This window comes from Lygodium microphyllum, chromosome 12 (genome assembly GCF_053477565.2).
Source record: "Lygodium microphyllum isolate KBCC chromosome 12, Lygodium_microphyllum_v1.1.10, whole genome shotgun sequence".
NCBI classification, from domain to species: domain Eukaryota; kingdom Viridiplantae; phylum Streptophyta; class Polypodiopsida; order Schizaeales; family Lygodiaceae; genus Lygodium; species Lygodium microphyllum.
In genome coordinates, this window is record NC_141146.1 from 148,023,295 (window position 1) to 148,600,010 (window position 576,716).

Genomic DNA, 576,716 nt, shown 5'->3' on the forward strand with positions numbered 1-576,716 from the left:
TGGGAGATGAGGATTCACTCTTTGAATGCTTCACGACCATAGCCCACCTGGATGAACTGAAATTGCAGAGCTTATTACACCAGGAATTAGCTAAACGTCAGATGAAGCAGTTACACGACCTTAAAGCAAAGAAGTATACCTTTAAAAAAGGGCAATTAGTTCTATATTATAATGCGTGTAGGGAGTTGTTTCCAGGGAAGCTGGAACCTAGATGGGAGGGCCCCTACAAGATTGTTAGGATAGGAAAAAATAGGTCTACGGCTCTACTAGCTGATCTGCACGGAGTAGAGTTTAAAAATAAGGTTAATCTTAATAAGATTAAACCTTACTATTTCTAAGTATGCTATACGGGAAAAATGCATTGTAGGTCCATGCTGGGGATGATTTGAGACCTGCAAAAGAGCTTACAACTGGTTGATGGGTCGGTTAATTCCTTATTTGGAGCACCCATATCTGGAGCAGAGATACCATCAGGGGAAACTTAGTGGAGCAAAGGATACAAAGTGATTGAGCAAGAAGACAGGACCTTTGTGTGGGAGATCAAACTCTTCTGCCAACACTGCTTACGACCTTTGACAAGTATCCCTATTGAGTTCAATGAAGAAGGTGGGATGGAGCCGTCAGTTCACCCTCTCAATATGTTAAATTTTGATTATCATAATTACGAATAGAGGAGTTCGTGATAGCAGGTTGTGTAAACCCATTGTGGACGTACACATTATATTTTGACGGAGCGTCCAAGGGCCCTAATAAAAAAGGGAGTGTTGGCATAGTAATCCGAGATCCGCGACGTAGAGTTACGATGAAGTTAGCTGCTTATCTCGGGGTAGGATTCACTAACAATATGGCAGAGTATAAAGCCTTGATTATGGGACTGTATATTGCCAAGCAAGGTGGTATTCAGTGGTTGTTAGTAAAAGGGGATTCCCAATTGATCTTGAATCAGCTAGATGGGACCTACACAGTGAGGAATCCCATTCTTTGTATGTATCATCGAACTGCGATGACCCTACTTGAGGAGTTTGAGAGAGTGTCTTTTCAGCTGATTCCACGTCACTGGAATCAGTTTGCGGATTCACTGGCAAATCTTGCTTATGAATAAGACCTTTTCTTCAACGGTGGTCCTAGTTTGGATATTGTTATCAATAATGAGACAGCACCTGGTCACTTGTGGGGAATGTTATCAGAGCATGCAATATATGGCAGGCGATGGTTGATATGGGTGATGCAAAGAGTAGCCGAGACCAATCTACCATTATTATCCTGGACACATAGGCTGATTAGACAACATGTTATGCGTACGCCTCTTGCTATATATGCAGGAGGGATGGGTCATAATCTTATGCATTTAGCTTAGGGCTGCGAGTCCTATTTTTCCTCCTTGGAAATGAGCATATTATGGTATATCCGTACTGTTTCAGGGAGGGATGTGCAAATGTTATTTTGTTTGATCTCATTAGGCCAAGAGGGCCGATCAGTTTTTTGTAGTGAAACAATTTATTTCATTAGGTCAAGAGGACCAGTTGTCTGTTTAGTACAGGTGCGGTTAATGGTTTCTTGTTGTAGTTCTATGCTAGACAGGTTTAAAGAAGAGCTTGGAAGGAGCTTTTATTGCGCAGAAGCTTCTTGTGGCCCTATCCAGGTGATATCTCTCCTTTTTGAGTACCGTGTTTTTATGCTATATGTGTCTGTGTACTTGTAGGGGATTTTCTTTTCTTGTTGGGGACCGGCGATCAAGGCATGAAGTCCCAGGTTTAGGTTAGGTGTGTTTGAGGGAGCAGATATTATCCTAAAAAAAGATATGGAGATTTTTATATGTCATTTTAAAAAAAAGTGATATTTTAGTTAGTTTGGAGATTTTATAAAAAGAAAAAAATAAAGAGAGGATTTGCGAAATCGCACGCGCCGTGATCACAGTACACAGGCAGTAGACAGCACTTTGAACATAGAAAATAAGGAGTGAACTAAGAGCTTTCAAACCAAGTGTCTTGAGGTTTTACCCCCCTTTCGGAGCCAATGGAACCATCAGATTTATGATCTGAGCATCAGATCACTGATCTTTCCAAGATCCCCCTCCACAAAGAGCTCCACTTCTCAACCACAAGCCCTCTTCTCTAATTCACTATAAATATGAGGCATGGGAGAGGCATATAGAAGCATAAGGAGACCCCGAGAGGCTGCAAGAGAGAGGTAGAGAGAAGAATACCCCTCCAAGAGATTGTGAGAAAGAGCTTGAAAGAGAGCTTGAGAGAGAGAGAGAGAGAGAAGAGTCACCTCGAGAGGCTGCAAGGAAGAGAATTAGCTCAATTCCCTCTATCTCGATCCTCGACTTAACCATCTTCTCTTATGCTCTCCCATCTTGAATCTATTCCACCTTCTTAATCTCTTGAGTCTAGTTGCGTACGATGGCCTCCAAGCGAAGAATGTCCCGTGCGGATGACAATCCTACAACCAGCAACAACAAGGCTTCGGGCAAAGGCATCACTGTCAATCCAACTGCGGTTCCGGTCGTAAGTAATGTATTTTCAAATTGATAGATGCTTGCTTTGATTCTTGTATGAGATACGTTAGGCCCCATACTATGATGCATGAGTATAGGTCATGGGAAAGGATAAATTTCATCTCATCTACTCGAAAGAGGGAGTTTGTGAAGTGCATATATTAAGGGAAGAGAATTGCACCTAGTTACATATGACTTATTTGCTAGTAGAGCAATTACAAGGAAGAATTAGTCAAGCGTTATGAATGGCATAGTCGTCAAAAGAAGGACATTAAAAGATTGGGCATACAAGTGCTAGATTAAAGTATAGTCAAGGGTTATAAATAGCATAATTGCTAAAAGAATATGACATTAAGAATCATGAATAGAGAAGTGCTAGTTTAAAGTTTAGATACTTCAAAAGTACTTAGCCTAAGAACCCAAATATTAAGAAAAACTAGATTCTAGCTCAATGCACAGCCTATTGGAGTCTAATTACTTGAGATCATCTCGCACTTATCTTATCAAGTATTTACACGATATGCCTATAACATGTTTGATATATGAGGATAATTTTCTAGTTGCCTCATGACTTGACTAAGAGCTAGTACAAGAAATTAATCATAAGGGTTAAAACTAAGATGTCTTGAGTTCCGTCCGATAACGATGACTTTTGTCAATCCAAATCCAGGGTTGGGTTATCAATCAAGGTAAGTGACCCATAGAACTTACATCATGAATAGTGTTTGAACCCTTAACATAAGCCCTAGCCAAAGGAAGGAAGTGTTAAGATCATGTTTGCATAGTATTGCTCTTAGATCCCAAGGGGAAGAACAAATATACAATGGAAATGTTATATCATCTATTCTTGCATTGGTAGGAAAGAATGGAATTGGTTTTGTTGATTGATCGAACAACATCCTAAATGCTTTTATATTCAACTGGTTGTTAGTTGTTGTTTGGATGATTATTCCAAGTGCTTGTGATTTATGGTAAATGCATGGCAAGGGTCTGTGATGACAAGTTGCCATGGGAATAAAGGAATGCTTTCTTGGAAAATGATGTCAAGCTGAATGCCTTTTTTGTGCTGGATTCTTAAAGGATTTAATTAAGGAAGGATATATTGTACGGGTGGATCACCTCCATGATCGCACCGCGTATTAACCCGAGAGGGCACTGCTCGATTCATGGGCCGAAGGTCGAGTGGTGAAAAGGCCAACCACGAGAATGATGTTTCGCTCCTAGACAGCTTGCGGGTCAGTTGGAGCTCTGGACACCCCTTGCTAGCTCTAGAATGGAGTTGAAGACCTCCGTGGCCCCCAACATCTGGGCATGTTGGGAGATCCTATTCTAGATAAAGGATTGAGTTTGTGGTGCCATGTGAATTGGACCAGTTACTTCTGCATGGCAGAAGGGATACTTCTCTTGGATAGAAGCGATACATAATTTCTCCTGTATGGGCGGGAGACAAAGATTAACTTGAAGATAAGTTAAGGAACTTGTTTGAACTTTTTTGTCAATAGATTGCTTTGCTCTGTTTTCGTGTATGTGCTATAAGTTATGCGAATGAACCCTGTTCTCTAGAAGGCTTAATTAATGAAGCTGACTTTAAGTGTCACACATAAATGTGGTAGGACCTAATTAGAAAACTAAAGCTATTAAGGGAAGCGGGTGGGCGAAACCCCCGACGGGTCCGTCCTACAGCAGAGTGGTCCCAGAGAACTGGGAGGCTTCTCATAAGTTTTTATCGTCATTCGACCTTTAGGTATTGTTAGGTTAGAACCTGATTCGTGCCATTTTAGGGGACAGGAATGGGACTATGCCCTATGGGCAGAGAGGTTGAGCAGCACATCCCTCTCGTTTCCCATTCTCTTTGAACCAAGTGCGGCATGGGTCTGCTTTAGATTGGGTATCTCTGCGTAAAGTAGGATATCCAAAACCCGATGCTAGAATGCTAACAGGAGACCTTGATAACTAGGAACCCGAATTTCAGGTCGATCCTAGTGGGTTCGGTCGTGAACGTTCCGTTGCGAGGCGGATTCGGGAAACCCTAGGCGACAAAACTCGGAACATTCCCTGGGAGTGCCGGGTAGCAACGCTTAGATTTGTTTCTTGATAGACCGCTAAAAGAGTGCCTGGAAAGCCGATGGGCAGGCACCTCACAAGGAGTTCTGGTCTGAATGTTCAACCTAGAAAATGGTCTAGAAATTTATAGGCAACAAAGAATTTTGGACAATAAAATGATGGCCAAGATGATACAACCCTAAGAAGAGTGAATGGAAGTTGCACTTTAAGTGAACTATCTATAATATAGCTAGCAGCAAGATGCTCAAATCCTGCCAGTTCAAGAAGTAAAACCAAGTGTGAAGATAAATCCATACTTGAGTTCAAGATGGAATCAGTGAATACAAAGAATGGCCATGGGCCTACAGACTGCAAAGTCTAAGCTACAATAGGAGAATGTTCAAGAAATACTAACCCCAAAGCAAGATAAAGTCAAGCAAGTTACAAAGGAGGATCTACAAACTAGTGGTGTCACCAAAGTTTTATCCCCAAAGGCAAGAACCCCACACATTGTGAGGATTAATCCACAATTTAAAAATCCAAAAGTCTATCCCAAAATATCACTAAACAAGCATCCATATATTCATCCTTGAATCAAGAAAGGTAAGCATCCAGAGGTTTATTCTTGTAATATAAACAAAAGAGTAATACATCGAAAATTCATCCGGATAAGGTACACAAAAAGAATCCAAAAGATATCCCAAACAAAAATATTATAAGACCCTAGAAGCTCATCCTAGAGGCATGCACCAGAAATCTAGCGGCTCTAATCCCACAAAAGCAAAAGGGGACAGGCCAAGAGTTGTGGCTATTTCGGAGTTATCTAAAAAATCAATTGAATGGGGACTAGTTAATATCACTATTAAATTGGGAGATCTTTTAAATCTTGCACTAACTTTCAAGGACCACCTACCAAAGCTTATCCAGCTAGATTTCCCAGTGTTACTAGAGCCCTAACTAGTAGCTATGACTATGACCATTGTAAAGGAGACTGTCTGGAGCCAATAATACTAGGCCCATTATCTGATTCAACAATTCCAATACTCCCTATTTGGTAAAAGGATAGAATCATCCAAAACATCCTACTCAAGAGTGGATTTGGTGTCAACATAATCACCTTGGAAACCTATTAGGAATTCAAATTGATGGATTGTGAACTAGCCCCATTTCTGGTAAGAATGGAAAATCAACAAAGGGTGAGATTGCTTGGTATTATCCACTCTATGTTTTTAGAAGTTGCTATCAAGAATCACATGGTGCGAGGACTTACTTGAGTTGTTGTGCCAAACACATACCATACATATAAGAGGAAGCTCACTCAAGAACACAAGAAGAGAGACCAAAATATTTTCTTGTTGGTTTCTTCCTTTTTTTTTCCTACACAATACAATGTACATAAAGTATAGATAAGATACAACATAAAGAATAGTGGCCTACTACGTCAAATTATACATAGTTGACTATACTAATTGGTTGATACTATAACTCTACCAATTGTAGGTAGGTGCAACAAACCAAATATAATAAGTGATAAGTTACTAGCCATGTGAGCACCATAATGATCCCACTGATGTACTAAGTGTAGATATAGATGTGTAGACCGATCTAACCAACAAGCGGTCCATCATCAATGTCCACACGTATTGAGCTTGCCATCTCAACACTCCCCCTTAAGCTCAATCATATCTCTACAACTCCAAGTAAGCTTCAAATTTTTTGGAGCTTCTCTACACTCAACACCTTTGTAAAAATGATGGCTATCTAAGTTAATCTCTCCTGCAAGTACTTTCTCTGTCACAAAGTAGTACTGCACCTCAATGTGGTTTGTCCTAACATGGAGCACTAAGTTTCTAACTAATTGTATGTTCCTCATGTTGTCACAATGAATGACCAACTTGACTATCTCCCTGTACATCCAAATCACCCAAAAAAATTTACAGTCATATCACCTCATATGCTGCCATAGTAGCATCTCTGTACTCGACCTCTGTACATGATAAAGCAACTATAGGTTGCTTTTTGTTGCTCCATGTAATTGTTGCACTACCACAGAGAAACATGAATCTACTTGGTAGATCTTTTATCAACCCAATTTGTATATGCGTATCCAAACACATATATATCCTTACCTACCTCATAAAGAATTCTCTAATGCAAAGCATCTAATTGCATCCAAATGAGGATTTCTAGGCATTTTCATAAATTGATTGACAAGGCCAATAGCACAATTCAAGTCTAACCTTGTGATAGTTATGTAAATCAGACGTCCTACTATAATCTTGAACATAGTAGGGTCTTTTATCTCATCCCCAACATCAACAACTCAACTTCACATTTTTATCCAATGCACTAAAAGAGGCTTACATGTTGTCATACCATACTTGGACAATATATCCAAGCCATATTGCCTTTGGGACAGCACATATATCATCATCACATCTGATCACCTCAATATCAAGAAATTACCTCGGCTCATGCAAATTCTTCATCTCAAACTTCTTCTTCAAAAGTTCCTTTGAACTTAAGTGATCCCACTATCACCTGTCACCTATAATAATCAAGTCATCCACATAGATGATTGATTATCATGAGAAACATAGAAGTCAATGTTGACAAGATACTCTTTGATCTTGTCAGACCATGCTCTAGGTGGTTGCTTCAATCCATAGAGCACCTTCTTTAACCTACACACATATGCAGGATGCTATAAATCCTCATAACTTAGTGGCTACTCCATATACATCTCTTCTTCCAATTCACCATGCAAGAAGGAATTGTTGACATCCAACCTTTGGTTTGCTGCCAAACCAATCACACATCTAAAAATTACCATCCTAGCAACTGGACTGAATGTCTTTTCATAATATATGCCATATATTTGAGCATAACCTTTTGTAACCAGCCTAGTCTTATACTTACTAATAGAACCATCTACCTAATGAGTAATTTTGTAGACTCACTTACAGCTAATAGATTTTTTTCCCTTGAGCAATGGTATTGGATCCCAAGTCTTAATGGCTTCTAATTCAATCATCTCATCATCCATTGTTGCATCCCAATGAGCATAACCAACAGCATTCTCAAAGCAAGTAAACTCAATATCCTCAACCACATTTACCATATGAGCATAATGGTGAGTTGCATAACCTTCAAAACCAAATCTTTTAAGAGGGTATCTAACCCTCATAGGCCTACGTACCGTTGGATCACTTAGTTCAGCCTTTACATTACCATGTGCTCTGTATATACCTGGTGTCCTGACAGAAGGAATACCAATGTCGAGACCAAAAAATGGGCCCGATATTGGCTCTAAGGCTCTAGCCCAAGCCTTTATGCTTAACCAAAGCACCCCACGGCCTCGCAGCCCAAGAGCATCTAGAGGCTACACACATCGATCTAACTTAAACATGTGTTTGTGTTGTTCATAGTCCAACGAATCCCTTCCCAACTCCAAGCAATTGGAGTTCCCAAATAGATCGATGTCTAGCACTTGATATCACATACACAGGGAGCATCCCCTAGTAGATTGCTTTGGCTCCACTATGGCTCTCCTACACCTTGGGGATTATCCCCAAGATGCATCATCCAAATATATAGCACATGCGAAACATAGTCCTCTCTTTATATTCGTTCCACGAGATAATTCAATCCTTACCAAATCAAGTCGCAAAGGGAACGAACATACTATCCTACAGTAGCATGGGACTCCTTACGCTCTCAATGAAGGTCAATGATTGTAACAATCAAGTGCAATGCATCCACGATTTGTTTTTCTAATACCATGTATATGTGATCCAATGCAAAGTTCAATGCCCTTAAGTGCACAAATATGTAAACTTATAAATCAAATAGTGTGAATTGTGCACAAACAATTCTTTTCATGACTTTACTCTAACGTAATAGTACGTCATTGTTGCTAAGACAGCACCAAAATAATTCATGCTATTTCCCTTCTTTAAAGACTTAGAACAAATGAATCTTATATGTCAAGTTATGCATAAAATTAGATTTCAATGGATTCTTAACTCCCCACAACCCTTTTCCCCTATTGTTTATGGTTTTGCATTCGTTGGTAGGTGTAAATAGTATTTTTCATGTGTTCTTTGTATAACAAAAAATAATAAATACACACTTTAACATCAAAATGGGGATAGGTTAAGGCTAAATCTCATGCCCTAGCCCCACCATACACTCACAAATACATTCGTAATTTTGTGTAATTTTCTAGTATATAAAAACTATTTTTACCCATATAAAATCCATTTTTCTTGATTTTTTTATTTATCTTATTGTTTATTGATGATTTTCTAATTTTCAGACATGTAGATCTTGCATGAACCAAGATACAACATTACACTTCATATAACCCCATGTGAACACCAAAAATGCATAAAACCCTCAATTTTTTCAAAATCCCACAATTTTTGCATTGCGAGTTTTCTCAATTTTCATTTTAATTATGTGAACAACAAGAACCAATTGAGATTTTTGATTTCTCAAGCACTAGCTATCATATTCATTCATTTGAAACCATTTTCTAAATTATGTGTGAAAGATTCATCATAAAATGACAAAAACGAGAACTTACACATTTAATTTAATACGAATCCGTATGTATTTAAAAGTTGGAAGCCGCTGATGCTCTTCCATGGTCAATGATGCATCTCTAACCTTTGATTTATGCTCCATAACACTTCAGCATCATCACGCATCCAAAATTTATCACTTCAACCCACCCCTCTCTCTCGTAGATTGAACCATAAGAACAAGGTGTAAAGAGGAGAGAGGAAGAGTGAAATCAAAGATTTTGATTCAATGCATCATTTTGCGTGTGATCTATGGCAATACAGAGCAAAAAAATTATCTATCTCAGCCCCTAGACCATTCCTCTCATCTCCAACAATTGCAAAATCGGAAAATCAATAGACTTGAGGGGGCGCAAGAAATTTCGCCCCCTCCCTTCATGTGAGAAAAAACTTTTTTTGTTAAGCCCCTAGCTTATTAAAAGTAAACCGGCCCAATTTTTCATGTTCACACTTCCCGAAAGTGGTTCTCTAGCCTAAACAGAGGACCAAATGAGCTCGGAATCGCAAAGGAATGAAAAAATGCCCAGAAATAGGCATATACTTGTCCAAAAAAGATAAAAATTTACAAGGTAACTCTCGAGTCAAAAAGGTGTCTCTGGGTAAAAAATAATCTTAAAATATTATGTGTACATCATTTTATTTTATTTTTTACTTTTACTCTTTTAAGAAGCGAGAATATAATAATGATTCTAATATATTTTAATACTGAAAAGTCATGAGGATATTAAAGAGTCATATATCAATGATTGGCTCTATTTTTAGAGAAAATAGAATTGTATTTTTTAGTTATGAGCATTTTGAGAAAAAGTGACCTTATCCTACAATTTGGGGATAAAATAATAGGTGAAATCTATTGAAAATGTAAACATAAGATTTGCTTGATTGTAGAAGATCTCTTATTATAATATTATTTTGGAATTCTTTTTTTAAAGAGAGAGAGAGAGAGAGAGAGAGAGATGAGAGAAACCCCTTGAGGGGCAAAAAAGAGATCCATATTTCTCCTAATACTTACACAATTTTTGCAGCTTCTCAAATAGTCTATCCCTGAGCTCAAAATGCATATGCCTCACTTTTTCTCGCACACAGTGGCTAAGTTTCTTCAAAGGAATGGTATGCATAGTCAGACTAGGAAAACTTATCTTTACCAAGTAATTTGATAAAGATATATGCTACCTGGTCTTCAAGTGAACCTAGCAAGTACCATCTCCCTAATAAAATGGTAATGAACTTCTATGTGTTTGGCTCTAGTATGATAGTCAGGGTTGCTAGCCAACATCACACTACTGAGATTGTCACAATGCAATGTGACTTTTCTACCTAACTATATATCCAAGTCATGTAGCAATTTCATAAGCCAATAAACTGCTTCGCATGCTGCTAAGGCTGCACCCCTATATTCTACCTTTGTACTAGATAAAGCAACAGTGGACTACTTTTTACTACTTCAGTACTGTTGCCCAAACTGAAAGCATAACCACTGGTTGACCTTCTCTCATAGACACAACCATCCCAATCAACATCTGTATAACGTGTAAAGTCAAATGAATTCCCATGCTCATAAAACAACCCATAATCAACAGTACCCTTCACATATTGCATAATCCTCCTGGTTGCATCTAAGTGTGGCTTACAAGGTTTTTGCATAAACTGGCTAATCAGCCCCACTGCATAACTCAAGTTAGGATGGGTAGTAGTAAGGCAAATTAGGCTGCCCATCATCTATCTGTACATAGTGATATTCTCGATCTCAGTCTCAAAATCAACTGCAAGTTTGACACTCTGATCCAACGGTGTTTCCGTGGCTTTACTCTCCATCATGCCATAACATGAGCATATTGTTTTTGCAACAGCCATATTCTTTGAGGTGTAAACGCAACCTCAATCCCAAGAAAGTACGTCAGCTCACCAAGATCCTTGACTTTGAATTCAACTTGTAACATTGCTTCAATTTCAACAATCCCATGATCATCATCTCCATGATGATCAAATCATCAAGATAAACCACCACAAAAACATAACCATGCTCTATCTTCTTTGTAAACAGGCTGGGATTTGCATGACCTATCTGAAAACCAGCTGCTATAAATAAGTGCTTATGCGAGCATTCCATGCTCTCGGTGCATGTTTTAGCCCATACAAGGCCTTTTTCAGCTTACACACATTTGTCCAATAGTCATGGTGTACATAACCTTTAGGAGGCTACTCCATCTACACCTCCTCAAGCAAGTCACCATTCAAGAATGCATTTTTGACATCCACCTACCATAATTTCTAGCCCTTAGAAGCCACTAATGCAATGACTGTTCTCATCATTGCCATCTTGGCAACCGGGCTGAAAGTCTCCCCATAATCTAGGTCGTACTGTTGTGCATATCCCTTTGCAACCAGCCGGGCTTCATACCTTTCCAACGAACCATCTGACTTGCATTTCACTTTATAAAACCATTTGTAGCCAATGGGTACTTTTCCTTCATGCAAATGGACCAATTCCCATGTCTTATTTTCAGCTAATGCTGCGTATTCCTCATCCATGGCAGCATACCAATTCTCACATGTAACTACCTCACTGAACTTCGTAGACTCTTTGCCTGACACTTTAGTCATATATGCATAATGTCTGGCTGAATACCCACTACTGTATGTCAGCCTATCAACTGGTTTTTTTATCCTTTCAAACCTCCTCAACTGCAATGCACTCTGGGCTTGCTTCTCATGAGGCGGCATATACCTGCTTTGCCTCGCACTAGGCATCATAATTGATGGTATGCCCAATTCACTATCAATACTATCACTGCCAAGTGACTCATATCCAGCTGTAAGCAAGCAAATCACATCTTCAAATATCTTTTATTTGCCTTTATTCAATCTTCCCCTCTTTGACATATCTGTGTCAGTGGATGCAATAGCACGACTATGGCATCCTCCTGTCCAAGGACTAATAGTAGATGAACCATCACCTATCGATCCACTCATAGACGTACTACCTGAAGGATAATTTTCAACATAAGTAGGGTTGGTTGGTTCATCAGAGACCACTGCATTCAGATTACCATACCATCATGCCAGCTCATCAAAAACTACATCCTTATTGATCAAGGTTTCTCGAGTGGACAGATCATAGCATTTATAAGCCTTTCTCTGCTATGCATAGCTAAGAAAAACACTTTTGACAGCTTTTGGGTCTAACTACTTCCTCTTTTAATCAGGCACATGTACGTAGGCAATGCAGCCAAATACTTTTAAGTGACTAATGTCGGCGGGGGGCTTGTGTCCATATAGTTTCTCATACGAAGTCAAATCATGAACCCCAGCTGTAGGTGTTCAGTTTAGCACATAAGCATTGACCTGGAAACTTCCATAAGCACTCGATTTTTTCTCTCTGCCACACCATTCTACTAAGGTATGTAACTGCATGTGAGATGCCTTTTTATGCCATATTTAGTAAGGTACCTATCAAACTCTCTAAATACATATTCTCCACCTCCATTAGATCTTAGACATGAGATATAACACCCAAGTTCATTTTTCGCATGCTTCTTAAAGTCCTTAAAGACATCGAGCACCTCATCCTTGTGCTTCAAAATTACACTCATGTGTATCGCCAATTGAAATCATCAATGAATGATACATAATACCTAGCACCACCAAAAGATGCATTATGGGCAGGACCCCATACATCCGAATATATCAACTGCAAAGGCAGAGAACTATTTCTTGCTTGTTTCCCAAACTGACAAGCAAAGCATACATGTCCAAGATCAATGTACTTGAACTTCGACAAGCCAAGTACAACCTCTTTCTGCTGCATATTTTTCATCTTCTGTACATTAACATGATCAATGCATTTGTGCCAAATTTCTACATCCCGAACTACTCCATTATCATGAACAAACATGGTTGCCTTTAATTCCGGAATAGATGCATCCAAGGTAAGCATTCTACCATCTCTCTTATGGCAATCACTTTACAGCCATTGCCATATTCTTCTATAAAACAACCATTCGTGTTGAATCTGACTTGTAGATTATGTTCTGATCGACAGTAAATTCTTGGTAATAGAAGGTACATGTAGTACATCATGTAGGCTCTTCTTTTTGCCATAAGGCATGAGTAATAAAACCACACCTGTATGTTGAATATCACGTTGTGTATCATCACCAGTACATACAAATCCATGAGACCCTACTACTAACTCATCAAATCAGTGCCTTGAGCATTTGCCATATTTGCAACTAAGGTATTCAATGCTATATACAATCTGTAAGTGCTTAACTCCCTACAGTTCATGAATAGACTTTCTGCAATTTCAGGAACAGTCTTCCTGTAGTTCAAAAACAAAATGTCTATAGTTCAAAAACAGTCTTCTTGCAGTTTAGGAACAATTTTATGTAGTTCTTCAGATACAATTTCTTGACAACCTCCTTGTTGTAAACTATATTCCAGCAATGAAAAAAATACAATCAACTGAGCATAAACCAAGCTCAAATTAGTTCAAAACATTCTATGGTAGTGGCAAAATATCCCAACAACAAAGTATGTCTATACAAGCATCAATAGATGCATAGAACTGATACTGACATTCACTAGACTTTCCATAGTTTATGATAGGCAAGCAACATAAACTCTACAATAATTAGGGTATTTTGAACTCAAAATAATCCTTAAACCACCATAGCATGTCCCAATACATTGGGGATTCAATATGTGACCAAACAATCATCAATGTTTGTATTGTATGCAAGTAGGAGTGCCAAATACTCTTCCCACAGGTTGTTTACAGCAAGACCACTGCTATAACCAGCAATGCTACTACCGTTGGCCAATGCTTTTGTCATGAAGAAGACAGAAGAGAGAGGAAGAGGAGAGAGAGGGTACAGAAGAGAGAGAAAGGCTGCAGGAAGAGAGAGAAAGAGAGTGACGAGGAGAGAGAAAGATTAGAAAAAGAGAGAGAAAGACAGAAAGAGAGAGAAAGACAGAAAGAGAGAGAAAGAAGCCATGAAAGCTTGGAGAAGGAGATGAAGATGAAAGGAGACTTGTATTATAATCTAATGGTCAAAAATCAAGTCCCTAACACCTTATATACCAATGTAGCTAGTATTTTCCCATTATTAAATCCCCCTCTCTTACATTCCATCCCCACCCGAAGGTTTTTGCCCTCAAAAACAATTTGGGCACTTATAATAACTGGGCAAGAGCATATCAGAGTACTACTCTGCTGCATTATTACAGGGATATACAAATGAATGAAGAGGTATTATTGCGTATGATGGGTCATTGGGGTATATATGTTACATGGGTCTTATTGGGGAATTATAAAAATTAATTTAAACCCAAGTATCTTGAGTAAATGTGAGTTGCAGACAGTGGACAGCAAGCTGGTTACTATAGGACCCTGCTGTAGTAAACCTATAATAACTTTTTATAGGAGACTCCAATCAGGGTGCGCCATATATCAAAACGGAGCTCTCAAGGAGTACTTTCAAACTGTGTATGGTGTCCATTACTGTCCATAGTGCAAAGTAAAATTTGCTTTGAAACAGAGAGCTGTCTGCAATTCATCTGAGAGAAAACAGGGCTATAGTTAGGTAGATTTCAGCCAAAAATACTCCTAATAGGTATGGGAACTCTTCCAAAACTGAAGCTGGCCTCCAAGAAGCTTCCTCAAGTGATAAACCTTGCCACTTAATCAAGTATTCCATGATGGAGCGAGAGCGAAGCTTCTTTTCCCTTTATCCTATGATTTGCTCAGGTATGTATTGAATGATGCATTCTTCATCTATCGGTGGTAACTCCTCAACATAATCCACTGATGATCCAATGAAGGGCTTCAATTGACTCACATTATGAATTTTCGTGGATGGGGGTAATGCTAACCGATATGCCAAGTCTCCCACTCTTTTGACAATCCGGTATGGCCCATAGAACCTGTGAGCCAACTTATTGCTGGACCCATCCTTAAGAGTGGCCTATCTGGACTTGGGCGCCTTCAAAAGCATCAAATCCCCTTCTTGGAATTCAACATCCCTTCTTTTGTCATCAACATAAAGCTTCATTTGATCATGAGCTTTCTTCAAGTTGACTTTGCACTACTGAAGTAAGGCCTGCATTTTATCAAATTCCTCCTTGCTTTGTGGGCTTATTTTATCATTGAAAATAACCGTGGGCCCAAGCATTCTACACATCATAATAGAAATGCCTCAAGTAAGTTTCCATCCACTTATTAACCCTCTTTGTCTGGCCATTAGTCTATGGATGGTAAGCAGTGGAAGGGGCTAACTGAGTGCCCATAGAGCTGAAGAGACTACCTACCAAAAGTTGCTCATGAATTTAGCATCCCGGTCATGCACAATGACCTGTGGTAAGCCATGTAATTTGAAAACATGTTCCATGAATTGGCTAGTGAGAAGCATTAGATGCTATTCCACCCCTTCTTGGTCACCGATAGGCCAGTTATGAAGTCCATAGTAATGTGTGTCCATTTGCTTTCGGGCATAGGCAATGGCTGTAGTAAACCAGCTGGTTTTAAGGTGTTGTCCTTGTTTTGTTGACATGGCAGGCAGCTCAAGATAAAATCTTTTACATCCTTCCATAGGCCCTTCCAATGAAAGCTTTTAGCAATTTTTTCATAAGTTTTAAATATGCCCAAGTGACCAGCTGTAGGTGAAGAATGCATCTCTTGCATGATCTTTTGCTTGAATGGAGAAGAGTATGGGATAGCAATCCTGCCCTGAAACCATAAGAGGCCGTTCTTAAGCTGATATGGGGAGTTTTCTTCTACATGCCCTTGCTGTAATTTCAGGAAAATATGACTGAAATCAGCATCTAACAAATAGGCCTCCTAAGGCTCTTCTATCCAATCACTATGAAGTTCCATGATGGCTGAAACTTTACAAGCCCACATTCTAGATAATGAATCAACAACTACATTGTCCTTTCCCCATGTATATGTAATGTCAAAGTCATAGTTCTGCAATGTAGCTACCCATCTGCATTGTTTGGGGGTAAGTTTAGACTGAGAGAGGAAGTATTTGAGGACCCTATGGTCACTCTTGACCCTAAATCTGATGCCATACAAGTAGTGGTGCCATTTCTTAATGGCATGAAGGATGGCCAGCATTTCTTAGTCATATACATTCATGGTCATCTCATTTTCAGCAAGTTTGTGGCTCTCAAATGCTATAACCCCATGCTCCTGTAACAATACAGTCCCTATGCCTCTGCCACTGGCATCACACTGAATAGTGAATTCTTTCAAAAAATCTGGGCAAACCAAAATGGGCGCCGAGGTAAGCCATTCTTTGAGCTGATTAAAGCTCTTATCAACTATGGCATCCCAAAAAAAAAGGCCTCTTTCTTAAGCCTATCCGTCAAGGGAGCTGCAATAGTGGCATAATGCTTAATGAATCTGCGATAGAATGATGAGAGACCAAGAAATCCTCTAAGTGAAGTGGTATTTGCAAGTGTGGGCCAGTCTTTTATACACTGCACTTTCTTAGGATCGGTCCTAATTCCATCTTCACTAACAATGTGCCCCAAGTATTCCACCTCCATCTATATGAAAGAACATTTTATCTCCTTGGCAAAGAGTCTATGCTGCCTCAATACATCAAACACCTGCCTCATGTGCCAAAGGTGATCCTTCAGTGACCTACTATAGATGAGGATGTCATCAAAGAAGACCAACACAAATCTAAAAAGAAAGGGCTGAATTATTTTGTTCATTAAGCTCTGAAAGGTGGCCGGTGCATTGCTTAACTCGAAAGGCATGACCAAGAAATGATAAAGCCCCCGATCAGTTCGAAATGTTGTTTTGACCTCATTCCCTGCCCTCATGCAAATCTGGTGATAGCCTGACCTCAAATCTATCTTCGTAAAGTACTTAGTCCCCTTGAGTTCATCCAGCAAGTCATCTGTGCGTGGAATAGGGTACCTGTTCTTCATGGTGATCTTATTAAGATCCCTGTAGTCTATGCACATCCTGAAAGATCCATCCTTCTTTTTGACCAATAACACAGGGGAAGCATATGGTGAAGAACTGGGCTCAATGAATCCCATGTCCGACTTGTTTGGCAACTTCTTCTCTTTTACACCTAGACAATCTGTAAGGTGGCTTGTTCACAAGCTTTGACTGAGGCTCCAGATCTATGGGATGATCAACCGCCCTATTAGAGGGTAGTACTGTAGGTACTTGGAAGAGGTCCTTGTACTCTTCTAAAAGAGTTTTCAATGTTGAATTCTTTACTATTTTAGTGGACTGATCTGGACCGTTTCTTGAACTCTTTCTTGAGTTGTTTGCTGGTAATGAGCTGAAATTCACTATCATTTTGAATTCCTTGCAAGTGAATGAGCTGTCCCGCCACCCACTGAAAAACTCCATGTACAGCAAGGAAAATTCCATGGTTATAGTGCCCAAAGTTTTCAGCCAATCACAACCCAAGACAACATCTATAGGCCCCATTTCCAATGCAATTAAATCCAATTGCTGTCAAAATTTTCAGCAAGCTGAATATGAACAGCAGGGCATACTTGTGTGCTAATTTGTTCATCCCCATTGGCAACTTGCACCTTCAATGGCTACTGTAAATCAGTGGGAAAACACTTCAACCTGTCCATGACTGCTCTGTTAATGAAACTATGAGTGCTACCATTGTCCACTAGTAGAAACACATCCTTCCCATGAATTTGGCCCTTAATACGCAATGTATTAGGGCTTTTGGATCATGTCCAAGCATCCATTGATATGGTATAAGCAGTGGTATCATGTATTTCAGCATGTGGTGCAATCTTTCTACCCATACCTCGTGATAAATGGCCACCGGGGTCAAAAGGAAAAGAGTCAGCAAGGTCAAAGAACTCTTCTTGACCAAACTCTTCATCAACATCATCTGTTTCAGCAGTCATCATAAAAGCATGTGTATCCTCAGGGTCCTCCTCTGAGCCCTCAAATACCAACATGCTATGAACCCGTGCCTTAGCATTTCTAAAAGCACATTTTGAGGCATGATCAGCTGTATACTTCTCGCCACACTTGAAACAAAACCCTTTTTCCTTTCTTTCTTTATACAAATCCATGGGAATGGACTTTGAACTACCAAAGGCTGAAGCATTTTTATTTCTATTGTCCCCTTGCCTATTATCCATTCTTGGGCTGTTTGTTGTCCTTAAATTGCATTGTGGTCTTGAGGCATTAAAAGTGGGGTATGTGGGGATTTTTGGAGTGTTGAATGGCATGTTACCACCACCATAACTGGCCCCAAACTACCCTGGCCTTATATCACCTCTTTGCTGTCCAAAATATGATCGCATGTGTCCTCTTTGTTGCCCAAACACTAGTTGAGATGCCCCTCTTTGCTGTCCATACTAAAATGAAACATCCCAGCAATACTTGCGAGAGTACCTCTCAGCCAATTCAATAGCTTTGAACAAATCCGATGGGTTTTGAGCTGAAACATTAGCCGAGAGTTGGGGATCCAACTCGTACACATACTTGTGTAACTTGGCATCATCACCAATCGACTCAACATACTAGTAAGGCTGAGGAACTGATTTGTGTATTCTCTAACAGCAAGACCACGCTATTCAAGGCTATAACATCGGCAGGCAAGCTTTTCTTTCTCCACCGGTGAGACAAATACTTGCACCATGAGTGCCTTGAATGCTTTCCATGAGTTCACTGCTGATTTTCTCTTTTAATGTACCTCCACCATGTATGTGCAAATCCTTCCAAGTGGATTGTTGCAAAATGGATCTTTTGGTCATCATTACGGGGCAAGATGTCAAAATAATCCTCAAGCTTGGAGAGCCACTCTTCAAGTTCAGTTGGGGATGACGACTGACCATTGAATTTTGAGAAGGTAATCTTGTCTCTCAGCTCTCTTTCATGATTAGGTGACTGTCCCACATATCGAAACTGAGGCTGATCCATGTGGCTACCCAAAAATGAACCATTGTTAGAGAAATTTCTGCCAAAAGATGGTTGAGCTCGCATAGATGGCATGGGCCCTTGTGATGACGGAAAGTTGTCTCTCATTGCATTGTTCATGGGCTCCTCCTATCTATGTGAAGGCTCTCCCTATTCAAAAGTGTTGTTAGGGATGCCCACTCTCCCCAAAATGCCTTGAGAGTTCATATTTGTTGCATTCACTGGTGGGCCCGTCACTCGTTCAGCATGCATACCTGATCTATCCTCATGTTCCTTCCCTTTCATTTGGAATTCCATCCACTAAGTGAGCTGAGCAGCAAAGGTATCCATAGTAGTCTTCATTTGACCAATGCCTTCCATCAATTCTCTATGCCTCTCAGCATGCCTTGTCTCATGCGAACTGAGGGTGTTAGTGAGTGCACTGAGGCTGTCCACGTCATGGGAATAATCTTCATCTTCCATATCATGGTTAGTTTTAGCCCTCGGGACACGTGCATCCCTTATTTGTTGCTGAAGGTCATCATTTGCCTTAGTTTTTTCCCTTATTCCCTGCCATGGTTAGTGCAGTCCCGTTAGATCGCCTGTCACTGTTTTGCCCATGATTTGAGCTAGAGAGCTCCGATTGACCTACTTTTTTGTTCAAATCGGAGCCAAGGATGCCCTCTTCAAACTGAGCATAAGCATGCACTCCCAGATTTTATACATAAAATTTTGTAACAAGAAAAGTACTATTGTACTGTGCAGTCTAGCACCCTCTCTACACCTGTAGGAGACCTATTTTGACCTGTAAGTATCTTGTGGAGTCCCAATAGAGTTCCAAAACTGATCAAACCCCTTAGTAGGACTGTGGACACTCTGTGAGACCAGCATCTCAGTTCCTGGGAGTAGGTATACCTCTATAAATGCAAGCAAATTGCTTACAACACCCTGTGAGGGTTAAGAAAGGGGTTGCAATGGATCAACTTGTCAATGCATGACTAAAGGGTCATCCCACGTGGCATAATACATTGCCCACTCATCCAATTTCACTGCACAATTCCCCATACATAGGTATTTGTCATACATCCCAAGCATTGTATTCACTGCCATTGACTGCATATGTATTCTCATGTTTGCAAATACATCCTCAATAGGAATTTCCATACATTTGCAACCAATAATACATCCATACATCAATGCCAAGTCAATATCTCAGTTCTTCAAGTGGGTACCTGCACCTGCAAGCAACTTCGGGCTCTGGATCATCAGGAGGTGGGCAAAGTTCCCCCTGGGCCGGGTTGTGCACCCCTTCAGGGTCTTTGATGGCAGGGGGGTCACCCCTCTTTTGTCTTGCCACCTCACCTGGCATCGGGCTTTTTTCTCACCCGGAGTATACATGGCAGACATTTATTAATTAAGCAATCAGCATGCTATGCAGGGTGGCTTGGAAGTAATTCTTTTCATGAGGTGCATGGAATTGAGTTGGGAATAAGGAGAGAGCTTACCAAGTAGTGGCTCACTGCTAACTCACCTCATTTACAAAGGATTTTAGAGATTAATATTTGCTCAAGTAATCATCACAAGTCAAGAGGTTAGGGTGAGGCAATCAGTAAATAATAGTGAGAATTTTCAGCATAGAATGGATCATTTTGAATGCAAGGAAGCCTAAGAAAGGACTGGAATTAAATTGGCAGCATGTGATCATTGAAATCTTAAAGAAAATGCATGATTGACTACTTGAATCTCTTCCAACAATAGGCTTTTTAGGCTCAGCAAAAAGGATGAAATTAGAAGAGAGCTCAAGAGTCAATTACCTCTCTGATTGGTGAAGACAGGCTGAGAATCAATGGCCAATGTCCCATGATTACTCTCCAATGCTCCCATTAGCTCCATGATGACAACTTCAGCCAAGAATTGAGTCTTCAAGCTTGATTCTTCAATGGGAGAATGAAGGGTTGAACTTCAGTAGTTCTCAGCATGCCTTGAAGGTCATAGAAGAAGAATGCCCCAAAATCTCACCCCATAATGCCTTCCCGTGCTCCAAAGCTCTTCCCATTAGGTAAACAAGATCCATTGATGGCAAGGAGTCCAATCTTGAAGCCCTGGGACCCAATCTTGAAGAGAACTGGAAGAAATTGAAGGTCGTGGTCTATGGCTATGGCTGCCCCAAATATCCAGCTTGCATTCTTGCCTCCATCTTCAAGTACGGGCCTCTTGATGCTTGCTTCTTCAAAGATTCCTGTAGGCACATCCTGGGATCAAGGAAGGCAAAAGCCCTCAAGAATCAGTAAATGCTGAAGGAGAATCCATGGCTGTCCATGGCATGCACCTGTTAGGGTTTCAAAGGTTGAATAAAGTCCAAGAAGATGAGAAGGTGGCCTCAGACTTGCAAGAACCAACTGTTAGATGGGGGGAAAGAAGTCCAAGATGAAGAAGAAGCTGCAAATGACCCTAGTCTAATCAGGTTGCAGCCCCTAAATCTGCACCGAAATTTACAAGTTGCTTCCTGGAGAGAAAGGGAGGGTCCAACCAGTTCATGGACAGCTTGAATTGATGGCTCGGATCCCAATGAGGCTATAGAAGAGTGATGAAGATCAGTGGGGTTGAGGTTGAGAAGATCCATGGTGTTTCTCCTCCATGGGAGCTTGAGAATGAGGAGAGAGAGGACTCCATATGAAAAGTAACCAAGATTAAACTCTTTCTAACTCCTGTGACCACTGTTTTTAGAGATTTACCTTCAAATTTGGCCTGGAATGACCCATGACCTGCTAAATGTGGTGTTCCAGCCTCCAAACTTAGTCCAAGGACTCCATTGATGCTCCTGACTACTGTCCTCTTGGTCCTTGACCTGTGGCTCTTCAGTGCTCCTCCATTTTTTGTGCATGTCACTGTGTACCTGAAGCTTCTTGGATTTTTAAACTGAAAAGGATGGTAACTGAGCATGTAAGGTAACTAAATGGATCAGAACTAGAGCTGTGATACCACTTGTCATGAAGAGGATAGAAGAGAGAGAAGAAGAGAGAGAGAGGGTGTAGAAGAGAGAGAAAGACTACAAGAAGAGAGAGAAAGAGAGTGACGAGGAGAGAGAAAGACTAGAAAAAGAGAGAGAAAGACAGAAAGAGAGAGAAAGAAGCCATGAGAGCTTGGAGAAGGACATGAAGATGAAAGGAGACTTGTATTATTATAATCTGATGGTTAAAAATCAAGTCCCTAACACCTTATATACTAGCCAGTGTAGCTAGTATTTCCCCATTATTAAATCCCCCTCTCTTACAGCTTTTCAGCATGTTCAAACCAATCATCTACCTAAGCTATTCCCAAGGGCTCAATGATATACCTAGTGCGAAGAAACTTCTTGAACTCTTTACCTACTCCTGGAGATATCTTGATCAACTACAGGAGATTCACATCAGGTGCTTTACCTTGCAAAGAGAACTTACTAAATCAAATTCATAATAATTAGCAATGATTCTCTTCTCTCGCCAAACCATTCTTTATCTTGGTCTCATTGAATAGGCTTTGTTGCCTCTTTCTTAGCTTTTACCTTCTTCCTTGGTAGTACCCTATTAGGGTCAGCTTTGTCCCATCAGCAACTTTTAGAGGATTGGCTTCCACATCAAGGTTAAGGACTTGCATCCCTTATCATCCTATTTAGGGTTTATCTCAACAGGTTTTACATTATCCATGTCACCTTTTTTAACCTTTTGTCCTCTTGTAATGACTCACAAATTGTAAGCCTCAGTGGCATTAATGCACACAACTTTGATAAGGCTAACACCACTACCACAGGGTAGCTCCTCTACTGTAGCTTTTGCTCTTTGCAATATTTATTTTGGTCCTTCATCATCCTGATGAAGGTTATTCGCTTATGCTTGATGATTTATTGGACCTAGCTGCTTACTCCCTTGCTAAAGAGAGTTAATCTTACTCTAGAAAGTACTAGCGAGATGACCGGACTTCTTACATATGGCGCATTTGACATTAGGGCAGTTTGTCGAAAAGTGTTGACTGCCACACCACTTATAGCTAAATCTTGATGGACCACCCTCTTGGGTTGTTGACTTCCTATCAAGTTTTGTTGCTTCTTTAGGAGATTAAAATCTATAAATATATGTCTATATTGCTCTGCTATCATATTGGTTTAATGCTTCATCATGCCATCGACTTCGCCAATAACATTTGATGCACTAGACTCATAGCTACGATTATCTACTTGTCGTTTAGTTGGTCTAACACTGGCTAATTAGGGATAGGTTGTGCTGATTAATTGGAATGACATTGGGGTTTGTCATTTGGCTTCCATTGCTTAGTGGAGCCATCTAGCTAGCCATCAGCATGGTCACATTGAAAGGAGCTGGCATACTCTACATTATGCTTCCTCTCCCATTCGAATTGGTCATATAATTGCCCCTTGACTTCCATTGGTCAATGCCAAAAGATTTCCAAGCCTTAGACTTGAATTTAAGTTTTCGCTAGATGCATAGGCAGCTTGTAATTGCAACTCTACCTCCTCTTCTTGTATAATAGTAGTATCCATGTTAGCAAGAGCAACACTACTCAACTGCACTTGAATATTAAAGTCCAATGCATGTAAAAAGTATTGTAGTTGAGCAGAGCTAGAATGGGAATATATGTTTGCAATTTGCGAAACACTTCTTTCAATTTCTTAGCATACACTCGAATATTCTCATGAGATTCTTGACATATTACATTAGGCATACGTAGCCAATACTACTAACCACCTCTCTCATGGGCAAACTCTCTTTGGAAGGCCGTAAAAAGTAGATCAATTGTAGCTACGGATCTAGCTTCTATGCTATGATACCATACTATGGCTCTTCCTTTCAAAGTCATATTGAAGAACATCATTAGATGTCCCTCATCGTGAATTTGAAAGTTGAACATTAATTTTTAAAACTCGCTAATATGGAGCTCCTTATCTTCCTCTACTAACCCATTAAAAATGGGTAGAGGGAATCCTAAGGCTAGTAGATCTAGCATCCATGTAGAAATTGCAATAGGTTGCACCACAATGACAACAAGATTTGCTAAGGGGGTCTGAATTGGTAGAACTACTACCCCACTCAAAGTGGGCTGACCTACTAGGAGAGGGGAAGTACTAGAGCTTCCTTCTTCTCCTAAAGAACTGCTTGTAGCACTAAGGTTACTAAGACCCCTCCCTCATGGGGATATCAGGCTGCTCCATTGAGGGGAATACCTCCTAAAATTTTCAGCCCACTATCAAGCCCTTTCCGCTCTTTCTTGCTTTTAAATCTTGACGGTGTCTATCAGGAAATGGATCTATTTTAATGCCCTTTGGCATACACTGAACAACTCATCCCTATTAACCAAGATTCGAAAGTCGCCACTTATTACTGATAAAATGCACCACTTGCTATCAAGACCAAAAAATGGGCCCAACGCTGGCTCTAAGGCTCTAGCTCGAGCCTCTATACTCAAGCAAAACACCCCACGGCCTCATAGCCAGGAGCATCTAGACACACACTAATCTAACTTAGATACGCATTTGTATTGTTCATAGTCCAACAAATCCCTTTCCAACTCCAAGAAATTGGAGTTTCCAAATAGATTAGTGTCTAGCATCTCGTATCACATACACAAGGAGCACCCCCCAGCAGATTGCTTTGGCCCCACTACACCTCTCTTATATCTCGAGGATTAGCTCCAAGATGCGCCATCCAAACATATAGCACATGCAAAACATAGTCCTCTCTTTATATTCATTCTAAGAGATAACTCAATCCTTACCAAATCAGGCTGCAAAGGAAACAAACATACTATCCTATAGCATGGGACTTATTACTCTCTCAACGCGGGTCAATGATTGTAACAATCAAGTGCAATGCATCCATGATTTGTTTTTCTAATACCATGTATATGTAATGCAATGCAAAGGTGAATGCCTTAAGTGCACAAACATATAAATTTATAGATCAAACAATGTGAATTGTGCACAAACAATTCTTTTCATAACTTCACTCTAATTTAGTGTGTCATTGCTATGGCAGCACATAACGAAGTAATTTGTGCTACTGCCCTTCTTTAAAGACTTAAAATGAATGAATCATATATCTCAAGATATGCATAAAATCATATTTCAATGGATTCTTAACTCCCCACAACCCTTCTCCCCTACCGTTTATGGTTTTGCATTCGCTGGTAGGTGTAAAGAGTATTTTTAATGTGTTCTTCATATATTAAAAAATAGTAAATGTGCACTTTAACATAAAAATGGAGAAAGAATGGGGCTAAACCTCATGGCCTAGCCCCAACATACACTCACTAATACATTCAAATTTTTTTGTAATTTTTTGGTATATAAAATCTATTTTTACCCATATAAAACTCATTTTTTCTTATTTTTCTTTATTTTTCTTATTATTTATTAATTATTTTTTCAATTTTCACACATGTAGAGCTTGCATGAACCAAGATACAACATTGCTCTTCACATGACCCCATGTGAGCACCAAAAATACCGTGAAAATGTATAAAATCCTCAATTTTCCCAAAATTTCACAATTCTCTCATTGCAATTTTTCTCGGTTTTCATTTTAATTATGCAAACAGCAAGAACCAATTGAGAATTCTGATTTTTCAAGAACTAGAAATCATATTCAATCATTTGAAACCATTTTCCAAATTATGCACGAAAGATTCATCATAAAATAATAAAAACGAGTACTTACGCATTTAATTTAATATGAATCCATACATATTTAAAAGTCCAAAGCCGCTGACGCTCTTCCATGGCTGCTAATGTATCCCCAACCTTGGATTTATGCTCCATAATACTTTAGGATCTTCACGCATCCAAAATCTATCGCTTCAGCCTCCACCCCTCTCTCTTATAGATTAAGCCATAGGAACAAGGTGCAGAGAGGAGATTGAAAGACTGAAATCAGATATTTTGATTCATTGTACCATTTTGCGCATGGTTTATTGCAATACAGAGCAAAAAAATTCTCTATCTTAGCTCCCAAACCATTCCTCTCATCTCCAATAGTTGCAAAATCAAGAAATCGATGGATTTGAGGGAGCACAAAAAATTTTCCCTCCCCCCCCTTGATCATGTGAGAAAAAATGTTTTTTGTTTAGCCCGTAGCTTATTACAAGTAAATCGATTCACTTTTTTCATGTTTGCACTTCTCAAACTTGGTTCCGGCCTTGATGGAGAACTCAATGAGCTCGGAATTGTACACAGATTGGACATTTGGCTTCGTGGTGTTGAAATCTATTAACCTGGCACACTCTTTTCGGCTCCTAGATTAGATAGGTGCTTCATAACACCAAACCTTGCGGAGATTAAATGGGGGGTCAAATGGACTTCGATCGATGAACGGAGACTGCATTGGGTTCTTACCTTCGAAACCTATATAGAAAAACTCTAGCTCATCAATCCACGCTCATTTCATTTTCCATGAAAATTTGCTCTTTTATGCCTCCCGAGTCACTTTTGTGCTAAAAAATTTAGCCTTAAAATCTAGCTCTCAGCCAAGCTCATCATCCAAACTCTCTTAACCACTACAATCTCCATCAAACCCCAAATGACTAGCAAATGCATCATTACCATTTGATACTTTCTTTTTCTTTTTATCTTTAATAAAAACGAGTACTTACGCATTTAATTTAATATGAATCCATACATATTTAAAAGTCCAAAGCCGCTGACGCTCTTCCATGGCTGCTAATGTATCCCCAACCTTGGATTTATGCTCCATAATACTTTAGGATCTTCACGCATCCAAAATCTATCGCTTCAGCCTCCACCCCTCTCTCTTATAGATTAAGCCATAGGAACAAGGTGCAGAGAGGAGATTGAAAGACTGAAATCAGATATTTTGATTCATTGTACCATTTTGCGCATGGTTTATTGCAATACAGAGCAAAAAAATTCTCTATCTTAGCTCCCAAACCATTCCTCTCATCTCCAATAGTTGCAAAATCAAGAAATCGATGGATTTGAGGGAGCACAAAAAATTTTCCCTCCCCCCCCTTGATCATGTGAGAAAAAATGTTTTTTGTTTAGCCCGTAGCTTATTACAAGTAAATCGATTCACTTTTTTCATGTTTGCACTTCTCAAACTTGGTTCCGGCCTTGATGGAGAACTCAATGAGCTCGGAATTGTACACAGATTGGACATTTGGCTTCGTGGTGTTGAAATCTATTAACCTGGCACACTCTTTTCGGCTCCTAGATCAGATAGGTGCTTCATAACACCAAACCTTGCGGAGATTAAATGGGGGGTCAAATGGACTTCGATCGATGAACGGAGACTGCATTGGGTTCTTACCTTCGAAACCTATATAGAAAAACTCTAGCTCATCAATCCACGCTCATTTCATTTTCCATGAAAATTTGCTCTTTTATGCCTCCCGAGTCACTTTTGTGCTAAAAAATTTAGCCTTAAAATCTAGCTCTCAGCCAAGCTCATCATCCAAACTCTCTTAACCACTACAATCTCCATCAAACCCCAAATGACTAGCAAATGCATCATTACCATTTGATACTTTCTTTTTCTTTTTATCTTTACTTGCAATACTAATAGATGTACCTGAAGATATGGGACTACTTCTTAGTCTCCCAAACCAAGGGCTAACTATAGATATAGTACCAAATGATATTTTTGGTCTAGTAAGACTCCGTGATTCTTACTTTTCTTTCTACACATAACTATTATGATCATCATTATCATCCCAATACATCACCACCAGATGCATACCAACTGCTCATCTCATAAAAACTAGCATCATTGCTCACTTTTAACTCACCTATGATAGGGTTATAATATCGATGCCATTTTTTTCTCTAAAGAGTCCAACAAAAATATATTTTTCAACCTTTGGATCGAGCTTCTTTCACAACTCATATAGCACATGAATGTATGCAATATAACCAAACACTTTCAAGTGTGACACATCGGGCTTCTTGTCTATAAAGAATTCTTGGAGGGTCATTCTATGAGCTGTTGCTGTGGGAGTTTTGTTCATAATATAGATAGCATTATGAACATCTTCAAACCAAAAATATTTTGAAATTTTCTTTTTAGTCATCAATGTCTATGCAACTTATGCAATATGTCTATTTTTTCTTTCTACAATCCCATTTTGTTGTGGGGTATACCTACAAGTAAACTTTCTCTTTATCTCATGAGACCTCAAGAAGTTACTGAACTCATTAGAGAGCTACTCTCCTCCTTCATCTAACCTTAAGCACTTAACTTTCAAGCATGTTTTTATTTCAATAATAGCCTTAAAATCTTTGAAGTGCTCAAACACATCACTCTTTTCCTCATGAAATATATCCACATATTTCTTGAATAATCATCAATAAAGGTGACAAAGTATTTGCTACCATCACGAGATATGTCATGTGTAGGTCCCCAAACATCTACATGCACAATATCAAGTATATTCCTACTCACATCTCTATCATGTGAAAAAGATTGTCTTGCATATTTTTACCTAATTGACATACTTCACACACTTTATGAAATTCTACAACTCTAAAAGTAGGCAACCCTGTAACTAACCCTTTGGACTGCATTAATTTTAGCCTTTGTATATTTGCATGTTTGATACATTTGTGCCATATTTAAATGTCCGCAACCACTCCTTAGCATACACAATAGCATTCCTAGCAAGAATTCCAACATCTAAGGTAAACATGCAACCAACTCTACTTCCTTTTGTAACCAACCTACATTTATCATTAAAGTCTTCTACAAAAAAACCTTTTATATTAAATAAAACCTACAATCCTTGCTCTATCGTTTGACCAACAAACACTAAATTATTTGTGATTGATGGCAAATATAATACACTTAATAGACTCTTTGTTCGACCATCATATAAGGACAAGGGAACTTCTCCAATGTGTGAAATTGGGTGGTATGAACGTTTGCACATAATCAAGATTTTGTAAATCTTGCATCTCTCTAAAACATTTAGCATGGGTAGTCATATGACTAGATGCCCATGAATCAACATACTATATATAATCATGTGTCCCCTTTCCTATAACAGCATTCATCATATGCTGCATTAAACAAATGCTCATTTCTGTCTTCATTCTGTCGTGTAGAGGATATATAATTTCCTTCCTATAATTCACCACTACAAATATCATCCTTCTTAGCATAAAATTAGGCTTTAATATGACCTATTCTATCACAGTAATGATAAAAAATACCAGAATTTCTAGAACCTCTATTCTGCCATCCACCTCTTCCTCTAGAGCGTCCCCTGCCTCTAAAGTTTCCATGGCCTCCTAAAACCTACATTCCACCAAGCTACTGATTTAACCTATTTTGCTAGTTATCACCAACATGTCCCATACCACGGCCTCTTGAGGATCATTTGCCATGTCCTCTTCCTAAACTTGAGTAAAATTATTAGACTTTTTCATCAGTTTTTTCAAATGATTCACCTTGCATGTTGATCTCTTGAGTGATCATGAGAGAGACCAATTCATCAAAAACTAGAAACGGCTTCTATACATATACAGAAGTGACAAATGATCTCTAGGCCTTATGATTAATGAGGCCTCCCAAAGTAGATGAAACCAAATCATCATCATTAGGCATTGTATCAATAGCTGCTAAGGCATTTGCAATGCTTCTCACTTTCAAAACATACTCATTTATAGACATCTTCCCTTTCTTCAAAGTATTCAATGAGTTGAATCTTCCGTGCCTTTGTATTTATTGAAAATATATTCTCAAAAGTTATCCAAGCTATATGTAAAGTTTCTACATTTATAATATATCCCAGTATAGTATTATCAATGACTTCAAATACTCAATACATCACCTTGTTATCTTTTGCATTCCATTCTTTCCACATATTTAGTTCTTCTATAGTCAGAAGATTACTTAGCTCTGGCTTCTTTTCTTCACCTAAAACAAACTCATAGAGGCCTTTTTTAATAAGAAGGTTTGTTACACAAAAATTCCATGATCGATAGGTATTCTTGTCTAGCTTCTCAATGATGGGGTTTCCACTACTCTATCATTATCAAAAAATTGATATAAAATAGCAAGCAAGTCTTCTGTAATCTTTCATAACAAGTGCATAGTAATATACCAAGCAGGCTTTTTCATTGACTGATCAACAATACATATAATCTATAACTTGTTAGCAAATAAAACTTGTGTTTGTCTCCAAACAAATACCTTAGAACTTATAGATTCAAAATCTGTAACCTTTGTGCTCACTTTTGATCAACACAACCAAAATCATAGTATACTCTAAAACTGATGTCCATTATCTTACAAATCTAAAATAAGGCCCAAAATGGCTTCAAATTTATAGAATATACAGTGCACTACTCACACACTAAATCTCACAACAATCTGAGATTTTTCTTTGCCCTACTTCCAATGCCTCCACTAGCATTGTACAAGAGAAAGAGTGGAAGAATGGGAGAGCTTCTTACCTATTGCTTTCTTGCTCGAATCCTTTCAACTTCTCCTTTACTTTAGCCTTCAAAACCAACCTCTCTTAGTGGCACTACTCTCATACCATATCAAGAATCATGTCGTGGGAGTTACCTGAGCTGTTGTGCCAAATACACACCATACACATAAGATGAAGCTCACTCAATAACACAAAAAGAGAGACAGAGGTTAAAACATTTTTCTTACTGGTTTCTTATTCTGCTTTCCTACACAATACAATGTACACAAAGTATAGGTAAGATATAACATAAAGGAAAGTAGCCTACTATGTCAAATAATGCATAACCGACTATACTAATCGACTATTGCTATCACCATGTCAATTGTAGATAGGTACAAAAAAAAAAATAATATCCACTCTTGCGGAAGGTGAGAGAGATGTGATACGTTCTAATACATTGTGTGGAAAGTGTCATCAAGCGGAACATTTAGCTACTGAACGTACTCAAAAACCAACAATTTGTGGAGCCTTCTATTCATATTGTTTGAGGAAGAACCATACAAAGGATATTTTCTCCTCTCGAAGGAGATGCATGATAGAAGAAAGAAAGATGAAGAAGCAAGATTCAACTTGCTGGAATCCAAAATGACCACTCAGGATATTGGACCAAAGCTCAGGGAGAGTTCGTCCCTAATTTCAATCCAAGTAGTCTTTCCTCTCAAAGTTATAGAGGACGATAGTCTAGCAGTGGTAAAAGATCAAAGGCAAAGTGTTATAGATGTGGAGAAAAAGTTCATATCTCATCGAACTGTCCAAACCCTAGAATGTCCATGGACTACAAGCCCTTATGCAATCAATGCAAAGAAGAAGGCTACACTACAAAAGACTGTCTAAGTCCAGCTACTACTGTGAAAGCTATTCTTGATACCCAACAAAAGACCCAATAACCTACTTCCAATTTGGTGGAATTGGAAGTTGCTCCAGTAACGCATGCAAAAAAAAGGAGAATCTGTAGTTCCAAGAGAGAACATTCCCTCCTCTAAGACCATGAAGTTCAACCTTCCTAGGGAGAAACAGAATAGTGTAGCATAGAACAATGTAGTACATAGCACTACAAAGCCACAAAGAGTCACAGAGATAGTTGCAGAGACAAGACCAGAGGTCCAGGAGATAGAGGATGCCGAAGTACCTCCTCAAGGAGAAGAAGCACAGATGTTGCCACTCCTAGGAGAAAAAGGAAAGATAAAAGTGGCCATGGTCCCATTCCCTAGCCGATTGGAGAAGCATGTGGATCCTATCAAAGAATATGACTTGGTCAAAGACCTAGACACTTTTAAACCAAACCTAACATTCCAAAAGTTGTTGATGTTGTCTCCTAGCTGTCAAAAGAAATTCAAAAGCATCCTAAGAAGAAAAAGAGGCTTAAAGATTGCTCCCGCAGCAACAACCAAGTCCAACAAAGCCCTAGAGCCTATGAAGGAAGTGGATGTGGCTAATGCCTTCCTGGATCCTGGAATCCCAGAGATTGGTGTATGGAATGAAGGATGCTTTATAACAAATGCATTGATTGATGGAGGCTCATCAATAAACATAATGACGGATGTGACATTGAAAGATCTAGGCTTGTAAGGAATGCAGCCTACATAGTGCATTATCAGATTAGTAGACCAATGCAAAATCAAGCCCTTGGGTGTTCTCCCATATGTGAAGATAACCCTCGTTGGAAGGGATTATTGGCCGACATATCTGGTAGTAAAACTAAATTCCTACGGGATCTCATACCCTCTAATATTGGGAAGACCTTGGCTCTTTGAAGCAATAGCAAGGACTAATTGGTTCAAATGAACCCTAACCCTAGGCAGAGGACCTAATAAGGTGGTGTTGAAGTTGTATGGATCACAAAAAGGCAATGGACCCACGTCCATCGAAGTCTTAATAGACTCCTCTAACAAAGTAGCAAATGGTACATCAAGAGATGAAGAAGTTGTCAAACAAATCTTTCCCAAGAAAACAGAGGCACAGTCCCTGACAGTGGGCCCTGTAAGCCAACTACCGAAGGAAGCAAAGCCTTTGCAATGGGTGAATACCTCTTGCCTGAACCTTAACTGACTTCTGAAGTCACCTCTGACAATGAGATAGAAGCATGGATGTATTGTTCTCCTTGTTATATGGCCATAGAGTAGAGCCAGAGATAGATATGGAAACAAAGACATAGACAGAGACAGAGACAGATGCAAAACATAGAGACAGAGACAAACACAAAAGAGAAGCAGAGATAGACGCAAAAATTAGTAGAAGCAGAGGACATAATAGAGAGTCTGTTCTTCTCTTATAGAGCCCTCACAGAGGCAAAAATAGAATTTGAAGAGGACGAAATTATCAGTGCTGTAGAAGAAGACTATGAAAGCAAGCTGGAAGAATTAGTTAGTGGATATGCAGTGTTTCATCAGAAGATTCCTAGAAGATGGGGATGGAGCTCCGTTGATTCTCTTAATGGACCTCCGATTAATTGGCCATTGATTCCAAGGGAGTGGATGATTGCTAGTCCAAGCATATCATAATTATCTACATTTTACGCAATAACATTCTCGATCTACAAATCCTTCAGTGAGATTGATGGCTCACTTTGCTTAGTACCTAGCGTATATGCACAAGCATTCACATAATGATCCAAAGGCCATTCCAAGGTTATGCATGAATGTAAATGTGAACATTGATTCCCAAAAACTAGATGTATTGTATTTTCATGCCCTTTGTTTGCCTAGCAAATATCTTGTCTTGCTAGAGAGGATGTGTTGTCTTCAATTTTTCCAAAATCCTCCAAAAACTTTTGCATATGAATCCTTATCCATGGATCATTTTTGCAATCACCAAGCCTTCGAGAGGGATCATCTTCATTGATACCTTTGGATGTATCTTTCATGATTCATAATGATATATCTCTCTTTTGGAGGTGCCATTCAAATGGTTGTTTTGAATTTAGTGTTTGGCTATGAGTTAATTTATATGTAATGGGTTCGTCGTCGTGGTTAGATGTTCGATTTGTTCGAGAGCTATATTTTTGGAGATTTGCAATGATGGTGATGGTGAATGGATAGCTCAAGATCCAAAGATGAAGAACCTCTTATATGCTTTACAGATTTGTCATGATTTTCTATTGTTCATAAGATGTGTTAATGGATAAAGGGTTTTCTTTTCGTTGTATTATTTATTAGATGATGTAGGTTATAAGTTAGGGTCGTGGTGGGATGGTGTTCTTGAAGATGCTAAAGAAGATCAAGTTGAACTCTTTGATAAAATTATATTCTCTTTTTCCTAGATCGCAAGGATACTCCCTTATTAAGTGAGGGGATATGTTGAATGTTGAAATGACTTGTTTTTTTGGTTGATTTTTGTTGTTTTTGTGGGCTGAATGGTTGATTTTACAAGATTATTGATTGGTTTGAAAGTGGTTTGAGAGTTGGATAGGATGGAATGGTTTTGATAATCTCATGATGTTTTTTAATAGAGATATGAGGTTATGTGATGTTCTGTCGATGTCCTGATAGTGTCTACTTGAGTCTGATAGCTTCTATTTAGCTTCTATTTTGTTCTATTTTTCTTCTGTATGGAAGGATGGAGTAATGATTGATGAAGTTTGAGGTTGTTTGATATCTAATTGAATGTTTTTTTATGATTTTGATTGGTTTTAGTTGAGCTGGATACTTTCTGTTGACCTTCTGTAACCCTATGTTGAGCTTTTGTAGAGCCTCTATTCTTGTTCTGTTCTGCTCTATATGCCTCTGTAAGTGTTCTATTGGATGAAGGTGTAGTATAGGAAAGTTTTTTAGCCTTGGAAAGAGGTAAATGCAAGTTCAAAAGAGCTCAAGAAAGTGGAAGAAGTAGTTGTTGAAGACTCAAGAGAAGACTAGAGTGAGTTGATAGTAGTGAGCTATATGAAGAGTCATTGTAGTGGCTCTGGTGACCTTTCATATCAGACACACCTCTTGGGAGGGGTATTCACGATCAAAGAAGGGTTATTGTGAGTGACTACTAAGTATTCTAGTGAGGATATGATGTTCTATTGAGAGAGAGAGAGAGAGAGAGAGAGAGAGAGAGAGAGAGAGAGAGAGAGAGAGAGAGAGAGCCAATTCTATGAAAGACAATGTATCTATTTATGAGAGACTATGAGAGAAAGCTATGGAAACTTTGAAGATAAATCGTATGTGATACCTTTACATTTAAAGTGGTGTATTATCTTGTGTTTTTGTGGTCTATCAAAGAATTCTATGAAGAATATAGAGAGCATGATGGATTTTGTTAAAGTTATAGCCATGGAAGAATTGTTTTTATGAAGCTACGTGAAGATTTCTTGTTTGCTGGTGTTCTTTTCTTTGTTGAGATCATATCAAATATGAAAAATATGGTTTTTTCTGATATAAGGTAGATTTTCTTATAGTAGAAACCCTATTTTCTTGGTGTTCCTCTTGGGGCTCCACCCAAGGTGTCTCTCAATTCACCCCAACATCCGAAATCCTCCAAATCCAAAGAGCCTTTATCACCAAAATAGAAACATGAAACACAATAATAGCAACCCCTTGTTGTGCCCAACATAAGAAAATGGATAATGCTAAACGACCAATGATTGCCATCTAAGAGATTTGTCAAAATAATATTTGAAAATTTTAAGCCCATGACTACTTCAAATCAATCTAAGGATCCTACTAAATAATCTTCTTTGATTGCTAGCATGCCAAATCCACCAAATCTATAGCTGCTACTTCCAAATCCAAAGTGAAGCTCCAATACTCAAAGCCCCTAACTATGACCACATCCACAAACTTTGCTAAGGGGCAAGAACCTAATGACATGATAAAAAGGAAAATAAAAGAAAACTCAAAATTTTAGGGCACAATTAATGCAATAGCTCTAAATATTTTTTATGTTTAACTAGACCCTTGCATAGTTTAAAACCAAAATTAACTGTAAGATCTCTTAAAGACATGGCAAAAGCTAGAGCTCAAAAGGAGAATCACTTAGTAATTGAGTGTCTCAAGCAACTTGACAGCATGATGACATCACTTACTTATGTCCCTCACCTTAGAGACTTCTATCCTCTCTCTATGAGGAGTAGTGGTGGCACTGTCAACATTAGACATGATTTCTTTTATCGATTCAATGGTAATCCCTTCACTTCACAGTAGGAGCTTTTCAACCACTCTCTTGTTCCTCTTCTTGCGATTTGATAGATCCATTAACAATGGACAACCCTAGAATACTAACACTAGCCTTCTTACTTTAAGTCCTTATGATGGCATTAATGGGTATGGGTATCATGTCCTCATCATGAATCATCTATACTCCAAAGAGCATGAGAGGCACTAATAGGACAATGGCCTTACTCATGTTGGTCTTTCTCCTAGGATAGTTAGATACATATGGGTTATTCTGCATTCAAGGAATCATTGGTCTAGTTGATTATCCTTAGAAGGCTAGGTTTTCTAGGGACATCTCGAGGAGACATGTCTTGGTTGCCTGTAGTTTTAGCACTCGATGGGATCTTTATATTGAGTTGGTCCTCTTCCTTTCCCTTTCCCTAACACTATGGCTAGTGTAGGTCAGTAATCCATAAGAATTGTGTTACCCTCCTTGTCATAAGTCACATATGAGTTTGAATATTCCCCTTCCTTTGTTGGCTCCTCGATGTAGTGGGGGAGAGCATCACTTGGAGGGTGATTGACTATAGGAGATGGGATTCTAGGTATTCTTGATGGGTTGATCTTTGCTCATTATACTGTCAAATTTTTCTCATTGGGGGCTAGCAAAGCTACTTGCTACGTCCTAGGATAATATGGTGTCCTATTCTATTATGGGTATGGATTATTATTGAATACATCTTCATAGGGTAAGCATCTAGAATCTTGGCAATAAGTTGCATCGTGTCTAATATGTCCACAATTTGTGCAAACTCATGAAGATTAAAACTACTCAAATTGGAGGTCATTGTCCATGTAATGCACACATTGACTTTTGGATGATAAGGCTACAATTGCTTCAAGGGATCCATTAGCCTCACTAGTTCAGTTTGGTGTTGCTTGAATGCATTGAGGAGGTCCTATGCCACATTCAATCTTGTGCTACTTCTTGATGATGCCACATTGCTTCCAATTCTATCCTTCTTATCTTGATTCCTTTCTCTATGCAAATCATCCATGTGCATGGCCTCCTCTTAAACAAAATCAAATTAGCCTTGTTTAAAATAAAATTACTGGCCATGGCTTGATAGATGTGTTCGTCTTGAATTTCCTTAACAAACACTTTTGAGATAACCTTGGGATTCAGCCTCTTAGCAAGAGGGATTTCTTTCTACTTCAAATCTTAGAAATTATTTGTGTGTATTTTCTTCCTCTTGTTGTTACAGGATCATCAGCCATACAATGAGGTTGTCCCCAGATTTTCTTTTGGCAAGATGAATAGGTCCTTGAGGTTGGAAAAACGTGTTTTTTTCATTAGCATATTGTCCTATGAACCACAATATACCCTTGTCACATATAAGAAGAGGCCAAAGTCTTGGGCCTTCTTATCATACACTTATCTATTTTCTTGGTGTGACTAATGGGATTTTTAATTGCCCTTTGATCCTAGTGTAGCATCAAGTCCTACCAACAATGACTTGGCCATGTGTGTTTTGATATGGAGGGCATAAAATTTATCTAACAACCTCTCCTATATTAGTTATTACACCAAATCAGTAAAGGATCCAACAACATTTGCATTGTGCATTAGTCATCTTATGTTATCTATCTCTCATTACATACTCTCTTTCTTGCAATGGGCTACCAAGGTCAGATCAAACACCTTATCTAGTGTGCCCTTGCTTTGTTTGGCCAAGGTGTTGTATTAGTCTTCTAATGCTATTAGTGGCACTTTGCTAACATCCTTATTGCTACTAATAGCTCAAAAGTTTTCAAGTGTTGCCTTCAACTCTTTGAGTACATCTCTCAACGATGCTTCTTTTTCCATCCTTTTGAATCTTAATGAGGGCTATTTGACTATGGTTCTAGCAATGTGGTTTAGAGATCTAGGTCAACTTGATCTTTGTATCAGTAGGTTGATAGCTTTTTAAGCTCCTTTCTTCATGTCTTGCCCTACAGTTTTTGCTTGATCCTTAAGTAGTGGGTTTATCTAGTCGTCAAGGATCGATTTAGATTTATTTCTCCAACTTGTAGTAGTCATATTCCATTCAAATAATAGCTTAAACCCTAGTTGTGCCTTATGCTCAACTAGGCTTTTGCTCTCATTCCAAGCAATGTGATTGATGCAATACAAGTCATTCAGTGGAATACTTGTGCTCAATCATGCTATTTGATTTCCTTTCCAAACAAGTGTGATTCTAAAAGCAAGTAGTCAAAGCTACAATTCCTTTTCACTTGCACAATCAATGGTTGTAGAGAGGACCCTTTTAAGATGATAAAATTTCCCACCCTAAGAAAGCCTTATCAAATATGCATAAACAAGTGAGACAATTTAAGAGTTAATGGGTTGATGAGTTTTTGCAAATTGGCACTCGACTTCTTGACGACAAATTGGAAGGTCTCATGGCACCACCTTGAAATGCTTAAGAGTTGTTGGAAAGACTAAGTTATGATGTTTTTCCCCAAGTTACTTTTTTGTGTCCCCCTAGGTTGATAGGATGTATTTCCCTCATGACCCACTTTTCCATAGTAGTGAGTGTTCAAGGGATGATTGAGTTGATGAGTTGATGAGATAGACTGACACATTTGCGAGTTGTCAAGATACAAGGTGAGGTAGGTGGCTCATGTCTTAAAACGATAGACAATTGAGGCTATGTGTTGAAGAACTATGAGTTTCAAGGCTTGACCAATTTATGAGTTGACAAGACATGGTCGAGTATTGATGATTTCTCACTTTGAAGGTTGGGCAAGTTCTTGTTTTGATGGCTAGACTAGTCTTGTGTAGGTGGATAGCTACATTTGAGTATTGACACTTGATAGGTTTAACCACCAATGGGTTGAGATGATGACACTTGGCAAATTGATAATTGACACATCACAAGCCAACAATGGACTATATCTCAAGTTTTCAATTGTTAAGTTGGCAAATAGAAGATTTCCTTTCTCGACGAGAGCTAGATGATTGACAAGTTTTTGATGAATTGGTGATAGACAGGTTTCAAGTTGATAAGTTTGAGTCTCAAGTTGACAACTCTGTGTTTTAGTAAGTTAATATATTGATCTCTCTTGTTGATGGGTTCATTGAAGGTTGATAGCCTAACAAATCGACAAGTTGATGAGTTGTGGTTGTTTGTATCAACCAGTTACCAAGATTCCATTGATGAGTAGTTTTCTTTGACGAGCTCAAGCTTCATTGACAAGTTTAGTTTATGTGTTGGTGAGTTGATTAGTTTTGTGTCAATGGATTGACATGTTCAAGCATAACTAATTTTATAAGTTTCCCCAGAAGTTGATAAGTTTCCTAAAGAGTTGACAAGTTTACCAACAAGTTAAAAAGTTATCCATGATGGGTTCAAGTTATGTTTGAGGGGTAAGGTTTGACCCACCGAGGTGGATGAGTTTTGATTTTTTTAGGTTGACTAGTTTACATTGATGGGTTTGTGTTGATGAGTTATGATCAACAAGTTGAGGTTGACAAGTCAGGGTTTATGTCAATGAGTTTAGTTTGACAAGTTGAGTTTGGACAATTTAAGTTGACAGGTTGAGGTTGATAGGCCTAGGTTAACAAGTTTAGTTTGATTATTTGAGATTGATGGTTTAAGGTTGACAAGTTAGATTGACGAGGTTGAGTTGACAAGTTTTAAATTGATGAGTTTGTTTTGACAAGCTGAAGCTGACTTGAATTTGACAGTATTAGGTCAATGAGTTTTGATCAACAAGTTCACATTGATGAGTTACTGTCAACAAGTTTGGGGTTGTCAAGTTTGAGTTAATAGGTTTGGTTCTTATGTTGATAGGTCTACATTGAAGAGTTTGGATCAAGAAGTTTTGAATTGAGAGGTTTGGTTTGACAATTGGGATTGACAAGTGGAAATCAACAAGTTGGGACCAATAGGTTTTGTTTAATGAGTCGATGAGTTAGAGTTGATAGATTTGGGCTGACAGGTTTAGATTGACAATTTTAGGTTGATGTGGTTGGATTGACAAGTTCAAATTGACAAATTTCGGATTGATGAGTTTAGATTGAAAAGTTTAGGTCGATGGGGCACGATGACAAGTTTTGGGTTGACAAGTTTTAGTTTGACAAGTTCATGTCAACAAGTTCTAGTTTGACAAGTTGAGACTGACAACTTACAGATTTCAATTACACAAAGTCCGCAACATTCTAATGAGACCCAAGATAACAACCCAAAATCATAATTTATGCAACCAATTTTTTACAAAACCACTTCTTGTTGTAATTAATACTTTGAATGCTCCACTACCTACCCCACTCTCTTTCTCTCTCTTTCTTCTTGAATGCACGGGTAACCAACCCAAATTAATGATGTCAACAAGAAATCATTAATGGTATACAAACTCTTGGATATAAGAGCTTGCCTCCCTAACCAATGAATGGTTGCAACTCCTCCTTTGCCTCTTCTTGTGGTGGCTTCTCCTTCCACTTGGTGGTTCCTCCTCTAACTTGGCAACTTGATGGCTGTTCTCGTGATGGCAATGGGGCAAAGAGATGGTGGCGGGGTGGTGGTTGTGGCAACGCTCTTGATGGCAAAGTGGTGGAGGGTGGAAGGATAGCGAGATGGTAGTATAGAGGGCAAGACATGATGGCTGAATGGAATTATAAGGGTGGAGGGTAAGGATTAATGGGAGGATTAGGGTTGATAAAGGGAGGATTAAGATGATCCTAGCCCCTATAGCTCATCCTGGTGCTTTCAAGGCTCCTTGCAACCTATGATCATGTCCCCTAATTGATCTATCAGGGCGATTACTGTGAAGATTCAAGCTCAATAAATGTACTGACTCTCTCCAATAGTAGGTTAGCTAGATGACACGTGTTCCATAATAATGTCGGTCAAAACTAGCCATACTAGTCAGGCAGTGACTAAGTCTCTTTCACATTGTTATGTAGACTTAGGCCTTACTTGGTTGTGTGTGTAAGTTAGAAAAGAGTGAAAAATAGAAAAGAAGACGATTGTAAAGAGGATTGGCTTTATGTGCTTCTCACATGTCTATGTCTCTCTCTCCCTCTCTCCATATCTCGAACATGGTATTAGATCCATGGGAGCCTTGACCTTGGCATTGTGGGAGTTGAAGTAAGAAGACAAAAGCTAAGTGTCATCTAAAGCCTATGAAGAAATCTACCCTACAACAGTGGCAGCCATAACCAACACTTGAAGGGTATATATCAATGAGTTTTGGAGGCTATGTTTGCAGAGCCTATTGAGGCCTTCATGAATGGTTTATTAGCTTGCATTGGAGCCTCTAAATGAGCTCATATAAATCAGCATGCACATCAAGAAGATAGCATGGATTTCTCAAATTTACGCTTGTCATTCAAGATTAGTTTGGGGAGTAGCACCAACTACTATCTATCATGGTTAATATGAGTGAGATGCTTGGCATTATGGAGTATCATGTGAAGCTTATTCTCTAGCTATTATGTCACCAATGAATGCTCAATTAATGAGCTCTTAAATAGTAGCAAAAATCAATGTGACTTGTCTAGGAATTGTGCATGTTTTCTAGAATGAAATGATAGATATACTTCAGTCATTAAATGCTTGATTAAGTACACTCAAAATTCATGAGATGTTTGACAGTGAACATAGCATTAGTATCATGCATTTGGGCATGATTAGGCAAAGCTAAAGTTTAGATCTTGAAGTGCATTCACAAGGTAAAAACTATCATGAAATATTTGACAACTACATTTGAATCTCTTGAGCATTGTGAAGGTTGTTTGGTACCTGTAGTAGATGCTTGGGCATTGTTCCATGAATGGAGGGTGTTTCTCTAGAATGCAATGAGCATTGAATGCTTAGTCCAGAACTGATGTATTGCTAGAAAAACAGTTCATTGGTTGTTCATAACTTGGGAGAAAGGTTTTTTGTCATTGGTACTAGCTGTATAATCAAGCATTAATGCCTATATGACTATTTATTGGTTCCCAGAGGTCATGACACATGTCTACTATGACTTGAGGCTATTTTGAGCTAAAAATTCTCATGTTTTAGTAGAGAATATACTGTTGGTTATTCACAGGTTGCTGGTTATAGACTGCTATTTGTCCACTATTAGATAGCTTGGTTGCATAAGGGGTATGCAGGAGATGAAGCCCACATGAATAGGCTATCATGTCTACATGTCTTGCTGCATGCTTGGAGATGTTTTTGACATGTTTGTAAGCTGAAATTTACTAGTTATTGTAAAATTATACTAGCATAAAGTTAGTAGTCTAAAATTGTCCTGCTTTAACAGTGAGCTATCTATGCATCCAGAATGAAAGGGTTGGAGCTTCCATGTCTACAATATGCTCAAATGAGTTGAACCAAACTGAAGTAATTGAAGGGTACAAATAGATTTACTTGGTTCATAGGGAGTTAGGCATTGACAATTGAGGGCTGCAGTAATACATTGAGCTATAATAATGGCAAATGTTGAAAAGACTGACAATATCACTCAGATAGTGGGTGAAAATTTGAATAATAATAATTATGCTATAATTCCATATTGAGGACTTTCTCATCGAAAAAGGCTATTGGGATCTTGTGATAGGTGACGAAGCTGAACTTAAGCTTCTAGACAAACATCCATCTCTTGAATAGTAGAAGGCACACACATGCTTAGTTTGAATGTGCTCATAGAGTCTTGCTTTGTCTCTCATTGTGCATTAGGGATGCAATGATCATGCAAATAATGAACTACAAGTCCCATAAAGATGCTTGGTACATGGCTAAACAAAAGCTACAATTACATTTGAACAAAAATTGTTGTTTTATTGAGGAATATGGCAGAGGTTACAAGCTGATTGCTTGCAAAGGGCAAAAGACATGGCAGAATGTTTACATTGGATGCAAATATTCCTGAGCTAAATGCTATAATGTTTACTTATGATGATGCGTGTCAAATACATAGATATTTGGCATAAACACATTGGACACATAAATGTTTAGAGGCTGAAAAATATACAACAAAAGGATATTGTTTTAGGGTTGCTAAAGTTTAAATATGCTTATTTAGGACACATATACTCAACTTGTCAATTCGGCAGACAAGTTCACTTTCCATTTGTTAGACATACACGGAATAGTAGTAGACCCTTAGAGCCTATTCATTTGGATGTAAGGGGACCCGCACATAATGTATCTCTTGGAGGGTCTAGGTATTATGTGACTTTTGTGATGATTTCAGCAAGTATACTTGGATATACATTCTAAAACATAAAGATGAGGTTCTGTACAACTTTATGGATTTCAAATCTCATGTAGAGAAAAAGCTCAACTATTATGTCTCATGCCTACGGTCTGATGGTGGTGGTGAATATGTGTCAAAGGAGTTTGACTAAGCATGGGATCAGGAGACAATTGACATGCATATATACTTCGTAGAAAATTGGAGTGGTTGAACAAAAAAACAAAATGATTATGGAAGCAACTAGGGCAATGCTAAATGAGAAAGATATGCCTCTTTCTTATTGGGCTGAAAAAGTTATAATTGTTGTTTATGTCATGAATTGGACACCTACATCTGGTATACATCTAAAGACACCATATAAGCAGCTTTATGGATATAAGCCTGACATTAGAAACTTGAAAGTATCTGGCAATATTGCATATGTCCATGTACCTGATGAGAAACGAAAGAAGCTTGATTCGAAAGTAATGAAGCATGTCTTTATTGATTACTCAACAGAAACAGAAGGCTTATAAGTTATATGTTCCATCTACTCACGAGTCTTTGATCGGTTGTGATGTTATATTTGATGAGCTAGCATCCTGGTATGGTGGTAAGCAAGTATCAGTTTATGAATGAATCTTCACAAAGTACATATACTAAAATGGAATGCATGATACTACTACTCCTAATGGACCTATGCATGATGTATTTGCCAATGTGAGTCCTTGGACAAGTAGATTGCACAATCATGGATCTCATTCCACTGACACAATATATGTCAATAAGGGGGAGATTTGACATGGATAAAGGCAAAGGAAAGGCACTTGATGATGTAACAAGTCCGTTGACATCAGGGTATGATTCCACTAATAGTCTAGATAGTGAGTTTGGAATACATGCAATTGTTAAACTTTGTGTTAAGTAGAGGTTTGTACTACCACATGAGAGAGTAGAATCGCATAGTGCACCTCAGCTACGAGGATTATAGAGAGAAAGAAAACATGTTGAAAGATTTACTTATAGTGGATACTCAGCTAAACACTATGCATACATGACAAAAGTAATGAAGTACAAAGAACCCACATCATTTGTAGTAGTAGTTAAGGATGAGAACCAGTGTAAAGCAATGGATGAAGAGTATGATGCTTTGCTGAAAAAGGCAAGATGCCTATTGGATGTAAGTGGGTTTACAAAGTCAAATGTAAATCAGATGGCTCACTTCCGAGATACAAAGCCAAGTTGGTTGTGAAGAGTTTTGCTCAATAGTATGGGCTGGAGTATGAAGAGACTTTTAGTCATGTTGCAAAGATGGCAATTGTACAAACTATCATTACATTAGCTACATCCAAAGATTGGAATCTATATTAGATGGACATAAAGAATGCTTTCCTGAATGGTGATTTGATGGAAAAAGTTTATATGGATCAATGTGAAGGCTACACTACATTTTGGGTTGTTTTATGAGGTATGTGAAGGCTTACTGGATACAGTGATGCAGATTCAGTTGGATGTGCATCCGACAAAAGATTGACAAGTGGGTATGCATTTGGTCTTGGCAACAACATGATTAGTTGGAGTAGTAAAAAGCAACCCACTATGGATCTCTCGAGTATTGAAGCAGAATACAGTGGTGCAACCTTAGCTGCATATAAAGTTGTTTGGTTGGTTAAGATGTTAGATGACTTGGGAGTACATGTGGATAAACTAGTCAACTTGTACTGTGATAGCATGAGCAATGTGCTTTTGGCGTTATCCTGTTTATCATGCTAGATCGAAACACATAGAAGTGCATTACCATTTCATTAGAGAAATGGTACTTGGAAATAAGATAGATCTTATCCATGTGAAGACAAAAGACTAGGTAGCGGACATCTTTACTAAATCATTTGGTAGGGATAAGTTTACTCACTTCAAGTTGCTACTTGAGATACATGTTGTGACTTGAGCTTGAGGGGGAGTGTGAAGAATCAAGCTCGATAAATGTACCAACTCTCTCTAACAATAGGTTAGCTAGATGACAAGTGTGCCGTAATAATGTCGAACATAATTAGTTGTACCAGTCAGTTAGAGACAAAGTCTCTTTCACACTATTATGTAGACTTAGGTCTTACTTGGTTGTGTGTCTAAGTTAGAAAAGAAGAAGATTCTAGAGAGGATTGGCTCTCTGTGCTTCTCACTATATGTGTCTCTCTCTCCCTCTCTCTGTATCTCGAACAACTACTCTAGTTATGGCCAAGAGCATAACCCACAAAGGGATTATCAATTGTGACTCAACGATCGATGGTTGGTGAATGATGTAGGGAGACAGTCATCGTGGCTACCAATATTGTTGAGGGTCACTTGGAGCTCTGCTGATGGCTTGATGCATAGCCAATAAGAAGATGCTTAAGCCAATTGGAAGAGGCTTGATGGCACTCTCATAATTGATGCTATGTGGGCACAATAGCATATAGCACTTGTTATGAGTTTTCAAGTTACACCTAGTTTAGGCTGACTATGCAATAACATTGATGGTGGTAGCCCTAGTTGTATATGGATAATAAGTGTGCCTTCCTAGCACGTTAGCTTCCCTAAGGCATGACCATGGACTACACCCAGGGCTTTTTGGTTAGCAATGCCAAAGCAAGCATAGAGGGTTGGGTTGTTACATGTAATTGCAAACAACATGATGTAGGTCAATAGGGGCACATTGTTACTTTTCTTTTTTTGTCTTTCTTTTTTTATCATTTTGTTTTCATTCAATTAAAGCAAATAGTTATGCACTTTCCTCTTATGGTAGCATAAGTGGTGATAAGCCCCATCACCATAAGGGGATCTCTCTCTATCCCCTTCTATTTCATAAGCATGCAAACCGGGGGTGTCTCTGTCCCAATTATTTTCCTCTCTTCTATGAGAGGGTCTTTGTAATGCATAGAGGCAAGGTGACCCCAATGTATTTCTTACTCCTAGCATTTCTTTAGAAGTTTAGATGCTGCCTTGATTTTACTTAATATGTAATACTTGCAATAGCCTATTTCTTTTGACCTTCTTCAAAACATGTATGTCAATAGGAGTAAAAAATTATTGTTAGAGTTTCCCCAAGAAATCTACCCACCATCGCCATAAATCTTTTTTAGTCCAATATTCCATGGTGATAGATGTAAATAAAACCTAATTATGAGAAAGGTAAAGGGCCTTAAGATTTTAAGCTTAACATGTAATGACTACATTGTGGAGCTCTAGGTGTAGAATTTCCTATTGATTATTTCCATAACCCATTTCACCCTTGCACCCACTCCCATTGGTAACTCCATATACCTAAAGATGGTGCCTCTATGTGCCCTTCTAGCCAATTTTATGCAAAGCCTCCTTAATACTAAAATCGAACACTTTCCATAGTTAATTTTAATCATCTTTACTTTCTTATACATGTCTAAGACCTCCATTGCCTTTTCCAAAATTTTCTTTTCAGTTAGTCATTCACAAAGCCAAGCCAAGCCAATTGCTTACCCGTATAACTTATTCATTGCAAATCACCATTTAAGTAAGATTGCCTATCAAACAAAATAGTAGATGCATGGCCAAAGCAAACAATATAGGGCTCAAGGGACACCCCTGTCTTACCGCCTTAACCCACAAAGTATTAAGAAGTGACCCATTGACAAAGAAGAAATCTTGTGCACCATTGCCTACCACAAAGGGAAGGCCAACAATTTTCGTAGTGAACCTCGTCTTCAGAAAATTACTTATTGCAAAAGTAGTGCAAATTGACTTTATCAAATGACTTCTCTATGCCTTGTATAGGTAGATAATTTGTTTCCCATAGAGGCTTGCCCATTTTGTAGCCATTATCACATTTAAGACAAAATCCATTATCAAACTCCCTTTTATAAAGCCACATTGCAATTTATTAATACATCTCTACAAAATAGGTGCTAGTCTAAGAGCGATGGCTTTAGTAATCATGCTTCTTGTCTAAGATGTAGCATTGTGCCGAGCTCGTAATACTCAATGATCATCCTTAGTACCAGTTCTTTAAGACTTAGCCAAAATTGTTGGATTATCTTCATTGTTATGCCATCATAGGCTAGAGGCTTCCTTATTTCCAAGAGTTCAAATGCTTCATTGAGCTCTTATTTTGAAAAAATTTCCTATCATTGTTGTGTTGACATGTTCCAACAATGTCTTTGCAGTATTGAGAGCATATTCTCATTCATTCTCATATACCAAGCTCTCTTTGAGCCTTGTCCGGTTTAGGCCTCTTATGAAGTCTAGGGAGATGCAATGTGGATCTCAAACTAGCCTTCTAATGAATTATAGATTAATCCTTTCTAATTTCTAGCCAAATAATTTTGTCTCACCATTTGTGCCCTTTGCATGAGCCGAGCTTCTTCCTTGTCCAACTTTTTGTCTTTGGAAAATCCTAAAAGTTGGTTGAGGGTACCATTGCATGAGCCTAGTTCACTCCTTTCCCTGTCACACAACCACATTCCTTGCAACTTCACACATTGTTGTATGGTATTTGTGAACCTTTCGTAGGGTTCATCCATCTTTGAGTTTATATCCTCCTTTCAAGCTTCTATCACCCCTTTAGCCACATATTTGATCTCTACTTGATTAAATTTCCTAGCATTTGTACTAACAACTTGTATTGGCCCTCCAATCTATGAAGCTCAAAAGAGTTGAGATTTCAACAAAATTGGAATATGATATGAGAGAAGACCACCACAATCAACTTTAACATTTATCACTAGGGGAAGCCATGTGCCATTTGTTAGTATGCTCAATGTCCCACCTCATAAGGTACCACTAGTGACCCATGGTGCTCAATGTTGTAAGTCCCTTATTATGAGGGGATGGCAAGTGTGCGACTACACATTGGTTGGGTCCTAACTTGTATGCCAAATGAGGTCTATGTGAGCATATTGCAAAAAGATGACCTTTGTGGATCTAAGGCTTTGGGTTAGATAGGGTAATTAAGCTAATAGCAACTCATGGCACACTACATCAAGTTGCGGGGTATAGAAGTTATCTAGGACCCTTATTTTGGGTCCCAAGCACAACAAATTGTCCCCTAATTGGGAGGTCTAAGGGCGGATACCACCCCCTAGTAGCAGGGCTTTAGGATTAGTGCTCCCAACCTAAGGATAAAGGGAATATTCTCCTAGCTAACTATTGAATATCAATAGGTATGTTGATTAGGCTGACTTGGCCACCTTTGTGGTCCATAAAAGTGAGACTCCCTCAAAACCATGATCATCTATCTTTTGCCTAATTAGAGTTGGCCAACTAGCCTTAAAATCTTCACCTATTTGTTAGGATAGCCATTTAAGCTTCACTATGGAAGCACATGGGTGGGCCACCTTTGTACCAATATATTTATAATTAAGGAAATCTTTACCTTTCTCCAATTTTTTGTGTACTCTCTTTTCCTTGCTTGGATTCTATATGTTGCACAATCTAGTTTTTACACCATCTCTAAGGTTGTCCTAGCAAATGGACTCTAGCTCAATAGCTAGATGGCTATGTGAGTTGAAAGTAGGGATTGACTCTTTTTTATGCATGCATGCATCAATATCAATCTTTTTTATGCATGCATTCATCAATATCAATCATGCCAAGTTGATGCAATGCTCAATCCCATGCTTCAAGCTCCTTCCCTTTTGCCTTAGAAGCTCTAGTAGAAGCATCCTAATCATTTAGAACCATGTTAAAGTCTCCTCTTAACAATCATATCTCAAAACATATATTTCCTAGCATAAATAGTTACTTTGTCCTCAATCTCACATCTTTATATCCATATACGTTGATGACATCCAACGAGGCTTCTTCCTATCCATGGGTACCTAGAAGATCATGTCATCTTGCATTAGATTTTAGTTTAGGATTTTTATAGCTTTTGAGAAGAGTGATACAATAAGATTGTTTCCTTGTACTCCTTCAACAAAGTAAATGTAATTCCTATTTGAAAATACCAAGCCACTTTGGTGATGAAGTTTATACTCCTTGATAAACACTTGTATAAAAAAGAGGTCTTGAACCTCACCATTAAATCCCTTCACATAAAAGGTTGCCAACTTATTGTGCTCTTAAACCATCTTACTTATTTAGATTTGTATTAGGCATTTTCTTAAATCATTTTTCTACATTATCTAATAGATTTTATTCTTTGCACCATGAATAATATTGAAAATGGTCTTGCATACCCACCTTTTCAGAGATGGTTTGAGTAATAAACTAGCTATGCCCTCTTATCCCATACAATTTTGTGCCATCATAACTCAATAGCATGTGCGTATTAATGCCCATCCTAGGACATTCTTGCTCAAGATGATCAAGTGGAATCCTACTAATGTTGGTGAAAGCATTCGCTTTATCTCTGTTGGCTTCAGAAATTGTGGTCGTATTCCTAAAATTCATAACTTGAGGAGGTTTCACCCAAGTGTTCTTTGGCATTGATAGTTCTTGCTTGTCATTGTGTTTAAAATTTCTAATGACTTGTCGTCACCCTCTTTCTCCCCCTTGCTTTGATTGGGGCTTTTAGTGAGATTTGCCTCTTGTTTCTAATCACTTTAGGCCATGCCAATCTTGCAAAAGAGACAAGCTCTTGCAAACTTACTCTATGCAAGTTTGAATTTGTGCTCTCCCATATATGGGACATCCACCATAGCCAAATAATTTGGTTGATTTTAGTAGTATTCCATAGCATACAAAACTCGTTTGTGAAAGGACTAGCCAAAGGAGGAATATTTACCCAACCCTTTGGCAATGTTTGGCATTATATTCCATAAATAGGTTGGAAAGTTTAGGAAGTCTTGCCAATCTCGATTGGTTGCTAGAGCAAGATATAAAGCAAACCTAGACCTTAGAAATAGATAGCTTGCTCCTAAACTTTCTTTGTAACTTCCTTCTTGTTGAACATCACTTTAGACAAGCTACTCTAAATAGTTTACCCTAGGGAGAGATGCCAATGAATAATTTGCCAAAGGAGAACCCAAGGAAAGGTGCTACATATCACACTTTCCATGCAAGGTACTAGCTACACCATATAGTTTATCCAATGTCAAGATAACAAAAAATGAGCTTGCAAAGAGGCTGAGAAAAATAGCCCACAGATTTGACTCGATAGGTAAAGTGTCATGGCAAATGAGCCATGAGATCATAGTCCCCAAATCTCAAGGCAACAAAGGTATCATGCAAGGAGCAATGCAGTCGACCACCCTTTCAAGGTGTTCTATAACATGGCAAAGTATCCACCATCGTGCATTAACCCCAATAATGCAACCACTTGATGGCACCTAAGAGGCTTCGTATGCAAAGCCAACGTTAAGCCAAGAAAGTAATTATAAATTTTGAAGCCCTAAGAGTTGAGGGTGGATTAGATGATAATGAACACCTTGTTGGTATAGTATATCTAGTCCACAACACCTTTTGATTTGAGTGTTGTATTTAAGCCAAGTTGCCACATCCATAGCCTTTAGAGTCTTGCTTGTAAATAAGGCTAGCACTACATTTGTGTTAAATTTGAGAACACTTGAACAAGCTTTGGTGGCATTGAGGACCACCTTCCTCAAAGAACCATCTCCTCTCTCCTCCATGTTACTGTGAAGTGATGCTGCCAAGAGCTTTAAGATAGCTAGGGGTTGTCTTTGACATGAGGTGCCATGTGTCATACACCCCTAATTAACTGACACCAAGTAAACTAGCATTCCGCGTGCACTTCATGCACATGGAACACTAGGCCACTTCGCTACCCCAAAGTGGCAAGCAAAGTTACCGCGCTATCGCACGGTAACTTCGCTCAACAATCCATTTCTTGTCTTTCTCTCTTCTCTTTTCCCTCTTTGTTTCTAAATTTTTTCTTCACCTCTCTCTCTCTCTCTCTCTCTCTCCTCCCCCCAATTCCCTAAGTCTAATTCTCTCTCTCTCTCTCTTTCTCTTCCCCCTTTTATTCTCCCCCCTCCCCCCTCTCTTTTCCTTCTCTCTCCCTCTCCTCTTTTTTCCTTTTTTTTCTTCTTCTCTCTCTTCATTCTCTTTTTAAATTTTTTATTCTCTCTCTCTTTCTCTTTTAAATTTTATCTTTCCTCTCTATTTTTCTCTCTCTCTATGTTTATATTCTCTCATCTTCTTCTTTTTTCCTTTTCTCTCTCTCTCTCTCTCTTTGTAAATTTTATATTTTCTCTCTCTATAATTCTCTCTCCATGTTCCCCCTATCTTTCTTTCCCCTTCTTCTTCTCCTTCTTCTTCTTCTTTCACTTTCTTTCCCCCCCTTAGTCTCTCTTAAAGTATGTAAATTTTAACTTTTCCCTATATATAATTCTATCTCTTTATGTTCATATTTTCTCTTCTTCTCCTCTCTTTCTCTATACCCCCTTTTCTTCTCCTCCCCTTCCTCCTAATTTTCATTGTTTTCTTTTCTCTCTCTCTCTCTCTCTCTCTCTCTCTCTCTTTCAAATTTTATATTTCCTCTGTCTCTCTCTCTCTCTCTCTCTTCCCCCCCTCTGTCCTCACTCCCTTCCCCTCTCTCTCAAAAAATATTTAAATTTAAAAAATACTTTTCTCTTTCCTCTTTTCTCCCATCTCTCTTCATCTTTTCATCTTTCTTCTTATTCTTCTTATTCTCTCTCTTTCTCTTTTTTCATTTTTTCTCTTCTTCTCTCTCTTCATTCTCTCTTAAATTTTTTTTCTTTTCTCTTTCTTTTAAATTTATATTTTATCTCTCTATAATTCTCTCTCCGTGTTTAGATTCTCTCTTCTTCTTTTTTCTCTCCTTGCTTTTCTTCTCTTCTCTCTTCTCTCTCCCCCCTCTTTTCCTTTTTTCTTTTCCTCTCTTTCTCTCTCTATAATTCTCTTTCTCTATGCTCCCCCTCTCTCTCCACTTCTTTCTGTTTTGCTCTCTTTGTATCTTTCTCTTAGTTTCTCTCTCTCCTTATTTTTCTTTTCCTCTCTCTTTCTCTTTCAAGTTTTTTTCTCTTAGTCTCTTCTCTCTCTCTCTCTCTCTCTCTCTCTATTTTTCTATTATCTCTCTTTCCCTTTCTCTCCCCCCATTTCCTCTCTCTTTCAAATTATATATTTCATTTTTGTCTCTCTCTCTCTCTCTAAATAAAAAATATATAAAAAAAGGTTTAATTTAAAAAAGACTATTCTCTTTTTCCTTTCCCTCCCTCTCTTTGTCTTTTTCTCTTTCTTCTTCTTCTTTTTTTAATCCTTATCCTTCTTCTTCTTCTTCTATCTCCCTCTCAAAGTATGTGAAAAACTATGCCAAAAAAATATTTAATTTAAAAAGTTTAATATGAGAGAGAGAGAGAGAGAGAGAGAGAGAGAGAGAGAGAGAGAGAGAGAGAGAGAACCTAGGCCCTACACATAAGAGAGAGAGGGGAAAGGGGGAGGAAGAAAAATGTTTAATTTAAAAAAGACTATTCTCTTTCCTCTTCTCCCCTCTCCGTCTTTTTCTCTTTCTTCTTATTCTTCTTCTTTCTCTCTCTCTCTCTCTCTCTCTCTCCTTCTTTAAATTTTAAAAGAGTTTTTAAAAATATTCAATTAAAATAAAATTTTAAATTAAAAAGTTTAACCTAACATATATATATATATATAGAGAGAGAGAGAGAGAGAGAGAACCTAGGCCCTATACATGAGAGAGAGAGAGGGGAAGAATTTAATTAAAAAGGGGAGGGGGAAAAGAAAGAGAGAGATTATACGTGAGAGAGGGGAGGGGGTTTTAATGTGAGAGAGAGAGAGAGAGAGAGAGAGAGAGAGAGAGAGAGAGAGAGAGAGAGCCTAGGCTCTACAATGAGAGAGAGAGGGGGAGGGGCTTTTAATAGAAAAAAAGAGTAGGGAGAAGATAAAGGAGTAGGTGCCACGTGTCATGTATCCCTAATTAACTCACACCAAGTAAACTAGCATTCCGCATGTGCTTCACGCACAAGGAACATTAGGCCACTTCACTACTCTAAAGTGGCAAGCAAAGTTATTGCGCTATTGCACAGTAACTTCGCTCAACAATCCATTTCTCATCTTTCTCTCTTCTCTTTTCCCTATTTGTTTCTAATTTTTTTCTTCACCCTCTCTCTCTCTCTCTCTCTCTCTCTTCTCCCCCCAATTCCCTATGTCTAATTCTCTCTCTTTCTTTCTCTCCCCCTTCTCTCCTCTCTTTTCCTTCTCTCTCCCTCTCCTCTTTTTATTCTTTTTTTTTTCTTCTCTCTCTTCATTCTCTTTTTAAATTTTTTCTTCTCTCTCTCTCTCTCTCTCTCTCTCACTCTCTTTTGAATTTTATATTTCCTCTCTATTATTCTCTCTCTATGTTTATATTCTCTCCTCCTCTTCTTCTCTCTCTTTCTCTCTCTCCTCTCTTTTCCTTCTCTCTTTAAATTTTATATTTTCTCTCCCCATGTTCCCTCTCTCTCTCTCTCTCTCTCTCCCTCCCCTTCTTTTTCTTCTTTTACTTTATTCTTAGTCTCTCTTAAAGTATGTAAATTTTAACTTTTCCTTATATATAATTCTCTCTCTTTATGTTCATATTTTCTCTTCCTCTCTCTCTCTCTCTCTCTCTCTCTCTCTCTCTCTCTATGCCCCCTTTTCTTCTCCTCCCCTTTCTCCTAATTTTCATTTTTTTATTCTATATCTCTCTCTTTTTAATTTTATATTTTCTCTCTCTTTCTCTCTCTTCCTCTCTCCCTTCCCCTCTCTCTCAAAAAATATTTAAATTTAAAAAAGATTTTTCTCATTCCTCTTTTCTCCTATCTCTCTTCGTCTTTTCCTCTTTCTTCTTATTCTTCTTATTCTCTCTTTCTCTCTCTCTTTCCACTTTTCTTCTCTCTCTTCTCCCTCTCTCCTCTCTTTCTCCTCTTTTTTCATTTTTTCTCTTCTTCTCTCTTAAATTTTTTTTCTTTTCTCTTTCTTTTAAATTTATATTTCCTCTCTTTATAATTCTCTCTCTCTTTAGATTCTCTCTCTTCTTTTTTTCTCTCCTTGCTTTTCTTCTCTCTGTCTCTCTCCCCTTTTTCTCCTCCCTCCTCTTTTCCTTTTTTCTTTTCCTCTCTTTCTCTCTCTTAAATTTTAATTTCCTCGCTCTATAATTCTCTTTCTCTATGCTCCCCCTCTCTCTCCCATTCTTTTTGTTTTGCTCTTTGTATCTTTCTCTTAGTTTCTCTCTCCTTATTTTTCTTTTCCTCTCTTTCTCTTTCAAGTTTCTCTCTCTCTCTCTCTCTCTCTATTTTTCTATTTTCTCTCTTTCCCTTTCTCTCCCCCCATTTCCTCTCTCTTTCAAATTATATATTTCCTTTTTGTCTCTCTCTCTCTCCAAGTCAAAAACTGTATTAAAAAAAGTTTAATTTTAAAAAGACTATTCTCTTTTCTCTTTTCCTCCCTCTCTTTGTCTTTTTCTCTTTCTTCTTCTTTTTTTAATCCTTATCCTTCTTCTTCTTCTTCTATCTCCCTCTCAAAGTGTGTAAAAAACTATGTCAAAAAAGTATTTAATTAAAAATGTTTAAATCAAAAAGTTTATTCTGAGAGAGAGAGAGAGAGAGAGAGAGAGAACCTAGGCCCTACACATAAGAGAGAGAGGGGGAAGGGGAAGGAAGAAAAATGTTTAATTTAAAAAAGACTATTCTCTTTCCTCTTCCCCTCTCTCCGCATTTTCCTCTTTCTTCTTCTTATTCTCTCTCTCTCTCTCTCCTTTTTTAAATTAAAAAAAGCTTTTAAAATATTTAATTAAAATAAAAGTTTAAATTAAAAAGTTTAACGAGAGAGAGAGAGAGAGAGAGTGAGAGAGAGAGAGAGAGAGAACCTAGGCCCTACACATGAGAGAGAGAGGGGAGGAATTTCATTAAAAAGGGGAGGGGGAAAAAAAAGAGAAAGATTGTAAGTGAGAGAGGGGAGGGGGTTTTAATTTAAGAGAGCCTAAGCCCTACAATAAGAGAGAGAGGGGAAATGGCTTTTAATTTAAAAAAAAAGAGCAAGGAGAAGAGAAAAGGAGAGATTACACATGAGAGAAATGAGAGGGGAGGGGGTTTAAATTAAAAAAGGAGGTTTGGAAAAGATTGTAGGTTCGAGACCCCGAGCCTTCCGAAGCTACAACCAAAATAAGATAGTAGTAAGATAAGATTTATTCGCATCTATACTATTAGTTAAGGAGAGGTGGGGGACGGGTGCCACGTGGCCGTCCCCCACCTCCCCCACAAGAAGAAAAAGAGAATACGAGGGCGGGTGCCACGCGTCCAACACCCGCCCCCGCCTGCAAAAATCGCGTCCTCCTCGAGTCTAGGCGCAAAACGCCTAGTATATAGATTAAAACCTCCACGCCCCCACTCTCACCCATACACAACTCCGTAGATCCATCCTTCCATATCTCTTCCACCATAAAATAGAAATGGGGATTAGATTAGCTTGTTAAAATCCATGAAATCAATAGTATCGCAACCTCATTGATTGAACTTTAGTATGTGTGGCCAATGTGTATTTCTTTCTTGGAAGAAAGCAAAAGGACAACAAGATATTAATCAATCTAATATTTTCCAAAATGACGTGCGCGATTGAAATTTTGACCAGTTGTACAAAAGGATGTGAAACTTTATCCTTAATGCAACGATCGGTGACGATGATGTAAAGGGGAAAGAGAGAGAATTGTGTGTACTACGGTAGAACATCTATACTACCTACACATGATCAGAAGCGATAGTTGTCTGAGAAATTGCAGTGAGAATGCACTCAATTATGCGTAGCTTTCTAACGTGGGGTCACGTACACGGTATGTATAATAACTTTTGGTTATCCTCTGGAGTCTGGGTCCTGGGATGCCTTCGGGCCCAGTGGCGCTTTCTCGGCAAAAGCATATTTGGCTTTAATGGTATTCTAGTTTTCCAGTCAAGTGTCTGTCAGTAGGCAAGACTACTCTTTCTTCAACAGCAAAAGGGGGGTTTCCTGTACTGCTCTGTGCTTGCCATGCATTGATTTGCGCATCAGAGGATCTCCATCGATCATCTGGCTTGCTGACTCTCACCAAACCTTGTGCTGCGCATGCATGGCAGTCTGTGTCAGCTCGTGCGGAGAATGGATTCAGCGCACATAACATAGTTCCTGGCAGTACAGACCATTTTGCAAATCCACGGTATCCGTTTTGCTTTGTTTTATGCAGAGGAGCTCCATCAATCATCTGGTTTCCTGCCTTCTACTAGTTCTTCTGCTGAGCATCCATTGCAGCCTTCTTCAGCTCACGTGGAGCACGGATTCCGTGCACATGTCATTGTCCTTGGTAGTACAGGCCATTGCAAATCCACAGTTTCCCTTTGCCTTGTTTTATGCACAGGAGCTCCATCAATCATCTGGTTTGCCGTCTTCCACCAGTTTTTGTGTTGAATATGCATGGCAATTTATGTGGAGACGCATGCCATCCAAATGACATAGTTCTTGGTAAGACCGGCCATCGCACATCTGGAATATCCGTTTTGAGATTGGCGCAAACCTCTATCCAGTATATGATCCGTGCAGTTTCTGATATGCCTTATAACGTTCTTGCCATGCTTCGAAGTTAAATCTGGTCTCTTCCTTTGAAAGATTGCCTTCAGCCCGTTTGCCTTCAACCTACCTGGCAATGGTAAGCACGGGAGGCTTAACTCAGCCACACCGACGGCTGAATCGATCGTACACCACCAGCTTAATCTCCTCGGATGGTTTAGACAGTGAAATTGTGCCTCCATCTGTGTCACATGTCGCAGACATACTGAGGGTTGCAAATGAGATCGAACACGACCGACCTCGTGTTGCATATTTATGTACGCAATCATTACTATTCACTTGCAGCTGTGATGATTAGTCCAAATATGCAGCACGTCTGACAAGTCAGGCCTGTCTTGATACCTTATAAATACTCTTGCAGGTCGGTTTCATGCATTTGAGAAGGCACACAGATCTGATCCTCACTCAAAGGGAAGAGGAGTTCGTCAATTCAAGACAGCATTGATTCAGAAGCTCGAAAGAGTAGACTTCTCATTTCCCTCCCTGCTTTGTTTCGTTATTAAAGGTTTTTTAAAAGAAATCAGTCTTCACTGAGGTGAGAACAGCAGTTAAACATTCTGCTTTAAGGTCTAGAAGGCTGGACCATGCATTATGTGGTGTTTTGCTGGTATGAATGAATGCGTGTCTTCTCCGTATGTACTTGTCTTGTACGAGCAGAGAAAGAATGCACAGACATATTCTGAACAAAGGTTAATGAAAATACAGTAGACAGAAGCAACTGAAAGAGTCTGATTGGTTCTTGGGGTAGGCAGGACGATGGAGCTACAGCTGAAAAACGAATGGAAACAAGTGATGCCAAGGAAATGCGCGCATTCTATCAAGATTACATCAGAGCCCTTGGTGGAGGTCAGCAGAGAGACCGGTAAGATAATGCAGCAGTCTGTCCTGAACATGTTTATGCCTTGCTTGAGTGTATATTTTGGCCCTTCTGGTGATATGTTTAGGGCATTTGGTTTGATTGGTTTATTTGTGCATATGGTTTATGTGCTCATTCAGCTCCGTTCTTAGTGTATTACTGCTATACAAATAGTGCACATTTGTATAGACTACCAAAAACCTACTCTGATGCTGTAGTCTAGAGTTATCTAGGGGATTAACTCTAATTATCTGTATATCCTGTAAAATCAGCACAAACAAGAAGAATAATAAAAGCAATTATACAAAAGAGCACATAACAGATGTGTGGACTGTTAACCACCCATCAACAGCCTCTGGACAACAAACTGCTTCCCATCATCGAGCTGCAGGCTAGTTGAATTGCTAGTGTCATGAGGTCATGACAACACAGGTGCTAGGTCTTCAGTAATTGGGCATGAATCTTAAGGTGGCTGTATAAAATCTAATTTGTGCTATAAATTAGGCCCACATTGTCCTAGTGTACATGCACGTTGGCCTATAGGCCAATAGGATCTCGAGTCTTATAAATAGGGCTTGATTGCCCTAACCTTGAAGTATCCTTATTGCATTCACATTAAGTCACTTCATAACTAGAGTGACCACTGCTACTAGTGCCCATCGAGATGTCCAAGGATGTAACAAAGAGGCCATGGAGAAGGAGCTTGAGAGCATTGAGTGGAATATAACTTGAATGTTGGTGGATCATCTAGACCACCAGAAGGTTATTGCAACTATATGGATCTTTTGAACTAAATTAAAAGCTCATGGAACCTTGGATAAATACAAAGATTGCCTTGTGGTACAAGGGTTTTGACAAAAGCAAGGCATCAACTATAGAGAAATCTTTGCTCCTACAGTGCAGTTGACATCCTTTTGTTTGTTAGTCGCTTTGGCTTCCCATCTTGCTTTGGCCTTTGTAGCCTTGGTGGGTTCTTGGGCAGCCATCATATACTCATTGATCAATGGCTTGGTTGCTTTGGGGTGGAACCTCTCGGTGTTATTTGGGGTGAACTACGCTTGCAATCCCTCCCCTCTTGGCTCCAATTTTGGGCCTGAGAGGGGGTGTTAAGCTAAAAAAGATGCATTAACACTAGTATCTTCACTATCTCATTTTAAATGGCCACAAAACTCAAAATGCTACAAAGTTCCATGTCCCATAAGCAAACCCACAAATTTTGGTTGGTTTCTCATCTATGAATAGATGGGCTGCATAATCACTTGCATCCCTCATCAGTCCATCATCACCCATTAGTTGGTGCCTATATCCCATTGCTGTCCACACTCCTCGTGGTGGATATCTTAGCCCATGGAGTGCTGTCCAACCATCCATAGCTGAGTTGCATTGTTTGCAGTTGTCGTCCATCATTCTAGCTAGGTACGAAGTCGCTATCATTATCCATATCTATTCCAGCTTGCACAATTGCCACCTAGCTTGTCCAAAGCTAACAACTAGCTATCATGCCAGCAGATTGCTTTGTTTAGAGCCTATAGTTGCCACCCATCCCTTACTCCCTCCAAGCCACCAGTTTGGTTATGTCATTGCGAAACCAGGCTTCCTTCTCAGATACAGGGTGGTAAATAACTTGATTTAATACTAATTACAACAAGTATAAAATTAACATAAATTGAAAATGCAAATATTACCACTTTAATCCTAGACATTGGACACCCTGTTGGCCCCAAAATTGGTGCCCCTTGTTGTATTTCTTTATCTTTTATTGCAAATGGATGGAATACAACTGAGATCCTCTGATCTCCTTCGCTAATCCAAGTGTCTCTCGCTGTCAATATTGACCGGCAAGCCTCCAAACCAATTTGCCCCTTGGTTTGCGTGGGGATTGGCTTTCACCCTGCTCCTCGAAAGACAAATTCAACCCCAAATTTGATATTGGCTGGCTAGTCTCTTAAATCTCCCTGGAATTTTTTAATTTCGGCTGCTGGAATTCAACTCTAGGGCCTCAATTTTGGGCACGCATCCTGAGGTGGCTGTCAAAACCCCAAATTTTGCTGTGTATTAGGGTTTATAGCAGAGATTGACTGAAATCTCTTCCTCTGATGGCTCAAATTGTAGATAACTTGAGAGATGGATGGGGGATGAGAAATAATGAGGTTGTGACTACCAAAAAGACTGCTGCCCCCTTCTGTATGTTGTCATCTGTACTAGAAGGACCTTGGGCTGCTGTCACTTGCTCTTGGAGGGCTCCGAACTGTTCTCACATGTTGTAGGACTGATCCCTAGTGGCTACAAATCACATCAACAGCCTCTCCTTGCTCTCTAATAACAATTCTCTCTCAGAATGGCTAGAATAGACTTGCACCAGCCTCTAAAAACGTTTTTTCCACTTGCATGGGCAAGTTTTGCCAAGTGGTAGCCTTCTAATACCATTTTCCAGTATTATCCAACTTACTAAATTAATTTTTAGAATGTTAGTTTTGAAAATTAATTTAATAACTATTCTAGTCTTAGAAAATTAATTTCACTAGCCTATAATTAAATTGGCTAGGCATTAATTAATTAATTAATGCCAATCTAAGGACTAATAACTACTCAAAGATACTTGGAAAACAAATTAATTAATGCCTAGTCTCTAATGTCACCATTGACATTAGCGGCCAATAAATTGGCCTAGGCCAAAATCTGATATCGGGTACCACTTAGTACCTGACAAGCATAACTTATTACGACTTTTGCCTTTGACACCTGTTGCATCCTCGGGGTCCTTGGCCTGTTACTGTGAAATAATTGCCATGTGCATCACATGTGCTAAACGACCTTGCACATTTGATTAATATTTTAATCAAATGTTATTGGCAAGATTAAAGCATCTTAAAATATCATGTTCCCATGACACACTGCCCCTCTTCACGCAACTTATGCCTTTAGTCACATATAGTCATTGGTAGTCCCCCCTCAACCATAAAGAAATACTCGAACAAAGAAGATAAACTCAAAGTGTACAATAGTAACACAATGGACACAAAAGAACTCAAAGGTGAAGAGAACTCAAAGTGAATGAAAATGAATGAATTAACAGTCCTTAAACCTTGATGTCTTGGGTGGACCAGGGAAGGAGCTAGAAGAGGACTCTTTGACAACTTTGTGAGTTTCGTCGTACCTCGAACAGATCCCAAAACGCAGCAGGCAATCTCTGAAAGTGATCAGCAATAGTAAACAAATATCAAAGTGTATAATCTGTCCAGACCAGGCTGATAGGAAGAGATGGCAGCAGGGCAGCCCACAGTACATGTTGTCAACAGCTTGGTGGTCACTAGGAATTTTTGTGCATATGATATTGTTTTGTAGAGTCTAAATTACCTGATGTGCAGATGGAGTTTTACTTGTAGCAATGCATCGTTGCACTAAGTCGAGAAGACCCCAAGAGATGATTGTAATTGTCTTTGAAAGGGTTTCATATTATGATTGGAAGGCAGGGATGATTATCATAAGCTGCTTACAAAAAAAGCCACCTGCCTTCATCATTCCCTCTTATGAGGGCAAGTGAATTTCATTGAACATAGTAGTCAGCCTTGTCAGCCTTTCTAGTATGTACTAGCTCTTTCCTGAAGTATACACAAAAACTGACCGAAATTTCTGGTTCCTGTTTCACCATCTTGGATTGAGGTTGAAACTCTGTTTCCTGGCATCAAAACCTGTTTTCTGAAAGTTTATGCAAGAATAATACATACCAGCCCTAGGCTCTAAACTGCTACACTTGTACTTGACATCTCATTGTGGAGACAATGGGTGTAATTGTTGTTCTCGATGATGTGGGCAGGATCTCTTCAGATTCAGTATTGAAAGGGATCTCTTCTTTCTCCCCATCCTTTGATAAAACGGACAATAGAATTGGCCAACTGCCTCTTTCCAAAAATGTCCTAAAAAAGAAGAGTGATGCCAAATGCAGGAAATGTGCATGTGAATGAAATGTAAAAGATAAATATAGAGGAATATCAGACTGATTGTGCTCAAGTGAATGACCTGATGCTAGATATGACTCTGAAAGGCTGTTGAGAGTATGCTTATACATAGTCTAGTAGCTGATGTAAAGCTGCATGCAGAAAAAGTGGAGTGGCAGGAGGCTGCCTTGCTAAAGACATAGTGCTGATGGCTGTATTCTGCTATGAGATGATGTGTAACAAGGCATGGTTGAGATGTTACAAAAATGCTACTTGGGGAGGATGCTGAAGTGGCAAATTACAGTGAGATTGGGTAGGGCCAGGTGAAGCAAGCAGTGGAGAAGCATTTTGAACCCACTGAATGCAACTCTTTGCTTTCTCTCTTTCATTCTCATCAGCTGCTTTTCTAGCATTTGGAAATTTATGTCCTTTGTATTCCATGCTATACTTCCTTGGTGATGTGCATATGCAGAATCAAAAATAGTAGTTGTGTTGCATTCTGTAACCTCATAGTCACCTCTGCTTGCTTGCTTGCAGAGCAGAGTTAGAAAAAGCGTATCTCACTGCAGGGGTGCTTTTTGAGGTTTTGTGCGCGGTGGATAATGATGAAGTTGGGCCAGAGGTGAATATGTTTATAAATTTTGGAAGTTTTGAAAAGTTGTGTATGGTAGTCGATCCTTTTTGCTAGGATTTAAAGTGAGGATGCTTGGTTCTTCCATTTGCAGATTTTGGCAGCTGGCAAGGACATTCAAAAAAAAAAGAAAATATATTCTGCCTATAACATTCTTCCTTTGGATGAAGGTGGTGCATCACTTGCCATAATGAATATAGAAGAGGTAAGATACTTATTTATGATATGTGCAGCTCTTTTAGTACTGTAACATGATATTTTGTGCACTTCGGTTTTATGCATTGCATATCCCTGTTGTTCTTAGAAGTGACATAAAGTTGCCCCATACCATCTCTTCACTTTCACATGTATGACCCCCATTTCGGCCACATGGTAATAAAAGAGTCTGTTCTTTAGGCTGGAGTACTCCAACATCATCACTGAAAAGCACTTATAAGCACCGTAACACTCAACAAAAGCTTCTTGAATGTTAGAAGAATGAATTTCTTGATCACAAATGCATAAATAGGAGTATAGGTGGAAGTGAAACGATAAAAAAAACGCACTACCTTGCACGAGAGAAGAAAAGTAGAAGCAAGTATGTTAATCTCAAAGTTTAGATAATGGAAACATATAACCATACCAAAGTAAAATCTGTGGCTACAGTCTGGCATACAACTATAATGTCAAAGTATTTCAAATTTTCAAATGGTTAAGATATATTGTTTTGGAATTATCTTTGTTGAGAATTGTTTACTCGAGTGAAAGTGATTTAGCAACAGATCTAGCCAGCGTGAGACATGTGAGACAAGCACAAAGAGATATTATCCACATATAATAGGTGCAAACGGAAGCAGCAATTTTAAATAGGGAAACATAGGGTGAACCGACCTTTAAACGTTCAAATGTTATTGTTGCCAAGCCACTTGTGCACACCCAACCAAGAGCCACCGTGCCACCTGCCTGCACGCCCAATTGGGCTAATAGGGCACGTGCACTTGGTCACTAGTAGCACACTCAGAGTGTGAAGTTGACAATGTGGATGCCAAGTCATAGAAAAAGTAAAAGACCACAAAATTGGAGGAAACATATTGTCCAAGGACAAACTTAGCAATGGCAAGGCATCAAGAGACACCTACTTAAATGGCTAGTCACCCTACTGCAAGAAACTTGTCATCAAGAGGCTAACAAGCATACAAAGCAAGTAAGAAACACTAGACGCATGGAAGAAAAGCAGCTATCACAAGTTGTTGACAATGCTTTATAGACATTCTGCATGCGAGCCACGTGGTAGAATGTTGTTGACTAAGCAAGAATTGGGCATATTGAAAAAAAAACAAGTTGCTATGAGTTGCCAACAATGCCTCATAAGTATCATACATGTGGGCCTTATTTGGTAGCAGATGTTGACTAGAGCAAACAATAGAACACAATCTATAGAAGCTAGTTGTCACTAGGAGGTATCTTTCCCTGCTTAGGATTAGCATGTGATTAGCTCCTAGATTTCTGGGCAAGCAAGACTATCATAAGTTGTGTGGAACATGGGCAGCGCTATCAATGGCAGGGGTTCAATAGTTGAGAGCTAGAGGTTACTTGATTATTTAATGTGCAAGTGCAGAGTGCACATTTGAATAATTGGGGCTTTTTGAACCTTAGTGCCAAAGTTTTAGTTAAAATATTAAATTTGTGCAGCAGAGCAAAGGTTTGGGCATATGCACTGAAATTTAACATTTTTGGATTAAAATATGCCTTTTCTGCAAAAGTGTCAATGAGAAAGATGAAAAAGGTAAGTCAAGTTTGAGCGCCAGTTTTGGGCAAATGGAGGTAGTTTTTGAGGCAGTCATTGCATGCAATGGAAGGTTGTGGCTGTTTTTACAGCATATTGGCAGTTTTCTCTCTCTTTCATGCTAGCTTGCATGCAAAGACAGGCTGTTCTCACAGCTCCTCCAAGTGTGCTCAAGGTGTAATAGAAGTGAGCAAGGCAGGAAGAGGTCGTGCTGTGCAGTAACAACTGTAGGCTGCTTGGGATAGTGTAGACTTGCTGTCTAGGTTTGAATGCAGGTTGGTGTGCAGCTCTTGCTTTCCTCAATGAGTACTAGCATTGCTGTTGGAAGCTTTGCTGAACTGCATGCAGGTGCTTTTTTCCTTTTTGTGTGATTTGCCGTGAGAAACAAACTGTATTCTTCCTTCTATATGCAAGGGATAGAACTGGATAGGATTATGCAAGGCTTGCTCTTCGCAAGTGTGAATTTACTAACCACACAAAACACAAATTAGGATAGCAAATGCATGCAAAACGCAATCATTGCTATACCTTCTCTTGCACCAAATATCATTGACCAACTATATTGTGGCACGAGCACAAATTAGATGCGTGATACCATCAAGATAGCATATGACTATGGAAGCTATAAAACTATACAATAAAGGATGGACATGTCACATACCTGTAATATTCCCACTCGAAATATTACCAAACTTGACTCCCTGCACGCCGTGTAAACCTTGTGCAAGGTTATCTTCCACATTGTAATTGCCGGCAGTTTAATCCGTAACCCGCACGCGTAAAAACGGGACCTCCGCATTGGCAAATCGAGCCCGGGGGTTCAAATCCGCATAACCACGGGGAAACACCCTCTTGGGAGGGGCAAAATGGATAATATTAATGCAAAAATGTTTTTATGTTTATCCCTTTTCCCCAGCCAATGCATGTCTGGAGGAGAGGGAGTGTGGGGAGGGATGGGCTAGGTGGAGTTGTGGGCTGCATGAGGAGGGGGGGAAGCCATGCAGAGGCCACGTGGGGAGCTTCTCTCCCCACCCCTTAAGCCCTATATAAACCCCCCTTAGCCTTGTGGGGGGGGGGGGGAGGAGGGAGTCGTCGTGCTGAGGGAGAGGAGAAAGAGATTGGAGGCCGCCATCGCCATCCCACGCCAGCAGGCTGCCGCACTGTCGAGAGGAGGAGGAGCGTCGCTGCTGCCATTAATCCCTCGCCACCGGGCTGAAGCCGCCATCGCAGTCGTCGCAGGCCGTGGCCCCACGTTGCCACATAAAAGTCAAGCATCTTTCCCCCAATCGACGTCATCCTTCTTCTTTCTATTACCCCTCAATCATTTCCCTTGGTCCACGTGCTTCCTAGGGGGAAGCAGAAGCTTCCTAGAGCTTCTTGGAAGCTTCCATAAGGGGGCTTCCTTAAGGGCTGTTTCCGCGTAGCCACCCCGGGTGTTTAAAAGCCCCCATTCCCAAGAACCTTTTTCGTAGGAGCCCCATTTCCACAAACCAAGCTCCAACCCCACAAGGCCTCCCATAAGCCCAAATCCCGCAAGCCCGGTATTCTCAAGGATCCGCACTTCGGAAGGGATCTCCTGCGTACGAGGGAGAAGGGCAAGATTTTGAGGCTGCTTACTAAGGTGGAGGAAATTCACCGATCGTGTAAGGGTAAGGGCAAACCGGAAGTCCATAATCACGCCTACGATGGCCCCTAAGAAGTCGCAAGGCGCGCCTGCGGGAGATTCCTCTCCTAACGTTCACGTGGACATCTCCTCGAGCCCACAAGTCCAGGTTTTTTTCGAGTTTATTCTCACATAAATAAATGATTTAGGCATGCTTAATTTCATAAGGAAGAATGCATTTTGCGCTTATCGTTAATGCATGTGGCAGCGATAAATGTACACTTGATAAATTATCTCTTTAAACGTTAGACAAGGTTGGTGCATGTTATGAAAATGGAACGTTGCATTTCTAGAATTGTCAGTCTTAGGAGATTAGCTGCATGTTGCTAATTTTGGTGCATTTCCAAAGTAATGAGTCTAAACGCCTATTACTTAGGCAAAGGAATGAAATTGTTAAGTGCATGGGCCGTAAAGGAAAGGAGTATCTTGTATTTAGTCACTAATTCCCTTCGTTATGATTCGCACGAGGAAATTGTTAACTTCCATTTCACGGCATGAAAATGAACTCCGATCTTGTAAGTTGCATGGAAAAAGGATGCTTGGAAATGGATTAAATCAATACTAGCCTTAGTGTCACATGAACTTCATTTTTTTTGTATCTAGGGTCGCATGTTACATATTCGCAAACTTCATTTCGTCAAGTTGCATTTGGAAAAGATTGCATGGTTTATTAAAGCATGAAATTCTAAAAGCTTAGAAAAAGAATTGTGGGCATGATTCTTGAATGTAAATCCTAGTAGGTCCTATATAAGTTATACTTCAATTTATTATGCGTTTTGATTTTAACAAGGAAGGATAGGGTTATTGCGAATCTAGTGGTACGTAGAAGCAATGAATCGCGTGTTTACGTGTATTATGACATGTTGCAACTAGCTTTCTCTTTTAGATCAAGTTTATCAACTCTAGGAATGGCTCGTCCTTGTCGCAAGAGAAGTAGATCGAATTATCTAAATCACCTAACTTGCAGGGGAGTCGTATAGGCATGGTTCAATCGATACGATAAATACCCCAAGTGGTAACTAGAGTTTAGCACGTTAAGGATTTGGCCTAGTTTCGCACTTGTTGCCAAGTCAAAATTCTCATACCCAAAGGTCCTACCCACATTCATGCAATGTTGGGTCAATTGGACGCTCATGCAAGTAACGATCTAGGGTTCTACCCTAAGCATTCGTTCAAATGTTAAAACTCGGTTTGAGTTTGAATCCCTAGGACCGAACGTGTCGGCCTAGTGCAATTAGGTTTGGGTTGGGTAAGAAGACACCCTAAACCCTGCTTCTTGTCTAAACATAATTCCTTGACTAGAAAAATGCCGTTCAATGGGTGAAATGATCCCATGGAATAGATGCAACACTTGTGCAACAAGTAGCAACGTCGCATGGTCTTATGGTTTGATCACAAGAGAGTTTTGCCATTCCTTGGAATGAGGTTGGCAGGTTCTTGCGCAAGTTTAACTTGCACGAGGATGAGTAGTCATCCTGTTACATCACCTTTCTTGGGGGAAAAATTGCCAAGTTAAGGGAAATTAGGTATTTGCTTGGAAGCAAAGGATCAGTCAACAATTTGGAGCGACATGGTCGCCAGGATTTATTGTTAATGTATGAAACCTAAGGTATTGGTTAAGTTGGGTTAATAGGGTATGGTCCTAACCCAAGGACAAAAGGGTGAACAAACAAATCCTTGGGGGATCTTGCCAAGTCGCAATTGATCCCGGATCGAACGTTGGATGCGTTCGGAGAGAAGGATTCACTCCTTAGCAGTTGGCTAAATAAACGACCACTGGAATTGATTGTGCTTGTAACAGTTTAGGAGCACTGTTTGCATTGTTTGCTCAAGGAACTAAAGGATGGAAATATATTTAATGCTTCAGGTTGAAGGCCTGAAGGGAGAGGCAGCTTCAGTTACCCCCGACTGTCTGCCTGACCCTAACCAAGGGGGTTGTTAGCCGTGCCGAGAACGTGGACCGAACCCGCCGCGTGAGGTCTCTCCGTTGAGCGCTACTTGGAGCAGGAGGACGCTTGGGTGCTAGGGGGGGGGACTCTGGCCGTAAATCCCTTGCCTTCCGGGCCCTGCACAAGAGGCCAACGTGACTCGGGATTGGATCTCGAGGCCCGCATACTAGTCTACGGGCGGAATCTTGGATTAGTAATCCCTGTGGATTGCTGGATAGCCTTCGGGCGGATTATGGATTAGTCTGCGGGCTGGACTTTATTGATGTATTTCAAAGATAAATAAGATAATCTGTTGAAAAGAAACTTGTTTGAGATTGTTTTTCTATGTCAAGTACTAAGATTACGTGAAGGAACCAGTGTCTAACTGGCTAATTAATGAAGCTGCTTGATGCATGTCCAACTAAATGTGATAGGTAATTAGACAACTAAAGCAACCTTGAGGAAAGTGCGGTGGATGTGGCCATGGGTCCGTCCTACGGATGGGTGGTCCTGGTTGGCCGAGAACTTTTCTCAATCGAAGTGGACAACAAGGAGCTCTTCTCAAAGGAAATGAACAGCAAGGGCGCTGACCTAGAGTTTAGGTTACAAGAATCCCGATTTATGCTGTTTAGAGGAACGGAATGAGACTATGCCTTAAGGGCAGAGAGGTTGAGCCTTGCATCCCTCTCGTTTTCCATTCTCCTTGAACCAAGTGCAGCATGAATCCGCTTCGTCCTTGGCGTTTCCGCGTAAAGTAGTTCGCCTGGGGTTCGACGCTAGCTGCCGTTTAGGAAAGCGACCATTAGGGGAAACCCTGATTCAGGTCGGTCCTAAGTGGGAACAGCAGGAATACTTCCGTTACGTGGCAGACTCGGGAAGTCCTAGATCGCAAACCCCGTAACATTCCATGGGAGTGCCGGGCGGAGCTTTCTAGACTCTCTTTTCGATGGACTGCTAAGACGTGTCCTGAAAGGGAACAGGTGGACACGTTACAATACCTCACCCCTTTATATCTACATCTACATGTATACAATCATGGAATCTGCATCCAAACCATTAAATGATGTACAAATGGAATAAAGTAGGCATAGATAATGTGCCCAAAGAATAAGCGGCAACACCAATTTCCACATTTTCTGATTGGAGGAAAGTTGAATCAAGCTTATTCTTATAATCCCCTCATGAGATAACGTGTAAGCATATAAGTTGAGAAGTTAGATAGTAGAATTTTCCTAAAAGGCATCATCCATGTCATTTTCTTTCCACTTGGTGTATTTGTGGTAATGGTATGCGAGGAGGATCAATCTATGCACTTGCATGTGGACTATCCATTGCCCTCTATAAATTGTGAAGCATAGGTGACCTCTTTTTCCAAATGCAAGACTTGTTATCCATGCTTGATGAAACCATCCTTAACACAAGTTACAACAAACAATAAACATAAACTGAAATGTATATTTTACCACTTTAATCTTCGACAATGGCTGGATTTTGTTGAGATAACTTGAGAGATCACTGTAGGATGAGAGAGTACTATAGAGAGAGAAATTTCAGAGTTTCATCGCGAGAAAGGCTGAAAAATTGTTGTTGCTATGCACAAGAACCATGGAAGGTGTCACTTGTAGCTTCAGGCCTATAGAAAGGTTGCTATTCCCTCCGGTATGCTATCACTTTCACCAGAAGAACCTTAAGCTATTGTCACTTACATTTGAAGGGATCCAAACTACTGTTGGTTGCTGTAGGATTGGTCCCTGACGGCTGCAAATAACATCAATATCTTCTTGCTCTCTGTAATAGCCTCCTCTCTCACAATGGCAAAAATAGACTTCCACCAGCATCCAAAAATGTTTTCCCACTTATATGGGCAAGTTTTGCCAAGTGGCAGTCTTCTAATCCCAATTTGTAGCATTATCAAGCTTACTAAATTGATTTTTTGAATATTAATTTTGAACATGAAGTTAATGATTATTCTAGTGCCTAGAGAAATAATTACACCAGCCAACAATTAAATTGGCTAGACCAAATTGTCTTCCAAGTGTCCCTAAGCAGTAATTAGCCCTTGGACTAGCATTAAGTAATTATTTAATGCTTAGTCTCTATTGTCACCAGTGACATTAGTGTCCAATAAGTTAGTCTAGGTCCAAATTTGACACCAAGTACCACCTAGTACGTGTCAAGCATAACTTGTTAAAATTTTTGCCTTTGGCACTCATTGATATCTCGGGGTCTAGGGTCCCATATTGTGAAGTAATTAACTTGCATATCATATTTGTAAGTCGCATTTCACTTTTGATCAAATAGTGAGTAAACTAATAGAATCTCACGGTCTCGCGATACTTGAGGTGATTTGACATTTGGTTTCTATCATTTCAAGTATTGATAATGTCATTTGGCCTCACCAAAGCTTTAGCCACTACAACTAAGAATGTTAAGAGATCTAGTCAAAAAATTTAGGATGGAGCTATGAACATTTTTGTTAATATTGAGCGTTATTTGAAGTTAGGCTCTACAAGTGTTACATGGACGGACATGAAATTTTGATGCTTTGCACATCATTTGATTAAAGAGTTAATCAAATGTGTAAATGTGACTTACACGTGAGGTGAAAGCTAAGTTATTTCACAATGTGAGACTTGGGACCCCGAAATATTAGTGAGTACCAAAGGCAAAAGTTGTAATAAGTTATATTGGATAGATACTAGGCGGTACTTAGTGTTAGAATTTGGCCTAGACCATTTAATTAGCTCTAAGTGTCAATAGTGACACTAGAGAATTGGTATTAATTAATTATTTAATGCCAGTTTTGCACTAATGAGTGCTCAGGATCACTTGGATAATCAATTGGCCTAGCCAATTAATTGTTGGCCAGTCAGATTATTTTTTTGAGCCATAAATAATTATTAAAGTTAATATTTTAAAAATTAATTTAATAAATATGGATAATGTCGAAAATTGTTACAGAAGGTTGTCACTCGGCAAAACTTGCCCGTGCAAGTGGAAAAAATGTCTTTAGAGGTTGAGAGGGTCATTCTAGCTTTGTGCGAGCTGAGAGAGATGGAGAGGAGATTTCCATTGCTGTTGCAATAGTTGATAGGCCATTTCCAGCTAGTAGGAGACCCTCCAGGAGTTGGTGACGTGCCCAAAAGAGACTATAGCAGTAGGTAACAGTAGTTTAAGGGCTGTTTGAGCTAATCAACATCATATTCGATGTATTCCATCAGTGGAGATAGCTTTAATGGTTGTCTAGACAGGGCAACCATTGATTTCATTCATTTTCTTATGATGGAAGTCTGAAATTTCTCTCATCCTCCAACCTATTCTTATCCTTTCTTAGTGATTTCTGGCAGATTTAGCCATTGTGGAAATTTTGGTGAATCTCTCCTATAAACCCCAATTTACAGCAGAAATTAGGGTTTGACAACCACCTCAAGAAGCATGGTAAAAAATTGAAGGCCTAGAAACTTGAATTTCATTCATTGAATCGGGGGAACTTCAGGAGATTTGAAGTGGCCATTTAGCCAACAAACATTTCAAGCTTTACTAGTGCAAGAAAAAGGGGAGACTCATGGAGAAAGGCCCAACTTGTGGATATAATGATGCGTAGTGCATGTAGTCTTTTCTCATTGTTGGTTAGCATTTGAGTAGGATCTTAACTCTAGATTTCTTGCAAATTGGAGGGACTCCTGGGCACATCATTGAGGAGAGTTGAACCTAGTATCGTTGCTTGGTTCATTTGGACTATGAGATGTAGCCATGGCATTGACCTTTAGGATGTCTTGATTGCAAAGACTCTCTCCAAGATTTAGATGGAGAATATTCACTCTTTTTATGAAAAATTGGAGAGACTTTAGGGTAACTTTGAGGGGGAGACATGCTTTTAGGTAGACATGGGATCGTTGTATCTTCTTTCATTTAGCACTGACATGATGTGGCATTATAGTCCACTAGAATGGTGGTTTACTCAACTTTTGTAATTATGCTATACTTAGTTGTCCTTCACATGACCTTTTGTACTTTGTTTTTTACCTCAGGTTTTTATCCGAGGTGTTATTTAAAAATTTTTCTTTTGTGGGGGAGGAAGAAAGGTAAAATGACAATATTTGGTCCATAGAAGGACACACAGGAATGAGACCGCTTGTGTATTTGTTGTTAAGAAAGCTTAGCTTGACTAGAAAGGAAAGGGCATCTTTTGAGGACTGCATTAGAGGAGCATGCGTTTTTGGAGAGTGCACAATAGAAGAAGAATACAAACATAGAGAGAGAAGGGAAGAGAGAGATTGATATAAATGTAAAAAATAGAAGGAAAGAATTGCATTGATCTTCATAGAAGACTGAATACAAAGTGGACTGATCAGTCCCTGTGTGGAGCCCGAAGTATTAGCGAGGGAACTGGATCAGGCTTTTGATGGAGAACGTACCAGATGACGGAGTGTGTCCACCAAATGTCAGAGGTGTGTTGGACTTGCAGAGGCCAAAAAAGAGAATGACACAGCCAAGTGTGAGGGGGATGTTGAGAAACCCTTCACCCTTCACCCTTCACCCGCAGTTTGCGTTTTTGCGTTTCTGCGTTTTGTGTTTAGGGTTTACGTTTAGGGTTTGCAGTCCCAAAAAGGGGCGCCATCCTAGACTAATTGTGCCTATTTATAGGCCACTCTCTCATTTATTCCTCACGGCTAATTCATTCAGTCCATCACCTCTTCTCTCCAGCCTCTCCACTACCCTCACACCCGTTTAGGAGGACATTGTGGTTCGTGGTTCGTGGCTGTCTTCATCATCTTCCTTGTGCTATGGCACCCTTGTTCCCTTGTATCACATTCACTCCATGATTCGGAACTTCATCATTCCATTCATCAGAGTTTCTTCTCTCTTCTCTTCTCTTCTCCATGTTTGCCGAGTTCACTCCGTGTTCCTCCCTGCAAACCCTACTGTCTCGCTGGTATGTCATCTTTTGACATGGTATCAGAGCTGGATCTGCTCAAATAGTGGCAAAGATCCTCCACTCCAGTGAAGGCAAAGACCGGTGGCGGGTTCGGCATCCACTTCTCTTCTTCTTCCGCTGCATCAAAATCTCGTTTTTGCAGATTTCAGGTATTTCAGCTTGCTGCCCACACCACAAACGCGGAGGACATCGCGGTCCAAGCTGGCCATTGCTGTCTAGAACAGTCTAGCGCCTATTTCCAGCCTATCACACATTGGTCGGAGCTGATTTCAGCATATTGACTGCTGCTGCTGTTTTTTTCTTGCGTTTTTAGTCTTTCTCTCTCCTGCAGGCTGTCCTGCCTATGTTTTTTAGTCTTTCTCTCACCTGCTGCCTACGTTTTTAGTCTTTCTCTCTCTTGCAGGCTGTCCTGCCTGCGTTTTTAGTCTTTCTCTCTCTTGTTGCCTGCGTTTTTAGTCTTTCTCTCTCTTTCAAGCTGTCCTCCCTGCGTTTTTAGTCTTTCTCTCTCCTGCAGGCTGTCCTGCTTGCGTTTTTAGTCTTTCTCTCTCCTCACCTGCGTTTTTCTATTGGTTGCAACCTCTTACTGCTGGCCGCATCCTCCTTCCACTGGTAGCTTACTTCCAGCCCTTCCACTACCCTTCCATCCCTTGAGGCGGACATTGCGGTTCGTGCTTCACACTGTCCTCACATCTCTTGAGGTGGACATTGCGGTTCGTGGCTCATGGTGGCTGACCTCTTCCTTCTTCAACAAGGCACACTGGTATCCATGGCTTCTTTACCAACAGATGACCATACTACTGGGTGCTCCTACTATGGTATCACCGGACACACCATTGATGCTTGCCGACTTCGACCTTTGCTCCCCACCCCCCCGGAGTATATGCGTCTTCTACCATGCACTCCTTGTGCCACCTCTTCTTTCTGGGCCACAGAGATCGTTCTACATCGGCTATTAGAGTACTACGCTCAAGGCAATAAGATGCATCCAATGCGCACTAAGTCCTTTCGAGCAAATGGAGGATTGATTGGTGCTACGACCTCTTGGAGATCATCACAATGCCAGTGGCAGTCTTCTCCCACTTATTTTCAGGTACAGTGGCTTCCACGACCTACGGATTTGCAGTCCTCTTCATCGAGAGATAGTGATTGTTTGATACTGCTCCTTGTCAGTCTTCTCCTTCGAGAAACAGTGGTTGCTCGATTCGTTCCTCTTCTTCGGCTACCCAGTCTGCTCCACTGAGAGACAACGACTGTTGCCTACCTCTTGCTCATTCTGAGCCCCACCTTTCCTCACCCTCGACTACTTAGGTTTGAGAGGCTACCTCTGGGAGTTTTTCGGTACCCCAGATACCTTTTTCGGCAGGACCGACGGCACTTCCTTTGTCATCAGACATTTCGGAGTTCGTGATCCATGAGTTTTTGGATTCCCTATCTACTTCAGAGGGGGATTCAGAGGGGGATGTTACTTCTTTGCCCTCAAAGGGGGGCATCTACTTCTTCTTCGACTTCAGCGGGGGCCCCTCCACCTCCCACCTCAGAGGGGGAACCTACTCCATGAAATTCTTCACCCATCCTCTACTTTCTTGGGGTGGCTGTCTTTGACCAGTTATCTCTTCTACTGATACCCAGGATCTTTAGGTACCACCTAGATCGAGACCTCGGAGGTTTAGCTGCGACTTGGTGATGACGCCTTCGTATTCCTTCTAGCATGGATGCACAGAGCTAGTGGCTTCTCTCCTGAGGTTGAGTTTCGGGTTCTCCAATTCACTCTATCTACTATTCTTTATTGCAGGTTATCTTTCAGGTGGAAATCTTGGATCTTCAGGATCCCCTGCATCTTCTTCCTCCTCTTTTTCTTCTTCCCTTGTCACTTGGTCAGCATGGAGCCACCTCCCGAGATCGAGTACGGGCGTATTCTTATGGTTCTCGGCACCACACAAAGTCTAACATTCCTCCTATGCATTGCATGTTTTCATCATCTTTGTACTAGGGCGCTTGGGCCCCACGAGAGACACTGTCCAAGTGGCGCTTGTTGCATGAGCATTCTTCAGCATGTAGCTTTGCATCTTCACCTCACTTTTCTGGTCCCCCCTTTTGGGCTTGAGAGGGGGTGTTGAGAAACCCTTCACCCTTCACCCGCAGTTTGCGTTTTTGCGTTTTGCGTTTAGGGTTTGCAGCCCCAAAAAGGGGCGCCATCCTAGACTGTCTGTGCCTATTTATAGGCCACTCTCTCATTCATTCCTCACGGCTGATTCATTCAGTCTGTCACTTCTTCTCTCCAACCTCTCCACTACCCTCACACCCCTTTAGGAGGACATTGCGGTTCGTGGTTCGTGGCTGTCTTCATCATCTTCCTTGTGCTATGACACCCTTGTTCCCTTGTATCACATTCACTCCATGATTCAGAACTTCATCATTCCATTCATCAGAGTTTCTTCTCTCTTCTCTTCTCTTCTCCATGTTTGCCGAGTTCACTCCGTGTTCCTCCCCGCAAACCCTACTGTCTCGTTGGTACGACATCTTTTGACAGGGGACTGCTATAAATAGATAAGCAGCCTCAAAGCTGGCTGACCAACTACAAGAGTATGCCCTAAATCTGGCTGACCAACTGCAGGAGTTTTATAGGGTGTTGACAAGAATCTGTAGGTTTATAAGAAAGGAGCTGAGCATGAAGATGAAACATTTGAATGGCCAGGAATGATTGATTTCCAGCCTTAATTAATTGGCTTAGCTAAGACCTCTATGATAAAGGGCTTCAATGGATGTGCATGGATGAGATCCGACATAAATAATGAGACACTTTCAATATGAGGAATATAAAACTAGATATTTCAAGATTTTTCATGTCTCTAAACTCATTATATGAGACATTGTATGGTTAGAGACACTTGAATCTATATACCATTCACTCACAATTAATATATTAGTAGTCACTATATATATCATATGTTGCTAAACACATGATTGTTATGCTATCTTCTCCCATTTTTATTATTTCCACCTCTTTTCTTTCTTGAATAGTTATATGTAGTATAACCTTTTTGACTATTATTATAGTATTCATGTTTTCATAATTTACCCAAGAACCAAGAGGAGCATGAGCATCACGTCAAAATAGTCTTAAATAAATTGTGTGAAGTAAGCTTGTATGTAAAGCTGGAAATGTGTTCTTTCCATCAAACTGAAGTTGAGTTTTTGGGGCATGCTATATTTGAGAAGGGAATTTTTATGGACCCTAAGAAGATACAAATTATTCTAGAACGGGAGACTCCTCCATTTATGCGAGATGTTCATTGCTTTTTAGGATTTGTAAATTTTTATATAATCTTTATCAAGGATTACTCTAATATTGCTGCCCCTATAACCAACCTAACTAGAAAGGACAAGTTTGTATGGGTTGAGAAGACTGAACAAGCATTTCAAAGATTAAAGCAAGCCTTCACCTCAGCACCCATTGAGATGTCATCCAAATAGATCACAATAAAGTCGTCCAAGTATTCTCGAAAGATATCATTCATCATATATTGAAAAATTGTTGGAGCATTTGTGAGGCCACCATGGAAGCACATTCAAAATGCCCATACCTGGTGTGAAAAGCCATCTTTCATTCATCACCTTCCTTTATCTTGACAAGATTATAAGCGCTACGAAGATCAATCTTGGTGATGACTTTGGCTTTCTCAAGTAGTTTAAGGAGTTTTGGAATTGAGGGGAGAGGGTAGCGATGCTTCATAGTAATCTTATTGGGCCCGCTATAACCCACACACATGCGGAGAGATCCATCTTTTTTCTTGATGAATAGAATTGGAGCATCCATTGGAGATTATTAATGATGTGTGAATCCCTTGGCAAGATTCACATCAATATATTTTCTAAGCTTTGCTAATTCATCTTGGGATAGCTTATAGATGGGAGCAAAAGAAGGTTGAGTTCTTTCTTGTAAATCTATTGCACAATCATAAGGTCATTGTTTCGGTAGCATATCCACATTCTTCTTTTCAAACACATCCTTAAACTTTGCGTATTGAGTTGGGAGTGTACCCAGGTTTTCGTTCTTTGTCTTCTCCATTGGAAGTGCACAAATAAAAAGGATAGATTCTTCTTTACTTAACATATGAACTGCTTTGCCCCGATATACATTGGTTGAGAATCCTTCCTTTTATTATTTTGCATTGGCCTTGGCTCAACCTTTCTAGACCTCTAACTATTGTAAGGGTTACGTAATTCTAGCCAAAGGTAGCCCAATAACAACAGGATTGTTCGGGCAATGGATGATGTTGAAGGTTATATTTGATACAAAACTTCTTAGGGTAACTTTTATGGGTTGAGTCTCATATCTGACGTCTCTTGAAGCAAGAGGTCAACCATCAATTACTTCTACACATACCGGCTTTGTTTTCCTTAGAAGCTGTATACCATGTTGCTCTACGAATTTCTCATCCATGAAGCATACTGTGGCTCCAGAGTCTAACAAATCTTATCTGTCTATTTGTCTTTCCTCCAAGTGAATCTTTATTGGTAACCTAAAGCTAAACATTGGATTTGTAGATATAAAGAGACCTTCTTTTGGGTTCCTTGAAGCTTTGTGTAGCTTTATAGTCTCCAATGAGGCTAGACGTCGATGTTTCCTAATTGTGATGGAGTAGTGGCGCCATGAATTCTCATCCTTCCTTTGTTAGGTCAATATTTAACTATGTGTCCCGACGGAACGCAATACATGGATAATCCATTAATGCGACACCTTTGTTTTTTTGAGCTGTCGATGGTTTGAATCGTGTCATATCAATTTTGTATTGGATGTGCCTCATATACTTGGTCTTCTTGGCCAGTTGGGTCTTCAAAAGTCTTCGTTGTGCTTGAATTCAAGGTGGCTCCTTGACGTCTTTCTTATCCTCTCTCAAATAGGCACTTTTCACATTCAATTGCTTGAGAGAGAAATTGACTAAATGTATGTACCTTTGGCATAGTGAGCAAAGGATCTTTAACATCATCTTTGAATCCCCAACGGAATTTACTAATAAAATAATCCTCATGCCATGTTAAATCGCATGTGAGTTGCCGAAATTCTGATGCATATCGTGAGGCGTAGGTCTTAACCCTTGGTGTAGATTTCTAATCTTTGTTTCAGGTACTCTTGGTCCAACTACTTCTCCAAATGTGGTGGAGAACTCTTGTATGAAGGCTCAAAATTATATAGCAATGGGGTTTCTTTGTCAAGCAAGCGGGAAAACGAAGAGAGAGATGTACTTGAGAGAAGAGTTCCTATGAGTTTGACCTGAGAAGCATCATTTCGATAACGATCTGATTGTATATGTATATACAATTGTACCAGCTAGAGGAAACCTTTGAATTTTGACCTTGTGTCATCAAATTTCTTTGGAAGATTGACCTTTGGTTCTTTCTTATGTTGATCATGAGGGTTGTTAGTATAGCTAATGGACCTCTGGCTTGATGTAGGCTTGTCTCTTGAATTTCTTGAAGTTATTGTTGTAGGTCTTGCATAGCTAAAGCCCAAAGCTTGTGATTGCTTTGAAGTTTGCTTGTAGCCTTGCATTACTTTCCTAAAGGTCTTGATGCTTTGTAAAGATGCAATAATACCTTCCATCACAGATTCCATTACGACTAGGTAAAGTCATGGTAGAAGATTCTTGCCAAATTGTTATGGGCATGACAAGTAATCTTCAAGAGGGAGGAGATTGCTCTCACAACTTATAAGAGAAGAACTTGAAGGAGGAATTGAACTAGTAACTCGATTGTGAGAAAACTCGATTACAAGAGAATGCTCACAAGAGCATTGCTTGAATACAAGACAAGACTTGATAGAAGACAAGACTAGAACAAGATAAGAATTGGAAGATGACTTATCTCACAAGAGCCTCACAATTGGTGTTGGTAAGACTAAAGGGCTTGTAGCCCATGACCCCTATTTATACTATAGCTTGAGGAGGTTAAGGGGAACGCATGTTATTACAAGAGGATGCTGTATGACATGACATTCACAGATGTCATAGATTGACACCCCCCTCGGCCCACTCCCACGAGACTCACTGGCTGTTGGATAGCTTTGCCCTTGAGCATATTGTACACTCTTTCATTTATTTATGACATTTATTAATTTACTTTAGAATTATCTTTCTTCTCTGTTTGTGTTTGTATTTGCGTTTTTGCATTTTGCATTTTATGTTTTTGTTGGAAATAAAGGGCCATCGTGTCTTTTATATGTGCACGGGTGTGAACACACCCTTAGCACATTTGTACTTTCATATATATATATATATATATATCTATCTATCTATCTAAAACCTAAAGAGGTACACTCGTCATTGTACCCAATAACGTCATGCTCACTCTCTACTCTGCACTCTCTCTCTCTACTCTGTGTGTGTGTGTGTGTGTTATCCATCACGTTCACTCTTAGCTCCGAGTCAGGCTCAAGCATTGCATGTCTCGGTCCTCGCGCTCTTTGTCCTAACAAATTGAGTTCCCCAAGAAGCGTGGTTGGGCAGGCCACCTTCGTATACACACTTGAAAGTGTTTGGCTGTGAAGCATTTGTGCACATACGTAAAGAAGAACGTAGCAAACTTGAGCCAAAGTCCTGTAAATGTATTTTCCTAGGATATGGTGATGAAGGTGAAATGGGTTATAGATTATGGGATCCCGAGAAAAGAAATGTTATACGCAGCAATGATGTTATCTTCCGGGAAGATCGCATGCACAAACAGCCCGAAAGAACAGAGGAAGTCCGTAGGGTTGTATTCCGGGAAGAAATACCTCTTGGACAGCAAAATGTGCCCGCTGTACAGCAGCAAATACCTACTGTAAATGAACCTGCAAATGCAAAAAATAATGTTGGAAATGATCAGCCAGCCATTTCCCATAATGATGAGCCACTGGATGTGTAGGAACAGCTAGGACAACGAGCTGAAAATGGAAATTTGCAGGCTCAACAGCGAGTAAACAATGATCATTGGGTTAGGAGATCATCTAGGGCTACTAGGCAACCTGTTAGATTCGTTCTTGGTGCAAACAATGTGGTTGATTATGTCATGTTGACAGGCTGTGGTGAACCGTCTTGCTTTAAGGAAGCAATGGATAGACAGAACAACAAGAAATGGTATAAAGCCATGTTGTCAGAGATGGAATCTCTTGAATAAAATGACACTTGGGACTTGGTGCAGTTGGCTAAAGGGCAGAAAACCCTGCCATGCAAATGGGCTTACAAGATGAAGGTCACTTCTGGTTCCTCGCCAAAGTACAAAGCAAGATTGGTTGTGAAGGGATACAAGCAGGAAGATGGAGTTGACTTGGATGAGATATTCTCTCCTGTAGTCAAGACGACTACATTGAGAACCATTTTGGGCTTGGTTGCAGCTGAAGATATGGAGCTCATACAGATGGATGTAAAGACTGCATTCTTACATGGTGATGTGCATGAAGACATATATATGCAGTAGCCTGAAGGGTTTGTGGCAAAAGGGAAAGAGAAGATGGTATGTAAACTCAAAAGGAGTTTGTATGGGCTGAAACAAGCACCAAGAGAATGGTATCATAAGTTTGATACATTTATACAGTCTCAAGGTTTTCATAGAAGTCAAGTGGATCATTGCTTATACACCAAGAAGGTAGCAGATGGTAGCCTGATTATCTTGGTTATGAATGTTGATGACATATTGATTGTTGCTGGCAGGGATACTCATGCCTTGGACTCACTGAAGCAAAGTCTTCATGGCAGCTTTGACATGAAGCATCTTGGTGATGCAAATCACATTCTTGGCATGCGAATACTCAAAGATAGGTCAAAAGAATTACTCTATCTATCTCAGCAGGAGTATATCTCCAAGGTTTTGCAGCGTTTCAATATGGAGGGGGGGAAAACAATTGGGGTTCCATTGCCTCCATATGTGAAACTCAGTGCAGAGGACAGCCCTACATCTAATGATGAGAAGGCTGAAATGGCCAAGATACCATATGCTTCAGCTATTGGCAGTTTGATGTATGCTATGGTTGCTACACGTCCTGACATTGCCTTTACAGTGGGAGTGGTTAGCAGATACATGGAAAACCCTGGTAAAAAGCATTGGGAAGCAGTGAAAGGTATTATGAGATACCTCAAAGGCACAAAGGATTTGTGTATCTGCTTTGGAAAGCAGAAGGCATCTATCGTTGGCTTTATGGATGCAGACTATGTTGGTCATGCGGACTGCAGAAAGTCCACTTTTGGGTATGTGTTTACCTTCACAGGAGGAGCAGTCTCTTGGATCTCCACGCTACAAAAGTGTGTTGCATTGTCTACTACAGAGGCAGAGTATGTGGCTGCCACTGAGGCATGCAAGGAGGCTTTATGGCTTTCACGTTTGGTGGAAGAGCTTGGCATTACAGAGTTACCTGTTCTCCATTGTGATAGTCGGAGTGCTACCATGCTAGCACAGAATCCCGTCTTTCATGCAAAGACGTATGACATACAGGTGAAGTATCACTTTATTAGAGATATACTTGACAGCAAGAGCATTGAGCTTGTCAAAGTGCATACAGATGATAATCTTGCAGATCTTCTCACGAAGGGTCTTCTAGCAGAGCGGTTTGCTCATTGCCGACAAATGATGGGAGTTGGATAGGTATATGTATTTCAGCCTTGTACATACCTAGACTTAGCTGATTCTTTTCTCCTCTAAAGGCACATTGCCTTTAGGTGGGAGGTTGTTGGGAATAAAGGGCCATCGTGCCTTTTATATGTGCACGGGTGTGAACATAGCCTTAGTACATTTGTACTTTCATATATATATATCTATCTAAAACTTGGTCATTGTACCCACTCCTCATTTGTACTTTCATATAAAGGGCCATCGTGCCTTTTATATGTGCACAGGTGTGAACATACTCATCATTGTATCCAAGAACGTTGTGCTCACTCTCTACTCTACACTCTCTCTCTCTATTGTGTGTGTGTGTGTGTGTGTGTTATCCATCACGTTCACTCTCAGCTCCGATTCAGGCTCAAGTATTGCGTGTCTCGATCCTCGTGCTCTCTGTCCTAACATTTTGCGTCTTATGTTTTGCATTTGCATTTTGTGTTTTACGTTTTGCGTTTTACGTTTTGCATTTGTGTTTGAGTTTTCTATGTTTCAATTGTGGTCGTACACTCAATGTTTTCTTTTGCAAACCGTAGCATATCTCCACATGGTATCAGAGTTGGTGCTCTTTTAAAGAGTTCCTGTGGCTATTGTGGATTTCTTGGTTTGTTCTTGATTACATTATACATCACATGCTGATTCATGATGGTTCAAACCACTCCATCTTTGGATCTCCTGATGCTTTCTTAAGCTACTCCTTCAATAGAGGCTCTATTAAGGCATTATGGTCTTGATTTGGAGGACAACTCTCTATCTACCAAACCAACGTCAGGCCCTTTCAATAGTGGTAGTGCCACACCAAGGAGGTTGATAAGGGATCTTTCCTAGGGAGATAGTGTAGTTTCTCTAGCCCCTAGTATGCATGTTCATTAGTGGCTGGACACTAGTGCAGTTAATTTTGCGTCTCCCCTTAGTCAGTGCCTTATGGTATCTTGGAGTGATTCGGTCATTATCTTCCCTTAGGCTAGTTTCTTAGGCATCCTAGGTTATCCTTAGGAACCTTAGTTCCTTGAGCTGCACATTTTCAAGTCTTTTGTTGCACACTTCCTTCTTTCATTTCCTTCTACGCATCTAACACTCATTTAGCTTTGTTTTTCATTTAACATAGCATCCAAAGCATCTAAGAATAAAACTAGTTTACTTTTAGTAATAGGTGGATTGCAAGTTTGGTGGTTGTGCCATCGTATTCTTGGCTGGCATTGGAGACATCTCTCGAGGTCGAGTTTTACGCATGTCTATGACACTTGGTTAGCATTGGAGCCCTCTCTTGAGATCACATATAGGTCCATCTCGACTGTCTTCGTGGTTGACTTTTCCTTGCTCTTCTAGTTGGGGAGGGCCAATTACTCTTTCATCCATTCTGGAATCCTTGATCTTCCTCTCTTTGTGTGCCAAAATCTGCTCTGGTACCAGTATTTCATCGAGTGCAAATTCCACAGTGTTAGATCTTTTGAGATGCTATGTTTCAGACCACAAGACACAGTGGGAACAGTATTTGCCCTTGGTTGAGTTTGCTTACAACAACACAGTGCATAGTTCTACGGGCAAAGCTCCTTTTGAGGTGGTAGAGGGTGGTAAGAAAGTACCCCCTATTTTGCACACAAAAGATAAGATCTTTGAGGTTGATCGCTATGTGGAAAGCATGGATGCAACTTATCAGAAGGTTAAGTATGCGCTTCAAAGATCATAGGATAAGCTAAAGAGAGCAGTTGATCATCATAGGCATGCTTTGCACTTTGCAGGGTGATTATGTATTGCTGCGATTTGAAAAGTCATGGCTGAAAATGATGAAGGGCAAAGAGCGATTGTATCCAAAGCTGTCTATAAGATACTATGGGCCATTTCAAGTGTTGGTGAGGACCAATGATGCATGCTATAGGCTGAAATTGCCTCCACACTAGCGGATACACAATGCCTTTCATGTGAGGTTGCTTAGACCTTTTCATGGAGATGTGCTAGAGGATGTATCTGCTGAAATTCAGACAAAGGTTAAAGAGAATCTATTTGCATGGTGGACTACCCTCTTGGCACTTTTTGACTAGCATGGATTCCTCTCTCAAGGTTGAGATTCAGGCTTGCCTATGCCACTTGGCTAGCACAAGAGCCCTCTCTTGAGATTGATTACGGGCATATTCTGTGTACCTAGATGGTTTATTCTCCTTGGCTATTTTGGCTAAGGGGTGTCAGGCCTATCTTCATCATAAGATTCATCATGGTTCTTGGCACCATACAAAGACCTACATCAGGATCCTCTTCCTCCTTTGGTATCGACATCCATGGTTGCCACCCTTCATAGGTACTCCATAGGTAATAGCATTTGTCCTTGAAACTAGCCTCCCTTACTTGTTGTACCTCCCTTTTGCATGAACAATACTCTATGCATCTCACTGTGTAGAGCACCCTTCAGGGGATCTTGAGCTATTTTCACCATTGATTATTTCATCACCTTACCATCACACCTCCATACCTCTTCATCCTTCTGTGTACTTAGATGGTTTATTCTCCTTTGGCTATTTTGGCTAAGGGGTGTTAGGCCTATCTTCATCATAAGATTCATCATGGTTCCTGGCACCATACAAAGACCAACATTAGGCTCCTCTTCCTCCTTTGGTATTGACATCCATGGTTGAGAGGGGATTCCCACCCTTCATAGGTACTCCATAGGTAATAGCATTTGTCCTTGACATCAGCCTCCCTTCCCTGTTGTACCTCCCCTTCGCATGAACAATTTTTCCATGAGGGACATTGTCCAAGTGGCACTTGTTGTATGCGCATTCTCATCATGTAGTGTTACTCTATGCATCTCACTGTGTAGAGCACCCTTGAGGGGATCTTGAGCTATTTTCTCCTTTCATTATTTCATAACCTTACCACCACACCTCCATACCTCTTCATCCTTGTACTTCTTCACCAATACCCACGGATGGTTGGGATAACTTGTTTGTTTTGTGATTTGTTGGATCTAGCCATCCCTTTTCATTCTCCCCATGGGGCACAATTACTTGAGAAACTCCAAACCATATCCTCTCCTCCCCCAAAAAAAAGGTTAAGTGTGAATCCATCCACCTTTGCATGTCCTAGTATGCCATTGGGCAGTCGATGAGCACCCTTTGTCCAGTGTCATGGCCATCTTTAGTGGTAAAAGAGGATACATGATAGCTTTTACAACTACATCGGAATGTGTATGGCTCATATGTTTGTTGGCATATCTGTGTGTGATGTAGCAGTCACCTACTCCTATCTACACTGAAATTCAGAGCTTTGTGATACGAGGTATCTAGTGTTCCGTGCTTACGTAAAGCGCATTAAGGTGCATTATCACTATGTCAAGCAAAGGTGCCAAATGTGTTTATGAAGGCTTTTTAAGAGACAAGTTTAAAGTCTTCCACAAGGCATTATGCTTATTAGAGATTGATCTGCCATCCCTTACGTCATTCACTCCAGGAGGTTTTTCCACTTACCATGTTTCTCTTGGTTGTTCTGGCGTGAATGGTCTCTTACACATGGACACTTTTATTATTTGTGCTAGAAGTGTTTTTCCTTCATGTGACCTCTCTCTTGGTGGGAGGACTTTAGCACCTGTTTGATATTGTGTGCTTGCTCCTCAACCGGTATAAAGTGATAAGTTTGAGTGCACATACACTCTCTACTATGTGTCTACTTTGTGTGTTCGTGAGCTTTGCACTCAACCCAATAGCAACCCCCCAACCCCCCCCCCCCCCCCTCAAATCCGATTGCTCTGTCTGGATTGTGGTAGTGTGTGCTATGACTGTTTGGTCTAGAGGGCTGACACTTTGCTTTGGGCAAGATCATGTGGCTCTGTTGAGGGTGTGACTACCTGCCTGTCCTACTATTGGGGCATGTGTTTGTGGGGATGATAGCTTCTTTCCGTCCCATGTGACTATATTATGTATTCAAAAGTGAAAACCCCACCCACCCCCACACACAAACAAGCAAACACACGCACGTGCACACCCCTTCCCCCCCTCGCTTGGGTCTCCCTGGGGGGGTCCCATGTTGCATTTGCATCACTTCTGATGGCGGAACTTTTGTGGCAATGTTTTGTGGCATCTAGGAGAGATATGTTGCAATAGATCTTGCTGGAGGGGTCTATTGTGAAAGATTTGGGCAAGATTGTGATCTTTTGCATGAAGGTTAGAGTGTTGGGTGCATTGTAACGATCTTGTCTAGTTCAAGCTTTCCTAGTAGTGCAGGAGGAGAATCCGACAAGATCCAGGGTTTGGGAAAATTGGTCTTCTTATGCTTTTGTGGATTCATCAGTGTGTATGCCAGATATGTTTAGATCTGCTGTTTTATGTCTTGGTTGGTGAGAGCTAGTAAGCCAGACTTTCTGAACAGTACGAGCAAATTCAGTAACAATAAAGTACGACTGCAAGGGGCATCAGGCTTTGGGGCCAATCTTTCTTTGCATTGTGGTGTGGGAGCATTCTAGCTCAACTATTCTATTCTGTTTTTATGCTGCTGAATTTCAATTTGAAGGTTAAGGGCTTGCAAGTTAAAGTCTACTGCCCTTTGGTTTACTCAGGTGACCATGTGCTTATGTTCAGTTCATGTCTTTTGGGATTTTATACTTTTTCGTTTACCCTTGAGTGATGATTATTGCTCAGGGGTCTTTTAATAGAATTGCTTTTACTTGAAAAAGGAACAGAAGTTTGTTGACATAGATAGGCTTGATTTACAAGTTCTTTCAGTTGGCACTTTTTCAAGACTTTGTAAGCACTAGTATTGGCATCCAAAAGAAGTTTTCTAACAGAGGCTTGATTTTTAAGTTCTTTCAGTTCGCACTTTTCAAGGCTTGTAATCACTAGAATTGGCATCCAAACTTCTTTCTACAATCTAAAGCTCATATTGTAGAAATGTTGGGATTGAAATGCAAACTCTACAATCTATATGGTATGCATGAGCCTTAGCTGAAATGCCCAATTGTGAAGCAATTCAAATGGCCAATGCAGTCATCTGGCCACAAGGCCCTGTTTTGCAATATTATTTAATATTCCACTTGACTTCTAGACAAAGTTGTTGATAGATAACTGATTCATTTTCATTAACCCAGTTGATAAACAAGTCAGCTGCCTGATTTGGATTGATGATGATGCCAGATTGCTGCTGCTGTGGCTGCATTACAGAACACTCATTTACTAGTATGGCCATCAACAAGCAATGAAGGAAAAGCAACTAGTCCAGATATTCTGGACTGGCTACAATACATGTTTGGATTCCAGGTACTTCCAGTATTCTGCATAAAAGATCATGTCTTTAAATTGAACATTTGTGTGGACGCTCTCATTTTACAGATACGTTGCTACTTTTACTCTCTACTTGTCACTTTACTTGGCAGTAACATAATGTCACCCAGGAAAGACGATCTCATCTTAAATCATGAATGCTCGATAGTGGCCATGTCACTAGCTTTGTTTCTGTGAATTATATCAACATATGAAAATAGCAATGTCCAGTGTGAACATAGCTGAAATTGAAAACATTGAAAAAGGGAGAGTACTGACTGACATACATTGATGTGCAGACGGACAATGTCGCAAACCAAAGAGAGCATATTATCTTGCTGCTTGCTAACTTGCAAGCATGCCTTGTTCCTGAACCTTCCTTCACTTCAAAGGTGCATAACGTGTCTTCCTCAAGGAAATTTCTTAATGCCTCATCTCAGGTTTCTGGACCATGTGATATCAATTACAATCTCTGAAACTGCAGCTTGATGACCGTGCTGTTGACAAATTACTGCATTCCCTTTTTGTAAACTACAACAGCTGGTGCAGTTTTCTCAATCGCAAAAGCAACATCTGGTATTTCAAATTTGACCATGCAACATAATGCTTTAGACAGAGCCTGGCATTGCCTTGTGTCTGATTTAAGTTGCAGAAATCTGAAGCAAGACTGCCTTTTGCTTATTTTGTGCTTTTACTTTGAACTCTGAATGCACATATTTGGAGTTTTACAGTTCTAAGGTTCCTTCAAACAAACATGAGCACCCTCAGTTTTTACAAAGCTGAATCCTACTTCTGTATTCGTGACATCAATTTCATGATCAAATGTGGTTGACGTAGATATTTGTCCTTTTATTGATTTATGCACTTATAGAGAAGAGTGGAACATGCACTCGAGCTAAAATATGCTTTACAGCTGATTAGTATTTTTAAGCAGCCCCAAAACACACACAATTAATGAAAAACACAAATTTGGTGCGTGGTTCGAGAAAGTTTCAATGGTCCCCCAAAACCTGAATTTTTTGGGGCATGCTTCAACATCTATAAACAGATAGGCTGCCAACCATTCAGCCTCATTCTTTTAGTGCGGATTTCAGCCATCAGCCTTCACCCACATACTGGTCTACCCTTCGCGACTGCTGCCACTCCTCCATCAGCCCTTCCGGCGCTTGGTGTCTTCCTCCCTGGCTATCGCCCATTGTATGGTGCCCTTTTCCCTGCTGCATTTGGACTGTTTTGCCATCGCCAGCTCACTACCTCCTCTAGCTTGCATTTGGACACTCCTCCGCCAGGCGACAGTTGGCAGTGATCTCCCACACCTTCTGGTGACCTCCTGTTGCTTGCATTTGGCCTTCAACCTACTTGGTGGTAGCTGGGATCTTCCTTCTCCTCTTGGTGGCCCTTCTACTATTGCGTTTGCAGCCATCAATTCCCTACGTTGCACCGATGTTTTTGAGCCCTTTCTTTGTTGTTTTGGCCTCTTTTTAGGCTGGTTTTCAGATCTGCCGCTTTTCTTAACCTTAAACAATTTTATTTGGCTTCTCCCTGCTCTCTAAGAAGCCCGAATCTTTCCCATGTAGCAAAGCATTTGTTGTAGTAGCAGTCTCTATGAGGTGAGACGTGCTAGGTACGGTGGATTTAATGTAAAAATCCATGATTCCTTTAGACAGTCCACAAGCATTTTTCCGCTTGCTCATGAAGGGGTACGTGGCGATAAGAAGTGACAGGTAGCAATGCATCCCAAAACTTCTTATTACGTTGCTCCAAATTCTTGCATTTCTTAGCATCCAACTTATTTCAAGTTGTTATGATGTCCGCCTCAAAGGTACTTGTCAATTGATTCGATGCAAACATTTTCTTGAGTGGTACCCACATTGACGGTGCTCTACCTTGCATCAAAAGAGTGGACCATCAATGCAATGCATTCCCCTTCAAGAAAGTGACTACTTTTCAAATCTTTGAGGACTCGGTGAAGTTCCCTCCCTGAATAGGCTGCATCAAACTGCTCAATGAAAGTCAATGCTTTTAGTCTATCTTGTGCACCATTGAAGGACTCAAACTTCATTGCTTTTAATACTAATTACAACAATTAATAACTAAGGATAAACTGAAATGCACACATTACCTTAACAATCATGGACAATAGACACCTGGTGGGTCCCAAAACTGTTGCTCCCTTTTAGTATTTCATTAACTTTGATTGCTAATGTATATTGTACAAGTTGAGATTCCACAATCTCCTTTGTTGATCCAAAAGCCCCTTTCTATATATACAATCATCAAGCAAGTTGGGCCAATTGCCCCTTGATTTCCACTTGGGAATTGCACAAAATGGATCCACCAATTGGCCAAATGCTACCCCAATTTATGTTGGATGACGTGTCATCTGAAATTCTTGTCAATTCCATAAATTTCAAGTGTTGATTTCACTACGATGCCTATTTCTATTGGCATGGGTCCCAAGGTGGCTGTTAAACTCTAATTTTTGTAGAAATTTAGGGGTTACAACAAAAATCCTCCTGCTATCCACCAAATTTGATTGAGATATGCTACAAATGACTGAGAGATGTTGAGAATGACTGAGAACAAATTAGAGAAGGTGAGAGAATGCCAAAAGAGAGAAATTTCTGATTTTCACGTAAAAAAGCGTGAAAGTTAATTGTTGTCTGTACCAGATAGCAGTTAATGCTGTCGCCAGTTGCTTAGGAGGCCCCAAATTACTTGTGCCAATCCCAATCTACTGTCGCGAGCTCCTAGAAGGGCTAGATTTGCTGTCGTCTGCTTCAATTTGGTCTTCTCTTGCCCCTAGCTACCTCAAATGGTCCTCCAATGGCTACAGATCAGACCAATAGCATCTCCTTTCTCTCTCTTATAAACTGAATAAATTGAATTTCTCTTTCCAGTCCCCAAAAACGTTTTTGAGTGTTGCATGGACATTTTTGCCTAGTGGCAACATTCTAAATCCATGTTTATGTATTGTCCAACCATTCAATTAATTTTGAGAATTAAATAATTCTAAAAATTAATTTTTGCCCTTCTGAACCTACCCAAAATTAAATGTGTCCATCTGTAATTAAATTAGCTAGGTCATTTGCAACTTGGAGTGGTCCCCAGTCTCTGTTGACCCCTAAATTGACATTAATTAATTGATTAATGCTAGTCCCTAGTGTTACCATTGGCACTTATTGGCCAAACAACTGTCCTTGGGTAAAAAATGACACCAAGTGACCACCAAAACCAAGTTGGCATAACTTATCTTAACTTTTGCCTTTGACACCCACTGTATCATTGGGGTTCTTGGCCTGTTAGCATCAAATAACTGTCATGTGTATCACATGTGCTAAACAACATTGCACATTTGATTAATAACTTAATCAAATTTTATCGAAAAAATTAAAGCATCTTAAAATTTCATGTCCCAGTGATAGACCTCCCCTTAACCAAATGTTATCGGTAAGATTAAAGCATCTTAAAATTTCACGTCCCTGTGAGTAGAGCAACTAGAGTCTCCATCAAGAACTTTATAACTAGTAGATGCATGCATTATTAACATCGGGCACTTTTTTCTTCTTTTTGTTAGTACTTGCAACACTAGTAGGTGCACCTGAAGATGTAGGATTAGTCCTTAAGTCTCCTAGACGAAGGGCTGATTGTAGATCTACTACTAGATGATGTCTCTGGCTCACTAAGAGTCTATGATTCCTACTTTTTTGTGTGTACATGACTATCATGATCATCAACATCATCCAATGCATCGCCACTAGATGCATACCAATTGCTCATCTCATAAAAAATAACATTGCTACTCACCTAAAACTTACCATTAATAGGGTTATAACAACGCTACCATTTTTGCTCGGTAGAGTATCTAGTGAAAATACATTTTCAGCCTTTGTGTGCAATCTCTTTCTTAACTTATCAGGCACATGAAGATATGCAATACAACCAAACACTTTAAGTGTGACATATTAGGTTTCTACTTGTAAAACATTCTTCAGGAGTCATACTATGAATTATAGTTGTGGGAGACTTGTTCATTGTCAGGCATTACATCAATGGCTGCTAAGGCATTTGCAATGCTTCTCACCTTCAAATCATACTCATTCAAAGACATCTTCCCTTTCTTCAAAGTGTTCAACTCTTGCTTTAGTTGAATCTTCCGTGCCTTTGTAGTTATTAAAAACATTTTCTTGAAGATTGTCCAAGCTGCATTTGAATTTTCTGCATTTCTGATGTGTCCAAGCATAGTGTTATCAATGACTAAAAACAACCAATATATTACTTTTTGTTAAGAAGTTTGCTAGGGTTTGTACTGAGGACACACAGAGTGTACGACCACAACAGAAACACAAAGACACAGACATAGACACAGAGGGCAAAACTCAAACCCTAAATGCAAAACTTAAAACTCAAACCCTAAACGCAAAACTCAAAACTCAAAACTCAAACACAAAAACTCAAACACAAACAGAAGAAGGGTGAGAGAGAACACAACTCTGAAGTGAATGGATGCTGTAAATGAATGTAAGAGTGTACGGTGTGCTCAAGGGTAGAGCATTGTCGGAGTGTGACGTCCACCGAAGACGAATCCCAAGTCTGTGACCACCAGTCGGAGTGTAGGAGTGCTGAATAGTGAATGGCAGCAGACTGGTCACCAAAACGCAGCAGTCTGGAGGCTGGAAACTGGTAAACGCAGCAGTGTACCACCGATCAGGGGTTGGAAACTATGCACAGTAGTCTGCTGTAAACAGCAGACTGAAACAGTGTCTGAGAGTGTCAGGCAATGCTGAAAACGCAGGCTGGCTGACCCTGGAGATGATGGACAGTAGGCTGAACAACAGTCTGGGACAGTTTGGAGCAGTCGCCAGCAGCTGAGAGCTGTCGCCTACAGCAATGGACAGGCTGAAGATGATGTGGCTGCAGTTGATGATGGCTGGACAGCAGATGGAGACGGGCTGTAGGCTGGAAACTGGGCGCCAACAGCAGCAGAGGGTGTGTGGGCTGGTGTAGCCTGCAAACAAGGATAATGGCTGAATGGGGGCAGTCTGTCTATTTATAGATGTGGAAGGGCGCCCCAAAAATTAGGGTTTCCACTAAACTTTCTCGAACCGCTCCCCGATTTAGGGTTTCCACTGAACTCTCTCAAACCGCTCCCCATTTTAGGGTTTTACTCTAAAAGAGCATTTTTAGTGTGTTTTGGGGCTGTTTAAGAGGCTAATCAGCAAATAATGCATATTTTAGCTCAACACCTCCTCTTAGGCCCAAAACTGAGCTGAAAGGTTAGGCTAGCCATTGTGATATTTATGTACCCCAAGGCGTCCCAACCTAAAGCAGCCAAGGCATCGGACAAAGGGCGCACGTCGGCTGCTCAGTGGCCTACCAAGACTACAGAGGCGATGGTTATCGTACAAAGGGAATCTAAGTAGTCACCCCAGAGAGGACAGGGCATTGGATAAAGGGTGCACGTCGGCTGCCCAGTGGCCTACCAAGCCCTACAAAGGCGGATGGAACTACATGGAACTTTTGTGTGTGTGTGTTTTTTTTTTTGAATAAGTGTGGTAAATTTTATGGAATGCGGCCGATTGAGGAATAATGACCCAGAAGACGGGAGTAGAGAGGGTACAGCCAACACATCACAAAACAGTACAAGCTAACCCATCCACTCAGGGTGTCGATGACGAGGAAAAGTAGGTGATGAGGTATCCATGTGATGAAGAAGGATGGTGGTGTGGTAACAACAGCCGCCGGTGGAAACAACTTAGGATCCGCTCAAGTGGTGCTCTGCACAATGAGATGTAAAGTAAGCTATTTGCTGAAGAATGCTCATGTAGCAGGTGCCACTTGGACAGTGTCCCTCATGGGGAAATTGTTCACTTACCCAAGCGCCCTAGTACAAAGATGATGAAATCATGCAATGCAAAGGGTAAGGTACAATAGGGGGGAGAAGCCGATGTCGAAGACAAAGTGCTAAAGCCTGTAGAATACCAAGAAGGGTAGGAACCCCCTCTCAACTTGGATGTAGATGTCGAAGAAGGAAGAGGAGCCTGATGTCGGTCTTCGTGTGGTGCCGAGAACCATAAGGAATGAAGAGGAGAAGGAAGCATCCCAGCTGGAAGAGCTAGGTAGAAGTCACCGTCATGATAGCATCAAGAGAGATGCTGCACGATCCACCTCGAGAGGGGAAGCCTCCATACTGGTAGAAGAGCAAAACTCCAAGGATGATGAAACCATGAAGGAACGGTGCACATCCCAAGTCTCTAGCCTAGGTAGGACTGGGCAAACCTGCATGTTAGCCCTACACTGAAAACAAAACCTGCAAAGGAGATCAAAGTCTGCAATCACAGAGGTCAGTAGTGAGATGCTCCAAAAACAAAACAAAACTAAAATAAAAAGCTAACTGAAGGAACAAGTGCAAAGATGCAAAGGTGTATGTGTGTGTGAGTAAATGCAGTGGAAGACTTAAAATGTAGAGACAAAAATCCTATGGGCCTGACTCTAAGAGTGGAAAAAATAAATGCTAGACTGATCTAGGGTATCCAAAAGGACCTAGAGACATGCTAGTCTAGGAAGGTGGCCACCATTGCGTATGTCCAGTAGTAGGGCTTTGCCAAGGGAACGCTTGACAAGGTGGGGAGGAAGGTGAGATAGATGCATGAAGTGCAACGGGATCGGAACCTGTAGACCAATCAACCAAGCCTTTAGGAGTAGAGAAGGATGGCCGCTGAGGCTGTTCAGGTGCCACATGTCCAACAGTCGTTGTGGGGGCTGGAGGAGCAGATGGGGAAGCAGCGGAAGGCGTAGCCCCACTGGACTGTGAAGTTGCAACGGTTTGCTGAGGCTTTTTAGGTGGAAGACCTTGGGCCTTGGAGCAACACTCCTCGTCCACATGGCCTGTTCTGTGGCAATGTGTGCAAAACCGGTTTTTCTTATGGAGTTGCTGCCAGATAAGTCTAGATTCTTTGGTTCCATCTGAGGAAGAGGAGTCGCCCTTAGATTGGCTTGCCTTCTCATCTTGCGAGTTCTTGCCACTAGTGGTTTTCCCTCCCGAAGAAGAAGCAACCAACCCTCTTTGCTTTGAATAAGGCTGTGATGAGGATTTCTTGTGGACTTGATCATGCAGCCTTGCGTAACACAAGAACTGGCACTCAAACTCATAGAAGGTTGGCAATCAAGGTTGGGAGATGATGTGTTGAATGAAATTGAAGTATTTTGCGGGCAACTTATTCAAGAAGAATGTAACTTGATCGTCATCTGACTTTGGAGAGCCAGTAGTGGCGAACTCGGCAAGTAACCGCCTATAGTCAACCAGTTTGACTTTTAGATCATCCCCTTTTTTAAGAGAGAACTCTTGAAGCTCAAAGTTGAGATTGATGCGCCGAGTACGATCACGAGCCACATACCAGTCGAGAAGGTGACTCCAACGCTCTGACGTGAGCGGGAAGTGTTGCAACTAAGAGTGAAACTCAGGAAGCAATCCCTGCATCAACTCAACATTGGCTGTAGCATTGCGGACTCTCCATTGACGGATGTAGTCAGGGTGAGCTAGTCGAGGGTCCGGCATAGGCTCTAGACCAATGATGAGGTCCCAAAGACCCTGAGACTCAAGCACTTGTTGCATGAAATTCGACCAAATAGTGAAATTTGACCCGTTAAAACGTGTCTTATCTGTGAAGGCATTCTTGGCCGTTGCAACAGGAGTGGTAGTGCTCGGAGATGGATAGTGTGAAAAAGTGTAGTGGGGGTAGGATGGGGGAGTGGAGTACACTTGGGAATGGGCCCCAGAGTGCCCATTAGGCATGCGGATAGTGTGCAAGGTGGATCCATAGGTAGGGATGGGCTGATTAGGCATGGGCATGGTAGCCACATGAGGAACCCAAGGAGGTGGGATGGAAACACGGGGAGTAGAAGATGGGAATCCCTGCGTAGATGTAACCCAAGTAGAGTGTGAAGACGCACCATAAGCTGAGGATGGAAACCCCTGCGTGTAAGTGGTCATGGGAGATGTGAAGCTGGGGATAGTGAGAGGGATGCCCATCACAGTAGACCCAGGAGTGATGGGTGTGCTCATTTGCTGAAAGGTGAGAGACATTGTATTAAAGGGTGCATTTCCCCTAACGAAGTTCCGTAGTGCAAAGAGGTAAAAAATGGGGTGGAAAAGGAAAAGGTGCTAGGAGCGGAGATGGTAGATCCAACCCCTAGGGTGTGTGATGCAGATGTGGAGTATAATCCAAGATTTTGGAAAGATGATGAGAGATGATCAAGGTGTGATATAGAAGAGGGTGGGATGGGAGGGAAGTGAGAAGTGTGTGTAATATGCTCAAATGAAACAGAAGCTGTAGATGTACTTGAAATTTGTCTGCTTCGTGAGCCCCCTCTATTGAAGTTTATATAGGCAAAGCCATCCGGATCCTGTACCTCAAAAGAAGAAACAGGTGAGGGTTTTGATTCATGCAACACAAAAGAATTGTACAAACCTGACATTGGACCTGGCTGAGATGATGAAGATGGATCGCCAGACGTTTCGAATGCCGTATGTCCTCCATGATCGGAGAGGTGGCCAGCCTCACCAACAATCGGTCCGAATGTGGTAGCAAAACTGGTAGGAGGGGTGTAAACATCACCGTACTTGTTGCGATAGTACTCCTCAAAGTCCTCCTCTGTCATGTTAGTGAAATCTGGTGAAGGTGGAGTGTCGTCCTCCTCACCGAGTCCATAATGCCGTCTCAGGGTCTCCAATGATGGAGAAGCATGATAAGACATCATAGGAACTGGAGAAGAAGGTGTATGGGACATTGTGATTCGGTTACGACTCGTATTGTGTGCCTTGCACAAAGACTAGCTCTCAACAATATCTGTAGGATACTCTTTACAAGAGCACCGACTCTGATACCATGTTAAGAAGACTGCTAGGGTATGCACTGAGGACACACAGAGTGTACGACCACGACAGAAACACAAAGACATAGACACAGACACAGAGGGCAAAACTCAAACCCTAAATGCAAAACTCAAAACTCAATTCCTAAACAGAAAACTCAAAACTCAAACACAAATAGAAGAAGGGAGAGAGAGAACACAACTCTGAAGTGAATGAATTCTGTAAATGAATGTAAGAGTGTATAGTGTGCTCAAGGGCAGAGCAATGTCGGAGTGTGACGTCCACCGAAGACGGATCCCAAGTCTGTGACCACTAGTCGGAGTGTAGGAGTGCTGAATAGTGAATGGTAGTAGGCTGGTCACCAAAACGCAGCAGTGTACCACCGATCAGGAGCTGGAAACTGTGCACAGTCTGTTGTAAACAGCAGGCTGAAACAGTGTCTGAGAGTGTCAGGGCCTGCAATGCTGAAAACACAGGCTTGCTGACCCTGGAGATGATGGATAGCAGGCTGAACAATCGGGGGCTGGAAACTGTGCACCGTCTGTTGTAAACAGCAGGCTGAAACAGTGTCTGAGAGTGTCAGGGCCTGCAATGCTGAAAACACAGGCTTTCTGACCCTGGAGATGATGGACAGCAGGCTGAACAACAGTCTGGGATAGTTTGGAGCAGTTGCCAGCAGCTGAGAGCTATCGCCTATAGCAATGGACAGGCTGAAGATGATGTGGCTGCAGTCGATGATGGCTGGACAGCAGATGGAGGTGGGCTACAGGCTGGAAACTGGGTGCCAACAGCAGCAAAGGGTGTGTGGGCTGGTGTAACTTGCAAACAAGGATAATGGCTGAATGGGGGCAGCCTGTCTATTTATCGATGTGGAAGGGTGCCCCAAAAATTAGGGTTTCCACTAAACTTTCTCGAACGGCTCCCTGATTTAGGGTTTCCATTGAACTCTCTCGAACCGCTCCCCGTTTTAGGGTTTTACTCTAAAAGAGCATTTTTAGTGTGTTTTGGGGCTGTTTAAGAGGCTAATCAGCAAGTAATGCATATTTTAGCTCAACACTTTTTTGTCTTTTGCATTTCATTCTTTCCATACCTTTAATTCTTTTGCAATTGCCATAGTTACTAGGAATGGGGAACGGGAACAAGACACACACGAGATATGAAGAATTGAAACACATAGAAACGACTTTAGTAATTTAATCACAAACTCACTGACTAGCCATATGGCATATACAAATAATTTATAAATTTACCTATTAACATGCTTTTTCAATATCAATCATAATTCATGAAATCAAAGACATAATAATCAACAATAATAAAGATTCAAAACAATATAATCAACAATGGATTATGGCGTATTGTAATAAACAATGTTGCATAAGTTCAATAGATGTGCATTGCAAAGCCACATAATATGTGCAAAAGTCTAAAGATGAAAGTTATAAGAGCCTCTAGTTCCAGGTCAATACTCCAAAGTTACAAGAGGCTAAGTGCTCTCATTCATGGAAGATGGCTTCCCTACGCGTGAATGCTCATCCTGTTGAACATCCTCGCCATCACCATCACCTTTACCATTGTCTTTTTTTCATCGTACAAAAGAATCCGCCTTTGCAACTCATATACAAGCTAGTAAGTGAAGATTGAAGCTTACATAAACTAGGTCATTCGTCATTGTTTCATACTCATTCCATTTGTTGATACATAACTCCTTAATCTACTCATATTTGTTAGCATTTGGCTCCAAACTCTTCATGTCATGAGGACATGTATTTTTGAAACCTCACTTAACATGTGGATTAATTTTTAATCACATGATTAGGTAAATGTTGCACATGTGAGGTGCAACTGGGGTTAAAGCACATTTACGAGCATGGGACCCGAAGAAATCACGGGATGTCAAAGGCAAAAGTTGCTATAAGTTATACCGCACATGTACTTGGTGGTAATTTGGTGCCAGTTGTTGACCTAGGTCATCCATTTGGCCATAAATGTCAGTTGGTGACACTAGAGAAGTGGCGTTTGATGGTACCTAATGCCAATTTGATGGTCAAAGATGGCGTATAGACACTCGGGAATGGAAGTTGCTTAGCCAATTGAATTATTGGCCAGTTAGATTATTTTTTAGGGGATCGAAATAATTATTAGATTAATTTTCAGTATTTAAAGACTGAAAATTAATATTTAATTATGGAAAATGCTGGAAAAACCATTTGGGAAGGTTGCCACTTGTCAAAAATGTCCATGCAAGAGTGAAAAACGTCTTTAGAGGCTGGAGAGAAGCATTTTTATAAATTCATCCTGCAAGAGAGAGGGAAGGGAGGATGCTCGTCTGATTTGCAGCCATTGGAGAACCTTCTAAGGTTGCCAAGGGCAGGAGAAGACCAATCAATAGCAGGAGACAGCATCTACAAGTTGTTGAGATAGGGCAGCAGCAGTAAATGACTGATTTTCTTTGGTTCTTTGCATCTACAAGCTGTTGTGGCAAGATAGCAGTTGCATCTGACTGATTTTCAGTCATTCTTCGCGACAAAACTTTGAATTTTCTCTCTCTACAGCTTTCCCTCTCATCTCCCAGCCATTTCACAGCCTTGCTTCGAAGATCTCAGCATTTGAACCTTGGAGGCTAAGAAATTTCAGATTTTTGTGCTGTAAACCCTAATCTGCAGGGAGAAATGAGGGTTTAGCAGCAGCCTTGGGAAGTGTGCAAGAAATTGGAAGCTCCAAGACTTGGATTCAACAGGGCTGAAGTTGTTTTTAGCCTATTCAAGTGGAGGGACCAGCAAATAATTGAATTTGGGGTATTTTTTATCTCCATCAAAGCCGGTAAAGGCCAATTGATTGCCCGAATCAAGGGACAAATCAAATTAAAGACTTGTTGATGATTTTGAATAGCAAGGGGAGTTGGAATACCCAAAGGGATTGGGAGAATCCCATTGTAAATCAACTTTGTCTTCAATGAAGCTAAAGAAATAAAGAAAGGGGCGCCAGTTCTGGGGCCAATCGGGTGTGCATTATCCAAGATCAGTAGGTAAATTTGTATTTTTAGATTTGCATTAATTGTTTGCTGCTGTAATTAAGTTGTAATCAGGGATTTGCCACCCATCCACGGAAGGAAGGTTGGTTACATGGTTCCATTGCTGGGACACCACTCAATCCCTTGATTTGGTGGGCCCGAGGCACTTGATTGCAATCCAAAGCTTTGTGCTAGTGCTGGATTTTTCTCTTAGCTGAGAAATTATAGTAATATGTCTTCATGCAGTGAGATGGGTTCAAGCAATGATGATGCCTCTCAGTACGAATGTTCACATGGGAATGAAGGAAATGCAATGGCCGACCTTGGACAAGGCTTAGACCAAGGACAACAACCTGAAAATGTTGCTGTTGGGCAAGATGCACGGCTTTCAGGGCATAAGGAGGCTGATGGCCAGCAAAGTGAAGAGAAATTTGATGACCAGTTCAAGAATCGGATGAGGACAGTAGCAAATCTCTTTTGCTGAATTAGCAAAGGATCCTCAATTTACCCGATTTTTGAATGCTCCAAAGAAGGACAACAAAGGCAAGAAGAAGAAGACACCTGCTACACCTTCGGGACAGCAAGATGCACCGAAGATAATGCCAAACCCTTCATTTAATGCTCCCAAAGATGCTAACGAAATAAAACAGTTGGTGCCTACAGGGCAAGGAATGCAAATGCAAGGCCATCATGGAAGTGCCAATCCAATGGACTTTGGATAGCCGGGTATGCATGCTATGATGGGGCAGCCATGATATTTTGGTGGAAGCACGATTTTTCATGCTATGGTTGGACAAGGACCGTATACAGGAATGCATGGCACAAATCCCTATGGTATGCAGCAACCAATGCATGATGTGCAAGGCCCAATGTATTCGCGTATGGCTGGAAATATGCAAAACCCTATGGATGGCATCATTGGCTTGATGCTTGGGGCACAAAGTAGCATGTTTGGTATTGCATCTGCATCCCCAAATGCTTATGGGGCTCAAGGAATGAATGTTGGTCATGCAAATGCTCCGTTTGGCATTGGTTTTGATGTAAATTCAGCAAATGCACCCTTTTTGCAGCAGCCAGTGTATGACAACTTGACACCCAAAGGGGCAGCAAAAGACTATGATGAGGGTGGAAAAGCAGTGAAGTTTGAGTCCTTCAGCGGTGTACAAGATAGGCTGAAAGCTTTGACTTTCATTCAACAGTTTGATGCAGTCTATTCAGGGGGAACTTCACAGAGTCCTCAAAGATTTGAAAGGCAGCCACTTTCTTGAAAGGGAATGCATTACAGTGGTGGTCCACTCTTTTGATGCAAGGTAGAACACCATCAATGTGGGTACAATTCAAGCAGATGTTTGTATCGAATTGGTTGACAAGTATCTTTGAGATGGACATCATGACAGCTTGGAATAAGCTAGATGCTAAGGAATGTAAGAATTTGAAGCAATATAATAAGAAGTTTTGGGATGCATTGCTGCCTATTACTTCTTATCGCCTCGTACCCCTTCATGAGCAAGTGGAAAAATATGTTTGTGGACTGCCCAAAGGAATCAGGGATTTTTGCATTAAGTCCACTGTATCTAGCATGTCTCAACTCATAGAGACTGCTGCTATAGCCGATGCTTTGCTGCATGGAAAAGATTCGGGCTTCCTAGAGATTGGGGAGAAGTCGAATAAAAAGTTGTTTAAGGTTGAGAGAAGGGGCAGATCTGAAAATCAGCCTGAAAAGAGACCAAAACAACAAAGGGGTTGAAAGCATTGGCACAAAGTAGGAAATCGATGGTTGCAAATAAATGTTTTATTTGTGAACAGGAGGGTCACATTGCAAGGGACTGTTCCAATAGACAGCAAGCTGGAAAATCAAAAAATCAAGGAGATTCTAAAGGAAAGAAGCCCAAAACATCAGTGGGATTGGTGCCCGATGTTAGTGATGAGCCCAATGATGATGCTACTGAGTTGTGCAGAGCATGGGGCAAAATTAGCGATCAACATGCATTGATTTTCTTTGATAATGGTGCACGATCCAACTTCATCTCTGTTGACATGGTCGCCCATCTAGGCATCAGAGAGGATGAGATGGGACCCATGAGGGAAGTTGGAATGGCATGTAAAGGCCATGCAGAGCCTGTCACACCGCTCATTGGAAAGCTTCGGTTGCACATACAAGGATATGTGGACAGCGAAGAGTTCTTCATTGCTCCACTTGAGGGTTGTGATGTGTTGCATGGTATGCCATGGTGTCATTGTATGCATGCAATGATTGATTCTCATGCAAAAAAGATCACTATTCAATATAAGAAAAAGGTACTCACACTTGATGCAAAGTTGAAAGGTGAATCTGCCCCTCTTATATGTGCAGCTGCTATGTCCAAAGTAATGAAAAATCATCTTTCAGCGTACTTGGTTTTTACTAAGGATAAAGATGATAGTGAGAATGTTGGGAACATGTCTAAGTTAGAGAAGGATCGCATGCCATTTTTAAAAATGTATGTTGATTGCTTGTGTCAGTCACTTCTAGGGCAGCTACCACCTGAAAGGCTAGAAGATCATGGCATAGATCTTATCCCTAGAAGTAGCCCACCTAATAAGCCACCCTACATAGTCGATGCAGCCCAACAGGAGGAGATTATGAGTGAGGTAAATGAGCTGTTAGAAAAAGGGTTGATTCAGCCCAGCTCATCTCCTTTTTGTTCTCTAGTGCTTTTGGTGCAGAAAAATGATGGTTCATGGCGTATGTGCATTGATTATCGTGCTCTGAACAAGATCACAATAAATAATCGCTTTCCGATTCCTCGGATTGATGATGTTATGGATAGATTGCAAGGGGCAGCCATATGTAGCCGTATAGATTTGAAAAGTGGGTATCATCAGATACGCATTAGACCATAAGATGTGTCTAAGACAGCTTTTAGAATATCTTTTGGATTGTATGAGTTTTTTGTTATGCTTTTTGGACTTACGAATGCTCTTGCCACTTTTAATCGGATGATGGATCATATCTTCAGGCCACATAGAGGATTTGTGGGAACTTTCTTTGATGACATAATTGTCTATTCAAAGAACAAGGCAAAGCATAGAAAACACTCGGATATTGTGTTTAATGAACTGTGTGACCATAGGCTGGTTATCAATGATAAGAAAAGTGAATTCTTCTTGTATGAAATCCACTTTTTGGGGCATATTGTATCGGTTGATGGTATTTGCATGGACCATGCAAAGGTTGAAGCAATACGATCATGGCCACCTTTGAGAAATGTGCATGAGATTCGTAGCTTCTTGGGTTTATGTTGTTACTACAGGAAGTATGCAAATCAAACACACGGATCTTAGAATGTAGCTACTATACACATAAGTGCAATAGTCCACACTTGGGTGATTCACTATGTATATATCCTCTATATCATGCGCATTCAAAGCGGATTTATAATTTCCCTTATTTGTGAATTTTTCTTAAAGAAAACATAACCCTTTTCTATTCAATATGTAAATAACCCATTTATATGACACCTTTCTATATGTAAAAAATGTATAAAAATGGTATTAGAAAGATGATTTATTTTGATTTCAATGGATCTACCACTTGGTCCAATTTGATGAGGCATGTCCTAGACTCCCAAAACCTATGGAATCTTGTGTAGGGTTTGGAATCCCAAATCAATCCCTTACTTGTTCCATACGAGGTCGTCCGCTCATGGAAGGCTTATAATGCCTCTGCTATAGTTGAGCTGATGCAGAGCTTACTACTCGAGTTTCATTCTCAGCTTGAGTATTTTGACTTAGTGTCAGAGCGTTGAGCGCACTTGACTGACCGCTATGCGGCTTAGGATAGGACGCGTCACATTAATCTTGACCATGAGCTTCAAATTTTCACCATTAACGATAAGGATGACCTTAATGTTAAGTTGTTTGAGTATAGGTGACTCCTTGCCAAGTTCTCTATGACAGGGGCTCCTAAGTCCCCTGATGACCAGGTCACGTTGTTCTTAAACAAGTAGTTGAAGAAATACTTTTAACTTTATGCAACAAGTCATCTTACAGTGCACGATATCCACATTCTATGAATTTGAGTGTCAGATCTTGTGTTATGCTAGGCTGTTTTTTATCAGTCTCATGGGGCATCTCTTGTAGCGGGGACCCTTATTGCCACTTCTCAGAAGGGGCAGCAAAGGAAGGGTAAGAAACCTCAATATTCCACTTAGACCTCATCTAGTGAGACTGAAGGGAACAATCAATCCTCTCTTAAACTAGGGGTGGCAGAATGTACCTAAGAAGAATAGGTAAAATCAACATTGTCAGAAGGCTGTTCACTTTGATGACGAGTGTCGATCAAAGGCAAGAGGTACACAGCCAAAATCTAAGTCTTAGACCCCCGCACCCTAGCAAGGTAACCCCCGGCAAGGAAAGCAGGGTGGTAGCAACCAATCTCAAGGGCCGTGGAAAGCTTAGTCTTACGCTACCGCTGGTCAGCCAGGGCACATTCTCAATGTTAGAGGGCTTGTCTAATTGGTATGTAGAGGCCCACGTCATCTCTTTACAGGCATTAGATGCGAGTCTTGTCCATATCTGAGCTATCTTCCGAGAAGATGGCCACAGAGGACCACTTGTCATAGTTGAGCACTTCTGCTGCTACTTGGATTGTGGAAAGTGGAGCTACATATCACATGACCCCTATATATGGCATTTTTCTCACCAGACATCTTGCAGGTGGGAGAGCTACAGTAGGAAACAACTCCTCAGTCAAGATCCAAGCTTGTGGTCGCATTAGTTTTGCCACTGATGAGGGTTCGGATCGCGCTATGTTGGACGACATTTATCATGTGCCCTAGCTTGGGGTAAACTTTTTGTCTGTTCAACAACTTTGTCAGTTGGGGCAAGCAGTCTTTTTTACATCAATCGTAATCGAAGTCATTGATGACAAGACTGGTTTAGTCATTGCTCCCGGCAAGGCACAACCTAATGGCCTTTATCACTTGATGCACTTTCTTACCGTGCTGATAGTTGAGAACTCATAGTTCCATTGCTTCTAGGCTTTAGCCGCTGCACTGGAGCCTTCGAGCACCAAGCATCTTTGGTATTACCACTTAGGACATATTGGATACGACTCTCTTAATCAATTGTTGCGTCGCCAGATGGTTGATGGCATTCCTCATCGCTATCTTGAGAGGTCTGTAAAGCATGTCAACTAGGTAAGCAACACCGTGCCCCATTTCCACAGTAGTCCACTCGTAGAGCTAAGGCTCCATTGAGATTGATTCACGTTGATCTTTGTGGCCCGACGCCCACTATTGCCTTAAATGGCGCGCTTTACTTCTTTTTGATAGTGGATGATTTCTCTCGATACATGTGGATGTACTTTCTCAAGCATAAGTTTGATGCTTTCACCTACTTCAGTGCTCGGGTGTTGTTGGTTCATAACTAGATTGGACGTTATGTAGGTACCATGAGGAGTGATAGCGGTGGCGAGTTTATCTCTCATGAGTTTTTCGAGCTTCTACAGGAGCATGGCATTTCTTGCCAGCTTATCTCTACCATACTTCCCTTCCCAGAATGGAGTTGTAGAGCATAGAAACTAGACAGTTTTGAATATGGCACGTTCTATCTAGTTCACAGTAGAGATTCCCAATCTTGTATGGATTGAGGCTGTTAGCACTGCAATGTATATCCTCACAACCGATGCCCGACCGCGGTAATCCCTCAGGGGATTCCCTATGAGGCATTCTTTGGTGAGAGGCCTATTATTTCCCACTTCAAAGTCTTCGAAAGTCGTGCATACACATACACGACTGACGTCAAGATAGGAAAGCTCACTCCCTGAGCTATTCTATTGATCTTTGTGGGTTATTCTTCTGAAAGGAAAGCCTATTGTTTGTTTGATCCCTAGGCAAACAAGGTGATCGTTAAGCGGGATGTCGTCTTTTATGAGAGGGACATAGTGCAGTCTCATGCATCAGACTTTGAGTCCCTATCTCAATCCACATCATCAAACATTGTGCCTTTTGATTTGGGTATACTGCCTACTCTTGACCTTCCTGTAGGTTCTTTCGTTCCCAAGCCCGCTCCATGAGATCTGTTGCCTCGCCCGTACTAGCAGACTATATGGGATTCGGGGATCCTTCCATCGGATTGGTCTTCTTTGGAGGGCCCTAGAAGATCTACTTGGCTTTCCCCTCAGGCTTCATATGCTTCAGTCTTTATGGCTGATTACAATGGACATTCCGAGCCAGACAATTGGCAGGAGGCTCTCCAGGACCCTCTATGGCGTGAGGCTATGGACAAGGAACTGGATAGTATTGATCGGAATGAGACTTGAACCTTGGTAGATCATCCTAGTCATAAGAACGTCATCGAGACAAGTGGATTTCAAGGACCAAGCTAAAGGCTGATGGGGCTTTAGACAAGTAGAAGGCTCACCTTGTAGTGCAAGGTTTTCGTCAGAAGCAAGGTATTGATTATGAGGAGACCTTAGCATCCATTGCTCGAATGACATCTTTCTGTTTGCTAGTTGTGCTTGCCACTCATCACGGTTAGCCACTATACTAGATGGATGTCAAGAGCGCTTTTCTGAGTAGTTTTTTGGAGAAGGAAGTCTATGTGGAGTAGCCACTCGGGTTTTCTTTTGTAGACCGTTTGGATAAGGTGTTCCATTTGCAGAAAGCTCTTTAGGGGCTGAAGCAAGCTCTGAGGTCTTGGTTCCAAAGGATGGATAAGTTCTTACAGACTCATGGATACCATTCTACCCCCTATGATCCAAATCTCTGTGTGTGCACCACATGCGCAGGGGTTAGCTATATCTTGCTATATGTCAATGACTTACTTATCACTGGTTTAGATTCTGTTGTCATAGCGGAAACTAAGGCCAAGCTTTGTTCTACCTTTGAGATGATTGATCTCGGCCTGTTATCTTATTTCTTGGGGATGAAGGTAGTTCATTCTAGGGAAAGTATTTGTGTCTCACAGTGGAAGTACGCCCTTCAGTTGCTGGTGGAACGGTATTGCATGGATCAGACAACATGACGTGTGGCTACTCCTCTTGATCCCACTGTCCTCTGTCGAAGGATATCCTAGGTTATACCCTAGGTCAGCCCTTCGATGCACACCCCTATCGATGTGTTGTAGAGAAGCTTCTCTGGTTGATTCACACTAGGCTAGATTTAGCATACTTAGTTAGTGTTCTAAGTTAGTATATTTCAGCACCTAGGATGTCACATTGGATTGCTTGTCTTCGTGTGTTGAGATATTTGCGGTGTACTTTTCATTATGAACTAACTTATGGACATGGTTTGCTTGTCTTTGTGTGTTGAGATATTTGCAGTGTACTTTTCATTATGAATTGACTTATGGACACAGTTTATGCTTGCAAGGTTACATTGATTCTGATTGGGTAGGAGATCCTGACACTCAGCATTCCCATGGCGGTTACCTTTTTACCTTGGGCACGGCTCCCATTTCTTGGTCGAGCCGTAAGCAGGAGAGGGTGGCAGCCTCCACGGGGAAGGCCAAGTATAGGGTTCTCTTTGATGGTATCACTAAGGCCATCTATCTGAGGAGCTTGTTGGCTGCGCTTCAGTTTCCATGTGTTTCTCCTACAGTTGTCTATTGCAACAACCAAAGTGTCATTGCGCTTATGGGCAACGCGATCATTATATCTCGGACACGGCATGTGGGGGTCCACTTTCACTTTACCAGAGAGAAGATTGAGTTAGACACTATTTGCCTAGAGTTTGTGCCGTTAAGCGACAATTTTGCAGACATTTTGACCAAGGCGTTCAATCGGCGGATTGTACAATACATCCTATCTCGGATTGGCTTGGGTCCACCACCCTTCTCTACTTCTTTCAATTGACGGGGAGAGGATGCTTCCCTCTTGCTTCTCCCTCTGGTTTGAGAGGGGGCGGTTTCTTCTCTTGATTAGTGACAATGATAATGTTTATAGTTTAGCTTTAGACATTTCAAACATTTATTCTTTGTATTCTACTTATGAACATTTCTAACTTCATCCACACTGTCAGGATGACATGATTGTAAAAGGACACTGGGACAAGTGAACAATTCCCCTGCGAGGGCACTGTCTAGTGGCACCCTTGTATCGCATTCTGCATGAACATAAACTCTTGCATGCCCCTTTGCATTACCCCATGCATTGGCATTCTATTCATGTAAACATGCATCTGTGCGTATTTACCCCAGTCTTTCATGAGTAATCGACTTTGGATCCATCATATTCGTGGTATTGCACATGGAAGTTTTCTCCTACATTTTCCCCATGCTTGCTTGCTTACCTTGTCTTGCTAAGCTCACCCTCATCCTTCCTATAGTAGCTAGGATATCTTTCGAATCCTCAGAACCTTCCTTTGGATTCAAATGGGGATACTCTTGCCAACACTTCTCCTTCGGATGAGTTTCTTGCCCACAGTTTGGGCACTTGGGCTTGCACTTCTTTTCATTCTTTTTCTCATTCTTATTCCGCTTCTTGTTTTTCCCAACTACACCTATGGTAAAAGCCTTGGTGGAGCTAGATCCACTGGCTTCTATTTCTTTGAGTCGCTTGTGATACTTCAAGACAAGCGGAGCTAGTTTTTCCCAAAGAAGAGTCTCATGTACTTTGGAGATAAGCAGATTGGTGTAGAAAACATCATACTTTGGAGATGATACTTGGGTAAGAAGAACAATCACCATGTCCTCTGAAGATATTGTTCGATCTAGGGATATAATCTCATTTCGTAAATCCTTCATCTTGTTGATGTGGTCCTTCATACAAGGAGAGTCATCAAGTGAGAGCATTGGGAGTTTCTTTTCTAGGGTAATATGGTGGGTAAAGATCTTCTGATGGTGGTAAAAGGAAGAGAGCTTTGTTTAACCTTCATTGTTGTTTGTGACCTGTGTACATGAAAAAGGATAGCATCTTGTAGACTCATAAAATGAAAGGACCTTATTTGTGAATTAAGCCCATCCCATAGAGCTGCTTGGTCCATCATAGAATCAATGGTAGAATCCTCCATTGGACAAGGAATAGGGGTGGTAGCAAAATCCCAAAGACCAATGGTGTTGAGTATGCACTTCACTTTGCATGACCAAAGGGAGTAATTTGATCCAACGAGATGATCTTCTTTGGGTAAGGAAGGAAGAACTAGCACCTATGTAGAGGGTGCCATCATTAGAAGGACACGTCCTATGTGAGACTTGCAAAGAAGCGGGTGGAGGAGAAGGTGACTCCGATCTGTGGTGGTATTCCTTGTCAGAACAATGCTATGATCTTCTTTCTTCATGTCGCTCTTCGTGATGTTTGGATTGATGAGAATGCCCGAATCAATAGAATCTCTGTTTGAGTCATCAAACACATTGAATAGTGGTGCTCTATCTTTGATACAGAACTGCAATCACATTAGAAAATTTGCCTTTTGGTATCGGGATTGCCAAATGCAAGGAAAATCAACTACGCCTTGCAAAAAGAAGTTGTAGATATCCCGCATAGTTCGTAGAAGGCCCAAAAAGAGCAGCAAGCTTGCATTTTTCATGACAAATCTGCTCCAAACAACCACCTAGATGTGGTCTCCTCTTGTAGAATCCTCAGTGCCCTCACTTAGGTGATGATTTTCTTGTGTGTGTGCAACAGAAAGGAAACATGAACACAAAGAGAAAAGGGAAGAGAGAGACAACAAGAGAGAAGAGAATGAGGAGAATAAATATGCATTGACTAAATGAAAAGCTGAATACAATGGTGGACCAAACAATCTCCTTGCATGTAACCCAAGGTGTTAGTGGTGGTGGCATTGGTTGTGACATGTTTGGTCCAATGATTTGGTTTCTTTGTGGTGGTATCTTTTGAGTAAGAGGGTTGTATAGAAATGCCCTAACACAGAAACTCAAATACAATTGTACGACAAAGCGCACATTGTTAATAGGACACAATCAAGGTTGGGGTAACTCAGAGACAATGAACACATGGAATAATGAACTGAATGAATGTGAATATAATTCAATTTTCATGTAGCAAACACACTATATAATGAATGAAAACTGACCCTCGAACTCCCGTCTCTCGAGAATCGGGGTAGAGAGTATGAGCTGGAGAGTGTGTCGTACTCTTGACGAATCTCGAATCATAGCAACGAAGCCTCCGAAGGTGTCTAGCAACAGCAAACACAACTCAAGTGTGGTTGGATTAGTGAATGAGACAGACGGACTAAATCAGGGAGAAAACAATGAACGAAAGTTTGGATGATGAGGTGGCAGCCTGGCAGAGTAGTACAACAGCAAAATACAAGTCTTATGGTGATCTAGAGCAGGGCAACAGCTTATTTGATATAGACAACAGTACGGAAGTGCAAAAAACAGCCAGCAATGAAGCTGCCAGCTATAGCTGACATCTGTAGGACAGTAAACACGCACATAAAATGGCCGCTAGCAACAAACACAACCTCCTAGGTCTGGTTGACAGCAGGCAACAATTGACAAGGGTAGCAGACTAGGATGGAAGGTTGGTAAACAAGTGCCAGATGGTAGAAGATGATGACAGAGAGCTGTGGCTGAGATATCCTCCATGAACGAGTTGTGGATAGCGAAGCTTCAGCACTTGTAAATTGCAAAAACGAGATTGGTTGAATGGTAAGGAATCTTGTCTATTTATAGAAAGTTTGGGGCCTCCCAAATTAGGGTTTGCATGCAGGACACAAAAACTCTCTGGTACCAGGTTTCTTTTTAAACAAAATGATTTAATTTAATAATTAATCTGAGTTTTGGGACTGTTTTAATAAACTAATTGATTTTTAGTTCAATATCCCCTATCAAGCCCAAAATTGGAATCAGAAAGGGATTGCAAACAAGCCCAATCCATTTTTCTTTTCTTTTCCCCAAGGTGTCCCACCCCAAAGCAGCCAAGGCATTGGGCAAAGGGTGCACATTGACTGCCTAGTGGCCTACCAAGACTCAGAGGTGATGGTTATCTTACCAAGGGAGACCAAGTGTTCACCTCAAAGAGGTTAGAATATTAGACAAAGGGTACACATCGGATGTTTAGTAGCATACTAAGTCTTGCAAAGGCAGATGGAAACACAATAGATTATCTTTTTTTTTTCCGATTGGTTGAAGGGCTTTTTTGTTTTTAAAAAGATTTATTATTGAGGGTTTTCAATGAGTTTTCATCCTATTGAGTAATTGTGCCCCAAAGGGAGAATGATAAGGGATGGTCAGCCTGAATACATTTAGAAAACAAACAAGCTATCCCTACCACTACTAGGTGTCGATGACGGAGGAGTGGAATGTGAGAAATATGTGGTAGAGGCCAAAAAGATAGGTGGAAACAAGCTAAACAAGCAAGAGGGAGACTACTCATTGAGACTTCCATGTACAATGGCGCAAATTTGGTGGATCATAGTTGACCACTTCAAAGAATAAAAAGGGATAAATGCACACAGATGCATGTTTACAAGAACAGAATGCTGATGCTCAGCTCTATGCGTGGATTGCTGAGGAATGGAGTACGGTGCTATTTTTCTAGATGATAGGGGCATTACAGACATCTGTAGATAGTTTCAGGTGTGGAAGGCCCTCAATCATTTGTAGGCAAGACAACTCATAAAGAGAGTTATACTACCTGAGATGCCCCAAGTGGAAATGCCAAAGATGCTCATTGTTCATATGCTCCTGTGTGGTGGCTAAAGCCTAGAAGTGGTGAATCTCTGAGCCCTCAGCTATGTTGGCATGGAAAGAAATGAGTCTTGTGGTATAGGCCACTAGGCTGTGCCTCATGGTGAGCAATTGCCAAACTATTTTGAGAGTCAAGGGCCTTGACTGTGGTTGCTATAAAGAAAAACACTCGTCCCAACCGACAAGCTACTGAATAGATAACAATTTCACCCCAAGCTTGGGGACATCGTAGACATTGTCCAGTGTAAAGAGATCGGGCGGACCATGGTTAGTGGCCAAATTGATGCTACCTTGAGCTTGAATTTTAACTGAGGAGTTATTCTTGATGCAAACACGTTTAACTCTAGGGGCTTGCGTGAGAAAAATGTCCTGGATGGGGATCATGTGATGTGTAGCTCCATCGTCCACAATCCAAATAGGAAAAGAAGTGCTCGACTACGAAGAGTGGGCCTTTGCAGTCATCTCATTGGGAGATAACTTGAAATGTGAACAAGACTCGAATCCTCTAATGTCTATAGAGAGACAATTGAACAGGAACTGAGTAGTCTACCTTTTATGATATTGAACATGAAATGCTTAAGGAATTGGCATTGGATGAACTAGCCTCAGCAGACCTACTAGACAAGCTCTTTGGTGTTGAGAACAAAGTGGACTATGATGGTTGATTGGTGGCAGTGTGGGTTTGATCACGCAACTGCCCTTGATTTTGGTTGCAACCACCTTGCCTTCCTTGTTGGGGGGTTCCTTGACTAAGAGGCAAGAGTTTGAGCCTTTGATTTTGGCTATGTGTCTCTTGCCTTTGACCGACATTGGTTGTCAAAATGGCCAGGCTTTTGACAATGTTGACAATGGTACGCCGAGTTCTATCTCAGGAGTGAAACTCAAGCAGAAGACCTTGCATCAACTTGACTATGGTGGTTAGTCAAGTGTGCCCATTGCCCAAATGGTAGGCTAAAGTGTTGTAATGGAGTGAAACTTAGGGAGAAAACCTTGCTTAAACTTGACTATGGTAGGGGCATTCCTAGTCTTCTATGAGCGGACAACCTCGTATGGAAAAAATATGGGATTGGGTTAGGGTTCCAACCTCTACATAAGATCCGATAGAGTCAAGTACATGCCTCATCAGATTTGACCAAGTTGTGTAATTAGACTTGTTGAAACGAGTCTTGTTAGTAAAAGCGCGCTTGGCTAATAAGGAAGATAAACCATGAGGTGTTGGATAAGATAGGTAAGAAGTATAAGATGGGTAAGGGGGATGGAGATTAGTAGGAATAGGATGTGGGTAGGTAGAAATAGGTTGTGAGTGTCCATATGGTAGCGATGGTGGAGGCATTGGGACATGAATGTTTCCATAAGGTACTAGTGGAGGTAAACACACTAGAACATGTAAGCCCTGTCAAAATGTTGGCTAGGGCATAATAGAGTGATGAGTAGGTCTACTAGGTAAAGCCATGTGGACAACAAACTGTGATACTGACTGATTGACACCTGGTTAAGTAGGGATAGGGATCCCATGGTGGGTGTAACCCAAAGGTGCATAGAATGGAGGCTGAGTCTCCCCCAAAGATGCATGAACACCACCTAGAACTGAGGATGAAGAGGTCCTAAAGGCTGTGCTTATGTTTGATGGACCACTGATAGCTCCTTGTCAGTGATGTCTCCAATGAAGCTAGAAGGATGCCACTCTTACTCAGTTCTTGGCATGGGCTTCTTTGGGCATTGGGTCAGTGTGGACGTGTTCGAAGTCATTTGTCCTACTGTAGTTCGTGGCTTCCGAAAAGAGCTTTCAAACTAAGGTCCAGGTTTCTTCAGAGAGATCCTAGCTCTGATACCATATAGAGAAATGCCCTAACATAGAAATTCAAATATAATCGTATGACAAAGCACAAACTGATAATAGAACACAGTTTGGATTAGGGTAACTCAGAGACACTGAACACAGAGAATAACGAATTGAATGAATCTGAATAGAATACAATGCTCACGCAGCAAATAGACTATGTACTGAATTAATACTGACCCCCAAATTCCCATGTCTGGAGGATTGGGGCAGAGAGTATGAGTTGTGTGTGTTGTACTCTTGATGGATATCGAAATGTAGCAAGGCAATCTCCAAAGGTGTCCAGCAGCAACAAACGCAGCTCATGTGGGACTGGATCAACGACATATAGGTTGAAATGGGGAGAAACCAACAAACACACGTCTCAATAATGACATCGCAGCCTGGCAGAGTGCAGCAACAGCAAAATGCAAGTTTTTTGGTGATCTAAAGCAGGGCAATAGTGCAAAAGGCAGCCAACAATGAAGTTGCCAGCTTTAGGCGACACCTCTAGGACAGCAAACATGCATAGAAGATGGCTGCCAGCAGCAAACTCAACCTTTTGGGGTTGGTTGAGAGCAAGCGATAGGTGATAAAGGTAGCAGACTACGATGGAAGGCTGGTAAATAGGTGCCAGATGGTAGAAGATGATGACAAACACCTTCGGCTGGGATATCCTCTGTGAACGGGTGTGGACAGCAAAGCTTCAGCACTTGCAAATTGCAAAAACAAGATTGGTTGAATGGGGGGGCAGCTTGTCTATTTATAGAAAGTTTGGGGTACATTTGGGACATAGAAACACTCGACAACTGCGTTTCTTTCTAATAGAAGGATTTAATTCATTTAATAATTTGAGTTTTGGGGCTGTGTTGATAAAGCTAATGGAAATTTAGCTCAACTAGGGTCGCTTAGTGGCACTAGTACCACGTACGAAAGGGTTCATACTATGTTGTCATCATATAGTTATCGTACTGTATGTACTAGCACCATAAGGTACCAATTTAATGGTTCTTTTTTGTTTTGATTCACACTTTGGGACGAGTTAAATGCTTCTTTTGCCAATATATTCTCTCATGGGGTTATGTTGTCGAGATTCAAGCAACTTCTATACCTTTTTTGTCAAAACAAATTAGGCTCTAAGTAGCTTTTAAGAGAGAGTAACATATTTCTATCGTACCATGCCTTGAGAAAAACTCAAGGTAGCATTTAACACCATATTTTATTGTGGTGTTCCATGTCGTACTTTTTCTTCTTGACAACCATGGAGGGTGAAGTAATTACTCTCTCTCCTTACAATCCCTTTTTGGCCTAAGAGGGGGCGTTGAGGCACTAAAGGTAAGGTATCCATTAATTTCAAATTTGCATACACAAATGCCTATTTAGAACAGCCCTGAAAAGCAATTAAAAACGTTTCCAATAATGAAAGGTTTTTCTTCTTTTGAATAGCAGGTCTAATGCCAAGAAACCCTCTATCAAATATTATGTTGTGTGGCCTGGGCATCACATTCATCCCACACTTTGCTTTTTCACTCTTGAGTCTGCCCACAGTGGAGAAGACTGCCACCAGCCCTTGAAGGTCTCATCACCCTTGCTACCCAGTTATCTGTTGCATTTGGAGGACATTGTCCAGTTTTGAGGAGGTTCGCTAGTGTATCGCCATCATTGCCAGGTTTCTACCATCTTCATCCAGCCAAGGGGCTGCCACCGGCCCTTCCTGGAGCTGCCTAGCTGGTCGCTAGAGTTGAACGACAGTCACTTGCCTGCTCGCCCTGCTTGCGTTATCAAAGCTTCATTCTCCTGATCTGCGTCTTGCTGCCAGGAGGACAACCATTTTTGATACCTTCATCATTGGCATCATATGTTGCTCATGAAGGTGCCGTCTAAGCTGGCAAACCTTGCGTTTTGTTGTCCGGGTTCCTAAACCACATCTTACTACCTAGAGGACTCTGTTTCGATCCCTCCATTGCTGCCTATGACATCATCGTCATCATCATCACCATCGTCAGTGGACAGTTGTTGCTGCTGCATTTTAGGATCTGTCAAGAGTTTTCTTAGTTGTTGCTGCTGCATCGTCAGTGGACAGTTGTTGCTGCTGCAATCACATTCTTATTCGCTCATGCTCATTGAGAAATCTATAGATCATTAATTGTATTGTCATACGTTCTGCGTTTCTCTATGTTTGCCATACCATCTCTATATGCCCACTGATGGCAGCACCAACAACTAAGAAAACTCCCCCTCCAGTGGTAGGCCCTCCCTTTCCCCCCTCTTTTCCAAACACCCGCGGCTGGTGGCAGGTCCCCAATCTTCCTCAACCCTTGTTGTCTCAAGTTTTTGGCTTTGTGCTGCCTAGTATCAAGTATCCAAGTAGGTGTTGTTTTGTAACATGGATTTGTGAGTAGGTTTGAAGCTATCTGCAGTTGTTGATCTCCTATGTGCTTGTGGCTCTTTATGGTTTGCTTTTCTTGTGTCTAAATTTTTTGGGTGTAAAAGTTTTGAAGCTATCCTTTGTTTGTGTGTGTGTGTGTGTAAACTTTTCAAATTTTGTCCTTTTTGGGGGGAGGGAGGAGAGAGGGGTTTGTGATTGCCCAAGTTGGTAACTTGGTAACTCTAGCTTCATGAGGTTTTTAGTAAACATTTGCAAAGCTTATTTACTACCTTACTTTTATGAAAATTTGTCTAATGCAGGCTCCCAACAACCATTGATCCTAGTCAGCAAGATGGGCAACAACGCAAATTATTGTACATTGGACTCTACCTTTTAATTTGGGGAGAAGCTGCCAATCTCCGTTTCATGCCGGAGTGCCTTTGTTACATTTTTCATAATGTGAGTTTCCATAGTCAATTCGGATGACTCAAATATTAACTATTATGTTGATCCATCTACTATTTCAATATGTTGATTGTTGACTTATGTACTAACTTTAAGCCAAGCTTTAGGCCTTGGTGATTTTCAAGGATGCTCAAGATTGTGGGCAAGATTTTTCACATTATGTGATGAATCATGAAAAAACTCTTTGTAAACTTCAATAGGATGATTGACAGGAGTTACTTTGGCTAGACTTACCTTCTATTAACATACTTATGCACTCTATTATTCTATTCTTCAACTTGAGGGTGATGGAGATGTTAGATAAAACATAGTAGATCATATAGCATCAATTGTAGACCATTAGAGGAGGTGAGGAATTCTCCTTTTGTTCACGTGGTTATGTATCTAATGAGGGTCATGTTTTTAATTTGGTAGGTGGCTCAAAGAGGGTGGATTGTTATCTTAATGGTTGGCCCAAAGTTGGTTCTCTTGGAGAGAGTCACGAGACTCAATACTAGGATTGAGACCACCTTTAGTATGATGAAGATATGACTATCCCCTTCTGTTTGGTAGGTTGCCCAAAGAGGGTGGGATCTTAATGGTTGGCCCAGAGTTGATTCTCTTGGAGAGAGTCATGACACCCACTACTAGGATTGAGACCACCTTTTGTATGATGAAGATATGAGAGAGCCCAGTATTAGAATTAGGGACATAAGGCCCTTACCAACTAGCAGGGCAGCTAGGGATTTAGGTGAGTGCCTATATGGGGGGAAAGAAAGAGTATATTAACATCTCTAAAAGGCCAATGTGGCCTATGAGACCAAAACAATGCATATAATCATGGTGTATTTCTCATCTGGAACGAGAAAATACGAAAAACATGCCTATAAGACTGAAAAGCAAAATAGTGTCCTATAAAAAGAAAACATGTCGATGATCTAAAAGTAAAAGCAGAAAAAGGAAACTCTCCATCAATGAGATGTCTGTCCTCTAAGGAGATGTATCTCTACATGGCTGAGGCGTCTCGGCATTTGTCTCCTATGGCGCTCAATGATGGCTCTAATTTGTTTGTGGTATGGATGTCTAGGCCTTTGTCCGGGTGGATGTGAGCACTTGGACTGGCTGAGTGCAACTGCTCTATCCAAAGGGACACCTAAAAAATATGAGGTCCAATGATGATGTACTCTTGTAGGCTATGGTAGTAGTAGTGGTATGTGCCTTACTGCGTCATGTAGCAGTGAAAAAGTAGTGATTGCTCTCTATCTATGTGAGGTGAGCTTTGGGGGACCTCCTACGCCATACAATAGCTGTTCTGTGCCTTTGGAGCTCCAACAGAAAAAAACCCAAGTATCTATGATCTTCAAATTGTGTGATTCATCTCAAGGGTCCAAAACCCAAGCATTTGTAATTCTCAAACTGCATGATTCATCTCAAGGGTAGCTATTCGATTTTTATAATGAAATTCTCTTGCATAATTTCTATATGTATCTTTTATCTGTTTGATCAAGTCATTTGTTGTTAGAAACGACTGTGGAGTTGGAATCCTGCCCCTAAAAAAGCGCATCGGTGTCCAAAATGTAATATATCCAAACCTCAATATAGGGAAGATGTAGTTGATACCGTCAATGGACTCGAACCCAATGAGTTGAAAAATAATTTACCTAACTCAAAAATACGAGAATCGGACATCGCAATAAGGTGCTGCTCATCAGAGGAGAGTTTTTTAGTTTGTTTTAAAGAATCGCGGACGGATTCTTGAAAATAACGGAGGCACTGCAGTAAAACCTGATCAAAAACGTATTTCATTACCCCGAAGGTACCGAGTAAGGTGGCCAGGTGGTTCATAAGATCCTCCGCTTATTAAAGCTAATCAGCTGTGTTTTCCATTGCCCTGAGTAGGCCGATATGGTAATCAATCATGCGCAGATGCAATTCGTTATCCAAACGATTTGAATAAAGCTCTAACGGTAGAACCTCAAAATTCTTTAATGATTCTTCTAATTGTCTTCTAAAAATTGACGCACTAGATAGTGACGTGAAATACAATCATGGTTTACCATCGACCAAACAGTTATCAAAAAAATAAACTAGGATTTAGGGTCCTATCTAGGATTTAGGGTCCTATCGGTGATAAGTAAGGTATTAGATAACATTTGCACAACTAGGATTTAGGGTCCTATCTAGGATTTAGGATCCTATCTAGGATTTGAGAGAGAGAGAGAGAGAGAGAGAGAGAGAGAGAGAGAGAGAGAGAGAGAGAGAGAGAGAGAGAGAGAGAGAGAGAGAGTGCAGAGTCTGATTTACAGTCATTGGGCAGGCAGGGTCAGGTTGTTCCCCGTGGCTCCATTGTCAGGCACCTTGGGTACCCGTTGGGTGTTGATGTTCGGCCAAAGCAACTACTTGAGTGGATTTCACAGAAACTGGCAGCTTTATGTATTGGAAGTCGCAAGCGTGGCCCTTCCATGTCCGCCTCAAAGTGGCTTAGAAAATTATGCTGTCAATGCTCACATATTTCTTGCCATTGCTGCCATGGACTCCTACTACTTTGAAGGCTCTCACTCGCCCCGTCGTTTCATGTTATGGAAGAAGGATTCATTGCACGCAGGTATTTCGTGGATTTCGTGGTCTCATACATGTACCCCCAAACGCCTGGGTGGTGGAGCTACTTTGGATGCCGAAACTCATATGCTGGTACTTCGTTGGTCTCTTTTTCGCGCCATGTGTGTGGATCATCACCCATGGGCCATTATAGCCCGTTATTTTCTTGAGGACAGCGGGCTTCGGCATGGTAATACACAACTTCGGAGCTCCTGGTGGCATGTCCTTAATGCAGACTCTCGGTTTTCCAGTCCCTCCTCCTCTCTGTTACTGCATTTGGTCGACTCCTGGAAAGTGGTGCTCCAAAAGGCGCGTTGGCATCCAGCGGAGGACCGCTTGGATACTAACTCCTTTCAATTGGAATTGTTGGCAGTCTCGAGATTACTTTCATGGGAAGACAAACATGAGCTCAGACCAAAATTTAACCGCATGGCCCGTTTGGGTGTGACTTCAGTTGCGGATGCCACTCTTGCCAGTCGTAATGTCTTCACATCGTTTCGTACTGCCAGGAGACTTTTCAGAATCCCGCGTGGATATCGTGATTTATGGGAACAGCTTTTGTTAGTGCTTCAGAGCAGGCAACCCTTTCCTGCCCTTGCTGTGGATCATCCTTGGCAGGACTGGGACCTTGTTGGCTGGTTGAGTCTGGAAAAGGCCTCTGCTAATCAGGTGTATCATCTTCTGATTAAAGATCATCAATGGCTGGGTGTTAAAGCTAATACTGTATGGGGATTGTGGAAATCTCAGTCATGGTGGAAGGCAACTGTGATGGAGGGCTGGTTGAATACGACATCTTTCAAATGTAAGGTCTTTCTTTGGCGGGTGATGATTGGTGGTCTTCCTCTTGCCTCGGCCCATTCCAAGCGTCGAATCTCGAACGGCAATTGTTTCTTTTGCACCACTATTGTGGAATTGGCCCGACATCGATTTATTTCTTGCCCGCTCGCTAAGAATATCTGGTCGCTCTTGTCACAGGTTTGGCGTGCGGTGGTGGGGTTCTCACTAACCCCTTTCGATTGGGTTTTTGTGCGCCCAAAATACCCTGCACCGCCACAGTTGCATATGGAGATCTTATTCCAACTTTTTAGATATTGGGGATGCTAGCACAGTTGGACCACTCGGAATGCCTTTCTTTTTGATTCCGCCTCTAATGTACCGAGACACATTGCCAAGCTTAAAGGTCTCTTGCATTGGCAGATAGATCTCATTCGGCACTCGGACTTGCTCCCTCGGGAGAACTTACTTCCCTGGCATATGGCAATTTCCTCTGGGTCTTTGCCATGACTTGTGTAACTTTTTCGTGGCTTCGTACTGGGATTTTACACACGTTGGCTTAGAGCCCTCGTGTATCTTGTAATCATGTAAACTTGTATCTTTTTTTCGTAATTAATACGATTACCTTTTACGGAGAGAGAGAGAGAGAGAGAGAGAGAGAGAGAGAGAGAGCCAAATCTGGTCGTCAGAACTCTTTTGCCGTGTTAGCTGATTTCTTGGATGAGGGTGTACTAGACATGCTCGCCAAAAAGGTCTCATCGAGGCAAGCTGTGCCTCGTATCTGATCCTCTTTTGCATCCACATGAAGATAGCTACGTGGAATGTGCGAGGAATTTGTTCTCGCCACAAGCAACATGCCATGTGGACAATATTGCATGAGAATTAGTGGGATGTCTTGTGTGCTATTGAACACAAGAGTCATAGTGAAGCGGGTAAAGTTGTGGATTGCCATGGTTTTCGTTTGTTCTATGCAGGGACACATGCCAGGCAGTATTCTGGTGTGCTTATGATTGTACATGAAAAATATCAGCCGGTTCTTATCAAGAATGATGTACATGGCCGCTTTGTGGTGATTGAAATTTTCTTCGAAGGAGAGATCTTATGGTTACTTGGCCTCTATGCTCCGAATGATCCTCTATCTCGTCGGGAGCTTTGGCATACCTTGCAGAGTTCCTTGTCCCTTGGCAGACGGGGTTTTTTGATGGGGGATTTTAATATGTGTTGATTCTTTACAGTCCACATCAGAACATTCGATCATGGATGCGCCAGAAAGACGTACGTGGCAGCAGTTGGATTTTGCCGTTCTTAAGCAAGATCTCTGGTCTTGGCTGTATCCTTCTTCTACAGGGTTTACCTTCCATTCTGCCCAGTATGCCACAACATGGTCGCGGTTAGACCGCATTTACATAATGCAGGATGATGATTTCCTTCCTGAGATGCTCGAAATGAAAGTGTTACAACAATATGCATTGTCGGATCATTTCCCTCTGCAGCTTGAGCTCCTTGCACAACCAATTGCTCCTTTCAAGCAATTTCTGGATAGACTCCCGTTGCGTTTCAACTCATCTTATTTGAAGCATGCAATCTTCCAGGGTTATATGCAGCAATTGATTGATCGGTTCTTATTGGATTTCTCATCCCAGGGCACTGCTTCCTTTCAACGATTGCTCTCCAATGTGCAGCGGGTTGCTCGCCAGTATGGGATCCATCATGCCTCTCTTTGTCGGCAGCGCCGACAAGCAGCCGAGGAACTGCTGGCTTTGGTTCGTTCTTTGCTGGTGGACACTCCCGATGACGCATTTCTGCTATCACTGGCAACACGTCTGGCTGATCTTATTAGAGAGTTTCAGTTGAAATCCTATCAGCAGGTCAAATTGCAACAGCTGACGAACACTCTGCAAGACAGTGCTTGTCAGACCCATAAGTTTTTTCGAGCTCTCCATGCCTCTCCTGCTCGAGAGAATATGATGAGGCTCCAGGATGAAGAAGGTCAAATGGTTCTTGATCCGCAGATGATTGTGAATGTGTGTAGAAATTATTTCCTCGACCTTCTTGGTTCTACTTCTCCGCCTTCAGGCCAAATTACTCATGCCCGTTTAGTTTTTTATGATCTGGTCCGCAATCAGGTTCCTCAGGACATGCAATCTACTCTGGAGGAAGATATTTGTGAGTCGGAGGTCATGGATGTTCTGCTACACTTGCCTAAGGATAAAAGTCCTGGCTGGGATGGTCTTACCAATGAGTTCTTTGAGTTTTTTGCCACCCAGCTCGCGAAACCTTTGACGGCTTTGTTTCAGCGGGTATGGGAAACGGGGATTATGCCTTCCTCTTGGAAAGACGGTCTTATTAAACTGCTTCCAAAAGTTCCTTCGCCATCCATGTTGAAACAGTGGCGCCCAATTTCTTTGATGGGTTCTATGTATAAAATCTTGTCAAAAGTTATGGCGAATCGCCTCCATAAGCATCTTCCTGCCATTGTGCATCCTCTCCAATATGGTTTTATTAAGGGCAGAAACATTTTGCACAATGTCTTAAATGCGCAACTGGCAATTGATTATGCAAGGCATTCAAATCAGGAGGTCGTATTGGTTCAATTGGACCTAGAAAAGGCTTTTGATTATCTGGACTGGTCTTTCATTGCAGAACTTATGTTTGCTATGGGCTTTGGTGCCCGGATGTCTCGTCTGATCTATACTATTAGTGTTGCAGCATCTTCGCGGGTCATGTTGAATGGAGGAGTTACCAAGCCAATTGTCCTTGCCCGCTCTGTTAGACAGGGGTGCCCTTTGAGTCCTCTCTTCTTTGCCCTTGCGACTCATCCGGTTCTTTTGATGCTATCTCATATGGCAGCTTCTACTGAGTTGGCTGGATTGTTGCTTCCCTTTGGACAGCACTTCATTGGTCAATCCTTGGCTGATGACAGTTTTATGATTCTGCGAGCGGACAAATATAATCTTCATAAAGCATTAGATGTTTGGGCTCTTTTTGGTCAGGCTTCTGGTCTGCGCATTAACGCCTTGAAATCGGCCATTCTGAGCTACACGGAGTCGGATTTGCAGTCGTTGGACTGGCAGGGCATGGTTGTCCCCCATGGCTCCATTGCCAGGCATCTTGGGTACCCTTTGGGGGTTGATGTTTCCCCAAAGCAGCTATTACAGTGGATTTCACAGAAACTGGCGGCTAAGTTTCTGTATTGGAAGTCTCAAGCCTTGCCCTTCCATGTTCGCCTCAAAGTAGCCCAGACAATAATGTTGCCAATGCTTACATATTTCTTGCCATTGCTACTCTGGACTACTACGACACTGAATGATCTTACGAAGTCTATTCGTTTCATGTTATGGAAGAAGGATTCCTTGCATACGGGTATTTCCTGGATTTCTTGGTCGCATGCATGCACCCCAAAACGCATGGGTGGAGGGGCTGTTTTGGATGCCCACACTCATATGCTGACACTCCGCTGGTCTCTTTTTCGCGCCATGTGCTCGGATTGTCATCCTTGGGTCGTCATTGCCCGTTACTTTCTTGAGGATCACGGGCTTCTGCATGGTAATACCCACATCCGCAGTTCGTGGTGGCATGTTCTTAATGCAGATTCTCGGTTCTCCAGTTCTTCCTCATCTCTGCTTGCCATTTGGTGTGTTCCTGGAAACTGGTCCTCCGGAAGTCTCAGTGGCATCCAGCGGAGGATCGTTTAGCCACTAATTCGTTTCAATTGGAACTGTTGGCAGTCTCGCGGTTAATTTCGTGGGACGGTAAACATGAGCTTCGACCACAATTCAACCGTATGGCACGTTTGGGCTTAACTTCGGTCGCGGATGCTACTCTTGCCAGTCGCAATGGGTTCATGTCGTTTCGTACAGCCAGGAGGATTTTCAGGATCCCTCGTGGATACAGGTTTTTATGGGAACAGCTTTTGAGGGTGCTTCAGAGCAGACAACCCTTTCCGGCCCTTGCTATGGATCGTCCCTGGCAGGATTGGGACTTTGCAGGTCGGCTGCATTTAGAAAAGGCTTCAGCTAACCAGGTGTATCATCTTCTGATTAAAGATCATCAATGGCTGGTTACTAAAGCTAATATTCTATGGGGATTGCATAAATCCTGGTCATGGAGGGTAACTGTGATGGAGGGCTGGTTAAATAAGACACCATTCAAATATAAGGTCTTTCTTTGGAGGGTGATGATTGGTGGTCTTCCGCTTGCTTCAGCTCTTTCAAAGCGCCGAATCTCCAATGGCAACTGTTTCTTTTGCACCACCACTGTGGAATCCGCCCGTCATCATTTTATTTCTTGCCCCCTTGCTCATAAAATCTGGTCATTCTTGTCAGCCGTCTGGCGAGCGGTGGTTGGTTTCTCGCTTCGCCCGTTTGATTGGGTTTTCGCGCAGCCCAAATATCCCACACCGACACAGCCACATATGAAGATCTTGTTTCACTTTCTTCGATATTGGGGCTGTTGGCACAATTGGACCATTCGGAATGCTTTTCTTTTTGATTCTGCTTATAATGTTCAGCGGCATATTGCTAGGCTTAAAGGTTTCTTGTATTGGCAGATAGATCTTCTCCCGCACTCTGACATCCTCTCTCGGGAGGACTTACGCCCCTGGCACATGGCAATTTCCTCCGCGTCTTTGCCATGATTTTGTAACTATTTGGCCCTCTAGTTCTTGTAAACAGTCAGTTTGTACACATGATGGGGTAGAGCCATCGTGTATCTTGTAATCATGAAAACTTTTCGTAAATTACCTTTTACGAAAAAAAAGAAGAAGAGAGAGAGCGAGAGATTTACAAAAAAGAGAGAGAGAGAGAGAGGCCTGTGCCGTTTTTGCCTTTCGTGAGCTCCTGGCTTTGCATCTGACCTGCACAAGTGGTGATACAACATGGCTGGTCTGGATATGGCCTTTATCGACCAAACGGTGGTAACCCTTAGTCCGGATTCTGATACAGAGGAACCAGAGGATATGGTTCCTTGCACAGAGGAGATGCCCCCTGGTCCCGACTTCTAGCCTACGGGCAAACGCACCAAGCATACTTCGGAAGAGACAATCGATCATCAAGAATGTTCTTATGCCCAGGTTGCTTCTGATTCTGTGGATTCTCAGGATGTTGACTGGGAGTATTTGTGGAGTTTGCCAACGCTCTGCTTGGCGATTATGTTCAACATAATCATGAAACGTTTTCTGGCTCTGGAACTGAAGATGTTCTGGAAGCCACAGTGGACCCGAAAAATGTCTTGCGCTCATTCTCAGTGTTTTATGAACGCGCTGTTATACTCTTCTTCACTGGTAGGGTTCCAGTGCTTTCCCATATTCGCCAGTGGCTGCAAAGTCTACTACAATGGGACTGTGTTGAAGAGATTTTTGTTGGGCCCCGAGGCTTTTATGAGGTGCTGTTGAAATCTGAGACGCATCGTGCTGATCTGCTGTCTAAACTGCCATTGTTCTTTGATCGCCATTTGGTCCATGTTGTGCCATGGCGCCCAATGGCAGATTTTCAGCGCCTGCTTCAAAGTGAATGCCCTGTGTGGGTTGAAGTGAAAAATTGTCCGGCTGTCTATTGGCCACTGTTAAAGGATGCCATGGCCGTGGTGGGCACTGTTCTGGTCCCCCCCGAGCCTAAGGGCCATGAATCGTAACCGTTTGTGTATGTTATGGGACTCTGCTCAGAAAAGGCCTGCTTGGTTACGTCTTAATTGCTCTGGAATGCATCCTTTGCACTTCCGTTTGAAATGGGGTAACTTTGCAGGGCATTGTTTTTCGTGTGGAAAATTGGGGCATTTTATGGCCGAATGTCCAGTGAAGCAACTGACTTTAGATGCTGAGCATGTTTTGCCGCCCAAGGAAGATATGGTGCTTGATGCTCCGTCGCAGGATGCAACCCAGCCACCTAAAGTTTTGGATAAAGGTAAACAACATGTTTCCGGTTTGGATTTCCGTGGCAATGACTGGGTAGATGTACGTGCCAAAAAAGGTAAAATGTTTGATGCTGGCATGGTGGATACTGTGCCTAATGCTTCAAAAGATTCCTTGTGTACTTATATGCGCAGGAAAGAAATGTTGTCTTCAGAGCACACTGCTCATGCTATGGTTTCTTTTGCTCCTCGTAATCAGCCTACTAGGAAAGTATATACGGATGGTCCAAAGGGCCCACATGCTAAGTTTCCGGTAAATCAATAAGATTATCTGTCATATCATCTGTCTCTTCCATTGGAGTTTCTTCTCGTTGCTCTTCTCTTGAAAATTCTTCCAATGCATAATCTTCATCATCTCTTTTCTTGAAAATCTTGATTCTTTTTCCAGCAATAGGCACTCTAAGCACTGTCCCATCCAATTCTGTCAGCTCATATGTTGCATTATCAAAGACATGTCTGACTATGTACGGCCCAAACCATCTTTTCACCATCTTCCGAAGTGCAGTATGCCAAGACAGTGGATATATCGTCTACCTCTAAATCTAGACGTCAGAACTCTTTTGCCGTGTTAGCTGATTTTTTGGATAAGGGAGTCCTTGACATTCTAGCAGAAAAGGTTAAATCGAGGCAAGCTTTGCCTCGTTCCTGATTTTCTTTTTTGAATACACATGAAGATAGCCACATGGAATGTGCGAGGTATTTGTTCTCGCAATAAGCAACATGCCATGTGGAATGTATTGTATGAGAATCAGTGGGATGTCTTGTGTGCTGTTAAGCACAAGAGTCATGGTGAAGCAGGAAAAGTTGTGGATTGCCATGGGTTTCGCTTGTTTTATGCAGGGACACATATCATGCATTATTCTGGTGTGCTTATGATTGTTCATGAGAAATATCAGCCTGTTCTTATTAAAAATGATGTACATGGTCGTTTTATGGTGATTGAAGTTTTATTTGAAGGAGAGATCTTATGGTTACTTGGCCTCTATGCTCCAAATGACCCTTTATCCTGCCGGGATCTTTGGAATACTTTGCAGACCTCCTTGTCACTTGGCAGACGGGGTTTTTTGATGGGGTATTTTAATGTGTGTTGATTCTTCACAGTCCACATCAGAGCATTCAGTGATGGACCCTTTGGAAAGCCGTGTGTGAAATGCGTTTGCTCTTGCCGTACTTAAGCAAGATCTCTGGTCATGGCTACACCCTTCTTCTACAGGGTTTACTTTCCATTCTGCGCAGTATACAACTACATGGTCGCGGTGGGACCGCATGTACATTATGCAGGATGATGATTTTCTTCCTGAGATGCTGGAAATGAAAGTGTTGCAGCAATATGCCTTGTTGGACCATTTCCCTCTACAGCTTGAGATGCTTGCACAACCCATTGCACCTTTTAAGCAATTTCTGGATAGATTCGCTTTGCGTTTCAACTCGTCTTATTTGAAGCATTCAATCTTTCGGGGCTATATGCAGCAATTGATTGATAGATTTTTATTGGAATTCTCCTCTGAGGGCAATGCTTCTTTTGAACGATTGCTCTCTAATGTACAGCGGGTTGTTCGGCAGTATGGGATCCATCATGCCTCTCTGTGTCGGCGACGTCGACAAGCAGCGGAGGATTTACTGGCTTTGCTTCGTTCTCTACTGGTGGAGACTCCAGATGATGTATTTCTGCTACCACTGGCTATGCGTTTGGCTGATCTTATTAAAGAGTTTCAGTTGAAATCTTATCAGCAGGTCAAATTGCAAAATTTGACTGAGAATTTGCAAGATAGTGCTTGTCAGACTCACAAGTTCTTTCAAGCTCTACATCCATCTCTTGCTCATGAAAATATGACTAGACTCCAGGATCTAGAAGGTCAAATGGTCATTGATCCTCAGACTATTGTGAATATGTGCAGGATATATTTTCTAGACCTTCTTGGTTCTACTCCTTCACCTTCTGACCAAGTTACTCATGCACGCTCAGTTTTCTATGTTTTGGTCCGCATTTAGGTTCCACATGACATGCAAACTACTTTGGAGACAGATATTTGTGAGGCGGAGGTTATGGATGTTTTGTTACACTTGCCCAAGGATAAAAGTCGCGGTTGGGATGGTCTCACTAATGAATTCTTTGAGGTTTTTGCTACCCAATTGGTGAAACCATTGACGGCTATGTTTCAGCAGGTTTGGGAAATGGGGTTCATGCCTTCCTCATGGAAAGAAGGTCTTATCAAATTGCTTTCAAAAGTTCCTTCGCTGTCAATGTTGAAACATTGGCGACCAATTTCTTTGATGGGTTCGATGTATAAAATCTTTTCCAAAGTGATGGCGAATCGGCTCCATAAGCATCTTCTTGCCATTGTGCATCCTCTTCAATATGGTTTCATTAAGGGCCGAAACATTCTGCATAATATCTTAAATGTGCAAATGGCTATTGACTATGCAAGGCACTCTAGTCAGGTGGTGGTATTGATTCAATTGGACCTCGAAAACGCTTTTGATTATTTAGACTGGTCTTTTATTGCAGAACTTATGTCTACTATGGGCTTTGGTACTCGGATGTCTCGTTTGATCTACACCATTAGTGCTGCGGCTTCTTCGCGAGTTATGCTAAATGGTGGTGTTACCGAGCCATTTGTCCTTGCACGCTCTGTGAGACAGGGTTGCCCTTTGAGTCCTCTCTTCTTTGCCCTTGCGACTCATCCGGTTCTTTCGATGTTATCTTATATTGCAGCTTCTACTCAGTTGGTTGGATTGTCTCTTCCTTTTGGACAGCACTTCATTAGTCAATCCTTGGCTGATGACAGCTTCATGATTTTGTGTGCGGACAAGGATAATCTTCGCAAAGCATTAGATGTTTGGACTCTCTTTGGTCATGCTTCTGGTCTTCATATCAATGCTTTGAAATCAGCCATTCTCAGTTGCACGGAGTCAGATTTACAGTCATTGGACTGGTAGGGAATGGTTGTTCCTTGTGGTTCCATTGTCAGGCATCTTGGGTACCCTTTGGGTGTTGATGTTCGGCCAAAGCAACTACTAGAGTGGATTTCACAGAAACTGGCAGCTAAGTTTTTGTATTGGAAGTTGCAGGCTTGGCCCTTCCATGTTCGCCTCAAAGTGGCTCAGACAATTATGTTGCCAATGCTCACATATTTCTTGCCATTGCTGCCTTGGACTACTACTACATTGAATGTTGTTACTCAGTTAATTTGTTTCATGTTATGGAAGGACTCCTTGCATGCGGGCATTTCATGGATTTCTTGGTCGCATCCATGTACTCCCAAACGCATGGGTGTTGGGGCTATTTTGGATGCCGAAACTCATATGCTGGCACTTCATTGGTCTCTTTTTCGTGCCATGTGCTTGGATCATCACCCGTGGGTCTTTATAGCCTGTTATTTTCTTGAGGATCATGGGCTTGTGCATGGTAATACCCAAATTCGGAGCTCCTGGTGGCACGTTCTTAATGCAGACTCTCAGTTTTCTAGTCCTTCTTCATCCCTGCTTGCTCATTTGGTATGCTCCTGGAAATTGGTTCTCCAGAAGGCTCGGTGGCATCCAGCGGAGGACTGCTTAGATACTTGGGTTTTTGTACGGCCCCCAAATATCCCACACCGGCACAGTCGCATATGAAGATCTTGTTTCACTTTCTTAGATACTGGGGCTGTTGGCACAATTGGACCATTTGGAATACTTTTCTTTTTGATTCAGCCTCTAATGTTCAGGGACATATTGCGAGGCTTAAAGGTCTCTTGCATTGGCAGATAGATCTACTCCCTCGGGAGGACTTACTTCCCTGGCATATGGCAATTTCCTCTGCGTCTTTGCCATGTCTTTTGTAACTCTTTTGTTGTTTAGTACTTTATAAATATAACATCCATTACGGAAGAAAAAAAGAGAGATAGAGAGAGTGTGTGGGTGTGTGTGAAGTGGCGATACAAATTTATTAAATTGTGGAGGTCCAAGATTCCTTATCAAGGGAAAGTTTTTATGTGGAGACTACTTATTGGAGGTCTTCCCATTGGGGATGTGCTATGTGCCCGCAAGATCTCACGTGGAGATGTATCTTTTGTACTACATGTTATAAGACTCCAGTTCATCTCTTGATCTCCTGCCCTCTAGTCAGAGAGATTTGGAGCTTTGTTTCTTGGGTGTGGACCTCGGTGCCTTGGCAGCAAATGCCCATCCGAGATCCCTTCTTCCTTCATTTTACAATTAGATCATCTTTGCCTCTTCCATTTACCCAGATGGACAGCTCTTTGGCAGATTTGGCGCACTCGTAATGCCTTGTTTTTGATTCGGCCTCGAGCATCCGTGGTCATGTGGATTGTGTTTAAGGATTACTGTTACGGCAGATCTCTTCGATTTCAGTAGACCTAGTTCTCCTTGATGTGGCTTTGCTCCTTGGCTGGATATTGTTCGCTCTACTTCTATTGTGCTGTCGGCATGATGTTTGTGTGCTAGTGTCTGGTAGTCTTTTGGCTTGACATGTGAATTGTTAGGATTTTCTGGCTGGCTAGAAGGCTTGCTTCATGTGAGTTGTTACCATTCTATTTGGTTGGCCTGAAGGCCTGATGTAAATATTTCCACACATAAATATACATGTATTTAGAGAGAGGGAGGGAGGGAGGGAGGGAGGGAGAGTGAGTGTGTGTGTGTGTCTACACGTACTGCCTCGTTACCGTTTCGTTCCCTGCCTTCCCGTCTTCTGTCTTGGCCATCCGTCGTCTGCCCAGGTTGGGATCCTGACTCCCCCTGCTGTGCGACCGTGCTCACCTGCTCTGCGCCCTGCCTGACGTCTCCCCTTAGACTCGTGCACAGCCCGTTCTGCCCTACCCTTTGCCTATTCTCTCGACCCGTGCTGCCTCCCCGCGTGCGACCTTTCTTCCCTGTTCCGCATGAGAGAGAGAGAGAGAGAGAGAGAGAGAGAGAGAGAGAGAGAGAGAGAGAGAGAGAGAGAGAGAGAGAGAGAGAGAGAGAGAGAGAGAGAGAGATTATATTACAAAATGTCTGGGAGATTTCAAAAGTCCCAGTGAAGCTAATGTTTATGCTATGTTGAACTAAATTGAGTGGGTACAAAATGATATCTAGACTGGATACAGTCTAGAGGTACTCCCATTGCAGTGTGGAACTGCTCCTGGAGTGTTCATCCTAGGATGTCCCGCATGGGTCGGTCTAATATGGAGAGACTAAAGCGGCGGGGCAGGGCCCTCCGGTGGCGGCGTAGTATCCCTTGTATCTTCGACATGTGTCTTCTGTGGGGACAGGGGCCGGTGGGGCGTGGGCGCCGGGCTTTGCCTCTCGCTGTGGCTATTTCTAAGGTGGTCCCCCGGGGTCGGGAGGCCGGTGGGGCTGGTGGGGGCTCGGTGGTGGGGAGGGTAGCTGGTATTTGGTAGAATTCGTTGAGTGTGCGTTGGTTGGTGGCTCCTTGTCTTTGCTCCCTGGTTCGTAGGAGGTGGTCTCTATGGTGTCGTATTTCCAGTAGAAAGAGCCCCAGGCATCTCTGGTCTTTGAATTCCATCACCTTGGAGAGTGGTCCGAATCCTTCGCTGAATAGGTAGTGGAAGCGTCCCCGGATTTCGTAGTACACTGGGCATCTACAAATATAGTGTTCCTCTGTCTTTGGCTTGAGATGGCAGAGCTGACAGATTCGGTCTTCTGGGGGGAGGGGGTTGGCCCCGTATCTGCCCGTTTCGACCCGTAGTTGGTGTGAGGACGTGCGGATCTGTCCGATGGCACTTCTGACCCCGTGGGACAGGTGTGTGTCCATGTAGCTTGGGCGGGTGATGAAGCCATCTGGGGAGATGTGCAGGAAGTGCTCTTGGTAGAAAGCCTTCTTGGTTCCTAGTTCCGACGTGGGGGTCACCCATGTCTTGGCTGTGTCTGTGTGGATGATATCCATTCTGATGATGCGATTCACCTCCTCTTGGTTGAGCTCCAGGTGTGGGCAGTCTAGGCTGTATTGTAGTGGGGGGAGGTGGTCCATGTGCAGGCCATGGAGCCGTAGCCAAGTCTCTGTTCGGGCATACCAGTACTCAGTGTCCCCTTGTGTTGCTAGCTGTTTGGATGACTCCAGGGCGAGTTTGGGGTACCGGTGCCGGGGCAGGTCCCATATTCGGTGCAAGAAGGTCACGGTCTGGAAGAGGGCCTCAGCCACAAGGGGTGTCGCCCCCAGCTCTGCGCGGATGATCTCGTGCGGTACGGAGGGCTTGCTTTGGATCATCCGTGAGATCATAAGTATTAAGGGTCTCTCCAGCTGCTCCCATCCCTCATAGGTGGCCTCCTCCTTAGACAGTGGCTGGTCCTGTGGGGCTCTCCGCGTGTGGTAGACTGGACCCCCATATGGGAGCCCTGTATAGGAGGGCTGGTGTGACCAAGGTGTCAAAAAGCCAGAGCTTTGTCCGGGGTTCCTGAAACTGTATGCGGGCACATTGGTTCTCCATTGACCCGAGGGCTGCATAGCCTCGGGTTAGTCTATCTTCTGTTTCTTTTCTCAGGGTAAATCTCGGTCCAGAGAATGTAGTCCCCAGATAGACGTATCTTTGGACCACGTCCACGGTCTCTCCGCCGTATGTGAAGGGGGGTACCGACCGTCGGAGCCATTGGGTTGATATGTTGAACACCATGACCTTGGTTTTCCCCAGGTTCACAGTTAGGTCTTTGTCTTGGCAGAAGGTCTGTAGTGCGTCCAGTTGGCGCTATAGCCCTTTAGGTGTGCTGGAGATGAGGACTATGTCGTCCGCATATAGTAAGATGGGTATCAGTGTCCCTCCCAGGCTTGATCCCTCCTCGCCCAATCTATCTATGTACTCTAAGATCTCATCAATGTAGAGGCCAAATAGGGTGGGTGAGAGTGGGCACCCCTGCTTGACTCCGATGGTGCTGGTTATCTCCTTTGACAGCCCTCTTGGTGCCCGAACTCGGCCCGTTACCGATTTCGGTTGGGACCTCCAGTTCCTGTAGTCTCTGCATGAGCCTCGCTCGTGGGACTGTGTCAAAGGCCTTGCGGAAGTCCACAAAGCAGCAGTACACCCGTCTTCCGTGTGCTCTGCCCTCCTCGATGATGGCTCTCAGTGTGAGGATATGGTCAAGGGTGCAGAAACCCCTCCTAAACCCTGCTTGTCCTGCCGCCCGATGTTGGTGTTGCTCTGCCCACTTGCTCAGCTCGTGGTCCAGTATGGATCCATAGAGCTTGGCTAGTACATGGCCAACCATGACTGCTTGGTAGTTCGTGGGAACCATGGGGTCTCCGGTCTTCAGGATAGGTATTATGGTGTTGGCTGACCAGCTGGCAGGGAAGCCTTCGCATAGGGCTGTGTGGAACTTGTGTGCTAGGAGAGGTGCCATTATGTCTCTGGCATGGGTCAAATGCTCTGCTACCAAGCCTTTGTGGTCTTGGGCACGGCCATTTTGGAGTCTATCAATGGCGTCCTGAACCCGCCCTGTGTTGAAGAATGTGGATTATTTGGGTCTGCTCCCTGGGGGCCGGGGTAGCTGGGGCTGCTTGGGTACTTGGTATAGTGAGGTTGCATATGCGTGCCAAGTGTCCGGGTAGGTGATGGGTGTGTGGGCTCAGGGTTCCTGAAACGCCTTCCATGCCTCTCTGCTGTCCTGTCCTAAGAATAGCTGGTAGAATTTGTGTTCCACTTTGGAGAGGTAGGCTCGTTTCTTCCGTCGCACCAAACGACGGAAGATCAAGTGTGCCTGTTTATGCGTGTGTACTCTCCGTGCTTCGTCCTGTTGAAGACGGAGCCGGGTTTCCCTGCACTGCGTCGTACCAGCTATTTTGTGGGACCTTCTTGTTCGGAGGGGTGGAGTGGGGGGATGTGTGGGGGAAGTATTCGGCAGCCGAGGTGTGTAGTGTGCCCGCCAACTGTGCTGTGACCTTCTCCAGGGGTGCGTGGGGGTCCATTTCCTGCAGGCTCCAGTAGAGATGGTCGGAGTATGCGCTCGCCGTTAGCGTGGTAAAGTGGTACCTGGGGAATCTTGGGGGGGGGGGTTGCTTGTTGGGGGGATTAGGTCATACATGCAGGTTATGTCAAATTGCAAGTAGGCATGATCGGCAGCCACTGCGAGTGGGCGAGGTGATATTTTAAAGGACTGGATGTCGGGGATAAGTGATAGAGGGCCGAGGATATAGTCCACTGTGCTTGCTCCGAGTTTATGTGTGGGTGCTCCATGTGCCCCCCGTCCAGTGCAATTGGCCGCGTGCTTGTGTGGGAAGCATGTGAGGGCCTCCGACCCGGGCCATCTGTCGAGACCGTTGAGGATGGCTAGTCCGTGTGCCCCCCCAACGCCAGTAGAGGTGTTCACCATATTCAGCGCATTCAGCTATGTCCTGTGATGCCCGGTTGAGTCCTATCTCCTCCGATGCGATCTCTTTGTACATGTGGTCTTCGCTCTCGAAGAAGGGTGTCTGCCTCTGTGCTGTGCGTGCGTGCGTTGAAGTCTCCAGCCAACATGACATCCCCCAAGTTGGAGTAGTGCATGATATCTTCGTACAGTGGTAGGTATGGTGACTCACCCTTCGGTGATGCGTATGGGGAGTGTGCTGGTGGGAAATAGCACACCGCCATGTATATGTCTCGGGGGCGATCTATGTGTATCCGGATCCACATGAACCAGGCTTCCTCATCTTTCCGCATGACTTGCACCGTGGGATGTAACTCCTCCCTGTACAACACAGCCACCCCTCCGGACCCTCGGGTCCCTCCTTTTGTTTGGGCTCTAGGGCGGCATGCCGTCTCCCATCTATATCCCCTCACTTCTGGTAAGTAGGTGCTTGGGCTTTGGTGGGTTTCTGTGTAGAGGACGATGTCCTTGCCAGTGAAGGTCTCCTGGAATAATCCTGCATCTATTTTCATAGCTCCGTTGCAGTTCCACACTGCAAACGTCAGGTGGGTCTCATAGGCCGTGCCCCGTCATTGGCGTTTATCTGTGATGATGACACGACCATCTCTGTAAACTGCCCATTTTCCCGCTTTGCGAGCCTCCAGGATCTGTGGCATGCATTCTTTACGGTGTGCCACCTGTGCGGGTGTGAGGTCATCCTCCAGGTAGACTTTTTCCCCTTTTAGAGCTGTCCTTTTGGAGAGGAAGGCTCGTCTGGATTCTAGGTTGGCAAATTTGAGGATAAGAGGCCTTCCCTTGGTGAGGTCTTTCCCTACGCGCCATGTATTCTCCACTATTTGAGAGTCCGCTACTCCCAGCTTTTCACATATCTGTTTGGCGTCTGCCAGGGGGCTATTCCCTTCCTTCCATCCGACTACCCGGATGTGGAGCGCTCTAAGCTTTCTCCTTTTCTCCTCCTCCAGTGTTGCATTCACAAACTCCTTCTTTGTTGGTGACTTCTTGGCTACCTCAATCCATTTGGAGTTCTCGGCCACTTCGGCTTGTGCTTGTTTCACTATATTCGCCCATGTGTTGAGCTCCTTTGTTACTTGTGTCTTCAGCTCGTTGATCTCGGTTTGCACCTTGGTGGGCGTTGTTTCGGTGATTTCTCCTTCCTCCTTCTTGAGTAGCTTCAGCTGGTTTCTATATTCATCGAGCTCATGCCTCAGTTCTTCGATCACCCTGTTTCTCTCCTGGAGGGACGTTTCAATGTCCATCTTCCAGGAGGTGAAGTGTGATGCGATCTCGGTGTAGATTTCGTTCTTCCAGTCTTGCACTTTCGTGCTTATTTCCTCCTTGATTTGGTGTGCAGCTTCTGCGCACATTGCTGCCATGATTTCCTTGATGTTGCTGATGTCTTGGTCATGCGCCTTGCATACATCTCGGAGGGCCTCCATGCCTTTCCTTGTGTGGTAGTCTGTCACCTTGTCAATGTTGCTCCAAATCGCTGAGTATTTCTCATTTTTCTCCCCTCTTGTGCAGTTGCCTGGTGACGAGGATGTCTTGCTCGAGCCCATCCCTTCCTCGCGGTTCCTGGGCTTGCTCAGGGGATGTGTGGTGGGAGGTGGCTGAAAATTCGGGTGGTGTGATATGGGTGCCGAGTCCGGGGCGTGAGGGAGGCCTGTAGCAGGGCGGGGGAGAGGGGGGCGGCTGCTACGAAGAGAGGAGAGATGGCGACTGCTCTTGTCGGAAGCGTAGGGAGGGCGATTGTAGGGGCGGGCTGACGTGCATGGTCTAGCGGCTCGGACGGTATGGACGGGGAGAGTGGTCACGTGGAGAGGGGGGCGTCCAATTGTGACGTGGGGAGGGGGGGGGGTCCGATTGTGGGGGGAACTCGGACGAGATTGTTTGGGGGGGGGGGGGGGAAACTCGGACGAGGGACGTCCGAATGTGGGGGGAATTCGGACGAGATTGGGGGGGGAGGAACTCGGACGAGGGACGGACGGCGAGGAGAGACGGGCGATGACGGGGCGAGAGAGAGAGAGAGAGAGAGAGAGAGAGAGAGAGAGAGAGAGAGAGAGAGAGAGAGAGAGAGAGAGAGAGGCCTGCGCCGTTTCTACCTCCCGTGAGCTCCTGCCTCGGCATTGGCACAAGTAGTGATACACCATGGCTGGTCTGGATATGGCTTTCATAGACCAAACGGTGGCAGCTCTTGGTCCGGATTCTGATACAGAGGAACCAGAGGATATGGTTCCTTGCACAGAGGAGATGCCCCCTGGTCCTGACTTCCAGCCTGCGGGCAAACGCACCAAGCATACTTCGGAAGAGACCATGGATCATCAGGAACGCTCTTATGCTCAGGTTGCCTCTGATTTTGTGGATTCTCAGGATGTTGACTGGGAGCATTTGCTGGAGTTTGCCAATACTCTGCTTGGCGATTATGTTCAACATAATCATGAGGTGTTTTCTGACTCTGCAACTGAAGATGTTGTGGAAGCCATTGTGGACCTGAAAAATGTCTTGCGCTCATTTTCAGTGTTTTATGAACGTGCTGTTATACTCTTCTTCACTGTAAGATCCGAGTGTTTTCGCATATTCGCCGGTGGCTGCACACTCTGCTACAAGGGGAGTGTGTTGAAGAGATTTTTGTTGGGCCCCGAGGCTTTTATGAGGTGCTGTTGAAATCTGAGAAGCATCGTGCTGATCTCCTGTTTAAATTGCCATTGTTCTTTGATCACCGTTTGGTCCATGTTGTGCCATGGCGCCCAATGGCAGATTTTCAGCGCTTGCTTCAAAGTGAATGCCCAGTGTGGGTTGAAGTAAAAAATTGTCCGGCTGTCTATTGATCACTGTTAAAGGATGCCATGGCCGTGGTGGGCACTGTTCTGGTCCCCCTGAACCTCAGGGCCATGAATTGTAACCGTTTGTGTATGTTATGGGACACTGCTAGGAAAAGGCCTGCTTGGTTACGTCTTAATTGCTCTGGCATGCATCCTTTGCACTTTCGCTTGAAATGGGGTAACTTTGCCGGGCATTGCTTTTCGTGTGGAAAATTGGGGCATTTTATGGCTGAATGCCCAGAGAAGAAACCGACTTCAGATGCTGAGCATGTTGTGTTGCCCATGGAAGATATGGTGCTCGATGCTCCGTCGCAGGATGCAACCCAGCCACCTAAAGTTTTGGATAAAGGTAAACCACATGTTTCGGGTTTGGATTGCCGTGGCAATGATTGGGTAGATGTACGTGCAAAAAAAGGTAAAAGGTTTGATGCTGGCATGGTGATACTGTGTCTATTGCTTCACAAGATTCCATGCGCACTTATATGCGCAGGAAAGAAATGTTGTCTTCAGAGCACACTGCTCATGCTATGGTTTCTCCTGCTCCCGTAATCATCCTACTAGGAAAGTATATACGGACGGTCCAAAGGGTCCACCTGCTAAGTTGGCTTTTGATACTAGAGGTAACGTGATTACCCCATGGGATTGTCGTCATCCCCGTTCCATCCCCAAGACAGCGGATATACCGTCTAGCTCCAAATCTGGCCGTCAGAACTCTTTTGCCGTGTTAGCTGATTTTTTGGATGAGGGAGTCCTTGACATTTTAGCAGATAAGGTTAAATCGAGGCAAGCTGTGCCTCGTACCTGATTTTCTTTTTGAATACATATGAAGATAGCCATGTGGAATGTGCGAGGCATTTGTTCTCGCAATAAGCAACATGCCATGTGGACTGTATTGCATGAGAATCAGTGGGATGTCTTGTGTGCTGTTGAGCACAAGAGTCACGGTGAAGCAGGAAAAGTCGAGGATTGCCATGGGTTTTACTTGTTTTATGCGGGGACACATGCCATGCATTATTCTCGTGTGCTTATGATTGTACATGAGAAATATCAGCCCGTTCTTCTTAAAAATGATGTACATGGCCGTTTTGTGGTGATCTTTCGATGTTATCTTCTATGGCAGCTTCGATTCAGTTGGCTGGATTGTCGCTTTCTTCTGGACAGCACTTCATTAGTCAATTTTTGGCTGATGACAGCTTTATGATTTTGCGGGCGGACAAGGATAATCTTCGCAAAGCATTAGATGTTTGGACGCTCTTTGGTTAGGCGTTTGGTCTTCATATCAATGCTTTCAAATCAGCCATTCTTAGTTGCACGGAGTCAGATTTACAGTAATTGGGCCGGCAGGGATTGGTTGTTCCCCGTGGTTCCATTGTCAGGCATCTTGGGTACCCTTTGGGTGTTGATGTTCGGCCAAAGAAACTACTAGAGTGGATTTCACAGAAACTGGCAGCTAAGTTTCTGTATTGGTAGGCGCAGGCTTGGCCCTTCCATGTTCGCCTCAAAGTGGCTCAGACAATTATGTTGCCAATGGTCACATATTTCTTGCCATTGCTGCCTTGGACTGCTACTACTTTGAATGCTCTTACTCGGTACATTCGTTTCATGTTATGGAAGAAGGAGTCCTTGCATGCAGGCATTTCATGGATTTCTTGGTTGCATGCATGTATCACCAAACGCATGGGTGGTGGGGCTATTTTAGATGCCGAAACTCATATGCTGGCTCTTCATTGGTCTCTTTTTCGTGCCATGTGCTTGGATCATCACCCGTGTGTCGTTATAGCCCGTTATTTTCTTGAGGATCACGGGCTTTTGCATGGTAATACCCAAATTTGGAGCTCCTGGTGGCATGTTCTTAATGCAGACTCTCGGTTTTCTAGTCCTTCTTCATCCCTGCTTGGTGATTTGGTATGCTCCTGGAAATTGGTCCTCCAGAAGGCTCGGTGGCATCCTGCGGAGGACCGCTTAGATATAGACTCTTTTCAACTAGAATTGTTCGCAGCCTCGCGATTACTTTCCTGGGAAGGCAAACGTGAGCTTAGACCAAAATTTAACCGCATGGCACCTTTGGGCTTGACTTCAGTTGTGGATGCCACCCTTGGTAGTCACAATTTGTTGATATCATTTCGTACAGCCAGGAGGCTTTTCAAAATCCCTCGTGGATACCGTGATTTATGGAATAGCTTTTGCTAGTGCTCCAGAGCAGGCATCCGTTTCCTGCCCTTGCTTTGGATCGTCCTTGGTAGGATTGGGACCTTGCAGGTTGCTTGAATTTGGAAAAGGCCTCAGCTAACCGGGTGTATCATCTTCTGATTAAAGATAATGAATGGATGGTTACTAAAGCTAATACTGTATGGGGATTGCGTAAATCTCAGTCATGGTGGAAGGCAACTGTGATAGAGGGCTGGTTGAACAAGACACCTTTCAAATGCAAGGACTTTCTTTGGAGGGTTATGATTGGTGGTCTTCCTCTTGCTTCCGCCCTTTCCAAGCGTCGCATCTCTAACGGCAATTGTTTCTTTTGCACCACCAGTGTGGAATCGGCCCGTCATCGATTTATTTCTTGCCCTCTTGCGAAGAATATCTTGTCACTCTTGTCAGCGATTTGGCGAGCAGTGGTTAGTTTCTCCCTAAGCCCTTTTGATAGGGTTTTTATACGGCCCAAATACCCCACACCGGCACAGTCTCATATGAAGATCTTGTTTCACTTTCTTAGATACTGGGGCTGCTGGCACAATTGGACCACTCGGAATGCCTTTCTTTTTGATTCGGCCTTTAATGTTCCGGGACATATTGCGAGGCTTAGAGGTCTCCTGCATTGGCAGTTAGATCTCATTCGGCACTCTGACTTACTCCCTCGGGAGGACTTACTTCCCTGGCATATGGCAATTTCCTCTGCGTCTTTGCCATGACTTTTGTAATTCGATGGCTTAGAGCCATCGTGTATCTTGTAATCATGTCAACTTGTACCTTTTTTTCGTAATTAATACAATTACCTTTTACGAGAGAGAGAGAGAGAGAGAGAGAGAGAGAGAGAGAGAGAGAGAGAGAGAGAGAGAGAGAGAGAGTATGATTTTGCAGGCGGACAGGGACAACATTCGCAAGGCATTAGATGTTTGGACGCTTTTTGGTCAGGCCTCTGGGCTTCGCATCAATGCCTTTAAGTCAGCCATTCTCAGTTGCACGGAGCCTGATTTACAGTCATTAGGCTGGCAAGGCCAGGTGGTTTCCCGTGGCTCTATTGTCAGGCATCTTGGATACCCATTGGGGGTGGATGTATGGCCAAAGGACCTGCTGGAGTGGATTTCACAAAAACTGGCGGCGAAGTTTATGTATTGGAAGTCGCAAGCGTGGCCCTTCCATGTCCGCCTCAAAGTGGCTCAGTCAATTATGCTCCCAATGCTAACGTATTTCCTGCCATTGTTGCCATGGACGCCTACTACTTTGAAGGCTCTCACTCATCCCATCCGTTTCATGCTATGGAAGAAGGATTCACTGCAGGCAGGCATTTCATGGATTTCTGTCGGACATGGATGAGGAAGAAATGACCCCGAATTCTGACATGGAACATGGTGAGCCCCTTGTCAAGCATCCGAAGTGTGTTGAGGTGTCCCCCGTGGAAGGGACAAATGTATTGCCTTGTGGGGAATTGCAAACATTGCCTTGTGCTTTGGAGATGGGTCACATCTTGTCCTATGCTCAAGCAAGAGTGCAGTCAAATGACTCCTAGGACTTGGATTGGGAGCATCTTTTGGAATTTGCCAACATGTTGCTTGGGGAGTATGTGCAACATAATCAGGATAATTGCAGCAACTTTGAAGAGAGTGATGCCATCGTTACTATTGTGGATAGAAAAAAGGTGTTGCATTCCTTCTTGTCCTTCCATGGGAAAGTGGTCATCTTGTTCTTTAGTACCACAATTTCTACCATATCTTCGGTATGCTCATGGATGATGGGTGTTGTGCAAGAGGATTGTGTGGAGGACATCTTTATGGCCTCAAGGGGTTTTTATGAGATACTGCTCTGATCCCCTCATCAGTGTGAGGTGCTTTTTAAGTAAGTTGCCATTGTTTTATTATTGCATGTTGTCCCATGGTGGCCCTTGGTAGACTTCATAGAATTGCTAAACCAAGAATGTCCGGTTTGGGTGGAAGTGGAGGGTTGCTTAGCTGTGTATTGGCCCTTTTTGCTTGATGCCATGTCTAGGATTGGCAAAGTGTTGGTATCCACCCAGTACTCGATCCATCTATAGAAACAAAATGTGCATATAGAATACCTCTCGCAAGTTTCCCACTTGGCTATGGGTGAATTGCCATGGTATACACACACTGCACTTTTGCCTCTAATGGGGAACCTTTGCGGGATATTGCTTCAATTGTGGAAAATTGGGTCACTTTATGACAGAATGTATTGAAGCCACATATGCATATAGATGCCCAGCCCTGCAGAGGGAAATTTGGGCAAAGGCAAACAATTGCTTTCACCCCTCACACATGGTATCCATGCCTAGCAAGAGTTGTAGTTGAAAAAGGGAAAAAATTCAAATGATGTTTAGAACATTGGATCCTTAAAGGATACATAGAATGCCCTATGCACCTATGCGCGTCATAAGGACAAGCCTTAGTCCCAAGGTGCTGGTGTTACACCTTTGACCATTAAGGAAACCTCTAATCCTAAGGCTCGACACGAGTCATTACATGCGTCCCCTAAGCATTTGGCCTTTGACAAGCAAGGTAAGCTGATTACTCTATGGGACCACAAGTACCCACATAGTAGCATAGTGGATGTGGATCAGCCCTCAAGTTCGAAAGCATGTGGTAATGGGACAAATGCCTTCACTGTGTTGGTAGATTTTTTGAATGAGGATGTTCTTGTTGTTTTGGCAAATAAAGCTGTAGCGAGGCAGTTGCAATCCCACCCTTGCTCTATGGGACCACAAGTACCCACATAGTAGCATAGTGGATGTGGATCAGCCCTCAAGTTCGAAAGCATGTGGTAATGGGACAAATGCCTTCACTGTGTTGGTAGATTTTTTGAATGAGGATGTTCTTGTTGTTTTGGCAAATAAAGCTGTAGCGAGGCAGTTGCAATCCCACCCTTGATCTCCAATCTCATCATGGAAATCGCTACATGGAATGTTCGAGGTATTTGTTTACATGGCAGGCAACGTGCATGTGGAAAACCTTGCACTCTAATGTTTGGGATGTTTTGCGTGTGACAGGGCACAAGAGTCAGAAAGAAGTAGGGAGAATCCTACACTATCATGGCTTCAAGCTTTTCTATGTTGGTGTTTCAACAAGAACGCATTCCGGTGTGTTGCTAATTGTCAGAGAGAAATTTCAACTAGTAGTGATTAAGAGAGATGTATCGGGCAGATTCATAGTTGTGAAAATTACGTATGAAGGGCGAAGTGCTATGGCTGGTGGGTCTCTATGCTCCTAATGATGTTCCTAGTCGTCACAAGTTATGGTACCAATTGAGATCTTGCCTCTCCCTTGGAAGGCCTAGATTTATCATAGGAGATTTCAATATGGGTGTTGGCCCATTGACCTACAAACATGGACTCATGGATGTCTCAGAATGCCAACATTGGAACATCCTTGCTTTAGCAGTTTTGAAACAGGATTTGTGGTCTTGGTTATCTCCTCTAAACCATGGCTACACCTTTCATTCGGCACAACACCTAGAAACTTGGAGCCGCTTGGAATTGGCTCTTCATTATGCGTGATGATTCCTTTCACTGGAGATTTTGGAAATCAAGGTTTTGCAAGGCTATCATTTCCTGTGGTTTTTGAGATGCATATGCATCATGTTGATCCTTTTGGAGCATACTTCCTTTTGGAGCACTATTAGAGGGATTGCAAGACAATAATTGTTAGTTGAACAAGTTTTATTGCGGTTTGCATACTTCCTTTGCTAAGGAAAACGTGGTCCGCTTGAGCATCTCTGACGGTGAAATGGTCACAAATCCACGATCAATTGTGCTGTGTAGAACCTGTTTCATGGATATCCAGCGAGGGAGCAACAATGTCAAGAAAAACCAGATTGTCTGAAACCATAGAGGAGATCTACCATAACACTAAACCAGGAACACGAGCCACATGACCATGGATGCACAAGGCCGAATAAAAAATAAAGGTATTCTGAGTATGCCAAATATGCCTCAACGCTGTCCACTAAGTGTCCTTTCTGTGTGATATTTGTGTGTTACAGAGTCTTGGTGATTTGTCTGCTCTATATTTCTTAGTTGACCTGATGGTTTGATGTAAATATTGCTACTTAATTCTATTATCTTCACGAAAAATAAGAGATTAATGTCTTCATAAGGCCAAATGTGCTCTATGAGACAAAATCTAGAGCACATCTATATGTAATGTCATGTCATGAGTAAGGTTAAGATCACTTTAAAATAAGTAAGTGGCCTATGAAACAAAGGCTGAGGATAATTGTATGATGGGATGATGCTAGGGTTGAACCATGCCTAGTGTTGTCTTATTGATAGAAAAGAAAAGAAAAGGAAAACGAAATGTGATAGAAACATGTATAAAAAATGCGGTGGAGACTATAGGCTATAGCTGATCTCAAGATCAGCACGTGATCTTAGCTATGATGCGGTCCCTAACTACTCCATTGATATGCCTGCTGGTGAGTCTTTGGTGTCTCGTGATAGTGGCTCTGATGTGGTTGTGGTGTGGTCTCCTTGGACCTAGTCGTGATAGATGGGGTTGTCATGCTCGATGAAGTGAAATGGCTCTATCTAATGTGACTCAATTGCATGGAATGTAAGGTGTTTGGCAGGATGGCTCTATCTCTGTTAGGCTAGTAGTGTCAATAGTGTCGGTTTTGTAGAAAAGTCTGTCATTGCTCTCTATGTAGGTCCCTTTGGGTGAGGTAGCCTCTTGTCTCACAGTAGTGCTGTGTAGTGCCTTTGTAGCTCCAAGAGGAAAAGATCTAGGCATCTATGGTCCTTGTACTCCATGACGTGACGAAGAGGTCCAAAGCCATCACGGACGAGGCAGTGGTACTGTCCTCGTATGTCATAGTATAGTGTGCATTTGCATGTATAGTGCTCCATCTCAGGCTCTCGGCCGCCACAAAGCTGTTAGGTCCTATCCTATGTTGTGGTATCCATCCATCTGCCTCTCTCCATCTGTAGCCTATGAGAGGAGTTGCAAATCTGTCCGATAGCGACCCATATGTTGTGGGAGAGATGGGTGTCCATGTATGCTAGCCGAATAGTGAAACCATCATCAGAGAGACACAAGAAGTGACTCTTGTAGAACTCCATCCTCCTTCCTAGAGGGAGTGGTGGGTGGGTCCATGCCCTTGGTGTCTCAATTCTCAAGATATCAGCTCCAATCACTTGATTTAGCTTTGGTCGACTGAGAGAAAGTGCAGGGTAGTCAAAAGGTGGAAGGCGGAAAACCACATAGGCTCATCCAAATAGTCATCTGTGAAAACCAACAGTCGTTCTCGCCTCCTATTGCTAGTTGTCTAGATGAAGTTAGTGCCAATCTTGAGTATCTATGACATGGAAGCGTCCATAATTTGTGCCAAAAGGTCACTGCCTTGAAGAGTGCCTTCATAACTATAGATGTTGCCTCTAGCTCTACTCTGACAATGGGATGTGGGGTGGAGGGTTTACTCCTAATCATACGTGCTATCATCATGGTCAATGGCCTCTCTAGGCTATCCCAACCATCATAATAATCTCTCTGTGCTCCAATATGATCAATGAGTGGGCTAAGACGCATGTGGGACAAGTTGCAACCCCATACACCTCTGCTTCATATAGTAGTCTAGGTGTGACTAGGGTGTCAAATAACTATAGTTTGGTGCGAGGCTCTTGGAACTGTATGTGAGCACATTGGCTCTTGAGTGCCCCTAGTGGTGCATATCCTCGTGCCAAATGTGTTTCTGATGCCCCTCTCAACAAAAAACATGGGCCAGAGAAGGTGACTCCTAGATAGACATATTCCCTCACATGCTTCACTGTCTCCCCAGAATGTGAATTGGTACGTAGATCTAGTCATCCATGTTGTTGAAGTATTGAAGACCATGGTTTTGATCTTCCCAAAAAAATGTGCAAATCATCTAGGTGGTGTTGCAATCCCTCAAGTGAATTTGAAATGAGAACAATATCATCTGCATACAATAATATCGGTATTAGCACCCCTGCTAGGCTGGCTTCAGCTCCTTCTCGGTCAATGTAATCAAACACTTCATCTATGTATAAACTAAACAATGTGGTTGAAAGTATATAATGTGGGACGGGGACAAGGTTGGGAATGGGGGACGACTAAAAGTAGGGAATGGGGATGGGGGGTGAGATAGGGGAGGGGATGACATACATAAATAGCATTTGAAAATGTATGCATGTGATGTGGTGGGTGAATGTGTGGGCATAGTAACAGGGGATAGCCATTTTGTAGTTTCTCGTCCCAGTCCCATCCCATCTCCATACCGTCCCAGCCCGTCCCCATGTTAGAGTCTCCTCTCATGGTAATAGGGGATGGCAATTCATTATTCTTGTCCTCATCCCTATTTCTGTCTCCAAAACCGGTCCCTTGTTACGATGTGTGTGGGTGAATGTGTACTACCAAAAAACTTATGCATGTGCATGCATGCATACATGTATTTTCCATTGTAGAAAAATTGTATGTGTAATGTGGGCTGATTTGATTCGACTTTATACAAAATATACTGATTTTATATGTGTATGTGTTACAAAAGATGAAGTCCTTGGAAGAAGTCCCACAAAAAGACCCACCAAAAAAAGGGCTGCCATTTGACACCTAGGACTATAGCGTCCAAATGCAAGCAACAGGAGGGGCTAGCAATGATGGGGATCTGGAATGCGGCCAAGTGTTAGGCACCTGATAGTGGGCGGTAGCAATGGATGAAGATCCCAGGCACTGGAGGAGTTGTGGAAGGTGTGGCAGCTATCGCAAAGGTAGGACTACCACGTGGACGAAGGTTGATGTTTGAAATCTACACAAGAGGAGTGAAGTTGAATGGTGGGCAGCTTGTCTATTTATAGATGTTGAAGGGGGCCCCAAAAATTAGGATTTTGAGGGACCATTGAAACTCTCTCAAACAGTGCACCAAATTTGTGTTTTTCATTAGTTAAGTGTGTTTTGGGGCTGTTTAAATATGCTAATCAACTGTAAAGCGTATTTTAGCTGAACAGTGCGTGACATTTGTTCATGCAATTAGCAGCATGATATGCGAGGCATCTTCCATGACAATCAGATGTGCTTTGTGTTGTTGAGCTTAAAAATAATAGTGAAGTTGGCAAAATCGTGGATTACCATGGCTTTTGGTTTTTTAATGTAGGGGGCTCAGCTTGGCACTATTCAGGTGTGCTTATGGTCGTGAATGGCAAGTTTCAGCTGACCCTTGTCAAGAACGATGTCCATGGCCATTTTCCAATGGTTGAAATTCTATTCGAAGGGGAGGTACTATGGCTAGTAGGCCTCTACACACCTAATGACTTCATCTTGACAGGATCTATGGGGTCGGCTAGCAGCTTGTTGGTCTATTGGCAACCGGGAAATAGTGGGAGATTTGAACATGTGCGTTCATCATACGTAGTCTACCTTTGAGCACTCAGTAATGGATGCACTGGAGAGCCGTGTTGTGAAGAAAACTGCTAGGGTTTGCACTGAGGACACACAGAGTGTACGACCACGACAAAAACACAAAGAGATAGACATAGACACAGACACAGACACAGACATAGACACAGAGGACAAAACTCAAACCCTAAACGCAAAACTCAAAACTCAAAACTCAAACCCTAAATGCAAAAACTCAAACACAAACAGAAGAAGGAAGAGAGAGAACACAACTCTGAAGTGAATGAATGCTGTAAATGAATGTAATAGTGTACAGTGTGCTCAAAAGGGCAGAGCAATGTCAGAGTGTGACGTCCACCGGAGACGGATTCCAAGCCTGTGACTACCAGTCAGTGTGTAGGAGTGCTGAATAGTGAATGGCAGCAGGCTGGTCACCAAAACGCAGCAGTCTAGAGGCTGGAAACTGGTAAACACAGCGGTGTACCGCCGATCAAAGGCTGGAAATTGTGCACAGTCTGCTGTAAACAGTTGGCTGAAAGTGTGTCTAATGTGGCTGGCGATGATTGGAGGATCAGATCACAGCAGATGATGATGTCGCCAGCAGCTGACGTTGGATGAAGGCGCCAACAGCAGCAGCAAACAGGCATGGAGTGGCAGCAGTCTCAAGGGCTGGACAGCCACGTGGGAGGAGGCCGATGGCTGAAATCTGCACTGGAGAGTGTGAAATCTGCGCAAATGGAATAGGGCTGAATGGGAGCAGCTTGTCTATTTATAGATGTGGAAGGGTGTCCCAAAAATTAGGGTTTCCACTAAACTCTCTCGAACCGCTTCCCGTTTTGGGGCTGTTTAAGAGGCTAATCAGCAAGTATTGCATATTTTAGCTCAACACCCCCTCTCAGCCCAAATCTGACTGAAAGGTTAGGCCAACCACTGTGATGATTATTGACCCTAAGGTATCCCACCCCAAAGCAGCTAGGGCATCGGACAAAGGGTGCAGGTCCGCTGCCCAGTGGCCTACCTAGACTACAGAGACGATGGTTATCTTACCAAGGGAATCCAAGTAGTCACCGTAGAGAGGACACGGCATCGGACAAAGGGTGCATGTCGGCTGCCCAATGGCCTACGAAGCCCTACAAAGGCGGATGGAACTACATGGAACTTTTTTTTTTTTTTTGAATAAGTGAGGTAAATTTTATGTGATGCGGCCGATTGAGTAATAGTGACCCAGAAGACGGGAGTAGAGAGGATACACCCAACACATCACAAAACAATACAAGCTAACCCATCCACTCAGGGTGTTGATGACGAGGAAAAATAGGTGATGAGGTATCCATGTGATGGAGGAGGATGGTGGTGGGGTAACAATAGCCGCAAGTGGAAACAACTTAGGATCCGCTCAAGTGGGGCTCTACATAATGAGATGCAAAGTATGCTACATGCTAAAGAATACTCATGCAGTAAGTGCCACTTGGACAGTGTCCCTCATGGGGAAATTGTTCACTTGCCCAAGCGCCCTAGTACAAAGATGATGAAATCATGCAATGCAAAGGGTAAGGTACAATAGGGGGGAGAAGCCGATATCGAATACAAAGTGTTGAAGCTTGTAGAATACCAAGAAGGATAGGAATCCCCTTAACTTGGATGTAGATGCCGAAGAAGGAAGAGGAGCTTGATGTCGGTCTTCATATGGTGCCGAGAACCATAAGAAATGAAAGAAGATGAAGTGGATGAAGCATCCCGCTAGAAGAGCAAGGTAGAAGTCACCACCATGATAGCATTGAGAGAGATGCTGCACGATCTGCCTCGGGAGAGGAAACTGCCATGTTGGAAGAAGAGCAAGAACTCCTAGGATGATGAAACCATGAAAGAAACGGTGCGCATCCCCATGTCTCTAGCCCAAGTAGGACCAAAGCAATCTACAAGTTAGCCCTACACTGAAAGATAAAACCTTGCAAAAGAGATGAGAATCTGCAAACACAGAGATTAGTGGTGATTTGCTCCAAAACAAAATAGAATAGAAAGAAAGTCTAACTCAAAATAAATGCAATGAATGTGTATGTGTGTGAATAAATGTAGTAGAAGATAAAAGAATGGAAAAGCTAAGGACAATGAATCCTATGGGCCCGACTCTAAGAGTGCAAAAAATGAATGCTAGACTGACCTAGGGTATTCGAAAGGACCTAGAGACATGCTAGTCTAAGAAGGTGGCTACCATTGCATATGTCGAGTAGCAGGGCTTCTCTAAGGGAACGCATGGTGAGGTGGGGAGGAAGGTGAGATAGATGCATAAAGTGCAACAGGATTGGAACCTGCAGACCAATCAGCCAGTCCCTTAGGGGTAGTGAAAGAGATGGGCTGCTGAGGTTGTACTCGAGCCACATGTCTAGCAGCAACGGCGGGTGCTGAAGAAGCAGATGAAGTAGCAGTGGAAGGCGTAGCCCCACTGGACTGTGCAGTTGCAGCGGTCTGCAGAGGCGTTTTAGGTGGAAGACCTTGGGCCTTGGAGCGACACTCCTTGTCCACATGGCCTGCTCTTTGGAAGTGTGTGTAAAAGTGGTTTTTCTTAGGGAGTTGCTGCCAGATAGGTCTAGATTCTTTGGTTCCATTCGAGGAAGAGGAGTCACCCTGTGAGTGGCTTGCCTTCGCATCTTTCGAGTTCTTGCCATTGGTGGTTTTCCCTCCTGAAGAAGAGGCAACCAACCCCCTTTGCTTTGAATAAGACTATGATGAGGATTTCTTGTGGACTTGAGCATGCAGCCTTGTGTAACGCAAGAATTGGCACTCAAACTCGTAGAAGGTTGGCAATCCAGGCTGGGAGATGATGTGTTGAATGAAATTAAAGTATTTTTCGGGTAACTTATTCAAGAAGAATGTAACCTGATCGTCATCTGACTTTGGAGAGCAAGTAGTGGCGAACTCGATAAGTAACTGCCTATATTCAGTCAACTTGACTTTGAGATCATCCCCTTCCTTAATAGAGAACTCTTAAAGCTCAAAGTCGAGATTGATGCGCCGAATGATCACGAGCTGCATAGCAGTCGAGAAGGTGACTCCAACACTCTGATGCGAGCGGGAAGTGCTGCAACTGAGATTGAAACTCAGGAAGCAATCCCTGCATGAGCTCAACATTGGTTGTGGCATTGCGGGCTCTCCATTGACGGATGTAATTAGGGTGAGCTAGTCGAGGGTCCGGCATAGGCTCTAGACCAATGAGAGGTCCCAAAGATCGTCAGACTTAAGCACTTGTTGCATGAAATTAGACCAAGTGTTGAAATTTGACCCGTTAAAACATGTCTTATCCATGAAGGCATTCTTGGCCGTTACAATAGGAGTGGTAGTACTTGGAGATGGATAGTGTGAAAAAGTGTAGTGTGGGTAGGATGGGGGAGTGGAGTACACTTGGGAAGGGGTCCCAGAGTGCCCACTAGGCATGCGGGTAGTGTGCAAGGTGGATCCATTGATAGGGATGGGTTGACTAGGCATGGGCATGGTAGTCACATGAAGAACCCAAGGAGGTGGGATGAGAACACGGGAAGTAGAAGAGGGGAATCCCTACGTAGGTGTAACCCAAGGAGAGTGTGAAGAGGCACCATAAGCTGAAGATGGAAACCCCTGTGTATGAGTGGTCATGGGAGATGTGAAGCTGGGGATCGTGAGGGGAATGCCCATCACAGTCGACCCGGGAGTTATGGGTGTGCTCATTTGCTGAAGCTTGCCGGGTTTTCTTTTTCTTTTTCCTTTTGGCAAGGTGAGAGGCAATGTGTTAAAGGGTGGCATTACCCCTAACGAAGTACCATGGTGCAAAGACGTAGAGAATGGGGCGGAGAAGAAAAAAGTGCTAGGAGCGGAGATGGAAGATCCAACCCCTAGGGTGTGTGATGCAGATGTGGAGTGTAATCCAAGGTTTTGGAAAGATGATGAGAGGTGATCAAGGTGTGATATAGAAGAGGGTGGGATGAGAGGGAAGTGAGAAGTGTGTGTGATATGCTCAAATGAAACAGAAGCTGTAGATATACCTGAATTTCGTCTACTTCGTGAGTCCCCCTCTATTGAAGTTCACATACGCAAAGCCTGTACCTCAAAAGAAGAAACAAGCGAGGGTTTTGATTCATGCAACACAAAAGAATTGTATAAACGTGACATTGGACCTGGCTGAGATGATGAAGATGGATCGCCAGACGTTCTGAATGCCGTATGTCCTCCATGATCGGAGAGGTGGCCAGCCTCACCAACCGGTTCGAATGTGGTAGCAAAACTGGTAGGAGGGGTGTAAACATCACCGTACTTGTTGTGATAGTACTCCTCAAAGTCCTCCTTTGTCATGTTAGTGAAATTTGGAATAGGAGTAGAAGAAGGTGAAGGTGAAAGTGGAGTGTTGTCCTCCTCACCGAGTCCATAATGCTATATCAGGGCCTCCAATGATGGAGAAGCCTGATAAGACATCATAGGAACTGGAGAAGAAGGTGTCTGGGACATTGTGATTCAGTTACGAGTCGTATTGTGTGCCTCACACAAAGACTAGCTCTCCACAATATCCGCAGTATACTCTTTACAAGAGCACCGGCTATGATACCATGTGAAGGAAATTGCTAGGGTTTGCACTAAGGACACAGAGAGTGTACGACCACGACAGAAACACAAAGAGACAGACACAGACACAGACATAGAGGGCAAAATTCAAACCGTAAACGCAAAACTCAAAACTCAAAACTTAAATAGAGAAACTCAAACACAAACAAAAGAAGGGAGAGAGAGAAGGCAACTCTGAAGTGAATGAATGCTGTAAATGAATGTAAGAGTGTACAGTGTGCTCAAGGGTAGAGCAATGTCAAAGTGTGACGTCCACCGGAGACGGATCCCAAGTATGTGACCATCAGTCGGAGTGTAGGAGTGCTGAATAGTGAATGGCAGCAGGCTGGTCACAAAAACGCAGCAGTCTGGAGGCTGGAAACTGGTAAATGCAGCAGTGTACATCTGATCAAAGGCTGTTAACTGTGCACAGTCTGCTGTAAACAGCTGGCTGAAAGTGTCTGATGTGGCTGGCGATGATTGGATGATCAGATCTTAGCAGATGATGATGTCACCAGCAGCTGACGTCAGCATGGATGAAGGCGCCAGCAGCAGCAGCAAACATGCATGGAGTGGCAGCAGTCTCGAGGGCTGGACAGCCACGTGGGAGGAGGCTGATGACTGAAATCTGCACTGGAGAGTGTGAAATCTGCACAAACAGAATAGGGATGAATGGGGGCATCTTGTCTATTTATAGATGTGGAAGGGTGCCCCAAAAATTAGGGTTTCCACTAAACTCTCTCGAACCGCTCCTTGTTTTGGGGTTTTTACTTTTAAAGAGTATTTTTTAGTGTGCTTTGGGGCTGTTTAAGAGGCTAATCAGCAAGTAATGCATATTTTAGCTCAACACGTTTGTGGCATGATTTTGAGGGTTGTTTTGAAACATTATATTTCGTCTTGGCTCCGTCCATTGGATTTGGGCTTTACTTTTCAATCAGCAGAGTACTCGGCCGCCACGCAGTCCCACTTGGAACGTGTGTATATGATATATGATGATGCTTTCCTGCCAGAGATTTTTGGTATCCAAGTGCTGCAACAATACACTTTGTTAGATCATTTTTCTTTGCAGTTTGACATGCTTGTGCACCTTGTTGCCCCTTTTGCACAATTCTTGGTAAGACTCTAATTGCATTTTATTTCATTTTATCTGAAGCACTCGGTTTTTAAGGGTTATATGGAATGGCTGATTGATAGATTTCTGACTTATTTTCTCATAGGGAGTAGTGACTCCTTTTAGCAACTACTCCGTAATGTGCAGAGGGTTGCCATGCAATATGGTATTCATCATGCTTCTCTTTGCATGCAACATCGGCATGTGGCTGAAGCAATGCTAGCATTGGTCCGCTCCTTGCTGATTGATTCCCCAGATGATCCGTTCCTACTACCACTGGCCATAAGATAGATAGATCTCATCCAACAAATCCAGTTAAGATCTTATTAGCAAGCCAAGTTGCAAAGCTTGACTAACACTGGCAAGATGCTTCGTGTCAGTTACATAAAAATTTTCAAGGTTGCACGGGCCGGAATATCTTGCACAATGTATTGAATGTTCAATTGGCCACTGACTATGCAAAGCACTCCAAGCAGGAAGTCGTGGTGATTCAATTGGACCTTGAAAAGGCTTTTGATTATTTGGATTGGTCTTTTGTGGCAGACCTCATGTATGTTATGGGTTTCAGTTCGCACATGTCCTATTTGATAGACACAATCAACATGGATGCCTCTTCGCGGGTCATGATAAATGGTGGGGTCACTGAGCCGTTTAATGTGGTGCAATTAGTCAGACATGGTTGCTCCTTGAGTTCCTTGTTCTTTGCCTTGGCAACCCATCCGGTCCTTTCTATGCTTTGTCACTTGGTGACAACGGGACAGTTGGCTTGTCTGTCTCTTCCCTTTTGGTGAACATTTTGTGGGCCAATTGCTAGTGGACGACACATTTATGATTGTCAAAGTGGAATGAGCGAATCTCCACATGGCATTGGATGTATGGAAACTTTTTGGCCAAGCCTCTCGTCTTTATATTAATGTAGCCAAATCCTTCCTCATCAGCTGTACTGAACTGGATTAGCAGTCTTTGCAATGGCAAGCGATGGTGATCACCTGTGGGAATGTCAGGCGGCATTTGGGTTACCCCTTGGATGCTGATTTTCAGCCCAAGCAATTGTTGCAATGGATTTCTTTGAACTTGGAGGCGAAGTTTCTATACTGGAAATCCCAAGCGTGGCCTTTCCATGTTCGCCTTAAAGTGGCGGAGTCCATTATGCTTCCTATGGTCACATATCTTTTGCCTCTTTTGCCTTGGACTGCCTCCACCTTGAGGGTTCTTACTAGGCACATTCGCTTTATGTGATAGAAAAGGACACTTTATGTGTAGGTATCCCTTGGATTTCTTGGAGCCATGTTTGCAACCTGAAAAGCATGGGTGGTGGGGCGATTTTGGATGTACATACCCATATGGTGGCCCTTCATTGGTTACTCTTTAGAGCAATGTGTATTGATCGTAATCCCTGGGTCTTTATAGTCCTCTTTTTTTTGGAAGACCGAGGTGGTGTAGATGGTAACACTGACATACAAGCTTCATGGTGGCACATTCTTGATTCGGATGCTCACTTTTCCACACCCTTCTCCATTTTGGTAAATCATTTGGTTTCTTGTTGTAGGCTCATTCTTCAGAAGGCCCACTAGCATCGTATAGAGGATTGTTTGGAGGCGAATTCCTTTCCGTTGGAATTGTTGATGGTGTTGCAATTGCTCTCTTGGGATGGCAAGGATAGCAATCGTATGGCACTTGCGGGTTTGTCTTTTTTTGCGCACCCCACTTTGATGAACTGTTGGGGCCTGATGTCTTTCCATACGGTGATGAGACTTTTTCGGATTCCTCATTGGATATTGCGACTAATGGGCTAGATTGAAAGTTGATGCAGCCTTTTCTTGCACTTGACTTGGATTGCCCTCGGCAAGATTGGGATCTTGCTAGTTGTCTTTGTCTTCAAAAAGCTTCCGCTACCCAAGTGTATCATCTCTTGGTTAAGGACAAGCATTGGCTGGTTACTAAAGCCAATGCGATTTGGGGCATGCATAAATCCAAGGCTTGGTGGAAAATGACAATGATGGAAGGATGGTTGAACAAGACCTCATGCATATGCAAGGTCATTTTTTGGAGAGTGATTATTGGTGGCCTTCCCCTTGCTTCAGCCCTTTGTAATAAGTGCCAAATCTCAAATGGCAACTACTTTTTTTGTGCAGCCAGCATGGAATCTTTGCATCTCATAGATTTATTTCCTACCCTTTGGCTAGGAAAATTTTGGCTCTTTTGACAAATATTTGGCTAGTGCTTTTTGGTCTATTGCTTATTTTTTCAAATTTTGGGGCTGTTGGCATAATTGGAACACCTGGGATGCTTTTGTCTTTGACTCTATCGTGGGCATCCAGGGACACATAGCCACTCAAGGGTCTTCTACACTGGTAGTTAGATCTTGTGTAGCATGTTGATCTTCTACTCAATGGTCTTCTACACTGGCAGTTAGATCTTGTGCAGCATGCTGATCTTCTCCCTGGGGAGGATCTAGCTCCTTGCCATATGGCAATCTCTGTTACTTCTTTGTGGTGACTTTTACTCCTTTAGTTATTCGATCTTCTGTACAGTGAGTTTATGCACGATGGCGTAGAGCCATCATGCATCTTGTAATCATGTAATCTTGCACTTTTTTCGTTATTAATACAATTACCTATTATGAAAAAAAAAGACATTGTGGTCAACTGTGTGCCTGTCCCCAGGGCTTCCGTCCTGACCTGTGCACCTCTGTATCCGTGTGGGCCTGGGGATTGCAGCGCTGAACATCTGACCTTCAGATTGCCTATGCTTCCTGCACCTGCAGCATGCAGGGTAGACTGTGAGAGCACAACAGTGGGACGGTGAGAGAGACAGAGAGGGAGACCCAACCTGGTTTACTGCAGCATGTGGGATTCCAGAAGTGCCGTGCAGCCACCTGCAGAAGTGCGTGAGACTCTCAGGGATGTCCTGACTCCCCGTTTTGGATACACCATTGATTGGGGAGGAGGATCTAGAGGAGCAGGATTTTAGCAATGCCAACTGCTAGTCAGCAGACAGAGTATATCATCAGCTTTCTTAACTGACTTTTGGAGGAGATTGAAATATAGCTTAAGACCATGAAAGATTACTTTTTGGGCATAGAAATTGCTGCCTGCAGGTAGCCGACAGTTCCATCCAGGTGTAATTTTGTTGCATTTTATGGGGTGCATAGAGTGTATGTGGTGAGTGTATATTTAAGTAGAGATTCTTCATATTTTATGTCATATTGCAATCTTGTCTTCGGTTGAAGACTTTGTTATCATTGAGACTAAGAAGAGCCTGAAGATATTACCATAACAACTCATTTGGTAGCATCTGTTACCATTAATGTTTATTGCAGATGGCATCAGAACTTCATGGAATGCTCGCTAGTACTGAGTCTAATAATCTGGAAAATCTTATGCCTGCTTATGGAAAAAAATTGGATGGATTTTTAGAAGAAGTTGTGACACCTATATATGGCTACATAGAGAAGGTACACTTGACTTTTGTGAATGAACACTGGGATTTTAATCAGTGCAAAAGCTTTAACTAACATAGAGTCTCACTTGAGAAGCTGTTATTTTGTTTTTCCTATTTACAGACCAATGTGTACAGGCTTTATGCATTTTTATGAATTGATATGCGTTAATGCATGAGGTTTTGTGATATGTCATGCTTTTGCGTTGATTGCAACTTAGCTTCTGTCCCGAAGCACTTGGACATGCATCATGCCTTAGCCATACATTCCATGCTTGATGTTTTACCTTTTTGATTGATTTACCCCATTTAGATTTGTGTGTGAAATAAAATTGAGGAATATTGTGATGTTTGATCAGGTATATACAGTTGTGCCTTAAAAATTTTAACATCCTTGTGAAACCTAGGCTATCTTGAATACTACATGAGATTGGAATTAGAAGGATAAGGAGAAAGATTGGATAGTTGAAATAATGAGAAGGAAGAAATAAGAGTGACCCACCTCATTTAGATGCGCGAAAAGTAACCTTTGAAGAGGCTCAAGAATGAGAAGGGATTTAGACTACGGGATTGTAGCAAGAGGAAAGACTTCCATTTTTAGTTTAAAAATATTTGTTGACAATGCAACTTTCATCCAAGAAGATAGTCAAATTATGGCCAATTTTCAAGCTCCACCACAAATTTTCCAATATTTCAATGTTAAAAGTTAGTAATGAAAAGATTGAGGTACTTAAGTTTCATTTTAAGATCATTAGACATTGGGATAGAGGCAATAAAGGTTCATGAAGCATTTCGGGAAGACGATGGAGAAAACGACAGAATGTGAAATGTGACTTGTTCTGTGAGGTTTTGAACTGTTGATAGTGACGAGCCATACTGTTTGAGTAATCATGTGGTACACCACCTGTTGTTGGGCTTTCTCCGGGACTTTTAATGATGTTGTAGAACACTGTGCACCACCTCTTGGCTTTTTCTTTAACTTTTCAACTGTGTAAAGGAACATGTCATTGAGAATTTCGTGCGGTACATCACCACTTGTTGGGCTTTCCTTTAGAACTTTTGAGGATGGGATGGAACACATTATCAAGAGTTTCATTTGATAGGGAAATGAGAGGCTTGCAAGGCCAGAACTACATGATTTATAATCAAGTTAAGCTGGTGTAGTGAATCAAACTAGTTTATGAGAACATTCTTCTGTGGTTTTCTTTGAGGGCCTTAGTCCCACTAGCCTAAAACTAGATGGACTATTGCTTAGATAAAAGCTAGGCTCAGCATAGCCTCTCAGGATAGATTGTATCATCCAGTGTTGCTGTTTCTAGCTTGTCAGTTTTTAAGGCTACGCTGTATCAGAGGATTCTTTATGTGAGGAGGAAAGGACGGGAGAGACTTTAATTTGGAACTGTATAGGCAACCTATCCTCTGGTCACATGATGGGCGCTTTACTGTACAACTTGCAGGCAAGACTCAGTTAAGGAATAGTGAACTTTTTTGAAATAGACTTTTCTCTGCAGATGTAGATTGAGAACTCATAAGACACAACGGAGCATTGGCTTAGTGGGATCAAGGAGACTACCTTGGCGATGTCTTTTGCGAAAACATAATTCCCAAAGGATGCAATATGTTTGAACTTGTCTAGGCTCCAGACCTTGTTCCCTTGTTTATCCTAATAAAATCAAAAAAATTCAAATGTTTGTCTGTGTTTAGGGATGATGGATGACTTATATGGCAGCCTTTAGTCTATATTTTTTTCAAAGAGAAGGTGAGAATCACTAGTTGTTACCACCAACTTTGGCTAATTGAAACTAGCCAGGTGTCATTATAACACAAGATTATGAAGACTTTGGTTTTGGTAGAAGAGAACATTGCTTGATATCTGTGGCACTGCTTTGTTCCACTATTCATTTGAAGTTGGGGTGTTGAGTTTCAGTGGTCCAGATTTATGATTCTTCAACATTTATATAGCTGTGGACAGACATTGGATTTTTCCTCACTTTCATTAGGTGTTGGCATAGGGTTTAGGATGCTTTGAAGCCTTAGAAGGTGACTTTCCTGTGCAACAGATGTCTAAAAGGATTGATAAGCACAATGCTACAACAACTCATCTTGCCTTGATTGTTAGATGTGGCCATTTCTTTAAGTGCAGCCAATAACAGAGTGGCCAGCTAGTTAGGAAACAAGAACTCAACTGTCCCAGGTACATTAGTATATGCCTGGGGCATATGTAGCCCATCATACAGTTCTGCTAATAGAAGGATACCTTTTCTTTCTATTGAGGAGAGAAGGCTTTGTAAAAGGGTAAGGGAGTGCAGAACAAAAAACAGATTTTGGTACTGTTTATGTAGATTGTTTCCATACAAAAGTCTACTTGAGAGAGAGGCAATTAGGAGGTTGGACAAAAAATTGTCCATTTGTTCAAGTTTGATGGATCACGTACAGCTAGCAAGACTGACTGCAGTCCTGCCCTTCGTGTTCTTCAGAGTAAGTTCAGACGGCGGGCATCCTCCTGCTCCTTTTCCCACGTTTCTAGGTTCACCCGTCTCCTCCTTCAGTTTCAGTACATACTCTTTAAGAACCGAACCCACACCCACACCCACGCACATCTTCCTCGAGCTCCTCAGGGTGGACTCGTGCTACTGCTGCATGTCCTCTACCCTGGCCATTGGTCCTCCTCCTCCTCCTCCTTAATTCATGTAAGCGTAGTTCTTGGCAACTTAGGTGGCCATTGTCACATCAGAGTTCCATTCTAGCCTATTAGTCTGACTATCTGAGTCTGAGTCTGCAACTGATTGCACTGATTCAATATTTGCCGAAGCCTGGTGGTAAATCTAGTAGACCAGATGTGCTTAGGTAGTCCATGCATATCACATCGCTAAGATGACTATCTAGTAGTTTTCTTTACTACACGTTAGTTACGACCCTACATCTAAAGAATGTAATTTGTTTCTTGCTAGCTTAAGATGAGGGTTCTAAGCATCTAGTGTGATTGAGGACCTGACACCTTGGCTTCTCTGATACCCACCTTGTTTTCCAAGGTGGGGAGAGACAATATTCTCATAGGAAGGGGGTGGCCTGAAAAGCATCAACCTATTTGTGTTAAATATTCCAGGTTGTTTAAATATTCCTAGTTGTTGAGGTCATTTAAGTCTGCGGTGCATTAAATTTTGGCTGCTTGTGAACACATCTCGATGAATAGTGCACAGTGCATAGTGCATAGTGCACAACACCTGCACACATGCACATGCATCATTAATTACATAATTTGTTTATATTTTAATCAAGTGAATATGTATTGTGACAGGAAGTAAGAAATAACAAGAATGGTACAGCACCTCACTCTGCATGGAGCAACTACGATGATTTGAATGAATTCTTTTGGTATGTTAACCTTTACCACCTTATGCTATGATCGCTTTGTATGTGTTGATGTAAAGGCAAAATTTTCTTAGACTGATTCAACCCAATCCAGAAAGTGCAAGGAGAGTGTTACTCTCTGAATATATAGAGGGAAGTTTGCACATGTCTAAAATGACTTAGAAGTGTCAGTAAAGAGAAATGATCATGCAGGTCTTCTGACTGCACAAAGAAAAAATGGCCTCCTAAAGAGGAAGTGGAGTTGTTTCAGATTCATTCTTCCAAGGTATGGTGTTTCTTCTTGAATCAGTTTTATTGTCCTATCGATTGTTATTGATATTAAGAGGAACTTTCAATTGGATCATAGTCATCTCAAGGTGCTCAAAAGATGAATTTTGTGGAGGTTCGAACCTTTTGGCATCTTTTTAGAAGTTTTGGCCGAATGTGGACTTTTTATATTCTAGCTTTGCAGGTATTGACTCTCTGGCACTTTTTTGTTGACATAATTTGTAGTACCTGTAATTTATTCTGGCAAGACATTGACACTTGGAAAACAGTAATACACAAATGTTTTGTCATTCTTGAATCCAACCTAAGCGACTTTTTGTTTTTTTTTTGTTTTTTGTTTTTTTTTTGTGGCAGGGGGGGGGGGGGGGGGTGGGGGGGTGGGGGTAGGGGTGTGTGAGTCTAATCATATTATTCAGGAGAAATTACAATGAAGTGCAAGCGCTCAACCATCTAGCTGCAGCTGAAAGCCAATCAGAACGTATAATACAAGGCCTCTCAAGGTGGCTTGGGGGGGGTAGCCATCATGAAGTGTAACACCATCGGGGTTTGCTATCCCATAGAGTGAAAAATAGGCTATGCCAACCCTAGGTGGTGAAGAAACTGCTGCTGAAGCTCCTGCTGATGCCAAGGGTCCCCTGAAGCTGCTGCCAACAGCCTCTGAGGGAGTGAATGATGGACGACTAGAACTCCGCCAGGGTGACATATACAAAAGGTTCTCTCAGCTGAAAATTGGCTGGCAGTGAGCCGTTCAAATGTGCCACCTTGTGAAGCTATTGATAATCTCTCACACCTTTGATTGCGATGCAGTAGGCTCCGATACCTGTTGGCTGGGTAAAGCCTCCAGTTCACTACTGCACACAAACTAGCGTTGATGATAAAGATCATGTTGTGCATCTCCACATCATAGAGTAGATGGTATCTGCGTCTGATTGACTGCGAGCAGCGAGCACCCTAGATGAGACACACACAAGGCTGGGCTCTGCTCAATAGAGGATGTTGCAAGCTCTTCTCCAAACCAGCTGTGCAGCCTTGCAAGGCCATAAATACTGCTTTGGTGTCTTTAGGTGCTACTATGCACAATGCTCGCATCTTCCTGCATCTGAGCCAAGGAACTGCCAATTGCTAGGCCTTCATGGGCCACTGACTAGAGGAACTATCCCATAGGTGTCTCCAGAAAGTATATTTGAAGGGGTCTGTGATGTTGTGCTCTGTCCAGTGTGCTACATATGGGAGCATGGTTGAAGATGAGGAAGAGAGAACTGGGTGCTATACAATGATACTTGGATGCTAGTTTAGAAGCCAGGATCAATTCCTCATACTAGTCCACCAGTGTAGTACGCGAGTGATGTTCACCCCTTGAACCACCGAGCATGCCTCCATCAGCCAAGCCATCACTTGAGCTTTTGTCAACATATAGTGGTGAGCTGCCTGTACAAGTGGCTAGTCAATAATGTCCAAGGGGAGGCATCACTATTTTGTGGTATCATGTATGAAGAAGAATGTGAAGGTAAGGAAACTCTACTTAAGACCTCCAGTTGATGTTCATCATACACCTTGGCCATTGCTCCGAAAGCTGCTCCAACCTAGCACCCCTAAACCAACGAGACAAGTGCTTTGTTATGTGATCATGGATGACCTTCACCATGTTCTCCTTAGACCACTCACAACAAATACCCTATAAGAGAGGAAGATGTTGAAGGACAGCTTGCTGCCCTGCTTCTTGCTGCTGATTTCAATCAAAATCAGCCCATAATCCGCACAACACACTCTTGCTATGTTCCTCCAGTGTTCTCCCAATGATAGAGGTCAAGAAACAATGAATAGATCAAGAGAAAAGCTTGATGGAAGATGATCCTGAGCAAGGACAGCTTGCTGCCCCTCTTTTCCTTGCTCTTCCCAGTTCAAAACAGTCTATAAAACCCTCCTCTCTCCTCTCACAATGCACAACTGTGACAATGGTGAAGCAGGCTATCGGGGGAGGGTCACATTGACATGTGCATAGTGCATATGGAAAACCCTCTCTACCACACAGTTGAGACATAAAGGAGCCCTGGTAAGGTTTTTGTGACTGAGTGCTAGACTAACTTGTTTAGGCTCAGATACAATGATCCACAGTCATCTTGAAAGACTGAAAGGAACAGAACAATCCTCAACTCAATACAATGGTCCTCTTTCAGCCTCTATGCCCTTTACTCAATAGTAGAGTCCCAATAGGTACATTTCTTCTATCATAAACTCTTCAATGTTGACAACGCATGAAGCAATCACACAAGGCCACAAGCATGTACCACAAGAAGGCAGCCAGGTAACCTCTCAATTTCAAGGCACAATGGTTCTTGCAGCCCTCTTGATCATAAGTCTTAATTCTTGACACAAAGGCATGCGAAAGGCTTTGCCTTCCTCTTGCAATGTTGGGTGTACATGCACAGGTCTAGTTTCGACTTCGTCTAATCACAATGAGTAACTGTAGTACTAAGAAAAAACATCTCAACCATGCATGACCCTTACATCAATGTCTAAGTGTGTTTTTTAACTAACAAAACACAAAGTGCATACAAGCTCAACTACGTTGCCAAAGTACAACACAAACTCTTAAAGCTCTAACAACCCCACACAAACAAACGATCGCTACTCAAGCAACATCATTTAACCAGCAAAAAAGCACCATGTGCATAACATTACATCAACTAAAAACTAATTCATGCTCATGACCATCTTTTCAAGAGAGAAAGAATATGCCTTAAGTGAACACATTAATGGAACCATGAACCTCTCAACTCTTTGTGCCAAGCATGAGACCTGGAGCAACTCTAGATACAGCCTATTCTTTGTTTATTCAAAGGTACATTATCATCATACAGCAGTTATACGAGCATGTGTTTTTAGCCAAATCAAAAGCTCACAAGTGACTCAGTATCTGGATGCTGAAATGCTGACCTGCTTTGTAGTGAACTTCGAGGCTCCTCCATGGAAACGCTGTTGCTTCCATGTGTCTTGCTTGCTAACTCTAGAAAAGGCTAGCCCAAACTAAGCTGCTGCCTTTCCAAAAAACATGAAGTCTTTGTTAAGCTAATAAATGCATTATTACTTAATTAGCTCTCAATTACAGCCCCAAAACTCAAAATTACCAAAGTCTTATTAAAAAGAAATGCAATCACAGAGAGTATCTGCATCCCATAGGCCGAACCCTAGTTTGAGAGGACCCATCCATCTATGAATAGACAGTTTGCCTACCACTCAGCCCTATCTCGTTTTTGAAGACTGCTGGTGCCATAACTTGCACATAGGAACTTGACTAGTTGGCACATGGCTTCATTATGGTAGGTTCCCGGTAGCTTGTGTTGGATGAAGACACATGCACTGCTTATGGGATTACCCTGAGGCCCAACAAGTGTGGAGGAGAGCCCTCAAGAGGTTCTTCCGTGGTATATCTAAGATTGACAGTGACAATAGCTGGCATTGTGGATGGGACTTGTGACTGTGAGGATTTTCATAGTCACAAGTCCTTTCTTAGTGCTGGAGAACAGTTGAGCATGATTCAGATACTAGAGTTCTCCAGGCAGAGTGGAATGGGGGACATCACACATGGGAGTTGATTGCTTGTGTTTGATTGGTAGTATAATCATTCAGCTCATTTTGATAGCACACTGTTGTCATACCATTGATCTACTGGAACACACCTTTAGTAGAGAGTCTCTCTGCAATTTGGACAAAGATTATTGATATGCTGCATAGGAGATGGTAGAGATTACATGGTTACTCTGACTGCATCGGGAGGGAAGATGCTTTTCCTTGTACTTTGGATTTCAACATCTTCTTCCATTTAGTGTCTCATCTGGTTTGGTAATACAGATCAACCGAGTAGCTATACACTCAGTCCTTGAATTGAACTTTCTTTTGTTATCATTCAATAATAGTATGGATGTGCATATTACAGGCCTTTTTTTGTTTTGAGATTATAGATATGTCTGTTTCAGCCCTTGTATTAGCTTTTCTCTGATAATTCTTTAATGTATCCTTGATGTGTCCATTATGTCTTAGTCACTTTGGTTTTAAGATTATAATATTAGGAGCTATGCTCGACAGGTTGTCTGTACATACCTGGATTGATCCATCTTGTTGCCAAGGATAGCGGTCTATTGGAGATCATGTAGTGGAAGTCACACAATGGAGACCATCACATGTCTAAGAACTAATTTGTTCATAGCGGTCTATTGGGGATCATGTAGTGGAAGTCACACAATGGAGACCATCTCATGTCTAAGAACTAATTTGTTCATAGCCAATTCTTGAGCAAGCTTTGCTTGAAGTTTTGAGAAATTGATTTTGTATGATGGGACCCCTGTTAAAGCCAGCTGAGTTCTTTGAGTCAAATTGGTCTGTCTGTCATATGTCATAACTATAAAGTGAATGAAATCTCTAATGTTATTTTCTGGAAAAACTTTGGAATTTCAAGTTAATCAATGAAGCTCCTTATCACTATGTTGAGATTTTCTGTTGATGATTTCACATTAGCCTCTTTTATTAGGCAATGATTATTATGGCGTGGAGTGGATCAGGCTCTTCATTTGATTTGCTGGATCTCTCAGTTTTGGAGAATGTACTGAGTATTTTCATAACAGCTGCATTTCTTGATCTGTTACAAGGTACCTACTATCCTTTGATACAAAAAATAAGCAGCTGTTATCTGCACAAAAATACATTGAACTGAGGGCTTTCATGTTCTTTTGGCTGCAGTTGTATTGGACATCTGCTTGAATATCAAAGTTCTAAATTACACTAGTTTTAATAACTTGCTGAGACTGTTATTAAAGCTACTTGTATCCATAGCATGGGTTATACTACTCCCAATCTTTTACGTACATTCATGGGATAATCCAAGTGGCATCCTTCAGTTCCTGAGGAACTGGTTAAAGCAGGGAGGCAATGTTCCTTCCCTGTATATAACAGCTGTTGTTGTCTACTTGTTCCCTACTTTCATTGGCACCATATTGTATCTGTTACCCTCTCTCAGAGGCTGGATTGAAAACTCAAACTGGAAGATTTTCCAACTTATGCATTGGTGGTCACAAGTGAGTACTTTTGTGATGACAACAGTTCAATGTGGGACCGGACTGTGTTAAAAAAATATAAACTGTTTTATGTACTAAGCCATGTTCTTACAGTGGGAATATCATTCTGATTTTGCAGCCATGGTTGTATGTTGGGCGTGGTATGCAAGAGAATACACTATCTTTACTCAAGTAGAGTGACTATTCAGCTGTTCAACTTCTGTTTGTTTGTTTGTTTTTTGTTGCGGAGTAGCTCTGTGTTTTATCAACTTCGACAGCCATGATTTTGTGTCTGTCTGCAATCAGGTATACTTTTTTTTGGCTTGTTCTGCTTTTTGTAAAGCTCACCTTCAGCTACTTCATTCAGGTGAGTATTAATTGTGAATATGGAAGTATTTATTCCTGTTCATGAGATGTAAAATAGAATGCTTGTGGTATCTGAAATTTATCATGAGATTTAGCAACTGAAGTTTTAGAGAATAATGACACCATTAATATGTACTATTGTCTGGATGATGCATTTCAAATTTTAACAGATCAAGCCGCTGATAAACATTACAAAAGAAATTATGAGTGTGCGCAATATACAATATGAATGGCACGAGCTTTTCCCCCATGGTACATGTCTTTTTTAATATAAGTTTCTGGATTGGACTTAAGGGGCTTTGGATGTTGGGTGATAGTCCTTGAAACTTTTGATAATGATGAATATCCAGCCAAGCATAACATTGGAGCTGTTATTTCTCTTTGGGCACCAGTGATTTTGGTAAGTTACTGGTTGCAGGAAAAATTCAGAAGGCAGTAGACGTCCATAGAAGGCTTTTATAAACATGTTGCTAATGATTTTGTAATCTTATTCAACTAACTTTTGAGTGTTCAGGTTTATCTTATGGATACTCAGATCTGGTATGTTGTCATGTGCACATTGTGGGGAGGTTTTCTGGGTGCATATCTTCGGCTGGGTGAGGTAAGATTTTTCAAGCTTTGAACCCTTTCAAAGAGTCTAGATTGCAGATAGTCCTTCATTTAGAATTCCTGAAATAGTGAAGAAATAATTGAAAATATCTGAGAAAAGCTTGTAATATTGATGGGCTGTGCACCAGTATTGGTTACTTGGCTTATCTTACATAATCATTCTTTAGAATAATTTGCGGAGTATAGTGTCCGTCCTCTCATTGATTTTTTTTTTCAAGTAGAATGTGGCTGATTATGTTACTCAAAAAACTGATTACAACGGAGTGTTCATGCTCAACAGACTAGCTGGAGCTGATGCAAAGTCAGAAATACATAATGTATACAAGGTGGTCGAGGGGGGATGGGGGCAAGAAGCCGGGGGGGGGGGGACGGGGCTGCCTGCCTGCATCACGAAAAACAGATCTTGGCCGCCCCAAGTGCGCATGAAGTGACATTGGAGCTCTTGGCGAGCCCTAGAGTCGCCCTGCACCTGATCCCATCGGCCGCGGAGGGAGTGGATGATGGAGGTCCAGAGCTCTGCTAACGTCGCCTGTGCTGAAAGTCTCTCTCCGCCGAAAGCCTCCTGACACCGCGCCTTCCAGATATGCCATCTTGTAAGACTCCCAATGATCTCCCATACCTCCGAGCGGTGTGCAATGGGCTCGAGTACCTGGCGGATGGGTAGAGCCTCCAAACCGACCACTGCGCATGACCCTGCCTCCATAATGAATATCATGTCCTGCATCCCGGCCTCATACAGAAGGTGATGGCCCTGGGGCTGACTGCCTACCAACAGAAAGCTCCCCATGAGATACATCCAAGACTGGGTGCTATACGGCTAAGGATGCGGCATGCTTCTTTCCACACGAGCTGCACCTTCTCACATGACCACATGCAGTGCTTTGGGGTTTCCAGAGGTTGCTGTGTGCAACGCTTACAACCTCCCTCCTTTTGCATCTGGGCAAGCCAACTTCCCACCGTCAAGCCTCCATGTGCCCCCAGTCATAAGAAATATGACACCCTCCTCGGCCTCCAGCTATCCCATAGGCGGTGCTAGAAGGCCCGTCGAAAAGAACTCGTCAAGAGCTAGCCTCACTCTGTCCAACATCAACTCATTGTCCTCTATGTAGAGCGCTGTATCATCTGTATACTCAGTCTAACAACTCAGTCTCCTCTCTCACTGGAAGTCGGAGGCCGCGTAATCCGCTCACATGTGACCTGAGGAAGTGAGACATCGCCTCTGCAAAGAGTAGAAACAGGTATGGGGCCAGGGGGCAGCCTTGTTGAACCGATCTCTCCAGCTGAAACTTCTCGCCTCGCCTTCCGCCTATGAGAACCCTGCTGATGGCCGATCTGTAAAGGGTGGAGACTCCGCGAATCCAAACCTGGGGGAATCCTTACCTCACCATGGTGCCTTTTAGGAAATTCCAGTCTACCCTGTCGTAAGCTCTCTCGAAATCCAAGAGTAGTATGACCAGTCTTTGCCCACTGTGCCGAGCCCACTCTGTCGCCTCAAAGAAGGTGAATACATTGTCAAGGATGCTCCTATCATGGACAAAGCCTGTTTGTGTGTCATGGACGATGTCTGGAAGCACGAGGCGTAGTCGCCTGCCAATCATCTTTGCGAGTGCGTTATAGGCCCCTGACAATAAGGTGATCAGTCTCCACTGGGAAAGCTCCAACCGGTCTTCCCCTTTGGGGAGGAGATTGATAAGGCCTGCCGAGAGACTCCTTGGCATTTGTCCTGAAGTGAAAATCTCCTGGAAGGCCATCAGTAGGGGGTCCTTCACCACTTCCCAATAGGTAGTGAAGAAGGCCTTAGAGAGGCCATCCCCCCCCCGGCATTTTTGCCCATCCTATGTATGGAAAGCCTCCTCTAGTTCCTTCTCTGTGAAGGGAGCTAGGAGGGAGCGTCCCATCTCCTCTGTGACGAGGGACGGGATGCGATCCCATACTTGCTGTCTACATCTCTGTCCTCTAGCTGAAGCTGCCTCCTGTTGGAAAAGGCGCGTGTAATAGTCGGTGGCAATCTCCATCACGTCGTCTGGGCTAGACTGAGTCCTCCCATACTGATTCCGAAGGCTGCGTATTTGTTTTCCTGCGGTTCGATGCTGGTGCACTTGGAAGAACTCCCTTCACATTGTGTCCCCCTTCCGCGCCTAGAAGGCTGCTGAGGTTTGGAAAGAGAACTTCGAGCACATGTCCTCTAGGCCAGCAATGGTTGCTCGCGCGCACACCTCTTGTGCGTGGAGGGTAGGATCCCCCAGTGCCTCCTGTAATAACCTCTGCGTGGCTGCCAGGTCCTGCCGGAGTGCTCCGTCCTTCTCCCAGCACTGCTGCCTGGCTTGTATGGCTGCCTCTTGGCAGATTTTGCTCGACTCGGCTAGGACCTTTGCAACCTCCTTTTCTATCCGGTCCCTCCTGTCCCACTCTTTGGTCCAAATCTACTCTATCTGTCTCGTCACCTCCTCCCTCCTATAGATCGAGTCAGGGATCTGATAGGATCGTGTGTCTAGGGCGGATTCTGGGGGGTTAAGTGTCACGAGAACTAGGCAATGATCGGACAAGGTGGTGCCTGCCAATTGCTCAATCTGGCCTCCACGAGAGCCTCCCCAATCTCCCACATAAAACCTGTCCAACCGCTCGAGAAGGATTGCACCTAGCTGCCTGTATCCCCAAGAGAAGTCCAACAACCTCTCCCTTTTGTGGAAGGCAGGGTCTCTCCAAGCATCGCGTGCTCCGACTACAGGCAAAAAGACCTCCCATGCCTCCTGCTCCTCCCTAGCCAATGCCTTGGTAGTTTGTGCCTCTGCCTTGCTGGTCCTCCAAAGCCTCCAGGTTATTGAAATCTCCTCCAACGATCTAGGAGTCCACCTCTAGGAGTCCATATACGATCTCCACCCAGAACCTACTGCGTGCCCTAACCTCCGTAGGGGGATAGACATTGAGGACTCCAATGCACGAGTCCCCAGTATCCAATTTGATCCATAGATCCCTGCCTGCCACTATCGTCCCGTGGTCTCATACACAGGCGGTGAGACTCGGGCCAATAGAGGTGCATAAGCCTCCACTCCTACCGTGGGCACCTATGGCATGCTCCCAGTAAGTGTGCGAGTTGCCCGGAAGTACCTTCCCAACCCGTTGGGCTTGGGTGGGGGTGAGCTTGTGCTCTTGTAGAAGCAAGATGTCGATCTGTCCGGCAAGGGCAGGCTGCAACTCCTGCCGAACAATCAACTTCCTGGAACCACGTGTCCCACTGTAGTGGAGACTATTAACATTCCAAGATGCAAGGTGTAAGCTCATGGGGAAACTTGTGACTGACCGAACAGACATCTGTTCGTTGTGGATATTGTTGATGAGGAGGAGAAACTGTGAGGCTTGCAAGTACGCTTTGCCGCTGGTCTGGACGGTGAACTCCAGTTCCCATCTGTGTAGTCGTTCACTCCCCTGAGTAAGAGGAGTGAAGAAAAAAGGCGTAGTTTGGTCCATTCGGTGGTGCTAGTAGATGGACCTTGCCCCTCTTTGACTTACGAACCACCAAGATCCACACCTCTAGAGGTAGTGGGAACTCTCCACACTCCGCAACTCTCAGGTAGGACCATGGGCCACTACGGAGGAACTCTTGTGGCAATAGTTGTGCCTGTCTTGGGAAGGTGTGATGGGTGGCAAGAGCAGATGAGCTGGTGGTTGTGTGGGAGGGGGAAGACTGCTGGTGCGCGGAGGTAGGTGTGTGTGGCTCATCACCTCCCGTGGGAGGAGGGGGGGTGGGTCTGGGGGGGATCACCTAAACCGGGTGCGGATCAGGGGGGTGCTCGGTAGGGGAGGTGGTGGGGGGGAAAGAGGATTGAGGGATGGTGGGATGGACGGAGATGCATGGCAGGTGTTTGGGGGGGGGGGGGTGAGGGGACTGTGGGAACTTAGGCGAGGCAGTGTGTGACGCAGGTGGAGGATGTGGGGGGCTGCGGTCCTGCCAGGTAGGACAGACAGGGGGGGCTGTGGAGTGCTCAGCCGAGGGGGCGTCGCTCGCCCTCCTGCACCTTGCTGACGAGGCTGGGTCTGAGGAGTTGGCTGTGCCCCCCTTGCCGTCTCTCTCTCTGTCGTCTCTGGACCCGTGTGAAGCCATCATCGTCCACCTGCGGGCCTATCGGCGGAGCCACCTTGGCTCCGGAACGCGTACAAACTGTTGCCTGATGCCCAAAGTCATAGCTGTGCAGTTACTACCCTGGTTGCCCAGTCACAATGACCTGCTGCCTTAAGGAGTGCCCGCGTGCCTCAATCTCTAGGAACTGTGGGATATTCTTAACCTCTTTCACTGCCACCTGTACTTTTGTGACTCCTGCTGCTGCTGTCACTGCATTCACGAAGGATGCGGGGAGGACAGTGTCAAAAAGCAGTCCAAAGTATTCCACCAACTGGCGATACTCAATCGCCAGGCCGGGAAAAGAAGGGTGACCGGGTGCCACCTGTACTTTTGTGACTCCTGCTGCTGCTGTCACTGCATTCACGAAGGACGCGGGAAGGGCAGTGTCAAAAAGCCGTCCAAAGTATTCCACCAACTGGCGATACTCAATCGCCAGGCCGGGAAAAGAAGGGTGACCGGGTGTCGAAGAAACCTGTTGTGAAGTGCAAACTCCTCCACAGTAAAGCCATTGCACCAAGGGACCATGTATATGACCCCCTTCGTGGACGCATATGGTGAACTTGTGAGTAACTCGCGAGCTGCGTCTGCCAAACTGAGCCGGACCATGAAGATCCCTTGGTCCAATAGGACCGCCTCCACGATCTGCGCTGTGCCGATGCGCAGCATGGAGTGAAGCCAGTCCCGAAGCCAGGCCCTGGCTGGGGAATGTCCTACTACTTGACCATAAATCGTTGTTTCCATTAGCTCCAGCTCCTTAGCTCGGACAGCTAAGAGCTGCTCCTTAGAGAGGACTACGTGCAACGTGTTTGACTGGGGGGGCACTCGTTGAGTGCGCTAGCGTCTGACCAGAGGTTTCCATTGCGCGTCCCTTGTGAGAGAACTACCAATCACGTCGCAGTGCCTTCTGAGAGAACTACCAATCACGTCCAGGTGAGGGGTAAAATGGTCAGGCGGGGCGGATAGACGGGGGAGAGGAAACGGCCCGCGATCGGGGGGGGGGGGGGGGGGGAGGGGGGGCACAATTAGGTGGAGCAAGGGGCGTGATCAAAATTGGACGGCGGGCGTGATCAGACGGAGCAGGGGGGGTAGAACCTTACGACGTGACGGTGCTGAGCGCTCGCGTCAGTTCGTCCTCTCATTGATAACTCATATCTTTGCATTATTAAACAACCTTTTTGTTGGCAATTCACTGTGGCTAGACTGAACAAGGCAGAAGCAAAATAATTTTATGTGAAGCAAGTGGGCATCAGCCCCTTCATAGGGCTGCACTGGCCAAGTTTATGATGCCAGGCAGTCTTTCATGTGCTTTGTCATGTATGGCTTTTGGTCAAATCTTATGAGTGTATTCTCATGTTGGAAATATGAAGCTGTTTGTAAGATGAATTGGAATGGTTAGAAACATTTCTGACTGCAATATTGGACTGATCTGAAAAATGAAGGACATTATAGGTTTCATCACATAACTTTATGAATAATCTGATGTGGATAATGCCTATGAGCTTGATGAAGAGTTTTGATGCTTTACAGCAGGACAAATATGCAACTCTTAAAAAAAAAAGGTTTTCTGAAATGTGACTTCTGGACTTCAATGATACAGATCCGCACACTAGATATGCTACGATCTAGGTTCGGAATGCTTCCCAATGCTTTCGTTGGACGGCTACATGCAGCTGAAACACCAGACTTTGAGGAAACTGCAGAGTCCAAGGTGCAGCAAAACACACAAGCAATGAAATACACTTTAGATATTTGCAGTTTATTGTGTAATGTAGTCTGGGAGTAGGCGGGGCACGAATATTTATATAATTTCTAGTTGCATTTATTCCTTATGATATTTCTACAGATGACTAGTAGAAGAACATATGAGAAGTTTTCCAAATTGTGGAACGAGGTGATCAAAAGTTTCCGAGACGAAGACATTATCAGCGACAAGTAAATGCTCCTAGCCTAGATGCAATAGAGCTCCTCTGTCTTTTCTGCCTTTCTTTCTACTGACTTGCTGTGCAGGCTTAATTGTTGAAAAAGCTTGGGGATTTGTATGATTTTTTGTCTTATGAGGGTGCCATTTGTTCCTCTTACAGATTCTCCTTTGAGCCTTCAAAGCCTAGGTATTGTGAAGTGTTCCATTCTTCTAGTTGGACTCTTATACCTTCCAGTTTTATACACGTGCTATCATTTTGAATCAGATATGTTTGGTATTATAGACCTCCTGAGTTATTTTTCACACACACCTTGTATAGAATTCCTCTTGTCTTGTTATCTCATGATGTATCCCTGCTGTCTTATACAGGGCTTGCATTGGTATTATTTTCACTTTCGTTTTTTAGAAGTCTCTTTCCTCTGGAGAAAATGCTGACAAATAGTTGCACATTTGCTGGCCCTTTGCAAGGTGTTGCGTGACATAAGCAGGGCGAAGTTTACTGTATGATAGAGCGTGAGGTGTTGTGTAACATAAATCTCCTATCTTTGGCTTTACCCTCCTCAATGATTGCCTTGAGTGTGAGGATATGGTCTAGTGTGGTATATCCACATCTAAAACCAGCTTGTGGCCGATGGCCCTGTAGTTACTGGGGCCCAAAGGATGGCCACTCTTTAAGAGTGGAACTATAGTATGATTTGACCATTTGACCATATTTCAGGGAATCCCTCACCTATTTCTCCATTGAACATACATGCCCATGTATCACATGCATGTGAGAAGTGCTCCATTGTTCTCATCTTGTGCCCTCCCATTCTCTTTGACTGTCTTACTAGTGAAGGAGGATCACTGTGTTGCCCTTCCGGTCCATGCAGGCTGCATGAATGTGTGTCCTGATACATCATACAACTATCACCTATATTGGAGCCAAGCATTAGGAAATGTAATTTGTATAGGAGATTGTCTCTCGTGAAACATTCTTCATGTGCTTTTGCTATCCTGTCCCAAAATAGCTGGTTTATCTTTGTCTCAAAATTTGTAACAGTCTCCCTTCTTCTTACACACAAGGTGTCTAAAGAGCCTCCTTGCTTGGCAATGTTTCCAAATGCCCGAAGCAATCTCTCTTTGTACGTGTGTGCAAGCGAGTATCCCAAAACTTATCATCAGACTAGCCATTTTGAGGGATTGTAGAGTGCAATCCCAGTGGGGCACAGAGAGAGAGAGAGAGAGAGAGAGAGAGAGAGAGAGAGAGAGAGAGAGAGAGAGAATCTATTAAGGTCTCTAGAAGGCTAGGATGGTCTATGAGACCATAACCAATACAACTGGTATCATAATCTCTCATCAGAGAAAAACAAAACTATGTCTAGATATACATGATAAATTGAATTGAGAAATGAAAAATAAGGAAAGAGTATAGAGTATCTCCCTCTCAGTCTATGGAATCCACCAAAACTCTGCCAGCTATCTCCAACTGAGTCAGCGTGGTAATCTTCGTCTGTAGCAAGCAATCATGGCACGAATGTGTTGCATATGAGCATGCCTACGTTGTTGAGCTGGTACCCTAGGGTGTCATGCTCTTCATAATGTTGTAGCTCTATCTACTGTGATGCCACCTAATGATGTCTCTTGATGGCGCTTGTCAGTAGGAGGTGTAGTGTCTAAGGTGGCAGTGGCCTGGGGGTTAGCTATACTGAAAAAGTTTGTAACTATTCTTTGGAGGGGTGGATGTGGTTTGGATTGGCTCGATCCGATAACAATGCTACTCTGCCCTGTTTGAGCTCCAATAAGAAAAGACCGAGACATCTCTGGTCCTCATAGTCCATCACCCGTTTCAATAGTCCAAAGCCCTCCTAAAGAGCCAATGGTAGCAGCCTTAGATATCATAGTATACAATACATCTACAAATGTAGTGTTCCTCCATCTCTGGCTCCCATCCGCAAAGATGGCATATTCTCTCATTTGCTGCAACATGGCTCCATCGACCTGTCTCAATCATTAGCTGATGTGATGAGGTGTGGATTTGTCTAATAGCAACTCGAAGCCCATGAGAGAGTTGAGCTTAGAGCATCCATATATCTCGGCCTCACTAAAAAACCATCATGGGAAAGCTGCAAGAAGTGACACTGGTATTGTGCCATCTTCGTGCTGCCTAATGGGAAAGGGGGACTTGGACCAAGTCCTCTCTTTCTCCACTTTAGTGATGTCTGCTCAGATCACTCTATTCAACTCTGAATGGCTGAGACTCAAAGTGGGACAATCAAAGCTGTAATTGAACAGTGGCAATCTGTCTATGTTAATGCCATGCAAGTTCAGCCACGTGCTTATATGTGCGTACCAACACTGTCTATCTCCCTCTGCTGCAAGATATCTTGAAGACTCCAAAGCTATTCTAGGGTATCGGTCTTTAGGTAGCTGCCACATCCTTTGGAGGAAAGTGATTGCTTGGAATAGTGCCTCCACTACCATGGGTGCTGCACCCAACTCTTCTCGGATGATCTCTTGTGGTACTGAGGCTTTTGCCCTCATCATACGTGCTATCATCATGACCAGCGGTCTCTCCATATGTTCCTAGCCATCATTTTGGTGTGCTTCAAGTCCGTTACAAATTACAATCCATGAGAGGCACCAGCCGTCTAGTATGATAAAGGCCTAGGCCCCAAATGGCTGCTCCGTAGAGTAGTGTGGGCATAACTAAAGTGTCAAAGAGCCACAATTTGGTACAGGGCTCCTAGAACTGTGTGTGCACACTGTCACTCTAGAGTGCCCAAAGCTACATATGCCCGTGCAAGCCTAGCCTCTGAAGTCAGTTTCCATGAAAACTGTGGCCCTTTGAAAGTGACCCCGAGGTATACATATTGTCTAACCATTTCCAAAGACTGACCATCATACATAAAGTGATACTTTGAGTGTGTCACCCAAGCTGTTGAGGTGTTAAAGACCATAATTTTTGTCTTTCCAAGATTAACCTTGAGGCCTTTCTCTTCACAAAACACATGCAATGCATCCGGATGTCGCTGAAGCCCCTCACGTGAATTTGAGGTGGGCACAATATCATCTGCATATAGCAAAATTGGTATCAATACCCTTGCCAAGTTGGCTTCCATATCACCCCATCTCTGTATATAATCTGAAATCTCCTCAATGTACAATCCAAACAGCAAAGGAGAGAGCGAACAGCCTTGCTTTACACCAACTCTACTAGACACTGAGTCTGTTGTGCCTCCACGCACTCGTACTCTACTTGTCATCACTGTCTCATACAATGTGTAAATGCACCACTACATATCCTCTGGGACCCCAATGGTTTGCAACCTCTGCATGAGTCTTGCACGTGCTACCGTATCAAAAGCTTTGTGGAAATCCACGAAACAACATAAGTTTTTTTCCCTTCGTGATTGTCCCTCCTCAATCAAGGCCCTTAGCGTGAATATATGGTCTAATATATTGTATCCTTGGTGAAAGCTAGCTTGTCTTGCAGACCGTATCCCCTTTGTTTCAGCCCACCAACTCAACTCATGCTCCACAATAGAGGCATATATCTTTGCAAGCATATGGCCAATCATAATAGTGCGGTAATTGTTAGCGACCAATGGATCTCCGGTCTTAAAATTGGTACTATTGTGTGGTCACACCAACTTGCTGGAAACCCCTCACATATAGCTCTAATGAAGATATTTGACAAGATAGGGGCAAATGCATAACATGCATGTGCAAAATGTTCTACCACAAGGCCATCTTGATCATGTGCGCTCCCATTCTTTAACCTCCAAATGGCAGATCTCACCATTTTTTTCGAAAAGAATCCACATTGTGTTGGCCTAGAGTTTGATGGACAAGGAATCTGCTCTTGTGATGGAACATCATACAATGCACTAGCATGTTCATGCCATACCGTAGGTGATGACAACTGAATTGGCGGTTGTCTACCATGAAATTTCCTCCATGTCTTCTTGCTGTCCCTGCTCAAAATGAGCTGATACATCTCAGACTCTAGTTTGGCTAGATAATCCCTCTTCTTTTTCCCCACAAGACGACGGAAGACATTCCTTGCATGCTTGTGTGTGCATCTCCCCAGTGTAACATCCCTCTGTATGGTAGGTCCTAGTCTGTCTGCAACCATCATCCTACCAAGCGTTTTTAGGGGCAGTGCATCTGCGTGGTGTAGTAGAGCGCATCTTACATGGGAATGCCTCTATAGCTGTTGTATGTAAAACCTTCGCTAGACATTTAGTGACATCCTCCAGTGGTTCATGGTGGTCTAGCCGGCTTAAGCCATCTCGTACTGCATCACTATAGATATGCGAAGTTTGCTCTAGAAACTCATAGTGCGGAAATGTGTGTACCTGTGTGCATGTTTCTTGTATTTGACCACAAGCTAGGGTGAATTTTAGGATTGCATGGTCGGCTGCTATACTGATCGGCTTGCCAGATATCTCAAAATGCTTAATTTTTGGAATTAATGCTGGCGACCCCATTACATAGTCCACAATGTTGGCTCCCTTCTTGCTGTTCCAACAAGTGAAAGCATGCGTGCTCGGCCATCTCGATAAGCCATTGAATATAGCTAATCCATGAGCACTTCCTAATGCTAGCAAATGAGATCCATATGATGCCATCTCCTTATCTTGAGATGTCCTGTCAAGTCCAATGCCATTTTCTTAAACTTCTCATATTTAGTATCATAAAAGGTTGACTGCTTACTTCCTATTCGAGCATTAAAGTCTCCCATTAGTAGTATGTCCCCAATGCTTGGATACCTCAATGTCCTCATGTAGTACTTCAAATGGTGATTCCTCCCCACAGGCAAATGTTGAATTGGCAGGTGGGAAGTAACATAGTGCAACATATAGATCCCTCGGGCACCCTATCCTCAGTCTTACCTATTGAGAGTGTAAGCATGTGAACTCTCCTTATGCTAGAGGGGATAAGGGTAGTTGAGTGTGAATGGTCCTGGGGGTAAGGGGAAACCCTAACCCTAGCTAGCTGGGGCTATATAAACAGCCCATGGGTCTACATCAACTGATGAGTGAGAGCAACCGAAGTTGTACTTTCATGAGCAATTGAATAAGCAAGACTTGTTCCTGTACTTCTGAGCTCTTCTCTCCCTCTTGTGCACACTTCAATCTTTGCTTCCACTTTGATTTTCCACATGGTATCGGAGCCATCTCTGATCCTTCAGCTTCCCTCAGCCTCTTTTCACAGCAAAGTGCACAAGAAGAACTTTTGCGCTCTCATTTACCTTCTTTTCCACCATAGCTAGCTAGACCCACCTTTGTTGGAGGACCTGGGGAGAGCATTTCAGCTCCTGATTCCTTTTGGAGATCTTCTCCCTAGCTCAGGGCGCTTTAACATGGCACGTTAAACGTCGGGATTAGGCAACATGGAGGGCAGTATTGCTCAGTTTCCAGAAATTGGCGCAATTTTGGCAGCGTGAAGTTCCAGAGGCTTTTGGAGATCTTCTCCCTAGCTCAGGGCGCTTTAGCATGGCACGTTAAAGGCCGGGATTAGGCAACGTGGAGGGCAGTATTGCTCAGTTTCCAGAAATCGGCGCAGTTTTGGCAGTGTGAAGTTCCAAAGCATGGCGTGACCTGCAGGCGGCGCAATCTTCTTGGCTATCATAGTGCTATTGTTGCCCCTATAGTGGACCATCTTCACCTAAGAGGGTTTGTCCTAATTCCTCTCCTACTGTCTGCTGTGACCAAAACCCTAACTATGGGTTTTCTGGCAACCATAGGCAAGAAGCTTCAAGCTTCCTATTTTTCACTTTTTTCAATCTGGGAATCATTAACAGTGATTTTAATCACTAAAGCACATGCTATAAAGTGTATTCCTGATTTGTGAATAGCTTTAACACTCGGAGGACATCATAAGCTCATCGAGAAGCATGCTCTCAACACCGGTAATGAGTCAAGTATCTCACCAAGCTTGACAAGGTAAATACCTAAACATCTCAATCTTGAGATGAGTGCTTCTAAGCACTGAAAAGGCATTTAGTGACATTAGTGCTATTGCCTTATGTCGAAACATGAATATTGATTTGATTGAAATCTCCTTGGACTCTTCACCAAGTGTCGAAGTCATTAATCGACCTTGCTCAACCAAATGTTCGTACACTAAACCACAAGGTGGGGAGGAGCTTGAAGTCCAATCAAAGTTTACCTCATTGAAACCTAGGAAAACAGTAAAACTTAAATCAAGGGTTGTCCAAAGGAAAGGACCGCTAAAATCTTACCTTGAGATATTACATATGTATGATTTCCAACCTTTTTCATTCTTACAGCTTTACAGTTGGTTATCATTTGTAAGGCTATCAATTCTGTTAATTGGTTCGTACTTGGCCATTTGTAAAGGACTAGACACTGCCATTGCCTAGGGTAATAGGTAAGACCTTCCTAGTATGGCCATGGCTTATGCAGATGTAACGCCTTAAATCCGCAAGTTTAATGGAAAAGATTTTCATCCCTGGCAAGTCCTGGTGAAATATAAAATGATGTTATGGGGCTACTAGCCCTTCATAAAAGGGACCAAAGTTATCGATCCATCAAATCCCCTTGATGTAGAAGACAATGAAAGAGCTCAGGCCATCATCATGCTTCATTTGGATGAATCTCTAATTCATCATATTGACCAACTCTCCACTGCCAAGGAGAAATGGGATGAGCTTGAAAGGCTCTATGGTGCTACAAGGAAGAACTCCAAGATTTTTCTAAAGATTGATTTTTTTAGCTTGAAGTATAAACACAAAAGAACACCTAAGTAAGTATATACCCCTAGCGCGGGACATCCAGGAGTTAATAAGACTTATAGTCTTATTAAAAGGCAGTTCTATTGGCCTTGAATGAATAAGGACGTCCTTGACTATGTGGTCAAATGTAATAAATGCCAGGTTAATAAAGCTGAGAGATTGAAAATGGGAGGACTTCTCCATCCACTAGAGATTCCTTCAGGAAAATGGGAGAGTATCTCCATGGATTTTATTGTTGCATTACCCAGAACACAGAGGGGGCACGACTCTGTGTGGGTGATTGTGGATAGGTTAACCAAAATGGCTAGGTTCATTCCAACTTCAACTGATGTTAAAACACCAGAATTGGCTAGATTGTTCGTAGAGAACATATACCGATTGTATGGCCTTCCGGCAATATAGTTTCTGATCGGGATAGAAAATTTGATAGTCAATTTTGGCGTGCGGTATTTAGGAAGTTGGATACTAAACTTAGCATGAGTATGGCGGATCACCCGCAAACTGATGGGCAAACTGAAAGGGTTAACCAAATCCTTGAAGATATGCTTAGGGCATATGTAAGTAAAAGGCAAACTAATTGGGAAGAGTATCTACCGATAGCAGAGTTTGCATATAATAGTGCCAAGAACTCTTCCACTGGATATAGTCCATTTATGTTAATGTATGGGTTTCAGCCTAGAGCTCCTCATGCAGTAGGACTGCATAAGGAAAAGGTTCAGGCAGCTAAGGATTTTTTGGAGGATATGAATAGTATGTTAAAATTTACTCAAGAAAATATTAAAAAAGCTCAAAATCGAGCTAGAGCATATGCAGATCCTCACTGAAGAGACATCTCCTTTGAAGAAGGAGAATTGGTCTATCTTAAGGTGCCTGAACAAACCAAAACCATGAAAACGGGACAATGTCCAAAACTTTCACCCAGGTATTGTGGTCCTTTCACAATAATTAAAAAGGTGGGAGAACTGGCTTACAAGCTCCAACTACCTGCTGGTAGTAAAATACATCCAGTTTTTCATGTAAGTAAGTTAAGGAAGAAGCTGGGTGATTTGGATAATCTAATCTTAAATGATAACATTGAGGAGCTATTAGATGACCAATCTAATCCACATGAACCAGAAAGAATATTAAATGTTCGTAACAGACGAACAAGGAATACTATTTATCAAGAATGTTTGGTTAAGTGGAAAGATTGTTCAGAAGAAAGCTCAACATGGGAGCGAGTAAGTACCCTAAGGAAAAGGTTTCCCAATTTACAGTTAGACCTTCCAAGTATCGTTTTCGAGGACGAAACCGATTCTTAAGGGGAAGGAAATGTTATATTAATAAGGTAAATTATGGGAAATAGGCACGAGGGACGACCGTCCGGGGCCTTGGGCGCTCGAATGGGGTTTAGGGGAGCCTAGAATTGAAGAGAGTCCAGGAATAGTAGGACTCACCAACAAATGACGGCTAGCAATCGGATTATGATGAGAGTTGCTAGCAATAACTAGGCAAGGCTGGGAGGAAAAAAGGATCTCGTGCCCTTTGAGTGTCAGACTGTATTCTCTTGGGTTCTCTTCATCTTTTGAGTCGCATAACAGTGGCTGAGACAATTATGTTGCCAATGCTCACATATTTCTTGCCATTGCTGCCTTGGACTTTACGCAGTATATTCGTTTCATGTTATGGAAGAAGGATTCCTTGCATGCAGGCATTTTATGGATTTCTTGGTCGCATGCATGTACCCTGAAACACATGGGTGGTGGGGCTGTCTTAGATGCCAAAACTCATATGCTGGCACTCCGTTGGTCGCTTTTTCGCACCATGTGCTTGGATCATCATCCGTGGGTTGTTATAGCCCGTTATTTTCTTAGGGATCACGGGCTTCTGCATGGTAATACCCAAATTCGGGGTTCTTGGTGGCATGTTCTTAATGCAGACGCTCCGTTCTCTAGTCCTTCATCATCTCTGCTTGCCCATTTGGTATGTTCCTGGAGACTGGTCCTCCAGAAGGCTCAGTGGCATCCAGCGGAGGACCGTTTAGCCACTAACTCCTTCCAACTGGAATTGTTGGCAGTCTCGCGGTTACTTTCTTGGGAAGGGAAACATGAGCTTAGACCAAAATTTAACCGCATGGCACGTTTGGGTTTGACTTCAGTCGCAGATACCACCCTTGGCAGTCGCAATGTCTTGATAGCGTTTCGTACAGCCAGGAGACTTTTCAGGATCCCTCGTGGATACAGGGATTTATGGGGACAGCTTTTGATGATGCTACAGAATAGACAACCCTTTCCTTCCCTTGCTTCGGATCGTCCCTGGCAGGACTGGGACCTTGCAGGCCGGCTGAATTTGGAAAAGGCTTCAGCTAACCAGGTGTATCATCTTCTGATTAAAGATCATCAATGGCTGGTTACTAAAGCTAATACTCTATGGGGATTGCGTAAATCTCGGTCATGGTGGAGGGTAATGGTGATGGAAGCCTGGTTGAACAAGACACCTTTCAAATATAAGGTCTTTCTTTGGAGGGTAATGATTGGTGGTCTTCGACTGGCTTCAGCCCTTTCCAAGCGTCGCATCTCCAATGGCAATTGTTTCTTTTGCACCACTAGTGTGGAATCGGCTCATCATCGATTTATTTCTTGCCCTCTCACTAAGAAAATATGGTCCTTCTTGTTAGCAGTTTGGCGCATGGTGGTCGGTTTCTCGCTACGCCCGTTTGATTGGGTTTTTGGGCAGCCCAAATACCCCACACCGACATAGCCACATATGAAGATCTTGTTTGACTTTCTTAGATATTGGGGCTGTTGGCATAACAGGACCATTCGGAATGCTTTTATTTTTGATTCTGCCTCTAATGTTCAGGGGCACATGGCCAGGCTTAAAGGTCTCTTACTCTGGCAGATAGATCTTATTCGGCTCTCTCACTTGCTCCCTCGGGAGGACTTACTTCCTTGGCATATGGCAATTTCCGTTGCATCTTTGCCATGACTTTCTGTAACTCTTGGGTTGTTTACTTCTTGTAGCGAGAGAGAGAGAGTTCTTGCACGTGATGGCGTAGAGCCAGCGTGTATCTTGTAATCATGTAAACTTGTACTTTTTTCGTAATTAATACAATTACCTTTTACGGAGAGAGAGAGAGAGAGAGAGAGAGAGAGAGAGAGAGAGAGAGAGAGAGAGAGAGAGAGAGAGAGAGAGAGAGAGAGAGAGAGAGAGAGAGAGAGAGAGAGAGAGAGAGAGAGAGATTTCTTGGTCCCATGCATGTATCCCCAAACGCATGGGTGGCAGGGCTATTTTGGATGCCGAAACTCATATGCTGGCACTCCGTTTGTCTCTTTTTCGTGCCATGTGCTTGGATCATCACTCGTGGGTCTTTATAGCCCGTTATTTTCTTGAGAAGCACGGGCTTGTGCATGGTAATACCCAAATTTGGAGCTCTTGGTGGCATGTTCTTAATGCAGACTGTCGGTTTTCTAGTCCTTCATTCTCCCTGCTTGCTCATGTGGTATGTTCCTGGAAATTGGCTCCAGAAGGCTCAGTGGCATCCAGAAGAGGACCGCTTAGCTACTAACTCTTTTCAACTGGAATTGTTGGCAGCCTCGCGATAACTTTCTTGGGAAGGCAAACATGAGCTCAGACGACAATTTAATTGCATGGCACGTTTGGGCTTGACTTCAGTTGCTGATGCCACCTTTGCCAGTCGCAATGTGTTGATATCGTTTCGTACAGCCAAGAGGCTTTTCAGGATCTCTTGTGGATACCGTGATTTATGGGGACAGCTTTTGATGGTGCTCCAGAGCAGACAACCCTTTTGTGCCCTTGCTTCAGATTGTCCTTGGCAGGACTGGGACCTTGCAGGCCGGCTGAATTTGGAAAAGGCCTCAGCTAACCAGGTGTATCATCTTCTAATTAAAGATCATCAATGGCTGGTTACTAAAGCGAATACTGTATGGGGATTGCGTAGATATCAGTCATGGTGGAAGGTAACTGTGATGGAGGGATGGTTGAACAATACACTTTTCAAATGCAAGGTCTTTCTTTGGAGGGTGATGATTGGTGGTCTTCCTCTTGCTTCAGCCCTTTCCAAGGGTCGAATCTCCAGCAACAATTGTTTCTTTTGCACCACCAGTGTGGAATCGGCCCGTCATTGATTTATTTCTTGCCCTCTCGCTAAGAGAATCTGGTCACTCTTGTCAGCGGTTTGGCGAGCAGTGGCCAAATTTTGGCTCTATTGGAAGACCAGTTGTTGTTACATGTGTTTTTCCATCTTTCCAAAAGACTAACATTTTCACTTCTGTTCACAGTAGGCTGTATAGTCTCACTTTTTATGTTGTTAACAGTCACACCAAATGCATCTCCTCTTGTATCCTTCTCTATACGGCCTTTGGGCTATTTTCCCACCTTTCTCTTCTGCTAGAAGGGCGACTGAACTCCTGATAGTCTTCTGGACAAAGCCGTTCCATTCCACCTCCTCCGGAACTCCTGCCGCAATGCTTTCCAGCAGTGGCATGTTGATTCTATTCATGAGTGCGTTGTATCTGTGGCCCGAGAAAAGAGCGTGGATCATCTTAGCTTGCATCCTTGTGCGGCCCAAATACCCCACACCGGCTAAGTCACATATGAAGATCTTGTTTCACTTTCTCAGATACTGGGGCTGTTGGCACAATTGGACCATTCGGAATGCTTTTCTTTTTGATTCAGCCTCTAATGTCAAGGGACATATTGCTAGGCTTAAAGGTCTCTTGCATTGACAGATATATCTCATTCGGCACTCTGACTTACTCCCTCGGGAGTACGTACTTCCCTGGTATATGGCAGTTTCCTCTGGGTCTTTGCCATGACTTTTGTAACTCTTTTGTCGTTTAGTATTTTATAAATATAACATCCATTACGAAAAAGAGAGAGAGAGAGAGAGAGAGAGAGAGAGAGAGCGGGGGGGGGGGGGGGAATGGTGGTGTTACCGAGCCATTTGTCCTTGCACGCTCTGTGAGACAGGGTTGCCCTTTGAGTCCTCTCTTATTTGCCCTTGCGACTCATGCGGTCCTTTCGATGTTATCTCATATAGCAGCTTCTACTCAGTTGGCTGGATTGTCTCTTCCTTTTGGACAGCACTTCATTAGTCAATCCTTGGCTGATGATAGCTTTATGATTTTGCGTGCGGACAAGGATAATCTTTGCAAAGCATTAGATGTTTGGACTCTCTTTGGTCATGCTTCTGGTCTTCATATCAATGCGTTGAAATCAGCCATTCTCAGTTACACGGAGTAAGATTTGCAGTCATTGGACTGGCAGGGAATGGTTGTTCCCCGTGGTTCCATTGTTAGGCATCTTGGGTACCCTTTGGGTGTTGATGTTCGGCTAAAGCAACTACTAGAGTGGATTTCACAAAAATTGGCAGCTATGTTTTTGTATTGGAAGTTGTAGGCTTGGCCCTTCCATGTTCGCCTCAAAGTGGCTCAGACAATTATGTTGCCAATGCTCACATATTTCTTGCCATTGCTGCCTTGGACTACTACTACATTGAATGCTCTTACTCAGTACATTCGTTTCATGTTATGGAAGAAGGACTCCTTGCATGCAGTCATTTCATGGATTTCTTGGTCGCATGTATATATCCCCAAACGCATGGGTGGCGGGGCTATTTTGGATGCCGAAACTTATATGCTAGCACTCTATTGGTCTCTTTTTCGTGCCATGTGCTTGGATCATCACCAATGGGTCTTTATAGGCCGTTATTTTCTTGAGAAGCACAGGCTTGTGCATGGTAATATCCAAATTCGGAGCTCCTGGTGGCATGTTCTTAATGCAGACTCTTGGTTTTCTAGTCCTTTATCCTCCCTGCTTGCTCATTTGGTATGTTCCTGGAAATTGGTTCTCCAGAAGGCTCAGTGGCATCCAGCGGAGGACCGCTTAGCTACTAACTCTTTTCAACTGGAATTGTTGGCAGCCTCGCGATTACTTTCTTGGGAAGGCTAACATGAGCTCAGACCAAAATTTAATCGCATGGCACGTTTGGGCTTGACTTCAGTTGCAGATGCCACCCTTGCTAGTTGCAATGTGTTGATATCGTTTCGTACATCCAGGAGGCTTTTCAGGATCCCTCGTGGATACCGTGATTTATGGGGACAGCTTTTGATGGTGCTCCAGAGCAGACAACCCTTTCCTGCCCTTGCTTCGGATCGTCCCTAGCAGGACTGGGACCTTGCAGGCCGGTTGAATTTGGAAAAGGCCTCAGCTAACTAGGTGTATCATCTTCTGATCAAAGATCATCAATGGCTGGTTACTAAAGCTAATACTGTATGGGGATTGCGTAAATCTCAACCATGGTGAAAGGTAACTGTGATGGAGGTCTGGTTGAACAAGACACCTTTCAAATGCAAGGTCTTTCTTTGGAGGGTGATGATTGGTGGTCTTCCTCTTGCTTCAGCCCTTTTCAAGCGTCGAATCTCCAACGGCAATTGTTTCTTTTGCACCACCAGTGTGGAATCGGCCTATCATAGATTTATTTCTTGCCCTCTCGCTAAGAAAATCTGGTCACTCTTGTCAACGGTTTGGCGAGTAGTGGTTGGTTTCTCGCTAAGCCCTTTTGATTGGGTTTTTGTGCGGCCCAAATACCCCACACCGGCTCAGTCGCATATGAAGATCTTGTTTCACTTTCTCAGATACTGGGGCTGTTGGCACAATTGGACCATTCGGAATGCTTTTCTTTTTGATTCAGCCTCTAATGTTTAGGGACATATTGCTAGGCTTAAAGGTCTCTTGCATTGGCAGATAGATCTTATATGGCACTCTGACTTACTCCCTCGGCAGGACTCACCATGAGGATTGCTGCGTAGCCAATCAATTTTCTTCAGTTAGTCAGTTTGCTTCTAGAGGAGGAGCAAACATGGAGAAATAGTGGTGTGGATGCTATAGCCTCTGAGCAGGCTTTTATGGCTAGACAGAAGGGCAAAGGTAGCCAAGTGAAGAATACTCCATAGAGTTCTGGGACTTCTGGCACATCACAGGCAAACAAAAAACAAGGGGGCACACAAGCCAAAAAGGAAAAATGCCATTATTGCAAGAAGCCAGACCACTATATCACTGAGTGCAGAAAGCGCATTTTCAAAGAGTAGAAAAAGGAGTCAAGAATGTCTATTTCTGATGCTCCTTCCACTGCTACTGAGTCCGCGTCCTTGGTTGTAGACATGGACTATTGTTTTTACACGTGCAGTTATGACACCTGTTAAGCATATCGAGCATTCAGCTCTATTGAGGATGCAAACACTTGGTTTTTTTATAGTGGTGCTTCTAGGCATATTACATATCGCAGAGATTTATTTGCATCTGTTCATGTAGCTCCAGTTGGCAAGTCTGTACAATGTGCCAACAATGCATCATACCCTATTAGAGGTATTGGGGAGATTGTGCTCACAACCATTGATGGCTCTATTCTCTGTCTACAGGATGCTTTATTTGTACCAGACATAAAGAATTTGCTCTCTATCTCTTTTTTGGCACGTTGTGGATTGCAGGTCACATTTGATGATGACCGAAGCATGGTGAGAGACAAAGAACACATGACTTTGGTTTTGACAGGCACTTTATGTCAATACGAATTGTATGCTCTTTTAGTTGATCAGTCAGCGTATTTGACATCCACTTTTACTCCTGCTATGATACAGACAGAGTTATGGCATGCTAGGATAGGGCATGTGAACTTTGGCAGCTTGATGCTCGTATAGCATATGCAGATGCTAGATGGATTACCTCTACTGGAGAGATCTTCTGAGCCCTTGTGCGAAGGATGTATTTTGGGGAAAATGCATCGTTTTTCATTTCCCTGTGATGTTGCTTTTCGAGCAATAGCCAGGTTGCAGTTAGTGCATTCAGATGTATGTGGGCCTATGCAGAAAAAGTCATTGGGAGGATGCTACTATTTTGTGACTTTTATTGATGACTTTACTTGATTTTGCTGGGTCTATACTTTAGTCAAAAAGTCAGAAGTGTATAATGTATTCTTGGCTTTTATTGCACTTGTTGAAAACCAGTCTGGTTGTAAAATTAAGACTCTCCGTTTGGACCGAGGGAGGGAATCCATGTCCTCTATGCTGAATTCCTTTTTGAAGTAGAAGGGCATTGTCCATCAGTACACTACTGCTTATACTGCATAGCAGAATGGGGTTGCAGAGAGAAAGAATCAGTCACTCATGGAGATGGCCAGATGTATGCTGAAGGCAAAGAGCTTGCCTCAGTTTTTGGATGGAAGCCGTCATGTGTGCTTGCCATGTTTTGAACAGATGCCCCACCAAAGCTTTGAAGAAAATTACACCTTTTCAGGCTTGGAACAGTCGGAAACCTTCTGTTGGGCACTTTCGTACCTTTGGATGCCTTGCATATGCACATATTCCAAAGGTACTCCGGAAAAAGTTGGATAACAAGGCTGTTAAATGCATTTTTATGGGATAGAGCAATGAGAGCAAATGCTATAGACTCTATGATCCTGCTTCTAAAAAGGTGTTTGCCAGTAGGGATGTGCTATTTGATGAAAAATCAGAATTGTCCCTGACTGGTTTAGACACACATCAGGCTACCCGTGATGTATTTGAAGGGTTGCTGCCCATTACATATGGTGATTCAGTTGGAGTTTCAGTAAGTGAACTCAATGTTCAGGCAACTACTCCTTTGGAAAATGCAGAAAATCAGCCATTGGCTGATTTGAATATTCAGCAAGAGCTTATGCACAGTCAAGAGGCAAGACAAATGCCTAGATGGTATTTACAGACTATGAAAGACAAATGCCTAGATGGTATTTACAGACTATGAAAGATAGTCATCTGGATGCACCCATGGCTGGTTGTACTAGAAGGCAAGCTCGTATGCATGATACTGCACATACCATGGAGTTTATTATGGCAGCAAGCACCCTTGATGATGAGGAGCCTGAGTGTTTTGAAGATGCACAACAGAGTGTGCATTGGATGGCAGCAATGAAAGCTGAATTGGATTCTATCACTAAGAAAGATAGTCATCTGGATGTACCCATGGCTGGTCGTACTAGAAGGCAAGCTTGTATGCATGATACTGCACATACCATGGAGTTTGTTATGGCAGCAAGCACCCTTGATGATGAGGAGCCTGAATGTTTTGAAGATGCACAACAGAGTGTGCATTGGATGGCAGCAATGAAAGCTGAATTGGATTCTATCACTAAGAATCAAACATGGGATTTGGTGTCTTTGCCATTTAGGAAGAGAGCCATTGGAACAAAATGGGTCTACAAGCTTTAGCTGAATGCAGATGGATCCATTGACAAATACAAGGCAAGGCTTGTAGCTAAAGGCTATGCACAGAAAAAAGGCATTGACTATGAGGATACATTTGCTCCTACTTCCCGTATGACGACCATTAGTTCTATGGTTGCTTTGGCTGCTCATTATGGATGGACTGTGCATCAGTTGGATATTGAAATTGCATTTTTACATGGGGAACTTCATGAGGAAGTATATGTACAACAGCCCATTGGTTTTGCAATTAAGGGCTTGGAACACTTGGTCTGCAAGCTGAAAAAAACTCTATATCGTTTGAAACAAGCTTCTAGAGCTTGGTATGCAAAGATGGATGCTTTCTTGCTTAGCCAAGGGTTCATAAACAGCTCATCTGAGTCTACCCTTTACGTATGTAAGGAGGGGGGATCCATGCTGATCATTTGTCTTTATGTTGATGATCTCTTGCTTACAAGGACACATGCTGATCAGAATTCAGCATTTAAATAAAATTTGCAGCAAACTTTTGGCATGTCAGACTTGGGGTCTTTGCATTATTACTTGGGCAGTCAATTCATACATAATGCTAGAGGTATTGGGTTATCACAGTCAAGATACATTGGTAAAGTTCTTGAGAAGTTTGGCTTACAGGATTGCAAGCCGGTTTGTATACCAGTGGAACCCGGACTTATCATGTCATTACATGATGTCAGTGATTTGTTTGATATACACACATATGCTCTAGCAGTTGGATGTCTTATTTACCTATGCAACACTAGGCAGACATACAGTTTGCAGTTTCAGCCCTGAGCAGATATATGCATCAGCCACACATGTCACATTGGCAAGCTGTCAAGCGTGTCTTCCATTATTTGCAAGGTACTAGATCTCTTGGATTGCTTTATGCCAAGGGGGGACCACTGCAGTTACATGCTTACAGTGTTTTTGATTGGACTGGTGATTATGATTTACGTCACTCCACTAGTGGCAATTGTTTCTTTCTTGGCTCTTGCATATCTTGGCCTAGCAAGAAGTAGTCCACTATTGCCACATCGTCATGTGAAGCTGAATACAAGGCAGAGTATCTGTTACGGAGCCTACTCCTTTGTTCACTAACAGTCAGAGTGCCATTGCAGTGGTACGGAACCCAGTGTTTCATGCACGCACGAAACACATTGAGATACATTATCACTTTATCAGAGAGAGGATACATGCAGGTGATATTAGCCTTGTCTATTGTCCTACCACTAGTAATGTGGTAGACATCTTCACCAAAGCTCTTCCTCGTGAAAAATTTGAAGCATTTCGCAATGCTTTAAATTTGATCTCCTTTGGTGGCGGATGATCCTTGTACTCTTGATTACTCTTCACTCCAGGGGGGTTTGTTGGGTATTTCACTCACGCCTCACTTACGCCTATGCTCAAATAGGAGTGTCGGTGATCAATAGGACATTGGGGCACTTTTTACTCTCGGTAGGAGAGGTTTTTTTCCCAAGACTTATGGTATTATTTGGTATGTACTTATGAGACACACGTACGGGCACTTACCGTGTTCGGGTGTGAACATCCCCCTACAACCCTAAGGTTTAGGGTTTGTACCTTGTACTTTCAGTTTACACTCTTTCAGTCTATCGTATTGGGTGTCGTGCTTCACTCTCTACTGTCTACTAGTTTTCTGTGCTGAGCTTTGATCCTGTCCTCCCTCACACATTGCTGTTGACTAAAATGGGTGTATATTAGTTGGTTAAGCTAAAGAGGGTGGTCACCAAAAGGTCTTTGGTTCAACTCCTACATTTTGTAGTCATTTGGTGTAGGTGTCACAAAAGGGAGAAGTGAACCTACGTTAGGGGGTTAATAAAAACAAGTGGCTTATCACTAGAGTAGCCACTTGATTATGGAAAAAGAAGAGTAATCCTTGCCTCTTTCAGTTCATGTGATGGACTGGTCTTTGCCAGAACTGATAGACTCGCAATGCTTTTATCTTTGATTCAATCTTGGGTATCCATGGTCATGTGGGTCATGCATGATGCTTGCTATCATGGCAAATTTCTTCTATGATTTTGGCTGGCTTCATAATTGGAGAGGTGGCTGCTCCATGCACGGATATTGTTTCCTCCACCCTTGTGCCCTCTTCATGATCTCCGCTTTTGTTCTTGTAGAATGGTGTTTTAATAGCCTTTTGGCTTTGTGAGTGTTTGCACGTCTATATCGGGGTGTAGGACGTACCGAGCGGCCAAGCTGGACAACTCAATCAATCAAATCCCTCGTTTGTGTAGTCTATGGTGGTGTCAAAGTCCCCCTCGATGATTGTCCATGTGTGGTTGAGACTATGATTACTCTAAGGCCTCTTGAGTCTCCGTCATGAAGAAATCTGTAAGCTACTTCTGGATAGGTCCTTGGTGCCTCAGAGATGTATTGTTGAGGAGCGTCTCATGTAGCTGTCGTATCTCAAGGAGGAAGAAGCCAAGGCATCGCTTGCCAATAAAATTCATAACTCTAGATAGTGGTCGAAGGAAAAAAGCCCAGGTTGGGATGGTCTCACTAGTGAGATCCTTGAGACCTATGCTAGTTGGCTGGCGGCACCCTTAATGCTGTGCGCTAGGAAGTTTGGGTGACTAGGATTATGCCTACCTAGTGGAAGGAGGGTGTTATCAAGTTGATTTCGAAGTTGCCTTGACCTTCAACTCTTAATTAGTGGTGACCTATTTCCTTGATGGGCAGCATGTGGAAGATTTTTGCAAAAGTTTTGGCTAATTGATTACAAGAACACCTTCCTAATATTGTGCATCCTACTCAATATGGGTTTATCAAGGGAAGGAACATTTTGCATAATATCTTAAATGTGCAACTGGGCATGGACTATGCCCACCATACAAATCAGCAAGTAGTAATGATTTAGCTTGACTTGTAGAAAGTCTTTGACTCTCTTGAATGGTCTTTTCTTGCCTAGCTTATGCAAAAGATAGGGTTCCGGTTCAGAATGTCTCATTTGATTTACACTATTAGCAAGGGTTGTTTATTGAGAATCATGCTCAATGGTGCTGTTACAAAGCCATTCTTTTCTGTCTTGATCTGTTAGATAGGGCTGCCCTTAGAGCTCTGTATCATTGTGACATTGAGGTCCATAGCCTTTCAAGACTACGAAAAGTAATCCTTTCTTGATCCATTCCTTACAAGGCTCTTTTGGAGTTCATATTTCCCTAATGGTGATCTGTGTCAATTCAAAAGCTGCTACTATGCTAGGACATCTCGTTGATTTAGAAAGTGCTTGTTGTTTTAAAGTGTTTCTCATGAACAAGGTTGTCCACGTCCGACGGACAGGTTGACCCGTCCGATCCATCATGTTTAATCTGCACCATCTGATCCCGTCCAAAGGTGTCTGATGGCTTCACTATGCTGGTCAACTGCACCCTGTCCGAGGTCTAAATAACTGTTTTGTGACCGTTTTCTCCAAAGGCTCTCTCTTCTCTACACCTAGTCTCCTCCAACAGCTCTCCTCTTCTCTCTCTCCACAAAGTCTCTTCTCCCCTCCCCCCCCTCTCTCTTTCTCTCTCATACGACACATACACAATGTGACAATGTAGCCACCTCTCTCTCAGCTTAGTCGATCTAGACGTCCTAGGCCTTGACACAGACACCGACGACACCTTCATAGGCAGATACAGGGGATTATTGCTTGGGTTAGAGCTAGGCCCTCCATACCCACATGAGATTGTATCATTTTGGAACTCATGGTTACTAGATAGAGCTCTATGTTTTACACATATCCATAGTCAGTTTCCTTTCTTATTTTGCTTGTGCTACATATTTTGCCCAGACAGTTGTACCATCATACACATGATTGTAACTCATTGTCTCATAGGTCATTTTAGCCTTTTGTAGACGTTAATATATCATTTCATTTCATTTCTCATCCACACACATACATCCAAATTTGAAAAAAAAAATAAAAAATAAAAATATATATATCTCTCTCTCTCTCTCTCTCTTTTTCATAAAAGGTAATTGTATTAATTACGAAAAAAGGTACAAGTTTACATGATTACAAGAGACACGAGGGCTCTAAGCCAACGTGTGGAAAATCCCAGTACAAAGCCAGGAAAAAGTTACACAAGTCATGGCAAAGACGCAGAGGAAATTGCCATATGCCAGGGAAGTAAGTTCTCCCGAGGGAGCAAATCCGAGTGCCGAATGAGATCTATCTGCCAATGCAAGAGACCTTTAAGCCTAGCAATGTGTCTCGGTACATTAGAGGCCGAATCAAAAAGAAAGGCATTCCGAGTGGTCCAATTGTGCCAGCATCCCCAGTATTGAAAGAAGTGGAATAAGATCTTCATATGCAACTGTGGTGGTGTGGGGTATTTTGGGCACACAAAAACCCAATCGAAAGGGGTTAGTGAGAATCCCACCACCTCGCGTCAAACCTGCGACAAGAGCGACCAGATATTCTTAGCGAGCGGGCAAGAAATAAATCGATGTCTGGCCGATTCCACAGTAGTGGTGCAGAAGAAACAATTGCCGTTTGAGATTCGACACTTGGAAAGGGCCGAGGCAAGAGGAAGACCACGAATCATCACCCGCCAAAGAAAGACCTTACATTTGAAAGGTGTCTTATTCAACCAGCCCTCCATCACAGTTGCCTTCCACCATGATTGTGATTTCCGCAATCCCCATACAGTATTAGCTTTAACACCCAGCCATTGATGATCTTTGATGAGAAGATGATACACTTGATTAGCAGAGGTCTTTTCCAGACTCAACCGACCTGCAAGGGTCCAGTCCTGCCAAGGACGATCCACAGCAAGGGCAGGAAAGGGTTGCCTGCTCTGAAGCACTAACAGAAGTTGTTCCCATAAATCACAGTATCCACGCGGGATTTTGAAAAGTCTCCTGGCAGTACGAAATGATGTGAGGACATTACGACTTGCAAGGGTGGCATCCGCAACTGAAGTCACACCCAAACGGGCCATGCGGTTGAACTTTGGTCTGAGCTCATGTTTGTCTTTCCATGAAAGTAATCTCGAGATCACCAACAATTCCAGTTGAAAAGAGTTAGTATGCAAGCGGTCCTCCGCTGGATGCCAACGCGCTTTTTGGAGCACCACTTTCCAGGAGCCAACCAAATGCAGTAACAGAGAGGACGGACCGGAAAACCGAGAGTCTGCATTAAGGACATGCCACCAGGAGCTCCGAAGTTGGGTATTGCCATGTGGAAGCTCGCTGTCCTCAAGAAAATAACGGGCTATAATGGCCCACGGGTGATGATCCACATACATGGCGCGAAAGAGAGACCAACGAAGTTCCAGCATATGAATTTCGGCATCCAAAATAGCTCCACCTCCCAGGCGTTTGGGGGTACATGTATGTGACCACGAAATCCATGAAATACGTGCGTGCAATGAATCCTTCTTCCATAACATGAAACGAATGGGGCGAGTGAGAGCCTTCAAAGTAGTAGGAGTCCATGGCAGCAATGGCAAGAAATATGTGAGCATTGGCAGCATAATTGTTTGAGGCACTTTGAGGCGGACATGGAAGGACCACGCTTGTGACTTCCAATACATAAACTTAGCTGCCAGTTTCTGTGAAATCCACTCCAGTAGCTGCTTTGGCCGAACATCAACACCCAACGGGTACCCAAGATGCCTGACAATGGAACCACGGGGAACCACCTGACCCTGCCAGCCCAATGACTGTAAATCAGACTCCGTGCAACTGAGAATGGCTGATTTGAAGGCATTGATACGAAGACCAGAAGCATGACCAAAGAGTGTCCAAACATCTAATGCCTTGCGAATGTTGTCCTTGTCCGCACGCAAAATCATAAAGCTATCATCAGCCAAAGATTGGCTAATGAAGTGCTGTCCCAAAGGAAGAGACAATCTGGCCAGCTGAGTAGAGGCTGCCATTGAAGATAACATTGAAAGAACCGGGTGGGTCGCCAGGGCAAAGAAGAGAGGACTCAAAGGGCAACCCTGTCTCACCGAACGGGCAAGGACAAATGGCTCTGTAACCCCACCATTGAGCATAACTCGCGAAGAAGCCGCAGCACTAATGGTGTAGATCAATCGGGACATCCGATTACGAAAACCCATCGCAGACATAAGTTCTACAATGAAAGACTAGTCTAAGTAGTCAAAAGCCTTTTCCAGATCCAATTGAATCAATACCACTTCCTGACTAGAGTGCTTGGCATAGTCAATAGCCATTTGCACATTTAAGATATTATGCAGAATGTTGCGGCCCTTAATGAAACCATATTGAAGAGGATACACAATAGCTAGAAGGTGCTTGTGGAGCCGATTCGCCAGCACTTTGGAAAAGATTTTATACATCGAACCCATCAAAGAAATTGGTCTCCAATGTTGCAACATTGACGGTGAAGGAACCTTTGGAAGCAGTTTGATAAGGCCTTCTTTCCATGAGGAGGGCATGACCCTTGTTTTCCAAACCCGCTGAAACATAGCCGCCAATGGCTTCACTAGTTGGGTAGCCGAGCTCTCAAAGAATTCATTGGTGAGACCATCCCAACCAGGACTTTTATCCTTAGGCAGGTGTAACAAAACATCCATAACCTCCTCCTCACAAATATCTGCCTCCAAAGTAGTTTGCATATCAAGTGGAACTTGATGGCGGACTAAATCATAGAAGACAGAGCGGGCATGCATAACCTAGTCAGAAGGCGACGAAGAAGAACCCAGAAGATCCCGAAAATAATTCCTGCACATATTGATAATGGTCTGCAGATCAGTGACCATTCGACCTTCTGAATCCTGGAGTCTAGTCATATTTTCTCGAGCCGGAGAAGCATGCAAGGCGTAAAAGAACTTATGAGTCTGACAAGCACTATCTTGCAAATTGTTAGTCAAGTTGTGCAGTTTGGCCTGTTGATAAGATTTCAACTGAAATTCTTTAATAAGACCAGCCACACGCTGCGCCAGAGATAGCAGAAATTCATCTGGGGAGACCACCAGTAGTGAACGAACCAAAGCCAGTAAATCCTCTGCTGCGTGTCGACGCCTTCGACAAAAAGAGACATGATGGATCCCATATTGCCGCGCAATGCGCTGCACATTAGAGAGCAGTCGTTCAAAGGAAGCCGAGCCCTCAGAGGCGAAGTCCACTAAAAATCTCTCAATCAATTGCTGCATATAGCCCTGAAAGATTGGATGCTTCAAATAAGACGAGTCGAAACGTAAAGGCAGTCTATCCAGCAACTGCATAAAAGGTGCAATGGGTTGTGCAAGTATCTCAAGCTCGAGAGGGAAATGGTCCGACAAGGCATATTGCGGCAAGACTTTCATTTCCAGCATCTCAGGAAGAAAATCATCCTCCTGCATGATATACATTCGGTCCAGCCTCGACCATGTAGTTGCATATTGTGCAGAATGAAAAGTAAACCCTGGAGAAGAAGGGTGGAGCCAAGACCATAGATCTTGCTTAAGTACCTCAAGAGCAAAGGCATTCCACACCCGGCTTTTCGGAGCATCCATCACCAAATGTCCAGAAGTGGACTGAGAAGAGTCAACACATATTGAAATCCCCCATCAAAAAACCCCTTCTGCCAAGTGACACGGAGCTCTGCAAAGTCTTCCAAAGATCCCGTCGAGATGAAGGGTCATTTGGAGCATAGAGGCCCAGCAACCATAAGATCTCTCCTTTAAATAAAACTTCAATTACCACAAAGCGGCCCTGTACATCATTTTTAATAAGAACAGGCTGGTATTTCTCATGGACAATCATAAGCACGCCAGAATAGTGCATAGCATGTGTTCCTGCATAAAACAAGCGAAACCCATGGCAATCCATAACTTTTCCTGCTTCACTGTGGCTCTGGTGCTCAACCGCACACAAGACATCCCACTGATTCTCATGCAAGATAGTCCACATGGCATGTTGCTTATGGCGAGAACAAATGCCTCGCACATTCCACGTGGCTATCTTCATATATCTTCAAAAAAGAAATGAAGAACGAGGCACCGCTTGCCTCGATTTAACCTTGTCTGCTAGAATGTCGAGGACACCTTTATCCAGAAAATCAGCTAACACTGCAAAAGAATTCTGACGGCCCGCTTTAGAGGTAGATGGAATATCCAGTGTCTTGGTAGTGGAACGGGGATAACGATGATCCCAGGGTGTAATCACATTGCCTCTATTATCAAATGCCAACTTAGCAGGTGGGCCCTTTGGACCATCTGTATATACTTTCCTCGTAGACTGATTACAGGGAGCAGAAGGAACCATAGTACGTGCAACATGCTGTGAAGAGACCATTTCTTTCCTGCGCATATATGTGCGCACGGAATCTTGTGAAACTTTAGGTCCAAAATCCGCCAGGCCAACATCCAACTCTTTACCTTTTTCGGGACATGCCTCTAGCCAATCATTGCTACGGGAATCCAAACCTAGGACCTGCTGTTTACCTTTATCCAAAATATTAGGTGGCTGGATGGCCTCCTGTGACGGGGCATCAAGCACCATGTCCTCCATAGGCGGCACAACATGTGCATCATCTGAAGACGGTTGCCTCTCTGGGCATTCGGCCATAAAATGCCCCAATTTTCCACACGAAAAGCAGTGTCCAGCAAAGTTGCCCCATTTCAAGCGAAAGTGCAAAGGATGCATGCAGGAGCAATTAAGGCGAAGCCACGTAGGCCTTTTCCTGGCCGTGTCCCATAACATACACAAACGGTTTCGGTTCATGGCCCTTAGGCTCGGGGGAACCAGCACCGTTTCCACAACGGCCATGACATCCTTTAACAATGGCCAATAAACAGCCGGACAATTTTCCACTTCAACCCACACCGGGCACTCACGTTGAAGCAAGCGCTGAAAATCTGCCATAGGGTGCCATGGCACAACATGGACCAAGCGGCGATCAAAGAACAAGGGCAGTTTGGACAGGAGCTCTGTCCGATGCTTCTCCGATTTTAGTAGCACCTCATAGAAGCCTCGGGGCCCAACAAAGATCTCCTCAACACTCTCCTTGTAGTAAATGGTGCAGCCACTGGCGAATATGGGAAAGCACTGGGATCCTGCCAATGAAGAAGAGTATAACCGCACGGTCATAAAACACCTAAAAAGAGCGCAAGACAGTTTTTGGGTCCACCGTGGCTTCCAGAACTTGTTCAGTTCCCGAGTCAGAAAAAGGTTCATGATTATACTGGACATAATCGCCTAGCAGAGTATTGGCAAACTCCAGCAAGTGCTCCCAGTCAATCTCCTGTGACTCCACCGAATCAGGGGCAACCTGCGCATAGGAACGTTCCTGATGAACCATTGTCTCTTCGGAAGTATGCTTGGAGCGTTTGCCCGCAGGCGGAAGGTCAGAACCAGGAGGCATTTCCTCTATGCAAGGAACCATATCCTCCGGTTCCTCTGTATGAGAATTCGGACCAAGGGCTGCCACCATCTGGTCGATAAAAGCCATATCCAGCCCAGCCATGCTTCTGTCCTCTCTCTCTGTTTCTCACTCGCTTGCTCTCTCACTGGCGCTTACTCTCTCTCTCTCTCTCTCTCTCTCTCTCTCTCTCTCTCTGTGTACAGGAGCACATCAGCTCTCTGATCTGCGCAGGGTTGCAGTCACGTGCTGCCAGGTTAGGGTTCCCTGTCTCTGTCGCGGCCCAGCATGATGCACAAGGCAGGTACCCGCAGGCAGACGTCGTGCAGATGACTGACAGGGCAGCAAACGAGAGGTACCTGTTTCTGCAAACGAAAGGCGTTCAGTCTTCAGGTGTCGACGGGGCCACAGGGCGCTGTATGCTGACGCAGTGGAAACGACCACAGGCAGCTCAGGCGGGAGGCGAACAGGGGCGGAACAGGCGGGCACAGGCGAACAGGGGCGGAACATGCGGGCAAGCTGCAGGCGTCGACGGTGCGCTCTGTCAGGGCATGCAGGTCTAGGCGACGGCAGGGCCAGGGCTAGGCTACTTGGTGACGTGGCGACAGGGCAACCTGGCGCGTGGGCGATGGGACGCACAGGCGACGGGTGCGCAGTTGAGCAGACGACGAGGCGACGAGACACACAGGCAAGCAGACGACAACCAAGGCGAGGAGTCAACGGCAGCTCGCGACGTCAGCGACGACAGGTGCCGGACGACCCCTGCGCAGGTCCGACGAGGAGCTCCCGTAGTGCGCCATCAGAAGAAACAATTGCCATTCGAGATGCGACGCTTGGCAAGGGCCGAGGCCAGAGGAAGACCACCAATCATCACCCGCCAAAGAAAAACCTTGCATTTGAAAGGTGTCTTATTTAGCCAGCCCTACATCAGCGTTTTCTGCCACCATGACAGCGATTTCCGCAGTCCCCAAACAATATTAGCTTTCTCTCCCAGCCATTGGTGATCTTGAACAAGAAGATGATACACCTGATTAGTAGAGGCCTTTTCCAGACTCAGGCGGCCTGCAAGGTCCCAGTCTTGCCAAGGGCGATCCACAGTCAAGGCAGGAAAGGGTTGCCGACCCTGAAGCTCCGACGAAAGCTGCTCCCATAAATCACGGTATCCACGCGGGATCTTGAAGAGTCGCCGAGCAGTCCGAAACGATACGAGGACATTACGAGTGGCAAGGGTAGCATCTGCAACCGACGTCACACCTAAACGGTCCATGCGATTAAAACTTGGTCTGAGTTGATGTTTATCTTCCCATGAAAGGAGTCTCGATACTGCCAACAATTCCAGCTGAAAGGAGTTAGTCTGCAAGCGGTCCCCTACTGGGTGCCAACGGGCCTTTTGGAGCACCACTTTCCAAGAGCCGATCAAGTGCAGTAACAAAGAGGAAGAGGGACTGGAAACACGAGAGTCAGCATGAAATGCCACCAGGAGGCCCGAAGCCGTGTGTTGCCATGGCGGAGCCCGCTGTCCTCAAGAAAATAACGGGCTATGATGGTCCATGGGTGATGATCCACACACATGGCACGAAAAAGGGACCAACGGAGAGCTAACATATGAGTGTGTGCATCCAAAATAGCTCCTCCACCCATGCGCTTAGGGGTACATGCGTGTGACCATGAAATCCAGGAAATGCCGGCCTGCAGTGAATCCTTCTTCCACAGCATGAAACGGATGGGATGAGTGAGGGCCTTCGAAGTAGTAGGCGTCCATGGCAACAAAGGCAGGAAATATGTTAGCATTGGAAGCATGATTGTCTGGGCCACTTTGAGGCGGACATGGAATGGCCACGCCTGGGACTTCCAATACATAAACTTCGCCGCCAGTTTTTGTGAAATCCACTCCAGCAGGTCTTTTGGCCGTACATCCACCCCCAATGGGTATCCAAGATGCCTGACGATGGAGCCACGGGAAACCACCTAGCCTTGCCAGCCTAAGGACTGTAAATCAGGCGCCGTACAACTGAGAATGGCTGACTTAAGGGCATTGATGCGAAGCCCAGAGGCCTGACCAAAGAGCGTCCAAACATCTAATGCCCTTCGAATGTTGTCCCTGTCCGCTTGCAAAATCATAAAGGTGTCATCAGCCAAAGATTGGCTAACGAAGTGCTGACCCAACGGAAGAGACAGCCTGGCCAGCTGAGCAGAGGCTGCCATGGAGGATAACATTGAAAGGACCAGGTGAGTCGCCAGGGCAAAGAAGAGAGGGCTCAAAGGACAACCCTGTCTGACCGAGCGTGCAAGGACAAATGGCTCTGTAACTCCACCATTAAGCATAACTCTGGAGGAAGCCTCAGCACTAATGGTGTAGATCAATCGGGACATTCGGGTACCAAAGCCCATAGCTGACATGAGGTCTGCAATGAAAGACCAGTCCACATAATCAAACGCCTTTTCCAAGTCCAATTGGATCAATACCACTTCCTGACCGGAGTGCCGCGCATAGTCAATAGCCATTTGCACATTTAAGATATTATGCAGAATGTTGCGGCCCTTAATGAAGCCATATTGGAGAGGATGCACAATAGCTGGAAGGTGCTTGTGAAGCCGATTCGCCAGCACTTTGGAGTAGATTTTGTACATGGAGCCCATCAAAGAGATTGGTCTCTAGTGTTGCAACTTTGACGGCGAAGGGACCTTTGGAATTAGTTTGATAAGGCCTTCTTTCCATGAGGAGGGCATGATCCCCGTTTCCCACACCTGCTGAAACATGGCCACCAATGGCTTCACCAACTGCGTGGCCGAGGTCTGAAAGAATTCATTCGTGAGACCATCCCAGCCAGGACTTTTATCCTTCGGCAGGTGCAACAAAACGTCCATAACCTCTTCCTCGCAAATATCCATCTCCAAAGTGGCTTGCATATCAACTGGAACCTGTTGGCGGACCAGATGATAGAAGACCGAGCGGGCATGCGTAACCTGGCTAGAAGGCGAGGAAGAGGAACCAAGAAGTTCCATAAAATAGTTTCTGCACATAGTGACAATGGTCTGCGGATCCGTGACCATGCGACCTTTCGAATCCTGGAGTCTGGTCATATTTTCGCGAGCCGGAGACGCATGCAAGGCGCGAAAGAACTTATGAGACTGGCAGGCGCTATCTTGCAATGTGTCCGTCAAGTTGTGCAACTTGGCCTGTTGATAAGATTTCAACTGAAACACTTGAATAAGATGGGCCAACCGCCTCTCCAGAGACAGCAGAAAATCATCATCAGGGGAATCCAGAAGCAAGGAACGGACCAAAGCCAGTAAGTCTTCTGCTGCATGTCGACGTCGGCGGCAAAGCGAGGCATGATGGATCCCATACTGGCGAGCAACCCGCTGCACATTAGAGAGCAGCCGTGCAAATGAAGGCAAGCCCTCAGAGGCGAAGTCCAATAAGAACCTCTCAATCAGTTGCTGCATATAGCCCTGGAAAATTGAATGCTTCAAATAAGAGGAGTTGAAACGTAAAGGGAGCCTATCCAACAGTTGCACAAAAGGTGCAATAGAGTGTGGCCGCATCTCAAGCTGGAGGGGGAAATGGTCCGACAACGCATATTGCCGCAAGACCTTCATTTCCAGCATCTCGGGAAGAAAATCATCCCCCTGCATGATATACATTCTGTCCAGTCGCGACCAGGTAGTTGCATATTGTGCGGAATGAAAAGTAAATCCTGAAAAAGAAGGGTGAAGCCATGACCAAAGATCTTGCTTGAGTACGTGCAAAGCAAAGGAACTCCACACCCGGCTTTCCGGCGTATCCATTACCGAATGCCCTGAAGTGGACTGAGAAGAGTCAACACACATATTGAAGTCTCCCATCAAAAACCCCTTCCGGCCGAGTGACATGGAGCCCTGCAAAGTGGACCAAAGATCCCGTCGGGATGCAGGATCATTCGGAGCATAGAGGCCCAATAGCCATAAAATCTCTCCTTCAAATAAGACTTCGATCACCAGAAAGCGGCCCTGCACATCATTTTTAAGAAGGACAGGCTGATATTTCTCATGGACAATCATCAGCACGCCCAAATAGTGCGTAGCATGGGTCCCTGCATAAAACAGACGGAATCCATGACAATCCATCACTTTTCCTGCTTCACCGTGACTTTTATGCTCAACTGCACACAATACATCCCACTGGTTCTCATGCAAGACGGTCCACATGGCATGTTGCTTATGGCGAGAGCAAATGCCTCGCACATTCCACGTGGCTATCTGCATGTATCCTCAAAGAAGGAAGTCAGGAACGAGGCGCTTGCTGCCTCGATTTCACCTTTTCCGCGAGAGCATCCAGGACACCCTCATCCAGAAAATCAGCCAATACTGCAAAAGAGTTTTGGCGACCTGCTTTGGAGGTAGAAGGGAAATCCACTGCCTTGGGAGAGGGGCGGGGATAACGCCGATCCCAGGGTGTAATAACATTTCCTTTGGCATCGAACGCCAACTTGGCAGGTGGGCCTTTGGGGCCATCGGTATAGGCTCTCCTTGGAGACTGATTACGGGGGGCAGACGGGGCCGTAGGACGCGCAGCCTGCTGTGAAGTGGCCATTTCTTTCCGGCGCGTATACGTGCGCACGGAATCCTGGGGCGCGGTAGGCCCAGGATCCGCCAGGCCTGCATCCAACTTTTTACCTTTTTTGGGACGTGCCTCAATCCAGTCAGTGCGATGGGAATCCACACTCAGGACCTGTTGTTTGCCTTTATCCATGACATGAGGAGACTGAAGGGCTTCCTGGGGCGTGGCATCAAGCAGCATGTCGTCCTTGGGCAGCACAACCTGCGCATCTTCCGAAGACGATTGCTTTTCAGGGCAGTCGGCCATGAAATGCCCCAATTTACCACATGAAAAGCAGTGGCCCGCAAAGTTGCCCCATTTTAAGCGAAAATACAAAGGATGCATGCCCGAACAATTGAGGCGAAGCCACGCGGGCCTTTTCCTGGCCGTGTCCCATAGCATGCATAAACGGTTGCGGTTCATCGCCCTGAGGCTTGGGGGAACCAGCACTGTTCCCACAACTGCCATCGCATCCTTCAACATGGGCCAATAGACCGCCGGACAATTTTCCACCCCCACCCACACCGGGCATTCGCGTTGAAGCAGACGCTGGAAGTCGGCCATGGGGCGCCATGGCACAACATGGACCAGGCGGCGATCAAAGAATAGCGGCAACTTGAACAGGAGCTCAGCGCGATGCGTTTCCGATTTCAGCAGGACCTCATAAAAGCCGCGAGGTCCAAGGAAGATCTCCTCAACAGACTCCCCTTGCAATAGATGGTGCAACCACTGGCGAATATGCGAAAGCACTGGGATCCTGCCAGTGAAGAAAAGTATAACTGCACGGTCATAAAACACCGAGAAGGATCGTAAGACTGATTTGGGGTTCACCGTGGCGTCCAGCACATCATCCGTTCCCGCAACAGAAAAAGATTCGGTATTATGCTGGACATAATCGCCGAGCAGAGTATTGGCGAAGTCCAGCAAATGCTCCCAGTCAATTTCCTGCGAGTCCATAGGATCAGAGGCCACTTGCGCATAGGAGCGTTCCGGAGGACTCATTGGCTCATGAGGCGTATGCTCGGAGCGTTTGCCGGCAGGCGGCAGTTCAGAACTCGGTGGCAACTCCTCCGTGCATGGCACCATATCTTCCGGCTCCTCTGCATCGGAATCAGGGCCAAGGGCTGCCACCGTCCGGTCAAGAAAATCCATATCCAGGCCAGCCATACTGCTGTCTTCACACTCATCCTGGCAGAGGGCGAGCTAGGTTAGGTGAGGTCGATCCTGCGCAGGGACGGATTGCTGGTCCCCAGCTTCACGCAGGATCCAGTCAAGCCTGCGCTGCCCTGGGGGAAGGGGCCAGGCGGCGTGCAGGGCAGGACGGTGAAGAAATCACAGGGCAGGGCAGCGCAGCACGCGGGCGGGTCAAAGACGAAAGGCGCGCAGGGGGGCGACGAAGGGGGCGCAGGGGGAAGCGACAGGCGAGAGGTCAGGGCGGCGCGCAGGGCGGCGCCAAGCGCGCAGGTCAGAGGGGTGGCGACAGGGTGGGGCACGCAGGGCCAGACGGACGCCCGACGGATGCAGGGGCAGACTGGCACACAGGGCCCGACGGGCGCAGGGACTCGCAGGGTCAGACGGGCGCAGGCGGACGCGGAGGGCGGAACGGGACAGGTCAGGCGACCTTCTGCAGGGCGACAGAACCAGGCGGCGCCAGCGCGATCGAGCTCCCTGCCATCGCCGTCGCGTCTCTCCCCATCCTGCCCCTCTCTCTCTCTCTCTCCCGATTTTCCCTCTCTCTCTCTCTCCAAGCCTCTCTCTCTCTCTCTCTCTCTCTCTCCTTTCTTTCTTTCTTTCTATCTCCCTTTGACCCCCGACACCCACCCCCCGACCCCCCCCCCTCTCGCTTGTCTCACCAACTCTAAACCCTAGAACACTCCCTCTATAAAAACCTTTCCCTCTCCCCCATCTCATTCATCCTTTCTGGTATCTACTCATTTGACTCTTGAGCTTCGCACTCTCTTTTGCATTTATTTTTGAGTAAAGTCTCTAAATATTTTAAGTCTGAACATGAAGTATAGCCTTTAAATTGCATGTAATTTTTTTAAAAATCGGACGTAGGTCCAAGATTTATTAGTCCGATTAGTACCATACTAGTATCAGACGGTGAAGAGCACCTTCAAGGTTGATTCCTGTCTTAAGGCCTTAAGATGCAATGCCTAGATACTAATAAATGGCTAGACATCACCTTCCCTGACAAAAGACTCAGGAGAAGGCTGCAGAGAAATTCAGAGAGCACAAGGATTGTTATCAGGCATCTTTCAAATGGAGTAGCCCACCTGGAACATTTGGAGCATCAAACACCCCTCTGTAAGAGCATCAAACACCCCTGTAGCTCTCTGCTTTCGACAATACTCCCCACCCCTATGTGGAGCCCCCCTCTTTCTAGGGGGTTGCTAACCATTCTAGCAGCCAGCCTAGGAACACCAATCTACTCTTTCCAATGTATTTGCAGGGAGTTTCTAACCCATTTTTCATATTCACAAATTGCGAAAGAAAGTTTCCTTATCCAGCATGTTCCATTTGCAACAAACCTAACCACACCTTGTTTAAGATATTTTCTGAAGCTCGATTGCTCACCTGCATTTCACTTCTTTTTTGACATGTCAAGCTACAATGCTGTCAAGGAGTCCCTGCAGATAGTATTTCTTTGGAGATTTTTGGCAGGATCTCTCCTTGTATGCCATGTAGTGGCAAAGGCCAACCATTTGCTGCTGTTATTGTCAGCATAGTTGTTTATCTCTGCAACATGTGGCACATGGGTTGGGTTTGAACTTCGAAGGTTTTTAGGATTGTTTCCCTAGCATTTCTTCATATTTTTCAGTTCTCATTTTAATCAAGGCAACCATTCTGTCTTCTTAAGATGGACCTAATGTCCTGGATCTTGTCTGGTTAGTGGGTGATGACCTGTGTTCCATGTGTGGAAAGTGGATGTGTTTTCTTGAAAGGCTTCCCTTTCTAACAGTTTCAAGCTAGGTCATTTGGAGTGATTAAAGTATGATTTGTCTAACCACAGATTTTGATGATAAAGGCCTCTTACTAGTTGATAGCTGAATTAAATATGATTATACAGAACTGTGTTTATTTAGAGTGAAAGAAAATGGTTTAAACCCTTATTATATGGATCTGCAGGGAGTTGGATCTTCTTTGTATTCCTTTCTCTTCTTTCTCAGATCCCAGCTTGGGAATAAACTTCAACCAATGGCCAGCTTTCCTACTTGCAAGCAAGGTATATCATCATAGGATTAACTTGTTCTCAAGTGAGTGGTACCTGTAATTTTTTCTCCATTAAATTGATGATCCTTTGCTTTTCTACAGTTATCTGTAGCAGTTAGAATGGCAGCTGAGTTTGAAGGAAAAGATCAAGACCTTTGGAAGAGAGTATCTGCAGATGAGTACAGAAGGCTGGCTGTTGAAGAATGTTATGAAATGTTCCAACTTATACTGAGGCATTTGATCATTCACAAGACTGAGAGAGAGTAAGGGATGTTAAAAGACCTTAAATCACATGGCAGTTTTCTACTTAGTAGAGTCCAACATATTTATCATTTCTGGGCTGTATCATGTTTGTATGGATTAGGATCATGGAGAGACTTTTCAGTGAAGTGAGTACAAGCATTGAAAACAAAAAATTTCTTCATCATTTCAATCTGGAAAAGCTCCCTGCACTGTATGACAAGTTTGTTAGTCTTATAAAGATTCTGGTAAGTTGATATTGATTTCTCTAACAGGGAATTTTTTTACTGAATTGATTACAAGAATTATTTAAATCTTGTACATGTTTTATGTGCAGCAAGAAGCACCTGAGGATTCCAGGGGTGAAAAAGTAATATTGATACTACAGGATATGCTTCATGTTGTTACACAAGAAATGATGGGGGGTGACTTTCAACTCCTGGATGGAGAGCATCCATCTGGCCACCTGACAGTGGACTCTGGTCCTGAGTCACGTAAGCACCAGCTGTTTGCCTCCCCAGGGGCAATAAATTATTCTCTGCCACCTACAGCAGGTTGGGATGAGCAAGTACGTGCAATTTCTTACATCAACAATGCAGTTTTAGATAATCCCTCTTTATTGAAATTTTTTTAACGTGACTGGCCTTTGTTGGATGTTGTTTATAGATAAAAAGGCTGCACCTTCTTACAGATTTGGAAAGTGCAATGAATGTCCCAACCAACATTGATGCTCGCAGGCGCATTACTTTCTTTACAAATTCCCTTTTTATGGACATGCCACGAGCTCCACAAGTTCGAAAAATGGTGGCCTTCAGGTAACTTACAGTTAAAATGGAAGCATTATTTTTATAGGTTTTAAGGCACACACATTTGCAGTTGGTTCTAGATGTCTGTTATTTAAAATGGAAGCATTATTTTCATGGAAGCATTATTTAGGGAAGGGTTTACCCTCCACCAACCCCAAACAGGGAAATACAAAAAGACTGCCTCCAAAAGAGTGGAAGCAGGCCGTAAATGCCCTTAGGTAGTGTCTGGCAAAGGCAACAACGAGGAAGGAGACAATAGCAAGGAGCACCGCCATGCTGCTGCGACAAGGCATCAAGGACAATGCCATGGACTGCATCTCGAAAGGTTGAAGGAATTCTCTATGTGATCACCAAAGTGTTTAGGGGTGAGGGAAGGGTTTTTTTTTTTTTTTTTTTGCAAGTAAAATGTGGCGGATTATATTACTCAAAAAACTGATTACAACAGAGTGCTCATGCTCAACAGACTACCTGGAGCTGATGCAAAGTCACTAATACATCATGTATACAAGCGTGTCAAGGCAGTGTGGGGGGGATGGGGGCAAGAAGCCATTGGGGGGGGGGGGATATCGCCAACCAGGGCTGCCTGCCTGCATCATGAAGAATAGACCTTGGCCGCCCCAAGTGCGCATGAAGTGACCTCGGAGCTCTTGACGAGCCCTGGACTCGCCCTGCACCTGGTCCCATCGGCCGCGGAGGGAGTGGATAATGGAGGTCCAGAGCTCTGCTAAGGTCGCATGTGCTGAAAGTCTCTCTCCGCCGAAGGCCTCCTGATACTGCACCTTCTAGATATGCCATCCAGTAAGACTACTTATGATCTCCCATATCTTGATGCGGTCCGTGGGCTCCAGTACGTGGCGGATGGGTAGAGCCTCCAAACCAACCACTGTGCACGACCCTGCCTCGATAATGAATATTGTGTCCTGCATCCTGACCTCATACAAAAGGTGACAGCTTTGGCTGACTACTTGTCAACAAAAAGCTCCCCATGAGATATATCCAAGGCTGGGTGCTATATGGCGAAGGATGCGGCATGCTCCTCTCCACACGAGGTGCGCCTCCTCACATGACCAAAAGCAGTGCTTTGGGGTTTCTAGAGTCTGTTGTATGCAGCGCTTACAATCTCCCTCCTCCTCCATTTGGGCAAGCCAACTTCCCACTTCCAAGCCTCCATTTGCTACCAGCCATAAGAAGTACGACATCCTCCTCGGCCTCTAGCTATCCCATAGGCTGCTCTAGAAGGTTTGTCGGAAGGGCTCTGTGATGCTGTGCTCCGCCCAGTGTCTGCTACGTGATGGCCCCTAGTCCTTCTTGCCACAATGATGACATTCTACATCTTTGCCACGTGATTTACTGCGTCCCTTGCTATTATATTTGCCCTTTTGCTGTGATCTACCCCTAGTATGCAAAGCACTGGAAGACTTATTGGATGCATTGCTCTGTTGATTCATCTCTTCCATAAGTAGAGCACTCTCTACATCAGCATACAAAAGGATCACATTAGAATTGTTCATAGCAGTCCTGAATGTATCCCAACTCTCTGGTAGAATGCAAAGCAAGAAAGTAGCCTTAAATTCCTCATCAATCATGAACTTCAAGGCAACAAGTTGGCTGAAAATGGAATTAAACTTACTGAAGTAAGTAGACATTGCTGTACCCTCTTTCCTACGTAAATCCATAAGCTTTTTCAGTCAATACACTTTGCTTGCAGCACTCTTTTGTGCATACAGTTCTTCCAGTCTAGTCCATGTAGCATATGTAGAATCCAAACCTTCAATGTTGAACAGCAAGGCATTAGAAATCGATAGCTCTATGGTTGAGCGTGTAAGCTCATTTAACTCATCCGAATCATCGTGACAGATGACTCTGAAGAAGACCATAAAAACCAGAGAAAGCTGTCGGGATGAATGAGCACGTGTGATTCCTTTCACCTCCCAGCCTTGCCTAGTATATTGCTGGCCAGACCATCGTGATCCGATTGCCAGCCGTCAAACCTTGGTGAGTCCTACTATTCTTAGACTCTCTTTAGTTCTAGGCTCCCCTTAACCCCGCTCGGGCGCCCAAGAGCCCGGACGGTCATCCTCGTGCGTGTTCCCCTTGATTTACCTTAATGTCACATTAAATGTCACTTTAATGTCACATTCAATGTTTGTGACCTTAATGTCACATTAAATATCACTTTAATGTCACATTAATGTCACATTTCCTTCCCCTTAAGAATTGGTTTCGTCCTCGAAAACGATACTTGGAAGGTCTAACTGTAAATTGGGAAACTTTTTCTTTAAAGTACTTACTCGCTCCCATGTTGAGCTTTCTTCTGAACAATCTTTTCACTTAACCAAACATTCTTGATAAATAGTATTCCTTGTTCGCCTATTACGAACATTTAATATTCTTTCTGGTTCATGTGGATTAGATTGGTCATTGAATGGCTCCTCAATGTCATAATTTAAGATTAGATTATCCAAATCATCCAGCTTCTTCCTTAATTTACTTACATGAAAAACTGGATGTATTTTACTACCAGCAGGTAGTTGGAGCTTGTAAGCCAATTCTCCCACCTTTTTAAGTATTATGAAAGCACCACAATACCTCGGTGAAAGCTTTGGACATTGTCCCTTTTTCATAGTTTTAGTTTGTTCAGGCACCTTAAGATAGACCAATTCTCCTTCTTCAAAGGAGATGTCTCTTCGGTGAGGATCTGCATATGCTCTAGCTCAATTTTGAGCCTTTTTAATATTTTCTTGAGCAAATTTTAACATACTGTTCATATCCTCCAAAAAGTCTTTAGCTGCCTGAACCTATTTCTTATGCAGTCCTACTGCAAAAGGAGCTCTGGACTGAAACCCATACATTAACATAAATGGACTATATCCAGTGGAGGAGTGCTTGGCACTGTTATATGCAAATTCTGCTATCGGTAAATACTCTTCCCAATTAGTTTGCCTTTTACTTACATATGCCCTAAGCATATCTTCAAGGATTTGGTTAACCCTTTCAGTTTGCCCATCTGTTTGCGGATGATCCGCCGTACTCATGCTAAGTTTAGTATCCAATTTCCTAAATACCGCACGCCAAAATTGGCTATCAAATTTTCTATCCCGATCAGAAACTATATTGCCGGAAGGCCATACAATCGGTATATGTTCTCTACGAACAATCTAGTCAATTCTGGTGTTTTAACATCAGTTGAAGTTGGAATGAACCTAGCCATTTTGGTTAACCTATCCACAATTACCCACACAGAGCCGTGCCCCCTCTGTGTTCTGGGTAAAGCAACAATAAAGTCCATGGAGATACTCTCCCATTTTCCCGAAGGAATCTCTAGTGGATGGAGAAGTCCTCACATTTTCAATCTTTCAGCTTTATTAACCTGGCATTTATTACATTTGACCACATAGTCAAGGACATCCTTATTCATTCCAGGCCAATAGAACTGCCTTTTAATAAGACTATAAGTCTTATTAACTCCTGGATGTCCCGCGCTAGGGGTATCATGACACTCAGAGAGTATCTGGTGCCTTATTTCTATATCTTTCGGGACACATACCCTACCCTTGTAGAGTAAATAATCATTATCAATGGTAAAATTCTGTTGGGTATCTCACTCACACGCCTTACTTACGCCTATGCTCATATGGGAGTGTGCGGGTGATCACTAGGACACTGGGGCACTTTTTACTCTCGGTAGGAGAGGTTTTTTCCCCCAGATTATGTGTACTATTTTGTATGTGCTTGTGGTGCACACTTACGGGCACTTACTGTGTTCGGGTGTGAACAGCCCCTTATAACTCTAAGGTATAAGGGTTATCATTTGTACTTTCAGCTTACACTCTATTCAGTACTATTGCATTGGGTGTCGTGCTCAACTCTGTCTCTCACTCTCACACTGTCTACTGCACTTCAGCTGCACCTCGATCCTCTCCCATCTGACATTGGGTATCAGAGCTCAGCTCAGAGCAGTCTTCAGTCTGCAGTCTGCAGCCCACTCCAGTTCAGCCAGCCCCTGCCAGTTCTGCCCCAGCCGCCTGTACCTGTGCGTGTCCTGCACAGCGTGCTATCTGTCCTGCACAGCGCGCCCTGCCCAGCGCGCCACCTGTACCTGCGTGCTGCCACCTCTGCCCAGCGTGTCCTCTGCCCTGTGTCTGCCCAGCGTGCCCCTTCGCCTGTCAGTCTGCCTGCGCAGCCTCCCTGCGCTGAGCTAGACTGTGCCGTCAGCTCCAGCTGCCAGCGCGGCACCTGTTTCCACCACCCAGTCCTGGGTACCGCCTCCTCTGCCCAGCGTGCGCCCAGTCCTGCCTGCGCGTGTCACTGGACCTGCACGCCTGTACCTGTGCGTCAGTCCGACTGTACCCAGCAGTCATTATCTCGGGAATCGTGTCCGTCGTCAACACGCAGAGGTAACATTCTGCACTTTTCTTTTACACAGGAGTTCGGGCAACAGGTTCAGGTTCAGCATTGGGAAACGTGCTGAACAGCAGGTTCAGTTTTCAGCATTGGGAAACGTGCTGTGTCTGTCTGTGACACATTGAATGCACATTTTGGGGCTTTTGTAACAGACATTTGTGACAGAAATTTTGGGCAGAAAATTTTTGGGGCTTTTGATGTTTTAGTGCTGCTGAGCACTAATTGCACCTTGGAAAGAGTGCATCAGTGATAGTTTTTGTGACAGAGTACCCTTTGCACATTAATTGCAGACTTGCGTTTGCTGCAATTTCTGGAAATTTGCAGATTTCCAGCCCGTACTGCATTGACATTGCTCAATTGCATTTTGGGAAATAATGGCAAATCAGGGAGGAGATGTATTCACCTATGTGTCCAAGGAAGACCGATTGGATGGGAACAATTATTCCCTTTGGTCTTTCATGATGAAGAATGTATTAGTGGCAAAAAATTTGTGGGATTATGTCAGTGGAGAGGAAGCACGACCGGGAGTTGTGGCTCCCGCTACTCCTCCTCCAGGAGGACGTGGAACAGGGCAACCTCAGCCCCCTCCACCTCAGCCCGCTCAGCCACTTCCCCCAAGAACTGCAGCTCAGAAAACTTGGGATACACGGGATGCACAGGCTATGTCGCTGATTGCATTGGCAGTTCAGCGTTCTATCATTCCTCATATTCGTTCAGCAGCTTCTTCACAAGAAGCTTGGTTGATATTGGAGCAGATGTTTGCAGGAAAGAATGAGACTCGCATCTCTTTCTTGAAGAAAGAGCTAGAGACTCTAAAGATGAATGAGGGTGATTCTATGCAGGATCATCTCAACAAAATTCAGGACTTGCGGGAGCAACTCATGAATGTGGATGAGTACTACTCAGATGCGCAGCTGATTTCTACGACATTGAATTCACTGCCTCCCTCTTACTTGGCTTTTCATACTGCCTTGAACCTCACTATGAGGATTTCGAAAGAGCCCATCACTTTCATTCAGCTTGTCAGTTTGCTTCTAGAGGAGGAACAAACTAGACGGAACAGTGGTGTGGATGGTATAGCCTCTGAGCAGGCTTTTATGTCAAGGCAGAAGGGTAAAAACAGCCAAGGGAAAAATGCTTCGCAGAGTTCTGGTAGTAGTAACACTTCACAGACAAGTCAGAAACAGGGGGGCACGCAAGCCAAGAAAGGAAAATGCCATTACTGCAAGAAGCCTGGCCACTACATCACTGAGTGCAGGAAGCGCATTGCCAAAGAGAAGAAGAAGGAGTCAGGGATGTCTGTTTCTGCAGCTCCTTCCACTGGTAGTGAGTCCGCGTCCTTTGTTGCAGATAGGGACTATTGTTTTTACACTTGCAGTTATGATGTCTCTTGGGCTGATAGAGCATTTAGCTCTACAGAAGATGCTGACACTTGGTTCTTTGACAGTGGTGCTTCACGGCATATCACATCTCGTAGAGATTTGTTTGCTTCTCTTGGTGCACCTCCCGTTGGGAAGTCTGTTCAGTGTGCTAATAATGCATCATACCCTGTTCGTGGTATTGGGGAGATTCAGCTTACAGCCATTGATGGCTCAATTCTCCGCCTACAGGATGCTTTGTATGTGCCTGGCATTAAGAAGAATCTGCTTTCCATTTCTTCTATGGCACGTTGTGGTTTGCAGGTCACCTTTGATGATGACCATTGCATGGTCCGTGACAAGGAACACATGACATTGGTCTTGACAGGTTCTCTGTGTCATGGGTTATATGAGTTGGATGCTCTTTCGGTAGATCAGTCTGCATATTTGACATCCACTCTTACTCCTGCTATGTTAGAGGCAGAGTTATGGCATGCTCGTTTGGGGCATGTAAACTATGGCAGCTTGATGCTATTACAACGTACTCAGATGTTGGATGGATTACCTCTCTTGGAGAGACCTCCTGAGCATTTATGCGAGGGTTGCATTTTGGGGAAAATGCATCGTTTCTCTTTTCCCCGTGATGTTGCTTTTAGAGCAACAACCAGATTGCAGCTTGTGCATTCGGATGTTTGTGGGCCCATGCAGATACAGTCATTGGGTGGTTGTTACTATTTTGTAACATTTATTGATGACTTTACACGTTTGTGCTGGGTCTACTGCTTGAAAAAGAAGTCAGAAGTGTATGATGCATTTTTGGCTTTCAGTGCACTTGTGGAAACTCAGTCTGGTTGCAAGATTAAGACTCTCCGTTCGGACCGAGGGGGGGAATACATGTCCTCTATGCTGAATTCTTATTTGCAGCAGAAGGGCATTATCCATCAGTACACTACTGCATATACTCCACAGCAGAATGGGGTAGCAGAGAGGAAAAATCGGTCACTCATGGAGATGGCCAGATGTATGCTGAAGGCAAAGAGTTTGCCTCATAGTTTTTGGATGGAAGCCGGCATGTGCGCTTGCCACATTTTGAACAAATGCCCTACCAAGGCCTTGAAAACCGTCACACCTTTTGAGGCTTGGCACAGCCGCAAACCTTCTGTTGGCCACTTCCGTACTTTTGGGTGTCTTGCATATGCCCATATTCCACAGGTACTTCGAAAGAAGTTGGACAACAAGGCTGTAAAATGCATCTTTATGGGATATAGCAGCGAAAGCAAAGGCTACAGACTCTATGATCCCGTGACCAAGAAGGTTTTTGTCAGCAGGGATGTTGTATTTGATGAAAAATCAGAATTATCCTTGGCTGGTTTTGATACATATCAGGCTGCCCGTGATGTCTTTGAAGGGCTGCTGCCCATCACATTAGGTGATTCAGCTGGTACTTCAGCAAATGAACCTAATGTTCAGCCAGCTGCTCCTATGGAACATGCAGTAAATCAGCACATTGCTGAAACTGAAATTCAGCAGGAACTTGTACACAGTCAGGAAGCAAGACAGGTGCCTAGATGGTACACGCAGACTATGAGAGATAGTCATTTGGAAACACCCTTGGCTGGCCGTACTCGAAGGCAAACTCGACTGCATGATTCAGCACATTCCATGGAGTTTGTTATGGCAGCATGTACTCATGATAATGAGGAGCCTGAATGTTTTGAGGATGCACGACATAGTGTGCATTGGATGGCAGCCATGCAAGCTGAATTGGATTCTATTCATAAGAATCATACTTGGGATTTGGTGTCTTTGCCAGTTGGCAAGCGTGCCATTGGTACGAAATGGGTCTACAAATTGAAAAGGAATGCAGATGGATCCATAGATAAGTACAAGGCACGGCTGGTAGCTAAAGGCTACGCACAGAAAAAGGGCATTGACTATGAGGAGACCTTTGCTCCTACCTCCCGTATGACGACCATTCGGTCTATGATTGCCTTGGCTGCACATTTTGGTTGGAAAGTGCATCAGCTGGATATAAAGACTGCATTCTTACATGGGGAACTTCAGGAAGAAGTGTATGTACAGCAGCCCATTGGTTTTGCAGTTGAAGGCTCAGAAAATTTAGTATGCAAGCTGAAAAAAGCTCTATATGGTTTGAAACAAGCTCCACGAGCTTGGTACGCAAAGATAGATGCTTTCTTGCTTAGTCAGGGGTTTGTAAACAGCCCATCTGAGTCTACCCTTTATGTACATAAAGAGGGGGGATCCATGCTGAGTTTGTGTCTATATGTAGACGACCTTTTGCTCACTGGAACACGTGCTGATCAGATTTCAGCATTCAAAAATAATTTACAGCAAACTTTTGACATGTCTGACTTGGGTATTTTGCACTATTACTTGGGCATCCAGTTTGTACATGATGCTAGAGGCATTGGATTATGTCAGTCAAGGTACATTGGGCAACTTCTTGAGAAGTTTGGCTTACAGGATTGCAAGCCAGTTTGTACACCCATGGAACCTGGGCTCAAACTGTCATTACATGATGACAGTGATTTGTTTGATATCCATACTTATGCTCCAGCAGTGGGATGTCTCATCTATCTATGCCACACTCGGCCAGACATACAGTTTGCCGTTTTAGTTTTGAGCAGGTACATGCATCAGCCTCGTATGTCGCATTGGCAAGCTGTGAAGCGTGTGTTTCGTTACTTGCAGGGTACTAGAGCTCTTGGATTGCTTTATGCCAAGGGGGGACCACTGCAGTTACATGCTTACAGTGACTCTGATTGGGCTGGTGATTTTGATACTCGTCACTCCACTAGTGGCAATTGTTTCTTTCTTGGCTCGTCATGCATTTCTTGGCTTAGCAAGAAACAATCCACTGTTTCCACGTCGTCATGTGAAGCTGAGTACAAGGCAGCCTTCACTACTGCAGTTGAGTGCGTATGGCTTAGACGCTTACTTGCTGATTTGGATGTATCTGTTACGGAGCCTACTCCTTTATATACTGACAGTCAGAGTGCCATTGCAGTGGCACGGAACCCTGTGTTTCATGCTCGCACGAAACACATAGAGATTCACTACCACTTTGTCAGAGAGAGGCTACATGCAGGTGATATCAGCCTTGTCTACTGTCCTACCACCAGCAATGTGGCAGACATCTTCACCAAAGCTCTTCCACGAGACAAATTTGAAGCATTTCGCGATGCTTTGAATTTGACGCCCTTTGGTGGCGGATGATCCTTGTACACTTGATCACTCTTCACTCCAGGGGGGTTTGTTGGGTATCTCACTCACACGCCTTACTTACGCCTACGCTCATATGGGAGTGTGCGGGTGATCACTAGGACACTGGGGCACTTTTTACTCTCGGTAGGAGAGGTTTTTTCCCCCAGATTATGTGTACTATTTTGTATGTGCTTGTGGTGCACACTTACGGGCACTTACTGTGTTCGGGTGTGAACAGCCCCTTATAACTCTAAGGTATAAGGGTTATCATTTGTACTTTCAGCTTACACTCTATTCAGTACTATTGCATTGGGTGTCGTGCTCAACTCTGTCTCTCACTCTCACACTGTCTACTGCACTTCAGCTGCACCTCGATCCTCTCCCATCTGACAAATTCTTCCACTTGAATCCATTTTGAGCAACCCCTGATGCTCCATTTCCTTGTTGAACATCGTCAGATATTCCTTCCTCAGTAGAAGCACTTTCATTTGGATCCTCATTTTTTATTGCTTCCCATGTGTTGGAATATGCCGGATCAACCTGGCTTTCCTTTTAAAGATTCAAGCAAGTTGGAAGTGAACTGAGTAAAACTCAATTCATTAATGATGGGCATTCTGCTGAGTGCATCAGCTACTATATTATACTTTCCTTTTCTATATCTTATCTCATAGTCAAACTCTTGGAGGAGTTCGGCCCATCTGGCTTTACGCTCGTGTAAATCCGGTTGATCATTAAGCCACTTAATGCTTTCGTGATCCGATAAAATCAAAAGTTTGGCACCGTACAGATAGTGCCTCCATTTCTTCATTGCATGTACTATTGCATACAGCTCCCTCTCATAAACAGAATAATTCTGTTTTGCACGGTCTAATTTCTTGCTTTCAAAAGCAACTGGTCGACCTTCTTCTAATAAGACCGCACCTATCGCCTTATCACTGGCATCAGCTTCAACCACAAATGGTTTATTGGGATCCACTATTAATAATACTGGAGCTGTAGCAATAGCTACCTTAAGTTTTTGAAAACTTTCATTTTGATCTGTTGCCCAATTAAAACTTTTTCCTTTCCCTTTAAGTTGGTCAGTCATTGGAACAGCTATTTTGGCATAATCTCGAATGAATCTACGATAAAATCCAGATAAACCTAGGAAGATCTGCAGCTCTTCTAGGTTTCTTGGAGATGGCCATTCAATAATTGCCCTAACTTTTTCTGGATCCATGTTGATTCCCTCTTTCGAGATAATATGCCCCAAATATTTGACCTCTTGTGCAAGGAATTCACATTTAGTTTTCTTCGCATAAAGGGAATGCGTTCGTAACAGTTGGAATACTAATCATAAGTGTTCCAAATGTTCTTCTCTTGATTTACTAAAGATCAAGATATCATCCAAGAAGACTACTACAAAATGTGCTAGATAGGACCGTAAAACACTATTCATTAGCTTCGTAAAGGTAGCTGGTGCATTAGTGAGGCCAAAAGGCATCACCAAAAAATCATAATGCCCGTATCTAGTACGAAATGCTGTCTTGGGAACATCTTGTGCCTTAATTCTTAATTGGTGATAACCTGATGTTAAATCTATCTTTGTGAAGAATTTTGCCCCTTGTAATTGATCAAAAAGATCTTCTATTCTGGGCATAGAAAATTTATTCTTCACCGTTATTTTATTAAGTGCTCTATAGTCAACACAAAGTCGCATAGAACCATCTTTTTTCTTTACTAATAAAATTGGTGAAGCCTAAGGTGAATTACTGGGTTGTATAAACCCTTTATCAAGGTAATCCTTAATTTGTCTTTCAACTTCTTGATGCTGTGTTTCACTTAACCTATACGGTGGTTTAGAAATAGGGTGTGTATCTTTATTTGTGTCAATTGGGTGATTTATATCACCCCTATCTGGTGGAAGGCCACTTGGTAAATCAGAAGGAAACACATCTTTAAAATCATCTAATAAACTACTTAATTCATTATTTACATTCAACTCACAAACATAAGAAAATTGTTGCTTTATATTACAGAAAGTGAAAGTGTTCTGTACAAGAAGAGACCATAACATATATACCTCACAAACTTCCTTCTTTATCAGCTTCTGAACTTCAGTAGAACACAGCAAAGGATTATCAGATACTTCATGTTCACCTTGAATGACAAAAGTCTTACCATATCTTTCAAATTCCAGTGTATTATGATGGTAACTATGTTTTAAGGATGGTTCCAATCCCCATAGCCACTCCCTCCCTAGAGCAATATCAGCTCTTTCCATGTTCATAATTTGGAAATCAAGTTTATCTTTATATCCTTGAATCTCAATTTCCAAATTGGATACCATTGTATCCCATATTTTATTGTCTTGGCCTTGCATCATACGAACAACATATTGATGCCCACTCTTTTGTTGGGGAAGTTTCAAATTTTTGACAAGTGCATAATTAATAAAATTATGTGTAGCAGAGTCATCAATCATGACTCTAACTCTCTTTCCAGCTATCAATCCATGTACTCTAAGTAAATCATGTGGCCCAAAAGTAGGCTGCCACATAGAAGTTGACATACAACACTTGTGTTGTACATCCATGTGCAAGACCTCTAAAGATTTGTACTTTTCATGCCCCTTTAATTCTAAGGTCTGCACTACATGGATTTGTTTTTCTTTTCCCTTGCCCTTGTCCTTATCCTTTCCTTTGTCTTCCCCCTTTTTCTTTTGAGGGCAATTCCAAGCAGCATGGTTAGGGGATAGGCAATTGAAACACAACTTTTCTTTTTTGGCCTTATCAAAGTCATTAGAACTTAACTTTGGCCTCACATATGGTTTCTTTTCAAAAGGTTGTTTTTTACCCTTAAAGAATGGCATTTTCCTTTTAAATTTGCCCACAAATTTTGAGGTTTCCAATTCCTTAGACTTGGGCTCCATATCAGTGAGACTAGTGAGTGTACCTGGACGCACATTATCTTTTTTGATTAATGCAAATTTAATTGGTGCCTCTTCCAGCGTCTTAGGTGAACTCCTTTTTACTTCCTTTTTACAGGCTTTAACTAGTTCCCTAATGAATCCTCTTGTTTTTTGAAATTCATCTATTCCTTCCAATTTGAGGATTATCTCACGATATTCCTCCAGATATGTCAGCAGGGGTCTTCCCTTTTGTTTGACATAATCCCAATCTTCCCAATTTCTTTCCATTTCATTTTCAGGAAGGAATTCTTTCAAAAAGACGGATTCAAATTGAGCCCAAGTTTCAGGTATTTTATTTGCCTCCTTTAAAGTTCGCCACCACTTATATGCTTTGGGTCCCAAAGTTAAACTAGCCTCCAGTGCTTGGAGATGTGGTGGGGTATTTTTAAGTTTATGTAAATCTTCCCATTTTTGGAGGAAATTAAAGATTGTATCTTTATTTCTATCTTTTTCCTCCCCGTGAAACTGAGGGGGTTTCATATCCTTTAGAATTGGATTATCCCTCAACTTGTGGTGGGGTTCCTTAGGATCTCGCATAGTCACATCTAAATCTTTCGATGAAGATGGGACATCCGAGGTTTCTATCTTATTTTTATCTCTTTCTAACAATAAAGTTAATTGAGATTTTATTTCAGTGAGTGTTTGGGTTAAAAATTCCATTTGAACCCCTTGAGCTTGCACACGAGCAGTAAGATCATCAAATTGTTCTCGTGTAGCAAAAAATTCTTCCCACTATTCTTCTTGCATCTCTGGTTCATGGGGATCTACCATAGGGTGGTCCCCAAAACTAGAACTTTCCATTACTCCCTCTTTCTCTTTTTCTGCCATTAATATATTGGAATTTGAAAGCAAAGATAAGAAATTTGCATACAAAGTAAAATACTTCCCTGGTTTTAATGACAGGGCAGCTGCTGCTGGATTTATTAGTAAGCCCGAAGAGTGAGGAACAATCCTTATCTTCCCGGACTAGACCAGTCACGCTGAAAATGAAGTTCTTCGGCAGAAAACGGGACGATCGCTTGGACCACAAATATGTCTTTTATATGTGTGACAAATCTGACTGATTTCAATCCGTTGGTGGCGATTTAAATGTTGGCTTAGTCAGGAGGAAACAATATTACTGCAAAATTGCTCCTTGAAGACAGCTGTGTGACATATATAGCCTGAATGCTATATGGTACTTATCATCATGACTACAGCAGTCGTCTTAATGTTTCGCCTCACAGCTGATGCCTTTTTCACATTTCGCCTTTCGTTGACCACAATCGGATCCCTTTTCGCCTCACGCCGGGTCGTTTTGCCTCACGCGTGGTCGTTTCGCCTCACGTCGGTCGTTTCGCCTCACGCCTGGTTGTTTTGCAAAGTGTCACACTTACGTGACGTGGCACACCACAAGTGACCACTTCGAAAAAATCTTCGACGGCTCATGAATGGCTGGCGACCCTCAATCGACTGGCGACCTGGCGGGCGACGGGTGACCTGACGGATGACGGACGACCTGAGGAGTGACAGATGACCTGGCGGATGACGGATCATGTCTGTTGATCCATAGGCTCTGATATCAATGACAGATGACTCTGAAGAAGACCATAAAAACCAGAGAAAGCTGTCGGGATGAATGAGCACGAGTGATTCCTTTCACCTCCCAGCCTTGCCTAGTATATTGCTGGCCAGACCATCGTGATCCGATTGCCAGCCGTCAAACCTTGGTGAGTCCTACTATTCTTGGACTCTCTTTAGTTCTAGGCTCCCCTTAACCCCGCTCGGGCGCCCAAGAGCCCGGACGGTCATCCTCGTACGTGTTCCCCTTGATTTACCTTAATGTCACATTAAATGTCACTTTAATGTCACATTCAATGTTTGTGACCTTAATGTCACATTAAATATCACTTTAATGTCACATTAATGTCACACATCGTGTTCCATGTTCCCGGGCTTTGCCCCTTTGGTTTTGATCGGCTTTGCCTGCTTCTTTTGCAACAACAGGATATTGTAGCCCTGCTTTTGCCAAACTGCAAAGTTATGTGCGCCTTCAAGCTTCTTTATGTGCATCTGATTACTGTTGTCATTGCTGCCACCATGATTTTCAGTCCAAATGTGACCAAAAAACAGCAAATGCAGGCCCAAAACTGTCACCCAAGTGACCAAGGTACAAACAAGTACCAACCAGCAATAAATAACCACATAGAACCACAGATTTCAGATCTGTAATTAAATTTTCAGAAGCACCAAACCATGTGCTACAGCATTATCCAACTGAATACAGCTGTTCCAAGGGCATATGCATCACCTAATTTTAGCTGCAATTTCTGTTGTACATGTACACACGGGTATAAAATTTGACACGAATAGTCAAAAGCCCCAAAATTTTGTTCTCAAAGCATCAACCACACATCTGCATTTTCTCTGTTATGCATAGAACATGCCAATTTTGCCAAAATAGAGCAATTTCAGCAAAACCCCCAAATTTTACCAAGTGTTGATGTCCAAATTGTGTGGAATTCAACCTGTATGTACATAAACTGACCAAATGTTGCAGAGATTTTGCCCCAAATTGCACGGGTTCCACTGTGCATGAATGTCGAGAAATTGGGTAAATTTCAGCCCAATTTGTGCATGTACATGAAAAGCCCCAAATGTCAGGGACAAAATGTCACAAAATTCATGCAATTTCTGAGACAGATATCACTATTACATCTTGCTCGTACCAAATCTGGACAAATCCTCAAATTTTCCAAGTGCTGCGTGCATTAATTTTAGTGAAATTGAAAGAATTTCACTAAAATGTGAAAAGCCCCAAAATTCGCGGGCAAATGTGCACTGACTTTGCAATTTCTGAGTCAGATTGTCGAATTCTGCGTTGAGATCTCCAAATTTGGGAAAAGCCCCAAGTTTCTGGGCCTAAACCTACACAGATTTGCGCATTGTGCTCGTGCGCGCAAACACTCGGAGAAGAGGAGGCAAAAGAAAATCTCAAATATTTTTGAAAAAGAGGAGAAAGATGGCGGGTCAACGGCCGTTCAGGTCCATGACATGTCACCTGCCAAACTGCCGCGCGCTGGTCACCCGCTGAAGTCGTCCCGCCTGGTGGTTGACAGTCACGTGGTTGCCCACTGAAGTCGTTAGTTGCGTGGTCGCCCAACAGCAAAGCTTGCTGTCATTGTGGTCCACGCTGGACCCCCGACCAGTCACCTGGTCCGTTACTCCTGCACCCGACTGTCCCGTCAGTCGTCTGCTGAACGTTGGTCAGCTGCAGTCGCTTCTCTTGCTCCTTGCAAGTCGCCGTTGCTGTTCTTCAGCTGTAGTCACTTTTGCTCTACAATTGACGGTTGTCGTTGAGTCCACCTGCGACTTCTGCAACACATGAGCTGTCTCTTGCCCGCTCTGATACCAGTTTGTAGTGACGGGAGAGGCACGATGATCGAGACAGTCAGTCGTTATGCGTTGGTAGAGATAGAGCAGAGTAGAGAGAGCACGTTTTTAGGTACAATGACGAGTGTGTACCTTTAGGTTTTTAGATAGATATATATGCGTAAGTACAAGTGCTAAGGGTGTGTTCATAGTCCATGGTGCCCTCTAGAAAATCCTAGTCCACCCTGTCAAAAGCTTTCTCCAAATCCAAGAGTACTATGGCCAAACTGACCTGGAAGGTCCTATTGTAAGAGGGACTCCAAGAGTGGAGACGGAGACTTGGCGGTGATTGGAGGCCGTCGTTGAGATGGATCTTCACGACGGCCTAGATCACGCCCCCCAGATCCTAATTCAGAGCCCCCCAGGTTGCTAGGAGGAGATAGACCGCTAGCCGGTGGTCTAGAACCCCCACGTCAGAGAGCGGAATGGGGTATAGATTGGCGAGCCCCCCCATATCTAGTGTGCTGGTTGGGAGGCCTGCCCTGCTCGTACCATCAGGACATGGCGGGAGACATACAGGGTGGTGGAACAAAAGGTGTTTCAACAGGCATCATGTTGTCTTAGAGGAGTTGAGCTGAGGAGAAAAAAGATTGATGCAACGATACCTTACGAGTGGCTTGACCCCCCCGATAGGAGAACCGGTAGTGTCTGGTGAGGTATGGGCCACTAGATTTTCACAAAAAATTATCCCCCTATAGGATGAGGGGATAGTTGTCCTTCCGTGGAGGAGGATTTGAGTGGTTGGCCTTCGGGGGAAACATGGCGTCTGGACCCCTATGTGTTCTGGGAGGAGTTCCGGGAGTGGCGTGTAACAAGCGTTTCTTCCATGGATGGGTGGTAAATCCCTGATTACAACTTAATTACAGCAGAAAACAATTAAATGCAAATCTGAAAATACAAATTTACCTACTAATCTTGGACGTTGCACATCCGATTGGCCCCAAAATTAGCGTCCCTTTGGGTCTTTCTTTAGCTTTATTGAAGAAGAAGTTGATTTACAATGAGATTTTTCCGGATCCCCTTAGCAATCTAAACTCCCCTTGTTGTCAAAAGTGTCCAGCAAGTCTTCAATCTATTTTGCCCCTTGATTCGGGCACTTAATTGGCCTTCACACACTTCATAGACAATGGAAATTCCCCAAATTCAATGGCTGGCTAGTCCTCCACTTGAATTTAGCTGAAATTCACCTTCAGTCCTATTGAATCCAAGTCTTGGAGCTTTCAATTTTTGGCGCGCTTCCCAAGGCTGTTGCTAAACCCTTATTTCTGCTGTAATTTAGGGTTTATAGCAGAGAAATTTGCAATTTCTCAGCCTTCAAGGATCCAAATGCTGAGATCTTGAGAGCAAGGCTGTGAAATGGCTAGGAGATGAGAGAAAAAGCTATAGAGAGAGAGAAAATTCAAAGTTTTGTGGCGAAGAATGACTGAAAATCTGTCAAATGCAGCTGGTGCCTTGCCACAAGAGCTTGTAGATGCAAAGAACCGAAGAAAATCAGTCATTTACTGCTACTACCTTATCTCAACAGCTTGTAGATGTTGTCACTTGCTATTGATTGGTCTTCTCCTGCCCCTGGCTGCCTCAAAAGGTCTTCCAATGGCTTCAGATGAGACTAGCAACATCTCCTCCCTCTCTTATAGGTTGAATACACTAAAAATGCCTCTCTCCAGTCTCTAAAGACGTTTTTCACTGTTGCATGTGCATTCTTGACAAGTGGCAACCTTCCCAAATGGTTTTTCCAGTATTAGCCATAATTAAATATTAATTTTCAGTCTTTAAATACTGAAAATTATTCTAATAATTATTTCGATGCCCTGAAAAATAATCTGACTGGCCAATAATTAAATTGGCTAGGCAACTCCTATTCCCGAGTGTCTCAGCGCCATCTGTTACCATCAGATTGGCATTAAGCACCATTAAACGTCACTTTTCTAGTGTCACCAATTGACACTTATGGCCAAATGAATGACCTAGGCCAACAACTGATACCAGATACCACCAAGTACCTGTGTGAGATAACTTATAGCAACTTTTGCTTTTGACATCCCGTGATTTCCTTGGGTCTCAGGCTCCTAAATTTACTCTAACCCCAGTTGCATCTCACATATGCAACATTTACCTAATGATGTGATTAAAAGTTAATGCACATGTTAAGTGAGGTTTCAAAAATACATGTCCTTATGACATGGCGCCTCTGGATATGGGAGAGCAGGCCACTTGATGAGCTTCAGTGGGACCCTGGAGAGTGGCTATGGCCGGACACTCGGTTGCGAAGAAGCCACCCAAGTTTTTGTAGTACATAGCCAGGATTGACAGACATGTATTGATGTAGGAGGACATGGACTGGGCGCCCTTACATAGCAAATACTGGGCGGAGCATAGCATCATGGATGCTTTTTGGCGGACTTTCTGGCACCGCCTATGGGACAACTAGAGGCCAAAAAGGGTATCGTATTTCTTTTGGTTGTTGGCACATTAGGGCTTTGCGGTGGGGAGTTGGTTAGCCCAGATGCAGAAGGATGGAGGTTGTAAACACTGCACACAACAGGTTTTTGAAACTCCAAAGCATTGCCTTTGGTCCTGTGAGGTAGTGCAGCTCATGTAGAGAGGAGCATACCGCATCCGCCGCCGTCTAGTACCCAGCCTTGGATGTATCTCATGGGGAGCTTTCTGCTGGTAGGCAGTCAGCCAGGGCCATCACCTTTTGTATGAGGGTGGGATGCAAGACATGATCTTCATCATTGAGACTGCGTTGTGTGCAGTGGTCGGCTTGGAGGCTCTACCCATCCGCCAGGTAGTAGAGCCCACAACAAACTGCTCTGAGGTATGGGAGATCATAGGGAGTCTTACTGAATGGCACATTTGGAAGGCGCAGTGTCAAGAGGTTTTTGGCGGGGAGAGACTTTCAGTATAGAGGACTTTGGCAGAGCTCTAGGCCTTCGTTATCCACTCTCTCTGTGGCCGATGGAACCAGGTGCATGACGAGTCTCGAGCTCCATTTTCACTTCATGTGCACTTGAGGCGGCCAGGACCTGTTCTTCATGATGCTCGTCAAAAGCTCCGTTTTCACTTCATGTGCACTTGAGGCGGCCAGGACCTGTTCTTCATGATGCAGGTAGGCAGCCCCAGATGGCGATACACCCCTTTCCCCCCCCCCCCCCCCCAAATGGCTTCTTATCCCCATCTCCCCAAGACTGCCTTGAGAGGCTTGTACACATGATGTATTTATGACCTTGTACCAACTCTGGCCAGTCTTTGGAGCATGAGCATTCCCTTGTAATCAGTTTTTTTGAGTAATATAATATAATCAGCCACATTTTACTTGCAAAAAAAATGACAAATAGACATTTCACATGATAATCTAGCAATGTTTTTGAGATTTTTTGTGAGTCTTATGTTATGTTATGATTGGTTGGTAATTTTCATCATGTGCTGGTGGGCATATGGAATGGTTAAGCAACAGTGGGCAATGTTGTGTTAATTGTGATGCCTTGTGGAAATTCCAATCCACTATTTTGTCTTGTGGACATGTATTTTTGAAACCTCACTTAACATGTGGATTACTATTTAATCACATGATTAAGTAAATGTTGCACATAGAGTGAATTTATGAGCTTGGAAACCTGAGGAAATCACGGAATGTCAAAGGTAAAAGTTGCTGTAAGTTATGTTGCACAGGTACTTGGTGGTATTTGGTGCTGGTTGTTTGTGTAGGTGATTCATTTGGCCATAAGTGTGAGTTGGTGACACTAGGAAAGTGGTGTTTAATGGTACCTACGTTAATCTGATCGTCAAGGATGGCGCAAAGACACTCGGGAATGGAAGTTGTCTAGTCAATTTAATTATTGGCCAGTCATATTATTTTCAGGGTATGGAAATAATTATTCGATTAATTTTCAGTATTTAAAGATTGAAAATTAATATTTAATTATGGATAATGTTGGAAAAACCATTTGGGAAGGTTGCCACTTGTCAAAAATGCCCATGCAAGACTGAAAAACGTCTTTAGAGGTTGGAGAGAGGCATTTTTAGTGTGTTCAGCCTGCAAGAGAGAGAGAGAGAGATGTTATTGGTCTGATTTGCGGCCATTGGAGGACCTTCTGAGGCAACCAGGGGTAGGAGAAGGCTAATCAATAGCAAGTGACAGCATCTACAGGTTGTTGAGATAGGACAGTAGTAGTAAATGACTGATTTTCTTCAATTCTTTGCATCTACAAGCTGTTGAGACAGGGCAACAACAGTAAATGACTGATTTTCTTTAGTTCTTTCCGAAGAAAGTCTAGATTGAGTTTAACAGAGGTTGGAAAATTTCATATTTGTCTGCTATAAACCATAATCTGTAGCAGAAATTAGGGTTTAGCAATAGCCTCAAGAAGCTTGCTAGAAATTGGAAGCTCCAAGACTTGGATTCAGCAGGGTTAAAGGTGTTTTTAGCCTATTCAAGTGGAGGGACCAGCAAATCATTGAATTTGGGGCATTGTCCATTTCCATCAAAGCGGGTGGATGCCAATTGATTGCCTAAATCAAGGGGCAAATCAGATTGAAGACTTGTTGGTCATTTTGGACAGTAAGGGGAGTTGGAATAGCGAAAGGGATTGGGAGAATCCCATTGTACATCAACTTCTTCTTCAATTAAGTTAAATAAATACCGAAAGGGGCCCCAAGTTTTGGGGCCAAGAGGGTATCCAATGTCTAAGATTATAAGTTGAAGTGTGTATGGCAGTTTTCTGAATTTGTTAATTGTTGTAAATAGTGCTTAACATAGTTGTCGTACGAAAGCTACGGTACGATAAAATACGGTACTAAATGGTACCTTATGATTTTATAAGGTACGGTGCGATATTGGTACGAAAATAAATTAAGATGATTTTTTAAATAAAAAAAACCATAATCATTAAATGATAGATCATAGAATACATGTTTAAAGTGGAAATAGCCATTTCATTACAGAATAAGATGAATATATGGAGTGACCATCGCAGTCACATGGGCTGCGCAAAACATGCGATACAACTACAGTCTAGTATATCTGATACATAAAAAAATAGACCTATGTCATATGAATCTATAATGAGGCATCACTATTATCATCATCATCATCATCATCAAAACCATCTGAGTGCTCATCAAGAGTCTGAAGATGACTCCTCGGCATCCGATGATGAGACACACTCATACTCATCCTCACTGATGAGGTTATCATCATCATCAAATGATGGCTTCCTAGGTGGTGGGTGTGTAGGCAACGGGGAGATGTCATCATGAGGCATAGGATGTGGGCTACTAGAGCCCCACCTTACATATGTCTGCAAGCCACTCGAACCATCCCTCCTCAATGATGGAGGGCGTCGAATAACCATGCCCTTGCTACCACCTACTCGAACTCCTCGCCCACAAGCACGCTGACTGCGAGTGTCACGAGTATCTGCTGCTATAAGCTCTCTATAGACCTCTGCAAAAATCATCTCCTCCTCCTCGTCCACCTCCTTATATATACTCGGAAGAGTATCGCCCGTCAACTTAAATGTATCAACATTCACCTACACAATGCAGTGATACACAAAGTCATATCCATGCGGCCTGAATAGGATCAAGGGCTCTATCAATCCTCTCCTCTTCATCAATCTTTTTCGTCCTCATGTCATTGTATGTAACACCGGTCCATCCTTCACATGGACCCACATTGGTAATGGCTTTTACCATCTTCTTCAATCTCTTACTTTAGGACATTGAATGCAAGATTGCACTCAATCACCATGCGTGCAATTTCAATGTCCGCAAGTCGTTGCCTTTGTCTAAGAAAGGCAACTAATCCACGCACATGACCAGGAGCTTGAGAGAGAGAGGATTGTCTCTGTGGCATCGCATGAGCCTCCACTCCGTCTTTTACCAGAGCCGGATGCAGATGTGGAGCCCCCACCACCAATGGTAGAGGCCTCTCCTGTATCGGTTGAAGATACGCCCACATTGGATGCTTCCTCGTTAGTAGGCATAGGAGTGGGTGCCGATAAGCCACTCCCTCCTCCTCTTGTGTATCGCCCTCTCATCTTGGCGAGAATCTCTTCCGCAATGTCTTGAGGGATCTCCTTGCATGGAGCAACTTGTCCTTCCGTCTTGAAAAGATGTTAGAGAAACTGAGTTGCACCACCTGTATAGTGCTTCCCGCAATACTTGCATATCCAATGGTGGGAGTTGGACTTCTTTGTCTCTCTCTCCACATGGATCGCATGCAAATGCAGGCATCGTGCTTCTCACGAGTCATGGTGCCGATGACGGATAAAGAGTCCCGAGAGAGAGAGAGAGAGAGAGAGAGAGAGAGAGAGAGAGAGAGAGAGAGATGGCAGCTAGATCTCATCCGACACTCCGACTTGCTCCCTCGGGAGGATTTGCATCCGTGGCATATGGCAATTACCTCTGGGTCGTTGCCATGATTGGTGTAACCTTTTTAGTGCATTACTACGGGGATTCCCCACACGTTGGCCTAGGGCCCTCGTGTTTCTTGTAACCAGGAAAAAGAGAGAGAGAAAGAGAGAGAGAACCTCTTCACATGATGGCTTTGTGTCATCATGTATCTTGTAATCAAGTAATCTTGTATTTTTTTCGTAATTAATACAATTACCTTTTACGAAAAAGAGAGAGAGAGAGAGAGAGAGAGAGAGAGAAAGAGAGAGAGAGAGATGGCGAGGCGTCCGGTGCGTGGGCGATGGCGGATCTGATTTCCCTGTCTTGCGGACGTGTTTGCTGCCTTTGACCAACGTTCTGCCCTGCTCGTGTCATCGCGCCCTACCCTTGCCAGTATTCATCTAGGCGACCTGCTGTGTTGTTTGTCGTGTGACCTTCTTGCCTACGTCGCCTTGCTCTGCGACTGACAGGTCATCAGCACAGGGTCTGTTCCGCCCTGGTTGAGCTTGCTTTGTCCTGCCTGTCCATTTGCCTCCTGTCCCTTCTGACGTTTGCTTGGTAATCTGCATCAACCTATCCTATTTTGTGATCCTCAGTTTTGTGCCTGACAGCGAGGGTGTGACGACCGACCGGCCCTTATCCAGGTTGCCACACAGCGAGCGCGAGAGCGTGAGCCAGCAAGGGAACGAGGCCTTCTCTGCCTGTGGACGTGTCCTCTCTGCACAGCGGCCGTCTGTTTCTGCGCGCGCGCTTCCTAAGCCCCTTCGTTAGTCCAGTGCAGGGCCGTTTCTGCCTCCCGTGAGCTCTTCACTCGGCCCTCTGACCGGCATACGCAGTGATGCAATATGGCTGGTCTGGATCTGGCTTTTATAGACCAAACGGTGGCAGCTCTTGGTCCGGATTCTGATACTGAGGAACCAGAGGATATGGTTCCGTGCACAGAAGAGATGCCCCCTGATCCTGACTTCCAGCCTGCGGGCAAACGCACCAAGCATACTTCGGAAGAGACAATGGATCATCAGGATCGTTCCTATGCTTAGGTTGCTTCTGATTCTGTGGATTCTCAGGATGTTGACTGGGAGCATTTGCTGGAGTTTGCCAACACTCTACTTGGCGATTATGTTCAACATAATCAGGAAGTCTTTTTTGACTCTGCAACTGAAGATATTCTGGAAGCCACTGTGGACGCGAAAAATGTCTTGCGCTCCTTTTCAGTGTTTTATGAACGCGCTATGATACTCTTCTTCACTGGTAGGATCCCACAGCTTTCCCGTATTCGCCAGTGGCTGCACAGTCTGCTACAAGGGAATGTGTTGAAGAGATTTTTGTTGGGCCCCGAGGCTTTTTTGAGGTGCTGTTGAAATCTGAGATGCACCGTGCTGCTCTCCTGTCTAAGCTGCCTTTGTTCTTTGATGGCCGTTTGGTCCATGTTGTGCCATGGCGCCCAATGGCAGATTTTCAGCGCCTGCTGCAACGTGAATGCCCTGTGTGGGTTGAAGTGGAAAACTGTCCGGCTGTATATTGGCCACTGTTAAAGTACGCCATGGCCGCTGTGGGCACTGTTCTGGTCCCCCCAAGCCTAAGGGCAGTGAATCGTAACCGTTTGTGTATGTTATGGGACACTACTAGGAAAAGGCCTGCTTGGTTACGTCTTAATTGCTCTGGCATGCATCCTGAACACTTTCGTTTGAAATGGGGCAACTTTGTAGGACATTGCTTTTCGTGTGGAAAATTGGGGCATTTTATGGCCGAATGCCCAGAGAAGCACCACACTTCAGATGCTGAGCATGTTGCGCTGCCCATGGAAGATATAGTGTGTGATGCTCCGTCCCAGGATGCCACCCAGCCACCTAAAGTTTTGGATAAAGATAAACAACAGGTTTCGGGTTTGGATTCCCGTGGCAATGACTGGGTTGATGTACGCACAAAAAAAGGCAACAGGCTTGTTGCTAGCATGGTGGATACTGTGCCTACTGCCTCACAAGATTCCATGCGTACTTATATGCGCAGGAAAGAAATGTTGTCTTCAGAGCATTCTGCTCCTGCTATGGTTTCCTCTGCTCCCCGTCAACAGCCCACTAGGAGAGTGTATTCGGATGGTAAAAAGGGTCCACTTGCTAAGCTGGCTTTTGATACAAGAGGTAACGTCATTACCCCATGGGATCGTCGTTATCCCCGTTCCATCCCCAAGACATCAGATATGCCGTCTACCTCTAAATCTGGTCGTCAGAACTCTTTTGCCGTGTTAGCTGATTTTTTGGATGAGGGAGTCTTGGACATTCTCGCAGAAAAGGTCAAATCGAGGGAAGCTGTGCCTCGTACCTGATTTTCTTTTGAATACACATGAAAATAGCCACGTGGAATGTGCGAGGAATTTGTTCTCGCCACAAGCAACATGCCATGTGGATTGTATTGCATGAGAATCAGTGGGATGTCTTGTGTGTTGTTGAGCACAAGATTCACGGTGAAGCAGGAAAAGTTGTGTATTGCCATGGCTTTCGTTTGTTCTATGCAGGGACACATGCCATGCATTATTCTGGTGTGCTCATGATTGTACATGAAAAATATCAGCCTGTTCTTATTAAAAATGATGTACATGGCGGCTTTGTGGTGATTGAAATTTTATTCGAAGGAGAGATCTTATGGTTACTTGGCCTCTATGCTCCGAATGATCCTTTATCTCGCCGGGAGCTTTGGCATACTTAGCAGACTTCCTTGTCACTTGGTAGACGGGGTTTTTTGATGGGGGATTTTAATGTGTGTGTTGATTCTTCACAGTCCACATCGGAGCATTCGGTAATGGACGCACCGGAAAGTCGTATATGGCATGAGTTGGCTCTTGCCGTTCTTAAGCAAGATCTTTGGTCATGGCTACACGCTTCTTCTTCAGGGTTTACTTTCTATTTTGCCCAGTATGCAACAACATGGTCGCGGTTGGACCGCATATACATCATGCAGAATGATGATTTCCTTCCTGAGATGCTAGAAATGAAAGTGTTGCAGCAATATGCCTTGTCGGACCATTTCTCTCTACAGCTTGAGCTGCTTGCACAACCCATTGCACCTTTTAGGCAATTTCTCGAGAGACTCCCTTTGCGTTCCAACTCCTTTTATTTGAAGCATGCATTCATTCAAGGCTATATGCAGCAATTGATTGATAGATTCTTATTGGACTTCTCCTCTCAAGGCACTGCTTCATTTGAACGATTGCTCTCTAATGTGCAACGGGTTGCTCGACAGTATGGGATCCATCATGCCTCTCTTTGTCGGTGGCGTCGACAAGCAGCGGAGGACCTGCTGGCTTTGGTTCGTTCTCTGCTGGTGGACACTCCAGATGATGAATTTCTGCTGTCACTGGCAATGCGTGTGGCTGACCTTATTAAAGAGTTTGAGTTGAAATCTTATCAGCAGGCCAAATTGCAACATCTGACGGAGACTTTGCAAGATAGTGCTTGTCAGACTCATAAGTTCTTTCAAGCTCTCCATGCCTCTCCTGCTCGAGAGAATATGACTAGACTCCAGGATGCAGAAGGTCAAATGGTCCTTCATCCGCAGACTATTGTGAATATGTGTAGGAATTATTTCCTCGACCTTCTTGGTTCCACTTCTCCACCTTCAGGCCAAATTACTCATGCCTGTTCTGTTTTTTATGATTTAGTCCTCAATCAGGTTCCGCAGGACATGCAAGCTACTATGGAGACAGATATTTGTGAGGCGGAGGTTATGGATGTTTTATTATACTTGCCCAAGGATAAAAGTCCTGGCTGGGATGGTCTCAGCAATGAGTTCTTTGAGGTTTTTGCTACCCAATTGGCGAAACCATTGACGGCTTTGTTTCAGCAGGCGTGGGAAACGGGGATCATGCCTTCCTCATGGAAAGAAGGACTTATTAAACTGCTTCCAAAAGTTCCTTTGCCGTCTATGTTGAAACATTGGCGCCCAATTTCTTTGATGGGTTCTATGTATAAAATCTTTTCCAAAGTAATGGCGAATCGGCTCCATAAGCATCTTCCTGCCATTGTGCATCCTCTTCAATATGGTTTCATTAAGGGCCGAAACATTCTGCACAATGTATTAAATGCGCAATTGGCTATTGATTATGCAAGGCATTGTAATCAGGAGGTCGTACTGATTCAATTGGACCTGGAAAAGGCTTTTGATTATATTGACTGGTCTTTCATTGCAGAACTTATGTCTACTATGGGCTTTGGTGCTCGGATGTCTCGTCTGATCTACACCATCAGTGCTGCGGCGTCTTTGCGAGTCATGCTGATTGGAGGCGTTACCGAGCCATTTGTCCTTGCCTGCTCTGTCCGACAGGGGTGCCCTTTGAGTCGTCTCTCATTTGCCCTTGCGACTCATCCAGTTATTTCGATGTTATCTCATATGGCAGCTTCTACTCAGTTGGCTGGATTGTCGCTTCCTTCTGGACAACACTTCATTAGTCAATCCTTGGCTGATGACAGCTTTATGATTTTGCGTGCGGACAAGGATAATCTTCACAAAGCATTAGATGTTTGGGCTCTCTTTGGTCAGGCTTCCGGTCTTCGCATCAATGCTTTGAAATCAGCCATTCTCAGCTGCACGTAGTCGGATTTGCAGTCATTGGACTGGCAGGGTATGGTTGTTCTCCGTGGCTCCATTGTCAAGCATCTTGGGTACCCTTTGGGTGTTGATGTTCCCCCAAAGCAGCTACTACAGTGGATTTCACAGAAACTGGCGGCTAAGTTTCTGTATTGGAAGTCTCAGGCCTGGCCCTTCCATGTTCGCCTCAAAGTAGCCCAGACAATTATGTTGCCAATGCTCACATATTTCTTGCCATTGCTGCCCTGGACTACTACTACACTGAATGCTCTTACTCGGTCTATTCGTTTCATGTTATGGAAGAAGGATTCCTTGCATGCAGGCATTTCCTGGATTTCTTGGTTGCATGCGTGCACCCCCAAACGCATGGGTGGAGGGGCTATTTTAGATGCCCAAACTCATATGCTGGCACTCCGTTGGTCTCTTTTCCGCGCCATGTGCTCAGATCATCATCCGTGGGTCGTTATAAACGGTTATTTTTTTGAGGATCACGGGCTTCTGCATGGTAATACCCAAATCGGGAGTTCTTGGTGGCATGTTCTTAATGCTGATTCTCGGTTCTCTAGTTCTTCTTCATCTCTGCTTGCCCATTTGGTATGTTCTTGGAGATTGGTCCTCCGAAAGGCTCAGGGGCATCCAGTGGAGGATCGCTTAGCTACTACTTCTTTTCAATTGGAATTGTTGGCAGTCTCGCGGTTACTTTCGTGGGAAGGTAAACATGAGCTTCGACCAAAATTCAACCGCATGGCACGTTTGGGCTTAACTTCAGTCGCGGATGCCACCCTTGCCAGTCGCAATGTGTTGATATCCTTTCGTACAGCCAGGAAACTTTTCAGGATCCCTAGTGGATATATGCATTTATGGGAACAGCTTTTGATGGTGCTCCAGAGCAGACAACCCTTTCCTGCCCTTGCTTTGTATCGTCCCTGGCAGACTGGGACTTTGCAGGCCGGCTGAATTTAGAAAAGGCTTCAGCTAACCAGGTGTATCATCTTCTGATTAAAGATCATCAATGGCCGGTTACTAAAGCTAATACTCTATGGGGATTGCGTAAATCCCGGTCATGGTGGAGGGCAACTGTGATGGAGGGCTGGTTGAACAAGACACCCTTCAAATATAAGGTCTTTCTTTGGAGGGTGATGATTGGTGGTCTTCCGCTTGCTTTAGCTCTTTCCAAGCGTCGAATCTCCAACGGTAACTGTTTCTTTTGCACCACCAGTGTGGAATCCGCCCGTCACCGATTTATTTCTTGCCCCATCGCTAAGAAAATCTGGTCATTCTTGTCAGCCGTTTGGCGAGCGGTGGTTGGTTTCTCGCTACGCCCGTTTGATTGGGTTTTTGTGCAGCCCAAATACCCCACACCGACACAGCCACATATGAAGATCGTGTTTCACTTTCTTCGATATTGGGGCTGTTGGCATAACTGGACCGTTTGGAATGCTTTTCTTTTTGATTCCGCCTATAATGTTCAGCGGCATATTGCTACGCTTAAGGGTCTCTTGTATTGGCAGATAGATCTTCTCCAGCACTCTGACATGCTCTCTCGGGAGGACTTACGTCCCTGGTATATGGCAATTTCCTCTGCGTCTTTGCCATGACTTTGTAACTCTTAGGTCGTCTGGTTCTTGTAGAGAGACAGTGTGTTCTTTACACACGATGGGGTAGAGCCATCCTATATCTTGTAATCATGTAAGCTTGTACCTTTTTCGTAATTAATACAATTACCTTTAACGAAAAAAAGAGAGAGAGAGAGATGCTTGAGTCTCGACTCTTGAAACTTGAAAGTTGAGTCTTGGAAGTTGAAAGGGAGGGAGACTCGAGAGGCCTGAGGGTTGGGGTAAAGTTGAAAGAGAAAGAGTGAGAGAGAGGGGATGGGAGATGAGAATTGCAAATGCTTTGATAGGGTGCGGGATAGAGGGGATGGGAGATGAGATTCGAGAATGGCAAATGCTTCGATAGGGTGCAGGAAAGAGGGGATGGGAGGTGAGATTCGAGAATGAAAAATCACAAGTCCATTTAAGAATCAACATCCAAGAGAGGAAGATGAGAATGGTAAGTGTTTGCTGAATTGGTGTGGAAGCATGGAGGAGAGGAGCACTTTTGTAGATGAGAGAAGGGTCAAAGTTCTCACAGTGAAAGAGGGGTCAACAGTCAAAGATAGGGATGCCAGCTAAAAGGAATCCAAAGAGGGTTGGGGAGGGAAGTGCATGGCTGGAAAAGGGGGTGGGATGAGGTATCCAAGGCTTCCCAGCCCCCAAATAGTGCCACACAAGTAGGCGGAGTAAGAGCGGGGACGCAGGAAATGCGTGACGCGGGACGTAGGATGCGTAGGCAAGGTGGCCAAATTCGGCCTGTTTTAAGTTATGAATTCGTACGGTACAAAAGTTGTATCGTATGAATCTGTCCGTACGATGTAGGAAGGCAACTATGGTGCTTAATCAGGTTATTTACCACCCTATCTGAGGAGGAATGCTGGTTACTGTTAACCTCCAAGGTCACCTAACATTCCAAGTGAGTTGTTTGAAAGAACCATTGGAACAAGCTGAATTGATCGTAGATACTACATGTTACTAAATAGACAAAATGTACAAGAACCAAATTCAGTTTTGAAATGTCTACACCAAGTATCTAATCATAGAGCTCTGCAATCACCTGAGTTGGATGAAGTGGTTTTGTAAAATAGATTGCTGACTGAGAAGAATGCAAGAAACTTTTGTAACCGGAAACTAAGAGCAAGGCACCGGGACTCCATGAAAGACCAATGAGGGTGATGATAGTTGGAATTGAAGTCCCATGAGGGACCCACGTGAAGTCCTCATGGGGTCTCCACTTTGCGTGTCTACGATCACATACCCCGAAACCGCAGGATTTTTTTGAATGAGTTTTGGTCTCTTGCACTTAAGTAGATCTAATTAAGCCTTACACAGGAATGTATTTGTCTGATTATCTATGTGGCTTTCTTCGAAGTGTACCAACATGTTTGTCTGATTATCTGTGTTTTTGTTTATAGTGTACTTACTCCATACTGCAATGAAGATACACTCTACTCTATGAATGACATTCACAACTACAATGAAGATGACATTAGCATACGATATTATCTGGAGAAGATTTATCCAGGTTAGTATTAAGCCTTGAACTTTTGTAGTTACTCAAGGTTAAATAAAATAGTTGCTTGTAGTTGAAATTAGGGAATGTCATGTACAGATGAGTGGCAGAATTTTCTGGAGCGATTAAAGTGCAAAAAAGAAGGTGATGTTTGGAAGGATGAAGAACTTTGGAATAAACCAGAGAATGAGCTGGCATTAAGGTGTTGGGCATCAATGCGAGGACAAACACTTTCCCGGACAGGTCAGAGGTGGAGCTTTTGATCACATGTAGAACTTAGTCAAATGTTCAGGATAATGTCTTGGTCACTCTTTGTTTCTTCCACTTTGCAGTGAGGGGCATGATGTACTATAGGCAGGCATTGAAACTGCAGTCTTATTTGGACACTTCATTTCGTGAAGGTATTATCCTCCAGTTGTGATGTTAGATTTATTGAAGCACTGAAGCTGAGTTATACACTTCTCTCAAAGGAAGGGGGAAAAAGGGGGGATGGGGGGACTGGTTTCTGTGTGTTGAAACCATTGTTTATAAATTTGGTGATGTAAAAAGGGGATATTCCTTGAAGCAATGATGATAAAAACATTAAAGAAACAGGGTGAAACACTTTTAGGTAAGGATTTTGCATAAAACGAATTTAGCAGCTAGCGTATGGAATTGCTGCAATGGGCAACTATAAAACACAGAGGCTTCAAAAAGCTGAGCTCCAAGCAGTGAAAAATCCCTCTCTCCCCATAGTCCAAGGCACCAATATCTATCCAACTAAAGGACTGAGAGTGTTCTAATAATCTGAAAACTCTGCGAAACTGCCAAAACAGTTTCCAAAACCTTTGAGGAGAAATGCTACTCAATATTTCCAGCTAAAAATGGATTATAACTTAATTAGGTCTTAATAGCAGCCCCAAAACTCAAATTTACCAAACTTTCATTAAAAAGAAATGCTTTCCTAGAGAATGTATGTGGCCGATAAAGCAAACCCTGATTTGGGAGGACCCATCCATCCATAAATAGATAGGTTGCCCAACACTCAGCCTTAATCTTCTCTTTTGCAGCTTGCACATGCTTTATCTTTGCTGTCCACACCCTATTCGCAAAGGATATCGCAGTTGGAAATGCTGCCCATTGTCATCCATCATGAGGCACCTGCTGTCCAGCCCTCTACTGCTGTTGGTGGCTGTTTCAGGCCTGCTATCGTCACGAGAACATGTGCATTTAGTGCTGCAAAATCATGTTCTAGCTTGCATTTATCCTCTCCTTGCTGTTGCCAGCTGTTGACCTCATCAATAGACCTTGCATTTGCTGTACCAACACTGCCATGACTCAGCCAGATTTGTGTTTTGCTGTTTGAACTTTTTGTCCAGCTGCTGCCACATCATCATTTGATCTGCGTTTTGCTGATTCTTCCCTTGATTGCTTTGCTAGACATTGATCTAGCCTCTTCTGAGCTGTGTTTGCTGCTGCCTAACATCTCCGAAGGGTTTGTGCTGCGTTTAAGGATTTGTTAGAGTACGACACACACTCCTCCTCATTCTCATTGCCTTTACAGAGGTAAAAACAAAATTTTAAATTATCTTTTGTTCAAATTTATTTCTCTCCAAGGGGCTTGTTGAGCAGGCAAGCATTCGCAGTTTCAGCATGCGCCTGGGACACCAATACAGCAGAGATTTTGTGCATTTTGGGCCAAACATTTGGCGCTTTTGCAGTCAGCTCAGTGATTGATATATGTACATCTGTGACAGTCTGAAACAGACTAATTTCGTGCATTTTGGAACAAGAAATTTGGGTGCTTTTGCATTTTCAGTGTTGCTGAGCACTTATTATTGCACCTTGGACAGTGTGCCTATAAGACAGTTTTGACAGAGTGTGATTACATATGCTAAGTACAGCAAAGTACGTGCTGTAATTTTTGGAAATTTTGAGATTTCTAGGTTGGTCTAGCTTGAGATATTGCTCTTTTGCTTATCATGGCAGATCACAGAGGTGATGTATTTACGTATGTACCCAAGGAGGATAGGTTGGATGGCAACAACTATTCTCTCTATTCCTTCACGATGAAGAATGTGTTGATTGCGGAGAATCTTTAGGATTCTGTCAGCGGTGAAGAAGTTGGGCCCGGAGTTGTGGCTCTTGCTACTCCTCCTCTAGGAGGACCCAAACAATGGGCAACTCAACCTGTTCAGTCCGCTCCAGCTCACCGAGATCCCCAAAGATCAGCAACACAAAAGGCATGGGATACACGAGATGAATAGGCTTTGTCATCGCTGATTGTATTGGCAGTTCAGTGGTTTATAATCCCTCACATTCGATCTACAGCTTCTTCACGAGAAGCATGGCTAACCTTAGAGTAGATGTTTGTTGGAAAGAATGAGATACGCATCTCTCTTGAAGAAAGAGCTTGAGATTGTGAAGATGGATGAGGGTGATTCTATGCAGGATCATCTAAATAAAATTGAGGACTTGCATGAGCATCTTATGAATGTAGACGAGTATTACTCAGATATGCAATTGATATCTACTACCTTGAATTCATTGCCACCCTTGTACTTGGCCTTGCATTTGGTCTTGAATCTCACCATGAGGATTTCCCCATAGCCACTTACTTTCCTTTAGCTGGTTAGTCTGCTCTTAGAGGAGGAGCAAACAAGAAAGAACAATGGTGTGGATGTTATAGCCTTTGAGCAGGCTTTTATGGCAAGAGAGAAGGGCAAGGGCAGCCAAGCCAAGAATGCTCCGCAGAGCTTGGGAACTTTGGGTACTTCATAGGGCAATAAGGAACAGAGGGGACATGCAAGCCAAGAATGTCACGCCTTTTGACGCTTGAAACAACTGGAAACCTTCTGCTGGGCATTTTCATACCTTTGGGTGTCTTGCATATGCACACATTCCCCAGGTACTCAGGAAGAAGTTGGATAACAAGGCTGTTAAATGCATTTTTGTGGGGTACAGTAATGAGAGCAAAGGATATAGGTTATACGATCCTGTCTTTAAAAATGTATTTGTTAGTAGGGATGTGCTTTTCGATGAAAAAGCAAAATTATTCCTTGCTGGTTTTGACACATATCAGGCTGCCAATGATGTATTTGAAGGCCTGCTATCCATTTCTTTTGGTGATACAACTGGAGCTTCAGCACGTCAACTTAACGTTCAGCGGGCTGCTCCATTGGGTAATGTGGAAAATCAGCCTATGGCTGATTTGAATATTCAGCAAGGTGTTGAATTTGAAATTCAGCAAGAGCTTGCACATAGTCAAGAGGCTAGACAAATGCTTAGATGGTATTTGCAGACTATGGAAGATAGTCATTTGGATGCTCCTATTGTTGGTCGTACTAGAAGGCAAGCTCATATGCATGATGGTGCACATATCCTAGAGTTTGTTATGGCAGCAGATACATTTGATGATGAGGAGCTTGAATGTTTTGAGGATGCACAACATAGTGTGCATTGGATGGTAGCAATGCAAGCTAAGTTTAATTCCATCATAAAGAATCAAACATGGGATTTAGTGTCTTTGCTTGTTGGAAAGAAAGCCATTGGTACAAAGTGGGTCTATTAGTTGAAAAGGAATGCAAATGGGTCCATTGATAAATGGATAGTGACTAATCTTGTTTCTACACCAATGGAACCGAGATTGAAGTTGTCATTGCATGATGACAGTGTCTAATCTTGTTTTGCAGATTGCTAGCACCTGTCTCTATTACAATTGTTGTTCACTTCGTCGCCCGTCATCGCTAACCTGCCAACGCACTCCCGTAACCCCCGTCTCTCCCATTGATTCTTCACAGTCCCCCCCTGCAACCCAACCGTTTCGCCGCGTGTCCCCTCCCGCGACGCGTTGTGCCTCTCCCCCCCACCAGACTGACACGCCATCGAGTTGGTTTCCACAGCATTGCCCCACACCCGTCACCCCCTGCTCTAGCTCCGCCAGTAAAACCTCTTTGCGCCAACCTCCCCTCCGCCCTGGTTCCGATCTGATGCCCAACCCTCCCTCCCCAATCCTGCGCTGACTTTCAATCAAACGCCCAAACTCACATTCTTCTTTGTCCCTCCCATTCTGACCCCTCTGCGCCTCCCAAATTTGACGCCCAGCCCCCCCAACTCGCGCAGTGTTCCCCGTCCTTTTCAACCGGCAGCTCCAGGCTCCTCACCTACGCAACTATGGTCTGGAAACACTTTTTTGTGGCGCTCGGTGCCTCCATCAACGTTAGAAAACAGACCCCCCCCCCCCGCTCCCTCCCCCCCGCGGCAATTGAGCAGTGTGATCAACACGTTTCGTAGTAGGGACGCGCAATAGAAACCTCTGGTTAGACGCCGGCGCATTCTACGAGTGCCCCCCAGTCTAACACCTTGGGCGTTATCCTCTCTGAGGAATAGCTCTTAGCAGTCCATGCCACAGAGCTAGAGCTAAAAGAAACCACAATCTTTGGTCAGGCCGTTGGACACTCCCCATTAAGGGCCCAGGTACGGGATTGACTCCACTCCATGCTACGCATTGGCACAACGCAGATTGTGGAGACAATCCTCATGGGCCGAGGGATCTTCATGGTTCGACTCACCTCTGTGGATGCAACTCGTGAGTTAGTGGAGAGCTCGCCCTATGCCTCCACGAAGGGGGTCATCTACATGGTTCCTTGGTATAGCGGCTTCACTGTGGAGTCATTTGTGCTCCACAAGAGGTTTCTCAGACACTGTGTCACTTTACTTTTCCTTGGATTGGTGGTAGAGTACCGCCAGTTAGTCGACTTTGGACGACTCTTCGGCACAGTTCTCCCTGCCTCCTTCGCGGATGCAATGACAACTACAGGAGTCCCAAAGGTACGAGTGGCCATGAAAGACACAAGTGTATCCTAAAGTTTTTGGAGATCGAGGTAGGAGGGCACTCCTTTAGGCAGCAGGTCATTTTGATTGGGCAACCAGGGCAATGCCTATGTTGCCACAACTTTGGGCATCAGGCACTAGATTGTACACACTTTGGAGCCACGACGGCTTCGTCGACAGGCATATAGGTGGACGCTGACGGCTTCACACGGGTCAAGAGACAACAGAGAGGGCGAGAGTAGAGGGGGCAATAGCCAGCTTCTCAGACGCAACCTCGTCAGCAGGGAGAAGGAGAGCGAGCGAGGCCCCCTCGGCAGTGCACACCGCAGTCTCCCCCCAAACCCGGCAGGACCGCAGTCCCCCATAGCCACCACCCATGCTAGAGTCTTCCCCTCCTAAGATCCCACAGCCCCTACACCCATCCCTCCCAACCTCCCAGGCTCCTCCCCCCCCCCGGCGAGCACCCCTCCGATCCGCACCCGTTTCAAGAGATCCCCCCCAGACCCCATCCCCCTCCTCCCACAGGTGGCGATGAGCCACACATGCCCACATCCTCCTCGCACCAACAGTGTTCCCCCTCCCACATAGCCACCAGCTCATCTGCCCCTGCCGCTCGTCACACTTTTCCGACACAAGCTTAATTATTGCCACAATTCTTTCATAGTGGCCCATGGTCCTATCTGAGAGTTGCGGAGCGTGGAGAGTTCCCAACACTACCTCTAGAGGTGGGGATGTTCGTGGTTCCTAAGTCAAGGAGGGGCAAGGTCCATCTACTAGCACCACTGGATGGACCAAACTATGCTTTTTTCCTTCAGTCCTCTTACTCAGGGGATTGAACTATGACATAGATTGAGGAGTTGAAGAGTCAGGTGGTGGACCACATGTCCCAGTGGATGGGAGAAGGACTAGCACTGTTTGCAGAGCAGTGGCGTGGTTGCATGATGGACATTAACTGGGGGGCTGGTGCAGAGGTCCCACACTTGAGCATTTTCTTTGGAGTCCTCCCCACAGTGGAGAGCTCCACGGATGTGATCGAGTGGCCCCTAGCAGAGGCGGCCCGTTTCTACCAGTGTACAGAGTCACGACTCTTAGCATGGCTGATAGATGCATTGATAGTATCACCTGGAGCATCTATCACCCCTTTGGTTCGGCTGAGAGCCACCATGGGGGACTGGAGTTCGCTGTCCAGACCTGCGGCAAAGCGTACTTGCATGCCCCATAGTTGTTTCTCCTCATCAACAGCCTCCACACCGAACAGATGCCTGTTCGGTCAGTCGCAGGTTTCCCATGAGCTTACACCTTGCATCATGGAATTTGAATAGTCTCCACTACAGTGGGGCATGTGGTTCCAAGAAGTTGATTGTTCGGTAGGAGTTGCAGCTAGCCCTTGTCAGACGGATTGACGTCTTAGTTCTACTGGAGCACAAGCTCACTCCCACCCAGGCCTAGCAGGTTCGGAAGGTACTCTCGGGCAGCTCGCACACCTACTACGAGCACACCATAGGTGCCCAGGGTAGGAGTGGAGGCGTATGCACCTCTATTGGCCCGAGTCTCACCGCTTGTGTATGAGACCATGGGATGATAGTGGCAAGGAGGGTTCTATGGATGAGATTGGATATTGGGGACTCGTGCCTTGGAGTCCTCAATGTCTATGCCCCTACGCAGGTTAGGGCATGCAGTAGGTTCTGGGTGGAGATCGCGGATGGACTCCCAGAGGTAGACTCCTGGATCGTTGGAGGAGACTTCAACAACCTGAAAGCTTTGGAGGACCAGCAGGGCAGAGGCAGAAAATACCGCGGCATGGCTGGGGAGGACCAGGAGGCATGGGAGGTCTTTCTACTGGTAGAAGGAGCACGCGATGCTTGGAGAGACCTTGCCTTCCACAAGAGGGAGAGGTCGCTAGAATTCTCTGGGGGATACAGGCAGCTAGGTGGAGTCCTGCCGGAGCGGTTGGATAGGTTTAATGTGGGAGAGTGGGGTGGCTCTCGTACAGGCCAGATTGGGCTGTTAGCAGGCATCACGTTGTGTGATCATTGCCCGGTTCTCATGACACTAGATCCCCCAGCATCTGCCCTAGACAGATGAGCCTATCGGATCTCTGACTCGATCTATAGGAGGGAGGAAGTGATGAGACAGATAGAGCAGGTTTGGACCAAGGAGTGGGGCAGGAGGGACCAGATTGCATAGGAGGTTGCAGAGGCCCTAGCCGAGTCTAGTAGAATCTACCAAGAGGCAGCCATACAGGCCAGATAGCAGAGCTGGGAGGAGGAGAGAGGACTCTGGCGAGATCTTGCAGCCACGCAGAGATTACTACAAGAGGCACCAAGGGATCCCACCCTCCAGGCACAGGAGATGTGCGTGCGAGCAGCCATTGTTGGGCTAGAGGACAAGCGCTCGGAGTTCTCTTTCCGCACCTCATCACCTTTCTGGGCGCAGAAGGGAGATACGATGTGCAGGGAGTTCTTGCAGGTGCACCAGCCTCGCTCCTCAGGAGAGCACATACGTAGCCTTCAAGGTCAGTATGGACGGACTCGTTCTAGCCCCTAGTCGAGGTGATGGAGATCGCCACTGACTACTACAGTCGCCTATTCTAGCAGGAAACAGCCTTAGCTCGTCCCTCGTCTCAAAGGAGATGGGACGCTCCCTCCTAGCCCCCTTCACAGAGAAGGAACTGGTGAAGGACCCCCTGTTGATTGCCTTCCAGGAGATTTTCACTAAAAGAAAGATGCCAGGGAGTTTCGGCAAGCCTTATCAGTCTTCTCCCCAAAGGGGAAGATCAGTTGGAGCTTTCCCAGTGGAGACCGATCACATTATTGTCACTGGCCTATAAGGCATTGCCAAAGATGATTGGTAGGCGACTACACCCCATGCTGCCAGCCATGATCCATGACACACAGATAGGCTTTGTCCAGGATAGAAGCATTGTGGACAATGTATTCACCTTCTTTGAGGTGACAGAGTGGGCTTAGCATAGCGGGCAGAGACTAGCCGTACTACTCTTGGATTTTGAGAAAGATTATGACAGGGTGGACTGGGACTTTCTAGAGGGTACCATGGTGAGGTTGAGTTTCCTCCAGGCTTGGATTCGTGAGCTCTCGGCACTTAAGATCAGCCATCACCAGGGTTCTCATAGGTGGTAGGCGTGGGGAGGAGTTTCGGCTGGAGAGATCGGTATGGCAGGGCTGCCCTCTGACATGTATCTGTCCCTACTCTTTGCAGAGGCGATGTCCCATTTCCTCAGGTCATGTGAGCGAATTACGCGGCCTCCGACTTCCAGTGAGAGAAGAGATTGAGTTGTGAGACTCAGAGTATGCAGATGGCACAATACTCTACATAGAGGACGATGAGCTGATGCTGGAGAGAGTGAGGCTAGCTCTTGGAGATATTCTGTCTTGGAGCGGGAGGGAAAATCAAATGGAAAATGTTGATTGGTTTCCTCACAAACCTGGACTCTAGCATAGAGTGGGGCGTCCACCTGGGATTTAGATGGGTGAGCAGAGGGCAGACCGTCCGGTACCTAGGATTCCAGGTGGGACTTGACATTACCCCGGCTTGGCAGTTTCTTCCTGTCCTTGATTCTATTCAGAGGAAGCTGACCTATTGGAGCACGGCTCGCCTCTCACTAGCTGGCCAAGCCCTGGTGGTTAACCAGGTCCTCCTAGCGATGGCCTGGTATATCGCCTCGTGTTGGTGCTTCTCCTCATCCTGCGTAGTGTAGCTTCGCCGCCTAGTGTGGAACTTTCTTTGGTCAGGGTTAGATGGCTCCAGGGATTCTAGGGCCAAGGTAGCGTAGGCAACCATCATACGGCATCGGTCAGAGGGAGGGCTTGGGATCATAGACGCAAAGTACCAGAGTTTGGTCCTCTTGGGCAAGCTAGTTGTCCGCAGCCTCACACTAGGCGGGCAAACCTCGAAGGTTTTATTGCAGGAGGGTCTTCAGGATTGTAGATCGAGGCTTGGCGGTGAGTGGAGGTTGTCCTTGAGATGGATCTTGACGTCAACCCAGATCACCCCCCCTAGATCACCTTTCCTATGCAACTTACTTCGCGTGTGGCAGGGCCTCCGTAAGGCCCTAATACATAGCTCCCCAGTCTGCTAGGAGGAGATAGACCATCAGCCGGTGATCTGGAACCCTAAGTTCAAAGATCGGGAAGGGGCACAGATTGGCGAGCGCCCCCACATCCAATGAGCTGGTTGGGAGGCCGGCCTGGCTCGTACCATTAGGACATGGCGGGAGGTGTACAGGATGGCGGACGAGGAGGTGTTGCAGCGAGTATCAGGTTGCTAGAGAGGAGTGGAGTTGAGGAGAAGGGAGATAGACACAGCAATATCTCTGGAGTGGCTTGCTTCCCCGATGCCCCTCAGGTCAAAGATTGGGAAGGGGCACAGATTGGCGAGTGCCCCCACATCGAGTGGGCTGGTTGGGAGGCTGGCCCAGCTCATACCATAAGGACATGGCGGGAGCTGTATAGAATGGCGGACGAGGAGGTGCTGCAGCGAGTGTGAGGTTGCCAAAGAGGAGTGGTGTTGAGGAGAGGGGAGATAGACGCAGGAATGCCTCTAGAGTGGCTTGCTCCCCCGATACGAGTGTTGAGGAGAGGGGAGATAGACACAGGAATGCCTCTAGAGTGGCTTGCTCCCCCGATACGAGTGCTGATAGAGCCTGGGGAGGTATGGGCCGCTAGGTTTTCACCAGTAGGCATCTCTCTACAAGTGGCAGGTAGAGTGGGCGGCGCCTCGCAGGGGACCTTCACCGTTCAAGAGGGGGGGCATCTGGCCCTTGGTAGAGGGCAGCAGGATGAGGGGATTGCCGCCCTTTCGTGGAGGAGGATTCGGGTGGTGGGCCTTCAGGGGAAGACATGGCGATTGGACCCCTATGTTTTCTAGAAGGAGCTCATGGAGTGGCGCCTTTGGATCTGGGAGGGTAGACCACTTGATGAGCTAGAGTGGGATCCAAGAGAGTAGCTATGGCCCGCCACTGCAGTCGCCAAGAAGCCACCAAGGTTCGTATTTCTTATGGCTGGTGGCACATGGAGGCTTGGCAGTGGGAAGTTGGCTTGCCCAGATGCAGGAGGGAGGTTGTAAGCGCGGCACACAACAGCCTCTAGAAACCCCAAAGCACTGCCTTTGGTCATGTGAGGAGGCGTAGCTCGTGTAGAGAGGAGCATGCCGCATTCTTCGCCGTATAGCACCTGGCCTTGGATGTATCTCATGGGGAGCTTTTTGTTGGTAGGCAGTTAGCCAGGGTCGTTACCTTCTGTATGAGGTCGGGATGCAGGACATGATATTCATCATTGAGGTAGGGTTGTGCAGAGTGGTCGGTTTGAAGGCTCTACCCATCCGCCAGGTACTGGAGCCCACATCAAACCGCTCGGAGGTATGGGAGATCATAGGGAGTCTTACTGGATGGCATGTCTGGAAGGCGCTTTGTCAAGAGGCTTTTGGCGGAGAGAGACTTTGAGTATAGGCGACCTTAGTAGAGCTCTGGACCTCCATCATCCACTCCCTCCGCGGCCGTTGGGATCAGGTGTATGGTGAGTCCAAGGCTCGTGAAGAGCTCCGTTGTCATTTCATGCATACTTGGGGTGGTCAGGACCTGTTTTTCGTAATGCAGGCAGACAACCCCAGATAGCGATACACCCCCCCTCCATGGCTTCTTGCCCTCGTCCCCCCCAGACCACCTTGAAAGGCTTGTATACATGATGTATTTGTGACTTTGCATAAGCTCCAGCTAGTTTGTGTAGCATGAGCACTTGGTTGTAATCAAATTTTTTGAGTAATATAATCAGGCACATTTTATTTGAAAAAAAAAAAAGATGACAGTGGCTTGTTTGATATCCATACATATGCTCAAGTAGTTGGATGCCTTATCTACCTATGCAACACAAGGCCGGACGTACAGTTTGTAGTTTTAGCCTTGAGTAGATATATGCATCAGCCAGACATGTCAGATTGGCAAGTGTCAAGCATGTTTTCTGTTACTTGCAGAGTACTAGGACTCTTGGATTGCTTTATGCTCAAGGGGGACCATTTCACTTACATTCTTACAGTGATTCTTATTGGGTTGGTGATTATGATTCTCGTCACTGCACTAGTGGCAAGTGTTTCTTTCTTGGCTCATCTTGCATTTCTTGGCTTAGCAAGAAACAATCCACTGTTGCCTCATCGTCATGTGAAGCTGAATACAAGGCATCTTTCTCTACCTTAGTTGAATGCGTATGGCTTAGATGCTTGTTAGCTGCTTTGGATGTATCTATCACGGAGTCTACTCCGTTGTTCATTGACAGTCAGAGTGCCATTGCAATTGGACAGAACCCAGTGTTTTATGCATGCACGAAACTTATTGAGATGCATTATCACTTTGTTAGAGAGAGGCTACATGCAAGTGTTATCAACCTTGTATGCTGTTGTATCACCAGTAATGTGGCAGACATCTTCACCAAAACTTTCTTGTGACAAATTTGAAGCATTTCTCAATGCTTTGAATTTGATCTCCTTTGGTGGATGACCCTTGTATCTTGATCACTTTAACTTTCACTCTAGGGGGGTTTGTTGGGTTCAACTCACGCCTATGCTCACATTAGAGTGATGGTGATCTTCAGTAGGACAGTGGGGCACTTTTTACTCTCTGTATGAGAGGTTTTTTCCGCTAGATTTGTTTTTTTAATTTTACGTGCCTTTGTTACACAGTTTTAGGCACTTATCGTGTTTCACACGCTTTGGGTGTGAAAACCCTCTTACAACCCTAAGATTTAAGGGTTGTACTTGTACTTGCATCTGACACTTTAGATTATTGCATTGGGTGTCGTGGTCTCGAACTCTACAGGATCCACTCTACTCTCAGCTGAGCTTCGATCTCTTCTTCCTCTCACAAGATGGACAGAAACTAGTGGCACTAAAGGAAAAGCCAAGGAGACTTTTTTGCCTATAGTACGTGCTGGCCCTTCTTCATCACCGGACCTTCTTTGCACTTATTCACTTTTCCAAGATGGATGGATTGCTCCAATTTCTTCTACTCCCAAGGATCTGCAGTCCCCCCAAAGAGCACTTGTTGGAGTAGTAGCCACTCTCACCAATCAATCCAAATGGAGTAGTAGCACTTGTTGGAGGGGTGTAACCAAATTGTACGTGATGCACAAGTACTCTTCAATCTCTTCCTCTGTAAGTTGACCAAAATGTGAAGAAGAAGATGGAAATGGTGGGCAGCCTGTTGATTTATAGATGTTGAAAGGTGCCCCAAAAAAATAGGGTTTGGGGGGACCATTGAAAACGTGTTGAACCACACACCGATTTTGCGTTTTTCATGAAGTGTGTTTTGGGGCTGTTTAGGGATGGTTATTAGCTGTGAAGCATGTCAAAAGCTTAACACCGTGGACATGATCAAACGCATTTTCAATATTCAGTTGGATCATAACAACTTGCTCGCCAAAGTCCTTGGCATAATCAATCCCCATCCAAAATATTATGCATAATGTTCCGTCCCTTAAGGAAACCATACTCACGTGGATGAATTAGCTGTGGGAATAGTTTTTGCAAACTATTGCTAAGAATTTTGGAAAAGAACCTTGGGCAGCAAACAAACAATTGCAATCTTCCAATCCAAGGGCATGGATCCAGATCTCCACACATGCTGGCAATGGCAAGTTAGTCGGTCCTTTAAGCTGCTCCACATTGATTCAAAATAGCTCATTAGGGAGGCCACCATCCCAACCCAGGCTTTTCATGCATGGTAAATGGGATAGCACTTCTTCCTGAGTAATATCCGCTTCCATCAAGTCCACCCATTTAGGCTTTTGGAACTAGGTCATAAATGTATCGATGTGCAGAAGGAGCAGCTTCAGAAAGGACTTCTTGTGGACCCAACAAAGATCTATAGTATCAAGGCACATCCGAATAATAGATGTCAGTTCAACAACCATACTCTCTTGCTCATTCATCAATCGCACAGTAGTCTCCTGGGCATATTTCTGCCATAGACAAGCAAAGAAGTGATCAGTCTGACAAATATTATCATGCAATGCAAGCAAATGGGCCAGCAATTTAAATTTAGCATGCTCCAGCTCTTCGAGAGCTTTGACTCCACATTTCAGCCATTCAGACCTGTGATCAAGTCAGCAGAGGTATCCCCATCTTGTTGCATATTGATTGAATGATCCAATAAAGAGTACAAATACTGCAATTCAGCACGAATGCAGAAGCACACTGAATACCATATTATGGGGACAGAGCACACGCATTATCCTTAAAAACCGGCCATGCATCAATATCCCCAAACAGAATCTCCGTGCAAACTCAGCAATCAACTGCTACATGTGCCCAAAAAACTGATCATTCAACAAGGACTGATAAGGATCAATCCATGACCACATATCTTGTTTCAAAGCCAAACTACTAAAGCATCCCACACTTGATGCTTAGAACCATCCATGATAAAGTGAGGCAAAGTCCCCTTATCCATAGACATAGACATAAAAGTGGCGCATAACAAGCCCTTGGCGGGCCATGGAAAGGGATTGCAAATCTTCTCAAAGTTGACAATGATCTTGGGCTATATTAGGGGCATACACACATACTAACCACAAAATCTCCCCCTCATAGGTAAGTTGCACCACGAGGAATCTATCCCGAACATCGTGAGGAACAAATGAAGATTGCAACGAAGATCAAATGGCCAATATAACTCCAGATTTATGAGGAACCTTGTCACTGAAGAACACCTTAAAATACTTACAAACATAGGTGCAACTAGTCGGCAAGTGCTACTTGTGCCCCACTGCGCAAAAAGCAGCCCAACCACTAGCAAAAATAGTTCTCTAGAGCTTATACTACTTAGTGCTGGATGAAACCCCTTTGACATCCATAAAGTGAGTTTCATGATGAACAAAGAGGGGAAGAACTACTGTGGACCACTACTTTCCCTTTTGCATTCACAGATTTAGTGGCATGAAATCTCTCCATTCAACTATGAATCACATCCACAAGATCCACCCTTTGCAAACAAGCAATCAAAGCATGGGAGGGAACTAATGTTTCTGAGTATGGAATACATCATGAGAGGGCAACAACTTGCCACCAGCATCAAACCTCAACATGGAATCAAAAGCACCTTAACCAACCACTACAATTGGTGGCACATGAACAGCCCGCGGACTGTCAATTGCAACATCTATCATCACACACAGCAAATGTAATGTAAGAGGCCCATATTTGACATAGCAAATATATCTTTCAATTCATTATTTACACACGCCTGTGAATAGTAATGTAAGAGGCCCGTACCCGACATAGCAAATGTATCTTTCAATTCATCCTTAAACTTTGCAATTTTATATTCTTTAGGTCCAGGGAGCAGCATATCATCTTTTATAAAGAATGATGACTAGCAAGTGGAAAGGTCAATGCATTTGAAGGACTAAGTCTTTCGAAACCCTAAATGTACCAGTTTTGCATAACCACTTGTGTTGGTGGTTTTCTACTTTCTATGCTTGGAGATGTTGGCAGAATTGGACTATTCATAATGCTTTCATTTTTTATTTTTTTTGGTTTAAGCATTCATAGCACTATCAGTTATTTAAGAGGCTTCCTTAAGTGGTAGTTGAGCACCATCAAGGTACATGTGTCTTCTTACTATGGATGATTTGACTCCCTAGTGCACTGCCATTTCTTCAGTAAAATTGGATGATACTCATGAGTTTTGTGAATCTAGTACATTCTCCATAATTAATACAATTACCAATTACGTGCGCATGAGAGAGAGAGAGAGAGAGAGAGAGAGAGAGAGAGAGAGAGAGAGAGAGAGAGAGAGAGAGAGAGAGAGAGAGAGAGAGAGAAGAGAGAAGAGACGCGTAGCGATGGTGCCCCTGCGTCGTGCCGCCCTGACATCGCCTGGTCCGGCACGCCCTGCTGTCGCCTCGACCTGCGTTGTCGCCACGTGAAGTACTGCCTGTCGTCACCCCCCGTTCGCGTCAGCACCGTCGTCGCCTCTGCTTGTCTGTCGTTTGCGTCTTGTGAGCATTGTCGACGCCTGCACCTCCGCCTGTTTTTGCCCTTCGCGTTTGGTCCCTGCGCCGCCAGGGAAAACCCTAGCGCCCTGTTCCTGACGCCCTGCTCCTGGAACCGTCAGGAGCAGATGCCCTGCTCCTGGAGCCGTCAGCGCGTGCTGCTCTTGGCGCCTTGTCCACGGCCGGACGCCCTGTCCACGGTCGCCTGCTACTGACGCCCTGTCCCCAGACGTTGTTGACGGATCCCTGCCCGGCACCCCAGCCTGTCCTGTCCTGCCGTGGAGATCGCCAGGCCTTTGTTTCGCCCTTCTGCCCCTGCACGATGACAGGTAAACTCCGTTTTCAATAGCTGTCCTTGCAGAGTACACCCCTGGACAGCGCCTCTGTACAGAAAAGAGGGAGAGCGAGAGAGCGGGCAAGAGAGAGGGTCAGTCCTCCTTCGAGATCAAATCATCATACACGATGGCTGGTTTGCATCTGGATTTCATAGATCAAACAGTGGCAGCACTTGGCCCGGATTCTGATGCTGAGGAACCTGAGGATATGGTTCCGTGCAACGAAGAGATGCCCCCTGGTCCTGACATCCAGCCTGTGGGTAAACGTACCAAGCATACTTCGGAAGAGATAGGCGTTCCTCAGGATCGTTCCTATCCTCAGGTTGCTTCGGATTCTGTGGACTCCCAGGATGTTGACTGAGAGCATTTGCTGGAATTTGCCAACACTTTGCTTGGCGATTATGTTCAACATAATCAGGAAGTCTTTTCTGACTCTGCACCTGACGATGTTCTGGACGCCACCGTGGACCCAAAAACTGTCCTACACTCCTTTTCGGTATTTTATGATCGCGCTGTGATACTCTTCTTCACTGATCGAATCCCGTTGCTTTCCCGTATTCGCCAGTGGTTGCACAGTCTGCTACAAGGGGAATGTGTTGAAGAGATTTTTGTTGGCTCCGGGGGTTTTTTTGAGGTCCTATTGAAATCGGAGATGCACCGTGCTGCTCTCCTGTCTAAACTGCCTTTGTTTTTTGAACGCCGGTTGGTTCATGTGATTCCATGGCGCCCAATGGCAGATTTTCAGCGTCTGTTGCACAACGTGAATGCCCTGTGTGGGTAGAGGTGGAAAATTGTCCGGCTGTTTATTAGCCACTATTGAAGGATGCTATGGCCGCTATGGGCACTGTTCTGGTCCCTCCCAGTCTCAGGGCTGTGAATCGCAACCGCTTGTGTATGCTATGGGACACTGCAAGAAAAAGGCCTGCCTAGTTACGCCTCAATTGCTCTGGCATGCACCTGTTACACTTTCGTTTGAAATGGGGCAATTTTGCAGGGCATTGCTTTTCCTGTGGACAGTTGGGGCATTTTATGGCCGAATGCCTGGAATAGCAACACACTTCCGATGTTGGCCATGCTGCGCCGCCCATGGAAGATATGGTGTGTGATGCCCCGTCGCTGGATGCTACCCATCAGCCCCAAGCGCTGGCCAAAGGTAAACAACAGGTTTCGGGTCTGGATTCCCGTGCCACTAATTGGGTTGAAGTACGTGATATGGTGTGTGATGCCCCGTCGCTGGATGCTACCCATCAGCCCCAAGCGCTGGCGAAAGGTAAACAACAGGTTTCGGGTCTGGATTCCCGTGCCACTAATTGGGTTGAAGTACGTGCAAAAAAAGGCAATAGGGTTGTTGCTGCATGGAGAACACTCTGCCCCCCTTCATCAGCCCGCCAGGAAAATGTATTCGGATCGTCCAAAGGGTCCCCCTGCTAAGCTGGCATTTGATACCAGAGGTAATGTCATTACCCCGTGGGACCGTCGTTATCCCCGTTCCACCCCCAAGCCAGCCGATATGCCGTCTACTTCCAAATCTGGTCCTCAGAACTCTTTTGCGGTATTGGCGGATTTCTTGGACGAGGGAGTCTTGGACATTCTCGCTGACAAAGTCAAATCAAGGCAAGCTATGCCTCGTACCTGATTTTGTTTTGAATACACATGAAAATAGCCACGTGGAATGTGCGAGGAATTTGTTTTCGACACAAGCAACATGCCATGTGGACTGTATTGCATGAAAATCAGTGGGATGTCCTGTGCGCTGTTGAGCACAAGAGTCACGGTGAAGCCGGAAAAGTGGTAGATTGCCATGGCTTTCGATTGTTTTATGCAGGGACACAGGCCATGCATTATTCGGGTGTGCTCATGATTGTACATGACAAATATCAGCCTGTTCTTATTAAAAATGATGTTCATGGCCGTTTTTTGGTGATTGAAATTTTATTCGAAGGGGAAATCTTATGGCTACTTGGCCTCTATGCTCCGAATGATTCCTTATCTCGTCGGGCGCTTTGGCAGACTTTGCAGACCTCCTTGTCACTTGGCAGATGGGGCTTCTTCATGGGGATTTCAATATGTGTGTTGATTCTTCCCAGTCCACATCGGAGCATTCGATAATGGATGCGCCGGAAAGTCGTATGTGGCATGCGTTGGCTCTTGCTGTTCTTAAGCAAGATCTCTGGTCTTGGCTACACCCGTCTTCTATAGGGTTTACTTTCCATTCTGCCCAGTATGCAACAACATGGTTGCGATTGGACCGTATATATATCATGCAGAATGATGATTTTCTTCCCGAGATGCTCGAAATAAAAGTGCTGTAGCAATATGCCTTGTCGGACCATTTCCCTCTGCAGCTTGAGCTGCTTGCACAACCCATTGCACCTTTCAAGCAATTTCTGGAGAGACTCCCTTTGCGTTTCAATTCGTCTTACCTGAAGCATGCAATCTTTCAGGGCTATATGCAGCAATTGATTGACAGATTCCTCTTGGACTTCTCTTCTCAGGGCACTGCGTCATTTGAAAGATTGCTCTCTAATGTGCAGCGGGTTGCTCGGCAGTATGGGATCTATCATGCCTCTCTTTGTCGGCAGCGTCGCAAGGCAGCCGAAGACATGCTGGCTTTGGTTCGTTCTCTGCTGGTGGACACTCCGGATGATGCATTTCTGCTCGCACTGGCCATGCGAGTGGCTGCTCTTATTAAAGAATTTCACGTGAAATCATATCAGCAGGCCAAACTGCAACATCTGACAGAGACTTTGCAAGATAGTGCATGTTAGACCCATAAGTTCTTTCGAGCTCTCCATGCCTCTCCTGCTAGGGAGAATATGACCAGACTCGAGGATGCAGAAGGCCACCTTATCCTGGATCCGCAGACTATTGTGCATATGTGCAGGAATTATTTCCGTGACCTTATCGGTTCCACTTCTCCACCTTCAGACCAAATCACTCAGGCCCGTTCGGGTTTTTATGACCTGGTCCGCAATCAGCTTCCGCAGGACATGCAAGCTACTATGGAGTCCGATATTTGTGAGGCAGAGGTTATGGACGTCTTGTTACACTTGCCCAAGGATAAAAGTCCAGGTTGGGATGGTCTCACCAACGAGTTCTTTGAAGCTTTTGCTACCCAACTGGCGAAACCATTGCAGGCTTTGTTTCAGTAGGTGTGGAAAACGGGGATCATGCCTTCCTCATGGAAAGAAGGCCTTATTAAACTGCTTCCAAAAGTTCCTTCGCCATCTAAGTTGACCCAGTGGCGCCCCATTTCTTTGATGGGTTCAATGTACAAAATCTTTTTCAAAATAATGGCGAATCAGCTCCATAAGCATCTCCCGGCCATTGTGCATCCTCTACAGTATGGTTTCATTAAGGGCCGAAATATTCTGCACAATGTATTGAATGCTCAACTGGCTATTGATTATGCAAGGCATTCTAATCAGGAGGTAGTACTGATTCAACTGGACCTGGAAAAGGCTTTTGACTATCTGGATTGGTCTTTCGTTGCTGAACTTATGTCTGCTATGGGCTTTGGTCCCCGGATGTCTCGTCTAATCTACACCATTAGCGCTGCAGCGTCTTCGCGAGTCATGCTGAACGGAGGTGTTATTGAGCCATTTGTACTTGCCCGCTCTGTCAGACAAGGGTGCCCTTTGAGCCCTCTATTCTTTGCCCTTGCGACACATCCAGTTCTTTCCATGTTATCTCATATGGCAGCCTCTTCTCTGTTGGCCGGATTGTCGCTTCCTACAGGACAGCACTTCATTAGCCAATCCCTGGCGGATGATACTTTTATGATTTTGCGTGCGGACAAGGACAACCTTCGACGAGCATTGGATGTTTGGGGCCTCTTTGGTCAGGCGTCCGGCCTTCGTATCAATGCGCTCAAATCAGCCATTCTCAGCTGCACGGAGTCGGACTTGCAGTCCTTGGACTGGCAGGGTCTGGTTGTTCCTCGTGGCTCCATTGTCAGGCACCTTGGGTACCCTTTGGGTGTTGATGTTCCCCCAAAGCAGCTTCTGCAGTGGATTTCTCAGAAAATGGTGGCTAAGTTTATGTATTGGAAATCTCAAGCCTGGCCCTTCCATATTCGCCTCAAAGTGGCCCAGACAATTATGTTGCCAATGCTCACATATTTCTTGCCATTGTTGCCCTGGACTACTACGACTTTGAATGCTCTTACTCAGTCTATTCGTTTCATGCTATGGAAGGACTCATTGCATGCAGGTATTTCCTGGATCTCTTGGTCGCATGCGTGCACCCCCAAACGCATGGGTGGCGGAGCTATTTTAGATGCCCAAACTCACATGCAGGCACTCCGTTGGTCTCTTTTCCGCGCCATGTGCTCGGATCATCATCCATGGGTCGATATAGCCCGTTATTTCCTTGAGAGCCATGGGCTTCTACATGGCAATACCCAATCATTCAGTGATGGACGCTCCGGAAAGTTGGGCGTGGAATGCGTTTGCTCTTGCTGTACTTAAGCAAGATCTATGGTCTTGGCTACACCCTTCTTCTATAGGATTTACTTTCCATTCGGCGTAGTATGCAACTACATGGTCGCGGTTGGACCGAATGTACATCATACAGGATGATGATTTTCTTCCTGAGATGCTGGAAATGACAGTCTTGCAGCAATATGCCTTGTCGGACAATTTTCCTCTCCAGCTTGAGATACTTGCACAACCCATTGCACCTTTTATGCAATTGTTGGATAGACTCCCTTTACGTTTCAACTCCTCTTATTTGAAGCATTCAATCTTTCGGGGCTATATGCAGCAATTGATTGATAGATTTTTATTGGACTTCACCTCTGAGGGCACTGCTTCCTTTGAACGATTGCTCTCTAATGTGCTGTGGGTTGCTCGGCAGTATGGGATCCACCATGCCTCTCTTTGTCGGCGGCGTCGACACGCAGTGGAGGACTTGCTGGCTTTGGTTCATTCTCTGCTGGTGGACACTCCAGATGATGAATTTCTGCTCTCACTGGCGATGCGTTTGGTTGATCTTATTAAAGAGTTTCAGTTGAAATCTTATCAGCAGGCCGAATTGCAAACTTTGATTGACAATTTGCAAGATAGTGCTTGTCAAACTCATAAGTTCTTTCACGCTCTGCATGCCTCTGCTGCTTGAGAAAATATGACTAGACTCGAGAATTTAGAAGGTCGAATGGTCACTGATCCTCAGACTATTGTCAATATGTGCAGGAATTATTTTCTAGATCTTCTTGGTTCTTCTCAGTCACCTTCTGACCAAGTTACGCATGCACGTTCAGTCTTCTATGATCTCGTCCGACATCAGGTTCCACTTGATATGCAAACTTCTTTGGAGACAGATATTTGTGAGGAGGAGGTTATGGATGTTTTGTTGCGCGTGCCTAAGGATAAAAGTCCCGGTTGGGATGGTCTCACCAATGAATTTTTTGAGAGTTCTGCTACCCAACTGGTGAAGCCATTGAGAGCTATGTTTCAGCAGGTTTGGGAAACAGGGTTCATGCCTTCCTCATGGAAAGGTCTTATCAAATTTCTTCCAAAGGTTCCTTTGCCGTCAATGTTGCAACATTGGAGACCAATTTCTTTGATGGGTTCGATGTATAAAATCTTTTCCAAAGTGCTGGCGAATCAGCTCCACAAGCATCTTCCGGCCATTGTGCATCCTCTTCAATATGGTTTCATTAAGGGCCGCAACATTCTGCATAATATCTTAAATGTGCAAATGGCTATTGACTATGCAAGGCACTCTAGTTAGAAAGTGGTATTGATTCAACTAGATCTGGAAAAGGCTTTTGACTATTTAGACCGGTCTTTCATTGTAGAACTTATGTCTACTATGGGCTTTGGCACTCGGATGTCCCGCTTGATCTACACCATTAGTGATGCGGCTTCTTCGCGATTTATGCTAAATGGTGGTGTTACAGAGCCCTTTGTCCTTGCACGCTCTGTCAGACAGGGTTGTCCTTTGAGTCCTCTCTTCTTTGCCCTGACGACTCATCCGGTTCTTTCGATGTTATCTTCTATGGCAGCTTCTACGCAGTTGGCCGGATTGTCTCTTCCTTTTGGTCAGCACTTCATTAGTCAATCTTTGGTTGATGACAACTTTATGATTTTGCGTGCGGACAAGGACAATATTCGCAAGGCATTAGATGTTTGGACGCTCTTTGGTCATGCTTCTGGTCTTCCTATCAATGCTTTCAAATCAGCCATTCTCAGTTGCACGGAGTTCAATGTACAGTCATTGGGCTAGCAAGGACAAGTTGTTCCCCGTGGTTCCATTGTCAGGCATCTTGGGTACCCTTTGGGTGTTGAGGTTCGGCCAAAACAACTACTACAGTGCATTTCACAGAAACTGGCAACGAAGTTTTTGTATTGGAAGTCGCAAGCTTGGCCCTTCCATGTTCGCCTCAAAGTGGCTCAAACAATTATGCTGCCAATGCTCACATATTTCTTGCCATTGCTGCCTTGGACTCCTACTACTTTGAATGCTCTCACTCGGCCCATTCGTTTCATGTTATGGAAGAAGGATTCATTGCATGCAGGTATTTCGTGGATTTCGTGGTCGCATACATGTACCCCCAAACGCCTGGGTGCTAGGGCTATTTTGGATGCCGAAACTCATATGCTAGCACTTCGTTGGTCTCTTTTTCGTGCCATGTGTGTGGAGTATCACCTGTGGGCCGTTATAGCCCGTTATTTTCTTGAGGACCGCGGGCTTCTGCATGGTAGTACACAAATTCAAAGCTCTTGGTGGCATGTTCTTAATGCAGACTCTCGGTTTTCGAGTCCTTCCTCATCCCTGCTTGTTCATTTGGTTGGCTCCTGGCAATTGGTTCTCCAGAAGGCGTATTGGCATCCAGCGGAGGACCGCTTACATACTAACTCTTTTCAACTGGAATTGTTGGCAGCCTCGAGATTACTTTCATGGGAAGGCAAACATGAGCTCAGACCAAAATTTAACCACATGGCCCATTTGGGCTTGACTTCAGTTGTAGATGCCACCCTTGCTAGTCGTAATGTCTTCATATCGTTTCGTACTGCCAGGAGGCTTTTCAGAATCCCTCGTGGATACCGTGATTTATGGGAACAGCTTTTGTTAGTGCTCCAAAGCAGGCATCCCTTTCCTGCCCTTGTTGTGGATCGTCCTTGGCAGGACTGGGTCCTTGCAGGTCAGTTGAATTTGGAAAAGGCCTCAGCTAAACAGGTGTACCATCTTCTGATTAAAGATCATCAATGGCTGGTTACTAAAGCTAATACTGTTTGGGGGTTGCGGAAATCTCAGTCATGGTGGAAGGCAACTGTGATGGAGGGCTGGGTGAACAAGATACCTTTCAAATGCAAGGTCTTTCTTTGGAGGGTAATGATTGGTGGTCTTCCTCTTGCCTCGGCCCTTTCCAAGCGTCGAATCTCTAACGACAATTGTTTCTTCTGCACCACTACTGTGGAATCAGCCCGTCATCGATTTATCTCTTGCCCTCTCGCTAAGAATATCTGATCGCTTTTGTCAGCGATTTGGCGAGCTGTGGTTGGTTTCTCACTCAGCCCTTTCAATTGGGTTTTTGTACGCCCAAAATACCCCACTCCGGCACAGTTGCATATGAAGATCTTGTTCCAGTTTCTTTGATACTAGGGATGCTGGCACAATTGGACCACTCTGAATGCCTTTCTTTTTTATTCGGCCTCTAATGTTCCGGGACACATTGCCAAGCTTAAAGGCCTCTTGCTTTGGCAGATAGATCTCATTCGCCACTCTGACTTGCTCCCTCGGGAAGCCTTACTTCCCTGGCATATGGCAATTTCCTCTGCGTCTTTGCCATAACTTGTGTAACTCTGTCCTGGTTTTGTACTGACAGTTTACACACGCTGGCTTAGAGCCATCGTGTATCTTGTAATCATGTAAATTTGTACCTTTTTTTTCGTAATTAATACAATTACCTTTTACGAAAAAAAGAGAGAGAGAGAGACCGATGCCATTTCTGCCTTCCGTGAGCTCCTAGCTCTGCATCTGACTTGCACAAGTGGTGATACAACATGGCTGGTCTGGATATGCCCTTTATTGACCAAACGGAGGCAGCCCTTGGTCCGGATTCTGATACAGAGGAACCAGAGGATATGATTCCTTGCACAGAGGAGATGCCCCCTGGTCCTGACTTCTAGCCTGTGGGCAAACGCACCAAGCATACTTCGGAAGAGACAATGGATCATCGGGAACCTTCTTATGCTCAGGTTGCTTTTGATTCTGTGGATTCTCAGGATGTTGACTGGGAGCATTTGTTGGAGTTTGCCAACACTCTGCTTGGCGATTATGTTCAACATAATCATGAAGCATTTTCTGACTTTGGAACTGAAGATGTTTTAGAAGCTACTGTGGACCCGAAAAATGTCTTGCGCTTATTCTCAGTGTTTTATGAACGTGCTGTGATACTCTTCTTCACTGATAGGATCCCAGTGCTTTCCCATATTCGCAAGCGGCTGCAAAGTCTACTACAAGGGGAGTGTGTTGAAGAAATTTTTGTTGGGCCCTGAGGCTTTTATGAACTGCTATTGAAATCTGAGAAGCATCGTGCTGATCTACTGTCTAAACTGCCATTGTTCTTTGATCACCGTTTGGCCATGTTGTGCCATGGCGCCTAATGGCAGATTTTCAGCGCCTGCTTCAACGTGAATGCCTGGTGTGGGTTGAAGTGGAAAACTGTCCGGCTGTCTATTGGCCACTGTTAAAGGATGCCATGGCTGTTGTGGGCACTGTTCTGGTCCTCCCGAGCTTAAGGGCCATGAATCGTGAATGTTTGTGTATGTTATGGAACACTGCTCGGAAAAGGTCTGCTTGGTTACGTCTTAATTACTCTAGCATGCATCCTTTACACTTTCATTTGAAATGGGGTAACTTTGCAGGGCATTGTTTTTGGTGTGGAAAATTGGGGCATTTTATGGCCGAATGCCCAGTGAAACAACCGACTTCAGATGCTGAGCATGTTTTGCCGCCCATGGAAGATATGGTGCTTGATGCTCCGTCGCAGGATGCAACCCAGCCACCTAAAGTTTTGGACAAAGGAAAACAACATGTTTCGGGTTTGGATTCCCGTGGCAATGACTCGGTAGATGTACGTGTCGAAAAAGGTAAAAGATTTGATGCTGGCATGGCGGATACTGTGCCTAATGCTTCACAAGATTCCTTGCGTACTTATATGCGCAGGAAAGAAATGTTGTCTTCATAGCACACTGCTCATGCTATGGTTTCTTCTGCTCCTCGTAATCAGCCTACTAGGAAAGTATATACGGACGGTCCAAAGGGCCCACCTGCTAAGTTGGCTTTTGATGCTAGAGGTAATGTGATTACCCCATGGGATCGTCGTTATCCCCGTTCCATCCCCAAGATAGTGGATATACTGTCTACCTCCTAAATCTGGCCGTCAGAAATCTTTTGCCGTGTTAGCTGATTTTTTGGATGAGGGAGTCCTTGACATTCTAGCAGAAAAGGTTAAATCGAGGCAAGCTTTGCCTCGTTCCAGATTTTCTTTTTTGAATACACATGAAGATAGCCACGTGGAATGTGCGAGGCATTTGTTCTCGCAATAAGCAACGTGCCATGTGGAATGTATTGCATGAGAATCAGTGGGATGGTCTTGTGTGCTGTTGAGCACAAGAGTCATGGTGAAGCAAGAAAAGTTGTGGATTGCCATGGGTTTCGTTTGTTTTATGCAGGCACACATGCCATGCATTAGTCTGGTGTGCTTATGATTGTACATGAGAAATATCAGCCTGTTCTTATTAAAAATGATGTACATGGTCGTTTTGTGGTGATTGAAGTTTTATTTGAAGGAGAGATCTTATGGTTACTTGGCCTCTATGCTCCTTTATCTCACCGGGATCTTTGGAATACTTTGCACACCTCCTTGTTACTTGGCAGACGTGGTTTTTTGATGGGGGATTTTAATATGGGTGTTGATTCTTCATAGTCCACATTAGAGCATTCGGTGATGGACGCTCCGGAAAGCCGTGTGTGGAATGCTTTTGCTCTTGCCGTACTCAAGCAAGATCTCTGGTCATGGCTACACCCTTCTTCTACAGGGTTTACTTTCCATTCTGCGCAGTATACAACTACATGGTCGCGGTTGGACTGCATGTACATCATGCAGGATGATGATTTTCTTCCTGATATGCTGGAAATGAAAGTGTTGCAGCAATATGCCTTGTCAGACCATTTTCCTCTACAGCTTGAGATGCTTGCACAACCCATTGCACCTTTTAAGCAATTTCTGGATAGACTCCCTTTCCGTTTCAACTCGTCTTATTTGAAGCATTCAATCTTTCGGGGCTATATGCAGCAATTGATTGATAGATTTTTATTGGACTTCTCCTCTAAGGCCAATACTTCTTTTGAACGATTGCTCTCTAATGTTCAGCGGGTTGTTAGGCAGTATGGGATCCATCATGCCTCTCTTTGTCGGCGGCGACGACAAGCAGCGGAGGATTTACTGGCTTTGGTTCGTTCTCTACTGGTGGAGACTCCAGATGATGTATTTCTGCTCCTACTGGCTATGCGTTTGGCTGATCTTATTAAAGAGTTTCAGTTGACAGCAGGTCAAATTGCAAACTTTGATTGAGAATTTGCAAGATAGTGCTTGTCAAACTCATAAGCTCTTTCGAGCTCTACATGCATCTCCTGCTCGAGAAAATATGACTAGACTCCAGGATCCAGAAGGTCAAATGGTCATTGATCCTCAGACTATTGTGAATATGTGTAGGAATTATTTTCTAGACCTTCTTGGTGCTGCTCCTTTTCCTTTTGACCAAGTTACTCATGCACGCTCAGTTTTCTATGATTTGGTCCGCAATCAGGTTCCACATGACATGCAAACTACTTTGGAGATAGATATTTGTGAGGCGGAGGTTATGGATGTTTTGTTACACTTGCCCAAGGATAAAAGTCTGGTTGGGATGGTCTTACCAATGAATTCTTTGAGGTTTTTGCTACCCAACTGGTGAAACCATTGACGCCTATGTTTCAACAGGTTTGGGAAACGGGGTTCATGCCTTCCTCATGGAATGAAGGTCTTATCAAACTGCTTCCAAAAGTTTCTTCGCCGTCAATGTTGAAACATTGGCGACCAATTTCTTTGATGGGTTCGATGTATAAAATCTTTTCCAAAGTGATGGCGAATCGGCTCCATAAGCATCTTCCTGCCATTGTGCATCCTCTTCAATATGGTTTCATTAAGGACCGAAACATTCTGCATAATATCTTAAATGTGCAAATGGCTAATGACTATGCAAGGCACTGTAATCAGGATGTGGTATTGATTCCATTGGACCTGGAAAAGGCTTTTGATTATTTAGACTGGCCTTTCATTGCAGAACTTATGTCTACTATGGGCTTTGGTACTCGGATGTCTCGTTTGATCTACACCATTAGTGCTGCAGCTTCCTCGCGAGTTATGCTAAATGGTGGTGTTACCGAGCCATTTGTCCTTGCACGCTCTGTGAGACAGGGTTCCCCTTTGAGTCCTCTGTTCTTTGCCCTTGCGAGTCATCCGGTTCTTTCGATGTTATCTCATATGGCAGCTTCTATTCAGTTGGCTGGATTGTCTCTTTCTTTTGGACAGCACTTCATTAGTCAATCCTTGGCTGATGACAGCTTTATGATTTTGCGTGCAGACAAGGATAATCTTCGCAAAGCATTAGATGTTCGGACTCTCTTTGGTCATTCTTCTGGTCTTCATATCAATGCTTTGAAATCAGCCATTCTCAGTTGCACGGAGTCAGATATAAAGTCATTGGACTGGTAGGGAATGGTTGTTCCTCGTTGTTTACATTGTTAGGCATCTTGGGTACCCTTTGGGTGTTGATGTCCGCCAAAGCAACTACTAGAGTGGATTTCACAGAAACTGGCAGCTAAGTTTTTGTATGGGAAGTTGTAGGCTTGGCCCTTCCATGTTCGCCTCAAAGTGGCTCAGAGAATTATGTTGCCAATGCTCACATATTTCTTGCCATTGCTGCCTTGGATTACTACTACATTGAATGCTCTTACTCAGTACATTCGTTTCATGTTATGGAAGGACTCCTTGCATGCAGGCATTTCATGGATTTCTTGGTCGCATGCATTCACCTCCAAACGCATCGGTGGTGGGGCTATTTTGGATACCGAAACTCATATGCTGGCACTTCGTTGGTCTCTTTTTTGTGCCATGTGCTTGGATCATCACCCATGGGTCTTTATAGCCCGTTATTTTCTTGAGGATCACGGGCTTCTGCATGGTAATACCCAAATTTGGAGCTCTTAGTGGCATGTTCTTAATGCAGACTCTTGGTTTTCTAGTCCTTCTTCATCCTTGCTTGCTCATTTGGTATGCTCCTGGAAATTGGTTCTTTAGAAGGCTCGGTGGCATCCAGCGGAGGACCGCTTAGATACTAACTCTTTTCAACTGGAATTGTTGGCAGCCTCGCGATAACTTTCTTGGAAAGGCAAACATGAGCTCAGACCAAAATTTAATCGCATGGCACGTCTGGGCTTGACTTCAGTTGTAGATGCCACCCTTGCCAGTCGCAATGTGTTGATTTCGTTTCGTACAGCCAGGAGGCTTTTCAGGATCCCTCGTGGATACCGTGATTTATGGGAACAGCTTTTGCTGGTGCTCTAGAGCAGACAACCCTTTCTTGCGCTTGCTTTGGATTGTCCCTAGCAGGACTGGGATCTTGCAGGTTGGCTGAATTTGGAAAAGGCCTCAGCTAACCAGGTGTATCATCTTCTGATTAAAGATCATCAATGGCTGGTTACTAAAGCTAATACTGTATGGGGATTGCGTAAATCTCAGTTATGGTGGAAGGAAACTGTGATGGAGGGCTGGTTGAATAAGACACCTTTCAAATGCAAGGTCTTTCTTTGGAGGGTAATGATTGGTGGTCTTCCTCTTGCTTCAGCCCTTTCCAAGCATCGAATCGCCAACTGCAATTGTTTCTTTTGCACCACCAGTGTGGAATCGGCCCATCATCGATTTATTTCTTGCCCTCTCGCTAAGGAAATCTGGTCACTCTTGTCAGCGGTTTGGCGAGCGGTGGTTGTTTTCTCGCTAAGCCCTTTTGATTGGGTTTTTGTATGGCCCAAATACCCCACACCGGCACAGTTGCATATGAAGATCTTGTTTGACTTTCTTAGATATTGGGGCTGCTGGCACAATTGGACCATTCGGAATGCTTTTCTTTTTGATTCAGCCTCTAATGTTCAGGGACATATTGCGAGGCTTAAAGGCCTCTTGCATTGGCAGATAGATCTCTTTCGGCACTCTGACTTACTCCCTTGGGAGGACTTACTTCCCTGGGATATGGCAATTTCCTATGCGTCTTTGCCATGACTTTTGTAACTCTTTTGTTGTTTAGTACTTTATAAATATAACATCCATTACAGAGAGAGAGAGAGAGAGAGAGAGAGAGAGAGAGAGAGAGAGTTTCCATTACGAAGAGAGAGAGAGAGAGAGAGAGAGAGAGAGAGAGAGAGAGAGAGAGAGAGATGGTGTCTATTCTTCAAGCCCATGCGCCTCTCAAAACTGCATGCCCTACATGTATGTGTGGCCTTGAAACATGCGTGCTCTCCAGATTTAGGGCATGTCACTACATCAAGAATACAAGAAACGCATTGCCAAGGAGGAGTTTGGGATGTTTGTTTCCGGTGCACCTTATACTGCTACTAATACAGAGTCTGTGTCGTTCGTTGTTGACCGTGACTTTTGTTTTTACACTTACAGTTATGATTCTTTTTGGGCAGATAGAGCATTCAGCTCTACAGCTACAGAGAATACTAACACTTGGTTCTTTGACAGTGGTGCTTCTAAGCACATTACATCCCGTAGGGATTTTTTAACCTCTGTTGTTGCAGCTCCCGTTGGCGAATCTGTGCAATGTGCCAACAATGTATCTTATCCTGTAGAGTGCCTTGGTGTGGAGCCACCCGAAAAAAACTCGCTGCCTGTTGCGCCGGGTAAGCTACCCCTGCCCCTGACCGATTGTGGTGCCAGCCCCCATCGGATTCATTGTGCCTACCCCACCGTTCCCTACCCGTTGCCATCCCTAGAGCCCGTCACTCCCTGCCCTGTTGCCATCACCAGAGCCTGTCCCCGTATGCCTACGGCCCGTCGTCCATCGCCTTTCGCCTCCCCCCTGCTTGCGCCTCCGCCTGTTCGTCGCCCTCGCCCGCCTGGCACGTGCCTGTCCGTCGCACCCGCTTGCCTATTGGCATCTCTGCTTGTCCGTCCCCCCTACCTGTGGCCTCCCTCACCCGCCCTCCCCCCCCACACTGTCCCCACCCCCTCCACCCTACAGCCCACAGCCCCATCTGGCAGACCCACCATCCATGCTTCCTCTCCCCCCCACCGCCTAGTTGTTCTCTTCCTTTGCAGCAACTTTTCCCCCAGCGATAGCAAAGCAACGTGATAGGTAGGTCCTCAGCAGGGACGCGCAATGGAAACATGTGGTCAGACGCTGACGCATTCTTCGAGTGCCCCCAGTCAAACACCTTGCACATCATCCTCTCTAAGGAACAGCTCTTAACCGTGTGTACCACACAGCTCGAGTTGAAAGAAAGAATGATCTTTGGTCAGGTCATTGGACACTCCCCATCAAGGGCCCAATTGCAGGATTGGCTCCACTCCACGCTGCGCATTGGCACAACGTAGATCACGGAGGCAGTCTTCATGGGCCAAGGGATCTTCATAGTTCGACTCACCTCTGCGGATATAGCTCATGAGCTAGTGGAGAGCTCACCCTATGCCTCCACGAAAGGGGTCATTTACATTTTTCCCTGGTATAGTGGCTTGATAGTGGAGACATCTATGCTCCATAACAGATTTCTTAGACTTCCAGGCACCTTACTTTTCCCTGGACTGGCGGTAGAGTACTGCTAGTTAGTGGAGGACTTTGGATGGCTCTTCGGCACAATTCTTCCTGTCTCCTTCGCGGATGCAGTGATAGCTGCAAGAGTCCCAAAGGTACGAGTGGTCGTGAAAGACACAAAGAGTATACCAAAGTTCCTGGAGATTGAGGCAGGAGGTTACTCCTTTAGGTAGCAGGTCATTGTGACTAGGCAACCAGGGCAGTGTATGCGTTGCCACGACTTTGGGCATCACGTACAGATTGCACGCGTTTCGGAGCCAAGTCGGGTTCGTTGACAGGCCCGTTGGCGGACACTGATGGCTTCACACGGATCCACACATAACAAAGAGGGAGATGGCAGGGGGGCCGCAGCCAGGTCCTCAGACACAACCTCTGCAGCAAGGAGCAGGAGGGCGAGCGCCCCCCCGACAGAGCACTCTACAAACCCCTCCCCCCCCCCCCAAAACACCCGCCACATACCTCCGACCACCCCACCATCCCTCGATCTTCTTTCCCCCCACCACCTCCCTTGCCGAGCACTCCCCCTGATCCGCACCCGGTACAGGTGATCCCCCCCCCAGACCCACCTCCCCTCCTACCATAGGAGATGATAAGCCACACATGTCTACATCCTCCTCACACCAGTAATCTTGCCCTCCCCACATAGCCACTAGCTCATTTGTCCATGCCGCCCGTCACACTTTCGCGAGATAGGCGTAGCTGTTACCACAGGAGTTCTTCCACAGTGGCCCATGGTCCTACTTGAGGGTTGCGGACCATGGAGAGTTCCCACTACCTCTGGAAGTGGGGATCTTCATGGTACGTAAGTCAAGGAGGGGCAAGGTCCATCTACTAGAACCACCCAGATGGACCAAACTACACCTTCTTCGTTTAGTCCTCTCACTCAAGGGATTGGATGACGACACAGATAGAGGAGGTAAAGAGTTAGGTGGTGGACCACATCTCCCAGTGGATAGGAGAAGAAGGACTAGCATTGTTTGCACAGTAGTGGCCAGGTTGCATGATGGACATTAGCTGGTGGGCTGGTGCCAAGGTCCCACACTTTAGTATTATCTATCGAGCCCCTCCACAATGGAGAACTCTGATGGATATGATGGAGTGGCCCCTAGCACATGCGACCCGTTTCTACCAGTATAAAGAGTCACAAATCTCAGCGCGGCTGATAGATGCATTGGTAGTACCGCCTAGAGCATCTATCAACCCTATGGTCCTGCCCGAGGGCCACCATGGGGGACTGGAGTTCGCCAACCAGGCCTCTGGCAAAGCGTACTTGCATGCCCCATAGTTCTTTCTCCTCATCAACAGCTTCCACACCGAGCAGATGTCTGTTCAATCAGTCACAGGTTTCCCCATGAGCTTACACCTTGCATCCTGGAATGTGAATAGTCTCTACTATAGTGGGGCATGTGGTTCCAGGAAGTTGGTTGTTCGGCAAGAGTTGTAGCCGGCCCTTGCAGGACGGATAGACATCCTACTTGTGTAGGAGCACAAGCTCACCCCCGCCCAAGCCCATCGGGTAGGAAAGGTTCTCCCAGGCAGGTCACACATTTACTGGGAGTACGCCATCAGTGCCTATGGTAGGAGTGGAGGTGTATGTTCCTCTATTGGCCCGAGCCTTACCACTTATGTACAGTATCATGGGGCGATTGTGCAGGGAGGGTTCTATGGGTTAGGTTGGATATTGAGGACTCGTGCTTCGGAGTCCTCAATGTCTATGCCTCCACTGAGGTTAGGCCATGTAGCAAGTTCTGGGTGGAGGTTGTAGGAGGACTCCTAGAATTGGACTCCTGGATTGTTGGAGCAGACTTCAACAACCTGGAGGCCTTAGAGGACTAGTAGGGTAGAGGCAGAAACTATTAGGGCATGACTGGGGAGGAGCAGGAGGCATGGGAGGTCTTCGTACTGGCAGTAGGAGCTCACGATGTTTGGAGAGACCCAGCTTTTCATAGGAGGGAAAGATCGTTGGACTTCTTGTAGGGATACAGGCGGCTAGGCGGAGTCTTGCTAGAGCGGTTGGACAGGTTCTATGTGGGAGAGTGGGGATGCTCTCGCAGAGGCCAGAAAGGGTAGTTGGCTAGCACCACTCTGTCCATCAGTGTCCGGTCCTCCTGACACTTGATCCCCCAGCATCTTCCCTAGGTACACGATCCTGTTGGATCCCTGACTCGATCTACAGGAGAGAGGAGGTGAAGAGATAGATTAAGCAGATTTGGACTAGGGAGTGGAGTAGGAGGGACCGGATTGCAGAGGAGGTTGCAGAGGTCCTAGCCGAGTTGAGCAGTATCTGCCAAGATGCAGCCCTACAAGCCATGCAGCAATGCTGGGAGGAGGAGAGAGCACTCCGGCGGGACCTAGCAGCCACGTAGAGATTATGACAGGGAACACTAGGGGATCCCATCCTCCATGCACAAGAGGTGCACAATGAACAGCCATTGCCGACCTAGAGAACAGGCGCTCGGAGTTCTCATTCCGCACCTGAGCAGCCTTCTGGGTGTGGAAGGGGGACACGATGTGCAGGGAGTTCTTTCAGGCACACCAGCCCTGCACCTCAGGAGAGCAGATACGCAGCCTTTGGGATCAGTATGGGAGGATTGATTCTAGCCCAAATGAGGTGATGGAGATTGACTACTAGAGACGCCTTTTCCAGCAGGAGACAGCCTTAGTCAGAGGAGAGCGTTGCAGATAGCAGGTCTGGGATCACATTCCGTCTCTCATCACAGAGGAGATGGGACGCTCCCTCCTAGCCCTTTTCACAGAGAAGGAATTAGAGGAGGCTTTTCACACACAGGTCAGCTGGAAATGCCTCTCTAAGGTCTTCTTCACCACCTTCTGGGAGGTAGTGAAGGACCTCTTACTACTCGCTTTCGAGGAGATTTTCAGTTTAGGTCATATGCCAGTGAGTTTATTAGCAGATCCTATCAGTCTCCTCCCCAAAGGGTGAGACCGGTTGGGGCTATCATAGTGGAGACCGATCACCTTGTTGCCAGTTGCCTATAAGGCACTTGCAAAGATGATTGGGAGGCGACTCTGCCCTGTTTTTCCAGACATCATTCATGACACAGAGACAGGCTTTGTCCTGGATAGGAGCATCCTAGATAATGTCTTTACCTTCTTTGAGGCGATAGAGTGGGCCCAGCACAGTAGTCAGGGATTGCCTGTATTACTCCTGGATTATGAGAAAGTCTATGACAGGGTGGACTGGGACCTCTTGGAGGGCACCATGGAGAGGTTGGGCTTCCCCGAGGCATGGATCCATGGGGTCCCTACACTCTACAGATCGGCTACCAGCAGGGTTCTCATAGGTGGCAGGAGAGGGGAGGAGTTTTGGCTGGAGAGATCGGTACGGCAAGGCTAGCCACTAGCCTCGTATTTGTTTCTACTCTTTGCAGAGGCGATGTCTCACATCCTCAGATCACATGTGAGTGGGTTACGCGGCCTCCAACTTCTAGTGAGAGGGGAGACAGAGCTGTTAGATTGAGAGTATGCAGATGATACAACACTTTACATAGAGGACGATGAGTTGATGCTGGAGAGAGTGAGACTAGCTCTCAAGGTGTTCTAGTGGAACTCAGTTGGTGTCCTTACAGACCCGGACTCTAGTACGGAGTAGGCATGCACTTGGGATTTATGGGTGTACAGACTATCCGCTACCTAGGGTTCCAGGTAGGACTAGAGATCACCCCCGCCCAGCAATTTCTCCCAGTCCTCGACTCTATTCCGAGAAAGCAGACCTATTGGAGTACTGCTCGCCTCTCCCTAGCGGGCCGAGCCTTGGTGGTCAACCAGGCCCTCTTAGCGATGGCTTGGTACATCGCCTCATGTTGGTGCTTCTCCTCGTCATGTGTAAGTGAGCTTTGCCGCCTAGTGTGAAATTTTCTCTGGGCCGGGTCGGACGGTTCTAGGGACTCTCGGACGAAGGTGGCGTGGGCGACCATCATCTGGCATTGGTTAGAGGGAGGGCTTGGGATCATTGACCCACAATATCAGAGTATGGCCGTTTTGGGCAAGCTTGTAGTCCATGGTCTTACACTAGGAGGGCAGACCTGGAAGGTCCTATTGCAGGAGGGTCTTCAGGAGTGCAGAGCGAGGCTTGGCGGGGATTGGAGAAGGTCCTTGAGATGGATCTTCATGACGGCCCAGATTACGCCCCCTTGATCCCCCTTCGTGTATGGTAGGGCCTCCATAAGGCCCTAATTCAGAGCCCCCCAGGTTGCAAAGAGGAGATAAACTGTTAGCCGGTGATCTAGAATCCCCAGGTCAGAGATCAGGAGGGGGTACAAATCGGTGAGCACCCCCACATCCAGTAGGCTGGTTGGGAGGCTGATCCGACTCGCACCATCAGGACCTGGCGGGAGGTGTACAGGTTGGTGGACGAGGTGTTGTAATGGGTATCAAGTTGCTAGAGAGGAGTCGAGTTGAGGAGAAGGGAGATTCATGCAGCAATATCTCAGGAGTGGCTTGGTCCCTCAGTACGAGAGCCGATAGAGCTCTGGAAGGTATGGGCTGCTAAGTTTTTACCGAGAGGTATCCCCCTACAGGTGGCACGTATAGTGGGCGATGCGTCACACGAGACTTTTTTCACCATTCACAAGGGGGGGTGTCTGGCCCTTGACAGAGGGTAGCAGGATGAGGGGATAGCTGTCCTTTCATGGAGGAGGATTCGGGTGGTGGGCCTTCAGTGGAGAACATGGTCACTGGACCCCTATGTTCTCTGGGAGGAGCTTCGGGAGTGGCGCCTCTGGATTTGGGAGGACAGACCACTTGATGAGCTGGAGTGGGATCCGGGAGAGTGGCTATGGCCGGTGACTGCAGTCGCCAAGAAGCCAGCGAGGTTCGTGGAGTACATAGCTAGGATTGGCAAACACGTGCTGATGCAGGAGGATATGGACTGGGCGCCGCCGCATAGCAAGTCTTGGGTGGAGCCGTCTATGGAACAATTGGAGACCGAGGAGGGTATCGTATTTCGTATGGCTAGTGGCACATGGAGGCCTGGCGGAAGGGAGTTGGTTAGGCCAGATGCAAAAGGATGGAGGATGTAAACGCTGCACAGATCAGCTTCTGGAAACTCCAAAGCACTGTATTTGGTCGTGTGAGGCGGTGCAACTAGTGTGGAGAGGAGCATGCCGCATCCTCTGCCACATAGCACCCAGCCTTGGATGTATCTCATGGGGAGCTTTCTGCTGGTAGGAAATCAGCCACGATTGTCACCTTCTGTATGAGGCTAGGATGTAATACACACAATGTTCCTTCTTGAGGTTGGGTCGTGCGCAGTCGCCGGCTTGGAGGCTCTCTACCCATCCGCCAGGTATTGGAGCCCACAGCAGACCGCTCTAGGGTATGGGAGATTGTAGGGAGTCTCACTGGATGGCATATCTGGAAGGCACGATGTCAGGATGGTTTTGGAGGAGAGAGACTTTTTGTATAGGTGACTTTGGCAAAACTCCGGACCTCCATCATCCACTCCCTTCGCGGCCAATGGGACTAGGTATAGGGCGAGTCTCAAGCTTGTCAGGAGCTTTGTCTTCAATTCATGCGCACTTGGGGCTGTCAGGACTTGTTTTTCGTGATGCAAGCAGACAGTCCCAAATGGCGATACACCCCCCCCTCCATGGCTTTTTGCGCCTATCCCCCCTAGACCGCCCCGAGAGTTTGAATATTTGATATTTCTGTGACTTTATATTAGCTCCAGTTAGTCTGTTGAGCAGGAGCACTTCTTTGTATTCAAGGTTTTTCCAAACTAATATAATTAGCCATACTTTATTTGCAAAAAAATGCATCTTATCTTATGCTTTTAAGGCAGCGACCAAGTTGTAGATTTTGCATTGAGATGTATGTGGACCCATGCAGACAAAGTCATTGGGTGGATGCTATTATCTTGTCACCTTCATTGATGACTTACTGGCTTTTGTTGGGTCTATTCTTCACCAATTCAGAAGTGTATGATGCATTTTTGGCTTTTATTTCTTTGCGGAATATTTTTTGTTGCATATACTCCACAACGAAATTGGGTTGCAAAAAGGAAGAATAGGTCACTCATGGAGATGGCCAGATGTATGCTGAAAGCTAAAAAATTGTCACATAGTTTTTGACGGAAGCAGTTGTGTGTTTATCATGTTTTGAATAGGTGCCTTGCTAAGGCATTGAAAAATATCACGTCTTATGAGTCTTGGAGCAACCATAAACCTTAAGTTGGTCACCTTTTGCTTTTAGGTGTCTTGCATATGCTCACTTGATATGTGTCAAAATCAGAGAGAGATAATTCTGATTTTTCATCAAAAATCACATCCCTACTGACAAAGACTTTCTTTGAAACAAGATCGTACAATTTGTCCCTTGCAAATGATGTGTTTGAAGGGTTGCAGCCTATTTCTTTTGGTGATACAGTTGGAGCTTCATTAAATAGATAAAATGGTACTTGTAGACTTTAAAAGACCAGTCATTTGGATGCTCCTCTTGCTGGTCGTACCCAAAGACAAGCAGATCTACATGATCATGCTAATACAATGGAGTTTGTTATGGCCACAAACACACTTGATGATAAGGAGTCTATTTCTTTTGAGGATGCACAATAGAGTGTGCATTGGATGGAAGCAATGCAAGTTGAATTTGATTCTATCATGAAGAATCAAACATGGGATTTAGTTACAGTGCTTGTTGCAAAGAAAGCTCTTGGTACTAAATGGATCTATAAGTTGAAAAGAAAAGCAAAAGGATCCATTGATAAGTACAAAGCCAGGCTTGTGGCAAAAGGCTATGCACAAAAGAAGGCCATTGATTATGAGACATTCGCTCCTACATCCTGTATAACCACCATTAGGTGTATGTGTTGGGTATCTCACTTACGCCTCACTTACGCCTACGCTCACATAGGAGTGTCGGTGATCAGTAGGACATTGGGGCACTTTTTACTCTCGGTAGGAGAGGTTTTTTTCCCCAGACTAATAGTTTTATTTCGTATGTGCTTATGTCACACTCTTATGGGCACTTATCGTGTTCGGGTGTGAACACCCCCTACAACCCTAAGGTTTAAGGGTTGCACCTTGTACTTTCATGACAATCTTTCAGTCCATTGTATTTGTGTCTCACTCTCATACTGTCTACTGATTTCTATGCTGAGCTTCGATCGTGTCTCCATCTCACATTTGGTATTAGAGCATTGCCTCTGTTCAGCTGAGGCCCTATTCAGCTCAGCTCCGCTTATTCTTTGGGATTCTCTGCTCAGGTCCACCAGCCTCAACCTTCAAAAGGAGACGCTTGCCCCTCTGCTTTGCATAGCAGCTCCTTGTTCTGCAGTAGCTCGAGCTGCTTCTCCCCACACCAGTTGCACGCCACGCGAGTTGCCTAGCCAGACTGCAAAACATCCCACTAGTCCTGTCTGAAGCGCCAGCTCTCGTCAGTCACACTGCCTCTTGCCACAGCCGCCCCCTAGTAGCAAACTCGCCTGAGAAATGCTCCCTGCACCTCCCATCGTCAGAGTGCCGCTTGTCATCAGTAGAGCTCCGCCCGTCGTCCTGCAACCTGCCAAACACTGTGCCCAGCACCGCTTGTGAGCCAGTGTCCGCCTCTGCCTCTACAGCGCTGCCTGTCTACCTCGGAGCTTGCCAGCTTGCCTAGGAGTGCCACCTGCCAAGGACCACGCTGCGTACCACCCCTTTGACTTGCAACTAGTGTCCGTCCTGTGCCCTCCGGCCAGGGTTCTGACACCCGCCAACTCGGCTGTACTCGTACTTGTACTTGCGCCTGTGCCTGTATCTATGCCTGTGGCTACCATCTTGTCAACTCGACATTTCTGATGTATTTTAAAAAAAATATTTTACCTTTTTGTTCCAGAATTAATTTCTGGAAGAGGGGATTTCTACCCAAGCAGACACAGAACTGTGGGTATGTGTCCCGGACACGGTGGATGCAAATTTCTGGGCAAAATTATCAGAAATTTTGGGGCTTTTGTGTTTTTTGAGGACATTGGCACATGTATTGCAGTCTCAGTCACTGATAGACTCTTTTGGACAAATTTGGGGCAAGAGATTTTGGGGTTTTTGCTGATACAGTGTTACTGAACACTGAATGCATCTTGGACAGCGTGCATTAAAGACAGTTTTGAGAGAGTGCACCTAATTGCAGCAAGTTATCTGCTGTAATTTCTGGAAATTTTGAGATTTCCAGTTTGGTCCCGCTTGGACATTGCTCTTTTGCTTCTTTTGGTAATTGCTTATCATGGCAAATCAGGGAGGAGATATCTTTACCTATGTAACCAAGGAGGACAGATTGGATGGAAACAACTACTCACTTTGGTCCTTCATGTTGAAGAATGTACTTGTGGCAAAAATTATTTGGGATTATGTCAGTGGAGAAGAAGCTAGACCTTGAGTTGTGGCTCTAGCTACTCTTCCTCCAGGAGGATGTGCACAACGGGCACCTCAGCCTGCTCCACTTTAGCCACTTCCCCAAAATCAGCAATTCAAAAAGCATGGGATACACGGGATGCACAAGCTTTGTCGCTGATTGCATTGGCAGTTCAGCGGTCCATCATCCCCCATATTCGTTCAGTAGCTTCTTCACGAGAAGTTTGGCTAACTTTGGAGCAAATGTTTGCAGGAAAGAATGAGACTTGCATCTCTTTCTTAAAGAAAGAGCTAGAGACATTGAAAATGTATGAGGGTGATTCTATTCAGGACCACTTGAACAAAATTCAGGACTTGCGTGAGCAACTCATGAATGTTGATGAGTACTGTTCGAATGCACAAATGATATCTACTACATTGAACTCATTACCTCCTTCATACTTGGCTTTTCATACAGCCTTAAACCTCACCATGAGGATTGCCGCATAGCTGATCACTTTTCTTCAGTTAGTCAGTTTGCTTCCAGAGGAGGAGCAAACAAGAAGAAATAGTGGTGTGGATGCCATAACCGTTGAGTAGGCTTTTATGGCTAGACAGAAGGGCAAAGGCAGCCAAGTAAAGAATGCTCCGCAGAGCTTTGGGACTTCTGGCACATCACAGGCAAGTAAAAAACAAGGGGGCACGCAAGCCAAAAAGGGCAAATGCCATTATTGCAAGAAGCCAGGCCACTACATCACTGAGTGCAGAAAGCGAATTGCGAAGGAGGAGGAGTCAGGAATGTCTTTGTTTGATGCTCCTTCCATTGCTACTGAGTCCGCGTCCTTTGTTGTAGACAAGGATTATTGCTTTTGCACTTGCAGTTATGACACTTTTTGGGCTGATCGAGCATTTAGCTCTATTAAGGATGCAGGCACTTGGTTTTTTGACAGTGGTGCTTCTAGGCATATTTTGTGCTCATAGCCATTGATGGCTCTATTCTCCTCCTACAGGATGCTTTGTTTGTGCCAGGCATAAAGAATAATCTACTCTCTATTTTTTCTTTGGCATGTTGTGGATTGCAGGTCACATTGAGAGACAAAGAACACACGACTTTGGTCTTGACAGGCACTTTATGTCATGGGTTATATGAGTTGGAGGCTCTTTCAGTTGATCAGTCAGCGTACTTGACATCTACTCTTACTCTTGCTATGATACAGACATAGTTATGGCATGCTAAGATGGGGCATGTGAACTTTGGCAGCTTGATGCTCTTACAGCGTACATAGATGCTAGATGGATTACCTCTACTGGAGAGACCTCTGGAGCACTTGTACATAGAATGTATTTCGGGGAAAATGCATCGTTGTTCGTTTCCCTATGATGTTGCTTTTAGATTAACAGTATGGTTGCAATTAGTGCATTCACATGTATGTGGGCCTATGCAGACAAAGTCATTGGGAGGATATTACTATTTTGTGACTTCTATTGATGACTTTACTCGATTTTCCTAGGTCTACTCTTTGGTCACAAAGTTAGAAGTGTATGATGCATTCTTGGCTTTTGTTGCGCTTGTTGAGAACCAATCTAGTTGTAAAATAAAGACTCTTCGTTCGGATCGAGGGGGGGAATATATGTTCTCTATATTGAATTCTTTTTTAAAGCACAAGGGCATTGTCCATCAGTATACTACTTCTTATACTCCATAGCAGAATGGGGTTGTAGAGAGGAAGAATCGGTCACTCATGGAGATGGCTAGATGTATGCTGAAAGCAAAGAGCTTGCCACACACAGTTTTTGGATGGAAGTTGTCATGTGTGCTTGCTATGTTTTGAACAGATGCCCCACCGAAGCATTAAACAATGTTACACCTTTTGAGGCTTGGAACAGCCGGAAACCTTTTGTTGGGTACTTTTGTACCTTTGGCTGCTTGCATATGCACACATTCCATAGGTACTCAAAAAAAAAGTTGGATAACAAGGCTGTCAAATGCATTTTTGTGGGATATAGTAGTGAAAGCAAAGGCTACAGACTCTATGATCCTGTCTCTAAAAAGGTATTTGTTAGTAGGGATGTATTATTTGATGAAAAATCAGAATTTTCCCTAGCTGGTTTAGACACATATCAGGCTGCCCATGATGTATCTGAAGGGCTGCTGCCCATTACATTTGGTGATTCAGTTGGAGTTTCAGCAAGTGAACTCAATGTTCAGCCAGCTGCTCCATTGGAAAATGCAGAAAATCAGCCATTGGCTGTTTTGAATATTCAGCAAAGTGCTGAAACTGAAATTCAGCAAGAGCTTGTGCACAGTCAGGATGCAAGACAAATTCCTAGATGGTATTTACAGACTATGAAAGATAGTCATCTAGATGCACCGATGGTTGGTTACACTAGAAGGCAAGCTCGTATGCTTGATAGTGCACATACTATGGAGTTTGTTATGGCAGCAAGCACTCTTGATGATGAGGAGCCTGAATGTTTTGAGGATGCACAACAGAGTGTGCATTGGATGGCAGCAATGCAAGCTGAATTGGATTCTATCACTAAGAATCAAACATGGGATTTAGTGTCTTTGCCATTTGGGAAGAAAGCCATCGGAACAAAATGGGTCTACAAGCTTAAACGAAATGCAGATAGCTAAAGGTTATGCACAAAAGAAAGGCATAGACTATTAGGAGACATTTGCTCCTACTTTCCGCATGACGACCATCAGGTCTATGGCTGCTTTGGCTGCCCATTATGGATGGATTGTGCATCAGTTGGATATTAAAAGTGCATTCTTACATGGAGAAGTTCATGAGGAAGTATATGTACAGCAGCCTGGTTTTGCAGTTGAAGGATCAGAACACTTGGTTTGCAAGCTGAAAAAAGCTTTATATGGTTTAAAACAAGCTCCTAGAGCTTGGTATGCAAAGATAGATGCTTTCTTGCTTAGCCAAGGGTTTATAAACAGCTCATCTGAGTCTACCCTTTACGTATGTAAAGAGGGGGGATCCATGCTGATCATTTGTCTATATGTTGATGATCTCTTGCTTACAAGGACACATGCTGTTTAGATTTCAGCATTTAAAGAAATTTTGCAGCAATCTTTTGACATGTCAGATTTGGGGTCTTTCATTATTACTTGGGCATTCAGTTCATACATGATGCTAGAGGTATTGGGTTATCACAATCAAGATACATTGGTGAACTTCTTGGGAAGTTTGGCTTACAGGATTACAAGCCAGTCTGTACACCAATGGAACCCGGACTAAAGGTGTCATTACATGATGATAGTGATTTGTTTGATATACACATATATGCTCTAACAGTTGGATGCCTTATTTACCTATGCAACACTAGACCGGACATACAGTTTGTAGTTTCAGCCCTGAGCAGATATATGTATCAGCCATGCATGTCACATTGGCAAGCTGTTAAGCATATCTTCCATTACTTGTAGGGTACTAGATCTCTTGGATTGCTTTATGCCAAAGGGGGACCATTGCAGTTACATGCTTACAGTGATTTTGATTGGGCTGGTGATTATGACTCACATCACTCCACTAGTGCCAATTGTTTCTTTCTTGGCTCGTCTTGTATATCTTGGCTTAGCAAGAAACAGTCCACTGTTGCCACATCATCATGAGAAGTTGAATATGAGGCAACTTTCACTACCATAGTTGAATGCATGTGGATTAGACGCTTGCTATAGCTGATCTAGATATATCTATTACAGAGCCTACTCCTTTATTCACTGACAGACAGAGTACCATTGCAGTGTCACGGAATCCAGTGTTTCATGCCCGCACGAAACATATTGAGATACATTATCACTTTTCCAAAGAGAGGCTACATGTAGGTGATATCAGCCTTGTCTATTGCCCTACCACCACTAATGTGGCAAACATCTTCACCAAAGCTCTTCCTCGTGACAAATTTGAAGCATTTCTCAATGCTTTAAATTTGATCCCCTTTGGTGGCGGGGATGATCCTTGTACTCTTGATCACTCTTCACTCCAGGGGGGTTTATTGGGTATCTTACTTACGTGTCACTTACGCCTACGTTCACATAGGAGTGTCGATGATCAGTAGGACACTGGGACACTTTTTACTCTCGGTAGGAGAGGTTTTTTCCCCTCAAACTTATGGTCTTATTTCGTATGTGCTTATGTCACACAAGTACAGGCACTTATCGTGTTTGGGTGTGAACACCCCCTACAACCCTAAGGTTTAAGGGTTGTACCTTGTACTTTCATGACACACTCTTTCAATCTATTGTATTGGGTGTCGTGCTTCACTCTCATACTGTCAACTACTTTCTGTGTTGAGCTTTGATCCTTTCTCCATCTCACAGTATGGTTGCTTTGGCTGCCCATTATAGTCGGATTGTGCACAAGCTTGACATTAAATTTGTATTTTTACATGGGGAACTTCAGGAAGAAGTGTATGTTCAGCAGCCCATGGGTTTTGCAGTTGAAGGATCTGAACACTTGGTATGCAAGCTGAAAAAGGCTTTGTATGGTTTGAAGCAAGCTCCACGAGCTTGGTGTGCAAAAGTTGATGCCTTTTTACTCAGCCAAGGGCTTATTAACAGCCCATCAGAGTCTACTCTTTATGTATGCAAGGAGAGGGGGATCTTTGCCGGTCATTTGTCTTTATGTGGATGATCTTCTACTCCTTGGGACATGCTGATCAGATTTCAGCATTCAAGAAAAATTTGCAGCAAACTTTCAAAATGTCGGATTTCAGGCCTTTGCATTACTATTTGGGCATTCAATTTATTCATGATGCTAGAGGCATTGGATTGTCACAGTCTAGATATATTGATAAACTCCTTGAGAGATTTGGCTTCCAGGATTGCAAGCCAGTTAGCATACCAATGGAGACTAGACTCAAGCTGTCTTTGCATGATGACAGTGATCTGGTTGACATTCAAACATATGCTCCAGCAGTTGGATGCCTCATTTATTTATGCAACACAAGGCCATATATTCTGTTTGCAGTTTCAGCCCTGAGCATGCTGCTAGACGCTCTCTTGACTGTTGTACACCTGGTCACTGCCTACCTACCTCAGCTGTGGCCTGTCCAAAAGGAGTGTAGATGGTGTATAGGTAGGGCACAACCCTAACTATGCAGGTCAGGTTTGGGTGCAGATCAGAATGGCTGTCTTTCTGTCTTTCTCTCGCCCCCTCCTCCTAGTCGCCTGGCCCCTGCACTTTGCAAGAACAAGGTAGTAGGCACACAGGGCTTTTGTATTGAGGTAGTGGCCCCCAAGGCTGCTCTGAACAGTGAACAGTGGCGTGATGCTCTCTCTCATAATGCTATCAATGCTCTCGTAATGCAGTGAATAGTGGTGTGTAATGCTGTAGTGCTCTTGTGATGGTGTAATACTGTGATGCTCTGTGACAGTAATGCTGTTATGCACTCGTAATGCTCTACAACAGTAAGCTCTGCTGGAGTAACGCCACAGTAATGATGTTCTTGAAATGGAGACTAGCAGACCTTACGCTTTTGTCTCTAGTGACTGATGGGATAGTTTGTCTGATGGGATGTACCTGCAGTGACTGATGGGAATGTCTGCAGTGTGAAAGGCAAGAATACTGCCATGATACTCTGAATGCTGCAGTGATTGCTTATGTCACAGTGACAGTTTATGCTACAGCCACATTTTATATTGCAGACACATTGATATTTTATGCTACAGTGACAGTTTAGGTGAGATTGACAGTTTTATGCTGCACTGACAGCTTTATGCTACAGTCATATTTTATGGTGCAGTCACATTGACATTTTATGATACACTACCAGTTTATGTTACTGGTTTACTGCTTTAGTCACACTGTAAACAGTTTATGCTACATCATATGCTATAATCATGACGGAAGAAACTGACAATGAAGGAATCATAAAACAGACCATGGAAACAATGTTTCATACACCGCCAAAGAACCCAAGTTACAAAACCTACGAGCATAAAGCCCAAGATTGGAATGTCTCTCTAGGGTCACGTAGATATGGGAAGACATTCCGTAAAATCAATGAAACACTATATGAGGAGAAGTTGACCATGCTTCGTGCTGAAATGCATATCATGAGGAAGGAAATGGAAAGTAATATACAAGAGTCGGTTCGAGCTGAAATGATGGAGGAACTAAAAAAAGAGATACAACAAACATTGGATGCACACATGGCAAAGAAAGACTCAATGATCTCTAACTAAAAGAAGAACTAGAGGAATGCAAAAAGAAATTGGATGCACAAAAGGCATCACAAATCACACCGGAGTTGCAAAAAAAAATGGATGTTTTGAAAAAGGATATGCATACCTATGCAAGTTTGGTGGAAGGAACCCGAAAGAAAATGGAGAATATTGAAAATGCTATCAAAGAAAGTGCAGAATAGATAGATGTGCCAAAAAGAACAAAGGAATGCATGGCAACAAACTAGAAGTTATGAATGCCACCCTAGAAGAAGAGGCAAGTAGATGGGCACGCACAATTCACGTAAGAGTGATTGGACTTGATGAGAAAAGCTCCCCAGTTGAAGATGCTACAGCTCTTGCCACCAAAATTGGGGCTACAGATGTATCCATAATGGGGCTTGGAGACTTGGAAAGGAAGAGAGCCTTTCTCTCCAAGAGGATTGCTCTCAAAGGAGAAAAGATCTACCTAGATAAAGACCTTATCCCGCCTAGATAGCCAACAAGAGGGAAAGTATGCCACACATTCTAGAGGCATGAAAAGCAGGTAAATGGCTTGTCTACAAAGATGGAAGAGCCATCATCACAGAGAGGACAACATGACAGTGCACGGCCTATGAGACCCTTAATTTCACACTATGTAATTGCAATGGATCCCTTAAGACAGATGTAAGTTATTTTGAGAATACTTTCAAAGGGATAGACATTGCTATATATGTTGAGACACACTAGTGTAAAGACAACTGTCTACCTGATGTATACGGATATAGATGGGAAAGTACTTATTGCCCTTAGCCTAGGAGGCTTGGAGGGACGATGGTATTAGGAGGTGTGGCATTTCTATTTAGAGAAGAGCTGCGACATAGAGTCCAAGTGGTATATAGAGTTGCAGAGACAAGATACATGTGGTTTTGGTTACGTACAAATAGAACTCAAGACATATACATTTCCATATGCTACTTTTCCCCTGCATACTCTAAGTTTGCTCCTATAGAGGCATGCGTGTATACACCACTATATGAGGATATAATGAGATTTATGAGCATTGGGGATATTTTGCTAGCAAGAGACTTTAATGCACGCACAAGAAGCAACCAATCTGCTTTGTTTGACGCTAGCAATGAGATGTTTAGAGATATTGCTTTCAATGAAGTGGGATTAGTCAGATCAACCCAAGATAGAGAGATAACATAATATGGAGCACACCTACTAGTATTGGGAAGTGGCCATTCTTAATGGGCTATCACAATGGCCAAGATCGAATGGTTTCACATGCTGGAACAACAAGAAAGGGTCAAGCACAATGGACTACTTGATTGGATCACTCAACTTGCTGCCTGACATAAAAAGCTTTGAAATCTCAGATAGACCGATTGGATTAGCAATAGACCATGCTATTCTAGCTTTCACAATACAATATGGGCATATACATGAGCACAACCACAATACCAAAGTTGCCACACTATGATTTTGTGAAAGGGACCTTACACGTTTACAGCACTACTGTGCGAGATGCATTGAGGGAGCTAGACACACATGCCTCTTTGGATGAGTTTACAGGATAGCTGGCCGAGATAGTACATACTTCAGCTGCCTATGCTTTCCCACACACTACACCATCAGATAAGCCTCCACGAGATAATGTCCCACAGAATGGCTAGTATGATGATGAGTGCAGAGAGACACAAGCATGTTTTCAGCTAGAGGTGGCACTTGGCATATGTACACACAAGCATACTTGGACACTCTTCAAACAATTGGTACGCAAAAAGAAGCGAGAGTACCTGAGCAAACTAGAAACAAAAATGTATTCCATGTTCTTGGGACACGACAGCAAGAGAGCATAGAAAAGGATGCATGAGAGCCATCCACATATACAGATTACTAGACTGGATGATTGGCATGAATATGCTTTCACAGAAGTAGAAGTAAAGAATGTTATATGGAAACTACTGTAAGGATGGTGATAGGATCGAAATGCAGCTGAGAGTGCAGTAGACAGTGTGAGAGTGAGAGAGACAGAGTGAAGCACGACACCCAATCCAATTGATTGAAAGAGTGTAACATGAAAGTACAAAGTACAACCCTTAAACCTTAGGGTTGTAAGGGGTGTTCACACCCGACACACGGTAAGTGCCCATAAGTGTGTAACATAAGCATGTAAGTACATATGAAAATAAGACTATAAGTCTGGGGGAAAAAACCTCTCCTACCGAGAGTAAAAAGTGCCCCAGTGTCCTACTGATCACCGATACTCCCATATGAGCATAGGCGTAAGTGAGGCGTGAGTCAAATACCCAACAAACCCCCCTGGAGTGAAGAGTGATCAAGAGTACAAGGATTATCCGCCACCAAAGGATATCAAATTTAAAGCATCGCGAAATGCTTCAAATTTGTCACGAGGAAGAGCTTTGGTAAAGATGTCTGCCACATTACTGGTGGTAGGACAATAGACAAGGCTGATATCACCTGCATGTAGCCTCTCTCTGACAAAGTGATAATGGATCTCAATGTGTTTCGTGCGGGCATGAAACACTGGGTTCCGTGCCACTGCAATGGCACTCTGACTGTCAGTGAACAAATGAGTAGGCTCCGCAACAGATACATCCAGATCAGCTAGCAAGCGTCTAAGGCATACGCATTCAACTGTGGTAGTGAAAGCTGCCTTGTATTCAGCTTCACATGACGATGTGGCAACAGTGGATTGCTTCTTGCTAAGCCAAGAAATGCAAGAAGAGCCAAGAAAGAAACAATTGCCACTAGTGGAGTGACGTGTATCATAATCACCAACCCAATCAGAATCACTGTAAGCATGTAATTGCAGTGGTTCCCCCTTGGCATAAAGCAACCCAAGAGATGGAGTATCCTGCAAGTAACGAAAAACACGCTTGACAGCTTGCCAATGTGACATACGTGGCTGATGCATATACCTGCTCAAAGTTGAAACTGCAAACTGTATGTCCGGCCTAGTGCTGCATAGGTAGATAAGACATCCAACTGCAGGAGCATATGTATGTATATCAAACAAATCACTGTCATCATGTAATGACAGTTTCAGTCCAGGTTCCATGGGGGTACAAACTGGCTTGCAATCCTGTAAGCCAAACTTCTCAAGAAGCTGCCCAATATACCTTGACTGTGATAGCCCAATACCTCGAGCATCATGTATGAACTGGATGCCCAAGTAGTAATGCAAAACTCCCAAGTCAGACATGTCAAAAGTTTGCTGCAAATTTTGTTTGAATGCTGAAATCTGATCAGCATGTGTTCCAGTGAGCAAAAGGTCATCAACATAAAGACATATAATCAACATAGATCCCCCTTCTTTACATACGTAAAGGGTAGACTCAGATGAGCTGTTTAGAAACCCCTGACCAAGCAAGAAAGCATCTATTTTTGCATACCAAGCTCTAGGAGCTTGTCTCAAACCATATAGTGCCTTTTAGCATGCATACCAAATGTTCTGAGCCTTCAACTGCAAAACCAATGGGCTGCTGTACATAAACTTCCTCCTGAAGTTCCCCATGTAAAAATGCAGTTTTGATATCTAGCTAATGCACTGTCCAACCATAATGTGCAGCCAAAGCAATCATAGACCTGATGGTCGTCATACGGGAAGTAGGAGCAAATGTCTCCTCATAGTCAATGCCCTTTTTCTGTGCGTAGCCTTTAGCTACAAGCGGTGCCTTGTATTTATCAATGGATCCATTTGCTTTCCTTTTCAGTTTGTAGACCCATTTCGTTCCAATGGCTTTCTTCCCAAATGGCAAGGACACCAAATCCCAAGTTTGATTCTTAGTAATAGAATCTAATTCAGCTTGCATTGCTGCCATCCAATGCACACTGTGTTGTGCATCCTCAAAACATTCAGGCTCTTCATTATTAAAAGCACTTGCTACCATAACAAACTCCATGGTATGTGTTGAATCATGCAAACGAGTTTGCCTTCTAGTACGACCAGCCATGGGTGCATCCAAAGGACTATCTTGCATAGTCTGCAAATGCCATCTAGGTAACTGTCTAGCTTCCTGACTGTGTGCAAGCTCTTGCTGAATTTCAGTTTCAGCATTATGCTGAATATTCCGATCAGCCAATGGCTGAATTTCTGCACTTTCCATAGGAGCAGCTGGCTGAACATTAGGTTCATTTTCTGAAGCTCCAGCTGAATCACCAAAAGTAATGGGCAGCAGCCCTTCAAAAACATCACAAGGAGCCTGATATGTGTCCAAACTAGCCAAGGATAATTCTGATTTTTCATCAAAAACAACATCCCTGCTGACAAAAACCTTCTTTGTAACGGGATCATAGAGTCTGTAGCCTTTGCTCTCATTGCTATATCCCATAAAAATGCACTTAACAGCCTTGTTGTCCAACTTTTTTCTAAGTACCTGTGGAATATGGGCATAGGCAAGACACCCAAAGGTACGGAAGTGGCCAACAGAAGGTTTACGACTGTTCCAAGCCTCAAAAGGTGTGATGGTCTTCAAGGCTTTGGTAGGGCATCTGTTCAAAATATGGCAAGCACACATGACTGCTTCCATCCAAAAACTATGAGGCAAGCTCTTTGCTTTCAGCATACATCTGGCCATCTCCATGAGTGACCGATTCTTCCTCTCTGCTACCCCATTCTGCTGTGGAGTATAGGTAGTAGTGTTCGATGGACTATGCCTTTCTACTTCAAAAAAGAATTCAGCATAGAGGACATGTATTCTCCCCCTTGGTCCGAACGGAGAGTCTTAATTTTGCATCCAGATTGATTTTCAACAAGTGCACTGAAAGCCAAAAATGCATCATACACTTCTGACTTCTTTTTCAAACAGTAGACCCAACAAAAACGTATAAAGTCATCAATGAATGTCACAAAATAGTAACAACCGCCCAATGACATTGTTTACATAGGTCCACAAACATTTGAATGCACCAACTGCAATCTGGTTGTTGCTATGAAAGCAACATCACGGGGAAATGAGAAACGATGCATTTTTCCCAAAATGCATCCCTCGCATAAGTACTCAGGAGGTCTCTCCAAGAGAGGTAAGCCATCCAGCATCTGAGTACGCTGCAAAGCATCAAGCTGCCAAAGTTTACATGCCCCAAACGAGCATGCTATAACTCCACCTGTATCATAGCAGGAGTAAGAGTGGATGTCAAGTATGCCGACTGATCTACTGAAAGAGCATCCAGCTCATATAAACCATGACACAAAGATCCTGTCAAGACCAAGTCATGCGTTCTTTATCTCTAACCATGCAACGGTCATCATCAAATGTGACCTGCAAACCACAACGTGCCAAAGAAGAAATAGAAAGCAAATTCTTCTTGATTCCAGGCAGAAACAAAGCATCCTGCAGGCGGAGAATAGAGCCATCAATGGCTGTGAGCTGAATCTCCCCAATACCACGAACAGGGTATGATGCATTATTGGCACACTGTACAGATTTCCCAACGGGAGGTGCACTAACTGAAGCAAACAGATCTTTGCGAGATGTAATATGTCTAGAAGCACCACTGTCAAAGAACCAAGTGTCAGCATCCTCTGTAGAGCTAAGTGCTCTATCGACCCAAGAGATGTCATAACTGCAAGTGTAAAAACAATAGTCCCTGTCCACAACAAAGGACGCGGACTCACTAGCAATGGAAGAAGTAGTAGAAACAGACATTCCTGACTCCTTCTTCTCTTTGGCAATGCGCTTCTTGCACTCAGTGATATAGTGGCCTGGCTTCTTACAATAATGACATTTTCCCTTTTTAGCTTGCGTCCCCCCTTGTGTCTGATTCTGTGATGTGCCCGAAGTGCCAGAACTCTGTGGAGCATTTTTCACCTTGCTGTTTTTGCCTTTCTGTCTTGCCACAAAAGCCTGCTCAGAGACTATAGCATCCACACCACTATTTTTCCTTGTTTGCTCCTCCTCTAGAAGCAAACTAACCAGCTGAATAAAAGTGAGTGGGTGCTCGGCAATCCTCATGGTGAGGTTCAATGCAGTATGAAAAGACAAGTACGAAGGAGGTAAGGAATTCAAGGTGGTGGATATCAACTGTGCATCCGAAAAGTACTCATCTACATTCATGAGCTACTCCCTCGAGTCCTGAATCTTATTCAAGTGATCCTGCATAGAATCACCCTCATCCATCTTCAAAGTCTCTAAGTCTTTCTTCAAGAAAGAGATCCAAGTCTCATTCTTTCCTGCAAACATATGCTCCAAAGTCAGCCATGCATCTTGTGAAGAAGATGCTAAACGAATGTGAGGGATGATGGACCGCTGAACAGTTAAAGCAAGACAAGGCCTATGCATCACGTGTATCCCAACTTGGCGGCGCCCAGGCCTGGTGGCGACTACGCCTGCAATTGGCGGACGTGCTGGAGGCAGGCGGCGCTGGAGGTAGGCGTGTTGGAGGCAGGCGGTGCTAGAGCTGATGAACAGGAGTAAGTAGACGAGCTGCAGGTCGAGCCTGACGAGGATGAGGTGCTGCTGGGACAGGTGGCGTACGCAGGTACAGATGGTGCCTTCAGCTACTGGCGAGAGCTGCAGAACTGACGGGGGCCGCAGACAGTGGGGGCTACAGTCTGCAGACTGCAGACTACTCTGATACCAACTGTAAGGATGGTGATAGGATCGAAATGCAGCTGAGTGCAGTAGACAATGTGAGAGTGAGAGAGACAGAGTGAAGCACGACACCCAATCCAATTGACTGAAAGAGTGTAACATGAAAGTATAAAGTACAACCCTTAAACCTTAGGGTTGTAAGGGGTGTTCACACCCGACACACGGTAAGTGCCCATAAGTATGTAACATAAGCACATAAGTACATACGAAAATAAGACTATAAGTCTGGGGGAAAAAACCTCTCCTACCGAGAGTAAAAAGTTCCCAAGTGTCCTACTGATCACCAACACTCCCATATGAGCGTAGGCGTAAGTGAGGCGTAAGTCAAATACCCAACAACTACAAAATGGAAAAGCCCAAGATCATGATGGTTTAGTAGCAAAACACTTCACGTATGCTTGTGATATTTGGGCACTAGCAACGACTCACATCTTTAATAGGGCAGTTTGTGAGGGATTTCCAACCAGTTGGTCAAACCATACTATTGTGCCACTCTTTAAGAGTGAAGACCCTGTGCTACTTAGTAGCTATCGAACCATCATGATTGGACACATGCTGGCCAAAAATTATGTCTCTATTGTGGAACAAGCATTGAGTGAATGGGTTGAGATGCATGGCCTGAGATCAAAAGGCCAAAGTAGCTTCAAGAGGGGATATACAACTCTAAACCATATCTTTACATTGAGTGCAGTCATCAAAGAAGGCAAGGCATTCAAGAAAAAAATCTATTGCTGTTTTGTGGACTTTCTCAAGGCCTTTAACACAGTGCCACATGCTAGATTCATAAGAAGAATGCAAAACATTGATGTGCCCATAGAGATATAGTGGAGTATCCATGCCTTATATGAGACAGTGATAGGCAGAGTACAGACGCCTGAGGGCATCTCAGATACAGTCAATAGCACCATTGGGGTGAAACAAGGATGCCCACTTTCACCGACACTATTTGGGCTGTACTTAGATGCAATTTCAGAATACGTGAACAAAACTGGTCGGGCCAGAGCCATAGCCTAGCTTAAGTGCTGATACCATTATTGCTTTATGCAGACGATATTCTACTTATATGTGACTCACCTGCGGGTCTAAATAGAGAGTTGGATGCATTATTAGCTTTTTGCAGAGATAGAGACCTTAAGGTGCACCTTGGGAAAACTAAAGTTATGGTATTTAATACTTCAGCTACTTGGGTAATGAGAGCTAAGCACCAGTTTACTTTCGATGGTGGAGATGGTCAGGCAGTATGTTTATTTAGGGGTCACATTGAAGGGACCACAGTTCTCTTGGAGAGAGACATCAAAGGCTCGTTTGGCAAAAGCATATGCATCCTTAGGTACATTGGAGAGGCAATGCGCTCACATTTCATAAACCGCACACCAAACTATGGGTTTTTGACACCTTGGTTACAACCACACTCCTATATGGGGCAGCTATTTGGGGTCCATGTCTTTCAACAAAGGAGACAAGCCTTTGGGAGACCGGGATGGACTAGAGAAGGAATACTATGATGGGCGGGAGCATATGGAAAGACCATTGGTCATGATGATCTCATGTATGATACAAGCGAAGAGCTGGACCCCACATGAGATTATCAAAGCTGAGTTTTGAGCATCACCCATGGTGGTTGAGGCCTTGGTCCCAGCTATTGACTACCATCCATATACTATGACGAGTGGCAGCATATGGAAAGACCACTGGTCATGATGATCTCACGTATGATACGAGCAAAGATCTCGACCTCACATGAGATTATCAGAGCTAAGTTGAGAGCATCACCCATGGTGTTTGAGGCCTTGGTCCAAGCAATGACTTTCATACATAGGCTATGGGAGCTCCCCCAAGATAAATACCCACGAGTAGTCCTAGCCTCTTCTAGACAGCTAGCAATAGATGGTGACAGATGTTGTTTGTATACTCAAATGAGTACATGGATGAGTTTACATGGGCTACAGATTGATAGACTACCCCCCCTTTGACTATAGCTTGCATTCCCTACACTTGACCTAAGCCGATCAGAACCATGTGATTAGAGCAAACATACTAAGGTTACATATGGAATAGACTTGGGTCCCGATTCCCCTCCACCCATGGCACAAGAATGGCACACTACTAGACCCACTTCCTTCAAGTATCTGAGGATGGTTTCATCACCGGACCCAGTCATACAAATATACAATTGCCTCATGGATTGTGCACAGTTGTTGGTCAAATCCACACCTCATCCCACCATGAGGATTGAGACAAGCAGATGGAAGGGGATACAAATAGAGGAATGCATATGCCCACTATGTCACAAAGAGCCAGAGACAAAAAAACACTACATGTAACCATTCACGGTATGTTATGATATATGAGGTAGATACCACTGTTTGTTTCGAGAGGGTTTCTTCCTCTTGGAGCTCCAAAGGTGCAAAGCAGCTATTCTACAGAGTAGGAGGCCCCCACAACTCAGCTCACATAGACAGAGATCGGTCATTGACTTTTTCACTACTACACAACGGAGTATGGCACATACCACTACTATTGCCACATAGTCTACAGGAGTATATCATCATTGGACCTCATCTTCTATAGGTGTCCCTTTGGATAGAGCAGTGGGACTCAGCCGGTCTAGGCACCCATGTCCACCCGGACGAAGGCCTAGACATCCACACCACATACAAATTAGAGCCATCATTGAGCACCAGAGGAGACAAATGCCGAGACATCTCAGCCATGCAGAGATACATCTTCTTAGAGGATAGACATCTCATTGTGGAGAGTTTCCTTTTTCTACTTTTAATTTTAGATCATTGGCATGTTTTCTTTTTATAGGACCCTATTTCACTTTTCAATATCTGTTCTTGTTCCAAATGAGAAACACACTATCGTTGTATGTATTTCTTTGGTCTCATAGGCCACATTGGTCTTTTAGAGACGTTAATATACTCTCTCTCTCTCTCTCTCTCTCTCTCTCTCTCTCTCTCTCTCTCTCTCTCTCTATGCCCACCATGCACCTGCTCCACCCTCTCTCTGCCCGCCTCGCCCTGTATCCCCTACCCTACCCTCGCCGTGCACTTGACAGGCCCTCTCTGTGTACTTGTCCTGCAAGGCCCACTCTCTTGGCGAGTAGCTCGTGCTGGTGTATAGTTTGTAGAGGATTCAAGCCATGCTAGTGTGCTATGTAAGTCACACTGCTCAGTAGGTCGCCCAAGATCGACGTCACCCCACCCCTCCCCTACACCTGACTTGCCCCCACCTATACTACTTGATGTGGCCCCTGCCCTACACTTGACCTGCTCTCTACCTACCCTGTAACCCGCCCTTGCCCTATACCCCCTACCCCGCCCCCGCTCTACACTTGACTTGTCTCACGTTGGACCCACCACACTTGACATGACTCTCTGCCCACCTGACCCACGCCCTCTGCCCACCTTCATCTTTGTTCTGCACCCCTTGCCCTTTGCTACCACATTTGAATCTGCCTCTTTGCCCATTGTCAACAACCACCCTATCCCTTATCTGTATCAACACATCCATTGCCATCATGGAGGGCCCTAGTCATCATGCCCTACCCTTCATGTAACCATCCAAACCTAGAATAGAGATCAACAACATCACAAACAGATGACAAGCATGGACGCCAAGCTAGACACACTAGAGAAAGTGTTGAAAGCACTCATCGAGTCATCAACAACACAGAAAGAAACCCTAGACAACATCATTAATCAAGTGTAACGAGGCCTACTAGACAGAATCACAAAACTTGAAAGTGAAGTTGAAGAATGCAGGAATGAGAAGGCAACCATGCTAACCGAAATTTATCAACTAAAAGAAGAGATTGTAAACATAAAGAGCACTGGACAAGAGGAAGGAGATATCCAAGAGGACACAATCTCCACCATAAAAGAGGAAATCTCAAAAGTGGTGGACGTTAAGCTTGAGGCAACGCAACAAGGGTGGGTAGAGGTAGTGAAGAAGCACATAAAAAAGTAGGAAAAAAACAATCAAAAGGAGGTACACATTGTGAAACGGGCAAGTGGCATATTCAACAAAGCGGGCTCATCACCCTAGGTCCTAGGAGGATGGTAAGACCTTGTGCATACACCTCGGATACAGAGAGGAAGAAGCACTTCCCTTTACAAAAGCCTGGAGAGTTGGGGAGGACCCACAAAAGCGCACACTCATCTTTAGGTTTTGAGATGAAATGGAGAGGATGGCCTTAATGAGGAAGGAAGCCGTGCTACATGGACCCCTAGGGGATCCTATCTACCTTGATGATGACTTTACCAAGATGCAAGCGGAACATAGACACGCAAGCATGCCCAAAATAATCCTAGCTAGGGAGGGCAAGAATGTTACTTTGATCCTAAATATCATGATTTGACATTGATGCAAATTAATGCACTAATTGACAAGTCAAACACTTCCAAGTTGAAGTGTCAAATGTACTCAAGTACCAAAATCCCAACACGGGATACTAAAGCAAGTACAAAACTATCAAAACTTTCAATCTTCTTGAAAAACATCCCTACTCTGCATAAAACAGCACCCAATCTGCAATTTACAGCAATTCAATTCTGTACTACTGCATGCCTCGAGATGCACGCTAAACATAAAATGCAGCAATTTAATGCTGAAAATCCCCAAATTTCACTACAAATTTTCAATTTTGAAGAAATGTTTCTCCCCAGTGTTACATAAACAGCAAGATAATGCCATTGTAGTAACTGCACTACTTTGGGATGCATGCCACCCAATAGCCCCAAATCTCGTTGAAGAAATTTTGAGAAATTGCAGAGATTTATAGTTACAGCTTGAAAATATCATAAATTGTCACCTTGGGATACGTGTGGACCGTATTCAGCAGTCCGAATTTGCCTTGGGATGCGTGCTAGACTAAAAAGTGGCAAGTGTCCCAAATTTCCAGTGGGAAATTCAAATAAATTGAGAAAGTTCTTTGAATCGATGTCAACCTAAACTCCAGGAATAAAGATTGAGAAAATCCTCAAATTTTAGGCGGCACAAGCTAAATCTGGGGCAAACGTTGGCAGCTGGAGGCATTAGCACTGACATGACCAACTGAGGAGGCAATGGTTGCTTCAATTCCTGCAGTGGCAGACTAGTGTGATGTGCAGCTGTTGGGGACAGTGCCAGGCAGCACTGGAGACCAAGGCAGGTGGTGGCACAGCAGGGCGAGGTGCATGCGATGAGCAGGGCTGCAGTGTGTGTGCTGCAATTCAGGTGGAGTGCATGTGCTACAGTTCAGGTGGCGGTGGCAGAACTGGAGGCTGGTGGCGTGTGCAGCTGTAGGTGGTGCTGCAGGAAGCCCACCATAGGCGGAGCAGGGCAGGTGGCAAGAGCTGAGATAGGTGCAGAAGAGACACTGGCCTGGGTGGTGCAACCATCTATTGGCGGGCGATGATTCGAGATTGGCAGCTTCTCTTCCTTCTCATCACGGGCTGATGGGCTAAATTGGTGGCTACACAACCTCGGGTGGAACAGCACCAGCTGACAGTGGCTGAACAGGACCAACATACATATGCTTCTGATACCAAACGCTAGAAACTGAACTAGCTATGGAGGAGAGAGAAATGAGAGAGTGAGAGTAGACAATGGAGTAGACAGTGTGAGCTGAAAACAGTAGATTGTACTTTTTGAACTGAAAGTGATAAAATGAAAGTACAACCCTTAGGTTTAAGGTAGACCAAACCCCTAACTCAACTAAAGCTAGCTAACTCTAGAACTAACTCAAAATGTGGTGACACAACTTCAATTTATTGTGTACACTACAAACTAATTGACTAAAACATTGGGCACTGCCCACAGAATGGGCAAATTCTAACAATAAAATCATGTATCAAGAAAGCAAAAAACCTTAACAATAATTTAGTTTTGCAATGAGTATATTCTTTATTGTTGTGATGGTGGTTCAGATTGTCTTACATAGTACAATGCACTCTTTGGATGAGGGCATCAGTAAATGAGCAAGAACTCACTTTTCCCCATTTTAAAGTTTTTAAAGTTTAATATGCTTACTTTTTCCAGTTTTTTACTTCTCAGACAGATATTCAGCTCTTGAGGGGCATGAAGCAGTTGCTGATATAAAGTTTACATACGTGGTTTCTTGCCAAAACTACGGTGCACAAAAACTGCAAGGGGATCAACATGCAATTGATATCCTTAGATTAATGACTGAGTAAGCATAGTGAAATCTGCACAGTGCACAATCTGTCCCTGAGGATGCATGGAATAATGCAAGGCATATTATGTTTTAACTGGATTCATAGGTACCCATCTTTGAGGGTAGCATATATTGATGAGAAGGAAGTGCGAGTGAACCAGATGATAGAGAAACGTTACTATTCAGTGCTTGTAAAGGCTGTGAATGGTCTGGATCAGGTAAGAAATGTTAGCTTTTTCTCAATCTTGTAAAAATGGATGTAAAATGACATTGCAATATAGTCACATTGTTGGATTTATATCCAGAATGATTATTTAGTTTGTAGTGCAAGTAGGAGCTAACAGAGATGGGTTTTTGTTACAATATTTATAAATCTACCCCGTGGTTGAGCCTTTGAGATTTGGTAAAATAGAAGAAAACCAGAGAATCTTAAAACACAGTTGCCAAACATGGAAAGGAAAGGAAACATAAATTAGAATCATCAGGGCTTCAAGTCAGGGGGTTGCAAGAAGGGTAGAGACAGTGAGGTCAGGTTTATAGCCATTTTTTGAGATTGGAGGTTGAATTTCTTATTGACTATTCAGAGGCCTCCTGTTTCTGTTGCAGAGAGAATGAGGCAGCCTTCTCTTGAACAAGCACATCAGTTTGTAGTGCTTTGCTTTTCTGCATCTTCCTCAACAATTTCAGAGTGAGAGTGCTTGGCCTAGAGAGGCAGATGATGATGCAGCTTGTTCATGAAGAGGAAAGTGACAGGACAAATACTTTTCAGGTCTAGCTGTGTTCTCAAGAGAAGTTATCCTCCTTAAGGTGACAGCGACTGGAAATCCTGAACCCTTCACATTCTCAGTCTCAGATGATGACATTTAACAGAAGATCACGGTGGTAGTTAACTATGATGTGAAGTGATATATCTATCCCCATCCAACAACTTCTGCACAGAAGCATTGGAAAATTTGGGAGATCAAAGGAGACACTTGTGGAGATGTGGTTGGGATGGAGAATCCCTTTGTGGAGTGACATCTCCTTTTCTTCATTACATAACCAGACTAGGAAGGAGGACTCTGATGAGCCAGATCAGGATGACCCATTAGCTTTGCAGCATAGACAGACACATGTGTCCAGTGATGACATTGTGCTCATCACTGCACATCGCCAGGACAGAACTCGAAGGAATCAAAATCTTTTGGTATTTGCTTATTATGTGCACCAAAGGCCATCCTAGTGCAACATGGATCAAACTGTACATGTTGTTTTGATTGGCTCATGTAACCAGCCTTCCTTCCATGGATAGGTGGTAAATCCCTGATTACAACTTAATTACAGCAAAAAACAATTAATGCAAATCTGAAAATACAAATTTACCTATTGATCTTGGACAATGCACATCCGACTGGCCCCAAAATTAGCGCCCCTTTCGGTATTTCTTTAGCTTTATTTAAGACAAAGTTGATTTACAATGGGATTCACCCGATCCCCTTCGAAATCCAAACTCCTCTTGCTATCCAAAGTGACCAGCAAGTCTTCAATCTGATTTGCCCCTTCATTCGGGCAATCAATTGGCCTTCACCCTCTTTGATGGAGATGGAAAATGCCCCAAATTCAATTATTTTCTGGTCCCTCCTCTTGAATAGGCTAAAAACAGCTTCAGCCCTGTTGAATCCAAGTCTTGGAGCTTCCAATTTTTGGCACACTTCCCGAGGTTGATACTAAACTCTAATTTTTGCTGTAGATTAGGGTCTATAGCAGAGAAAGCTGAAATTTCTCAACCTCTACGAGTCCCCCCAAATGCTGAGATCTTCGGAGCAAAGCTGTAAAATGGTTGGGAGATGAGAGGGAAAGCTATAGAGAGAAAATTCAGAGTTTTGTTGTGAAGAATGATTGAAAATCAGTCAAATGTAATTGTTGCCTTATCACAACAGCTTGTAGATGCAAAGAAAATAAGAAAATTAGTCATTTATTGCTGTGGCCCTGTCTCAACAACCTGTAGATTCTGTCTCCTGCTGTTGATTGGTCTTCTCCTGCCCTTGGCAGCCTCAGAAGGTTCTCTAATGGCTGCAAATGAGACCAACAGCGTCCTCTCTCTCTCTCTTGCAGGTTGAATTTATAAAAATGCCTCTCTCCAGCCTCTTAAGACGTTTTTCAGTCTTGCATGGGCATTTTTGATAAGTGACAACCTTCCCAAATGGTTTTTTCAACACTTTTCATAATTAAATATTAATTTTCAGTTTTTAAATACTGAAAATTAATCTAATAATTATTTCGGTGCCTTGAAAAATAATTTGACTGGCCAATAATTAAATTGGCTTGGCAAATTCCATGCCTGAGTGTCTCTGCGTTATCTTTGACCATCAGATTGCCATTAGGTATCATTAAATGCAACTTCTCTAGTGTCACCAACTGACACTTATGGCCAAATGGATGACCTAGGCCATCAAGTGGCACTAGATACCACCAAGTATTTGTGCGCGGCTTAACTTATAGCAACTTTTGCCTTTGACATCCCGTGATTTCTTTGGGTCCCGGGCTCTTAAATTTACTTTAACCTCGCTGGCACCTCACATGTGCAAGATTACTTAATCATGTGCTTAAAAATTAATCCATATGTTAAGTGAGGTTTCAAAAATACATGTCCTCATGACAACTCATCTGTACATGGTTGCTCATGATTACAACTGCTACAACCATCCTCTCATTGTAGGTGAGCTCCTGCTCTACATCTGTAGTAGTATCATCACCATTCCATCTCCACCCTTGTCTCTATCCTATCACAGTTGTTGCATGCATTCCTCTATACCTCTTCTCATCATCGTCAATACCCTTCTATGACCAGTATGTAGCCATATTACAACCAACCTTTTATACATAAATTGCTACCAAGACATATTGGCTCAATGATTCAAGTTAATTTGATACTCATGTACTTTGAAAGGCTATTTGTATTACGTGAGTGTTTCAAAATATGATTAAATATTCATTTTTCTATTCAAGGGTGTGGCCAATGGACAGAACGCCCTATAATTATATTTGGGTTGTCATTGACAAGAAACCCAAGAGAAATTAAAAGTTTAGTCTAGTGGTTAGATGGACTAGAAAGCTCAAAAGGACTAAGACAGTTATACTCAGATAGTTAGATTGACTAGAAACACATATAATGAGTAGTTTCACAACGTGAAATGAGATGCTTATAATCAAAGAAACAAACCATGAACCGGTGAACCTATATAATGAAGCCATCCGGAATCTAAATTTGGTGACTCCTAAAATTTAGGAGGTTACTATTTTTGGAAGTTGCTCGAATGGAAATTTTATTCGCGTCATAGACTCGAGAATTTCACAAGGAGTAATTTTATCTCCAGCAACTATCTCAAATTCTCAACCATTTGAGAGATTTTTAGAGTAGAAGGTTTAGAAGCTTCTTTCTCTAGAAAAGTGACATGTAGCATCTATAATAGAACATGTGTCGTTTTGAAGAACAAGTGTCTCTACACTTGTCATTTTTAGTAAACACTTCTCATTTGTAACCTCTACTTTCCACTTTTCAGCATCCCAAGCCCTACAGTAGGCATAGGAGTTGGTGCCGATAAGCCACTTTCTCATCCTCTTGTGGATCCCCCTCTCATTTTGGTGAGAATCTCCTCCCCGAAATGTTTTGAGGGATCTCCTTGCATGGAGCAACTTGCCTCCCCATCTTGGAAAGATGTTGGAGAAGCCAAGTTGCACCACTTGTTTAGCGCTTCTTGCAATACTTGCATGTCCAATGGTGGGAGTTGGACTTCTTTGTGTCCCTCTCCACATGGATCGCATGCAAATTGAAGGCCTCGTGTTTCTCACGAGTCATGGTGCGGATGACGGATAAAGAGGCCCGAGAGAGAGAGAGAGAGAGAGAGAGAGAGAGAGAGAGAGAGAGACTTGAGTCTCGACTGTTGAAACTTAAAAGTTGAGTCTTGAAAGTTGAAAGAGAGGGAGATTCGAGAGGCCTAAGGGTTGGGGTAAAGTTGAAGAGCAAGAGTGAGAGAGAAGGGATGGGAGATGAGAATGGAAGATGTTTTGATAGGGTGCGGGATAGAGGGGATGGGAGATCAGATTTGAGAATGGCAAATGCTTCAATAGGGTGCGGGAAAGAGGGGATGGGAGGTGAGATTCGAGAATGACAAATCACAAGTCCATTCAAGAATCAAGATCCAAGAGAGGAAGATGAGAATGGTAAGTCACAAGTTCTTGGTGAATTGGTGTGGAAGCATGGAGGAGAGGAGCACCTTTTGTAGATGAGAGAAGGGTCAAAATTCAAACAATCAAAGAGGGATCAACGGTCAAAGAGAGGGGTGCCAGCTAGAAGGAATCCAAAGAGGGCTAGGGAGGGGAGTGCATGGCTGGAAAAGGGGGTGGAATGAGGTATTCAAGGCTTCCTACCCCCCAAAAAGTGCCACGCAGGCAGGCAGAGTAAAAGCGGGAGCATAGGAAACGTGTGATACGGGACGCAGGACGCGTAGGCGATGTGGCCTAAAGAGGCACAAAAAAAACATATAAATTCGTACGGATACGCACCGTACGGTACTGTACGAATCTGTTCGTACGACATAGCAAGGCAACTATGAACTAGAGTCAGAGATGTATCAACTCTTTTTGAGCAAAGACAGCAAGAGGGCATGGAGGAAATTTCATGGGTGACAGTCCCCAATTCAGTTGACATCACCTATGGTTTGGCATGAACATGCTAGGGCACTATATGATGTTCCATCACAAGAGCAGGTACCCTGTCCATCAAACTCTAGGCCAACACAGTGTGGTTTCTTTACGGAAAAGATGGTGAGATATGCCATTTGGAGGTTGAAGAATGGGAGAGCACATGACCTATAACCTTGTGGCAGAGCATTTTGCACATGCATGTTATACACTGGCCCCTATCTTTGCAAATCTCTTCAATAGAACCATATGTGAGGGGTTTCCAATAAGTTGGTGTAACCACACAATAGTTCCGATTTTTAAGAGTGGAGATTCATTGGTCGCTAACAACTACCACACTATTATGATTAGCCATATGCTAGCAAAGATATATGCCTCTATTGTGGAGCATGAGTTGAGTTGGTGGGCTGAAACAAAGAAAATACAGTCTACAGGACAAGCTGGTTCCAATACGCTAGACCGTATGTCAAGAAGCGAAGATGAGAATTTGTGAACAACCAGAAGGCTCCCGACACTATGTATGTGTATGCTTCTCTAATTATGAGAAGATGCAAAGATATAAGGAGTTGGAAGCCGATCCAGAAATTCAAGCTTTGATGGAGAGAAGACCTAAAGCACGGGCTGAAGCAAAGGACTTTGAAGATTTCCTTACCGAGAAGACTCTCGAAACAGATGGTATTACAGGTGTGAAGACCTACCTGAGCATGAAAGGTATCAATGTCATTGATGCAACTAAGTCTATGAAAGGTAGTACATCTCCTATCATTCGAAGTCTCATCATATGCAAGCTGCTTTCTCTTGTTCCAAGAATAACTCCATGGAGAAGGGCAAGGAGAATATCGAAGAATTAGCCATTTCCATGGTAACTGAATCTCCAAAGATGCTTTTAGCAAAGAAAAACGATGTTAAAAGAGACTTCAATCTGGGAGAGAGAGCGTTAAGTTTGACGTTTTCTATGGTAAGAGAGATTCTCAAAAAACTGTGTCTTTTATTAGACAATTTGACACTGCTTTTGGTGGTGAAGATTATACAAAAAAAATCAAAGATTAGGATGGTTAAAATGCATCGAGAGGATGCTGCTTTAAATTGGTGACTCCAAGTTGTTCAAGAGAGAAAGGAACCCAAGTCTTGGAAAGAGTTTAAGAAGATATTCAACAAGAAGTTTTTGCCTTCATCCTTTGAAGCTGATGTGCAACAAGAATAGGATGAGCTGAAGCAAAGCCATGGAGACAATGTTGAAACACATATCAACAAGTTTGCAACTATTTCTCTTAAATTTACGTCTCTTTATGAAGTTCCATCCAATATGGAGATGAGGAAGTTTATCTATGGATTACATCCAATAATACGACGAGTTGTCAAGATGACAAAGCCTAATACTTTGGAAGCAAGCCAAGATGTAGATCTCAAAGCTGAACGACTGCATATGCCATGGATGCCTAGTAAAGCCTCAAAAGAAGAATCGCAAAGGAACAAGACCAAGATGTTTGACCAAAAGAAGGCAGATAAAGAAGAACCAAAGGATAAGGATAGAGGTATACCATCTTTGCCATCCAAAAAGAAGCTAACATTTCAACAGTTAGCAGAATATACAAGAGAAGGATGACGTTTCTCTTGTGGTGAAAAGAACATATGGTTGGTCAATGTCCTAATAAGGCAAAGAAGGAAAACCAAACCCAAAAGACACCTCAAGCGAATGTTGTAGCTAAGGAATCCTTGCAACAAGATGAAACTGTGTTAGATAAAAGGAAGCTTTTCATGGCTTGAGGTAAGATCGTTAATCAGCGTGTTCTCATTCATTTTGATACAAGGGCTACATATAATTATATCGATCCTCGGATTGTTGAAGCTCTACATCTACCAAAGGAGAGATTTGAAACATAAGAAATGTTAAGTGCTACTTTTCAAGGAATGATTTGAAGTTACTCCCATTCTTGGGAAACTATGAATTGAGATAGGAGATTATGTAGATCATGAGAGTTTTGTCATGGGAGGTCTTGGTCATTGTGATGTTGTATTAGAAATACATTGGCATAGAAGAATAGATCTAGCCATTGATTGGAATCAAAATAAGTTTAGATTCTCTTTCAAGGGTAAAAATGTATCTTTTGATGTGGGAGTGAAAGAAAACTCTATTTCCATCTTATTCCATATACAAATTTGTAAAGCAATGAAAATGTCTATTTTCTCGTACTTTATTTTTGTCAAAGATTCTAACAAAGAGTCTGGAATTGAAGATTCCATCTCAGATATAAATGAGGAGCGAATGAGATTCCTAAAGGAGTATAAGGATTGTTTTGCAGACACTTTACCTACCGAGTTACCACTAGAGAGGCCAAAAGACCATCACATTAATCTCATTCCTGGGAGTTCACCTGCAAATAGGCCACCCTACCATGTGATTCCAATACAACAAGAGAAGATTATGAAGCAAGTGGATGAGCTCTTGGAGAAGGGTCTAATAAGATTGAGTTTCTCACATTTTCGCTCTCCAATCTTCTTAGTGTAGAAGAAAGATGAATCTTGGCACATATGTGTGGACTACAGGACCCTCAACAAAATTATAATTCAAAATAGGTTTCCCATTCCAAGAATTGATGACAGCTTGGATGGATTTGGATGGATCCAAAGTATTCAGCCAAATTGACTTCAAGAGTGGCTACCATTAGATAAGAATTGCTCCTCAAGATATTCTTAAAACAGAATTCAAGACAACTTTTGGTTTATATGAGTTTATTGTGATACCATTTGGTCTCACCAATGCTCCTGCAACCTTGAATAGAATTATGGAAAGAATCTTTAAAGCACATCAGAAGTTTACATGTACTTGCTTTAATGATATTTTTGTTCATTCAAAAGATGAAGAAAAGTATAAGCAACACTTAAAAGAAAGGTTCCTCCCTTCACGGTGCTGTTGCCGCCATCGCGCCCGCGTGCTCTCCCCCGTTTCTCTCGCCTTGCCCCCATGGTGCGCTGCACCTTTCCCTCTGCCAAACAAGGCCCCCCTCCGTCAGTCCCTCGCGCTATCCTCCAGCCTCCCTTGCCCTGTAGTCCCCGTCCTATCACACCCCCTGCGTTGCTTCCATCTCTTCCGCCTGCCTCCTATGGCGTGGTGCGCCCCCCTTCCCACCAAAAAACCTCACGTCTGCCCCTGGTCGCCCACCCCCCCCCCCCCCCCACCACACAACCTCTCCTTGTCTCCAAGCTGCCCCTTGATCTCCCTTGACCCCCCCGCCCCCCCGGTAGCACAACCGCTTGATTGGAAGGTCCTCAGCAGGGGCGCGCAATTGAAACCTCTAGTCAAACGCCGGTACATCGTGCGAGTGCCCCCCAACCAAACACCTTCCGCGACGTCCTTTTCTGAGAAACAGCTCTTAGCCGTCCGTGCCACAAAGCTGGAACTGAAAGAAACAACAATCTTTGGTCAGGTCGTAGAACACTCCCCATCCAGGACCCAACTTCGGGATTGGCTTCACTCCACGCTATGCATTGGCACAGTGTAGATCGCGGAGGCAGTCTTCATGGATCAAGGGATCTTCACGGTTCGACTCACTTCTGCAGACATAGCCTGTGAGCTAGTGGATAGCTCACCTTATGCCTCCATGAAGGGGGTCATCTATATGGTTTCTTGGTATAGTGTCTTCATAGTGGAGGAATTCACGCTCCACAATAGGTTTCTTAGACACCCGGTCACCCTACTATTCCCCGAAGTGGCGGTAGAGCATTGTTAGTTAGGAAGACTTTAGACGGCTCTTCGGCACAGTTTTTCCTGCCTTCTTCGCGGATACAGTGATAGCCGCAGGAGTCACGAAGGTACGGGTAGTTGTGAAACATACAAAGAATATACCTGAGTTTCTAGAGATTGAGGCAGGTAGACATTCCTTCAGGCAATAGGTTATTGTGATTGGGCAGCTTGGGCAGTGCCTGCTGTGACACCATGACTTTGGGCATTAGCTAGCAGATTACACGCACTTCGGAGCCAATGCGGCTCCGTCGACAGACCCGCAAGTGGATGCTGACGGTTTTATACAGGTTAGTGACGATACAGAGGGAGACGGCAGGGAGAGCCTCAGTCAGCCCCTCAAACACAACCACGACAGCAGAGAGCAAGAGGGCGAGTGACGGACCCCTAGCAAAGCACCCCGATGTCGTGCCGCTATACACACACCGTGTAAAAAAAAATCTAGAGTGTGGCTTTCTTTTAGATTTAGAGAGCCAATGCCACTTAAGGCATTAGTGTTAGTGTCCATGGTTCAAAATATAAGATTTTTTTTTTACAAATTTTTAGTCAATTTTTTATATTCTAGATATTATCTCTTATAAAAATCCATGAAAACTATAGACAAATTCTAGATTAGGATGACATGTAAAAGAAAGCATATAGCTTTCAGCCAATTTGAGAGAATTTTATGTAAAAAGAGAGATTGATGAAATTGCACGACGCACGATCGTTGTTTTCAGACACTGAACAACACTCCAAAGTGGGAGATGATGAAGGAGTGATCTGGCTGAATTTTGGCCAAGTGTCCTGGTATTTAACCTCCCTTTTGGAGCTAATGGAGACATCAGATTGGCGATCTAAGTAGCATAGAGGAATGTATTATTTTGTATACGTTTTTGTCTATTAGAGTTATATTTTCTCATAATGCTAAAAGAAACTGACAGGCTTCATCTCTGTTAGTATTCTTCTATATTTTCTAATTCTTTTTGGGAGTATTCTTCTACATCTTCAATCCCTTCAAACCCCTTCTCTTCCGTCTACTCCTCTCTCTAAATCTACCTTCACCCTATTGTCTCTTATCTTCAAGAACTTAGCTTGAAACCTTCAACCCTTCTCTTATCTCTACCATCTCCGAAGTAAAAGCTCTTGAATCCCCATACATTATTCTCTTGCCAAACCCCTGTGGTGGCCTTCAACCCTATGCGCTGCGACATTGGTGAACCCGACGTGAAGGTTGGTGTAAGAGAACTCCAAGATGGGGGATTCTTCAGGAGATACTCTACAACAATTGGTGTGCATATTGCAGCAGACTCAGCAACAACAAATCCAAATGTTACAACAACAACAACAAAGGCAAGACGAAGAGAAGATTGATTCCACAGCTATCAAGGCCCTAGAGAAAGTTGGGCATGAATTAAACAATCTTTGGTGTACCACAACATGCATGGAGCCATTATTTTACTAGACTAGCCAAGCATGGTCTTCAAGACTAGCCAAGCATGGTCTTCAAGAAAGAATCCATGGTCTTTTTCAGCAAGATGCGAATTGGGCTGTATTCAAAAAAGCCCTACACAAAGAATTCTTCTTAGAAGACTCTGGCCTAATGACGAAGAAAAGTTTCATTGATTGGGTTCAGAAACCCAACAAAGGTTTAGTTGCAACCGCTTTATACCATGAGTTTGAAAGTAAATTTGGACAACTTGATGCTGAAGACTAACAAAGTATGGAAGGTCAGAAGATTGAATTATTCCTTAAGGCTGCAAATCCCATTCTGCAAGAGAAGCTTGTTGATCGCCTAGAAGATGCTACCTCCGAATCAGGAGTCAAGACTGCATGGACAGATGTTATTGGAGTTAACATGATTGCTCGAAGAGAGCGGATGCGACTAAGATTGGGCTCTACTTCAACTTCAACAACTCCATTGATGGAGCTTGTTCCACCTTCAAAATCCCCTATTTCTTTGACTAATCAACCAACTCTTTCTTCTTCTGTTCCTTCTAAAAATGATGTAATGGATGAACTCATTAAAAGCGTGCGTGACCTTCATCTGAACCTTACAAAAATTAGTTCCAAGGTGGAGAAGCTGGATGTCAAAGTTGAAGAACAAGGGCGATCATCAACTCAAAGACCCATGAGAGAAGGCTTTAAGAGGCGTTGTATTTGGTGCGACAGCCAACAGTATGACAAGAGGGAGTGTTCTGCCTTTCATGAGGCTGAAGCACAAAAGCTCGTCTTTTGGAAAGACGGAAAAATTCATACAGCTGAAATTGGTCTTCCACTGGAGCCAAATTTTAGCAATGGTGGAATGAAAAAAAGATTAGAAGATTTAGTTGTAATGAATGCCTACCCAGCAATTGATGCAGCTACCTATGGGCTGCAAATTGAGCCAACTAAATCAAGTTTGAAAGCATGTAAAGCTAATGTGCAATCTAAAGTATGGATGCAGGCACTAGATCAAATGGAACGTGGTAAAGCAGCCAAAGAAGATTTGGCTAACGCCAGGCAGTGCATTTGAGGAATAAGTGGTTGGAAAGAACCGGTAGATTCTTTTTCCGCCTTTGTACATTTGGCTGACGTCAATCATAAAGAAGTCTTGATTGAAGAAAAGAGAAAAAGAGAAGATGAGCCAGGGCCTTTCTCTTCTGGCCCTCCAAAACGGATAACTAGAAGAACGCCTGAACAACCAAAGCTTGCTGAAAATATAACCCCAAATCAAGAGATGGAAGATGCGCCACAAACAAAGAAGACCGAAGGAAAGAAGAAAGGCAAGCAGCCAGGCTTCAAATTGCAGTCTGACATAGAATCTGCAAGAAGATCTCAAACAAGTCCTAGAAGAACGAATTCTCGAAAGCAAAATTGAATTCGCCTTAGGCGAAATTCTTGGAATTGCCAAACGTGAATTCCATGATGTAATCATTAATGTAATCAAAAGGAAAAGACAATATGCTGGTGATGAAGTTGAAGAAACAGTACATGCTTTTTTGTAAGTTCTTCGAGTTTTTGTGCAGGATGAAGAGAAGCTGACTTCACAAGGAATTCATCTTAAAGTGTAATGGTCGGCTGGTCCAAACCAGTTGGGCAGCCCACCTCTCAAAAAGAATACTGTCTATAGCACATACATGAGAAGGAAGAGGCTCGGTTCACTCCAAGCAGTCACTACTCCCGTATGCATTGGGCAAGAGCAACAACGGAGACATTCATCAAAATTGGAGAAAAAGAAATACCATGTATTGCACTCTTAGACCATGGCTCCGAGATAAAGATCATGGCAAGGAGTCTTTATGAAAGTGGCAGATGGCCCATAGATGTTGATCCAGGATGGCGAATGAGAGTTGCCAAGAACTCTTTTGGAGAGTTATATGCCGCATGTCCTAATGTGTAGGTAACTATTGGAGACATAAAAGAAAATTTTCACTTTTTTGTTCAAGACTCTTGTAGTTACCCTATCATTCTTGGGCAACCTTACATTTCTGAAGCCCGCTTGGAAACAAAAGCTCTCGATGATGGTTCTTCCTATGCTCGAATCCGAAGCAAGGATAATGAACGAGTTGTTAAATTTCTTACTGTGTGTGTTAACTATCATCGAAACAGAGATTGACTACGTGATTATCCTGTGCCTTCTAATGCCCGAGAATTCAAGGGTTTTCGAGCTGCACTGCTATAAAAGGAGACTACGGTAGTGCGTCATGTAAAAAGATTGAACCTCTTGGGCAACCTTAGATTTCTGAAGCCCGCTTGGAAACAAAAGCTCTCGATGATGGTTCTTCCTATGCTCGAATTCGAAGCAAGGATAATGAACGAGTTGCTCAATTTCTTACTGTGTGTGTTAACCATCATTGAAACAGAGATCGATTGCGTGATTATCCTGTGCCTTCTAATGCTCGAGAATTCAAGGGTTTTCGAGCTGCATTGCTATAAAAGGAGACTATGGTAGTGCGTCATGTAAAAAGATTGAACCTCCTTATGCTACAAAAACTCGCTCTCTAGCAAATCTGTATGTATGTACAGCCAATAGTATGGGTTGTTATAAGTCTCTTCCAGCCATGACTAAAGCTGAAAGAAAATACTTATGTCATGTAAAAAGGGAGCTAAAAACTTATGACATGATGGCTGAAAATGAAGATATTTCGGGCATTTTTTTTGGACTGATTACTACTGACACATTGGCTAAAATATATGCAGCTGCTCATATAGAAAATCAGGTTGAAAATCAATCCATAGAAGTACATACATTGGATTTTTATCAAACAATTCAAGAATTTGTTGAGTAGGAAGACATTGGTTTACTCAAGAAGGTTGAAGCGCAAGTGGAGACAAAATACAAGACAGTGGATAAGAAAGTCAAGTCTGTGGCAGTCCCACTGCCTCTTGAAAGTGAAGGGTTGGTTGATAGGGCAGCAAATCAGCCAAGTCTTCGTGATCCTTCCAACATTGGTTATAACTCTTTTATGCAAATGCTAATGAAAGATGGAAAATCTTTTTCATTTTAGCTAAGTGAAATAGGTTGTGTAGATCCAAATATTGTGGCTCCTATGGTCATTTTTACAGTTCCACATGTACCTTGGAACCTCAAACCTATTCCTGTTCCAAGGGCACATTTGCCCAAATTACTGGAACTTCTAAATGAAAAGATCAGAATGAAGATTTTGGAACCTTCTTCAGCACCTTACTCAAACCGATAGTTTACGGTGCCTAAGAAAAATGGATCTTTACGATTCATTCAAGATCTACAGCCTGTCAATCGTGTCACAATCCGGAATGTTGATTCGGTTCCAATTTTTGATGAGTTTGCTGAAGCTTTTGGAGGTAGAGAAATTTATTCTATGGGTGACCTATATTCAGGATATGACCAATTTCAGCTTTCATTAGAAAGCCGAGACATTACCACAATGAAGACACCTCTTGGATTGGTCCGCATGTGCACTCTACCACAAGGTGCAACAAACTCTTTAGCCCATATAATGAATGCCATGCACACAGTCTTAAGGGACTTTATTCCACAACTTACTCTTCCATTTCTTGATGATGCACCTATCAAGGGATGTGAAGTCAATGAAAAGAATGAGGATCTTGACGAAGATGGTTGCAAGACATTTGTAGTTAACCATATTCATGATTGTGACAGGATTTTGACAAGGCTAGAAGAGGTGCATCTTACCCTTTCTGGAGCTAAATCGATGGAGTAGAAGAAGTCCTAGTGGTCGGTCATCTATGTGGCCCCTATGGACGCAAACCTTTGCCAATCAGGATAGATGCCATCAGCTAAATGCAAGAAAAATGCACAAATGCTTCACAAGTAAGAAGATTTCTTGGCGCATGCGTATTCTATCTCATATAAATACAACATTTTGCTTATGTAGCCGAAAATCTTTATCAATTATTAAGAAAAGGCCAAAGATTCTCTTCGGGTAATGAGCATACTCTTACTATGCGTAAATTAAAGAAGCTGTTAATTTCAGCCCCCACTCTCAAAAAGGCTGATTATTCAAATGGTCAACCCATCATCCTTACTGTGGATACAAGTCCCATTGGGATAGGATGGGCTGTTGGCCAAGAGGATCTTGAAGGTAACAAGTATGCAATTCGTTTTGGAGCAAAAGTTCTCAATGAACGTCAAAGAAGGTATGCACAAGTAAAAAGGGAATTGTGGGGATTTGTAACAGCATTAAAGTGTGATCGTGAATACTTTATAGGTACTTCCGTAGCGGTAGAAACTGATTGTCTTCCACTCTTGGGCATCATTGCCAACTACTCTACACCCGACATTGCTATGCTAAGATGGATTGCATATATTAAATCTCTCAACCCTGAATTAAAGCATATTGCAAGAAAGGCGAATCTAGTTACTGACATGCTATCACGTGCAAGATATGACAATGAAGAAGAGCTTATGGAAGAAGATGAAGCTGAAGAATCTATACTTGCTGAATTTCATTCCATGGCTGCTGAAAATACATTTTCAGTTACAGCATATATTGGTCCAAAGCTGAAAACAACAGGGTGGTCAACTAGAAGTCAACATGCTCATTGCATTGCTGAAGTTTTAGTTCATTTCCTTGAAGAAGATTGCCTAAAGATCGGCCAATATTTGAGCATAATGAAGAAGAAGGAGACTTGGACTGATGAGGAGTTCAAGCATATCAAGAGGAAAGCTTATGGTTTTTTTCTTAAAGAAGAACATCTATGGAAGCATGCAAAGAAGAAGAAAGAAGCACCTGTGCGAGTTGTAGGTAACAAAAGGTTGCAACAGATAATGAAGGAATTTCATAAAAGCTTGTGGGTAGGACATAGAGGCATATGGGGAACCTTTATTAAAGTTAAAGAAAAATATTGGTGGCAAAACATGTATCGGGACAGCACATTTTGTTTTTGAAACATGTTATGTGTCTCAGATGTATTCTATGGTCAAGCATCGAGATGGGTTACAACCGACTTATCCCTTGTCTATACATTATAGATGGGTTATTGATCTTGTAACCATGCCTACAAGAATATGGAATATGCGATATTTAGTGCTTGCAAGAGAATATCTAACCAATCAAGTTGAGGGCAAGTTGTCTAGGATGCTCCTATTCCTGACAAAGCCTGTCTGTGTGTCATGAATGATGTCTGAAAGCACGGGGCGGAGTCGCCTACCAATCATCTTTGCCACTGCCTTATAGGCTACTGATAATAAGGTGATTGGTCTCCACTAGGATAGCTCCAACCGGTCTTCCCCTTTCGGGAGGAGACTAATAAGACCTGCTGATAGAGTCCCTCACATTCGTCCTGAGCTGAAAATCTCCTAGAAAGCCAGCAGTAAGGGATCCTTCACTATCTCCCAGTAGGTGGTGAAAAAGGCCTTAGAGAGGCCATCCTCTCCCGAGCATTTCTACCCATCTTGTGTGTGGAAAGTCTCTTCTTATTCCTTCTCTGTGAAGGGGTCTAGGAGGGAGCATCCCATCTTCTCTATGACGAGGGACGGGATGTGATCCTGGACCTGCTGTCTGCATCGTTCTTCTTTGGCTGAGGCTTTCTCCTGTTGGAAAAGGCGTATGTAGTAGTTGGTGGCAATCTCCATCACCTCCTCTGGGCTAGAGCGAATCCTCCCATACTAATCCCCAAGGCTGCGTATTTGCTCTCCTGAGGTGCAGGGCTGATGTACCTGGAAAAACTCCTTGCACATCGTGACCCCCTTCCACGCCGAGAAGGCTGCTGAGGTGCGGAATGTGAACTCCGAGTGCCTGTCCTCTAGGCCAGCGATGGCTGCTCATGCACGCACCTCTTGTGCATGGAGGATGGGATCCCTTGGTGCCTCCTGTAGTAATCTCTGCGTGGCTGCTAGGTCCCGCCGGAGTGCTCTCTCCTCCTCCTAGCTCTATTGCCTGGCCTATAGGGCTGCCTCTTGGCAAATACCACTCGAACTCGGCTAGGACCTCTACAACCTCCTCTACAATCCGATCCCTGTTGCCCCACTCCCTAGTCCAAATCTGCTCAATCTGACTCTTCACCTCCTTCCTCCTATAGATTGAGTCAGGGATCTGACAAGCTCGTGTATCTAGGGAAGATGCTAGGGGATCAAGTGTCAGGAGAACCGGGCAGTTATTGGACAAAGTGGTGCCAGCCAACTGCCCTATCAGGCCTCCACGAGAGCATTCCCACTCTCCCACATAGAACCTGTCCAACCGCTCCAGCAAGTCTCCGGCTAGCTGCCTGTATCCCCATGAGAAGTCTAGCGACCTCTCCCTCCTATGAAAAATTGGGTCTCTCCAAGCATCGCACGCTCCTATTGCCAATAGGAAGACCTTCCATGCCTCCAGTTCCTCCCCAGCCATGCCCTCGTTGTTTCTCCCTATGCCTTGTTGGTCCTCTAAGGCCTCCAGGTTGTTGAAGTCTCCTCCAACAATCTAGGAGTCCACCTCTGGGAGTCCTACTGCAATCTCCACCAAGAACCGGCTGCATGCCCTGACCTCAGTACGGGCATAGACATTGAGGACTCCCAAACCTTAGCAGGGAGTAGACGGAGCAGAGGTGGGGGAGAAAGTAGCGGACAGTCAGTGCGGGGGAGAAAGCGAGGGAGTAGTAACAATGGCGAGCAGAGCAACAACGCAGGCAATGGTAGGAGCTTTTTTTTTGTTTATCTCCCACTGACAAAAGGACTTAATGATGGTACAAGGCCTATGAGACACTTCAAATGTCAATATGGAATTGTAATAGAGCCTTGCACTTGGATGCTTGTTACTTTGGAGATAGCTTCCGAAACATAGATATAGCAATGTACACAGATACACACCAATGCAAAGGTAGCTGATTACGAGACGTGCAAGGATACAGGTGGGAAAGTGCATTTCGTCCAGTAGCTAGAAAACCAAGCAGCACTAGGAGTTCTGGAGGTGTGGCCATACTATACCGGAAAGACCTCAAAGGGATAGTGCAAGTAATGAAGAGAGATGATGATGCATGATACTTATGGATTAGGATACATACAGGAAGACCACGAGATATATTCATTGCAATATGCTACTTTCCTCCTGCAAACTCTACCTATGCCACACGAGATGGATCTCCCTTTGATGTACTTTACGAGGATATCGTGAGATATGCTAGCTTTGGGGGCATATTATTAGTAGGAAATTTCAATGCACGCACTAGAGATAGACAGAGTGACTTTTATATGCATGATAATACCATATTCAAAGAGATTGACATAGATGAAACAGGCCTACGCAAGAGAGCCTAGGATAAAGAAGTGAGTACTTATGGGACACACCTATTGGCTTTGGGAAGTGCACATAGGCTAGTCATCTTTAATGGTCTGCCACAATGGCCAGGATCCAACATGTTGGAATCATTAAGGAGGGGCAAGTACTATGGACTACTTGATAGGCACACTAGCATTGATACCAGACATCCAAAACTTCAAGGTATCTATCCATTATATGAGATAGTGATAGGTCATGTATAGGCACTGAGGGGGCTATCGGAGAGGATTGATAGTAGCATAGGAGTGAAACAAGGATGTCTACTTTCTCCCACATTGTTTGGTCTATACATAGATGAAGTGTTTGATTACATTGACCAAGGAGAAGGAACTGAAGTTAGCCTGTACATAGATATTGTTCTGATTTTAGATTCACCAGAGGAATTGCAATGCCACCTAGATGCTTTGCACATCTTATGTAGAGATAGAGCCCTCACAGTGAACCTTGGGAAGACCAAAACCATGGTTTTCAATACTTCAGCAACATGGGTGACTAGATCTATGTACCAGTTCACATTTGGGGGTGACATAGTGGAGCATGTGAGGGAATAAGTCTACTTGGGAGTCACCTTCTCTGGCCCACGTTTTTTCTTGAGAGCGGCATCAAAGGCACATCTCGCATGAGGATATGCAAGACTAGGGGCACTCAAGAGTCAATGTGCTCACATACGCAGGAGCCCTACTCCAAACTATGGCTTACACCCTAGTCACATCTACACTACTATATGGAGAGATATGGGGTTGCAGCTTGTACCACAAGCATCATAGCCCACTCACTAATCTGATTGGAGCAAAAAGGGATTATTATGATGGCTGGGATAGCATGAAAACCATTGATCATGATGATAGCACACATGATTAGGAGTAAGCTCTCCACCCCACATCCCATTGTCAGAGTAGAGCTAGAGGCAGCAACTATAGTTACGAAGGCACTCTTCAAGGCAGTGACCTTTTGGCACAAAGTATGGGTGCTTCCATGTCATAGATACTCAACATTGGCACTAACTTCATCTAGACAACTAGCAACTAGAGGCAAGAATTGTTGGTTTTCAGAGATGGCTATTTGGATGAGCCTACATGGTTTGGATATTGACCACCTTCCACTTTTTGATTATAGCTTTGATTGCCCTATACTTTCTCTCAGCCAATCAGAGCTGAACGAGGTGATCAGAGCTAATATCTTGAGGATTGAGACAGCAAGGACTTGGATCCGCCCACCACTCTCTAGGATTGAGGATGGAGTTCTCATTTCTTGTGCCTCTCTGATGATTATAGCTGATATCTTGAGGATTGAGACAACAAGGACATGGATCCACCCACCACCCCCTCTAGGATCGAGAATGGAGTTCTACAGGAGTCATTTCTTGTCTCTCTCTAATGATGGCTTCACTATTCGGCCAGCATATATGGACACCCATCTCTCCCATAGCATATGGGCTGCTATCAAACAAATACGCACCTCTCACATAGGCTTCAGATGAAGACAAGCAGATGGACAAATAACCTAGCAGAGGATAGGACTTTCCAACTTTGTGGTTAAGAGCCTAAGATGGAGCACTACACATGCAAATGTACAGCATACTATGACATACAAGGATGGTACCATTGCCTCTTCTGTGATGGTTTTGGACCCTCTCGTCGTGTCATGGAGTACGAGGACCAAAGACGCTTGGGTCTTTTCCTCTTGGAGCTCCAAAGGCAACGCACAGCACTACTGCGAGACATGAGGCGAGCTCATCCAAAGGGACCCACACAGAGAGCAGTGACAAACTTTTTCCACAAACCTAACCCTACTGACACTACTAGCCTAGCAGGGACAAAGTCACCCCGCCAGAAACCTTACATGCCACACCGTGGAGTCACATTGGATAGAGCCATTTCCCTTCATTGAGCACGATTAGCCCGTTTACCAGGTCCATGTTCGAGGAGGCCGCACCACAATTGGATCAAAGCCATCATCACAAGACACCAAAGACTCACCACCACGTATATCAGTGAAGCAGCTAGGGACCGCATCATAGCTGAGATCATGTACAAATCTTGAGATCAGCTACAGCCTATAGTCTCGACCACATTTTTGTACATGGCTCTATTAAATTTGGTTCTCCTTTTCTTTTCTACCAATGGGACAACACTACACATGGTTCAACCCTAGTATAGTCCCATTGTATAGTTATTCTCAGCATGGTTTCCTAGGCCACCCACTTATTTTTAATGTTATCTTTACCTTACTGATGAGATGACATTAGACATGGATGTACTCTGGATTTTGTCTCATAGCCCACATTGGCCTTACATAGGCGTTAATATTTCTTTCTTCCTCTCCCCCTTGCACACTGCCCCCAGCCCACCCCCCAAACCCAGTTTTCATGGTGAAATTTGATTGAGTTTGTTAATTCAAAGAATTGCCATTCTAAATTTCTTCCCTACATTTACACATACCCTTGCCCCTCTCCACCAGTTCACTTGCTTTGATCACATCATCGCCATTGCTCTTTGTACCTGGCAATTCATGCCTCCTGTAGGACCAGACGCTTAGCCTGCCACCAGACTACTGTGAGATGTCTCATTTCAACCACTACTATTCAGTGCACTGTCTGCCAGTCAGTCAATATCTTCACAGTGACTATAGCTACAATTATTGGCTGCAAGCATGAGATTTGGAACTAAAATTGGTGCAATAATTACCATTTTCACCCTAGACACTGCCCTAGGAGCTCTATTCAACTAAGTGACCCTTCTGTCCATGCTCTCACCTCACAGGGTTGTAGCAAGTCATCTTACGGTACATTCCAGAAATCCCTTGCTTAAAGAGGGAATGAAGTGACTCTGACCATTTACTTGTAAGGGCTGAATGAGTGGTCTCCCTTACAAGGTGAAGTGGTGGTAATCCCCGAAGATCCTTAAGAAGGTATGGTGACCCCAAAGATCTCACACTTTAGGAAGTCCTCTCACCAATTTACAGGTCTAAGTCAGGAGAAACAGATCAGAGGAAATGTTTTGGTCAGAGAAAAGTACAGATCACATGGAAGTACCTGGGTATAATAGGAGGTGTGCCTATGATGCTGAGGCTAGCCTCATGTTACTTGAGATGTTGTAAACTCTTCTGCTGCTGTTCCAATCCTGCTGGTGAATGTGAAGAGTTGAGAAAATTGCTGGGATTCTTGATAGATATCCAAAAGCTCTGGGAGTGGGAGCTGGAAATGGTCAAGCTGGGGAGATGAAAAAGAAGCTGAATAGGGACTGGGCAAGTGGGAGAAAAGAGGTGTGGTGATCAGGTTGGCTGGATTGAGCAGAGGAATGGGAAGTGGAGGATTGAGGTTAATTGGGAGGCTGAGAAGATTGCAGAAATAACAATGGTGGAGGAATGGGAGAGGGCTTCAGAGGGAGAGGAGAGTATGGGCTGACACTGTGCTGGGCCAACCCCACAGCTGCAGCAAACAGGAGCCCATTTAGTTCTCAAAAGGTTGATGTTTGGAGTATATTCTATTAGATGTCTGCTTCTGCGAACATTAACTTGACAACATCAATGCATCTTTTGTCAATCTCATCCTTTGTGGATTCGTGAATTAGATTTCAGCGACTTGTTTCCCTTCTCAGGTAAGTTACTCATGAAAATATATGTGTGCATCACGTGAGTTCAAAATAAGGTATTTTAAAATACTATTTTTATACATTTTTTACATACAGAAGGGTGTAATATAAGGGGGTTATTTACAAATTGAATAGAAAAGGGTTATGTTTTATTCATGAAAATTTCACAGATAAGGATATTTATAAATAGGCCTTGAACGCACGTGATGTAGAAAATATACATACAGTAACTTCCCCGAGTTTCCCTTCAAATTTTTGGAACTCTTGTGAAATCTTCTGGCTTGTGGAGCTGCTTTTGCTTGCCTTGGCTCCTTATATTTGCCTCGTGTAATTAATGCATCTGCACTTGGACACCATTTGGGCTGTTTTGAATCTTTGTCACTTCCTTGAGAGTCTGATTGATTCATTTCAAGTTTTCCTATTCATGAATCCTCTTGCAGCATGAGGATGGCTCTTGCATGTTTGAAGCTGTCATTGGGTACCCCTGCAGATTTTATCTGTCTCAACTTTTGTCTGTGATGAGACTGTGAAGTAATCATGAAGCTTTTTTTAGATATCTGAGGGAGGAATGAAACTGGTGAGAGTAAGTCTTGTTGAGTGGAGACTCAAGAGAATGGAGGGTTTATGCGTTGTGGAGAGAATGGAAGGAAGGAGGAAGGGATTATGCATTGCTTTTAGTTTTTTAAATGTTTGACAAACATGCCAGGAAATTTACCGTATCAGGCTACCAGGTCCCATGAAATTGGGGGAAGGAAAACCTGAAAATCAGAATCATGCTATTATATTTACACGTGGTGAGGCACTGCAAGCCATAGACATGAACCAGGTAATGAATCCGACACTCTCATATCCATGTGATACTGTATTAGAAAATTCGTTTATTCTAATAGTTAATGTATGGAATATGTTTTCATATAATTAAAATGACAAACTCTCTGATTCACTCATTGTTTACAAGACCCTGTCTTCTGCATGAATCTGTGTTTGTTTTTTTCTTTCAGATGTTTCATTCCAGAATGCAGGCCTTCATGCTAATGACTACTATTGATGCACATGCATCTGCTTGTTTGCATTAACACACATATGCACCAAAAATGTTTAATTTGTGTACAAAGCCCCCAAGGTGAGGGATGTTCCTCCAAACTTACAGTTGGTAAAAATTTCCAAAGACCACTCCAACCGACACTATTGCATGTGGTATCAGAGTTTCGCAAGAGTACTTGTCAATCTGTGCAAAATGGAGGAGAACAGGGTTCAATCATTTGATTAGTTGAAAATCCCCTGTATTGCTTCCATGTAGGAAGAGCGGATGTTCATCCAGTCTACTAATGCATTATTCAAAGAACTAGCAGTTTATGGATAATCTATCTTGTAGAACTTGGAACGCAACAGAGCTTGTGCATGCAACTTGCAGTTTTTGAGCAAGTCCAAAGCAAATAGGGCACAGTTGCATGTGGAGGCAGCCAGAGCAATATATGTGGTATCAAAGATTCACAAGAGTCCTTGTCAATCAGTGCAAAACAGAGGAGCATACATTATTCAAAGAGTTGGCAATTTTTGGATAATCTTTCTTGTAGAAACTGGAACACAACAGAGTTTGTGCATCCAACTGCAGTTTGTGAGTAAGTCCAAAGAAAATAGGGCAGAGTTGCATGTGGAACCAGGCAAAGCAATCAAGGAAACATTGATATCACTCTTTCTCAAGAAGAGAAATTTCTATCACAAAACATATCAAAAATATGAAGCCAAGTTCTGTTAAAGCAAGAGCCTTTGGTGTGCATTGTTGGAGCTACATTGCTTGCAACAACTAGGCCACCTTGCACCAAACTGCCTCAAGTCACATGAAATGAAGCAAAACACAGTCCTCTGGGCACTAGGATGTCATCATAGACACCAGAAGAAGATGGACAGCAGTACAAGAAGTGAAATGCAGTTCTCCAAAGTTGTCAGAGAGAAAGAAGATGAAGCAGCAGTCTAACTGCGCTCCTAGGCCAGAAGATCAACATGGTGGTCTCTTGTAGACCAAAATGCAGCTGTAGCTGGTGGAATCAGGGCCAAAACCAGCAAATGTAGGGTCAGATGGTAGTATCAATTACGGTTGATGAGACACATGTGGAGCTGGGCAGCTGCTAGGGCTGCACAACTCAGGTCTGTCCAGCCTGTAAGTCAGGTCGCCAGTTTAGGAAAGTGGTCACTTCCATGTAAATGACAATGATGATGATGATAGACAGCAGGGTGACTGCTGTGGCTGCACCAAATGCGGGGATGATGACAGCAAAGAGGTAACCTCAGGCTGAATAGAGGAAAACACAGGTGGGCAGCAACCTCCAGTTAGGGCAGCGGGTTGGGTGACAGCCAGCTGATCAGGGCAGCAGCTCCAGCTGAGTTGGATGGCGGCTGAACAGCTCCTGATGGCAGCAGGCAGCCACTATTGTGTGGCATCTACCAGAGGTTGGAGAGGAGAAGGTGATCAATAGTCGGTGAAGAAGGAGACTGACTGTGTGAAGACAACAATGCCAATGTCCTTTTTATAGGCACATGAGACACAACTGTCTAGGGTGGCACCTGGGTTCTCTTGGGTGGCACATGGACACCTTGGGTACTTGTCCCTCCATGCATAATAAGTGCCAAATAATACAAATAAAGTATTTTTGGGGCTGTAAATGGACACAAAATTGGGAATTAATGCAGCGAAATTGTTTGTTAATGCACTTAATGACTCGGATTGCTCAACACCTCATATGGTTTGGCACTATAGCTCACTGGATTGGTTGTTCACACAAACATTGTATTTATGGTGTACTCAGCTGCTCTTTACGAGGCCTTCTTCGTAATTTGTAATTTTACCTCATATGAATTTTCTCCAAGGTGCCATTATGGGAATTTTTCTCTTTGAAAAACGAAATGGAAATGTCTTCTCTTTGAAAACAAAACTATGCACTCTAGTAATTTGTCCACTGACATGGAATTTCCCTGAAGGTGGTCTACTACAGGAAAATGGCTCAAAACCTCTTCTTCAATTCTGAATCCCTTAGTAAGGGCAGCCTGGATAACCCATTATAAATAGCCCAGCACAGCATCCAAGTTGGTAATATTGCAATGCCCGTATGCTTTAGTTGCATAATAAGACACACAAGACTCGTATTGAGCAAGCCTTAATGTGAACTTTCTTAATAGCAAATCATAGTTGATAATCAATATACTGAGGCCCCACACAGCTTGGGCAAGTACATCATCTCAGCTTTAAGTATTCAAAGGGCCTTCTTGCAATATATGATTGTAAAGGACATATGTTGCCTATGACATCTTACATCTGATTTAGCTAGCAAATCACACAGTTTCATCATGAACGTGATGGGAAAAATTCACACCACAGTATCAAATGTCTTGGTCATATCAATTTGTATGATGAGAAAATCATGATGTGTACCTCCACCTGGGTCGTCTTTTCCTCTCCCTTGTTTACTTCCTCTAACTCAGAAACAACTAGACCACCTAGAAAGAGAATTCAACTTTAACCAAGGGAAATTTAACAAATCTTACCTTTGCCCTTTTAGTTTTCTGGATATGTGTCTGTTTGGAACCAAGCTAAACTGGTTTGGATCCAAGCCTTGTTAAATCTTCCTTTCTGTGAGCCAACATTTTGGTGACAGCAAGGTTGTAAATAAGTATGCTTGGTAACTAAGTCATGGAAGCTTTCACTTGGTTGATATTTGGTAGTCATTCCAATAACACCCAAAGCTTTACTTGATCAATATTTGGGTGTGAATCTAATAACACCCACTTTCCTTACTTCAAGTAGTGGATGTTGCCAAGCATGATTGATTGCATTAATAAGGCATCATCTTAAACATGCATGTTAAAGACTATCCCAACCCAGGACTCTGTTTACATGGGGCAATCTAAGATCTTTCAGCTCTGGTCCATTAAAAGCTGCTCCAGACTTTGGGCTTTTCAAGGCTAACAAATATAAAATCACATGAAAAGCATGCAAAAATCAAAGCTCTCAAGAAGAAAATGGAAGGACCAGAAAACATATCTTCATAATGATGTCTGCATTCATAATGAAAGGCATCCTTAGTCTGAGTATATAATCCATTGCTTCAAGTCACGCTATGGATGGATTGCCTCTACCTTCAAAACTTACATGCTTTTAAAAGTACTCTGTGGTTTTTGAGCCATTAATCTCTTATCCAGCAAAGGCATCTTTCTAGCTTTGATTTTCCATTTCTGAAATTTATAATTATGCTTCAGTTTAATTGATGTACCTGTTTGGCAAGTATATGTTGCCCTTGGTGATATACCAGCCTTGTTGGCTGATTTCTTCCGTTTGTTGGCATTGACTTTTGGCCCAAATTAAAAAGCTTCCTGTCTTCTTCAGGCCAAGTACAAACTACCATAATATATGCCAAGTAAAATTCAAATCCTTTGACCATGCAACTTAAAACATATACGAGTTGCTGATTTGATCAATTATTAATATAAAACAATCTTTGATATATAAGGGCTGCTTAAATATAACAGAGCGTGACCTGATAGTGATCTATCCAGATTTTGCAAGTGAAAGAGTGGTATTGTTGTGCATACACCATATACCGCCTATCCAGCCCCCACAGTCCATTGCATTTGGTATTGAGATTTTCAAAAAACACTGCATCCAAGAACTTAGGTATATGATTCCATTGCTATTTTTTGGTGTCGGACAAGATGCATGCAGGCGTACTCATGTATGCTGAATTATTGGAGTTTTCATATGCATTGTATAGGATAACTATTTAGAGGAGGCATTAAAAATGCGAAATTTATTGGAGGAGCTTCGGAAGCATCATGGAGTTCGTGAGCCAACAATATTGGGTTTGCGGGAGCACATTTTTACTGGGAGGTACATTTTGGTGGCCTGCTACACTGTAATATTTTACTTATGAGAGTATAAGCTGGTTGTGTTTTGCCTTTTTTGTTTTGTATGCAATTTTATATGTCATGCTTTTAGATCAATGCCCGAGTCTTTTGATGTTTTCCAGTGTTTCATCTTTGGCATGGTTTATGTCCATGCAAGAGACAAGTTTTGTAACCATTGGACAACGTGTTTTGGCTGATCCTCTGAAGTAAGTATTTATGAAGTGATCGTTTTCTTTTTTAGATTAATAAGATCCAACCCTGTACCTTGTGTGATGCTTCTCGATTTTGTGATCTTCATAGGGCACGATTTCATTATGGACATCCCGATGTTTTTGATAGACTGTTCCACATAACACGGGGAGGTATTAGCAAAGCTTCTCGAGTTATCAACTTGAGTGAAGACATATTTGCAGGTTGGTTAGCTTCTATTTTTCTGGATCAAGCCCAGTTAAGAAGTTTTGCTATTGCTAGTTGCTCAACTATTGCTTGATATTAAGTTAAAGAAACCATTGGATCACTTGTTCAAGTTTCATAATGCATGTTTCACGGCATTCTCATGCATGGTTGCTGGTTCAGCTGGAACTTGTTTGCCTCACTTTGATCCCTAAATGTGTCCAGGTTTTAACTCAATATTACGACAAGGAAATATTACTCATCACGAGTACATTCAAGTTGGAAAGGGACGTGATGTTGGATTAAATCAAATCTCAATGTTTGAAGCTAAGGTGGCCAATGGAAATGGGGAACAAGTTTTAAGTAGAGACATATATCGATTGGGTCACCAGTTTGACTTTTTTCGAATGTTAACTTTCTATTTCTCTACAGTGGGCTTCTATTTCAGTTCAATGGTATGCTTAGAAACCTCAGGAATGTCAACTTCACAAAGTTCATCTTTGCCTATATTATGATCCTGAAAGTACACTTACAAACTTATCAAAGTGCTTCTACAAATCAATCAAGACATGCCAGATACTCTTTGTTTTCCCTCTGAGATTTGAGTTTCATTTTTAATTTAAAATGTCTCAGAAGTAGGATAACGTCTCTGATTTTATGAGAATTGAGTACAATGCTTGGTTGATGGTGTTTGGAGATTGAATGGACTCCCGCTTATGTCAGGAAACATCATCTTAGATTCTGCAAAAATGCTGCACAATGCAAGTATGACCTTTTTGTCCCTAGCCTTACAAGCTGAGGTTAATCCTATGAGTAAGAGAGACTGTTAACAGGCATAGACAATTAAGGAGATCTGCCAGCATACAAGGTCTAGACAGGATTGCATTGGAGCCAGAGAGGTCCAGCAATCCTACCTGCATACGTGGGTTTTTAAGGTCTCCACATGTGGTAATTAAAATGGCAATATGGCCTGGACAATATCTGCTTGCTAACTTGATTTTCTACATATCTGTCATTCACCATAATCTCTCTCACATAGATCTTCCTTAACTGAGTGTTGCTCCTCTCTCTAAACATCAAGCTGCATGCTTCACATGGCCACCTCCTCTCCACATTTGCACGATGCTACCCTCTTTCTTTCCCTCACTGCTTCCTCCTTCCCCTCACTTTTTGCCTTCTCCTTCTCTTTCCTCCGTTTCCTTCTCCCATCTTCTTCCTTGCTGCTGGTTCCTCCTCCCTCCTTGCCTCTCACCCATCTGCTGAGCTGCCTTATTTCTACTCCTCAACTGTGCCCCTTTCCTGTCACTACCTCATTTTGTAGCCATCACGCTTGAGTGTTGATGGTCAATTTCCTTGATCAATCAGGTACAGCTCACTGTTTCTCCTAAGTCAACTACCTCGCACATTTTTCTGTTGGAGAAAAAACTACCTTCAGTATGAGCTATGGAGGATTTTTTGAAGTCTGCAGTCTTCAGCAATGTGGTGGAACACTTCCCCTCTTGTACCCAGCTTTGTGATTATCACATCCCTTTTTTCTTTTGCAAGTAAAATGTGGCTAATTATATTACTCAGAAGGCTGAATACAACGAAGTGCACATGCTCAACAGACTAGCTGGAGCTGATCCAAATCACAAATCCATCATGTATACAAGCCTCTCAAGGCGGTCTGGGGGGGATGGGGGCAAGAAGCCATGGAGGGGGGGTGTATCGCCATTTGCGGCTGCCCACCTGCATCATGAAGAACAGGTCATGGCCACCCCAAGTGCGTAGAAAGTGAAGACAGAGTTCCTAACAGGCTCGAGACTTACCCTACACACCTGGTCCCACCGGCCGCAGAGGGAGCGGATGATGGAGGTCCAAAGCTCTGCCAAAGTCGCATATACTGAAGGCACTCCCCGCCAAAAACCACCTGACAGAGTGCCTTCCAAATGTGCCATCCTGTAAGACTTCCTATGATCTCGCATACCTCTAAGTGCTCTGCTGTGGGCTCCAATAGTTGGTGGATGGGTAAAGCCTCCAAGCCGACCATTGCACAAGACCCAGCCTCGATGAGAAAAATCATGTCCTACATCTCGGCCTCATACAAAAGGTGACGGCCCTAGCTGGCTGCCTGCCAGCAAAAAGTCCCCCCATGAGATACATCCCAGGCTAGGTACCACACGGCGGACAATACGGCAAGCTCCTCTCCACATGAGTTGTGCCGCCTCACAAGACCAAAGGCAATGCTTTGGAGTTTCCAAATGCTGCCGTGGACATCGCTTACAACCTCCATCCTACTGCATCTAGGCCAACCAACTCCCAACAACCAAACCCCCATGTGCCAAAAGCCAAAGGAAATACGACACCCTCCTCGGCCTCCAGCTGTCCCACAGGCGACGCCAGAATGTCCGTCGGACGGCATCCGTGATGCTATGCTCCACCCAGTATTTGCTGCGCGAAGGCGCCCAATCCATGTCTTCCTACATTGGTACATGTCTACCAATCCTGGTTGTGCACTCCAAGAATCTCAGAGGCTTCTTGGCGACCGCAATGTCCAGTCATAGCCACTCTCCAAGATCCCATTTCAACTCATCAAGTGGCATGCTCTCCCATATCCAAAGCTGCCACTTTCGAGACTCCTCCCAGGGCACATAAGGGTCCAATCGCCAGGTCTTCCCCTGGAGTCCAACCACATGAAATCTCCTTGAGGAAAGGATAGCAATCTCCTCATCTTGTTGTCCTCTGTCAAGAGCCAGACGCCCCCCATCCTGCACGGTAAAGAATGTTGAGAAACACGTGGATCTAGAGCATGGCTATGGCAGATGGAACACAAAGAGAATATGCATGATGACATAGACTGAAGAGAACAACTGTTACTCAAATGAATTAGATTCCAAGATGGAAGATTGGACTCATAAACACAATCTTGAGTATGACACTGACTATGACTGAAAGGACAAAGTACAGTTGTATTCCATCATTGAATGATAAGAAGGTACATTACTTTATAGGCTCATAATGGTTCCCTTTTTCTCCACTGTGCTTGTGGGATTCAGGCATCTTGTATTTCAGGCATCCTTTCTAGCAAACTGCTTGTGTCTTGCCCTATTGCTCCATACAAAGAGACTGTCACATGGGTGTGATTGCATATTTCTCAACACCCCTCCTCAATCACAACCGTGAAAAAGGCACTAAGTGTACAAAGGTTGCCATGAGTAGAACCTTGCTAAGTGTGGATATGCCACAAACATGGTAAACACCAGAGGCTGTCGTAGAAAAGGCTAAGTGTGGGTACCAAAAAACAAGGCTAACATCCAAGGGCTGTTACAAGGTCTCACTAAGTGCGTAGAGGTTGTTATGCATAGGCTTACATGAGGAGTTTTACAAGGCATATGTCAGGAGCATTAATGGCAAGTACATTCAATACAAAGTTCTAGTGAAAAGTAGAGACAAGGACCAACAAGCCCTTGTGATTTTCTTCATTAGATATGTCATGGTAGACATAGTAGATCTTCAATTCATTGCAAGTCTTCTTGTCGATGTAGTCCAGCTTGCTCTTTTTGATCTTGTACTTGTTCTTCACTTTGCCCTTTTGGTCCTCTTCTTCTAGGTCCTCCTGGTCTGCTTGTCCGTGGACTTTGCTTGCTTTGCTTGCATCAGTCTTTGTATCAGTCTTCATGTCCATGTCCCCCTCAAGCAAAGAGGTCACAATCTTCGGTTTTTGCATAATGACCAAGGTAGCTGGAATGTCTGTAAAATCTTCAAATAAGATCATTGTTTGCACTTTAGAACAAGTAAGTCTATTCATTCCTGCAAGTGAAACAAACAATTCTTCCATGTAGTATAGATGAGTAGCATGAGTCATGTTACTCTTCATGAGAAGCATCTGTTTAAAATTCTTCATGCTTAGTATTCCATGATAGGAAGTCAGCTTCAATTGACTGAGAATAACCAGCAACCGAGATGATCTTGAATGTGCTAAAAAACAGAAGTGTCAAAAAGTACTAGGTTAGTATCAAGAGATTCTAGCTATGAAAAACTAGATTTCAAGCTTGATGATGATTCTTTGATGCTTGTCTTGTAACTTAAGTCCCCTCCTTGCTGGTTTGATCCTAAATGTTTGCTGGAAACTAAGGTTAGAGTGGCAGGAACTCTAGTAGGTGAAATTGAAGTGTTTTATGAGCTTGAAGAAACTTGGCTATGGCTGCCCTTTAGGGTTTCAAGACAAGGGCCTGATTTTTCACTCATTGCAGTGCACAAAGGTAGCCATTTTAAAAACCCGCTGAGCGGGAGAGAGCTTAGGTGTAGACCTTCCAAAACGCTATGGTCTCAGCGGAAATCACATTGCGTGGAGAGAGAACGACTGTACAGACAGAATCAGGCGGAGATTTGGCAGTGTCTTTAAATTTGCGCAATGCTGAGCAGCTGAGAGGCCAATGTCCCACTATAATGTGCCAGGAAAGAGCGCAGGGGTTCAAGAATGTTTCCCCAAAAGAGATGCTAGGGTTGAAGAAGCAATGCCATGCCCGACTGGGCTCTGATACCATGTTGAGAAGCACGTGGATCTAGAGCATTGCTATAGCAGATGGAACACAAAGAGAATGTTCATGATGACATAGGCTAAAGAGACTAACTGTTACTCAAGTGAATTAGGTTTCAAGATGGAAGCTTGGACTCATAAACACAATCTTGAGTATGACACTGACTATGACTGAAAGGACAAAGTACAGTTGTATTCCATCATTGAATGATAAGAAGGTACATTACTTTATAGGCTCATAATGGTTCTCTTTTTCTCCACCGTGCTTATGGGATTCAGGCATCCTGTATGTCAGGCATCCTTTCTAGCAAACTTCTTGTGTCTTGCCCTATTGCTCCATTCAAAGAGGCTGTCACATGAGTATAATTGTATATTTCTCAACAAAGAAAGTCCCGCAGGTAGCACCACCCACTCTACCTACACCTGTAAGGGGATACTTGCAAGTGAGAATCTAGCAACCCACACCTCCCCGGGCTCGACCGGCTCTCGAATTAGGGGATCTAGCCAATCCTGAGGGATTGCTAAGTCAATCTCCCTCCTCCTCAACTCAGCTCCTCGTTGACATCTTGATGCCCGCTGCAACACCTCCTGATCCGCCATCCTATACACCTCCCTCCACGTCCTGATAGTACGAGCAAGGCCAGCCTCCTAGCCAACCCACTAGATATGGGATCGCTCATCTATCTGTATCCCGTCCCGATCTCTGACCTGGGGATTTCAGACCACCGGCTGGCGGTCTCTTTCCTCCTGGCATCCTGAGGGCCTCTGAAGTAGGGCCTTGCTAAGGCCCTGCCACACTCGAAGTAAACTGTGGAGGAAGGAAGTTCTGGGTGGCATGATCTGGGCGATCGTGAAGATCCATCTCAAGGATGGCCTCCAACCCCCGCCAGTCTACACTCCTGGAGACCCTCTTGCAAAAGGACCTTCTAGGTCTGCTCACCGCATGGTGTGAGACCACAGACCACTAGCTTGCCCAAAAGGGCCAAGCTCTGGAACTTTGGGTCAATGATCCCAAGCCCTCCCTCAAACCGATGTTGGATGATGGTCGCCCATGCCACCTTGGCCCAAGAGTCCTTGGAACTGTTTGAGCCAACCCAAAGAAAATTCCGCACTAGGCAGCAAAGCTCAACCACACAAGACGAGGAGAAACACCAACAAGAGGTGACGTACCAAGCCGTTGCTAGGAGGACGTGGTTGACCACTAGGGCTCGGCCCGCTAAAGAAAGGCGGACAGTGCTCTAGTAGGTCAACTTCCGCGTAATAGAGTCGAGAACTAGAAGAAACTGTTGGACAAGAGTGATGTCAAGCTCCACCTGGAACCCTAGATATCGGACTGCCTATCCCCTGCTGCTCACCCATCTGAACCCCAGGTGGATACTCCACTCCTTACTCGAGTCCAAATCTATAAGAAAACCAACCAACTTTCGCCAGTTGATTTTTTCTCCAACTGCAGTGCAAAATACCTCTAGAGCTAATCTCACTCTCTCCAGCATCAGCTCATCATCCTCTACATAAAGAGCAGTATCATCTACATACTTTGAGTCTAGCAGCTCAGTCTCCTCCCTCACCGGAAGTCGCAGGCCCCATAGCCCGCTCACTCATGAGCGGAGGAAATAGGACATCGCCTCTGTAAAGAGTAGGAACAAATATGGGGCAAGAGGGCAGCCGTGCCGGACAGATCTCTCTAGCCGAAACTCCTCCCCCCTCCTGCCCCACCAATGAGAACCCTGCTAGTAGCCGATCTGTGAAGTGCCGAAACCCCGAAGATCGATGTCTAGGGAAAATCCAACCTCGCCATGGTGTCCTCTAAGAACTCCCAGTCAACCCTATCATAGGCCTTCTCCTGTTCAAAGATGAGAGAGAGAGAGACAGGGAAACTCAATCTCCATGAACCTTTAGGTTTCCATAGCTTTCTTCATTATTCCACACTAACTGAGAAGCACACAATACAATGTAAAGTAACCTAGTCTTAGTGTTGACTAGACTGACTAACTCTAGTCAGGTCACCTACTAACACAAACTCAACTTATTCAATGTAGTCACATGGAGACAGCACACACCTAGCTGTCACAGATGTCGGTCACACATAAAGACGTACCTATTGAGCTTGACTTCTAACACTCCCCCTCAAGCTCAAAAACAAAACTCAAGTCATCTGCATCACTCCAAGTAGCTGTCTAAAGTGAATGAACTTATCTTTACCAAGTGATTTGGTAAAGATATCTGCTACCTGGTCTTCAGTCTTCACATGCTCCAAGTCAATCTGATCTGCTAAAACCATTTTCCTGATGAAATGGTAGTGAACCTCAATGTGTTTCGATCTTGCATGATAAACAGGATTGCTTGCTAACATGACACTGCTCAAATTGTCACAGTACAACCTGACTTTGCTGTCTAAGTGTACTCCCAAGTCATTCAACAATTTCTGTAACCACATAGCTTCACATGCCGCTAAGGCTGCAACACGATACTCCGCTTCCGTACTGGACAGTGCAACTGTAGGCTGTTTCTTACTTTGCCAACTGATCATGCTACTACCCAATCCAAATGCATCACCACTAGTTGACCTCCTGTCATATGTGCAACCAGCCCAGTCAGCATCAGTATACCCCATCAAGTCAAGGGGTTTCCCATATGCATAAAACAGCCCATGATCTGTGGTACTCTTTACATATCTCAGAATTCTCCTGACTGCATCCAAGTGTGGTTTGCGAGGCTTCTGCATAAACTGACTGATCAGCCCCACAGCATAACTCAAGTCAGGTCTAGTGATCGTGAGATAGATCAAGCTGCCTACCATCTGTGTGTACATGGTAACATTCTCAATCTCTATCCCAACATCAATCTGCAGCTTGACATTCTGCTCTAAAGGCGTATCCATAGGCTTGCAATCAGTCATACCATATTTCTGTAACATGTCCTGAGCATATTGCTTCTGTAGCAGCCATATGCCTTGAGGTGTAGAGACAACCTCAATCCCCAAAAAATATTTCAGCTCTCCTAGGTCCTTGACCTTAAACTCAGCCTGTAAACATGTCTTTACTTCAGCAATCCCGCTTTCATCATCTCCTGTAATGATTAAGTCATCAACATAGACCACTAGAAATACATAGCCACGATCTGTCTTCTTCACAAACAAACTATGATCAGCATCACCCAATCGGAAACCATGTTGCTGCAAATAACTGCTGATGCGAGCATTCCATGCTCTGGGTGTCTGTTTCAGCCCATATAATGCCTTTTTCAGCCGGCATACATGTGCTGGAAATTTTGGATGCACATAGCCTTCAGGCTGTTCCATGTAAACTTCTTCCTATAACTCTCCATTCAGAAAGGCATTCTTTACGTCCATTTGCCATAGTTTCCAACCTCTAGCTACTGCCAAAGCAATCACAGTTCTAACTGTAGCCATCTTTGCTACAGGGCTGAAAGTCTCCTCATAATCAAGACCATACTGCTGCGCATACCCTTTTGCAACCAGCGTGGCCTTGTATCTTTCCAATGATCCATCTGATTTACATTTTACCTTATACACCCACTTGCAGCCAATAGGTGTTTTGCCCTCAGGCAACTGTACCAAATCCCATGTGCCATTTTCAGCCAAAGCTAAATATTCCTCATCCATAGCAGCACGCCAATCCTCATTTGCAACTGCCTCATCAAACTTACTTGGTTCTCTAAAACCTGTTACTTTTGTCATATAAGCATAATGATGGGCTGAATATCCAGTGTAAGTATATCAACAGGTCGTCTGACCCTCTCTGATCTCCTGAGCTGTGGCTCACTGTGAGCTTGCCTCTCATGAGGCGGCACATAACAACTTTACCTAGCACCTGACGTCATAACAGACGGAATCCCCAATTCACTGTCTAAGCTATCACTGCTAGATGAATTATAACGTGCAATGAGTGGACCTGTTACATCTTCAAAAACCTTTTCTTTTCCCTAATCAGTTCTCCCCCTCACTAACATATCCGTGTCAGTGGATGCAGTAGTGTGACTGCGCAATCGTCCTGTCCAAGGACTCACTGTAGATGATACATCACCTGTTTGACCACTCATGGAAGTACTCTCTGCAGGAGTTTTTTCAGCATGACTCATACTAGGTGAGCCATCAGTAGGCACTGCAACAGGATTCCCATACCAAGATGCTAACTCATCAAATACCACATCTCTGCTTATGAGTGTTTCATGCGTAGAAGGTACATAACACTTATAAGCTTTCCGTTCTTGTGCATATCCCATAAACACACTCTTCACTGCCTTAGGATCCAATTTCTTCCTCTTTTCATCCGATATATGCACATATGCAATGCTGCCAAATACCTTCAAGTGCGAAATATCAGGTTTATGACCATACAGCCTCTCATATGGAGTGACATCATGAATCCCTGCTGTAGGGGTTCGATTCAGCACATAGACAGCAGTCATCACTACTTCAGCCCAATAACCATTTGGCAGACATTTCTCATTCAGCATAGCTCTAGCTGATTCCATCAGGACTCTGTTTCTCCTCTCTGCAACACTGTTTTGCTGCGGTGTATAGCTACATGTGAGCTCTCTTCTGATCCCATATTTAGCAAGATACCTGTCAAAGTAGTTAGAGACATATTCACCTCCTCCATCTGATCTCAAACAAGGTATGTAACAGCCCAACTCATTTTCAGCATGCTTCTTGAAGTCTTTGAATGCATCAAACACATCATCTTTATGCTTCAAAACATAAAGCCAAGTGTACCTGCTGAAATCATCAATAAATGAGACATAATACTGTGCACCTCCAAAATAAGCATTATGTGAAGGACCCCAGACATCAGAGTGCACCAACTGTAAAGGCCTAGTGCTGTTTTTTACATGTTTCATGAAAAGAAACCGTGCCTGCTTCCCAAACTGACATGCAGGACATACATGACCAAAGTCATTATACTTGAATTTAGGTAATCCAAGTACTACTTCCTTCTACTGTATAGATTTCAGCTTTTGTACATTGGCATGTCCAATCCGCTTGTGCCAAATCTCTACATCCCGAATGGCATTCTCATCATGAGCAAACATGGCTGCCTTAAGTCCCAGAATTGGCGATCCATGAGAGGGGGGGGGAGCATGGGAGCTAGGGGATCTTGGGTGTTTGGAGGGGGGGGGGGGGGGGGGGGGGGGGGGGGAGGGGGGAGGGGGGGGTTTAGGATAGGATGGAGGCACTGGAGCAGGTCGACTAGGGAGGCCTTTCGTGCATGAGAGGCAGAGGGCGGAACTGCCAAAGCAGGTCAATGCTCGTTGACATAGAGGACAGGGCTTGATAGGAGAGGTACGAGCACAGTCCGGCAATCTCGAACAGGATAGGCGCGGGTAGACAGTGGGGCAGCGCAGGTAGTCAAACAGCACAGACAATCGAGCAGGCAGGCGTTGGTGAGCATGCAATCAAGCAGTGCTGCTGGTGCGGAAACGGGCCGGGCACAAGCAGCTAGTCAGGCCAGGTGGCAGACAGATACAGGCCACGCAAGCGGCCAGTCAAGCCAGGCAGCAAACGGGCCAGGCAAAGATGGGCCAGGCAGAGACGGGCTAGGCGGGCACGGCCAGTCAAGCCAGGCAGTCGACTGCGACGAGAAGTCGAAGCGAGGGTGATACTCCCATCTATTGGAGTGCCCAGGAGTCCACACTAACTCTAAAAAGTACGGCATTGTAATCCTGCTCAGAGGCTAACCAAAAATAAGGTAGACGCAACATTCTTCTATATCCTCATATCCACAAGCCAGATTTCTATCCATGGCATATGCAACCATCCCCTATGTCAGAGTCATAGACTTTGGTGAGCTATGAAACTCCATCCTAAGGGCTCTCTTCTATACCTCTTGGGCTCTAGGGTAATCCATATATAGCATGTATATCTCCTCCATCTCCCACATCTAACATAGATGACCAAATCTTTTCCATAATTGAGTCCCAACTTTAGGCTTGTATGTGCTACTTACCACAAAAACTTTGAGATCTTTCTAGCTGTTGCCACAGGGACGTGAAATTTTAAGATGCTTTAATCTTGTCGATAACATTTAATTAAGTTATTAATCAAATATGCAAGGTTGTTTAGCATATGATGCACATGGCAGTTATTTCATGGTAATAGTCCAAGGACCCCGAGGATGTAGTGGGTGTTAAAGGTAAAAGTTGTGATAAGTTATGCCAATTGGGCTTTGGGGGTTAATTGGTGTCAGTTTTGACCCTAGGACAGTTGTTTGGCCAATAAGTGTCAGTGGTGACACTAAGGACTAGCATTAATTAATTAGTTAATACTAGTCTAAGGGCAACAAAGATTGGGGACCACTCCAAGTTGCAAATGGCCTAGCCAATTTAATTATGGATGGGCACATTTAATTTTGGGAAAGGTGAGAAGGGTTGAAATTAATTTTCAAGATTATTTAATTTTGAAAATTAATTAAATGGTTGGATAATGCCGAAAAATGGGTTTAGAAGGCTCCCACTTGGCAAAAATGCCCGTACAAACTGAGAATGTTTTTGGGAGTTGGATCTTAGTCATTCAATTAGTTTACAGCCTGGGAGAGGGAGGGAGTGAGCCGCTGGTACATTTTCTAATTAGAAAACAACAATTTGCTGCAAAAGACAACCATGTGGGGGCCTCAACAAGCAGGGGACAACAGGGAGACACCTTCCAAGGGCTGGTAACAGCATTGCTGATCAGCTGACAGCATTTTGGAGGTGCATGGCAATAGTTGACTACATTAAATGTAGACTGGAGCAAGTAGGAAAAATATTTTAGAGTTTTTTCACAAATCAATTCTTTCTTTCATCTTGGCTTTTTCTCATGTTTTCCAATAATTTCTAAAAAGATCACAGCATCTCTTAGCCATTCTCAGTAGATCTCATCTAGATTTGGTGGACAACAGGAGGATTTCAAGTGAAAACCCTAAATTTCTGCAGGAATTAGGGTTTGACAGCCACCTTGGGACCCATGCCAATAGGAGAAGGCATCACACACTAAAATCAGCACCCAAAATTTGTTTGACAGGGATTTCAAATGCCAACCCATCCACTGTAAATTGGGTTTGAATTTGGCCAGTTGGTGGTTCCATTTGTGCAAGTCTCGAGTGATAATCAAGGGACAATTAGCCCAAATTGCTTGCTGATTGTATGTATAGCAAGGGGCTTTTGGATCAACAAAGGAGATTGTGGAATCTCAACTTGTACACTATCCATTAGCAATCAAAGTTAAACAAATACCAAGAGGGGTGCCAATTTTGGGGCCAACCGGGAGTCTATTGTCCAAGATTGTTAAGGTAATTGTGCATTTCAATTTATGCTCAGTTTTTAATTGTTGTAATCAAGTGCTTGATCAAGTTTTACCACCTATCTGAGAAGGAAGGCTGGTTTCAGCTGTCCTCCAATCCCCTTCAGAATTCGACAAGGTTGTGTGATGCCCTGTGCCATATTGCTTAGTCGTTTTGCTAGTTCCACTCTTATGCTGCTCATCTGTATCCTTTTTTTCAATGCAAAGGTGTATCCAAAGAAGGGGACATCCTTGGGTGCCTCTACAAATGTATCTCTCCAATCCCACTCCCTAGGGTCCCATTTTAACCTCTAAAGAGGCCTCCTATACACCCAATACCTCTAACCATCCATTATGCATGTCACAAGGTTTGGTTCTAAATGCCATATCCTATCACAAGCCACAACCCCAATCCTTTGCCAAGAGCATCATGTAAACTCTGACTAATCCAAATCCTCTATTTTGAGTCTATCGTTCTCATGTACTAAAAGGTAAACTCTCTCTTGGTGGTAGCAACCACTGCGAGGAGAATGTCTCCTCTAGTGAAGAACCCAATCTGTCTGACAGTCATCTGTATTCACACTCTACTCTAGGGGAACAACCTCCTGTAATGCTCTCCTTCATGTCTCTGACCATTCTGATGCCACGAAGCCTCTTCTTTGTAACTGAACTGGTAGTTTTAGAAAGGGAAACGACTCCCCCATCATACAACCAAACGTGAAGACCTCCTCCAAGATAAGCACTTCCTTTCTCAGCTTCATCCTGATGCTCAAGGGTAAAGGAGATACATACTAAACCAAGGTATCCAATTGTATACTTGTTTTCACTTTGAATCTAACTTAAGTACCTCTTATCATTTGATGTTTGTAAGAAGTGCTAGCCTACATCAGTGTAGATAGGCTACATTGCACTATGAACTTAATCTCACCACACTTTACGTTTTATTATGCAGCTGGTTGTCTTTACTGTATATGCTTTCTTATATGGACGGCTTTACCTAACCCTTAGTGGTCTTGAGAAATCTCTTGTTGAGCAAGCTGATCTGAAGAAGAACGTACCTTTGGAAGCTGCCTTGGCCTCCCAATCACTTGTGCAGCTAGGTGTGCTTATGGCACTTCCTATGGTGATGGAGAGAGGACTAGAAAAAGGATTTTGGAATGCAGTCAGTGACTTCATCATCATGCAACTGCAGCAGGCCTCTGTCTTTTTCACATTCTCTTTGGGAACCAAAATCCACTATTTTGGTAGGACCATTCTACATGGTGGAGCCAAGTATCGTGCTACAGGACGGGGTTTCGTGGTTAGGCATGAGAAATTTGCTGAGAATTACCGTTTGTATTCACGCAGTCACTTTACAAAGGGGTTGGAATTGATGGTGCTTCTTATAATTTATGAAAGATATGGAAGTGCAAGCAAGGGCATTGTTCCCTATATCCTAGTGACCTTTTCAATGTGGTTTCTTGTAGCATCATGGCTGTTTGGTCCATTTCTGTTCAATCCCTCTGGATTTGATTGGCAAAAAATTGTGGACGATTGGGATGACTGGAAGCAGTGGATGAAGAGTAGTGGTGGTGTTGGTGTATCTGCATCAAAGAGCTGGGAGTCATGGTGGATTGAGGAGCAGGAGCACTTGAGACACACCACAGTTTCAGGACGCCTGGCAGAGATAGTTTTGTCATTGCGATTTTTCTTGTATCAGTATGGGCTCATATACCATCTTGATGCGGTCAAGGGGAACATGCAGATAGAGGTATGTAATGAAGTGGATTTGTCAGTCGTGGTTATCGTGCTGGTCAGTGTTTACTCACTTCAGCAACTTTGTGCTCTCTGTGAACAGATCTATGGTTTGTCATGGTTAGTAATAGCCACATTACTTTTACTCTTGAAGGTAAAATCTAATCTTGTGTTCTTATAATATAAATAATGGCAAGTATATTTTTCATTCTTGACGTTAATGATCCTCCACGAGTTCTCTTTAACAATTAATCAACATGGCAGGGGATTTCTATTGGAAGGCAGCAGTTTGATGCAGATTTTCAGCTTCTTTTCAGGCTTCTAGAGGCAGCCCTTTTTCTGGCCTTAATTGTCATTCTTGTATGCCTATTTTTGGTTCTGGGCTTAACTGCTAGTGATTTATTCACATGTGCACTAGCGTTTCTTCCAACTGGATGGGGAGTTCTCAAGGTCACCTACATACACTTCATTTCAATATCTGTTGGAGTGTCCTTGAAATCAACTTTTTGTGTAACTTTGGTGTCTTTCAGGTTGCACAAGCATGCAGACCGTTAGTAGTTGTGTCTGGTCTTTGGGACTCTGTGAGGGCGCTCGCGCGGGGCTATGAATATCTCATGGGGCTTCTCCTGTTCGCCCCTGTGGCAGTTTTGGCATGGTTTCCATTTGTCTCAGAATTCCAATCGCGCTTGCTGTTTAACCAGGCCTTCAGCAGAGGTCTTCAAATTTCTCGCATATTGGCTGGTGGAAAGAAGGGATGAGATGAATACTGCCTGCCACATCCTGGCAATTCCCTAGTATACCGAAAAGTTGAAGGATTGGGCTGTCAGCATCTCTCATCATATTCTCGAGATTTTTTTATTATTGTAAATTTGATGCAAATTTGTTGACGGCAGAAAGGTATATTGTCAGGTGGAGCTTCAATTTATCAGTGATACAGTTACTTGCCCAGCAAGTCATTTTTTACAGCAACATCAACATAACCATGGGAGCCTTCTTACTTACATTCAACTGTCATACAAATTGGCCTTGCATCCTGGCTCCGAGAGGGTGACGAGCTGGCAATTCTTTAACAGCTACCCGCCTTACAATACCCACTGGGATTACTGCTGCCGGCTGTAAGCAAGTCATTTTTCACAGAAACATTAACATAACCATGGGGCTTGCTTGCATTCAACTGTCATATAAATTGGCTTCCCATCCTGGGTCCAAGAGAGTGACGAGCTGGCATTTCTTTAACAGCTACCTGCCTTACAATACCCACTGGGATTACTGCTGCTGGCTGTTTCAGATATTTATTTGACAGTGGTCAGACAGAGAGAGAACTTCATCCATGGATATTGAGGGCATAGCAACACCGCTGCATATGGAGGCTTGTAAGACTTTCATGTAAAAAGCCATCAGGCATCCCTTGAGCTCTACAATATAATCCCCATTTAATCCATCTAGATGCATGGTACAGCCGTGCTCTGTATTCTGGACATATTAAGGCCTCTGTGATTTCAAGGGGAGGGCGTATTTCCTAAACTGGAAAAGGCCAGAGGCTGGTGTTTAGTCTTGGGGTTTGCCTATTTTTTCTCAAGTGCACACTGCAAGGTATTTTCTGCATTTGTAACAGATTTTGTTGACTTAAAATTTGTACTAGTTAAATATTTGAAGATTTTAGTACAACATAATGATGATCTTTTGCACTTGTCATCTCTCTCTCTCACAAAACCCCCATAGGGGTGTCATTGTCGAAGTTAAACAATAATCACATGTACAAGGGCCTATTTGGCCAGCATGCAAAAGCCATATTCAGCATACATTTTCATGGAATAAAACTCAATACTTTCATGTAATAAACACAAGGATATTTTACATTTGCCCCATTGCTTATTCCAAGCATACATTTGATAGTTTTTAAGTCGACACTCATATGCCATTCCACATTAAAATTACCAATCCTATCAATCACCAATATTTCTCTCACTTTGAGACTTAATTATATTTAGAATACTTGTATGAGTAAACAACCATTTCAATGATTGATGATTCTCGATTGGTACCTAAGCTACATCAATCCACTTGATCTCCATCTCGGATTGGAACTTATGCCACTAGTACTTAACTCCCATCATTGCTATAGTCCAATATCTTGTTCATGATATAAATATTAAATCTTTTCATCTTTTGTCCTTTTTAAATCTGTGGTTCATCTAACTTCAAGGCAAACTTTAAAACGTTGAGTTATACATGTGGACCATCGTAATCTACGCTCTTCTTAGATCAACCTATATATTGTTAAACGCGCTATATTCAAAAATAAAATTTCTTTTTGGATCGGCTTGACGAGATTAGTAGTATCCTTCGCAGACTATTTGTAGAGGGATGTTTTGTTTGGGTGTATGGCATAGATCCTTAATATAAATGTACTTTCAAAAAATATGTGGAATCTTACAATTCATGGTAGTCCTTACAATCGTTATTATAAGGGTTCGAGATAATCCAAATGCACTTATTTTATTACATTTAATATTTTTAATCGATAATCTAAGGACAGCGTAATAACCTTTTTAACTAATACCCACAGTATCACATATCTTTACAATTTTATTTGGTTTTATTATCCTTCAAGTCTTTTGCCAATTCTTTAAGAGTTGGACCTCTCAAGTCCACATTTTGAGGTGACTTAAGAATCCTCAAAATATTTTTCTTATTCATCATCTCTTTTAAAAGATTGATTCGCTTTTCAATCTCAAATATTAATTTTCAATATAATAAAGACATTTCTTCACAAGATGTAGTCTTCTTTTCTTTACTTTCTCGCACAAACTAGTTATATTTTTTAATAATCTATTTCTCTTTGAATCCTATTGAAATTTTCTTCAAGTGTCTTAGCTTGTTTTGTAATGACTTATTAATATTTTTCAAAATATCAATCTTATCCCTTAGCTCAAAAAAACTTGTTTGTACAATTAATAAATTTTTTTTATTTTGTTTATTTGAGCCGTATATGTGTAAGATGCAAAGCATAACCTTGTACAATTGTTAAGCATTTTATTATAACATTCACCAATATATCTCATATAGTCATGAATATTTAAAAAAATATGAGGTTTATATATAGAAGAATCCTTGGGATAAATATTTACATCTACCCACAAACTTATATGCTTCTTTTATTGTATTTGTAATCTATTAATCTCCATCTCGTCTATTAGTACTTGATTATATATACTTTTGCAAGATATAGATCTAGTTTTTTTATTTTGTGTATTTGAACCGTATATATAGAAGATGCAAAGCATAACCTTGTACAATTGCCAAGCATCCTGTTATAACCTTTTTCAACATATTTTATGTAGTCATGAATATTGAAAAAATGAGATTTACTTGAACGATCCTTGGGATAAATATTTTCATCCATCCATAAATCCATATGCTTTTTTTTTTGTATTTACAATCTATGAGTCTCCATCTCATCTATTAGTACTCGATGATATATACTTTTTCAAGATGTATAAATCAAATTTAGTTGAATGGTAAGTTTGTACTTGCATGTGCTTGTATCTATATTACTTGAAGAGCTATTGCTAAACATTTTAGCAAATCAATCACAAATAAATGAATCTCATGGTGATAAGAAAGTAAGCACAAAGAAGAGAATGGCGAAAGAGATTAAAGAGAATGGTATGTGAAAAAAAGACACGAGAGCAAACGAACCAAATATTCTCTCATTAATCACATATGAGTAACCAAATTTGACAGTTTCATTATTTCAATATCTCAACTAATTATTAACTTAATCTTTTTTTTACAAGTATCTATTTTTAAGTGTTTTTTGTCCTAATGCAATAAGTGTTTCACACTTGTCCTACTATTGAGCATGGTTTTAACTCTATTTTAGTTTTTTTGCTAAGATTATAGAATCAACCATGCCTAGGAATTAGAGGCATGCTGAGGGTTTTGAGTGGGAGATTCATAAAAGATAAATTCTAGCTTGCGCATTGCTTGCTTCTAAAACATGCATGGTTAGATTAAGAAAGAGGGTTTTTGTTGATATTTTATTGCTCACTATTAATTGAAGCTAGTACTAGATTAAAATCTTAAATGTTATTAGAATAAATTAAAGAGAGTATGTATGTTGAACATCTAATTGAGCAATTTAGAAGAAAGATACAATAAGAGGCAAAGAAGAGAAGGCAGTGAATTTTCTTTTGGATAGAACCTCGAAGTCGCATTTGAGTGCTAATGGCACTCGAACAAGAGAGAAAATGAGTTGTGAAAACTTAAAAAATAAATAAATTGAAAGAACAATATAAAATAAAATAAAACAAAACAGTAGAAAAATGGTGGAGAGATTTCTCTCGATGGAAATTGGATATTAGGAATATGCTTTAAGCTGGTAAGGAATGTTATAACCACTTGGAGAGAGAGGAACTACCTTGCTAGAGAGTACTGGAGAGTACAAGTTTTGTCAAAGAGAGTATGGCTAGTGGGGGACCCAATGGAGCTAGCACTACTAAAAAAGGAAGATATTGATGACCATTTAATGATGATCACGATATGAATTCTTGGGGGATTCACTACATGTAAATCCTCGATATCACATTCATTCAATACCTATTTCGAAATACCCTTATCTATGAATTTTTCATACATAAAACACACCCCTTTCTTGTTTGATCTTTGGATAATCTCTTTATATTTATATGACATCCTTCTATATGTAAAAATATTATTTAAAAAATTCGTTCTTTTAGACCCAAATGATATACTTATATATTTGTAATATTTTACAAATTCTTTTTTTAGACCCAAGCGATATACTTACATATTTAAGAGTATCCCCTCCCCCCTTTTTTCCTTTGTCTATGAATTGAATAAGTGATTTAAATGGTGCGTTTGAAGACATATTTGTATGCTACCATTTGAAATCATATTGAGAAGAAATGTCTGGCATAGGAAAGCATATGAGAATAGAATTCACCAGAATCAACTTGAGAACTAGGGATACACGAGAGAGAGAGAGAGAGAGAGAGAGAGAGAGAGAGAGAGAGAGAGAGAGAGAGAGAGAGATCTATTAACGTCTCTAAAAGGCCAGAGTGGCCTATGAGACCCTAACCAATACAACTGGTATCATCATCTCTCATTAAATATAAGAAGAGATAAAATTTATGTGGGTTTACATGGTATATTGGAATGAGAAGTATGGAAACTGAAAAAGTTGAAAAAAAACTAAGTTTAAAAAGATCAAGAGTGTAGGGTATCTCCCCCTCAATCTATGGAATCCACCAAGACTCTGCAAGCTATCTCCAACTGAGTCACCACACCAATATGTCTCTATAACGAGCAATCATGATGTGAATGTAGCGCATATGGGCACGCCTATGTTGTTGAGTAGGTACTCTAGGGCATCATGCTTTGCATAGTAGCATTGTAGCTCTATCAACTATGATGCCTCTTAATGATGTATCTCGACAACGCCTATCAGTAAAAGATGTAGTGTTTAGGGTGGTCGCAACTAGGGGTTCAGCTACGCTGAAGTAGTCTATAACTGCTCTCTGGAGGGATGGATGATGTTGGGATCACCTCATATCTCGTAACAATAATGCTTTGCGTTGTCGGAGCTCCAGCAAGAAAATGCCCAAACATCTTTGGTTCTCATAGTCCATCACCCATCTTAGTGTTCCAAAGCCCTCCTTAAAGAGGCAATGATAGTGGCCTCGGATATCACAGTATACAATACATCTAAATGTAGTGGTCCTTCGTCTCTGGCTCCCATCCACAAAGCTGGCACATCCTCTCATCGGTTGCAACATGGCTCCATCAACTTGTCTCAATCATCAACTAATGTGATGAGATGCAAATCTCACCAATAGCAACTCAGAGTCTGTGGGAAAGTTGAGCATCTATGTATCTAGGCCTCACTATGAAACCGTCATGAGAAAGCTGCAAGAAGTGACTTTGGTATTGTGCCGTTTTCGAGCCTAATGGGAAAGGAAGCTTAGACCAAGTCCTTTCTGTCTCCACTTTAGTGATGTCTGCCCTGATCACACTTTGGTATTGTGTCGTTTTTGTGTTTAATGGGAAAGGGGGCTTGGACCAAGTCCTTTTTTGCTTCACTTTAGAGAGAGAGAGAGAGAGAGTGTGTGTGTGTGTGTGTGTGTAGCACAAAGAGCATGAAAACATAGTTGTGAAAGAGCCATTCACATTTGGAGAGACGAAGAGGAGTGTAGCGAGTCCACGCAGAAGAAACAAGTGAGGAATTGGAAAAAGGTGTGCAGAAGGAGAGAAAGTGTCGAAGGAAGGAAGCATGCGATTGGGGCACAATCACTGCTCTTGAAGAATTGGAGCTTGCCTTGGAATGTCGCACTCAAAGTAGCAACTTCAATCATTCCATATGGGGCCTTCATCGCGATGAAGTGCTGAGGCAGAAAATGGGGCTTCCATCGGATCATATGAGGCACCGGCAGAGTCATGATCGTTAAAGGTTGCGTCAGAGCGCTTGTTGGCAAATTACGTATTGCTCTTATTAGGCACAATAGCTCTTATCATGTGAACTTGGGCTTTCTAGGGACTGTCCTGCTTGACCTGGACCACCTGGATTTAAATACACTGGACATTCAAATTGCTTGTTCGAATGTAGTAATAATATCCAAGATTTGACACTCAACCTATGTCTCTCCACACTCTGCCCGCATCTATCTTGTATTAGTATCGACCATCGAAATCTATACGCACATTCTGTCCCCATTCAAAGCCACTATTTTCTCCACCCTTTGCACGCAAGATACACAACCTTTGCATTCAAATCATCTCTAGAAACATTTCTAGTTTTAACATTCGAGTCAACCATGCAAATTTCGTACTCAAATCAAACACTATGCCAGGACGTCCAGTGACCACACCAGCAAAAAGGAAAGTACCAATTAGGAGCAAGACTGTAATTGCTCTAAGACTACCTAAGCCACCTTGTGCACACCGAGTCCTAGAGCTAGCTAGTAAACTCTTCATCCTAGTTGCAACTCACCATGGGACTAGGGTCAAGAGTTGTATGGATTTAGCACCAGCTGCTATAGTCCTGGGACTCTATGTGACTAGGTCATCGAAGGAACATGCCAAGAGACTGCCTTAACTAAGGGAACAATCAACTCTAGGGGCTATGACCTCAACTAAATTAACCCATGCTAACCCTTGAAAAGTGTGTGGATTGTAAGGAGTGTCTAAAATTGTCATTGCCAAACGAAACTCCAATGAATGAATGTGAGAAAAGTGATTGGATTAAAATAACTTATTGTTCACTTCACTTTTTGCTTGGGAAAGTAAATAGCATGTTTTTGCACCACTGGCATGCCACGAAAACTACATTGCATTGAGATTTCTTGATTGTGAAAAAGGAAAGCTTGATTCTGTACATCTCACTTGCATTAATTGCACAATTGAATCAATGAGAAGATCAGGATAAAGATCTAAGAAGAGATCTACAAAATGTACAACTCAGCAAAATCACAAACCAGACATGAAAACAAAACAAGCAAGAAGATTGGGGAAATCGAGACTAGACCAAGAGAGATTTGAGAGACATGGGCTTGAACTCAGGAAGGAGAATCACACCATTGACCTTCCACTAAAGAATGGATCATTCCTAAAGGAATCAAACTCGAAAAAAAATGAATATATTTTCAAAAAATTTCCTAAAACTTCTAGAGTGACAAAGATCGTTGCATTTCATGCCTTCTCCTAGCCAATGAGGGTGAATTGGCACCCCTCTAGCACCTAGCATGCAAGGCACGAAGAACACTCTATGCAATTCGAGGTAAGATGTGTCTTCCCTAGGATCTTCCATTCAGAGCTAATTACACAATGTGACCATCAAGATAAATATAAACCACGCAAGGCATAACAAATTTACCAATGTCGTCAGGATATCCTGTCTTGAAGGTTCCTTGGATCTATGAAGTGGGGAAGGGATAGGGGGTTGGGAACAAAGCTCACCAGTGGTTGCCATGAGACATAACCAACTTGGGGATCCCTAGGTGATGTGACAATGAGTGTTTCTAATGAGATTTTCGTTTAATTTTATTATTTTCTTCTTTTGATGCTTGTGTTCTCTTTTTTTAAAATGAAAACTTTATCATGGCTCCCCTTAGTTTCTTGGTGTTGAACAAGGGAGTGGTTGCAATGATCTTTCCATGCATGCCTTGCTCATCATGTAGGGTTTTAGTACATATCTTGTAGCTAGAGGTATAAATGGAAGGAAAGGGTGGTCATAGATGTGTAGACCCATCTAACCATGCAATCTATCATCAATGTTCATACGTGTCGAGCTTGCCATCTCAACACTCCACCTCAAGCTCTATTGCATCTCTGCATCTCCAAGTAAGCTTTGAAACTTTTGAAGCTTCTCTCCACCCAATATCTTCATAAAGATGTCACCTATCAGATCCTATGTGCAGATATACACAAAGTCAATTTGACCTGCAAGTACCTTTTCTCTCATAAAGTGGTAGTGCACTTCAATGTGTTTTGTCCTAGTATGGAACACACAATTCCTAGCCAATTGTATGCTTCATGTTGTCACAATGAATGTCAACTTGACTATCTACCTACACATCCAAATCACCCAATAACTTCTGCAGTAGCCATACCATCTCACATACAATATAGAAGCACGTCTATACTCGGCCTCTGTGCTCAATAAAGCAACTATAGATTGCTTCTTACTGCTCCACATAACTGTTGCACTACGAAGGAAAAACATAAATCTACTGGTAAATCTTCTATCAAACATACTATAGATTGAATTTGTGTATCCAAACGCCTGTATATCATTGCCTATCTCATGAAAAAGTCCATAATGCAGAGTGAACTTCACATATCTCAAAATGCATCTAACTACATCCAAATGAGGCTTTCTAGGCATTTGCATAAACTGATTGACAAGACCAACAATATAGCTCAAGTTTGGCCTGGTGATAGTCATGCAAATCAAACTCCCTACTATCCTCCTAAACATATTAGGCTCTTTTATCTCATCTCCAACATCAACACTTAGCTTCACATTTTGCTTCAACGGCACTAAAAGAGGCTTACATACTGTTATACAATACTTGGACAACATATCCAAGCCATACTATCTTTGGGACATCCATACACCATCATCACATCTACTCATCTCAATACCAAGAAAGTACCTCAGCTCACCCAGATCCCTCATCTCAAACTTCTTCTTCAAAAGGTCATTGACTTTAACAATCCCATTGTCACTATCACTTACAATAGTCAAGTAATCCACATAGATGATTGTGATGACCAAACCTGCACCTCCCTTGCTCACATAAAGTAAGTGATTAACATTAGTTTTGTTCATGATATAGACAATAGTATGAATAACTTCACACCAAAAATATTTTGGCAAATTCTTTTTAGTGCTCATTGTCATATCACTACACAGACATAGTGTGAAGAACTCTAGAGTACATTGTTATCCGGCTTTCTTATTAATCTAGAGAGTCAATGCCATATTAGTCATTCATGTCAGTGTCCATAATATGGATGGTTCAAAAAAACGAGATTTTTGGACAATTTTAGTCTATTTTTTATATTATTTCTCATAAATATTCAAAAATGTATAGAAAACTTCTAGAATAGGGTGACATGCAAAAAAGCAAGTAGTTTTTTCAACTAGTTTTGAAGATCTCGTGAAAAAAAGAATGACTTTTGAAATCGCATGGCACACGATCGTAGTTTACAAGAAGCAACCAACACTATGAATTAGGAGGAGTGATCTAGAAGAATTCTGCAGGTGTCTTGAATTTTTATCTCCCTTTTGGAGCTAACGGAACCATCAAATTTGACGTCTGAGTAGTAGAGAAGAAGCTAGTTTTTTGTGCACGTTTTTTGTCTACTAGGGAGCTCCAGGAGATCTAATGTTTGGAGATTGCTTCCGACGAGTAGTCTTAGGTAAGGATTTTGTTTATCTTCACAGGTTCTATCAATACATAGTGCTTTGATTCATTGAGCTTTGTCTTTATCTTGTGTATCTTTTGTCTATTCTTTTTATTCTCTTCTATCTTCTATTCTCTACTTCCTTCTATCTCTAATCCCTAGTGGATACAACCTTTCAACTAAAACCCCTCTGACATTGGTGAACTCGATATGAAAAGTCGTTGGAAGGAAAGACAGGATGGGAGAACCTTCAAGCACAATTTCTATAGTAACGTTTTGCAGTAGTCAGTGCAGAATATAAACATTCTTATGTAGATACAACAATAACAACAGGTGATGCAGACTTTTACTCAAACAAAAATTATTGTAATAAATATTATGTTGGCAACAGAGCGTGAGATGAAGTTATTTAATGGAATGAATGTATCTGCATATTTGCATACTTATGCTCAAAATATAGAATTCTTTGGGGTGGCTCAACTTGCATGGAACCAGTATTTTGTACGGATCACTTTATATATATTGAAAGTTCGAGTTACTGAATTATACATACATGATGCTAACTAGGTAGCTTTCAAGAAGACACACAGGGAATAATTTTACATTGAAGACACCAGTTTGATTACCCACAAGACTTTCCAAGAGTTGGTTCTACAATCCAATAAGGGTCTTGTTGCTACATAGTTATTAAGATAATTTGAAAGTCGGTTTGAGCAATTAGATCTTGCAGAAGAGCAAGCTCTTGCAAGTCAAAAACTTGAGTTATTTCTACAAGCGACAGATCCTAAGCTTCAAGAGAAGCTTGATGATTTGTTAGAGGATCAGACCACAGAGACAGGGCTTAAAATAGAGTGGAGACATGTTAAGGAAGCTATTACTGCACTAGTGGAAAAGCATAGAAGAAGAAAAAGATTGCATGTATCTAGCTTGCCTACTATTACGGGCAAAACAAATCATATATCCAGTAAGCCACCCACTTCTATGGCTAACCCTATGGCTGCACATGTTGTTCCCATTGTTAAGTAAGATGTATTAGATGAATTAGTCAAAGGCATGTAGGATCTTCAGTTGAAGGTCGCAAAATTAGATGAGAAATGATGAGGAAAGGGGACGGGCATCAGCCCCTAAACTAGGGAAAAGATGTATATGGTGTAATAGTTTGTAGCATGAAAGAAAGAATTATACTGCTTATCTCAGGAGGCCTTTGCATGATAACTCATCTTTTGGAAAGATGGCAAGATCCATGCACAAGAAATGAGATTTCCTCCTACTTTGAATTTTGAAAAGGGAGGTGTGCAAAAGTTGTTAGAAGACTTGGCTTTTTGAAATGCTTATGCGACTGTACATGCTTCTACTTTTGGTCTATAGTTGAATAGAATACATGGCCAAGTGACAGTTGGTCCGAAGGCTACAATATAGACACATACTTTGTATGCAATTGAAAAGAGAAAAGTTACTGATAGTGAAATGTCTCATGCAAGGCAAAACATTTGTGACATAACTAGCTGGGAATCACTGGTAGATGAATATTCAGTGGATGCATATTTAGCAAAAGAACAAAACACGGATGTACTTGTGAAAGAGAAACAGAAGAGATGAAGATAATGCAGGGATATCTAAGAGAGTGACAAGAAGAAGCATGGATCCTCCTAAAGCAACAAATCAACCACCTCTCGAGCTTGTTATGGAAGAGGTTGGGCAGAGCAGAAATAAGGTAGTAAGCAAGAGGGAAAGTAGCTAGGATATAAGCTATAGTTTGATATTGAGTTGGCCATGGATGCCTTGCAAGAGTCAACCATTTGCATTTGTAGATTTTATTAATGCATCTAAAGAGGTTTATGAAGCTCATGTTTTACTTGATGCAGGGACTCAGGGGGAGATTGGTGAAGTATTGGATGCACATGATTTACAAGATATAGTTATCATTTCTAAGACAATTGATGAGCTCAAGGATATACCTTTAAAGGATGTTAGATGTAATGCTCCATAGCTTGAAACTATTTCGGATACTTTGTCAAAGGCCTTGATAGGCAATTCTAAAATGCTTCAATATATGGATTGCTTTACTATTTTCGGTAATGGTGAGAATGTGTTGGATGCAAGTGAGGCTCAATTTATGTTTGATGTGGTACACAAGTATCAATATAAGCATATTTCCATGCGCTGGACTCTAAAAGAATGGACATGTTGCTATGTATTTGTTGATGGATACATTGATAGCCTATATGTGGAGATTCATAGCCTCTAGTATATGATGCATATCCAAGGCCTTATGACCCTAGAGAGGGTACTAGGTGTGGTTCAAGAGTTATACATATACTAAGTATTTTTATCTATGATCCAAGGGGACGCCTTCTTATGTGCATGATAAGCAACAAGTTGATGCTATGGGTGTTTGACCTAGGTGGTGCATCGATGGCACATACTAAAGGATATGCAGGTTCACAAGGGGTGGATGTTGTATGAAGACACAGTGTGAAAAACTCTAGAGTGTATCATCATCCAACTTTCTTATTGATCTAGAGAGTCAATGTCATCTTAATCATTAGTGCTAGTGTCCATAGTATGGTTAGTTTCAAAATACATGATTTTTGGACAAGTTTAGCCTATTTTTTATATTTTTTATATTATTTCTTATAAATATCCAAAAAATGTGTAGAAAACTTCTAGAATAGAGTAACATCTAAAAAACAAGTGGCTTTTTCAACCAATTTGCAAGATCTCATACAAAAAGAAGGGCTTCCAAAATCGTTCAATGTGCGATCGTAGTTTACAGGCAGTAAACAACACTCTAAATTGGGAGAATGAGTTATCTAGAGAAGATTTCTGAGCAAGTGTCATGAGGTTTTACCTCCCTTTCAGAGCCAACGGAACCATCCAATTTGTCATCTGAGCAATAGAGAAAAAGCTAGTGTTTAGTGCACGTTTTTTATCTACCAGGGAGCTCCATGAGATATAATGCTTGGAGATTACTTCTGAGTAGCCCCTAACAAGGATTTTGTTTATCTTTATAGGTTCTATCAACACATAGTGCTTTGATTCATTGAGCTTTATCTTTATCTTGTGTATTGCTTGTCTATTCTTTTTCTTCTCTTCTATCTTCTATTCTCTACTTCATTCTATTTCTGTTCCCTGGTGGATATGACCTTTTGACTAAAACACCTCCGACACTGTGTAACTTTTGTAATATGTCTATTTTTCCTTACTGCAACCCCATTTTGCTATGGGGTATGCCTACAAGTAAACTATCTCTTTATCCCATGAGACTTCAAGAAGTCACTGAACGCATTAGAGAGGTACTCTCCCCCTCCTTCTGACCTCAAGAACTTAACTTTCAAGCATATCTCTATTTCAATAGTAAGCTTGAAAGTTTTGAAGTACTCAAATACGTCACTTTTCTTCTTCATGAAATATATCCATAGCTTTCTTGAACAATCATCAATAAATGTAACAAAATATTTGCTACCACTAAGAGATATATTTTGTGTAGGCATCCAAACATTTATATGCATAACATCAAGTATATTCCTACTCATATCTCTGTCATGTGAAAAATGTTGTCTAGCTACTTACCAAACTAACATGCTTTACACACTTTATGAAGTTCTGCAACTCTAAAAATAGGCAACCCTGTAACCAGTCGTTTGGACCATATTAATTTTAGCCTTTACAATTATGGTCAATACATATATGTCATATTCTAATGTCTGTAATAATCACTCCTTTGCCTTTAATATATATAACAACATTTATAGTAGGAATCCCATCACATAAAGTGAACATGTGGCCAACTCTACTTTCTTTTGCAACCAACCTATACTTATCATTAAAATATTTCACAAAATAGACTTTTGCATTAAATCAACCCTGTAATCCTTGCTCTACAATCTAACCAACATAAACTAAATTCTTTGTGATGAATGACATATGCAGTATATCTAATAAACTCTTTGTCCAACCATCATGCAAGGGCAAGGGAACTTTTTCAATGTGTAAAATTGGGTGGCATGAATCATCACTCATCTATACATAACTTGGATTTTGTAAATCCTACATCTCTCTAAACCATTTAGCATGGTTAATCATATGATTAGATGTAGTTGAATCAACATACCATACATCATTATGTATCCCCTTTCCTATAACAATATTTATCATATAGTGCACAACAAACAAATGCTCATTTTTGTCTTCATTCTATTTATAAAAACGATGCATAGTTTCCTTGTTGCAATTTAGCTTTGCGGATATCATTCTTCTTAGCATAACAATGGGCTACAATATGATCGATTTTTCCACAATAATGACAAATAATACCAAAATTTGTAGAAGCTCTGTTGTTTCATCCACCTCTTTCTCTAGAGCTCCCCTTGTCTCTAAAGTTGCCATGGCCTCCTAAAACCTACATATTACCAAACTACTAATTTAACATGTTTTGTTGGTTATCACCAGTATGTCCCATACCACAACCTCTTGAAAGAGAATCTTCCACGTCTCCTTCCTAAACTTGAGTAAAATGCTTGGACTTATTCACTTCTTTCATATGCCTCACCCTGCATGTTGATCCCTTCAATGATCATGAGAGAGACCAACTCATCAAAATTTGGAAATTGCTTCTATATATACATAGATATAACAAATGATTTCCAAGCCTTTTCATTATTATGACCATTCAAAGTAGATGATATTAAGTCATCATCATCAAGCATTGCATCAAAATTGTTGCCAAAGTATCTGCAATGCTCCTCCCCTTCAAACCATACTCATAATTTGATAGATACTTTCTTTTTCTTCAAAATTTTCAACTCCTGCTTAAGCTGAATCTTTTGTGCCTTTGTATTCACAAAAAACATGTTTTTAAACATGGTCCATACTACATGTGAACTTTTTATATTTTTAATATATTCCAGCATAGTGTTATCAATGATTGTAAATAGCCAATACATCACCTTTTTCTCTTTTTCATTCCATTCTTTCCACACCTTCAATTTGTCTAGATTCGCAAGATCACTCAACTTTGGCTCCTTTTCTTCACCTGAAACAAACTCGAAGAGGTCTTTTCCAATAAGAAAGTTTGTCACATGGAACTTTCATGATAGGCAGTTGTTCTTATCTAGCTTCTCAATTATGGGGCTTTTACTTTTCTTTGCCATTATCACAAAATTGATACAAAACAGCAAGCAAGTCTTCTATAACCTTTTACAACAAATACATGACAATACATTAAGCAGTCTTTATCACTGACTGCCCAATAATACATGTAATTTGCAACCTGTTTGTAGATAAACTTGTGTTTGATTTCTAGTAGACACCTCAAAACTTATATATTCAAAATTTGTAACTTGTGTGCCTACTTTTGGTCAACATAATTGAAATCTCCATATATCCTAAAACTGTTATCCATAACCTTGTGGACCTAAAACACAGCAATTTGATATTTTTACTCTATCCTACTTCCAATGTCTCCACAAACACTATCCAAGAGAAAGAGTGGAAAAATGGGAGAACTTCTTGCCCTTGCTTTCTTGCTCAAATCCTTGCTTCTTCTCTTTATTTCAGACTTTAAAACTAGCTTCTATCACTGGTATAGCTCTAATACCATGTCACGAATCGTGTGGTGGGGGGACTTGCTTGAGCTACTACACCAAACACATACCATATACACAAGAGGAAGCTCACTTAAGAATCCAAGAAGAGAGATAGAGGCCAAAACATTTTCTTGCTAGTTTCTTCTTCTTCTTTTATATACTCTTCAATGTACACAAAGTATAGATAAGGTATAATTTAAAGGAAAATTGCCTACTAAGTCAAACAATGGATAACGATCTATATTAATCAACTAGCACTATAACTATTCTAGTTGTAGATAGGTGTAACAAATTAAATATAATATATGATAAGTTAGTGGCCATGTAAGAGTCATAATGACCACCGATATGCTAAGTGTAGACATGTGGACCCATCTAACCAAGTGCATCAAGTCCACAAGTGTGGAGCTTGTCATTTCAATACCTTTCAAAGAGTAGTGCATTGCAAAATACTACCCATGCTTCCATATTGTCATCCAAAATATTTCTTCTCCATGTTGGTTGGGAGCATAACCCTTCATGGTCCTTGGTATCTCGAACACTTTGTCCTACCAAAGGTCGAATGGTTCTCAATGCTACATTTTAGGGTCTTGAATTTTTCACTCCATTCATTTCCTTTCCAAATATGAGGATACTTGAATTACCTTTTGCATTATAGTGAGCAACAATACATTTCTAAGTTTGCAAGAAAAGCTAAAAAATAACTACAAGGAGAATTATTGAGTCTCCCACTACTTCCAAATGTTGATCTCCCTATCCTAACAACAAATTGAGATATACTTCCCTCTTTTTGAGAATGATATATTATTGGCTAAGATGTGGCAGTGAATCTTCTTTTACTTCTCTTCACCCTCTCCCTTCTTCTATGCATAGCCTCTCTAATTCCTTCTGAATGAGTGGGTTCTCTTTTGGCTTTCTGTGATGGTTTCTAATTGTGGCAACATTGGTCTCTCAAGTTCTTCTAGTTCCCAATCTAACTCAGGTGTAGAAGATGGTGGTGATGGAAGAATTTATCTAGTCTTCTATGGTTGGTACACTACATGAGCTTTCTTTTATATCTCCAATAAATGAGTTGCTTTCTCCCTCAAGCATACTGGTAGCTCCACAATTCATGATGCGAGCTCAAGCAACCTCAAGTCTCCACCTCCAAGCTCCATCCTCCATAGCCGTATGCAAGAGAAGAGAAGAGAAGAAGAGATGATGGAGAGCTTCTTCTCCTTGATCCCTTACCCTCACAGACTCACTCCCTCACACTCTCACACACTCTCTCTCAAGCACACACAAGCAAGCAAGAAGGAGAGAAGAAGATGAGTCCACTTTGCCACACACCAAAGAATGAGCTCCTCATTCACTTTTCAACTTTATATACAAAACCCTAAATCCCTTTTGGGTGGTCATCCCCTTTTCCCATTTTTTACATGGCCTAGGTCCTTTTTCCCATCTTCTTAGCTTTCTTTCTATCACCCATCTACCTTTACAATTTGCACAGGAGGGAGTCTAGCGCTCTTTTACAAAAAGTTTTAGGAGCCTCTTGCATTTAAAAATGTGATTTTGCCTTTGACTTAGCTTTTGAGGCTGCCCTTACGCTTTCAGCCATTTCCCTTCTTGCTTCTTTCGTTGTGTCTGATTTCCTTCTACGCCGCCTCTTTTAGCTTCTGACTTGTACTTTTCCACTTTTTTTGCTTTCTCTTGTGTGCTGATGTTAACATTACCTCCTCCTAGCCTAGTGCAAGTCCCATGGCACTGATATGCAGTAGTTGGAAGGTGGAATGGGTGTAGCCAGATGGCTTTTTGGGGTTTGTATACAAGCCCTTGCGGGGGATGGTGTTGGGTGGATCATCCCTTGAAATTGAATATGGTGTTGGAAGGATCCTTCTTGGAGAATGGTGGGTGGATGGCTTTGTTGTTGAAATTGACAATGGTGTTGGACAAATGCCTCCTCGCCTGTCCGAGGGTGCTAGGACTAGAGCTTAACATGGCTCATCCTTAATCCCTACAAGTTGCATTATCCCTTCACCTATGCCCGTGTAGACTTTCCCACTTGCACAGGAGAAAACCGGTCACTTTTTATAAAATGAATTACATTATGTCTCGTGCTTTCCTTGCAAGATCCTTGGGAGGTGCTCCCTCATCCTTGAGAAAGCCTTGCTAGAATATTTGGTGCTTTCTATCATCCTCAAGAGAGCATCCTTCATCCTTAATAGGACCTCCCTCATCCTTGAGAGGACCTCACCAAAGTAGTTGGAACTCCCCCACATTTTTTTTTGAGGTTGCCATCTCCTGCACTGTTCCGAATGAGCTTCTTCATTCACTTTTTGACTGGGGCTTCCTTGGTTTGCCTCTATTGCATGGTGACATGTTGTATAATATTACCCCCCTCCTAAATGGGTGCTAGTTCCCTAACACTTGCAATGTTGAGCTAATGAAGATTCCGTGATGGAAAAAGGCGGTCATGTGAGTCGATAATGATGGGGCCTTGTGAGGGAATTGGTTTTGGGAAGAGATTGATTAACCGATTAAGGTGGTGAGGGCCAAAAATGTATAGCATGGATGATGGGGCCATTGAAGTTGGTGGATTGCAGCGTTTATTTTTACATGAAAAGAAAAGAAAGTGCACTACCTGGGGGCGTCTACCTTACCGTGTGGTGCATAGTGCTCGTGCGAGTGAAACTAGGAGTTGGGTCGGAACCACAGGCAAGGCTGGGTGGTGTCCCACACTTGAGGACCCAATTCGTGCATCGTTGGAGGTGTGATGTGTGGCTTAGGGAGACATGCCTAACCATAGGCGTGTGTGACCCCCCTCAGTAAGTCCTGCCTTTGATGTGCCCTAAGCATGATGTGGGGAATCAAAATGGGCTAAGGAGTTAGAGACGAAGCTAGCCGACCAAAGCCACCGAACGTTGCCAACCTTAAGAACCCCTAGGTGCAGTGACTATGACCTTGGTATTTTTTTTCCACACATTGATCCAGTCATAGAATAGATATCTTTGGCCAACATTGGAGGTTAACAAGAGTGATGGGGGCATCCTTGTTGTAAAATCCTCCCTCTAAGGAGTCATTTCTTACTATCCCCTTTCAAAACTTGGTTCTACGTCTTCAATCACCCTTTGCCTCTCTTCTCCCCTACAATGTGGTGGCTCTACTTCTGTGGGCCCTGCAATTTATGTTTGGACATGTAGCCCATGCCTTAGAGCCCTGTGGGTGATCTCCAGCTTTTTCTTTAAGGACTCAACAACCTCCTCTTCCTCAGATTGTGTGGTGTCCAAGAGTGCAAATACCCTTTTACTTTTATGAAGGTTTGTAGAGTTCTTTGTTCTTGGGGACATTCCGGCATTCACTATGCATGCATATACCATTCGATCTACGCACCACTGGTATCAAAGTGAAGTTGAGATTAAGAGCTTCTAATCGCTTGTCATCTCGTGCAAAGGAAAAGCTCCTAGAACAAACGGGCTCTACAGGCTGTCTCATGACGAACCGACAACATAGGCATGTTCCTGGCGGTGAAGAACCCCGTGTGGTACCCTCTGATCGCTTGCAAGAAGGACCTCTCACAACAGGCAAAGGACCACTTGAGAAGACTCTTCTATAAGACATTTTTATCACAGATAAAGAAATTCATGATTAATGCAATGCTAAGCTTATTGTTTAAGCTTAAAGAGAGCTTCAACTCTAATGTCTCAAATCAGTAATTCGGCATGAACTCATCGCCGTCAATCCTGTCAAAAATATGCCATCGTCCTACGCCAAATTCCTTAAATTCATTAAGCCTTTTAAAAGCTTAAAGTTATTAAGCTTAATCTAAAGCTTAAAGTTTCAATTATCAATCTCTTACATAGCATGCGTTCATACCGTGGTACTCCCGAACTGGTTTTGAAGCTTCAAGAAGCCCTTGTTTCCACCTGCAACTTGGCTGAATGGATTTACAGCAAGTAGATTGTCATGTGTAGTCTATGTGGAATACTATTTTGCTTGGAAGAAGACCGTTACCAATTGCCGTACTTGAGAAAATCAAGATCATAAAAGCAAAGGTATACTAATAAACAAAGCAAGTTCGTGGTGAACTTATTCACACGTGATTAGAGGACGAGCGATGGATCTTCAATCAAATCTAGGATGTCGAATCATAATATGGATGATTTTATGGGCGAAGGTGCCGGAGCTGACTATGGAACAGAAATTGGATCTAATCATGATGCAGCTTCAAGAAGAGTGAAGGGAACGTCAAACTTGCAAGCACAACTAGCTACACTTCAACAATCCAATGTCGATCAAGACTGAGTGCAACGTGAAGATGTCATTCGACGTACTATTGATGCGACACTCGATGCACAAACTCTTAGAAAAGAGGCCAAGATAAGTAAAAGAAATTTTAAATTGCGTACTTTTAATGAACAACGTGATGGAAAAATTGTTCTTGCTTTCATTAGTCAATTTGATTACTATTTTCATGAAGAGCAATATGCTAAAAAAGATAAACTTAAATGTGTCACTAACCATCTGGCAGACAGAGCATCATTATGGTGGATTGTTGTCCGCAAGAGTGTTAATTTCCCCTCTACTTGGAAAGCCTTTCAAAAGAAATTTTTGTAGAATTTCCTTCCACCTCAACTCCATGAGAAAGCTATCAAACAGTGGGATCTCCTACAACAAAGAGATCGTGAATCCATCTTGCAATACACTGAGCATTTTTAGAGTGCCTTACTTCAACTTCGAATGCTTAAAGATGACCAATTTTCTTGGTTACCTATATGCGGAAGTGAATATGTTCAAGCCAAAGACTTTGAAGGATGTGATTTCTTTAGTGCATGATGCGGAGGATAAATTCGTGGACGAGAAAAGTGACCGCAATAATTTTCAGTCAATGGTAACTTTGGTACAAAGCAATTCGATTCTAATTTTCGAAGATTCAATCAAAATCGCTTTGCTCCTTCTTCTTTTCGTAAACCCTGGAATCAACCTCCTGCTTTACCATCAAATACAAATTCAAACCCTAAGCCTTCCCTCCAACCAAATCCCAATATACCCAAACTTCCAGCCCTTACCAACAATGTCTCCAAAGCAAAGCCTATGGTTTGCTACAAGTGTCATCAATCTAGACACTTAGCAAGGAACTGTCAGTCCAAGAAGCAAGCTATTCAAATCAATCACTCAGGAGAAATTGATGATGAGGACCATGAAGATATGCCAGACTTCATTGAAGATGTTGATGATATCGGCGATCCTTCAGATACTTTACCAGGTATGTCAAATCCTCATTCGTTATTAACAATGAAATGTTTTGTGTATGGTCAAGAAAAGATTATTTTGCATGATGATGGAAGCATGCATGATTTTATTTTCACAAAGTTGGTAAAATAAGTGAATTTATCTACTATTCTAACTCATTATCGCATAAAGGCTGCATTCTTAGGCACTAGATACAATAGTACACAAGAAGTGCATGATTTAGAGATTAAAATTGGTGATTATATTGAGCATAGAAATTTCTTGGTTGTGTCTTTGCAAGCTAGTGATATTATTTTAGGAATGTCTTGGCCTCACAAATATAACCCTGACATAGATTATTCCACACATTCCATGAAAATTTATTTTAATGGAACCAAATCACATTACATGGATTGCACACCTTTGATAATTTTCCACTACTTAGTCACACACATGCTAAACGTGTATTGAGAAAAGGTAGTAAAACATATTTAGTATGGGTGAATAAAATTGAAGCTAAGGAAAATCAGATGCATCCTAGGCATGCACAATTTCTTTCACAATTTAAAGATTGTTTTGCATAGTGGTTGAGAACAATCAGATGTCTCAGGTTTTCCAATGCACAATCTCAAATCTGGATATCATCAAGTACGCTTGGATACACCTGACATTTTTAAGATTGCATTTAGAACTCAGTTTGGTTATTATGAATTTCTTGTTATACCTTTTGGTTTGACCAATGCACCAACTACATTCAGTCGTATAATGAATTGTATATTTTTGAAGTATCAGAATTGTGTGATTGTTTTCTTTGATAATATTTTGATTGTCAGTAAGGATGAGAATGAGCAGTGTGAACATCTATCTTTAATTTTTAAATTTTTAAAAGAGAACCAATTGTATACTAACCTTGACAAGAGTGAATTTTTCCAAACCCAAATTGAATACTTAGGTCACATTGTTTCTTCTAATGGTATTCGCGTTGATCCTAAAAAGATAGAGGTAAATTTGAATTGGCCAATCCCTAAAAATATGTATGAGTTATATTCTTTCTTAGGCCTTGTCAGCTTTTATAGAAAATTTGTGAGAAATTTTTCATTGCTTGCATTGCCTTTGACGAAATTGTTAAAGAAAGATGTTGTGTATCGATGGTCTGACAACCAACAAAAGTCTTTTGATATGTTGAAACATGCTTTAACACATGCACTTGTCTTGCAATTACCTGATTTTAATCAACCATTCTTCCTCGTAGTCACTGATGCTAGCAGATCAGGAATAGGAGTTGTCCTCATGCAAGATTCACATCCCATTGTCTATTCTAATTACAAACTTAAACCTTCTGAATTGAAGTATTCCACCTATGATAAAGAATTGTTGGTTGTAGTTCAAGCCTTATGTCAATGTAAACATTATCTGATGGGATCTGAATTTATGATTAAAACTGACTAGCAAAGTATCAAACATCTCCTTAGTTAGCCACAAATTTCTGACCATCATATTAAATGGGTTGCTTTCATTCAAAGTTTTCATCCACTTATCCAATATCAGCTAGGAAGATAAAATGTTGTTGCCGATGCATTGAGTAGAAAACCAAGTATCCATAATATTTTCATTCTATCTTTTGATTCTCTTACTCCTATGAAGGATAACTATGACCATGACCCCAGTTATGATCCCAGTTTTCAAGCTAATTGGAATAAATTAGTTGCTAATAACTGGATTCCAATTGATTCTTTGTCTTACTTTGATGGATTTATGTTTTTTGAGAAAAGATTATGTGTCACTATTCAATTTAGATCATTTGTGTTGCACAAAATTCATTGACGTGCATATCAAGGTCATAGAGGTATTATTTTCACTTTAAGAACATTGGTTGAAGATTTTTACTGGCCGCAAATGGAACCTGATGTTTCTAACTTTGTTTTTGAGTGTTTAATTTGCCAAAGAGTCAGGCGACACCATGATAAGCGATATGATTTGCTAATGCCTTTACCAATTCCTGACAGTCCATGGGAACATATTTCAATGGATTTTATAACCGGTTTGCCTAATATACAAGCTAATCATGATATGATTTGGACTATAGTAGATTAATTTAGTAAACAAGTATATTTTCTACCATGTAAGAAAACATTAATTGCATCTCAAGTTGCACAATTGTTTTTGAAGACTGTTTTCACTAATCATTGTTTGCCAAAAGTTATTATTTCTGATTGTGATTCTAGATTTTGTAATAAATTTTGGACTACTTTGTTTGCTAATTTGGGTACTAAGATTGATTTCTCATCTGCATTCCATCCTGAAACCAATGGGCAAACAGAAGCTATTGGAATAGTACAATTCTAGATCTTTTACGTACATACACAATTTCAAAACCACAAGCATGGGACACACAACTACATCTACTTCAATTTGCATACAATAATACACCACACACAGCTACTCATAAAGCACCTTTTAAAATCATTTATGGACATAGATTGCCTACACATGTCACATCATTGTCGAATAAAATTAAAGTTGCTGATGATATTGCCAATATGCATGCTACTATTTTTGCTCAAGTTAAAGATATGATTGCGAAAGCCCAGCAATTATACACTAAAAAAGCTAATAAGAAAAGACAAGCCATGAGTTTCAATGTTGGTGATTATGTTTGGTTACGTATTGAAAAGAAAAGATTGAAAAGTGTTGAGAAAAACCCTGTTGTTAAATTAGCACCTAGGTTTTATGGACCTTTCAAAATAATTCAGAAGATCAATGACAATGCATTTAAATTAGAACTATCCCAACATTGGAAGATCCATAATACTTTTCATATCAATTTATTACGACCTTTTAGAGGTCAACTACCTGTCCACCCTATCTATGAAAATCCTCATTTGTTAGAAGAAGAAACTAAAATCCTTGAATCAGAAACTATTCTAGACACTGACTTTATGACCACTAGAACTGGTCGTAGATATTCTAGATATTTGGTTAAGTTTAAAAATCATTCTAAAGAGGCCCAATGGATGCATGCCCACGACCTAAGTGCTTACCCCTCACTGCTCGCTCCACATTGAGCTAATAGCAATTGAGGACAATTGCTATCCCACCCCGGGGGTATGATGCCAGGAGGCATATCCCATGGTGGATTCCATGATTATATTTATTTACCAGGGCTCGTACACAAGGTGGATTCCTTGTGTAAAAGGTTGATGAGGACGCCTGTCATTTTCGGGCGTCAAATTAATTTAATGTGCACATGGGTGATTCCATAGCGGGTTATTCCATAAAATACATATTAAATTAATGGACGTTTACGAGTTTAGAGTACGCACTCAAATTAAATTAAGGTTAGGACAGAGTTACAACCTATTTAATTATTTTATAGCTGAAGACGGCTAGGTATTCACTTTTGTTGGGTCTTATTTAATTATTTTCTAACAATTGTGAATACTTCAGTTTGTGTAGAGTAGGCGGCGGTGGCGTTGGGTAGTACCGGGCGATAACGTGAATTCAAATGCCTAAAAGAATTACTATTTTTTATGGACACGCGCCTTATCACTAAAGGTGTGGCGTCAATATTTATTTAAGCACGCTTATTTATTAAACCGCTTGATAAAACATTTATTATCTTGTATGCGCATAAGCGCTCGGTTAAATATTTCATTATTTGATATTTGTATTTGGGCACAACCCATTTGGATCCCCAAAAGCCTTACTTTATATTTGAGCAAAAGCAAACACAAAAGCAAAAGCATGCTATTTGTAAAGTGGGCTATTTTTGGGCTTGAATATAAATAAATCTATAAATAAATGCCTTGTGAAGCGCTCACATAAGGCATGGGGGAGATTACGCCCAATTTGTCTTTTTGTCTCATGTCGTGCAAATTTCCTTTTACTTTTATGAAGGTTTGTAGAGTTCTTTGTTCTTGGGGACCTTCTAGCATTCACTATGCATGCATACAGTATCCGATCTGTGCACTAGTGATGGAGTGAGGGAGGTGGTTCGTAAAGCTTTCTTCTTATCACTAGATTTTTTGACAAGTATTTGTTAGAAAATATTAGGATGCCACCTCATGATGGCGAGAGTCTCCAAGATAGAACTATGGATCTTTTAAGGTATCCTCAATTTAGGGTGCCTTCTAAAAAAAGGATACTATTCAAAAGGCCCTTTAGTCAAGAGGAACTAGAGTTTGTGGTGAAGAAGATGAGGAAGCATAGATCACCACGTCTAGATGGATTTCCATTAAAGTTTTGCAAGTTTTTTGGGAATTCATGGGGAAGGACTTTGTAGGCTTCTCAAGAATTTCAAAGAAAAATTTGAGTTATCTACTTTTGTTAACAAAGGTCTCATTAAAGGCAATCCTAACTCTAGATGGAGGATGTGGCCTATTGATTAGACACCAATAGCAATGTTTAATACAGCTATAAGGTGATGGCTAAAGTGTTGGCTTGGAGGATTATCTTTTTGTTACTAGATCCAACACATCCTGGGAAATGTGACTTTCATTGATGGAAAAAATATTCAAGATCTAGTGATGAATTTGGCCTCTTAGGTATATGTTGATGAACATAAACTTTGAGGAGGATTATGATAGAACATGGGACTTCATGACTAGGGTATTCGAAGTTTTGGGAAGGGGTTTCGGAAGATGATGAAGGTGTTTTCTACCTTGCTTCAATGGAGAACATTAGTGAATTTCTATCTAAAGGCTTTGAGATCAAGAGACAAGGTAAAAATAGAGTTGGTAGAGAAGTCCAAAAGGATGTTGTTCTCATTGCTAAAGAGGATGGAGGATGCTCAATCCTAGTCTAAAGTGTTCAAATATTCTATTAGAGTAGCTCAATAGTGCCCAAGGTGGAAGTCAAAGCTCAACTAGATGGAAAACAAACTAAAGACGTAGGGATTGGACAAGGACAAAGCCATTGTTAGTAGCTCGAGGGAGGTCATTGATCAAGTGATATAAGTAGGAGAGATCGCTTGCTTGTCAAATCAACCTCAACAATGCATGAATTATATAAAAAATACTACCCTCTATTATGTGATAAGCCTAAGCTAGCAACTTAGATAGCAACAAAAGGTGTAAAGGTTTGGCTTGATCTTTTGGATGCAAGTGGGATCTAGTAGAAGAATGGGATAGAGATCAAGTCTAAGTTCAACCTTATAGATAGGGAGTGTGAGATTGCATGCAAGAAGTGCTCTCCAATTAAGAAGAGTCATGGCCTAGTGCTGCACAAGTGGTTAAAAGGGTGAGAACTTGTCCTATTGGGCAACACATAGAAGAATGATCAGGTTGCACAAGTTGAAGAACAAGGTGGACCTCAAATAGTAGGGTATGAGACATATGTACAAGAGTTGGTTGAAGTGATTCTAAATAATTCTATCAAGATATTGATTAGGAGGTGTCCTAGAGTCTAATTGTCCATGTTGATCAACAAGCTAAATATCCTTTTGAGGAGAGTAACATTTCAAAATCTTCTAACTAAAAAATCAAGTGGAAAGTTTAGGGAAATCAAGACAATGTGCTTCTTTTGTGGCCACAAAGAAGAGGATGTATTTCATCTCCTTTGGGAGTGTAATCATGTTAGGAGAGTATATTTGAAAAGTTCATGACCAAAGTTTGCTTTCATAACATGAAAAAATTTAAGTAGCCCTTGCTATGAGATAGAGGAAAGCTAAGTATTGAGATCTAGAGACTTTGGATAGTCATTACAAGAGTGATTTTGAGGAATATATGGTCAATCCGCAATAGTAAGATGAGAAGTAGTTTAAGATTTTTCAAGGATGATATAGAGAATGGCTTTAAAAAGTTTTATCTAAAATATAAAGGGGGTTTTAAATGTACTAATGGAATAGATGACATTTTATATAGAAGCTATTAATATGCTTAGAAACATCCTTTTGGATGCTATACATAATTCAATATCTTATAAATATTAGGGGTTGCATTACAAAAAACTAATTCGCTATCTAATAGTGTGCTAGTATTTGACTTGTGTGCCTATTCAAATAATAAATATTTTTAATTGTAAGGGTGTGCATGCATAATAATAAATGTGTGTCTTGTGTGTGTGTGTGTGTGTGTGTGTGTGTGTGTGTGTGTGTGTGTGTGTGTGTGTGTGTGTGTGTGTGTGTGTGTGTGTGTGTGTGTGTGTGTGTGCGTGCGCGCACGCGCGCGCGTGTGCGTGTGCGCACATGTGCTTGCACACACATGCACGTGCACGTGCATATTCATGTGCATGTGCTCACAATTCAAATGTCATAATTAACCACGTGAATCTAGAATCAACTTTTTTGTTGATACATATTCTTTTTTGGGGGCGACAAGGGGTAAAATAAGCATAATCACCACCATAAAAGAAAAGTGTGGAAAGTTCTCATATAATTCAAAAATAGCATCGATGGTGTCAATTACTTTTTGAACAGCCCAAGGACAGCACCTAATCTACCAAGAGAGTAGGCCTCATGGTGGCATCTACAATGCCCATGTCCTCAAAAACCTGCAAGAAACACCCTTCCTCTCAACAAGAAACCATGCTCACACACATAAGAATCTGGCACACAAGAAATATGACCATCATCTTCATCCTCACTCTCTCTTTCATCCATGGAAGAGATAAAGCAAGAAAGCACAAGAAAGGAAAGAGAGCAAGAGTTGTGCCAATGCAAGAGAGAAGAGAAGATATGTGCAAGAGGAAGATAAAGGAGAGGAAGAGAAGTTGTAACTCCCCAAACCACCTTTTCCCACAATTGCACGGCTCTTCATTTCCACCTTTTCATTTCTTTGAGATTTTTGTTTTACATGGTTACTTGCACCTTACAAGAAGATTCCTTTATTTTCACTTCTCAACCTTCCAAATTGGGAGAATAAACACACATATACTTTAAGGTAATGACTTTATAATATCTAGTCATACATTTTACAATGCTTGTCTTGAGATTTTACAATGAAGTTACAAGGTTAAATTATCAAACTACATAAGATTTGCCGATGAAGATCATACTTGTGTTTAAATTTGCACAATTTTGGGGGGTTATCAGTTTTTAACATTGAACAGATATACAATTAGATAGGAAAGATAAATAATAAATAATTCTTATTAGGACTTGCCACTCTAGAAACTAGAAACCAGAAAGTAGAAAGATGTATTGTTAAGACTTGTTGCTAAAGTTTAGTTATTGAGTTGTAATTATGTGATCAAAAATTAGGTGGATGGGATTTACTAGGAATCAAGTTTTGCACATTGTATGTGTGAGCTTTGTCTCACATATGAACATCATTACTAACACTTTGAACTTTTGGCTCTTTGCATTGAAAGCATGATACTTGGAAGTTGATTTTTAAAAATGCAGAATGCATTTAATTTTCATTTGGTTGAAGACATTCTCAACATTTGGAAATTATATAGTCAAGTTATTTTTTGAGTTTGAAATATATGTTCTAGAACCATGTAGAAAAATTGTGTTCTTGTTACACATTTTACTTACTTTTTATGACAAAGGGTCACATCACATGCAAATAATAAATAGGCTACTTTAAAAGTTTGGAAGTAAAGTAATCCCCTACTAAGAAGGAGGATAAAAGTCCCAAAAGCAATTTACTTTACTCGTTCTACTTCTAGAAAGCATAGCAAGTATGTGTGTGACATGGTCCAAAGTTTATGTAAATGAGCCTATCACACTAGGTCTATTGACTTACAAGGTGGGTGGCATAACTTTGAGAAAGTCTCATCCATGGGCTAGGCCCCACTCTCTTAACATTGATAAGAGAGAGCCATGGAGAGAGGGGGGAGGAGGAGAGGGAAAAATAATGTTCACACAAAATTGAGTTGTAATATAAAATGAATTGCAAAGTTTGAAAAGTCTTCCAAAATTCAAATAAGAATGTTTAGAAGCTTGAAATTTACAAAATAAAAAACTGTTATAAAATTGACAAATAACCCTCCAAAACTCTTAGTTAAAGACTTTTTTAATCTTCTACCCAAAAAAAATGTAAACATTGGAGAGGCAAAAATAATCCTTGAGGAGCCTATCATGTTCCTCCCATCAAACAAACTTCCAATATTAAATCAATTACACTCATTTTTTAGGGTACTACATATGATTTTGGTACAAAAACTAATGTTTTTTTAGTTCCACTCAACCTTGCATAGGTTACATACTCATGTAAGTACATTTTACATGAGTGTGTCCATACTCTGAGGCTAACATATGCGAAATAACTATCAAATATTTAAGAAATTAATATCCATGTTGATTAAAATCTTTATGTACTTTTTTAGATGGGAATATAGATCTTATTATGCCTTTTGGGGACACAATGCACAAGGTTTGAACTCACATACCCATGTAACTCAACCCACACCCAAATCACTACACAATGACCCATGCAAGACAACTATCAAAACTTTTAGAATTTAATTTCCATGTTGATTGAAATCTTTATGTGCTTTTTTGCTTCTACTTACAAAGAAATCTATTCTACTTTACTTTCTTTGTTATAATATTTTACATTTTTCAATTTCTTCAATCGAACCATTTGTGAATTTAGTATTATAGGCAATTCATACTTCCAAGGAGTGTTGAAGTTTTATTTCTAAGAAATATATGAGGATCTTCAAGTGTATTGTTATTGCTCAAACACTTTTTGACTTTTCATGAACCTCTTTTAATGTGCTTCTGATTCATTGAATTAGAACAACATGAGTTTGCTTACATTATGGCTAGAAATTAAGTTTAAGACACGTAATGATTGTGAACTAAGATGGGCCAACTGTTTATCACTCCATGGCTAACAAAGGAGGGATGTTGTCCATATATCACTGTCATGCATAGTTAAAAGGATTGGTGAGATGTCAATGGTCATTCGTGCTTAAAAATGTTGGCAAATTAAATATTTCACAATGAAAGCATCAAAATGTTTTCTTCAGATGGTAAAACAAAGTAATTTCTAGGATTATATACATTGGGTGCCCATTGAAGGGCTATGTAGACTATGGGTTCAATGGGCAAACATATAATGAGAACTATCTTTTCTTGATGGGTTAAAATGTGGGTCTATATGCTTTCCTTTTTAATGAGCTTGTTGCTATCTAACATGCTTACAATTTCTTTTTGCATTTCTTTCCAAAACATGATTCCATTCTCCTTATTTTGACTATTCAACAAGCTTTAACTTCATCTCATGTTTAGTTTGCAAGCTTCCTTTATTTACCATTTTATATTTAGCCTTAAGGCAAAAAACTTCAAGAATCCATCAAAACTCAAGCTAGTTTATAAAAGGAAAAAGTAGATGGGAATCATCCAAAAAGAGGAAATGTTAGGGTGTTATACATTTGATTTTGTCTCTTCTTCTTCTTTCTTCTTTCTTCTCTCTTCTTCTTCTTCTTCTTCTTCTTCTTCTTCTTCTCCTTCTCCCTCCCTCCCTCCCTCCCTCCCTCCCTCCCTCCCTCCCTCTCTCTCTCTCTCTCTCTCTCTCTCTCTCTCTCTCTCTCTCTCTCTCTCTCTCTCTCTCTCTCTCTCTCTCTCTCTCTCTCTCTCTCTCTCTCTCTCTCTCTCTCTCTCTCTCTCTCTCTCTCTCTCTCTCTCTCTCTCTCTCTCTCTCTCTCGTGGGGGGTAGGGGGGATGGATGATGGGATGATGCTGTTTCAGAGCTTTGGGGTATGCTTTGGCCTTCGAGCAAATGGACCTACATAGAGATAGCTCCTTAGGAGAGTGTCCTAAACATTTGTGGATCTCATGGATTCCAATTAAGCAATATTGAGCAATATCCATAGCCAAAGCATACTTCTAGAGAGTTAAAAATTGAGAGTAATACGCATCCAATCTCAATCCAAGTTTGCAAAGCTCGAAGAACGCATTCATCTTCAAGGCACGATAGGAAAGCAAAAGATACCTTCCATTCACAATTTCCTTTATGAGTTCCCATGTAGCAATAGTTTGTGAGACTTCAATATCTCTACACCACTACTTCGAGCAAAGACATACTTTCACTATTAATGTTAGCTTGCCAACATGGCTTAGTTAGGAGCACTTGTCCATATAGCTCAATAATAATCTTCCATCTACTCAATCCAAACTTTAGTGTATGTTTCCACATACTTACTTTTCCCATCAAACTCAAGAGGTTTTATCTGCTTGAGAAGAGATTGCTTCTCTTATAGTTCAATGGGATCAATAACAACTAGAATATCCTAATTTTGCAATGTGTAAGGAATTCATTTACTATGCATCATAAATCTTACTCACATTTTATCTTAAGATGTTCTTAAAGAAGTATGGTTTTTGCACATGTTGAAAATAAAGAAACCTTTTATTCAAATTGTTTACAATAGCCAGAGGCATTACATCATGATGAAGGTTCTACTATGAATATCCACCCATGGAAATCTAATACATCCATAGTATGATAGCAAAGAGGCTCATCAAAAAAAAAAAAAAAACTTCTAGGATTCTATATTTGGAAGGAAGCTTTGGGTAGCCTTCTTTACAATAATTTATGTAGCGAGAGTAGCCTAGGCTAGCAACTCTATCAATGGGAATAACTTGAATCACTTGCTCATAGGCATAGCAATTTTATTGAATTTTTCCTTCATCTATATGAAGGTAGATTTTGATTTAGATTCTTCAAAAATAAATAAGTAGATAACCTTGAGACTTTCCATCCACAAATTTGCTTTAGAATTGTTTAGATGTAAGCAAGATGATCAATGTTAATGAGGCAGCATATGCATTCAACTATCAAGTGTCTTTCACACCAGTGTCTTTTACAATATAGTAAAGATGGATTATAAAGTTGATCCAAAGTAAGCTTGAATTGATCTCTCCTATCAAAGTTCAGAGAGTGCATGCCAGCCTGATATAAGCATAGCCCGAAACACTAAGAATCTTTTCCAAGCTTCATCACTTTGATCCAAAATTCATTAAGAATTAGTGGTATAATGAATTTCTTCTCAGTTTGACACTTGTTTAATTTTAACAATTTGCAAACAATACTTAACCTTCACTCTAATATTGAGTGTAACATGCCTATCTAAGGAATATCAATAGTGTGTTTTGTAGTAGCTCATCAAGAAGTAATTAAGATTACTACAACAAAAAATCATTAGAATAATTGAACATTCATAACCTTGAACTATTTGATTCTACCTCGCAAGGGAACTTCTGCCTCAACCCCATAAGAATCAACCTTTAAAAATGAGGAGACTAATATAAAGTGGATACATTGCTACATCCCTCAAGCTAAGGTGAGCCATTATGACACTTGGTTCAAAGAGAGTGAGAAATGAGGAGGAGCAATGTGCATCCACCCCTCTACCTATAAGGTATAGTCTCAACTTCAGCCCCCTAAAACAACATTGCTTGGGTTCTAATGGCGATACGCTAGGATAGTCAACATTCGGCCCTTCCTAGCTCTGCCTCTTCTAATATTCGGTTCATGATGGAAGCTTCTCAGCTAATCGAAACTACCCTACCATTAGAAAGACCTATCAAGGATCTAACCACCTACTTTTCTCAAAAGATTTCTTTAGTTTTCTAATTACCCTATCTCAGTTTAGTTAGACATAAAAATCAGCTTCATTAATTAATGCTTTCAAATAAAGTTCTTTTACATAAATTATGCATAGAAACGAATATGATTTCAAACAATATTTTGAAAATAGTTACAAATAGAATATTTATCTTCACATTCTTCAATGTGCAATGCCACACTAGCATTCTACCCCTTACACTGGGATCCATATCCAAAGTACCTGGATACCCGTTTCCAACTACCATGGATACAACCCACCAATCCACCCTTAACTAGCATTGGGGCCTTCAAGAGAACCTATCCCAAGCTCGTGGGGTTTCTACTCTATCCTAGTCCACTATCAAGCACACAATGGGAATTACAAGTAGAGTCCCACTAGTTTCCACATGCCTCAAGATGGAGAGGCCTCTCATCATTAGCATTGCTCATAACCTCTAGGAAAGAATTTATTATTAGTGAGGGAATCGTGGTGAGAGACTTACAATTCATCCACTCACTGCCTTATGAATTTTCCCAAAATTCAATAAAAAACAAGGCAAACAACCTATCCCATCTAGGAAAGAATCTCTTTCCAAATCTAGTAACATAGCTTCTTAATACTTCAAACAAGTCTTTTCATGCATCAACATTTCCTATTTCATAACAAGTACAAATCCCCTTTAAAAACATACTGATAATCAAAAAAATTATTGTAATATTTCACAAAGGGAAAATAGTCAATTTATATGTAAAAGAGACATATATAAAATTTCCTTGCAAATCTAATTAATATATCTTGATTCTTTTCTATATTATAGGGTTTTGATGTAATACTTTATCCTTCACATTCACTCCTTTATTGTATTTAAATTGTCCTTTCAAACACAAATTGGGCACCTTAACTTCATTTGTAGCAACAGGGGCATTATTTGTTTGAACAATTTGGTACATTTTGAGTGTGGCACTTAAAGCAAGTCCCTATTTGAATCCTAGAAAACTTTTGCACCACTTCTCTTACAACTTTGACATTCTTTCACTTAGAAGCCATCCTTCTCATATAAAATCTCCTATGGTATTATTTGTTGTAGTTTCTTTCTCAAGTCCTTGCCGATCCTCAAGTGCTCCTTTGCCATCGAAACTATGCCTTAGTAAAGTGGAGGGATTGGAGATCTTTGATGGGTTGTTTGTAAGTTAGGTCAGAGAGAGAAATGATACAATGATAAGTATGGAGAGTAGGCTAATGGCAAGTGTAGAAAATGTAGTAATGAAATGTTGGAGTTAAAAGCACTTGTGCTTATATTGCCTTATATTTACTACACACATAGTGACCACACACATGTACACTCTAAGTGGCAAGTACCTACGCTATCACTTTATTTTTTATCTCCCATACTTCTCATACATTGATTGTTAGGTGTGGACATGATGGTAAGAGTTGTAATGACTACCGTAGTAGAGACTTGCAGAGGTCTCAGTCCCAAACGCAATCTCACAATAAATCCCACGGTCATAAGTCCTCCTCTTTGACATGTCATTATTGCGGGAAGCAGGGTCATATTTGGCCATAGTGTCATAAGATGTGCAATTATAAGCACAAAGAAAAAGGTAAGGAAAAAAAGCAAGAAAAGTATGATGATCACAGCATTGTCCTTAGTAAGTTCAATGTAAGATTGAAAAGATAAATGTAGTCCAGCCAGACTCAGATGATGAATACATCTTAGCAGCTTCCTCTCTTGATGCTTCTCAATTGACCAATGTTGCATCCACATATTCTCAATGTTGGTTGCTTGATTTAGGAGCTTTCTTTCATGTTACCCTACATAGGGATTGGTTTTAGTTCTATCATAGCATGACAGGTTTTGTACGACTGGGAAGTGGTATTGGGGATGTAAGGCTCACTTTCCCCCAGACAACTCCTTTACTTTTCATAATGTGCATCGTGTACTGTCTTTGACCAAAAGCCTTCTATCTATTGCACAGTTGGATGATGTAAGCTATTATGTATCTTTTGATAATTTTGCATGAAAGATTACATATGGGAATCTTGTCTTTGCTTCTCAAGAAACCAAGGCCAATAGCCTTTATCCTTTATTTATATATGGGTCTCTTGACCATGTTTTGACTATGGGAAAAAATCGGATGACTTATTTATCTTTTAGCATTGGCTTGCTCTTGTTGAGAATCAGTTTGGGTATAGGCTAAAATGTCTAAGGTCTAACAATGGAGGTGAATCTATCTCTAAAAGCATTTGAGTAGTTTTGTGATAAGATGGGTATTAGGCATTAGTTGACTGCCCCATACATCCCACCCCAAAATGGTGTTGCCAAGTGCATGAACATGGCCATTCAGGAAGAGTCCATAGTATGCATAATCAGTTAGGTTTACTGTACTATTTTTGGGCTAAGGCAATTACTACTATTATACATTTTATAAGCAAATATCGTGCACTACTCTTGGTTGTAAAGCTGCAAAGGAGATATGTTCTGAAAAACCACCATCATACACTTATTTGTGGATATTTGGATGTGACATATCTTTGGATCATATATAGAGGAGATATATTTCTTAGATAAGGGGATGGAGGTGAGATAGGCTATAACCACTACATATGATCCAAATATCCAAATATCCAAAGATTATTTGTGGCCATAATGTTGTTTTCCATGGGAAGAAGAGGCATAAGCAGTTTGAGCAAGTAGTTGAGGTATGCAAGGTGATCTTAGGAGGAGCCTCCTATTAATGCACAAAGGTGATAGTCACTCTTGGGAGAGGGCCACACAGTCTGAGTTTGATTCACTGTAAAAAAAAAATACATGCGCTTTGGTTCCTTTGCCTAGTGGGAAACATGTATTGCCATGCAAGTGGGTGTACAAGTTGAAGAGTACCCTTGGATGCCCCAAGCCAATATATAAGGCCAAATTAGTTGCTAAGGATTTTAAGTAGAAGCACGGTGTTGACTTTTATATAGCCAAAATGACTACTCTACTATTAGTTTTGGCCTTGTTGTGCAATTAGATCTGGACCTTTATTAGATGGATGTGAAAATGGCTTTTCTACATGGGAACTTGCATGAGGATATTTATATACAATAGCCTAAGGGCTTGTAGAAAAGGGCAAGAAATGCCTAGTGTGCAAGTTGAGTAAGAGCCTTTTATAGCCTTAAGTAGGCACCTATGAAATGATATCATAAGTTTGATGCTTTCATGCATTCACAAGGATATACTCATTGTAATATGGATCCATGTTTATACACAAAGAAGGCTCATGATATTAGCCTTATTATATTGGTACTTTATGTCAATGATGTGTTGATTGCTAGGGGGGGTCATAAAGAGTTTGATGCTTTGAAGAATCAACTCAAGAAGAGCTTTGCGATGAAGGACATGGAACATGCCTCACATATTCTTAGTATATGCACAAAGTGTGATCGCTTTAAGGAGCTCCTTTACCTGTCAGCAAGAGTACATACAAAAGGTGCTTGAGTGATTCCATATGCATGATGTTAAGCCTATTGGTTATCCTTTACCTTCCCATGTGAAAGTCAGTTAGATTGATTGTCCCTAATCAGATGAATAGAAGGTCGAGATGGCCAAGATCCCGTATGCATCTATAATGGGTAGTTTGATGTATACCATGATAGCCACTTGCCCTAACATTGCATTTGTAGTAGGATTTGTGGCATGCTCTATGGCTACACCTAGAACCAACAACATTGGGACGATGTGAAGGGAATCATAAGATACATGAAAGAAAGCACTATAGATATGTGCATTTGCTATGGTGGCCAAGATACCACAGTCATGGATTACATTAACTTCGACTATACAGGATATGTAGTAGTAGGAAGTCTACCTCTGGGTATGTTTTCACATTTGTTGGAGGTGCTATTTCTTGGATGTCCAAGGTGCAAAAATGCACGACCTTATCTACTACTAAGGTAGAGTACATTGTAGCCACTGAGGCTTGCAAGGAGACCCTATGGTTAGGCCATTTGGTGGCAGACTTTTGTATTACTATGATTCCTACATTGCATTCAAATTCTATGAGTGCTATTTAGTTTCAATCTTCCATGTGAAGACAAAGCACATTGAGATGCACTATCACCTCATTAGGGAGCTGATAGAGGACAAATCTATTGAGCTTGTCAAGATCTCCAACTGACGAGAATCCTACAAATTTGCTCACTAAAAGTTTCTTAGTGGTGGAATGTTTTGCCTTCCCTAAGAAGATGACTTGGTATAGGATGAGATGGCATATATTCCTCATCTTGTTGTACTTTACGTACATTTATACTTTATCACTTTTTTCTTATTCTCTCCTCACTCGAGGCATAATCACCTTTAAGTGGAAGGTTGTTGGAGGTAACGATGCATGTGCCTATGCTACCCTGTATTTACTACACATCGTTACCACACACATGTATACCACAAGTGGCAGATACCCATCTGTCACTTTATTCTTTATTCTTTATTCTTTCAATGAATATTGAATAAGGGAAGGTCTGTCACACATTGTGACTATTGAAGTTCCCACATCTTGTGTCTCTCTCTCTTGCTCTCTTGCTCAATCTGCCATAGCTCTTGCTTCTGCTTGTGTGCTTCCACTTGGGCTCTAGCTTTCATGAAGATGGATAATACGATATTAGGAGCATATGGAGAGGGAATTGTTGATGGGATTTCAAAATCTCATCCCTTTTTTCTCACTCTTTCCCTCTTTAATTCTCTCTCTCTCCTCTATGTTTTCTTTCTCTCTCTCTATTCACTATCTCTAATTCTTTTTCTCTCTATGTTTTTTTCTCTAATTCTCTCTCTCTCCTCTGTTTTCCTACTCTCTCTCTCTATTCCCCTCTCTTTCTACTATCTCTCTCCTATCTCTCTCTCTCTACCTCCCTCTCTTCTAACTATCTTCCTCTCTTCTCACTATCTCTCTCACTATATTTCTCTCTCCACTTCTCTCTCTCTCTCTCTCTCTCTCTCTCTCTCTCTCTCTCTCTCTCTCTCTCTCTCTCTCTCTCTCTCTCTCTCTCTCTCTCTCTCTCTCTAGCACATTAGACTATTTTTATGAATAACCAATGAGATTACTCTCTAAGCCTTATGTTCTAAGGCATTATATAGCTTTTCTTCACCTCATTACATAGCACATTGTATGGTGTGTGTCCCGACTTTCAGTGAGATGAACCCCAAGATGATGAGTGTGTCTTGGTTCTATGTAGATCTCTGCAGATCTAATTTGGCATTTCTTTAGCTAGTGTAGCCAAGCTTGATGACTTTGCATGATCTGACAATTCGCGACAACAGAGTGGATAATGTCAATGTAGTTGAAGATGATGATGACTTTTCATGGTGACAACCCGCCGATTGAGGGAGAGAACTTGCATTTTTTAGGGGAAAAAAACTTATTAAGGTCATTACATTGTTGAGCCCACAAGAGTATAGTTTAAACACATGCTTTATATATTATACCTTTCGATTGAATGATACAAGGATTTCTTATTGTTACATTTTTTGTCCCTTTCTAATGTGCCTATTCTGTGCTATTTTTTAATTTCCATTTCAAGTCCTATGAAGGTCTCTTTTTGTTATTGTTATAGTGTGTGTATTGTAATTGTTATTGTTATAGTGTGTGTATTGTAATTGTTATTGTTATAGTGTGTGTATTGTAATCAATGCATAGATTAATGTCTAAAAGGCATACCCAAGATAATGTCATATGATTAAAGATGTCCAACTAGGAAATCACACTTTCTTTATATGTACCCCATAAACATTTCTAGCCCTTTACTTTCTCATGTACCATTATATCTAATGCCTTGAAATACAAACTTGACCTTGTACAATAAAAATCAAGTCTCTAATTGCAAGCTCCTAACTAAAGTGGGGGGGAAGGTGGGCTAACATGTTCCTCTACTAAACTACCGAAATATTGTCATTTAGTTGGTTTGCTTGTGAACTCATAGCTTGATGCTACTTGGTATCAGTATTTTATTGGCCCTTCACTCTATTAGGACAATGTGCATCTAGAGTTGGTATGTCCAATGAGCCCACCACAATTAGCTCTCTAATGCTTCACTATAATCATTGGCATGCTAGTATGTAAGTCCTATATCTACAAAATACAAATACTAGTCTTGTGAAGTCTCCTAATGTCTTAGATCAATGACATAAGGGGATATCATCAAAGATTTAATCCATCTTTACAAAACTTGAACTCTTGCCTAGGTAGCTTTCCCCCATACCAATGTTAAATTTGGGAGACCAATGAAGTAGGGTTTGTATGTCTAACTATTAGAAGAGAATGTTGAAGGTAGAGCTTCAAGTTTAGACAAAGTTAGATTTGCAAATTTTGTATGTCTAGCTATTAGAGGAAAATGTTGAAGGTAGAGCTTCAATTTTAAACAAAGTCAAATTTGCAAATTGCAACATTTAATACACCAATTATTACTCAAACACACTAGTAGATATCCCATTAATCCTAGTTAGTCTTCGTAGCAACACAACTATGGTGTCCAATTTAATGATCATTGGAGCCTTCATCAAGGAATGTGTTGGAACCTTCATCCAAAAAGGCTTTGAAAGTTTCATCAAGAAAGTCAGACTATCTAACCACACAAAATGCACAATTTTGTATTTTATGTTACAAACAATTTAGGGTTAACATGTGTGATCCTCAAAGTTCACATGATAAGGAAAATGGCTCCAATATATGGAGAGAAAGTAGAGGTAGTAAATCCAAAAGTAACCCTCCAAAGAACGAAAAAAAGTGTCATGCATGAAATCCCCCTATTAAGTTGCAAGGTTGTTGAAACGCACCATCGCTTCTAGTGGCTAGCCCCAACCAATGATACTCCCTACGAAGAAAAGCATGACCAGCACGTCTCAAAGCATTTCACGTTTTGCATAATTAACTACGCGCAACCTTTGCATCTCACAATCGCAAACTCGTGAGAAAACCTTGGAACTGAATTTCATTATTCCTTCAATTTCATTAACGTACATAATGATGATAATTATAGCTCCTCCATCCAACGATTTACTAACTCAGCGGTGGCACACGTAACTTGGCTTCACTTTCTTGTATACATACCATACAAGACTCGCATACCTGACGCAACATTGTACCGCCTTAACGAAAACGGGGAAGAAGCCCGGGCCCCCGCGGCGGGAAGGGGGATGCAGATAAGATTTATTTATCAATCGTCCACATACTTTAGCTTCACATACTTCAACCAGTTCGTGCATAATTCGTTCTTTGTTTGTGACTCGTCACAAATGATCAAAGAAACGTATTCTGGCATCCAACCAACGCAAAAGACATGCATGATGCCAGGGTGGAGGAAGAGGAAGGAACAATCTGATCCAATAACAGCACATTGACAAACGTTCGTCGCTGAGAAAAGCGTTTTGGTATGACTTTTGTTTTCAAAGTAAAGAAAAAACTGACAGAATAGAAAACGCTCTCTGAATCAATTGCAGTGTAGACCGAAAACCGTGGAAAACCGAACATCATGGAAGTGGAACAGACCAGAAACAGGAAATCTAACAAGCCTTGGCGCTTAAGTGCAACATGTGAATTGAATTAACGAATGATGAAGGTATGTATCTACAAAAAGAAAAGAAAGAGTAAGCACCTCTGGCCACAAAAGGCACTTTATGCAAGCTGCTCAATGCAATCATCCAAAAACTGAATCTGTTCCTCAGGCCAAGCAACAAAGCTTGCAGGCCATTCTAAAGGTATAAAATACAACCTTAGATCTACATAGCGTAATCGCAATACTCTAATGTCATCTGAATAATGGCCTTTTCTGCAAGGTCCGGGCCAAAAAGAAGGAAAAGACCAGGACAACGTTCGGATTCTCGCTTCTACATTATCTGCTAATGTTGCCCTTTGATCCACCGGAATGCTCATTTCTGCGTTTTCTTCTGGTACTGCTCTTTGATCCAACGGATCCCGGAGGTGGTGCCAGATTTGACCTTCTTGGCCCCTGCAGAGGCCACTACTTTGGCCTTGTCCACGCCAGTGCTTGCCGCCGTCTTGATCTTCTTGTTGTAATCAGCGAGCTTGCTGTTGCCGGAGTTCTGCTTCTGGTCGGCGCCGACGGAGGCCTTCGAATTGTCGTTCTTGTAGTCCCACTGGTCGGCCCAGGTCAAGCCGTCCTGGTTGTCGAAGGGAGCGGCCATGGCGGAAAGGAGGAGGTCTCGAGGCAAGAAAACAGCGGGGACAAAGAATATGGAAAGGAAGAGGCGGAGAGGGAGACGCTTGGCACTCGTGCAAGGAAGACACGCAGGGAGAGAGGGTGGACTGCTTGCAGAGAGACGGAGGATATGGAAAAAGGCTGTAAAGAGAAGGACGACTGCTTGGAGAGAGAGAGAGAGAGAGAGAGAGCACTGGTTGGAGAAAGATAAAGAATATGGAGAAAGGCCTGTGTGAGAGAGCGAGGAGTTGAAACTTGAGAGGGAGAGAACAATAAAGTCGAAAGAATATATGTGACAGAGACAGAGAGAGAGGCACCGAAGGCAGCAGAGAAAGAGAAGAGATGAGAACGATGAAAGAGGTAAATGGAGAGGGTGGGCCTTTTATTTGGTGTTCAGGCAAACTCCGTCGGACCGCCTTTGTGGTGGCTACACGTCATCGGCAGGGTCGGCTTGGCAGCCTGGCACAGGCGCGTCACGTGTGATTTCCTTGCTACGTAATGCGAGCCGCGGCCGATTTCAGCCCCGGGCCCCGAGACTCCGAGAGTTCTAAACCGCCCTTTGAGGCTCTCACGCGGGGCCTCTAGGGTGAGGCACTAAGGCGGCCTACACAAAGGGTGCAGGACAGGTTTCCCATATGAAAACTTTCCAAAGTGTCACATGTTCAATTTTTATTTGATCCAGCCTACAAACCCTTTTGTGAGGGGGAGACCCCTAGCAGAGATTTTTGTCTTTGCCCAAAGCACTAGGATGACAACGTCTTTCGTCCAAAAAGTGTAACACCCAAGTGAACCTATGTCAATCAACTTCAAGAACACTTTATTACTAGCAGGCCAATCCCTTTTGGTTGTTTCAAATGGGTGTGCCATATATGTTGTAAAAATTTCAGATAGGTTTTGCACTGCCTTGACCATTCAGGGTAGTGTGTAACTAGCATGAGTAAGGGGTGGGGGGTTTCAAATTAGGACAAATAACATTTAAAAGGACAAATAGTAAACAATCCATGTATGATGCATTTAATTTCACATGAGAGCAAACAATTAACATTGAAAACTTGTTGAGATGTTGAGCTTTACATGGGCTAGCATCCACTACGTGCTTGATAACTCTCACACCTCGCAACTCGATGCATTGTGCTTGGTTGACTAGGGAAGGTTCATAATATGGTCAGACACGCCGACCAGACTACCTTCTTGAGCTATAAAAGGAAGACCCTCCTCTAAACCCATCGTCAATCTATCTTTCACCTAGTCAGAGTTCTTCCAACTACCCTTAAGCTCTTTGCCTATCATCTGTTTGAATCGCCATCTAAGCTTCACAATGGAAGCGCACGGGTGGATAGAGCCATCTTTGTATCAGTTCGTTTGAAATTAAAGTAATCTCAATTTTTCTCATATTTGTTGTGTATTCTCTAATCCTTGCTCAGATTCGGTCTGTTGTGCTGTGTAATTTCTACATATGGCACATTTATTGTGCCACCTCTTCTTTCCTAACATGTTCGCACTTAGTGACCGCGTGCACATATGTTGTGGTACTTTCATATTAGTCTTTCATCATGTTGTAGACTTAGTTCTTTGGTGTGGAAGAAGAAAAAAGAAGAAGAAGAAGATTTCAGCCCGATCTCTTTGTGCTCTGAAGTCTCTATTACTTTTCTGTGTATGTGCTCTTGGGTGCTTCACCTCTCCTCCCTCTTGTTTGTTTTCAAAACTTAACATAGCATGAAGATTCCTATCCAAGCCTAGCAGTTTTTTGGGCAATAAGAAACCCACATCCAAAAAGGTTTTCATATCAAGACAGACAATTAAATTGGCATGGCGTGAAGATTTCTATCCAAGGCCACAAGTTTTTTAGCAACAAGAAACCCACCCGCAAAAAGATGATTGCTCCTACTAACCAACATAATACATTTACTTCTTTTCCAACAATTTATGTTGCCAAGGCTTGAACCTATGTGGTCCAACACATAAATAGGACTAGGTATCACTAAATCAAATGACCAGTGTCAAAAGTAAGGCGAATAGCTTAAATTTAGCCTAGTGCATTGAGGTCTTGAGCAATCCTTTGTCCACCTCCCTAGTTTGAAAAGGCCTAATGAACTGAGGTGTTGAGCGATCATTTGTCCATCTCCCTAGTTTGGAATAGACCTAAGACTACCACCTTCATAAGAAGTTTTTAATATTTTCCCAAATTAGAAAAGGGGTTGTTTTTCCCTATACTATTCAACGTCATGAGCTTCTACTTGGGAGACATGGCATACCTAGCTAGATGTGGTGGGGGTAGGGCCTCAAGTGTCCCTCCCTCATAGAAGCTCATGATGTAATTCATAATGTGAGAATTATAATGGCATGTGTTTAAAATTTATTGTGCTCATATCACAAGTGAGAAGTGGGGTAGCTTTACCTAGTAGCTTCATTCCACCCATACATTGCAAATTTGATGCAAAAAGGAGGTCGTCTTAGTGGGAATATATTGTGTGCATTCAATAGTATGACTATTCTATTATGATGATTGTGAAAGACTAACCAATCAAAGAGAGTAGATTGACTCTCACATCTGTAGTTTTTGTTTTCCTGAAAGGGCAACTATGTAACATGCCTACTTGAAGATTTCTTAGCAGCATGATTTAGTGGTCAATCGAGAGACAAATCCTAAGCAACGTCGCTCGGTACTCCTTAGGATAACACAAGGTTTGTTGCCTAGGCTTTGTTGAGTCCACTTTGTAAAATAGAAGGTACCCGTTATAACCCATAAGGATCACCTAAATCCAGGTTCCTAACTATTTGATACTAAAGTCACATAATAGCTTAACTAGCGTCGATTCTTGAGCCATTGCATTTTCCAATCAACTCAATTCGAAGTAGATCAATATCGCACTTGGTTCATAGTGAGTGAGAAATAAGAGGGAAAAATACACATCGACACCCCTCTACCCATAGGGTATAGTCTCAACTCCGTTTCCCTAAAATGGCATTCATCAAGGTCTAAGACACTAAATAGTCATGCATTTCGGCCTCCTCTTAAATATAGCACCTTAAAGGAAAACTCTCAACTCACCGAGACTACCCATCTATAGGACAAATCGGTTAGGGATCTTGCCCTCCCACTTTCCTCAATTATTTAATTATCCTAGTATATTTATGTTTAATATGAAAGAAATCTTCCTTAATTAGCTATTAAACATTGATTCCTTCACGTGAATTATGGTCACCAACACAAAGACAATGTTAGAAAATCCTTTGAAAGCAATTGCAAAACAATATATTTAACTTGCACCTTCTCCAAGGTACAATGTCAATCTGACATTTCATCCTTAATCTGGGACTCATGTTCAATCTCAAACATACGATCCGCTAATCCACCCTTATCTAGTATTAAGGCCTTCTAGGAAGTCTATCTTGGGTTATGAAGGGATCGGGTAATTCCTAGGAGCATGTGGGGTTTATTAGCCAGAGCCCCCCTAGCACCCTCACCTCTTTCTACCCAAGGGTTCCCTATGAAGAGACCTCTCATATCTAGGGTCATTCCTAACCTCCAGCGTAGTCAAATAGCCCCTTGGTGAAGGGCTCCCTCCACTAAACTTGGGGGAGGTTCAGTGCATAACTATAAATCCGCCCATGAGGGCATAAGAACTTCTATAAATACAGAGTCAAGCAATTAGCTTATTATTAATAGCTAGAAAAATATTTATTTTATAATATCAATCCCAGTAATCATTCCAAATACTCCATATGCATCAAATCGATTTTTATCTTTAAATAAGGAGACCATCTCCTCCACAAAATAACTAGTCTTTTCTCTAAAGACAAATTCAACAATCCAAAACACATCCTTTGTCCAATGCTTTGTAAATGAAGATTTAATCCCTTTTCTTTAAATACTTTGCAAGGAAATATGCAAACTATAACAACTTATCCTTCCATTAAAGTGCAATTTCAAAGTGATATATAACAATCATATATTAGAGTAACATGTTTTCAACCTTTTTCTTTACATAGCAAGGATTCAACACTTTATCATGCGTACCCCATGTATAACTCTCTTTGTTCCAGTTCCATGAATAATCTTTATATAAATGAGAGACCATTCTACCATTCCTATGCAATGGTAAGCTGGCCTAGTAAAAGAAAGTCAACTTCATAGGGAGCGCCTAAAGTTCCCTTACAAGTCATGGATTGCGGTCTCTAGCTTGGTACTATCAAACTTTAGTGTACTTCCACTTGTGAAGGCCTTAGTACTTGTACGAACTAAACTCGGTATTGTGTCTATGGATTACCTTCCAATTTTTTGTTGTGTGATGACAAGGATCAATGGAAGAACTTGCGAGGTGATGAAGCTTACTATAGAGAACTTACATAAAGTATCTCCCTTCTCCCTATTCTCTACTTCTAACTCTCTCTTATTCCTTGTCTTCTCTCTTTCCTCTTCTCCTCCTTTTGTCCCCCCTCTTCTCCTCCCTTCTTTCTCTCTCTCTACCTGTCTCTTCTTCTTCTCTCTCTTCTTCACTTCTTCTCTTCTCCTCCTCGATCTTCTTCTTTCACTCTCTTCTTCTCTTGTCTTCTTTTATCTTCTCTTCTTCTATTGTAGCGTGCCTGCCTAACAGTTTTTCGGGCATGTTTTTAGTGGTCCATCAAATCTAAGCGTCGTTGCCCAGCACGCCCATGGCATGTTCTGGGGTTTGTCGCCTAGGGGTTCCCCAGTCCGTCTCACAACAAAATGTTCGCAGTCGAACCCACTAGGATCGACCTGAAATCTGGGTTCCTAGTTGCCAAGGTCTCCTAACAGCATTCTAGCATCGAATCTTGGACATCCTACTTTACGCAGAGATACACAAGCCGAAGCAAATCCATGCCGCACTTGGTTCAAAGAGAATGGAAAAAAATGGATGCACCGCCCAACCTCTCTGTCCGTAGGGCATAGTCCCATTCCGGTCCCCTAAACTGGCATGAATCGGGTTTTAACTTACTATTACCTAAAGATCGTATGACTGTAGAACTTTGTCAGAAGCCTCCTAGTCTTCTGGGACCGCCCTTCCATAGGATGAACCCATCGAGGGTTCCGCCCACCCGTTTCCCTCAATAGGCATTCTTTAGTTATCTAATTAGGTCCTATCACATTTGCATGTGACATTTAAAATCAACTTCCTTAATTAAGCCTTTTAGGGAATAAGGTTTGTTCACGTAACTTATGGCACTGACATGAAAACAGCTCAAACAGGTTCCTTGAAAGCAAACTTTATATTCACATTTTAACTAAGATACAAATCTTATTCAAAAAGTACGTTTCTCGCAATCCGTGAGGATGGGTCTTATTTCCTCTAAGTTTCCATCCTTGCACTAGTAACAGGGCCTCAAGAAACTATCACAAGTCATGTAGATTGTTTGAGTAGGACCCGAAGGTAGGGAATTTACAGCCAAAGCCCCCTTGGCATCCAAGCATTCTCCTATGTTCAAACTAACCCATGGATAGACCTCTCGTGGCGGGTTTAGACCACGTTCCCGTTATGGTTATTTAAAATCCCCTTGGGTAGGATTGGCGACCGGCTGGGGGTGGCTTGGCACGCCCTCCATGAATTCAACCTGATTCATTATTCAAATTTCTTTTGTGATCTTGGAACATACATTCCTTTCATAGACAGCGATTCTAGATTTACAAGCACAAACAACAATGAAGGCGAGTGCTTGGACATTTGCTAAGGTGGAGTCCCCATCTTTGAACGCTTAGTGTTGCCCTTCTTGGGTCTTTCTTGTCTTGGCGTCATTTTCCATTATCTTTTAAGGGATAGAGAATACCCTCTTCTTGACCTCACTCCTATGTAATAGGAGCGAGCAATTACGCTATTGGATTTATATCCGATAGTTTTCGGATGGTAGCTTCCCTAAGTTGCTAACCTTTGGTTCTTATATTAAGGTCCAGGTCTTAGATGATTCAAAATAGGATTTCAATTGGTCAGTTGGTAACTATTTTTCCACCTTAGAATTTTATTAGAGTTCTAAGTTTACCCTAGGGTTTCCTTCCCTCAAGAAAGCAGAAACTTAGAAACTTTTGTTCATTTCTCTTGCAAGTCAAGAGTAAACTAAGCCCATTTACAATCCTTAAATAGTTGCAAGCATCAAATGTAACATGGCGAATGGTCGTTCTTCTTGCGGATAAAACATTCGAGTTTTCTTGTGCTAGCTTGGAGATGTATCATATTTTGAAAATGATATACCCTAGAGTGCTTTGGACTCATTGCAGTTGATCATTGGGCTAGAGACCAAAGAGCATGTTGACTCTAAGTCAAAATATGGTCATAATAACAATCTAAACTATTTATGATTAAATCCTAGCTGAGTCGAATTAAATCTTAGCCCCACTTATCATGTAGGATTTCATTTACCAAACTAGCCCTTGCAATTAAGCTTAACATTTCACATGCACAACTTAAATCTACCTTTTTAGATGCCTCCCTATTATGTGGTGCAACTGAGGCTATCCATGATGCCATGCAAATCTAGATGCAAGTCTTTCATGAGTTGATGAAACAATGCGGGATCCCCATTCATGAAGATTCCTTCTAGTGCATTTATGCAATTCATAAGGCGCGACCTAAGTATTTAAATGCGAGTGTACATGTGTTCATTGTAAATGCGAGTTAATTCACTCCAATGGTCTACAAGATGCAATTGACCTATACGGAATATTTATGTACACCGGCAATCTATGATGCATTTGTGAAAGTTCAAACCTACTACTTGGCTTAATTACACGACAACCTATAGATGCTTAGTCTATTTGCGACAATTCATGGTTATTAAGCCTTTTCAACTATCTTTCAAGTTATGCAAGTTACCCGATTAGAAGTATGACTTCTTCCTAATGATGTCCATGCTTAAATGTTCGGTTTCAAGTAGTAGACACAGTAGCGATACCTGTTTTTGGAGTGTCGAATTAGTGTTTATGCCTAGTAACTTGTTCGTGGTGGCATCTTTGCCCCATCCTCCTTCTGTAGTCGCAGCTTTTCTAGTTACTTGGGAGAGTTTACACTTTGGGGCCATTTCAGAGCTTGGAATGCGTCCTTCACTCCTCTCAAAGGACTCCTTGTTGCCGGAGTTCCCTATGCCTTGTCTTGACTTTTGCGATCTCCTTGTCAACTAGAGGCAATCGATGGAGAGGTTACGGGACTCACGATGGAGAGAGAGGGTACTCGAGCCTTCGCCCAAGAAAGGAATTGTTCTTGAGCCTCTTCTGTCTCTCTCTCTCTTCCTTTCTCTCTACGTTTCCCCTTCCCTCTCCCTCTCCCCCCCTCTCTCTCTCTCTCTCCCTCTCTCTCCCTCTCTTTCTCTCTCTCTCTCTCTATCTCAAGTTTGGTAATAGGGGAGGGAGAAAAGAAGAATAGTGTGTGTGTCTTCTTAAGGAGGGGGAGGGATTATATAGGGGAGAAGTGGCTATTAATTTGGGGGGGAAGAAGGCATCGTGATGAGGAGGCCTTAGCTCCACTCCACGGCCATTGTGTTTGTCGCCATGCAGCTGATCAAGAAGGGGTAACCGGGGGGGGACTAGAGGTGGCACACATGTGCCCTTCCCCCCGTTATCGTCGTCGTCTTGGTTTCAACATCCTCATCGTCATTGACAACCATCACTGCAGCTCCCGTTATCATCATCTTCTTTTCCTCCTATTACGGCTCCCTCGTCGATGCGTAGTTCAACTCCGCCTCCCTCCACCAACCGACGATGTTGACAGGGGGATGTAATTTTTAAAAAAATTGTTTTTTAATTTGTTAAAAAGGGGGGGAGAATCTTTGGTGACGGTAGAATGTTACATCTATTCTTCTTATCTCCTCCTCCTTCTATTTACCCCTCTCTTCTTCTCCTCCTACTCTTCTTCTTCCATTCTATTCTCTTCTCTTCCTCTATCTCTTTCTTCTTTCTTCTCTTCTCCTCCCCTATCTTATTTTCTCTCCCTCTTCCCCCCTCCTCCTCTTCCCTTCTTCTACTTCTCTACCCTCTTCTATCTTCTTCTTTCTCTCTCTTATTCTCTTCTCCTCTCTTTTTCCACCCCTCCTATCTCTTCTTCTTCTTCTTCTCTTTTCTTCTACTTTTCACTTCCCTTCTCCTCCTACTCTTCTTCCTTCTCTTTCCCTCTACTCCACACCTCTCTTCTTCTTCTCCTCTTCCTACTCTCTCTCTCTCTCTCTCTCTCTCTCTCTCTCTCTCTCCATTTAGTAGTGTCTCAAATTATTATCCCCTCCAACACCTTAATTAATGATGCTTTTATAGCCTTGAAGAAGGAGGGGGTATCCCTTTGTCTCTGTCACTATCTTTGCAATAATGTCACGTGTTTAGTGCATGGTGGGGTTTGTCTATTTTACAATAGCGAACTAGGGGAGAATGATGCTTGTGAGAGTGGTGATTTTGGCTAAACCAACTAGTGGACTTTCATGGTTGCCAGACAAAGAGTTTAGTGTGGGTTTTGCGGCATGACGGTGAACGAGTTGGGGTGGTGATGGAAATCCGACAATTAGGTATTTTAAGGTAAGGCTTTAATTTTTTTAAAACATTTTGCTAGGATAAGTTGGATTGTAGGACTTGTGGGTTAGGACACACCATGCTTCTACTATGCAACTCTAATCCTGCACAAGCGCTCAAACTTAAAGGTAATACAATGATATCAAATATAAATTTATTGCAATGTATTTTGACTCAATGGTTACTGCAATAGTAAGGAATCATTACAAGTATAGGATTTATAATTATCTTTCTAGGACTTCTAATCATCCTCAAAGATTCCAGTGGGCTCTAGATCTTCATCACTATCCAATTCTTGAGGAAAGCCAAATGTAGAACTTGTGCAACTTAGTTTTGTGGTCAATTCCTTAGCTTCTTAATCCAGATCAAGACAATCAGCATGGATGTGTCCCACCTCATTGCAAAGGAAGCATTAGCGATTGGGGTATCTCCTTCAGATGTGCCAGATCTCACCACACTCATGACACTTCTTTTCTTGGTCCTTTGAGTCAGTATAGTTTTCTTCGACGTTTGCTAGGAAGTAGTCATCTTCAAGAAGTTGATCTCCATAAGGCCCTACCAAAGGTTTGGCTTGTATAAGAGCATTTTGAAAGCTAGTCAACCTTAGGGATTCTAGATAAGCATCAAGTGGTTGATTCAATCCATTGCAAAATTTAGCCACCTATTGGGTAGTATCCATAGGTGATGTATATTTTTCAAGTATCATGAACCGAGAATAATAATCTTCAAGGCTTAAATATAGCTAGCATAAGGAAAAGAACTCATTCATCTTGATGGTATGGTAGGAAGGCCACAAATATCTCTATCTCATGGCCTTCTTGATGTCTTTCTAGCTTACAAGGGTTTTGTTGGTAGCATTGTCTCAGCACCATTGCTTCTACCATGGGCATTCCTCACCTAACAGCTTCAACTTAGCAATTATATCCTCATTAGTTACACTTATTCCTATTGCATCAAAATAATCCTCAAGGATTTTGATCCACACTTCAACATCAGTCTCAACATTTGATCCTTTTTTCGTGAACTTAAGCAGTTTGACTTTCTTCAAGAGGAACTTCTTTTCTTGGAGCTTAGAATCCATGTTGATAGAATAATCATATCATTTAGGCAATTTCTTTAGAATAGTTTCAACTCTTTGACTCTTGAATTTGTATGTCAAAATGTTAAATGCAATACATACATAGCTTATTGTGCTACCTTATTTATTTTTGCTCTAATACCATGCGTAACGTGTCTGCTTGAAGAGGCATGATATAGTGGTCCATCGAGAGACTATTCCTAAGCAATGCTTCTTGGTACTCATTTAGAAAAACACAGGGTTTGTTGCTTAGGCTCTCAAGGCATGATTAGGCTTGAAGAGAAATTAACTTAACATAATAGTGCAAATTGGAATTTCCATCTATGGTAGTCTTGAAGAGACAAATTCTTTATATTAGAGTGCAAGAGGATAACCAAAACTTCATTAGAGTGGTTTTAGCTTGTCAAGGTCCGCTTGGAAACTAGCTTGTCCCCCATTCTTGAAATATTAAGAACTCCAAAATTTCATTCCTCCTAAGAAGCATGAAAATCTTCCAAGAAACTTTAAGCAACTTAATTATTAGTCCCCCCCCCCCCTCCCCCTCTCGAGGCATCAAATAAGGAACTACAACAAATATTCTACCTAGCTAAGGCTAGTTTCAAGAGGTCTCTAAACTAGTTGGAAAACAAATAGTAGTAGGGATAATGACGTGCTTGAATACAATCAAATGAAAAGCCACAACTTACTACATACTATCTTATTGACATTCCTTATTTTTCACGTAAGCAATGATCCACTACCATCTCTACTTCAAGGTGACTTTGAACCCCATGGGGTTTCCTAAAATCATACTTTTTTCTATATTTTGGGGGTTAAAGGTCGTTTGTGCTTAGCTGTCTATATTTACTTTGTACATAGTGCTTGCATACATGTACACTACAAGTGGTGGCCATCCATCACTATCACTTTATTCTTTATTCTTTATATGACAATAGAATAGGGAAGGTAGGTCCAAGGGGGGGGGGGGGAGAGAGGGGTCACTATATGTAAACCCTCTATATCACTTGCATTCAAAGGATATTAGAAAATAACCTTTCCTTACATGCTATAAGGTAATAAAATGATGCCCTTTCCTTTACATATGTTTTTCAAATTGTAATTTGAAAACCCCTTTTGTAAATATAATCATGTAGGTTTTACTAAGATTTATTGTCTTGCTCTCTCTCTCTCTTGCTTGAACCTCCAGAGCTCTTGCTTCCACTTGTACTCTCACATTTTGCTCCACATTTCAACCAATATAAAAGCATGTACTCAAGGAGCTTCATTGACATTCACTTCAGTCCAAGAAGAGAGCTTCATTCATAGCTTTCATGGCAACCACTCATTGAGGTATGCATCAGTCCTATCACTTCTTCGATTTTCCCCACCCTTTTCAACATTAATCAAGGCCTTTCTCTAGATCTTTTGACCCCTGCCAAGTGGTAATTGAGCTTAGCCATTGTAGCAAACAACTACCAACCATCATTGTGATCTACCCTTGATTTGCTATCCTTGTTTTTTTATATTTTTCACCTCTTTTGGATTCTACTGTTCAATCTTGCTATTTAGACCTATTGTTCAGACTTGTTTGTTCACTCTGTTCTTCGTATAGACCTATTGTTCCCTTTGTTTAAGACAAACCTACTATTCATTGTGTTGCTCTACAAATAAACCTACTATTCATTGTGTTACAAATAAACTTGCTATTCATTGTATTCAAAACAAACCTATTGTTCATTGTGTTTAGGTGCTACTTCTTGTATGTCTAGGGTGCATACATGCACAGCTTTGTCTACTATTGAGGCCGAGTACATTGGAGCCACTGAGGCTTGCAACGAAGCCCTATGGTTAGGCCGTTTGAGACCGTGATGTGTGTGAACACACTTAGGGTTGCCAAGGCACTTCTTTTCCCCCTTTAGGAGGTTTTTTCCAGCAAACCTGGTACACATGCCTATTCACTTTAGGCAATATTTAGTCTTGTAAATATTCTCCACTAATACCTCTCAATACATTATAAGTTGTGCTCTTTTAAGCTTCTTCTTCTCCTAGGTATGTATTTGTATTGTTGTAACCCTAAATCCAATGATTGGTATTAGAGCAGGCTTTGTCATCAACATCATTTATTTGGTTTCCTTAGATTGGGGCAACATTTTGGGAGTGTTCATAGGTTGACAAATATTGTAGGATAGCATGTAAGGGCAGAGGCTATCATTAGATTTTTTATTCGGAATTGCTTTGGCCTTCATTTGCACTTCCTACTAGTATTATGAATGCTATTTTGTTCTTTTGTGCAAAGTTCTTGAAAATAGTCAATCCTGTAGATAAGAGCCCTTATAGTCTCCTTTGTACTATGCTATACAAGACAATTTGGTTTTGTGCATATTTTTCTCTATACAAGAAACTTTTTCATCAAGTATAGTCAATAGCCATTGCTCCCGACAATTATGTTTTCCATATGTTGGTTGTTGAGGACAAGTTGGATGGAACCAACTATCCATTGTGGGCTTGTTTTATACACCACATATTAGTTGGATTGAAAAATGCCGTAATGGTGTTTCAAAAGTTGCAAGTGTAGGAGAAACAAGAGAAATAGATTCTATTGAGGATGTCGTAGATTTTAGTTCTACTCCCATTAATACTAGAGCACCACTATCTACTCTTAAGAAAATACATTAGGATGGTAGAGATATACATGCTCACATATTCACTCATGTAAGATAGCTAAGGATGCTTGGTATATACTTGCACATTCGTATAAACCCAATGAAGAAGTTAGGCTCATGTTGCTTACCTATGCAAGCAATTAGGCTCATGTTGATTACTATCGATTGTTGTAGATGAGATTTTGCTAGACAGTTCAATTGTGTAGGTTGTTCTCAATGTACTTCTTCATTCTTATTAGAGTTTTGCATCTACTCTTTGTTTGATGATGAAAGGAAATTTGAATGCTTTGTCATTTGATGAGTTGGTATCTATTTTGCTACAAAAAGGTCAATCTTGGAAATTTGCTTGCGAGAATTTTGAAGCTTTCTGTAAAGCTTTGGGTTTATTCCCCTTTGAGGATTGATCTATTTCATCAACCTTGGTACTTCCTAATATATGAGTGCTAGCTCTTATTCACCACATCACTTCTAGGGGGGTTTGTTATCATATTTTGGTAGTAATATGTGTGAACATACTTAGGACCACCGATGCACTTTTTTCGCTCTTTAGGAAGTTGTTTTGCTTTGGAATTGTATATATACATACTTACTTTAGGGCATACTTAGTCTTGTAAACCTTCTCTCCTAATATCTCTCAATGCACTTTGAGTTGTGCTCTCTCAAGCTTCTTCTTCTTCGGTTGTGTACTTGCATTCCTACAATCCTAAATCTAATTGGCCATTGAGAAGGAGGAGGCTATGCTAAGGGAACTTGACATATAGTAAACTTGAAAGAGAAGAATAAAATGGAAGATGAGGAGTATAAAGACATCCCAATGGGTCTTAAGTCCCCCACTCTAGAAAATATTCCCTCCTTTCTCATACTTGGGAAGGAATTCATTTTGCTTTTGATGATGTTTAGAAATTCACAGGCTCAAGGATGACTTCAGCATGGGAATCATTATAAACTAATCTCCAAAAGGGAAGGACATTGTGGGTGATTCCAATGAAGAATATTTCTTCCTAGACACTAATACCAATTTTTTTTGGATGCTACTAGGGCTATTGATATTTGCCTATGTAGAGAGCTTAAAAGCACTTAGAGGAACTTTCAACTAAAGAGGAGATTATGGAGACACAAAGGAGACTTGGTATTGAGTAGATGAGAAATGGTTGGAAACAAATTTGATAAAGATTTTGACATATTCTACATTTTTCTTTTTCCAAGACCATATATTCTATAAGATTTGGGGAAGAAAGTTCCACTCAAGCCAAATGTAAGCTTTTGCAAAATTGATTGAAAGAAAATATAGTGCTTATTAATTCTTTTAGGTTTCTCCCATAAGAAAAATAATGGCATCCAAGATATGACATCCCCCCTTGCCCCTTAGAGAAACCCTTTATTTCCTTTTTGAGCCCAAAATTTTAGATGAAAGAGAGCATTCTAGCTAGGGTTAAGGCAACTAAAAGACACAAAGTGGAATGTGATATCTTTTATAAAATCATCATCAGAATCAGTTTGCACAACATTAATCTCTTCAATCTTAATGATTGATTTACAACGACAATGCTGCAATTATCATTCTTGTCATGTACTTTACCCTTGCTCTTTTTCTTGCACTTGTCTTCGTGCATAATATGGCACTATGACTGAATATGTCTTGCTTTTCTACAGTAATGACAAGTCAATGAGGAATGATAGCCACAAGACTTAATGCGAGACTTGTCCATGTGACTGAGCGTGAGACTGTTGAGAGTCTCTCCCGTGGCGGGCATTACTGCTTCTACCATTATTGCTTCTAACTTTCAAATGAGAGATACCATGTCTCTTTTGATGATTTTCCATGGAAGATTACATGTGGCAACCTCATATTTGGTAGAGTTGCCAAGGTTGTTAGCCTATACCTCTTGCTTGTATCTAGCTCTATTAATCATGTTTTGGCAGTGATGATTGATCTTTCTATTGTATCTCTTTGGCATCCCCATCTTGGGCATATGTCCCTTGAAGGAATGAAAGTGCTCAATTATTTATAGCACTTGCCATCTCTTGACTATTTATGTTTTGACTTTTATGATCATTGTTTATATAGCAAGTAGACTCGTAACTTGCATAAAAATTTTGGTTATGTGCATATAGGTGAGCCATTGGCTCTTGTGCATTCAAATGTTTGTGGTCCCATGTCTTATCAATCATTAGGTGGTGCTAAATATTTTGTCATATTTATTGATGATCATTTGCATAAGGTTTAAGCTTATCCCATAAAGTAGAAGTCTGATATCTTGGCTACATTTCAGCACTTTCTTGCTATGGTTGAGAACCAGTTTATGCATAAGTTGAAATGCCTATGATCTGATAATGGGGGTGAATATGTTTCTAAGGAATTTTAGAAAGTTTGTTATGAGAGGGGTATTAAGCGTCAGTTGATCACCTCGTATAGCCCACCCTAGAATGATGTTGCATAGTGCATGAATAGGACTGCTAACAAAAATGTCTGTAGTATGCTTAGTTAGGTAGGCTTACCACAATACTTTTGAGCTAAGGTAGTTAATATTACCATTCATTTGATTAATAGATCCCCATACATTGCTTTTGGTGGTAGAGTTGTAGAGGAGGCATGTTCTAGTAAATCTCCCTTGTATGCTCACTTGCATGTCCTCAAATGTGAGGCTTTCTATCATATTCCCAAAGACAGATGCAATAAGCTAGATTTGAGGTGTGTTAAATACATAATTCTTACATATCGTGATGCAAGTGAGATGGGCTCTCACCTTCAGGATCCATAGGCTCGGAAGATTATCCACAACCATGATATCATATTCTATGAGAAAAAGATGCATATGGGACTAGAGCAAGTAGTTGAGGTATGTAGGGTGATCTTTTAGGAGGATCCTCCTATTACAGTATAACCATCTCCAATTACATAGCTATTGATGATGTGGTAGTCCATGATCTTCATGTTATGCAGGATCATGATGTTGGATAGAGAGGATAGGCCATAGAGGCCCCACAAATAGTCTTGAGGCACTCCATTAGAGCCTCATGTCCTCTTGATCATTTTAAGCCCTCTATGCATTATGTTATGGTGAGACATTCTAGTGAGTCCCTTATAAGAAGGCTATGTATAGAGGTGATAGTCACTCTTGGGTGACGGCCATGCAATTTGAGTATGATTCATTGCACAAAAAAACTACATGGATTTGGTTCCTTTGACCAATGCGAAACACGAATTGCCATGCAAGTGGATGCACAAGTTGAAGAGCATCCATGGTCACCCTAAGTTAGCATATAAGGCCAGATTGGTTGCTAAGGGTTTTAAGTAGGAGAAGGGAGTTAATTTTGATGAGATATTCTCTCATGGTCAAGACAACTGCCGCTTGGGATTGGCCTTGGTTGCATAGATGGATTTGGAATTGTATTAGATAGATGTGAAAATGATTTTTCTTCATGGGGACTTGTATGAGGACATTTATATGTAGTAGCCTAAGGACTTCAAGGAAAAGGGTAGTAGGGAATAACTAGTGTGCAAGTTGAGGAAGAGTCTTTATGAACTTAAGTAAGCACCTAGGGAATGGTTTTATAAGTTTGATACCTTTATGCATTCACAAGTTTATTCCCATTGTAATATGTATTCTTGTGTTTAAATGAAGAAGGACGGTGATGGTAATCTTATAATTTTGGTGCTATATGTTGATGACATATTGATTATTGGGAGTGCTCATGAAGAGCTAAATATGTTGAAGACTTAGCTCAAGAAGAGCTTTAAGATGAAGGACATTGGATATGCCTAACATAGAATTTGTAGTGGGAGTTGTGGCTTGTTGTATAGTGACACCTGGCAGGTGACATTAAGATGTCATGAAGGGTATCATGAGATACCTTAAAGAGACTCTAGATATGTGCATTTGTTATAGTGGCCAGAATCATGAAGACATGGGCTACACATACTTTGATTATGTAGGACATGCAAATAGTAGGAAATCCACTTTTGGATATGTCTTCACTTTTGTTGGAAGTGCTATTTCTTGGATGTTGAGGGTATAGAAATGCATGGCCTTGTCTACTACGAGACTAAGTACATTGCAAACCACTGAGGCTTTTAAGGAGGCCCTATGGTTAGGCCGTTTGGTGGCAGCCCTTGGTGTATGACTATGACTCCTACATTGCATTTAGACTCTATGAGTACCATTCAGTTGGCGCGTAGCCCCATGTGAAGATGAAGTACATCAAGGTTCGTTATCACTTCATCAAAGAGATGGTTGAGAACAAGTAGATACAGCTTATCAAGATCTCAATTTGATGAGAATCCTGTAAATCTACTCACTAAAAGCCTCTTGGTGGAACATTATACCTACCTTAGGAAGATGATGGGCATAGGATGAGATAACATCTATTCCTCATCTAGTTGTATTTATATGTACACATTGCCCTTTGTCACTTTTTTCTTGTTTTCTCCACACTCAAGCACATTCTCATTTAAGTGGGAGGTTGTTGGGGGTTAAAGGCCACCTATGCCTAGCCACTTACATTTACTTGTCTTATTTCCTGCACACTTGTACATTGCAAGTAGTGGCCACTTGTTAGTGTCATTTTATTCTTTACATGGAAATAAAATAAGGGGGCAAGTCACACATTGTGACTATTGGAGTTTCCACATATTGTCTTGCTCTCTCTTGCTTGAACCTCCATAGCTCTTGCTTCTCTCTTACTTTTGAGTGTGCTTTCACTCTTGCTCCACCTTTTAGGAAGATATGCCAATAATAGGGCTAAGAACAATATTCTCAAGTCTAAAATACCACTATTTAGAGTTTAAATTTATCTTCTATCCTTTATTTAGCTTCGCTATAAGGAACTCTTATTTATATTTTCAAACATATGTTATGTATTTGTCTCTACTAAATGCCTAAAAATACCCACATGCTCTCAAACTTGGAGTTATCAAAATAGCTCTAAAAATCTCATGGTCCATGCTCCTCTATTGTCTCCAATAGAATAACCTTTCATGAGCTAAATTTTATTGGTTCTTAGTCCCATGAATCATGAGCTATTTCAAATCGTTAATGCATTCTAGTGTACAAATTCTTCAATGTATCATCCCTTCTTGGTGAAACGAAATTATTTTCAAATTTTTGTGTGAAAAAAGTACTATTCCTCAGTATTTTTTATGAATTACAAGGGTTTTGGCAACTTTGGCAAAATTTAAGTAGTATTTTGGGCAATTATGGCAAACATGAGCACAATGGAGAGGCATATTTGAAATTTAGATGAATGTGAGAGGTTTATGGGAGAGTTTTGATATTTGAGGAATATTACAATTTTGAGGCACATGTCAATTTTCAAACAAGTAGGATATTTGGTAATAGCCCTATAGAACATAAACTAATAAGGTATATTTCTTTAGGTTGGGTCATATAGATTAGATGATCCTGTTTCCCACTAGATGAAAGTTATTGCTAGCCATGTATGCAAAGAAGGAAAGGATTTCAAAGAAAGCTAGAGATGTTTCTCACCTTTTGCATGTAGTCCCCCTATTCTCATTCATCTCTACTTTGTAGTAGCTAAAATATTTTGATTTTGACCTTTGATTATGCGATGATTACATTTCCATTAATCTTTTCTATTACTAGAAAATTAGCTAGATGGATCAAGAAATCTCATCATGACTCAATCCTCACAATGGTGGAAGCATGGAACATAATGACTTGTATGCTTCAAATAAAATTATAGATTATATGAAAAATTAACTTTACAGAAGATTAAACGATGAGTGGGTTCAACTGGGTGAGTGCCAAATAAGATGTATGGTGGAGGTAGTACATTTCTATTGGGGATGTCTTACATTGTGCCATGACCTTGTCCAAGGTGCCATTATCTAGTTTGCTTGGATATAAGAGAGGAACTAGAACAATAACTAGATAGGTAGGTCATGCTATGTGAAATGTACAAGGGATAAAAATGTAAGTAAATCCTATGGAAAAACACATATCTTTCTTTAACATTCAAAGGATGGACCACAAGTTAAGCTTCACCACTACTTCCATAACATCCACATACTCTAGCTTGTAGATTGTTTAGAATCATTGAACACATGAATTTTTCTGTTTGCTATTCATAATCCCCTTCAAACTAAACCTTGTGACACATTTGCAAAAGGGACAACAAATTTGAGACCACCCCACCCCTTGAAAAAAAAAGGGTTGGCGTAACACTTGAGAGATACAAGCAAACTAGGTCATTAGACCAATAGAATGATAATGCCTTTATGATATAATAGAGTGTTGTACTAATGTGTTTGTGCCACCTCCCTTTCTTCAATTGGGAAGACTAGCTGCTCTTTTCTTGTGCGGTTTTAAGTCTTAAAGCTACATGTAGGAATGGGTTAGAAAGGAGAAATGCAAGAATCATTACTTGACAGAAGCCAACTTAAAGCTTTGCTCTATGTTTGTATGCTACATGCTATTCGTACAAATGAGCTTTGTAATGGAGATTGCATTTGTATGAGCCTTCAATCTTTCTCATTCTCATTTTCTAATTTCTTGTTGTAATGCATAAGTGAAACAAAGAAAATCGAATCCAAAAAGTTGGCAAAATAGTAAAAAAAAGCTAGCTCCTATTCACAATTTCAAAAAATCATCTAGCCCAAATTTGATCCATCTACAAAAATATAATTTTTAAATAAGGAGCTTGCATGCTTGCTCATTGATCAATCATTTACACACTCCTTGTGTGGTACTACAAAAGTTTCCTTGTCCCTTTTTAGGAGGGACGAGACTATCCCACTTCTTTGAAATGCCTTAAGAGGGTAGCTTGGTTGTGCTCACATTTACACCTTGAGGAAAGAAACGTATGGAAGCTTCAATGTGACATGCCTCATTTGCCAACCTTTTGAAGCAGCAACCACCATTTCCTTCAACATCAACTAGGCACGATAGTGACCTACTGATGCCCCCTCTCTCCTAGCCATTGAACAACACATGGCCCATCATTCACGTTGATAAGGTGTCTCAAAGCTAACTTGTAGTTGTGGATCATGTCTCCTTTTAACACAAGTAGTAAGATGCACACATGGATCAAATAAAGGTCACTAATATAAACCATGCATGCATCTATGTAACTAATCAAGACTTTGAGTTGTTCAATGGATCAATTTGGGTAAGCACATCAAGGAGAGGTTTATCACACAAATGTTGAAAAATTGTTTCATGATAAAAATGTTTTTGGGGAATTTTCAAGGAAGCCACCCCAAACAACATCAAATTTTGCTCAACAAAACTACACCACTCATCAAATTACCTTGACATGATTCACACATGCTATACATAAGGTATTTTTAGATTAGGCACTTGGCCTCTTTCTAAAAACCTAAATGATTATAAGCTTTCGGTCTTCAATTGTTTGAAATTTTATTTGTCAATTGTGTCATGTTTCTCTTGTGAAATAGAAGACAAATACAAAAAATTGTGTGATATCAACAACTTAGTTTTCCTTTGGCACTAATTCCTAAATAGTGTATTTAAGCATGTATGCATGTATTTACATGTTTTAAGCTTCCATGTGTAGCCTTGTCATAAAAGGATTCATGCAACCAAGGACACAACTCAATAGTCCTAGAACATGCATTTCAAACACGTTACACTACTAGGTAAATAATTCATCCATAAAGAGCATGCAAATGTTTATGAGAAATTGTTCAACTAGTTTTCATGAAAAATATGGAGAACTTATATAGGACCATGTTTTTTCAAGCATATAAAGTGCAATTCATTACATGAATATTTAATTAACTCGTTTAATCAACAAACATCCTTTTAAAAAAGTTAGATGTTTTTATTCACTTGCATTTTCTTATACTAGATCTCCACAATGTGAACAACCCCTTCAACCAAGGAAATGTAAATACGCTTCACATTCTCAAGCATAGGATGTTCTATAAAGGTTTCAAGCATAATGCTTTCAACAAGATGAGTCAATGTTGAGAGATTTAGAGTGGCCAACCTTTCCTCTCTTGAAAATCCCATGTAGCCCACTTCTAATTTTTATTGAATATGACAAGGAAAGAGACACTCATTGAATATGACAAGGCAAGAGAAGTATCTGATCATACATACATACTACTGCAATGCACCTCTTACATGAATCACGGTGACATTATTACTCATAACATTTCTAGAAGATGACCAAACCATATTATTGTGGGAGAAATCTCATGAGCATGACTCAAATATGAATTTTGAGAAAGTGTACAAGTTCAAATCTTCTAGAAATTTCGGGTCATACCATCCATAGATAAATGTTTGAAAGTTTCATAGACTAGGGGTTGCAATACTTTCTAGATGAAGTGTTCCCCGCTTTCTACATTCCTTTCCACCTCAAACTTTATTTACGAAGTATCTACATTGTTTTCAAAATCTTTTTAGTGTATGATCTATTTATTTTGTCACCTTTTTGCACGATCTACTTATTTTAGTATGTGAGTTGTTTTCAACATCTTTTTAATATGATCTGCTTCTTTTCAAAATTGCATCACTTGCTGAAATGATTATTTGTCTTCCTCTAGCTTTTACCCCAAACATAAGGTGGATGTTTATCCTAGAGTCAGATTTAACTCCGATTTTTCAAAAGGACACTTGAATGGCATTCTCGCACGCGCACGCACACACACGCACACGCACACGCACACGCACACGCACACGCACACACACACACATTCTCTCTCTCTCTCTCTCTCTCTCTCATGTATCTATGCATATATAAACGAATTGACAACATGAAAATTAGTGGTTTTTGGAGGTAAAAGAGAGTGCATGGATTATTTTGGGCTAATTGCTCTTATATAAGTGTATATGTGTATACATGTAAAAACATAGTTTCTCATTGTTCTTAGTGCTTAAATGATCATATACACACTTTATTGAGATTTTTATCATATTGTGAGCACTAAATTACAACTTGGTGGCCTTAAAGAATGTATTACACTTGTGTGTATGTGTGCGTGTGTGTGTGGAGATCGATTAAGGAGGATCAACATTTCACATAACCATGTGAGTTTGCAACCTAGAAGTTACCCTCCCTACCACACCAACAACTTATGAATGCATTACAATTTTGCAGCCTAGAAGTTACCCTCCCTACCACACCAACAACTTTGCAACCTAGAAGTTACCCTCCCTACCACACCAACAACTTATGAATGCATTACAATTGCTTCTTGCTAGTTGATAAGTTAAGTCAACTATATAACAAGGCAATATCATTGTGAGGGACCATGAGTTATAAATATATGCTTGTAACTTGATTATATTTGATGAGTATTTAGAAAGAGAGAGGGGAAGATGATAAAGAGGAAGAGCAACTACTTTTCAACCATATCTAAAAAAGACTTTCTTATTGGTGGTAAGTGAAGAGGAGAAAGGAGAAGACTAGGACTAGACAAGGAGAAAAAGGAATAGGAAGATACGAGAAAGAGAAAGACTAAGAGAAGAAAACACGAAATGATCTTTCTTTAAAGCTTAGAAAAATACATGGACCCCAAAATTTAATCCATCTAGAAAGATAGTTATGCTTGCATGCCTGCCCATTGAATCGATAATATAATAGCCCTTCCATGCACACTCAAAGTACATAATACTAGAAATTTTTGTGGCAAAATAAATGAGACTAGTGTTCTGCGCGCGCTAGGCTGCTTTGCGGCAACAGCTTCGCTGTCTTGAAGTGGCAAGCGAAGTTGCCGTGCAATATGCTACTGCACGGCAACTTCACTCAACAATCCATTTCTCATCTTTCTCTCTCCTCTTTTTCCTCTCTCTCTCTCTCCCCCCCAAATTCCCTATGTCTAATTTTTTCTCTCTCTCTTTCTTTGCCTTCTATTTTAGTTTATTTTTTTCCTCTCCCGGTTCTCTCTCTCTCTCTCCTTTTTTTCTCTCCCCGCTTTTTTCTCTCTCTCTCTCTCTTTTTATTCTCCCCCTCTCTCCTCTCTTTTTCTTCTCTCTCCCTCTCCTCTTTTTTCCTTTTTTTTCTTCTCCTCTCTCTCTCTTCATAATCTTTTTAAAATTTTTCTTTTCTCTCTCTCCTTTTCTTCTCTTTGCACTTTTCTTCTCTCTCTCTCTCTCTCCTCTCTTTTCCTTCTCTCTTTCTCCTCTATTTTTATTTTCTCTCTTTTTAAATTTTATCTTTTCTCTCTCTATAATTCTCTCTACACGTTCTCTCTCTCTTCTTCTTCTTCTTTCACTTTCTTCCCCCCCCAGTCTCTCTTAAAGTATATAAATTTTATCTTTTCCTTATATATAATTCTCTCTTTATGTTTATATTCTCTCTCTTCTCCTCTCTCTCTCTCTCTCTCCGTCCCCTTTTCTTCTTCTCCCCTTTCTCCTAATTTTTCTTTTTTTATTCTCTCCCTCTCTCTCTTTTAAATTTTATCTTTTTATTCTCTTCTTCTCTCTTTTAAATTTTATATTCTCTCTCTCTCTCTTCCCCCTCTCTCCTTCTCTCTCCCTTCCTCTCTCTCAAAAAAAAAATTTAAATTTTAAAAAGACTTTTCTCTTTTTTCTTTTTTCCCATCTCTCTTCCTCTTTTCCTCTCTCTTCTTCTTATTCTTATTCTTCTTCTTCTCTCTTTCTCTCTCTCTCTCCCCCCTCTCCTCTCCTTTCCTTCTCTCTCCTCTTTTTTCTTTTTTTCTTCTCTTTAAATTTTTTCCTTTTATTTTTCTTTTAAATTTTATATTTCCTCTCTCTATAATTCTCTATGTGTTCAAATTCTCTCTCTTCTTCTTCTTCTTATTTTCTCTCTCTCATTTTCTTCTCTCTGTCTCTATCCCCCCTCTCTCCTCTTTTTTCCTTTTTTCTTTTCCTCTCTCTCTCTCTCTCTCTTAAATTTTATATTTTCTCTATCTCTATAATTCTCTTTCTCTCTGTTCCCTCCCTCTCCTCTTCTTTCTTTTTTGCTCTTTGTGTGTATGTGTGTATCTCCCTCCTTATTTTAATTAAACAAAAAGTTTACATTAAAAAGTTTAATCAGAGAGAAAGAGAGAGAAAACCTAGGCCCTACGCATGAGAGAGAAGGGGGAGGGGGAGAAGAAAATGTTTAATTAAAAAAAGACTATTCTCTTTCCTCTTTCTCCCCCTTCTCTCTCTCTGGCTTCTTCTTTTTATCCTTCTTCTTCTTCTTCTTCTTTTCTCTCTCTCTTTTATTCTATCTCCTTTTCAAAGTGTGTGAAAAACTATGTTCGAAAATTTTTAAATTAAAAAAATATTTAATTAAAAAATTTAAATAAAAAGTTTGATCTATAACACACACACACACACACATACACACACACACAGAGAAAGAGAGAGAGAACATAGGCCCTACACATGAGAGAGAGGGGGGGAGGGGGGAGGAATTTAATTAAAAAGGAAAGGGGGTTTTAATTTAAAAAAGGGAGGTGAGGAAAGGAGGCTTTAATGAATAAAGGGAAGAGGAAGAGAAAATGAGATATTACACATGAGAAAGAGAGGAAGGGAGGGGGTTTTGATTAAAGAAAAGAGGTTTGGAAAAGGGGGTAGGTTCGAGAAGCCCTCTAGAGGTTCGAGGCTTTCCAAACCTATAGCTAAAATAATATAGTAATAAGATAAGATGATCCTAGCACACTTTGATTTAGATATCATAGAAGGGTAGCTTGGAAGCTTGGTTGTGATCATATTAGGACATTTAGAAAGAAACCTTCGAATGCTTTTGTTTACTCTAGACAATGGGACATTGAAGGACCCTTATTGTTTCAAGTTGTTCCAACCTACCTATGGTTGAATTTATTTCTCACATAGTCGGTTTGTATATAGCTCTAAATTGACTATGCCTCTCCTCTCACTCTTATGAAAGAAATAAGCAAAGAAAGCTCATGAATTTGTAGTAGAACCACCTACTTATCTTCTTATTATTGTAATCACCTTGCCTAAAGTTTTCATATAGACCATGCACATGTTGAGAATGTTTGCAAACAATGAAAAATTACATGCATTCCACATTTTTCAAGCACAAAATTCAAGAATCATGCTTCAATGGAAAGAGGCAAAAGTTTAGAGTTTTAATAATGTTGTTCATATGTGAGACAAAGCCACACATACCATACAAGCTTTGTGCTAAATGTCAAAAACTTCTTGGAACTCCAAGACAACTTCTAATTCTAATATCAAAATGCCATTTTTGGTCATTTTCTCACAGTATCACGTCTTATGATGCTCCATAACAAAGATTGTTTCATGTTGCCAATACATCTCTTACATGAAACATATCGACAATCTTCATAACTTCTCAATCTATTAAAAAATGCCAAAAAATTAAAGATCACATGAGCATGAAACGATTGTAAATGTGCACATAATCATTTTATTAAATAATTACAACTTAGTAATTGAAAATCTTAGCCACATTGTAATAAGACTTCTTCATTATTTATCTTTTGCATTTGTAATTGTACAATTTTGTAATATCAAATATCCTTTACAAAGTTGGTGTTATTTTTGAATCATGGGCGCATTTTTGCACTTGTCTTTTATGGTGTTGATTATGCTTGTTTTACCATTTTGAGGAGATTGGTTCACACTATATACCATTAAAGATAAGTATCTACATAGAGTCAATTCTATGCTTAGTTACAATAATCCCCCCATACCACTAAATATAAGTATCTACATAGAGTTAATTCTATGCTTAGTTACAATAATCCCCCCATACCACTAAATATAAGCATCATCATAGAGTCAATTCTAGTCTCATGTTATGTTAAAATGGCATTTGAATTGCGAGCCCACAAATGCAACTTGCACATGTACATGTGTGCATGTAGACCCCCCCCCCCCCCCCCCCCCCCCTTATTGACACTTTGATATGCATGCATAAACATGTGCATAAGTATTGCATAGGATATTTGACTTACATAGAAACATAGTGACATCCTTTGTACACCTTGTGTTTGTATTTTGCACATTTGCAACTCACACTTTGTCACTAGGAATTTGAACTAATAAGGTACTTGTTTAGATGTATGGTCATACACATCTAGTACACAGTCATGCTTGTGAACATATAACTACTTGTAGCGTTGTTGGTCCAACTACCAATAGTCATGATAATCCTTAATGACTAGAATTCATTGCACATGCAGATCATACTAACAAGATATAATATGCTTCAAGTTCATTGTAATTTAATTATTTCTTTATTTGTAACCATTTTTAGATACTTGTGTTCTCATGTAAATCAATAGCACTATTAGATTATTGGAAAATTGGATTGTTTTCTATGATACCTTAAGCCTCCAAGTTGGCATTTGCTATTAGGCCTCTAATTATGATTAATCTAACTTGATCAAATAATCACATAGACATTGACTTTTATGTACGCACACACAAGGTACACACATGCACATAGGTGCACATATACACACATATACATACATGTACGGCATGCATTTCTTTCTAAAATAACCATTGAGCCACTTAAAATTGAGCTATCTTACTATCTTTGTGAGTCAACAACATCTACTATATAGTGGCATGCACCCTCACCTTTCTCTTTGATTGCAAAAATGGTCCAAGGTTGAGTCTATTGCATACATATTTGTGTCAATGAGAACAAGGTATATATAGGAATATGGTGATAGGGATAGCAAATAGGTTGTGCCCCTACCACATGCAACATAGAATAGCTTGCACTGTTCTCATTAATCATCTACTTGGCTAGCTTTGAAAGTAACAAGTGCAACCTTTCCATTTCTTTTTATATAATGAGTTATTTCAACAGTTTCTTATTAAAAGCCATTGTATCTCTTTGGCCTTTTTATGGGCCCAATGGTACATCCATGTAATGCTAAGCATTATGGTAATGAACCCCTTTATCCATGAACTTTTATTGTTATGTTGTCTATTTGTCTATAATAGAATGTTAGGGAAATGTGTTTGTAATAGATCGTCATCATGTTGATCATTATAATCTTGACCTTGCTTGGTATTCCTTGGCTTTGTTGTAACACACATACACAAACCCTTCTTCAGTTACCTTATGATGTGTAATAGTTATTCTAATCTATGTGCATTGGATAGGCAAAATGTTGTATTTACTCATGCCGAACTTCTTAACTGTCCCATATTAACTTGCAGAATTTTGGCTACACAAATTGAATGCGGCAATTCCCCTGATTTTCATGTGTATTGATATATTGAAATTGCTTGAACTTGATGATGATATGGCCCTATGATTATATGCTTGAAAGCATTTAATGAATATCTAAGTTTGATAGTCTAATGGTTGAGACTTGGTCTAACAATCGTAACGCGGTGGGTTTAAGTCTTGTATGAGCATCACTTTGTTGAATATCTAAGTTTGATAGTCTAATGGTTGAGACTTGGTCTAACAATCGTAAGGTTGTGGGTTTAAGTCTTGTATGAGCATCACTTTGTTGGATAGCTATATTCACATGGTGTATTCATGAAAGTCTAGGCTATGCCTACTCAAATAGTTGATTTGTTCTCCTAGATGGACTTATAATGGTCTTCATTTGAGCAGTTCCAAGAGTACGTTTGTCCAGATCACTCATTTTTTGTGCACTATTAGCTACAGAAGTTGGCCTTCTATATTAAGCTCTCAAACTATGGGCCTACCTCTTCCAGAGCATGGATGGAGTGGAGCCTAGTCTTCTAATTTATTGATTGAAGTAGTCCGAATGGTCTTTGAAGTCTACATGACTTTGGATACCATGTTGATGTCTTATATGTATTTGAGAGGTGATCTGTTGATTCTAGACAATGAAGATCTAGCTTGGTATGTTGGGGATGTGGTTTTACAGGTTGCCTTGTATGTCAAACATTTGGAGTTGCTAATAGATGAAATGTTCTAGTGTTATTCTTCCAAAGTGGCAGCTTGCCTTGACACTTTGTGGCATACCATGATTGATTCTGTAGTCTTGAACCAAAGATAGAACAAAGTCTCTAATCATGTGCAGAGCATTAACCAACTAAGGGTGGATCTTTTAGCTTATCTTCCAAACAACATCCATTTGATTCATCTTTCTTTGATGCTTACTATCAATGATCCCTGCCTTAGGTCCATCCATTCCTAGCTTATCTTATTATCAACAAATGGCCCATCAATATGATGCTTATTTTTTTCCTTTATAAATCCAACTCAATAGTTATTTTACCTCTCCTTTTTCAACCTCACGATGACCCTCAAATTCCAACTTTTACTTATTGTTTTTTCATTGAAGATTGAGTATTTTCCCCTTCTCTGTCTTGTCCTTCACCATCCATACATATTCCTTCCATTTTTTTTGCTTATCAATTAACACCTTTCTTAACCAATTTGCCTAAATTATCAGTTAATCCCTCTTTAGCTTATTCCTCATTTTATGATTTTGACTACCCATCTCTTCATCCTCTTGTACCCACTCCTCCATCTCCTACCTCTTCAATTCCTCAGTCCCTTTAGTTGGTTAGTGGATATGAAGGGTTTGATCAGAAGATTCCAAAGGTTAACTGGTAGTTATAATGATCCACTAATTTTGATATGCTTAACTGGTAGTCATAATGATCCAAAGTGGATTTGAAGGGTTTAATTTTGATACATAATGATCCAAAAGACATTCCAAAGTTATGCATGAATGTTAATGTGAACATTGATTCCCAACTAGATGTACTGTATTTTCATGCCCTTTTTCTGCCTACCAGATACCTTGTTTTGCTAGAAAGGATGTGTTGTCTTCAATTTTTCCAGAATCCTCCAAAGACTTTTGTAGATGAATCCTTATCCATGGATTTTTTTCGTAATTATCAAGCCTTCAAGAGGGATCATGTTCACTAATACCTCTAGATGTATCTTTTATGATTTATAATGATATATCTCTCTTTTGGAGATGCCATTTAGATAGTTGTTTTGTGTTTGTGTTGTTAATTTCTCTATGTGACGAGTTCATGGTGGTTGAATATTGGATTTGTTCGAGAGCTATATTTTCAAAGATTTTTTATTTTTGATGGATTTTGAATGATGTTTAGTATTTTTGGAAGTGTTTGAGAGTGTTTTGGATGAGATCGGTTATGTTTTGGAAGCTCATGATGATTTTCAATAGATATATGAGGCTCTATGATGTTATGATAGGTTCTGTTGAGGTTTTGATTAATTCTGATAGCTTTTGTATTGTTATGTTTTTCTTCTGTATGAAGCATGGAGTAATGATTGATGAAGGTTAAGGTTGTTTGAAAGCTCATTTAATGGTTTTTGATAGTTTGGAATGATTTTAGTATGAGTTATATGGTTCTAATGCTTTATGTTGACCTTCTGTAACCCTCATTTGAGCTTCTATAGAGCCTCTGTTTCTGTTATGTTCTGTTCTATTATGTATGCCTTTGTAAGTATTTTGTGGAATGTATGTGAGATTTTGGAAAATTTTTCTAGCCTTGGAAAGAGGTGAATTTAAGTTCAAAAGAGATCAAGGAAGTGAAAGAAGTAGTTGCTGAAGACTCAAGAGGAGACTGGAGTGAAGTGACAGTGATGATGAGCTATGAAGAGTCACTGTAGTGGCTTTGGTGACCTTTCATATCAGACACATCTTTTGGAAGGGGCATCCACGACCAAGGAAGGATTATTATGAGTGATTATTGAGTATTGTAGTGAGGAGATGATGTACTATTGAGAGAGAGAGAGAGAGAGAGAGAGAGAGAGAGAGAGAGAGAGAGAGAGAGAGAGAGAGAGAGAGAGAGAGAGAGAGAGAGAGAGCGCTAATTCTATGCCAAACAATGTATCTATCTATGAGAGATTGTGAGAGAAAGCTATGAGATCTTTGAAGATGAATCATATGTGATATCTTTTCATTCAAAGTGGAGTATTCTTTTGTGTTTTCAATGTCAATCAATGAATTGTATGAAGAATATGAAGATAATGATGGATTTTGTTAAAGATAAAGCCATGGGAGAATTGTTTCTATGAAGCTACATGAAGATTTCTTATTCTTGGTGTTGTTTTCTTTGTTGAGATCATATAAAATATGAAAAAGATGGTTGTTGATGATACAATATAGATTTTCTTGTAGTAGAAACCCTATTTACTTGGTGTTCCTTTTGGGAATCGAACCAAAGACAACAACTACAACCACATCTGTGTAGAATTTATTCAAAAATACAGTAATAGTGTGTCGGATAGATACAATTGGTTTAAAATGGTTGTAATTTTTTTGCATGTTTCTAGGTGTTGTCATTTCTCCTCTACTTAATTGCAAAGTGTCCTCATGAGCATGGCTACAACAAACATCACAAACATAGAGGATCACAAGCACCACTACTTATCTTAAAAAAAGAAAAATATACTCTCTCCTACGTAGTTTCGAAGTGTCCTCGCAAGCACAACTACAAGATTTTTAAAATAGCACATAAAAGACTAGTAGACACTGACAAGGTATAAAAAGAACTGGCTTGTGTCTAATTATAAATTAAACAAAACAAATCTTTCAATTAGGTTATATAAAAATTGGTGCAAACTAATATTCCCCTAACTCACTCTTCCCACTTAAGTGCATAACATAGCTGCATCCAATGCATGGAGCATACCAACTAGGAAGCGTTCTAGAGCCGTTAAGCAACAATAATCTCTCTAGGCAACAAAATGCCATACTACTTTCCTACTAGAAATATTGCTTCTGAAATAATGTCACTGATAAGGTCCATGCCCATCAAAGAACCCATAGGCAAATAGAACTCCTATGGGTTAATTGCTAATCCTTCATGTTCTACTAGAACAACCAGTCAATGGTCCCTAACTCCCAACTTTCCTTGTTTTTTCTTTTCTTTTTTTTTTCTTTCTTTTTTCTTCTAGAAGCTTTAATTTCATAACTTGTAGTCAAAAGAGTATATATATTTAGTCTCCTTTCCAAAAGGTCCCACCCCAAAGAGATGCAAGGCATCGGACGCAAGGCACCTATCAAGGAAATCCCTATAGCCTACTAGAATCTCAGAGGCGATGGTTATCTTCTTTTGGTTTTGTTTTTTTTTCTTTCGTTTGGTCCCCTGTAGTCTTTAGGGTTTTTTTTTTCTTCCTAGAAGAATAAATAGATATACTCTCCTAAACTTAATTTATTGTTATTTTAGTTTTGAGTTTCTTGACCTATAGGAATGACTAGAAGGCTAGGAATTCATCACTAAATTGAACTTTCAAACATTTTAGCTCAACAGGTACACTCGAGGAATTTAATCTAGCACATAATATCATTCACCTTGCCTAGGCAAATGAAAAGACAATGATACCAACCAGCTTAGCATATCTAATCCACGCTACCCCTAGTCAAAATTTCATGGAGAGAACCTTGTTACTCAACTACCCTACATCGCTAAGAAAGTGGCAAAGTTACGGGAGTAAACTCTATCGGATTCTTAGGTAGTCACCATATATATTGAAATTCACCAATCATGCACACACACATCATCTCGTGAAATCACTATGTAGTGCTAACATCCCATCCCATGTGGGTGGACTCTCATATAGACTGGAATGTTTATGTTTCTTTTGGTTTATTTTAATTTTAAAAGTTTTGTTTTGTGTTCCTTTTGTAATTACTTAAACTTTTGAAAGTCTAATTTTTTCAATCAATTTATATTTGTTACTTTCCTTGATTTCAAACGAATATGTATAGATAGATTAGGTATGAAACAACCTATTATGTATGTGGATATTGCAACTCCAAGAGTTGTCAATATAAGGATGAAACAATGTTTAAATCAAAATGATAACCAAAGTTGCACATAAATCATACACTGACTAGTACATTGTTAAAGGGTTAGATAAATAAGTATTGAAACTCCCCTCCACACAAAATAATCTTCATATTCTCATGTCATCATCTTGATTAGATCTATCCTAATTCTTCCATTGGCTATTTGTTTATAGCATTGCATTTCTCCACTTGATAAAACTAGTCCCCCATATAAAATCATCCAGCTAGCTAAACTTAATGAAAGCAACCCTCCCACAAACAGAATCAACCACAAAACCAAGGACAAAGCACACAAAATCTATGTGTATTGCTTTGCCATTAATCTCAAAACTAAAAAGAAACCATAAATATCTCTCTTAATAATGAACAAATTCATCATCTTCATCCATAGCTTCCATTCCACAAAAAAGAAAGAGGAAAGAGAGGAAAACTTTTGCACAGAGGAGAGAGGAGAGAGAAATTTTGGCACCATAAAAAGAGAATGTGTGTATCTTGGAAGAAAGGAGAGAAAGAGGCACATAATCAACCATGCACTGCACCCCTACTTTTCCCCAAAAGACACACAACCCTTCATATTTTTTATTATTTCTTTGATTTTTTTGATACATTTGTATTCATAAGGCTTTAGCCTTCTTATTCCAATTCTTTCTAACCTTTTGCAAATGCATGCATGTACACTTTTGTGTATACCACTTATTAATGATGGATGTGGATGTGCCCCCCTCATGTGTAAGAGTGTATTTTAGTGCTTTTGCAACAAAATGAATATTATTTCCTTGACAAAAGATGAAATTGTGATATATGCATGGATATTTTTATGCCTTGTTTTTACACTTCTTTTGGTGTCATTATTTTTCTCCCACACTAAAATGCGAAGTGTCCTTGCGAACCTTGTTAAAGAAGAACCATTGTCTAACACAAAACACTTCCAAAATTGTTAGTAAAACAACATCAATCACAAGGCCTAGCCATAGTAGGGTATGGGAATCCAAATCCATGACCACCAGAGTGAGGGAACTCCTGCCTCCATCACACTTCCACATTGAAAAACTTATATAGTCTCGAAAACATAAGGTTCTATTTTCAACATGGCCTCACAAGGATAATTTCTCCATCCCAATCTCGAGGAAGTTACTATATGTATATCCTCTACATCACGTGCATTCAAGGCCTATTTATAAATATCCTTATTTGTGATTTTTTTGAATAAAATATAACCCTTTTCTATTCAATCTATACATAATACATTTATACTACACTCTTATGTAGGTAAAAAATGTATAAAAATGATATTTTAAAAATACATTATCTTGAACCCACGTGATGAACACATATATTCATGAGTAACTTACTTGAGATCCCAATAGAGGAAATAATAATGATCCCCTCCATCATGTAGCTCCAAAGAGAACCTGATCAAAATGAAGCTCTCACTTGTGTAGACTGAAGGGAATGAGGAAAGCATGGAAACATGCATTGAATTTTCACACAAGATATGTTTCTATTGTGATTTCTTTGAACTTGATTTAAAACATCAATGTGGATATATTGTGTGCTTGAAAAAATTAAGAAAGGGGAAAAGCAAGAGGAGGAATAGGCAACCACTAGCGTAGGTAAGAAGGTGGATAGAAAACTTTGGTGAGTAGGTGAGGTTAATGAGGGAGATCTATAGGTAGAGAGGGTACAACTTAGAAATAGCCATTTTAGTGGTATATTTTTATGTTTATTAGTAAAAATATTTATGTGTTGATTGTTATATTATAGAAATGCTTGATTTCATTCTTTCAATAATAACTTATTTGTCCTTGGTGATGTCTGTTGCATCATGAGATGAGTTAAGATTTAGGTGAAATTGATGGAGGGAGACTAAGATTCAAGGGAGGGAAAGGGGTGTGTTAGTGGGATAAAATAGGGAGAAGCATAAGAAGAAGGTTTGGTTTGAAATGAAGATGAGTAAATTGAATGTCTCCCTAAGGATTCTATTAGAAATTGAAGGTTATATGAGACAAAGAATTAGGGATAAGGAAAAGAAGGAATCATGATGCTGCGTGTGTAGGAGAAGCACTAACAAAGTTGGGAGAAGACGAATGCTGCAACATAGAGGGTATAAGTCAACAATGATAGTTCTCCATCTTCTTTCTCTTCTTCTCCCTCTCGATCCAGTGAAGCGGGAGTGCTTGGAACAAAGAGAAGGGAGAGGGGAAGAAGGATATGAAGGGGCTTCTTATGGTGACCCCCTGCCTGCCTGCGTCTTTTTGTTCTTCTTCTTCTCGTGCTTCATTTGATTCCTCTTATCCCAATCCTCAATCTGACTCATCAATATGGGTTTCTAATTGGCACTAATTTGTCCATTGCTTCTGATGACGATGATTATCTTCTTCTTCAGTTTTTATTCCTATGCAAAGGATGGCCCGTGCATGACCCACTGTTGAAGTCATCATCATGAGATTGATACTGCTATTATATATTTTCTTCTTCTTCTTCTTCTTCTTCTTCTTCTTCTTCTTCGTTCCTTCATTGTACCATGTCCCCCATCATATCCATGCACTACCTAGGGGAACACCATCCTCTCTCTCTGTATATATATATATACACACACATATATATATATATCCATCTAGCATTTTGAAGTGAAAGGGTGCGTTCGCATGGAAACACATTGAATTAATAATGCCAAAATCGTCAATTAGAACATGGGGCTATAAAAAGGAAAAGTGGCCAATTTAAAGGGACGAATAGGGCTATTAGGTTGGAGGTAGGTTCCGATGAACGTACAGTGCATTCACATGGAAAAGCAAAAAATCAATGATCAAAGGGAAATGGACAAGGAACAACCCCATGGATGGGGGAAAAGAGGACGGGCGGGTGGGGAAGGGACCCCATTAGGGCAGGACCAGGACATGGTATGTTCAAATTGTCCAATAGGGATGTTTCCATGAGGATATGCACAATGGACGCGCAGTGACACATCCCCACACTTAAGACCTTAATAGATCAAATTAACAATGAGATAGGGACCTAACACGGGATCATAACCCATACACATACGTCCCCACACTTAAGACATGGCTGACTCTTGAAATCAAAAGGGATAGGGTGATAAAAACTTGCTCCAATTTGTAGATGATCGAGGGGAACCATCGCTATTGCATAAAGGATTGTAGTCGTCAGTAGGAGGTACTACAGATCGCCACGTTGCACTCATCCACTAGCATGTCAGGGACCACAGAGTAGCACCCACGGAGGTAGCTTTGTTGTTGAAATGTTGGTTAAGTTGTCGAGGTGAGGTATACAACACTCAATCTCAATAGTCACTCATGTGGAAATAATAGATAAGTTGCTCACCCCATGGTAAACGTCACTCAAAGAATAATGATTAAAACCCGTAGCTCACATCCAATTTAGAAATCGATCAAGGGAATGGTTCAGAGGGAGTATGCCAATGTGCACAGTTGATGGTGCATTAGTGCATCCCAGCCAATTTGGCATAAGTGCAAGAAGAAAAGCTAGGGAGTCTTATTGTGCAGTGCGCCAAATAGAATGAGGTGTAGAGTGATGGTGGAGGAGGCATGTCTCATGTGTGCATAGGAAAACAAGAATGTACCTATATCGAAGTGTTGGAACGTCCCTCAATCCTCACCTCTCAAATAATTGATGAAGAGAACACCTGTCACACTCAACCCCCCCTCTATCTCATGCTTTTTTGAGAGATATAGCAGGGCAACCTATTCTTGAAATCCATTGATGTAATCCTTTGTCACTTGAGCAGGGGTTGTATGCATTGTGTGCAATTGATGGTGCAATAGTGCATCCCACCCTATGCTAGCATACGGTGCGAGAAGGAAGTCCAGGGAGCCTTATAGTGCAATGCACATGGATAAATTGTGCTTTGTGCATTGAGAGGCCCAACCCATGCGTGCAAGTCTCCATTTCACACATCTCACCTCTCAGTTGAATGTAAAGGAAAAGGACTGGTCACTCACCCCACCCTCTATCTTGCTCTCATTTGATAGATACAGAGGGCAGCCCATACTCACTTTCCCATCCGGTTAGGATGAAAGCTCACATAATTCCAAGGGTTGTTGATAAAGATCACTTCGTGTCTATTGTTGACATCAGGGTGTTGAAGTCAGGCCATACCCAAGGAGGTAGCCAACAAGTCTAGTACTTCGATTGTTTGTAGAAGATGTCGTTTATTGGGAGAGGTAAGACAGACTGATGAAGTTGCAGAGACAATGCACCAAGGGAGGTGGCTTTGAATTGATTCTAAAAAAGCTCTACTGGTGATTTAGCTATCTTGAACTGTGAGGTATTACCACCTTTTGCACAACCACCTTCACGTCCAAGGGTGTTTACCACCTTTTCTTGGACTGAGACCTGATATGACAAGAAATTGCTTCCTTTTCTTCCATATAATTTTTTTTTCTTACCTACTCTTGAGAGTGTTGCCATCTTTTCTCAAAGAATAGGTTAGCATGATAGGGACCTAAGACCTTTTCTCCCATGATCGATATATTCTTTTTTTTTTCCATAAGGAAAGGAATGGCAGAAATACCATCCTTGCCACAACCGTTGATTTAAAATAGAGGGTTAGAGAATAGGGCGGGAGGTGGAGCTGAGGGGGTAGAGGGCTGCATCTGGCTCATTAATAGTAGCAGAAGAATGGCTATCAGAACTAGCATCAGAAGAATTACAGTGCAACTCCAAAGGGGGATAGGCTCGGTCGACTGTGATTGTTAGAATCCCCAGGGAGGAAAGTACTTCTTTAGGCAATAGCCATTGATCAGGAAGGGATCATCAAAGGCATCAACGGTCTGTATCTAGATAGATCCATTAGGGTTGACATCAAGTACCTTGTAGGGGACCATCTAGCGTTGTTGGAGCTTTCCTGGGAACTTCCCAAATGTCGAATCATAGGCCAGGACAAGGTCACCTTCCTTGAACTCCTTGTGCTTGATGTAGCTATCATGATAGGCCTTCCATTGAGCTTGCGTGGCTTCCATGTAGTATAGAGCCATCTAGCGTGTCTCATCCAAACACTCCAAATGTAGGAGACGACATTGCAAGGACTTGTCATCTCCCAAGCACTCTTTGATAGCCACTCGTCGTAGAGAGAGCAATTCTAATTCAATAAGAAAAGTGGCTTCTGTCCATACACCAGTAACTGGCTATCCTGTAGCAGCCTTATGGGAGGTTCTATACACCCAGAGGGCCTCTGTAAGTTGATCATCCTAATCATAGCAATGTGCAGAGCAATCATCCTTATCAAGTTTGAGTAGAGGATATGATTGGTAACTTCGACTTGGCCGTTGGCTCTAGGGTAACAGGGTGTGGACTTACGATGGCGGATTTTGTACAACTGTGTTAATTCTTCCATAATCTTGTTAAGGAAGTGAGTACCTCTATCACACTGATGAGCTCTAGAAGGGGACTGTCAAAATAGGTGATGATGTTCTTGTACAAGGACAGGGCCATGCTCTTGCCATCATCCCGCTTTTCAGAGCTTTGGCTTCACACCACTTTGTCATATAGTCCATACAGAGAAAGATGTATCTATTCTACTTATGTCTGGTTGGTGGATCAATAGGACCAATGAAGTCGATTCTCCACTTCTCGAATGGCTTTAGGCAAAGGATAGGTTGCAAGGGTATGGCACTAGACTTGGTAGGTTTTCCCATTCTCTGACATGCATCACAACATTTGTAATAGTCACAGGCATCCTTGTGGAGGGTTGGCCACCAATATCCTGCAAGCAAGGCCTTTTTGGCTATTTCTTCTCCTACAAAGTGTTTGCCGCCATAAGCCACTGCTACATAGGTTGCATTCCTTGCAAGCCTAGATCCTTCATTGTCACATCTATCATTATGTTTATTGATGAGCCTCCATCAATCAATGCATCTACTATAAAGCATCCTTCAACCCATATGCCAATCTTTAGGGGTTCCAAGATCTAGGAAGGCGTTAGCCACATCCACTTCCTTCATAGGCTCTGGGCTTTGTTGGACTTGGTTGCTGCGGAGGGAGCAATCCATAGGCCTCGTCTTCTTGTCAATGTGATTTTGAATTTCTTTCGACAACAACTATGAGACAACATCAACAACTGTCAGAATGCTAGATTAGGTTTAAAAGTGTCTAGGTCTTTGAACAAGTCATATTCTTTGATATGATCCACAAGCTTCTCCATTCGGCTAGGAAATGGGACCACACCCACTTTTATCTTCCCTTTTGCTTCTAGGAGTGGCAACATCTGTGCTTCTTCTCCGTGAGGAGGTACTTCAGCATCCTCTATCTCTTGGACCTCTAGTCTTGTCTTTGCAACTGTCTTTGTAGCTCTCTGTGGCTTTGTAGTGCTCTGTACTACATTATTCTGTGCTGTAGTGTTTTGTTTCTTCCTAGGAAGGTTGAACTTCATGTCTCCATAGAGGGAACATTCTCTTTTGGAACTATGGGTTCTCCTTTCTTTGCACGCGTTATTGCAACAACTTGTTCGGTGAAATATGACCCTTTTCTCCACATCTATAACACTCCACTTCTGACCTCTGGCCATTGCCAATAGACTGCCATCCTTTATAACTCTGAGAGGAAAACCTCCTTCTTGGACCGAAATTAGGGCCGAACTCCTTAGGCTTTGGTCCAATGTCTTGGGTGGTCATCTTGGATTCTAGCAAGTTAAATCTTGCTTCTTCATCTTTTTTTCTTCTATCGTGCATCTCCTTCAAAGAATGAATATCCTCTGTATGGTTCTTTCTAAAACAATATGAATAGAAGGCTCCAAGAATGGTTGGTTTTCGGGTACATTCAGTGGCTAAATGTCCCGCTTGATGCAACTTTCCACACCATGTATTAGATTGCATCACATCTCTTCCACCTCCTGTAGGAATAGATATATTGGTGGTATTCACCTTTAGCATTTGTAGCTATTCTGTAATCACATCCATAAGCTCTTTCTTGATGCTTGCAACTGAATTGGATAGGTAGTCCTTCAAATTTTCACCTCCTAGAGTACTTGTAGTAGGGTTTGAGAAGCTTTTGTAATCACTGCATAAACTAGTTGGGTTGATCTAGAGGGTACTCTATAATGGTTTTGATTCAAAGCTCTTGTTGAGATTGGGGGTTATTGATTCCAACTGGTAGGATTCCATTGTTATTGAGTCGCTGTTAGGGGAATTGTTTGAGGCTACTACTGTTATGGTTGTTTGAGACACTGTCGTCTGCGGTCACTATGGATTCGGTGCTCTGTATTGTGGCACTATTTGCATCTGGGGGTAGGGGTAGGGAATTTTCTTTGGTATTGCATTTAGTGGGTATGCTATTCCTCGCATGGGAGGAGGTAGGACTCCTCTTCTTGAGGTCATTGACGACCTTGCTTCAACTTCATCATACAGTCTTACACCTTCCACTACAGCTTGCAGATTGATTGGTCTTCTCAATTCCACAAACTTACAAACTTCTGGATGTAGACCTCTAAGAAAAACTCCCTTTTGGATGCCTTCATCTAAGTGATGGTTGGTCCATCTCTTCAATATGGATTCCATTTGTGAGACATAGGCTTCTACTCATTCACCAGAGGACTGACTTAGGTTCACAAACTCCTCTCGCATCTGCTCTTCAAAACATTCATACTTGAATTTCCTAAGGAAGGCCAACAACTTCAGGTTGTCCCATGTGCCAAAAGTTCCTATTACTTATCTCTCATACCATTGAAATATCACACCTTTGAAAGTGGCAGGGAATATTGCCAACCAATGCTCAGAATTCTGGCATTGTTAGCCACACATGCTACCATATACTCTACTACATGAAGATCGGGCTCTTCATTGTACTCTCCCTTAAATATGGGCAATGGGACTACATGATGGGATTAAAAATGGGCCAACACTGGCTATGGCACTAGCCGAACCTCATGCACACAACATGACAACTCCACCACCACATGGCCTCGCGGGCTAGGAGCGTATGTAATAACTAAATGTATACTAGATACATCTACTATTGCATTTATAGCTGGATAAGAGTCCAACAACACCTTCCCCAAAACCCCTCAAAGGGGCATCCCACACATATTGGCAATAAGTGCCATGTATCACAGACACAGGAGGCACCCCATTAGCTGATTGCTATGGCCCCACTGCAGCTCTCCTACATCTTGGGGATTGGCCCCTCGATGCGCTACTTTTATATATAAACACATTCACACAAGACTCCCCTCTTTGTCAGCGAGATCCAGGAGATACCATGTTTCTCACCAAATAATTTTCCCCAAGGAATGAATGGCTAACCTACGGCAAGGGGAATCTCACCCTCTCAAGCGTAGGTCAAGTATAATTCAAACCATTGCTATGATTTCTAGGAGTTGATACCACATGTATGATTAATGCAATAGTGGATGTTTCATCGTGCACAAATAGTTATGTTTCGAAATCAACCTATGTGCTAGTACGCAAACAATCTTTCCATGAATTCCAACTAATACGCGTATGCTTCGTTGCAAGAATCTAGCACCAAGGCTAACCTTGTACTACTAGATCCCTAATTTCCAAATAGGCCATTTCCTAAATGCTATACATAGAAAAAAAAATCAGCATTTATATTACTTCAGCCCCCAAACTACTGTACAAAATCCTACTCCCCCTCACCGTTTAAGTTTTGCTTCGTTGTATAGGGGTATAGAGGTTGTTTTGTCATGATTTAGTGTATAAAGAGCAATAAATCACACACTGTAACAAAAAGATAGGGAAAACTAAGGCACAACCTCATGCTTTTTCCCACCATACATCCGCAACCACTAATTATATTTTTTCATATTTTTCTAAGGCATATTCCTATTTTTCCTCTTATTTTTCCCATTTTTCTCTATTTTTCCAATTAAAAATTGATATATTTTCAGATTTGTGCCTCTTGATTTTAGAACAATAGAAATATAGACTTGATTAGCATTTTATCCCATGTGTATTGGTTTTTCCCACTCGAAAATACCAAAAACCTCATTTTCCTCATAAAAACCGTGTTTTACGGGTTTCTAAAAATTATTTCCAGCATTTTAACTTCATATTTCCTAATTTTTTCATCATGCAAGCATAGAACAATCAGTAAACATCATGTCTACCAATTTTCACTCCATAAGAACAACATTGGCTCAATCAAATGCCAAAAATAAGCAATTTTTCTTTTTAAAATAGAATTACTGGTTTTTTCCTTCTTTGCAGGTTTTAAAATCTGATGTGGGACTGTAGATCAGCCCTCATTCAAGGCTCAGCCCTCTTTCGAATAGCAAACTCTAGCCCTCCACCAATTCGGGAATGATTCGGTACCATGCCGGACAAGCGGTCTTCAATCTTCTTCATGGGCATGAACTGCCTCTTAAGGGGAGAGAGAGGGAGGAGAGAGAAAGATTGGTTTTTAATCTCAGCAACCGGGCAGCCATTGGAGGAGTGGAGACAAGCGATGAAGAGAGAAGATAGTAGAAAGATCGTGCATCAGATCAGTTGGGGGGGTTGTTTGCAGCCACCATAGCTCCCCTCCTCATCAAATCATGAAGTTTGCGCCTTCATCTCTACACGTTGCCGAAAAAAACACCCCGAAATTCAAGAAATTAGCCCACAAAGGGAGCCCCCAAAAGGCACACCCCTTTGGCTCTCAAGTCTTTTCCCACTTGGCCCACTTTGGCCTTGGCCTCCCGAGCACTCCTGTTTCCTTGTCCGACATCCGAATAACTTTCTGAAAATTCTTGGGCATCCGACTCAAAGTCCCCCATTGTCGGGCATCTCTCAAGGTCTCTTCTGACATGCTGAAAAATTATGAAAATTCACAGACTGCCGTCTAGTGGCTTTTTAAAGCACTTTTGGGCATTGCCGCTTAAAATTGTACTGATTGTAATTGCCGCCTTCGAGGAAGTCTATTTTTTCCTAAAATTCAAAATTTTTGGCTATTTTTAAGCACTTCTCGGCATAAAAAATCATTTGTCATTGGTGACCACGGGATAGGGCAACTTAGCCTGTCGAATCCCACAAATGAATCTACACATAAAGACAACCACAAAGAGCATCAAGTTGATACAAAATATAGGTAACAAAACACATCACAGCTTTCACCCTACCCCCTGACAAAACCAAGACATGAAATCCACAAGGAGTAGGCCTAGCATAAACTGATAAGAGGCCAGAGCTAGCCACTAACTTGTTGCTCCAACATGGCCAAGCTAAAAAGAACTATCCAAGAGGTCATCCTAAGTGGTGGTCTGAACTACCTACCTGACTAAGGACAACTCAACTAGGAGCTTCTACTAGGCGAGAACGCCTATAGCCTGATCAACAAATATTTTCTTGTAGCACGTTGGTCCTTTCAGGCCGGTATCTTCCATACTCGGGCGTGTAAAAAGGAGGAAGCTGAGTGTAGTGATCCAAGGAGAACAAGGCATCGGCCTCAAGTCTTGTCTCGGTACCCAAGAACCTACCAAGTCCTCGCGAGGCGACACTTAATCCATTTCTAATGCTCACTTTTATTTTCGCTCCAACCTTCTTTTATTCTTTGCTTTTCAGCTAGTTGCCACCCCTAGGAAGACAAGGCACCAGCCTTGGGTCATCCCCAAGAACCTACTAGGCCTTCGCAAGGTGATAAACAACTGCTCAAAGTGAAAGGTGAGAAGGATTGAAACTTGCACGGGAGAGCTATGGCGAGAGAGAAAGCGCAAGAAAGAGAGATACAAGAAATGGGAACTCCAACAACCATAATGTGTGGCCGGGCCTTCGTTTATTCAAACTGTCACTAAAAGAATAAATAATAAGTGACTGTGACGGGCCCTGCCACCTGCAATGTGCAGTGGCGGGTACTGTCAGTGTAGTAATACACGGGCGGCTAGGTGGAGGCACCTTTATCCCCAACAACCTCCCACTCAAAGGTGAATCTGCCCTAGTGAGAGAGAAAAAAGGAAAAGATAGTACAACATGTACACATGTACAACAGGATGAGGAAAAAGTCATCATCTCATCCAATGCCCATCAATCTCCTGAGGAAGGCAAAGCGCTCGGTAATGACGCTTTTCCTGAGCAAGTCGGTAGGATTCAGCTCAGTCGGAATCTTGACAAAGTCAACAGATCTGTCCTCAACGACCTCGCGAATGAAGTGATACCTCACCTCAATATGTTTCGTCTTCGCATGGAAGATCGGATTCTTGGCCAACTGAATGGCACTCATAGAATCCGAATGCAGTGTAGGCATAGTATCTGTCATACCAAGGTCTGCAATCAAACGGCCTAACTAGATAGCCTCCTTGCAAGCCTCTGTGGCTGCAATGTACTCGGCCTTTGTAGTAGAAAGGGTCGTACACTTCTGCGCCCTGGACATCTAAGAGACAGCCCCTCCAGCAAAAGTGAGCACATAGCCAGAAGTGGACTTCCTACTATCTGCATGTCCTGCATAATCGGAGTTAGTGTACCCCATGACTCCTGTATCCTAGCTGCCATAACAAAGACACATATCTGCTGTGCCTTTTAGGTACCTCATGATACCCTTCACAGCATCCCAATGTTTCTTGCTAGGTGTAGCCATATAACGTGCCATAACCCCAACTGTAAAAGCAATATCTGGACGGGTGGCTATCATGGCATACATAAGACTACCTATGGCTGGCTGATGCATAGGGAATCTTGGCCATCTTGGCATTTTGCTCATCTGTCTGTGGATAATCGGCCTGTGAAACCTTCACATGAGAAGGTAATGGTCAACCAATAGGCTTAACATCTTGCATGCGGAAGCGCTCAAGGACTTTATGTATGTACTCCCTTTATGATAAGTAGAGAAGTCCCTGAGATCTATTGCGCGTGATGTGCATACCAAGTATATGAGAGGCCTATCCCAGATCTTTCATCTCAAAGTTCATCTTGAGCTGAGCCTTAAGAGCATCGAGCTCCTCATGAGCTGTCCTTGCTAAAAGCATGTCATCCATATAGAGTACCAAAATTAGTAAAGAACCGTCATGGGCTTTCTTCGTGTACAAGCATGGATCCATAGTACTGCGGGTGTAGCCCTGTGACTACATGAATGGTACCATTCCCTAGGTGCTTGCTTCAAGCCATATAGACTCTTCTTTAGCTTGCACACTAGGTGTTCCTTGCCAGGGTCTACAAAGCCCTTAGGTTGCTCCATGTAAATCTCATCATGTAGGTCTCCATGTAAAAAAGCCGTCTTGACATCCATCTGGTACAAGTCCAAGTCAAGCTGTGCAACCAAGGCCAAGATTAAGCATAGGGTGGTCATCTTGACGAGCCTGGCTAAGCATGCTATGGACCCTTTCCGGAATAATCCTGTTCATGCACTCAGCCATACCATTCTGGGGTGGGGTGTAAGGGGCAGCCAACTGACGCTCAATACCCTGCTCATCACAAAACTGCTCAAAAGCACATGATACATACTCACCCCCATTATCAGACCTTAGGCATTTGAGCCTTTTTCCAGACTAGTTCTTTGCCAATGCAAGCCAAGGCTGAAATGTGTCTAAGACATTGGATTTTCTCTTTATGGGATAAGCCCAAAACCTTACGTGAGTAATCATTTATGAAAGTAACAAAGTACTTTGCCCCACCAAGTGACTGAGAGGGCATGGGTCCAAATACACCTGAGTGCACAAGAGCCAAGTGCTCACCCATGCGTTTTCTTACCAGACTTTTTATGCGTATTTCTAGTCTACCTGCCATACAAACAATGATCACAAGAATCAAAATGCGAAGAGTCAAAAGGTGGAAGGTATTACAAAGCATGGAGCATTTTCATTCCTTTAAGAGACATATGCCCCAAATGAGCATGCCAAAGGGATACATGGGGAATAGAACCCATAGACAAAACATGATCCAATGTAGCTCCTGATACAGTTAAGGGATAGAGGCTGCTAGACTTGGCACCTCTTGCAAGTACAAGCCTACCACGAGTAATCTTCCATGCAGAGTCTCCAAAAGACACAAAATACCTTGCATCATCAAGTTGTCCAACAGAAGGCTACGAGTCAATGCAGGTACATGGCGTACATCATGCAAAACAAAAGAACTTCCAGAAGGAAACTGCAGTCGAACATCTCCAATGCCCACTATGTCAAGAGACCTGTCATCACCAAGACTCATAGAACTAGACATGGTACGATAGGTATGAAACCAATCTCTACAGGGTGTCACATGAAAGGATGCACCCAAATCCAAGAGCTAGCACTGCGTATACATAGAATATATCTTAGAAGTCTGTAAGGCATCACATGAAGAAGCTGCAAGTATGTAATCATCATCTGAATCAGTGGCCTGTGTGACATTAACCTCTTCTATCATCAGATTAGACTTGGTAGGTACAATATTGTGCTCAGAAGAATTTTCCTGCACTTTTTCTTTTCCCTTTTCCTTGTGCTTATCATCGCGCATTTTAAGGCATTGCAGCCTAATATGTCCTGCTTTCCCACAATAATGACAGGTAAGATCAGACTTCCGTCCCCACGGGACTTACTGCGATCACGCGACGACTTTTGAGAGTCCCTGCCCTTGTGATCATTATCATACTTGCCATGTCTACCACCTCTAATGGTCAATGCATGCGAAGAGCGGGAAGCATCATTGTTTCTCCTATTGATTTCCTTAGTCAATAAAGCACTCTCAACATCTTTGATTTTCAGTTCATCAAGCTTGTTCATGCATATGGCAGTACGGAAGCCATCCCATGATTCAGGCAAGGTGCCAAGCAGAAACAACGGGTGCAAGTTGTCTTTGAACTCAATACCCTGTGACAACAGACTCTTCATGATAGCATGAAATTGACTGAAATGAGATGAAAAGGAGGTCCCCTCCTTCATGCGAAGGTCCATTAACTGCTTCAGCCAATACATCTGTGACACAAGACGTTGCTGCGCATAGAGCTCCTGAATCTTCTCCCATAAATCCCATGCACTCTGATTCTCATCTTCAACAACATTATGATGGACCTCTTCTGAGAGTGACAAAATAATGGTAGACTTACATAGCTCATCAACTTCCATCCAAACATCATCATCCATATCCTCAGGTTTGACACCTTTGAAACACAAGGGTTTAATTTGCAACTTCTATACCAAAACCTGCCATATTTGGGACTTCCAATACCCATAGTTGGTACCATCCAACTTGGCAATGTTAAAGAGAGCTGTGTCTTTTAGACTAGCCATATTGTCCCAAATCAATACAAAAAAGGAAAAATTACAGGTTGCTATAATTATTAGAAAATGCATTAAAAACACTGCTAAAATTAGCTAAAAGAGTGGATTTTACCAAGAGAAGCACCTGTCCACCAAATATGACCAAGATAACATCAAATAGTAAGCATTACTCTCAGAGAAGTGCTCAAAATCTGCAGATTTCAGCTTGCTGTAATAAATGACAAATTTTAGTAAATGAGAGCTAACTGTGCCAGAAGCGAATCCCAAGTCAATCATATATTGCCAAGACCATAACCAGCATCATGCGGGCATAATATAGGCATATGATAGTCGATAAATATGAATCCAACACCCGAACATGCCATGAAATATCTGCCAGTGAGTAGGCACACCCCCCAGTCAACAAAGTAAAGTGTGCCTGCCACTACCAAGACTTAACGCAAGTAGGTGTCAGCTCACAAGGAAAGGGACCCAAGTCAAAGAGTCACCTCATAAGCATCGAAAGGAACCAAGACTTATGAACCATGCATCAGCCCAAAGGGTAAGAAATCCCAAATAGTCTCAAAAGCTCAAATAGCAAAGACCGCCTGCTCAATGTCTATCAAGCATCCAAAGATGCTTCCACTGGCACAAAGGCCGTAAATATCAAGCAACAAAGCTCGAGCAAAGCATGTACAAGCACTAGTGATAAGTGTCCAAGATCAAGCATCAATGAGACATCCCAGACATGGAGGCAGTGTGACATCCATAGAAATCAAGTATATCCCAAAATAAACTTTGGCAATCCAATAAATCTCCAAAATATGCTCTACACAATCGAATGTCAAGCCCAAGTAAAGCTCCAATAGCATCCAAGCTCAAACAATGTGACTGACATAGGTAGGTGACATGAGCATAAGTGCATGTCCAAAGTGGTCAAGGATAGACTGATAAGTGTCAAGATACATCCAAGATAAATATCCAAATGCTATGGAAAGTGGAGCTCAAGCTCAACCAATGATTAATAAGCAATGTTGAACTCTTTTCCAATCCCCAATGGTCAATACATCAATGTACATCTCCAAGACATGACCCGAATAGCATAGGCATAAGCATACATGAGTAGAATAGCTTCAGCCCAACTATTTACAATAAACATTCATTTCTCCAGACTGAGTATTTTAGGCCTCAAATCAGTACCAAAATGATGGCAATCCATTAACATAGCATCTCCATACATGTAGACATCATCCGGGCATCAATATGCATCAAGTGATCAATCCCAATAAGCATTGACTTCAAGAGATAAGTGCTCTTATTTTGGCCAGAACTAGGACTATTCAAAACAATCAATGGCTGAGCTAAATCAGCTCCAAATGCATCTCACATAAGGGGCATAACATCCACAAGTGATCCGGTATCAATAAACATCAGTAGAAGCATCACATAAGCCATAGACATACAAATACATGCTGTCTCAGACCTAAAATCTATTGCAAAATATTTTTTCATTAGAATTCAGAAAATTCAACATCACCATCATGTTTGGAGCGTGCCAAAACCCCAACTTAGATTCTTACCTTGCCTGAATCGGGTTCCGAATGCCTGAGATATGACAAAAAGAGTGATTTTTGAGCCATTTTTGCAAATAGGTACAAATAAAACGTGAGCATGCTGCTGTACTTGAGGGGCCAAATCAAGGTGGGTAGGGGATAAGCAAGAGCCCAATGAAGGCCTACAATAGGCCTACACAAGCCTAGGACAAGTCCAAGCAAGAGGTGAAGAGAACAAGCTTCAATGATGGAAGCTATGGCTGCCTCTTCATGAAACCCTGTTGTTCATGTCAAATAATGGCTGAGAACTGAGTGAGAAGCAAGCTCTCATACCTCGTGTAGATGTCGGGGAAGGCCGAGAAGTGCTCGCAAAGGACCTGCTCTGATACTAGTTGAACGATGAGAAGGATCAAAGCTTGCATGCGAGAGCTATGGTGGGAGAGCAAGAGCAAGAAAGAGAGAGACAAGAAATGGGAACTCCAACAACCACAATGTGTGGCTGTGTCTTTCTTTATTCAAACTGTCACTAAAAGAATAAAGAATAAGTGAGTGTGATGGGTGCTCGCCACTTGCAGTGTGTAGTTGCGGGTACTGTCAATGTAGTAATACACGGGCGGCTAGGCGGAGGCGCCTTTACTCCCAACACAAAGATTTTTCTTTCTTCTCTTTTTTATTGTTTTAGGGGGTTAGAACCCCTTTTTACACACCTCCGTATATTCATATAGTTCCTTTCAGATATTTAGGGTTTTTCATTTTGGGTATTTTTAGTAGGCTTTTGTAACTGCCTCACACTAACAGGACCTCCTAGAACAGCCGCCTAGCAGGTCAATAGAACAGGGTCACTCGAACTTCCATCTAAAACAGGTCTTTCAGTGCCTGACAATGCCCTTACAGGAGACAATGACTACTCAAACCTCCCATAGACATACCAAACCTAAACCTAGGACTTCATGCCTTGATTGCCGGTCCACAACAAACAAAAAGAAAGTAACCTTCACATGCATACGTATCATTAATTGGTTAAGGAAAAAAGCTCTCGGAAAGGGGACGAAACCACGTGGAATGGCCACAAGAAGCTCCTCTCTAGCAAAGGCTCCCTCCAGCGACTTCATCAACCTGTATGATGCAATCACTAAAACAAAAACCCATTAAACATACTTGTACCAAAAAGATATAGGGCCCTCTTGGCCTAAAGAAATAGCACATTTGTACTGCAAACTAGCTGGCCCTCTTGGCCTAACGAAATCAATCAAACTAGCCCATATAGATCCCTCCTTGGAAGAAGGCGGATATACAAAAATACACTCTATTCCAAGGGGAAAAATAGGGCTCTCAGCCCTAAACTAAATGTATCAAGTTGTGACTATACCTCCTGCATACATAGCAAGAGGTGTACCATAATATGTCGTCGAATCAACCTGTGGGTCTAGGATAATAGTGGTAGATGGATCTTGGCTACTCTTCGCATTATCCATATCAACCATCACTTGCCATAGAACGCGTAGTCTAATAGCATTCCCCACAAGTGACCAGGTTTGGTCTCATTATCAATAACAACATCCCGACTAGGACCACAGTTGAAGAAGAGGTTCTCTTCATAAGTAAAATTGACTAATGAATCCGTAAACTGATTCCAATAATGTGGAATTAGCTGAAGAGAGACGCTCTCAAATTTATCAAATATGGTTATAGCAGTTCAATGATACATACGAAGGATGGGATTACTGACTATATATGTCCCATTGAGTTGATTTAAGAGTAGTTGGGAATCCCCTTTTACTAATAACTGCTGAATACCACCTTTCTTGACAATATTCAGCCCCAATCAACGCTTTATACTCCGCCATGTTGTTAGTGAATCCTATCCCGAGATAAGCAGTTAATTTCATTGTAACTCTACATTGGGGATCTCGGATAACTACTCCAACACTCCCTTTTTTATTAGGGCCCTTGGATGCCCCATCAAAATATAATGTGTACGTCCACAATGGGTTTACACAGCCAGCCATCCAGAACTCCCCTATTTGTAATTATGATAGTCAAAATTCAACATATTTAGCGGATGAGCTGACGGCTCCATCCCACCTTCATCATTAAAGACTACAAGGACTCTCATCAAAATTTGCAAATAGTGATGACAAAAGACCTTAATCTCCCAAAAAAATATCCCGTCATCTTGCTCAGTCACTTTATAGCCTTTACTCCACCAGATGAGCTTTCCCTGATGATATTGCTGCTCTAGATATGGGTGCTCCAAATAAGGAATCAGTTGACCCATCAACCTCTATCATTGTTTCCTTGCAGATGTCTGATAAATCATGCATAGACCTGCAAGGCACTTATGTCATTAGCGCAATCAGAATTAATAAGGTTTAATCTTATTAAGATTAACCTTATTCTTAAACTCCACACCCTCAAGATCTGCCAATAATGCTCTGGATTTATTCTTTTCGATCCTAACAATCCTATAAGGATTGTCCCATTTGGGCTCCAGCTTTCCCGGAAATAATTCTCTAAGCGCATCATAGTACAACACTAGTTGTCCTTTCTTAAAAGTATATTTCTTTGCTTTTAGGTCATGGAGCTGCTTCATCCGACACTTGGTCACCTCCTGATGTAGCAAGCTCTGCAATTTAATCTCATTGAGGTGTGCCAGAGTCATAAAGCGCTCTAAGAGGGCATCCCCGTCACCCAAAGAATGATTGATTGCGAATCTTATCGTTGGCAACTCGATCTCTAGAGGTAGAACGCACTTCTCTCCATATACTAGCTTTAATGGGGTGTAGGCAATGGCTGTAGCAACCCACCCGTCTTTAATGTGCTGTCTTTATTTTGCTAACAAGGCACACAGCTCAAGACAAATTCTTTAACATCTCTCCAAAGACCCTTCCAATAAAAACTCTTGGAAATTTTGTCATAGGTTTTGAACACTCCCAATTGATCAACTGTAGGTGTTAAATGCATTTTCTACATGATCTTCTACTTGAATGGGGAAGTGTGAGGGATAGCAATCCTGCCATTAAGCCATAAAAACCCATTTTTTAGCGAAAATGGAGAGTTTTATATGCATTGACCTTGCTGTAATTTCTGAAATATATTGCTGAAATTATAGGTAAGCCTCCTAAAGCTCATGTATCCAATCACTATGAAGTTCCATGATGGCAGTGACTTTACATGCCCACATTCTAGACAAGGAATTAGCCACTACATTGTCCTTCCCACGAGTATGAGTAATGTCAAAGTCATAATTTTGCAATGTGGCCACCTATCTACGTTGCTTAGGAGTAAGGTTGGACTGAGATAAGAAATATTTGAGGACCCTATGGTCACTCTTGACTCTAAACTTGATGCCATACAAGTAATGGTGCCATTTCTTTATGGCATGAAGAATAGCCAACATTTCCTGATCATAAACATTCATTATCATCTCATTTTCAGTAAGTTTTTGGCTTTCAAAAGCTATTACCCCATGTTCTTGCAGTAATACTACACCAATACCTCGCCCACTGGCATCACACTAAATGGTAAATTTCTTGGAGAAATCAGGGCACAGGGCTAAAGTAAGTAAACCTTTTAGCTGATTAAAGCTTCTATCTATAATGGCATCCCAGAAAAATACTTCTTTCTTCAATCTATCAGTGAGAGGAGTTGCAATAGTAGAGTAATGTCGAATAAATCTATAGTAGAATGAAGAGAGACCCAAGAATCCTCTCAAAGAGGTGGTATTTGCAGGTGTAGGCCAATCTCTGACACATTGCACTTTCTTTGGATCAACTCTAATGGCTGCCTCACTAACAATGTGGCCCAAATACAATGAAGGAACATTTTGACTCCTTAGCAAAGAGTCTATGCTGTCTAAATACATCAAATACTTCCCTCATGTACAATAGATAAGCTTCCAATGAACGGCTATAGATGTTAATGTAATAAAAAATACTAACACAAATCTGAATAAAAATGGTTGAAGTATTTATTCATTAGACTCTAAAAAGTGGTTCGTGCATTTGTCAAACCAAAGGGCATAACCAAGAAGTGATAAATCCCACAATCTGTCCTCAATGATGTCTTAATCTCATCCCCTTAATGCATGCATATCTAATGGTAGCCAGATCTCAAATCAATCTTTGTGAAATATTTAGCCCCTTTCAGCTCATGCAACAAGTCATCCACCCTAGGGATAGGGTATCTGTTCTTCATGGCGGTGATCTTATTCAAATCGCTATAGTCTATTCACATTCTAAATGAACCATCTTTCTTTTTGACTAGCAAGTCCAATGATGCATAGGGAGATGAGCTGGGCTCTATGAAACCCATATCCAATAAATCCTTGACCTACTTGGCCACTTCTTCTCTTTCACATTTGGAAAACCTGTAAGAAGACTTGTTCACTGGCTTTCAGTGTGGTTCCAAATCAATGGGGTGGTCAACCACTCTCTTGGGAGGTAGTGTTGTAGGTAGCTGAAACAAATCATTGTACTTGTCATCAAGAAGATCCTTTAAAGCTAAATTATCTTGCATATTGCTGGACTGATCTGTATTTTCCTTGTTAAACTACAATACAAAAATCTGATAGCGTTTCTTGAACTCTTTCTTAAGTTCTTTGGCTATAATGAGCTGATATTCACTGTTGTTTTGGATTTCCTGCAAGTGAAGAAGCTATCTAGCACTGAAAAACTACATATATAGTAAAGAGAAATCCATGGAAATGGTGCCCAAAGTCTTCAACCAATCACAACCTAACACAATGTCTATTGGGCCCATGTCAAGTGCAATTAAGTCTACATTCTGTCCACAATTTTTAGCAAGATGAATATGTATAGCTGGGCATATTTGAGGACTAATTTCTTCACTCCCATTGGCAACTTGCACCCTCATTGGTTACTGTAAATCATGGCAAACAAACATTTCAGCCTATCCATGACTGCTCTATTTATGAAACTGTGTGCTACCACTATCTACCAAGATAAACACATCTTTCCCATGAATCTTGCCTTGAAGATGAAGAGTATTAGGACTCTTTGATCCTGTCCAAGCATCTAGGGAGATAGTACAAATAGTGGCAGCAGCATGTGAGTCATTCTTGTCACCCATATCTACATGTACATGATCATTGGGGTCAAAAGAAAAGGTGTCTATGGGGTCAAAGAACTCTTCCTGCCCAATTTCTTCATCAGCCTCATCATTTTATGCAGTGATTACAAAGGCACTTGCATCCTCATGGTCATCCTCTGAGTCTTTAAAGACAAACATACTTTGGACTCTTGCCTTTGCATTTCTATAAACACATTTGGAAGCATGTTCAGATGTGTACTCTTCCCCACACTTGAAACAATGCCCTGTTTCTTTTCTTTCTTTGTACAAATCCATGGGAATGGATCATTGGCCTCCAAAGGCTGAGGCATTCTTGTTCTTGCTATCCCCTTGTTTATTCTCAGCCCTACCATTGTTTAGTGCCCTCAAATTACTGGTTTGCCTTGAGGCATTGAAGGTGGGATATGTGGGAACTCTAGGCGTGCTAAATAGCATATTTGCACCACCATAACTAGTGCCAAACTGACCTTGCCTTACATAAGCTCTTTGCTGTCCAAAATTGAACTACATAAACCCTCTAGGCTACCCAAAAGATGGCTGAGTGAGGCAAGCATCTTTAATGTCCATACTATGACTGAACTGCAGTATCCCTACGATACTTACGAGAGTAACTTTTAGCCAATTCAATAGCCTTGAACAAATCGGAAGGTGATTGTGCTAAAACATCAACTGATAACTAAGGATCCAAGTCGTATATATACTTATGGAGCTTTGCATCATCATTTATGGACTCAACATACATTGTGAGATTAAGAAAGTGATTTGTGTAGTCCCTAACTATCCAGCCATGCTGCTCTAAGCTGTACCACTACCGGGCTAGCTTCTCTTTCTCTATGGGAGACACAAAAACTTGAACCATAAGTGATTTAAATGCATCCCAAGTATCAACTTGCTGATTCTCCCTCTTAATATACCACCACCATGTATGAGCAAATCCTTCCAAGTGGATCGTGGCAAAGTGGATCTTTTGGTCATTATTTCTTGGCAATATATCAAAGTAGTCTTCAAGCTTTGAAAGCCATTTTTCCAATTCAGCTGGGGAAGAGGATTGGCCATTAAATTTGGATAAGATAACCTTATCTCTTATCTCTTGTTCATGAGAAGTGGCCTATCCAAACTCTCTCAACTGAAATTGATCATTTTGAGTGCTAAAAATGGTACTATTATGGGAGGTATTCCTACCCAGGGGCTGTTGAAACCTTGCTGAAGGCATGGGGGTTGATGGAAGATGAGAATTTCCTTGTGATGAATTTCCCAATGGGTCCTCTTGCCTTTGAAAAGTCTCTCCATTGAACATATTCATTGGCCTTGGTTTTTCCTTGATTCCCTACCATGGTTAGGTGTAGTCCCGTTAGACCACCTATCATTGTTTTGCTCGTAACTTGAGCTAGGAAGCTCCGATTGACCTAATTTTTTATTCAAATCAAAGCCAAGGATGCCCTCTTCAAATTGAGCATAAGCATGTGCTCCCAAGTTTTATACATAAAATTTTGTAATAGGGAAAGTATTGCTGTACTGTATAGTTCAGCACCCTGTCTACACATGTAGGAGGCCTATTTTGACCTGTAAGTATCTTGTAGGGTCCAACTAGAGCTCCAAAACTGATCAAGGCCCTTAGTAGGACCTGTGGACCCTCTACAAGACTTGCACCTTAGTTCTTGGGAGTAGGTATACTTTTGTAAATGAAAGAAAATTGCTTACAACACCCTGTGGGGGTTAAGAAAAGGGTTACAAGGGATCAACTTGTCAATGCATGACTGAAAGCTCATCCCACATGGCATAATACATTGCCCAATCATCCAAATTCACTGTTTGCAACCTTAATCCAGAATTTACCATGTCATAAGCATCTCTTAGCATAATTTCCCCATGCATAGGCATCTCCCATACATTCCAAGCTGAGAGCGGAATTTAGGTGACGGGAAGTGCTTAAAAATAGCTAAAAATTATGAAGATCAAGGGAAAAATATTCACTGTCAAAGGCGGCGGCTCGATCTAGGACGATTTTAAGCGCCAAAGTGCTTTAAAGGCGCCCGAGCGACACTTGGTGATTTTTCATAATTTTTCAGACAGTCGTGCGGGTTGACACGAGCTACTGGCCAATGCGGGATGCTAAGCCGGACGCCCAGGATTTTTCAGAGCTTGATTCCGAGTCCGGACGGGGAAATGGCCAAGAAACCGGTCAAGATGCGAAGAGGTGGACAAAAATTGGCCAAAATGGGCAAGTGACCCTTGGGAGCCCAACATTTAAATGAAGCATGACATTTCACATGAAATGTGGGAGATGAAATCGTGGAAGAAACGTGAGCAGACAGGCGCCGAAATTTGCGCCCCATGTTGATCATGGCTCCTCCCTGCCTGCAAACAACCCTCCTGTTTGACATTGGCCCTTGCCTACACTCTGCCTGCTGATCATATCGCCGCCCTTCGCTCGCGCAATGGTGGCCTGGTTTGAAATTTCTGATTCTAGTCTTTCTCTCTCCTCCCTCTCTCTCTTCTAAAGGCAAGATCATGTGGGGAGAAGAAGGAAGAAGAAAGAATGATGGAGGCTTGTCCGGCATGGACCGGATTGCTCCACGGGCTGAGAATGGTGATTTGTGATGTTGCTGGACATGAAGTGTTGCTGTTTTCCAAGTCTACAGCCATGGACACAAAACCCGAAACACACGTTTAAGCGGTAAACCAAAAAATTACAAAGAAAATTTAGTGTTTTATGCTTTTGATTGATGGAATGCCGTTCATATGGACTAAGATTTGATTATGTTGCTGATTCTTCTGAGTTCTTACTGTTTATAACCAGAAATTATGAAAAACATGCATTTCATGGCTCGAAATAATGTCAAGAAACCCGAAAACGCATGAAAAATGGGGAAAAACAAGGGTTTTGGGCATATAAATGGGGAAAACCGTCGATACACATCAACTAATCTTTCAATTTTGTTGTAAATGAACTAAGGGCCACAGCCCACAAACTGGTTTTCATTTTCAGCAATTTAAAAAATACAAGAAAATGAAGAAAATGGCGGGAAAATGATAAAAAACCCTTGAAAAATAAGGGAAGAATACATTTGGGGCTACGAAAAATATAGAAAAATAGGATTTATGTTTGTTGATGTATAGCAAGGCTGGGGCATGAAGTTATGCTTCAGTTCAGCCTTGTTTATATGTTTTGGTGCGTGTTTCCTTCCTTTCTCCACATAAAATGACAAGGAAAACCCTAAAAGAAATGAATGCAATGATGCACTATCAACGGGGGAGGGAAGAGTTGTGGAAAAAATGGTTAAATGCCGCTGAGCATGATGAATAATTTGCTGATTTTATATGCATTGCATCTAGGACGGAATAATAATGATAAAAATTAACACCTAGTAGCACGAAGATCACTTCGGTGCTAGGTGATTGCAGCGAAGCACAAAGCGGTTAGAAAGAAAAGCATGAAAGAGATGTTTTGCACTTGCACGCTGCTGGTTTTTCAAATGTTTGAGCACTAGGCATACACCTCTTTGGATGATCATTTAGAGGAAATTAAAAGTATCAGAGTTAGCTCCTGGATATGCATAGCAATTGTTTTCAGTAGGCCTGTGACCCACCGTTGAGAGCGTGAGGTTCCTATGCTGTAGGCTAGTCGTGGGATCATAAAGGGGAAGTCAAGTAAGGACAATGGTACATTCCTGGATACGTTTATTTGGTACCTTGAGCGACGTTTGTGCGAAATGTCTAAATGTTGAGCGACGCATCGAGGGGCCAATCCCCAAGGTGTAGGAGAGTCGCAGAGGGTTGACGGCATTCAGCCGTAGGAGGAACCCCATATGTGTATGTGATTCGAGCCTTTTGGTTATGTGAAAGGGACTCCCTCTGAGGAGCAATATTGGGTTAGGATCAGTTGGACTACAACGTATTACAAACGCAATGTTTAGGAAGGCAGAGATTTTGATAGACGCTCTTGGCCGCGAGGCCGAGGGGTTGTCTTGCGCATAGTGACGAGGTCCGGCTAGTGCATGAGCCAGTGCCGGCCCGTTTTTAGGTCCATCAGTGGTGCGTCTGCCGGGAGCTGCTTAAAAGTGGCGGTTCTCGAATCCTGGTTGTTTAAGGACCAACTAGCAGTTTATGCCAGAGGATACTGAGCTTGACCCGTTATTTATTGATAAGCATCGTCTAGCAGAAATCCAAAAGCAAGAAAGAGACGAAAGAGCTAGGCGACGTGCTGAAATTTTTAGGAGATATTCCCCTAAGCGTAGCGGTGCTGAACCCTTACGAGGGAGTGGATCTAGTGGTCTTGGGACCACAAGCAGTAAGTTAGGAGAAGGTGGAAGCTCTAGTGCTCCCCTTCCTTCTATAAGTCAGTCCACGTCAAGTACGGGAGGTGTAACCCCACCGGTCTTTATTCCTAGTGCAAATCCAATCCGCGTCATGGCGCAGCCTATTGCAATTCCAGCAGGAACGACGGATTTGCCGGCTCTAGGTTACCCGCTACCCATTTTTAATGGGCTAGTTGAGGAAGATGCGGAACTCCACATTAGGGAGTTTCAAAAGTTGATGTTTAACTGTCGCATTCAAGAGGAAGGACATTTAATGATGTTCTTCAACATGACTCTCAAAGGAAGAGCCGCTATATGGTATCATGGTTTAGAAGCCGGAACCATATTGAATATTGATGCATTTTATGGAGCTTTTCGAAGGGAGTTTGCCCCTGAAAGGGGTGGGCAATATTGGTTGCGTGTACTCAACGTGACCCGCCAAGAACCACACGAGGATATTCGTGCTTATGCGAAGAAGATAAAAGAGGTTTTCCGTAAGTTGGACACCTCTATTCCTATCCCCGCAGCTGCCCAATTGCAATATTTCCTACATGGGTTGGACTTTAATATCCAATTGCAGTTGAGTAGTGTCCCCTTGGGGGATATAGACACTGCCATTACACGAGCACAAGAGGTGGAATCCCGACTACAAGCAGCCTATGCTTCTAGAGGCAATTCGAATATGGGTTTAGTATTGGGAAATAATGTGGCAATGGCCAATGGCAGTAGTGGTCAAGGGATAGCGATGGCTAACCCTAATGGGAGAGGGAACATGATGCAGAATGTGCCTTTATTACCAGCTCCCCCTAGCATGTCGATGTCTACGGGCAGCCAAATGGCTCCAAGTGGTGGGGGCCAGGCGGTCAATTCTAATCCCATGCCTGTGGTTCAACAACCAGTGCCTAATCGAATTGTTAGGCCGATGGAGCGACATGGTAATGACCAAGGCTATGAGTCAAGTTCTTCCAATGTTCTTGGCGAGGTTAAGGACATGATGAAGCATTATACCGACATGATTACGGAGCAGTATCGACAAATAGCCGTTGATGTCAACTTCCTTAAAAAACAACAAAATTTGATAGGAAGTAGATACCCAGAGGAGGGTGCACCGTCGAGGTTTAGTTGCAAATGGTGTGGCGGGCAGCACTATCCAAGAAATTGCCCAAATGTTAAGTGTGATATTTGTGGAAAACCCGGCCATCTAGCAGCTACTTGCTGGAGTAAGATCAGTTCCCTCCAGCGTGGCAGTCGGCAACCAGGGCCTGTTAATCATCGTGCCCAAGGAAATGACTCCTAGCCAGAAAATGGGCCTAAACAAATACTTCAACGACCAAAGACTACAGTGGAGGAGCTACCAAGTGGTAGTGGGGTTAGTTTGATTGAGGCTGTACGCGTTAATGATGCTGAAACCTCTAATCTACGAGCTATCCTTACAAGAGGTCAAAAGGGTAGAGAAGCCGACAAGGATAAGCCTGTCGACGGAAACCCTAAACAAGGCGATAAAGGAACGCAAGTTTTGGATCCTGCCCTAGAAGGGGGACCTTTGAAGCCCGTAGAGAGTAAAGCCGATAAGGAACCACCAAAGAAGAAGGTGAAAGTTAAGAAAGAGGCAATAAAGCCAGTTCAGCGACCTAAAGAGCGGATGGTTTGGCGTGAAAAGCGAGCTCTATCAAACTATCATGAATTCGATTTGGCGGGCTCTCTTTGCGAAGTCAAGCCGGATGTGAACCTTTTGCAGCTTATTAAGCTTTCCCCAGGAGTACGCAAGGAATTTAGAAAGATCCTACGTACCGGGTATATCGTAGAACCTTTGGGTATTGCGCGAGTTGGTGATGACTGGTTTGAGCATGCTGAGAAGCATTGCCCAAGGGTTGCAGCCTATGTCGATGGGATATTAGTAGATTATGCCATTGTCGACACGGGATCATCTGTTAACATTATGAGTTCTGAACTGATGGAAAGGTTAGGTCTTGCGATTCAGAAAGATACCTCCACAATTCTCAGAATGGCAGATGACAGTTTGAGACAGCCGGAAGGCTGTATTACTAAGGTCCATGTCACTGTTGCAAATGTAGAATGCATGTTGGATTTTAGGGTGATTCGTTTTGCAGGGCGGCCAAGTTACCAAGTATTACTCGGACGACCTTGGATCTTGCAAGCGGATTGCCAAGTGGATATACCTGCCGGTCGATTGATATTCGGCAGAGGTGCCCAGCGTGTGGTGGTTGATGCTTATCCTGAGTCCCCGCAGAGTGAGCGAGCTCCTCTATCTTCTACAGAATTGGAGACATTAGAAGATTTATCTGCTAGTGAGACATCATCGAGTGATGAGTCCAAAGAGGGATCCACCACAGAGGACATCTATCAGATCACTTTGAATGAGCCGATAGAGGCCCAAGATCGTATAAGAGATGCTGATGTTATCGAGCTAGACCTTGGTACGTTTGATGATTCGCGGCCAATCAAATTAGGCTCTATGCTTAGCACATCAGAAAGGGAGGACTATGTGGCCTTGATTCAGGAATTCCGGGATATTTTTGCCTGGAGTTATGATGAGTTGAGAGGCATTCCTCCTAGTCTTGCTGTTCATACAATTCCGTTGAAAGAGGGCAGTCGTCCTGTACGGCAGAAAGTAAGGCGTATGCCTTTCGAATTGAGGGACGGGCTGTTTGAAGAGTTACAGAAGCTTTGAAAAGCGGGTTTGATTTTTCCTGTGCAACACACGGAATGGTGTTCGCTAGTTATGATTAGAAAGAAGAAGAATAATCAGATCCGTTTATGTGTAGACTTTAGGGAGCTGAATAAGCAGACAGTTAAGGACTACTACCCATTACCATTTATTGACCAGATTTTGGATCAATTAGCGGGTAGGGAGATATATTCATTTATGGATTGCTTTGCAGGATATAACCAAATGGCAATTGCAGAAGAGGACAAGTTGAAAACAACTTTTATCACTGTATTTGGCACTTTTGCTTACCATGTGATGGCTTTTGGTTTATGCAATGCGCCTGGTTCGTGGCAACGAACAGCCGATAAGACATTCGGTGACATATCCCCTGAAGAGTTGAGGGTGTTTATTGATGACTTAGGGGCCGCCACCGTGAGAGAAAGGCAGTTGATCATTTTGAGAAAATGCTTTGAGCGCTGTAGACAATTTTGCATCGCCCTAAACCCACGGAAGTGTGCTTTTGGAGTACCTTATGGGCTATTGCTGGGCCATGTGGTCAGTTCGGTAGGAATTGCGACAGACCTTGAGAAGGTCAAAGTTATAGTTGCCATGGGTCCACCACGCACTCCGAAAGAAGTTCATAGCTTTCTGTCTTCGGTTGGTTACTACCGTAGATTCATTAACGCCTTAGCAGAAAGAACGTTGCCACTTACAAATTTATTGTCCTTTAGCTGTTCGTTTGAATGGGGTGACCCTTGTAAGGTAGCATTCGAGGATGTGAAACAAGAGCTAGCAAGAGCGCCCGTTTTAAAAGCACCTAAAAGAGGTGAGGTGTTCTATATATTTTCAGCAGCCACCATGTATAGTATCAGCTGCTGTTTAGCCCAATTTTGGGAAGAGAAGTGGTACCACCCGATTGCTTTTGCCAGTCGGAAGCTGGGGGTATCCGAAATCAATTACACCTACATGGAGAAGCTGTGTCTAGCGATGGTCTTTGGGACCAAGAAGTTCAGGCATTACATTCTCTATGAGAAAGTTGTGCTTTATACGAAGGCGGAGGGACTTCGACTATTGATGAACAAGTTACAGCCGCCTGATCATTTAGCGAAGTGGTTGATCACTTTGCAAGAATTTGATTATGAAATCAAGAGTAAGCCACCAAGGTTGCAAGGCATCGTGGAATGTCTAGTGGACTTTGGGGAGCCGAAAGAATCTGTGGCTGAAGGTAGTGACATGGAGATGATATTTAAAATAGATACAGCATCTATTCCCTCCTGGTATGCTGCAATAACGCATTATTTATCAACAGGAGAGGCGGGATCCGAATTATCTAAGGCTGAGAAAAGGAAAATTAAGCAGCAAGCGTTAAAGTTTGCCTTGATCGCAGGTACATTATATCGGCAAGGGGTTGATGACATCTATCGCCGGTGTGTGACGCCTGACGAGGTGCCATTCATTTTGGAAGAGTGCCATGATTCTGCTTGCGGTGGCCATTTTGCTGGACGGCTTACAGCACAAAAGGCTTTAAGAGCGGGTTATTGGTGGCCTGCCATCTTCTAGGATGCGTTTGCGTATGTTAAGCGATGCGATATCTGCCAACGACATGATAGTCGAGAGAATAGGAAACGACCACTCACCCCTATTATGGCGATACTTCCATTTGAGAAGTGGGGAATAGACTTTGTGGGTCCTATTACTCCGTCATCGACTACGCAAAAGCGGTACATCATTGTAGCAACTGACTACTTCACAAAGTGGTCAGAAGCACGTGCAACAAGGAAAGATGATGCTAAAGAAACTGCTAGTTTCCTTTTAGAGCAGATAATATGCCGGTTTGGTCCTCCGAAAGAATTAGTGTCGGACCGTGGAACTCATTTCCTGAATAAGGTGATCAAAGGTTTGACAGAGTTGTGGAACATCAAGCATAACAAAACAACTCCATATAACCCGCAAGCCAATGGGCAAGTCGAAAGCACCAACAAGCAGCTTGTAGGCATCCTGTCCAAAATTGTGTCGGAAAAGAAACGGGATTGGGATAAAAAGTTATACGTGGCAGTGTGGGCTTATAATACGACTTTCAAACGAGCCACTGGCCATACCCCATTTAAGTTAGTATATGGGGAGGAGTGTGACTTGCCTTTAGAAATTGAGCTGCCGACCATTCGGTTTGCCATCAATCATTCTCTAAGCGATGACGATGCACTTTTTGAGCGCTTGACGACACTGGCACATTTAGATGAGCTTAAGTTGCAGAGCTTATTGCACCAAGAAGTGGCGAAGCGCCGAATGAAGAAGCTACACGACCTCAAAGCCAAGAAATACACCTTCAAGAAAGGACAGCTTGTTCTGTATTATGACGCACGACGAGAATTATTTCCAGGCAAATTAGAACCCAAATGGGATGGGCCCTATAAGATCGTTAGAATAGAAAAGAATAAATCCACAGTTTTGTTAGCTGACCTTGAGGGGATAGAATTTAAAAATAAGGTTAATCTTAATAAGATTAAACCTTATTACTTCTGATTTTTCTAATGCTATGACTGCCTTGCAGGTCTAGGCAAGATTGATCAAACATCTGCAAGGAAATCGTGATAAAGGTTGATGGGTCGTCTGATCCCTTATTTAGAACACCCATATTTGGAACAGAGGTATCATCAGGGAAAGCTCATTTGGTGGAGCAAAGGATACAAGGTGATTGAGCAAGAAGGCGGGACATTTATTTGGGAAATCAAGGTCTTCTGCCATCACTGCCTACAAATTTTGACGAGCATCCCTGTCGAATTCAATGATGATGGAGGGATGGAGCCTACAGTCCACCCGTTGAATATGCTGAATTTCGATTACCATAATTACGAGTAGAGTTCAGGATGGCAGGATATTTAAACCCTTTATGGACGTATACCTTGTACTTTGATGGGGCGTCCAGGGGTGCATGCAAAAAAGGAAGTGTAGGAGTTGTCATCCGAGACCCCCGACGACACATTGTCATGAAGTTAGCTGCTTATCTCGGGGCGAATTTTACTAATAATATGGCCGAATACAAAGCCCTGATCATGGGTTTGAATATTGCAAAAAAGGGTGGTATCCGCCAGTTGTTGATAAAAGGGGACTCTCAGTTGGTTTTAAATCAACTCAATGGGACGTACATGGTGCGGAACCCGATCCTTTGTATGTACCATCACACTGCTATAGGCCTACTAGACGAATTTGATAGAGTGTCTTTTCAGCTAATTCCACGGAATTGGAATCAGTTTGCCGATTCATTGGCTAATCTTGCGTATGAAGAGGACCTCTTCTTTAATTGTGGCCCTTGTCTCGATATATCTATTGATGGTGAGACAGGACCTGGTCGTTTGTGGGGTATGCTTTCTGAACATGCCCTTTTTGGCAGACGATGGTTGATTTGGGTGATGCAGAGGGTAAGCGAGACTCATCTACCTTTATTATCGGGGACCCATAGACTGATTCGACGCCATGTGATGCGAACACCTCTTGCGATATACGCAGGAGGGATAGGTCATAATTTAATGCACCTAGTTTAGGGCTATGCGCCTTTGTTCCCCTGGGAATAGTATGCTTTGATGTCTATCATGGTTGTTTCCAGGAGGATGTTATGCATAGTATTGTTTTATTTCATTAGGCCAAGAGGGCCGATACAGTTTAGTAGCAAAGTCATGTCTGCATTCATTAGGCCAAGAGGGCCATTTCCCTGTCTAGTGCGGGTGCGTTTAATTGGGTTTTTGTTTAGTGTTGTGCTGGACAGGTTTCGCGGGTTGTGGAATTTGGTGGAGCCTGGAGGAGCCTTTGCTGCGATGGAAGCTCCTTGTGGCCACTCCAGGTGATATTTCTCCTTTACGAGTACCTTTCTTTCCTGTTATATGTGTATTTGTACTTGTTGAGGGGATACTTTTTGTTTGGGACTGGCAACCAAGGCATGAAGTCCCAGGTTTGGGCTAAGTATGTTTGAGGGAAGTCGGAGTAGTCATTGCCTCCTGTAAAGACATTGTTCGACATTGAAAGACCTGTTTTAGAAGGAAGCCCTAGTGGCCCTGTTCTGCCAGCCTGCTAGGCAGCCGTTCTAGGAGTTCTTGTTAGTAGTGAGGCAGTTAGAGAAGCCTGCTAGAAGATAATAATGATGATGCTAAGAAATCCTGACTGTCCTAAAAGATGAATATAAATGCGAAGGTGTGTAAAAAGGGGTTCTAACCCCTATCAATGAAAAGAAATGAAATGAAAATATATAAGCAGTTGATCATCGCCTTGCGAAGGCCTGGTAGGTTCTTGGGGACGAGTCAGACCCGGGGCCGATACCTTGTCTTCCTCGGGGTGGCTTCTTGCTGGAAAAATAATATCAAAACAAGGAAGGTTGGAGCAAAAATAAAAGTGAGCGTTAGAAAAGGATTAAGTGTCGCCTTGCGAGGGCTTGGTAGGTTCTTGGGTGCCGAGACAGGTCCTGAGACCGATGCCCTGTTCTCCTTGGGTCACTACGCTCAGCTCCCTCCTTTTTACATGCCCAAGTATGTTCATCCAATAAAAACCCTAAAAGAAGAGATATACTGAAAGAAAATATTCTTTGATCAGGCTATAGGAGTCCTCGCCTTGTAGGAGCTCCTAGTAGTGTTGTCTTTAGTTGGTAAGTAGTTCAGACTACCACTTAGGGCAACCTCTTTGGCAGTTCTTTTTCGTTTGGCTGTGTTCGAGCAGCTGGTTAGTGATTCACTTCGGATCTTCTATTAGATGATGCTAGGCCTACTCCTTGTGGATGTTATGCCTTGGTTCTGTCTAGGGGTAGGGGGAGCATTGTGCTGAGTTTTATGATGATAATTGTTTTGTATCAGTTTGATGCTTCTTTGGTTGTTTATGTGCAGATATGTTCGTGGGTTCGACGGACTGAGTCGTCCTATCCCGTGGTCGCCAATGAGAGCGGAATTTAGGTGACGGGAAGTGCTTAAAAATAGCTAAAAATTATAAAGATCAAGGGAAAAATATTCACTGTCAAAGGCGGCGGCTCGATCTAGGACGATTTTAAGCGCCAAAGTGCTTTAAAGGCGCCCGAGCGACACTTGGTGATTTTTCATAATTTTTCAGACAGACGTGCGGGTTGACACGAGCTACTGGCCAATGCGGGATGCTAAGCCGGACGCCCAGGATTTTTCAGAGCTTGATTCCGAGTCCGGACGGGGAAATGGCCAAGAAACCGGTCAAGATGCGAAGAGGTGGACAAAAATTGGCCAAAATGGGCAAGTGACCCTTGGGAGCCCAACATTTAAATGAAGCATGACATTTCACATGAAATGTGGGAGATGAAATCGTGGAAGAAACGTGAGCAGACAGGCGCCGAAATTTGCGCCCCATGTTGATCATGGCTCCTCCCTGCCTGCAAACAACCCTCCTGTTTGACATTGGCCCTTGCCTACACTCTGCCTGCTGATCATATCGCCGCCCTTCGCTCGCGCAATGGTGGCCTGGTTTGAAATTTCTGATTCTAGTCTTTCTCTCTCCTCCCTCTCTCTCTTCTAAAGGCAAGATCATGTGGGGAGAAGAAGGAAGAAGAAAGAATGATGGAGGCTTGTCCGGCATGGACCGGATTGCTCCACGGGCTGAGAATGGTGATTTGTGATGTTGCTGGACATGAAGTGTTGCTGTTTTCCAAGTCTACAGCCATGGACACAAAACCCGAAACACGCGTTTAAGCGGTAAACCAAAAAATTACAAAGAAAATTTAGTGTTTTATGCTTTTGATTGATGGAATGCCGTTCATATGGACTAAGATTTGATTATGTTGCTGATTCTTCTGAGTTCTTACTGTTTATAACCAGAAATTATGAAAAACATGCATTTCATGGCTCGAAATAATGTCAAGAAACCCGAAAACGCATGAAAAATGGGGAAAAACAAGGGTTTTGGGCATATAAATGGGGAAAACCGTCGATACACATCAACTAATCTTTCAATTTTGTTGTAAATGAACTAAGGGCCACAGCCCACAAACTGGTTTTCATTTTCAGCAATTTAAAAAATACAAGAAAATGAAGAAAATGGCGGGAAAATGATAAAAAACCCTTGAAAAATAGGGGAAAAATACATTTGGGGCTACGAAAAATATAGAAAAATAGGATTTATGTTTGTTGATGTATAGCAAGGCTGGGGCATGAAGTTATGCTTCAGTTCAGCCTTGTTTATATGTTTTGGTGCGTGTTTCCTTCCTTTCTCCACATAAAATGACAAGGAAAACCCTAAAAGAAATGAATGCAATGATGCACTATCAACGGGGGAGGGAAGAGTTGTGGAAAAAATGGTTAAATGCCGCTGAGCATGATGAATAATTTGCTGATTTTATATGCATTGCATCTAGGACGGAATAATAATGATAAAAATTAACACCTAGTAGCACGAAGATCACTTCGGTGCTAGGTGATTGCAGCGAAGCACAAAGCGGTTAGAAAGAAAAGCATGAAAGAGATGTTTTGCACTTGCACGCTGCTGGTTTTTCAAATGTTTGAGCACTAGGCATACACCTCTTTGCATGATCATTTAGAGGAAATTAAAAGTATCAGAGTTAGCTCCTGGATATGCATAGCAATTGTTTTCAGTAGGCCTGTGACCCACCGTTGAGAGCGTGAGGTTCCTATGCTGTAGGCTAGTCGTGGGATCATAAAGGGGAAGTCAAGTAAGGACAATGGTACATTCCTGGATACGTTTATTTGGTACCTTGAGCGACGTTTGTGCGAAATGTCTAAATGTTGAGCGACGCATCGAGGGGCCAATCCCCAAGGTGTAGGAGAGTCGCAGAGGGTTGACGGCATTCAGCCGTAGGAGGAACCCCATATGTGTATGTGATTCGAGCCTTTTGGCTATGTGAAAGGGACTCCCTCTGAGGAGCAATATTGGGTTAGGATCAGTTGGACTACAACGTATTACAAACGCAATGTTTAGGAAGGCAGAGATTTTGATAGACGCTCCTGGCCGCGAGGCCGAGGGGTTGTCTTGCGCATAGTGACGAGGTCCGGCTAGTGCATGAGCCAGTGCCGGCCCATTTTTAGGTCCATCACAAGCATTGTATTCATAGCTATTGACAGCATATGTATTCTCATGTTTGCAAATAGATCCTTAGTAGTATTTTCCCATACATTTGCAGAAAATAATACATCCATACATGAACAAATACATCTCATACATTAGTGCTAAGTTAATATCTCACTTCTTCAAGTGGATACCTGCATTTGCAAGTAATTTTGGGCTTCGGATCACCGAGAGGTGGGCAAAGTTTCCCTTGGGCTAGGTTGTGCACCCCTTGTTAGAATATCAAGCTCTTTCTTTATGGTTGGTGTGAATGGTCCTTCTGGACTTGTATATACTTGACCTATGTCTTTTCAGTAAAATGAGTAGAAGAGAGAGAGGAAGCATGTTGCTTCACTCTGTGCGTTGCTCTCTATCTGCATCCATGAAAGCTAACATGGTATCAGAGCCATGAATGGGCTCACTGGTGGAATGCACTGAAGAAGAAGACTTGAAGATTGACCTGAAGGGCTAGAAAAGGAAGAGGACTGATAGTCATTTCCATCAATGGTCACACAGAGGTATGGATTGTTAAGCATTGGATTCTCATTGCTTGAAGGAGGAGTCGTGGCTTGCTGAGGAGTCTCCCAAGGATTGGTTGAGCACTAGTGAGTGCTTTATCATTATAATAATCATCAAATCGTGCAGCAGAAGAGGTTAGTCCAGCCAGCATGATTGCGCCTGTTTTGCAGGCTGAACTCCATGGCTGGGATTTACAATATGGGCTGCTCACCAAGGCTCCATTGAGCATTAACAAGTGTGTGGCTTGTTTGGAGGCTCACCAAGGCTCCATTGAGCATCAACAAGTGGGCATTCATCATCATTACCATCAAATTTGATCTGAATATACTCTGAACTGTTTGTGTGGACTATGCCTGTGGACAGGCTGCTCTCATTGGCAGAGATTTAAGGTGAAAAGCACTTGTCAAGTGGCATAGAGCATGGATGCATACCAAGGAAGGTTCTTGAAGGGTGTACTTTACTATTGCCCCTGTGGGAGCTCATGTGTGAGCTCTAATAGAGTTGTACAGATCTGAATACACATGGATGAATTGTTATTGGAGTTATAGGGACATTATACACTTGTGGTGTCTGCATTTTGGATGCTCTTTGGCATGTACATTGAGCTTGAATGTAGCACATGATGCTTGGTAGAAGACATGTCATATTTCTTGGGTATTTTGACATAAATTTGGAGCTTGGAATGACCTGATCTGAGAGTTTGTGATAGGCTGAAAACGGAAAAAAATTGCAGACATAAAGCACTAATTGGTTACTCCTGTTCTTGGAAGAACTCGTTGATTTGGTTAGCCCCACAGGTACTTGAAGACTTGGATGTATGTACCCTGGCAGTGAGGTTGCAGGAGTTCAAACCAAAGTAAATACATAGCATTTGTACTGTCTGTTTACCTACAGGTTAAGCCGCTTGTTTGTAGGCTGTTTTGGGTTGTCAGTGGGCTGAAACACCCTGGTTTTTTTATTGCAATTAATTGCAGAAAACTGTCATAGACAGTTTCGGGCTGAAGTTGAACTGTTAAGAAGATCTTGGTTTGCAGGTAGTCAGGCAAGGTCTACAACATGGCAAATGCTGATAGAACTGATAAATAACCCAGATTGTGGGAGAAAAGCTTGATAGCAACAATTATGCAATATGGAAGTTCTGCATGGAGAACTTTCTGATAGGCAAAGGATACTGGGACTTAGTGACAGGTGTTGAGGCTGAACCTGAAGTTCCAGAAAGGAATCCTATAGTTGATCAAAGACGAGCACATCGAGCTTGGATGGAAAGAGCTCGCAGGTTTTTACATTGGTTGTCATTATGTATCTCGGATGCTATGGTGATGCAGATCATGAACTATAAATCCCCAGCAGATGCATGGAATATATTGGTCAAATACTATGGCACAACCACAAGTGCCAGGAATATACAATTGAAGTAGAAATTCAATAACATGGAGAGGAAGAGCTGATCCATACATGATTATGTCATAGAGGTTAAGACCATAGCAAATCAGTTGGCATATGTTGGTTCACAGGTTGAAGATGAAGATATGGTTGCAGTGACTTTGAATGGCTTGGGTCCTGAATACAAGTCTTTTGACACTTCAGTGTCTGTGCGGGCTGAAATGCTTGACTTTAATGAGCTGCTTGCATTATTGATTCATGAAGAGGTTAAGCTTGGCTTAGCTACAGGATCAAGCAGTTCAAAGAATAAGGATGCAGTTTTTTACTCGAATCATAGTGGCCATGGTAGCCGTGGTAGGGGCTATGGATCTGGCAGAGGAGGCCATCAGAATGCATCTTATGGTAATAGCAATCAGCCACCATCAAATGCAAGAGGTGGTGGAAATTTTCAAGGCAGGGGGAGATCTAACTCTCGTGGCAGAGGCTCATGGCAGCAGTAGCGTTCATCTGATAATCTGAACAAGGATAAGGATTGTCATTATTGCGGAAAGTATGGGCATATTGCAAAGGACTGCTGGAAGAAGCAGGGAAACCAGAAGGGCAAATAGCATGGACACTATGCTACGTCCAGTCAGGTAGATGACTCTTGTGATAGACTGTTTGCCATGCAATATGTCAAAGATAAGGCTACTGAAAAATCATCTAATGATGCAGTGTGGTACATTGACTCAGGGGCGTCGAATCACATGACCCCTCACGGTGACTGGTTCACTGATATGGTGGCTGAAAAGCATGGCTATGTATGCACAGGTGATGACACGTAGCATAGCATTGAGCATAAAGGCAAAGTGCCTCTTGTGGTTCATGATGGCACGAAGAAAAATTTGCATGATGTCTTGCATGTCCCTTTAATTACGAAGAACTTATTGTGTGTCGGGAGCAGAACTTATTGTCTGTCGGTCGGAGCAGAACTTGCAGGTTAGATTCAATAAACATGGCTGCTTTATTGAAGAGTTTGGCAATGGATGCAAGTTGATAGCTCGTGGTCATAGGAATGGCCGAATGTTTACTCTTGATGCTTCTTTGCCAGAGCTCAATTCAGCTATGTTTGCCCATGGTTCTGGCACTGTTAGGGATTTGGAAATATGGCACAAGAGAGTGGGGCATGTCAATTTGCAAAGGCTGCAAATTATGCAGAAGAAATAGCTGGTTAAAGGTTTATCCAAGTTCCAATATTCAGATATTGGTCATGTATGCGATGCTTGCCAGTTTGATAAGCGGTCTAGACTGCCGTTTGTCAGGCATGTAAGGCAAAGTACACGTCCATTACAGTTAGTGCACTCTGATGTTTGGGGGCCAGCTCATAATGCATCTATGGGAGGTTCCAGATATTATGTATCTTTCATTGATGACTACAGTCGCTATACCTGGCTTTACATATTGAAAACAAAAGATGAGGTCTTTGCTGCTTTTTAGCAATTTAAAGCACAGGTTGAGAAGGAGTTTCAATGCTACATCTCTTGCTTGAGATCTGATAGTGGTGGGGAGTATGTATCAAATGAATTTGATGATTTCTTGGCTGAAAATGGCATTCGTAGGCAGCTAACTTGCAGCTACACTCCACAGTAGAACGGAGTAGCTGAAAGAAAGAACATGGTTCTGATGGAAGCTGCTATGGCCATGATGAATGAAAAGCATATGCCGCTTTACTATTGGGCAGAGGCTGTTATGACAGCTGTATACATTCTGAACAGGACTCCCACTGCAAGTATTCATGAGATGACACCGTTTGAGAAGCTGTATGGCTATAAGCCGGATGTAAGTCACATGAAAGTCTTTGGCTGTCTTGCTTATGTGCATATTCCAGATGAGAAAAGGAAGAAGCTGGATCCCAAAGCACATAAGTGTGTTTTCATTGGATATTCGTAGGAGAAGAAGGCATACGAATGCTATGATCCCTCTACCAGGGAGACTTTGGTGAGCAGGGATGTTATCTTTGATGAGATGGGCTCTTGGTATGTATCACCAGTTGCAGTGCCATCGGATATGCCTTCCACTCATGTCTCTACAGTTGATTTACAACAGAGCACTGCTATGACAGGACCTAGTAGTCAGACAATATCCCCATGGACAGGGAGATTGAGGAGCTCACCGTCCACTGACACCAATATGTCAGTGAAGGGAAGACATGATGTCTTGGACAGCAAAGGAAAAGAGAAAGTTATTGAGGATGCATCTGGTATGATGACACTTGGCAGAATGACTTCTGGCTATGAGTCTGCTGATACTTTAGATAGCGAACTTGGTATTCTGACTGTCTATATGCCTGGCACGAGGCAGAGCTGGTATATTCCGCCTCATGAGAGAGGGGAATTGAGTAGTGCACCATAGCTTAGACGCTCGCAGAGGGTCAGATATCCTGTTGACAGGTTGACATACAGTGGCTACTCTGCAAAGCATTATGCTTCAATGACAAAAGTGATGGAGGTTAAAGAACCAGGTACATATACTGAAGCAGTGAAAGATGAGAACTGCTGTGTAGCCATGGACGAAGAAATGAATGCCTTGGCTGAAAATAAGACATGGGATTTAGTGCCACTGCCTGAAGGGAAAAAGACCATTGGTTGCAAATGGGTCTACAAAATTAAATGCAAGTCAGATGGCAGTGTGGAGAGATACAAAGCCAGGCTGGTTGCAAAGGGGTATGCCCAATAGTATGGACTTGATTATGAGGAAACATTCAGCCCTATTGCCAAGATGGCAACCATTTGCACTGTGATTACCTTGGCTGCTGCTAAAGGCTGGAAATTGCAGCACATGGACGTTAAGAATGCATTTCTTAACGGTGACCTAGCAGAGGATGTTTATATGGTTTAGCCGGAAGGGTATGTTCACCGTGATTTTTAGCATTATGTATGCAGGTTGAAAAAGGCATTGTACAAGTTGAAGCAAGCTTCGAGAGCTTGGCATGCTAGGATCAGTAACTACTTGCAGAGATTGGGTTTTGCTGTTGGCACGGCTGATCACAGCCTATTTACAAAGAAGACTGACAGTGGCTTGGTAGTGCTGGTCATATACGTTGATGATTTGATAATCACTGGTGATGATGACTTGGGCATACAGCATGTAATGAAGATGCTGAAATTTGAATTTGACATGAAAGACCTAGGAGAGCTGAAGTATTTCTTGGGCATTGAGGTAGTTCCAGCTAAAAACGGTTTATGGCTGATGGAGAAGGACTATGCCATGGAGATGCTGAAGAAGTATGGCATGGCTGAATGCAAACCGTTGGATACACCTCTTGATCAGAATGTCAAGCTAGACATGAACACTGGGGCTGAAGTAGAGGATGTGACTATGTACAGGCAGATGGTTGGCAGCTTGATTTACTTGACCATCACTAGGCCTGGCTTGAGCTATGCTGTAGGGCTCATAAGTTAGTTTATGCAGAAGCCTAGAAAGCCGCACTTGGATGCATTTAGATGCATTATGAGATATTTAAGTCCACAGTACAGTATGGGCTGTTCTATGTCAGAGATAAGCCCTTGACATTGACTGGATACACGGATGCAGATTGGGCAGTTGCTCATATGACCGTAGATCTACAACTGGATATGCATTTGGATTTGGTAGCAGCATGATTAGCTGGAGCAGCAAGAAGTAGCCTACGGTTGCTTTGTTGAGTACTGAGGCAGAATACAGGGGTGCTGCATTGGCAGCATGCGAGATTTCATGGCTGCTCAAGCATATGGCTGATTTGGACATACAGGTAGATGCTCCAGTGAAATTACTATGTGATAATCTGAGTAGTGTACTCCTGGCTATGAATCCAATCTATCATGCTAGGACAAAACACATAGAGGTACACTCCCATTTCATCAGATAGATGGTTCTTGTAGGACGAGTGGATCTTATGCATGTAAAGATAGATGAACAGGTTGCAGATATCTTTACCAAGTCTTTGGGTAAAGATAAGTTCTGTGTTTTTAGATAGCTGCTTGGAGTATAGATGTTGTCTTGAGCTTGAGGGGGAGTGTTAGAATATCAAGCTCTTTCATATGTGTTTGACCGATATGAGCTGGACACAGCTAGTCTAGCTATATTAGTCAGGTATATTAAATAAGTTGGTACTCTAGTCTTTATGGTTGGTGTGAATGGTCCTTCTGGACTTGTAAATACTTGACCTATGTCTTTTCAGTAAAATGAGTAGAAGAGAGAGAGGAAGCATGTTGCTTCACTCTGTGTGTTGCTCTCTATCTGCATCCATGAAAGCTAACACCCCTTCAGGGTCTTTGATGGCAAGGGGGAGTCACCTCTCTTTTATTTTGACACCTCGCCTGGCATTTGACTTTTTCCTCACCCAGAATATACATGGCAGACATTTATTAATTAAACACCAAACATGAGATGCATTTGGAAGTAGGAATTGAACCTTTTTATGAAATGCATGGAATGGAAAATTGGGATCAAGGGTAGGGGCTTACCAAGCAGTGACTCACTATTGACTTACCCTATACAGTGAATATTTTAAGTGGCTCAATCAAAAAACAACAACTCAATTGGTTAAGGTAAGCACAAACAATTGTCCTGAATGAGTTTCATCATGAATTTATCCATTCTAATGCAATGAGAGTGAGTCAAAATGATTTGTGAAGAATTGGACAGCAGACAAGCATTAATTCTATCTCCTAATGCTTACTCTTGTGAGCTCTTGCATTCTCTCAAGCAATTGATTATGGCTCAATAAGAGGATGAATTTGAGAGAATAAGAGTTCAAGAACCAAGTACCTTATGATGCTTGATGAAAATAGCAATCAATCAATGATTCATCCCTTTTTGAGTGCTCCAAGATGCTCCATTATGCTCCAATAAGCTCCATGGTTGCAATGCTTAGCCAAGAGAGGAATCTTTGAGCTTGAAGAAGAAAATTCTTCAATTGGGATGGAAGGATTGAGCTCTCAATAGCTCACAGCTTGTGTAGATGGACATAGAAGGGAGATCTTCCATAAATGTATCCCATAATGCCTTCCAAGCATCAAAGGCTCTTCCAAACTTGTAAGCAAGCTCCAATGGTTGTGTAGACTCCAATCTTGAAGCCTCATGACAAAAAATTGAAGGTAACTTGAAGAATCTTGAGGTTCTTGCACTATGGATATGGCTGCCCCAATGCTTCCTCCTTCAATCCATGCTTCTTGATGCTCTAATCTTCAAATGTCCCTATAGTCACAAGCTCTTGGGACCAAAAGAAGCAAAAGCCCTCAAGATTTGAAGATCTTAGAAAGAAATTTCATGACTGTTCTGGTGTGCACCTGTCTAGGGTTTTAGAGATTCAAGAGAGTCAAAGAACAATGCAGGGAAGTTTCCAATTGTTCACAACTTGCTAGAGGAGGTAGGAATGGACATTTTTTAGGAGCTTGAGCTGAGGAGTGCTAGGATTTTGATCAAGTAAGGCAGCATGGACTGTGTCGTGATATTTGAGTTTCCTCCTGTAGGCCAGGGAAGAGTCGAAATGACTAATAGACTGCTTGAAATGTAGCTTAGAGTCCTCAGGAAGCTTTGGTAGAAGCCTTTTGATCAATGGAGATGGGAGTGAAAAGATCTAAACTGATTTTCCTCCATGGAAGCTTGACAAGAGCTTGAGAATGAAGATAGAGAAGACTCTTCCTGAAAAGTAACCAAGACTATACCCTCTTCTACTCCATTTACCATTGGTTGTAGGAAAATACCTTCAAAATTGGCCAAAAATGACTCATGAGTTGCTAAATTTGGTCTTCCAACCTCCAAACTTGGTCCATGCTACCATTAATGCTCTTGACATGCAGTCCTTCTGATCCAGAGATCCTTGATAACTGCACTGTTGCTCCATGTCATGTATGTACCCATGTACTTGTGGCTCTTAGATCTGTGTGACTAAAAAAGGATAACTGAATGGAATGTTGGCTAACTGGATCAAGAACCTATTGCTCTGATACCAATTGTCAAGGAGAGGACTAGGAGAGAGAAAGAGGAGAGAGAAGACTGTAGAAGAGAGAGAAGAAGAGAAGCAGAAGAGAGAGTGACAAGGAGAGAGAAATACTAGAAGAAGAGAGAGAAAGATAGAAAAGGAAGAAAGGAAGCCATGAAAGTTAGAGAGAGGGAGAGAAGATGAAGAACACTTGTTATTATAATATGATGAGAAAAATTTCAAGTCCCTTACGTCTTATATACTCACCAATGTAGCAGGTATTTTTCCTCCATTATTTATTCATGTATTCCCCGTCTCTTACCAAATGCATATGCTATGCTGCAAAGGGACAATATCGGGCTAACTCATGCTACTATTCCTCTTCAAACTTAAATAAATCGAAGCTTATATGCCATAATATGAAATCAAATCTAAACTTATTCAAATCTTATCTCTTTTCAGCCCTCTTTCCCCTACCACTTAGGTTTTGCTTTCGTGCATAGATGTAAAAGGGTTTCATGGTCATTTTTTGTAAGAATAAGCATTGAATACAAACTTTTCACACCTAAATGGAGGTAGATTGATGCAAATCCTTATGCTCTACTCTCATTATACATCCACACAAACTCTCTTAATTTTTTATAACTTTTTACACATTCAAACTATTTTTCCATATTTTTTCTTCAAAAAGACTAATTTTCAAGATTTTTTTTCATTTATTTGAATATAAATGACTGATTTCTCCTCATTTTTCAATTTGTCACTAGTATGGACTACCATCAGTATATCAATTATAAGTCCATGCAAACAACATTGAACCCTCAAAACCTACATAAATCTCAATTTTTGCATTAAATTTTTATTTTGTGATTTTAATATTTTTTATATAAATGACTAAAACTGATTGAGTTTTTTGTGATTTTAGACATCAACAAAAATAACTCAGGCATTTTCAACCCTGTTCCATGATAGACACAAGAGATAGGACATAATATGCAATAAATCAACACTTATGCTAGATCCTGCACATGTGATGCTTCATATTTTGAAAAATAGAGCCATTGATGCCATCACACACAGCTACCGTTGACACTCACCTTCATGCTTCCTCACTCCATTGCTTCCATCTTGTCACAAACTAGCACCCATTCCCCCTTATTCTCTCAACCCATACGAGCAACAATTATGGCGAGAGAGAGAAAGAAGAGAGAGAAATACTAGAATTTAATATTTTCATTCAGTGTATCATTTCTCTTGATTGTTACAATGAAATAGAGTGAAAATTTGCAAGAAGCCATGGTCCACCATGCTACTCATCCTGATTCCATCGACTACTGCTACCAAACTCCATTTCATGGGGATTGAAGGGATGCACGAAAAAATGTCCCTTCCCTCTCCCCTTCCCTCTCATGAAGATTTTGAGTTATGTCCCTTCTTAATCACTAATTAGCAAATAATTGGTTCATTTCCCTTGCATTCGCACTATTGGCAAGTGGTTTCCTTGAAATTGGAGGCCCAAACAGACTCAAAATTGAAATCTAAAAACATAAGCATGTTTCTGGCATCAAAAACTACTATCCTCACCTTCTAGATGCTATTTCTTCTACCTTCTCAATCAAGTAGCTACTTTATAAAGCCAAACCTTGCGAACATTGAATGGGGGGTCAAATAGACTCCAATCAACAAATGGACACTCGGATTGGATTTCGGGCATCGAAATGCAGCTAGAAAACTCCAACTCCTCAATATGTGATCAACAAATTCTCTGCCAAAATTGCCACCCTTACAGCTCCTAGGTCACTTTTATGCTTTAAATTCCATGTTAAAGTTAGATCTCAAATGTTGTGGCAATTTTTAAAGTTTAATAAAAGTTTCAAATATATCTAAACTATTCACCAAAATAAAGAGAAAGATTACAAATGATTGCTAAACTATTGTATTGAGGATGAAGCCATATTATGATTCATTTGGATTAACATGGTTGAAAATCTATTGAGAGAGATTTTTAATTATACACATGTGCATCAAGAGATTCACTATTTGTTCCACACAAGTTGACGTATGTGCAAGCTAGTAGCTCAGATACTCCATTCTCAATACGGTTACTTCTTCTAAAAAGTTCATAGAGCTTCTTCAAATGATATCAAGAATTTTTAGTTGGCCTACTCACATATCTCTCCTATGTATCCCCTTATTTCTTCCATATCACTCTTTAAACATGCATTAGCCAACTTGCTATCATCCTTGTCTTATGAAGAAAAAAGCAACACACACACAACTTGCTTTATACATATTGTGAAAAAGTTGGATCTAGAGCATGATAGGAGCTATGGAGGTTGGAAGGTGAAGACTAAATTCATGTTGACATGGACAATGAGTAGACAACTGTCACACAAGTGAATTAGGTTCCAAGATGGAAGCTTGGACTCATAAAGACAATCTTGTGTATTATATTGACAATGACAATGATGCTAACTGAAAGAGGAAAGCATCATGATATTGTATTCATCATTGTGAAAGTGATAGTCAAGTACAATGCTTTATAGAAGCTGGGTTGTTCTACTCTCCTCACTGTGCATATGGGATTCAGGACATCTCTTCCTGGAGCATACATCATTTGTCTATTTCTCAACAAATATTAATTACCTCCAGAGAGAGATTTTTGAGCTTGTAAAACAATACAACTTGTCTTGAAATCTTGAGCATGCTCGCATCATCCCACCTTATGCTAAACAACAACTTAAAGAAATGATCCCCCATTTTGGGGATTGGCAATGCATAAGTACTTGTAACCCCTATCTTTAGGGCAGTTCTCTTCCACTCTTATAGACTTATCTAAATGTTTCTTCCTCTCTACCTCATCTGTACTAAGAGCATCAACCTTAGCAATTTCTTTTGAAACAAGGCATGGAATTCATCCTATCATGCCAAAAATAAAATTATAGCCAAATATAGAAAATCACATTCCATACAAGAGAGCTGGAGATAGAAGAGCACCTTCCATACAAGATCAGATATTAAACCACAAGGAGAGTTATACCATGGAGCGGTTCCATGATAATACCTTCCCTCTATACTTATCTCAACCTTAGTCCACTTCCTCATGTCTGGACTCAATCTATCTACAATGGATTCTTTGTTTGCAATACCAAAATTTTGGAACACGTGCACCTCATGTGCAATATTTGGATAGACATGCACCCTAAAAATACTATTGGAAAAAAACATAAGCATAATATGAGAATGTAATCATAACATATGATAATGAGGAGCTTCCTTCTCCTTTGACACCTCAATGAATTGATACCATAAACAAATATGGAATTGAGCATTGTTGAAGTACTCTATAATTGAAAATCAACTAATATAGGAATGGGATACAACTATTTAATGCTTACATGTATAACGAATAAAGCATAAATGATTACTTACTTTCTTTGATACATCTCCACCATGATTTTAGCCTGTGGTTCCCATCCCAAACCAAGAGAATCTTGCCCTAAAGATCTTGCCATTCTCTCCCAAGATCCCTCTCAAACTCCTCATTTCTTTGACACTAAATTGGACCCCACTCATCTAGATTGTTGGCTATCACAGGTACGGTCTCCCCTATTGGACCCACAACTGACACAAGGAAGTGAACCAATTTCATCTTCTTTTCCTTTCTATTGTTTGAAAAAAATGAGTCATCAAAGGTGATTGTTTGATGTATTACCTTTAATGAATGAAATATTAGTTATACTACTATTTTGTAGAAGTTTCATCAAAGAACAGCTTGATAAAATATATAAAATTCCATATAGAAATAGAGGTTTGAGTTCAAGAATAATAGGCATGTAAAGGTTGCAATTCTTTAAGTCTTGAAACTCTATAGTTCTTGAAATCTTGTAGTCACATATTTTTACCATTTCTGTAATCTTGTACTATAGATCCAATAAATGTTTAGATCGTGAAAAACTACATTGCTAAGAATCTAAACTAATGAAACCCTAGGAAGAGTTTTGAATACATTGGAGGTAAAAACAAAGGAATTTGGTGTGTTTGCTATAATGTTTACTTTGGTAATTTGTTAATAATAAATCCTCAATTTTGTTATGTGGGGTTGGGTTCAAGGCAAAAAAAAGCCATTCAAACTATTCACCTACTATAGTTTGGCAACTTTATTGAGGATCTCTCATTGACCATATTAGTTTTGGGAGGTGTAAGGTTTGGATTCCAACTTATACACAAAGTCAAATCTGGCTGATATTGGATATGAGCCTCGTTTTTGTACTGAAAATGAGGATGCAAATAAGTTTGTCAAGAAATTGGAATGGATAGCTTATAGTGGTGGTATACATAATGCTATTGAAAAGCTTAAAGTGATTCGTATGCTGCTTGAGGGCTCTACAAGATTGTGGTGCATTAGGAGAGATTTGGACTCAAGTTTGGGCCTTGTAAGAAATTCCAACTTAGCATAGAGAGAGGTAATTTAAAAATCATTAAAAATAACAAAAAATCAAAATTTTTTCATTTTTTTTCCAAAATACAAAAATTAGCCCATAGCCTTTAAGTATCAATTAGCCTTAATTAAGAGTCTAGAGGTCAGTTCTTGGAATTAAGTGCCCCATGCTCTCAGAACTCGATGGCTCATATCTAGATTGATTAAGATTAATAGCCTAGTTTGTATTTATCAAAAGATGAGCCCAAGAAAACATAACGCCTTGACTTGTGCTTGCCACATTATGTTTTGAAACATTCAATGTATTTTGTCTTATTTTTCAAAAGCAACTTCATAAAATATCACAAACAACATTACAAACAGAGATGGTTGGGGTGGAATTAATAGGATGATGACTGGGGCCAAATCAACATCACATATGAATATGGTTGAGGTGAAATAAACATCACAAATGGAGATGGTGGTGCTTGAATCATCATCAAAGAGATACATAAGAGAGGTATATCACCTTCATATCGAGCTTGATTGCGAGTGGTGCACAGATCGGATGCTGTATGCTCGCGTAGTGAGCACCGGAAGGTCCTCAAGAACAAAAGAACTCTACTTTTTGCACAAAACTCAAGGTAGAAAGCATGCACGACATGAACAAGAGACCAATTGGGTGCAATGTATTCTTTATAGTAATCTTATTTAGGGCACGATAATCAATGCACCTGCGATAAGTATTATTATTCTTCTTTACCAACAAAACAGGTGCACCAAATGGAGAACTACTAGGTCTGATTAATCCTCTATTTAATAATTCCTCAACTTGATTTTGAATTTCTTTCTGTTCAATTTGGTTATGCCTATATGGTGCTTTACAGGGTGGTTGTGTACCAAGAATTAAATCTATTTTATGGTCTTTAGGACGTGAAGGAGGTAGTCCAGGTGGTAAATCTTCAGCAAAACAATCTTTAAATTGTGCAAGGATTTCTTTATGCCTAGGGTGCATATGTTTTTCTTTAGCTTGAAGTTCATTCACCCAAATTAGATAATATTTACTACTTTTGCATAATGCACGTTTAGCTTGAGTATGAGTAAGCAGTGGAAAATTATTGGATGCGTGCATACCATACAATGTAATGTGTTTTCCTTGAAAATGAATTTTAATTGAATGCGTGGAATAATCTATGTTAGGATTATGCTGATGACGCCAATGCATACCTAGGATAATATCACTGGACTGTAATGGTACAACTAGAAAATTCATTCTTTCAGTGTATTCACCAATTTGAATTTCTAAATCATGCACCTCTTGTGTTCCATTATACCTTGTGCCTAAGAATGCTGCTTTAATGCGATAATGCATAGGAACAGTTTGTAATTTCATTTCTTTCACTAACTTTGCAGAAATAAAATCATGTGTACTACCATCATCATGCAAAATAATCTTTTCTTTTCCATGCACTAAACATTTCATTGTTCAACAAAGAATGTGGAGTTGGCATACCTGGTAAAGTATCCGAAGGGGTAGCAATATCGTCCTCATCTTTCGTAAAGTTAGGCATTTCCTCATGTTCTTCATCTTCCATTACTCCAAGATAGTTGATATGGATAGGTGGCTTCTTCGATTGGCAATTGATTGCTAGATGTCCAGGTTGATGGCATTTGTAACACACTATAGATTTGGCTTTAGATACATTGCTTGCAATGGTAGGAAGTCTAGGAATATTAGGATTTGGTTGTGAAGATGACTTAGGGTTTTGATTGGTATTTGATGGCAAAGGAGGTGCTTTTGTCTAAGACTTACGGAAAGATGATGAAGGAAATCGACTTTGATTGAATCTTCTAAAATTTGAATTGAATAGCTTAGAACCATAGTTACCATTTGCTTGAAATTGTTGTGGACGCTTGTCTCTTCCTCGAAGCTTGTCTTCAGTGTCATGAGCTAAAGAAATTGCATCTTCAAGGGTTGCAAGCTTGAACATATTGACTTCAGCATAGTAATGCCCAAGTAATCTAGACATAAACTTGCGCTTGTGAGTCGCTTCAGATACGTCTTCAAGCATGCGTAGTTGGAGTAAAGCATTCCAAAAGTGTTCGGTGTACTGGGAAATAGGCTCACGATCTCTTTGCTGAAGAAGGTCCCATTGCTTTATGGCTTTTTCATGGAATTGTGGAGGAAGAAAATTCTGCATAAACTTCTTTTTGAAACTCTCCCAGGTAGTGGGACAATCTATGCTCTTACGAACCATGGTCCACCAAAGAGATGCTCGATCCATTAAATGATTAGTGACACATTTAATTTTATCTTTTTCAGCGTATGTCTCTTCATGAAAGTAATCATCAAATTGACTGATAAATGCAAGAATAGTCTTTCCATCTCGAGTTCCATTGAAAGTACGGAATTTGAAATTTCTTTTACTTATCTTTGTTTCTTGGCGGATGAATTGAGCTTTGAGAGTCGCATCGATGGTTCATCAGATAAGATCTTCAGGTTTTGGTCCATCTTTGTCGGTAGTCGATCGTTGTAAATTGGCCAATTGAACTTGCAAAGCTTGCCGGGCTCTTCATTCTTCATCCAACTGCATCATAATTAAATCCAACTTTTGTTCCATCGTAGGTTCAGGAAGATCGCCTTTAGCCATTAAATCATCCATATTTTGTTCCGTCATCCTGTAAAAATTCAAAAGACCTCACACTCTCAAAATCCAATTAGCGGAATGAGCGTAGCTCAAAGTCGGGTATACAAGGCTTATAGATTTTTGTTTGGCTTTTACGGTCTTCGATTTTTGCGGTTGCGGGATTTAAAGTCTTCGTAAAATCTGCGTATGACCTTTTGCATGTGCTGAAACTGGTTCAGCAAGTCTGCGTATGCGAACAGAGTCTTCCAGGGAACAACTTTGCAGTTCAGTGCTTCTGCACAGGAACAATCCTTATGGGAGTTTTTAGCATAAGTCAGTTTTGGCCTCTGTTGACTTGCACAACTTGCAGAGTTGCAGAACTTAATGTACTTGACAAACTTTGGAGATTTTTGTGACTTGTAACTTAATTGATTAAGCTTGGAGCTTAATCTCAGTGCCACGTCGAATTTTAGGGGGAGGGGCATTTTTAGCCGCAAAAATCACGGGATGCTGTCGCCTATTGCTGAAATTTACACTTGGAGTTCCTAAGCTTCTTATTCAAGCTTTTGCTAAGCTTTATTTTAAAGCTTAATGAATTTTAAAGCTATGGAGATGAGCTTACTGTCACTGTATAAAAATGTCTTGATAGAAGAGATGTAGGAGTGGTCCTCCACTTCCTCACAGGCCGGTCCTTCGCGATCAGAGGCTGTAGACAGAGGTTCTTGACCACCAGGAATCCACCCGTATCGACCGTTCGCGATGAAATTGATTATAGAGCTCGATCGTTCCAGGAGCTCCGCCTTTGCACAAGATGGGTAGCGATTGGAAGCTCTCGATCTCAGCTTCACTCTGATACCACTGGTGCACATATCGGATGTTGTATGCTCGCGTAGTGAGCACCGAAAGGTCCCCAAGAACAAAAGAACTCTACTTTTTGCACAAAACTCAAGGTAGAACGCATGCACGACATGAACAAGAAACCAATTGGGTGCAATCTCCCCCCATGCCTTGTGTGAGCGCTCCACAAAGCATGTATTTTATGTATTAATCATCTTCAAGCTCAAATAACAACCCAAATTACAAAATAGCACGTTTTTGGCTTTTGAGTTTGCTTTAGCACAAAATAGAAATAAAGTTAATGGGTGGGCGCCCAAAGAGTCAGGCATACCTAATACAATATCCAAATACAAATATCATAATCGTGCGCCCATGCACATACAAAATAATAAATAAATATCAAATGCCTTAATAAATAGGTGCAACAAAATATAGGCGCCATGCCTAAGGTATGCGCCCAACAAAATATAAGTGATAACTCGAATGCACGCTATCCTCCAATGCTTTCCGCCGCCACTGCTGCTATCTCTACACATCAATTGAAGCATTCACAATCGTTAGTAAAATAATACAATTAAACCGACAAAAGTGAATACCTAGTATTCTTCAGCTACATAAATAAATCAACTAGTTAGAAATCAATCCTAACCTTAATTTATCACGAGTGCGCACTCTAATTTCATAAACGTTTATTAATTTAATATGTATTTTACGGAATCACCCGCTATGGAATCACCCATCTACATACTAAATTAATGAAACGCCCGAAAAGGATAGGCGTCCCCATCAACTTCTCGCACAAAGAATCCACTTTGTGTATGAGCCCCGGATAACAAAGTTTATGGAATCCACCGTAAAACCTCACGGAATCCACCGTGGCATGGAATCCACCGTGAAATATGCCTCCTAGCATCATACCCCCGGGGTGGGATAGCAAATGTCCTCAATTGCTATTAGCTCAATGTGGAGCTAACAGAGTGGGTAAAGCATTTAAGTCTCTAGCGTGCATCCATTGGGCCTCTTCAACAAGATGGTTTTTAAACTTGACCATATATCTAGAATATCTACGGCCAGTTCTAGTGGTCATAAAGTCAGTATCTATGATAGCTTCAGGCTCAAGGATTTAAGTCTCTTCATCTAGCAAAGGTGGATTTTCATAAACAGGGTGTACAGGTAATTGGCCTCTAAGGGGTCGTAATAAACTAATGTGAAAGGTGTTGTGAATTTTCTAGTGTGGTGGTAGTTCTAACTTAAATGCATTGTCATTAATTTTATGAATGATCTTGAATGGTCTATAGAATCTAGATGCTAATTTCACAACTGGGTGTTTATCTACACTTTGTAATCCACGTTTCTCTATTCGTAACCAAACATAGTCATCAACTTTGAAATTCATGGGCTGTCTTTTCTTATTGGCTTGTTTTGTATATGATTGCTGGGCTTTGGCAATCATGTCTTTAACCTCATCAAAAATAGTAGCGTGCATGTTAGCAATATCATCAGCACTCTGAATTCTATTTGATAAAGATGCAACAAGTGTGGACAATCTATAACCATAAATCACTTCAAACGGTGCTTTCTTTGTGGTTGTGTGTGGTGTATTGTTATATGCAAACTGCAGTAAATGTAAATGTGTATCCCATGTCTGTGGTTTAGAAATAGTGTAAACACGTAAAAGATCTAAAATAGTACTGTTAGTGGCTTCTGTTTGTCCATTAGTTTCAGGATGAAATGCAGATGAGAAATCAATTTTTGTTCCTAGGTTAGCAAACAAAGTAATCCAAAAATTATTACAAAATCTAGAATCACGGTCAGAAATAATAGCTTTTGGTAATCCATGATTAGTGAAAACAGCTTTCAAAAACAATTGTGCTACTTGAGATGCTGTTAAAGTTTTCTTTCATGGAATGAAATATGCTTGTTTACTAAACCTGTCTACAAAACAGTCCAAATCATATCATGGTTAGCTTTAGTATTAGGTCTCTTAACTCTTTGACAAACCAAACATTCAGAAATAAAGTTAGATACATTAGTGTCCATATATGGCCAATAAAAATCTTCAGTCAGCGTACGCAAAGTAGATATAATACCTCTATGACCTTGATACAGAGGACAATGAATCTCATTCAAAACAAAAGATCTAAATGGAACTGTAACACATAATCTCTTTTCATAAAACATGAATCCATCATTGTAAGACAGTGAATCAATAGGAATCTAGTTATTTCCAACTGATTTATTCCAATCAGCATGAAAAGTAATGTCCTGATGATAAGTATCTTTCATAGGAGTTAGAGAATCAAATGATATGACAGAAATATTATGAATGGTTGGTCTTCTACTTAAAGCATCAGCTACTACATTTTCTTTACCTGGTTGATATTGGATAAGAGGATGGAAACTCTGAATAAAAGCTGCCCATTTGATATGTCGGTCAGATATTTGGGGTTGGCTAAGGAGATGTCTAATGCTTTGTTGATCAGTCTTAATCATAAACTCAGAACCCATTAAGTAATGTTTCCATTGTCTTAACGCTTATACAACAGCTAACAATTCTTTATCATATGTGGAATATTTAAGTTCGGATGGTTTCAGTTTATAGCTAGAATAGGCTATCGGATGATTATCTTGCATAAGTACGGCTCCTATCCCAAATCCGCTAGCATCAGTAACTACTAAAAAGAATGGTCTATTGAAATCAGGTAGTTGTAATATAGGAGCATGGGTTAATGCATGTTTCAATAAATCAAAAGATTTCTACTGATTATCAGACCAATGATAAACAATACCTTTCTTTAAAAGTTTAGTCAAAGGCAAAGCAAGTAATGAAAAATTTCACACAAACTTCCTGTAAAAACTAGTAAGACCTAGAAAAGAATGTAACTCATGCACATTTTTGGGTATAGACCAGTTCAATATTGCTTCTATCTTCTTAGGGTCAACCTTAATACCTTCTGATGACACAATATGACCTAGATATCCAATTCCTAGGGTAGATGATCTTATGGATAAATTACAAGGTTCTGCCATATTTAGTAAAATAGATCTTAAATCTGGTTATCATCAGGTGAGATTAGATAAATCTGATATATTTAAAACTGCATTTAGAACACAATTTGGTCATTATGAATTTCTAGTGATGCCTTTTGGATTGACTAATGCACCTACTACATTTAGTAGAATGATGAATCGCATATTTTTGAAATAGCAGTATTGTGTTATAGTATTCTTTGATGATATCTGCCAGGAGGCATATTTCACGGTGGATTCCTTGCCATGGTGGATTCCGTAAACTTTGTTATCCAGGGCTCATACACAAAGTGGATTCTTTGTGCGAGAAGTTGATGGGGACGCCTATCCTTTTCCGGCGTTTCATTAATTTAGTGTGTATATGGCTGATTCCATAGCAGGTGATTCCGCAAAATACATATTAAATTAATAAACGTTTATGAGTTTAGAGTGCGCACTCGTGATAAATTAAGGTTAGGATTGATTTCTAACTAGTTGATTTATTTATGTAGCTGAAGACTGCTAGATATTCACTTTTGTCGGTCTAATTGTATTATTTTACTAACGATTGTGAATGCTTCAGTTGATGTGTAGAGATAGCAGGAGTGGCGGAGGAAAGCATTGGAGGACAGCGTGTATTCGATATCACTTATATTTTTTTGGGGCGCATACCTTAGGCATGGCGCCTATATTTTGTCACGCCTATTTATTAAGGCGTTGGATATTTATTTATTATTTTGTATGCGCATGGGCGTACGATTATGATATTTGTATTTGGATATTGTATTGGGTATGCCTGAATCTTTGGGCGCCCGCCCATTAGCTTTATTTCTATTTTGTGCTAAAGCAAACTCAAAAGCCAAAAGCATGCTATTTTGTAATTTGGGCTATTATTTGAGCTTGAAGATGATTAATACATAAAATACATGCTTTGTGGAGCGCTCACACAAGGCATGGGGGGAGATTGCACCCAATTGGTCTCTTGTTCATGTCATGCATGCTTTCTACCTTGAGTTTTATGCAAAAAGTAGAGTTCTTTTATTCTTGGGGACCTTCCGGCACTCACTACGCGAGCATACATCATCCGATTTGTGCACCAGCAAAAGAACTCTACTTCTCGCACAAAGAATCCACTTTGTGTATGAGCCTCGGATAACAAAGTTTACGAAATCCACCGTAAAACTTGACGGAATCCACCGTGAAATATGCCTCCTGGCATCAGCGAGTAGTATGAGCCATTGAGAAAGAAAAATAAACCCTATCTCATATCTTTTACATCCAAAGAACTATGTAGATTAGAAGAAAATAGGAATATAGATCTATGGAATGATTGAAAATTGTATCTAAAAGATCCTTTGCATAACTCTACACCTATGTTAAGGAATATTACATCCTTAGTAAGGTTTGTTGGAAATGGTTATAATGGCCTCCTAGGATACACACAACATTTGGATGCAATTAGCAATGTACATAAGTTAGAAAGAGATTTGTTAGAGAAGGAGAATGCCTCTTTAAAGCTAGCATTAGAGCAATGTAAGCACAAACTACTATAGAAGAAGGAGACTATTTCGAGTTAAAGAAACAAAGAGATTAGTTGAGGCTTAAAGAATCAATATTTATTGGGGTTTTGTAAATGATACATGGAACTTAAAAATATTTAAGGTATAAAGTTACAAAGCGGTAATATTTAGACAAGGATACACTCATTGAAATAAGTAAGCTCTTTCTTACTTCTTTCTCTATATTATAATGTATTAAAAATGCACCATATGATAACTGAACATTTTGATTCTAAATACAAAGATATCCTACAACCTAATGAAGAAAAGGTTTCAAGCATGGAGGCATCAATTTAACACATTAAAATGCTTCTTAATAAGGAAGCTATCAAAGAGACCTTGAAGGATCCAAAGTATCAAAAGCTTACACAATAGGAGATTGAGGCCTTCATGAGAAGGAACCAACTTAGTGCAAGCGATATGCAGGTTTTGATGGATGAGGCATGTATATCCAGAAGGGGATACACAACTATTAACAAATCTCTTCAATCAAAGATGAAAGACTTTAAGCTGCATGGATCAATATTACCAAACCCAACATCACTCAAAAGAATGCAAAAACAAATGAACGATCAAGTTCTACACCTCCTAGGAGCTTCATTTTAATCAAAGATAGGTACTATGGAGAAATAAGGGAGGAAATGGATAACAAATACAACAATATATTTTACAGCTTGGAGGCCTTACCAGTCATACTCCATTCAATTATTTGAGGTGACTCCAGATGAATGTGATGGTGTCTTGAAATTTGTACTCAAGCTTGATGAGTGCAAGATTGTGAAGGATACAAGGCTAGAATGGGTCACCATCACCCTGATGAACAAGGCACTTGATCCAACAATTTCAAAGTACAAGCCAATATGGTTTAGTGTCTAGTCAGAGAACAATATATTCTCTCTTGGGTCCTTTGAGGTTAGCAATATATTTTTATTGGAAGTTTACTTGTGCTAATAGTGTGGGTATGTGACATTCTTATAATATGAGTGTATTCTAGGTTAGATATAAGAATTTCAAAACCTTGCACTAGATTTTTCATAAGATAATTATACCCTAGATCATTAGTGAGAAAAGGAATGGGAGAATCTTAGATGAGGAAGGATTTGGAAGATTCAAAGTAGAGTGGCATCCAACAGGTGATCTGAAGACCTGAAAGTGCATGTACCATGTCTCAAAAGGGGCCAAATCGAAGAGCCCATGCATATATTGCATGTGTACTGCAAAGGAACTCAACAAAAAGAATTGGAAAAAGGAGCCCGACATCAAAGATCCCAATTTTAGAACAATTTTAGATATTTCCTTATCTCAAGTCCATATCTACACAATGCATGGTCTATGCAAAATCATTGACAAATCACTTTTCTTGTACATGTATGTATGTATGTATGTATGTATGTATGTATGTATGTATGTATGTATATGTATATGTATATATATGTATAACAATTCAACCTAGGTCTGTGCAAGTCAAGGCAATTGCAGCACTTGAGAAGGCATTACCAAACATTGGTTTGCATAGTGGAAATGTAAAGATTGAAAATGATAGAAAATATCAAAGGATGGTAGAGACATGCCAAAGAGACTTTCCATTGGAGGCTTGAAAGCACGAAGATTTTTATTTGTACCACCCTCAAATAATCCTTGTCAAGTAATATAGTCCACTCAAAGAATTCAATTCAACATATGGAAGTGCATCCATAATGCGGTTGTGGGGGACTATGCTGATAGTGGTGAAGCACAACTACATAAGGTCAATGTTTGAGATTTAAGCCTTGTTACATGCAAATATGGAACTCACATGACTATTAAGCCTTTGAAAAAAACATTAGATGAGTTTAGAAAGTCAATGGTTAGTGCATGGAGAGATCAACACATAACCCACTACATGGTACCTTGTTTTCATAATGTTTGAGAAAGTATAATAGCTTAATTAAAAGTGTTGTACTAATTTGGTGTCCTTTCTTATTCTTTGATAGCACATTATATATCATCACACCCCTTTTTTTAGAGAAAGACTTGAAATTTGAAAGATACACACCCATGTACACACCCACACACTCAAACCACTTGAGCTACAACCCCATTGGCTAAGGAATATGGTAGTCTATCGGTATGGTCAACTCAAGGTATGGAGAACACCCATTATCAAGTTGGTACTGACTATTTTAACCATACAAGACATAGTGGAGGAGTAGAGAAAGCTAATTATTTAGAAGAATCACACCAATGGACCTAAAGAAAGCTTGTTGATAGAGCGAATAAAAAAGAAGCACTAAGAACATTTGAAATTAACAAAGCAATGCAACATTTAGAGAGACAAAGACAAAAGAAATCATGGGAGAATTCTAATGCAGTGAGACATATTATGTGGCAACAAATTAGAAAAAGACAAAGAAAGGCTTGGATATCCATAAACAACAAGTTCTCAAAGCTCATACACAATGAAATAAATACAAGAGGAGATTCAGAGAAATCTTGACACAAAGGAACACTTATCAATTTTTGGAATGTTCTTTTTACACAATAAAAATATGTCTCATTTTTTTTGAAAAATCATTAATTCTGAGTAAAGTCGCAATATAGTCAATGCTCAAAGCTCACTCCTCTACTCATGGACTCTTTTAAGATGGCCTAGCTTCATCTTGTAATTGTTGCTCTAGTTCTTTTAAAGATTTTTTATTAGTTTTTGGAACTCATCTAGTTTTAAGTAAGCACATTTTTCCATATTCTGCAAGCACATTTGGATCGATGATCCCACTCATCATGCCAAATGATACATACAATGAGTGGTATTTATCATATTGTATGTGCATACCAAGGCCTTGACCAAAAATTTGTAAAGCTTCATGGTTCTCCAAAAACATTATCTTCTTTGTGTTACACCTAATAGGATACCCTCTACGATATCTTGATAGGGTCTTCAATGTAAAAAGAGGAAACTTTGCATTATCCCTCGAGAACTTGTGATGAAAAACAACAAACTTTGGAAAGGTGAGGTCTTTAATATAATGGCCCAAGGAAGAGTCCTTGCCTAAAGCTCCCTTTTATTTTCTACTTGCACAACAAATGAACCCATCTCATACACAACAAGCTAAAAAATAACAAATATACATGGTGAATTATTGCAAAATTCTTATGGAAATCAATATAGTATCCAAATGAAAATAGCCCATGAAACTACCCTTATAATTTTCATCTAAAATCAGCAACTCCTCACTCTATATTTGAATGCTTGATTGGCCGATTTGAAAAGGCTTAGGAGTCAAGTCCTTGTTTGATATGCTCAAGTGAGATACATTCAAATTTTTTTTGTGTTCCTTCGAACTCCTCAAAAGGAAGGGATGACTCATATTGGAGTGCATCCTTGTATATGATGGTCAAAGTCTCTACCATGGAGTAGTATTTTGCTTCCTTGACATTTGAATCCACAAGCAGATACTTATCCCAATCTAGAACAATAAATTCAAAATCTGTTCCAAGATTCCATCTATTCCAAGATCCTATGTAAGAATGGCTAGGTAGTCCTTTCTAATGTTAAAAAGAGCTTAGATATGAGTCATGAGAACATATTGCCTTTCACCAATAAGGAAGCTGGGGAGCAAAGCTATAGGAACATCACCATCCTCCTCCTAAGTCTCTTACTCACTTCTGATAAACATAATTAACCCACTCAAGAGCAATCGAGTAACGATAACAAGCTATAGATTGAACCGGTACATATAGATCAGATAAATATGGCAAGGGGAGTCATCAATTAAAATGACTATTTATTTATTTTGTAGTTGAAGACTACTAGGTATTCACTTTTTTTAATTTAATTTTATCAATTGTGAATGCTTCAGTTGATGTGTAGAGCAGGCAGCGGTGGCATTGGGAAGCACTGGGCGATAGCATATATTCAAATTATCTAGAAGAAATTATCATTTTTGATGGGTGCGCATCTTATTATTAAAGGCGTGGCACTAATATTTATTTAGGCAAGCTTATTTATTGAAGCGCTTGACAAATATTTATTATTTTGTATGTGCATAGGTGCATGGTTTAAATATTTCATTATGGAACATTGTATTTGGCACAGCCCAACTTTTGGACAACCCAACCATTTTATTCTTTATTTGGACAAAAGTAAACACAAAAGCTAAAGCATGCTTATTGTAAAATTTGGGGTATTTTTGAGCTTTGAGAGGAATAAATTTATAAATACATGCCTTGTGAAGCGCTCACATAAGGCATGGGCCCGCGAGATTGTACCCAATTTGTCTTTTTGCCTCATGTCATGCAAATCTTCTTTCTTGTTTTTTGAGCTTAAGTAGAGTTCTTTGTTGGGGACCTTCCAGCACTCGCTACGTACGCATCTAGCATTCGATTTGCGCACTAGTGGTATTAGAGAGAAGCTAAGATCAAGGGCTTCTAATTGCTTACCATCTTGTACGAAGGTGGAGCTCCTGGAACAAATAGGCTCTACAATCAGGAACCATCAATACCAGTGTGTTCTTGGCGGTGAAGAACCCCCTGCTGTGTTGTTGGATCGCGAAGGACCACTCTCTGTTGACGAAGGATTACCTAGGAAGTTCCTTTATCAATAAATTTTTTTATATCAGATATCAGAAATCTTAATAAGCTTTATAATAAAGCGTAAGTACTCCAAAAGCTAATCGAATGCGGCGAGAGGATGTACTCCATGATGTCGGCATAGTCCAAGACATGCCGTCGTCCTGGCGTCAAAAATTGGGGATTCTTTAAAGCTTTATATAAAGTCTAAATCTTATAAGCTTTACTAAGGCTAAAATTCAAATTCTCAATCTTTCCCATAGTGGTTGTTCACACTTGCGAACCGGTTTTACAACTCTTGTAAGCCCCTGTTCGTACCTACACTTTGATAGAGACAATTTCGAACAAGCTGACACGCACTGTCTATTTCCCGCTTGAAAGAAGACCTTCATCAATTTTCATGCCCGCAAAAAGAAGAAAGACCACAAAAATCCATATATATATATAAAACAAGCCTTGTAAACCCAACCTTGAGCTATGCTCATCCCGGTAACAAGATTTCGAGTGTGTGAGGTTGTTTGAAATTCTGCAGGATGTCCAATCAAAATATGGAAGATTTTATGACCGAAGGTGATTTACCGAAACCAACAATGGAGCAAAAATTGGACCTAATTATGATGCAATTTCAAGAGGAATGAAGAGCACGTCAAACTTTGCAAGCTCAACTGGCTACTCTTTAACGATCTACTGTCGAACAAGATGGACCGCAACTTGAAGATGTTATACAACATATAATTGATGTGACACTCGAAGCACAATCTATCAGGAAAGAAGCCAAGATAAGTAAAAGAAATTTCAAATTACGTACTTTTAATGGGCTACGTGACAAAAAGACTGTTCTCGCTTTTATCATTTAGTTTGATGATTATTTCCATGAAGAACAGTATGCCGAAAAAGACAAACTTAAGTGTGTCACTAACCATTTAGTGGATAGAGCATCGCTATGGTGGACTATTGTCTGCAAAAGTATTGATTGTCCTACTATTTGGGAGGCTTTTCAAAAGAATTTTTTGTAGAATTTTCTTCCACCTCAATTCCACGAAAAAGCAATCAAACAGTGGGATCTTTTGCAACAAAGAGATCGTGAGCCCATTTCATAATATATTGAGCATTTTTGGAATACCTTATTGCAACTTCGAATGCTCGAAGATGTACCTGACGCAATCCACAAGTGCAAGTTTATGTCTAGTTTGCTTGGTCACTTTTATGCGGAGGTGAACATGTTCAAGCCAACGACTCTAGAGGATGCGATTTCTTTGGCCCATGATGCCGAAGACAAAATTCGAGGATGAGAGAAGCAACCACAACAATTCCCAACTAATAGTAACTTTAGTACAAAGCAATTCAATTCTGACTTTCGAAGATTCAATCAAAGTTTCTTTGCTCCATCTTCTTTCCATAAATCCTAGATACGACCCCCTAATTTACCATCAAACACAAATCCAAATCCTAAACCATCTTTCTAGCCAAATTGCAATACACCTAAACTCCTAGCTATTACTAATAATGTTTCCAAAGCCAAATCCATGGTCTATTACAAGTGCCATCAGCCTAGACATCTAGCAGTGAATTGTCAATCCAAAAAGTCAACTGTTCACATCAACTACTTGGGAGCGACTAAACATGAAGACCATGAAGAAATGCTAGATTTCACAGAAGACGATGACGATATCGGCACTACTTTAGATACTTTACCAAGTATGCCAAATCTTCATTCTTTATTAACGATGAAATGTCTTGTGCATGGTAAAGAAAAGATTGTTTTACATGATGATGGAAGCACACATGACTTTATTTCTGTACATACTATTTCAACTCATTATCGCATCAAGGCTACACTCTTAGGTATTAGATACAATGGTACACAAGAAGTTCATGCCTTGGCATCATAAATATAATTCCGATATAGATTATTCCATGCATTCAATGAAGATTCGTTCTTATGGGAAAAAAATCACATTACATGGTATGCACACCTTATATAATTTTCCATTGCTTAGTCACACACATGCTAAATGTGCATTAAGAAAAGGTAGCAAATCATACTTAATATGGGTGAATGAAATTGAAGCTAAGAAAAATCAGATGCATCCTAGGCACTCACCATTCCTTTCACAATTTAAAGATTGTTTTGCTACTGACTTACCACCTGGCTTACCACCTATACGTCCTGAAGATCATAAAATAGACTTAATTCCTAGTTCACAACCACCATGTAAAACACCTTATAGACACAATCAAATTGAACAGGAAGAAATTCAAACCCAAATTGAAGAATTGTTAACTCGAGGACTCATTAGGCCCAGTAGTTCTCATTTTGGTACACATGTCCTATTAGTTAAAAAGAAAAATAATACATATAGGATGTGCATTGATTATCATGTCCTAAATAAGATTACTGTCAAGAATAGATATCGGATTCCTAGGGTAGATGACCTCATGGATAAACTACAAGGAGCCACAATATTTAGCAAGATAGATCTTAAATCTGGATATCATCAAGTATGATTGGATACACCCGATATTTTCAAAACTGAATTTAGAACTCGATTTGGTCATTAAGAATTCCTAATTATACCTTTTGGTTTAAGCAATGCACCAGCCACATTCAGTCATATGATGAATCACATATTTTTGAAGCATCAGCATTGTGTAATTGTTTTCTTTGATAACATATTGGTTTTTCAGTAAGAATGAGAATGAGCATTCTGAACATTTATATTTGGTTTTCAAATTATTGAAAGAGAATCAATTATATGCTAACCCTGAAAAGAGTGAAATTTTCCAAATCCAGATTGAATGCTTATGACATATTGTTTCTTCTGATGGTATTAAAGTTGATCCTAAAAAGATAGAAGCAATTTTGAATCAACCGATACCTAAAAATGTGCATGAATTACGTTCTTTCTTAGATCTTGCTAGTTTTTACAGAAAATTTGTGAGAAATTTTTCATTGCTTGCATTGGCTTTGACAAAATTATTAAAGAAAGGTATTGTGTATAATTGGTTTGAAAATCAGCAAAAGCCTTTTGATTTACTGAAACATGCCTTAACACATGCCCCTATATTGCAATTATCTCACTTTAATAGACATTATTTCTAGTAGTCACTGATGCTAGTGGATCTAGAATAGAAGCTGTCCTTATGCAAGATTCACATCCCAAAATCTACTCTAGCTGCAAACTTAAATCCTCTGAACTCAAGTATTCTGCCTATGATAAGGAATTGCTAGCCGTAGTACAATCACGTCAATGGAAACACTATTTAATGGGATTTGAATTCATGATCAAAACTGACCAACAAAGTATACAAATATCTCCTTAGTCAGCCACAAATTTCTGGCCATCATATTAAATAGGCAGCTTTTATTCAAAGTTTTCATCCACTTATCAAATATCAACCTGGAAAAGAGAATGTTGTTGTTGATACCTTAAGTAGAAGACCAAGTATCCATAATATCTTTGTTATATCTTTTGATTCCCTTATCCCTATGAAAGATACCTATGATCAAGACCCCAATTTTCAAGCTGATTGGAACAAATTAGTTGCAAATAATTGGATTCCAATAGATTCATTGTCTTATACTGATGGATTTATGTTTTATGAGAAAAGGTTGTGTGTAACTGTTCCATTTAGATAATTTGTGTTGCACAAAATTCATTGTCCCCCATATCAAGGCCATAGAGGTATTATTTCTACTTTGCATACATTGGTTGAAGATTTTTACTGGTCACAGATGGAATCTAATGTTTCTAGCTTTGTCTCTGAGTGTTTAATTTGCCAAAGAGTTAAGCGACACCATGGTAAGCAATATGGTTTGTTAATGCCTTTACTGATTCATGAATGGCCATGAGAACATATTTCAATGGATTTTATAACTAGTTTGCCTAACACCCAGCCTAACACCCAAGCTAATCATGATAGGATTTGGACCATTGTAGATCGATTTAGCAAACAAGCATATTGCATTCCATGCAAGAAAACATTAACTACATCTCAAGCTGCTCAATTGTTTTTGAAAAATATTTTCACTATCCATGGTTTGCCAAAAGTTATTATTTTTTATCGTGTTTCTAGATTTTGCAATAATTTTTGGACTACTTTGTTTGCTAATTTAGTTACAAAGATTGATTTCTCATATGCATTTCATCTTGAAACAAATGGGCAAACAGAAGCTACTAACAGTACAATTTTAGATCTTTTGCATGCATACACAATTTCAAAACCACAAACATGGGATACACACTTGCATTTACTTCAGTTTGCATACAAAAATACACCCCATACAACTACATAGAAAGCACATTTTGAAATCATTTATGGACATAGATTGCCTACACATGTTACATCATTGTCAAACAAAGTTAAAGCTGCTGATGATATTGCCAATATACATGCTACAATTTTTGCTGAAGTCAAAGATATGATTACGAAAGCCCAGCAGTCCTATACAAAACAAGCTAACAAGAAAAGAAAAGCTATGACTTTCAAAGTTGATGATTATGTTTGGTTACGCATTAAAAAGAGAAGATTACAAAGTGTTGAGAAACACCCTGTTGTTAAGTTAGCCCCTAGATTTTATGGACCTTTCAAGATCATTCATAAAATCAATGATAATGCATTTAAATTAGAACTACCGCAACATTGAAAAATCCACAATACTTTTCATATCAGTTTGTTATGGCCTTTTAGAGGCCAATTACCTGTTCACCTTGTCTATGAAAACCCTCCTTTGTTAGAAGAAGAAACTGAAATCCTTGAACCTAAAACTATTCTAGACACTAATTTTTTGACCACTAGAACTGGTTGTAGATACTCGAGATATTTGGTTAAGTTTAAAAATCATACTGTTGAAGAGGCCCAATGGATGCACGCCTGTGACCTAAGTGCTTACCCCTCACTGCTTGCTCCATATTGAGCTAATAGCAATTGAGAACAATTGATATCCCACCTCAGGGGTATGATGCCAGGAGGCATATTCCATGGTGGATTTCGTAAGACCACGGTAGATTCTGTGAGTTTTTATTCCACTGTGGATTCTGTGAGGTTTTGCAGTGGATCCTGTAAAACTATATTTATTTGCTGGGGCTCGTACACAAGGTGGATTCCTTGTGCGAGAAGTTGACATGGATGTTTGTCCTTTTTGGGTGTCATCTTAATTTTATGTGCACGTGGGTGACTCTACATTGGGTGATTTTGCAAAATACATCTTTAAGTTAATGGACATTTATGCGTTTAGAGTGCACTCGTTTTAAATTAAGGTTAGGACAGAGTTCCAACCTATTTATTTATTTTGTAGCTGAAGACTACTAGGTATTCACTTTTGTTGGTTTAATTTTATTATTATCTAACAACTGTGAATGCTTCAGTTGATGTGTAGAGCACGCGGCGGTGGCATTGGGAAGCACTGGGCGATAGCGTGTATTCAAATTATCTAGAAGAAATTATCGTTTTTGATGGGTGTGCATCTTATTGTTAAAGGCGTAGCGCTAATATTTATTTAGGTGCATTTATTTATTGAAGCGCTTGACAAATATTTATTATTTTGTATACGCATGGATGCACAGTTTAAATATTTCATTATGAAACATTATATTTGGCATAGCCCGACTTTTGGGCCGCCCAACTGCTTTATTCTTTATTTGGATAAAAGCAAACATAAAAGCTAGAGCATGGTTTGGGCTATTTTTGAGCTTTGAGAGGAATAAAATTATAAACACATGCCTTGTGAAGCGGTCACACAAGGCATGGGGGGAGATTGTACCCAATTTATCTTATTGCCTCATGTCGTGCAAATCTTCTTTCTTGTTTTTTGAGCTTAAGTAAAGTTCTTTGTTCTTGGGGACCTTTGGCCCTCACTACTTACGCATCCAGCATCCGATTTGTGCACCAAAAGGGGGGGAAAGAACACACCAAGGGCGTCACCTAAGGAGAGAAAGAGGATGGGCCTTTGATAGCAAGAGGGAGAGAAGAGGGTAGGCCTTCGATAGCAAGAGGTAGAGAAGAGGGTCAATGCACAACATGAGCCAAGGCGGAGAGAGAGAGAGAGAGAGAGAGATAGAGAGAGAGAGAGAGAGAGAGGGGATGGGCCTTTGATAGCAAGAGGGAGAGAGAGTGTGCCCCTTACTTTACTTAGGCCTTTATAGCCTTGGGTATTACACAAGTGTTGGATATGTATGCAATCATTTCCACACGTGCAAAGAGACCATGGTGGTGGAGACGTGGCATGTATGTGCACCATTAATCTTTACACGTGTGGGAGAATGTTTCTTATTAATGTGGCACCAATTGATGTCAGCACATGCAATCACCTTATATAGCTTGAATTTGAAAGTCAAAAACTCATTTTGCACAATGCATGCCTCTCAGATATCCATAGTAGCATCATCCTAGACATTCTCAGTGCTAATGTCCAGTGAGTCTCTCCCACTAGCAAAGCCCTGCACAACATGAGGGGGGTATTTCTACATTTTGGACCTCCCCTGCCTCACATTGTTCCGATTCTGAGGGAAAACCCTGAGGATCAACACAATGTGAGGAGGGGGTCTTGAAATCTCAAGGTCCCCCCCTTGCATTGTGTGGTCCCATCCCCCCTAGAAAAAGCCACACAATGTGAGGGCGTGGCCTTGGGATTTTGGAACCCCTCCTCCTTGCATTGTGTGATGCTCCTTGATGAGGACTTGCACAACACAAGGGGGGGCTTCCTAATTTTGAAACCCCCCTTGAGTTGTGTGGCTCCCACTGGGGGAGGAAAGACCACACAACATGAGGGGGGTGTTTCCAAAATTAGGAAGCCCCTCTTTGTTGGATCTATATATATCTACCCTATCTAGACTAGGTCTCACCTATATATATGTAGACTATGATCAATATGATGTAGTCTTTGGGAGTGTATATGGTGTGTCTCTTCTCTCCCTCTTGTGTCTCTATATATCTTCTCTCTCTATATCTCAACAATGTTGGAGCCATCGATGTGATAACCAAAGTACTATTAGTCTTGCTAAAGACTATGTTCCATATAAGAAGTATAAACATATTACAGTGCATTATCATTATGTTTGATATGAAGTAAAGAAAGTCACAATCATGATTAAACATTGTTCAAGTGATCATATGACTACAAATAAATTCACCAAAGGACTCAATGAAGCATGCTTCACTTTGCTACACTTCGAACTTGGAGTTTTCTCAACTTCAATCTTTGGGAATTAATCTACTATGACATTGTAGTGCCATTGTACATACTCCTTGTAGGAATCATACCCTTCACATATACACATACACCTCTTAGAACTCTTGGTCATATTTGTACATACATATTCATTTTTACTTCACATGCACGGATTCACTTTACATGCACACAATAATCCTTCTTCATCATGTTTGTACATTTTTATATAGGAGCTCCGGTTTTTCCCTTGTGCTCCCCAAATGTTTTTTTTCATCTGCAGCTAGAGATCTTTGTTTGAATGGGGGTGTTAGAACTATATATAGCTCACCCTATCTAGACTAGGTCTCACATATATATATGTAGATTATGATCAATATGATGTAGTCTTTGGGAGTATATATGGTGTGTCTCTTCTCTCCCTCTTGTGTCTCTACATATCTTCTCTCTCTACATCTCAACAATGTTGGAGCTATATATAGCTCACCCTATCTAGACTAGGTCTCACGTATATATATGTAGATTGTGATCAATATGATGTGGTCTTTGGGAGTTTATATGGTGTGTCGCTTCTCTCCCTCTTGTGTGTCTACATATATTCTCTCTTTATATCTCAACACTCTCTCCCTGTGTCTTGCAACTCTCACTGGGAGGAGGAGGGGAGGGGCAACTATACAATGTGAGGCTAGGAGGGGGGGGGGGGGGGTGAGGAGTGACCACGCCAAGAGCCACACAATGTAAGGGGGGAAGGTCCCAAAATTAAGAGACCTACCCTCGCATTGTTTGGTCCCCCCTCCCTCCCTCCTTGAAGAAGTCGTACATAACTTCTTCTTTTCTTGTTACTAGTAGTAGCAGTAGTAGTAGCAGCAGCAGCAGCAAGCAGCAGCAGCAACATCAGTGAGATCCGGTGCAATACCACGAGATGGGAAACACTCCGATATACGTTAATTTGTGGGTAGGTGGAGACTTTACATACGTTAATTTTGTTGAGTTATAAGAGAAGAAATCCCTTCTCAAACAATTTAAGAAAGAAAAAAAGAATGATAACAAAAACAAATTGTTTGTCATAACATAGACCAAACAAGCAGTGAGATCCGGTGCAATACCACGAGATGGGAAACACTCCGACATACGTTAATTTGTGGGTAGGTGGAGACTTTACATACGTTAATTTTGTTGAGTTATAAGAGAAGAAATCCTTTCTCAAACAATTTAAGAAAGAAAAAAAGAATGATAACAAAAATAAAATTTTTGTCATAACATAGACCAAATGGAAAACGATGAAGGTTGTGATGTTCAAGATCGCGAGGCATATCTTAATCAGTGTGTCCCATGTCCTTGCTCTCAATGTAAGCTGGCAATTAGACAAAAACGTTGATTGTCTATAGAATACGTATGACGCTTTGACAAGTTTCAATAAGAGATCATTGATTAATGAATCTCAGATTTTGAGCAAACGGTAAGAAAAGTGTATATCAATCATGCATTGTATTTGAAAACTAATTGAATATCATATACAAAAACATTGGGTATGGCTAGTAAATTTACTCACACCGACTAATGCAACTATTAGTCATACAGGGGACATCCACAAGCACTCATAGAAAAGTGCAAAATCATTGTAACTATTTAAATTGAAAGCTTTCCTATCCTATTTCATGTTCCTCCAAATAGTGCTAGCTGTGGAAAGGAAACCCTCCTTGGACGACCCTTTAAAAGGGCGACCAAGTGTGAGGCTGACTATGTAGCATAGAGGATACACTTGACACTACCAAGTGTGAGAATAATCAAACCTTTAGTAAGGGTGACCTCATCAAACCTCAAGGGAAAGATAACGAGGGGATGGGGGGTTCATAATTCTAGAACCCCCCCTCATGTTGTGTTTGTTTAGCCTCTTTTATTCCATTTTTAATACCATATTAGAGAATTTGAGAATCTCCCAAGTTCCACTTTCAAATAAGGAGTAAAGATTTGACCAAGTAGCCAAATTTTAACCCCATATTTGAGAGTGTAACTTGGAGGGATTGCTTTCATAGTATATAGGGAAAATTTCACCTTCAACTAAGGGGATATGATTTGACCATGTGTCCAAATTTTAATCACATTAGGAATTCCCAAACTATAGACATGGATAGAACAAAGTAGACCGCAAGGCGTGTATCTTCTAGAGACCTGCACAGCAACAAGGATCGACGAGCATGCAAAGTACTTTGAGCAAAGTGTAGATAATTCTAAAAAGCTTGACTCGAAGTTATCCATTCCCCTGGAATTAGCGGCCAATTTATTTGAGGTCTTATTAGGGAATCTGCTGAACTCCATCCTTGATGTCTAAGAATCTTGAGATCACATCTTGTGTAACCACTAACCAACTGAGGGGGATGAGATATAAAAGTGGTAGGAGATGGAAGAGAAACAAGCAAGGGAGGGTGAAGGAATGGATAAGCAAAATCATAAAAGGAGGAATGGGTTAAAGAAAGATAGTTTTTTAATTTAGGGGAATCAACTAAAAAGGCTGTTAACAAGTATGCTGGAAAAATGGAAAGACATATTATGGATGGGGAAGGACAAGAAGGAGGAGGGGAAAATACATGATTCTTAATAAAAGAACAGTAGGGAAAAATAGGGATTTGAGGGGCATCTTGGGGTTGAAAAACAAGGGGTAAAATAATCTATGGAGTAGATTGATACATAAAAAGGTAGAATTCATATCTATGGGTCATCTGCTTGATAATAAGATAAACAAAGCACTGATGGAACTAGCATAGATCTGCGATGATAGGCATCAAAGAAAGACGAATCAAATGGAGCTTTTTTGGAAAGGTGGAATGAGAGATCCACCCTCAATTGGTTAGTGTATTGTACATGACCAGAGGATTTGATTACAAGCTAATTCAAAATCACAGAATCAATCATTGTATGCATATAAGTTTCAAGACAATTAGCAACTTTGGATCTGGAACATCTTATCTATCTACAACTCCAAATGTTTGACATATAAAACATCTTACAATACCACATCTCCGACATAGCAAGACAAATCTTCATCATCTAGGATCAACAAATCACCTCGCAAGTATATGTAAGACATAAGCATAGTATCTGGAGTCACTGAATCTTCAAAGACCATTCTTACCACCTTAGTCACAATAAATCAAAATACCAAGCTCCACTCCAACTATCCTCTAGAGGAGACAAATCTATTGTGGAAAGCTTAATATAAAATGCCAGCTTATGTTGTTGATAGTGCACAAAAAGGAGTGATATGGAGGAATAAATTCTTGAAATTGCTCAAAAAAAGTCCATTCTTGACTGAAGCCATTCCACCTTGGCTTCGAATAAAGGACATAATGTCACATTTCGTCGAACAATAGATAAATCTAAGGGATAAGGAAGGAACTGGCTGCACAAAAGGACTTTGTGAAGTAGAACGGGATTGAGCCAATTGTTTCTTAATTTGTTGAATTTGGGTATTATTTTGGTCTATGATAGTGTTGGTTGATCTGAGCTCTTCCATTTGGACAGCTATCAAAGCTTTCAGCTCTTGGGCTTCCTTCAACAACCTATCTCTTTCCTCAGTCACAGTAATGATTGTAGATTTGGTATTTATCAAAACTAAGCTTACAACTTTCTAGACATCAATGATCTTAGTATATTGCTCCATCTGTGTATAGAGGTCAAAAAAGTTTTTTGTGGTAGAGACTAGCTCAGTATTAGCCTTGTTCAACTCCTCCTTGGACTATTGTACCTGCTCATAAAAAGAAGAATAGAGTTACTAAATAGAAGTGGTAACTGAGAGTTCAATAGAGCTTTGAATGTCTTTGCACAAAAAACGAATTGCATCTCCTGTCACCAGATGTTGCATAGAAGAAATTGAAATATCTAGAGTACCATCTCTATGTGCTCTGAAAAGATTGGGCGTTGTAAGGAAAGTAGGCAATGTACTGCAAGATTGGATAGGAGCTGAAACTAAAGGAGTGAAAAAATAGTACTGATTCAGTCAATCGCTTAAGATGTTTTGTGTGAATGACCAAATGAGTTCCTCACATCCATTGATGTAATCCTCACTGCCACTTATGTATAGGTTGTATGCCTTGTGTGCAAGTGATAGTGCAGCAACAGTGCATCCTACCCTATATTGGTATACATGTAAGAAGGAAGGCCAGGGAGCATTATAGTGACGTGCACAGGAAGAGATCGTTCATTGTGCATTGAGAGGCCTAGTTTGTGTATGCAATACTCCATTCACACATCTCACCTCTCTTTTGTATTTAAAGGGCAAAGATTGATCACTCACCCCACCCTGTGTCTCATACTTGTTTGACAAGTACAGAGGGTAGCCTCTGTACTCACATCTCTATTCGGTTAGGATGAAATCTCATGTTATGAAAAATATTGTTGATGAGGATTGGCTTCATCTAATTGATGATTCCAAGCAATGTTCATTAATGAAGAGGCGTACCTAGGGAGGTAGCCGACAGATCTGGACCTTCAATTGCAAGTGTGAGACATGTCGTCTGATGTAGAAGTTAGATGCACTTATGGAGTTGCAGGATACAACACACCAAGGGAGGTGGCTTCAAAACTTCATCCTGAAAAATTGAATGAAGAATCAGTTAATTTGGATTACAAGGTATTACCTCCTTTTCCATAGCTAGCTTCCTGCCCAAGGGTGTTTGCCACCTTTTCGTAGAACTGGCCTGTTATGACATGAAATTTCCTCATTTTTTATCATAATAATTTTGATTTTTATTTTCCCTACTCCCAAGAGTGTTTCCACCTTTTCTCAAAGAATAGGTCGACATGATAGAGACCGAAGTCCTTTTTTCCCATGACTGATATATATATATATATATATATAAAATTAAGAGGAGATTGGCAAAAATACCATATATCATAACCATCCTTGCCACCTCTACTAGATCAGATGAGAAAGGAGCAAAGTAGGAGTGGGAGGTGGCTGTGAGGGGCTAGAAGAATGAGGCCACCTCATCAAGATGAGAATGACAGATATCAATAGCAGCATAAGAGAAGTAAGAAGGAGCGACATCTCAGAAGGAGAGGAACTACTAACTATGATTGTCAGGATCCCCAGGGAGGGAAGTATTTCTTTAGGTGATAGTCAATAATTAGGGAGGGATTATCAGAAACATCAATGGCCTACACTTGGATAGAGCCGTTAGGATTGACATCAAGTACCTTATAGGGGCCCATCCAACACAATTGTAGTTTTCTTGGGCTTGCCAAATTTTGAATCATAGGCGAAGACTAGGTCACCTTCCTTGAATTTCTTATGCTTGATGAAGCTGTCATGGTAAGCCTTCTATCGAGCCTGGGTAGCTTCCATACACTCTAAGGCCATCTTGCAAGTCTCATCCTCCAGACATTCCAAGTACAGGAGACATCGCTGTAGTGACTCATCATTGCCTAAGCATTCTTTGATAGCCATTCACAGAGAAGGTAGTTCCAACTCTAGCGGGAAAACTACTTGTGATACTATACACCAGTTGGAAAGGTTTCTATCCTATAACAGCCTTATGGGAGGTTATATACACCCAGAGGGCCTCTATAAGTCGATCGTCCCAATCATAGTGATGTGTAGCAATTGTCCTTGTAAGGATTGAACAGAGGATGTGATTGGTAACTTCAACTTGGCCATTGGCTTTGGGATAGTAAGGTGTGGACTTGCGATGGATTATCTTGTACAGCTTTGTCAATTCCTCCATAATCTTGTTGAGGAAGTGAGTACCTCTATCACTAATCATCTCTAAGGGACTACAAAATGGATGATAATATTCTTGTACAAGAACATGGCCACATTGTTGCCATCATCGCGCTTCAAAGCTTTAGCTTCACACTACTTCATCACATAATTGATATAGACCAAAATGTATATGTTCTGCTTTCTTTTGGTTGGTGAATTGATGGGCCAACACAAGTGGCTTTAGGGGAAGCATGGGCTATAGTGGCATAGTGCTAGATTTGGTAGCCTTTCCCATATGTTGAAAAGCATCACAACATTTGTAGTAGTCATAGGCATCTTTGTGTAATGTAAGCCACCACCATCCTGTGATCATAGCCTTTCTCGTTGTCGCTTCTCCTACAAAGTATCCTCCACAGGGGTCGTTATGGGAGGTTTTTAGAACTATCTTGATCTTGTCTCCTACTACACATTTGTGCAACACTTCATCTTTACACCTCTTGTGTGCCACCTGACATGATGTAAGGGGTTGATTCCAACAAAATCTTCTACTATAGATGCTAGGAGGATACTATTGATTTTGCTGAGAGGTTGGCTATATATGTGTACCATGGGGTTACAATTTCAACCAAAAAGAGGGAAGCATCAGGGAGGTCTAGGTTATCCTCCTCCTCTTCGTTGCTCTGAGGGATCCTGTTCATTTTGTGCACTGGCTGGGAAAGAGGTGGTCATGGAGCTTGCAAGAGAAAAGGATTTGCAGTCTATATGTTGGCCATAGAAAGCTATCTTTCTTGGCTGCATTCCAACACAATGAAGGATTTTTACAAGGTTTCAACCATCTTTAATTTTCAAGGATCAAGAAGTTGAAGAAGAGGGGTTTTTGAATGTTGCACATGAAGAAGAAGAAGGAGACGAGGGAATGCTATCAATTGTTTGATTGTTGGCCTCCAACATCCTCCCCATCCCTATCCATCATCTACTCTCTTTCACCCTCTATGCCATCTACCTATCTTCTCCATATCACTTATCCATTTGTGCTTCTCCAAACACACCATACATATGGGCTAGTCCATGCTTTTGCTGTAGGTTCATGGCGCCATAGTCTATATAAGAAGAAGAAGAAAAATTTACAGCCTACCCACCCTGCCCGCCACATAGTTTATCAAGAACTTGTTGCTTTGGCCTATGCCACCACTAGTGTGCTCTCATCCTCTCTCATAACAGTCGCCTTATCTTCCCTTTTCCTCCTCTCATGCCTCCGATTTGTCCTTCCATATCCCTCACCCACCATATCCATGGTGCACCTCTACTCGTCATACATCGCCACATATTTCATGGTAGTAAGGATGCAAAGAGGGAAAAATTTTGTATCGGAAATATGAAGAGATGATTGAAAAGGTTAAGAAGTGGTGTTGATGCATCTGAGATTGGCAAGGAAATGTGACTAATAAAAACTACCCATTTCGCTTCCTCCAATCCTCACTGCATCAACGTTAGATTTGTGTCTCTCTCATCACTAATGATGTACTATGACTGTCATGCAAGTGTGTGATGAAGAGGATAAGCTCCCATTCTGCACCTCAATCTCCTCTACTCTCTTCTTCCCATGCAGGATGATAGATGGGCATTCACAACCTTATCTCCTTCTTCAATTTCTTTTAATAGAGTAAAGATTTAAACCTTTAATAAGGAAAACCTTTCTCACCCACATCCTTGTGACCTTTACACCTTTACCCTTTCTGCATACACACAAGTCCTCTTTATTTTCTATTTCTTTTAGTTTTATCTCTAATAGAACCTTCCTTCCTTGTCCTTTCTAAAAAGAATCGGGTGGGAAAACACTATTGCCATATCCTTTGTAAGGGCATGCTTCATATTCATATATTTTTAGAGTCCTATTATTGTGCTTCATGTTTGGTTATTTTTCAATTCATGCTAAGTGTGAAGTTGTCTTTATGTGCAAATTGTGTGAAAAGCCCTATCTTTTGTGTGATGTATGATTTTATGTGGTATGCTCTTGAGCTAGGCTCAATGTCCTAGTTGTGCTTTTCTATTGTGTGTTTTTTTCCCTTCCTTGTCCAATGACAATTCAAAGACAATGAAGACCAAATATGAAGATACAAATTTTGTCAAAGAGCTAATCGTAGTACTTCATCAAGTTTGTTCGCGGGGACGCTTCACACTTAAGTGTGGGAGGAATGATGACCGACAAATATGTGCAAATAAAGGCACCAAAATGTGCTCACAAGGAAACAAATTTTTGTAAAATGACTAATTGCAAATGTACCTCTTGTCAAAATTCAAATATGAAGCAATGTAAAATGTGTAGTCCAAAAGGCTCACATCTTAAAATATGGAAAGGAAAAGTAAGGTCAAACACCTTTTGTCCTATTCTAAAATTGAAGGGTCTTTAGACCTTAGCCAAAATGTATGCAATTCAATTTAATATATCAAGAAAAGAAAAGGAAGAGGCTTGTCAGGTGATTTGGGGAGGTGGGAGGTTGAGGTGGTTACACCCTCTCTCTTCCTTTATCTTCTCCTCTCACACTTCATTTTTCCCTCTCCCATTTTGGCACAACACTTGCCTTCTTGTTCTTGCTTTTCTCTTTTGTGCTTTCATTGCAAGATCTCATGGAGAGTGAGGAAGAGGAAGAGGGTGAGGAAGGAAGAATTTCTCTTAATTTCTTGTGTGCCATTCACTTGTGTGTTTTGGAGCAATGGTTCTTGGTGAGGAAGAAAGGTTTCTTGCAGATTTTTGTGGCTAGCAATGTATTTGTAGCCTCTCTTGGCTAGGGATTTGTGCCGTGGCAGGGTTTTGTTCAAAGGACCACCCGAGAAGTTCCTTTATCAAGAAGTTTTTTTTAAAAGAGAACAGAGAATAAATATTATTGAATTGAAGTTTATCAAGCTTAATAAGCTTTAAAAAAGAAGCTCAATCCCTCAAACTTCATCATCAACTTTGGTAGGACATGTTGCAGGATGTCGATGTCATAAAAAAGCTCCTGACATCCTGTCGCAACAAATTCGTTTGGTTAAAGATTTTTTTTAAAAAGCTTAAGATTAAGGTCTTAAGGTTAGATTAAAGCTTAGAAATTTTACTCTTTAAATGTCCTTCTTAGCAGCTGCTCACACTATTGATTTTATCCCGAACTCATTTCCAGCCTTCTTGCAAGCCCCTGTTTGTACCTACACTCTGATAGAGACAGTTTTCAACAAGCAAACTGACACGCACAGTCTATTTCCCACTTGAAAGAAGACCTTCATCAATTTTCATACTCAAAAAAAGAAGAAAGATCGCAAAAATCAATTTTTTTTAAAAAAGTAAGCCTTGTAAACCCAACTTTGAGCTATGCTCATCCCGCTAATAAGATTTCGAGTGTGTGAGGTTGTTTGAAATTTTACACGATATTTGATCAAAATATGGAAGATTTTATGGCCAAAGGTGATTTACCGGAACCAACGGTGGACTTAATTATGATGTAGCTTCAAGAGGAACGAAGAGCATGCCAAACTTTGCAAGCTCAACTGGCTACTCTTCAACAATCTATTGTCAATCAAGATGGACCACAACCTGAAGGTGTTATATGACGTACGATCAATGCGACACTCGAAGCAAAATCTATCAGCCAACATAAGTAAAATAAATTTCAAATTCCGTACTTTTAATGGGCTATGTGACAGAAAGACTGTTCTCACTTTTATCAGTCAATTTGATGATTATTTCCATGTAGAACAGTATGCCAAAAAAGACAAACTCAAGTGTGTCACTAACCATTTTGTGGACAAAGCATCATTATGGTGGATTGTTGTCCGCAAGAGTATTGATTATCCTACTACCTCAGAGGCTTTTCAAAAGAAATTTTTACAGAATTTTCTTCCACCTTACTTCCACAAAATAGTAATCAAACAGTGGGATCTTCTGCAACAAAGAGATCGTGAGCCTATTTCGCAATACATTGAGTGTTTCTGGAATGCCTTATTGCAACTTCAAATGCTTGAAGATGTACCTGAGGCCATCCACAAGTGCAAGTTTATGTCTAGTTTTCTTGGTCACTTCTATGCGGAATTGAACATGTTCAAGCCAACAACTCTTGAGGATGGGATTTCTTTGGCCCATGATGCTGAAGACAAAATTCGAGGATGAGAGAAGCAACCACAATAATTCCCAACTAACAGTAACTTCGGTACACAGAAATTCAATTCTAACATTCGAAGATTCAATCAAAATTGCTTTGTTGCGTCTTCTTTTCGTAAATCCTAGACACAACCCCCTGCTTTACCATCAAACACAAATCCAAATCCTAAGTTATCTTTCCAGCCAAATCCCAAAATACCTAAACTCCCAGCCATTACCAATAATGTTTCCAAAGCCAAACCCATAGTCTACTACAAGTGCTATCAACCTGGACATCTAGCGGTGAATTGTCGATCCAAAAAGCCAACTGTTTACATCAACTACTTGGGAGCGACTAAAGATGAAGACCATGAAGAAATGCCAGATTTCACGGAAGTTGATGACGATATCGGTACTACTTCAGATACTTTACCAGGTATGCCAAATCCTCGTTCTTTATTAACGATGAAATGTCTTGTGCATGGTAAAGAAAAGATTTTTTTTCATGATGATGGGAGCACACAAGATTTTATTTTTGCAAAATTAGTCAAAAAACTGAATTAACATACTATTCCAACTCATTATCGCATAAAGGCTACATTCTTAGGTACTAGATACAATGGTACACAAGAAGTTCATGACTTAGAAATTAAAATCAATGATTATGTTGAGCGCAAAAAATTCTTGGTTGTGTCTTTGCAATCTAGTGACATTATTTTAGGAATGCCTTGGCGTCATAAATATAATCTTGATATAGATTATTCCACACATTGAATGAAGATTTATTCTAATGAAAAACAAATCACATTACATGGTACACACACTTTAGATAATTTTCCATTGCTTAGTCACACATAGGCTAAACACGCATTAAGAAAAGATAGCAAATCATATTTAGTATGGGTGAATGAAATTTAAGCTAAGGAAAATCAGATGCATCCTAGGCACGCACAATTTCTTTCACAATTTAAAGATTGTTTTGTTGCTGACTTACCACCTGGCTTACTACCTACACGTCCTGAAGATCATAAAATAGACTTAATTCCTGAATCACAACCACCATGTAAAGAACCTTATAGACACAATCAAATTGAACAGAAAGAAATTCAAACCCAAGTTTAAGAATTGTTAACCCGCGGACTCATTAGACCCAGTAGTTCTCCTTTTGGTGCACCTGTCCTATTAGTGAAGAAGAAAAATAACACCTATAGGATGTGCATTGATTATCATTCCCTAAACAAGATTACTGTCAAGAATAGATATCCAATCCCTAGGGTAGACGGCCTCATGGATAAACTACAAGGGGCCACAATATTTAGCAAGATAGATCTTAAATTTGGATATCATCAAGTACAATTGGATACACTTGATATTTTCAAAACTGCATTTAGAACTCAATTTGGACATTATGAATTCCTTGTTATACCTTTTGGTTTAACTAATGCACCAGCCACATTCAATCGTATGATGAATTGCATATTTTTGAACCATCATCATTGTGTAATTGTTTTCTTTGATAACATATTGGTTTTCAATAAGAATGACAACAAGCATGATGAACATTTATCTTTGGTTTTCAAATTATTGAAAGAGAATCAATTATATGCTAACCCTGAAAATAGTGAATTTTTCCAAATCCACACCAAATACTTAGGACATATTGTTTCTTTTGATGGTATTAAAGTTGATCTTAAAAAGATAGAAGCGAGTTTGAATTGGTTGATACCTAAAAATGTGCATGAATTATGTTCTTTCTTATGTAATGAAGGAGACCTAGGAGAGAGAAGGAGAGAAGGGAGAGACTGCAGAGAGGAGAGAGAAAGAGGAAGGAAGCCATGAAAGCTAGGAGGAAGGAGAAAAGAGAGACTTGATTATTGATAATTGATGCCCTAATTGGGTCTCTCAACACCTTATATACCCTGTCAGTATAACTGGGTATTCCCATGCTAATCCGTGTCCTACCCATCTATCCCCACTCTTTTACATTCCATCCCAACCCCGAAGGTTTTTTCCCTCAAAAACAAAAAGATGACCTATGGCTCATAGCGAAAGGGGGGGTTGCAAAGTACTACTCTACTCAGCATTACAAAGGAGAATATGGGTATGGTAAAGTACAATCTCATGTGGAATTGGGGCATAGAATTGTGTATATGATGTATATGACATGTACAAGTTGATAGCATATGAGTTTGGCCTCCAATTCTTGATAATTAGGGGATGACAAACAGTGGACAGCATGCTGTCCAGAATAGGCGTGCTGGAGAAAACTGGTCATAACTTCCTATGGGCATCTCCGATTGAGGCATGTGACATGTCAAAACGAAGCTCGTTGAGGGTACTTTCAGCCCAGGTAGGTCATGCAAGGGTGCACTTGATGCAGGCCCAAAACTGTTCGAAAGTAGATGGTTGTCTACTGCAAAACATGCCCAAATTGAGTTGTCTTCAGCCAAGGTTGCTGCCTCAAGGTGAGGGGACTGCACCGGGGAGTGTTGATGTAGATAGAGCTTTCTTTCAACCCCGGAGATCAAATGGATAGCTTGCATGGTAAGCATCACCAGCATACAGGTCATCATGCAAGCTTGGGTCTCTGCACTACCACCGAGGTCAAATGGAAAGTGGTTATCCTTTCCATGCATTGGATTACCATCCACAAGTAAAGCTAGAATGGCCAGTACCACTAGCTGTTGCATCGAGTCTACCATAAGCATCATATGATTAAGCTTGGTCTGTGCTTGGATGCTGTCAATAGCACATGGGGTTGCATAAGCTGAGAAGTGTACTGCATCAACCCTTATATATGACATGTGTACAGACTAAAGGGTCTCCTGGAAGGACATGTTTTCTTGATCCGTAATATGAGCATGATCTTTAAGATCTACATGATCTTCTTTCTTGAATGAAAGTTCATCTTGCTTTAGATCCACATCAAAATGGTATTCAGCAAGATCTGTCCTATCCTTGGCATAATGATATTTGAACACAAATAGGAGTTTTGCATTCTATGCTCTACATTTGTCTTGATGATCACAAGATATCGGCTTAGCACATTGATAGCATAAGACCGTAGCATGCAGTTCTCGTATCGTATCACTAGTAAGGTGTCTAATGCATTTAGCCCTAGATAGCAATCTACACACATGGTCATCACCATTGGTCAGCTCAGTAATAGTTCTGACATGCTGCTCATAGTCATCTTGCTGCTCATGTACAACAGATGGCTGCCCATGACCATAATGTTCATATTATCCATATGAAGGGTCATGCCAATGTGGCTGCGGCTCATAATGATACTCATGTTGTCCACACATATGGTCATCACCATTGGTCAGCTCCGTAATAGTTCTGATATGCTCCTCATAGTCATCTTGCTGCTCATGTACAACAGATGGCTGCCCATGACCATAATGCTCATACTGTCCATATGAAGGGTCATGCCAATGTGGCTGCAGCTCATAATGATTCTCATGTTGTCCACACATATGCTCATCACCATTGGTCAGCTCAGTAATAGTTCTGGCATGCTGCTCATAGTCATCTTGCTGCTCATGTACAACAGATGGCTGCCCATGACCATAATGCTCATACTGTCCATATGAAGGGTCATGCCAATGTGGCTGCTACTCATAATGATACTCATGATGTCCACACATATGCTCATCACCATTGGTCAGCTCAGTAATAGTTCTGACATGCTACTCATAGTCATCTTGCTGCTCATGTACAACAGATGGCTGCTCATGACCATAATGCTCATGCTGTCCATATGGAGGGTCATACCAATGTGGCTGCTGCCCATAATGATACTCATGTTGTCCATATTGCATATGGTAATAACAGCCCTGCTGTTCATTTACATCTATTTTTTGTTGACTATTACCAAAACTTTGGCCAAAATGTTGCCCATAAACATGCTGCCCAAGATTGCATGATGATTGTCCAACATGACTACAATGGTGTCCTTGCATCCTAGGCTGACCATAAATATGATGAGTAGCAAGTCCATGAGCATAGGTATTGGCATGATGCTGGTCATAATCACTGGCTTGCTGCTCCTACATCGCATAAGAATCTCCATATGCATGCTGCTGACCAATGCTGTATGAGCTACCATATACATGTCCATGATCATGACTTGCATAAGAACTATGTTGTTGCATAAAGGAGTGCTTGTAAGCATAATCATGTTGTCCATAATGTCCATAATCATGCTGCCCGTGATAGCCATACTGCTAATCAAATCCATTGGAGTATGATCCACCCTCATGACAAGGTACATAGCCTAGGTGTTGCCCAAAGTCGTATTGTACAATACTTTGGTTATCAAAATTGTTTCCATCTTACTTTTGCATTTTAGGCCCTTCCATCCACCTAAAATCATTGCCATGATCTACGTTAACATTGAGGCCTTGTACTCTTCTAAATACATAATCAATTTCAGGACCAGGAATCCCAGTCCCTTCCATTCTCCTCAAAGTATCATCTTTGGGTTGTGGCATACCAGGTCCGTCCCTTCTCCTAAGAGTCTTATCACTAGCAGATCGTAGTATTCCATGACCATCTATCCTCCTAAGAGCATTGATATTTTTAGGGTGAAGTACATCAGGGCCTTCTCTTCTCTGCAAACTATTGTCATCCTCAGGGTGAAGCATAGCAGCACCATCAATCATCCTTAAAGTGAGATCCCTTTCAGGGTGCAATATACCAGGGCCCTGGGGGCATAGAATGCCAGCACCTTCAGGGTGCAGTAAACCAGGGCCTTCCATTATCTATAAAACATGATTTCCCTACGGGCATGGCAAAACTAGACCATCCATCCATCTAGTCATGTTCTGTCCATCAATATGCAACAATCCACGTCTATCATTACGCCTCTCAACCCCGATAGGCCTGGGGATGCCCATGGGCCGATCTGCACCTGGCAGCCACTGCTCTCTGTCATACATCCTTAGTTCCATCATTGTCCATAAGGAGGTTCACAACTCTGCTCTCAAATATGTCCATAAGCTGGTAATCAACTCAATTCATTCACAGACATCATAGCTATGAGAGGAAGGCACAATGTCTTCAAGTTTCTTGTGCATTCCTGTAGGCTACATTCTGGGCTCATGCTGTATTAGCATGGATGATTTTTCCAAGATAGAGATGCAATCTACAACCCTGCAATGCCTCCAATTTTATGTGTTTCGATGAACAAGGAGTGCCATGGGGAGACAATGTCTTCTTGACTTGGATTGCTGCCCAAGCAAGTGCATTCTCGTATGAGACAATTCAAGGGAAAACATATCCCACAACATTGTAGTCCTGATGATGGTCCTGATGATGGGAGTGGAGGAGAAAGCAATTATTGTGCTTGACAAAATCAATGCTGCCTGTATGCGTACAGCTTCAGTTGCAATGGTTGAGAAGATGGACAGCTACAATTGCAGTGGTTGATCATCCTCAGCAATACCACTCTCATTATCTAGCAACTTGACAAGTCTCCCTATCAAGCCTTTCGTTCGTGTTGCAGTCCATACCTCTCTATGGATACCTACCTTGGATCTACAGGAAAGCGCATGTACGCACACTACGATGATGAAAATAAAACACTTGAATCCAATGGGTGACAGAAGAAAAGACCTAATCCTGATCAAAGCCCTCAGTCTGATGATGTGGTGTACTGCATCCTATGCCCTTCTTCAAAGATCGGAAAGTTTTCTTTGTCCAAATCTTGATCCAGAGCTATTGTCCTCATTCTTTCAAAATTTGCATTGTGCAAGGGAATCCTGGAAGGTTTTCTTTCATCACCCTCTACAGGAGCAATCGTCTTTGATCTTCTATCTAAAACCCTAGTGTCTGATCTACTATCCAACCCAGCTAGGTGTTCTGACCTTCTCTCATTACCAGTCTCTGATCTCCTATCAGATACAACGTTTGAATTACCCAAGCCTTGCCAACTGCACTTTCTAACCATCTGTTTGCTGGAACCTTGCTGGCTTCAAAATCTCTCTCTACTGGCCCTTCCATTTTAATGTCTGCAATATGATTGGGGTTATCCCTGCCGGCCCATTTAAGGTCCCATCATCTTGGGAATAAGATCATTTTTCATTGCACGGTATACAACTTGCTAACACTTGCACAACTTGGAAGTTTGCACCTTTTGATACTTCTTGAGTCTCTCCTTCTCTCCTACACAATATGCGTAGGGATCTCCTCTCAGAGCTTGATTTCAGCAAAGCTTCTACAACACTTGCACAACTTGAGGGTTGATGAGCTTGAACTTACACAGATCCTTGCACGGTATACAACTGACAAGCACTTGCACAGAAGTTGGCTCATTTGATCTTCTTGATTTATCTTCTTATCTCCTACACAATATGTGTAGGGCTCTCTTCTTGGTGCTTGATTTCAGCAGATCTTCCACAACACTTTGTGAGACTCGAACCGCCTTCTCTCCTCCTCTTGAACACATGAAAAGTGATGCTTCCTTCACCTCCTCCCCACCCAAGGAGAGCCTCCCTTTTATAGGCTCTAAGAGCTTCTCTTCTTGGAGAGAGACTTGAGTGCCAAGATTGCAAAGGTTGATCTTCATGCAAGATGTGGCTATTCCAGGACCTACTATGTAGCATCAATTTTGGAATATCTCTCTGTGTGTTGCTTAGGTGGAAAAACATCCAACACAAAAGTTGTAGATCTCATTGTTTCTAATAACCTTGGTGGGCCATTTTTAGACTTTGGCTTTCCATCGCGATATATTTTAAAAATGGATTCACCATGTCTATTTTAAGAAAATCATCTTAATAAAATCTATTCTTAACTTATGGTCCATGCAACCACCTTGAGCCATAGATAAGGAGAGTTCATTGGATTTCTTGGGACCTCAACCTTAAGATTAACTTCCACACAAAAGCTTGTGTAGAAAGGGGAAATCACTTCTCTCCATTTCCAGAGGATCACGTCTCTCATCTTTCTTAGTGAGAGAATTACCTCTCTTGTCTTTCTTAGTGAATTACTTCTCTTCTTAATTAATTAAGAGAGAAAAGACCTTAAACCTTGACTTGTAAGGGGGAGGATGACTCCAAATGAATGCAATGCTCATTACACACAAGTAAACGTTCCTAGGCGTCCCCGGATGCACCCATAAATACATAAGCACAATGCTAATTCACTTCCTCTTCTTAGAACTCAATCCATCTTCATTTATGTATAACTCCTTGGTTCTTGTGTACACTCTTACACTTGGTAGATACTTCCTTCCCCCTTCATAACTTGTACTACACCAGATCAGTGCTCCGATCACCCCATTAAGTAATGCACTAGGAATACTGGTCTCTAAATGGTGTCATGCCCATGCTAGATCATCATAAACACTTAAAGAAAAGTGAGTCATGAATTTATTGACATAAATTTACTAAATAGAGAATGTGTAATAAGCAATCAATTTAGTAACATCCCTTTGGCTTCTAAACAGTTGACCTCAAATGTAGAGGGGATACATAGTCCTCACAAGATCTGGAAAGTCTTGTAGTTCTCTCTCAGTCATAAACTGAGCATCCAATGGGGGATAATACTTAAACTTAACCAGATACTTTCATAATATCTTACCTGACCTTAGAGTATTTTTCTAATGGTGTAAAATTCTTTTAGGCACAAGAAACTCTTCTGTTTCTTCTATGTTAGGTAAATCTTCCTTGATTGGTTTCATTGGAGGTTCTCTAATATAGGGACGAGATAGGGACGTAGAAAACTTATATGGAAAGCATTATGAATGTTCCAATGACTTGGTAGATTCAAACAAAAAGTCACATTTTTTATCTTATCTATGATCTTGAAAGGGCCATAACAGGAATTAGAAAGCTTAACCACTTTATCCTTTTGACCTTTCTGCTTCTTTAATCAAGCTTTCTTAAACTTAAGAAGAACATACTATCCCAAACTTGAGACCTAACTTACAACGATGCTTATCAACTTCGCGTTTATGCTTCTCTTGTGTCCTTTGGATAGCAACTTTTACTTGAGTGAAAGCTGTATTAATGTCTCTAACAAACTCATCTACTGCAAAGATCTTATCCTTTGTAAGAAGAATGGGTGGTAAATGAGGCTTACCATAGATTATCTCAAAGGGTGCCTTACCAGTACTAGAGTGCACCGTGTTCTTGTATGCAAACTCTACTAAATGCAAATACTTTTCCGATTCTCTTTATCAGAGACATAGGATTTCAAAAGGTCCAAAAAAGTAGAATTAGCACTTTCACTCTACCAATCCGTTTGAGGATGCTAAGAGGATGAAAACTTTAACCAAGTCTCGAGGTTTTTGAAGAGAGCTTGCCAAAAGAGGCTAGTCATGTGGGGATCTTGATCACTTATAATGGACTTAGGCATGCCATGATGCTTGAAAATATGAGCAATGAATGACTTAGCCATATGATCAGCTTTGATTGTCTTTCACACAGGTATAAAGTGTGCTTGCTTACTGAATCTATCAATGATAGTCTAGATTGCATTGTTACCTGCTTGTGTGCGAGGAAGCTCCATCAAAAAGTACATGGCTATACTTTCCCAAGGCTCATTGGGAATAGGTAATGGCTTCAATAGACTAGGTGGTTTATGCTTGTCATGCTTTACTTTTTGGCATAACTTGCACTCATGGACATATCTTTCAATGTCAGCTCTAAGAGTCAGCCAAAAGAAATATCTTTCCAATACTTGAGTAGTGGGTAGAATACCCCTATATCCAGCATATGGAGATGCATGTGCTTCATCCATTACCTTGTATTGCAATGGTAATGCTACACAAGTTACTTAACGATGATACAAATAACCATCTCAAATCAAGTAAGGTGTAATTGACAGTTGATCCCATTTGGTTGAGAAGTTAGAATTAGTTGCATACATTTTGGGTAAATCCATGAACTCGTTATGGTAAACAATTGTGATTGCATTCGCTTGAGGTCCCTGATTTTGTGTAAATGAGGGAGTACGCCAGCTTCAAACTTCATTTTCTTCTATTCATCGTTGATCTCCATGAAAGGAGTAACCTTGAGAAGAGTAGACCAAAACTTGTCCAAATAACTAATGACCTTCTCATGCTCTTTATGGCCTAGCCAATCCCACTCCTTCTTCACATCATTCTCAAAATCAGGAGGCAAGATTTGAGCATAAAATTTCTTCTTGAACTTTTTCCAAGTCGTAGGTTTCCTTTCCTCTAAAATGAGAGTCAACCACCAATTTCCAGTGGTGTCTTTCAAGTGCATGCCTACATGCATGAGCTTAGACTTTTCTGAGAAAGATAGATATCTTGTAGACAAAAAATTTGCATAAAACAATAGCTTCCTCTTTGCTGCTTAGACTACCAATCTGATGCTTCTGTTGTCTTTGGAAGGGGGGTAAAATAACAAGACACTTGGTTAGATTTCTTTCAGATATCTCCTTGTTCTGCTCCCAGTTTCAGAGTGCTGTTTGTTGCCTGTAAACTACGATTGTGCGTTGTGTGATTTTGCCAATCCTTATTTTTGCATAAAATCCCCAAAAATGGCTAAAAGCCACTTGCTTTTTTTACATGTCATCCTATTCTAGAATTTGTCTACAAATTTTGGATATTTACAAGAAATAATATCTAAAATACACTAAACTTGTCCAAAAATCTAGTATTTTTGAGCATCCATACTACGGACACAAACACTAATGACTAATATGCTATTGAATCTCTAGATCAATAATAAAGCCAAATGACGATGCACTCTAGAGTTTTCACACTGTGTGTGCGTAGCAGCATAAGAATGTGCCTTGGGACTGACACTCAACTAGGAGGGGGGTACTGTTAACTCACGAAAAACCAAGACAAAAAATCCAAAAAATCAAAAGTGGAAGACAGTCCCAAGGCAAGAGGAATACAAAGGACAAAGGTGCACTAAGGAAAATTTGAATACACAAAGCGCAAGAAAAAATTCTAAATGTAAGAGGGAGGCACACAAGAATAAGTGCACCTTAGTATTTTTACAAAAAGAGTGCAAGATGCATGGTAATTTATTTTATAAAAGAGTGCCGGCCTCTCTCTTATGTGAGTTGTAAAGAGGAAGAGGCACGGGTTAAGCCATGCTAATAGGAAGGATGAGGAAAAAGAGCGGGTTAAGTCATCCAAGGAGGAGATGGGGCATGTATGAAAGTCAAAAAGTGAAGGAAGAAGCTCATTCTTGGTGTGTGGCCAAACGTGCTCTCTTCTTGCTTCTTGCTTCATTCTTGTGTATGAGAGAGGAGAAAGTATGTGAGAGAGAGTGAGGGACCATGGAGAAGCTCTTCTTCTCCTTCTTTTCTTCTCCTTTCTTGCATGTGTTGCTATGGAGCTTGGAGCTCTCTCCTATGTGAGTTGTAAAGAGCAAGAGGCATAGGTTAAGCCATGCTAATAGGAAGGAGGAGGAAGAAGTGTGGAGGACCAAAAAGGGGATGGTCATCCAAGGAGGAGATGGGGCATGTATAAAAGTCAAAAAGTGAATGAAGAAGCTCATTCTTGGTGTGTGGCACAAACTTGCTCTCTTCTTGTTTCTTGCTTCTTGCTTCATTCTTGAGTATGGAGAGGGAGAGTGTGTGTGTGAGAGAGTGAGAAACCATGGAGAATCTCTTCTTATCCCTTCTTGCATGCATGGCTATAGAGCCTAGAGCTTGGAGCTTGAAAGCACATCTTGGATCATGGACCTATTGACAGATTTGTGGGAGGAGGAAACTTGATCAGATTTAAAGATAAGCTCACTACGCATATGTGAGAGAGTGTGCACAGCTATGTGAGAGGTAGCCATAACTCTTGACTTGAAACACTTGAATCAATTAGTGGTCTGTGGGTCTTAGCAATGTTCTCACAAAAGCAATGACATTAGGCTACCAGCCAACCTCTGTACCTCCCAATTTCTGCTAGTCTTGATGTATCCTCAATGAATAACTCCACATTGACCTCAATAGGTGTAGATATCTCCTTACACTAGATCATGCCAAATGATTTTAAAATCTCCCATGCATACTTCTTTTGAGAGATGAAGCTAAATAGTTTTCATATCCATTCTTTAAAAACTTGTAGCGATAGTCCTCCAAGAGTATGGTGTTGCTGGCATTGAATCAAGGATGTTTTTCCCACACTTTTCGCAAGCTCTTTAATAACACAAGCTTCTTCCAATGTTGCTCATCAACATGAGGGATTTGGCAAAAACTCTTTCACAACACTTCACAATCTTCCTGAGAGAATACATATGCTCATACGAAAATGGGAACGTAAGAGTTAATCAATAGGAAGACTATAAAATGACATAGAAATATTGATAGCCTCCAAGTAGTTTTACCTGTAAGACTTTTATATTTTGCCAATGTGTAGGGGAAGCATGCAGAAGCAATTTGTATCGACTTTGGCTTGCTAACACAACTCTAAATCATGATACTTTCTTTGGTCCCTAATGATGGTAGAAACTGTTTGTCTCTAGGCCTCACAATATAGTAACAATCCTCACTAATTGGAACTAGTTTAGACCCCTCCAATAGCCAGTCATTTTTAAAAAGGTTCTTTGATTCCTTCAAGAGCACTGCATTGAAATCAATGATTAGCAATCTACCCTTGGTTGAAGGAACATCACCTAGAAGTTTACTTTCCATGATAGACTCCTCTTCGAGTCACCAGGCTCTTAAGGCTACAAAATAAGTTAACAAATTAGGTATGTGCATGCTAAACAAATAACTGAACTCAGAAGTGGCTGAGTTACATATTATCTTCACTTGGTCTGTGCTCATTTTCAGGAACCATAGTGTGGGCTCTCGTTCTCCCTCCAACTCCCCTTCTGCTCTCCAAGGACAAGAACCATAGCAAGCTCCTTCTCTCCTTACAACTCCCCCTTTTTCTCTTCACAGATAGTAGGCTCAGTGGGTATTTCCACATGCTCTCCAAAGACAAGGACTGTAGTAGGCTCCTCCTCTCCTTCTAGCTGCCCCTTCTTCTCTTCATACACAGCATGCTTAGTGGGTATTTCCCCATCACCCCAGTCATTGCTTGTTGTAGGGTCCCCAAGTACCTCATCCTTGACATCACTAGAGTCATGTCCAAGACCCTTTGGGTCCTTGTCTGTAGCATGGTTGTATGCATAGCCCTCCAATCTACAAAGTTCAACAAGATTACCCATATAAATAAAGGAAAATAACAATAAGACAGATAGTATGAGAAAGAAGAAAATAGTTATTTACTCTTCTAAATATATCCCTTGTGAGACCACCTCTTGGCCACTTTTGAGACTCGATGATTGCATCCAACTTTCACACAAGTGATATTTGTTATGAGAGTGGCAGCAAAACATAGGGGGTGGTACTATTGCCTGTAGGCTAGCATGAAAGAACCTACCATAGAGGTAGAGTCTAAAGACTCCCCATAAGTAGTGCAAATTTCCAAAACATGGATTGTGTTGCCTTCACCCACAAATTGGGGTCTAGGAAACAACACAAACCTTTTGCCTTTCTCTAGTTTTGCAATTAGTATTTTTAAGAAAATTGTTTTAGATCAAAGCCTCTTGACTCTCGGCCAGGATCACATTCCATCTACAAGTTTAACATGAAAATGTCATCAATAGAGTACCAAATAGTACCATTATTATCAAAAAGCACCAAAAGGTAAATCACAATGTACCAAAATACACAAAACATATACCAAAATGTTTTAGAAGGTATCAAAATGCACAAATAGTTGGGTGCAAAATGCATTATAATGTGTTCAATAAAAGTGTGCAAAAAGTACCAAATAGTACCATAGAGTACCAAACAATATTTTATATTAAAAGGTAAAAAAGACCAAACATTACCAAAAATACTAAAAACTACCAAGTGATGGGGACCCTCCAATAAAGCTCACATACGGGTCACTACTAAGCCATGCGGGGCCTCTGGCAAGGGATGGGGAGTCCGACAAAAGCGATGGGGAGTACCAAATAAAATTTTATATTAAAAAATAAAAATTACTAAATAGTATAAAAAATACCATAAAGGTACCAAGTGATGGGGGTCCTCCAAGAAATGGGGGATCCTCTGAAAAAGTTATCATGAGGGTCACCACCAAAGCAATGGGGGGCCCTCCACCAAGGTATGGGAGGTCCACCAAGCAATAGGGAGTACCAAATAATATTTTATATTCCAAAATAAAAAGCACCAAACAACATCAAAATAACCCTAAAGGTACCAAGCAAAGGGAGTCATGCTCCAAGTGATTGGGGACACTTTCAAAAGGTTCTCATGAGGGTCATTACCAAGTGATGGGGTGCCTCTACCAAGGGATGGGGGGTCTAATAAGTGATGGAAAGTATAAAATAATATTTATATTCAAAAATAAAAATACCAAAAAACATTAAAAATACCTTAAAGGTACCAAAGCAATGGGGGGGCCCTTCAAAAAAGTTCGCATGAGGGTCACCACCAAGCGAGAAGGGGGGCCCTTTGCCATAGTGAGGGACCCACCTCACTTGGTGGTGACCCATACAATGATTCATGCACATGAGGGTCACCACCAAGCAATGCAGGGGCCCTCCACCTTGGTGAGGGACCTCCCTTGCTTAGTTGTGACCTGTAGGGAGTTCGATGCACACGAGGGTCACCACCAAGTGACATGGGTACCCTAAAATACACCATTTTCCCTCCTCCAATTGTCCAACTTCTTTTCTAGCCCTCCAAGCTTGGTTTTGTATATTTCTAGCATGGTCCTAAACTTTTTCCATACAATTTTCCCTCCTCCAATTGTCCAACTTCTTTTCTAGCCCTCCATGCTTGGTTTTGTAAATTTCTAGCATGGTCATAAACTTTGTCCATATAATCTTATGCAGGGAAGGGTCTTCTTTTGCAACACTACATCCCTCAAATTCAAGAGAAATCTGTATTCCTCAAAAAATTTAGGTTGTAGCTTGAACACTAAGAGCCATTGTTTATTGCGAAGATCAACATCTGTCAAGTCCCGAGTGACTTTTCCCTCAAGGCTCAGAGGCCATACTCCTCGTGTAGTTCATGTGCTATAAATCAAAATTTTTTGAGTACTAGGTACTCATCCCTTTTTTTCCCTACAATGCATAACTATCTAATTACTTGATGGATGGCACCCAAAACTCATCCTATAACTAACTATATGTGATCATGCAAGTAACGATGTGACTGCTCAACCCTCATCCTCATTGTGATGATTTGTTTCACTGCTGAGACAAGGTGTTTTTTATGGTCTCACTAAAGAGATTGTTTATCCTCTTTGGGGTTGGGGCAGTGGCTATGGGGCTTGCTCTTAGTGCACAATTGCATGTTGGCAGCCTCATAGCAGCTAGGGAAAATGGAACCCTAAAAGTGTAAAGCTTTGCACCTTCAAGTGTCACAAAAGATGCTAGGAAGCAAAACCCTTGGCGCAATAGTCCTCACTAAGCAGGAAGAATAGACCTAAAAGATTAACTGTAGGAAGCCCAATCATCACATGGACATTTGACAGTCTAAATGTGTGGGTAGCTGTGTCAGATCCATGGGAGCCTTGAAGCCCTATCATTTCATGAATCTAATCATGTGGATAGCTATGTCTCTATGTGAGCTTCATTTTTTTAATTCTTTATATTCCATTTTAATTCTAACTTTTTGTTACATGGGTTTCTTTGAAGGCATGAAAAGAGATACAAAACTCCCTCTAAGCTTGCAAAAAAGAACCAAAAGGTAAAAATAAAAATGGGTACAATCCTTATAAGTAAAATCAAATATTAGATACTACTACAGAGGTTTGCAATGTCTTCAAAAGATCAAAGAATTTCTATCCTACCAGATATGCCAAATGTATACTCCCCTAATGCACATCCTTTATAGAGCTAAGAGGTTATTTGCACACCAATAAAGCTGGAGTAGATCATTTTTCTTTTCCACTAGGAGACCTTGAGTTTGCTTATGCCATCATCATGCCACATTTGAGCAAATGTCCTCCCTTGAATTTATTTTTGGTGGCCATGCAATGGTGCCATGATCCGTTTCTCTACTTCTTTTCATGCATCTCTTTGCAACATTGCATTGGTGCTTGGACTAACATCCATGGGATACACTGGCTCTGAATCATCATAACTTAGAAAGCGTTGTAATTGGGATTCTATGTCACTAGAGAGAGAGAGAGAGAGAGAGAGAGAGAGAGAGAGAGAGAGAGAGAGAGAGAGAGAGAGAGAGAGAGAGAGAGAGAGAGAGAGAGAGAGAGAGAGCAAGTTATGGCCATTTCTGCTAGGGCAATGAGGAGAGAGAGAGACTGAGAGAGAGATAGAGAGGCATCGAGGGAGAGAGAGAGAGAGAGAGAGAGAGAGAGAGAGAGAGAGAGAGAGAGAGAGAGAGAGAGAGAGAGAGAGAGAGAGAGAGAGAGAGGAGATATTGAGACCTTGACTCCTCACTCTTGGCCCCACCACATCCACAATTAGTTACAACGGCCATTAATAGGGGCCGTGGCACTTTAGTCCTTAAGTTTAAATATTTTAATCCTTCTATTTTAAAAAAAAAAACTCTTCTAGCCCCAATGGATCATAGCATAGTGGTTGGTGTGTTGGTTAATTTTCACCAAAGGTGCAATCTCATTAAGGGACTAAAAATTGATTTATTCTACATAAAATTCAACAAAGTCATGTGGTTTTATGCCACCAAACCATTCTTTTAGCTTGGTACTTTCATTGTCTATCATTCATTGACAACGACAAACTTTGAAGGCATCACATGCACCATCTTTAATGCCTCACAGTCACATAGAAACTACCCTTTGAGGACTCTCTTAAAATCTTCCCTCTCCATTTTCAAGACTTTTTTTCGAGGACTCTGAACCACATCAACATTGTGAGTGTGGATTGCTACCTCTTTTAACTCCATTGCAAACATGGTTGGTTGTAAATATCTATATCATCTCCATATTGATCTAGAAGATGAGTATGAACCCATTCACAAGAGTAATCAAGTGTCTATTCACACACCAACCAAGTGTAGTCAAAGCAATGAGATCAGAGGATAAAAAGAATATCAATCTATGGATTGATGGCAGGTTGTATCCTATGGATCCCACAATGAGAAGTACCCTTCTATTCTTCTCGTGTTCCTCATAATTATTCTTGTTGAGGTTTGTTGGAGATGATAGCCAAGGGCTTCTAGCTTATACAAAGAAGCTAGTAGGACATTCAAATGTATTGAAGTTTCAAAACCAGTGGTTACTCTAGGAAAGGGCTACAATGATGAAACAACTAGAGGAGAGCCAAGAAAAAATAGGGAGGCTCGAAACCTAGCTACATGTAGCAAGAAGGAAGGAAACAAATCTTGAGTGGTGTGAGAGGTAGAGAAGTATGAAGAATATGGACTCTCAAGACTAGAGGTAGAGGTTGCATGAGAAGAATAATAGCAATCACTCGCCTTGAACTACTTGTATTATTTGTCCCCATGATGTTGTTGTTGTAACTAACAAGGCCATTCTCTATCTGGACAAAGCATAAAAAACTTACAGCAACATCATTCCTCCTAAAGTTGTAAGGAGCATATTGACCAAGAAGATGTTTAAGAAGGCCAGGGAGCAGCCCATTGAAAAGTTCCTACAATGGTCTTGTCTAGATAAAGAGGGCATCCAAAGGATCTTGGATAGGTTGGGGATTTGTAGACAAAGCTACACCCATCCCCCATCAAAATTATGCAAGAGACATTGAAGAAGAAAAGGGTTAAGGGGTCTTTTCTTCCAAATCCATATTTAGTTCAACAAACAAGATGCAATATCAACTAGTGAGTCTAGAATACTAAATTAGGGAATTTGGAAATTCTCATATACTTTGGGAATTATCAATATAGCCACATGATCAAATCTTGTCCCCTTACTTGAAAGTGGAGTCTACCCTAATTACTATATAGGTTGTCTTTCCAAGTCCCACTTTCGGCCTTGGGCCCCCTAAAAAATTCTTCTTCTTCTTCTTTTTTGGGGGGGGGGGGGGGGGGGGCACTGTTTTGAAATGGCACATCGTGATGTGTCCTCCCTCCCCCCCCCCCCCCCCCCCCCCTTGTTGGCAATGTTTTTTGGGAGAGGGCCATTGTTGGCCTGAACACAACCCCTTCCAATAAAGAGCATCAATGGATTCCTCAAATTTTTTACCTCCCGATGCCCATCTCTATTTGTGCAATGGCTTCTTGGATGCAAAGATTAGAAATCTATCTTTTTCTCTCCTCCTCCTCTCTCCTCTAAGGGGTTGATCATACGCAGAAAATCAAGAAGGGAGATAAAGGATGCTTGTCCGGACTGCTCGAAGATCAAAGGGAGGATTAGAGGCAATGCCCAACACTGTTGGGGAATTGAGGATGGGTCTGCTGGCTACTCAAAACTATTTCATAAAAACATGCAACACGTGAATAAGCGGTATGCTCAAATTTTTCAAAGAAAATCTCATTGTTTTGATGTTTGATGGCTTTAATGATGTGCACATGGAAAGAAATTTTTTATAAATCATGTTTGAAGTATGTTTGAGGGGGATGTAGATAATAACATGCAGAACACGTAGTCATACATAATCGTAATTAATAATGTAAAACCTGAAATGTGTCTTTTAAAAGGGAAAATTGTTGACATATCGAGCTCCACTCGTGATACGCCAGGGTGACCGTTGTGTATTTATGTCACCGACTTGTCAGTTGCAGATGCGGTTGGTACACCGCCCCTGAATAATAGCTACATGATAGCTATCCTTATCTACTCTAGTTCGTGGCTCAGTTAGTATGCCACCTTAGTTAGTTGAGTTTGGTTTGAGACCCATATATAGGGTTCTTCTATTTCTTTGTATTAGAGTTCTTTTGGCTTACACAACTAAGAAGAGGAAAACTGTTTTCAGCCTCCACCCTTGTGTGTATTCCCCCATTGTGCAAGCAAGAAAGCTACAAGTGAGACTCCTTCCTTCTCTCCCACAATCTTGACATGGTATCAGAGCCTTGTTCGTGGTAAGGAGCTCAAGAAAGCAAGCCAAGCTCGCGGTGTTCTGGTAAGAGGAGCAGTGTTGCTTTCATTTTCTGTTCTGGGAGCAGATCTCTGCAGGTAGCACAGCCGGAAAGTGCAGGAGTGCATTGTCTCAGGTTGAGACGCCCTTCGCGGTGAAGCAAGAGGGCAGTATATGCTGCGGGAGAGTGCTTTAGCCCTTGGCGACCTTGTTTTTTTGATTTGAGGCCATTTCGGGGCCTGTTTTGGAGGCGGAAGTTTTCTGCACGCACTCAGGAAAAGGCCCAGTTTTATGCTGTGCAGCCACTGTTCTACAGGTCGATGAATAGTTACTGTAAAAATTGCATTGTATGCTTGTGCGCAGAGACATTGGGAGTTACAAAATCATCCCTTTTGCCTGTTGATGCAAAATCGTCACTAGGAAGTGACTGTGTGGTCAAATACCACTTTCGCCAGTTTTGCAGATTTGCCCTTGTGAGGGTGAAGCTGTGTTTTTTGCAGTGACAGAATTTTTTGCAGTATTCTGTAATGGCATCTGATTCTCTTTCACAGATTGTAACTGAAAAGCTTGACAAGAACAACTTCCAAGCATGGAAGTTTAGAATGACGAATTTCCTTATGGGAAAAGGATATTGGGAATTTGTTGCAGGAAATGAAGAAGAACCAGTTCTTCCTGATGTTCCCAATCAACAGCAAATGCAGGCATTCAAAGCATGGCATGAGAGAGCCAGGAAAGTTATGTACTGGCTGTCTATCAGTATTTCAGACTCTATGATTGTGCATATTCAGGATGCAAGTACGCCAAAGGAGGCATGGGATACTTTGTCAAAAATGTATAGCACAAATACGCAAGCCAGGAAAATGCAGCTCAAGCAAGAGTTACATAATGTGCAAAGAGAAAATATGAGCATCAATGACTACCACATGAAGGTGAAGAAGATTGCAGATGCACTTGCTTCCATTGGATCGCCAGTGGAAGATGATGATTTAGTTTCTGTGACCTTGAATGGTCTAGGAAAGGATTATGCACAGTTTCGGACATCCATTTCAGTTCGTGAACGATTTTCTGATTTTGAGGAGTTGATTGCTCTTCTAATTTCTGAGGAGCAGAGAAATGGTGGTGCATCTTCTTCAGGAGGAACTTCAAAGGAAGCTGTCTTCTACTCAAATGCTGGAAGAGGTAGAGGCAGAGGTAGAGGAGGCCGATTTGGAGGCCGTGGTAGAAATCAGAATATGCAGCAAACTCAAGAAAACCAGTCCTATGGAGGAGGACGTGGTAACTCTAGAGGCAGGGGGAGCCAAAGAGGTCGTGGTGGATGGCAAAGAGGTCAAAATACAAACAGTAATGTTGAATGCTACTACTGTGGTAAAATGGGTCATATGGCTAAAGACTGCTATAAAAAGCAGAATGACATCATGAATGGAAAACTGCAACAAGGGAATTATGCATCTTCTAGCAGACAGGGTGATGACAGAAATGAGCATTTGTTCATGGTGCAGCACATGAACAATTCTGTGACAAGTACAGAAGAAAGCAATGATGTATGGTATGTTGACTCAGGTGCATCAAACCACATGACAGGTCATGCAGAATGGATGGAGGATGCAAGGGAAATGGAAAAACCAGGATTTGTGGAGACTGGTGATGATACTGCACATCCTATTGTGCAGATTGGAAAAATTCCCTTGTCTATGCAGGATGGGAAAAAGAAATACCTGTCCGATGTATTTCATGTCCCGAATATCACCAAGAATCTGGTTTCTGTCGGTCAAATGGTTGAGCAGGGCTTGCAGGTCAGATTTAATCCTCATGGATGCTTTGTTGAGGACATGAAAAATAAAGGTCGCTTGATAGCAAAAGGAAAGAAGAAGGGCAGAATGTTTACGTTGGATGCAGACATGTCTGAATTGAGTGCAGCAATGTTTGCACATGGGACCGGTGTAGTTGCAGATATTGATATCTGGCATAAACGCATTGGTCATGTTAATGTACAGCGACTTAAATCAATGCAGGCCCAAAACATTGTTGCAGGATTGCCAAAATTCAAGGTTGCAGAAATGCATAAGGTATGTGAAGCGTGTCAGTTTGGAAAACATGCAAGGAAACTATTTCCTAGACATGTTCAAGAGAGTGAGAAGCCATTGGAATTAATCCACTCTGATGTGTGGACTACTAAAGCTGCATATCTTGGAGACTGTCATTATTTTGTCACTTTTATTGATGACTATAGCATAAAAGTTTGGGTGTATTTTATGAAAAAGAAAAGTGAAGTTTTTGGGCATTTCAAAACCCTTAAAGCTATGGCTGAAAAAGAAACAGGTCTGCAAATAAAATGCCTAAGGTCAGATGGAGGGGGAGAGTACCTCTCAAATGAGTTTGCAAAGTTCTTGCAGGAGCATGGCATAAAGCAGCAATATTCATGCAGTTATACCCCACAACAAAATGGAATTGCAGAAAGGAAAAACAGGCATATTGGAGAGGTATCTCGTGCCATGCTCAATGAAAAAGACTTGCCAGATTTTTATTGGGCTGAAGCAGTTGCTACAGCAGTCTACATAATGAACAGGACTCCCACTGCAGCAATACATGGAATGACTCCAGAGGAGAGGTATACTGGTAGGAAACCAGATATTTCTCATTTGAAAATTTTTGGTTGCATTGCCTATGTACATGTGCCAGATGAGCTGAGATCCAAGTTGGATCCAAAAGCTGAGAAGTGCATCTTTATTGGTTACTCTCTGCAGCAAAAAGGGTATAGATGCTATAACCCTTCTACTCGTAAGTTTACAGTGAGCAGATATGTTGTTTTTGATGAGATGAGTAGCTGGTATAAACCAGTAAATGTGATTGATGATGTAGATGCACAAAATGGTAATGTTGTACAGAATTCACAGCAGCAGTCACAAAATATTAGTGGACCTGGAGCATCCTCTAGCAGTGGTTCACATTCTTCGCCATGGACAGGCAGATTGAGATCAGGAGAATCTTCTCAAAGAAATGCAGATAGTGGTATGCAGGTATCACGAAAAGGAAAAGAGAAGGTTGATCAGCCCATGTTTGATGTGAATGCAGGTCACTCTTATGTGGATGGTGAATCCAGTGGCTCAGAACAGAGCATTGATGATGAGTTGGGTATCCCCTCTATTGTTACACCTGGAGTAAGAAAGACCAGGGATGTTTTGAGAGCACCTGGAAGTGAGCCTACTTTGCATAGGTCTACCAGAGCTAGGTATCCTATGGATAGGCTGAAATATGATGGATTTACAGCCATTCACTATGCATATATGGTCAAAGTGATACAGGAACCAGAACCCACTTCTTTTGAGCAAGCCATGGGAAAAGAAAAATGGGAGAAAGCCATGGATGAAGAAATGGATGCCTTGGAAGCAAATGCTACATGGGAATTGGTACCTTTGCCTAAAGGTAAAAATGCAATTGGCTGTAAGTGGGTTTATAAGGTGAAGCACAATGCGGATGGTTCTGTGAACAGATACAAGGCAAGATTAGTAGTCAAGGGGTATGCACAAACATATGGCATTGACTATGAAGAAACATTCAGTCCGGTTGCAAGGATGGCAACCGTAAGAGCAGTCATTGCTATGGCTACATCAAAGGGATGGTCTTTACATCAGATGGATGTAAAGAATGCCTTCTTGCATGGTGATTTGCAAGAAGAGGTCTATATGGAGCAGCCACCAGGTTATGTGCATGCTGTTCATCCTGAGTTTGTTTGCAGGTTGAAGAAAGCTTTGTATGGCTTGAAGCAAGCACCTAGAGCATGGTCTGACAAGATAGGACAGTATCTTGTCACTATTGGCTTTCAGATTTCCAAGGCAAATTTCTCACTTTATGTGAGAAAAACAGAGAAAGGTATTATGCTACTTGTCATTTATGTTGATGATTTGATTATGACATGTGACAGTGATGAAGATATCCTTCATATGAAAATGCTATTGAAGTAGAAGTTTGAGATGAAGGATTTGGGAGAGCTGCGTTATTTCTTGGGCATTGAGGTGATTAGATCACCAAGTGGGATACAGCTCTTGCAGAGGCAGTATGGATTGGACATGCTGTCCAAATATGGGATGACAGGCTGTAAGCCTATTTCAGTTCCTTTGGAGCAAAATGTGAAGCTGAGCGCAGATGCAGGTGAGCTTCTGGAAGACCCTACTATGTATAGACGCATAGTAGGAAGCTTGATTTATATGACTATTACCAGGCCAGATTTGAGCTATGCTGTTGGATTGGTAAGTCAGTTTATGCAGGCTCCAAGGAAACCACATTTGGATGCGGCTAGACGCATACTCAGGTATGTGAAGTCCACATTGCAGTATGGACTATTTTATGAGACTGGGGTTCAGATACAGTTGCATGGATACACTGATGCTGATTGGGCTGGTAGTATTTCTGATAGACGATCTACCAGTGGATATGTGTTCTCTTTTGGGAGTGCTGCAGTCACTTGGAGCAGCAAGAAACAGCCTACAGTTGCCTTGTCGAGTACAGAGGCTGAGTACAAGGGTGCAGCAATGGCTCCATGTGAGGTAGCTTGGTTGCATAAGCTACTTTATGATATGCATCAGTCTACAGATGGGCCAGTTGTCATTTATTGTGACAACATGAGTAGTATACACTTGGCAAATAACCCAGTCTATCATGCTAGAACAAAGCACATTGAGGTGCATTATCACTATGTGCGAGAGAGGGTTTTACTAGGTCTTATTGATCTAGTTTATGTCAGCACAGAGGATCAGGTAGCTGACATATTCACGAAGGCATTGGGCGCAAAGAAGTTGCGCAAGTTCAGAGACCTGCTTGGTGTGCAGGAATTGGGATTGAGCTCGAGGGGGAGTGTTGACATATCGAGCTCCACTCGTGATACGCCAGGGTGACCGTTGTGTATTTATGTCACTGACTTGTCAGTTGCAGATGCGGTTGGTACACCGCCCCTGAATAATAGCTACATGATAGCTATCCTTATCTACTCTAGTTCGTGGCTCAGTTAGTATGCCACCTTAGTTAGTTGAGTTTGGTTTGAGACCCATATATAGGGTTCTTCTATTTCTTTGTATTAGAGTTCTTTTGGCTTACACAACTAAGAAGAGAAAAATTGTTTTCAGCCTCCACCCTTGTGTGTATTCCCCCATTGTGCAAGCAAGAAAGCTACAAGTGAGACTCCTTCCTTCTCTCCCACAATCTTGACAAAAATGAGGGTCTCTTTCGTTTCAGGTAGGGAAATGTAGTTCATATGGGATAAAAACCTGATAAAAACTAGTTTTTAGTCAACATGATCAGTCAAGACACATAAATTAGAAAATAAAATATTTTTATGAACAAATAAATGAGAAAAAATAGGAAAACTAAGGGAAATTTGAGTTTTTGTGCCAAAAAAATAGAGGAAAATACAATTTAGATTCGCGAACATATAAAAAGACTAATGCATGAGGATTAAGTCTCAGTCATGCCTTTTTTCTATGTTAGAGTATGTTTTTATCGATTTTTACATTAAAAACTACATAAAAATGAACGTTACACCTACCCAACAAATGCAAAACATAAATGATAGGGGGAAGAGGGTTTTTGAAAGTGGTTAGTTACTGAAAATGATTCAAATTCTAATCTATTTTTCTATGCATATCAAATGATTCAACTTCACCTAGTTGGTTTCTAATGATAAAATTCTTGAGTACAATAGTCATCCAAAATTGCAAGATGCATATCAAATGGTAACTCTTGTACGCATAGCAATTGATTGCGAATTACATGACCTACGCTGAGTTGTGAGGAAACCCAAGCTGTAGGCTAGACGATCGAATCATTGGAAAATTTTCAAGTGAGGACATTTATATCTTTGATCGTTTGAAATATATAAGAGCGGAGTGTGTTTTTATGTTCTTTATGTTATAGTAGCGCATCTTGGGGCCAATCCTCGAGGTGTAGGAGAGCTGTAGTGGGGCCATGGCATTTAGCCAGAGGGGTGCCTCCTTTATGTTTGTATTATGTTGGTGTACTACACTAAGATGTGTGGAATCTCTCTCTGAGGGATTAAACACAATATTAGTGAGTTTGGGAATCTCCCAATTCCCACTTTTTCAATATTAAAAAGGTGGCACTGGATAACATGCCCATAATTTTCTCAAAACCATATGATGTGACCTATCATTGGAAAGTGCTTGAAAAATGTAATCTATTAAGCTATAGAATGCTCGATTTGGAGTTACAGTGTTCAAGTTATGACAATTCCAAAGATTTGACCACATGTCCCAAACTTATGGAAAATTCCCATATTCCCTAATATGGTGTTATTAAGGAAGGGCAATTGTTGGACTACGTTTCACTACAAATGCAATATCTACAGTAGCAATTAGGGTAATGTGTCCCTTGGATGCTCCTGGCTACAAGGCTGTATGGGGTTGTCTTGTGAGTGTTAGAGAGGCCCAACTAGTGTCTATAGTGAGTGTTAGGCCTGGTTTAGGTCCTGACAGGTGGTACATTTGTTGGGAGCTACATAGAAGTGGTGTTTTTTATACCTTGGTCAATTGGGACGACCTATTCTTTAGTGTATGCCAAAAATTAGTGAGCTAGACTCATAAGACCCTTAAGTTGAGCTCCAAAAGAAAGAAAGGACAGAACGAGCTAGATAGCGAGCTGAGATAAATAGAAGATATTCTTCGCAAAGGAGTGGCTTAATATCTTTGCAAGGGTGGTGTCTTAAGAACCCTAGCTCGGTACAGAGCCTGTTAGGGGGAGGAAGCTCTAGTACTTCCCCCCTCTAATCCATCCCTCCACTTCGAGTAGAGCTATAGTTCTGGTTGTTCACCCTTGTAGCAAATTTGGTTGACACCATGGTAGCACAACCTATTGCTATACCTGCTGGAATGGTGGATTTTCTAGCTTTGGGATCCCCTCTACCCATCTTTAATGGGTTATCAGAAGAAGATGCGCAACTGCACATTAATGAATTTCAGAAGTTGATGTTCAACTGTCGGATTCAAGATGAAGGACACTTAATGATGTTCTTCAATATGACTTTGAAAGGATGCGCTGTAGTGTGGTATCACAGCCTAGAGGTTGGAACCATAACCACAATTGGCTTATTCTTTGTGGCCTTTCAAAGGAAGTTTTCCCCTAAAAGGAGAGGTCAGCATTGGCTATGTGTCCCTAATGTTACATGTCAAGGGCCCCGTGAGAATGTTTATGGGTATGCCAAGAAATTGAAGGAGTTTTTTTGAAAATTACAAACCTATATCCCTATTCGAATTGTTTCTTAGCTCTGCAATATTTTCTGAATTGATTAGACTTTAACATTCAAGTACAGTTGAGCATTGTTGCTCTTGCCGACATTGATACGGCCATAACATAAGCAAAAGAGGTAGAATCATGATTACAAGTGGTTTATGCCTCTAGGTTAAACTAGAACTTAAGTTTAAGGTTTGGAAATGCTTTAACATTGACAAACAGAGGTCAAGGGATCCCCATGAGTCCTCCTAATGGGAGAGGAAACATAATCTCGAATGTGCCTATGTTGCCAACTCCTCCTAGTGTGACCATGCCGATGATGAGTCAACTTGCTCCACTAGCTATTGGAAGCCCAACTATAAATCCTACCGTTGTTCCAGGGAATCAATAGCCAATCCCTAATCAAGTGGTTAGGCCAATGGAATGTCATGTAGATGATCGTGGCTATGAGTCAAGTGCCTTGAATGTCCTTGGAAAAGTTGATATGATGAAGCACTATACTGATATGATTAGCGAAAAATATAGAAAAATAGCCATCGATGTTAATTTCCTTAAGAAGCAATAGAATTTGATAGGGAGTCCACGCCCTAAAGAGGGTGGCCCATCAAGATTTAGCTGTAAGTGGTGTGGTGGCCAACATTTCCCTAGGAATTGTCCAAATGTCAAATGCGACATATGTGGGATGTTTGACCAGTTAGCCACTACTTGTTGGAGTAATATTAGCTCTCTCCAAAGCAAGGAAGTAAGCAGCCAGGTCCGGTTAATCATCGAGCATAAGGGAATAATCTCTAGCAAGATGAAGGATTGAAGAAAATATTACAATGAGGGAAAGCTATGGTAGTGGAGCTACCCAATGTCAGTGGAGTTAGCCTTATAGAAGAGGTTTGTGTTAATGGCACGGAAGCTACTAATCTACAGGTTGTTACAAGAGGTCAAAAGGGTAAATAAGTCGACAAAGCTAAGGCAAAACCTATCGAGGGAAGCCCCAAGCAAGATGATAAGGGGATGCAAGTCCTTAATCCCAGTATGGAAGGTGGACGTCTCAAGCTTGTAGATGGTAAAGCAGACTCCAAGCAGGATAGGGAGTTGCTAAAGAAGAAGGTAAAAGCCAAGGAAGAAGCACCAAAGCTAGTTCAAAGACCAAAGGAGAGGATGGTCTGCTGGGGAGAAAAGTGAGCTCTTGCTAGCTATCATGAATTTGATTTAGAAAGTTCTCTTTGCAAAGTTAAGCCAGATGTAAATCTTCTACAGTTGATTAATTTATCTCTAGGAATGCGTAAGGTATTTAAGAAGATCCTATGCATTGGGTATATCATTGAGCCCTTGGGAATAACACGAGTAGGTGATGATTGGTTTGAGCATGCTGAAAAGCATTGCCCAAGGTAGCAGCATATGTTGATGGAATATTAGTGGACCATGCCATTGTGGACACAGGATCTTCTATCAACATTATGAGTTTAGAATTGATGGAGAGATTGGGATTAGAAATAAAAAAAGATACCTCCACAATCCTCTGAATGGCTGATGACAATTTAAGACAACCCGAAGGTTGCATTACTAAAGTCCATGTGATAGCTGTTGCCAATGTAGAATGCATTCTAGACTTTAGGGTCATTAGTTTTGCAGGGCGTCCTAGCTATCAAGTGTTTCTAGGTAGGCCATGGATCCTACAAGTAGATTGTTAGGTTGATATACCTGCTGGTTGATTGATCTTTGGACGAGGTGCTAGATGTGTAGTAGTAGATGCCTATCCTGAATCTCCTCAGAGTGAGAGAGTTCTTTTTTCTTTGTCAAAGTTTGGTACGCCAAATGCTCCATCCACTAGTGAGATGTCATCAAGCCACGAATCCTATGAGAGGTCCACTACAAAGGATATCTACCAAGTGACCTTGAGTGAGCCAATAGAGGCTTAGGGGAGGATAAGGGATGTGGTTGTAAACGAGCTCAACCTTGGTATGATGAATGATTCAATGCCAATCAAATTAGGGTCCATGCTCAATTTAGAAGAAAGGAAGGGCTATGTGTCCTTGATTCAAGAATTCTGTGATATTTTTTCTTGGAGTTATGATGAGTTGAGAGGTATTCCTCCCAGCCTGGTTGTCCATACCATTCCTCTAAAGGAAGGTAGACATCCTGTGCGTCAAAAAGTAATGCGTACGCCTTTAGAACTGAGGGACGGGTTGGTTGAGGAGTTACAGGAATTGCGAAAAGTGGTTTAATCTTCCTTGTTTAGCACACTGAATGTTGTTCACTTGTTATCAAGAAGAAGAAAAATAATCAAATCTGACTTTGTATAGGCTTTAGAGAGCTTAATAAACAGACAGTTAATGACTACTACCCATTACCTTTCATTGATCAAATTTTAGATCAGTTAGCGAGTAGGGAATTTATTCGTTTATGGATTGCTTTGCTGGATATAACCAGATGGCCATTGTGGAGGAAGACAAATTGAAAATGACATTTATTACACTCTTCGGTACCTTTGCATATCATATGATGGCCTTTGGTCTATGCAATGCGCCTGGATCTTGGCAACAAACAGTTGGTAAGACCTTTGGTGATATATCCCCAAAGGAGTTAAAAGTATTTATTAATTATCTGGGGGTAACCACTAGAAGGGAATGACAATTGATCATTCTTAGGAAGTGTTTTGAGCATTGTAGACAATTCTGCATTACTCTTAACCCTAGGAAGTGCGTATTTAGAGTGCCCTATGGTTTGCTACTTAGCCATATGGTTAGTTCAGTTGGTATTGCCACTCACCTTGAAAAGATAAAGGTCATAGTCTTTATGAGCCCAATGTGTACTTCAAAGGAGGTGCACAACTTTCTATCTCATCAATAGTGGGATATTATCGAAGATTTATCAATGCACTGGCAGAAATAGCGTTGCCACTAATGAACCTTCTATCTTTTAACTGTCTATTTGAATGGAATGAAGCCTGTCAAGTATCCTTCGAGGAAGTGATGAAAGAATTGGAAAAAGCTCCAATCCTAAAAGCACCTAGAAGAGGTGAAGTTTGCCATATATTTTCAGTAGCCACAATGCATAGTATCAGCTCTGCTATTTAGCCCAAATATGGGAGGAGAGATGGTATCATCCAATTTCCTTCTCTAGTGGGAAATTGGGGATACATGAAGTTAACTACACATACATGGAGAAATTGTGCCTTGGGATTGTCTTTGTGGACGAAGAAATTCAGGCATTATATTCTCTATGAGAAGGTAGTATTCTTCACGAAGGCAGAAGGACTCAGATTGTAGCTATATAAGTTGCAGTTGCCTAATCGTTTAGCAAAGTGGTTAATCACTTTGCAAGAGTTTGATTATGAGATTAGGAGAAAGCCACCGAAGCTGCATGGTATTGTAGAATGCCTTGTGGATTTTGGGGAGCCAAAGGAAATGCTGGCTGAGGGAGTGATCTTGAGGGTTGTTTAGAATCGATACAACTTCCGTCCCTTTCTAGTATGTGGCCATAATGCATTATTTATCTATAGGAGGATTTGGGGTTGTGTTATTGAAGTCTGAAAAGAGAAAAATTAAGCAACAAGCATTATTCTTTTCGATCATAGCGGGTGTCTTGTATAGGAGAGGAGTAGATGATATTTATCGATGTTGTGTAGTACCTGATGATGAGGTATCATTTATTCTTGAGGAGTGTCATGCCACACCTTGTTCAAGCTAGTATATGGGGAGGAGTGCATTTTACCGTTAGAAATAGAGCTTTCCACTGTGCGATTTTCCCTCAATCATTCATTAGAAGAGGAAGAAGCATTACAAGAACGGTATATTTCCCTGGCGCATCTTGATGAGATTCAATTGCAGGCTTTATTACATCAAGAAGTAGGAAAGATGAGAATGAAAGCCTTGCTTGATCTTCGGGCTAAGGAGAAAAAATTTGCAAAAGGTCAATTAGTGATGTATTATGACGCTCGAAGGCAACTCTTTCTAGAAAAATTAGAACCCTAATGGATATGGACCATACAATATTGTACGTTTAGGAAAGAATGGCTCTATGGCCATTCTAGCATATTTTGAAGGGGCAAAGTTTAAAACTAAAGTTAACTTTAATAAGCTGAAGCCTTACTATGTGTAAGGGTTGACATTGGGCTTGGTGCCTATGCAAGTCCTTCTAGATTCAACTTTAACCTACAGTAGGTACCAAGACGAGTAGATGAGACACATCATTCCTTATTTGGAGCATCCGTACCTTGAGCAACGTTACCATCTTACGAATGTACCGTCATGCAGCCTTGGATATGTTGCATATCTTTGAGACGGTGACTTGTCAGTTAGTTCCTCGACAATGGAATCGCTTTGCGGATTCCTTGGCTAACTATGCTTTTGTGGAAGATGTATTTTTAAATTGTGGTTTAGGGGAGCTCTTGCAATTACCTCCTAACATCAGCTCTGGACTACTTTGGGGTCTTCTTGTTGCTAACACATCATATTTCGGCTGCCACTGATTGAACATGAGTCAGGTAGCAAGTGAGCATGTTCCTACTCTATCATGGATGCATAGAATTGTGTATCATCATATTCGTTAGACACCCCTTGCTATTTATACAAGGGGGTTAGCTAATAACCTTATGCATTTAGTGTAGGGCCCATGAGACCTTATACTTAGTCGGTTTTGTGCTCTAGTAGAGTAATGTTAGGACCAAGGGATTTTTTTAACAGTATGATGTGTTGAATGGTGGTTAAATGTTTTATTTCATAAGGTCAAGAGGTCCAATTTTGTCAAAATCTAATGCTTTATTTCTTTAGGCCATGAGGGCCAATCTTGTTGGGTGTTAAATGTTATATTTCCTTAGGTCAAACAGGGCCATACATCTGCTTTGTGCAGGTACGTTTAATGGTTTTCTATTTTAGTGATTAAAACACAGAGGTTGATGAAGTCACTGGAGGGAGCCTTAGCTGCAAAGAAGCTTCTTGTGGCCATTCTAGGTGGTAACATCCCCTTTTTGAGTTTTCCCCTTAAGCAGATAATGTTATATGTTTATGTAAGGGTTATTTTATTTTTGTTGTCAGGGATTAGCATCCCTCTCTCTCCTCTTGTGGGTTATTCATGTGTGAAGAATAGAAGAGAAAATTGAGATGGAGACCATGTTGACATTGAGTACTGATGACCAACATTATTTGAAGACCAATGCTGGGTCTGGTCACTATCCGTAAAATCAATTCTTGAGACCTGAAACACATTCTTTTTTACATTTCATGGTACAAATCATGTTTATATATGTGATGGAAATTTGTTTGAATCTTGGTTGTGATGTATTTAAGGGTTGCAAACCATAAAAATGTAGAACTAATGTCCATGCTTATGAGTTATTAATTTTTAGAAGGTCGAAATATGTGTTTCAAGAGGAAAATGATGTTTTTCTTAGTTTCAAGTGATCAAACAATATTCATGTGGAATGATATTAAATGTGATAATGGGCCACAATCAAAATGAATTTTCTAAATTGGAAAAAAAAAAATCATATTTTACATAGAAATTTAAAAAATACAAAAAATGAGGTTTTGGGATAAAGAAAACATGAAAAAAATAGTTTTTGTGCATGAAAATTTATTAAAAACTAGGGATATATTAAGTATAATGGAGGTAGGGCACAAGGATTTACCTCAGGGGCTATTCCCATTTGTATGTTTTAGTGTGTATTTATTGCTTACATTATAAATAAGCATACATGGAAACACCCCTTATAATCTACCCATCGCAAGTAAAATTCTAATTGGTAGGGAGAGACCGAGTTTTATGCATTGATTATAGTTCAGAATCTAATTTGATTGCTGCACTTTTTATATAGGTTTCGATCTTATTTTAAGTATTAAGAGGTAGAGTGGCACGAAGTACTCCGACACTGCCTTATCATCACAATAAAGTCATTAGTGAAGGAAAATCAAGGAAAGAATGTTTAAGCACATTCCCAATGCTGATTTCATTTAAGTAAAGTGTTTGTGCACTCAAAGCAATCCACTTTGCATTGCATTGCATTGACATTGGATAAAGAGAATTATCTCCTGGATGCATAGCACTTGGTTTCAAACTATTGATCCACAATGAGTGTGAGGCTCCATATGCTGTACATTTAGTATAATCGTTTCATTAGGGATTGATTTGGTGAGGAATATACTATCTCTTGGAACAAATATTGTGAAGAGTAGACTTTGTGCATATGTGATATAAATTGACACTACAAGATATAGGCCTTATACCAATGTTTAAAGTGACGAAAATATTCATAAAGAAATTTGCCCCCGTCATCGCAAAAAATGATGGTATTAGCGACGCCATAGAACAGTCCTTATCAGGTCGCATTTGTGAAGCTGATACCAATGCAAATAGCGACTTTGATAATGACGGTTTGTGACACATGTTGTGATGCTGATAGCGACGCGTGTAGTAAATTTACGACGCTAATAACGACGATAACAGGGGAAAAAATTTTGTGTAGCACTATGTGCTTTATTTGGGCCATACAAAATAGTTTTAGTAATGTGTACAATGCTCATGTAAATAAAGGCAAAGTGTACTTAAATCATAACACTAATACATGAAATAAATACATGATCGCGTGATGAAAATGATCGGTACAATCATGGCAAGATACTACTACTACTACATAGAAAATGCCTACACAAATCAGTGACAAAAAAAGAAGAGTATGTGAGCTCGAGGGATCCAAGGGCGAGCTATAGATCCTCGCCATCCGAAACCTCATCCCACCACAAAGGAGCATCGAACAGACTCTGCAAAAAAAAGAAACAGCTACACATCAGTCCACCATACAATAATGCATTTTAATTAAACTTAATAACTATGGACAAGAAAGATGAGTGACTTACAGGGCCGCCACATCCATACAATCGATCGATCAATGTAGTGAGATAGTGTCTCTTTGCATATCGAGTCTCTAGGCTGGTGGGATTAGGGTTTGTAATGGAGTGCTGCAAAGAAAACAAAATACAATTGTTAGAAACACGATTGTCAGTACAAGGGATATTGCAAAAAAATAAGCAAGCAGAACAAAAGAAAATCTTACAAAGTCCTCCAGATATGTCCTGTGGCCGCCACTCCCAAGATTATGGACCACTCCTACCTCTAATGCCCTTGCCACCTTGCACTGCTGTCTCCAACATCCTGGAGAATCTATAGCTTCCTCCTTGAGTCGGCGCCAGTCATCCATGTCTAGCCACTCTGGCTTTGAGCCCCCACTGTTAAGTGCCTTGCATGCGTCTGCTCGTCTGTCTGACATGTACGCATGCATGCACTCCATCATCTAGCCCATGGAAAACCTATCTACTGCTGCTGGTACCGGAAACTCCTCATGCAAGGATGCTATTATGTAGTCCTTGCTTTCCTCCGGTATGTTCTTCCAATGATCCAAGACGTTGTGCTGAAAAACTTGTTGGCACAACTCTCTCGTATGAGCCATCACCCTCCTCCCCTCATCATTCATGATGATGGCTCCTGTCCTATCATCTACAAGGTATCCATACCCCTTTGTAGTATGCCTAAGATGTGTCCTCTCCCACCTGCGACCACGCTCCTAGGCATATCCAGGAGACCCCTATACATCTAGTGTACCTGTGGGGGTAGTATCTCTCGGAGTAGCACCCATAGAGGTGCCACCTACTGCAGATGGTTGAGCAAAAGCTGGAATGACTGGAGTAGACATCCCCATAGGTGTGACAAATCCTATAGGTGATGCAACTTCAACAGAACGACGAGACGAAGACAATGTGTTGGTACCTCTACAACAACCACCTCAGCCATGCTCTCTCAAACCGCCACGAGAGTGAGCAGTAGCACCTGTATCCTGAGCGGACCATGGGCTCACTGCATCTAGGTTTTTGCAACACCCCCCTGAACTACTCCCTCCGTCTAGCCCAAGTCTGGAGCATCGACCTCGTCTGCTGGAAACTTAAGCATCAGAGCGCATTGAAGTAGATCTAATAGAACGGTCTGATGGTGTCCCCGAGACAACTCCTAGTCTGCCATATCTCTGAATCAAGCCATCTGATTTGGAGATATACATGTGAAGATCTCCTGTAGCTCCTTGTCGCTCATCCCTTGACTCATCGTACTGATCAAAATATCCACAAAGCTCACCTACACATAAAAAATTTATGTTATCATAATCAATATAAATCATACAAAGCACAGTAATATAAATCTTTAAAAACTGATCTTACTTAAAATGCATATCTTATGTACCCTTATAAGTGATTCGTCAAACGAATTGAGTAGGTGGATGCTCCAAGTATGAAGTACCCTATGGTCCCATGTCAATCTCCTGACATAACTCCGCATACACTGGAATGTGGATAGATATGTCACCACAAAAGGATGAGTCCACCTCGTTCTCAAAGAATTCTTGGTTTCCTTTATTTCCATCATTGTTACCCAATTCTAGCTCATCTACATGCTCCAAGCTTTCGGTGGCCTCCACCCCTTGTAATATCGACCCCTCTATTTGCATACTGTCCTTATCTATGCTCGGAACATTGCTTTGATAATATATTCTCACACTTCGGGGAGCTGAAGGTATAACATACCACCATCGAGATTGTCGAGGATTTGGATAGAACATTACATGTTCAAAATCACGTACAAGAGAGATTTAACTTTTGTGACATGTACCATGTTGTAATATAATTAAAAAAACATGTGTTCATGCACATGTTCACAATGGGCCGGCAATACAAACGTGTCACGTAAACCTGTCCATTTTTCTTCGGAATTTATTTCAAGAAATCCAAATGAACCTCGTCGAACTGTTGCTCCAGCTCCTTCAAGTACAACTTTGAACCACTGCACATCAAATAGGATCATGGAGAAGCTATGGTAATCCACTGTGACAATATTTTGCAAGTTTCCAAAATACTTCATCTCATCTATAACCATGTTTGGATCCGTTTCTCGTTGTCAGCTCTCTTGCTCAAACTTTGCCATGATACCACAACCTCTTGTGGAGCACATTTTGTCAATACGCTCCATGTGGAAATGCCGTTCGCGCGACCATGCCACACTATATATTTTGTACTGTACATTGAAACACTCAATTAGTTGTCGTATATAAAATATAGATATGACAAACCCTAAACACGTCATCACCTTTGGACTACATCCGCTCGAGAATTCCCACTCCTCGGTTGAGACCTCCGTCCCTTCGCGAGATGCTGTGGTCAAAGCTCCATGCAACCATCATGTTGACATAAACCATGACATCTCCTTCATGCCCTTGGGATATTTAATCGGTCGATGGCATGTACTACATCGAAATTCAGATTGCACTTCCTCTCGATCTTTCCTAGCTTGTTGGTACCTAGCAAGCCACGTCTCCATGGAGGCATGGTGCAACATACAAAAGTGATTCACTTTCTCCTCCATTGCAGCATCCATTCTTTTTTCTACCCCATTTCCAACCACCACATCTCTGGTCAGTCTATCATCATTCTTCAGTGATACCATAATATACTGTTTTCTGAATCCACCGTTGGTAGTCATTATGAAATATGCACTAATGCCTTAGACCAACCAACCTTCAACCATGCTTTCGAGCTTGTTGTCGCACAAAGCCTTTCAGGGTTTTCAGGAAGTGCTCCAAGAAGAATATCCATCGCATATGGACAGGTCCAGCAATCTCCACTTCATTTAAAAGATGCACAAGAAGGTGGATTTGTATTGTGAGCACATTGGTAGGCAGGTATTTCTCAAAGAGACAGACCGTCTCCACTACTCCCCGCCTTGTGGATTCAATAGAGGACATCTTAATGTCCTTCTGTGAGATCCATTGCACTAAAGTTGACAACCTGTAAATGGCCATGCGTATTTCTGGAGTAAGGCATCCTGTGATCGTGATTGGTAGTACAAACTACCACAAACGAGGAAGCATTATGAACAATGACTACACTCCAAATAGAAAAATACACAGGCCACTTACAATCCATTCGTAGTACAAACCTGACATATCTTATGCCAATCATGGGATTTTAGCCGTGATAATTGGTCATCTTTAGAAAATGTGGACCTGAGAGAATGCATCATACCCGTTGGAGTGCTGATAGACTTGACTATTTTCTTCACAATGCACTCTTCTTTAGTGGACAAAACCCAACGAGCACGAGGTAGCTGCAAGCAACCATCAGCACTCAATTGTGGCTAACTACGGCCAATCGACTGTGACCAATCGACTGTGGCCAATCGACTGTGGCCAAAGCGCCTCCATCTTGCCTACCTCCTTCAAATCCATTCGTGCCCCTATAGTGTCTCTCTTTCCTATGATGTGGTCTCATAATAAGCTGCCCATGTTCTTGAAAGTATGCATGGGATCCAACAAGTGGTTGATTTGTAAGTCGGTTCAATACGACAACTCGTAGAAAATGGAGAACCATCACATTCTATTTGGATGTGACTCCTTCTGGACCAAATTTAGCTCGTACCAGCTTTGGGCATTCATACGTGCTGGAGGTCGTCCAAGAAAACCTTCCTTGAGTTCATGACCCTTTGGCAAGAAAGCAGCATGTCCTTGATATACCATCTTCTTCATGGTTCGTGACCTTTGGGAGTCTAGCTGTGGCCCACACAATGGACATGCATAATAATCTAAGGTAACCGGACCTGTCTCAACACCTCTATCTAGTGAATACAAACTTGAATGAGCTATGATAGATATTACCAACGAGAACGGAAGCCTACTTACCTGAGCATTCTTCAAATCCTCGAAAGGCATGCATGGTCCACATGAGAATGGCTCAAATATTGGCAAACCATTGACCATCGCTCTTGCTCATATCTTGCATTATCATCCCCTTCCCCCACAAAATCTTAATCTCATCGACTAATGGATGAAGATACACGTCCATATTTTTGACTTTGTAGCAACGAGCAAGCTAAGGATGAGATGTCCTTTCTTCATAGAAAGCCATGGAGGGATATTGTAGTTGACAAGGACTATAGGCCACACACTGTAAGAAGATGAGCGCAGACCGAATGGATTCTCACCATCCATAGCAAGACCGAGCCAAAGATTCCTTGGCTCTCGGGTAGAGCTTGGAAAGGTAGAGTCAATGTGGCTCCATGCATGTAAATACATTGATATTCGTTGAGCTCCATTTGTGGACCTATTCTACACATACCACTTGTCAAGCTCTCCATGTCGAATGTACCAAAAATATGGTTTATGAGGGGGATAAGTGGAAAGGGTCTAAGAAATTTTTGAGGGATGGTTTGCCCTTGCAAGTCCTGTCCATACCTATGAGCACCACACTTTGGACATATATCCATAGTCTTGTATTCTCCTCGAAACAGTATGCAATCGTTGATACATGCATGGATGCCATTGTAGTCCATGCCAAGCTTTCGTAAAATATGTCGCACATCATCACAAGACTCAGGCATGGTATTTGCAAGTGGTAATATATAATACTTCAGTAACCTTTAAAAAAATCATAAAACACCTTGAAAAAGCATAATTTTTTTTAATGAGTGTTGAAAATAAATCAATGAAGTGTGCGTACAAGGTACCTACATAACTTGGTCACACTCACATTGCTCCACCCGTATTTTTCTTGCACACTTAGGAGTGCAAGCAGTGTCTTCAGGCAAGATACTTGGCACCCATCATATGATGATATAGATGCTTCCTCTCTAAGTGAATCAGATGTCTCAACATCCATGGGCATCAATGCATCGATCATTGCCTCCATCTCAGGCTCCAAGATTGTAGGAAAGTCTGGAAGGCTATCTGTCTCCTCTGGTATTGACGGTATAGATTGAGTAGTACCTTCCAAGTGGTGGATTGGCTCAGGCACTCCGTCCATCACACGCCCACAAACTATTCTAATTGATTGTAAAGGGTGCGCTTCTCCTTAGGACGAGACGTCACCTCCCTGGATAGAAAATTTGCCAGCCACACCCAATGTTTTTGTATATGATATTAAATTATCTTGCGAATACAATGCATGATTGATATACACTTTTCTTACCAGTTGCTCAAAATCTGAGATCACCTGATCAATGATCTCTGATTGAAACTCACCAAAGCGTCATACATGTTCTATAGACAATCGACGTTTTTGTCTAATTGCCAACTTACATTGAGAGCAAGGACATGGGACACGTTGATTAAGATACGCCTCACGATCTTGAACATCATGACCTTCATCGTTTTCCATTTGGTCTACATTACGACAAACAAATTGTTCTTGTTATCATTCTTTTTTTCTTTCTTAAATTGTTTGAGAATGGATTTCTTTTCTTATAGCTCAACAAAATTAATGTATGTAAAGTCTCCACCCACCCAAAATTTAACGTATGTCGGAGTGTTTCCTGTCTCGTGGTATTGTACCAGACCTCACCGAACCTCGCCGTCGCTGCCGCCACCACCACCACCACTACTACAAACAAGAAAAGAAGATGTTAAAGAACAAGATCTTACCCTCTCTTTTTTTTTAATCCATTCATTCTCTTCTCTCCTTCCATCTCTCTCTCTTTTTCTCTTTCTTTATTATGTTGTATGTTTGTTCCCTCTCTCTTGTTCCTTCTTCCTTTTTCTCTTCCTCTCCCTCTCTCATTTCCTTTAACAAAACATCTCTCTCTCTCTCTCTCTCTACCACCAATTTCCTTTAACAAAACATCTCTCTCTCTCCACTACCACTACCACTACCACTACCACTACCACTACCACTACCACTACCACTACCACTACAATAAATAAGAAAAGAAGAAAAAACAACAACAACAACTGCTACTACTGCTACTACTACAACAAAAAAGAAAAGAAGAAAAAACTACTACTACTACAACAATAACAACAAACAAGAAAACTAAACAACAATAAACAAGAAAAGAAAAAAAATGATTACTACTACTATAACAATAATAATAGCAACAAACAAATAAGAAACTACTACTACTACTACTACTACTACTACTACTACTACTACTACTACTACTACTACTACGATAACTATGACCACGACTACGACTACGACTACCACAATAACAATAAACAAGAAAATAAGAAATTAAACAACGACTATCACAACAATAACAAACAAGAAAATAAGAAATTAAACAACAACTATTACTACTATCAGTACCACTACCACCACTACTACTACATCACAATAACAACAAATAAGAAAATAAGAAATTAAATAATAACTACTACCACTACCACTAAATAATAACTACTACGACTACCACAACAACAATAAACAAGAAAAAAAGAAAAGAAGAAATAAAGCAACAACAACAACAACTACCACTACCACTACCACTACCACTACTACAAACAAGAAAATAGGAAATTAAAGTACTACTACTACTACCACCACCACTACTACTACCACTACAAATAAGAAAAGAAGAAATTAAAGAACTCTACTACTACTACTACTACTACTACTACTACTACTACTACTACTACTACTACTACAAACAAGAAAAGAATAAATTATAGAACATGATCTTACCCTCTCTTTGTTTTTTATTCATTCATTCTCCTCTCTCCCTCCCTCTCTCTCTCTTTCTCTATTATGTTTAATGTTTTCTCCCTCTCTCTCTCGTTCCTTCTTTCCTTTTCTCTCTTCCTCTCCCTCTCTTATTTCCTCTCTTTCTCTCTCAATACACATGATTTTTAACAAAACAAAGCAAAGGAAAATGAGAAAACAAAAACAAAGCAAGAGGAAACAATGCACTCACTGCAAAGGCCCGAGGATGGATTCGGTGGCTCCTCTTTAGGACGGTGACTCCTCTTCGCCCTCCGTACACTTCCTCCTCTTCTTTGCAAATGGTAGCGGTGGCAGTGAGAAGCTTTCCTTCTCCCTCTTTGTCTCTTTCTCTCCCTCTCCCTCTTAAACGCAAGATGTAGTTCACTCTCCCTTTCGCTCTCTTTCATTTGTTCGCGTAAAATGACGTGCTTGGATTTTGGCCCACATTTTTTCACCCGAGTACCATCGTTATCTGTGTCACATTTACGATGCAAATAGCGATGCCGCTAATTTACGTCAGAAATTGCCGTCGCTATGCGCCTATATCCTTGTAATGTGAGACGATGCATCCTGGGGCCAATCCCTAGGATGTAGGAGAGTTGTAGTGGGGCCACATGAATAAGTTGGGGGATGCCCCCTTTGTTTGAGTTATGAGAGGTGCTAGCTACCTATTTGTTTTAGTATACCCCCTTTGCTTAGATTCAAGAAGGGCATCATGTTGGACTACAATCTAGATATTATATCTATAAGCACATTCTTTTGATAAATCGGTTCATAGTTTCTATACACTCAGCGATGAGAAGGTGGGGTTGTTTGGATGAGTATAAGAGGCCCAACTAGAGCCCTAGAGCCAGTGTTGGGCCCATTTTTGGTCTCGCCAAGTGGTGCATTTGTTGAGAGCTACTAATAAGTGGTGGTTCCTAAACCTTGGTTAATTAGGGACTAGTTAATTAGTTTATGCCAGAGAGCATCGAGATAGACCCATTATTTCTCAAAAAACATTATTAAGATGATATCCAAATACAAGAAAGAGTTGAATGTGCTAGACTGTAAATTGAAATCCTTAGGAGACATTCCCCTCAATGTCGCAGTCACATACCCCTATGAGGGAGAGGTCTTAATGATCCTAGTGCCACAAACACTCCATCAAGAGGAGAAGGAAGCTCTAGCACTCCCCTTCTCCCAGCAAGTCAATCCACTTCAAGCCAAGGTATAGTCACACTACTACAAACTCCTTTAGCAAATCTTGTTGTCATTATGGAGCGACCTATTGCAATACTTGTATGAACACCATATTTGCAAGTCTTACTATTTCCCTCTACCCATATTTAATGGATTAGTGGAGGAGGATGCAGAGCTTTACATTAGTGAGTTCCAAAAACTCATGTTTAATTATTGAATTCAGAAGGAGAGATATCTAATGATATTTTTTAACATAACTCTAAAAGGGAGGGCTACAATGTGATATCACAGCTTAGAAGCCACTACCATAACCACAATTGATTTATTCTTTGCATCCTTTTGAAGGGAATTTTCCCTTGTTGAGAGAGGTGGACAATATTAGCTATGTGTGCTAAATGTAACACATCAAGAGTCCCATGAAAATGCTTGAGCATATGCCAAGAAGATGAAAGAGGTCTTTCATGAATTGCAAGCCTCTATCCCTATTCCACCTGTTGTGCTACCAAGTATTAAGCCAATAGCTAGCCAAAGAGCTCCTTTTGTAAACCAAGGGTCACTATAGGTAGCACCCCCTTTGCAAGTTGTGCAACCTAGTGGGGGGTAGCTATTAAAGCCACTAATTATGAGTCCTCGACATTAAACATTGTAGGGGGAAGTAAAAGATATTATGGAATGTTATACATATATGATCACTGAGAAATACCACTAGATCACCATAGATGTTAATTTTTTAAAGTGCCAAAAAAATCTGATGGGTACTAGAAAGCCGATGATGTGGGCCCATCACAATTCAGCTGTGTAATAGTATGGTGGGTAGCATTTTGCTCATAATTGTCGTCATGTCAAATGCAATATATGTGGGAAGTCTGGTCACTTATCCACTACCTATTGGAGTAGGGATAGTTCTCTCTAGTAAGGTAGTTAGAAACTTGGGCTTGTGAACCATCATACAAATAATGAGAATACTAAAGGAGAGGGCCCTAAGCAAACTTTGCAATGGGGTAAAGCCACACTCGACCAGTGGGGTGAGTTTGGTTGAAACTTTTCCAATCAGTGAGATTGTATCTCCTAACAATCAGGGTAGTAACTAGGGGTTAGAAATCTAGAGATTATCAAAAGGATGACCCTAGTACAAGAAAAGTTAACCCCAAACCTAGTAGGGATGATAAGAAGGTATTGGATGCTCAAGCAGGTCCTCTTAAAAATGATGGCATTTTAGAGGAGACTATGGTCAAGAGAAAATGAAAATCAAAAGAAAAGGAGGGTAATAAGATTATCAAGAAGCCAAAAGAGTGACTAGTATGGAAAGAGAAGAGAGTAGTTGCAAACTTTTGTAAGTTTGACCTAGCAAACATGCTATGTGAAGTCAAAATGGATGTGAATCTGTTATAACTAATCTAGCTCTCACCAAACAACCGTAAAAGGATCACAAGAAAATCCTACGAGTGGGTTATGTCATAGAACTTTTTGGTATCCATTGAGTGGGTAGTGAATGGTGAGATCATGTGGTGAAGAACTACCCTAGGGTGTAAGCATATGACAATGGAATCTTGATAGACAAGCGGCTCATCTGTAATTAAACATTATGAGTATGGATTTATTGAAAAGGTTGGGTCTACCAATCCAACAGGATGTCACAATGGTTTTAAAAATGATTGATGATAACCTAAGGCAATTGGGAAGGAATGGTAGTGCAAGTAGATGTGACAGTTGTTAATATTGAGTGATTTCTTGACTTCCATGTTATTTGATTTGTTGGGAGGTCAAGCTATTAGTTGTTGCTTGGACATTCCTAGATATTACATTCTGATCGTTTGGTGGATATCCCAGCTAATCAACTGATTTTTGGCCGTGAATTAAAGAGAATAATTCTAGATGCATATCCTGAGCACCCATTGGATGGAAGGGTATTAACAGAGTGGGAGGCACTTGAGGGAGCCTCAGTTATTGAAACCTCAAGTTCCAGTGATTCTAAAGAGGGTTCTACTACTGTGAGGAGGTTTACCAAGCATGTATCAGTGAGTTAATAGAGACAAAGGACATGATTCGTGATGCTGATGTGATAGAGCTAGATCTTGGGACTCCCAATGATCCCCAACCCATTAAACTTGGCACTATGTTACTTTACTAATTTAGTGTGCACATTGTGTGTCACTCCTATAGGAGTTTAGGGATATATTTGCATGGAGTTATAATGGACTGAAGAGGATTCCCTCTCTGTTATGATGCATACGATCCCATTGAAAGAAGGTAGTAAGATATCGAGGTACAAGGTTAGACGTATACCTTTTGAGTTGAGAGAGCCTCTTTTTGAGAAATCCATGCATTTAAGGAAGGCTAATCTGATATTTCATGTTGAACATACAAAAATAGTGCTCATTGGTGGTAATAAGAAAAAAAAGAACAACCAAATCTACTTGTGTGTCAATTTTAAGGAATTTAACAAGTAGACAGTGAAGGACTTTTATCCTCTACCCTTGATCAGATTTTAGATCAACTAGCAGGGTGAGAGATATACTCTTTCACATGGAATGTTTTGCAGGTTATAATTTGATGGCCATAGCTAAAGAGAATAAGTTAAAGATGTTCATTACAAATTTTTGTGCTTTTGTGTACCATGTGAAATTTTTTGGCCTACGTAATGCTCTTAGGTCTTGGCAAAGAATGGTTGAGAAGACGTTTGCTGATATATTCCTTGAAGAGCTGAAGCTTTTCATAGATGATTTATGATCCATCAAAGGTAGTTAATTGCTATATGCACATGCTTTGAGTGATATCATGAGTATTGCATAGCATTGAGTCCTCAAAAGTGTGTATTCGGGGTGCCTTATGGTTTGCTATTGGGTCACATTATGAGTGTGGTTGGTATTGCCATTGACCCTGAAAAGATGGTTCATATTGTGGCCTTAATCCCACCACTTGCCCTTGGAAAGTTCACACTTTTGTTTCATTGATGGGGTACTATCATCAATTAATTAATGCATTGGCTGAACATTCGTTACCCTTGACGAATCTTTTATCTCACAACCATATTTTTGAATGGACAAAAGCATGAAAAGTGGCATTTGAAGATGTTAAAAGCTCCAAAAGCGGTGAGTTTTTCTATATATTTACAGCTTTGAAAAAGTGTAGTATTAGTTGTTGCCTATCTCAAATTTGGGAGGCATAACTTTATCGTCCTATTGCATTTGCAATCTGAAAGTTGAAAATTTTAGAGCTTCATTACAACTATTTGGAGAAGGTTTACTTTACTATGGTGTTTGCCACCATGAAGTTCAAACACTATATTGTTTATGAGAAGGTGGTGTTCTTCACCAACGCAAAGGGATTGCACTTATTATTATGAACAAGCTTCAACCCCCTGATCACCTAGACAAGTAATTGATCTCTTTGTAGGAGTTTGACTATGAGATTAGGAGCAAGCCACCAAAGCTGCAAGATATCATAGAGTGTCTAGTAGATTTTGGTGAGAGTAAGGAAGAGTGGGCTAATATTAGTGACTGCAAGGACTTATGCAAAATTGATGCAACCTCTATTCCATCATGGTATACATCTATCACACATTATCTATCAACAAGCAACATGGTGGAAACTCTTTCTAAATTTGAGAAGAGGAAGATTAAGTAGCAAGCACTTTGATTTCTAATAATAGCAGGTGTCTTATCTAGAAAATATGTGGCTGAGATTTATTGCCATTATGTGGGTGATGACACCAAAAGAAGCATAAAAATAAGGCACAAAAATGTCCATGCATATATCACAATTTCATCTTTTGTAAAAAAGATAACAAGTACATTGTTACAAAATCACCAAAAAGAGATAGAGATATGAGGGGGCCACATCCGCATCCACATCCACCATAATAAATAAATGGTATACACAAAAGTGTTACGTGCATGCATTGGTGAAGGGTAGGAATACTCAAAATTAAAGGCCAAAGGTCTTATAATATCAAATGTATCAAAGTTTCAAAGAAATAATAAAAATACGAAGGGGTGTGCTTTTTGGGGAAGAGGTGGGGTGGAGTGCACGAATGGTTATGTGCCTCTCTCCATTCCCTCTCTTGTCCAATCGCACATTCTCTTTTTGGTGGTGCAAAAAGTTGTTCTCTCTCCTCTCTCCTCTGTCTTTTGTGCAGAAATTCTTCTTTTCCCTTTTGTTCTTGTATAATGGTTGAAGATATGGATGAAGATGATGAAGATAATGAATCAATTCATTATTAAGTGGAAGATTTTTTGTTTCGTTTCAGTTTTGAGATTAATGGCTCAGCCATGTGCATAGATTTTGCATGCTTCTACCTTGGTTTCATGTTCATTTTCTGCCGTGGGAGGGTTGTTGTCATTTTTGGTGCGCAGCCAAGGAAAAAGCTAATCTCAAGACATATGTAGTCTCCTTTCCATCATGTGAAATCATAGAAGAAGAAAAGATGATTTGCAAATATATATGGTGTAACAGACGAAGAAGTTGAACAGTAAGTCAACACAATCCAAGATATGAATCGATGGACCAGTTCCATGCAATTTGAAGCAAACAAATTGGAGACCTTGGGCGATGGTGAAGAGGGGGGCCCCAATCGAAATAGGTGCAATCATCGGAGAAGAAGAGCTTGGTATCTTGAAAATGGAGCAATGCTGGGCACAACCAGAAGCAACTGTAAAAAGAACAATAAGAAGAAGAATTAAGGCAGAGAGAAAGGACGACCTTCCATCGCTGCCCCAAGAATCCCTGGGTCATCTTTCACCAATCGGCCCCAACTTCTTAGTTAGAAAGAGAGAGATAGATTTTTAAAAACTAGCACGCCAAGGCAGAGAGAGATCCAAGGGACAAGGAAGGCAATGATGGGCTATAGGTCATAATCGGGTAGCCATTTAAATGGCAGCACGATGATGAGAATGGAAGGGACCACTACAAAAAATAATAATCATGGAAGCAGTAGCAACACGAGGGCATATGGTGGATATAGGATTCCTTGTAGGGCCCTATGTCCAATAAAAACTATGAAGGCCTGAGAGTAAGAGAGATGGAGAGAAGGGAAGCTTGTCTGCTCCAACCAATGGAGGTGGAGCTAGCAAGACATCATCTGCTTTTGCAGGCAAGCTTCCTCCCATAGCAGCAGCAGCCGCCCTGGCAGATATCCCTGCTCTTACTTCCATGGATATGCAGAGCCCCCAGGCATTGACCCCATCATCTCGCCATTCACGCTCTGGTGTAGATCGAGCCCTTCCAGGAACGAAAACCCATCAGCGAGTACCCCTTTAACCTGAAGCTCCCCATTCACTTGCATGTCCTCCTGGAAGGTGAGCACCACTTTCAGGGCTTCATCGAGGCCATCAAATTCTTCACCGACAAGAAGGCCTTTCATATCAAGAAGATTGGAAGTAGAGGAATAAAAGGCCAAACACCATGGCATCTACATGAGGGAGAGACAGACAGAGATGGAGTACACATCTTCGGATGCCCCGCTGTCGTTGTTCCTATTCGTGGCCACGGGCGTGTACGAGATCACGGGGGGTTGGATGATCTGGAAATGGCGAAGGAAGAACAACATCTTGGTGTTCTTCGTGCTGGGGGCCACTGGTGTTGGTCGCCTATGGCATCATCCCCACCTTCCAGAAGCAGAACTTTGGGCACACCTACGTCACCTACGGCAGTTTCTTCATCCTACTCTCCCTCTTTTGGGGCTAAGCCCTCGACGACGACCGGCCCGACCTTTGGCAATGGTGGATTGGCACCACCATTGCCATTGTCGGCGTCTGCATCCTTATGTTTGTGCCTTGCAAATGAAAAGCCAAGAATCCGGGCAGCAGGCTGATGCTCTCTCCCTCTACCTCTCCCTAAAAGGAAAGAAAGAGCAAGCGAGCACGCAAACATATACTTGGAAGAGGAGAAGATGATCCAAATAACCCCTTTGGACCACAGGATCGAGGCACCATGCAACAGGGCATTTCTCTCCTCCCTCTATCTACCTCTATACCCCTTTCTTTCAAGACCCTAAAGCCCACCTACACCCCTTCACTTCAATGTCGAGGTGGAAAACTACAGAAGTAAAAGATGGGTTTGCCCATCCCTCATTTGCCCCTTTCATTCACCTACAGATAATTTTTCCTTTGAACAAATTCAAGAAAACATTTTTTAATTATGATATTAACATCTAAGAAACACAAAAACATTAAGAACATACAATAAAAATGCTTTTTTCTAGGCTCTAGAGTCCAACCTCTTTGCTACATGATTCCCTCATTGGCCTCACCTACTCAGCAGCAAAGTTTTCTATCCACCTCCTTACCCACATTAATGATTATCTTTTTCCCCTCTTGCTTTTTCCCTCATCCTTAATGTTTGTGGATACATAATGCATCCACATTAACCTTTTATATAAGTCTTAAAACAATTACCATAGCAACATATCCTCCATTAAAATTTAAAGGTATGTTTCCATGATTTCCTCTCTTCCCTAGCCATAGATTCATATCCGTTACAACAAGACCTATTCACAAGAGCATATTCCTATGCTCTCCTCTTTTTCCGTACACAAGAGAGAGCTTTATTTTGATGAGGTGCCCTTTGGAGCAACATGATGAAGGGAATCATTATTTTTTTCCTCTATTGGAATGGAGGAGTTGTGCTCATGATCCCTTATTGAAGATAGAACCCTATCTTTTTGAGATTATACAAGTTTTTCAGTGTGGGAGTAACCGAGGCAGGAGTTCCCTTACTCTAGTGGTCATGGATTTGGAGTTCCATACCCTACCATGGCTAGGCCTCATCCTTATGATTGAAGTTGTTTTACTAACAATTTTGGAAGTTGTTTATGTTAGACAGTGGTTCTTCTTTGACAAGGTTCGCGAGGATGCTTCACATTTCAGTATGGGAGGAATATGATGACACCAAAAGAAGCAAAAAAATAAGGCACAAAAATGTCCATGCATATATCATAATTTCATCTTTTGTAAAAAAGATAACAAGTACATTGTTACAAAATCACCAAAAAGAGATAGAGATATGAGGGGGCCACATCCACATCCACATCCACCATAATAAATAAATGGTATACACAAAAGTGTTACGTGCATGCATTGATGAAGGGTAGGAATACTCAAAATTAAAGGCCAAAGGTCTTATAATATCAAATGTATCAAAGTTTCAAAGAAATAATAAAAATACGAAGGGGTGTGCTTTTTGGGGAAGAGGTGGGGTGGAGTGCACGAACGGTTATGTGCCTCTCTCCCTTCCCTCTCTTGTCCAATCGCACATTCTCTTTTTGGTGGTGCAAAAAGTTGTTCTCTCTCCTCTCTCCTCTGTCTTTTGTGCAGAAATTCTTCTTTTCCCTTTTGTTCTTGTATAATGGTTGAAGATATGGATGAAGATGATGAAGATAACGAATCAATTCATTATTAAGTGGAAGATTTTTTGTTTCGTTTCAGTTTTGAGATTAATGGCTCAGCCATGTGCATAGATTTTGCATGCTTCTACCTTGGTTTCATGTTCATTTTCTGCCATGGGAGGGTTGCTGTCAGTGGGGCCTAATGAGATACCCTTTATTCTAGAGGAATGTCATGATTCATTGTGTGAAGGCCATTTTGCTAGATGGCTCATTGCCTAGAAAGCTTTACGTGGTGGCTATTAGTGGTCAATGGTTGTTTAAGACGCTTTTGTATATGTTAAGCATGTGATATCTATCAGAGACACGATGATAGGAAAAATCATAAGTGGTTGCTTAATCCTATTCTTGTGACTTTGTCCTTTGAGAAGCGGGGCATCAATTTTGTTGGACTTGTGCATCCTTTTTCTACTATGTGGAAGCATTATATCATTGTGGAAATGGAATATTTTACAAAATGGTCTAAAGCTTGAGCTATGATAAAGAACAATACCAAGGAAACATCTAGTTTTATAATGGAACAAATTGTCTACGGTTTTGGTCACCTAAGAACTAGTGTCTGATCATGGAACACACATTCTGAATAAGGTCATAGAATCCTTGACTGAAGCTTTGAAAATTAAACATAATAATACCACCCCATATAATCTCCAAGTGAATGGACAAGTAGAGAGTACCAACAAGCAGCTTGTAGGGATTTTTTCAAGAACTGTATCTGAGGATAAGTGCGACTGGGACAAGAAACTTCATGTGGTTGTCTTTGGGCTTATAATTCTATATTCAAGAGAGTAACAGGCTACACCCCATTTAAGTTAGTATATGGGAAAGAGTGTACTATTGGAAATTGAGTTTCTCACTATGAGGTTTGCATTGAATCATTATTTACGTGAAGAGGAAGCATTGTGAAAAAGGTTGACCTCCCTAGCATATCTTGATAAGATCTTATTGTAGACTTTGTTACATCAAGAGGTAGGGAAGAGTATGATAAAACTGCTTCATGACCTTTGTACTAAAAGATATAAATTTGTGATGCATGTCCTGAGTTATTTCCTAGCAAGTTATAACCCAAATTGAATGGCCCTTTATAAGATCATCCATATAGGAAGAAATGGCTCTACAATATTTTTAGCATATTTGGAGGAGGTAGAGTTTAAAACTAAAGTAAACTTTAATAACTTGAAGCCCTATTATGTGTAGGGGCTGATGTTGGACTTGATGCCTTTGCAAGTCTTCTAGGATGTAGCTTAAACTTGCAATAGGTGCCAAGGCAATCACATGGGCAGGATCATTCCTTATCTTGAACATATGTATTTAGAGCAGTGTTACCACTAAGATCGAGTGATCTGGTGGAGTAAGGGTTATCATATTATTGAGTGGCAAGATGGATCTTTCACAAGGGATTTTAAGGTTTATTGCTACCATTGTCATAGGGTTCTTATTAGCATCCCTATTGAGTTTAGTGAGGGTTCTTATTAGCATCCCTATTGAGTTTATTGCTTAACTTTGACTACCATAAATACGAGTAGGCTGATTAGTATAGCATGGCTTGTCAATGAAGAATGGGTCTATACTTCATATTTTGACAGAGCTTCACGAGTGCCCGCTAAGCATGCAAGTGTCGGTGTGGTTATTAAAGACCCCAAACGTAGAGTCCATATGAAAATGGGAGTCTATTTAGGCACCAATTTTACTAATAGCATAGCAATAGACAAGGCCTTAATCATGGGGTTGAATATAGTTTGATGTGGCACCATCCACCATTTATTAGTGAAAGGAAACTCATAGTTAGTGACATGACTAATTGAATATAGGACTTATAGGGCGAGGGATTCCATTCTACGGATGTATCATCGTGCAACTTTGGATATACTTGAGATTTTTGAGACAGTGACTTGTCAACTGGTTCCTTATTAGTGGAACCACTTTGTGGATTTGTTGGTGAATTATGCCTTTATTGACGATGTATTTCTCACCTTTCATCCTATGGGGTTATTACAATTTTCCAATCTTATTAGCTCAAGACTACTATGGAGAGTGCTTGCTGACATATCTTGTTTATGGCCACCAATGGTTAGTATGGGTGATGAGCCAAGTAGTGATTGACCATCTTCCTATTCTTTTAGGGATGCATAGGATCGTTCAATGACATATTCATCAGACACCCCTTGCTATTTATAAAAGGGGTTAGCTAAGAATTTTATGCATTTAGCATAGGGCGTGAATGGCTATCCCTTGGTCTATTTTTGTGCTTCAGTAGAGTTTATGTGAGGACCAAGGGTTTACTTTGTGCAATAGATTGTTGAATGGTGTGCTGTATAATTATGTTTCATAAGACCAAGAGGGCCATTTCCTTTGTAGTGAAATGCTTTATTTTTTTAGGCCAAGAGGGCCATTTCTTTTTTAATGAAATACTTTATTTCATTAGGCTAAGAGAGCCATTTCTTTCATAGTGAAGTGCTTTATTTCATTAGGCCAAGAGGGCTATATGTTTGTTTGGTGTGGGTGTGTTTGATGGTTTTCTATTTTAGTATTACACCACACACGTCTAAAGAAGTGCCTAGAGGAAGCCTCTTGTTGCACAAAAGATTCTTATAGCCAAGTCCAGGCATTATTCTTCCTTTTTGAGCTTTTTATCTCTTAATCTGAATGTATATGTATTTCTGGGGATTTTTTCTCTTTTGGGAACCGGCAAGTCAAGGCATGAAGTCGGGTTTGGCTCGGTATATTTGGGGGAGGTTTGAGTCTTGCCTCCTGTAAAGGTATTGTTAGGCATTAAAAGATTTATTTTTAGAGAAATCCTTAGTGACCATGTCTTGCTACCCTGCTAGATAGTTTTTTCTAGGAGCTTTTGTTAATTATGAGAGGTAGCTAGGAAAGCTTGTCAAAAATGAAGATAAAAAATGATACATATATCTAGAAAACCTAGTATACAAAGGTGTATAAAAAGGGATTCTAACCCCCTAAAATAGAAAAATCAAGAAAGAAAAATATTAAGAGTACATGATCATAGAAATAAGAATGGTTGGAGTGAAAATAAATCGAGAGGAAGAAGCAAGGATTTAGTGTCACCTTATGAGAGCTTGGTAGATTCTTGGGTATACTGAGATAGGACCTAAGGCCGATGCCCTATTCTCCTTTGGTGACAATATACTCAACTCTCTCCTTTTTACATGCTAGAGTATCAAGTCTTGAAGTATACAAAAGTGATAAATAAAAAGTATCTAAAAATAAAAGACCTGGCTACAGGAGTCCTCGCCTAGTAGGAGTTCTTGGTTCAATTATCCTAGGTTAGGTAGGAAGATCAACTGCCACTTAGGATGACTCCTTTGATATCCATTTTTTATCAGTCTATGTTGGAGAAGTGAATAACTAACTCTGGAATTCTTATCAAATTATGCTTAGCCTATCCCTCATAGACGTCATGCCTTGATTTTGTTAGGGGGTAGAGTGAGAGCTGTGTTGTGTTTTGCTATGTATTTTTCTTGTATTAGCTTGATACTCTTTATGGTTTCTATATGTGTAGATCAATTTGTGGATTCAAAGGTTAAGTTGCCCTATCCCATGGTCACCAATGAGAGATATTTTAATATTAAAAAATAGAAAAAAAGTGCCAAATTTTGTTAATTTGAGGAGAAAATAGAAGCTCACTAGAAAAGTGGCAAATTTGACAATTTTAACCAGCAATGGAAGGTGAGATCTAAAAGCGCTTTTGAAACTAAACCTCATAGTAGTCACACAGATTTTTAGTAATTTTTTCAAGTGTAGAAATGGAGTGGAATAAGCTCTACGCAGTGTGGGACTCTGAAGCGGACATGTGAAACTTTTTGGACTTCAATTTTGTTTGTCAATCATGTGAGATGGCTCCGCCCAAGCGCAAGAGGGCTTAAAGAGAGTGTAAAAAGGCTTTATAGGGGCAATGATCATTGGGGCCTCCCTACTCCCCAAAATTTCATGTGACGGGGGGAGGGAGTGGGGGGCGGGGGGGAGAGGGGGCCATTGGAGGCTCAATACACTTATAGCAACAAACCACATACACTGATTGTTGATTTTTCATGCTTTCAATTGTCGCATCTGTCTTCACAAAGAATAATAGACTGATCATGAATATCCAAAATCAATCTTTCTTTCTCCTCCCTCTCTCTTCTCTTGTGGCCTATTCATGTGTGAAGAATAGAAGAGAAGATCAGGATGGAGATCGATTATGCGACTAGAACTAGATTGATGTGGGGCCATGTGGATGCTAAGTAGTGAATACTAGCACTATTTGGAGATTGATGATAGGTTTGGTCGCTATTCGTAAAATCAATTCTTTAGATCCAAAGCATGAAAAATGGCAATAAGCCTCTTTTTAAATTGAAAATTGGATTTTTTTAACATTTCATGATACTAATCATATTTGTATGTGATGAAAATTTGTTTAAAGCTTGGTTGTGATGCATTTGAGGGATACAAACCATAAAAATCAAAATCCATGTCCATTGTCGGAGGTGCTTTTTTCGAAAGGATGTATCCACCGGGGATCAAAGATAGAAGAAAGTAGAGAATAGGAGATTGAAGAGAAGAACAAAAATAGCCAAGAGATAAACATGATAAAGACAAAGCACAATGAATCAAATCACTATGTATTGATAGAACTTGAAATTCCTTGTTTGACACTACTCAGAAGCAATCTCCAAGTATTAGATTTCTTGGAGCTCCCTCATAGACCAAACGCGTGCATCAAAACAACAGCTTCCTCTCTACTGCTCAAAACCCAAAACTGATGGCTCCGTTGGCTCCAAAAGGGGGGTAAAACCGCATAACTCTTGATTAGGAATCTCCCACATCACTCCTTCTTCTTCTCCCTGTCAACTATGATCGTGACACACGCGATCGTTTTCTGCCTGTCAACTACGATCGTGACACACACGATTTTTCCCCTCTTACTTTTTCATGAAAACTCCAAAACTAACTAAAAAAGTAACTTGCTTTTTGCATGCCACCCTATTCTAGAAGTTTTCATAGCTTTTTAGGATATTTACAATAAATATTATCAAAAATATCAAAACTATGCTAAAATTGTCCAAAAATCTAGTAGTTTTGGACCATCCATGCCACGGACACTAGCACTAATGATGACTCAAATGACATTGACTCTCTAGATTAATAAGAAAGTCGGATGATGATGCACTCTAGAGTTTTTCACACTGTGTCTGCATAATAGTGGCATGACACCGTACTTATGAATTATTAATTTTTAAAAGGCAAAAAATACGTATTTTAAGAGAAAAATGATATTTTTCTTGGTTTTGGGTGATCAAACAATTTTCATTTGTTAGGACCAAAAATGGGACTGTCACTAGCTCTAGGGCTCTAGTAGGGCCTCTTAAACTCACCACAACCCTACGGTCTTGTGGCCAGGAGCGTATATACACAATGAACTAGTTTAACCAAAGAATGCATTTATAGATAAAATCTCTAAATTGTAGTCTAATGTGTTGCCCTTCTTGAATCCAAGTAATTGGAGTTCCCAAACATAACGATGTCTAGCACCTTGTATCACATACACAAGGAGCACCCTTAGCTGTCTTGTATTGGTGAAAAGGATATGTTTTTTGCAATTTTTCCAAAATCCTCCCAAGGCTTTTGTAGATGAGTCTCTATCCATGGATCATTTCCGAAACCACCAATCTTTTAAGAGGGATCGCCTTGATTGATATCCTTGGATGTATTATAATACTTTATAATGTTGTATCTCTCTTCTGGAGGTGCCATTCAAATGTTTATCTTGTGTTTAATGTCTCCATTGTGTGTATTATTTGTATGATGGGATCATAATTGGATATTCAAACTATTTAAGAAAATAACTTTTTGGAGTTTCTTGGTGATCATAGATGGATGGATGTAGATTAAGAAAATCTCACAAGTTTTCTTTTTTAGGAATGAAGCTAGATCCCTTCTTAGTTGATAGAGTGACGAGCTATTATTTTGAACTTTTATTCTCTTTTTCTAAGGTCACAATAATGCTCCCCACTAATTGTTGAGAGTGGAAAAAGACTGAATTTTTGACTGATTTTTATTGTTTTTGAGGTCTGAATGGTTGATTTTTTATGGATTTAGAGTGATATATGGTTGTTAATGGAAGTGTTTGAGAGTGTTTTGGATGATAGTGATTATGTTTTGGAAGTTCATGATGATTTTTAGTGGAAATATAAAGCTCTGTGATGTTCTGGTAGGTTTTGTTGAGGTTCTGATTGGTTCTGATACCTTTTGTATAGCTTCTGTTTTCAAAGCATGGATTGATGATTGATGAAGGTTGAAATATTTTGAAAGCTTATTGAATAGTTTTTTATAGTTTGGAATGGTTTTAGTATGAGTTATGAGGATTTGTTGTTCTCTAATGACCTTTTGTAACTCTCTGTAAACCTTCTGTAGAGCCTCTATTTCTCTTTTCTGTCTCTACTCTATTCATGTTATGATTTGTTCTGTAGATCTTATGTAAGTGTTTTGTAGAATGTATGTGTGAATTGGGAAAATTTTCTAACTTTTGGAAAGGATGAATCTAAGTTCAAAAGAGCTAAAACAAATGGAAGAAGAAGCTGTTGAAGACTGAAGAGGAGACTGAAGTGACAGAGACAGTAGTGAGATATGAAGGGTTACTGTAGTGGCTCTGGTGCCTCTTCGACACAGACATACCTCTTGGGAGGTGTATCCACGACCTAAGAAGGATTATTGAGAGCCATTATTGAGTATCATAGTGAGGAGATGATGTATTATTGTGTGTGTGTGTGTGTGTGTGTGTGTGTGTGTGAGAGAGAGAGAGAGAGAGAAAGAGAGAGAGAGTCGATTCTATCAAAACAATATATCTACTATGAGAGATTGAAAGAGAAAACTATGAAGACATTGAAGATGAATACTATGTGATTGATTTCCATTCAAAAATGGTGTATTCTTTTATGTTCCTTTTTCTATTGATGGATTCTATGAAGATGTTGAAGGTTATGGTTGATTCTATCAAATCCTTGGGATATATCTACTATGATGATGCGTGAAGAATTGTTGTCTTCTTTGTTTTGGTCATCAAAATAATGAAATAAAAGCTTGTTGATATTACAAGATAGATTTTCTTGAAGTAGAATCCCCTTTTCCTCCTTGGTTTCTCTCTTGGGGCTCCATGTTTTTGGTGCGCAGCCGGGGAAACTTGCCATCAACAAGCATCATAAGAGGCTGAAAATGAAGGAAATGTCATTACCAAGAAGAGGAGAATTCAATGGATGCTTGCAAATTTCCCTCTTCCATTGTAGAGTTGGAGATTCTTATTTCTAAAGCCACTTTCCACAAGAAGTTTATCCCACAATGACGGAAACATATCACCATCATGATGCAAGCTTTATGCAGTGGACTATTTCCTCTTCCTATTGAAGCAATAGAAACTTGCATCTTGGTGGCAAATTGTTTGGGAACAAACTGAAGAGCAGGAGCAGAGAGAATGACTATCCATGGCAGATTTGGCATTTATTGAGAACTTTCCAAACATCATCAAGTGGGAGATCGTGAAGAAGCTTCAGGAGTCGTGGTCTATGGAGGTTCACAAAAATAAGAAGAAAAAGAGTTGGAATTTGTTCGTGGAATCTGCTCAATAGTAAGATACATGGGATGCTTGGTGCACTGACAATCTTCTGTTTGTCCAATTAGCAACCCACTGGAAGTTGGTAGACAAAGTGTTTTTCACAACATACACTGTTGAAACCATCAGAAGCTAGCATTATCATAACGATGGCACAACAACGATCCTAAGTAGAATGAGTTTTGATACTTTCAGAACGGAATATCTCCCCCTCTATAGTGGTTTGAAAGCTAAATTCAAAGATGTTGAAAAGAAGGAAGTAGAAGAGATGTTGGCTAGAGAATCCCCCAGAGACTAAAGTCCCTCTCTAATTCTATTCTGTTGAGTACTGAACAATTGGTTGGAGCCAAGCCCCTAATAAATGATGCAATCAAGAGGCAAGCATTAGAATGAGTCCATAGATGCGTGAGAAGAGAGAAGGCAAGAATCAAGGCTAAGAACGAGCTCATAGCAAAAGCCTCCTTTGATGTCCTAAAAGCACTCTTTACAGAAGTCCCCATGGCGACTTAAGGTCCCCTTCCTAGTTAGATTCATCCTAGAAATATTGATGATAGGCCAACAAATGTAATCCCATTGCCAATTTTTAAGGGAGAGTACAATGAATACCCTGATCTTCATGCAGCAGAGTTTATGGTAGCATGTGTGGCTAACAATGCTAGAACCCCTGAGCATCGATTAGCAATATTCCATGTCACTTTCAAGGGCGCGGCATTTCAATGGTATGAGAGACAAGCAGTAGGAAATTTTGGCACATCGGACGACCTGAAGTTTGCCTTCCTCACTAAATTCAGGCGTGAAGGTTTTGAAGAGTAGATGCGAGAGGAGTTCATGAACCTAAGTCAATCCTTTGGAGAAAGAGTAGAAGCTTATGTCTCGCAAATGGAATCCATCCTGAAGAAATGGACTAACCATCATTTGGATGAAGGTATCCAGAAAGGAGTGTTTCTCAGAGGCCTACAACCCGAAGTTCGCAAGTTCGTGGAATTGAGAAGACCAGTCAATCTGCAAGTTGCAATGGAAGGTGCAAGATTATATGATGAAGTTAAAGCAAGATTTTCAATGACTGCAGGAAGAGGATTCTTACCTTCTCCCATGCTAGGAATCGTATACCCACCAAATGCAGTTCCAAGGACAGTTCCCTATCCCTATCCCTAGATGCAAATAATGCCACAATATAATGCACCGAATCCACTGTGGTCACCACAGACGACAGTGCCTCAAATGATGGTTCAACCACAATAACAGTGGCCTCAAACAATTCCTTCAATGGCGACTCAACAACAATGGAACCCTACCAACTGGAATCAACAATCCCAAGTCTCAATAGGACCTCTGAATTAGAACCAAAATAGAGGAACCTCTGGATCAACCCAATCAGTGTATGCAGTAATTACATAAGCTTCCCAAAACCCTACTACAAGTACTTCAGGAGGTGAAAATCTGAAGGACTACTTATCCAACTCAGTTGCAAGTATCAAGAAAGAGCTTATGGATGTGATTACAGAGTAGCTAGAGACGTTGAAGGTGAATACTGCTAATATATTCACCCCTGCGGGAGCTGGGAGAGATGTGCTGCATTCCAATACATGGTGTGGAAAGTGTCATCAAGCGAGACATTTAGCCATTGAATGTACCGGAAAACCAACCATTCCTGGAGCCTTTTGTTCCTACTGTTTGCAGAAGAACCATACAAAGGATATTTGATCTCTAAAAGAGATGCACGAATGAAGATAAAAAGATGAAAATGCAAGATTCGACTTGCTAGAATCCAAAATGAAAACACAGGATATTGGACCAAAGCCTAGGGAGTTTGGTCCTAATTTCGGTCCAAGAAGATATCCCTCTCAAAGTTACAGAGGACGAAAGTGTGGCGGTGTCGTATTGCTGCGCATTCGAGGTGTGTAAACCATCCAAAAGTTGTGCATGGGATTTGGTACTTTGTACATACTTAGTTGTTGTGATTACATTTATTTTATGCGTATGAGTATAGTGGGGAGGAGTTGGAGACAAAAGTGGCGAATGTGATGAGATGCTTTCAGCCTATGTTGAGCAAGGTTGAGTGGAAAGCACAACTGATGCTGATGAACATGTTAGGACTTTGTCTTCTCCTTCTCCAGCTACATCAAAAATACCTAATGATAACAACCCTCCACATCCAGGAGTTGGAAAGAAGGAGGCTAAGCATTGAAATGTGCTATGAGAAGCATGGAGTTATCACTGTTACAGTGTGTGCTTGTTTTGGGTTACAATGTGTTGTTTACATGGGCGCCAAAGATATGGAACGACAGGCTCTTAAAGTATTCAGAATGAGGCTTTTTGGAGTTGAGGTATGTGCTGTCCAGTTTGGTACAGGTACGTTGAAAGATGTGGCATCAGAAGCAATAAGATACTTGGTTACAAATGAAGAGACTACACACTATATTATAAGGTCCGTAACTGGATCTCACCCTTATCCAATGCTGGTGAGAGATTTTCATGCCATTATTGGCAAAGAGACTTGACGATAGTGTTGCTAATGAAGGATTTCAAATGCTAAGAAGGGAGGGAAAAGAGGAGCGTGTGACGAAAAGGAAGGAAGGGGCAATGCTAATTGGGGGAGAAAGGAGAGAAAAAGCAGGGGAGGTCACGAACGGAAGAAAGGCAATCGTGAGGGAGCATTGACGGACTCTCTCTCTTCGTTTCTTCTTTCTGTCACCTTTCCTATTCGTGGAGGCTACTGGATAAATTTCTGGGTTTTGCTAGCGGCCGGTGTCTGTTCTCGCGGTGAGGTCTTGTTTGCTCAAAGCACGCTGCACAGTTCACTCACCAGGCTCTTCTATCTCGAGCTGACGGGCTTCAACAAATTCTGTGCATCCTCCATTCCTCCTTTTATGAAACACTTAGGATTGGGCGGCTTCCTGCGTGCTTAATCTGGTCTTCTTCATGTTCCGGTGTTTTTGTTTGGATCTTTTTCTGAGGATGAAGCCAGCCGCTTTCAGTTCTCTCAAAAATCTCCATTGATTACAGAAAGCTCAATTCATCTGAAGAAGGATTCTACTTTTGTGGAGAAGGAGCATCTGATCTGCTAAGAGATAAGTTTAAGATACTAACAGATGGAGAAGTCGCAAAGCCCACTATAGTTGAAGTTGTAATGGGGCGTAAACTTCAGGTCCCTTTTGGAGCTAATGGTTGTGCATATTTCCAATTTCATGAACTTTGTGAAATGCCACTTGGTGCAGCAGATTATCTTGGCCTTTTCAATAATTTCCATACCTTGGAACTGGAAGGTGTACCTATCTTTGGATCACATAATCGTGTTGCTGCATATCGATTTGTGACTCTTATTGATGTAATGTATGAGGTGAAAGCTCGCCTTCTTTGCTCAGCAGAGGCTGACCCTGTCAGCCTCTTCAAGCGGTGCATCACTGTTGCTGAAGCACCCAAGACTGAAATTAGATCAAGGCGAAGTGATGATGCCGACCTCTGTGTTGACAACGAATTGGGATTTGCCAAGGACAGGACTATAAGCAGGTTGACTAAAATGAATAGCCGACCATACTTAGAAGACCATGCTCTTGCTCATCAGAAAAAAGCTGAGGAAACTGCTCAGTGAGTTAAAACATCTTGTTTCTTTGTGAGTTTCAGGGGAGAGATCAGCTATTCAATGGGCCAAACAGGTCCATTAACAGGCTTCTCCACGTGTATGTAACAAACGGGAAGTTGAAGTCCAGAGCCAGAGAGAATCACCTGTAATCAGAACTATCTTTTGCCTCTGAACTTCATTGGAACAGGTTGCTGCTTGTGAGAATTTTGAGTTATGGAGAAATTTATTGAAATGGGCTTTGCCATTCCCTAAAATTCAGGACCATTTTCTTCTAAGATGTGCTGCTATTCTTGCTCTCACTGTCAAGATAACCTTTGAAGAAAACCATCAGCATTCTCCGGATCAATCTATAAAATTCTCTCTTGTAATCATGAAATGCATGAACGGATCTACACACATTAGAGCAGCGGTTGAGGAGTCTTTCAAACTATTAAGTTATCTGTTTGTGCAGAGCCTACTTCCAATCTACCCTGAGAATCAAGATGTTGGAGTCTTAAGCAGTAGGATTCCTGAAAATTTGTTCACAGACATTATTTCTCAGCAGAATTTATCAAGTGCCAATGGAAAAACTGAATTCAAGCATCTGTATGCAAAACTGAATGTGTTCAGAATTTTCTGAACATGAGCTTCATGTAACTCACTTGACAAGAAAGATAATGTACTTTGGCATCAGCAATTCAATTTTCTTCTTGTGAGTCTCTTCCATTGCTGTATCTTGAACCCCGTGTTCTGCAGCCCTTGCGTGAACTCTACGACAGCGGTGGTCAGAGATCCGAGGTGGAATGTTACAGATGTGGAGAAAAGGGTCACATCTCCCAGAAGTGTCCAAACCCTAGAAGATCTGTGGATTACAAGCCCTTATGCAGCCGATGCAAAGGAGAAGGCCACATTGCAAAGGACTGTCCAAGTCCATCCCATGTCAAGGCCAATGCCACTGATAGCCAATAGAAGGCACAAGAACCTGCCTCCAATTTGGTAGAGTTGGAAGTTTCCGCTATCACGCGCGCCAAGAAGAAAGAACCAGTTGTCCACAAAGAGAACAACTCCCCTACCAAGAGTGTGAAGTTCAACCTGCCAACAGAGGGACAGAGCAGTATAGGACAGAACAGTGCAGTACAGAGCACTGTAATGCTATAGAGAGTCACAGAGACAGTCCTAGAAACACGACCAGAGGTCCAGGAGATAGACGATGCAGAAGCACCTCCAGAAACAGAGGAAGTGCTGATGTTGCCATTGCTAGAAGAAAAAGAAAATATGAAAATGGGTGTAGCCCCATTCCCCAGCACGCTGGAATAGCCTGTGGATCCTATCAAAGAATATGACTTGGTAAAAGACCTAGACACTTTTAAACTAAACTTAACATTCCGACAGTTGCTGATGCTGTCTCCTAGCTGCCCAAAGAAATTCAAAAGCATCTTGACAAGAAGATGTGGACTAAGGATCGCTCCTTCAACAACGAAAAAGACCAATAAGGCCTCGGAGCCTGTAAAGGAAGTAGATGTGGCTAATGCCTTCCTAGATCCTGGAATCCCAGAGATTAGTGTATGGATAGGAGGATGCTTTATTTCAGATGCATTGATTGATGGAGGCTCATGAGTAAACATAATGATAGATGTGACAATGAAGGACTTAGGGTTGCAAGGAATTCAACCTACACAGTGGCTTATCAAATTGGCAAACCAAAATAGAATTAAACCATTGGGCATCCTCCCATACGTAAAAACAACCCTTGCAAGAGGAGACTACTGGCTGACCTATTTGGTGGTTAAACCAAATTATTACGGGACCTCATATCCTCTACTGTTGGGAAGACCTTGGCTTTTTGAAGCAAGAGCTAGGATGGACTAGTTCAAAGGAACCCTAACCCTAGGTAGAGGATCCAACAAAGTGGTGTTGAAATTGGATAGATCGCAAAAAGGCAATGGATCCACATCCATCGAAGTCATAACTGACTCCTCCAATGAAGTAATAGATGGTACATCAAGAGATGAAGAGGCTATTATTTTCCCAAAAAAATAGAGGCACAATCTCTAATAGTGGACACTGTAAGCCAACTACCAAAGGAACCAAAGTCTTTGTCCATGGGAGAATACCTCCTGCCTCAACTAGAATTGACTTTTGAAATCACCTCTGATAGTGAAATAGAAGCATGGATGTACTGTTCTCCTTGTTACATGGCACTCATCACAGAGTCAGAAGCAGATTCACTCACAAATTCAGAAGCAGAGTCAGAAGCAGAGATAGAGCCAGAGATAGAAGCAAAAGCAAAAGCAGACGGAGAGGCGGAAGATCTGTTCTTCTCCTACATAGTCTCTATAGAAGCGGAGACAGAGTCTCCAGAGGAAGAGGATGAAAATGATGAGGAAGAAAACAAAGCAAGATATGAAAGTGAAAATGAAGAAGATCCTCTAATAGTGGATGATCTTGTTGATGGCCCTACAGAGACCTCAGAGGCTGAAGATCTCAGGGTGTTGGAGGGAATGACCATGGTTCCATTTGGGTTGACCAATGGACCACAAAGTATGCAGAATCTACATAATCAATGGATCAAAGGCATAAAAATTAAGCTCACTAGTGGCTCCTATCGCCCTGACTATTCATTCCGGAGAAAAGATGATGATGTCGTCCCCTATCAACAGAAGCCAGAGCCATTAGAGCCACGACTTCTAGAAGGTCCGTGCTATATGATATTCTTAGACCATGCATCCTCTGAAGATGAATCCCTAAGTAGAGAAGAAATTACCAATCACACAGGAGAAAATAAAGCTCTGATACCCTTCCAGCAATCTCAACAAACAAATGAGTCATCTGTTCAGAAGGAGGACACTGGTTCTAATGGAACATTAGTCGATGACACTACTGTTGAGAATCTGTCAATCACACCTTGTGTATGCCCCTTTGTATGGAACAGCTAGGTTAGGAAGATGCAGTTTATTCTAGGAAGAGAGACAGAATCCCATATGCACAGTGGATGAAATGTGCTACCAAGCAATCCTATATAATGATGTACTTGACTATCACTTTCATATGATGATAATGCAATAGTACTTGTCTCTTTGTGTCAAGTCTCTGTGTCATTGTCAGTCCTACACAAGATTGTGTTTATGAGTTCAAGTCTCAATCTTGAAACCTAATTCACTTGTGTAACAGTTGTCTTCTTTGTCAATGTTAACATGAGTAGTATCTTCATCTTCCATCCTCCATAGCTTTTGCCATGCTCTAGATCCCGCATTTCTAACAACTACTTCCTTGAAAGAATCAGACCTCTATCCAGAAGAAATCCATGGGACATTTATCCGCGAAGTGGAAGGTGAAAGGAAAGTGACATTCCTGGATACTGACGATACTGAATGTCACCTGAGAGTGGGTCTCAATCTTCCAGAAGAAGAACTAGTGATCCTCCGAGATCTATTAAAGGAGAACTTAGACGTATTTGCTTGGTCATACAAAGACCTAAAGGGGATTGATCCCACAATATGCCAACATCACATTGACCTAGAGCCTGATGCCAAACCTGTAAGGCAAAGACAAAGGTGTATGAATCCTAATTATTCTATTCTGGTGAAGGCCAAATTATTGAAGCTCCTTGAAGCCAAGTTCATTTATCCCGTGGCTAGTAGTGAATGGGTTTCGCCCACTGTGGTTGTATCCAAGAATAACAAGAAATTTCGAATATGTGTGGACTTTCGAAAGCTGAACTCGAAGACGAAGAAGGATCATTTTCCTATCCCCTTTATAGACCAACTATTGGACATAATGGCAGGCCATGAGCTGTATTCCCTCTTGGATGGATTCAGCAGATATAACCAAGTCCAAATCGCAGAAGAGGACCAATCCAAAACAACCTTCACCACAGAATGGGGGAGCTATGCCTATAGAGTGATGCCATTTGGGCTCTATAATGCTCCTACCACCTTCCAATGAGTAATTATGGATGCCTTCCAGAATCATCTGTATGATTTCATTGGGGTGTATCTTGATGACTTCTGTGTCTATAGCTTAATCCATGAGCACTGGGGACACCTAGAGCAATGTTTTGACAGATGCCAAGAATATGGGATTTCTCTCAACCCCGACAAATGTGTCTTTGGTGTTTCATCAATAGTTCTTCTGGGCCATATTGTCTCTGCACAAGGGATTGCAACAGACTCGGCAAAGATTGAGAAGATTTCCGCCTTGGCAGCACCAACAAACCTCAATCAATTGAGAGGATTTCTTAACCATGTGGGCTACTATAGAAGATTTATTGCACATTTTGCAACCATGGTAGCCCCTCTACACAAGCTCCTAAAGAAAGATGCAGATTTATTTAGGACTGATGACTGTGAAGAAGCCTTTAATACCCTAAAATGGTGCCTTATCCAAGCACCTATTTTGCAGCCTCCTAACTGGACAAAGGAGTTCCATTTGCACATAGATGCATCAGGTGAAGAGCTAGGTGATGTCTTATGTCAAAAGGGCCCCTCTGAATTAGATCAACCAATATATTATGCAAGTCGAAAGGTCACTGATAGGGAATGGAACTACACGGTGAGAGAGCTTGAGTGCTTAGCAATGGTGTTTGGAGAAGTTTCAACACTAATTGTTGTCAACGCATTTCAAGTTCTACGTGGATCATGAAGCCCTGTCCTTCTTCATGAACAAAGCAGATATCAAAGGACGACTGATGAGATGGTTGCTTCTATTCTAGGAGTTCAATTTTGAAGTGGTCACTAAGCTTGGCCGTTTCCATGTCCTAGCCGATCATCTATCACAGATCCCTCAAACTACAGAAGAGGAATAGGATGATCCAAACCTTCCTGATGCTTTCTTATTTCTAGTTGAAACTGTTACTCCCTGGTATGCAGACATAGCCAACCTCCTAGCAACTCAACAGCATCATCGTGGCATCTCATCCTGATGACAACAACAGCTGACATGATCTTCATCACCAATCCCTTGAGTGATGTGAGATTTCATCCTGACAAGATGGGGGACGTATGGGCTACCCTTTGTATCTATTAGTGAGAGTGAGATAGAGGGTGGGCTGAGTGACCAGTCCTTTCCTTCAAATCAAATGAGAGGCGAGATGTGTGAACGGAGTGTTGCACGCATGGGTTGGGCCTCTCAATGCACAATTCACAATCGGTTTCTGTGCACTACACCAAAAGGCCCCCTGGCTTTCCTTCTTGCACTGTATGCCGACACATGGTGGGATGCATAGTTGCACCATCAAATGTGCACAAGGCATATAACCTCTATAGAAGTGCCATTAAGGATTACATCAATGGGTTTCAAGAATGGGTGGCCCTCTTGGATCTTTCAACAGAGCGTGAGACAGAGGGTGGGCTGAGTGTGACGGATGTTTCTTCAATCAATTATTGAGAGGTGAGGATTGAGGGACGTTACGACCATTGGAGTCAGGTACGTTTCTGTTTCTCTATGCATCCACGGGATGGGTCTCTGCCATCATCACATGACACACCACTCTGTTTTGGGCACTGCATTACAAGGCTCCATGGCCTTCCTGCTTGCACCTATGCCAAACGGGTTGGACGCACTGATGCACCATCAACTGTACACCCTGGCATACTTCCTTTGCACCATTTCCTTGTTGATTCCTAAACCGGGTGTGAGATCTGGGTTTCATCATTATTAACTCGAGTGATGTAAGTTATGGGGCGAGTGACTATTCTCTCATCCCATTTGAGTGCCAATGAGCTGAGGGACTATCCTTTGTCAACGACACCTCCCCTAACGGGCTTCATCAACCAGCTACCTCCCTGGGTGTTGTTGCATGGTCCCTACCATGCCGGCTGAATGCTGGAGCGAGCCGTGGTACCTCCTGTAGCAGACTCTAATCCTTCTGTAGCAGTGACGGTTCCTTCGACCATATGCAAAACGGGCCAAGTCTTTCTACCCTTATCCTTATGATTGCAAGTATACATTATGTTCTAAGTGTGGGGATGCTAGAGTCCAATCGGTTGACGAGTCCTAGGTTGTGTTGCTGCATCTAACCTTGCCCGTTAAGGTTTTAAGTGTGGGGATGCGTCCCTGCGCATCTATGATGCATACCCCCTGCCTATGCCTTATTTTAATCCTGCATATATGCCATGACCTGATTTTACCTTAATGGGGTCCCTTCCCCACCCATCCGTCCCTGTTCAACCCACCGTTGGGGCCGTTCCTTCTCTTTATCCCTTTATCCCTTATTGTGATGATTTTCCATGAGAACACATCCTGTGTTCATCGAAACCCACATCCCACCTTTCAATCCTATTTGTCCCTACGACCAAACTATTTTTCCTTTTTACCAACCCCTGTTTCGGTCAATGGTTCTTGAGTTATTAATTTTTGACGTATTTCTCATAAATTGGACAGTTTTCTATGTGAACACACCTTTATTGCTTTCGAACAACAATCTGACGTGACAGTCATGTCCTCCATCTTCCTCCTGACATTTTTCATTTTTTCTCCTTGTCCTTCTGATACATGGTTTATCTGCTATTAATTTTTGCACGTTTTCAGATAATTTTTGTGCATATTTCTAATATTTTTCCATGTGAACATGCCCAATTTTCACTGAAATTCTAGTTTCATTTGACTGTTGTGTCCTGCCAGCCTTTCCCCACATTTTTCATTTTTTTCTCCACCCTAGTTTGACTATCGTATTTTTCGTTTGATGGGACCTGAAATGGGCCGGCACTAGCTATGGCACTAGCCGGGCCTCATGCTCATGACAGACAAACACACCCTCATGGCCTCGCGGACCAGGAGCATCAATCTGCTACTAAAATACCAACTGTCCTAAAGCCTAATCTATGCGTTTTATAGTTTTATAGTTTTATAGTCCTAAACCCATACACATTGGCCATAAATGCCACGATAATCACATACATGGAGGCAACCTCTCGGTAGAAACACTGCGGCCCCACTGCAGCTCTCCTACTATCACAGGGATTAGCCCCTTGATGCGCTGCTCAACATATAAAACAAACAAACAAACTCCACTCTTTCATTTCGAATCTAGGAGATACCATGGATAAATTATTATTTGAAGACAAAATCCTAATTTTTTGCCCAAATTCATGCAAAATTCATTTTCAATCTCAACAATGAGCTGAAAAATGTGAATTAAATTTGATTACCTTATTGACACTGGATGATCATGTTTGATTTGTGGAAATATCATTTTTATATTATGAAAAAAAAAACCAAAACACACTATAAAAACAAAAAACAAAATCACAAACTTTCCGCACATTGAAATTTCAACTGCCACATGTTTTCTCACTTGGTTTGTTGTTTCGATACACATCCATAGGAACCACCATATTGCTCTTCATTTTATTTTCCACATTTTTGTCCTTTAAACAAAATTAAAAAAACTCACAACCAAACAAACACCAAAACCATAACAATAAAGTCCAATCAAAACAAAATCCCAACATATCCATCATTTTATTTTATTTTAGTCATACATATCATTTGTTTCATTATTTGTTTTGGTCAATGTGTTAGTTGTTTTTTCATTTTTCTGTATGATAGGACGACTAGTTTTAGTCGACCTTTTGTCCGTTGTGTGGAATATTTGTGGATTACACCTTTTCTTTTTTTTTTTGAGGATGTGGTATCAGACTTTACAAACAGCCCCACCCATTGCCAGGCTTTTTTTCTTTTTCCCTCTCTCACGTTGCATCGTAACACACATGTAATTGTAATAAAATCAACCGACCATTACACCCACCAAATAAACAGAATGCACTTTATTAATTTTTAATTTAAAAGGAACCTGACCGTTAATTGTAAAATGAACCTCCGCTGTCACGCATGCATGCACTTTTTGTGCCACAGATAACATAAGTTGTAACAATGAATTGCATTTTTAGAGACCCCCAGTCAGTCAAGTCAGTCAAAGTAGGGGTTGGGATTGTGGAATCGACTCTCTATGCATTAATGGTTAATTAATAACGAATTGAAATCTAATTTTTACATGGTTAAAATGAATTCAATAGTGTTCACCCATCCATGTTCACTGCACCATAGGTTTACGCAATGCATTTACGGGGATTGGGATTTGTTAAGTCAGAGATGTCGGTCTTATTCATCCGTCTTTATTCTATTGGTCCAAGTCTTGGATTCTGTTTGAGTCTGGTCATTTCCTGGGGTATGGTATGTTTGAGTTTCTTTTGATTGATTGCTTGATTACGTGGGATCAGGATGCCTGCTTGTTGCATAGCATGAAGCTTTCGGTTGCACGAGTACGTAGGTCATGTTAAATTTTTTTCCGTAGGATGTGGATTGTTTGGGGAAGTTTGGTCCAGTCTGGTCTAGTCGTCTGTCCTTTGTTTTGATATTCTTCTCAGTGTTGATTTGTTTGAGTTTTGCATGAAAATTTTCGTCTTTTTCCTTGGTTGTGTGTGTGGGTCTTCTATGTAGTTTGAATGGCATCTACCTCTATTCCTCCTATTGTCATCCAACATGTGCCGTTGTCGGTGCATGACTATGCTCTTCTCTTGGAGGCAGATTGCATTCACGGTGCTAGTCTTCGTCCTTTTGTGGCTTTGAAGTTTCTGTTAGTGGACAACATGATTTGCTACTCCTTCCTGGCATCCTACAAGAACCAGTCTGGCTTGGTTTATAACTGATGCTTTTGCTTATCTAGAGCCAATATCAGTGATGTGTTGTGTTTGCCCCTTTCAGCGTCTTTCGTCCCTAGTGGAAATCAATTATTGAAAGTTGAGGAGATCCTTTCTCTCCTGCAGAAAGGAACCTCTACCCCTTTGGTTTTCAACAAAGTTATCACCAGTTCTGGTGTTTCTGTAGCTCACATCTCCTCCTCGGTATGGAAACAACTTTGCTAAAGAGAAGAATTCTACCCTTGAGGAGATGATTGAATTAGCCAGTAGGCCGGGTACTTGTGAGGGTCAGCTACAGTCTTCTCAGGAAATTGTTGAGTCATAGAAGAAGATGATTGCAGAGCTTAATCAGAAGATTGTTACTCTTTCTGTTCCTCCACCTCCTATGGTTTCTACTATAGTATCTTCCAACGAGGAGCTTGACCAGTTACATAGCAGAAGGCGAAGTTGTGTAATGGTTTTTCTACTAATGTAGAACGCCTTTAACAACATATGAAATACATGCAGGATGATTTTACTAGTTATGCTGAGCTAGTGTCACCCCCACCATCTTTCTGGATCAAGTATAATGAGTAGTGTTTTGCCTTTTATATCTCTTTGAGCAATGTGGATTTAGAACCTGCAAAGGATGGGTGGCAGAATTTGTGGTCTGCAGATTTGCTGAAGTCTGTGTTTGATAGATTTATTGATGAGCTGATTTTGCATGAAGTACAGTTGCTATCTTTCATGTATCTTATGGGGCATTTGCAGATTCTTGATGAGGAGGATTTGAATTTGTATGTGGGAGATGTCATCTTACAAGCTATGATGTATGTACATTCAATGGACTTTCTTTTAGTTGAAGGGTTAAAATCTTATCATGAGCAAACGTCTTGGTGTAGAGGATATGCTTGGCATCTACCTTTGGAGGATGTTGCTTTGGAGCCTTGTCGTCTCAGGGGTGTATTCCACAAATCTAATATCTAGCCTTTGCAAATTCAACTGTTGCGTCATATTGTTGATCATCCATTATTCACTGATTATTTTTTCAAAGATCTTGCTTATCATTGTTCTTTTTATCCATTAGATCCCACTAATCTTTTGTCTTATTCTCTTATGTCCTATCGTTTTCCGTTGTATATTTCCCTCCTCACTTCCAACCCTAACACTAATTCTTTGTTATCTTTTACTCCTTCTAATTCCCCTCACATTCCCCTTTTTACTTTTTGTCCTTTCATTGCAGATCCAACATCATCGCCTACCCCTTCTGAACCTCCTCATGTAGTTCCTCCTGTTCCTTTTGTTTTCTCAGCAAATTCCCCTCATAAGTTTTTGTTGAATTTTCCATCTCTTCCATCTTCCTTATCTCTTCATTTCTCTTCTTTTTATGATCTATCCTATCCTCCTTTACAATGATCTCCTCTTATTCCATTCCCCTCTCCTTCCGATTACATTAACCTTCCTCCTCAATCAGTGTTGGATACACCAAGGTATGATAGTGACACACTTCGTCAGCATGTGTTCATTGTCGCTGACGAAGTGTTCAAAATCTTAACTCTACAGCATGTTCGAAATCTTACCTTCATTTTTCTTGGGTGCATGCTCATTCAGAGGATACCTCTGTACGTCTTGCAGCTCATTTTTGCTAGTACCTTGCTTTTATGCATCAGCAGTCTAATCTGAACACTCGCAAGTGTATCCCCCGTTTGATCATCAATCTGAATGTGGATGTGACTGCTACTCAGATGGATATTCTATATTACTTCACACAAGCTTTCCCTACCAGGTTTCTTATTTTGTTGGAAAGGATGTGTTGTATACGGTTCCTCCAGAATGTGCCTTTACATTTTGTAGATGAGAGTAAAAATCTGGAGCGTCTCAAGATTAGCATGCAGTTTAAGAAGAAGTGTCTGCATCCTGCTTAGCACTGGAGTTCTTTTTGGATGTATCAGCTATTTTTCTTTAATGGAAATTTTTTTCTATGCTCTCCATTTTTTGGGGGCATGTGTCATTCAGATTACCTAGTGTTGTGTCTATGTGAGTTGTATATGTGTGGTATATATAAATTGTTTATCTTTGTTAGATGGAGCTAAAGTTGAAGCTGGATTGATAAAGAATATGTTGGACTACAAGCTAGTAGAAGATGACAGCGATTCAAAGAAACCTCTTATATCCTTTATGACTTTGTGATTGCTAACAATGTTTTTTTTTTAAATGGAGATAATATCCAAACGGGTGTTTTCCTTTCATTGTAGTATTTTCTAGATATTCAGGTGATAAGTTGGGGTCGTGGTGGAGTGATTGTTGAAGATGATAAAGAATCTTAAACTAAGCTCTTTACTGAACTTACATTCTTCTTTTCCTTAGGTCATGAGGATGCTTCCTTTCTAAGTGTGGGAATATGTTGAAAGTGGAAAAAGACTAAATGTTTGACTGATTTTTGTTGTTTTTGAGGTCTGAATGGTTGATTTTTTATGGATTTAGAGTGATATATGGTTGTTAATGGAAGTGTTTGAGAGTGTTTTGGATGATATTGATTATGTTTTGGAAGTTCGTGATGATTTATATGAAGCTCTGTGATGTTCTGGTAGGTTTTGTTGAGGTTCTGATTGGTTATGATACCTTCTGTATAGCTTCTGTTTTGTTCTGATTTTCTTCTATATGAAGCATGGATTGATGATTGATGAAGGTTGAAATATTTTGAAAGATTATTGAATAGTTTTTGATAGTTTAGAATGGTTTTAGTATGAGTTATGAGGATTTGTTGTTCTCTGATGACCTTCTGTAACTCTCTATAAACCTTCTGTAGAGCCATTGTCTCTGTTTTGTCTCTACTCTGTTCCTGTTCTGTTGTGTTCTGTAGATCTTATGTAAGTGTTTTGTAGAATGTATGTGTGACTTTGGAAAAAAAATTTAAATTTTGGAAATGATGAATCTAAGTTCAAAAGAGCTAAAACAAATGGAAGAAGCAACTGTTGAAGATTGAAGAGTAGACTGAAGTGACAGAGACAGTAGTGAGATATGAAGGGTTACTATGGTGGCTCTGGTGCCTCTTCGACATAGACATATCTCTTGGGAGGTGTATCCACGACCTAAGAAGGATTATTGAGAGTCATTATTGAGTATTCTAGTGAGGAGATGATGTATTATTGAGAGAGAGAGAGAGAGAGAGAGAGAGAGAGAGAGAGAGAGTCAAAGATAGCCAATTCTATCAAAACAATGTATCTACTATGAGAGATTGAAAGAGAAAACTATAAAGACATTGAAGATGAATACTATGTGATTAATTTCCATCCAAAAATGGTGTATTCTTTTATGTTCCTTGTTCTATTGATGGATTCTATGAAGATGTTGAAGATTATGGTTGATTCTATCAAATCCGTGGGAGATATCTACTATGATGCTACGTGAAGAATTGTTGTCTTCTTTGTTTTGGTCATCAAAAGAATAAAATAAAATCTTGTTGATGTTACAAGAGATTTTCTTGTAGTAGAGTCCCCTTTTCCTTGGTTTCTCTCTTGGGTCTCCACTAATTAAGTGTGGGGATAAATTGAGGGTTGATATGACTGTGTTTTTGGCTATTTTATGTTAGATTTTTGGGTGATTTTTCTATGGTTTGAATGATTCTTGATTGGTTTTGAAGTGTTTGAGATATTCTTGGATAAGGTTGAATAGGTTTGAGAATCTCATGATGTTTTTTAGTGGAGATATGATGTGTTGGAAGGTTCTTTTGAGTGCTTGATAGGTTCTGTTTAGCTTTTGTTTTGTTCTTATTTCTTTCTATATGGGAGGTTGGAATGATGATTGATGGAGTTCAAGAGTGTTTGGAAGATTATTGAATGATTCTTGATGGTTTTGAATGGTTTTTAGTTGAGTTGAATGCTTTTGATGACCGTTTGTATGGTAATGTAGACCTTCTGTAGAGCTTTTGTAGATCCTATGTATGCCTCTATAATTGTTATGTGGGATAAATATGTAGCTTGGGAAAGTTTTCTAGTCTTGGGAAGACATGAATACAAGTTCAAAATAGCTCAAAGAAACAGAAGAAGGAGTTGCTAAAGACTAAAGTGACAATGCCACTATTGAGCTATGAAAGGACACTGTAGTGGCTCTGGTGACCCTTCATATTAGACATGTCTTTTGGGAGGGGTATCCACAACAAAGAGGGATTATGGAGGGTTATTATGCATTATTTCAATGTACTATTGAGAGAGAGTATATGTGAGAGATATAGAGCATGAGAGATAGCCAATTTTCTATGAGAAGCATTGTATCTGTAAAAGAGGGACTATGAAGACTATAAAGACATTGAAGGTGAAATATATGTGATGTTTTCCATTCAAAGTGGAGCATTATTTTTTGTTCTCTTGTTCTTTTGACGATTTCTATGAAGAATATGAAGAATGTGTTAAAGTTTTGTTGTGATAAATCTATGGGAAAAATGCTATATTATGTTGCGTGAAGATTTGAGAAGATTGGTGTTGTTTTTTCTTCTTGTGGTTGATTAAACTATGGAAAACATGCTTGTTGATGATAAAAGATAGATTTTCTTACAAAAGATTCCCTGTTTTCTTGGTGTCTCTCTTGGGGCCCCAATAGTCTGATAGAGATCCAAAGCTAGTCACTAACCAATTACTCCAACACAGATAAGAAAAAGAACTTATCATCAGAAGAGTCATTCTAAGTGGTTGTATGACCCACCTACCTAATCGAGGACAACTGGGATAGGAACTCCTAATATAGGCAAGGACTCCTACACTTTGGTCTATAAAAAGTCACATATTGTCCATTTGACCACATTGTTTCTTCTCATATTTTATACTTGGGTGTGTAAAAAGGAGGGAATTGAGCCTGTTGTGACCCAAGGAGAACAAGGCATTGGCCTTAGGTCCTGTCTCGATGCCCAAGAACCTACTAAGCTCTCACAAGGCAATACTAAATCCTTTTCTTCAATCACTTTTATTCTCGCTTCAACCATCCTTATTTATTTTTCTAACTAAATGCCACCCCTAGGAAGGCAAGGCATCGGGGGTCTAACTCATCTCCAAGAACCTATTAGGCATTTGCAAGGCAATAAACATCTGCTCTTGGAAATTTCCTTTCTTTATTTTCTTATTTCAGGGGTTAGAACCCCTTATACACCTCCATGATTTATTAAATTTTTGATATACTCTTTAATTATTCTCTTTATTTAGCAAGCTTCTCTATTTGCCCCACAACTAACAAGGATTCCTAAAAACAGTCGCCTACCAAGCTAGCAGAATAGGACCACTAGGACTGCTTGCAAAAATAGCTCTTAGAGTGTCCAACAATGTCTTTATAGGAGGTGAACAACTGCTCAAACCTTACCAGACACACATAACCTACTCCTAGGGCTTCATGTCTTGAATGCCAGTCCCCAACAAAAGAAAAATTTCCCTAAGTTCATATACACATAAATCATAGAGGAAAAGAACATGTAAAGGAAGGACATCACCTAGACTTAGCCATAAAAAGCTTATGCACTGTAAGAGGCTCTCTCCAAGTCACCGTTGAATCTCTTTAGTATAGTACTAAAACAAAAATCATTAACTGCACCCGTACCAAACAAATAAAGTTCCCTCTTGGCCTAATGAAATCAAACAATTTCATTACAAAATAAATGGCTCTCTTTACCTAATGAAATCAAACCACTCTCTACAGGAACAAAAGGCCCTCTTGGCCTAGCAAAAATATAACCATAAAGCACACCGTTTAGGAACCTACTATTGAAACCAAACCCTTGGTCCCCACATAAAATATAATGAAGCACAACATTAGACCAAGGGGATGGGCTATTAGGTTCTACACTAAATGCATCAAATTATCAGCTAACCCCCTACATAAATGATAAGGAGAGTCCAATAAATATGCCATTGAATGATCCAATACACCCATGATAGAATAGGAAGATGGTCAATCACTACCTAGCTCGTAATCCATTTTAACTATTGGTGACCAAAATAGGACATGTCAATAAGAAATCCCCATAGTAGACAAGGACTAACATAAGGAGAAAATTGTAAAAGCCCCTCAAGACTATTGTTAAAAAAGGCATCTTTAACAAATGCATAATTAGCTAGGGAATTTGTAAAGTGATTCCATTGTCAGAGAATAAGATGTCACAACACTACTTCAAAGGTATCAAGGGCATCCAAAGTTGCATGATGGCACATCCTTACAATGGGATTTCCCACACTATTTGTCACATTCAATTGGTTGATCACTAATTGCGACTCGCCTTTTACCAATATTGGTAAATACCACCACATCGTCTCGCTAGATTGAGCCCCATAAGCAGCAATGCCTTATATTTTGCTATGTTATTTGTAAAAGACATGCCTAAATACACTCCCATTTTTAAAACCACTCGATGACATGGATCTTGTATGACAACTCCAAAAGTCACATGCTTATTAGTCCTCAAGAAGCTCCATTGATGTAACCTACCATGGAAATCAACCTACTCATACTTATAATTGGTAAAGTCTAATCAAGAGAGGGGGTGTAAGACACATGTATACTCCCTACTTCCTCACTGAACTCAATAGGGACACTAGTAATAACCCTATGATAGTGGTGACAATAGACCATAATATCCATGTAAAAGATTAGACTTGCCACTCAGTAATGTGATAACCCTTACTCCACCAAATTGTTGTGAGAAATGTGCAATCACATCCACTATAGCCTCTTTGTAATGAATAGCAAGGCAAAGGATCACATTGCACATAAAGCCTTAGAATAGGTAATGTATGCATGGTTTATTAAAACCACAATTTGTGAATACCATGGTACCTTTCCACGTTTTTCCACCTACCAATACCACCTATTGTAAGCCTATAAAAGGCACTCATCCCCACACTCATTTGATCCATCATTCTCATTCAATTGTACTTGCCTTATGCTTGAATAATATTAGTTGTTCTTCTTTGTCATTACTTATGTCTAATTATGATTGTATACTTGCTCATCAGTGATCCACCCTAGCATACATCCTCAATATTTTAACACATATTATTTTGCCTTGCTGGTAACACTACTCTAAATATGGATGTCAAAGATAAGAAATGATTTTTCCTATCCAATAGTCTTGGGTCCCTCCACAAGTTTAAGCTAGATCTTGAAGGACCTGCAAAGGAACCAAGTCCAACATAAATCCCTATACATAATAGGGCTCCAATCTATTGAAATTTACTTTAGTTTTGAACTCTATCCCTTGCAAATCCACTAGAAAGGCTATAGAGCTATTTTTTCCTATACGGATAATTTTATAAAATTCCATCTAGGTTCCAACTTGCATAGAAAGAGCTCATGATGGGCATCATAATATAAAACCAATTGACCCTTAACAAATTTATACTTCTTATTCCAAAGGTCATGAAGCATTTTCATTTGCTTCTTCCTTACTTCTTGCAATGCTTCCTCTTCACCCAAAGAATGGTTTAAATTAAACCTTATTATATGCAGCTCAATTTCCAAAGGTAGAACACACTCTTCCCCATATACTAATTTAAAAGGGGTGTGGCCTATAGCTCCTTTAAATGTTGTATTATAAGCCTAGACAACCACATACAACTTTTTGTCCCAATCACACTTACCTTCAAATAATACAGTCTTGGATAAAATCTCCACAAGCTACATATTAGTACTCTCTACTTGCTCACTTGCTTGGTGGTTATAAGGCATGGCATTATTATGTTTAATCTTTAGCACTTCCATCAAAGCCTCAATCACTTTATTCAAAAAATGTGTCCCATGATAAGACAAAAGTTCCTTAGGTGGACCAAAATGGCAGACAATCTACTCCAAAATAAAACTAGCCATTTCCTTGGCATTATTCTTCATTGTAGTATGAGCTTCAAATCACTTTGTGAAATAGTCTACTGCCACAATGATATAACGATTTCATGTAGTTGACAAAGGATGTATAGGTCCAACGAAATCAATGCCCCACTTCTCAAATGGTAGTATAGCCATAATAGGACTCAATGGGTGCTTCCTATTCTTCCTATTATCATGTCTCTAATACGTATTACATCTCTTGATATATGCAAATGCACCCTGGAAAATGGACGGCTACCAATATCTAGCTCTCAAAGCTTTCTCTGTAGTCAACCATCCAAAAAAGTGCTCTCCACAAGCGAAGTCATGACACTTTTCCTAGATAAATAGAACCTCATCGGGCATAGCACATTGGCGATAAACATCAACCCCTTGCTAATATAGAGTTCTTGTGATCAAGGAAAATTTCAAGGTGGCTCTAGTCTCTCCTATGGATAGATAGTGTGTTATAGCAGCATACTAGGATGGAATGGAGGCCATATTGATTTTGAATAGACCCGTAAAATCACTATCTTTAGTTAAGACTTCCTTTGGCTCCCCAAAATCCACAAGACATTTAACGATGCCCTACAACTTTGGTTGCTTACTCCTGATTTTAGTATCAAACTCCTACAAAGTGATCAGCCACTTTGCTAGGTGGGCAGGCAATTGCAACTTATTCAATAATAGCCTCAGCCCCTCTGCCTTTGTATAGAATACTACCCTTTCATACATGATGTAGTGCTTGGATTTGTTTGTTGCAAAGACCATCCTAAGGCATAGTTTCTCCATATAGGTATAATTAATCTTGGACACCCCCAATTTGTGATTGGAAAACACAATTGGATGGTACCACTTATTCTCCAAAATCTGCGCTAAATAACAGCCAATATTATACATCATAGCCAGTAAAAATATATAAAATATCTCACCCTTTTGGGTGCTTTCAAGACCAGTGCTTTTGCCAATTCCTGCTTCACATCCTGGAAGGACACTTGATATGGAACACTCCAAATAAATAGATAGTTAAAGGACAATAAACTCATAAATGGTAATGTCCTCTCAACTAGTGCATTAATAAAGCTTTGATAATACCCGAATGACGATAAAAAGTGATGCACTTCTTTAGGAATACGTGGTGGAATCATAGTGATGATAACATTTATCTTTTCAAGATCAATCTCATAGAGCTAACCACATGGCCCAATAGTAATCCATAGGGCACTCCAAAGCCTCATTTCCTTGGGTTGAAAGTAATACAGAGCTACCTATATCACTCAAAACATTTTCTTAAATGATCAACTATTTTTCCCTTGTCGTGGCTACCCCCATGTCATTAATAAAGACTTTTAGCTCTCGAAAAATATCACCAAAATTTTTATCAACCCTACATTACCAAGACCCTAGCGCATTGCATAGGAAAAAATCCATAACATGATATACAAATATCCCAAATACATTGATAAATGTCATTTTTTATTTATCTTCCTCTAAGATAGCCATTTGGTCATAACTAGCAAAGTAGTCCATAAATGAATAGATATCCCTACCTACTAAACTGATCTAGAATCCGATCAATAAATGGCAACATATAGTTTTCTAAAATCTATACAAAACTAGATTTGATTATTATTATTATCCTAATAACTACTACCAAATGCCACTTCATGTGTTATATAAGAAATATAAGGCCAATCTTATGCAATTTTTATAGCTCCTCAAATAGTCCTCCTTTAGCTCAAAAGATATACGCCTCACTTTTTGTCAAACGGGATGGCTACCTTTCTTCAGGGGAATAGTATGCATAACCAAACTAGGAGGAATATCCCTAAGCTCATCATAACTACATGCAAAAAAATTACAAAATTCTTGAATCAAGGATACGTAGTCCTTCCTCTCTTCCAAACTAAGCATAGATCCTAATTTGATTGGTTGTGACTCATCCAATGTACCGATGTCGTATTGCTGTGCATTCGAGGTGTGAAATCCACCCAAAAGTTGTGTGTGTGGGATTTGATACTTTGTGCATACTTAGTTGTTGTGTTTGCATTTTGTTCTGCATGGGTAGTATAGTAGAGAGAGGGGTCTTTTACTACCTTTTCTTTCAGCTGGGGTTGCACCTGATAGGTCCTCCTTCAATAATGGTAGGTATGATGGGATGCTTTCAGCCTATGTTGAGCAGGGTCAAGGTGAGAAGGAATTATAATTATACAAACAAATGCAAGAGGAGGGCATTTTCTCAAATCAGTAGATCACATTTCATGCATGTGGTACCCTCATTGAGAAGGAAGATGTTATGAGCATGGATGGGAAACCAAGAAAAGTTTCTTGGGAAATTTACCGAGCATTACGTGCAGATTCTCACAAGAAGGGTTTCTTTTCAGATACTTTTGTTGGCAACACCATTGTTAGTATGTAAGGCAAGTGCAGAAGTATTGTGAAAGCCGAACATGTGTTTAATAGGTTATCCAAGTGTGACACAGTGACATGGAAAATGATGATATCAGGTTATGCAGAGGAAGGTCAAGGAGAGAAGGCTTTACAACTTTATGGGCACATGCAGGTTGAAGGTGTCAACCCAGTGGAGTAGACAATTGTCATTGCACTCCAAGCATGTGCAATCCAAGAAGAGAAGGGCCGAATAACTCAAACAAAGTCTCTGGAAATTGAATAAGCGTTACATGTTGATACCCTTCAGAAAGGATTCACATCAGACATTTATGTTTATAGTACCCTGGTGTCTATGTATAGCAAATGTGGGAGCATTGTAGAAGCAGAGAATGTGTTTGATGGGTTGTCTGAGCACACTATTGTGTTATGGAATGCTTTGCTTTCTGCCTATCTAGAGGTCAGTCAAGAAGATAAAGTTTTGCAAGTGTACTTCAAAATGAAAGCTGAAGATGTGATTTGAATGATATCACAATTTAATCTGCAGTAGCAGCTTAGAGGACCACTGGAAGTGTGGAGATGTGCAGATAGCTTCATTTTTATATTGTTTTGTAGGTTATGATCTGCTTCCTGAGTTTGGAATGGCACTTATCTGCACGTATGGTGACTATTCATGTATGGTTGATGCTCAAGCCCTCTTCAATGGAATGCTCGAATGGGAGAAGGCCGCTTTTCTGGTTAAAAAAAAGGAGGCTGATTTTCGGAGCGGAATATATCGGGCTGGGGAGGAAAAGCACAGGGGATGAGGACAAAGGGGGCTTGAGAAAGAAAAAGCAAGGATGAACATGAGCAGACACTCAATCAGTTATTAACTGTTGGTCCTCCAGGAACAGGAAAGGCATTACTTGCTGAGGCAAACGCTGGTGATGCAGATGTACCTTTTATAAGCTGCTCAGCAACAAGCGAGTTTGGAGAATTATATGTTGGTATGGGTGCATCACGTATGCGAGATCTTTTTGCCAGAGGAAAAAAAAAGGATGCTCCTATTTTTTTTATCGATAAGGTAAATTCAGTTCAGAGGAGGAGATGTTTTTATGATCGAATTTGAGGAGGGCCAGAATGTCGACCTGTACATCTTGCTCTCAGTATTCCCTGGACTTCCTCGACCTCCTTGAGCATTAACACGGAAGGCTTTGAGAAGGCAATGCTGAGGATGTGACTGGAAGGAAGCGGACTGACGATTGTTAGCGGAGAAAGAAGGAGGTATTGGAGGTTTTTTTTTCTTGGCAAGGCCTTGAAAGAGGCAATCACGAAAGGTTGGGTGCAGCAGTCGGGGAGTTTCTGAGTGATGTAGGGAAGAGGCAAGCTTAGGGAAAGAAAAAGCAACGAAACAGAAGGGGACTACAATTTATCAGATCTGCATCCAGAGGAATTCTACACAGAACTTTATGAGCCCACAGATGACGATGCTTTTCTTGATCAGGGATCATGCCAGAGAAAGCGTGGATGGATTCTGCTACAGTGGCGGCCGCACCTGAAAATTGATATCACCCAGAAGCAATACAATCTGCCCACCATCCACTGAGATATTTTGGAAATCAACCCTCTTCCAAAAGAGCCATGGCCAGACAGAATCACTGATACAGTTATCAGTACCCACGCTGAAATTCTAGCCTAAGAATTCTTACACCAAGTCACTAATGAGCTGTGTATTATAAAGCGAATTGACTCATTCGGTACACTTGCCAAAAAGAGTGCTCATGCTTCAGATGATGAATACACAGAAGAGGGCCTTTCAAATAGCAAAGGGGAATGCACTTGGAGATTTCATTGCTACTTAGAAAGGAGTCTGCCATCGATGAACAGAGAGAAGGATACAGCCAACAAAATCAGGAGCTCTGGCTTGTGCTTCAAGCTAAGAATAGAGAGAACAGCTTTAAAAGAAAGAGGCGAATCTTCTCATCTTCTGGAGATCAGGAGCTTGACAAGACGACACCACCATCGAAAAAGCTATGGAATGGAAACCTGGTTGCTTTCCGGAATGTTGTCATATCCTTTGTGCACGCTGAATCAGCAGAGGAGGAAGAAGAAACAGATGAGGAAACAAGATGAAGATTAAGGACAATTATGTAAAGACACATGAGCAGTTGTTTGCCTTCCATGACTGCTGAACTCAGCTCCTATCATTCATCCTTACTGACATAACATCTGCAAAAGCAAAGCCCAGAAAAAGAAGAATGAGAGGAATTCTTCATAACATCTGCTAAACAGTGAAAGAGTAATAGCTTGTCATGTGTTTACGTCAAGGGCTTTCTATGCAAAGAGGAAGGAAATTCCCACAGCAGAAGAACTGTTAGCTCTTGAGGTTCAAGCACAGGGCTCTGTCAGAACTTGCTTGGATGTTCTTTGCACAAGCTCTGAAGATGGAAAGTTCAGTCAAACTGGATGCCTCAAGAGAGACTCACCAGACCTGAAAAGTATCACCTTTGTCAACAGATTTGTAAAGTTGCAGGCTGATGGATCTAATGTTGTACTAGAAGCCGAAAAAGCAGGTCATTTTGCAAGTGAATTCCCTTTCCTATATGCCAAAGTTGGAGATTTGCAGGTTGAGGACATTGAATCACTTCTCAATGTTTACAAAGAAATAGATTTTGAAGTATTATGCTCTTTGTAAAGCAGTGAAGAGTATAACACGAGTGAAGCAAGCCAGTGGCAGCCCTTGTTGGAAATCTTATATGTAACTTTTGGTGTTAGAGAGCTTGCTAGAGACAAACCTAGCCTTCTGCAGAGTCATAGAATCCAGCAATAAAGCATTGCTATAGAGTATGTTAAACTTGCACAGGGTTTAATAATTGCTGATCAGAAACTGGTCTTTGATTACTGGAATCGGTGGTGCCTGGATTCAATAGCTCTTCAGGCTGTGAACAACAAATTTATTGAACAGATGCATGTTAAATCAGCAATCTTTGCATTCAATATGAAGAGTCTGGAGTTTACTATTGCATAGCCTGTTCTCACTTGATTAATCTTCTATCTTGGAATTTCTCAAGAACCTCTGTGGTTGTGACTTTTCTTTCGAAAACCCTTCGACACCGAGATCTAGCTCAATCACATCCACGTCTGTGATTCTATTTTGAGCTTCTATTGGCTCATTCTTCAGAGTTACTTGGTAGATATATTTTGTAGTTGATCCTTCTCTTGATTCATCACTTGACGAAGTCTCACTGCTAGAAGGATCCTCTAATGCATCTAATTCTCTCAAAGATAAATACACTCTCTCACTTTGAGGAGATTTATGATATGCATCCACTATTACACATCTGACACCTCAACCAAAAATCAAACGACTAGTGGGTATATCAACTTGAGAGTCTGATGTTAAGATCCACAGCTTTCCTAGTGATACTTGATAGCTTGGCCGCCCTACAAACCTAATAACCCTAAAGTCCAAAATGCATTCCACATTAGCAAGCGTCACATGGACTTTGGTAATGCAACCTTTCGATTTTCGTAAACTGTCATCAGCCTACCACCATCTGGAGAATTGTGGAGGCATCCTTTTGGATTTGTAGTCTCAAACTTTCTATTAATTCTGAACTCATAATTTTGATGGAGGATCTTGTATCCACAATGGCATGATCCACTAATATGCCATAAATATATGCGGCTACCCCTAGACAATGCTTTTCAGCATGTTCAAACCAATCATCTCCCACACCTGCTATTCCTAAGGATTTGATGATATACCCAATGCTAAAGATCTTCTTAAACTCTATATGCACTCCGGGAGATAACTTGATTAGCTGGAAAGAGATTCACATTTGGCTTTACCTTGCAAAGAGACTTAGCTAAGCCAAATTCATGATAATTAGCAATGGTTTTGTTTTCTTGCCAATAAACCATTCTTTCTCTTGGTTTGCTGAACAGGATTAGGCGTCTCTTTCTTGGCTTTTACCTTTTTTTGTGGTAGCTCCTTATTGGAGTTATCTTTTCCACCACCACCAGCTTTTAGAGGACTGGCTTCCATTTTAGGGTTAAGGACTTGCGTCCTCTTATCATCTTGTTTATTGTTTGCCTCAATAGGTTGTACATTATCTCTTGTTCCTTCTTTAAATTTATGTCCTCTTGTAATGGCTCATAAATTGGAATTCTTATTGGCGTTGACACACACAACTTTGATAAGGTTGACAAAACTACCACTAGGTAGCTCTTCTATGATAGCTTTCCCTCTCTGTAATATTTGCTTTGGTCCCTTACCTTGCTAAAGATTATTCCCTTGTGCTCAATGGTTAATTGGACCTATTTTCTTTCTCCCTTGTTGAAGAGAACTAATCTTAATCTAGAAAGTAATAGCTAAATGGCCGGACTTCCCATATATGTCACATTTTACATTAGGGCAGTTTCTGGGAAAGTGATGACCACCAGACTACTTACAACTAAATCTTGATAGACTACCCTCTTCAGGATATTAACTTCCTATCAAATTTTGTTGCTTCTTTAGGAAATTAACATCTATGGCTATTTGTCTATATATTGTTTCATTGTAATATTGTTATAATGCTTCATCATGTCCTTGAGTTCACCAAGAACATTTGATGCACTAGAATCATAATCGTGATCATTTGCTTGTAGTTCAACTATCTTGACCACTTGATTAGGGATCAACCATCAACTAATTAATTGGCATAGCACTAGGGTTCATCATTTGGATTTTACTATTTAGTGGAACCATTAGACTAGCCATTGGCATAGCAACATTAAGAGGAGTTGACAACATGGGTACATTTTGCATTATGCTTCCTCTTCCATTCAAATTGGTTATATGTGTACTAGTCACACCTTGACTTCCATTGGTCAATGCCAAATTATTTCCAAGACCTAGAATCGAATTTAGGTTTATCCTAGATACATAGGCCACTTGTAAGTGTGACTCTATCTCCTTTGCTCCTATAATAGCAGTGTTTATATCAACAATAGCAATACTACTCAATTGCACTTGGATATTGAAGTCTAATTCAGTAAAAAGTATTGCAATTGGGCAACAACAACATGTGGAATGGGAATACAAGTTTGCAATTTGCAAAACATTTCTTTCATTTTCTTGGCAAATGGCATTTTTTAAATGGAGAAAGGGACATTGAAAAAAACACAAAACATAACCCCCATCTTGTGATGCATTTTGTGGCTTTTAATTAAGCTTAACCACTAACCACTCAATCATCTAGATCAAATTTGGATGTTCAAAATTACATATAAGTGGTTTTGGCCTGGTTAGAGGGGCAAACGGTCTTGGAATTGTGATCCGGCTAGACAGATGGCTTCTTGGCATCAAAATCTATAACTTCGGCCTTCGCCACATGGTTTTTAGCTTCTAGATTCAGTAGCTACTTCATAACGCCAAACCTTGTAAGGAGTGCTGTCGTTTCAAACCAACATAATTCAAGCTCATTAAGTTTTCATGTTTTTCACTCCTTGAAGTCTTTGTAGCCATTAAATGGAAGGTCAAACAAATGATTGAGGAATGGACACTTGTGTTGAATTCCTAACATTGAAATGCATCTAGCAAAACTCCATCTTCTTGATCCATAACCATTTCATTTTTGCACCAAAAATGCCTTTTTTTACATGTCTTGAGTCAGCTTTGCACTTGAATTTTGCCTTTGAAATTTGCTCTTTTTTCAATGTATTGTCCATCATCTCGACTCTAAGCAGAGGAAGTATCCCATACATATAGGTGACTAACACTTTGTTATACACACAAATAGAGCACCTCCCACAGTAGCTGGTTGTTGTGGCTTCTATAAGTCTCTTATATCATAGGGATTGGCCCTAGGATACATCATCTCAAACATAAAGCACAAATGTGACAAAATCCTCTCATGATATATATAACGATCTAGGAATATTTCAGCCTCACATAATATCTCCCCAAAGATCACCATGCTACCTTATAGCAAAGGAACCTCACGCACTCAATGTTGGTTACATTTAGGTATACACGTCCTATGCATCTAAGAGTTTTCCTTTTGATACCATGCTTAAATGCAAATGCAATGTGTATGACTCATTGTGTCCAAAAATTTTTAACTACAAATCATCCAAATATTATGCGAATCCTATTCAAATCTGATCTCTTTCAAGTCCTTTTCCATATGTATGAATAAAAGTAAAACCTAAGCCTATATGCCATAATATACAATGAAATAAAAAATTATTCAAATATTATCTCTTTTCAATCCCTTTTTCCCTAGCACTTACGTTTTGATTTCGTATATAGGTGTAAAAGGGCGAATAAGCAGTAAATGCATACTTTTCACACATAAATAGAGGTGGACTAGGGCAAATATTCATGACCTAGTCTCATTATACATTCACATACACACTCTTAATTTTTGATAATTTTTAGCAGATTAAAACTAAATTTTTTCTTTTTTTCTTCAAAAATACTAGTTTTCATTATTTTATTCTTATTTGAATATAAAGTACTAAATTTTCTTATTTTTATTTATATAATTAGTATGGACTATGGTCCATCAGCATATCAATTATTATTCCATGTGAACATCATTGAATCCTCAAAACCCAACAAAATCTATATTTTCACATTAAATCCCATATCTTGGGTTTTGCAATTTTAATCTTTTTTATATAAACGATTGAAAGTGACGGAGTTTTTTATGATTTCACACATTGGCAAATATGACTCAAGAATTTTAAACCATTTTTCACAATAAACACAAGAGATACGATATAATATATAATATATCAACACTTACGCTAAATCCCGCACACATGTGTAAGAGATGGGGAATACATGGGAAAAATATGGGAATAAAATAATGGAGGAAAAATACATGCTACACTGGCGGTATATAAGATGTAAGGGACTTGACATTTTTCCCATAAGATTATATTAATACAAGTCTCCTTCATCTTCTCCCTCTCTCCAGCTTTCATGGCCTCTCTCTTCCTATATTTCTCTCTCCATTTCTAGTATTTCTCTCTCCTTGTCACTCTCTTTCTCTCTCTTTTGCACTTCTTCTCTGTCCTGCAGTCTTCTCTCTCCTCTTTCTCTATTCCAAGTCCTCTCCTTGACAAGTGGTATCAGAGCCATAGGTTCTTGATCTAGCTAGTCATATTTCATTTAGTTTCTCCTTTTCAGTCACACAAATCCAAGAACTTCAGGTACACAAGACAAACATGGTAGGGAGCATTGGAGTGACTAGTGCACATTTCCAAGAAGAAGACAAGCAACATTGAAGAATTTTCAAAAGCTGGAGACATTTCTAAGAAGAAGACATGCAGCATTGAAAATTGAAGAGGAGATAAACCATGGACCTTTGTATTCAGGGTTGGGAATACTAGGTGCTTTCCGATATTGCTTTTGCTATTTCTCTTTGCTTTTGTCTGAGAAAGATTCTCCACCACACATTTATCATGTAGCTACTATAGAAAGTTCTTACACAAGCGAGTCTTAAAGACATTAAGTGTGCTCACTTCTTGCTCTAGAGCAGAAAGCTCATGCTTGGAAATCTCCTTCACAGCAAAAGAGCTCTCAGTAAGAGATCTATAGAGCTACATATGTAAAAATTGCACGGTGCAGCGAACAGAATTTGAGAAAGAGATAAAGATAGAGAGTACACAACAGATAAGAGGATAATTAGAAAATTTCTTTAGCTCCAAACAACTGATACAGAGATGGCTCTGTCCACTCATGTGCTTCCACAGTGAAGCTTAGATGGCGATCTAGACAGAAGATAGGTGAAGAGCTTAAGGCTAGCTGGAACAACTCTGACTGGGTGAAAGATAGATGATTGATGGCTGTGAAGGGGTTTAACTTTTACAGCCCGTGAAGGCGGTTAGGTCGGCATGACCGACCTACCATATGAGCCTCCACTAGTTGGCTAGGGAATATTCCAGGGCCCCTTTTAACTCCCTTACCCCGCAACTTGATGCAATGTGCGTCGAGTTGCTACCAGCTTAACTACTCAATTCAACCCAAAGATTAGACCTACAATGGTCACCTTTTTGCCATCCGATCACATGGACCTCATTTGATATACAAGTCAGGCTTCAACCAATATCCAAGCTCACATTTGGATTCTCCTCATAATGGGGGCCTTACAACTTTGAGCACCATGGATCATTGGTCGCACCTTATGAGGGTGGGGCATTGAGCATATCTAACAACATAGACATGATCCAATGGCCTATTAGGTATCTGTGTTTCATCCTTCTTCTCTATAGGTTGAGGAGGACACATCACATCCTATGTCTCGGACCTATACTCTAAGGAAGAAATGCCCCCATCATCTTGAACAAGTTGAAAATCAAACAGATGGAGAAAAGCCCATCATCTTGAAAATTAGGCAGTCGAGGATTGTTTGAAAACTCTTGCCTATCTAAACAAACTGAGACAACCACACTGCCCTCTTTTGTGAGCTTTACAACATTTCCAACCACATTTAGTGTAGTTTGCATCAATCATTTATCATCTCCTACAGCATACTCAGGAAGATCCGGGGCTACATTAAAAGTCATAGAAAGCTTCTTTACTGAAGTAATAAGATTCACCAAGTTGAGAACCTTATGAAAAAGAGCAAGCAAGTTGAATGTGCATATATCATATGCCATTATTTGCATCACTATCCTCATTATCATTATGAGGATCTATGTCATCAATTTTTGAGGCATAATCAGACGTAAAATCAATAGTATCTTCTTCGAGCTCAAAAAAAGGGTAAAAATGCTCTACAATTCTCCTACCAATCAACCATCTAGGCCTAGTTCTAGTCAGCATAGGATACTCAGGAAGGTCAACTCCTACTTGGATGCAAAGCTCCACCAGAGCAGGCATGCAGACACCCTTTGGAGGCTGAGAAGGACCAAAGTCTATGTGGCTCAAAAGCCCTTGAAACAGCTTCCCCATCTTGCCTTCCTCTTCCATTTTATCTCTCTAAGTTTTTCAAGGCACGTGTACAACTCCATCTACTTCTCAAGCATAGCCCTTAGAGTCCTCCAAGTCAGAATTACAGTCAAAAATCACTAGCCTTACATTCTCTTCTTCTATTGTCACAATTGTACTAGCTGTGTCTTTTGTGAACAAAAAATGTCATCAACCATAGCACCTGCTTCAAGCTTGGAAGCTTCCATTAAAGGTGGTAAATTATCTATCTTTTCTAAAACAACAAGCTCCAAGACTCAACTTGTGGAAAACTTCCACCCTCCCCTAGATGATCTGCAAGTTATTTGTGCAATGTACTACTTAGTACCCGGATTCAGAGCTGTGCAAGGCACATAATTATAGCTTGGCTCATCTACAAGGTTGCAACGACAGATGATGATCTCACCTTGCTCAGAGGCAAGGCCCTGCATGATGCATTGCTGTTGAAAAGAAGGTAGTCTGGATTATTGAAGCCAATCAAGCCATTGGAGAGGCTCTAGCAAAGGAGTTTGCATGACTTGATGCCAAATTTATTCTTTCTTCTTAAAGGCTTGATTTAGAGCTACACCGAGTTAAAGCTTCACTTTGGGTCTTCATGCACCTATTGGAGTAGTAGCGGAGAGCAAATATTCCTTTTCTAAGGATGCTGAAATAGTCTTGAAGAAGAAGAAGAAGAGTTTGAAGACAGGAGATCGACCATTGAGGGACCCAAACCACCAAATAGCACTAGAATCTCTGGTTGAGCTAGCCACTTTACAAAGCTCGGGAATCTGAGTAAAGTGCGAGGGCTGAGCTTACAATAGAATTGTTTTAATGGCTCTATTCCATCATCATTGGGTTGCTGCCCACACCTACTAGCACTCTACATTAAAATCAACCACCTCTCTGGATCCTTGTCAATGCAACAATTTGGATGATTGATCCATCATTGGAGCATCTTGGAGCATTCAAGAAGAGCTGAATTATTGTGTGATTGTCATCTTCATCAAGCATCATAAGGTACTTGGTTCTTGAACTCTTATTCTCTCAAATTCATCCTCTTGCTGAGCTATAACCAATTGCTTGAGAGAATGCAAGAGCTCAAGTAGACATTAGGAGGTAGATTTGAAGCGGACTCTTCACAATCATTTTGCCTCACTTTCATTGCATTGGAATGGGTAAATTCATGCTGAAACTCATTGAGGATTATTACTTCTTCTTACTTTAACCAATTGAGTTGTTGTTTCTTGATTGAACCACTTGAATATTTTAAAAAATCCATTGTATAAGGGTGAGTCAGCACTGAGTCACTGCCTGGTAAGCCCCTACCCTTGATCCCAATTTTCCATTCCATGCATTTCATGAAAAGGTTCAATTCCTACTTTCAAATGCATCTCATGCTGGGTATTTAATTAATAAATGTCTGCCATATACATTCCGGGTGAGGAAAAGTTTAATGCAAGGCGAGGTGGCAAGACAAAAGAGGGGTGACCCCCCCTTGCCATCAAAGACCCTGAAGGGGTGCACAACTCAGCCCGCGGGAAACTTTTCCCACCTCTCAGTGATCTGAAGTCCAAAATTGCTTGCAGGTGCAGGTACTCTCTTGAAAAGAAATATATTGACTTGGAACTACTGTATGAGATGTATTTTCAAATGCATGGATGTATTATTGGCTGTAAATTTATGGCAAAATACTAATGAGGATGTATTTGCAGACATGAGAATACACATGTAGTCAATGGCAGTGAATACGATGCTCGGAATGTATGGAAGATGTCTATGAATGGGGAAATTATGCTAAGATATGTTTATGGCATGCTTAGTTCTAGAATAAGGTTGCAAATAGTGAATTTGCATGATTGGGCAATGTATTATGCCATGTGGGATGACCTTTAAGTCATGCATTGACAAGTTTATACCTTGCAACACTTTTCTTGACCCCCACAGGGTGCCGTAAGTAATTTACTTGCATTTATAGAAGTATACCTACTCCTAGGAACTAAGGTGCAGGCCTTGCAGAGTACCCATAGGTCCTACTAAGGGCCTTGATCAATTTTGGAGCTCTAGTTGAGCCCTACAATATACTTACAGGTCAAAATAGGCCTCCTATAGGTATAGATAGGGTGCTGCTTGGACTGCACAATACAACAATACTTTTCCTATTACAGAATTTTTTGTATAAAACCTAGGAGTGCATACTTATTGTTAGTCCAAAGAGGGCATCCTTGGCTTTGACTTGAACAAAAAAGGTAGGTCAATGAGAGCTTCCTAGCTCAGGTTACGGGCAAAACAGTGGTAGGTGGTCTAACAGGACTACACCTAACCATGGCAAGGAATAGGGGAAAAACAAAGGCCAATGAAGATGTTCAACAACAAATCAAGGATGCATGAGAACCAAGGATTGAGAACAGTCCTAAAATGGATTACGAGGATTATCCTCATGACATTGGAAGCCTTAGTGCTCTTAATAAGACTCTATGTAGGCATGAGACAAGACATAATCAAAGACATGAGGCTATCTTGGAAAGAAAAGAGGATGTACATGCATAGCAGCAAACACGGAATATCATGCTGAGATGATGCGTGGAAATGCATCAAACGAGAGTCACCATGGACACACTTAATGCCAATTTCTCTAAGTGGTTGGAGATTCAACTGAAGGGAAAAGAGCAAGAAGATTGGTCACGTATACATGCTGAAAGAACCACCTTCCCATCAGTTAATGCAAACTCTCAAGGAATTTTAGGAAGAATGGGCATTCCCAATAGTAGCTTTGACCTTGGCAAGCCTTCTCATAGGCAAGAGGACCTATTAGGAAATGCATAATGAGGATTTTTTTTTTGGGAAAAAGAAAAAAAAAATCACTTAGGTATTGACGATGAGGAAGAGAAAGAAGACAACAGCTTGCTGAGTGATTGGGGACGAATTTGACATCGATGTTGGTTGTTGAAAGCTACGACGAAGGAAACGATGGCAGCGTTGCAGAAGACAAAGAGGATGAGTTTCATAACGAAGTGATGAAGATGAAGATGTAAATGAGTGTTGCTGCATCCAAATACTCGAAGAATCATTAACGTGCATTTCAAATGAAGACTGGGCACCGGGAGCGACTCTGAGAGAGAGAGAGAGAACGAATCATTGCATTACTGTATTGGCTTTGAAGGACAGCGCGTGGACAAACAACAAGATGTGATCCGCCGAGTTTACTCTGTGCTATCTAGTAGAGCAGAACACCTTTGCAATTTTGTGGAAGCCGATGACATCTGTACAAAGAGAGAGAGAGAGAGAGAGAGAGAGAGAGAGAGAGAGAGAGAGAGAGAGAGAGAGAGAGAGAGAGAGAGAGAGAGAGAGAGAATAGCTCAGATAGGATTGCCAATTGAGCCAAAGCAAGTGCAGGATTTTGACAGATCGACCTCTGCCTTCCCTATAACTTTTGCTCAATTCCATCACAATAAAACATAAGGCCTTTTCAATCCATTGAACATTGACCAATGAATCGTAAGATACAAACTACTTCGATTCCTAGACAATAGAATCTGTGGTTAGAAAATGCAGAGTTGTTCGTAATGAGGATCATGACAGCATGACTAAAAGCAGGTATTCCAGTAGGCTTGAAAAAGGGAAAACAAAGTCATGGAGAAGTTCATGTTTGCAGGTTTACATACTCTGTCGAGACAGGGAAATTTGAAACTGTCCCAAATTTTGATCAGCCATACCTAGATGCAATGTACAAGAATACTGACGAACTTGACAGTGAGCAAAACACTGTGCTTAACGTGAAAGGCATGATTCGGGTTTTGTTAAAGGTGCTACAACACTGATTCAAAGAAATGTCCAACACCATGAAGAGCAGAAGAGGAAAAAAAGATCTATATCTATCAAACTGTCATTATTCAGAAGGAAAATATGGATGTCCTTAAAAAACTCTTTACAAAGACTATCGCTAATTATTGGTAGAAATAAAAACAGAGACTTGACATCATCCTCTCATCTTGCTTATTCGTATGATTGATCTTCTATCCTGAAATTAGTCAAGGTCCTCTGTGGACGCGACTTTGCTTTTTTTTTTTTGAAAACCCTTCGACACCAAGCTAAAGATTCCTTGGCTCTTGTGCAAAGCCTAGAAAGGTAGAGCCAATGTGCCTCCATGTGCATGAATCTATTGATATTCATTGGTCTCTATTTGTGGATCTATTCTGTGCATGCCACGATGTCAAGCTTGCCAAGCCCAACATACGAAACATGTGATGGATATGGGGGATAAGTGAAAAGTGTCTAAGAACTTTTTGAGGGATGGTTTGCCCTTGCAAGTCCTGTCGATATCTGTGACCACACTTTGGACATGTCTAAATAGTCTCATACTCTACTTGAAACAACACGCAATCGTTGACACATGCATGGATGCTATTGTAGTCCATGCCAAGCTTTTGTAAAACATGTCACGCATCATCATGAGACTCAGGCATGGTATTTCCAAGTGGTAATTTATGACACTTTAGCAATCTTAAAAGAAATCATAAAAAACCTTGAAAAAGAAAAATTACTTTTTATAATGATGTCGAAAAAAAATCAACAAAGCGTACATAAAAGGTACCTAAACAACTCAATCACACTCGCATTGCTCCACCCACCCGTATTTTGCTTGCACACTTAGCAGTGCTTCACCCGTATTGCTTGCACACTCGCATTGCTCCACCCATATTTTGCTTGCACACTTAGTAGTCCAAGTAGTGTCTTTAGGTGAGAGACTCAGCACCCATGATATAATGGTATGGATGCTTCCTCTCTAAGTAGACCAAATGTCTTGGCATCCATGGGCATCAACGCATCGATCATTACCTCCATCTCAAGTGCCAACATTTTAGGAAAGTTTGATGTCTCCTCTGGTATTGATGCTATAGACTGGGTAGTGCCTTCCAAGTGGTGGATTGGCTCAAGCACTCTATCCATTGCATGCCCACGAACTCTTCTAGCTGGCTGCAATAGGTGCACTCCTCCTTGGGATGAGACGTCACCTACCTGTATAAATTTTACGACCACATCCAATGTTTTTGTATATGACATTCAATTAGTTTACGAATATAATGCATGATTGATACACACTAAGCCTACCATTTGCTCAAAGTCTGAGATCACCTGATCAATGATCTCTAATTAAAACTCGTCAAAGCATCGTACCTGTTCTATAGACAAGCGATGCTTTCGTCTAATTGCCAGCTTGCATTGAGAGCAAGGACATGGGACATGCTGATTAAGATACACCTCGCAATCTTAAACATCACGACCTTCATCATTTTCCATTTTCTACATTACAACAAACAATTTGTTTTTTTTTCTCATTCTCTTTTTCTTTCTTAGTTTGTTTGAGAAGGGATTTCTTCTCTTGTAACTCAACAGAATTAACCTCAACTAAAGTCTTGGTTTTCTCCCCCTTTCTTTGCACCTTTCTTTGAGCTCTTTGTTTTATATTCTCTCCCCTTTCTCTTTCTTTCACTCACTCTCTTTCTTTGTTGCCCTCTCTTTGTTTCTCTCCACCCCCTTATAGTTTCTCTCTCATTCTCCTCTCTCCCTCCCTCCCTCCCTCCCTCCCCCCCTCCCTCCCTCCCTCCCCCCTCTCTCTTTCTCCCTCCCTCCCCCCTCTCTCGCTCTCTCGCTCTCTCGCTCTCTCTCTCTCTCTGTTTTTTTCATGTTTATTCTCTCTCTCTCTCTCTCGTTCTTTCTTCCCTTTCCTTTCTTCTTCTCCCTCTCTCATTTCCTACCTTTATTTCTCTCCCTCTCTTTTTTGTTACCCCTCTCTTTGTTTCTCTCCACCCTTTTATGTTTTCTCACTCATTCTCCTCTCTCCTTCCCCTCTCTCTCTCTCTCTTTCTCCATTTCTTTGTTATATTTCATGTTTATTCTCTCTCTCTTTTGTTTTCTCTTTCTTTTCCTTTCTTCTTCTCCCTCTCTCATTTCCTATCTTTCTCCCTCAATGCACCTCATTCTCAAGAAAAACTCTCTTTGTTTCTCTTCATCCCCTCATGTTTTCTCATTCATTCTGCTCTCTCCCTTCCTCTCTCTCCTTTTCTCTCTTTCTTTGTTATCTTTTATATTTATTTTCTCTCTCTCTCTCTCTCTCTCTCTCTCACTCTCTCTCTTTTTCTTTCTTCTTCTCCCTCTCTCATTTCCTATCTCATTTCCTCTATTTCTCCCTCAATGCACATCATTCAAAAAAACAAAGAAAAAGAGAAGAAAGAACAAGAACAAGCCCTCTCTTTGTTTCTCTCTACCCCCTTGTGTTTTCTCATTCATTCTCCTCTCCCTCTCCCTCCCTCCCTCCCTCCCTCCCTCCCTCCCTCCCTCCCTCTCTCTCTCTCTCTCTCTCTCTCTCTCTCTCTCTCTCTCTCTCTCTCTCTCTCTCTCTCTCTCTCTCTCTCTCTCTCTCTCTCTCTCTCATTTCCTCTTTTTCTCCCTCGATGCACCTCATTCTCGACAAAAAAAACAAAAGAAAAGAAGAAAAAACAAGAAAAAATCAAGAGGGAGCAATGTACTCACCGCAAAGGCTCGAGGATGGATTCTTCCTCTCCTCTTTGCGACGGTCCCTCTTCGCCCTTCACGCACTTCCTCTTCTTCTTTGCAAGCGGCAACAATGGCGGCGGTGGCAGTGGCGGTAGTGAGAAGCTCTCCTTCTCCCTCTTTCTCTCTTTCTCTCCCTCTCCCTCACAAACACACGATCTCTTTTGCTCTCTCTTTCGCTCTTCACAGAAAAATGCTGCACTCGGGTTTTAACTACTTTTTTTACTTTGAGTACCGTTGCTATTTGTGTCACATAGCGACGCCACTGATATGTGTCGCGATTGACCGTCGCTATTCCCCTATATCCTTGTGGTGCACGAGGTCAAAGAAGAGGACCCCACAAAAGAAAGCCAAGGAAGAGATCAGAAAGAGAGAGAAAGTGGATCTGCTAAGAGCACAAAGCGAGTCCAAGAGTGCTGAAGAAAGGATAAAGAAAAGGGAAAAGGAGGAGACAAAAAGAATAGAAGAGGAATCTAAGAAGTTTGAAGAGGAAAGGAGGAGGAGAGCATAAGGGAGACCGAGGAGCTAAGGAGAAAGAAAGAAGAAGACATAGCCCTCGCTATCCGCCTCTAAGTGGAGCAGCCTTCAAGGGAAGAAGGGTTGGTAGCCATGAGCCCCCACATAGAGTAACACCCCCGCACAAGCTCCCGAGTACCCAAGAATATGCCACCCCCAGTGGCCAAGGGCAAAGGCAAGGGTCTGATTGACCCCATCCCACGTACCCTAGTACTCACCACCCCAGTCTCTACACCCACCCAAAGCTCTCCTACGATGGTGGATGCCAACAATCTTGTGGCTTGGGTGCAGTTTGTGGTTAACAAAGAAATCATTCAAGGTGCAAGTGGAGGAACCCCTGTGACTAGAGCTAAAAGACCAACTGCCTTGGATGGGGAGTCTAGATAGGTGTTAAATAGCTAGTTCTCACAGCAAACCAAATATTTGGAAATTCATGAAATACACCACATTTGCAAAGAAATACACCATGTTTGCAAGAAAGCCATAGATAAGGTAACTAGGGATGAAATAATAATGCCATGGAAGGCTAAGAATCATAGATGAATGCTTCAACATGAATACTCACCTCATGTCAAGGTGGGACATGGTATGCATCCCATATCTTGGTGGCCAAGAGCATGCACCCTCTTACTTGGTGGGAGGAAGGAACCTCAAAGCATATATTTCTTTAAAATGGAAAAAAGATCCCTCACATGTTACATCTCCACCTTTTATACTTAACCCTAGCCTACTCTAGACTAAGATGACTTATTATGCTTTATTACAATAGGATCCCAAAATGCTAAAAATAGAAGCATTTGTTACAACCACAACCCCCACTGCACTCTCATTGTCTGTAAACTATGATGAATATGTATAGGAGCTCTTATCATAGCTAGAAAGGGCCAAAGAAGAAAAGAAAGTTGCCTTGCAATGCTAGAGGCCAAAAAGGAGGCCATGGCAACCTTCCAGCTAGAGAAGATATGCCAAGTGGCAAGCTATCGGAAAGAAGTAAGTGAGCTAAAAGTAGCGCTCAAGGCTAAAGAAGGAGAAGAGGACAGTTGGCAAAGAAAGATGGAGGATGAAAATCAAGAGCTAATGGGGCCTCAAAGGGAGTACAAGTTCCTGAACCTACAGCAAGAAGAGCTACCAAGGACAGATGAAGAGGGTCCAAGATGCCATGGAGGAGCTCATAACCAGAGAAGAGAGAGAGCCCAAGGGTACCAGGAAACCATGGCCTAGCTGGAGAAAATGGTGGAAGTGGAGCTAGAAGAGTAGAAAAGGCTAGAAAGAGAAATCGAAGAGCAGGAGCAAAGAATAAGAGACTTAGCCCAAGACATAATGAAAGCTTGGAAGGGATGAAAAGAAGAGTAGACGAATGGGCAAGCAGGAGTGAAGGATGGATAAGAGCCCTAGTGAGTCACTTGGCCCTTGCAAAAGGAGATAAGAGTGTTAGTGGAGAGCAAGGGAGAGACTACTTAGACAATACTAGAAGCCCAACAAGATGCCTTCCTTAGCACTATAATGGATGTCACAGAGTCAAAGGAGGAGGATGATGCCTTTGAATCCATAAAGAAGAAATTGGAGATTTCTCGTAGAGCAATAAGGTATGGATTGTGTGCTCAATTGCAAGAAGAAGGGACTAGCCTAAGCCGAGAAGAGCAACGGGATTACTTGCTAAGGGCAAGGCTGATGGTCAAAGAGGTGGACCTACTAAGCTTCAAGGAAAAGGAACCACAAGAGCCTAGGAGTGAAGGTGAAAGGAAAAGGCTACTTCTAGAAGCCATGCTAGAGTTTGAAAAGGAATTAGGACCGCAACCTCCCTCTTCACAACCAAAGATGTAGCAAGAAGTGGACTGCATTGCCAAAGCGATGAGTAAAACTCAAGAGTAAAAGGGTGAGGATGTTGGAGTAGGCAAGGAGAAGATTAAGAGCTCAACCAACAATGGCCACTCAAGCAGCCATTCCACCACAAGCAAATTGCTTCCTAGCAGATTGGAATGCAAAACTCATAGTGTGGGAACAAAAAGAAAATAGCGGACTGGATCTGCCCTTGAAATTGAAGCAACACCATCTTCAATTTCAAGGGCAAATCCCTTTGACTTCACCTTCAAAATCCCCTCCACCTTATGCAGAGTGCTATTGAGCAAACTAGTGGAGGAGGTAATAAGCGTGGGAGGAAGGCTCCACAGTAGGTGGCACCAAGAGGGGGAGAAGAACCTGATATGATGGAAAATGGAGGCACCCAAACACTGGGAAGACAAAGTCGCAGAGGTGCCGCGAATAGTGTGATGGGACCTAAAATGGGCCGGCACTGGCTATGGCACTAGCTGGACCTCATGCTCATGACACACAAACACCCTCACGGCCTCGCGGACCAGGAGCGTCAATCTAATGCTAAAGGACAAACTGTCCTAAAGCTTAATTCATGCGTTTATAGTTTATAGTCCAATGTTTCCCTTACACTCCACAGAGTGAGAACTCTTACACTTTGGCAATGCCACGATCACACACATATGGAGGCACTCCACCGACTAATAGTTGGAGCCCCACTGCAGCTCTCCTACATCGCAGGGATTGGCCCTTTGATGCATTGCTAGACATATAGAACATTTCCACACATACTCCTCTCAAGGTACCAATATTTTACATTCCAGGATGTACCATTCCTCACTACACTTTCCCCTTAGGACCCAACGACTAACCTACAGCTTAGGACATCCTCTCACGCTCATCGTTGGTCACAACCTAAGGAAAATAGGTGCCATGCATCCAGGAGGTTTTTCTGATACATTTTGATTATTATGCTTAATGAAAATTGTGTACGACTATGTGCTCAGACAAAAGAAAGATCAGCATCGTGAATGGTGCATAAAGCATTCGTTCCATGAATTTTACTAGCGCATACTGCATTGAAAGAAAGCATCGAGCCATAGGCTCATGCTACCATCCTCTTTATTCAAACTGTTTCCTATATGCCAAGTGCAATGCATAAATCAAATCTTTTCTTTATCTTTCAGTGTTTCAGCCCCTCTTCATCTAACTCTTAACATTTTGTATCATTGATCAGTTAGATAGGGTTTTTATGCATTTTTCACTTTTAAAAGGTTGATAAATATGCACAAAACATAGAAACGGGGACAAACTGAGGCCAACATCATGCTTTGCCATCGTTATACATTGCACAAACATAGATATAATTTTTCCTAATTTTCCTTAGTCCGTTTTCTATTTTTTCCTAATTTTAAATCTATTTTTTCCATTTTTAGGTATTTTTCCCTATTTTTCTTTAGTAAATATTGACTAAAAATGAAAGTTGATTGTGGGTTGTGGCCCTTAGGTTCATTAACAACAAAAACTCAAATTTAGTTGGTGTGACATATCATATTTCTCATTTATATAGCAAAACCCCCAATTTTACCCTTAAAGCGCGTGTTTTTCATATATTTTGACACTAATTTCGGCCATGTAGCCTTATATTTTCTGATTTTCAAGTTGCAAACACTTGAAACTCATGGAAAACAATATCATAATGAACTTTCATCCCATATGAACAAGGTTTCATAAAGCAAATAGCATAAAAAGATCATTTTTCTTTGTAAAAATAGCATTACTGCTTATTTTCAGGTTTCGGTTTTTTTGTTCTTGGCTAGGGGACTGATTTCTAGCATGCATTTAATGCTCAGCATCTTCAAGAATAGCACTCTTCAAGTCTTCATCCATCCGTAAGCAGTCCGGTCTCATCCGGACAAGCTTTCCTCCACCATTCTTCATTGTCTTCTTCCACACAAGAACAACCCCTTAAGGGAGAGAGAGGGAGGAGAGAGAAAGACTAAATCTGGTTCTCTTCATTCGCACAGCCATTTCACGGGCAAAGACAAGCGATAAGACCAGCAAAGAGGGAGAAGATCGGGGGTATGATCGATTAGGTGGGTTATTTGCAGGCTGCAATCATGATCTCCATCTTCACATGGTGCATTTTTCGGTGTGAAGATGACGCCTTCTTCCTCCATTCTCTCTCCACATTTTTTGATGGCCCCCAAAATCAAAAATTGAAGGGGGGTTAAAATTCCCCCAAAGGGCACCCCTTTTGGCCCTCTCAAATATCCACCTTTTCATATCTTGCCCCTTTTGTGGCCATTTCCCTGTCCGAGCTCCGATTCGAGCTCTAAAAAATCTTAGGCATCTGGCTTGACATCCCGCATTGGCTGGCAACTCCTAACAACCTGCACGGCAGTCTGAAAAATTATCAAAAATCCACAAGTGTCACTCGAGCTCCTTTTAAAAGTCGTATTTCACTTTGTGCTTAAAATTGTCCTAGCTGGAGCCGCCGCCTTCGGTGTTGAATATTTTTCCCCTAAATTCTGGATTTTTTGGCAAATTTTAGGCACATCCCGAGCTCAAAACTCCGCTCTCATAGTGCAAGGCTACAATTCCCAACCAAAGTGGAAAAGGAGAATCTGGGATGGCAACATAGATACCTGGATGTCATTTTGCAATGCACTACCCTTTGAGAGAGATGACCCCACACATATGCCATATCCAAGAAGGGTAGGGATGGATTTCAACCTTGATATCCATGGAAAATATGATTTTCCAAAGATATATAATGTAAATGCCACCAACTTGGAGGATGCCCTAACCTTCTCCAAAACCAATCTATAGGACTCAATCGCCCATTTTCTCAATGATTTCACTTTTTGCCTAGATCTTGCATTTATTACTACTTGTAATTATCTGAGATTGCTTAGGGTACTACTTAGACAGGAGCCTACACCACAAGAGCACCACCACCCACCACTCTTTTTTTATCTCAATGCCAGCATAGATAGTTGTGCAATGGCTAGGCTAATGATGTGTGCTACTCTCCTACCCTCATTTTGCATATCCCTCTTAGAGAATATGAGCGACAACCATTTCACTAGTTGCAACCTTCCCTTCATATCCACCACTCCTCTTAATGCTTGACTAGGTCTAAAATGATACATCCAAAGTAGACAATCTCTTAGCAAATCCATTAAGCCTCCAATCCCTCCCTCTCATATTTTTTATGATGAGGACTAAATCTTTGTCTATTTATTTTAATTTTTTAAAGAAGGAAAAGTAGAATAAGAATAAAAGAAAAGAAAGAACCAAAAGAGAAAAGACAAATAAAAGAGAAAAGCAAAGGAAAAGAATAAGAGATCACTAGAAGGAAATCACAGAAAGAGCAACCAAACGATCTCGCTCCATATAGGCCACAGACACTACACCTATGGGTCCTCAAGTTAGCAACGACTGGTGGCTTTGGTTAGCCGGCTCCCTCTCTAATCCCCTATCCCATTTGGATTCCCCACATCACTCTTAGGAAACATCAAGGATAGGACATACCTAGGGAGGTCACTCTTGCCTATGTTTAGACTTGTCTTCCTAAGCCTTGCACTACAACTACAATGATGCATGAACTAGGTTTTCAAGTGTGGGACAACACTTGGCTTGGCTGAGGTTTGCGGCCTAAGGTTTCGACCCAACTCCTAGCTCCACCACCGGCACCTACACCATGCACTACACAAAGAGGTAGATACACCCCTTAGGAAGTGCATAACTTTGTCTTGCAGGTTAAGATTGTGTCGTATCGACCTCGAGGGCATGAGAAAGGATCTGTCCAACAGTATCGTCCATTTTAAGGACAAATCCATCCATTTTCCATTCTCCAAGAAGGATCCTTCCAACACCATCTTCAATTTCAAAGGATAGATCCACCCACCATCAGTCTCAGCAACACCATCTTCAATTTCAAGGGCAGATCCATCCAATACCATCCTCAACAAGAGCTTGTATACAAACTCAAAAATCCATATGGCTACACCCACCCCACCTTCGAGCTACTACCCATGAGTGCCATGGGACTGGCACTTAGGAGGGGGGTAATGTTAACCCCAGTTCAAGACAAAGAAAAACAAGTCCAAGAAAACTCCAAATGCAAACAAAATGGAAGAAGCAAGAAGGGAAATGGCCAAAAGCGCAAGGCTAGCCTCAAAAGATAAGTCAAAGGTAAAACCACATTTTAAATGCAAGGCACACATAAAACTTTTGTAAAAAGGCGACAGGCTCCCTTGGCTGTGCAAATTGTAAAGGGTACATGGGTGTAGGTAAAGAGAAAGGACAACTAGAAGGGAATGGGAAAAGAGGACCTTGCTACAATGGCCAGTCA

General features: G+C 41.8%; 3 protein-coding genes across 5 annotated transcripts; 1 reads left to right on the plus strand and 2 right to left on the minus strand.

Moving 5' to 3' along the window:
- The first annotated feature begins 55,645 nt into the window (after positions 1–55,645).
- Positions 55,646–330,976, plus strand: LOC148028426 (callose synthase 5-like). 3 transcript variants are annotated; one of them, XM_087690228.1, is made up of 41 exons: positions 55,646–56,549; positions 56,654–56,754; positions 57,045–57,154; positions 61,624–61,708; positions 61,812–61,922; positions 85,764–85,886; positions 86,189–86,281; positions 86,374–86,465; positions 113,925–114,063; positions 153,058–153,192; positions 156,475–156,551; positions 156,741–156,813; positions 156,895–156,999; positions 161,344–161,461; positions 161,553–161,887; positions 162,006–162,058; positions 162,173–162,233; positions 162,403–162,484; positions 162,583–162,632; positions 162,747–162,833; positions 168,559–168,669; positions 168,805–168,893; positions 201,897–201,993; positions 202,083–202,243; positions 202,345–202,468; positions 202,558–202,788; positions 202,887–203,035; positions 232,368–232,477; positions 232,565–232,708; positions 232,798–232,866; positions 289,621–289,756; positions 289,848–289,959; positions 311,186–311,305; positions 315,246–315,361; positions 315,501–315,584; positions 315,679–315,791; positions 315,997–316,226; positions 328,522–329,319; positions 329,407–329,457; positions 329,568–329,753; positions 329,834–330,976. In XM_087690228.1, exons 1-41 carry the CDS (start codon positions 56,369–56,371, stop codon positions 330,059–330,061), a joined length of 5,670 nt encoding a protein of 1,889 aa, XP_087546354.1. In that variant the 5' UTR covers positions 55,646–56,368; the 3' UTR covers positions 330,062–330,976. The 3 variants fall into 3 exon arrangements, with proteins under 3 accessions (XP_087546354.1, XP_087546356.1, XP_087546355.1); XM_087690230.1 differs by lacking the exon at positions 162,173–162,233 and having other exon boundaries at positions 161,830–161,887; positions 162,006–162,027; XM_087690229.1 differs by lacking the exon at positions 156,895–156,999.
- Positions 115,460–129,935, minus strand: LOC148028427 (uncharacterized). The gene is made up of 3 exons (XM_087689031.1): positions 129,630–129,935; positions 129,230–129,589; positions 115,460–115,543 (listed from the first exon to the last, which is right to left on the minus strand). The coding sequence occupies exons 1-3, from the start codon at positions 129,933–129,935 to the stop codon at positions 115,460–115,462; spliced, it is 750 nt and encodes a 249-aa protein (XP_087545157.1).
- A 38,226-nt stretch (positions 330,977–369,202) lies between the features above and the next one.
- LOC148028428 (uncharacterized) lies at positions 369,203–370,057 on the minus strand. The gene has a single exon (XM_087690231.1). It carries the CDS (start codon positions 369,705–369,707, stop codon positions 369,432–369,434), a length of 276 nt encoding a protein of 91 aa, XP_087546357.1. The 5' UTR covers positions 369,708–370,057; the 3' UTR covers positions 369,203–369,431.
- Positions 370,058–576,716: the final 206,659 nt, after the last annotated feature.

Bases quoted from the DNA above. Each gene is read 5' to 3' on its own strand.
- LOC148028426 (XM_087690228.1), top strand. From the start codon at position 56,369: ATGGTAAGCACGGGAGGCTTAACTCAGCCACACCGACGGCTGAATCGA. The intron at 162,485-162,582 runs GTACATGTCTTT...ATGAATATCCAG, and splicing joins GCACGAGCTTTTCCCCCATG to CCAAGCATAACATTGGAGCT. The intron at 329,458-329,567 runs GTAAAATCTAAT...TCAACATGGCAG, and splicing joins CATTACTTTTACTCTTGAAG to GGGATTTCTATTGGAAGGCA.
- LOC148028427 (XM_087689031.1), bottom strand. From the start codon at position 129,935: ATGGTGTTCAACATATCAACCCAATGGCTCCGACGGTCGGTACCCCCC. The intron at 129,590-129,629 runs GCGGAGAGCCCC...TCTAAGGAGGAG, and splicing joins GGGGGTCCAGTCTACCACAC to GCCACCTATGAGGGATGGGA. The intron at 115,544-129,229 runs GTGAATCGCATC...TTGATCAAACAG, and splicing joins TGGAGCTCAACCAAGAGGAG to ATAAAAGATACATATAGAAA.
- LOC148028428 (XM_087690231.1), bottom strand. From the start codon at position 369,707: ATGGCCGCTCCCTTCGACAACCAGGACGGCTTGACCTGGGCCGACCAG.